The sequence below is a fragment of the Panthera tigris genome, chromosome A2 (genome assembly GCF_018350195.1).
Source record: "Panthera tigris isolate Pti1 chromosome A2, P.tigris_Pti1_mat1.1, whole genome shotgun sequence".
Classification (NCBI taxonomy): Eukaryota; Metazoa; Chordata; class Mammalia; order Carnivora; family Felidae; genus Panthera; species Panthera tigris.
Genome location: NC_056661.1, coordinates 87,354,332 through 87,931,047, shown reverse-complemented (window position 1 = coordinate 87,931,047; position 576,716 = coordinate 87,354,332). Strand labels below are relative to the sequence as shown.

General features: G+C 34.8%; 1 protein-coding gene, 1 long non-coding RNA gene and 1 other non-coding gene across 8 annotated transcripts; 2 read left to right on the top strand and 1 right to left on the bottom strand.

The window, feature by feature from the left end:
• The first annotated feature begins 37,751 nt into the window (after nt 1-37,751).
• LOC122236797 lies at nt 37,752-37,854 on the top strand. Its single transcript, XR_006215050.1, has one exon. It is a non-coding gene; the product is annotated as a U6 spliceosomal RNA (small nuclear RNA).
• A 66,058-nt stretch (nt 37,855-103,912) lies between these two features.
• SEMA3A (semaphorin 3A) lies at nt 103,913-559,916 on the top strand. Of its 6 annotated transcripts, XM_042965368.1 has the most exons (21): nt 103,913-104,013; nt 240,809-240,892; nt 273,351-273,434; nt 292,615-292,691; nt 349,496-349,688; nt 402,027-402,184; nt 406,911-406,973; nt 430,519-430,638; nt 469,097-469,190; nt 477,722-477,841; nt 512,094-512,236; nt 514,057-514,171; nt 514,264-514,333; nt 516,105-516,249; nt 519,494-519,713; nt 522,876-522,967; nt 532,223-532,264; nt 536,872-537,029; nt 540,883-540,950; nt 554,237-554,379; nt 555,761-559,916. In XM_042965368.1, the coding sequence occupies exons 5-21, from the start codon at nt 349,577-349,579 to the stop codon at nt 556,214-556,216; spliced, it is 2,319 nt and encodes a 772-aa protein (XP_042821302.1). In that variant the 5' UTR covers nt 103,913-104,013; nt 240,809-240,892; nt 273,351-273,434; nt 292,615-292,691; nt 349,496-349,576; the 3' UTR covers nt 556,217-559,916. The 6 variants fall into 6 exon arrangements, with proteins under 6 accessions (XP_042821302.1, XP_042821301.1, XP_042821303.1 ...); XM_042965367.1 differs by lacking the exon at nt 292,615-292,691; XM_042965369.1 differs by lacking the exons at nt 273,351-273,434; nt 292,615-292,691.
• LOC122233405 lies at nt 436,704-452,297 on the bottom strand. The gene is made up of 3 exons (XR_006210945.1): nt 452,174-452,297; nt 437,328-437,547; nt 436,704-436,784 (listed from the first exon to the last, which is right to left on the bottom strand). It is a non-coding gene; the product is annotated as an uncharacterized LOC122233405 (long non-coding RNA).
• Nucleotides 559,917-576,716: the final 16,800 nt, after the last annotated feature.

Below are 576,716 nucleotides of genomic sequence, written 5' to 3'. Positions count from 1 at the left end.
ACTTTAAAAAAAATTTTTTTAATGTTTATTTATTCCTGAGAGAGACAGAGTGTGAGTGGGGGAAGGGCAGAGACAGAGAGGGAGACACAGAATCCAAAGCAGGCTCCAGGCTCTGAGCTGTCAGCACAGAGCCCAATGCGGGGATCAAAATCATGAACCACAAGATCATGACCCAAGCCTTAGTTGGACACTTAACCAACTGAGCCACCCAGGTTCCCCAACTTGCAAAACTTTCTAGTCCAAAGTTATTATTGAATTAAGAACCTGCATCTCAGTCTAGGACACAGAATGCACTGCAGCTATATCTCAGCTGTTTTTTAGATAGGATCAGGGTTATGCCTTAAAAGTGTTGTTTGAACATATCAGGAATCAACACTCATCTTCCCAGCACTTTTTTCGATGTTGTAGCCTTTCCTGGGCCTTAGCATTAACCTTCTGGTCTCCTAAACTTCCTTCATTCTCCTCTCCAAATTGTCAACAACTTTTTCCAGGCTGCAGTCTCAGTAATGACTTTCCTTATAATACAACTGATAAAAAAATAAGGAAATCTACAAAACCACTCGATTCTATACTTATAAATTAGGTCTTTTTTTTCCTATTCCTATGCATATAACATCACTGCTGCTATTGAAGACTAATCCCTCCACAGCTTTGCTGGTTGTCGTCATTAAACTCCTCAGGGTTATGTTTTCTAAAGTATCCACTTTGTTTCTGCTACATAATCAAATTTTCACTCTTTCCTGAATTACTTCCAGCAGCATATAGGCATGTTTTAAAAAGCTTTTCCTGGAACCCACATTTTCTAGTTACCACCCTATTATTGTACTTCTCTACAGCACACTCTTAGAAGAAATGATCAGTGCTATTTGCCTGTTTCGTCAGCTTTCATTTTTTTATCTTAATAATTGCACTAATAATCACCAAATTTCCAAGTCTTCAGTCCTCACCTGACTTAATTTTTCAGTCACTATTATTTTTTTGCATCCACTTTGAAACTCTTTCTCCAATTGGCCCCTAAATTTTATTCCTACTTCATTAGCTACTCTCTCTACATCTTTGTAGCTGACTCCTTCTCTCCCAAATTTCTAAATCATCATGTTCCTCAGAGCTTACCCTTGGCCCTGTCTCTTGTAATTTCAGACACTCCCTACAAAACCTTATTCATTCTTGGGGTGCCTGGTGGCTCAGTGGGTTGAGCGTCCGACTTCAGCTCAGGTTATGATCTCACGGTCTGTGAGTTCAAGCCGCGCGTCAGGCTCTGTGCTGACAGCTCAGGGCCTGGAGCCTGCTTCGGATTCTGTGTCTCCTTCTCTCTCTGCCCCTCACCCACTCACATTCTGTCTCTCTCTCTCTCAAAAATAAAAAATAAACATTAAAAAAAAACTTTATCCAGTCTCATGGCTTTAGATACCATCTGTTTTTAACTTCCAAGTGTATATATCCAGCCTTAACTTCTTTCTTGCTTGTGATGACTCCTGAATAATGGATAGAATTATTGAATTATATTGTGCACCTGAAACTAACATAACACTGTATGTTAGTTATACTTGAATTAAAAAAAAAAAGTAAACCTTTTACATCCAATCTGCTTTTTCTTCCCATCTCAGTGAATGGTCTCACCATTCTCTCAGTGTGTTACATCAAAGGCCTGGAAGTCATAATGAATTTCTCTTTTCTTCATATCCTATATCCTAGTTTTTAAAACTCTTTATTATGTACGATGAGGTAGAAATTTTATCTGCTGCAGAAGCAAGAACAGCAGTTGTCACGTGATAGGTACTCATCAAATATCTGTTGAATGAGGAATAAAAGCAGCAATGAAATGGTTTTTATGTGAAATATGTAAATCTTTTCTTAAACCATAGTTAGCTTTCAGAACAAAAGGAATGAGATTTAGCATTGCTTTTATATGCTTATATTAAAAATGCTCTAGAAATAGTCAATTGAGATTGTGATTATTTATGTTTTAAATTGATATTCCACTGGCATAATGGTTACATTCTCTACTTTTTCAGGTGTGTTGTTTTTGGCTTTCCTTCCTGGGTGGATTTCTGGATATTTTATGCTATTTCCACATCTTTCAATCTAAATATATAATTTAAGAAAAATCAGCCATTTGTGTAGAAAAGATAGTCCCTGGTGACATTCCTGGGTATCTAGCAAAAGAAAAAGGCACACACAATTATCCAAGATGGATTTATAGTACTTCTGACAGCACAGGTTAAACAAATAGTTCACAAATTCAAAACAGAGCAATTCCAATTCTTCATTAGAACTTTTGACTTCTGGTGATGAAACATATAGTAATAGTTCATTATCCTGATTTGGACTATCAACTATTCTAGGCAATAGTGAGAATGAAAGGACATTCTATACTCTGTTATATGCAAAAAAAAAACAAACCACATACTTTGATGGATCACAAAATAAAATGTTGATGTTTGAGCCTTTTACCTAAAATACGCTTCTGTAGTGTAGTGAATATCTATTATTTTTCTCTTGCTGGCATCTTTTCTTTGCCTCTTTTTCTCTAAGAAGGGCTGTTCATTCTTCCTCTGGGTGGAGTCTATAGTTACCTAGCTTCACTTTCTCAATTGCATTGTGCATATGAAAGAAAAAGGTCCAATTTCCTTTTAAATATTGATATAAATCTTGGGAAAAGGACGCTATGCACTTTCCTCTGGCATTGCTAGAGGATAATCCAAACTGTATCTGATGATGGCAAGGAGACAAACTACTGGAGCATGAAACCATCATAGAGTAGAATTGAGCATAGAGAGGGCACAAAAAAGCGGCATATTTTACAATATTTGTGCATTCCTGGACCTAGTTCTACCTAAATGATCCTTGAATGTTGATGTTTCTGAGCCAATATATTCTGGAATTTATTGGATTGTGTCACTTGTAACCAAAAGTTTCCTCACAAACACAAGTAAAGATAGGGTTTCTATATAAATATCTATGTAATTATTTTCAAAAATTTGTAATTAAAATGTATTAAAGTCATTTTTCAAAATACTCAACTATTACTAGAAACAGAAAATATAAGCATTTAGAGCATTTGAGTTTTACTTGAAATGACTATATATCAAATTGTTTCAAAAAAACCAATTAATAATGCATAACCTAAATATAATTCTGAAACCGCTGACTTACTAAGAACTGCAGCATTATATTAAGTGACTGTATTATTGAATGCATGATATTTTCTTTATTCTTCTGTCACTGTTGCTTCTTGGTCTTTTTTCTATGTCCCTTTCTCTCAGTTAATTGCTTTTATTACTCTTTAAACTATTTGTGTGTTATTTCTTCCACCTGTATGATTTCACCCCTGACCAATATGCTGACTCCCAAATTTGTATCTTCTGCTTGATTTTCAAGTTTCTGTATTCAACTGTTGCTGGATATCCTTTCTTACAAAAAAAAAAGGTATAATTTTTCCCCGTTATTTCTTAGTCTCATGTGAAATCATAATTAATGTTACAGTGTAAATATCAAGAGAGTGGATATGTGAGGAAGTAACAGCTTAAAAATCTATTAGTATAGAAAATGATATCACTAAATAGCAAGTCAGAAGAGTCTGGGCATGTACATTAACTCCTTCTCACCTGGGTCCCTTGCTGATCAACTTATGCTGGATAATTAAATCTAACATTAATGGAACATGCCTTGGGTTGCATGCCCAACTCATTTCCCACATTCTCTTCTCAATGTTGTTTTACTCCTGTAGGAGCCATCTAAATTAACGGCCACCACACTTAAATTCTGAGAGTGGTTATTTATTGGTCCCTTTCCCCAGGTCCTGAGAGCTAATCAAAAAATTTCCTACTTCAGTGGTTCTCTAGTCATTTCTCTGTTCTTCAGCCTGGATTCTCCTGTCCTTCTCATATTTTGTCTAAAAACTATAGCAACTTCACATAGAATAAGTAATACTTTTCTCTGATGCTATCACTGAACCCTCGTGGAGTAGGTTAGGAGCCCCTACTATGTACTTTCCTAATTGCCTGTATATTTGTTATCATTGCATTTAGCACATATCAGTGTACTTTTATTTTATGTGTTTGTCTATTCCTGTGGGTAAGGAGCACTTTCTATTATTATTATTATTATTATTATTATTATTTTCAACATGGAAGAGGTGAGGGATCTTGAGTCCTTTCAAAATATGGGAAATCGCATTTACCAGGTTTTATTTCAATTTTTATTTAAAGGTACCACTGCCTGGAAAATGAAAAATCTAGGGAATTTATCTAAGTTATTAATTTTGTTGTGCATTTCTGCATTATGTCTAGGCTAAATAATTTGCTTCATGATCCTCAGACTTTTATACACATACTCTTCAGCTGATGGCTATGTGATGGTATTCCTTAGATTATGTTACTTTGTAACATGCTGAAGGTCATTTTTAATCCCCTAGATTATGAGATCTGTAATAAACCTAAATGAAATTTCTTTACAACTTTATTTAATTTCAAATTTTAGAAACTGATTACAAGTTGAGACATTCCATCTGATGGAAGTTTCCTTTCCAAGTTCATCTTCTTTACGTTTCACTCTTGGCTCAAATAACACATTTTCAGGAAGGCATTCCTAGATTGTAATTACAAAATGGCTGCCAATGTTCTCTGCACTGAAAATCTTCTGAAAATCATTGTGTCTTTTTCTTAAATATTGCATGTTCATCAAAGTACTAATCATTAACTGACATAGTTTGATTTTCTCTTTTATTTGCTCATTGACTTTCTTACTATTAAAATAGAAGCTACTGTTTTCACAAACTTTATTTTATTCTCCATTTTATTTCCAGAATCTAGAACACAGTGTGGAATATAGTTGAGCTACCATGACTTTTTTTTTTTTTTTAATAAAGAACAACTGGAGCATAAAGTTATGTTAATTTCATTTCCCCCTTTATATTGTTCATTAAGGTATTGGTTTCTTTTGTTTATATTATTAATCACTAAAGTTATTTGTCTCCTTCCCAATTTCAACTGTATTAATGAGGTTATCATTTCTCCATTTAACATAAACATAATATAAACATAATAATTTGGCCTTTTGCCTTATCATTTTGGTTTCCTTGCTTTTTTTCCTGACACTGAGCATCTTTGTTGATATCTTTCTCTCCCAGTACATTAACAAGTATTCTTCCTTTACTTATTCATCTTATTTTTGATGCATTTAATTTTTACATTTCTTTATTAAATTATCACATTTCTTATTTTATTTCTTGGCTAAATTGCAGAGAATGTGAAAAAATTATTTCCCCATTAGCTGTAAGAGTCCATTTGTATTTGGGAAAACTGTGCTCCCCTGGTTGCATCTCCTAAATTTAGTCTTATGGGAAAAAAGGAAAAAAGATGAACCATCAGTTCACAGTCTTAAATTACACTGTTTAAGAATGACAAGTGAAAATACAGCAAAGGATTTGTATAATGGCTGTGGAATGACACCTACAGCCCATTCATTCCCCAACAAAAGCAAACTCTGTATAGTGACTAGAATTGAGCAGGGTACTCTGAAATTATTGGTTAACCACATTAAAGGTGATGAACTGTAAAAAGGCAGCCACCAGTATACCCCCATTTATACCGAGTGGACATTGCAGGCATCAGTCACTCTTTATGACTCTTGTCATGCTCCCATTTTCCAAACCTCAGGGGAACTTGAGGTATAGGTGTTGGAAAAACAACAAGCAAACTCAGAAAACCTCATCTACGGTAGTTGTTGGTATTTGTCACACTTGTGTACTTTGATTCATGTCAATATACAAAAGTAAATTCTAAAATCTGCCAACTGTTAAATCTTTCTTGAACTATGATTTTTTGTCATTGAGTTCATCTGTTTTCCTACTGGTAGAAGAATACATATACCCATTTTATCATTTTAGGAGGAAAAAGAATGAAGGTGCTGATGGTATTTGGAAAGGATATTTTCCAAATTGAAATTTGATTCTAATTTGACTCACACTTAACTCTCTCTCTCTCTTTGGATTTAGAATGAAACTCTCTTGAAAAATAAGTATTTTTGAGTATGTGAAGTATTTTTGAGTAAGGTCATGGATTCCAGAAGTATATTGCCTATGTAAAACTCCTTTTTTTTTGCTCTGTTGCTTACCTTCGTTCAAGCTATACTGCCTCAATCTTTTCAACTATAAAATGATTATCTTATTGGTACTTAAATAATAATGCTGTTGAAGAATTTAAATATGTTAAGAGCTGAGAGTAAGGAATAGCATGTTAAGTGCAATGTAAGTATTTGGTATTATAATTACTTTTTGGATTTGAATTAGAGAAATGTAATATAGGTATTATTTAGGAAGAAAAAAATAAAAACAAATAAAAGCATGCATAAAATAAAATTAAATCACCTATTTGATATAGTTAATAAATGGATAGATAAGTAAGTTTTTAAATTTATACCAGTTGGAAAAAAAATTAAAAAAAAATAAATTTATACCAGTTGGAAGCCAAAATGAGTTATAGAATTTTAGACCTACTTATGGAATATGCATTTTTATGCAATTCACAGCATCTAAAATATTCCAAAAAGTTTAAAATCATTATTCCATAGGAAACAACATAATTAATATCTATATATTCCCATATTCCTATTTCTTTGCAATTTGGAATGTCTGAAGTAATGGCAAATATACCAAATTTTAAAAATCTGATCAAGTAAGACAAAGGATCCCAACTAACTTGACTCTTTAAAGGAGATTAGTGACTCCCTATCTTGTAAATAAATGCCAAGTAATATTTGGTTTTGATATGGGAGGAAATTTCTTGTTTAATGTTAATTTGTTAAATCAAATATTGATAATAATACTTAGCAAATGAAACTAAATTTAATTTTTTTTTTTTTTTTTTTTTTGGAAAGAGAGAGCACAAGCAGGGGAGGGATAGAGAGAGAGGAAGGGAGAGAATCTTAAGCAGGGTTCACGCTATCTGAGCCAAAATCAAGAGTTGGACACTTAACTGACTGAGCAACCCAGGCACCCCTTAAAATTGTTTTTATTAAAATACTGAAATATATTTTAGAAATACCTTTAATGTTTAATATCTTAGGGTACTCTGAAATATAACCTCTCTTGAATACATATCTTTAACTTAGTGCCTAATTGGATACATCTATAAAAAATATCTAGTGAACATTAAAAATAAACCTGAGTCTCAAATGAGGTTTGCCCTAGAGACACAATGGAAGACATCTTGACTGTAGAAATGCCTGGCAAACCTGGGTAGATTTTAAATATTTCCTTCAATAGTATTACTTTGAGCAAAGGAAGGGATCCAAGTTTTGTAGAGCCTGAAGCCTAAACAACCTTGGGATTCTTCATTAAGGGGGGGAAAAAAGGACAAAATTATAAATGCAATATTGAGCGTTAAAGGATTTCTTGAAGAGAACAAAATTCAACAAAAGATAAATACTTAAAAGTTTCAAGTCTATAAGGATTACATTCATCATCGATAGAATTGATCATAGTTGATTATAAATTTTTATCATTAAAATATGGATGATTATTTAAGTTCACAGGATTTTTATTCAATGATGAGATGGTGATGATTGTCCTTATTTAGAGGTGTTTTATGAGTTTAATAGTATATTCACCAATGCATTTTATATCTAACTGCCAATAAAAATATTTTTCAGATATTTCCATATGTTTTAATCCTCTTCATTATTTGATTATCAAAAATCAAATAGTCTATTTATTACTTTCTTTTGTAATGAATTACTACATCTAGTATTATCTTTAAAAAAGTACTCTTATCGTTAATCTTTACTACTTTTATTTCTTATCTCATTAATATTTCATCTAAATTTTTCTCAGTTTAAGACAAACTACAGAAAAAAAATGTGACCCAAAAGTGACTTATGTCTTAAAATTAAACTGGAGCTTAGCTTTCACAAAAACACTAATTATATATGAACAAGTAAATCAATAATATGGTCTGAAACTGACCTTCATTTAGAATCTAAGTTTAACAGTTATTCATGAAGGTTTAGAATCAAGAACTGTTTACTTTTGACTAATTGTTTATTTATAGGTGTTAGAACATACAATATTCAGCATACTCAAGTATTTCATACTAAACATTCCTTCATTTTATAAGTGTTACTGAAATAAAAATATAATAAATTTCAGATCAAAAAGTAATGCCACAGTGAAATAAATATCTAACCAGTGAGTAAATTTCACATGGAAACTCCAGAAAAACATAACAAAACGGTTTCTTACCTTGGAAAAAAAAAGGATTATCCTCATTAAATCCTAAAATATACCCTAATTCCCAAATTGAGTAGTAAAGTACATTAAACATAACTGAGCATCCTCTCTAGTTCTCTTTATAACCTAGGTACACATTAAAAGATCGATTCTAATCTGAGCAGGGAAGTGTTATTTTGAAATAAAAGTGAACATGTTGATAATCCCATTAAACTCAAATGACATAATTAACTTAAATTCAGAAAATTAAAAAGGTTTTTTGGCCCAGGGGAATTGGTTTTTAAAAATCAGACCTTTCACCTCTAGGTTTCCATTTTGAATCCAAACCAGATAAAAAGAGACTGAAAATTGTTAACATATGATGCGATGTGATGGCTTATAGCAAATGGGTTGGCGGTCTCAACTTAATCCCATGGACAGGCACTCACATCATTAAAAAGGCCATCAGAGTTTGCAGTAATTTATCTCTTTACCTGCAGGCTTAAAAGAAACAAATGTATTACTTGTAAAATATCTCTCAGAGGTAAAAAAGTGATCGGTTAAAATAGATTTAGAAAAAAAAATTCTCAAAATAAAACTTTTTTTTTTTTACATCAGAACCATAGAAACTCTTAGATTAATAGTAAAATTATTTTGATAAAAATCTATACATTTCAAAGTAGAAAATGATCCTTTGAATTTATCAGTAGTAGGAGATAATGAGGGAAAACAGAGCAAAAGATATTTGAGCAGAATTAACACAAAATCTGCATGTGTGTATGTGTGTCTGAGAATGAATCAATTCTCATAAAATGTATTTAAATTTTCTCAAAATACCCAACATAGAGTTAAACGTAGTCATACATCTCTTAACTGTAATAATTTTAAGTTCAAGGAAACTATTTTATAATGTACATCTATGTGATAAAAAAAATTTGACATTCAGTTAACTGAACTTTGTTTCTTAAATTAGAATAGTCCTGAAATTCAATATAAAATGCACTTGAACTAGAATTTACTTTAAGTCAATTCAGCTAAACTCAAACCACAGAGGCTGAAAATCTTGAACTGGAAACATCCTTCACTGTTTTCTCATGCAACTTTCCTTTTTTCCATTTGACATCTGAATTTCCTTTTTTAATTTGTGGTCTTTTTTTCCCTCTACTTAAATACATTTAGGGATAGATAAATTATTTTTTCATAAAACATTATATTCCATTTTGAGGTTGCTTGAGTGAATATTGCTAAATGGATTGCATTGAAAATGTATATCCCAATCATATCCATCAGTAGGTCCTAATTTTGCTTCTGTGGTGACATCTAAAAAGTATGTAGTCTTTTCCTGAGTATGGTATTTCAAATAGATCCTACCTTTAAGGCACAATCAGTTACTGCCTAAGATGACAGAGCTAACAACTGCTAAAGTAGCAATAGAAACCTTGTCAACTTCAAAAAGTCCTATGCTTTCAACCATGATGACACACTGCCATCACACTGCTGATGAGAAAGAGAGCAATATTTCATGAATGCAAAAGAAATAATTAGACACATGGTGCATAAATACCGCTCTGAAGACATTTGATAAAGTTTAAAGGGGACAAGGCTTGGACAGATGTCTAGTTACAAAACTGCAATATGTTGGTCAGGACCAGGTATGTGTAATATACAAATTGCATGACTGGTTGGGTATCTTAGGGTCTATGAGGGAGAGGAAATTAAACAAACACCAAAATTCTAGTTTATTATATTAGGAAGATGTGGCACAATCAGCCAGATTAGGGTCCCAAGAGGAAGTACAGATTGCCCATCTGAGTGGAGATAAGTTTTCCTTTTAGGCTTCCATTATTTAAGATTGGGGGAGGGAAGATTTTTTTTCCCAGCTTTATTTAGGTGTAACTAACCAAGAAAATTGTAAGACATTTAGAGAGTACAAAGTGATAATTGATATATATATACACTATGAAAGAATTCCCCTCATTGAATTCATTAACACATCCATCACTTACATATTTATCCCTTCCCTTTTTTCCTCCTTCTCCTCCTCCTTCTCCTCCTTCTTCTTTTTTGGTGAGAACATATTTGTTCTACTCTTTTTTCAAGTTTCAGTTTTATAATACAGTGTTTTAAATTATAGTCATCAGGTTATACATTAGATTCTAAGACCTTATGCATCTTATAACTGAAAGTTTGTACCCTTTTACCAACCTCTCCTTATTTTCCCCCAGCCCCCGCCAACCACTCTTCCACTCTGTTTCTGAGTCTGACTTTTTCTTTTTTTGGATTCACACATAAGTGAGGTATCAGACAGCCTAGACTATTTTAATATTTTAATACACTTAATAAATTTTAATATTTTATTTATTTAATAATTTAAAATTTTAGATCATTGGAATAAGGATTCTAAGATTGAAATTTCAAGTGAAACTGAACATATTATGGTGAATATGTAATTATTTAAAAAATAATTTAGTATTCCACCTATGAAACAACAGTGGACTCAACGATTTTCAATTCTTTCACAAAATCGTTCTATTGTAAATATTTGAGTTGTGGCCAAGAATTGCTAATGTCCTAATTGTGGAGACTCAAGTTTTTTAAAGACCTTAGTGGATCTTTAGAGATCAACTGTGGAACTTTACAAAAATGTAAAAATTTAAGAAATTGAGGTCCACAGAGATTGATTCATCCACACAAAATAGTTAATAAATGGAAACTCTAGAAATGAAATTCATAAAGGTAAAGTGGATCAGATCTGAAACATTTTATACCAATGGTTTTCTGCCAGTAAGTCACAGACCGCAGATGCTTGAGGTTTTCATATAAAACCTCATGTCTGTCAGAGGACTCTCACCCTGCTTTCCTTTGTAATAAATACCCTTAAAAAGATCAAAGCATTTTTGGTACCAAACAACATAATGTAATTGATGGTTTTCTTTATTGAACAAAAAGCCTGTATCCATAGGGTCAAAGTTCTGTACTTTAGGAAAGCCTACAACCAGGGACATATGTAACTACTGAGCAGGTCAGTTCATGTGGAAGTTATACTTGACAATAAGCAGGATTCCACTATGGAAGAAATTTTTTTTCAGTAAAATGTAGGATTGAGAGCTTAAAATAATTTGCATAACACATCAAAATATCATGCTTATTATAGGTTATTTAAATGCACACAGGAGCCAACAGCTATCTCAGATGAGTGAAATGAGCTTGGGAGGTAACAGGGAGTGGTGAGGACTATGGCCAACTAAAGGAACCACATCACAGCTAAATTCCAGCCATGTGGGAATGTAAACATAATGTTGCCAGGCCATTTGGTTTTCTTTCAAGATCAGTTGGAAATTCATGTTTTTTGGTTTAGTTTTTAGATGGAGGGAGGTGGGGTAGAAAATATACTGGCTTTACAGCCTAACAACAAATATACTTTTTCAGCCCAACAAAATACAATTCTAAATTAAATTTAGTCCACAGAGTTCTTTAATTTTCTATCTCCATTGTAGCTATATCAAATATTTTTGAGATGATGGAAAGTAATGACAGTGAAAGCAAAATATGCAGATTTTTTTTCTCAATAACTTAAATCCTATGGAAAATTGTGAAGAAAAAACACTAAGAATCTCCAAGAAATAGTTTCCATATAAGCTTCCTTATATTCAGGTCTACTGTATGAATATACCCAGTATATGTTATAAACTCATGAGATTGAGGAATATTGTATTTATCAATGCTTTATTTCTTTCCATTTGGTTGATATACAGGAACATGCCAATAGTAGTTCATGCCGATTGCACAGCTACCTGGGGCAACACATTTTATTGGATGAAATGCAGGGTCTGGGCACTGAGATCAGGAATTTGTGCTTCCATCACTAATAGTGAACTGCTATGTCTTGGAAAACTGGAGGTAGGTTAAGATCTGGAGACAGAAAAATAAAACTGAATTATCTGTCAGGAACAGGAGTTAAGATACAAGGCTGTGTTTGGAAACATAGAAATCAGGGTTATATTGTGAAACAGACGCAGCAAAATGAAAGTGAGACTGGACCATAGTAGCTTGTGTCAGATTGCACAAGGCAGATGAGATACAGTGGAGGTCGGGATGGGGGGCAGAAGAAACTTGGGCCCAGGCTCAGAGACTGAAAGAATTTATAGGCAGATCATCAAAAGACACCAGAGTATCTGGAAGGCTTGAATACCTGGCAGGATATAGTGGTGATTCCCCCACCAGGTCTGGTTCACATTAAGATGTGTGTTTCAGCTTGTACACTTCCATTCTTCGCCAGGCAGGACAATCTGGATCTAGAATAGAGGCGAGCACATGGCAATATTTTTATACCTTCTCTTAATGCTAGGTTCTGAAAAACAGACAACAAATCTACAAATAGCAATCAAATTCAGAGACCAGGGACTGTTTTCTATCTTTTCACTCTTACTGTTCAGTCCACTTTATCATCAGTATATTTGATCTCCAAGGGCCCTTTTAAACAGACAACACATCTCTTGGTTTTAGTTATGGCATTGAGAAAAGCTATGGTTGGAGTCCAGTCTGTTGAACTATTTCATGTGTCTTGGTTGAGGACCAACAACTACTTTCAATGAAAACTTTTATTTAACAGAACAATCTGGTTAACATTCTAAAATACTGTGGTAAATCTAGTTTCATCGTTTTCTGAAGCCATCTTACAAACATGTACTATGTGTCGTGTATCATTATTGCATTCTAAGATGAAGAAGCTATGCACAATCCTAGACCTCCAAGATCTCATGTTTAAGAGAGAAACGTACCTGCAAATGATCCCAATAGCATGATAAATCGCTATTAGTATAGATATTAACAAATACTATCAGGATACTGAAGAGCAGTATAGAAATTTATTTTCATTGTCTCACAGTTCTGGAGGCTAGAAATCTGAGATCTGGGTTATCCACAGGGCCATGTTCCCTCTGAAGGTATGAAGGAAAGATCTGTTCCAGACCCCTTTGCTAGATTTTGGTAGTTTCTTGGCTTGTGATAGCAAAACTCAAGTCTTTGTGTGGTGTTCTCCAGGTATGCATGAGTCTGTGTCCAAATTTTTCCTTTATATAAAGATACCAGTCATGTTGGATTAGGGATCCACCAAATTCAGTATGACCTCATTTTAACTAATTGTATCTGCAACAATTTTGTTTCCAAATAAAGCTACATTTTTGAAGTCCTAGGCATTAGAAGTTAGGAATTTGGGAGAGTTCAATTCCACCCAAAACATTTATCTAAACCCTGTTTATTTGATAAAAGGCCTGAGTTCCCTCCGAGGCTAGGATTCTCTGAATCTGAACTTAGATAAGAACACTACCAGATGCATACAGATGCAGGTGTGCTTTCTGTACACTGTGGGCACTTGGGAAACATTGATAATAAGGTCTGCAAGTGATCTGGTGATTTGAATTACTTGTGTAAGAGAAATAGATGATTACAAGGTGTTTTAAGATCTAAGTTTAGAAAAAATTTCCTTAGTAACAGCTAAGTATGTATTGGATTTATATATATATATATATATATATATATATATATATATATATATATATATTTTTTTTTTTTTTTTAACAAAGCTGCTTTTAGGTTTTGCTGAAAGATTTGTATGCTTTTCAGTTATACTAGGAATTCGGCAGTTCTTCCATGGTTTTCTTGCAAAAAAGAACCTGTGGTAATACAAAACTATTTGGTTAGATGTGTTCAATCTGGAAGCAGTAAGGATAGGTTCACCACAGCTCAGTTTGGTTTGTCTGCCACTAGGCGTTATATTGAAATGGTTAGAAAAGTGAGAGAGACAGATTGTTTTATTTATGTAAAGAAGGATAAACTATGCTTACTCTACATAAGTGTTGGTAGATTACCAAAGAGTGATTGGCATATGTTAATAAGAAACCTATGTTTCATTGTGATTGATTTATCATATTGAAATATAGGACATAAGCTTTGCATTACAGTAGAGGCCTGTTATACCGAGCATGGGAGGGGTCAGGGTTGATAGACAGGAAACTTGTAATTCTCACCACTTTGACACAAGTGACACATTTTAAGAGGTGGCATAACCAACACTGAGATTAGGATGTTAAAAATTTCAGTCATGAAGTTTGTCTTACTTTTGGATAATGAAGTCTGTTGTTGTTTTTGTTTATAAAAACAGTATTTGGGTACTTAGTGTTGAGATAGCCTTTGTCATTTCTGCCTCTTTTCTGACTCATTGGTCTGAGCGTAAAAGATGCGAAATGTAAAACTAGCAGTAACGATGACGTAATCGAATTTGACATTTTCATAGAGAACATTACATCAAAGGAACACCTGTGGATACTCAAATTTTTTAAAGAAAAGTTTTAGAAAAAAAAAATTAGCCAGGAAGGTTCCAAAGAGAAAAGATGTAGGGAATTAAAATCCAGAGAAACAGCATAGAATCTGCGAAGGACACACAATTAGGGATTCATGAGCTCTGAGGAAAGTAAAGTAAAATGAAAGTAAGATGTTAGGGTTTGGGAAGGATGAAAGACAAGTGATAAAAGCTTACAAAAATGACTTTTAGGGATAATGTTTGAAACCAAAAAAAAAAAAAAAATCAAAGTGATCCCCAAATGCATAATACAACAATCCCCTTGAGATCAGCATATCAGAAATGCAAAATCCATTGGAGATTGATTTGATCTATTAGAACCCTTTGTTGGGAATGAAACAATCCAAAGAGGCTGCAAAGAATGCAAAGGGATTGAATGGATGCTTTGTGCCAGGCCTTTCCTCCAGGATGATAAAGAAGTGTCTACCCCAGAGCTACTCTGTACAGACAAGGAAGGTGAACAACTGTCAGAGAAATCAAAACAAAGAACTGATTGAAAAAATATGAGAAATTAAGTGGCCATAAATCACTAAGTTCAAATGGTCTTCATCTAAAACTTCTGAAGAAGTTAAAGAAGGATGTAGCTAAGCTACCACCAAAAATGTATCAACACCTTCCATCAAAGAGGAGGGTGATGAATGCCCATCCATCCCTAAGAATAGTCCAGTGTTACTTGTAAGGTTAGGTTTTAATAAAAAACATGGTGTTGTCTAGAATTATTCATGCCTTAAAAAAAGAGTTTATTTTTCCCTCAGTGGAAAATATATACTTTCACAATTAGTTTATTGTTTCTGGGAGGTGTTTCTCCACAATAGGCTTTCTTCTCCGTTTTTGTTTAGTTTTGCACTGGTAGCTGCCGTTTAGTTCTGAGTGTGTTTGTGTACAAGTTTGCGACCTTGAACATTATTGATATTACTTACTAGATACACAGTGATTGGTTACCAAGGAGAGGATTGTAATCCAGCTTGAAATAACTCATGGCAACATTTGCTGGTTGCCAACTTGGTCTGGTTGATAAGCAATAACTTTATTGTTACAACATGTGGTGGGGTTTTAGGTCCTAAGCACCATGCTGAGAAGAATACAATAAAACCTGCTTGGTAAACTTGATTACCGAAAGCAATGCATGCATCTATTTTGCTTGAGAATTTTCTCACATATTGGGAGAATTGTTATGTTTAAGTTAGAGCAATTCTGTAATGGCCAAGTTAACTCAAATTAATAAATGGCTTATGAGCATGTCAGAGTTTCTGGTGACAAATTCAGGGCCTCCCTTTAAAGACCAGCCATTGATTGCACAAGAGACTACAGCTCTCTGTTTAATTCTTAGCAGGTGGGCACAGGCCAGGCCTTCCCATCTTGCATCACCAGTGAACCTCGAACGTGACCTCTCCAAGGGAAGGAGGGGAATTCATTCGCCATGTTTACTTTATACTGAAACTCTTTTTAGATAAAGGTTCCTAACTGTGCAGAATTGTTCTTAGTTAAGAGTGTGAGATGTGTGGCGTGACCGGCGTTTTTGACAGTCTCGGGAACAACTCCAAAGCTATCACCATACCTAAAGAATAGGCTCAAGTGAAATACCTATGAAATCAAATGAGCTTCTTAATGGGTCTTCATAAAGGATGTGATATTTAAAAGTCAGTTCATTTTGTTTGCTAAAATGAAGGAAGAGATTCAAGACACACTCGCCTTACTGCCCCATTCTTGGAATTGCCAATATAAACCAGGATTATCTCACTTTCCAAATTATAGCATGATTCATTAAAATACACATCTGTCCTGCAAAAGAAAAGATAACTTACTAAAGGCAGACTTTTGCATTAGGTGGTGGAAAGGAGCATTGGTTCAGAGGATACTCAGGAATTTGAAGTGAGCATTGGATCTTTTCAGACCACTGACCACTTTGAGAGTCTAATAAAAAAATCAGAAAAAATGTGTATGGTAAAAATTTGGTGACGCAATTTCCAGTGGCTCATAAACCTGCAATGCCACGTTCAAATTAAGGACATTGGACTGGTTGATACACTGAGTACAGTAAACTACTACTTATACAATGACCTATAATCCTCCTGTTTGTTTCACGATGTTACCTATCCATATTTAAACATGTTGCTTACATTTTCATCAAATGGAATTAGAAGATATTCTTCATGCATGAGATGTACTAGAACTATTATTATATTGATCGTTAGGAAAAGTGAATCTAACTCCAATTCTAACTAATTGCTAGAATGTGTAGTTTTCTTAATTGTCTGAGCAATAGTTTCTTTATCAATAAATTAAAGAAATTGGATTAGGTTTTCTCTGAGGTCTATTTCTAAGGAAATTATATGCCTACCTATATTTTGCAGGAAAAATTTCTTATTCTTATTGACTACTCAATAACAGAATTCTCCTATCAGTAGAGAAAAATACAGAAATTGTAGAATTATGTGAAACTGGGCATTTGTACATTTAAAAACAAAAATTTTTAAATCATTGTTAATTGTATATTTTCCCAAGTTTATGTCTGTCTCTGTTTATGTCTGCCATTAGATATTGTCCCTTTATATTTCATGTACTAGTTACTACCGTATGTGTGTGTATATGTGTGTGTGTGTTTGTATATAACTTATTTTTGTATGCATTGGTTTTTGAAATGTTACCTTTTACATGCCTATTAGAAAACATAGAAAATACATCTTAAAAACTAAGTAAATTTGTCGGATTTTATAATTTAATCTTTATGCCTTTTGGGCAAAAATGAATGTCCTTTAAATTTGTATCTAGTTAAGGAGACAGACAGGTCTCTTCCTGGACAGGAAGAGCCACACATTGATTTAAGCTACCTAGTTCAAATCCTGACTGTGTTCTCACTAATTCTGTGATCTTGAGCCTTCTCCCTTGTAAATTGGAGCAGATAATGATAGTGTTAAATGTTAACTGGTGTTCTACTTGATTTTTTTTGTTGTTGTTTATTTACAAAAAGTATTTTTAAAATGAGGGGTGTGAGACTAAAACAATATTCACTCCAATTTTTTGCCTCCAAGTAATAGAAAAACTCCAATATACATATTTACTTATCTCTCCAATAAAGAAGCTCCAAAAGAGCTAATCCAGGGGTAGTGTGATCTTCTGTGGGGTCAGGAACCTGGGCTCCTTTTGTGTTTCTCTCTAGTGTTTTCAGTTTGCAGTTTTTACTGCATTGTCCAAGGAGGCTGCTCTAGCTCTGACTACTCTATCTGTATTCCTGGCATATGAAAGGAGGAAAGAATACAGAAGGATATCTTGTTCTTCGAGGACATTTCTCCTGCTTCTATCCTATGGGCCAGACCTAATCACAGGCCAGTCTTAGCTGCAACTTTTATGCGAGGTGCCATGTGCCTGTCTAAAAATTGGGGTTCCATTACTAAGCAAAAAGGCAGTGTATATTTGGAAACAACTCAGTGTTTTGCCATACACACACACAAAAACCCCTAAGCAGATTACTTTTAATAGCCAACATTTAACTAAATAAAAAATAAAATAATTTTAAAATAAAATACTTCATGGTTTAATGATCAACAAAAGCAGTGCTTAGTTTCCTCAGCAGTCATTAATTCCTCTAATTATTTAATAAACTTGTGAACTTTTGTATTATGCCTTCCCCATTATTCTCTGCGCTTATTGTGTAAACTGAAATCTTTCATCTCTTCAGGAAAACTTTCTTAAATCTCTTATGTAGATATTTCTTCTCTGTAATTCAATATCTTCCACATCATACTCTAATCTCAACACTTATGACACTATAATCATTAGTTACATGCCTATATCCCTTATTAGAATATTCCTTGAGGGCAAATACTACCTCTGACATGTTTTTGTAACCTCAGCCCCTAGCAAATTCCTGAAACATAGTGCATTCAATCACTGCTCGTTGAAAAAAATTAATGGACTATGTGAGGTAATTTATGTGCAGCACATATAGAACTCTAGCAATTGCTAGATGAGTGCAAACTAGAAACCAGCTATTAGGTATGCCACATACATTTGTTTAAGCTATCCTAGTAATGTAACTGGTCTTTGAATTATTGCTCTAATCTAACGTAACCAAAAAGATAAGTAGATTAAAAATATCCCCTTTCCCTCCCTTATCCTCTGCCCATTGACCAGGAAGTGAGGAAAATGAGAATCCAGAGCCATGATTTCACTTTAACCTATGTGAAGAGTAATATCAAAATTCTGACCTCATCTTTTGTTGCTGAAAGAGTAGACAAACAACCTCTCAGTTTTCAGCTTCTTTCTTATTCCGGACAGACCTGAGACGTTCACTCTGAAATCGTTGGTAAAGGAAAGGTACGGACACTCTTTTGATCTGCCACGATGAAGTATTGTCCCAGAGAAAGGAGCATTTAAACATATTTCTTACTCTTCTGGGTTCAAACTATACCATCTCTGAGAATGAATGATTGTCTTTGGGAAGGGTGTGTGTGTGTGTGTGTGTGTGTGTGTGTGTGCCTGTCTGTCTGTCTGTCTTGGTTGTACCAATACTCCTAGGCAAGTGTTTCTCTGGGTGCATGGAATGTATTACCTACAATGTACAAAAGAACTGAGTTGTGACAGGGACTGAACATCTGGGTCAACTCACCAAACACTGAATGAACACATGATATTGACCATCTAATCTCAGGAAACAGCATGCACAAAATGGTCTTGCGGAAACTCATGCCACAAAAACACACTTTTATCTGCCCATTTACCCCTTTGTTTGTACACTTTTGGAGACTTTGAGCTCACATTACAAGACCATCCTTCTAACCTACTCCAGTTCCCAGCTCTGTGTCAGCCCTTCGCAATCCTCACATAACCGTTCCTGCAGTCTACTGTAGATGTCAATGCTCACCTTATATTGTTTTTGTATGCTTTTCCTACATCACTGCAGCCTCAGGAAAACCCCAGCTGGTGACTGCCCTGGCTGCCCCACCCCCCCACTCTCTCTCTTTCCTTTTAGAGTTCCTCTTTCCTCTCACCACACAAATCCTTCCTGTGTTGCAGCCCCACCTTGCATAATCCCTCATCCTCATATTCCTAGTTCAGTCTTTGATGGCTTGTGGTCCAACTTTTCATCAATGATGTAGTCTCCCCTTTCACGCAAGATGATGGACATCCCAGGTCCCTCCACGATTCTTGTTGTCAGACTCCAGGAACCTAGGGTACCAGGCCCAGACCTGCTATGAAACTTCTAGTCTTCCCTGGCTAATAATGGCTCTGATACTTTTCATCTTAGGATCTTCCATTTTGCTTTGTCTCCCTTGACCATCAGATTTATTTTAAAAGCAATCTTCTTTGTGTCACATGTTCATTGACGTTGAGTCATATTCTGACCTTCTAAGCTCTTCCTGTACCACAGAGAAGGAAAGATTGGAGCTACATTTCCCAGCCTCCTTTGTCTGCAGGTTTCTGGGTCAGCTCCGAGAATGAGAAACACTCACATAGAATTTAGAAGGTGGAGAAGGAGAAGACATTGTCCTCTGTCAGCATTTGCAGACTGGGTCATAGTAATAAGTTTACAGCTGCCTGAGGATTTGCCAAAAGTTTTTTAGGAATCCCCGACCATAGGCAGACCAGCCATTGGTTCTAGCTTTCTTGTGACTCTTGTACCCTCTGATTTCTTGGAGAGTCTTCCTGACTTCCATTTCTCTAGTCCTTCCCACTGTATAAGTCTAAGTTTTGAATCCATAAGTCTTCTTCTTCTCAAAATGCCTAAAATGCACTTGATGTTCCTGAAACAAGTAAATAAATAAATAAGTAAATAACCCTGATTGAATCCTTCCTTAAGTAAAAAAATGTACAAATGCTACTTGGACATATCAGAAATGGTAAAGATAGTACATATTTTACTAACATTTGAGAAATGTCATTTTGGAAATAAAGAAAATAAACAAGAAAAATTACTTTGGCTGGTGGGTAGACTTTAATATGGATTAGACTTGAAGAGTCCATCACAGTTCTGGACTGGCTGGGATCTCAATTAACCACGTAATGGCACCTGGAGCTTTCTCTAACAAAAGAACAAAAAAACTCAAATGCTTCCTGGGGGCAGCAGGTAGTGAAAACAAATAAAATAGGTAGGATATAACCAATGGAGCAAAGCAGTTCCATGACAACCTAGAGACTGCAGGCCTCTTTTCTTCTGGCGGGCTCAGCCACTCCACAACATCTACTTGCTTCCATGTAGAAATACAAAGCCTGGGTTTCTAAAATTTTCAATTTATTAGGAGAAGTCAAGAATCTAAATTTTAACATAAAACCTTTAAAATATGAATTATTTGGCAATAAACAAAAAGACATTTCTGACCACTGTGTTTGCTCCAAAGTAGTTTCAACATTGTTTCTAATCATAGGCTTACATTTTCTGACCTCTGGTCTAGACTTAATAATTCAAATATGGAGAAACACACCACTAGAGGAAGGGGAAGGGTCCTTAGTCAAGATCAGTTTCTATTAAATAAGATTAAATAATTAAATGGTGGGTAGAGATCTAAAACATGGAAATATGAAGAAGGGCCTCTTTTACAGTGGGGTGCCCAAATGTGAGATAAGGGAAGCTAGATTAGAAAATGGGGTATAATTGTAAGAGACCAGGTTTCTCTTTGTGACTTTAATTGCTAGGTTAATTCCCACCTGAATTATAGGGGAATAAATGGGCAGGGCAATAAGGACAAATGTGGCCTGACCCATCATGATACCAATCTCTCACTGTGGGAGTCAAGAAAACACATGAAGGGGTGCAGTAGAAACCAGCAAAGGCAAACAGTGAGGGAGTTCCTGCTAGAACTTGAGCACCAGAGGTAAGCACCTATAGGGGCTTCCTGTGGATCATACAGGAAAGACATGAAATCAACCACTCCCAACAGTACCTTGGGAGAAATTGAACCTTGAAAAGAAAGAGAGGGTTATAGACACTTGATGCTAAATTAGTAAATTTCAATTTTTAGATGCCTCTAAAAATGATTCATTTTTATTAGTATGATCACACTATGCTTATTTCAACATAGTTTTGATCAGTGTCCCAGAAAAATCAAGCAGTTCCTTCAATATGATTTTCAACATACTGAAAGAGGTAACATTAGCCCCTCTTGGTTTGGAAAAACTAATAAATATAAGCTAGTCCAAATGAAAGCTATATACTTTGGGTAAAATAATAAATTTTAGAGCCTGTCCAGATAAATTCTCAAGGTCTATCTTATTTACATTGTCTTATGTTAAATATAACCTACATGAAACAACAAGTTCTTCTTAATTCTTAAAAGGTTATTCTCATAATTATTGAATTGCTTTTGTCCACGTCTGTGTGAAGTAAAATACATCTTTCTGGCTCACTCTTTGGTTCCAGTGTCCAACACACTATATAGCACAGAGTAGGAAAGAAGTCAACAGATATCTGTTGAATGAAAGAATAAATAAGTGAATTGTGAGAACATTGTCCTGAATTTTCCTAGATGTGGAAAATTTGTTATACAAAGAATTCTGCATTTCAGAGTTTTTCCTCTTAGTGATTAGAAGCATGATTTTTGAAGACAAATGTAGATTCAAAAACGGTTTAGGACTGAAGTCATTGCGCATAGATCACTCAAACCCTCACAATTTCATTTTACTCATCTTTATACTTAGAATGATAACCAATGTCAAAAATTTACTTTGAGATTTAAATGATTACTTATAAGTAAAGTGCCTTTACTTTTGTACCCTCATTTAATGTCTATCATCAAATGATAGGGCTTTCTTAGATTCTGCTTAGTTCTTGATGTCCAATGTAAAGTCTGTGAATTGGTATCTATTATTTATCCTTTTCCTTATTTATCTCATTATTGAATTTTTCATTTTCATTTTACTGCATGCCACTGAAATGAAGACACTTTTTTTTGTATGGTTAGAAAGAAAGAGGACTTACTTTTTGAGATATTGATTTTGGTGTTTGCTCAATTGCAGTAAAATTCCATGATCAACCTCCCTATATGAAGTATCTATTAATGATGCTAAGTTGCATTACTTTCCTCTATTTAGCCTGCTAAAGCTTCCCAAGGCATTACGCTATTATTGTCAGATTGTTCCTAGGTCACCTGGTAATGAATTAAATAATGCATGGTATAGTACATGTTTATTAAAGTCCAATTCTAAGTATTAGTATTATGACCAAAACAGATAAGGCCACTGCCTTCACTGAGTTTTTAATTTAGTCAAAGTGACCTATGTTCAAAACAAAACTAAGATGCAGCTCTGGGGAAATGATATTGCAAATATATGCTTTGAAGCTCACCCTATCCCACTTCAAATATATAACCATGACAGATAAAATATAAAAAGCAAATACTGAAGAAATCCACTACCCAAAAATGATGGAAAAAAGATAAATACCTCCAAGTTCAAGAAGTTGAAAAGAATCAAATAAAATACTCAGAATTGAAGCTGATGGCCTGTTGGATTGTAGATCTGGAAGCAGTCAGAAGCTGCTAAGAGTCCAACTTCTGTGTAACAGAAAAGATTGAATGTATTTGGAGTAAATACTGGGAAAAAAGCCAAATTCGCTGCTGGAAACCAGTTGCCAGAGTGGGGCTTTCCACCGTGCACATAAAGGAGAGAAAAAAATTCTGGTACTGGGGCTCTGCCTAGCATGAAGCAGTTTGCTTGGGGACGTAGGAGGATACAGAGCCAACCTCCCAACCAGAACCTGAGACAAACTCTCCATGCTTGGATTCCTGGATCTTGGAACTATCCCCATGGTGTAAATTCCTCAGACTTCTAAAATAAGACCTGATTATAAACTGGGGTCCCAGGGACCAGGTAGAAGCAATCCCAATACCACTAAAGAATGAGAAAGATGGAGAAACAAAGAGATATAAAGAGCGTGCACCTGGAACTCAAAATACCAAAACACACAAATAAATATAATCCTATCAAACAAATCTAAGAACAGCAATAATCATAAGATTTCAGAAGAAATTAAAATAACATAATAATCTAAACTTGTTTAACACTCTTGGAATCCTCACAAAGTATAACTCAAGGAAAAATATTTTAGAAACATATTTGAAACAAAATGAAGCAAAATTTAAAAAAATGTAGATGCATGTAAACAATTTAGAAATCTTGGAAATAAAAAGAGTTGTTGAAAGAAAAATATCATAATATATAAAGTCTATAGTGACTCCTGAATGGTATAGCAAACTGTAAGTACACTGTGCTGAGGGATTAACACAAAATGAAGCATAAAACAGATGTAAAAATATTAAAGAGTCATAAAAACAGAGATAGATTAAGATGACCAACATAAATTTAAGAGCAATTTAAAAGAAACAAATATGGGAAATAATATGGAACAAATATTTAATAAGACAATGGCTGAGAATTTTCCAAAACTGGACATAATATTAACCTATTCGATTAAAAATAAACACCAAGTATTGTTCAGGATAAATAAAAACAAATACACGGTTCAAAAACCAAAATAACATCAAGGATAAAGGATAAATATGAAATCTTCAGTTGCACCATAAATAAAAGACAATTTTTCCTTAGTGGCCTTATATAGCAGATTTCTTATCCACAATAATGGCCAGACACAATGGAGTAACATATTAAACATCCTAAGAGAAAGATAATTGCCAATGAAAATTTTTTGTATGCAGCTGAACAATTATCCAAATGCAAGGGATTTTCTAGACAATCAAAGAATAGGAAATTGTACCATCTTCAAATCATAATATGTAAGTCAGAACAGAAAGTAAGATGTGAATCAATCAATAGGATGCAAAAGCAGTGGTAAGCCCAATTATTGTAACATGTATTGACCCATTTCATTAACGGTTTCTGTGTATAAAATAATACAAAATTTTATTTTTAAGAATAGAGACCTAAATTCTAGAGATAATTGTGAAGGACAATGGAAGAAATTTGGTGTGCTGGATGATTAAGAGGGAACTGAGCTTTATTTTTATATGGTGAGTTTGATAGAGATATTGGATGGTTTTAAGACATTGTAAGAAAGACTTACAGTGAGAGATTGAATATATCAGCCAATGTATTCAGTGACCAGGACATGTATGATAAAAGAGCCCAGGCCTAAATGTCTGCAGCACTCCACCAAAAAAAACAAAAAAACAAAAAAAACAACAAAAAAACAAAAAACAATTTACAAGCTGTGCAGCAACTGGCCCAGAATTGTTGTGAATTGATCAATGAATATCAGTTTCCTGTATTTTGCCCACCAACTCAGGAATCCACCAGCAAAAGCCAAATATGTATTCCAAACCATTTTCATAACTCATTTCTAGTCAGACTTTTTCTAGCTTCCCCATGCCAGCAACCTCTAATCAGAGCACACCTGAAGCTTTCCCAGTTTTGATTTTAAGTTTTTCCTCTCCAGTTTCTTGGCCAAAAACAAATGATGGTGGCAACTTCCTTGCTAAAACATGCTCTGATAAAATAGCCTCCCTTTGTTGTCATTTGCATCATTTTTATTTATTTTCCCCAAAGCTAAAAATGTATGGCTAAAACCATTAAGGATAACCATTAAAATAATAGACATACAATTTATAGCTGATAAATAGAGTTAAAAAAAAGAAGAAGAGAGAGCATAGACATCCTTATCAATTTAACAAATGTCAAGACAGGGTAAGTTAAGCCAAAGGAAAAAAACATAAAAAAAATATAAAAGCACCAAATAAAATCTAACAAGTCAACTAATTATATCAACAATAGGAGGATTAAATTAATCAATTAAGAGCCAAGAGAATGCCAGATTGTATAAAGTATCCATGTAAAGGCTATATATATATATAAAGAGACATACATATGATAAGCTATCTAGAAAGTTTGAAATGAATTTTCATATAAAAGATAAATCAGGCAAACACAAAATATATGAAAACAGATGTTATATTAATCTTATTCACAGAAAAAATTCAAAATAATCAAAAGCACTAATTGGAATAGAGATAAGAATTGTACAACAACAAAAGGAAGAATGTGCCAACATAATATAAAATTTATGACTGCCCATGCTTTAAATAAATTACCTTGAAATATACAATGAAGATTTGATAGAAATCTAAAAACAAATGAACAAAGCCACCAATATAGTTGGGTATTTAGATTATGGGTAGGTAATATATTATGTAAATAGAAATTGATGTATAAAACTAAAAAAAATGTTTGGGGCACCTGTGTGGCTCAGTTGATTGAGCGTCTGGCTTTGGCTCAGGTCATGATGTCACAAGTTCATGAGTTTGAGCCCCGCATCAAGCTCTGTGCTGATAGCTCAGAGGAGCCTGCTTCGAATTCTGTGTCTCCCTCTCTCTGCCTGCTCATGCTCTGTCTCTCTCTTTCAAAAATGAATAAATACTAAAAAAAACTTTAAAAAAATTAAAAAAAATGTTTGGATAAGGAAATAGAAGATTTGAATAAAACGACTAAAAGGCTTGATGTAAAAGATACAGAACAACTAAAATATGATATGAACATTATATATATAACAATATAATATAAATATAATTAACAAATACAATAAATTTAAAAACTTGACACAGACAGACAATGTTCCAAAATATATATTTACTACAAAAATTGTCTCATGGTGAAAAATATAACTTGCATAAACCAGTAAGCTTTTTAAAAGTGTAATAAGTAGATAAATGTCTACTCTTCAAAAAATATCTTAGGCATTGATGATTTTAAAGAGTAATTTTTAAATGAAAAAATAAATAATGGCTAACTTAAGAGAGGCTATTTCAGATACTAGGAAAATAAGGAAATCTATTCTGAAAATTTCACTTAAATGGAATCATACACTGCTTGTTTGTGCCTACCTTCTTTCACATAGCATAATGTTTTGAAGAATCATCCATGTCGTAGTATGTAGCAGGACTTCATTTGTTTCCATGGCTGAGTAATATTGAGTTGTATAGATATGCTACATTTTGTTTATCCATTCATAAGTTGATCGATGTTTAGGTTGTTCCCACGTTTGGACCACCCAAGACATTTCTTAAGGCATTTACAAAGGTTATGTAAGAAAATTATGTTATAAACCTATCTCACCTATAACTATAAATAAAAAAAAAATCATAATAAAAGACTTTCAAGTGAAATTGAATAAGGTATTAAAATATATCTTATCATGTAGAATTTAAATCTAAGACTACATGCATATATAGCTACCTGCCCCGTATTAATACTATACACTCATTGCATTAGAGAAAAAAGATGGTTATCTCAAAAATGCAGAGCCTTTTCAATTTAGTCTTTTTACCAAAGATAAAAGTTAGATAAATACTTTAAACTTGATAAAGGGTGCCTGCTAATGACATTCAGTAAACTTGATACTTAATGTGAATGTGTATAAATATCTGTATTAAATCATGCTTACTATTTAATCTTATCTTGGAGGTCTTACACAATGCAATATAATGAGGGAGTAAAAAGTATGAAATTTTGGAAAGTATAAATACATTGGTATTTTTGTACATATACTATTTTCTACAAATAAAATACTAACGTATGTATAGCAAATATTAAGAATGATGAGAGAATTCAGTATGACTTTTGGATATAAGATTTGCAAACAAAATTCTGTATACCCCAAAAAGTAATAGATTAATATATAGTAGAATAAAAATGTATACACTTATAACATGCGTTATACATATGTGTAGTATATAAAAGAGAATATGCCATCACAATGGTAAAAAACAAAAACAAACTAAAAAACTGTAAGGACTAAAGCCATCTAAAGTTGTGCAAGGCTTTTATTGAATACCTTATAAAATTTTATTACAGTATATTTAAAAACTTTCTAAAATGGAGAGATAATAATAATTTTTTAAGGAAAAGCCTTGATATTACCAATAATTTTCTTCTTAATTTTTCTACAAATCTAGTATAGTTTCTGTCACAACCTTTTGTGGGGTGTTATGGACCTTGTCAAGGAATGACAGAATTTGTATGGAAGACTAAATAGTCAGGATATCAAATAACGGTTTAAGACATAAGAACTGAAATGACAGTTGGTAGGAAAATATTATTTTTAAAGTCACCAAAATAAAATTTATAAATTTTTCAAAACTGATTATCTCATTTCACTAAAATTAATCATTTCTATAAACCAAAAGACACTGTAAAGCAAATTAAAAGTAAAGTGAATTTAGGGGCAACTGGGTGGCTCAGTAGGTTAAGCATCTGGGTCTTGATTTAGGCTCAGGTCATGATCTCCCAGTTCGTGGGTTCAAGCCTGTATGAGATTCTCTCTCTCTCTCCCTCTCTCTGTCCCACCCCTGCTCACACACTTTTCTCTCTCAAAATAAATAAATAAACAAAAAAAAGAAAGTAAAGTGAATTTAAAACAACACCCAAACTGGAAGAAAATATTTTCAACATATATTACATACAAATAATTAATATCCTGAGCTATAAAAACACTTCTCAGAAGTCAATAACAAAAAACAATGAGTAAAAACAAGTCAAAAATAAAATCGATAAACGTTATGAATGCAAGTCACAAAGAAGAATAAGGACATCTTTTGGCACAGTAGAAATGGGAAAATAGTTGCTTAAGAAGCTAACAGTCAGTGAGAACAGGTAGGAAACTGCTTACACATCAGACTGCTCAGTGTTAATGAGCATCAGGAGAATGGAAGAGCCTAGTGAACTATTAGATGGGGTGAAAACAGGCACACTTCTAGGAAACTGACGTTGGTAATATTTTTTCTCCTCCCAGAACATATTCAAGAAAATCGGGAAGGTTGTTCAAGATAGGCGATAGCAATGTCAGTAGACTGTTGTGTACTTTCTTATATCTTGTATTTTTCTGTTTTTTTGAGCAGTGACCTATAAAATAAAGAAGAAAAACAAAGCGATACGTGCTAAAATGCAAAAGAAAATGTGTCTACGAGACAAAATAACAGAAAAGATATAACTTACATTGCTTGGTTAGGTCAGTCCTCTTGAAGGCCCTAACTTGTAAACGAGGTTTAATTTTTTTTAATTTTTTAATTTTTATTTATTTTTTAGAGAGAGAAAGACACAGTGTGAGCGGGGGAGGGTTGAAGAGAGAGGGAGACACAGAATCTGAAGCAGGCTCCAGGCTCTGAGCTGTCAGCACAGAGCCCGACGCAGGGCTTGAACTCACAAACTGCAAGATCATGACCCGAGTTGAAGTTGGATGCTTAACTGACTGAGCCATCCAGGCACCCAGGTTTAATTATTTAAATAACGATTTCCTGAGGCACAGTTGGGAAGCTGGGAGAAGAGCCTACTGGATACAGAAAAGGGCAGATATTAAAGCTCTAAGAAAAGAGGGAGTTTGGATGTTTCTAGGGATAGGAAGAAAGCCAGGTTGGCTTGAGTGGAGTAGATGATGAAATGGACCTGATGGAAGGTGACCTCAGCAAGACTTTTTGTATTCTTTAGCAGCAGTAGGGAACCAATTGAATGATTTTGAGGAGGGGCATATTGCAGTCAGTTCTGTTTTATGATTTTGTTCTATTATGAGAAGACAAGATGAAAAGGATCAAGAAGAGACTAGGAAACACTAAATTGAAGGTTGTTGCTATTGTCCAGGCAAGAAAGGAAGGTAGTATAGACCGAGAGAAGTAGAACAATTTCAGAAATAGTTTTAAGTAGCATCAGCAGGACTTTGTGATAGACAGCATGTGGGGGGGTGGAGGGGAGGAAACTTTTGAAGTATGTCTCCCAGATTAATGTGGGTCAATACTATTTAGACTACAAAAAGAGAAAAAAATAGAGAAGAACAGGTTAGAGAAAAGGGTGGATGAAGAGAGATCAAGAATTCAGACATCAAAGTGGAGAGAGGTTTTTAAATGCCCAAACAGATATAAAACCAAGCAATGATCAACATAATATTTGTTAGTCCAATATAATGCCCTGCTGACTTTCTTTTATACTATTCTTTAAAATGAGACTGTTTACTCTTAACATTTTAAAATCGTCTCTTCCTTTTTCCAAATCATCCTCTTAAAATATCTGAGTGCTTTTATGTATTGAATTTCAAATAATTTTGATTCTTATTTAGTTGTAATTTCTTAAATCCACTTGCAGGAATTCTATCAATATGTATGTTACTTATTGGATATCCTATACGCTATTGTGAATTCAATTATTTTGGAGAATATTAATAATTTGTTACTTGTGATAGTATACATCTTAGGGCTTTGAAATTTTTAAGATGTTTTTGTATAGAGAAAAGAAAAAAAAAGATTTGCAATTAGATACATGGCAGCAAAGAGGGAAAATATCATGATGTTTAAAGAGATTTAATCATGTTTTTCATAACATTTTCACTTGATGATAGACCGATTTTAAATTCAATAATTTGCTCATTTAATGTTATGACAAGGACTCTGAGCCCTAAAAAAATGGGTGAAAACAATAGCCATCTTAAAAGTAGCTAACATTTCTTGAGGACTTACCATGTGCCAGATATTGTACAAAGTGATTTATAACCCTCCCAATAATCGATTTATTAAGTATTATTATTCTCTTTTAACAGATAGGGCAATAGAAACCAAGTTGAAAAAAATAATATACTTGGAAAATAAAAACTCTATATCCCTATTAGAATGAAATTATCTGCTTAGTAGTTCTACATGCCAGACAGCCAGACCTTCATGAACCTCAAATTTGAAGGAAGAGTGTCCACTGAAGGAGGCTTCCAGACCTGAGTGAAAGAATCATTACTATCTGTCACCACATTATTATAAAGGAAGTTACATTTTGTCACTTACGTGTATTGAATAGTGCCTTTCAATTCAGGGAAGAATGTCTATTTTAGGTGTCATCATGTCGGTTGTACCATAATCATGTTTTTATTTCCAAAACCTAGACTACTGGTCTTAACTGAAGAGGGCACTAACCATGTTAAAACAATTTAACATCATTTCAGAAATCTTGCAAGAGAAAATGTGGGGGCAAAATATTTAACATGCATTTGTTCCAAAAGGAGTTTGGCTTGTATTTATAGAAGGTGCCCACTTTTGAAAGCAGTACAATATTGCAAAACTATACATTTTTAGCTAATACACTAAATCCAAACTACATATGTTCTGTTGAAGAAGTCAGTTTCTACTCCATTCATGTTAGATAGATATTGACAAAAACATCCAGAGAAAAAAAAGTGGTGATTCTAATCTGGATAGTTAAAAACAAAAGAAAAATTAAATGGTGTATTAGCACCTTGGCAAATTACCAAGTCTATTTCCTTGGATCATTTATAAAAGAATATTGCACTTCCTTTATCATAGTAAAAGAGTACAAGGTTTCATTTTCCTTAGATATCACAACCTTTATATTTTGAAATTTAACTCATGGATCATTGATTATTTACTTCCAATGCATAAAAGTCTCAGTACGAAGAGCACTGCACATAGAGAAGTCAGCATTTTTATCTTTTCTAAGATTCACTTCAGAATCTAAGTATATTTTTTTATTCTGTTGATGGTGTGCTTATCCATATAAACATTTAATTTGATTTTCTCATAACTACAAGATCCATGGAGTCCTAAATTTGTCATAGTTCTTGCCTTTTTTTTAAGTATAAGCTGCATTTTTAAACTAAGAAACTACTGATTTATCTTATGTTTAGGTTTAGCAATGTCTAAATAATACAAATATTTCTTGTTACCTTGTTGTTTGACAATATCCACAAGCTTGATCAGCTTAAATATATTGTTGCATCACTGTGTATAAGATACAACTGCTGTCGTTAAGACTACAGTACTAGGAACAAAATCAGTGTATTTCCAAATGTCGAAATTATTTTTAAAACTCTCCCACCAATAGCATGAATCAAAACATTTGGTTATCTTCAAACAAATCCTTTGAATTCCTTTTTAGTGGTATGAAGTTTCTATCCTATTTCTTACAAGTCTCTTTCAAGTGTTCAATCTACCTGTTAGAATCATGAAAAGTTTGGGATTTATTTTTTTCTCTTTGGTTTTCTTTTGTTAGTTTTTACATCTAAATAATTTTTCATTTGCACAAGAAGGGTCTAGAGACCACACAGAGCTAGCATATTTTTCTGCATTGGTATTCCTTTTCATCTTTACCTTGTAGCTCATATCAAAGCTGTAATTGTTTGCTAGCCAGCAAAATCTAATGGCTCCCTCTGGTCAAAAGCTGTCAACAGCAATCTATCCAGCAGTGGGGGCATTGCCTGAAATAGAAAAGCATCACATATGGTCGTATTCCTTGGTGAGCTACAAACAAGGCAGGGCTTAACATTTTCAAATACAAAACCATTACTAACTCTACATAGTAAGATCAGGGTCCTAACATCAATAATAGAGTCTAGCATATCATTACTAGAGAATATCACTTCTGGTTCATTACTATCCTATAGGTAAAAGATAAACCAGTTATTTATTCTGGTTTTTTTCCACTTTGATTTAGCAATGTGGCAATAAGTCTGTTTCTTAGATGTTAGATCATGATTTATTAGGTGTCCAAAAGTAAACCCGTACTCCACAATGGATAAAGAAAACAGGCCTCAAATGATCAGTCCAGATTTCCTGCTAAGTATAAAGACTGCTAAATTCATTAGGGAATCCAACAAAGAAAAACACTACAATATTTAAAAAAAAAAAAAAATTCTCTCCAAAAGCTGTAAAACGCTGTTTAGGAAATTCTGAGATGGGTGATTTGTTTAACATTTGTGTTATCATAATGGTATTGTGTAATCTTACTGACACCGTCCAGTATAATGACTCTAAACATCAAACCAACTATTTAGCCTCATGCTGAGTTTCCCATCCAGGCTAATGAGAATTCTTGTCTTCTTAAAACATTTGCCCTCATGGTGTTCCAATGATTTTTCCACTTGTGGCCCAGCCTTTTGGATATTTCTCAATCAGAATGCATTGCATGTTGCTAGCTTCACTTGCCTCTTTATCCCTTCTGTCTTCCTTAGTTTGGACTGCCAGAATTCTGTTAGTAATTGCTCCAAAGAACCCTAAGAAAGAGTTTCTATTATCTCAGTTTAGAGGCATCCAAATGTAAGCACACTAAAAACAAAACATTCATCAAGTAATTTCCATATGTTCTAGAGTCCCCTCTCTCCCAACCAGTTTTGTATAATGAATTATGGATGATGGAGTGTGGATTGTTCTCAAGTAAAAGTGAAATTCCTCATATACACATAAGCTATCCAGGACTTGATGTAGTGTTGGAAATATATGTCTAATCTTAATTCATCTCAAAGAATGACTATCTACGTATAGGCTTTAGGTAATGAGTTGAAGGAGAAAATAGTCTCTGGCCAGGTAGAAGAAGAACTATTACTCATGTGTTCACATTTAGCATCATGAACCACAGGGTGCTATGTAAAAGTAGGAGAGTTGCACAACCCTGTGGGGTCCATCATGAGGAATATAATGATAAGACTCTAAAAGTTCCTGCCCCCCCCAAATATATATAACATGTGTTTTTACTAATTTCTTTCTAATGAAAAAATTTCCAAGAATCACTGGTAGGAAATTCACCCCCCAACGTAAATTTTAGAAGACCCGTTAAGAGTTACCTTGTCCTTTTATGGAAGTCTCCAAAAAATGCATGCACATTCCTACTTCAGAGATCATTATGAACAACTGATGGCAAGTCCTATGGGAACCTGCCATTGGTTTTGTCACACTAATACATCCCATAGCTGAGCTAAAAAATGGAAGAAGCCTTCGGTTGGAATTCAACCACATGAGAACGGCTTTGGTTTAGTGAAAGCATGACAACATATTTGGTATTTTGTCTGCTTTCCTGACACATAACTCCAAGGTTCAGTGAACTGGTAGTATGTTTTGTTCATTATAACATCTTCAAGCATTTCTAAGATGTCTGGGGTTTGGCAAGCTCTGAAATTAACTTGCCAAGAACATTTTCCATTAGTATTTACACCCATATGTATTTTCAAGGAAATGGTCTGGGTGTTTCTGATTTAATAAGAGCTATTAAATGTACAAATGGCCCCTTGAATACACTATGATAAATCACAACTAATTTTTAAGGGAAGAATGAAAAAGAATTCACATTTGCCAGTGAGCCCCAATTTAAGAGATTTGAGTTTTGTCTAAGCCTTAAATCAAAATATTATTAAATCTAGAGTTGAATAAAAAACATTGTTGCCATGCATAGCATCTATGCAATTTTCTGTTCATTTTTCCATCTCTGTTTAATTTACCATATCTTACCTGACACCAAAACATTTAAATAGTTCGACATGTATATGTCAACTTATTACCAATGCTTTCCAGATTGCCTTCAAAAAAAAAAGTTATTTATTTATTTTTGAGAGAGAGAAAGAGAGTGAGAGGAAGAGGCACAGAGAGAGGGAGAGAGAGAAACCCCAAACAGGCTCTGCACTGTAAGCACAGAGCTGGACGTGGGGCTCAATCTTACAAACCCAGGAGTTCATGACCTAAACCGAAACCAAGAGTTGGATGCTTAACTGACTGAGCCACCCAGGTGCCCCAGATTGCCTTTTGTTTTAAGTAAGTTAAGTTGTTGATAATAGTTTTTATTCACAGACAAGGCCATAATTCAGCTTGCTAAAAAAAAATACCAAAAATTACGTGGAATTGTATGCAATCTTCCCCCAAGCACTAATGTATAACATGTTAAGTAATAGATTAAATACACTGAATGACAGTGTGTAAGTATGCGTCAGCATACTATTGTATTTTGAACACAGTGAGAAGGCATTAATATTTAGAATATTAAGGCACTAGTCCCTACTCTAATAATACTGAAGACAATATTTACGAAACTTTATATCATCTTTCTCGTGCTTCATGAGGGCTACTTGCCACTACTCTAGTAAGCTAAATGCCAGATCTCTGAAGTTTCTAACCCTTTAAACTTGAGAATCTTTTTCATGTGGAAGGGCTGCTATTTGGATCAAACTAAGCTCATCTAAGGAACAACAGATTTCAACCGATGCAGTTTAGACTCTTTTCAGGGAGGACAACGTACAGGCTTCCGGAAGATCAGGGAGAGAAGGGAAGAGAGATGATGTTGACATGTTAGCGGCTAATTAGTTTCTTGACACTTTTCAGCATCTCTCTATAAAAGTTTTTGTTTTGTTTTACTTTGAGAAGCACTGTCCATGACTTTTTTATGACCTATGACAATGCTCTTTAAACTCAGAGATATTTTCCCATGGCAAACGTACTTTTATGAATCCCAAGGTATGGACAGTGTCCAGGTATGGACAGTGTTAAGGAAGTCACTTTCTAGCTCCAATTCTGAACTTTCATAAGTAGTCTTGGCTAAAATGTGTGTGTCTGAGAACACACTTGCAGGTAAGATGTTATGCCTTCCCCCCCCTTTTATTTTAATTGAAGCATAGTTGATAAGCAATATTGTATTAGTTGCAGGTGTACAACATAATGAACTAATAATTGTATGCATTATGACATGCTCATCATAAATGTAGTTACCATCCGTCACTAAAGTCACTGAAATTTTATTGGCTATAAATTCCCTGTGTGGTACTTTACATTCCTATGATTAATTTATTTTATAACTGGAAGTTTGTGCTTCTTAATCCTCCTCACTGATTTTGCCCATCCCCGACCCTCTACTCTCTAGCAGTTCCCAGTTTGTTTTCTGAGTCTGTTTCTGTTTTTGTTTGTTCACTTGTTTTGTTTTTTTAGATTCCACATATAAGATAAATCATATGGTATTTGTCTTTTTCTGTCTGACTTAATTCATTTAGCACAATATCCTCTAGGTCTATCACTGTTGTTGGAAATGGTAAGATCTCATTATTTTTTATGGCTGAATAAGATTCCGTACTCTGTGTGATGTTAGGTGATTTATGTCTTGTGTATGCATGTAGTATTTCTATGTGTGGTCTGTGTGATTATGTGTTGTGTGTCCTCTGTGTGTGATGTATGGATGGGGTATGTAGTATATATGTTCTGTGTTAGTATATGGTTAGTATATGGTTAGTTAGTATATGGTTAGTATATGGTTAGTGTGTTAGTATATGGTTTGGTGTGAGGTATGTGTGTGTGTGTGTGTGTTATGTGTGGTGTATTCGTGTTGTTTAGAGGTACAGATCTGTTATTTATGTAGTTTTTGCATGGTATGGGTGTCAGGAAACATCTTCCTTTCATCAATTACAAGTGATTTGAACATATGTGTATAAATACTTGGGAAAGCCATGTGCTTTCATCCATGCAACTACATTATGCTTAGAACAACCCTCAAATAACATCTTCCTTTCATTATAATAAATAATAAAATTAATTTTAAATTATGTGCTTAAGCATTAGGGAAGATGATGTGCTTCCTTCATTGAAATTACAGTGTTTTAAATAACATTGCCTTCTTTTTCCATTCATCTATTGATGAACACTTATGTTGCTTCCATATCTTGGCTATTGTAAATAATGCTGCAATAAATATAGAGTTGCATGTATCTTTTCAAGTTAGTGTTTCCATTTTTCTTTTTTTTTTCTTTTTGGTAAATATCCAGTAGTGGTATTATTGGATCATATGGTATTCCTATTTTTAATTTTTTGAGGAGCTTCCATACTCCTTTTCATAGTGGCTGCACCAATTTACATTCCTACCAACAATGCATGAAGGTTCTCTTTTCTCTACATCCTCATCAGCCTGTGTTGTGCCTTGTCTTTTTAATACTAGCCATTTTGATTGGTATGAGTTGATATCTCACAGTAGTATTGATTTGCATTCCACTAGTGATTAGTGATGTTAATCTTCTTTCCTGTGTCTGTTGACCATCTGTAAATTTCTTTGGAACTAGAAAAGATTCCAAATAGTCAAAGCAATCTTGAGATAGAACAACTCTTGAGATATCACAATCTCAGATTTCAAACTATATTACAAAGCTATGGTAATCAAAACAGCATGGTACTGGCACAAAAATAGGCACATAGATCAATAGAATAGGGATCCCAGAAATTAACCCATGCCTCTATGATCAATTAATCTATGACCAAAAAGGCAAAGATATACAATGTAGAAAAGATATTTTCCCTAATAAATGTTGCTAGAAAAACTGGACAGCTCTATGCAAAAAAGAGATTGGATCACTTTCTTACACAATACACAAAAGTAAATTCAAAGTGGATTAAAGACCTAAAAGTAAGCTCTGAAACCATAAAACTCCTAAAAGAAAACTCTTGGACATCAACCTTAGCAACAGTTTTTTGGATCTGTCTCAAGTCAGTGTAACAAAAGGGGAAATAAACAATTGAGACTACTACTATTTTGATAACTAAAAGCTTTTACACAGTGAAGGAAACCATCAACCAAAAAAAAAGGCAACCTACCGAATGGGAGAAGGTATTTGCAAATGACATTTTTGATAAGGAGTTAATATCTAAAATATGTGAAGAACTCGTACAACTCAACAACTGCAACAAAAAAACAAATAATCCAATTTGATGTGGACAGAAGACCAGAATAGATATTTTCCAAAGGAGGTGTTATACCAGTTCTCTTTTCCCCATCATCCTCTTCCACTTATGCTCACACATTTTGACTTTTGCTATGGTGCGTTTGACATTATATGTAAAAATCCCCAGTGCACCAAACAAAGAAACCATGAAACAAACCGTTGCCTAAGAAACTTCCTTTAACTTCAGACACTTGAATGAAAACTAGGAAACTTGATAGCTCTTGGGGTAGCCTATTTTTAAACTTCCCCAAAGTTGAAGATGTACATGACTTTGATGATTGGGTAACAAATGCTTTTACAATTCAAGTGGTTTCCAGTGTTTGCTTTCAACAAAATTAAAGGAGGACCTAATTGAGTCGTCAGCTAATAAATCATTAAAAGTAATTTGGTTAAAAGATCACGATATTATTTTGGCATACAACATAGAAAGAATTTAAATAATTGGGTGATATATCTCTGCTAGAATAATTTTCATTCCCATTTATTTATTTTTTAAAATATGAGATATGTTGCTTACTGCTGACATTTATGACAATGAAATAGAGGAGTAAATTTGAGGCTGAATCCTGGATGATTGTTGAAACAAGTCATATTAATCCATGTCTGCATAAAATAAAGTAAATATCCATTCTTCTCATTAAAATGAATAAAATTTGCTTAATAATTATCAAATCTTGATTATATTGATTAATTGTGTATTAGTAATAATTCCATAAAACTGAAAATAAATAGTGCTTGCTTCAGCAGCACATATACTAAAATTAAAATGATAGAGAAGATTATCATGGACTCTGCAAGGAAGACTTCCAAATTCATGAAGTGTGACATAAACAAACAAACAAACAAACAAACAAAAAAACCCTAAAAATAAATAATAAATACAAAAATTTTTAATTCAGAATTTACAATAAAATAGTTTAAATTGTTGTTGAATATGGTTCTATTCTTCTATTTCCTTTGCTTGTCTGGAATAAAGGAATAAGTTAAAAGAGAAATCATTTGAATGATACATATGTCTTTAAAATATCTATCGGTGATATGATTTGGGTGAGATAGTTTACACCCTTGCTTCAATAATGATAGTAAGCTTTTAAAAGTAGAAGTGTATGAAAGTACAAAGTTAAGAATAATTTTGAAGAGCAAATACCTACAATCATAGCAAACTTGACAAATACGTTTTCAATTCTTTTTGTCCTCTAGTCTGCGTATTATTTTTACAAAATATATCAATCTATTTTCAAGAAACCTAATCCTGATTTTTGCTATTAGAAATATCTCAAGGGAAAAATGTACAACAGAGAGGTCATTTATGTTAACAAATGTGGTGGATAATTTTAGCATTATTAAGGGCAGGCCAACCTGATATATGTCACTTCTGCTACGATGTGGTATGAGGTATATAATTTCACCAATGATTATTCTAGTAAAAAATGTCCTCATTTGAATCCATCAAGCTTTTGCATTTAGCTTACAGTTCACTGAAAATATGGCAGAAAGAGCAATAAGCTAAAAGACATACAGAGGAAGCAAGCAGACAGAATCAGAAAGGGATGTCCTTTTGGACAACTGTCCCATTCAGGTCAACATCAGTGTTAATTAAAAACATGTCTCGTTAATGAAAGTCTGGAAGTAGCCCAAAGTGAGAATGCAATGTTACTAGGAGATAGAAATGGCATCTCAAATCAGGGAGGAAAAGATACAACTTTGTAATAAGTAAGATTGTGTAATGCGAGTTACGTACAGAAAATAAATTTGGGTCCAGTCCTCCATCATATGACAGGATAACTTCTAAATGGCTTAGAGATTTTTTTTAAATCTTATAACTACTACAAGGAAACATAGGTGGTAGGTTTCACTATAAATCTAGAATGGAGAAAATTGTCCATACTAGGACTAAATTTATAAACGAAATAATGGAAACTATCAGTACACAGTACTCACCACTGAAAAATGGAAAAGACAAGTGAAGAACCAAAAAAAAGTGATTTGTATGCAGAAAAGGGCAGTCCACTAAATATATTAAGATCTAAAAACAAAGAAAAACCCTAGTGCTATAGAAAAATGAACAAAGTATTCAGGTAGCTCAAAGAGAACAGAAATATAAATGCTCTAAAATATGGAAAGATGTTCTGCTTTGCTCATAATAAGAAATTGCAAATTAAAACCACCCTGAGATCCCATTTCTCACATATTGTATTGGCTAACATCCAAAAGTTTGGCAATACCCTCTGTGGATGAAAATGAATAAAACATTCTCCTATATTGGTAATGGAAATGCAAAATGTTAAAACCACTTTGGAAGGAAATTTAGTAATTACCAGCAACATTTTTGCATTTGGTTTGTGACCCAGTAATACTACTTCTAAGAACATCTCCCAAAGATACACTGAGAAAAATATGAAAAATAAAATGACATGTAAAGTGTATTTATGGTAGCAATACCTGAAAAATAAAGCCTGGGGAAAAGCCAAATGTACATCAATAAGGGACTTGGGTTAATTGAATACACACAATAAAGGAACACAATAGAGTTCTAGGTAATACTAATACTAACATGACAAAAGGAATAGGTCTCTAAACTACTAAGGATTTTTTTTCCAGTATATATTATTAAATAAAGAAAGCTAGATGCAGAAAGTGGGTATAAGATGCTGTTGTGTACGTAATGGTACAGTATATGCAACATGTTAAGTATAGATAGGAATATGTTACATATAAGCAAACACATGAAGTGTTAATATATATATATATATATATATATACATATATATATGTATATAGCTTATTGTAAGAGCTAGAAAAATAATTTTATTTATTTATTTTTTTTTAAGTTTATGTGTTTATTTTGAGAGGGACAGAGACAGCATGAGCAGGGGAGGGGCAGAGAGGGAGAGAGACGGAATCCCAAGCACGCTGCATACCATCATAGCAGAGCCCAACGCGGGGCTCGAATACACAAAACCGTGAGATCATGACCTGAATCGAAACCAAGAGTCGGACACTTAACCGACTGAGCACTCCTAAAAATGATTTTAAAATTAGAAAACACGTGGATACTTTGAAATGGGAGAGAAGAGGATGAAGAGGACAGAAATACCAGCTAGCCTTCTTCAAATATGCTGTTTCATAGGTTTTATTTTAGAACCATTTAAATATTCTGCATAATTGTAAAAGAAAATTTATTTAAAAGGGGAAAATAGCATTAGCAAAAACTGAAAGCAAATTGAAACAAATGAAACTATGTATTGAATTGATGATATAAACACACAGAGTGGAATTAGTCCAAGTGCCTTTAAAACACATTAATTTAACTGGACACCCCAGTGCATATAAAGCAAGGGCAGAAACAGTTTTAAAAATAGAGCTGTTTTCAGTATAGATTTTGTTAGTAACTAATATTACTGTTAGTCTGATACACAAATAGACACAGTTATCCTACTTCCATACTTCATAAGTTTTAGACATTTTTGGTCATAAAAGGTTTTATAGAGATGGAGGCCAATGTGATTGATGAAGAGGTCTAAAGAACATCAGATAAAAATGGAAAGATTTTAGAGACGTCCATACCGAAAGCCATGCTTTATCTGGGATTAGTTACTGATTAGAATAATTTTAGGTTTAATGAAGATAATTTAAATATAATCTCTGTATCAAAGAGTCAAAAAGTACAATGGAAACAGAAGAAATGGAGATAAAAGTACAATACAGAAATGGAGAAGTAAAGGTAAACACTGATAAAAATAGATTACAAAAGATTATGTACAGTAAAACCACACTTCAGAAAATAAAAGGTATTTATACTTAGAAAAAGATCTAGAAATCAATAGACTAGTATGTTTGAGGTTGGGAGAATGTTCCTATTGTTGTTGCTGCCTTTATTTTCTAATTTTCTACATGGGATATTTACTGTCTCAATAAGAATAGGTTATCTTATTTCAGAAATAAAACATAAAATCATTTTTTCTACCCTGGAGCCAATGATATTTCTCTTATTAAATCTGAATGTAAAACATGACTATAATTTTTTAAATTATTCCCCATTTCTCTTTGTTATATTTGAAAATGTTAATACTCTGTATGTTTTAAAAGAATCATTTAAAATGAACAATGTAAATCTAAGTGAATTAAAACTGAAGTCTTTATCACTTATTCCTTTACAAATTTAAATATCTAAAATTTCTCAAACCACTCCTCATTCAAAGACTGGTTTTCCCAAAGCTTAGTTTTTCTTCTACAACTTGCCACTTAAAAGCTATATTTGATTTTAGTCACATAATTTTTCTTAAGGCAGAAAACTAGTGATGAAAATGGGATTTTATTTCTGCCTGTACTTTTCAAAATAGAAAATACATTTTTTTTTAATCTTTTATGTCATTACTGAAAAGACCTCCATCACTGCTAATTGATTTTTTCAAGTATTTTTATGCAATTGTTACTAGGAAGACATATTTAGTAATCCAGACCATGCATTACCTTACTAGACCAGCACAATCTGTTACTGTTAAAAAAAAAAAAAAAAGATGTATTTAGTATAGGTGATGGTTACTCATATCCCCAGAAGTATAATGTGTAGAAGAATTTTAACTACCAGTCCTTTGGCAGACTGACAACGTATTTTTAGTCAAAGAGTAATAATTCTTTCTTATCCCATTTCTCATCCTGGTAAACAACAACTCTTGGTTCCTTTAGGACTGGCAACATTCAGTGACAACAGTTGAAACTTCAACACACTTATTGGAATTTCATCCTGCTCAGGGCTTCTGCATGTTTGGAAAACTATTAGGTTTGGGTATTGTGATTAAGATGAAGGTCCGTTTGGCCATAACTTTTTTATGGAGACTTTCAGAGTCCAGGTTTACTACTTACTAAACTGTTCTAAAATGAAGTGTGTATCCTTTATAAGAATCACATCTTAGAAAAAAGTGTGATCCTTATAAAAATGAGGCAAGTGATTTTAATAAAGAGGCTACAAAAAAGGGAAGCTATAACCTGCTCCCCTTTTTCACTCTGGCCCCATCTGTTGTAAATGAATAAAGGCACAAATTGGGTTTTATGCTGAACACTTAAAAGTCAGTAGTGGTTTAAGGTTATAAGCAAATGAAAACCAGAAGGAGACTTGGAAGTTATGTGAACCTATGTGCTTGAAGACACAGGTTTCTACCAGGTAACTCTAGCGAGAAAAATGGCTAGGATAAAGCTGGGAAGTTTGAGAAAGACTACTCCAATATTCCCAATCTCTTTGTCCTCTGGAGTCAGTCTGTGAAGAAATCTTCTTGAGTCTGGGCCAAATTAAAACTAAGAGATGATAGAAAAAATGTCCAAAGCTAAATTGCTTCACTTACTGACTTTATTCTTTGCTTAAGAAACCTTTCTATGATTTTTTGTTGTTAAAACGCCCTTTCTTTTGTGAAATGATTATACTTAGAAGTCATATTGCTGTTGTTTCTAGCTTTCTTTTTAATGCTCATTTATCTAAAATACATAAATTAGTAACTCTATACAGGTTAATAATCAGTTTTGAAATTGTACTGACAAGTAAAATGGAACAGAGAACCACACAGTTCGTCCAATTTACTCACATAAATTGCTTTACCCAATTTAAAATGTTTTACCCAACATGAGATGGTGTCCTGGCTCTGCAACATACCTGGTTGAGGAAGTAGACTAAGATATGAAATATAAGGCATGAATAATTGAAGAACTTAACATTGAGAAACTCGAGAACAGTAAAGGAAATGCATTTAAGGGTACCCTTCCCTCAGCCCAGAAGCCTCTATTTTATAAATTCCCACACTTTTGAAGGAGTGCCTTCCTAATTCAATACTTGTCTCCTTTGTTAAGTCTTCTGGGCTGCCCACTTTTAGGCTAAGATCTACGTCTCTCTTCCACCAGAATGTCTTCATAGGGAGCACATGCTCTTTAAAAACTGCCTGGCTCAAAATGGACATTTATCAACTTAAATGTTAGCTGAGCTACACTAGGTTTATCTTACTTATTCTGCTTATTTGGCTTTTGATTACAATTACCATAGGTTTTTCCTGTGTCTCATCTCATTTGGAAAAAAAAGCTGGTCCCATGTAGTAATTCTGGGCTCTTTTTGCTTGGCTCGTCTGCCAGGATAGAAGCAAGGACTCCAAGTTCAGAAGGTGAACGAGGGTCAGATTACTAAATTCTGACCTAATGCTTTTTTCCTACTGACTTAGGATAATGAAAAAAAAATGCACTCACTTTGTATTATGAAGATTCAAGTAGCATCCTAGTTCTTAAAAGAGCTCCTATCAAATATACTAAATAATTTTTACAATGAGAGGGAGAGAGAGAGAAAGAGAGACAGAGAGACAGAGACAGACAGAGAGAGAGAGAGAGAGAGAGAGAGAGAGATACAGGAAAAAAGTTATTACTTTAAGAACTGACTGTTGGATTCCTAAGAGAATGTGTTCTCACTGTTTAGAAAGTTTCCCCAAGGTATGGAAATAGAAGAAACATCTACAGAAATTGCTTCCAGTTATAGAGAATTTACATCCCAACAAAATATTTTTTTGCCAAAATCTTTATTACTGGAAGGTAAAGTAACACAGTGTTAAGTTTTAATCGAGGCATCTCTCTGGTCCTTTTGTATTCTTGGTATCTTCTTCCTCTCTAGCTCTAGGCCCTCAAGCCATATTTGGACCTTTCCCTGCCACCAAATCAAGACTTCTTTCAAGGTACAGAGGCTGAAGGGCACATAGTGGTTTCCTTTTTTTTTTCTTAAGAAAATAATCTTAAATGTGACCAGCTCAGTCCAGCTCAGATAAGGTGAGACCTTATACTTTACTAATGACGAGCAAGACTTAAGTACAGGAATTTTGTGAGCGTATAAATTAATCAAGGAATTACCTAAATGTATAAAGGAAGAAAATCACCAAGTGGAAGGAGAATCTATGTGGTATATCAGGGAAGATGTTCTGATTGAGATCAATTTTGGATTAGCTCCAGAGAAATGTTGATACAGTCTGAGAAAGGCGAGAGCTTTGAGGGGTCAGAGGAACACTGGAGCATGTCATCTGTGTCAGGAACGAAGAAAAGTGGGAACATGGCAGAGACTATTCAGTGCTTCTTGACATTCTTTAATTATAATGACACATAGAAAATTATGTCTGTTGTTTGTACTGCAACTGGGATAAATAGAAGAATGGCAAACACCCTTCTTAAACATCTAGGGGCCGCATCCAACAGCTCCCAGACTCAAACAATGAATATTTGGATAATCTAAAACCCATTTTTGGTGTATGAGTTGAAAAAAAAAGGGACAGATTCCTTTGAGAAACTTTAACGGAATCTTACTTCACTTGAGTGGAAAGCAGATTAGTGCTATGTAGGCTTTGCCAGTGTTGACCTTCAATTTTTTTTTTAATGTTTTAAAGGCTCACAAGTCCATTTTGGTGGGTGTAAAATATACAATCTGGTCACAGTGATCATCTGTTCATTTGTGAATCATTCTTTCTCTCCTGGAGAACATGTTTTTCTCTGACCCATTTATGATATGAGTCATAATGCCATATTTAGAGCTTAACTTTTAAAATGTAATATTTCATTAGAGATATGCCGCATAGAACATACCCCTGGTTAATATATCCCAGTAGAAAGCTCCTTGTTTTTAATAAACAAACATCCATCTCTCATTTAATATTTTCACCTGAAAATAAAAACTGGAAAAGTAGTTTTCATGCCCCCAATAATACATGATAAGCAACAGCATTAACAACAAAAAAAATACTCAGAAAAACCCTTGAGTTACTTTTCAGATAGAATGGGTAGAACTCAGAATCTCATGTGGGTGGATGTCTTAAAGAACACTGTAAATGTCAGTAAAGGGAATGCTACTGGAACCAAGAGCGACCATGTTAATGGGAATATAAAACAACTATTTTTTTAATAACTATATTAGTTGCTTAGTGATCAGAAAGTAATGTCTTAGGTATTTTGTATCCTAACATGGTAGTATACTTGTTTATTTATTTATTTTTTTAACATTTATTTATTTTTTAGACAGAGAGAGAGAGAGCATGAACAGGGGAGGGTCAGAGAAAGAGGGAGACATAGAATCTGAAACAGGCTCCAGGCTCTGAGCTGTCAGCACAGAGCCCTACGCGGGGCTCGAACCCACGGACCGCGAGATCATGACCTGAGCCGAAGTCGGACTGAGCCACCCAGATGCCCCAGTAGTATACTTTTTAAACAAAAGTGTTTTACTATGCTGCAATTAAAAGATATTGGGTATTTCAGTGTGTCATGTAGTTCATTATAGTTTTTCCAATTTAAATAATAGAAAATGGATCCTCTAATAGGCAGAACAATATCCCCCAAATGTATAGGTTCTAATAGCTGGAACCTGAAAATGCTACCTTGTTTGTAAAAAGGATGCTTGCTAATGTGATTAAGTTAATGGTTTTGAGATGAGGAGATTACCCTGGATTATCTGGGTGGATCCTGAATGAAATCACATGTGTGCTTATAAAAAGGAGATAGAAGGAAGTTAGACACACCAGAGAGGAAAAGTTTATGAATGCTGACAGCCACCAGAAGCCAGAAGAGGCAAGAAACAGGTTCTCCCTTAGAGCTTCTGGAGAGAGCCAGACTCTGCCAACACCTTGTTTTTGGCCTGGAAATACTGATTGTAGGCTTCTGGCCTCCAGAACCATGAAAGAACAAATTCTGTTGTTTTCAGCCACCCACTTGGTGGTAATTTGTTATAGCAGCCACAGGAAACTAATACAGGTCCCCAGTCAGCATTTTTATAAAGAATCTCTGAATTTTCAGAAATGGATTTCTGATGTTTAATAAATGATGTGATGTGTGTATTTCCAAGTTTCTTGGATGAGAGCCTACTTCTGACGTACACACTTTTTATATATCCTCTATTGTGACCAACGTTAACCACAACTGCTTACCCCACATCCAAAAGTGAACTGACACGCTTCTCTCTCCTTTTGTGACCACTTGCTCAGACTTTTGATCCAGCATTTCTCCAGGCTTCTGCCCCTGCTCCCATCCCATTATCATTATCTACTACCTCAAACGGCCTGGCTGGAGGCAGAGGATGTTGTATATTGAAAGTCAAATTTTAGGCTATTCTGAAAGAAATCTAGTAAACAAATTACCTATGCCTTGACAATAATAAAGCACCTATATTATTGATCATGTTTTGTAATAACCAAAGCATTGGCGACAGAGAATAGTCCCATTTTGCTGAAATGTAGAGGTACAGTATAGTTTTCAAAAAGTTAAAAACATGATTCTCTTATAAATACAGAATGAATGCATATCGGAAATGTTATTTGAATCTCAGTGTTTCCCCCCTCAGCTCATGGCTGACCTGGGTCCTCCTTGGCTCCTGCTGGTTTGGACTAGTTCTGAAACTGAACTGACTCCCATCTGGTTTTGGCCTGTCCACATGTAACGTCTGCTAGTGGCTCCCGTCACTCTGGGGATAACTCACAGAACTCTTGGCTACAGGTGAAGTTATTTTTTCTACCTGGTAAAGATCAGATGTCTCTCAAATAAATAAAATTAACGTGTGTCGCTATGGATAGGATTCATTTGCGTTGCTTTCAGGTAAGAGTCCTTTACAAGTGCTGTCATTATTCTTCCAGTTAACCTTACCCCCACAGAGCTGTAAAATAGTCTAATCAATAGAAAGGCACACCCCTGTAGGATAAGATAATCTCTGCAAGGTCAATTAGACACCACCCAGCACTTGATGGAAAGAATACTCAGTAATCTCCTTAGTAAATAGTCTCAAGCAGTATTGATTTATTGTGCTGCCTACTCTGATTAAATATTGACTTTGGGTATTACCACTCATTCCTGTCACCACTCCTGCTCTATTTGTTTTTTGGCTAATTATGCTTGCAACCCCCATGGTTGGAAGAGATCCAGGTCTTTCCTACCTCGAAGTGTGAGCCCAGCCTCTTACTGGATCCAGAGTATATGCCTCACCTCAAATCAGAGACCTATGCCATTCCTGACTGTAATGAACCTCTTCCCAAGGAAAATAGACAATAGGCAAATCACAATCCCCCACATTATGGTATGGTTTTCCCCAAGGACCTGACAAGACAATCACCTTTAGCATGTATTCTGAGTAGCATCAGCACGACCTCAAGGCAGTAGTACAAGGCAGCCTCTTCCTGGGATGTCAGCGTGTGATGTGGCAGCTGTAGAACATTCCATCATCAAGGGAACCCTTCTGAGTTCCATCTTCATTAGGAAGCAGCACAGGAAGCCAAGGCTGATATTTGGAATGACAGGAGAGTAGAGGTAGCCTCTCCTCAGGTCAGGCAGAATACTACTTTGAAATACTATAGGTTAAAAAGAAGAGAAAAGATGATTTTGTTTCATGGTCATAGTCTAGTGAAGGCCAGCATACAGATATGGATTATACACTAACAGGAAGAAATATATTTAGTAATAGTTTCCAAAAAGAAGATGCTTTTGCCACTTGAGTGAATGATTCCACTAATTAAATCATAGAATCAAAAAGAAAAATAATTATAAATCTTAATGAGTAATAATATGAATATACAAATTGACGTTACCAGTTATTTTCTACATGCTGTTGGGCAAGTTCTGTAATCTTTCTAAGCTTCAGTTGTTTTATCTTTGAAATGGGCTTTCAGTCATAGGATTAGATGAAACACATGAAATACATAGAACAGAATCTAGAATATTGCAAACAAAGAATGTTAGTCACTGCTGCTATACTTCTCCTCCTCCTCCTACTGCCATAGCAAATATTATTTTATATTCCCATGGTATTTAGTATTTTCTTGAAATAATGGAAATTTGAAGAACGAAACCTACTTAAGCCAAGCAGTTAAAGCATATTTATCCTATCAGAAATAAGGCGTCAGAGCTATTTAAAAATGGACTTCATTATAACATAAACAGTTTCTTGGTTTTTTTTGTTTTTGTTTTTGTTTTTGTTTTTGTTTTTTTTTTAATTTTAAGTAGGCTCCATGCCCAACATGGGGCTCGAACTCAGAACCCAGAGATCAAGAGTTGTGTGCTCTAATGACTGAGAGAGCTAGGAGGCCCAATGTACCATACACAATTAAATGGCAAAATGCTTAACATGAAATTTAGATTATAATGGAACTACCAAATAATTCATGCTTTGGAGGCACCTCTACTGGTGCATAAACAACTAGTAATTTTAAGAAGTCTATTGAAAACCATACTTGTTTTTCTCCTACCATAAACACTTATAAAGAAAGCACTTCTCTTGCCTGAGGCACAATAAACAATTGATAACTGTAAATTTGTAGAATACCACAGAAAGAATGATTATTAATGAAAGAAATAGATTATGTCCTTTGTTGTTTGACTTTTAGAAAATATATTTAATCTATGTTTTGGTACTGTTATGCAAGGCAGAAAGAAATGTGTCAAGGGAGGAAATAGATGTAAAAATTATTAAAGTAATTAGACCATTTAATAGTTTCAATTAATAATTATGCAGTATTTGAGATAATTCATCATCTGGTTTCTAACCCATTAGTAATGACCTAGTTTGGTTACTCCCTCTTGCCCTTCTGTTTCATTCATTTTTTTCTCACATGAGCTTATTCTTTCAATATTGGCAAAGTAGCTTCTTTTCATAATTTTCACGCTACCTGTATGGAAAAATTATCTGAATTTGGACACTGGTTTTTGCCGTGTTTTGACATTAAGTACAAAGCCTCACCATTTAATTTTTTTAAAGATTTCTTCTTACTTTCTTTTTTCTCTTTTTAGCTAATCTTCTGAAACTTTTCTGACCTCCCACAAATGCTTCTGACTTGCACATGTGTCACTGATTTCATCACAGTAGTTTCAGAATTTTAATATTTCACCTAAATCATTGGAATAGTAAAAAAAGAAAAAAAGAAAAAAAAGACTGGGCTGCCCAGGTGTCTCAGGTGGCTAAGTGTCTGACTCTTGATTTTGGCTCAGGTCACGATCTCATGGTTTGTGAGTTTGCACACTATATTGGGCTCTGTGCTGACAGCACATGGAACCTGCTTGAGATTCTCTGTCCTCTCTCTGCACTTCACATGCGATCTCTCTCAAAACTAAGTAAATAAATAAACATAAAAAAAAAAACCCACCTAGAATGAATCCACAGATGTGATATGATTTCTTATATTGGCATAAGTCTTAAGAATCAATTTGAATTTGAATTTCGTTTGTACTATTTGACACTTAAAATGACCCAGACTTCTTTTTTCCTTTTACCAGGTTCCTAGTGATAAGTAATATTAAATGTGTACCCCAACCAAATTGTGCCACTCAGAGCCTGGAGAGAACAGATAATAATAGCTTTCTGGAAGAGATTTTCGGGTGGCCTACCCAATAAAGGGATCTAATTTGTAGTACTCATATTGTAAGGGACTTTATATACATTATTTTCATTTTCACAGTAATTCTCTAAATTATATAACTATGCTTATTTTAGAAATAAGTAATTTCATTGCTACTGCTAAATCTGAAATTAGGGTCTGTGTTGGTTTCATCTTACCGAGATATTCCCTACCATGCAGAGACAAATAAAGAAGTGCAAATAGATCAAATAGATCATCTGTCAAAAGCCAAAAAATTAGAAATACGTGGTATAGCCAAATACCTACTAGATAATGACTGGTATTGTAATTGAGTGGTAATGTTCCAGAAATTTGAATAAAATGTAAATTAAATGGAATGCTAAATCCCACCAATAATCCCCGCCATGTCTAACTAAAACAGTGCCAAGGACAAATATGTTACTTATTTCAAATAATAAAAGAAAGAGTTATATGTTTTATTTATTTATACAAATTTTCAGTCTTATTTATAAAAACATCACGTTATAAGCCTAAAAAAACCAGGCAAACTGGGAGGTCTAAATTTTGTTAAAAACCTCAAAAGGATTCGAAGCATACACACACACACACACACACACACACACACACACACACACACAAACACACACACCCATGATTGGTTATCACTGAAACTCAGGTTATCCCTGAATATTTCAAACATCATCTTTTTGCACATGCTATCAATATTCCCCCCTCCTGAGAAAGATTCAGAGCATCAGTTCCTTGAAGTTTCAACTTCAGCATTTATTGAATGAATTGGACTTGAATGTGTTTGGTTATTATGAGTCAATAATACTACGTGGTGATCCAAAAACTGTGTTTCCAAACTGCTGTACTGAGAAGCAGAATTTCATTTTGCTTTTCAACTCTGCTATTTTCAACTATTTTTCTACATTTGTTTGGAGCTTTTCATAAGCTCACTCATTCATTAGATATCCGTGTTTATTGTGTCTTTATGACATGCAAATCATTCATTGTACCAATGTTCTAGGTGCTGACAAAGTGTTAAATATAAATTATCTTATTTACACAAGGAATGTATTTCTTAAGGTGTTTTCCTTTATATGTAAAATCACCTCAATCCAACAGAAGAAGAGGGCTTGAGTGCGTCCTCAAATACAGTAACATGGGACAAAAGCTGCCAGACAACAGGCTTTGGGTTGTTATCGTTGGCTAATGTTGAATTATGCAGTGGTGAATCTAATAAAATACACAGTAGGAATTGCTTATCTAAGCAAGCATCATTGCAAGGTAGAAATATGAGAGACCTAGGAAAAGGCCTAAGGGTAATAATATAATAGCATTTATCAGTTCACATTAAGAGATGTGAAATGTTTATATACAGTTGTTTTGTTTTGTTTTTTAATTTGTATATTGTCCTGAGGGAAATCTGTAAAGACATTCCATAGGCAAGGTTTCCTCAGTGATGTTCATGAGGGTATCCTCGATATTTTCAAAGACTATGATTTAAATAATTTGATCATATTGCAAAAAGGTTACAGCATCTGTTTTAAACTCATCTACCCTGCATAGTAACATGAATCAATGGAGACATTCATCACTATGCACACAACAGAAATTGTGTTCTCCTATTGATATAATTAAATACTCATAGAAGCCTAAATGCATAATAGCTTCCAGACCCTTTGTTTAATGCCAAAAATCAATGGCTCCGCTTCCAATGAACTCGATAGGCATATGTTCCTAGTCAGAACCATTGTGAACCCTCTCCAGTTTCTAAACATTTATTGCTGGTACTGTAATAATAAACATCTTGCATTTATAAAATGTAATGTTGCCTAGAATTTTTCATTTTTCAAGAATGCTGAGCACACTATCTAATGGCTCTCATATGTCCAGTGTGCCCACGAACAATTTGTCTTCTGAGTGCAGTGTTAATCTGACACCTCAAGGACAGACCTGTTTTCAGAGGGACTCAAAGAAAAGCTAGAAACATTCATAGGCTTAATAACTACTGAAAATCCTAGCACACTGTGGCTGGGATTACTCAGATTTCTGGATCGCATTACTTCTTCATGCCATATTTTGCTTAACTAAGAGTTATTAAAAATGCTAGGAGATTATTTTTTGACTTATTGCCAAATATGTACACTAAACACACTTTTAATATATGTGCATATATATAAAATCAAGCTAATGATGACATTTATGGTTCAATTGTTTTGTTTCTCATCTGGCTCAGAGATGGGTGTGTAACAGTAATGCACTTTCCATTTGCTTAAGCCCGTTGCATGTGATAACCCCACAGCAATGATGAAGGAAGGAAATATATTCTTTGGCCATAAACACTGTGGGGCAGAGAAAAATCCCTCCTTTAAAGACAAATCCAAGATTTTGATCTCGGGTCAAGGGTAGCACATTAAACATGAGGATTTTCTGTTTTTTGTTTTTTGTTTTTGAAAATCTATTTCTCAAAAACAAAAACCCCACCAAAACACAAAAAATGGGGATTTCTTAATGGTGCTATTTTGCTTGGAGTCAAAACTTAAAACCTTGCATCTCCAACGGAATAAAAGATTGCTTCCTGTCAAAAAGAAATTAATTGACAAGAGAAAAGTACTGAACTAAAGCTAGAAACAAGGCAAAGATATTCACACCTGGGTCCATACTGTTTGCTTCTCTTATTTGACGTGCATTATTAATCTTCACATTCCCGGGTGGCTTGACTGAGACTTGAATATTCACACCAATACCTTGAATTCAAACAATGTTTTATACAGGTGTGAGGGTGAAGTCAAATGAAAATGATATCCATCAGGCCCGCATACAAATTTTGCTCATTTCTTTCTCATTCTTTGTATTTAAGGTGTTTCCACCACCAAAATTGTCAACTTCATAGTGATTTTTAATGTTTTCTCCATATTTCTTATTCCAAGGAAATACTTAACCCAGAGCTTTGAAAAAATGGCAACGGCTCAAATGGAAGAAGCAGCCATGCCCCTCATATTTGTTGGTCACAATTATTTCCCTTACTGATCTCCTAGGTTATTTTTTTTCTACCCAAGAGCATATAGGGAAGAGTTATGACCTGCTTTTGATATACACAAGGCCAAAAGAATGTTTAAGGTAGAAATGATTTTTCATGTGAGTTTAGTACTTCAGACCATTTTACTTTTTTACTTAGATTTTAGCTACTGGTATTTCCACTTGGGCTAAACTGATTCATCTAACTTCCAAAGTTCACCTATCTGTTCAAACTCCAATATTGAGGATTCAGTGTTCATCCTCTATAGGCTGTGAGTATCTCTAGAATAGAAATTCAAGGTTTGGCATAAGTTCTGTGGTCTCATGATGAGCCCAACAGTCCTGTCTCCAGCCTCCTTTTTAAAAGTTTTTATTGAAAAAAAAATTTTTATTGAGATGTCATTGACATTTAACATGATATTTGTTTTGGGTGTATGACGTAATGATTAAATATTTGTATATATTGCAAAATGATAACAACAGTAAATCTAGTTTAACACCCATCACCACAATTAGACACAAATATTTTTCTTGTGATAAGAACTTTTAAGATTATTCTCTTAGTAACTTTCAAATATACAGTATTATCAACTATAGTCACCATGCTGTATGTTACATGCCATGATTTACTTGTTTTACAACCGGAAGTTTGTACCTTTTGATCATCGTCACCCATTGCATGCTGCCACCACCCGCCTTGCCTTTGGCAACCACCAGTCCATTCTCAGTATCTTTGATTTTGGTTTTTCCTTGTTTGTTTTTTAGATTCCACATATATGTGAGATCATACGGTCTTTGTTTTTCTCTAAGTTATTTCATTTAGCAAAATGCCCTCAAGGGCCATCCATGTTGTCACAAACGGCAGATTTCCATCTTTGTTTTCCTTTTTTTTTCATAGTCTGCATGTTTAATCACTTTATTTATTACTCTTTTAAGTCACTTTAAAACCACTGACATTATCTCATGTCTATTAAATAGAACCAACAATGCTGCCTGTTTAAAATACAAGGGAAAAAAGAAAAAAAAAAAAGTACCGTGCACCAACACAGTATTGTACAAAACCAGCCAGCTGGCTAGCCACAAGGGTGAGGGGAGGTGAGAGAGGAGGGGGCACCCTGGGCAGGTGGCTGAGTGCCAAGAAGGGCTGGAGGACGAAACAAAAGAGGTTAGGAGGGAATGATTGTTATAATGAAAGGGTACAAAAGGCACCTCAGGAGAGGGGTCTTAGGGGTCAGGGAAGATCAGTGCTCTCTCCACCAGGACACAGTGTTGGAGGGTTTGGTCCAACCACCTTGCATAGGACCCGCCTAATCTGCCAGCCTCTTCAGGACTTGGGGTTCAGACACTTCTCACTCTACACAAGAGAAGAGAATCTTCAAGGGTTCATTTCCAGTTTTTTTTAATCTTTCAAAAACATTTTCTACCCAAACTAAATTTGATTGGCATGACAAAATTGAAGGCAACTCCAAACACAACTTCCTATGTTTAAAAAGGAAACCATGGTTAATGGAGCAAAACTGAGAAAGAGGTCTTCTTTGAGCTAAATATAGCTTCAGCATTCTTTTCGTAGTTTTATTTTTTTAAGTAGATCTTGGCAAAGAGTTTCCTAATCAAATGAACAAATCCAGAGTGAAGTAAAAAGGCCCATATGAGTAGATGTTTATTCCGAAGAAGTTTTCAATGCTGTGCATGACCTCTTTGCTGAGTTTCTGATTTTATTTATTGCTCTTTACATGCCAAGAACTGCTTACTTAAAGGTACATTTATCTGCAATCTTTCTACTGGCGTCATGCAATCTTCTCTGTTAGTGGTGATAAAGGCTGTGGCTTGTGAATGCGTATAAATATTTTGTTAATTCAACCCTAACACTCAAAAGAAGTTAAAACAGTTTGCTTTTAACTACCTTCATTCCTTCTCCAAAAAAGAATTTAGACAAGAGGTGAAGCACTTATACAATATCCCATATTTATGTTTTATAACTGAGGTGTTATCTCCAGAATAGATATCTGATTATTACTTCTTTAAGTAGCAGATCACATATCTTTCCAGAAATTCTTATATTCATGTTTATATTTTATAAAAAGTACATTAAACCCCACATACTATTTCATAATGTTTTATACTCTTGATATCGTAAGAACACCTGTGCATGTAAATAAACAAGTCATCATTTTATTGACCAAATAATACTTTACTGATTGTTTAATAGTTATTCACATTTAGGCTGTTTCCAACTTATTCCTGTTATGAATAATACTATGATGAAATCCTTATAGCTGTTGTTTTTGATCTCTATCACTCACTTCATGCACATAGTTTATTTGTATTCATTCTTAGGTGTGAAAATTCTGGGTCAAAGGGAAATATATATTTTGCCAATGTTCCTTGTAAATAGCATGCCAAGTTGTGTGCATATAAGCAGTATGATTCGATGTTTTTAAGGCTGTGGGGGTGTTCATAATGTTGAAAAAGGTAAGAAGAGAATTTAAAATTTTATTATGATAAATTAAAAGTTATAATAGCTGCTCGTATTGAATTAAATCTACAATTGCTTTTTATATATTAAAAGACATTTAAATATGGCTTTCTGTCTAGATATTCTTTCTCAATCTTCTTCCGACTTCGATCATAAGCTTTTACGTTTAGAAAAGGATGAGATAACTTCAGAGTATAGAAACACATTAAACATGGAAGAGATACAATCCTGTGAGAAGAGATTGGCCTATATTCAGCCATGTGTATGAAAGTGGCACCTCAGTGTCTCTAACCGCTGAGACTGAATTTCCACACCTTACCCTCTACAAAGACTACAAAGCCTACCCTCATTATGGATCTTTCCAAAACTGTGATATGTCTCTTCCAGAGCTAATATACAACATATAAGATTAACTCCTGAAAATTTAATACTTCTAATGTAAGACAATACCTCAAAAGTAATGCAAAAGAATTCTAATCTGTTTTTATAGCAAACTACTTTATAGAAAGAAAAAGGGAGATTGTCATGTCAATCTACGTTTTTCCTTTGCAGCCATTGTGTGTAAAACAAACATTTTAAAAAGTGAGTAGATTTAAAGTGGAAATGTATGTCTCCCTGCCCCCCAAAAATCATCCTTGCAAGTTGTGTTGGAGTACATCCAAGAGCTGTATATATTGCTGAATACACTTTCCCTGTGAATGGGAAAGAATCTGTACAATGAATGCCCTAACAATAATGATAAGCATTCAATAGAACAATGATGTCAACCATTCTACTAGGGTGTTTTCCTATGGCTATGGAAATTAAATAGTAACAGAACACAAATAGTAGTGAAGCAATATACAAAGCATGCTACTTAAGGTACATAATGTTGTTCATGGGTTATAGAGAGAAACAGGAAATAAGAATGTTATATAATAAGTAGGATTGATGACAAGAATACCATTGTTCCTGATTTTCAGGTAACGCAGGCATTGCTTTTCATCACCCATGTGTAAATGAGGAATTATCATCTCAAATTCCACACAAACTTTCCCCAAAGAGTGCCATCCATTACTGTAGCCTTATTGACTTCAGTTAAGTGACATGAGACCAGGGATCCAAGGACAGAATATCTAAGATGTGCTAGGCATTGTATAGATTTTCCATTAACTTTAGCAAGAATTGCTAGCATAACTTCAGGTGCCAAAAAGTACTTCAAAATAAAACTAATGTCCCTTCTCCTGGATATTTTTTTTTCCTAGAAAAGGAGGGAGATGGATTGCTGGAAAGAATTCTTGGCATCTGAATGTTTGGCAAACTGTCTGGTTCTTTCTAGTCTGTTTCTTTTCTAATTTTGTTGATTTGTTTTTTAAGACATCACTAGGTGTATTCTTCCATTTGATTTCAACAGGATGCCAAAACAGACATTGAAAAATGACTCAGCAAAATAGCAACTTTGTTCTAAACTACTGTGTTCATATAAGTCATTAATATTATTAATAACCTCAAATGTAGTGCATAGTGACTTAGCAAAAGAACTCCTAAGAATTAGTTTTGTTTATTTCTAGTTATACAATATGCCAGACAGTGTTTGATTATATAAGGATGTTTCTGTTTGTGGCCTTAAAACCAGTAAAAAAAGAAAGATGTAACCCTTTAATAAAGTCAGTACTTTGGAGGACAAATACACATTATTCAGGCTATTTTTCAAAATGTGTTTCTATAGTTTATAGTGATTTAACCACATAAAAAGTAGCAACAAACATGATCCTGTTCTGCCCACGTAATAATTACTAATACCAATGGAGAACTACTTTATAAAAAATAATAATAATAACAAAGACACCAAGAACAGTACTGGAATTTTTTTCACTGCACTTTCAATGGTTGATGAAATGTCATTGTTTTTAATGACGTTGTTAGGCTAGTTTGTTTATAAATACACTTTTCATTCCATTATATATGCCTTAAAGCTTGCGCTTGCCTATTAGACCATTTATGTTCAGAATAAAAACTCTTTCCTAAGTAGAAATAACTTGATGCCTATTCATTTCATTGGGAACTAAGATAGCTTCTTTTTAAAATACTGTGTTGAGAAAAATAAGAATTTAATTACTTATTGTACTGATATAATATGGCTCACAATAAATTTTGTTTCAATTCTTTGATGATGAACCATTATAAAGTAATTTAAAATAACACAATGTGTGGTGATGATTGGGACTCATACTTAATACTTTTGTACCTTTCGCTTTAACTACAAAGGGAAAAAAAAAATGTTAAATACCTCAAAGTGACTCCAAGATAAATTAGTATCCTGATGAGTTCTTAAAAATTATTAGTATCTTCATTTCTAAGAGGAAAAAAAGGAAAAACATTAAAATTTTGCATTTTTACTTTAATGCCTGAGATGATTGTGATTATCTTTTTTTTAAATGTTCAATTATTTTGAAACAAGGGGTAGGGGCAGAGAGAGGAGAGAGAGAGGATCCAAAGCAGGCTCCACGCTGTCAGTGTAGAGCCCCATGTGAGCTTAATGTCATGGACTGTGAGATTATGACCTGAGCCGAAATCAAGAGTCAGCTGCTTAACCGCCTGAACCAACCAGGCACCCTGTGATTATCTTTTTCCCTATGATAACTTTATGGGCAAAAATCTGGAAATATGCTAGCAGGGGATCATGGCAGAAAAGATCAAAGTTCTCAACCCCACCTAATAGTCACCTGTTATGAACCTTCCATGTGCCTAGAATATATCAAGCAGAATGAACCAGTATAAAACATATACGACATGACCCTGTTTTTAGTTATATGTTCTCTGTGTGAGGGAGAACTTCACCCAAAACAAGTATAAAATAAAATAAAATAAAAAGTAATGACAGAAAGTTTAGCCACCATACCATATGTTTAAGATTTTCAGTAGCCAAAATAAAAATATAAAAGCAGTCAGCATATGTAGAGTCTACACACAAATTAAAATTTCTACATTCCTAATTCTTTAAAAGATTGTATTTGCTTAATTCTTGCTTCTCAGTGAAAAAGCAAAGTATTTACAAGCTGAAATTTTGCACAGTTTCCAATGTATTAACTTGCTTCTGTAATAATTAGAATAGGCTTTATTGCAATAACAATCAGTTTCTCAAATGATTAATGACATAAACAGTAGTTTAATTCTTGTTCACATAAAGATACCAAATAGACATTTCTGGCTGAAAGGCTGTCTTTCACATGGTAATTCGTGACTCAGGCTCTGCCTTTTCTCAGGACCTTGTCATCTGCCATCTCCAACCAATCAAAGGTGAAAATCAAAGTGAAGGAAGCACATCTGCCCTCATTAGAAATTGACTTTTGGGGGTGCCTGGGTGGTTCAGTAGTTTAAGCATCCAACTCTTGATTTCAGCTCATGTCGTGGTCTCACAGTTTGTGAGTTCGAGCCCCACATTAGGCTCTGTGCTGACAGTGTGAAGCCTGCTTGGGATTCTCCCTTTCTTCCTCTCTTTCTTCCCCTCCCCCAATCTCTCTCTCTCTGTCAAAATAAATAAACTTAAAAAAAAAAGAAATCTAGACTTTTGTATTATTGGAAGAACTTAGTAATGTGGGCACATCTACCTTGAGAGAGACTGGGAAAGGTAGTCTAGTCATATGCCTGGCTCTAATTCTTCTATGATGGAGGGGAACAATGGAATTTCGTGGACGACTAATTTCAGCTCTCATTAAAATGGTTGATTGATAAAAACAAGAAATGAACTCTGATTTTCTTGACTTTAGTCTCTAATATTACTGGCATAATTAGGTATAATTTTGTATATTCTTTGCATTTGGTCTACAATGAAGTCTACACTTCTTTTCAAGATCATTTTAGTGAGTGTAGCAAGCAAATACATAATACAAATTATGTATTTAATCAGGAATACAGATGGTTTTATATATATTCCATAAGTTAGTTTTTGAGTTATTTTTTCATAAACTTTGTTAATGAAAATTATATATAAGCTTACTATAAATCCTCTCTCTAGTTAACCCTTTTTTTGATAGAACACTACCTAGTTTTTAATATCAAAATTCCTTAAAACATAACTATATCTCAATGACATACTTTTCTATTGATATTTATTGAGAAAAAAAGTTATATGTATACTTTATATATATGATGTTTATATAGTATATGTATCATATATGTCACATGTATATCATATATACATTTCCAAACTTAAAGATTTTTATAAAATTATATGGAAGAAAAGTTTCATTTTACGTTCCAAATACAATTGATGATTAGCAAAATCACTGGTAGATGTTGGCAAAGTACTTGAGTGCTAGTACAGCAGATCTAGCTATCAAATGTGTCTAGCATCATGAAGCTATCACAGGATCACACTTAGTGTCCTTATTGTCTTTCCTTGTATAGATATTCTGAACTTGTTTCATTAATGTCTATCTTCTACTTAGCCTTTGTTTTCACCTCATGTTATAAAATGTCTTTAAAAAATCTGAGCAAGTCTTAAAGAGAAGTGTGGGAAGTAAGTAAAACATATGAGAAGAGTACTTACAATAGCAGAGAAAATACAAATAATACTGTTTGATAACACAGAGCCACTAAAGACTTCATGTGTATACTGTGCACGTCCGTCAGCACTTTGCGTACTATAATAAGTAATGACAAAAATAAGCAGAAAGTCATAAAGCATTTGATAGTAATATGTATAGTGGGACAAAATACACACCATTTTATGTTGGAAAGCTTTGGATAAGCCTGGAAAAGGGGATAAATGGGTTTGTGTTCCTTCCAGATATTTTCTTGTGGTTGATTTCTAGTTTCATAGTTTCATAGTGTTGTGGTCAGAAAAGATCATGGTATGACTTCAATATTTTGAATCTGTTGAGACTTATTTTATAGCCTAATATGTGATCTGTTCTGGAGAATATTCCATTTGCACTTGAAAGAATGTGTATTCTGCTGGTTTAGAATGGAATGTCCTGAATATATCTGTTAAAACCATCTGATTTCAGTGTGTCATTCAAAGTCACTGTTTCATTGTTGATTTTCTGTTTGGATGATCTGTCTATTGATGTAAGTAGGGTGTTAAAGTCCCCTACTATTATTTCATTTTTATCAATTACTTCTTCCTTTATGTTTGTAAGTAGTTGCTTCATGTATTTGAGTGCTTTCGTGTTGGGTGCATAAATGTTTACAATTGTTAGACCTTCCTGTTGGATTGTTCCCTTTATGACTATATAGTGCCCTTCTTTGTTCCTTATTACAGTCTTTGTTTTAAAGTCCAACATAAGAATTGTTACCATGCTTGCTTTTCACTTCCATTTGTATGATAAATGGTTTTCCATCCTTTCACTTTCAATCTGCATGTATTTTAGGTTTGAAATGAGTCTCTGCTAGGCAGTATATCAATGGATCTTACTTTTTTTTTTTATCCATTCTGTTGTCCTATGTCTTTTGGTTGGATTGTTTACTCCACTTATATTCAAAGTAATTAGTGATAAGTATGTATTTATTGCAATTTTGTTATTTGTTTGGTGGTCGTTTTTGTAGTCCTCTGCTCCTTTCATTCTTGCTCTCATCTCTCACGGTTTGCTGTCTTTTGTTAGTGAGATACATTAAAGATTTTTTCTCTTTATTCTTTGCATATCTATTACCAGTTTTTGATTTCTGGTTACCATTAGGTTTATATATAACATCGTGTGCATATAGCAATCTATATTAAGTTGATGGTTGATTAAGTTTTAACCCATTCTTTACTCCCCTCCCCCACCACGTTTAAGATACATGATGTCATATTTTATATCTTTTTATTGTGTGAATTCCTTGGCTGATTTTTATATATATCTTTAATTTTATTGCTTTTGTACTTCCTAGTTTTCTTATCCCTACTTATGATCTTTCTTTTCCACTCAAAAATCACCTTTAATATTTCTTATAAGGCTGGTTTAGTGGTAATTAATTCCTTCAACTTTTGTTTGTCTGGGAAAGTCTTTATCTCTCCATCTATTCTGAATGATAGCCTTGCTTCTAGGAGTATTCTTGGAACCAGGTTTGTTTTTTGGGTTTTTTTCTTCCTGTCAGCACTTTGAATAGATCATGCCACTCCTCTGCGGTCTGCAAAGTTTCTGTTGATAAATAAGCTGCTAGTCTTATGGGGTTTCCCTTGTATGTAACTTTTATTTTCTCTTGCTGCTTTAAAATTATCTATATCACTACTTTTGGCCATTTTAATTGCTGTGTGTTTTGGTGTGGACCTCCTTGGTTGGTCTTGTTGGGGGCACTCTGTGCCTCTTGGATCTGGATTTCTGTCTCCTTCCCCAGATTTGGGAAGTTTTCAGCTATTATTTCTTTAAATTATTTCTTCAAATAATTTCTTCAAACTTTCTGCACCTTTTCTCTCTCTCCTTTTTTTGGGATCCCTATAGTGTGAATGTTATTATGCTTGATGGTGTTGCTGAGTTCCCTAAGTCTATTTTCATTTATTATATTATTTTGTCTCTCTCCTTTTCAGCTTTATTATTTTCCATTACACTGCTCTCCAGGTCACTAATCTTTCCTTTTGCTTCCTCTAGTCTATTTATTCCCTCTATTGCATTTTTAGTTTCAGTTTTTGAGTTCTTCATCTCTAATCGGTTCTTTTTTTAATGTTTTTTATCTCTTTGTTGAGGATCTTTGAAGTCCTCCTCTCTTTTCTCATGCCCAATAATTATATTTATGACCGTTACTTTAAATTCTCTATCAGGCATAGTACTTAGCTCCATTTTGTTTAGCTCTCTTGCTGTGATTTTGTCCTGTTCTTTCATTTGGGACATATTCCTTTGTCTCCTCATTTTGTTTGACTCTGTGTCTGTTTCTGTATGTTAGGAAGGTCAGCTATATCTCCTACTCTTGAAAGCAGTGGCCTTATGAAGAAAGGTCTTATAGTGCCCTGCAGTGCAATGTCCCCTGTTCACCAGAACCTGGTGCTTCAGGGGTGTCTCCTGTGTGTGTTGGGTGCACCTTACACTTGTGCCTGAGCCACTTTTGCCTTCAGTCCATCTTTGCAATGGCTCTCTTTGCTTGTTGTGGGCAGGGTTTGGTCCCTATGTTGTTAGCAGGCCAATCTGGGACGACCTTGGGTTTGAGTTGAATCAGGCCAGGTACTTGCTAGAGCTGTGGTAGCACTGAACTGCAGGGTGCTCTCCCTGGATTGTCCCCTGAGAGGTTTTTCTTGGTGGGTGGGCCCTGCAATCAGATCAGATGTCTGCCCCCAGCCTTCTGAAGTTGGACTGGTGTGTATGGTTATCTTTCCCTGTCCCCAGAAAAGGAGTCACTTTGGAGCGGTGCTGGCCCCTATTGAGGTTTCTTATGCACTGCCAGGCTTGTGGCACTGCTTTGGATGGACTCCTGCCAAGGACATGTTGGAGTGTGGGGATTTGAAGGAGAATGCGGGAGTAAGGCAAGTGGTACCTGCAAAGCCTCTGCTTGCTCACTGGGGGAGGGGACCTGCAGCTACCAGGGAAAACTCCTTCTGAGAGTGTGTTGGAGGGGGTGAATCCAAAGGAGCAGGGGCAGGGTGTGCTGTTAGTAACCTAGGCGAAGCATGTTCACACTGTGTTGTTTCCCACTGATGCCCTTGTATTTAGGCAGCAGGGAAGGGAGAGAAATGGTGCCTGCCAGCTCTTTTGTTCTTAGAGAAGTCTCCCAAAGATTGCTGCCCCTCTAGCACACACTCTGAGGTTAATAAATAAACTCCTTCTTGTATACCTGAAGCATTTTTCAAACTGCCGCTTCTATGCTATATCTCAGTGGCAGGATTGTTTTACTGTCTCTTTAAGGGCAAGGACCCGTTTCTTATTACCCTCTGGCTCTCTTAGAGCGGAGCCCACTGATTTTTTAAGTTCTGGGTGTTAAGCCCCACTGATTGTAAGGACTCATGGTTAGGCCTGTCTGGTTTTCAAAGCCAAATGTTATGGGGATTTACCTTCTCCCATGCCTAGGGTGACTGGTATGGGGTCTGCTCCTCTCCCCTCTTTGTGCCCAAGGCATCCCTCCCTCCTGTGGATACTATCGTGAGTCAGATTGGCTCCCGACTACATCTCCACCCCCCTACCCTCTTGGGTGTGGCCTCTTTTCTACATTTAGCTGTAAAGAGTCTGTTCTGCCAGTCTTAGTGTTGTTTTCTACATTATATACACTCATGTAAGTGTTACTTAGGTGTATCTGTGGGACAAGGTGAACCTAGAAATCTCCTATTCCACCCTTTTCTCTGGAAGTCTATCTCTTGACTTTTTGATACTAGCTATTCTAACAGGTGTCAAGTGATGTCTCATTGTGGTTTTGAGTTGCATTTCCCTGTTGATCAGTGATGTTGAGCATCTTTTCATGTGTCTGTTAACCATATGTATGTCTTCTTTGAAAAAAAATGTCTACTCAAATCCTTTGCCCATTTTTGGGTTTTGGTGCAAAGTTATATATATATGTATATATATATATATATATATATATATATATATATTCTTAATATAATTTAGATATTAACCCCTTATCAGATATCATTTTCAGATATCTTCTCCCAATTGGTAGGTTGCTTTTTCATTTTATTCATGTTTTCCTTCACTTTGCCAAAGCTTTTTATTTTGATGTTGGTCCAATGGTTTATTTTTGCCTTTGTTTCCCTTGCCTGAGGAGATATATCTAGAAAAATGTTAAGTCCCATGTCAAAGAGATTACTACCTACATTTTCTTCTAGGATTTTTATGGTTTCAGGTTTCACATTGAAGTCTTTAACCCATTTTGAGTTTATTTCTGTATTTGGAGTAATAAAGTGGTCCAGTTTTATTGTTTTGCATATAGCTATCCAGTTTTCCTAGCACCATTTATTGAAAAGATCGTCTTTTCTCCATTGTATATTTTTGCCTCCTTTGGCATGTAGTTTCTTTTTTTATTTTTTAATATAATTTATTCTCAAGGTGGATAACATAGAGTGTGTAATGTAGTTTCTTTTTAATTGTTTATTAGCATTTTCATTTTTTTCCAAATATATTTAGTACATTTGATAGGCTGAATCATAACTGAATCCTTATTGTAAGGTGTGAAAACAATATAGTATACAGCCTTTACTGCCTAATTTTTAAACAACCCATATCATTCTTTTGTTTATCAGATCAGAAACTAATGTTTTAAGACATATCACATTCCTGACATGGTGTTTTGTTATTTGTATATAGTCACTTTGTTACTTATACATAGTCATTTTAGAAAATTTGTGGAAGATTTTAGGTCACTGTGCAAAACATCATAATGTATCCCATTGAAAGAATAGGAAATGGGCTTCCAGTAATCATTTCACACAGAACTTCTGATGTGCAGAAATAAATTGGTGACATTAATATAGAGTGTCTAAATAACATATTTTAGGCTATGACTGTGAGTGAGGCAAAGAATATTGAATTTGCCATTGCTCAGTCTACAGATATATCTTTGTTTAAATTTAATCTATATGAATAGAATGCATGAATATGAGTGACTTCTGGTATGCTTCTGATGAAATGACATCCAATATATTTCAATTAAAAGTACTTGTTTCTATTATATTTGGATTGAGAAGCTATTTGTGTTATCAATATGAGAAAAATCTTTGTATCTAGTTTCTTTAGGCTTTTCATAAGTGACAAATTTGGGAAATATAATTTCCTGAAGTGATTATTTACCTGTTTCAAGCTTAGAGATAAACTAAGGACATTATCTATCTATAATAGATAAAAAGCAATCTATAGTAGCTTTCTATAAAAGAGATCTATCCTTGTCTTTCTGTCAGTTCCTTCTGATTGCGTAACAGTGAAAAAAGAAACATAACAAAACCAACAAACAAAATGTGTACAAGCATTTGCCTTTTAATGAAGATTACATTGACCTAGGCTGCCATTCACAGTTATTCATATAAAAAGATAAAGACAACAATGAGATTGACTGATGTAATAACACCCTGATCAAGAAAAACACACACACACACAAAACCTTAATATAAGCCTAGAGCATCAGATGTAATACAGATTTTGTGAACACACTTGCTCTTCCCCTGAGCATTGATTTGACCTAAATATGAGCAACTTTACTTACTTCATTCTAGAGTTCTGAAAAAAACATATGTCAGGGCTTGGCTTGTAAAATCAGTGGACACCTCTCTATGCTTGGGCCAAAAATCCCTGAAACAGATCCAGAGAAAGCAACAGTTCTGATGGGAGATTACAATATGTTTGACATTTTATATTTCTCTGTGTATAAAAAGCATTCAGCCTACCAAAAAAAAAAAAAAAAAAAAGCCGTACCTGTGTTTGTAAAAGTTCAAACACCTAACAGAAGAACAGATGTCATGTGTTTTTGTTGTACTATAAACAAAGGAAAATACCCCAACATAGTAAAGACATAATTTAATATTACCACTAAAAAGTAAACAGACATTTACTATTGCCTGAGATTTCAGGCTTAATCATTAAAGTCACAAACGCTACAACATATATTTAAATTGGCATATGTATAAAATGTGGAGAAAAATTAAGCCACCGATAAGTTGAAAATATTGGAAGCATTCATTCTATCCTCAGACTCTATTATCACTGAACTTCACAGAGTGTATTTTGGCAGCATTATTGGATTGATGTCCCAAGGGCTGAATTAAAACAAGACTTGCACCATATGTAGACCTACAAAATCTCGCTCGTTGGATACTGCCATAAACAATATGCTCCAGGCCATCTCAATCTCTTGCTTCTTTCTCTGAGACTCCCAACGGTAGAACAAGTATTTTTTCAGAAAATAGATTTTCTTCCTAAGTGGCAAGACACAGGGAAGAAATAAATGGAGCTGTGACAGAAGCGGATACCAAATCCCAGATATCAGAAGCTATAAAAATGCTAGTGTGCCCACAGCACTAAGGCAATATTTAATTGGGGAAAACTTTATAGGCACCGGGGAAAGGCTCTGTAAGCCACACAACTGCATATGAAATTTCTCTGCATAATATGATTCTAGGTGACTTCCTACTTCCTACTTCATTGGTTCTATTTTTTGACAGGGAAAAGAGATAAACTATAAAATTCTAAAATGACCACCTCATAAACTTTAAAAAATGAACTTAGAAGTCTGTTCACAGAAAATATAAATTTAATTAAGATACAATTAGCTAGCAGTCTGGCTCATCATATAATGAAAAGCATCTGGATTAGTTTAGTTCTTAGTGCAATTGATGATTGAATTGTCAGAATTAATTAGCTAGTATGCTATAGAGATTCAATGTGCTGTAAGGAATGAGGAGAGGAATTTATCTGGGTCTTATTTACAATGTCTAATATATTCTTGAGCAGGAAACCGAAAGAAGAAATTAAAAACAATCCTTCAACACTGTATATATTATTCCCCTGCAACCTGTGTTTGACCACTGACTAATATGTTCTAAGTGAGAGGAAGGGCACAATAAACTGCTATATCATTACTCACAGGACAGGTTATATCACACAGGCTAATTTCTTCACTTGAGGTCAGCTGGTATTTGTAGTTGTATTTTCAAGATTCTGAATAAGCCGTCTTTAATATTGCTAGGAAGCATCCCCCCCATTTCTGTTACTTAATTTTCTCCTTATCACATGTGTCAAATAGAGAAACATGTGACTATTCTAGATCAGATTATATGATTTCTAGATTCTAAGAGTCTATCAACTAGAATTCCTAATATCACATCCCCTCCCCATTTTTCCATTTAAAAACTGCTTAATTGAAATTTTGTTTATTGAAGCAGGTAGACCTATTATTGCAAGATTTAATATTTAAAAATAACTTTTAAAAACCTTAGATCAATTTAACCTGGTTTGCAATGCTTTTTCATTTTCAAAATAGAAAAAAAATCTAGATTACAATTTTGAAGATACATTGGCAAAATGTTTTTTTTTTCTTTTAATGGGAAAGATGTACCAATGATGTATTGTCAGTTGCAGTTCACTTTTGAGGAGTTTCAGATAGCTTGTATATACTCACATGTGGAAAGCTATAGCAACAGGGCAGTAAAATGTTACTGGAGATCACTTGAGATTTAGCAAGAGCCTTTTATAATATTAGGTAACCTCCTGGAAATGTGATGCTATTCTACCTTCACTGAGTCTAAGATATACTGCAAAGATTCAAGTCCCTGGAGATCCGTGTGCTGCCATAAACAAAAACCACAATTGTTTTTTGAAACTTGTTCCCTTATTATTGAAGGAAGAGGAAAGATTTTTTACCCCCTGTATATATACCCCCATATATATATACACACACACACACACATATATATATATATATATATATATATATATATATATTTATATAAACACATGTTTATATGGAATATATTCTGTGTGTGTGTGTATGTATATATATATTCTATGTGTGTATGTGTGTACGTACATATATATATGTATATTCCAGGTAATGGAGTACATACACATACACATGTTGTATATATATCACATGGAATATATATATATATATATATATATATATATATATATATATATAACACACACACACATATATAGTCCAGGTAATGTAATACACGCAAACACACACACACACACACACACACACACACACACACATATTCCATGTAATGGAGTAACATTCTTTGGATAATATTGGGAAATGTAGTGTTAAGGTACTATATGCAATATGAATCTTTCTACTTAACATGAAAAATCTAAAGGAGTTGCTTGAATTAAATTTGTTCTGTCATACTTCATAACTCAAGTATTGATTCATAGTTTTAGAGAAAAGTATATATAATATTTACAGAATACACATTGATTAAAAGCGTTTGGCTTTTGAAGCAGGGGGAAAATCCAACAAAAACAAACAAAATAACTACCTCAGTTCAATTTCTACTATCCTGTTTTACTGGGGGAAGTTATGTCACTTCCCAGCAATTCAATTAACTCATTTATATTGCAGAGATGATGTATTATAAGGTTGTTTAAACTTTCAACAACAGTTATTTACTGAACACCTACCATGGGCCCTGGCACTCAGCTAGCCTCAACACCATTTGACTGAAAAACAAAGTAGAGATGTTGTCCTTAGGGACTTACAGAACATTATTCCAGAGAATAAGAGAGATAGTGCTAAATAAATTGATGCACTTATTTTCCATAACTGCTTTTGAAATAGAGACAAGTAGATTTCCTGAAAGAAAAAAATGGCAGAAGAATGGAATGGGGATCAAGGATGCCCCTTTAGATACCACCTCTGCTCCCCCCTAGTACAGTCTGGTCACAGCCGCTGTGGCAGTATGGTTTAAGTGTAAGTCAGAGCATCAGAGTCAGAGCCAATGGTCAGCTGAGGTCTGCTGGCATGTTGCCTGCCTGATAGCACCAATGCTTGACCTTGCACTGTAGGTTCCAGCTGTTTGAACCTCCCTGCTGTTTCTGCCTCATGGGCCTTGAATTTAACACTCCCTCAGCCTGTTGTACTTTAGATTTTTCACATGGCTCATTCTTTCACATTCTTTAGATCTTTACTCAGATACTATTTTTCCAGAGAGGCCTTTCCTAAACATTTTAAAATTTGCAACCACCCCAAGCCCAAACCCACCTGTCCTCCTTATCCTCCTTTCCTATCTGATTTTTCTCTCAGGCTCTGATAATCTAAGATAACATGAATTTGCTTTTTACTTTACCATCTGTCTTCCCACCTATTTGTAAACTCCATGAGGGCAGAGGTTTTTGTTTGTTTTGCTCACTGCTGTAGTCCCATTGCCCAAGACAAGGTCTGTGGCATAGTAAGCAATCCATAATATTTCTTGACCTTGGTATAATTGAGGAAGACCTGCCTGAAGAAGTGATGTTTAGCTAAGAAATAAATAAAGGACTAGGAGTAACAAAGACTAGGGGCAGGTGCTCAAAGAGGAGGGCATTGCGAAGGGACAACTTTTGAAGCCTATAGAATCTGGGTCTAGGGAGGAACCGAAAGACAGATTTGATTAGGGGAAAGTGGCCTTAAATGCAGCAAGAGAGACAGAAAACAGCCAGCTCGCACATGTATCTTCCATTTCGTACAGAATCTCTTTCCTTTCCTTCCTTCCTCCCTCCCTCCCTTCCTCCCTTCCTCCCTTCCTCCCTTCCTCCCTTCCTTCCTCCCTTCCTTCCTTCCTCCTTCCCTTCCTCCCTCCATTTCTTTTCTTTCTTTCTTTCTTTCTTTCTTTCTTTCTTTCTTTCTTTCTTCTCTCTCTGTCTCTCTGTCTCTTTCTTTTTATTTACTTTTTTAAGAAAGCAAGTAACTAACTTAAAGTTTGGAAAAAAGAAAAATAATGAAAAATAATATTTTAGCCAACTGAAGCAAAGAAAGAGCAAGTGGGTCAGGGGGAGGTGGGAAGTGAGAGGAAAGGAGATGGAAATAAACACTTGTGAGCTCAAGCTTTGAAGGCTATAGTACCTAAAATAACGGAGATCATGAAGGAAAAGGAGGGGATGGCAGGAAATGAAAAGAATGAAAGAAATGTAGAAAGAATGAAATCAACATTCTGTACCTACATTTACTTAATCCCTTCTGTTTCCATTCTATCACTATGATTCTGTGTTTTTTCACTTTTTTTTCTTTTTTAACTGCTTTTCACATGTTGCAATTGCTAACTTTTTCCAGTGATGAAACACTTGGTGCAGTGTTTCTCTTACTTTCTTCCCTCATGATACCATCATAAACACAGGTCCCCTGCCCCATCACTCCCAACACCCCTCTCTGACAGTTCTAACAACTTCTAGCTCTCCTCAACTTTTAACTCCAATGTCTCTCTTTGACCCTGATGCTAGCCACCAACTACGTGGTTCCTTTTTCGAATACACTAGCCTAGAACATTCCCCAGTCCCTCGCCCCCTTAACTAACTTTGATTCTAAAACTAAGTGGCAGCTACTTAATTACTAACTCCATGTTTTATATTTTTATTAACAACATATCTCTTGGTATCATGATAATTTGTTATACTAACCAAAATCCACCAACAGAATGGGACACTGACTGGAAAAACAGGCATGGGCAGAGACTGTCCTGGGTCACACTTACTTTTAGGGAACATATCCTGGTTAATCTGTTCGCTGTTGTTATCTCTGTCCTTTGAGAATATCATCTCAGTGTGGAAATAGGGCATTTATAAACAGGGCACTTGAAAGAACAGCAGCAAAGTCAGCAGTACAGTGGCTAACACTTACTGGAACAAGGATTATTTGTCACATGCTGCGCTAAACCCTTGTCTTTATTCTCACACATGCACATAATTCTATTTGTTGATTTCAAGGCCATGGTAGAGAAAGCCAACTGAAATACATTTTATTTAATGACAAATAAAATAAGCCAATTGCTATATATAATCTATAAGCAAAAGTTTCTCAATTACAGGCTGAAATACACACACACACACACACACACACACACACACACAATATTATATATATATACCATTTGAAAAAGAAGTTGCTTTTTTTCCCTAAAAAGCTCTGCCAATGTTTTATACAACTACAGGAAAAGCTTCCTTATAATAAACCAAACTGTCTCATAACATAATTCAGTGTAGCCTTTTTGAGACATACAATCAATTCTCGTTATCCATGGTAGTTATGTTCTGTAAAGTCACTGCAAATACTGAATTAATGAATACTGAACCTAAGGGAAATACAGGGTTAGGTGCCTATGAACCTCTGGTCACAAAATTGTCATCAACTGATCAATACGTAATCTTGTTTAAGGTGCATTTCTGTTAAAGACACATTATATAGTATATTTTATTGATTCATTAACATTGAACTCACAGCAAACAGCACTCTAACTTCCTGAACAGAGCTTAACCAACACATGTATTTTCTCCATAAGGAACACCACAGCCTTTATGAACTTAGAAACACTAGGCAACACTTTGGCATTATACTTGGTGGCCATTTAAACAACAAAACCTGCAGTCAAATGGATAAAAATGTGAAAAATGTGGCACTGAATAGACCACGAAAGCAACACTTACGGTAAGAGAACTGAAACAAGAAGATAAAGTGATACCTTGTTCAACCTCAGCTGGGAACATGAACATTTGAGGTTCAAATTTTTACCATTTTGTACATATCTGCAAATGACCATGAAAGTTCCATAATATTGACTGGCAGTTACAAATACCTTATACTGAGTAGACAGATTTGCAAATACAGAATCTGCCAATAATACAGAAGCCATGAGGGGCTTTGGCCACCTCAGCTGTCTTTCTGGCTATAACAGAATGCCAGCCTTATCTACCTCTGAGACATGGCATTTGTTTTGTCCCTGGGATGGAACTCTCTTCTTTCCAGTGTTTTCAAGGTTGTCTCCTTCTTTACAGTCTGAGGGAATGCCACATATTCACTGAGCCCTTCCATGACTACCCTTCCCTCCAGGTGATTCCATCATATCAACCTGGTTCATTTTCTTCATAGCACTTCTCACTTCTCACATATGTACATTCGTATACATACATATATATATATATATACACATATATATACATATATATATACATATATATATGTATATATATATGTATATATATGTGTATATATATATATATATGTATGTATATTTAAACTGCCTCATTGCAATGGAATATATTATCCTGGTGGGCAGTGGCTTTTTTCTCCTTTACCATCTCATTTCTGCCACTTAGAACAGGCAGTCCACACTAGACCCTCTGATGTGTGTTGCTGCCTGGTCTAAGGCATTTTCCACATAAACACTTTTCTGCCCCTGGGCCATTGCTATCACTTGTTGCTAGTGTGGATGGGCCAACTATGACCCATTCTTCAGAGCTCATCTGAAAATTTTACTTTCTCAGTGGAACCTTCTCAAACAATCCATTCCAAAATAGTCTTCTGAGTGCTTGGGTGGCTCAATCAGTTAAGCATCAGACACTTGATATCTGCTTGCATTGTGATCGTGGGGTTTTGAGATTAAGCCCTGCAGTAGGCTCCATGCTGAGCATGGAGCCTGCAAGAGATTCTCTCTCTCTCTGTCTCTCTCTCTCTCTCAATCTCTCTCTGTCTCTCTCTCTTCCTTTCTCTGCTCCTAACCCCCTCAAAATAAACAAATAAACTTAAAAACAAAGTAGTCTTCTTGTGGAATGGAAAAGAAGATAGAGAGAGAGAGAGAGAGAGAGAGAGAGAAAGGCAAACCATAAGACATTCTTAAATATAGAGAATAAGACATTCTTAAATATAGAGAACCAACTCAGACTTGCTGGAAGGGAGATGGGCAGGGGATGGGCTAGATGGGTGATGGGCATTAAGGAGGGCACTTGTAATTGGCGTGGGTTGATATACGTAAGTGATGAATCACTAAATGCTACTCCTGAAACCAATATTACACTATATGTTAACTAACTAGGACTTAAATAAAAACTGAAAACAGAAAGAAAGAAAGAAAGAAAGAAAGAAAGAAAGAAAGAAAGAAAGAAAGAAAGAAAGAAAGAAGCCTTTTTGCTTGCCTCTAGGTGTTGTGTTGCTTGGCATCTTTGTATTTAAATTATAATTTTACTTGTTTAACATGTATCTTATTCACTAGCTTAGGGGTGAGCAATTATGGCACATGGACAAAATTCAGCCTGCTGTCTTTTCTTATCAATAATAAACCTCCATGGGAACATAGCTACACCTGTTTGTTTAAGTGTTAACTATGGCTGCCCTTGTGCAACAATGGCAGAGTTGAGTCATTTCAGTAGAAACCATATAATATTTCAAGCCTATGATATTTAGTATCTGGCCCTTTATAGAAAATTTGCTGACCCCTGCCTTACCTTACAGGCTTCTTGAGGTCAATAATTCTCTTTTAGACATCACTGCATTCCAAATACCTAACATAGTAGGTATGCATGCATGCATTAACTATTATCTCTTGAATGAATGTTGAATTAGTATTAGAATGTAGATTTAGTATTGGATATAATGTGATTAAACCTTTTTTTTATATTAAAAAATAAAGTATTTTTTGTGAGTGTAGTTGTTTTTTGCTGTACTCTAAATTGCTTGATTTAAATTATTTGAACTTGGGGCGCCTGGGTGGCTCAGGCAGTTGAATGTCCGACATCGGCTCAGGTCATGATCTCGCGTTCTGTGAGTTTGAGCCCCACATCGGTCTCTGTGCTGACAGCTCAGAGCCTGGAGCCTGCTTTGGATTCTATTGTCTCCCTCTCTGTCTGCCCCACCCCCACTCATGCTCTGTCTCTCTCTCTCTCTGTCAAAAATAAATAAACACTAAAAAAACTTTTTATATTATTTGAACTAGATTTATTTCCCATTATTTCCATTTGTTATGTAACATTAAGACAACACAGAGAATTCTACCTATTAAACCTCTATTGTTGAAGTAACAAATAAAAAAAAAAAGTTTTGTGTTTTTTGGACCCCTCGATTAAATTCACAGAAAATCCTAGAACGTGGTGAGTTTAGTTCTCTTGCATCCTGCTGATATACAGGTATCACTCCTCACTCTTTTTTGGCACAGGACTGCTGTTGAGAGTATTTCCAATACTATTCCAAATCACCTTTCCTCTCATTATTACAGATATAGTATTGTATGTCCTTTGAGATTAGATCTGTGTCTTCTGTTGTCCTACCTTGAATGTGACCCATTCGAGCTCGGCTCAGTTCATTTCTCATTGCTTTTCTAATTTGCCAAGTTCATTTTGAATACTGAATCTATCTTCCACAAGTAGCCCTGTCTTTATTCTCTTCAGGAGATTGAAATCATCTACAAATTTGATGAGCCTATTCTCGATTCCATTTTCCAGGTCATTGAAAAAACACTTAAGCATCCCAGGAACCAAAGGTGACCCCTTCAAAACACCACTTGTTATGTCTCCCCAACCTGACACTTATTCATCAATAATCTTTCTCTGGGTATGGATGGCCGTTCAGTCTATTGTTGGCACAAAGTAACAGAGTAGCAAAAAGTGTTCAGGAAAAGTATTTTGCTATAGGCTTCCCTAAAATAATGCAGACAAGTGGATGATGCTGTTTAGAAGTGGAATCTCTTGTGTACATGGAGAATTATGTTTTTGTTGTTGTTGTTTTTATAGTTAACTCTGCAGTGTGGCCTTTCGTACACACTGTGATTAGACATACAGTTGTTTTGTTACGGAAGCCTTTTTTTTTTTTTTTTCTCAAGTCTCCTTTCTATCTGTATTCTCTGTCTTCTGTGTTTGAGTAAGTCCTGTTCATTATATTGTTTCTTGGTATTTTCCCTTGCTCTGTCACGATTAGAGCCTCAGTTCAAGCTATCACTACCCCTAACCAAATTACTGGGGAAAAAAATTCTTAACTGATATTAATCTTAACTCTAAACTCTTGTTATGCCCTTAGAGGGAAATATCTTGTCAAATATTATGTTGTTTTGTGATTTCTTATGATTCTAAGGAATTATAAGTGGTTTTAATTGTCCCCCTAAATCAAATAAACCTCTTTCTCCTTGTTAGCTCTGGCTTTCTACCGTTTAAATCTCAGTTCATGCTTTGTATCCTGATAAGCAAGCAACATGATCACCAACATTATTTTATAATAACGTTTGCTGATAACATAATATGCTTTTATTAGCAGCATTTTTATTTTACAAATCTGTTCTTCTTTACCAATGTAATATTCATAGCTACTACCTTTTTAAAGTATTTATATGAAGAGCAACCTTATTAGCACTTGTAACTAGCTATATAATTTTTTTATTTTTTTTATTTTTTTGGAGAGAGATAGAGAGAAAGTGTGTGAGCTGGGAAGGACCAGAGGGAGAGAGAGAGAATCTCAAGCAGGCTCCATGCCCAGTATGGAGCTGATGATGCAGGGCTCGATCTCACAACGATGAGATCATGACCTGAGCTGAAATCACGAGTCAAACGCTTACCTGACTGAGCCACTCAGGTGTCCCTACATTCTTTATAATATTGTAATCATGTTTTGATCTTAATACCGGTGAACTGTGCATTTAACTGTGATATCGTTTTAACCTCTTTGGATCCTTTGGCACAACTCAATCCAAAAATAGAACCTTGACTACAACATATAATTATATGTGGGCTTTGCTAACTAAAAATTAAAAAAAAATATTATTATTAGCATAGTTAATAATCAACACCACTAAAAGTAAAGAATGGGAGACTTAAAAGTATTACCTAATATAGTTAGGAATTCAGAAAAACTAACTAAAGAACAATTTTTAAATACACTACCAATAACTTAAGTACAATTTACTTGTCTTTTAAGAATAGCATTAATAATGTTTCAACTTATATTTACGCCACTGCCCATAGCAGACTTGCATATAGTGGGTACTCAGTAAAAATCTGTTAATTTATTTGTCAGTATAGGTATATAAAGATATACATTTCTAACTCACTTTGTTATATTACATTCATGTGCAGGGAACTGAGGAGAGCCAACAAGAGATACTTACAGCATAGCACCCATTAAATACTGAACTTTGGCAGCACAGTGGTCCTTTTGAGTTTAGTTAATAATTTTAGTATCGGGGCAAATGGGTGGCTCAGTTGGTGGAGCGTCGGGCTCCACCTGTCTGTCCCTCTCTGGGTCTCTCTCCCTCTCTCTCTGCCCCTCCACTCACTCTCACGGGGCGTGGGACCACGCTCTCTCTAAACAAACAAACAAACAAACAAACAAACAAACAAACTTAAAAAAATAATTGCAGGGCGCCTGGGTGTCCCAGTAAGTTAAGTGACCAACTCTTGACTCTTGATTTCAGCTCAGGTCATGATCTCAGGGTCCTAGATGAAGCCATGCATCAGACTCTGTGCTGACAGTTCAGAGCCTGTCAGGGACTCTCTCCCCTTCTCTCTCTGCCCCTCCCGCTCCTCTCTCTCTCTCTCTCTCTCTCTCTCTCTCTCTCTCTCAAAATAAAAATAATAAACCTTAAAAATAATAGTAATTGTTAGCAGCAAGATTCATTAATGAGGGAAAGTAGGGTACATAAAAGTTTTTCACAGTTATTTCTAAATAGAAAGAACCACTTTGTTGGAAAAAGTTACTTTCATTTTCTAAGCAACAGAATATAAGATAAAATTTACATGGACATTGATGCTAAAATATTTCGCATGTACTCAACATTCAACCAATGTCTACAAGTGCTGAAAATTATAGGGGTGTTTGGGTGGCTCAGTGGGTTGAGCGTCCGATATCGGCCCAGGTCATGATCTCGCGTTCTGTGAGTTCGAGCCCGGCGTCGGGCTCTGTGCTGACAGCTCAGAGTCTGGAGCCTGTTTCGAATTCTGTGTCTCCCTCGCTCTCTCCCCCTCTTCCTCTTTCTCTCTCTCTCTCTCTCTCTCTCTCTCTCTCTCTCAAAAATAAAGAAATGAACTTTAAAAGTGCTGAAAAATATAAGAAATGGAATTATCAGGGAAGACATTCTGCAAAAGAAAATGAAAAAGACAAAAAAGAAAAAAAACCCTCATATTTATAGGTAACCTAAGGTATTAACAAACAATTGCTTTGTTATTGAACGTGTTACTGGTAAAATAAAGACCTGAGGAAACAGATGAGTTTCCTAAAAATCTTTTTAGAAAGTTTACTAATTTATGATTGGATTAAAATACATATTATAATAGAGATTGTGTTCTTGATTACTGCTCTACAAAAATCTGGATTTACTAAATAGGTTGTACTGCCTGTACTTTTCCATCACATAAATAAAACGACACATGTAACATGCCACTGTGAAATCTTAAAGTATTGTAGAATGATTATTTGAACAATGAAAACCAGCTTTCACTCTTCTGATACTTCCTGCCTAAAGGATTTTTAGCATTTGCTTTAGGTTTTTTTCAGATTCCTTTAGTGTTCTTTAAAAAGCAATGTCTAAATATGTATAATCAAAATGTGCTGTAGTAACCCTCCACTCACTTGTGTGACAAGTTTTAAATCTTGGTGAGAGAAAAACAGTTTCTTTTCCACCAGCTTGTGGAAATATTTCTGAAGTATGGAAGTACAGTTAGCCATCTTTTTCTAATATGAATAAGGTAGAAAGTAAAGCCTTAGCAGTCATTCTTGGGAGTCAGTGCTAGCAAGTAAGCTAGGATACATTTAAATGTGTATAATTACTAAATCAGCCCAGATTAGGAGGCAATGCAACATGTTTCTAAAGACTGGGAGTTTGACCATCTATTCCTGTCACTTACCAACTCTGACTTTTGGTAAATTATTTAGTATATTGTAGCCTCACTTTCCTCACTTATAAGATCACCTCTAAAGAATAAATGAGTTAATACCTTCAAAGTAATGTATTAATTTCCTGGGGCTGCTGTAACAAGTTATGATAATCTTGGTAGCTGACAAAACAGAAATTTTCTCACAATTTTGAGATATCGTGTATTTGGAGGCCAGAAGTCTGAAATTAAGGTGTCAGTAGGATTGGTTCCTCCCTCCTGGAGGCTCTGAAGGAGAATCTGTTCCACACCTTTCTTCTAGGTTCCGGTGGTTTCCAGCAATCATTGATCCTCTCTGGCATGTGAAAATATTACCGATCTTTACCTCTGTCTTTACATGTCTTTACATTCTCCTCTGGGTCTCTGTCTCATGTTTTTCTTCGTATAAGAATACCAGTTATTAGATTTAGGGCTGACCCTAAATGCAGATGATCTCATTTCAAGATCCTTGGCTTAATTACACCTGCGAAGGCCCTACATCCAAGTAAATTCACATTCTGAGGTTCCTGGTGAGCATAAAGTTTAGGGAGACCCTATTCAACCCATCACAAGTACTAAGAACAGGTCTGGCACAGAATAAGTCCTCTGTCAGTTTATAAGAGTGAAAAATTGGATTAAGTTAAATAAAATCCAGTAAGAAAATGAATATATCAATTATGTAAGTCACATGCTAACCTTTATAACTCATTAAATGATGAACTCAATCTATTTGTACTAATGTAAATAAATCTGGAAAGTATAATGTTGAGTTTTAATAAGTAATCTTCAAAGCTCAAGGCATATTAGGGTAAATTAATATCATTGCATTTAAGGCTATAAATACCAAATTCTTGATAAGCATTAATTTTGATGAGAGGAAAGGAGTATAGGACTCGGGAAAAGAGAGAATATCAGGGTCTTCAACAACTTTTGTCATAATTACTCTTAAACATATATTTTTTTAATTTAATTTAAAATAGCATCAAAATAGCAAAATACTGGGGAATACAATTAAGCAAGAAGGCAGAAGAGAATACAATTAAGCAAGACGGAAAAACACAACACATTGCTGAAAGAAACTAGACACCAATACATGGAAAGGTATCTCATGTTTATGGATTGGAAAATTTAATATTGTTAATATGTAAATACAGCTCAAAGAAATCCATAGATCTAATGTAATCTCTGTCAAAATCCTGATGATGTCTTTTGAAGAGCTGGAAAAATCAATTCTAATCTTCATATGGACTCTCAAGGGGCTCCAGATAACCAAAACAATCTTGCAAAAGAACAAAGTTGGTGGTCTCACAGCTTCTGCTTTCAAAATTACTACAAAGCTGCAGTAATCAAAACAGTATATACTGGCATAATTACAGGCATATAGACCAATAGAGAGTCCGGAAATAAACCCTCATATATATCATCAAAGATTTTAAAGAAGATTGCCAAAATCTCTATATAATGGGGAAAGTGCAGTGTTTTAGCAAACGGTATTGGGAAAACTTATTATCTACCTGTAAAGGAATGAAGTTGGACCTTTACCCAATGACATATCCAAAAATTAATCCAAAATGGATCAAAAACCTAGAGTAAGAGCTAAATATATAAAACCCCTAGAAGGAAACATGAGAGAAAAGCTTTATGACATTGAATTTGGCGTTGATTTCTTAGCTATGACACCAGAAGCACAGGCAAGAAGATAAAAAAAAGAGAAATTAAATTAAATCAAATTGTAAAACTTTTATGCATCGAAGTTCACAGTTATTAGAAGGAAAAGTCCTACAGAATAGGAGGGGGAAGTATTCACAAGTCATATAATATAACCATTCAGTTCTCTCCTGTGTTACAAAAATACTTGAGGGAAGCATCTTAATAAAGTATCTTGGTAAATATTGTATTCTCCAAAAATACAATTGTATTATACAATTGTATTGTATAATACAATTGTATAATACAATTGTATTATACAATTGTATTGTATAATACAATTGTATTATACAATTGTTTGTAAATACAATTGTATTGTATAGTACAATTTTTTTTTTTTAATTTGGCCTTTTGGTGGAATTGATCAATACAGTCAAATGAGTATCATATAGATGACTTTTGACATAATTCTAAATTTTTTAAAAAAATTTAATCTGATCCTTATTTGGGTTATGATAGGCAGACACATATATGTATCTATATGTACATGTTTATTTATGTGTCTATATATTAATACATATCTAATTATTAAAAAGATCTCATTATATAAGTTCTGGAGAGTATTACTTTAAAAAAAAATAGGTCTAAATGGAGTTTGGAAGTTTATTGACTTGACTGGCCTAGTTTCATTAATTAGATGCTCCTAATTTGCTTTATTACTTGCTTACTATATAATCAGAAACTCTTTTTCAGCCATTTCATGGACATAACATCTTGTAATTCATCATTCATCTGCTCATTCATCCTTAAAGTTAATGCTTTACAAAATCCACCTGAAAAATGTTTTTGACACCCAAGTATATGTGTGTCTCCAAAATATCATTATTCAATTCATTTGGTAAGAAAGAGATTTTTGGTTTCCTATCCAAAGCATCCACTTGTCTTTTCCAGGAATAAACTCCTTATTTATATTCCAGGAAATTAAAATGACTCCATCAACTTTGGTTACATTTGTGAAGCTAGTATATAAGCAAAGGTTGCTGGGTAAAACCTTTTGGATTTTCCCTTTAAGGAAACTGAGCAACACTTATGGGCTTCTTTACCCTGCCAATCTTCCTTCTGATCATCACAAAAACAATGACCAAAATTTCAAAAGCAATTTTGGACCTTAAAGTGACATCTATTATTAGCCAAAAATGCCACAGCAGAAGGAAAGATAGTAGATATCTTACTGTTTGAAAAATTATTCCATACAACACTTGGAAGGCTGCTTCCACCATGCTCTTAGTTGAACAAAGAAGTATTGAATAAATATTGCTCTTGTTCAATCCACTAGTGTGTTTTTTTTCCCCCAGTTACTTGTAGGGTTGATTTTCACTCAACCTCTTCATTCATCTCTAATTAGTTATGAAGTCTTGCTGCTTCTAGCTTTGGAATTTCTTTTGAATCCAAATTTTTGTTCATTTGTTTTTAGTATTATTATCATTAGTTAAATCCATCTAGTCATCCTAAAGAATGAAGTTCAGTAAGTTTTCTGTGTTTCTGATAAATGCTTTGAGAAATATTAAGATATACAAACGTTTCCAAATATTTATGACATCTGTACTAGGATACGAACATGAGGTCAGGTATCAGGGATACAGAGAACGACGTTGATTATCCAACCACAAGCTTATATTCATTCCATTGTATAAAGTTCCAGTTCAATGATCTCATCACAAGTAAACTTCACAAGCACAGATTAAAATCCCATTTTTTTTTATAATTGAGGTTTGGGGAAGTTAAATTACTATTAAGTGATGGAATAGGGATTTAAATCAAAGACTTGTTAAATCTCACTTTCCACTGAACCACAAGTGCATGGCATGAACACAGGGGTAGAAATGGGAGTGGAATGTGAGGAGGACTAGAGTATATATGTCTGTGGGGATAGTCTCAAGCAGAGTGAAAAGTTGATAATCAAATGAGAAATGTAGGTCAGTGCCTGAGTTATTGCAGCAAACTCAAAGGCTGTCTTGCCTTTTTCTAATCCCTTCCAATTAATCTTTCTAAAATATATTTATCATGCCAGACACTTACCAGAAAACTTCCAACAATGTTTCTTTGTTCTACATAATCTTGCCCCTCCCAGACTTTCTCCATGATTCCCCCATTCAAACCCTTTATTTGATATAGTCTGTTTTTGTCATCATTTCTGAACCACATGATGTCCTTCTGTACCTCTGAATTCATGCAACCCACACTGATTTCTCATTTTTCTGAACTCTTATTAAATTTATTGTCTGTATCATTCTTTCTGATCATAAAATCTCATTTAATTTATTGTGTGTGTATATTTTCATCTCAGGTAGTTTGTAAAATGTCTTGGGGTCAGACACTATGCCTTGCTTTGCTTCTTTATGATGTCTACATCAGTAATAGCTAATAAGAAGTGGCTGTTATCAGTTGAGCTGAATTAAAAATTGCCTGACATATCTTGAAGAATGGTGAAAATAATAATTTTATTTTATAGTTTTAGCATTTGGATTAATTGAGTCACAAACATTCTCCAATTAATTTATATATTTTCTCGTATTGGCCTAAGTAAAATTCTAAACTTGGTACAACTATTTTTTAGATCTCTTTCCTTTCATTTAAATTCCCCTGTGTCCCCTACCTCCAGCCTTTGCCCAATTTTTCCATCACCCTGGTCTATCTTTTTCCACACATAAACCTTCCTTGGCTTCACCTCCTCATGTGGGTTTATGGAATTAAGACTTTCAACCAACTTGGAGCCTTTTTGATGTTCTGTGTTCCATTTTTGATACCCCAAACTGTTCATAATTCCCAGGAAAACTCTTCTGTGATACAACTGGTCCTTTGAAAGGTGTACTGTACTAGCCTTCCAGTGACCACTAGCTAATGTCTTTAATCCAGAGGATAAAGAACAATTTAAGAAAATATTCTAGGGGAGGAACTGTTCTCCTCCTCCTCCTAGATCATTAACATTTTACCACAGTAAAAATTTGTTAAGAATGCTCTTGACCTTGGACAGAGGGCATTTTAAAGAAAGTATTTAAGATCTAATAGAGTTCAAGAAGATGACTAGGGTTGAAAGTATTTTTGTCATAGAATTATATCATGCCTGGTCTCATAAAAAAAAAATTCTCCTAAGTATTTGTGAAATTCTTGATTATTCACATCTACCTGACAAACGTAGGTATACTTTTTTTCAGAACTACTGATAGAGATATTTCCTCTGCTCTAATCCTGTGCACCCTGTCTTACTGACATATTATCCTGTATTATTAAAATCATATCATCAAGTTAATAGAATACTTAATGTTTGGGATATACACTTTTTTTTTCTGCCAATGCATGATGTATTTTAGAGCTGTAGAGTCAACAACAACCAAAAAAATAACAATTTCCCCTGTTCTAGAACCAGCAGGAATACAACTTTCTGCCCCATCTTCACCTTACATACAATTGCAACCACCTAAACCACACTAGATAAAAACACTTCTATGTAGAAGACACAATTGATCTCACGCTTTAATGAGGCTCTGTGTGTTTCATTTCTTTTGTTAACAAGGCCAAGTATTGAAACCATGGGTTAGAAACATGGAAGGATATGGAATATTGTTGAAGATAATTCATATAAAGGGTATTTACATTTAAGAGTTGAAGCAATTTTATTCAGAAATACTGACTTGCTACCAGGGATCAGCACAAGCATTTTTTTTTTTTTTTTATTGCCTTAAACTCGAAAGTAAGCAGTTTGGAACGCAAATTATTCACCATTTGGGCTTTAAATCTTGGCCCAAGTCACAAACATGTTTTTTTTTTTTTTTAAATAAAATCTTGAACCAGATAATATAAAAATACCATGAATTTTGGTTTCATTTACATAATATCTTAAATATTTGAATAAAAATATAAAACAGAAATATTTGTACATTATTTTTAACAAAATATTTTGATAATGAATTGGAAATGGCAGATCACATTTGGAATTTATTGAAACAATCTTACAAATCAAACATCACATCCACATATGATCGCCACAGTGCCCATAGTCACTATCAGGACAACTAATGAGGATACTGTGTGTAGGTGGGATGGTGACAAACTCAATGCAAAGGAGTGAAAATCAGTGACAAGGGGTTTGTTTTTGGGAAAATTCTGATTTTTACCTTCCTAAGGCGGGTGGGGAACAGCAAGCATTAGATCATTAGTTCATAAATTAGACAACATTTGGTATAAAAGACTCTCTTGAGAATAGGCTTATATGATTGGTTGTGAATAAACCTAGAAATAAATCACAGTAAAGTCTGTATGCTTCTCCAATTCTTACCCAAACTTTGGTATATAAGTTAGACTGGAAACTCCCCAGGACATTGTTTTTTGGGATGTTTCCAATATGTCCCATTTTCAGCCAAGATACAAAAAAAAAAAAAAAAAAAAAAAAAAAAAAAAAAAAATCACAATGAAGGTATTCATGGCATTTTATATAAAACCATGATGTAGTTTTGTTTGTTTTTCCAATGAAAATTTTTGAACTCTGAAAATGCTAAAGTTTGGCTGATGTTCATCAAACAGATTTCAAATAGTCACAGATAAACTTTAACCTAATTTACTTAAATCCAACTAAAGAAAATTAAGATTAATTGCTCTCCTGTTCAGTAAGTATTTCTATAGGTACATCTGTATTCTTTCAGTAGCATATTTTCTGTAACTTGAATATCAATGTTTGCTTATAATGTCTTTAGGACATCCAAATCTTTGCACATAGAAACACACACTGTAAAATAACCAGACATTGTTTAAAAGGCCCTCTCCTTAATGGTGACTATGTACAAACAGTAGTTAACCATTTAGGTCTCTTCAAGTTGCATTGGCCCCTTGGGTTACATTTAAGTCACAGTCTGCTTTGTCTCCAGTATTTTTATCTCTACTCCTTGTTTTTATCTCTGCTCCTTTTTCTTGGTACTCAATACCCACTTTTATGATACCTTATATTTCTCCTTCATCATCTTTTAATACTTAATTTTTTTTTTGCATTTTAAAGCATATTTATTCTTATTCTCATATCTTGGGTAGAAATATAAGGAATACATTTTTGCTAATATTTAGCAGAGTATTATAAACATCCAAAGTCAGAGGACTATAAATATGGATGTCAGTATAATGTGGCATATAGCATAAGACCATGCTGTTATTCATGACCAGATTTTTATTTTGTTTATCTTTGACAAAACTTTTAAATAAATCTAAGTTTCATTGTTTAAAAATTTTTAAATGTTTTTATTTATTTTTGAGACAGAGAGAGACAGAGCATGAACAGGGGAGGGGCAGAGAGAGGGGGAGATACAGAATCTGAAGCGGGCTCCAGGCTCTGAGCTGTCAGCACAGAGCCCGATGTAGGGCTTGAACTCACGGAGTGTGAGATCATGATCTGAGCTGAAGTCGGACGTTTAACGTATTGAGCCACCCAGGCGCCCCTAAGTTTCATTATTTAAATAAAATTTTCATGGAAGTATAAATTTATTTTCAGACTTATTTTCTGTCTTTTTGTCTCTAGAAATAAAGTGAGAGGGGTTTTTAACAAATTTTTTTTCATATACTCCGTAATATAATTCTACCACTGAGTAAAATAAGCTTCTATTAGAGCAAATATAGCATTAATTCACTGGAAAATGGTAAAACATTAGAGGGAGAATAAGAAATTATTACTCAAAAAATAGATTTGGATTGATTTAGGGAAATGTGTAAAATGAATATAAAATTAAGAATTTATTTATTTATTGAAATTCTTAGTTCTTCCTTCTTCCACTAACTTGCCGTGTACTAGTTAGAAATATTAAGAAACATTTGCTGGGGCACCTGGGTGGCTCAGTTGGTTGAGCGTCCAGCTTTGGCTTAGGTGATAATCTCGAGGTTTGTGACTTCAAGCCCCACATCCGGCTAGCTGCTCTTAGCGTAGAGCCCGCTACAGATCCTCTGTCCCCCCTCTCTCACCCTCCCCCACTTGCACTCTCTCAAAAATTAATAAAACATTTTTAAAAATTAAAGAAACATTGGCTCAAATGTTTTAACTATAAGAAACTGTGTCAATGAATTATTTTTAAATTACATGTTCTTAAGCAATTCTTCCCCTCATTGATCCTTAGAACCATTAGTGCAACTTCTCTGTGGGCTGGACAATATTTCTATTTGGACACACAAAGCTTGAGTATTTAGTTCTAAATTATAACTACCAAGAGAAATAAAAGAAAAAATCCATTCCAAGTTTTCTATAAAAGAAAGCGATGAAAATCATTTATTTTGTGCAGGATAAAATTTATTTTGTACAGAGACTGTATGACATAGTGAAGAGTGAAGATTCTAGAGTCAGATCCAATGGTATTGTGCTTCCAAATCATACTATGTGACCAACTCCAACTCTTTCCCTCAGGTGAAAAAAAGAGAGATAATAATAGCAATATTGACCTTAAGGTGTCATTGTAGGACTCAAAAGAGATAATGCATGTAGCAACTGTTTAATTACCATCATCATTATTAATAATAGTAGTTGTGCACTATTTAACAAAGGGAAGTAGCTCTCAACAACATAGGAAAATAGATCAAACGATTCTGATTTGGGAAAGTGAATTATATTCATTCTGATTATTATTATTATACACATTCTGATTAGTTTTGATTGTCAGAGAGGTGACACAGAAAGCCCTAAAGTTTCCATGGGTTAAGGTGCTTGAGATAATGTGTGGTATGCAGGCAGAAATACCTACAAGCGGATTTTTTTTTTTTTTTTAACCATTGGCCTCAACCACATTAAAAAAAAAAAAAAAAAAAAAAGTCCTATTGCAGAATGTCAATCTGCCTGACAGTGTAAATCTCCTTAAAGCAATTTAATTCAGATTAAAAAGATAACCATGGCTTATGCGGCAGAATGAGGGATCTGTTTCAAATCCATCACATTAACACTATCAATAACCCATGATGACCCATGATTGAGTAGTTTTAATTAAGTTCAGTTGGAGTATTGGGGGAAAGGTGCTTCATTTAATCCTTCATTAATAGTTAAAGTGAATATTATAAATACCTCTATAACTTCTGTAGCTTGAACATCTTTCTTTTTTATTGAATTTATTGTTTTTCTTTCTATAGAGTAGTGCCATTTGGGGAACTCTGATTCCCAGGAGCTTTAATGCTACCCCACTTCCAGCACTATAAAACAGAGGCCTGCTGTTTTAATCACGCCTCTCTCTCTCTCAATGTTGTTTGCGCCCTGGTACAACCCATCTGCCTTGAATCTAGGGCTCCGCTGGGGCTGCACACATCTGCCAGCCAGACTACCTTCGTACACAATTACTCAATCCACCGTAAGGCCTTTTAATAGGAAACAAGTGTGACAACGGCAAGCCTCTTTTTTTTTTTTTTTCCTCCTCCCTCTTAAACCACAGAGTCAAATAGCTCTAATAGAGATGAAGCTTGATAGATCCGCCCAGGTGTAGGTGAAATGGTAGAGCCTCAGGGGTAATAGATGCTGTGCTCTCATGCTGAAGTTTAGCACTCTGTCCTGACCGGCTCACTAGCAGCAGTGAGATGGGCTGCTCCTTGTACAGTTACAGAGTCAACACGCTTCTTGCCGCTCACATTTATGCCTAATCCGGAGGGCAACCTGGAGCTAGGTAAGAACAGCAGAACAGCTCTTTGACTTCAGCGTGTGGACAAAGGACAGCAAATGCAGTAAGTGGAAAATTTATTCTTCTTTTACTTGGGAATTAATTAAGGATGTTTACTCTCAGGGAATCCTCTAAAGACTGCAAAAGTGAACTAGCAAAAAGCCTGCGTTCATAACCCTGTGGATTTCCTCCGGTTTCGTTTTGCACAGTGCCTTGGCACTGTCACTGAAGCTTAAATACTCTGCAAGTGCCTTCCTCATTCAGAAGGTCTCGGAACTAAAATGTGGTGCTAATAATATTGCTAATTCATTCCTGTAGCCTGGCATATTACTCACTATTTCTGGGTGAAATGTCCTTTATTGCTGTCAGGAATGATGGTAGCAAGTGTTTCGTCACAGTTCTGACAATAAAAAAAATATGTAAGAAGCACATACTTTTCTCGAAAATAGTTTTCAACTTTTCTGCATAGCTGTATTGTTATGTCACTGTTTGCTAATGTGTGGCATTTGCCTGAAATTTTTGCTCAACAAATCCATTCTACAGCTCAATCTCTTACCAAAGAAAAGATGCTAAAAACTAAACGCAGTATTAAGTTGTAGCAGCAATGACAATGATAATGAATTTTTAAACAAACAAAACAAAACAAAGGTCATTTGTCTGATAGCATAGGAAAAGATATTAAAGCCAGATGTAGGAAATCTCAACTTTGACTTTTTGGTCTTTCATGCTTGGTTTAAAGCAGCCTTCACTTTGCGTTTACTTTGCATTTACAACTTGAGATTCACTATTAAACTATATTTGAACTTCAAGTTCAGATTTGATCTAAATGCAGCCCTGTTCCTTGAGCCCCCTACTCTGATTTTTACTTGGCTATGGGGAATCTTTTTACTACTATACCATATATCCTGAATTGTGTTAACAAGCTAACTGTGGTGGACTTTTTCAGGTGGAATGTCAGCCAATGTGAAAGAATGTGTTTGCTGTTCAAATGTATGATGTTCCATGTAAGAAATAAACGCATGGGACATATGCTCTGACAAAGATTCCAGTTAGGATTCTAAATTCAATGCATCACATATTGCCCAAAGATAATAATATTAAAAAGGATGCAGTTAAAAACTGTCAGCACGTAATAATAGCTCTTTGCAATCATTCAAGGTTTTTTTTTAACTTAGGCTTTTTTAAAAAATTAGTCTGGAAGGCATTGTTGTCTCAAAAGACAATGTACATATATAGGGTACATAGACAGGTGAAACTGGATAAAACACTGTTGCATTGTTTAAATAATTCCCTACCGGCCAGCGTTTTGTTTTTGTTTTCTAACTATTACAGATGGACATCATTGAAATTGATGGTTTAAAAACCATGACGGTAGAATCCTGATGACTCCTTTGTGTATATTCAGAAATGATTTATCTCGGATAAAGTTGCTGCTATGAGAGGTTTAATTAATTATTGCTTGTTAAATATATTTCTTTAAGAATTGCATTTGACATTACTGATGGTAGAGTAAATGCAGTTTAAAAGTCATTCTTCATGAAATACTTAAACCGACAATTGTTGGCATTGAATAGCGGTCAATGTCTACCCCCTACAGGGAGAGAATCTAATTTCACTATGCCTTCCCCAGTACATGAATACCATGGAGTACAGTTCACACATATGAATGCTGTAACCGTGTCAATGACTCCAACAAGTGCCCCTTAATGAAAAGGTCAGGTCTGTGATTAATAGGAAGCCTTTTTCAAAGGCTGGACTTCACTTCAGCACTGCCTTTAGATTTGTTTCTCCTTGATTTACTTCATTTGCCTTTCAAAGTATAATAAAAATCAAGTGGTACTATGCTGCACTTTTTAAATACTTTGTGGTTAATTTTATATGATGATAACACATTGGTTAGAATATTTGGTTCGGTAAAAAAATAAGTGAAAAAATCATTCAAGCTTATTATTGAAGGCATAGAATGTTGAATGAGAACTTTACACTTTATCCAAAGAGTTAGAATATATCGCCTTTGCTTAAGTTGCAGTTAATTTAATAAATTTGAAGAGTCACTGTGGGAATAAAGATGGAGTGACAGGAAGGGTTTGATATTTTACACAAGATTTATTATGCTTAAATGGTAGCTATATGCCAGCAAGTAAATATACACAAAGAACTCATGCAAATAATGATTTTTCACCAATGGTGAAATTCATTTAAGGATATGTAGCTAAGTGGTGATAAGACAGTAATTACATCTATTGATATCCTCAAAGAAGCAATTGAGTCATCTATAATTTACAACAGTGGCTTTGTTATAACCATCCCAGTTAAATCTTATGCTGAAAAGCATTAAGGTTAAGTCTAACTTAAAAGACTTAAAAAAACAAATACTTTTTTTACAGGAATTACATTTTACTAATAAATATCCTGTTGAAATTTAAGCAATTGACAAATTACATTTTAAATAAATACCCTTGTCTTTTCATTTATGTAAGTGTTCTGTGTCGCTGTGGCTTTATCTGTACATGTTCTCAAATAAGATTGCAGTAGGAATAATTCGACAATACAAATAATGGAAGTAAGTGGAAAATATATACGCTATATTTATTCACACAAATTCTAAAATACTTGGAGGAAAATTTTTAGAAATCACAGGATATATCAACTTATTCTAAGAGATCTCCTTCCTTGAAGAATTTTAATTTTTAACCATAAATCAACACAGGATTTAATAACTCCATTTTCACTTAAAACAAAGGAACTATGTTACATATCAAGATAGAGAGTATGGGGAAAAAGACAGTGAAATTTCAGTGGTCACTCAAGGAAGAGACAGTGTGGCCAACTGTACAACGGGTACAATGCTTCCTAGATGTGCTCCCACCTTATCAGTGCCCACAGTGTCTTCCGGGTACTCTTCTATCCAGGCCTCCATTTTTGTTATGAATCAGAAGCCAACCATTTCCAGATAGGGTGCTATGAATAACAGGAATTGGGCACTTGCAAGGAACCAAACACTGCCCTGAGCATTTGGTACCCATGATTTATTTAGTCCTGATAGCCCAATGAAGTAGGTACTGTTTCTATTCCCATTTATAAAAGTAAAACCAGAGGGGTTGAAGAACTTGACCAGTGCCATGTAGTTGGTAAGCAGTGGAACTTGGATTCAAATTAACTTTGCATGAGGACAGATAAATCTTCTAAACACTAGACTGAACTGCTTCCCTAACAGGTGACTTCGTTATCAATGCCAAGTTGACTTTATCTCTGATCACCTGATCAGGACGACTTGAATTCTGAAAGAGATTTATAAATAGAAATAGATAGACGACCCAATCAAACAAAACATAAATCGTTAAATGCCAGTGAGTAAGACCACACTTCAGTTTACATCATCATTCAGTATGTATAGACCCTACTACTTTTCAGAGGTTTTACGACAAGTATGGGAGTTACAGCTATTATCTCATTTCATAGTTACATTTCAATAGTTGTAATAGTACATTTCAATAGTTACATTATCTCATTTCAATAGTTATAGCTATTATCTCATTGGGAGAAGAACTGGTCCTTCTACCCTCACTTAATTGTTAATTTTCCATTCGTGTTAGGTCTCTGAGAAGAGTTTGTCAACTCAGGATATTTCCAACCAATCCACTGTTGAACTTAACAGGGGTGATGCTAATCACAATGGTCTCTGAATGAGAGTCACCTAAACACATTCCCACCAACCACTACGGCAGTGAAAAAAAGTGAGCAGTTATTCACTCTTAAAGATTTTCAGGCCTTAGTTACTTAGTAGGACCATCTGGATTTTTTTTAATAGAATGATCATTGAATTTCTCTTTATCTGTGAATACTTGTGTCATGTAAGCATAGCCTAGAAAAAACCTATTTGAAATATTTTATTTCAGATACAGATTTTCCAAGGAACTATATCTGTCGTATCACCCTCTGCTGGAACACTTTCTCCCCCAGACAGACCTTTATCAATATGATTGAGAATATTCTTTGTAGAGAACTCAAAAACAAAATATTTATGATAAAAAAAACCCTTCTATTTCATAATATAACTTTTGTCATTATGGGCTTGTGTATCTTCTCCCAGATAAAGACAGAATATTCATTTTACAGGGAGTTTTTATTTCTAAAAGCCTATCTTATCATAATTGTTAAGGTGAGAGATCCACTTCTATATACACAAGCAGTTTTATGCATGGCAAATTTAATGAAAATGAGGAAATTACTTCAAATTTTTAGCGAACCCAACCCACTTTTTAAAAAACTGGATATGTAAAAATGTTACTTTAATTCTCATATATCCTTTTGTGTTGATAAAAGATATCTGATGAAAAAAAGGTATGGGATGAAGATATTTAAATATGTTTGGCATTTATAAAACCATAGACTGTTTTTATACAAAAGAAGACAGAGAAGAAAACAAGTAATTTTTTTTTCAAGCTAATCTTAAGATCCTAAGAGAATTAATCTATAGTGACAAGATCTGAAAGCCCTAAAAACCTTGAGGATTGATGATTACTTGAAAAACTTCGATCAGAGACTTTCCTATCACTGTCATAACTCAAAGAGATCAACAGGCTAGCTTCTTGAAGTTAATCTTACCCTCATAAATCCTTTTTGGATTATCCAGACAACACTTCATTTTCATTTGTAGGGTCATCTTCACTGGGAGGGTCTCCTAATCCCATCCCCCTCCTTTTTTTGGCCTGACTCATCCCAAGCCTTCTACCAGGGGTCCAGTCTACAATTAATTCTGATATTGTCTCATACTGGCTTACTTACTACTGGCTTATGTTCCAGGGAAATACTGAGAACACTGTAGGTTTAGACATTGTGCTGACGGACAGTTCCGTTCATATCTGGTGGTCACAATTGCTATAGTCTCATACATCTTGAAGCCAAAACCAGCAGTCAACCACAACTCGATTCATGCATGTCCTTGCTTTGTGTGGAAGGAAGGCTCTTGGTCCCAGTTTCCCTACACAAATCAGACTCCTAGCTACCATGGGTTTACTTCTGCAACCAATATCCAAAAATTCTTCTTAATATTGCTTAATATTAAATATTCTCTTCATTTTAGGCTCATTGACACCTATATCCTGTTTAGAGAGTGGCATGAATTTTTAATTTTGTTATGAAGTACATTTTATCATTGCTGTGTGTTCAGAGTTAAAGTTGGAGGTGCGACAAACTCAGGGTTTCAAAGAGGCGTTTCATTAGCAGTCAACTTCATTTTGTTTTATTCCTTAATATTGTACAATTACACATGCTTCATCATAACTTTCCTGATAAACTGTATTTTCAGTCATTCTAGAATTTATTTTCCCTAGATAACCATCTGCTACTAAGTACGCATATCCATGTTAGTATTTAAACTTGGGTTTGACTGAATTACAAAACTAAAATCCTTATAAGTGGAATACTGAACATGAAGTAGAACACTGGGGTTCAGGTCCTCTTTTAGACAATTATTCGGTCGTTTTTAAAATGTATAGAATATCGGCCATTCAACATTTTTTGATTTATTTGCACACGAAAGAATTGTGAAAAGCTCTTTGTAAAGTGACCAGGAAAAATGAGAAATTTTTATGAGACATAGAAGGCCATGAGAGTGCATAAGCTCAGCATCTGATGTCTCATTCAGGACTTGCCTGGCTTTTAAAGGGTTTTGTATGTGTGGAGGACTCCATGTTTGGTATAACTTATGTTGTATAAACCATCACACATATTTTCTCCCCTATATTAAAATATATTTCAGTGATGTTTAATCAGAAAACTTTTATCTCAGCCTGAGTTTCATTTAACAAAATAGGAGTTTCCATGAAAAATTATGTCTTGGCGTGAACAAACACTTCTCAATTTCCTTAATTTGTGAGCTTAATGAGGGATTCATATTTGATTTTTCCATTTCTTGGTGGGTCTCTTTTCAGTCCTGTTCTGAAGGATTTAAGAAATGAAAGAAAATTAACAAAGGAATCCAAAAACCTTTACCATTTAAAAGTGAGCCTCTAAAACTGAATCCTGGAATTCAGCTTCGTTTACCCTATAGTCCTAGCCAACAATTGCCTGACACATGGTGAAGAACAGGAATGCTGTACTAACAAAAATATCTTCATATTCACATAAAACATTGACATATATTGGCATCTTTGCTCTTAGCTACCCTATGAGATAGTATAACACTAATACATTCATTTTTTTTCACTTCTTAAATAATGTTAGAAGTATATTTTAACAAGGCTGATTTTCAGGAGACTATAGATGCTGGAGAGGATGTGGAGAAATGGGAACCCTCTTGCATTGTTGGTGGGAATGCAAATTGGTGCAGCCGCTCTGGAAAGCAGTGTGGAGGTTCCTTAGAAAATTAAAAATAGACCTACCCTATGACCCAGCAATAGCACTGCTAGGAATTTACCCAAGGGATACAGGAGTACTGATGCATAGGGGCACTTGTACCCCAATGTTTATAGCAGCACTCTCAACAATAGCCAAATTATGGAAAGAGCCTAAATGTCCATCAACTGATGAATGGATAAAGAAATTGTGGTTTATATACACAATGGAATACTACGTGGCAATGAGAAAGAATGAAATATGGCCTTTTGTAGCAACGTGGATGGAACTGGAGAGTGTGATGCTAAGTGAAATAAGCCATACAGAGAAAGACAGATACCATATGGTTTCACTCTTATGTGGATCCTGAGAAACGTAACAGAAACCCATGGGGGAGGGGAAGGAAAAAAAAAAAAAAAGAGGTTAGAGTGGGAGAGAGCCAAAGCATAAGAGACTGTTAAAAACTGAGAACAAACTGAGGGTTGATGGGGGGTGGGAGGGAAGGGAGGGTGGGGGATGGGTATTGAGGAGGGCACCTTTTGGGATGAGCACTGGGTGTTGTATGGAAACCAATTTGACAATAAATTTCATATATTGGAAAAATAAATAAACATTAAAAAAAGAAACAAGGCTGATTTTGTGACCAAGTATTTAATTTATACAAAATGAAAATTTGAGCAAGAAAAGCTTATGTGCACTCATTTCATTACCTTGAAGATACAAAAGCAAATATACGTGGGTGAATATAGAAATGTAAAGTAACTACAGGGTGTCCTGTCATTTACATTATCTCATTTAATCTTCATATTGATAGCAAAAGAGGTTTGTCCTTTGCAGTTTACAGATAAACAATGTGTTTTACTTTCTCAATTTTATGAATAACATTAAACTAATGAAAGTATTTCCAAGAGGCTGATATACTATCTGAAAGCAGCAAATGTGCACAAACATGCTGGGATGCCCACATGCAGGGTAGCTTGGGACAGAGGCTATTTTTTTTATAGTTCCAGTCCTTTGGACTGGAATTTAGAGACTCAAACTATTTCAATACATTATGGACCTTAAGGATGCACGTATACACCATATATGTGGTAAGACTCCTACCTGACAAAAGTCTTAGTATTGCCATCATATTTTGATTCAAGAAAATATAAGAAATGGGTGTGATATCAATGCCATGTGTTTCAAGAAGGCATTTTACTTTGGTACCTTTAGGAGAATACAAATGTTATAGATGATTTTATCATGTAGAAAAAGATGTATATTTTATATCAGACCTTGTGTTTATATCATGTTTTTAGGCATATTCATTAATTTCTGTTACAATAATGTAATAAATAACTTGCTCTTTGTGTGTGTAGTTTATGTGTCAAAGCAAATACATCCGTGTATGAATGATTTCTATTATCCATTCCACAGTAATAGCTCTCTTAAATAAAAATGATTTTTCTTTTATTTAAAGAACTATAGTTCATAATTTAAAAAACAAATTTCATCACAAACTTTTGTGTGCACCAACAGGAAAAAAAAATCTGTGAATTTCAAATAATTGTTTCCTGGCTTACTTTGGCTGCTTTAGAGTTTTGAATATTTATAGTAATCACTTGCTATTCTCTGCTGCTATAGAAACACTGTATTTTTATATTTAATGTGTTACTTTAAACAATGACTGTGGCTACGGACAGCATTACATAGAGATCTTGTAGGTAGACTACAAGTTTTTAAAATAATGTTATTAACCTTTTTTTTTTAATTTGTTCATTTTGGAAATTGTGAAGTTTGCTTTTTTATTATGACAAGACCCAAACATTTATTTTATTAGTATGACTTGGGTTGTATATTGCCCACATGGAATCTTTTTAGACTCTCCAAAACCACTAGACTCACAAAACTGCCTTTGGCTATTGCTGACACTAGCCCACTGGGAAGGAGGTAGGATAAGAGATGACAACAGACTGCCAGCAGGACAGCATCAGTGGCTCCCCTTGTGACAGCAGAGAAGATCAAAATGGGGGCGGGGGGGTAGGGGAAACACAGGATTAGAAACCCTGTTCCCTGAGGAAACCGATATCTTCTGTTACAACAGGGGTACAGCTAAGTTCCTGCAGGTGGTCTGCCCAGTGAAAATAGTCACCATACTCGGGGAAACCTGTCAGGATTCTTACTATCAGATATTTACAATTTTCCCAGTCTATATACAGCGTAGCAGTCAAGGTCCTTTGTGCCATAGGTAACTTTTCCTAGTAATACCATTAGCCTTTTAATTTTTATCATGTTTCAGGAAAATAGAACTAGACAGCTCATAAAAGATGAAATTGGCATGACAAAGGGGAAAGTGCATTGTATTCTCTATCCACAGATAGTTAACATGAAGTTCGAGAAGATTCGTTTGAAGGACTGCCATGGCATATTTCCATTCTGTCTACAAAAACTAAAAACCTCATTTGCAGTTATACTTATTGCACAGAGACCTGCTGTCATTTGTCGTTTTGATTTTGCTTCCAAAATATTTTAAGCATCTCTGCCCCTCTGTAAACTTTAAAAACTATATATACCTACACACCAACATTTTGAAGGGCTGAAAAAGATCTAGATCCAAGGGAAATTTCTATCCTTTATATGAGATTAGACTGAGGAAGGTGAAGACTACATTTTCTAAGACTAAAGCTCAGAATCAATTATGTAACTGCTTTAAATACTTAAGGCTTCACATAAGATACGCCTGGAATTGCTTCCAAAGCTCAGGATACTAGTTCTGGAGGACCACCTTTGATATGGGAACAGGCTAATAGGACCCATCCATGGTACGTCACTTGTGGCTGCAGCAATAATGTTATATGTCAGCATGTCTTAGGGGAAGAAAGTGCATTTGGCAGGAACTCTGGCTTTTCTGGAGAGAAGCAGTATCATGGGCAGATGATAACTTGGCAAGTTCCTGCAACTGCAACTGTGACCATTAAAGTTTAAGGATTGACTCAAGCTATTTTTTTCTGAAAGGACTAAGGGCTGGGCACGTTAAAAACATTTTGAGTGCATTTGTTATTGTGGTTCCCAATCCTAATTACTTCTCAAAGCACTGCTAAGAATTTATATTGGGGCACCTGAGCGGCTCAGTCTGTTAAGCGTCTGGCTCTGGATTTCGTCTCAGGTCATGATCTCATGGTTTGTGAGTTCGAGCCCTGCATGGGGCTCTGCACTGACAATGTGGAGCCTGCCTGGGATTCTCTCTCTCCCTGTCTCTTTGCTCCTCCCCGACTCGTGTGCACACACTGTCTCTCTCAAAATAAATAATGTTTTAAAAATGGAATTTATATTAGTGATATTTAAACAAGTGAACACTAAGAAACAATATGCTATTCAGGTTGTATCTACTAGTTTACTGTCTAGGAATAGATATTAGCTATACAGTAATTATAAAATGTGTGTGCATTTATATACATAGTCTTAGATAATGACTAGACAACTTACCAAATTTCAGAGATTATACTTGTATAAAGTTAAAATTAGCATGGACAGATCATTTAAAAACATATATCATTTAATAACATTAGCTACATTTTTACTTGTAAAATGAGAAGTTTTAAATAGATAATGCACCTAGTTTCTTTGGTTTCTAATTTAAAATATGTATACACACATTATTTCATTTGTAATAATGAACAGCACCGTTTAAAACTTAATTTAAAAACTTTGAGTAAGATAACAAAGATATATTACTCTTATAGAGATATGTGCTGATATTTAAAAAATTTTATTTTTTATACTACATTTGATGACTTAAAGTCAGTCTTGACTGAATTAATAAACTCCTGAGTAATTAAATATCCTCAAGTTATTTGAATATTGAAAAAAAGGACATTGATTCTTTTAGTTAATTTTTCTGGTTTCTGTTAAGTGCTGATCATGAATTAAGGAATTAAAAACCATTTCTTGCACTTTAAATAGATAATAATTTGCCTTTTTTTCTATTCTAGATAATTTTTTATTCTGTCAAACTGTAGACCCCATAATGAAATGGAGATGGTACAGTGTAATTAGCTACAAATAGTGAACTTAATTTATCTTAAATTATGTGTAATAAGAGAAAAAATATGAAACCACATTAAGAATGATGTTACTTAAAGAAATAAAAAAAACGTATTGTAATTAGTTCATGTTCCTTTTGAAATTAGAGCTATAAGTCTTTGGAAAATTTGTCAGAGATATATGAAGTTTCTATTAGATCTTTTTTTGTTTGTTATGTACCACATTTGTTATTTAATAGATAATGAGTTTTAACATCAGCTGTGGCTGGATCTCTTAATTTGAATACTATGCTTAAAGCATCTTTTGATTTCTTTTAACAAGATATCTCAAAGTTAGAAGATCTTTGAAATAGTCTGTATCCTTAATTAGATTTGATCCCAACCTGTGCAGCACAAGCCATTATTAATTGAGATTTAAGCAAAAGAAGATAGAGGTAATGAGCATTTGAATGGCTCATGGATCAGTGCAGACTTAAATTTACTGTAGCATGTTTTCATTGATCACCCCTACAGTTAGGGTGGACTTTACTGAGAAGCATAGAGAACTAGGAAATACAAAGAATGGGATTGACCTTTAGCAAATTTTGAGTGTTAGGAACTTTATCTTTGATAATCTTCCCTTCACTTCACAACTTTTTTCAATTCAGGGAGCAATTTCTCTTCCCTTCTCTCAGCAGTTGAGTCACCCCCTTGCTCATAGACTTCATACTGACTTCCGATTACCCCAAAACTTGAACTTCTGCCAACAGCAGCAGTTTTTTTTTTTTTTCCAGTTCAGAAAGCTCCATGCTCTTAGTCTTTACTCTTTGACATTGTCACCCTCTTCCCCAGTAATTCCTAAATCAAAACACTCATTCCTTGGGTGTAGTAATTACTGCTAGGTCCTGGACGGGAAGTCAATTAAGCAAAGACACAGAATGTTGAATGAGTATCATTCAACAGTTTGATGGGTATATTTTAATTAATAAGCCTTTAACACTTCGGGTGTTTACATTTTAGTAAGAGCATTCCTCTGATTCAAAGCGTGTTTCTAATTTTTGAAGCTTCAGCAAAAATTTGAAAGAGATGAGCTTCCCCGCAAGTGCTGAGCTCCGTTCCTTTCCACCTCTAAGTTGTGATCGGTCTCTGGCCAGCTCTGACCCAGGAAGCTGCTCCCTGGCTAGCACTCTTAGTCCGGAGAGGAGGATCTATGACAACTTGGTGTCAATTTTTGCTGTCCACTCACTTTTGCCTGTTCTATTCTCATGCTCTAAATATTTTGAAACCAGCCAATAGAAGAACCTTACGGAATGCAAATCGTATTTAAGAGAAGTTTTAAAATTCGCTTTTCATGCTTATGTGTTACAAGTCCATTTTTCACCTTCTCTTCCATTCCAGGTGTTCCTGCTTAGCCCCTAACCCCTACATCCTCCTAGCATACCTTCCTTCTGAAATCAGTTGGAAATTCCGAGGGAGTGAAAAAAGGAAAAGAGAAATAGAAAAGGCCCTGACTGAATGTTGCTAATTGAGGGAAAGTGAGGCTGCTCCATGTATGAAGTATTGTTCCCAGTGGCTGCTGCCGAGATGAACATTAATCTTGTTTTAGTAAACTACATTTATATAATTAATCATGTTGTCATTTGGGGGTTAGTGATGCAGTTTGCCTTGGATAACTGCCGGATACTGCAGACCTTTACGCTAGCCTAAACTTTTCTGACTTACCTAGTCTAAATACCTTTACACTGAACTCAAAGTTAGTGTGCTAATGTCGTTTTGCTCTAGCTATTTTTTTTTTTTGTTATCCTTGTCCTTGTTTTAAGTTGATCTTGAGATTTTACATGAGAAAAAGAAGAGCAATTAAATATTCCTCGCCAGTGAATTTCTTAGTGATATTACTGATAAACTGTGGATGTAGTTGAATGGTTAAACTTTGCCAGAGCAAGTATGTATATAGCACATGCTGTCCCTGACACACTTGAGGTTGTACACTTTTTGAAAGAATGAAATATAGCTGTTGGAAAACCATTATTTTATGGCACAATTTAAACATCCTTCCCAATTCTATGAAGCCTTGAGCTAGGTAGTATCTTTTCCTGCTCTGAATTCTGTACCATGTATTACTTGGGTCATTTCTTTGATAACTGCCTGTACAGAGGCATTTCCATTCCCTGCTAAATGCTAAGCTTCTTGGACACAGAGACCAGGGCGTCTACTTCTTTGTGTGCAACACAGCCGTGGCAAAGTAGGTGTTCAATAAACACTTCTTTGATTGAGGATTGACAGTTTCCACCCTGTATATGCAGATTGAGGGGTCTTTACCTTCTGTCTCTATACCCCATTTGCTGTTTAATTGGCTATTAGCTGGAACTGATTGATAGACATGAACACTTTTTTTTCAAAAAGAGAATTGGCAGCTATGTAAATACAGCACTTAACCTTAAGCACTCAGCCATTAACCTTAATCACTGTCCATTAACCTTAAAGCACCCCAGGTTTCTCCCCTTACAATCCCCCAAATCAGACCCCACTGAATGCATTCTTTAGCACAAAAAAGAATCTTTTAGAATGTTTTTCTTATTGTTCTATGAGTGGCTATAAAAAAATGTATTTTGAAAGGGAACACTTGACTCTATTTCTTTATGTAGATGCTAATTAATTTTCCAGGTGTTCATAGAAAGATACAATATTGGAAAAAATATTTTGAAGAGCATGTTGGGATATATTTGGTAAGGAAAAAACTAAACAATGTTCTTTTTTTAAAGTGCCATTTATAAGGTTGATAATCACAAGTGCATTACATACCACTTTCTAATTAAGCCTGGAAACATGAAAAATAAATAAACTTTTTCTATAGCTGCTACTAAAATCATATTTAAAATGAACTTCAGATATGTAGGCACAATCACTTACTTTAAGAATAGTGGCTTCCTGAAATACTTTATATCTAATGTCAGAGAATAACAAAGACAGAAGAATAAAGGCATTTCCTTTTTTAAACATAACACTTCAGATTTATTCTTTAAGTATGCTCATCAATAGAAATAACCCCTATTATTGAAGTAATTTTAATGAAATGATAAGGAGAATAATCATAATCCTTTATAGTCTATAAAATTTATGTTTTCTATTTTGGGTGTTTCACAAAAAATATATAATAATGGTAATGGAAAGATGCAAAATGTCACCTGTCAGTTAATGCATTCCAATTTATTGTGTTTGTTTTATATCCTAGTTTTGTTTTACCAAGATGTATATTCACAACCTATAGTTGTAGTAAAATGACATGACAAAGTTGCAAAAAGTTTTGTGTGCGATTGTATACATAATGATGTTTTACAGCCTCAATCTTTGGAGGGAAAGCAGTAAATCAGTGAAGTTCCCATTGTATTTTGAACATGATACATATTAGGGTGAGGTGGACTAGAATGTGGGAGGATGGCTGGCGTTTGGGGAGGCAGAGAGAGAGCACCTTGCCGTATTCAGGAAAGCAATTTGATACTAATGGACTGATTATTTTTAGATTTGCCAAAGTGCTCAGTGTTGCTCCAAATCCCAGAAGGAACTGACACTAGAAGGTGTGAGCAACTGAGGGCAGGGGAGGGTCTCCCTTACAACTGCATTTCAAGGTATATTTTAACAAATGTGAAATCTCACTGGAAAAACAAACCAGTGTAACACGATGACTTCAACTCCACAAAGATGTGACTTCAACATTGGCTGGTTAGCTGTTCCCTTGGAATTTTCAGTTACCTAACCGAGGAAGAAGGTGATAATGAGAGAGGGACTCGAGAAAAGAGAGTTCAGGCAGAAGGAGCTCCACAAAGGCATCCAATCCAAAACGGACCTCCTATTTTGAGAATTAATCAATAGCTTTCACAGCAATTACTCTCCATATGCTTAGCTGCCTCTCTAAGCACTTCTGCCATTCGTTCATTCTTGGCCCCCGAGGAGGCTCTTGAAGGTACACAGACACTAAGACCATAAATGAACAGTTTCACTTATTGTTTAGTAGATTCCATACCCTCACATCACTATATATATGGATAAATAGACATAACCATACACACTGACATTCTTTTCATACAAGGCGAGGAAAAATAAATGCAGATTTAGCCCCAAATCTGAACAAGTAAGTGGAAGTAAATTTCTGTTCTTCATCTTTGCAGACTGTCGGTTGAAATATATACATTTGTTCATTTGAGTAATGTTGCTTAAGGAACCATGTCACTTTAAGAATAGGTCATTGCACTTGTTGAAACCACGATGTAAACATATTAAGGGTATATTTTGAATTATTATATTCTTTTAAAAACACATAACAGGTACTCTTCTATCATGCTTTTTTACTCACAAAGGAACAACGAGGAATAAGACAAATTTCTTTCCCTAAATATGATTATCAAGTGCTATAATATGTGAGATCAGATAATGGAAAACTGATTAAAATGTCATCTTAATTTTTTTTTTTTTTTTACAGAACTTGGTTAGGAATAATAAGTAATTGTAGCCATGTCTCCAAGTTGCAAGACATGGTTAATTTAATGATAACACAATTAAAAACAAATTAAACCATGTTGATATTGTACAAGCCAATGTCTTACATCAGGTTCTAGGGACTACTTAGAGAGTTTGGACTACATAAAATGTATATTATTTTCTAACCTCTGTCTTTTCTATGTTTACTCTATCACCTTTTTGTTACTTACCAGTTTGGATGTTCATGCATGAGAAACACAAGATTCTAAAAATGTACTTTATTAAATACTTACATAGCAAAACAATATACTCAGTATTAGTAAAAGCAAATTTTTAAATTTGTTTAGTATTTTTATCATTTCACTCGGTCACCTGAATGCCTAGCATATATTAGATATTCATGTTATTTATTGAATCTTTTTTCTTTATAACAATTTTTATCTATTTATTTATTTTGAGAGAAAGAGACAGAGAGAGAGAGAGAGAGAGTATATGTGCACATGTAGGGGAGGGGCAGAAGAGAGAGGGAGAAAGAATCATAAGCCAGACTTGATGAGATCACGACCTGAGCTGATATCAAGAGTTGGACGCTTAACTGACTGAGCCACCTAGGAACCCCTGAATAAAATTATTTAATTCTTCAAATTAAGCACTGTTAGTCTAGTTTCATAAAAGTAACTTCAGATTCTGCCAATCTGTTGCATTCTTTTGCACACCCCCACCTGGTTGGTGGCTCTACATTTGGACAGCTGAGACATATTTAAAAGATTCTTAAACCAACTTCCCCTTATCCCTAGGTTCTAAAGAAAGAAAGAAAAAAAAAAAAGACTTTCGTGGGAATCAGAAATTGCCTGCATGAATACTGTTTCAAGTGAAAGCAGGAATGGGTGTCACGGATTAACTAGGAGTTTTATAAGTAAATCCCATGCACATCACCTATCAGTTAACAAAATATCTGTTCAGAATTAATTACGTACAAAAGATTGGGGGAAAAAGAAAGAACATAGGGATGCCTCCTACTTCCCAGCAAAATCACCCGGTTGCGTATTCTGTGAATTTCCTTCTTAAAAGACTGTTCTTGAAATTTATTTCGATCTCATTTTATCTGTAAAAGATTGAGGTCAGAGTGTCCAACCCAACCCAGTAAAGTCAGCTCCAACATCTGTATGACTGCATTTTCTCACTTGAGATTTTTTTTTCAAACGTTAAGTAGAAAGGAATTTAAGAAAATGATATCTGTTTCATATGTGTTTTTACCCTTAAAACAGCAAGTCAGTGCACTACCGCTACCCCAAAACCAACACAAGAAACAGCTAACCACTCATCACATTCACCCACACCCTTACACCAAATGAACAAACAAACACATAAGCAGACATAAAAAACAAACCAACTACGAAAACAGAGTCTGCCTCTCTAACATTTCATCATTGCAAGGAAATTTCAGGTTGAATGTGTATAGTAAAATATACTTTCACCAGGGAATGCGAGGGGGGCTGTCCCTACCCCTCCTGGCCTCAGCCCCAGCACTCCTGGGACCCAGCACTCCTGGGGGCGGGGGTGAGAACTCTGGCGCCTGTAGCCCATCTGAGGCCTGCTGGAAGAAAAATGATGTCACAGATGTTTCACTGTTTCTTCCTCATCTCCTCTATTTCCTTCTTTACTTATACCTTTAAAGGCGTTTTCCTATTTCCAGTTTGTCTTCACTTTTTCCAACCTCTGCCATTTTTCCGAAGCTCTCACGTCCCTTAGCTAGAGGGACAATTTTTCTGACCAAATATAAACATTCATTCCCACTGGCCCTTTGTATTTTCTCTTAATTTTGACTGCGGATGGAGCTGCTTTTTTTTCCCAGGGTAGAAGTGAGGGTGTGAGGATCCTCCCCTGAGTTTGCCATCTCTAGGGAGGCCCTGGAGACTACTGGCTATTAATTAACATTTTATGATGCCCTTCACACCCTTCAGAGGAAATACACTGTCTTAACGCCAAATAGTAATAGTTCAGTTCTCCTCTCCTTTGGGTTCTGGATGCACCAGCTCTCACCCTCCTAAGGGGGGGGGGGGAGGAATGTTAGACTCCATATTATACCTACCTAGAGGATAAAATGTCAAGTGTAAAGGCTCCTACAAGGAGGAACGCTTTGTACCATTTTCAAAATATTTCTCTGAAAAGAAAAAAAAAATGAAAAAGGGAACACTCCTCAGCTTAACTATTGGATGAGAAAACCCACTCCCCTGGAATTCTATACAATATAAATAGGGAGCAGGATTTCTCACCTGTGCTTCCTGTAGTTCTTTCACTAGAGAACAACCTGCCTTTTTGAGAAGAGCAAACTGTGGGTTCACTTGTCTCGAAGACCACCTTCACCACACAGGAAGGTCCTGCTCTAGGTGAAGTTTCTGTGTGATGCTGTTTTTGGCTTGCACACAATTGTGTCTCTCATCCATTTTTTTTTCTTTTTATTTAAAATATAGAAAACTGGTTCCTCTAGTGAGGAAATTTCAGGTTTACTTCATTTATATTCTCTAATCATATTATTTTTAATATTACGTTAGAGTCAGAGAGATCCGACAGAAACATTACGTTATAGTCAGAGAGATCCGACAGAAACTGTCGTTTTTGTTTTTGTTTTTGTTTTTGTTCTTGTTTCTTTCCCAAGGCCAAAAGATAAGGAAAGATAAGGAAAGTGACAGAGTTAGGATTCTCTCACTTCTAGCAGTAGAGACCCAGAGCCCTCGTTGTCACCATGATGGAACATACACAGCCATGTAGTGTTTTGAATTCATCCAGATCTCAAAGATCTGGACCCATGTGTGTCTCGGGTATCTGGGCTTTCTTGCACTAAAGGTATGGAAAATAGAACTGTAACTCACTCCTGCCTCAGTGTAGTGTTATCCGTTATATTTTTCTTTTTAAGCTTTTCTTTTCATGGAAAAGTATCCTCTTTGAATCTGATGTTTAAGGTAATTCTTACAGTGTGGGGATTCTTATTAATGACTGGAAATTCTCTTCTTAGTTTCTAAACCGTCTAAATGATCAGATATGTTTATTCAGCTATTCTCATGGTAATTAAAACATGCATTAGATTAGAACTAAATGTAGAATACGAAGATGTATCCATGGATAGCATTTAAATCTTTTTTCTTTTATTCTTGTAATCATAATCATTTTTAAGTTAAAATCATGGGAGATAAAGGGATTAAGCATAAAGTTTTATGTGAAAAACTTCAGATGTTAATAAGAAGGAAACTAATATTTAATAACTACTTAGGTATCAAGTATTTTACCTAACCATGTTTCTATCTGTGAGTGGTTGTGTGTGTGTGTGTGTGTGTGTGTGTGTGTGTGTGTGGTTCGTTTTTTTCCCCCATCAAACATATCTGTATGAGGAAAGCATAAATGGTGGCTCAAAGAGATTGAGTTGCTGATGTTCATATCTAGCATTGGGAAGAGCAGTGATTCAGACCCAGAGCAGTCTGACTCCAGTTTTGTAACACCAGGTATCCTTGTTACTGCCATTCTCACCATTATTGGAAATGTTACCAATGGTGACTACATCTCTCAATAGTAAAAGCTGTTGTTAATCACACTATTTGCCATTTTGCGGAGATAGTATTCTACTTTTTGAATGTCAGGGTTTCATGATGTTTCAGATTTTCCTTTCTCCATTGTTAAAGTCTACTGACGTAACTTGATGATAGTTTAGTTGAGTGGACCTATATTCCTGTGAAATAGTATAGTGAAGTGTGTGTTAGTGAAAGTTTAAAAGCAGAATACTGATTTGTGACTGGGTTTACTTCTTCTGGCATATGATACCTCTAAAGTATTTAAAAGTATTTTATAATTTGAGAACCACTGGATGTATTATCTAATATAAATGGGTGGGGTCATGTTTTATCTGAAAAAGTCTGGAGAGTTTGATGGGAAAAAAGACAAGTGAAATACGGATTAAAAGATAGAGCAAATATCAGCACCTTCTTGACCAATATAAATGCAAAGCACTAATAAATTTTAACCTATTTCTTGAATAATTAAGCTATTGAGTAAGCTCTTCTTGCTTTTTTAAGGTCTAAGAGTTTACTTTACTACCTCCATACCCCCAAATCCATATTCCTTCAGTCTAAAGCCTTCTTCAACATTTACATAATTCCTGAAACGTGTTGGAGTGGGGAAATCAGACAATGCAACTCATTTTTTGGTTGTTTTTTTTTTTTTGTAGCCTTTGACTTTAAGCCAACTTTCCCTCAATTCATGAAATAATTTTGCCATTTCTCTTGATTTTATTTATATGGATATAAAAACATGCACACATATATATTAATATGTGTTTTTCTTTCTATTATATTCACATATATTGATATTCATATTTATTAATATTCTCTTGATTTTATTTATATGGACATAAAAGCACACATATATGTGTGTGTGTGTGTGTGTTTTCCTTTTTATTGCATTCATATATATTAATATTTTGTTAGATTGGGCACTCAATTTGAGGTTAAGTAACCCCTAGAGCTATCTACCGCTGTTCATTGAGTTAGTCTCTTTAAAACTCTATTAAATTTAGTTAGCAATCAGTGTCAAGTCAGTGCACTTAATAATAATCCTGAGCATTCACCTAAGCTACTAAGGGGAAAAAAAAATCTGAGAGGTGATTTGGAGGGCCACTATTCCTAGTGTGTTGCTCACAATTATAAGCAGCAAATTTTTACTGGAGTCTAAAAATGGATTTCCCAAGTCAGCCTTAGGTATAAAAGCATGTTTCCCTAGAAACCAGGGGGGAAAAGATGCATAGAAGTTTGGATGGTTGAGACGGTCTTTTTCGGCTCGGGGAATTAGGGGTTTTGTTGCACTCTGGCAATTCCAGGTCTAGATTTCATAACGCGTTCGTTCCTTCTCCCTCCCATGAGGCTAGAAAGCCATTGGGATAGGTTGCTAACACAATTTCTATTTTTATCCCTCAAAAGACTGGAGTTATTGTCCTACAAATCTAAGCTTTGCTTTTTTAACAACACTGTGGATGTCAGGGTCTTTGGATGCTTCCTGCATGTATTTCTTTCTTTGTGCCTTGGAAAAATGAGATATGTTGACATTAACCAACACTTCCGATATTTTAATAAAAATATCATACTTAAAAAGATACCTAAAGATCCACCTTTAGGGATTTTCTTGGATCCCTTTAAAGATTTCTAATCTGTTTAATAAGGGAGACATAAATACAATGAGTCCCAAAATGTTAGTCTCCTGGAACATCATATCGAGCAGTCACTCTGCTGAAAACAAATAGTGTTGGGGGGTGGGGTGGGAAAACATAGTGTAATATCAGTTCCCCTACAAGCCCACTCATAAGTATTAATAGTTTGTGGCTCAGGACAAAAAGAAACATCCCAAAAGATAGGAAAAATGATTGAATTCCAGTGTTTATCTGGCTTAAAAAAACGGCTTCTTTCAAGTGTATTACTGGTTCTGAACTTGAGAGTTTTTGTTGTCATCCATGATTAAAATACCATCATTTCCCATTTCAGTCTTTTACTTGCTTATTGGAAGACCTACTAAAGGAGGACCATCTCTCTTTTTTCTTCCTCTGTCTGCTCTCAACAATTTCGTCTGTATTGTTTGCTAGCCAGTAGAGAATCATAACCTATTTTTGCCTCTGACCCCGGTAATTTTACCTGTAAAATCCAATTATGAAAAAAAAGGAGTGTCAAGTGTGGTCTTGAAGGGAAAAGAATTCATACCTCAGGCAGCCAGATGGGTGAATGGGAACAAGGTTGAGAGACAGGCCTACTTTTATTCCTATGGTAGTCTTTTTAGAGCTCACACTAAGGAATGATACTAAATAAGAAGTATTAAGAAATTAAAAGATAATTGGCGAAAGAGTGCTGAGATTTCTGTGTATAAACTTTGCTATATACTATCTCTAAGTACCAGCTGTTGTCTTACGTATAAGCCTCAGGCTTTTAGCATTAACTGAGAGTCTTTTTCTTAAATGCATCACACATTATCTTTAAGTTAGGTCACTGGCTCTCAGCATGGTAAGACTCACCCACCAAGGCCTACACTGTATTTTACCATGTTCTCACCTTCCAGAGTAGTTTTTTAAATTTATTTTCAAACAATATTTCACAACTGAAACAAATGATATTTCACAACTGTAACTATCTTCTGCTCTCCACAGGCTCATTTGTGTCTGTTCAAATGCTGTATCACACAGCCTACTTCTAATCTAAAATAAAATGTATTTTTGATGAGGAACACAAGTTTGGCCAAATTAAAGAAAAATAAAAACAAGGTTTTTCAAGGACATTATTTACAAGGAAAACACTTTAGCTTATTTAATTTTGGCCTTGCAACTTCTGATAATGGAAACAATAGAGGATTTATAAACTTTTTATGAAGTGTAACAAGAACTTAAGGAATCTTACAATGATTTTTTTCTGTCCTTCCCATTCTTCATTAGATTATCTAGCTGTAAATTTAGTAATTGGTGAATATTTATTGACTCCGCTAATCTCAGAAGTAATAAAATCTTCTCTGATTTAATTTTTGTTTAGAATAGTTAATGTTTTTGTTTTACATTTATTTCGTTAACAATTTTTAAAGAAACTAATAGCACAGATAACCATTATTTCAGATTACGTTTGAGTTTGTATTTTTCTAAAGTCTGTATTCTTCGTGAATAGAACAAACTATCAGAATGGTTGGGAAATAAAATTAATTATCGTGATTATGTGAAAGAACTCCTTACTGCCTGGTGGTAACAGCAGATTTATCACCAAGACACCTCATTTTACATAAGTAATTAAACCATTTTATAGAAGGAACCAACTATATGTGAGGAATTACACAAATTGACCCAAGCTACAGTCATATTTACTAGAAGAATGCTTTCACTTTTTCAAAAGCACTTTTCACATATACCCCATTTAGCACATATGGGCAATTATTTAGGTGAACAAAAAAAAAAAAAAGAAATTCTTAATGATCATCAGTTACCATGTAAAAGCACAAAGACTTTCCTTATGTTTTGGGACACAAAAGAAGGAAGTAACACAACCTGCAGTTTATTATTTTGTATCAGATGCAAACCTTTTTCTAAACTTTAAATCCAACTGAAAGCAGCTGCTGGAAAAATATCATTACACTGTACCTTAAGCTACAAAAACCAATTTAATGGTGACATTTTATTTTGTTCAGATGGTCTGCCCTTTTCTTCTGTTTAAACCAGTAAAGCCTATGGAAACTGTATCTGGATGAAATCACTCGAAGGTGAAGGCCCATGACCAAAAACATTCTTTAAAGATTACAGGGTTCTAGTCAAACAGGATAGCAGCACTAACAAGATCGAAGGTCTCCCAAAGACAGGAAGTAATATTACATCATTCATATACATAACTACACGTTCCCTTTTCTAGAGAAGGATAGAGAGTTTATGATTCAAAAATATCAATACATAAAACATGGGCATTACTTTTAAAACACATGTGGATGCCTTTCAGGTCAGCCTATTTCTATTTTTTTTAAAGATGTAATCACTTCTCTGACCTTGCCAGGTCAAAAATTTTTCATAAAAGTTCCTTAAATGTTGACCATTTTATTTATTTTTCCTGAAATGAACTGTAAAAAAGAGAAAATTGCCTGTGCTTTTGTTACATATCAATATTATCACAAACAAAACCTGAAAAGTATGCACAATTTGACACTAAGACTGACCTAGCTTTTTCAGAAATAGTTGTATTTTACTGCAAAGAGATAGTTAAAAAAAAAAGAAAACAAAAACTACTCTTGATATGAATCCAATATTCATAAGTCTTTTATTAGAAAAACCTTGGGACCAGATTGTTTAATCTAGCGCCAGCCTTTGTTGAATATGAAGGTAAGAAATCTCTCTGCCTCTCTCACTAATTTTTACCTTTAAATTATTCTTAACCGATAACACACTTTTGTTCATCCATTCACTCATTCATAATTTATACTTAATCTCTGAAAAGGACTTAACATTAAAGTTATGGATAACTGAAAACCATTGACTTAAATAGTTGATAAAAACAAAGAGCGGGAACAATATAAGCTAACACGGTTACTGTGATATGAGCTTCATGGCATCTAAGAACCAAGCAAAGTGCCTTTGTAAATGACCTTAAATGCTGTAAACTAAGCACCTGCTGTGGATTGTAGTTATAACCTTTCCATAAGTGAGACAAGGCTTGCCACTTAGGAATGACTCCCAGGTGGTCCTGGCACAGCCTGGTCACATCTGCTAGGTCTTAGAAAAGTGGGAGTGAATGTTCTGCATGCTGGCATTGTGCCACATGACCTTGCTGAAAGTTTTGTACCAATAAGGGTTGCAAAAACTCCCAAGATATGGAGAAAGAGAAAGTTCCAAATTAAAAGACAATAGTGAGTACCTCCAATAAGCAACTTTCCCTCTGCTACTCTAAATTTTCCTGATTCTTTGATGAATTTATTGGACTAGATCATTTCCAAGAATTTACTCTTCTCTCCAGAAGTCACAACAACTATTTCATCTTCCCAGTGGTAGCCTACATAGAGTCTATCATTTACTCATTCAGCAAACATCACCCCAGGTTTTCATGAACAAAATGTAGTCTCTACCTGCCTTAGGCTCAGAGTTTTAGCAGGATAGACAGAAATGTAAGCAGATTATTAGAATAAGAAGTAAGAAAGAAATTGCTATAATGCTACTGTTACTTCCAGGTGTGTTGAAGGAAGTGCTTTAGCCTTCTGGTGGGGTCAAGAAAACCATTATCTTGAATGAGTTAGGTAGATAATGACTATCAAGGAAAATGGGGAGGCACATTTCTGGTGGAGAAAATGGTCTGTATGAAGGTAAAAGGTGAAAAAAACAGTTGGTTAAGGAAAAGAAGGTCACTGATGTTGGAATGCATGGAAAATGGAAAGTGGCTTAAAAAGTAGATAGAGGCCAGATCATAACAGTTCAATGCTTAAGGTCATGGACCCAGAGTCCAATGCCTGGAATTGATTTGTGACTTCGTCATTTATGTGGTCTACAACTCAAAAAAATTTAATTTAACTCCTCTTAACCTCAGTGTCCACAAAGACAATTAGATTGCTCCTTTATATTATGCTAAGGAGTAAATTAAATAATGCAAACTAAAAATGAAACTTCCAACAAGACACCGAAAACTGAAAAATGCAAAATTGCACATAAGGTGCTAAATCACCACATGTAGATTTTTGAAGGAAATTTCTGAACACTGGTAATCCAACTTGTTTGTAGGCTAAGAGTGAAGTAGAGGGGGGAGGATTTATGAAGTAATTTTATTAAAAAGAGTGGTTGCCACCTGGTGGGCATCCATTTTCATGGGAGAAAGGGGTAAAGTGGTGTTATCTCCATCACCTCAAGCCTAGAGAGAACTCCAGAGAAGAGGGTCTCAGCTGGGGACATCTGGATCACTCATAAATGTGTTCCAGTGAAGATGGTTTCTCCCATCTTCAATGTCCAAGGTACTATTTTAGCCTCCAGTCTGAGCTGACCTGAGGTGGAAGATTTGTTGCTAAGTCAGGTTCATCTTGAATATGCATATATGTATGTATGTATGTACGTATGTATGTATGTATGTATGCATTCATGTATGTATAGATTTTTTTTTAATTCTAAATTGAGGCTGTGTTTTGTGGCTTGAGTGATCTTTTACCTAAGAAAGCACAGAAAATCCATAGGCTTGTCAGAGTTTTCTTCCATGGGCAGGGAAAGGTAAACTTTATGACAAATGTTTTTGAAAAATGGTGAGAGAAAAAAAATGAAGTTTTAGTTTGATTGTGTCAGAGTCCAACTCACTCCACATACCCCAGTTGAACATTAAAGCACCAAAAGGAATAGTTGGTAAATAGTGACTGGTTATTTTTTGCAGCGTTAGAAGCCATGCCAAGCTATGAAGTAGATCCTGGATAAATTGAAAAGCCATTAGAAGGAGAGATAAATGATCAGATTTACATACCAGAAGATAGTTCGGAGCTAAGTTTCAGTCAGATGTGTTGGGGAAGAGGAAGAAATGAGAGGAGGCTGTTTAGGAAGCTACTTAATATCCTCCAAAAGAAATGTTAGTGTTTGTAATGAAAGCAGTAACCAAAGTGAATGTAGATTTGGTAGATATTTAGGGGTAGAATGTAGGACCAACAGACATGTACTGAAATAAAAAATGCAAAATGTCTTTTCTAGTTTTCTTGTTTGAGCAATAAGAAATAAATGAAGAAGAATCAAATATTTTATTGATAGTATGTTGAATTTTGGATCTTTCTGAGAGTTCCTGTGAAACATATACAGTTGGAAACAGTCACCCATGCTCAGTAGTCAAACTTGTATTAGAAATTTTTAAAAATTGAAAATTATATTTACTTATACAGAACACTTAAGACTTCCAGGAATAATTTGAAAATTGCAGATCTCAGATTAATCTTCCCATATTTTATTTGTGTTTTACTAAGGTATAATCTATATACAAAAACAATGGACATAATTTGATTAGTTTGTAGTATGCATACACCCATGAAACAATCATCACAGTCAAGGTAACAAGCATATTCATCATCTCCAAAAGATTCCTCCTGTGTTCTTTTGTTTTGTGGTTAAGAGCACTTAACATGAAATCTACCCTTTTAACAAACTGTTGAGTATATATTACAGAATTGTTAACTATGGGCAGTGTGTTATACAGTAGATTTATAGAAAATCTGGCATAACTTAAACTTTATACCCATTGAACAACAATCCCCCATTCCCATTCTCTTACCCCATAATCTCATTTAATATACAAGTAAATGATAATGGGAAAATGTAGTTGATTTGTTTAAATGTGCGCACAGTTTAGACACATTTATTTGTGATTATAGATATCAACAGTGGTAGTATCAAAACTTATGTGTTTATTACCCTTAAGCCTCTTTATTCTTAGAGCCACCCAGTGTGTGTGTGTGTGTGTGTGTGTGTGTGTGTGTGTGTTAAAATTTTAAAAAAATTTTAAAAAGTATAGGTTATATAGTAAAAAGTCTTCCTCATACCTCTATGCTCCAAAAGCAACTGAATAGGACTTCCTCATGTATCTCTTTTATGTAATATTCTCCATCTCTGATACCTGTTGTTGATAGTCTAATCTCCATGCATTTATTATGATGAACTTTATTAAATGGAAAACAGATCATATCACTACTCCACTAATTATGTTTTTATATGTTCTTATGACAATTAGGGGAAAATGCAGAGTTTTTACTGTAGATTTTAAGGTCCAAACGATGTATGCCTTGCCTACCACTTTGGCATTATCACACTCCATGAGACCCTTCATTCACTACCTTTGCTCTTAAGCCAATCAAGCATGCTGATGACTTCGTCCATTGTACTGGTCCTCCTTTCTTTCTAGAATGTTCTAGAATGTTTCTTTCTAGAAGAATGTTCTTTCTAGAATGTTCTTTCCCTATCTTCCCATGGCAGACTCCTTATCCTTCAGCAATCAGCGAAAACATCAGCTCCTCAGAGTAACCTTCTTTTCTTTATTTCCTCTATTAACTTCAGTACACAATTTTGAAGAGAAAGATTTGAGTTCTTCTCTGTACTCTGCCCTCACTTGCTGTATAACCTCAGGCCTATGACTTTTTTTAACATGAAATTTATTGTCAAATTGGTTTCCATACTACACCCAGTGCTCATCCCAACAGGTGCCCTCCTAAATGCCCTTCACCCACTTTCCCTCCCTCCCACCCCCCCATCAACCCTCAGTTTATTCTCAGTTTTTAAGAGTCTCTTATGGTTTGGCTCTCTCCTTCTTTGTACCTTTTTTTCCCCTTCCCATCTCCCATGGTCTTCTGTTAAGTTTCTCAGGATCCACATAAGAGTGAAAACATATGGTATCTGTCTTTCTCTGTATGACTTATTTCGCTGAGCATAACACTCTCCAGTTCCATCCACATTGCTACAAAGGGCCATATTTCATTCTTTCTCATTGCCAAGTAGTATTCCATTGTATATATAAACCACAACTTTATCCATTCATCAGTTGATGGACATTTAGGCTCTTTCCATAATTTGGCTATTGTTGAAAGTGCTGCTATAAACATTGGGGTACAAGTGCCCCTATGCACATCTCCAAAGACAAGGGAATTAAAAGGCCTATGACTTTTATAGATCTTTTTTTTAGGTTGAAAAATCGGGATAACATTACTTTATTGTCAGGGTTGTTGTAAGAATTCGGTAAGTAGAAACTATTACATGTGTTAATTTATCCTTAGCTCAAAAAAATTAAGTTGCATTTCTTTCATTAGAATTTGAAGATCAAGAAATCTAGGAATGAAAAAAGAAAAGAAAACTAGGAATGTATCTGAAGAGAAAATGATATTTAATGGAGATAAAAGTTTCTTGATCATTAGCCATGCCCAGGACTTATTATTTAACTAGTGCATTAACTATTTATTCATCAATGTCTAATCTATATTGGGTAGTGATCTTAGTCCCTGGCAGAATAACATGGATACATGTAATCTATGGAGGAAATAGGCATATAATTATATTGCAAAACATGCTATTAATATAGTAAGTACAATATTTTATGGGAACATGAAGGAAGAGAAAGCTTTATATAGGCCAGTTTGATTTGATTCTCAATTGAACAAGTGTTCAACAAAGAATAAAGTACAAGTCATTCTAAGAGTAAAATTATGGATGGAACTTTAACAAATTCTAACACTGAGGAGACTGTAATGTGAACGTTTAGATTGTAAAGTTTTAAAGAACAAAGTTCAATGGAGTCTAATGCTTCTGAGGTGAAATGGTTTAGATTTTTTTAAGTGGTTATAAGATTTGCATATGAGGTGTCACTGGTAAGTTTATCAAGAAGTGTTGCCTTGAAGTGGTACAGGCAGAATGTACATTCACTGTGTTGAGGAATGGAGTGAAAACATGGAGAATAGAGAGTGAGACTACAGTTTCAAAAAGTTCAATGCCTATTTATTGGAGAAATATTGAGTGAAATTACAAAAACTAAAATATCGAGGGGAAGTGTATTTAATGGAGGAAACTTCAATCAGTAAGAGGAGAAGAAAAAGGAGTAGAGCAAGCGCACTTGAAAATATGGGAAGTGAGGTCAATAACGTAGGTGGAGGGACTCAGAGATGCTTCTTTTCTGCCTGGAGAGACATGACGATGTCAGTTACAATTTGAGAAGTTGTGGATTGAACATATGCAATATAGCTTATAAAGCAGACTCTTAACCATTTTTCACTAAAGCCCTCTTGTCCTTTTAACTTGGGATCCATCCTGACTGTGAACTCTAGATGGAGTAGGCATCCATATGTGGTAACTTGCTTCTGCTTTTAGAAAGGTCTTTATTATTACAGACGCACTAAAAGGTTTGAGGAACATGACTAATTAAGAATGCCAGACTGTGAGGAAGGATAAATGTGACTTAAAGGAAACCAGCCAGACAAAAGAACAGACCACAGCTATTCTAATTTCAAAAAACAGGAGTCTTTAATGATCCTGTTAAGCTAATGTCAGTATCAGTGATCAGGAAAAATTAGCTCCTCACATTCTTTCAGGGGTACTTTGGCTTGTTTACATAAAATTCCTTGGGAAGGCTCCAGAAGTCACAGTTGCTATATGTAAAATTTTGTCATTTTTTTTCTTGCTTGATTAATATCAACCCCTGAATTATATGCTGCACTGTAAAATATTACAGCACCAATATCCTAAAAATGTAATATAAACTAAAAATCAGGCCATATATCTTTCGTTAATTCCTCAGACTGCTTTGATAGTAAGGTATACTTTTGTGAGGGGGAAAAATATTCAGTATGTAACATGTCAATATGTAATACCAGATGGGAAAATGCTTTATAAATTGTAAGGTATAGTCATATATGAGGCACTATATATCCACAGAGAGAGAGGGGAATGATTAAGATATATTGGCTATCACCAGCACTTGAAAAGTATAAAAAGAAACTCAAAAGATAGCTTAGCATCAAAAAAATGTCCAAGAAACTGAATATCACAAAATTTTAACAGTATCCCTGAGGCAGTAGACTCTAAACCTCTAAGTCCTGCTATTGAAACAATGGTCTTTGTGGCCAAGATGGTAAACTTAAAAATTGTGAGAGAACTGAACAACCCAGGATTAAATGAGAAATTAGAATCAAAGAACAAAATGAATTATGTTTGTTTTTTATAAACGTGAAACGAATTCACTTCTTCTGTGTGGTTTAATTTTCTTTCATTTGAACTGACTCCACCTTAATGGTATTCAGATTAGCTAAGCATTAGTAGTTATATATTCTAAAGTAGTTTAACCCTTCTCAGAAAGCCTTTGTTGATTTTGGTCATAAAAGGTCTATGCGTAATTTAAAGGAAGGTGGAGAAGGCACAAATCTCCATTATTTGTTCATGGCCTATGCTGATTATAATGCACAAAATATTATCTCTTCAAGCATAAGTGTTCTGAATTATGCATCCAAAGTTTGTCTTATTCAAAAGAAGTGAAGACAGCTGTAAAAAAGAGCTTTCCAAGTATTTGTGCATCAAAAAATACATATTCATGATGGAAAATTACCCACCAAAAATGTGCTCTTTGCAAGGGGCAACATTATAATTTTGCAAAAGTTAAATCTTGTCTTCTTCTTACTCTGTTACTATGTTACTCCGGGTAGGACACAGTGGGATAGTCAGTGGAGATCCTTGAAGTTTTCTCTTTTTGAATGTTTAAACATATCGAATGTAAGAACCAAATTTTGAGGATATAAGTGACTGAAACATAAGGCAGCTACAGACTGCTCACTAGGAACATTTATCAACATGTTTAATCTGCAATTAATTTCACATCCCATGTATAGAGCGTCGTGTGTATTAGATGGCATTTCGAATGAAGTATATTTGAAGTACATTACGCTTTCTTAAATAAGAAAATGATATATACTCTATGAATTTTGAGGTTATATTTAGGATGCTAAAATAATTTTATACAAAGAGATGTATTTTAAAAGTATAGGAATAAATAAACCCACTTTCCAACTGCATAGCTTGGGGATTCTCCTGATTTGAAATCTAAGTCCATCTTTGCGTATGAGTGTAGGCATTTCAGTGAAGCTGATATGATTCAATTTTATATTTTGGTTCACCGCGGTGTCAGTTTCAGGGAGTCACAAATAACACCTGAAACCAACACGCTGAATTCTGGCTCTTCTACTTCCTACACAGACTTCCTTTTAGAGCCTTGGCTTCCTTATTCTTGAATGGGGGGGAATATCCTGTGTCTTCAGAGCTTTGCGTGTCTTAACTTAGCATATAGTAAAGCTACAGGTAAACTGTAAAATACTGATCAAATGGGACAGAATGTTATATAATTCAAACTGCTGCTATCCAAGTCCACATGTATACTGGCATCAGTGAAAAGTCTTGGAGACCTAAGTGGCGAATAATTTACCTCAATTTTACCAAATGATGAAATTGGAAAGGGTAAATGAGTTTATATCCTTTGCTTTACAGCTAGATGGTAGAAAAATTGATGCAGAATAGCCTGCAAATTGCATAATATTCTTCCCAAATTATTATTATTATTATTATTATTATTATTATTATTATTACTTGTCATTTTTTCCCCTCAGGATTGATTAGTAAATTATACCTCCCCATACTTCATAACATTTTTGGAAAAGTTCCCGAAAACATAATTTATGACACAAAGATAGTACCATATTACTAGTTACTGAATATGTTGAGTCAAGGAAACAAAGCCAAACTTCTGTCCCCTTGCTTTATTTGCCATTCAGTCTTCAGGATTATAAAGTCTAGTGGAAGAGAACATCACAATTACAACACACGTCTTTAAATTAGTTTTAAAAACTCTCAGTCAAGAATCCTTAACATTTTGAACATTACAGCTATTAGCATTGTTGAATAGAGTTCATGAAACCCTCTCTAATGCCTCTGAAAGCTTATATGTAACAAATATTTATATTTTATGAAGTAAATCATAATTAATATGAATAAAGTTGTATTTCCTTAAGATTATTAAAGTGTTCTGAGAAAGTTAAAAAAAACTTTATTAAATGCAAAAATTGTTTAGACTGTCAAGGAAATCTTCGAGAAATCCGTAATTGAGACCTTACATATTTTTGATCGATTTTCCTCACACCATTGACTTGAGTCATATCTACTTTCCTTCATCTCTATCAGGGTTGATAATATTTATTGTTAATAACCTGCTACAAAGGTTGTTGAAGTTAGTTTTGTTTTTTGTTTGTTTGCTTGCTTCTTTTTTGGAAAACAACTTGAGTCCTTTAGAGAGAATGTTAAAACATTGCAGCTCATCATTACTATTTTTGTTTTATTATAAAGAAACAAAGCATAAATAAAATGTACCAATCAGCATCCCATGGAGAATTTGCTTTGTATCAACAGATCCAGTGTGAATCTTTCTTGTTCTTAACAGTTCCGTAGATAAACTTTTTCAGTACTTGAAGCTAGAGTATTTAGAAATATGAATATGTGTTTTTAACTGAAACTCATTTCACATCTTACATGACCTTTTCTTACTGATACCACAACAACTTTATACAACATGACACTGAGTTACATGTTGGAATGTAATGAGTCCTTGGAGGATTTTTGTAGAGAGCAAGCACAAAATTATATATGTATATATCAAGTGTAAAGGCAGGAACCTGGAGGGTGACGGTATACAATACACACTCAAGATAATGTAATAAGAATGGGAGATGTCAAGTGGTTGTGTAAAATCTAGAGGCTGGACCTGGAAGAGAGGTGGGAGGACTCCTGTAGCCACAGAGCTGACAGCCTAGAGGTCCTTTCCTCAAGGAAAGGTAAGACAAAGAAAAGTAATTGCTGGAATCTTTTAGAAAAAGCAATCAAAATTATAAAGTAAAATGTCAATTTCATTGATTTGTTTCTATCATCTGCATAGAAACAAAGAGCTACCCTGACTAGTAACTTTTTTCTCTGAATTAATGACATCAATATGTTAAATAGTGAAGTTAAATAAATTTTTTAAATACCCGTTTATTCTCTTTAAAGAGGGACACTGATAAAAGCTGTGGCACACATCAAATGAGCAGTTAAAACATGTTCTTTTTACCAAAAGGCGGCAGAAGGAAAATCACTCCCTTGGTATAAACATGAGGTATTTCTTTCTCATTTCACAAACAAGCATTTCCTGTGCTTGTAACGCTTCTGTGTTGAGAAGATGAATAACGATTTATATAAATTACTGCCTTTAATTGGAATGTAACGTAGCATCCACACAATTGAAGAGATAGGTGGTAAACATAAAATCTTTTGTAAGGCAACATTATCAGTGCACAGAAGTACCAGGACTAGAAGCCAAGTACACTTAGGACCTGGTCGCATGCCAAGACAATACCCCTCATTTCATTTACATACAGTAGCCCCCCCTGACCGGTGGTATCACTTTCCCTGGTTTCACTTACCCCCAGACATCCTTGGTCTGGAAGGAGATGATCCTTTTTCTGATGAATCATCAGAAGATCAGTAGTAGTCCAATGCTTCATCACCATGCTTGTGTCATTCACCTTCCTCTACTGATAGAGGCATTTTATCACTTCAAGTCACTAGAAGAGGCAGCACAGTACCCTAAAATAGTTTTTAAGAGAGAGAGATGATGCTCATTTAATTTTAATTGTAGTATATTGTTATAACTCTTCTCGTTTATTATTAGTTATTATTGTTAATCTCTTATTATGCCAAACTTATAAATTAAACTTTATCATAGGTGTCTCTATATGGGAAAAACATAGTACATATAGGTTTCAGTATTATCCACAGTTTTAGGATCCACTGGGGGCCCTGGAAAATATCTCCCATGAATGGGGGGCTGGGGGGATACTGTACATAAGTATGTATATATTTATCCATCTGATTGTTTCCTATAACTGTGTAACATATAAGTGTACTTTCTTTTGCCCAGTAATTGTTTTCCCCCAAGGATTGATTGGCTGATATATTTGAAGAGATTAAGAATTAGAAACATGTTTCCCCATATACATATATATATATATGTGTGTGTGTGTGTGTGTGTGTGTGTATATATATATATCTCAAATATATTATATCAAATATATCAAATATATTTATATTCTCAAGTCAGAACACTTCAAATAGATTCAGGGTTGTTTTTTTTTTTAACTTCAATTTAAAATATGTTAATTAGTTGTTTAAATAGAAACATTTGAGATTATTTCTTTAGCAGAAATGCCTCACTTAAAATAATTTTCTTGGCTTATTTTTAAGGATTATTGCAAAAAATCATTTATTTTTTTAAGTTTATGTATTTTGAGAAAGACAGAAAGAGAGTGGGGAAGGCAGAGAGAAAGAGAGAGAGAGAGAATCCCAAGGAGCCTCCACACTGTCAGTGAGGAGCATGATATGGGGGCTTGAACCCATGAACCATGAGATCATGACCTGACCTGAAGTGGGACACTTAACCAACTGAGCCTCCCAGGTGCTCCACAAAAAGTAATTTTAATTCAAATTTCCTATGTATTCAAATTACTTGAAACTTTATGAAATAGATACAATTTTTGTTTTTTCGGTTACTAACAAAGAAAAAGACAACACTTCCTCCTCTAAATAATAAATCTTTCTCTACTTTCTAATCCATTAACTAGATTCAGCGATTTCCTTCGAGTTTGCTCTGTACTCAGATCTCCATTATCCATGGTAGAGCAGAGGAACGGCAGAACTGAAATTTAACAAATGTCCGTGTGTAGCTACATAGATATGGAATTCATTTGTATGTAATTGAACAAGAGTCTATTCTGTACTTGAGGAATAACTGACTCAGGAGATGCTGGAAATTTGCCGCTTTTCTGTTCTCCACCCTTCCTGACAGCCCACTCCACACTAGAGATAGCATTATCATCAGATTTGTTCAATGTACTAGGTGTTCAGTGGTGCATCCGAGATTGGGGTTCATTTATCTTTGATACCAAAATTCAGGTGTATTTAGTGAGACACAGAAGTCGGCATGAGGTCCGAGTTTGAATGCTGTGGCTTTATCACTTAACAGCTGACTTAAACCAAGTCAGTTTGGGTCTATTAGCCTCAGGTCTTCGTCGTCATAATGGATAGAAGATTTAAATTACAAAATCGCTCAGGGATTAGTCTTTTAATGTACAAATGGAGATCTGTGCACCCCTACAAAGTACTAACGTACTGTAAATAAACTGTAAACTATAAATAAAGCAAAAAGCACTGTGATTATATGTAGACGTCGTATGAAAAGAAAATTAGGTCTTGCGAGGGGTTCCGGAAGATGGCGGCGTAGGAGGACGCGGGGCTCACAGCGCGTCCTGCCGATCACTTAGATTCCACCTACACCTGCCTAAAGAACCCAGAAAACCGCCAGAGGATTAGCAGAAGGGAGTCTCCGGAGTCAAGCGCAGACCAGAGGCCCACGGAAGAGGGTAGGAAGGGCGGCCAGGCGGTGCGCGCTCCACGGACTGGCGGGAGGGAGCCGGGGCGGAGGGGCGGCTCGCCGGCCAAGCAGAGCCCCCGAGTCGGGCTGGCAAAAGCGGAGGGGCCGGACAGACTGTGTTCCGACAGCAAGCGCGACTTAGCGTCTGGGAGGTCATAAGTTAAACGCTCTGCTCGGAAAGCGGGAAGGCTGGAGGACAAAGGGAGGGAGAGCTGCTGAGCCCCCGGACGGCAGAGCTCAGCTTGGCGGGGAACAAAGGCGCCAGCGCCATCTCCCCCGCCCATCCCCCAGCCAAAATCCCAAAGGGAACCAGTTCCTGCCAGGGAACTTGCTCGCTCCGCGCAAACACCCAACTCTGTGCTTCTGCGGAGCCAAACCTCCGGCAGCGGATCTGACTCCCTCCCGCTGCCACAGGGCCCCTCCTGAAGTGGATCACCTAAGGAGAAGCGAGCTAAGCCTGCCCCTCCAGCCCCCGTGCACCTTGCCTACCCACCCCAGCTAATACGCCAGATCCCCAGCAACACAAGCCTGGCAGTGTGCAAGTAGCCCAGACGGGACACGCCACCCCACAGTGAATCCCGCCCCTAGGAGAGGGGAAGAGAAGGCACACACCAGTCTGACTGTGGCCCCAGCAGTGGGCTGGGGGCAGACATCGGGTCGGGCTGCGGCCCCGCCCACTAACTCCAGTTGTACACCACAGCACAGGGGAAGTGCACTGCAGGTCCTCACCACGCCAGGGACTCTCCAAAATGACCAAACGGAAGAATTCCCCTCAGAAGAATCTCCAGGAAATAACAACAGCTAATGAACTGATCAAAAAGGATTTAAATAATATAACAGAAAGTGAATTTAGAATAATAGTCATAAAATTATTCGCTGGGCTTGAAAACAGTATACAGGACAGCAGAGAATCTCTTGCCACAAAGATCGAGGGACTAAGGAACAGTCACGAGGAGTTGAAAAACGCTTTAAACGAATTGCAAAACAAAATGGAATCCACGATGGCTCGGCTTGAAGAGGCAGAGGAGAGAATAGGTGAACTAGAAGATAAAGTTATGGAGAAAGAGGAAGCTGAAAGAAAGAGAGATAAAAAAATCCAGGAGTATGAGGGGAAAATTAGAGAACTAAGTGATACACTAAAAAAAAATAATATACGCATAATTGGTATCCCAGAGGAGGAAGAGAGAGGGAAGGGTGCTGAAGGGGTACTTGAACAAATTATAGCTGAGAACTTCCCTGAACTGGGGAAGGAAAAAGGCATTGAAATCCAAGAGGCACAGAGAACTCCCTTCAGACGTAACTTGAATCGATCTTCTGCACGACATATCATAGTGAAACTGGCAAAATACAAGGATAAAGAGAAAATTCTGAAAGCAGCAAGGGATAAACGTGCCCTCACATATAAAGGGAGACCTATAAGACTCGTGACTGATCTCTCCTTTGAAACTTGGCAGGCCAGAAAGGCTTGGCACGATATCTACAGTGTGCTAAACAGAAAAAATATGCAGCCGAGAATCCTTTATCCAGCAAGTCTGTCATTTAGAATAGAAGGAGAGATAAAGGTCTTCCCAAACAAACAAAAACTGAAGGAATTTGTCACCACGAAACCAGCCCTACAAGAGATCCTAAGGGGGATCCTGTGAGACAAAGTACCAGAGACATCACTACAAGCATAAAACATACAGACATCACAATGACTCTAAACCCGTATCTTTCTATAATAACACTGAATGTAAATGGATTAAATGCGCCAACTAAAAGACATAGGGTATCAGAATGGATAAAAAAACAAGACCCATCTATTTGCTGTCTACAAGAGACTCATTTTAGATCCGAGGACACCTTTAGATTGAGAGTGAGGGGATGGAGAACTATTTATCATGCTCCTGGAAGCCAAAAGAAAGCTGGAGTAGCCATACTTATATCAGACAAACTAGACTTTAAATTAAAGGCTGTAACAAGAGATGAAGAAGGGCATTATATAATAATCACAGGGTCTATCCACCAGGAAGAGCTAACTATTATAAATGTCTATGCGCCAAACACCCGAGCCCCCAGATATATAAAACAATTACTCATAAACATAAGCAACCTTATTGATAAGAATGTGGTCATTGCAGGGGACTTTAACACCCCACTTACAGAAATGGATAGATCATCTAGACACACAGTCAATAAAGAAACAAGGGCCCTGAATGATACATTGGATCAGATGGACTTGACAGATATATTTAGAACTCTGCATCCCAAAGCAACAGAGTATACTTTCTTCTCGAGTGCACATGGAACATTCTCCAAGATAGATCATATACTGGGTCACAAAACAGCCCTTCATAAGTTTACAAGAATTGAAATTATACCATGCATACTTTCAGACCACAATGCTATGAAGCTTGAAATCAACCACAGGAAAAAGTCTGGAAAACCTCCAAAAGCATGGAGGTTAAAGAACACCCTACTAACGAATGAGTGGGTCAACCAGGCAATTAGAGAAGAAATTAAAACATATATGGAAACAAACGAAAATGAAAATACAACAATCCAAACGCTTTGGGATGCAGCGAAGGCAGTCCTGAGAGGAAAATACATTGCAATCCAGGCCTATCTCAAGAAACAAGAAAAATCCCAAATGCAAAATCTAACAGCACACCTAAAGGAAATAGAAGCAGAACAGCGAAGGCAGCCTAAACCCAGCAGAAGAAGAGAAATAATAAAGATCAGAGCAGAAATAAACAATATAGAATCTAAAAAAACTGTAGAGCAGATCAACGAAACCAAGAGTTGGTTTTTTGAAAAAATAAACAAAATTGACAAACCTCTAGCCAGGCTTCTCAAAAAGAAAAGGGAGATGACCCAAATAGATAAAATCATGAATGAAAATGGAATGATTACAACCAATCCCTCAGAGATACAAACAATTATCAGGGAATACTATGAAAAATTATATGCCAGCAAATTGGACAACCTGGAAGAAATGGACAAATTTCTAAACACCCACACTCTTCCAAAACTCAATCAGGAGGAAATAGAAAGCTTGAACAGACCCATAACCAGCGAAGAAATTGAATCGGTTATCAAAAATCTCCCAACAAATAAGAGTCCAGGACCAGATGGCTTCCCAGGGGAGTTCTACCAGACATTTAAAGCAGAGATAATACCTATCCTTCTCAAGCTATTCCAAGAAATAGAAAGGGAAGGAAAACTTCCAGACTCATTCTATGAAGCCAGTATTACTTTGATTCCTAAACCAGACAGAGACCCAGTAAAAAAAGAGAACTACAGGCCAATATCCCTGATGAATATGGATGCAAAAATTCTTAATAAGGTACTAGCAAATCGAATTCAACAGCATATAAAAAGAATTATTCACCATGATCAAGTGGGATTCATTCCTGGGATGCAGGGCTGGTTCAACATTCGCAAATCGATCAACGTGATACATCACATTAACAAAAAAAAAGAGAAGAACCATATGATCCTGTCAATCGATGCAGAAAAGGCCTTTGACAAAATCCAGCACCCTTTCTTAATAAAAACCCTTGAGAAAGTCGGGATAGAAGGAACATACTTAAAGATCATAAAGGCCATTTATGAAAAGCCCACAGCTAACATCATCCTCAACGGGGAAAAACTGAGAGCTTTTTCCCTGAGATCAGGAACACGACAGGGATGCCCACTGTCACCGCTGCTGTTTAATATAGTGCTGGAAGTTCTAGCATCAGCAATCAGACAACAAAAGGAAATCAAAGGCATCAAAATTGGCAAAGATGAAGTCAAGCTTTCGCTTTTTGCAGATGACATGATATTATACATGGAAAATCCGATAGACTCCACCAAAAGTCTGCTAGAACTGATACATGAATTCAGCAAAGTTGCAGGATACAAAATCAACGTGCAGAAATCAGTTGCATTCTTATACACTAACAATGAAGCAACAGAAAGACAAATGAAGAAACTGATCCCATTCACAATTGCACCAAGAAGCATAAAATACCTAGGAATAAATCTAACCAAAGATGTAAAAGATCTGTATGCTGAAAACTATAGAAAGCTTATGCAGGTAATTGAAGAAGATATAAAGAAATGGAAAGACATTCCCTGCTCATGGATTGGAAGAATAAATATTGTCAAAATGTCAATACTACCCAAAGCTATCTACACATTCAATGCAATCCCAATCAAAATTGCACCAGCATTCTTCTCGAAACTAGAACAAGCAATCCTAAAATTCATATGGAACCACAAAAGGCCCCGAATAGCCAAAGTAATTTTGAAGAAGAAGACCAAAGCAGGAGGCATCACAATCCCAGACTTTAGCCTCTACTACAAAGCTGTCATCATCAAGACAGCATGGTATTGGCATAAAAACAGACACATAGACCAATGGAATAGAATAGAAACCCCAGAACTAGACCCACAAACGTATGGCCAACTCATCTTTGACAAAGCAGGAAAGAACATCCAATGGAAAAAAGACAGTCTCTTTAACAAATGGTGCTGGGAGAACTGGACAGCAACATGCAGAAGGTTGAAACTAGACCACTTTCTCACACCATTCACAAAAATAAACTCCAAATGGATAAAGGACCTGAATGTGAGACAGGAAACCATCAAAACCTTAGAGGAGAAAGCAGGAAAAGACCTCTCTGACCTCAGCCGTAGCAATCTCTTACTCGGCACATCCCCAAAGGCAAGGGAATTAAAAGCAAAAGTGAATTACTGGGACCTTATGAAGATAAAAAGCTTCTGCACAGCAAAGGAAACAACCAACAAAACTAAAAGGCAACCAACGGAATGGGAAAAGATATTTGCAAATGACACATCGGACAAAGGGCTAGTATCCAAAATCTATAAAGAGCTCATCAAACTCCACACCCGAAAAACAAATAACCCAGTGAAGAAATGGGCAGAAAACATGAATAGACACTTCTCTAAAGAAGACATCCGGATGGCCAACAGGCACATGAAAAGATGCTCAACGTCGCTCCTTATCAGGGAAATACAAATCAAAACCACACTCAGATACCACCTCACGCCAGTCAGAGTGGCCAAAATGAAGAAATCAGGAGACTATAGATGCTGGAGAGGATGTGGAGAAACAGGAACCCTCTTGCACTGTTGGTGGGAATGCAAATTGGTGCAGCCGCTCTGGAAAACAGTATGGAGGTTCCTCAGAAAATTAAAAATAGACCTACCCTATGACCCAGCAATAGCACTGCTAGGAATTTATCCAAGGGATACAGGAGTACTGATGCATAGGGGCACCTGTACCCCAATGTTTATAGCGGCACTCTCAACAATAGCCAAATTATGGAAAGAGCCTAAATGTCCAACAACTGATGAATGGATAAAGAAATTGTGGTTTATATACACAATGGAATACTACATGGCAATGAGAAAAAATGAAATATGGCCTTTTGTAGCAACATGGATGGAACTGGAGAGTGTGATGCTAAGTGAAATAAGCCATACAGAGAAAGACAGATACCATATGGTTTCACTCTTATGTGGATCCTGAGAAACATAACAGAAACCCATGGGGGAGGGGAAGGAAAAAAAAAAAAAAAAAAGAGGTTAGAGTGGGAGAGAGCCAAAGCATTAGAGACTGTTAAAAACTGAGAACAAACTGAGGGTTGATGGGGGGTGGGAGGGAGGGCAGGGTGGGTGATGGGTATTGAGGAGGGCACCTTTTGGGATGAGCACTGGGTGTTGTATGGAAACCAATTTGACAGTAAATTTCATATATTAAAAAATAAAAAATAAAAAAATAAAAAAAAAAAAGAAAAGAAAATTAGGACTTTTGTTTTTTAATAGACAAATGTATTTAATGCAGTGATTTTTAAAAGGTTTAACTGTAGTATACATAACTATGTGGTTACAAAATGAATATATCCATGTTTATTAAACTGTCACTATTTGTAAAGTTTAAATCTTTCCACTTGCTTGATATTAGAGTCCTAGTTTTACCTCGTAGGATTTTTATCATTTGATATCTAGCTCATTCTTAAATGTTAAGAGATGATGGTGCCTCCTTAACCATTGGCTTCATTATATTATCTGACACATAAGTACTCAACAATTTTGATGAATGACTCCTATATTAATTTAGGACCCCAAGAGTTCTACAGCCTAGAGTTTTCTTTGGGCCTTCAAAGTGGAATAATAGATTGTACCATATTAAGAGTTCATTTATCTTCCAGCCCCTAAATTGACTTGAATCAAAGAGCCTAGATGTCTGAGGATCTAATTTATTTTTATAGGCATATCTTTATAAGCATAGGGGATTAGAAATAAGAAAGGGAGCTATTTTCTGCTTTTTAAATATTTTCTTTTCCCATAGGACAATTTAACAAGTTGTGAAGTGCATAAAATAATTTTAGAATATCATCCAAAACATCCTTATATTTAGGCATCTTGTTCACAAGTGTTAAATCTACTTTAAGGCCTGAATTGTTAAGGATCACATAAATTGGGTAGCTGCCAAATTTCCATCTCAGTTTATGCTGTGTAGACAGAACATGTATCCATATGACCTGCATGAATCAGCCATTCAGCTGTCTCACAAGCTATTTTAGCTATTGCCTACTGCCTACTAGGTAAGAAAGAAATTTCATTAGCATGAAAGTTAAGGTATTTTTTTGTTACTGCATTGGTTAAATCTTTTTCTATCTCTTCTCCCATATACAAAACAGAGCAGGCTTTTGCTATTGAAATTTAGAAAAATACAACTCATAACTTTTAAAAGTTGTTTCTAATTATTAATTTGAGGAAATTCTCATCATTTACTTCTAAGTTTTACATAATAAACTTAATATCATTCTCTTTATCTATATGCACATGTATTGATACAAGACTTCAGACCAAATTGTACTGAGAAATTGCTCATACTGAAATTTCAGAGATTTATCTCCCCAGGGCAGGGGGGTGGGGGAGTCATTGATAAGTTTGCTAACTGTTGCTGTCACCGACTCAGATTGCTTAACTAAACTTAACAGTATCTCTTATACCTTTTCGGTTATTGTAGAGGTTATAAAAATATTTTATTAATCAAGCTTCTGGGAACATTTAGCAGTATTGTTTTCAACATTTAGCAGTATTAAATTATTAACTCTCAAATATTTTTTGTTCAATACGATGTGAAATATTTTAAAAAGTAAAGCTATTAAGGTAAAGAAAATAATGTTATAACATAAATTTTGTACTCTCACTGAAAGGAATGTATTTAAGCTATGTAACGTACAGTAATTATATAAAATTGTATTTATTTTTGTCTTAAACTTCGTGTTTGAATTTGTAAACATCTTGAGAAAGAGGTATTCATTCCCACCCATCAAATTTATTTAAAAAATTAAGAATTTTTTATTTTTAGCATACTCTTGCTGCAAAACTGTGTTCCATATTTTAATCAAATTCAACTTTCCATTGAGTGGAATTAATATGGTACAGCACTGTCCACTAAATTTGTCGTAAGTATTTAGTGTGGTAAAATGAGAAGTACTATTGACATACAAATGTGATACCAGCTAAATTGTTCATTTTTATTTGAGGTCTTATTTTTAGAGTAGCAAGTTATCTCAATGATAGTTTTAAAAACCATGCTAAATTTTCAAGGTGCTATTTGTTAATATAACTGAAAGAACTGTATTTATTTGGATTACACATATAATTACCAGACTTATATCTACTACTGGGATCATATACGATTAATTTGAGTGTACTTTGTTGTATAGTAGCATAGATTTAAAGTCACAGTGCTTTGTTTATACGGTTGAACATATGTTTTCTGAGTTTTGATCTTGCCACCAGATGGCAGGAAAAATCAGAGTCAGATAGTTGTGGTAAGCAGCATGAATAAGGATTTTGTTTTCATTTTGGGTGTTTTTCTATTGTTGATGCTTTGCACAAAGCCCAAGACATCATAAATATAATGTGAATAGACAATACCTGCTAATTGTTGGTAAATGTTTTCTATTTTTATAGTGTAGTCATGCTATAAATAACTTTTAATATATTCATGCTATCAGTGATATCATGAGTTTGAAAATTATAATTAAAGTTATTGTTTTTGGAATGTATAGCTTGCTGGAATGATTAGAGCTGTCAATCCCTGAACTTCTCTGCATAAAACAACTAGTCACTTTCCTTCTAATGGCACAGGTCTTTCCTTAAAATAATGGCCTGACCATGAACTGTATGATCAATGAGTACTCAGCAAAGAGACAATGGGAAAAAAAAAACAAAAAAACACACTCTCACCTTAGTTCTTTTATGGTCAAGGCCAAGCAGGGACTTATCTATGGCTGATAAATGTTTTACTAATTCACAGTGTATATATTTTAAAGTCTTAGTGTAATGCCACTTGACATCTTCCATAAATAAAATCCAACTTAATTGTAACAAAGAATAAAGGCAGAAAGAGAAAATATTCCCAAACTGCACTAAAATTCTACAGTTTTTAAATCTTCTACATGTATGCTTTTTTCCTTCATTTTTTTAGGAAAAGTTCAGAACCGTTAACCCTTTGAATTATACAAAGGAGAGAATTGATGGGGCGCCTGGGTGGCTCAGTCGGGTTAAGCGTCCGACTTCGGCTCAGGTCATGATCTTGCGGTCCGTGAGTTCAAGCCCCGCGTCAGGTTCTGTGCTGACTGCTCAGAGCCTGGAGCCTGTTTCAGATTCTGTGTCTCCCTCTCTCTGACCCTCCCCCATTCATGCTCTGTCTCTTTCTGTCTCAAAAATAAATAAACATTAAAAAAAATTAAAAAAAATAAATAAATGATTGGTGCATGTATATTATAGATTCATTTTTCTTTGCTGTAATGATTGCTTCAATGCATATACTTCATTTTTTGATAGAGCAGTTTGCTTTTCCTTGATTATACTAGAATATCAAGAAGGACAGGCATTGTTTTCTTCATCTCCTAAATTTTTTTTTTTTACATTTTTATTTATTTTTGAGAGACAGAGCACAAGTGGGGGAGGGGCAGAGAGAGAATGAGACACAGGATCCGAGGCAGGCTCCAGGCTCCGAGCTGTCAGCACAGGGCCTGGACGTGGGGCTCGAACTGACTGAGCCACCCAGGCGCCCCTGTTTTCTTCATCTTCTAAAAGAACACCTGTAACTAGAATTAAATCATCTAATCAAGTTAAGTTTGATTCACTGATGTGATCTTTTCACAACTTTCTTTGGCTTTATTAACAAATGAACTTTTAAACTTTTTTTTTTTTTTTTTTTTTTTTTTTGCCAAGAAAGGCAAAGAGCTATTCTTGATAAATTACAGATTACTCCTTCCTGAGATCATGTAAATACTGAAAGACTCTGAATAGTGGGAGTGTTTCTTTAAGGTGGCTCCATTATATGCCATTTCCTGACTTGGCACAGAAAAATGTAGCATTGCACTGTGTGAATTAGGATGAGGTCTACTTGTCATTCAAAATGTGAAATAAAGTCTTATCAACCATAATTTCCTCTGAAACTAGACTCAGAGGATGTCTCTTTCCACACTTGTTATTGTTTAATTTGCACGACAACAGGTATTCAATTTGTGTAAAGATACAACTCTTATTTTCTCTCTACATTCCTTTGTCTTTGATAAAGATGAATCAAACAAACAGGGAGTTATGGACTAGGTTAACATATAAAATTTTAAGCTACCACTGGTAAAATGACCTACAAATCTATGAGGATGTTACCCGTAAACTTCCAATATTAACAAGAAGAGGAAAGACCCGACAGTTTACAAAGATATACTTCTGGAAAACAGACCCTGGTTTACTTGCACAAATGTCCACAGAGAGTGACAGTGCACCAAGTTCAGGCAAGTTGTGAATGAAAAAGAAAAACAACACCTGTGGTCAGGGACAGATGAACTTTGCACCCATCATGCTGCTGCAGGGAAAAGAGGCAGGTGAATTGTTGCTGCTGCTGGCAGGTCTTTTATGGGCAGCACCCTATGGAGCCCTGCCTTTGGCAAAATACATAGCAGTCTGTGGAATGTCCTTCTACATATTTTGTCTTTTAAAGGTTTTTTACCCTAATTCTTAAACCTAACTAATTCTCCTTACTCAATAGTAACATGACATCATATTTCATACTGAGGGTCAATTAAAAAGGAATTACTAGGTTTAGAAAAGATGTAAAGTAATGAGATAGAAATCATTATGACACTAAACCTGGGCCACAGAAACACCAGATTTATATTATCACTTGTGCTACTACCTACTATTTAATGAGCGTTTCTGGGAAAAACATACAAATGCTTTCAGTTGGTCACAGCATACTAACAAGGTGTTGGCATTATCGACACTTGAATAACAGGATTCAATCCTCCATTATGGTTCCATGACCTTATTGTTCATAAAACAAGTCTTATGGCAGATCACTCATCCGGGGTAACATGGAAGTGGTTTGTGTTAGAAACTCAATTATTTTAACCACTGTCTGTTTTCTTTGTATCCTGATTTAAAATAACAATCTTGAGTCTACTTGGTACGTGCTTGTTGCGTCTTGCCAAATGAACTTACAAGCTTTATCGAGTGAAATAACAAAAGCGTGATCCTTACATGAATCTTTTTATCTGTACTCCAGTCTAATTAGTAAAAAAGAATGTTAAAGATAGATTTTAAATAGTAAAGATAAACATTTAAAACATTTTAAATAGGTTTGAAAAATGACATGTTAAATACTATTAAATTAATTTGAGATTAGGAGTATGAGGAGGAGAACAGAGATTACAAATTTCAGTCATGTAACTGTTCCTTTACTTGAGGAAAATATCTCAATACTGAATGAAGTTAAAAGGAAGACTTTTAACTTCTTCATCAACCTAACTTGGGAGAAGGAAAATTAGATAATGCATTAAAAGATGAAACTATGTTCCTATTTCCAGTAAAGTGTTCAGTCAGCATGAACTCACCGTACAAGTGGGTCATCACTGATTTTCAAATCACTGAGTTTTGCCAGGGCAAATTTGCTATGATAAATTTGCTTTACATTTTCAAACCATACAACCTCATAAATCAGCACTGGATGTCAGGAGTTTTTGAGACTTCCCAGACAAGAAGACCTTCGCTCTTTCTGCATGAAGTACTCACCATATAGAAAGCCAATTTCTATCTATTGTCATGCTCTGTAAAAGTCACTACTATCACCCTAAGACTAATCTGAATCTTAAGGTTAATGATTTAGTTTCACTTATTCAACAATAGTTGACGGCTATAAACATCTGTAATCAATTTAAGAGTTATTTGTGATAGCTGGGCAAATTTGTTCCAGAATGATTCAAAATTGACAACAGGGGATTTTCCTTGGGACTTTCATTACCCATGGACCTGACTTTACATATCACCCAAAGGGGATATTTTGCTTCCCAAAAGGGAAGCAAAAAAGTTTCTGCATTCGTTTAGGAGAGATGTATGTATGTTTAACATTTTTTTTTAAACCAGCAATTTTCACTCTGAGGATTTATCTTAAGTGTACACTCTGATCAATCAGCAAAAAGATATGTACCAGGGTATTCTTGAAAATATTGTTTGGAATATTGAAAAGCTACAAACAAAGCAAATGCTGGTCAAAACAGAACAGTTAGAAAAATGAGAGTAGTCTCATGTAATGGAATTCTTTAAACTTTTTAAAAAGGAATGTGATTGGATTTAGAAAACAGCTCTCCATGATAGGTTGTTTGTTTAAAAGGAATCCATTTTTAATTTTTTTTAATGTTGTTTCTTTTTTTGAGAGAGCACAAACAGGGGAGGTGCAGAGAGAAGGGGGTCAGAGGATCCAAAGTGGGCTCTTCACTGACAACAGTGAACCAGTGTGGGGCTTGAACTCACAAATCCAAGATCTTGACCTGAGCTGAAATCAGACATTCAACTGACTGAGCCACCCGGGGGGCCCATTAAAAAGAATCCATTTTGAAGAAGGCATGCAAATATGACCACATTGCTATAAATGTAAAGGAACAAAGTTAGACAAGAATCCTTTCAAAGTGTTCACCTCAGGGAAGTGAGAAAATATTTGCAGAAGAAACTATTTTATACCCGTGTGTGTGTGTGTGTGTGTGTGTGTGTGTGTTTACTATGAAGGTAAGCAAGTATTAATTACATTTTTATAACTGAACAAGTATTTATATAACCAAGAAACTTAGGACTAAAAAGTTTATTTGGGGATTATTTATGAATATGTTAATAAATAATTTATGTGTATACATATAAACATTTATAAATAATCATGCATAAATTATAAAATTATAACTACTATTTATAGAATGGCAACAATAGGCTAGAAATCATGTAAGCTTTTCATACAGTATCATATTTAAACAGCACAAAACTCTGGGCTAAATTTTGTCAAATACCCATTTTACACAAGAGGAAATTGTTCCTTAGTTAAATAACTTGTCTAAGGGCTCCTGGGAATTAAGTAGGTGAACTGAAATGTGAACCCTGGTCCAACTCTGAAAGCCTGAGTTTTGATTGGGAATAATGATTCCCAATAACTCTTTAATGGGGCCCTTTAAAATGAATATTAAGATATTCTCTGAAAGTATAACATTAAAAATGTGAATAATTATGGGGCACCTGGGTGGCTAAGTCAGTTAAGCTTCCGACTTCAGCTCAGGTCATGATCTCCCAGTTCACGGGTTTGAGCCCCGCATGGGGCTCAGTGAGGACAGCTCAGGGCCTGGAGCCTGCTTTTGATTCTGTATTTCTGTCTCTCTCTGCCCCTCCCCCACTTGTGTCTTGTCTCTGTCTCTGTCTCTTTTTCTCTCAAAAATAAACATTAAGAAAAATTTTTTCAATGTGAATAATTAGCTGAAAGGTATCCATTATAATGAAATAATTGTAAGAAGTTATAAGCTAAATTATGATGAGCAAGCCGTTCAAATCATTGTAAGTACGTAGGTAGACAATCAGCTTTCTCACTTATAAAGTGGACATGATAATAGGTGGTGTATCTCCTTCACAGTTGAAAAATGATGAGCTAATATTTATGAGACTGTGTTGGAAAATGTCAAGTGGTAAATAAAGTTTTACCTGATTCAGGAAATGTAATATTAACACTTACTTTTTCTGATGATCCCTCATATGCACTTCACTGATTCAAAATATTTTTGTTGCATTTTTTACATTGTTGAATAGGAAATATTTAAATAACAACCCAGACATAGTCTTTTAAATATAACTGAAGCCAGAATGGTTGAAAAAATTAATCATTGCTACTTTCTCATGACATGTAAAATGAGCCCCACAATGCATTAAAGGTTATTTCTAGATTAAATTTCATGGTCAATCATTAAAATCCCTATCTTTTATAAACTCTAGCCTCTGTTACCAAACTTTCACTTTTAAGTGCCTGGCAACTATAATTAAAACCAATTCTCCACTTACTTCATCCCTGAACCCATAGAGCTGAACACCACACCCATGCTGACTGGTCTGTCTTTAAACTGGTGGTCACGAACCTCAAGTAAGCTCATGCTGCCTAGAAATTACATTAAGTTGCAGAAGTCCTTCACTACCCTCCCTCCCTCCCCCCCTTCTCTACATTAAACTTGTGATAATTCCTCCCTCATCTTCACTGGCAGTTGATGACCTTGCATTTATTCACTGAGAAAATGAAAGCAATGAAAAGATGATTTCCAAAAGCTTTCACACCCTGTCTACCCACCCACCTGTGTTGTGTTTATCTCCTCCAACTTCTTGAATGTAACTGGAGATAAAATTGTCAGTGCTGTTGGCAAAGACCCAACTTTCCAGTGAGGTCTGTTCCCATCCACTCAAAGTAATCGTTCTCTCTTCCCTATATTTTTATTATTATTATCCTCCTCCTTCTTCTTCTACTTCTTCTTCTTCTTCTTCTTCTTCTTCTTCTTCTTCTTCTTCTTCTTCTTCTTCTTCTTCTTCTTCTTCGTTTTTCTCTTAATTGGATTCTCTTTCAGAATATGGTATACTGTTGTTTCTCTGTTTTTAAAAAGAAAGAAAAAAACCACTCAAGATATATTTTCTTCTTGCAGCTACTGCTCTGTGTTTCTATTTCTGTACAGTAAAATTCTTTAAAGAGTGGTCAATAATTGTTTGTCCATTTCCTTACCCTGTTCTCTGTGTTTATTTTAACTTTGTTATAACTGCATACAGTAAGTGCACAGGTTTCCCTCCAGCTTGCTCTATGCTTCCAACCAGGGTCTCCTCCTGGGCAGATGGCAGGTGTGAGGGCCTGGCTATCCCTGCCATGGCTACATGATGGGCAGAAACCTCTTCCAGCCCTAGTCTTACTTGGTGTGCTGGATACTTTTTGTTGTCAACATGGTCAAGCTGGGCACTCCATTACTCGGAATTCACTTCTCCATATAGTTTTGGTTAATGTACAGCTCACCAAGTCTTTTTTAAATAGTTTTATTCCAATATCATTGACACGAAGTGTTACATTAGTTTCAGATGTAAAACATACTGATTCAACTTCTCAGTACATTAAACTGTGCTTGACACAAGTGTAGCTACCATTTGTCACCTTACGCTTTTATAATATCATTGACCACAGTTGATTTCCTATACTGTACCTTTTATTCCCATGACTTATTTATTCCATAACTGGAAGTCTGTCTCTCCCACTTCCCTTCACCAATTTTGCCCATCCCCCGATCCCCCTTCTCTCTGGCAACTCTCAACTGTTCTTTGCATTTGTAGATCTGATTCTGCTTTCTGTTTATTCATTTGTTTTCTTTTGTAAATTCCATATATGAGTGAAATCATGTGGTATGTGTCTTTCTCAGTCTGACTCATTTCACTTAGTGTAATACCCTCTTAAGTCCATCCATGTTATCACAAATGGCACAATCTCAACTCATCCTTTTTGTTTCTGAGTAATATTCCAAGATATGTATGATATGTATGTATGATATAAGAAGATGTGTATGTTACATCTTCTTTATCCATTCATTTACTGATGGAAGCATGAATTGCTTCCATATCTTGGCTATTATAAATAATTGTAAATTGTAAATTGGCTATTGTAAATAATTGGCTATTGTAAATAATTCTGCAATAAAATAAGGATATATATATATGTATACATATGTATATGTATACGTATATATATATACGTATACATATATATATATATATATATATATGTATACATATATGTATTTACATTACCATTTTTGTTATCTTTGAGCAAATACCCAGTAGTGGGATTACTGGATCATATAGTATTACATTTTAAATTTTTTTGAGGAAACTTTACATTGCTATTCACGGTATCTGTACCAGTTTACATTCCTACCAACATTGCAGGAGCGTTCCTTTTTCTCCACAGCTTTACTAACTTTTGTTATTTGTCTTTTTAATTTTAGCCATTCTGACAGGCTATCATTTCCTAAATTCTCCCATGCCTCTTTGTAGTCAAACCCTTTCTCCACTCTTAGTCTCTGGCAACCACTGATCTATTTTCTGTCCTTAAGGTTTTGTCTTTTCCAGAATATCCCTATAAATAGAATCATAGAGCATGTATCATTTTGATTCTACAGTACATTTGAAATTCATCCATGTTCTCGCATGTATCAATAGTTTGTTCCTGTTGTGTTATTAAGCATGTTTCCAACTTATGGATATAGTTCCTCTAATTTTTTCTTAATATATTTTGAAGTTTTATTATTAGGTGTACATACACATAGGGCTGTTGAGTCTTCTTATTAGTGTTTATAATCACAAAATATTCCTCTTTGGTAATACTACTTTTCTTGAGATCTTGGCTTAATATTGATTTATCAATTCTATCCCTCTTATGCTTAATGTTTGTGTGGTATATTTTTCATTCCCTTGCTTTAACATGTCTTTTAGATCAAAATACGTATTTTTAAAACCCCAAACAGCACATATTAAGTGTTCAGTTCAGTGGATTTTGACAATTTTGGTACTTGAGTATGCACGTGTAATAATCATTCTTAAAAATATATTGTACATTTCCATCACCCAGCCCTCTGTCCTGTTACTTTTCCCCACCTGATCACCCTGACAGAGGAATCCACTTTGTGATTTGCAATTAGCATAGAGTAGGTCTATCAGGTCTTAGGCATTACATAAGTGGAATCCTACAATATATATTCTTTTATATCTGTCTTTTCTCCCATTGTGTGGCTTCCCTTTTCCTTTATTTGTATATGACTTTTTGGATGAACATAAATTTCCAATTTTAATCAAGTTCAGGTTATGAATTTTCTCTATTTTATGTTTCATGTATTTTGTGTTCTACCTAAAAATATTTGCCTATCTCAAATTTGCAACTATAAATCCCCATATTTTCATGTTTAATTTTATGGTTGTAGCTTATATTTAGTTTTATATTAGCTTTTGACTGTTCTTTGTACTGGAAGCTAAGGTCATAGTTCATTTTTTGTTTTTATTTTCATTATCTACTTGTTCTAGCATGATTTCTTAAATAGATTTTTGCCACTGAACTCCCCTGGTGCCTAGGTTGACAATCAATCGAACATATGCATGTGAGCCTTGGGGCAACTGAGTGGCTCAGTTGGTTAGGTGTCCAACTTTGGCTCAGGTCATGGTCTCCTTGTTTGTGAGTTCAAGCCCTGTGTCAGGCTCTATGCTGACAGCTCAGAGCCTGGAGCCTGCTTTGGATTTGTGTTTCCCTCCCTTTCTGCACCTCCCCCGTTCATGCTCTATCTCTCTCTAAATTAAATAAACATTAAAAAAAATTTACATGTGAGCCTTATGGTAGTCCTCTCTTTTCTATTCCATTGATACAGATCTAAATCCTTGTACCATTATCATACTGTTTTGATGAACGTAAATTTAAGTCTTTAAATCAGATAGTTTAAGTATTTCAAAAGTTCTTCTTTTTTTAGATTCCAAGTTGTCTTTCCATTTCTATATAAATTTTACATTTACCTTGCCGTTTCTTCAAATATCATTGCTGAAATTTTAATTGAGTTTGCATTGACTCTATAGCTCAATTTGTTGAGAATGAGTATTTTAACAATATTGAAATTCAGTTTATCTAGGACTTATTAATCTTTTCAGGTCTAGTTGGTATTTCAGTGAAGCTTTGACAACTTTAGTTAATTGTTAAATATTTTTTATGTCATTGATATTATTGTGATAGTTTAAAAAGTTGTTTTGGGGCGTCTGGGTGGCTCAGTCAGTTAAACATCTGACTCTTGATTTCAGCTCATGTCATGATCTCATGGTTTGTGAGATGGAGACTGATGTCAGGCTCACGCTGACGGTGTAGCACCTGCTTGGGGTTCTCTCTCTTCCTCTCTTTCTGCCCTTCCCCCACTCACAGTCTCCCACTCTCTCAAAAGAAACTTAAAAAAATGTTTTTAAATTAGTTCTTGCTAGTATATACAATTAGAGTTGATATCTGTATATGGGAGTTGAATCCATAACTGTGCTAACCTTATGTAGAAGTCTATGTAGAAGTCTACTAGTTCTTTTTAGTAGCTTTCTTAGAGTTTTCTACTGATAAATCATGTTTTTTTGTAAATGTTTTACTTCTTTTCTATTTTTTTCTGCTTTTATTATTTCTTTCTTACCTTTATATTTAGCTAAAAGTTCAAGTATAACATTGATAGTGAATGGTTGGTAATTAAATAGTTGATGATGATGAAGATATTGAAAAGATCCATGGAATCATTAGACCTCTTTTCCTTGTTCCTAATCATAAAGGAAAAATATTAAATGCTTCACCATATTTTGATGTTAATTATAGGATTTTCATAGATGGTCTTTATAAGGTTAAGGAACATTACTTCTCATCATAATTTGTTGAAAGTTTTGATCAATAGTGAGAATTGGGGCACCTGGGTGGCTCAATGGGTTGAGTCCGACTTCAGCTCAGGTCACAATCTTGCAGTTCATGAATTTGAGCCTGCGTCAGCCTCTGTGCCAATAGCTCAGAGCATGAAGCCTGCTTAAGATTCTCTCTCTCTCTCTCTCTCTCTCTCTCTCTGCCCCTCCACTGTTAATTTTCTCTCTCTTCTCTCAAAAATAAGTAAAAAAAAATTTAAAAATTATAAAAATACAGTTAGAATTATATTTTATCAAAAGTTTTTCATTCTCTATTGAGATGCTCAAAACATTTTATTTTATTCTATTAATGTGATGAATTGTACCAATTGTTGTTGTTTTTTTGTTTTTAATGTTGAACAATTTTGCATAAGAACTGTGTAACAGTTTTGTATGCAGTTGGCTAGGATGCATATACCTTTTTGCTGTTGTTATTTTAAGTTTATTTATATACTTAGAGAACCCAATTAGGGGCAGAGAGAGAAAGAGAGAGAGGGAAAGAGAGAATTCCAAGCAGGCTCCATGTTGTCAGCACAGAGACTGATGTGGGGCTCATCCCAGAAACTGTGAGATCATGACCTGAGCCAACATCAAGAATCAGACACCCAACTGACTGAGCCACCTAGGTGCCCCATGCATATACCTTTTTTATATGTTGCTATATTAGATTTTCTACTGGCTTTTTAAGGATGTTTTCTAGATTCACAAGATCTGTCTAGAGGCAATATTCTTTCACTTTGTCTTTATGAGGTTTAATTATCAGGTATGTATGCTGGTCTCATAAAATGAATTTGACTGTGCTGTCCTCTATTTTATGAAAGGGTTTTGTGTAAGATTATTATTGTTACTTCCTTCAGTGTTTGACAACATTTAGTGGTATATCCATCTGGACCTAGAGTTGTCTTTGTGGGAGGGATTTTACAATGAGTTCAATTACTTTAGTTAGATGAGGCTATTCAGATTTTTCTCTTTCTTCTTTTGTCAGTTTTGATAAGTAATGCTTTATAAGGAATTCACGTATTTCATCTAATTTGTCAAATGTATTAGTGTAATTATGTTCACCAAATCACCTTATAAACTTTTTAATGTCTGTATGATCTAAAGTGATGCCTTTTCTTTCAGTCCTGTTGTTCATAACTTGTGATTTTTTTCTCCCTTTTTCTTGATCAATCTAGTTGGAGATTTAACATTTTTATTCACTTCATTATTTTATTAATTTTATTAACTTTAAACGTCGATTTGTTAGTTTTCACTTCATTTATTTTTCCTCTTATTTTTGTCACTTTATTTCTTCTACTTAATTTAGATTTAACTTACTCTTTTTTCTATACCTTCCTAAGATGACAGCTTAGGAAAAGTGTTTTCATGTAGCAAAGTGATGGCTCATCTTTCTTTATATCTGTGCATGTCATTCAAAGCTCTGCTTTAACTATACTCCAACACACATCTTCTTGATATAGATATCTTGATTGTACAGATCAGGAGTTTGGGAATTGTTTTGCTGTGCCATTCTGGGTCACATCTTTCATGCAGTCAGATAATGGCTGAAGCTAACACATTGGAGTGCTGAAGCTACTGGAAATTAGCCGGACCCTCCCTCATCCCCTTCTTTCTGTAGTCCCAGAGCCTTTTTGTATGGTTTCTCCATATGAGTTAGTTTAGAGTTGCTTGTGGCTTAATGACCTGAAGACATTCAGTCTGCTTACTGGTAGCTCAGGACTCCAAATTCAAGTGTCCCAGGAATTCCAGGTGGAAGCTATAGAACTTTCAATGACCTAGTTTTAAATGTCACACGATATTACTCCAGCAGAGTCACAAGCCTGCCAAGGTGCCAGGGATAGGACAATAGATGTCACCTTTTGATTACAGAATGAGTGGCATTTACATCTCTTCCTACATTTTAAGAGAATGCCAGATGGGAGATACTGTGGCTATGTTGGGAGAATAGAACCTACTGTATCATCTTTGGCCTATGGATGTGTATTACTTTTTAACAAAATAACATTTTTTAAAAATTTTTTTAAACGTTTATTTATTTTTGAGACAGAGAGAGACAGAGCATGAACGGGGGAGGGTCAGAAAGAGAGGGAGACACAGAGTCTGAAGCAGGCTCCAGGCTCTGAGCTGTCAGCACAGAGTCTGATGTGGGGCTCGAACTCATGGACCGCAAGATCATGACCTGAGCCGAAGTCGGCCACTTAACCCACTGAGCCACCCAGGCGCCCCAACAAAATAACATTTTTACTTACTAGTTTCCCTCCCCTGCTCCAAATGGAATTGTTATGAATGTTTGTTTACTTCTTTATTCTTTTATTAAGTAGTGCTTAGCACATGGTCGGTACTCATAAATATTTGAATAAACAAATAAACGCACTGATTCTGTCTCCTATCTCGTGGATTTACTAATTGCAATTTTCTAACCTGGAAATACTTAAAATTTTCAATTTTTAAAGGTAAATATACTTTTGGCCCACTATGAATCTAGTACAAATTCATTTGCTTTATTTTTTATTTTTTATTTTTTGATTAGAGCATGGTTAGCATTGTCAGAAATTTTCACATGCACTGTCGTCTTGCCCTGTTTTTTTGTGTTTATAGATTTAATTCCTTTTCCACTTTCCAACAGTTAGTAATTCCACTAGCAAGCTTTTTATAGCTTTAATCTAAATCTTCTTTCTGGGTGGCTAACCTTTGACAGTCACTGTTTGAAAAGTCTCATCAGAAGTATCTATTTTCATGGCTCTGTTTTAATATCAGACATGATCCAGAAATTTTCATGGCACACATATTTGTTCTGTCAAAATAAAGTAATTGCGACTGCTGCCTTGCTTCTGCTCAGTCGAAACACTGTAAATAAAACCAGCACTGTAGTCAGTAATCTAAAATAACACAATAGTTTTCCTTCTCAAGCTATACTCAAGAGTTAAGGCAGGAGTGAAAGTCAGGTAAAATTTATGCAAGTGGGCACATGAACTGTCCCTTGTCCTAGGCCTTCCGTGCTTCCTCATACCTCCTGTACTCTGTTTACCGCGAATTGTTTAGTATGAAAGGGGGGAGGGAGAGGGAGAGGTTACGTGTGCATTCTCCCTGTATAATTTCTGAGCTGTGTTCTAGGGGCTACAAACAAGAAAGAGAAAAGCCATTTGTCATCGACTTACTTTTAGGTCTTTAAGTCACACCAGACCGAGAAAGGTACGGGTGGTTAACGTTCCTTACTCTAAATTTATGTTAGATCCAGCAGAGAAGTCGCTGAATGTAGAAATTATTTAACTTTCTGGCTCTAATGAGTTAGTTTCCTCACCTCTATTAAAAATAAGCCTTTTTTTTACTCTTTTCTCTAAAGCTTTTTAATGGGGACTATAGAGAAAGAAAATCACCAGTGAACAAGTGGGTTCACATCCTGCCTTCCTAGTGTTCACTTTTTCATTGAAACTCTTTTATTTTGTTACCACTTTGTCATCTTACTCAGGTCTGTCTAGCACAACAGTTCCTGATGAAAATCCCCTTTCCTTTAGTTTCTTTTGTACAGTTGACATATATTGATTTTTTAAGAATGTTGCTTTGTTTTATATATATATATATATATATATACGTATATATATACGTATATACGTATATATATACGTATATATATACGTATATGTATATATATACGTATATATATTGCTTTATTGTATTTAGAAAGAATAAAAAACAATAATGAAAAAATATCAATTAAATCTGTTATAAGCTGAAATAAAAAGGAAACCTTAACAAAATGCTTTATTACATTATATAGATTACGGGTTTTCAAGACCTGAAAAACCTGAAGTATAGGTCATTACCTTGCTTACATACCGTGAGCTCTCAAATTCTTGACTGTTTGTACGTGGTGGATGCCATCTTATTACCTACTACACCAAAGCAGTATTCAGGGAATATATTCTATGTCTTTGCTCAGACGAGGGGAGGGATAGGTAGGAAATTTTCTTACTACACAGTTATTGACATTCCAATGGTTTGCCACCCATCTGTGATTATATGCATAATGAAGTAGCTCACACTTCAAGTTAGTTCCAACATCTTGCTTCAGGAGTAGTCATTTGACTAATTACAGCTACATGCACCAATGCAATTTTAACTATATGATGATCATAATTATTATGGCACACCCATTATAATTATAGGCCCGCTCTACTATGGATTCCATCACAACACATCAGTATGATGCCTTGAAATTGTGGAAAAAACCAATTGAGTTGTTTGAACTTAATAGACAATGTGGCAGGGCCATCTTATTCTATTTTTTATTTCATTTCATTCACACAGATACTTACAGAACACACTATAAACTTCTTGAGTGCAACATTTATATCTACTCCATTTTCGTCTTTCTATTTTATGTTCACAATAGACACACAGTCAATATATATTTGTTGACTGCTGGAAGGATAGCACTTAACCTCCTTTTGGTTAACAAAGCATGCTCCACAGTCTGTGGTCTTTGGAAGTCCCTGAAACCATATAATGCTTATATATTTTATCCAGCTCTTTTCAATATGGCTTGTTTGATTCACAACAACTTACTTTCATTATTCATCTTTGTAGGCATCAACTTTTATTTCCTTCAATTTCTTATAATTAGCCTTTTAAAAATAAGCAAAGTTTAGTAGGGGAGCAGTCAATGTCACATTGGCCTAAGGAAACACCAATAGTAGACTGAAATATAATTATAGAGAAATTAATTTTGAAAAGTGGCATATGAGAACTACTGGTCATGGTAAATATTTTGGTAGATTCATGTATTTCAGTCCTTTAATGTTCTATTTGCTTTTATTCTATAAATCTGATTACTGAGCATTTCAAGATACCTTTTATTGACATTCCCTGTTTGAAAATACTGTCTATCTGGAATGCTCTGTTCTCATGTGTCATGATAGAATATTAGTGTAAAGAAAAAAACTCTCCTTTAATGTTTGTTTTTCTTAAAGGAATTTTCTTCTTTTATTAAAAAAAAATCAAAGCTAGAAATAGAAAGATAATCCTGTAAAAGCATCAGACCAATTTTGAAATTAAATTTATAATGTTTATCAATGAAATATGTTCTACTAATATGAAAAGGAAAAATAGTATCCAATCTTATGAGCGTAATACATAAGACTATCTTAATTACAATATCAGTTTAAGTAATAGACCACTAACTAGAAAGAAATGTGCAAAGAAGAATGGCCAAAGCAGGGGAGTTACTTGAATGCTAGCAATAAAATCTAATTACTAGCTCAAATGACACGAAATCCCACCTACCATTTCTGTCTACTTCAGTTCATCCTGTTATTCCCTTTTTATTGCAGCTGGTCTTCCAGGAAGGATTAGCCAGTAAAGCTTACTTTCCTTTGATTTACCATTTATCATTCTTTGTTTGGCCCCTTTGGGAATCACCTTAATCATCCAGAGAGACTATTGTAAAACTTCTTGTGATCTTTTATTCTGAAGGATGATATATAAAAGCACATAGAGCTGAGAAGCTGTTTGAGAAGACCGTCACTGGGATTCTGCTTTGTCTGTGTTCCTGTCATGGAATTGAATTACTGGTACTTAACTCAACATAAATGACCATTTAAAACTGTTTGGGGAAGCCAAATGAAAAGATCTGGGGACAAGTAAACAATTTCTCTTTCAGAATGAGTAATTTTTACACTGTTTCCACATACAAACAATTTAGTATTTGGCTCTTCATAGGACATAAGATAAGTAGATAAAGGAAACTATGCCTTAAGCTCAGTCACAATATGAATGTATTAATTTTTTCTCCATTTGCATAAGAGAAGCATTATAAAACAATTTACAGTCTGATTGACTACTAAACACATATCTTGTCACTTCTACATTAAAATTTTGAATGGCTCCCATCATTATTAAGCTTTGTCCAAACTTATTTACATGGCATCTAGGGATCTGGTTCCTTTGTCTCTTTGGAAAACTATTCACTGTTCAGTGTGCAATTATGCTATACCTCCTCATATATAATCTACCCCGACTCCTCCAGAGAAAGGCCATCACTTTCTCCTCCGCATGTGGTTCTATCAGTTCATTTATTATGTTATATTATAAGTATTTACTTATGTATATTCTTCTCAACTGGAAGCCCTTTGAAGGCAGAGTACTCAAGTCTGAACCTTTATTATAAAAATATCAATGAATGCTTATTAAATTGATATTTACCACATTCCCTTAGGTTACTGATTACCAAAAATGGCTTCATCTCTTATTCTATGCTGTAGATTCAATTGTTAGGATGGGTTTATTAATTATTTTTCTATAATCAAATGTAGGTTGCCTTGCTATTCAAGCTCTGCTTTTTAATTTCTGTAACTTCTTTGAAACATATTCCATTTTCTTCCACTTATTAGCCTAAGTAAATGAGAGTAAAATGCTTTCTTCATTGAATTCCGTTTGAATTCAGTAAAATCTGACTCTAAAATTAGCATAAGGTTTTAAAAACTAGTTAGATTTTAAATTTGGCAAACTATGACTCCTTTTAAAGAAAATCTTTAAAAGACTAATAGACTCCTAAGACTCCATCAACATCAAACAGGATATAAAACATCATTTGATGACTCAGGTGTCGGTGAATCATAATTATGGAAACTAGATTTCCCCTCAAGTGGTCATGGGCAGAAATGGCAAGTTTAAATACACTTAGTTTTCCTCTAAACACAAACTTGGATCATTAAAAAACATGTATTTCCCAAAATGTCCTCTAATTAGGGCTGCCCTTTGTGTAAAATATTTAGGGCAGCTAGATTGTTACGAGAAATTATTTCTCTAAGTAGCTGTGCCTAGTGCTATTAATGTTAAATTCCATTATATCATTTGACTCAGGGAAAAGGATAGTGAATCATATTGTAAATAATTAAAGCTTTACAAGCATAACGATCTCAAAAACATTATACACCGTAGTTGTTTATTTCTATGCCAAAACTAAATGTTGACTTGAACACAGTAACACACACACACACACACACACACACACACACACACACAGACCTACCCTTCTGTGTATGAATGGATATGGAAAAAAGTATGAAAGGCTTTTGAGACAAATGATTTCTACCTTGAACCTGCATCATCCTCCAACACCTGGTCCTCCCAGCCAATCTGTTTCTGATGTATCCTTCCCATGAACCCTAGTTCTTTAATAAATCATCAAATACAGGGCCAGATTACATAGAAAAGGTTAGAAGTTCTTATTTTTCACATCAATCTGATTGAATAATTATAATCTACATAATTTGAAAAACATGTGCCTAAACTGATCACTTTTATATCTTTATAACGATAAATGGAATTTGTAATCATTTTAAAGTTTATTCGTTCTACGAAATTTTAGCTGTCTTTATTCTTAAAAAATCATGTTTGCCTAGAAGAATGTACTGTCTGTTCTCTTAGCATTATATAGGAATTTAGTAGTTCTTATACAAAATGTCTCCTTGTTTGGAAAGTATGTTATTTAGTTAACTATGTTGTTTGGATAATATATATGTCATAATATTAATTATTTTTGCTTGCCTAAAATTAAGTATATTTTAATTATTCTCATAATAACTGAAAGCAGTTGAAATATGCATATCTTCTTCTGAACATGTTATGTCATACTTCTAGCCCTCTGGAGTAAGAAAATTATTTAAAAATGGGAGATAAATGAAAGAATGATGTCAATGATGTCAAAGAAAGCTGTATGTCAATGAAATGAGAGAATTGTCAAAGATGAAGCCTCCCTATTAGGTTTATATTCTATTTAGGTTGACAGAGTAACCGATTCAGCTTCTCAGTATATTGAGAGAGGTAGATAGTTAAGGTGAAATTTAATATGTACTTTAACTTTTTGTCTCCATAGCTCACAAGTAACATTTATAATAGCATAAAGCTCCTGGTAGCATGTTATGGTGCCTAAGGTATTTCTATACTGGATGGCTTTTATTGGTATTCTTGTCAAAGATATGTTCAGAAAGAAAGAGTCCATGTCCATTTCCCTGCCTCGTCTTCCTCCTTCTACCATTTATTCCCATCAGCAGATCAAATTAAAATGATGCAGTTATTTTGACTTGCCATTTTTTATCATGTTGTTTTGTTGTTGTTGTTTTGTTTTGTTTTTTTTTTTTGTGGGGTTTTTTTGGCGCATCTTACTACATAGGACATTCTTTTGAATGAAAGATCATGTTCTATGTTCCTAGCCACCCTGAATGAAATTTTTAATCACATAGACTTTGTTTTAAATCATTAGAATTCTTAATTGTAGCCATTCTTTGTTTTTTGTTTTTTTGTTTTTTATTTTGAAATGGTGATACAGGCAAAAAACAACTCATGGAGAATTGTTCTAGCTTCTGTTCAACTGCCTCAAAAAAAGTAGAGAAATTGAATGACATTCTTTGCACTGGTTGAATAACTTAATGCCCCAGAATCCCTCTGACATGGTTTCCTTCTTTACCAGAGGTATAATCCTGACTTTAAAAGCCCCCTCCTTTGGCAATGCTTGTCTCCATATCCTTCCAGGGTCAGTCTCCTCACTTGTGCTCAGGGGAGAGGCACATAAAATATGGTTATTTGTTGGCTAGCAAGTATTTTATTTTATCATGTTAAAAATATTTGTAAATGGAGAGTAACCAGTATAAACACTCAAGTTGTAGCCTTCCAGAGGAGATTAAGAAAGAAACTAAAGGCTTGAATATGAAATCTGGACATCAAAGTGGATGTATTTATCTAAAAAAGTATAATGATTAAATTTCTCTCTACTAATAGTCAAGGGTAGTAACTTTAGAGCTCAGTAGAAGCTATTTAAGTTAGATTTGTAAGAATCCTATGATTTTGTAAGTTAACATTTGTAATGAGAATAGATTTGTTGTTAACATTTTCTTCTTTTAAACTGTAAAAAGAGCATGCTCACGCACACATACACACACACACACACACACACACACACACACAAATGTGCTTTATAAAAAGGCAGAATAGCAGATTGAATATTTAAGTCTGTCTTAATCTTGTAACTACATTATTAGTGCACTGCTAGGTTAATTTGCTAATTTCTTAGATGTAATATCTATATATTTACATATATATATTTTATATATATGTTATATATGTTATATATATATGTTATATATGTTATATATATGTTATATATTTATATATATTTAATATATAAATATATATCTAATATATATATATATATATATATATATATATATATATATATATTATTGATTGTGGTCCATTGACCAGATCAATCAAAAATATTTAGTGAAGGCCAACTATGAACTTGATATTTTTCTAGGACCTAAATATACACTAGTAAACAAATATTTGCTGTCACAGAGCTTATAGTCACTTGAGGAAACAAAGGTATTGAACCCAGATAGATGATTCATAGATAGATAGATAGAGAGATGATAGAGAGATAAATATTTAAACTGTTATGGTAAAAAATAAGGGTATAAGAAAGAAATTGAAGTAGGACATCTCTGGGGAGAAAGTTTTTGTGAGTTTATTTTATTTATTTATTTTGAGGGAGAGAGAGAGAGACAGAGACAGAGAACAAACAAGCAAGGGGAGGGCAGAGAAAGAAGGAGAGAGAGAGAATCCCAAGCAGGCTCTGCACTATCAGTGCAGACCCCAATGTGGAGCTCAAACCCAAGAATTGTGGGACCATGACCTGAGCCAAAATTAAGAGTCATATGCTTAACTGACTGAGCCACGTAGGTGCCCCTCTGGAGAGGAATTCAATTCTCTTTTACAGTGTGGCTAAAGAACCAGTCTTTGGTGAACAGACATACATGAGGTAAGGAAACTCATGGTTATGTACAGGGATTGTGTTTGTGCTGAAAGAATACCAAAGACCTCAAAGCAGAAATGTGCTTGGTGTTTTCAAGAAACAGCAAAGAAATCAGTGTGGCTGTGGAGGAAGAGAACTAGGAGGTATGGTTACGGACACGTCAGAGGCCACATAGTGACAAATTCATCTTCAAGGCAAATAACTTCAAGTCTTTCCACAGTACTCTTATAGCACCAAGACCACAGATATGGCTCTTTTCATGCTGGACTTAATGGAAAGTGTTTTATTTTTTACAACTTTGTGCATTATGTTATAATGAATTAAAATGTCACAATGATTGCTATAATCTACTTGAAGGCAGGTTTAATATTTTATTCAGAGTTATAATGTCAGAATCTATGAAAATAGTTTTAATTAGTCAGCACACATATATTCTCAATGAATGAGTGAATAATTCCAGTCTCTTCTTACGAGAGATAGCATAACATGGTTAAGAGTACAGACTGAGGTTTGGACTGACTGGGTTTGAATTCAGTCTCTCTAGAGTTGTATTTCTTTTCAAACTGTCAGAATTACAATTAGTGTCTTAAATTTATAACAGTATAATTTTCATTGATACCAAATTAGTTTCAATAGCATACAGAACTCTGCTCCTGTATGATTCTGTTTTTTCCTATTATGTTGTTGGCAACAACTCTAATTTTATATATTGTATGCCCAATAATAAATTTATAATTATATTATGCATTTGTATTTTAAATCATAGAAAATAAAAAGTGGAGTTACAAGTGAAAATTTCAGAAACTACTACAATGTTTTAACCCATAGAATAATTTGGGTTAGGTTATTATATTCCTTACATATAAGTTGATGCCTGGGAATAACTAATTCTTAATAACAATATCCAATAAAAATTGAAACAATATGCTTTTAAATTATCAACTTGTTATTATAGTTGGAATTGTTTAAATATAAACAATAAAAATATTTTCCAGGCCATTAAGTTAAATTACTATACAATTAAAAAATTTCAACAGAAACTTTTATGAGAGTAAGTTTATATAGTTGAAATAAAACAACATTTTGTAATGGAAATATAAACTAGTCATAGGATTTTTTATGTAAAGAAATAAATTTATAACCCATCTGTATCATTTAATTTTTTCAGGAACTTTAAAGTGAATATTCCTGTCTTCTGTTATGCGAGTAAACATTTTATTCAATAATATTCATCAATTTAAAAACCCCAAAGAAGATTTTCATCAACTTAAGAATTCTAGACCAAATAGCATTAGAGTTATCTATATTTATGATAAATTTATAGAGAATTGTGAGTCTTAAAATGAGTCCAGAGTATCTGAAATAGGTTTGAACTGTTTATTTGCAATAAAGCAGAGCACTGCTGAATCATAATACAAATAGGAAAAATAATTTTTCTTCACACTGAAGTTTCTCTGAATGAAAATTAAATATCTATTTATAATATAGTCAAATTTAAAAGAAATTTAGCTCAGAGCCTAAATTTGAAAATACTTTAGCTAGTTGCAGTAATCAAGCAAACTAGGGTTTTCAAAGGATTGCACCTTAAAAATTACAGGTATGCTGGAATTCTTAATGAACAAGCCAGGAACTGTATTTTATTTCTCCTTGGAACAGAATCTTTCTTCTAATTAATCTGCTATATTAGATCTGTGGCTCCATGTAAATTAAAAATAGATGAACAACCTCTGCATCATGTTCCCCTGTGAAAGTTGGTCTTTACTCTGAAGCCATTTCTCCAAATATTGTTTTAAATTATACTTGTCCGTTTTCAAAGAGAAGGAAAAAAAAAAAACTTTGAGAACATTTTCATTTTTCTGAATCTCAGTTGCTGTAATTTTTTCAGTCTGGTATCTCACTGAAGGTTACTGGTCTAATTGAGATAGCTCCTGTCTATGGAGCTAACCCAAAGTTTCATGTTTGAAAGATTTTTTTTTTATCTTCAACTCTTCGCATTTACAGGGTAAATGCATGTGACTATAACCTCCTTTTAGAAATGCTGATTGGGAAAGGATAACCAACAACAAAAAGAACTCATAAATGCCCCACCAATTACAAAAGATGCCAAACATTTTTTGTAAACCGGTATAAGCAAGTCTTGATTACATGGATGTACTTCTGAGGGTTTGTGGAATTAGGCCCACATTATGCTTTGAAGAAATCCTAGGAGTTTAGTTAACCAAATGGAGACTACTGGTCTAATTAATGAAGATAGAAAATGTAAAATATAAAAAATAAAATGAAATAGCATTTATTGAGTATTAAATATATGCTAGATAATTTCGATGCTATATTCCTATCATACAGTAAGAAAAGTAAGCACAGTATATATTTAAATTGTCTAATGATACCCAGATTATAGTACCAATTTTGATGTTTAAAACCTGCTAAAAACAAACAAAAAAACCTCTCACTTGAGAATTTAAGAGTCTATGCTCCAAATTGCACTGCCTTCAATGAGTAGAAAACCAAGACATATATACAAGCAAACTGATCCCATCTTAAAATTTAAATAAGGAAAATGCCCAAACAAGCCAGGTATTTCATTGTTTGTGTCTGCAAACATTTATGTTTAAAAACTCCAAGCTACAGAGAGATTGGAAAATTAGCAAAATTAGCACCTATATACCACATCAACTAGATTTATCAAGTAGGAAACCTTTTGCCACATTTGCTTTCTGCCATTGCCAAGTGGTATTTTTCTCAACATTATGAAACACAATCCTAAAATACCTCAGCATGTATATTCTCAAAGGCAGGATATTCTCTTACTTAAATAGCAATTTTTTATCATATGCAGGAACTTTAATTTTGATTTCACAATGTCAGAAAATTCTGAAACTTGTTAATAGACAAAAGATTTAAATTATATGTTTCCTTTGGGACACTTAGTACAAATTGGTAAATTTTCTATCAGCTGATCCATTTTATTATACCTATGATTTATAAGATAGAATAGGTTAACTTACAGATTTTTGTCTGCACAGATACAAATGATTTCTTTTTATTGGAAATAATAACCATGACACCTACCGTTTATTGCCTTAGTTTTGTATCTAACCCAGCATGTGATCCTAATAATGTCTTATTAATTTGCCTATAAAAACCTAACTCTTTATATAATCTTTGGTCTAACTTTAACAGCTCACTGATGACTCATTAATTGATGAACCAGATAAAATGTTTGAGATATATATTTATTTTATATTCATGTCATGTTTTTAACTTGCTGAAAATTATTCTTTAATAGTAATCTTATCTAATGTAAGTCCTTATTCAAATCTCCCCAAGTGCTTCAAAATATTCTTTGTAGTTCTTTGTTTGATTATTTTGATCCAGGTTTCAGTCAAGTATCCCATATGCAATTATTTTACATTTCCCTCTAATTTTCTTTAATGTTGAAGAATAGTCCCTCCATGTCATCCCTTTTTGGTTTTTCATGATATTGTCCTTTTTTTTTCTTTTAAGTATGCAGGCTAATTTTGTTCTAGAATTAAGATTTAGCTGAATGTTTAGTCATGATTAAATTCAGGGTAAGCAGTTTTGAGAAGAATGCTACAGGTGATATACACTCCTATTGTATCAGACTCAAATAATGACATTTGGTCTTTTTTTTTTTTTTTTGAAGATGTTAAGTTTAATAATGTGGTTAAGGTGATTTCTGGGACTTCACTTGGTAACCACGGTTGATAGATGAGTATTAACTTGGTTAATGTGATTTCTCCATTATAAAGTTACATTTTTTTTTTTGCACATGGTTTTCAAGCTATCTATGGAGTGTTATTTTCAGACTATGTAAAGATCCTATTTCACAACAATATTTTAGCCAAGGACTTAGCATGCTCTGATGATTCTTGCTTGGAACAACTATTACACTGGTATTTGCATAACCGATTATTTTATTTTAAAACATCAGTGCTTATGGGTGATAGAAATTGTTAAGCGAGTTCAGGGTTGGAAATAAGAATTAAATGCACATATGCATGTGCATACCATCAGATTTCCAAGAATGATGAATACTTGATGCTATTTTTAAAAACATAAAACAAGTAAATATCATAACTTACTTTCAAAAGTGGTGTCAAATAAATTATACTGGTGAATAATGCAGGGATTAAGCCTTAAGTACCATTATAAGGCTCAATAAAGTATCAATTGATAAAGCTATCAAGAGTTTATAATGAAGCAGTGTGTGTGAACTTGAGTCTAATTATCCCTATCTGCTAAAATTGGAATAAAAATACTTCATAAGACTGTTTTGAAAATAAAAATATTACATGTAAAGCATGGATCATATTTCCTAGCATGTAACAATGATTTTTAAATGTTAGTTGTTTTCACTGCACTATATTGTCCTACTCATCATAGGATTTCATATGTTTAATTTTTTTTTTAAATAACTAATATAAAACAAAGGAATAGATGCCTTAAAATCTAGGTTGCTTTCAGATCTTTCTTCCTTACATACACTATTTCATTTGATGAATTTGCTTTCTACTGTATTTTCTATTTCTTATCTTAAATTCTCTGTTCATTTTTTAAAACGGCCCAGGTAAAATCTTTAGAGAATGTGACTTTCATTCTTAAAAATTTCATTTAGAGAAGACCTGGCAACAGCAACATTACTCTACACATATGGTTATATGTTCTGTGATGTCATAAACGTGGTAGTTATAACCAGTAAGTTCCTAAATGGAAGGTCAGCAGTAGTGAGAAAGAGATAGAAATGATTTCAGGAGCATGGATAGAAAATTAAATAAGTGAGAACTATTAACATTATTTCATCTGTTTGTAAAAGGTGATATTTCCTTCAGACGTTAGAAAAGTAATTTTTAATTAATTCTTTATATTTGTCTTGAGATAAGTGCTTCATAATCAGAAAAGGAAGTGTGCTTTGTGTGCTGGAAATATCCGTGCAATTACATATGCATGTGCACATGAGTGTGTGTGTGTGTGTGTGTGTTGGGAGAAACCTGTGTAACATCTTTAGGCAGAACACTTTTTTAAATTTAGACAAGCTTCCTAAACTTTTAATCATTTCTATTTGGAGTACTATAGCCTGGGGAAGTATCATTGCATTAAGTATCTCAATCATAGGGTTTGCTTCTGTTTATATTTTGAGTTAAAATGGAAGAAGTCATGGACATAGTTTAAGAACTTTAAAAATCCCTCACAGACAAATAAAAAGGCTTGCTTTTAAAATAACTCATCCAGTCTAATCTTTACATCACTTAGAGCACAACTACAAAGATTGCTCATCAGGAAAGGATAAAGGGAATATGCTGATGGTTCTTTGTAAATGATCTAGCTCTTGTTTTATTTGCCTCTTACTTTGAACCATTTCTATATCAAAGTCATGTCTAGTAATGAAAGAGCTTTGGGGGGATTTCTGACTGACAGGTACCATTACTAATAAATTGCCTCAGAATGTAAAAATGTGACCCCTCAGGTGGTTCAACCACATTGTTTGCAAACTGTGACTAAGTATCAAATTCCAGCTTTTTTGCTAAGCACTCACCATGGAACAATACAGTTGCACTCTTTAGTGCTTTGTCACTGATTGTGTAGGTCATAATTACAGATTCAACTGGGAATGAATGGCGAAGAATGTGGTTGTGCAATTGGCTGTAAGCAATCTGACCCTGCTTGATCCTTGCTCCTTGAAAACTTGTGACTTCCCATAGCCTCTTCCATGATCCATGTATGTGGTTAGTACTGCCTCTCCACCAGCCTTTTCATCAATAGGCTTTTCAGGTCATTGCTTTGTAGCCTTATTGAGGCATATGTTTTGAGTGATCATAAATAGTATCTAGGAGTTCACAGTTTGCCTAGCTCAGTAAGAAAAGTCACAATGGGTATCTTAAGAAAGAAGGTGAGAAATGTTGTAGAACTTTATAGAAATCATGCATTTTAAAATAAGTACATATTTGAATTAAGGAAGAACCTGAAGAGAATGGAGAAATGGAGAGCAAGATACAAGGTGTCTATTTTATAGAATCTATTATATTACTAGGATTCAATTTTACAAGTTTTATGGAATCCATCAAGATCCAGCCTACAGGTGGTCCATGACCTTTTGTTGAGAGAAAGAAGAAAACAAACATGAATCTAAAATAGTGTCTTTCTTAATCCAGCTCTTTCTTGTTTGCATGAGAGAAGGTAAAAAAAAAAATCTCAACATCTATACAAAAAAAAAACTTAGAATTTTTCAATGGAATTTTTTTTACATACCCCTTAAAATAAAAAAAAAAAGTTTAATAAATTTAGCCCATTGACTTTTCCTACTTGTTTTGTTATGACAGCGCAATCAAGAATATATCATCATACACATGTTGATGTTTGAAGAAATACGTACTGTTATGTTAATAGTTTACTTTTCCAATGGGTTTAATGTAAAAGACTGATTTGGCTGATACTTTGGAAATACCATAATGGAAGTAACAGAACACAGAGTCAATGAGTCATAGTAATTAGGGAGCAAGGGAGAAGTAGCTAGCCTTCTACATCCTGCACAATAAATTATTTCTGACAATAAAATGTCTGATTACATCCCATGCAAGTTTATGCTCCAGTAACAGTGCTTCTCCTTTGTCCCTTAAATATGTTGAGTTGTTAAAATAGAAGTGCATAACCCCAATCATCTTATAATATTATGAAAAAAAACTCCCAAGTAGGCTGCTACCATTTCTCTCTCCTATTCGAGAGATCAAGTATCACATAAGGAAGAAGGCTGTTTCTACAACTCTGTTGATGATTCTGAGATCTGGCTAGCTTCTTTTTTAAATACACACCTACACTCAGACACACAAATGCACATGCATAGAAACATTTTTTAATACACCTACTTACTGCAAGTCCGTATCGTTCTATTTTAAATCTTAAGATTTAGGGGCAGTGAAAAGTTCCACCCCCTCAAGAAAAGCTGGAAGAAATTCTATCTAATAGTTGCCACTGTGTCAATATAAAACTAATTCTTTTTATATGCAGGTATCCTGGGAAAATAATCAAATAGCTTTTAAGAGACCAAGTGTGAAGAAACAAATACTTTTGAATGCTTTAAAGGCACAGGGTTAAATGCTCCCCCAAGCAATTTGCCATTTCCGTGTTAATTCAGTTTGTAGAAACATATAATTAGAAACTCTAATACCTGCATTTTTCTTTTCTTTATGAGAAAAACATGTGCTAGTGCACAGGGCAATGGATCCACTGGGAAGGGAACCTTTTGTAGGGTGGCTTTATATCTCCTGCGTAAATGCCACAACTACTACATTTCCAACAGAAAACAAAGCAAAATAACACTTTATTCCTTTATTGGAAACTAGCACCCCTCCTTAAAACTAAAATAGGTGCTTTCATGTAGCATTAGTAATTTTCTTCTTTACAGGTGTTGAACAAAGTAGCCTGGGGAGTGTGCAATCTGGGCTGGGAATTAAATCCAGGTTGTTTGCTTAATTGTATAATACATAAGCATATAGGCACTGGTTGACATTAAAAGAATGCCTTTTATCTTGAAAATTATAAAAGAAAATGCCCTGTGATGAATAACCACAATCACTACTTGTAAAAGAATAAATATGGTGTGTATAGTTATGTGTATATAGCATATAATATGCATGTTTATTAGTGTAAAAATATAATGATTCATATGAATTTGTGTTTTCTTTAAAAAGTGAACAATTATAAAAAGATAACATTATTTTTGTTATTGATTCTTGTGAAAGACTAAAGAAATATTTAACAGGCTCATAGTATTCATTTGTTTTGGCTTTCCCAGTGGGAAAATTGTCTTTAAAATCAATTATTATATAACTATGTTACTCCCTAATTCAATCTGTATAATTCTTTCCAAACATAAAAAAAGAAAGAAAAATTGAGAGAAAAGTATAATATATTTCTTACATGATATTACAACTCATCCTATTTTATATCTCATAACCAAAGAACCTCAGGATCCAGTTCATGATTCTTTGAGAGGTAAAATTCTTACATAACTTTAGTTGTTTCTATCTAAATTAATTTGTTTCAAAGATACCTGTTTCCACCAATTGTATTCCATTGTGTAGTTTTTCTCATCTAACTTACTTGGTCTAAGAATGTCCGTGATTCAGAAAACACATTTCCTTCTCATTTGGGAACAGTGAACTCAAATACGTATACACAAATAGATTTTTTTTTCTTTTAATTCAAGAAGAATTTAAATAATAGGTTTTTTTAAATGTTATTTTGTTTTTGAAAGAGAGTGAGTGGGGTGGGGGCAGAGAGAGAGGGACCAGAGGATCCCAAGCGAGCTCCAGCAGTGAACCCGGATGTAGGGCTTGAACTCACAAACCAAGAGATCATGACCTAGGCCTAAGTCCAACTCAACACACTGAGCCCCCCAGGTGCCCCAACAATAGATGTTTTCTATCCAAGGATAAGTAAATGAGTTTCAGGGAAGAGAACAATCTTCTATCATGAATTAAAAGTGAATGCTAAGTTAAATATTAATAATATCAAATTTATACCCCCCTCAAGTTTTGATTTAAAAACATTCGGGCAGTTGTAAAATGCCAAGGAAGTAACACAACAGGGTCTGATGAGAAAGGTGCCATTGTTCTGGATTTGTGCAATATGGTAGACGTAGGATGACAGAATTTAGAGGATGCAGGTAAAAAAAGAGTTCATGGACTGCCATGCAACTGTGATTTTAAAGGATTCAATGAGGAATTGAGAAAGGAGGGCAATGTGGTTGAAATGTGTGAAACCTCTGAAATCTAGAGAAAACACTTTTCTAAGAAGTGAATCGTCAGAAATGTCATATGCCACAGGGATTTTAATCAGGACAAAAAGTGGTAAAAAGGTATCAGATTTATTTATGTTAAATGCAATAGCATAAAGCTCTTGTTATAGGTTCTGGGAAATTGCAGGCACATAATAAATGGTAGCTACTGTTACTTTCAATAGGAGGGATGGGATGAAAGTCAACTTTACAGTCTTAAAAGACCAGTTGGATAGGAAAGTGAGGAAGTAACTTGATTAAACATGTTTGAAAGTTGGGAGACAGGAACTGAAAATGAATTCTCAGTCAACATGTCTTTTGGTTGTTTGGTTAGTTTGCTCATTTTTGCTTCCCAAAAAACTGCCCTAGTCATTTGAAAACGTAAATTGAATGAGACGTGAATCACCTAGCACAGTGCCTGGCATGAACATGCAAAGAGGAAGCAGTCTTTTTGTTTACCATATGTCATGCCAGTTTCATAAGCTTTGCCTAATTTATCTCACTTTATTACCACAAAATCGCATGGGCTGGGTGCCACTCTACCAGAAATGGCATATCATTCCAATATGTAGATTTCCATATAAGGAAATGAAACTCCATAAGGCCTTTCTCAAAGCTACTCACCTGGAGGGTGTTGTCTCACTCCTCTCTGCAATGTTACATTGTGTGTTAGAGGCACCCTGTGCCCACGGTACATAAAAAATAAAAATAAATTAAAAAAAAAAGGGAAGACATTCATGGAGAGTACTTTGGCAAAGTTAGAGTTATTTCAGAAAAATGCTAGAAGTTTCAATGCGAGATAAACGCTCAATAAATGCTTATTGAGCAGCTGATTAATACTTTTCACACACTTAACTTTTCTTTATACAACACATTTAATTAGAACAGACAATTGAAGTAACAAGATAAAGTTAGATTATTACTTGGTTTTAAAAGCATATAGAAATGCTGTGGCTTTCTGTAATTTTGAATTTCTGGCATGGTGTTTAGTATGCCTTTAAAAGTTTTCTTTACAAACTTAGAGATGTAAATCATCAAGATTTTGAAATCTCAAATGATAACCATCATATTTTGTGGGTTTTTTTTTTTGCAAAAGAATATATATGTCATATTGTCATTTATATAACTAACTGAACACAGAACAAGAAATCCCATACCTTTTGTTACCTTATCTTGGACAATGATATAAAGACATCATCAAAATCATCAACAAAGGCATGATCAAAAAATTTGCACATGCTACTTTTTTATTAACTACTAGTTAGTTATCCTGCTAAGAATTTATCTTTATTTCACACCTGATGAGGTACATAATGCTTTAATAAGGAAATAGAGGAATAAATTATGGGTCCCAGATTATTTCCCTAAGGCAAGAAAATAAAATAAAGAACATGCAGAAAGAAAAGAGAGAAATAAAACTTATTGTTTTTCTTATGATTTCTTCTTACATGTCAAATCTTCAACCAGAAATGTTTTCCAGCTACATATGTTTTAGCCTTTGGGTGTTTGTTTAGTGACAGTCAGTTGGTAGGTGAATTTCTTCATGTTTTGTTCTCCTGAAAACAATTTCTTATCACTTGCTTCTTATAAGAAAGTAGTTCTAGGTATGGAATTATAAGGTACGGAAGTTATTTTCTTTCAATATATTGAAAACATTATTACAGTGCCTCTAACTTCCATTGTTGCTTTTGAGATGCCAGTCTATTACCATTCCTTTACAAAGGGTCTATCTTTTCTTTCTTGCCATTTCTGAACTTTTTTTTGTCCCTGAGGTTCTTTACTATTTTACATAATTATAATTATTCTAGTACCACCATACATTATATTGCTATATTTTGCTCAGAACTTTTTTTTCATTTGCCCTGTTCCTAATTTCTTACTCTCCCAGAATAAGATGTTTGAAGTATTTCATTTATTTTTATAAATTTATACTTATAACTTTGTAATTACATCTAAAAATTCATAATTACATTAATTTTTTTTCAAATATTGCCTCTTACCTATTTTTCTTTTTACTCTGGAATTTCAATAAGATGTATATCACGCTTATTCAAGTCCTCTTCTGTGTCTCATACAAGTATTTGATATTTTAACTCCTCTCTGTGATTGCCTCATGGATATTTTCTTCAGTGTTATTTCCAGTTTTTCCTTCCACCTGGATGCACTGAATTTTTCACTTGACTTTTTTCACCTCTGAAACTCTGATTAGATTCTTTTTTTTAATCTCCACAGACATTATAAAGTCTCTTGATCCTCACTCAAATTTTCAAACTTATTTTTATTTTCTGAAATATATAAAATGTGTTTATTTAAATTACGGTCTTAAACATCTAATACACCATACCTCTGCAAGTGAACTTGTGCTAGTTTTCACTTGTGGTACGTTTCTCCCCTTGGTTTTTATCTGGGTATAAGAGTTCTGAATTGAAGTTAAGTTTCTATAGTGTAGATTTGGCATTTACTTCTGTCACTTGCTTAGAGGGCCACACCACACAACTTGTGTAAAGGTGAGGAGAAAATCTACATGAAGATTGGATTATAGTTATGATTTCTCAAAGGATGGTTTGCCCCCTTACACATAATACCAGTGACATAAGGAAGTTTATTTACCGTCCCTTCTGCTGTTGGTTTATTGCAGGTACAATCCTTTGGGAACCTAGATTTATAGAGCAATCTCCCACCATATCCTCTAATTTAAGTGTACCCAGGGCTTTGTCTTATATCTTGTGTACCATGAACAGCTATCAGAGTAGATACTTACAAATCCCCCTGGGTTTGGTGTATGCATCATTGTAGGGTTAAAAATGGCTTTTAAGCACACCTAATTCCTAGTGCTCCACTTTTATTGGTTTTTTTTTTTTGAGAATCTATAGATTTTTACATTTCTTATCTTCACTAAAAAGCATGTAAAAAGTTACATGTGACATTTTATATAGCTTTCATTTGTTTTCACTGAGAGATCTATCTTCAGTTTAGTCTACTAATTACTGCAAATTCTGATTACATATGTCTTCTTTTATTATATATGAATGTTGTTTATCTAGGTACTGAAGGTATATGTTTTGGTTTTTAATTTTTTTGATTTGTTGTTTCAGTCACCCATCAGCTTTTGTACTGATAGTGAGCCCTTTGTTAGAACTGATGCAAAAGACAAATTAATGTTGATGTAACACATTCATGAAGTCAACTTCTAGAATTCTGTAGAAAGCTGGGTTCCTATGAATTATATCACAGAAATAGGATCCCAGTTGTACCTGAACTACTCATTGAAAATTAGCAAATGATAAACAAAGTGCTACATGAATAAATTCTAGAAATCTGCTGGACAACACAGTGCCTAAAGTGAGTATGGTATTGTGCGCCTAAAAATTTGCCAAGAAGGTAGATACCACATTGGTAAGATTCCACCATTGGCTAGTCAACACCCATGCCCATTTTACATGGAAGATATTCACCTCTCTCATGAGGGAAATCTTCCCAAAGCCTCATCCATCTATTGCAAATGGCTCCTTTTCTACAATACCTAGGTGATATGCATTACTTTCTGACAGGTTAGATGTGACTACTCATGATTGAGAGATTCTGAGTTAAAACAGAAGGCCTTTGTCTTTAACACAGCTAACAGACAATCATGGAGAAGAAAGGTTATCACTTAATTTTTCATGTTAAATGTGAACAATTGGAGTGTGCAGGGCTGGCTCAGTCAGTAGCACATGCGACTCTGATCTCGAGGTTGTAAGTTCGAGCCCCATGTTGGGCATAGAGATTACTTTAAAAAATTATTAAATGCAAACAACTGGAAACACACATCAATTGCTATTGAGGTCATGTATCTTACCTAGTTGGGTAGTAAAGGCAGGAAATCCTATCCTGCAAGTGAAGTAAGTTTCTTGATTAGCCAATCACTCTGTCCTCATTTCTCTTCCAAAATCTTTACTTCTGTTACTTAGAGAGGAACTTTGCTTTTTGTCTTCCTTTCCATCCACATCTGAATTGAATGCTGGGGAAGCTGTTCCTTCTCGAGGAGCCACTGTGTTAGCATGTTCCTTCCCATTGATAATAGTTTGGAGGCCCAGAGATTTCTACAGATGTTTCCAAGCCAGATCTATTATTTTATTAGTGCCACATTTCCCTCAGATTTTAGTTCTCATCTATTTGCTTTTAATCAATTCCATGCTTCTGTAGCTATGGCCAAAATTAAGTGCTTAAACATAATCCTTAAACTACAGTAGAGGAGGGATAAATTGCAATTGGCTTTTTACTAGAGGGTTTGTCCCCTTGACAAAAGGTACTGGGAAGAGTGTGGGAGACCTCCTTACTGCATCTTCTAATAAGGTCGATGTGTGCATGCTGGCACTTACACTAACTTCAAGTAGGAAAACGGAAGTTGGCTTTTCTAATCCTATCAGGCTCTAGGTTATGAGGGTGAACTCTCAAGCCTGATTGCAAGCCACAGGTGGAGAGTGCCTGGCTCCAAAGAGTAACTCAACACAGGCCAATGTTCTGAGTATTAATTACTCACTCATCCTCCAGCAGTTCAGCCTCTGCTAGCACAAGGTCTACGTCCTGAAGAGGTTCAAGCTTGAGAAAAAGTTTCGCCATATCTTAACAAAAGTGTCTAAAAGTCAGGAAACTTTGGTTTCTGGCTTTTCTTCGTCCCCCGACAAGCAATACTACTTTTAGAAGCTCAGCCATCAACCCAATTCTGTCTGTCTGTTGAAAAGAAGTATTGGCCCTCACTGGTGGCTTAGAAGCCTTAATGATGGCTCAAGGGCTCTGCATTTGAATGTCTTCTTAACTGTTACCTTAATTGTTCAATGTGCTGAGTCACGTAGCTCCTTGGGGAGAAGAGAGAGAAAACAACAGGAAAACTGGATCACATTCTTACAAACTTTGTGACCAGAGGGATCATTTTTTACTTCTAGTAGTAAAGGAGTTAATACCATAAAACATCGCTGAAATTGAACTAGGAATTGGTTCGCCGCTGCTACAATGATAATAATTCTTGAATACCACCAGCCTTTTTTTTTCCAGGTAGCTCCATATATGAAAAGTATCAATAAAAATGCCCTGTAGCATCTGATGTGTAGGAGGGTTCCTACCACAATGGCATTGGGACTCCTTCCAAGGAGCTGTACAAGTCTCAGTATTACTTCAAGACAATCAGTGGCTGCGCTTGCCTTGTAAAGTGTCTCAGAAATACTATAGTACATGTCATTATATTTATTTTATATTTTAATTTATGCAGCTAATATTTGTGGCTGTTACTTTGGTACAAAAAAAATCATGATAACCTGAGTTTAATATATGGACATACAGAATAGGATGAACAAAGGATAAGGAAATCACCTGTATCTTTTTAATTTCACCTTGCATAGGCAATGTCCAATGATAGGAATTATTGAGTGTCCTTGAATGTATTTTAAATATTTTCTCTCTTTGTCTCTTTCCATCTCTCTCTTTTGGTTTAAAAGGCTTGATATGCCTACAATTATATCAGTTCTGTTTAAAGCATAAACACTTCATCTTGATCCCATACAAGTGTATTAATATTTTTTAAAAATATTGCTGTTGGCATATGGCAACAGAAAAATAGGTGAAGTACAGTTTCATTCAAGTACACAGTTTTTTTCTTTATCATGATGACTACTTTAAAGTTTCTAAGTAGAATTACTTCGCTCAACAATGGCTCTTAGATTGTACAAAGGAAGGGTATCTCCAATCTGTATTCAGCAGGTATGTTTAGGATCTCTGTACAGTTTTATTAAATTTGACATATTAATGTTGCCAAGACTTTGGAGATTTGTGAATTGTTTTCGTACCAGCCCAGGCTAGACTACTCAGAAGCCAGGTGTGCACCGTTGAGTTACACAATTACATACTCGAAAATCAAAAGGGGGAAATGAAACCATAAAAGCTGCATAGACAGGAAAGCCAAATGCACTCTCAGGGCGCATCATTACATACTTCAGACTAGCAAAATAGGCCTTCCTTCTGTAAACAGTGGATAGAGAGATGGGAGACTACATCACATTGACACGTGGGGAGAGACACAGATTAGATTCACTTTAGCAATTTTCTACCTTAGGAGAGCACTTCCAACATAACTGGAAAGTCAAAGCCAAAATAAGCTTTGATCCCATTTTATCTAATCAGGAAAACTTCTACAATGTATTTGTTTTTCTTCACTTGATTTGGAGTCTGACAGACAGAAAGTAGCTTTCTTTGCAGAGAACTTCATCACCAATCTGTCCAATCCCCACGTCATGAAACATAGACGTGGAGCCCTTTGCCTTCCCTCTTTCTCCTCCTAGTATCTCCTTTTTGTAAAGTGTTCCTTGTCATTCATTCCTTTGTAATTATAAAGAGCAATTTGGATTTTGGTACCCTAGGTTGCTACCTGTGATCATAACAGTACGGAAGTATGTCAATTAGCTTTCACACTTTTATTTTCTTAATCGTATTTAATGAAGCTTTGTCTCTATGTAAACCTTGGGAAAAGTTAAGAAATCAGGAAGTTTTGTGAGGCTCATACAATGAAACCTTAGAAAAAGTACCGGGCCTCTTATCAGAAACTAAATGTGCCTCAGATACTGTCTCCCTCTGATAACCTCCGAACTACTAGAAACTTATTTATGTTTTATTATGTGTGCTTCCATTCCTAGGGCTCAGTATAGTTTCAGCCCATAGAAAAGAAATGAAAGCATATTCAGTTTTATTTTGCATTTCAATTTGTTATATAAAAATACGGGTCAGAGATACAGGTAGGTGTATGCAGTTAAGAAAGTGAAAATTAAACCAAAAACTTTCTAGAATCCATTCATTGATGGTTTTCAGCATAATCATCAGTACACTCAAATAATCTTTGGCCTAAAAACGTGAAGGAGAACGTGCTTGGAAACAGTACAGATTCAGGAGGAATTATCCTTTAATTCTTTTCATCTTCAAAAGACACACTACTGTTTCCATCCCTTTTTAAAGAGAGGTATAGAAGCAGTAATGTTACGGTTACTTAACTATCAACTTCCCTGAAAACATCTGAATCCAAGACACCTTAAGAACCAGGTAAATGTTTTAGAAAAGTGTTTTAAGCTCAGGTTTCTTACATGAGCTAAAAACCCACCTGTCCACCAGAGACGCTGAAATTCAAATGTTTTGCGATCAGGAAAAGTCTGTTCACTGTTCTTTTTGTTGTTGTTGTTGCTTCACTTTTTGGTGCGGTGTGGTGGTGGTGGTTGTTGTTGTTTTGGTTTCAAGGAAAGGTATACTCTGGCCTAAGAAAATCCTTTGTTTTAAGGTCATATTTGACCCTAGGAAATGAATTGAGTTCTAGCCTCTATCTGTATTTACCATGATTCCTGTAATGAGGTTATTTCCACTGTGCACAGGTGGTAAACTTATCTCACATGGTTTTTATATAACAGCCAGAAATAGCAAGCCCTGAAGAGCAACATCTAATGGTATCATTAAAATGATTGTAAACATGCCTGTGGCGGCAGATGTGAGCTTTTTTTCTGTTGATACACATTCAAATTGTTTGGTAAGATCAAACAAACGTAGGGTTTTAATATGTCAGACGTGTCTACATTCTAGCAGGTTCTGTTTTTAAAGAGATCTGTTTCTTTAGAAGTCAAGACAGCTATAAAAGAGCCAGACTCAGATCAGATTCAAAGTCGAAACTCATTTTCTCTGATTAGAGCAGAATTCTCTGTCGCCGTATCATTTGGTCAACAGTTTCCAATGAAAAGAGATCAAGCAGAATAATATTGCAGGTATTAAAATAAAATGGTGGAGGCAAGTGTGTCGTTTAATTAATGGCCCTTAGGCTTTGTCCAAGACAAAATTAAATATTTTTGGTCATTAAATTTACCTTGTCCTTCTCCTAACCCTGTCGCTTCTCAGACCAACCTTCTCCAATTTATTAGTTTACTTAGAATAGTGTCACATCACGTGTTCTAATTTTCAGACCATGTAAAATCAATTCTAGGAAAGCTGGTTAAGTTTGGAGTTCTCAAGCCAAAACTTGGCTTTGGTTTTTTCTAGCGGCGAAAGAATTAGATATCTCTGGCAAGTTCCACTAATACGATTTCTTTCTTTTTTTTAAATGTTTATTCATTTTTTGAGAGAGAGACAAAGAGCACAAGTCGGGGAGGGGTAGAGAGAGAAGGAGACACAGAATCTGAAGAGGCTCCAGGCTCTGAGCTGTCAGCACCGAACCCCATGCAGGGCTCAAACCCATAAACCGCAAGACCATGACCTGAGCCGAAGTCGGATGCTTAACCAACTGAGCCACCCAGGTGCCCCACACTGATATCATTTCTCAATATTAGCAGAAACTTGTGGATTAAATAGCTTTATTGTTTGTATGGAAGTGGAAAAACTTCCAATAGAATGTGTTTTCCAATTAAAGCTGATAACATCAAATATGTCATAGATGCATGAAGTGCATCTGGTATTTTATAATAATTTTCTCATTTAATCTCTCTGGGCCTAATATCACAGAGCTAATAAGTCAGGATCGTCTAAAAAACAAACAAAAGAACTAACACTCTTAACCATTAGAATATATGGCCTGTTGTTTTTTTGTTGTTGTTTCTTTTTCCTTTTCAGGTAACGGTTAGCTACAGAAACTTTTCTTTTAAAATAGGTAAATACAATGTTATTTCTACAAAGACTTAGCGGAAATAGGGTGAGGGGTAAGGGTAGTTTCCTTTCCCGTGACTGAGCACGAACTTGCCAAGATTCCATTTTCTCTGCTACATTCATATATACTCTTATACTTATTTTAAACCATGGGACTCTTGTGGAGAATAATATGTGAGAAGACATATCATGCATCTCATTTCTGGGCTAAAACTGTGAGAATTTTAGGCATCATTCTCCAGTCTCTCTCTTCCTCTGTTGAGTATCTTGTAGGCCTTGTATTGTGGACCCAAAACATAAAAACAGTGTGTATTACTGACTTGCTGCAAGGAGAGTGGTACCCAAAGAATTGCTCAAATATGCATTGGATTCAGAATAAATAATAAATAAGCCATTGTTGTATTGAACACTGAGATGTAGGGATTGTTCATTTCTATCTAATTTAGCCTATGTTGGCTATTGTAGAAATTGGTACCAAAAGCGAATTACTATCTAAGAAAACCTAATTATCAACCCAGTGACTCAGTGATGGGTGAACAGTGGGAGAGCTGATAGGTGATTTTGAAAGATGGAAATTCATTCCATGCAATAGCAAAACATTGGGATAATGTGAGCAGTAGATCATGTACCTAACAAATTTGTGACTCTGTTTTGAAAGCAGGATGCTAATATAATGTGTATGATTTGCTATTAACTCTATTTGCCAAGGCATAGTAAGAAAAAAAAAAAAGGGCTCAGACTAGAACTGGATACTTTGCCAGCAGAAGTGAAAGAGGTATCAAGAGCCCTTCAGTATTGGTAAAATAATTACTTCATGACCCTAATAAGTGATGAGTGCAAAAGTCTTTATAGATACATGTCTGGTAACATATGTCCAACTGATTAAATTGCCTCGAAACAAAGAATAAGTTAAGAATATGGCACTCAATAATTTGGTAAAATGACTCAAGACAAAGAACAGATTAAGAGTGTGGCTTTGCTCCGATATTCAAATAGCTTATGTGTAGCCCCATCATATACAGAGAGTGAATAATGGAATGCAAGAGTAGAAATGTACAAGATCGAAAAGAGCTGATTTGTTCTAGGTACATGGAGAAGATTGGAATTAAAATCTACTGGGTATGTATAAGTTCTCTTGGTAAAGAAATTATGAATTTGGTCCAAAAAAAAAAAAAAGACCTTTGAAATGTCTCTAAGTTCCCAAACTTTTTATAAACAGGAAGACAGCTGGGAAAGCGCCTCAGACTCAAAACCACAGAATATTCCCCCAACCCACCTCTGATGGGAACAAGTATAAGGGGAAAGGAAAAAGCATTTTAAAGATGAAGCTAGGAGATAGAACAATTGACTCTCTGGAGGCTCCCAGAAAGAATCTAAACCCAATGGAGGAACATTCCTCAATCCCCAGCCCCAGTTTAGCACCCCTAACAATGCCAGCTGACAGGATGCAAGTATCTATGGACTAGTGACTGCTGTGTGTCTTGTCCTTTCTTAATGGTGTCTATTCTGTTTCTGTTCTACCCCTATCATTATTTATTATCATTTATCATGAAGTGTTCATGTATGTGTATGTGCATGTGTGAAGAGGCTCCCTTAAGTGGTCTTTTTTAGTTTATAAGTTTCAGTCAAAAGCAGTGACATCTGAACCTGATAGAGAGAGACTCTCACATTTCAGCCAGAGGTCTGGGTAAGTTGAAAGCAGAGACTGGATTGGAACTGTGAGTTATCTCACTTGGAAAGCAGTTGAGTGTGTTTCTTTCTAGATTAGTGGGAACAAATGATACTGGCTGACAGAGACAGTCCTTGAATAATACTCCTCACATACTGCATTTTTCTATATTTTCTTGCTCCAGAGGTTAGGTTAATCCAAGAACTAGTCTTTATCAATGAAAGGTGAATAGAAGTGACAAGTGTATTTTTCAAGCTAGGATACTTTGGCTTAGATTTTCTAATCTCTTTCTTTCCCTAATGTGGTAATAACAAAAACTTGTGTTGACATGAGAGTCACATGATTGAAGCAGCCTGGATCACTGAGTTGCTCTGCAAAGGATAATGGCCTTGGAAAGTTATGGGGAGCCCTAGTGTACTTATAAGAGTACTTATTAGGCCTCTGATATGTATGTATGTGTGTGTGTGTGTGTGTGTGTGTGTGTGTGTGTGTGTATACATATTTTATTGCTATCTAACCTGACCTTTCTCAACTAAACACCACTATTACCACATTTAATGTAAATTATAAAGAGACATACTACTTTCTGGTCTCAGGCTGAAAAAAAAAGTTGGATTAATTTTTTTAACAGGTTTATATTTGTTCATTTTTATTCTTACATATTATAATTATGAAATTGATCTCTGTTCTATTCTTATGAAGTCACAAAGCTAGAATTATTTTCTATGAGTAGAATTCTGTAATATAGACCTAAAATAAAATGTAACACTTAATAACAATTCAAAAATAGTGTGAAACCTACAGATGACAATTATCTTTCATTTCCCAATGTCACAGAAAAGTGATCTCTGCCCTGACATCTTAGCAAAAATAAATAGAACAAGGAACCAGTGAGTTATTTAAAGGACTCATTAACTTTCATATGACCCTATTTGTAATTGAGACATTTGTGTCCTATAAGTACCCTCCAAGAAATGATTAATGAAGTTTCCAAACATTCTAAATTGACTGACATAGAAGGGAATGATCCCCTTCTTTAGGCAAACTTCTGTGAGGTCCAGGCAAAAGGGGAGACTTCTCTTTTAAATAATTCATGGTAGTGTCTAACACAAACATATTAAAAATATAACTGTTTTTTTTCCCCTAAAGTTTAAAAAGCTCAATAAACTAGGTCAATAAGGAGGTAAGTTTATCATGGTCTTCTCTCTAAATTAATTAATTGTTTAAAGCACGTTTAGATATAAAACTCTTTTAATCTCACTCATAGTAGTAGCATTCCACAAATGTGCTGATTAGCACAAAAGAATTGCCTTATTAGATATTTGCCCAGGATTTTGTTCTATGGACTAGTCTTAACTATAACCTTATCTATACCATAAAATGTAGAATGGCAGTCTCTTGAGTTTGATCACAGTGTATGGCTCATTTGAATAAATTATAATTAGTCCTCTTATTAGGTTAAGTGGTAGGTCCTAAGAATTATCTGCATCAATGATTAAATTCTCCCTTTCATTAGTGTAACTTTGTTATAGCTGTAATATTAAAGTGTTAAAAGCTAATTTGAGAAGATAGTAATATAACAGTATATTATTTCAAGTGAACTATATTTTCTTTCAGATTTACTGTGCTTTGGAAGTGTTTTGTAGGTAAAGATAACAGTTATTACATTTTATCTTTATAATCAATACCCTCCTTTTGGATTTTTCATCTCATATAAAAATTAGTTATGCAGTGGGAATATTCAATTATAATTCATCCCGGTTATTTAATATTTTCTATCAGAGAAGTGCATTGACCTAACCTAACTTGGATTATTCCTGTTTTTTTCAGTTTCTTAAATAACTTGAATTTTTCCAGTTCATATTCAAATTAATAGTTTTCTTTTTAGAACAAGGTGTATTTTCAAGAAATAATTAACATACATCACTCTATAAATTTAAGGCATACAGGATGATGGTTCAATTTACATATATTGTAAAATTGATTACCACATAAGTTTCAGCTAACGTCCGTCTTATTGTATAAATACAAATTTGAAAAAAAAAGAAAGAAAAGAAGAGAAAGAAATTTCTCCTTGTGATGGTAATGCTTACAATTTACTCTATCAACAACTTTACTATGTATCATACAACAGTGTTAACTATATTCATCACATTGCACATTACATCCCTAGTATTTATTTATCTTATAACTGGACATATGTACCTTTTGACCACTTTCCTCCAATCCCTGTTACCCCTACTCCCCACATCTGGTAACCACAAGTCTGATCTCTTTTTCTATGAGGTATTTTGTGTGTGTGTGTGTGTGTGTGTGTGTGTGTGTATGTGTGATACCACATATAAGCAAGATCATACAGTGTTTGTCTTCTCTGTCTGACTTATTTCACTTAGCATATATGCCTTCAGTATCCATTCTTATTGTTGCAAATGGTAGGATTTCCTCCTATTTTATGGCTGAATAATATTCTTTTATATTTGTGTGTATATGTGTGCGTGTATACGTGTATACCACAACTTCTTTATACATGTATTTATACAAAGTGACATACTCTTGATTTATTTACATACTATATACCTCATACCTGGCCTTTTATCTGCATCTCCCAAATTCTTGTTTGTTTAGCATATACCTAAATAATTTTCCTAAAATGTCAATTGAGTCTTGAACTTTCTTTTTTTTACTTATTTTTTATTTTTATTTTTAATATAAAATTTATTGTCAAATTGGTTTCTGTACATAGACTCTGAACTTCCTTATTCATAGTGAGTTACCCCTTTAAGGCAAATTCCCTAACAAACATTTAAGGCCTGCATAGAATAACCTCAAAATTTCTAATCCAACTGTATTTTCAACTGGTTTTCAAACTTTAGTTTTGGCTTGTTAGGGGTGTCTTCTTCCTCTTTGCTGTCAGAATTTGGGCTTGGACAAGAAAAAGAGGGGCTATCCTACATAGGGCTGGTTTTTTAGACCCCAGAATATGGGAAATTGAGCCCAAATATAGGTTAGTAGAAGATCAAAGAGTGGAATTGTGTCAAGCAGGTGTGACCGGGAGAATAGGAGAGGATTGTAGACAGAAATTGAATATTTTTCATAATTTATTGAATATTTAAGTTTTTGTGTGTTGTGAGGTCTCAATGAATGTCACGGGGAGCTATCTGAATTAGAGTTTTTCAGAAGTTACTCATGCCCCTTCTTAAGGGAATATTTGTGACTAAAGACAACCCAAGAGCAGTCTACCTATTGCCTCACCTGTGAAAACTACTACCAAGGTCATTGTGTATTATTACTTGGATGAAGGAGGGATTCCATGATGGAATATTCTTATGAAAATGGGCTTAAGTTCTGTAGTTTAGTATCATGACTGACTTGAAGAAAACCAGAGAATGATTAAAATTAAGATTTTTTTCTTTCCATTCAGCCAACTTTTACACTAAAATTAGAATCAGTCTCTGTTTCTTGACAAGAGCTTACCTCAATGTAAAGCTTAGGAGCAATACTTTAACATTAGAAAACTTTAACAAAGTGAAAGAGATTATCTCATCATATGCCTATGAAATGGCAGGAAAATAATGGTTCCCAAAATGTCCACATCCTAATCCCTAGAACCTGTGAATATGTTATCTTACTTGGCAAAAGAGATTTTCCTGATTTTACTAAGGTTAAGGGTCTTGAGATGGGGAGATCATCCTGGATCTAAACCAGTCTAATTACCTGAGTTCTTAAAAGCAGAGGACCTTTCCTATAGTCAGAGAGAGATGGCCACAGGAGAAGGATTCATTTCCCTGTTAATCATTCTGAAATGTGGGTTCTTTACGCAAGAACCAGAGAGAGGCCTTTAGAAACCTGAAAAGTCAAGGTAACAGACTCTCTGTGAGGGCATCCAGTAAGGAACTCAACCCTGTTGACCCAGGGTATCAGGCTTCTGACCTATAGAACTGTAAGATAATAAATTTGTGTTGTTTTTAGCTACTAAATTTTTGTTAATTCATCATGGCAGCACGTAGGAAACTAATACCCATGCCAAATCTGTCCCATTTTCTTGAGTTTGTTCCTAGACCTCCATCAAAGTGGTCTCAGCCTTCCACTGCCCATCCAAAGTGCAACCATAAATTCAGAGCCTGGGAAAATGTTCACCTTCTCTGAACAGCCTGTTACTCTTTCTAACTTCCACTACTGAGCTGCAGTATCTGTAGCCCATTATCGTACAATAGAACCCTGCATTGCCATCTGAAGATTTTGTCCCTTTCACTTTTGCCACCAGCCTCGACTGTAAACATACCACAGATATGATTTAAACTTATCCTTCTTTAGTGTTTTCCAGTGCACCTGGATCCGTGTTCATTTTCATTGCTGAGAGTCATGTGAGACAATAAAATTACTTTTTTTCAATCCTTTCATTTATATTTACTCTGCCATTTTTATATTTTGTGATAAAGCAAACAATTGAAATACATTGCAGAAGGTCAGTCCATTTCTTCGGGAATATATGCTGGCCTCAATATTCCAAATTCACTCAAACCTGTCATGGAATTTCTCAAATTGCCTTATAGTTCATTGAAACAATTTTTCCAAAGTCTAATATGCTAAACTCACTCTCCTTCTGAAACCATAAATTTTATTTACATTTTTAACATTTGAATCAAAATAACCACAAATTAGTTGCCAAACAAATCTAATTTATGTTTTTAGCAATTGTGTGTGAGTCATGTAGCCAGTGTTTTTGCCTTACTTGTTACAAATTGTTTCTAATTGGAAAGTACTGTCAGCAGTAAAATATGAAGAGAAAAGCCACCGGTACTTTGAAGTTTATTGGTTACGAATATTGGATGGGTTTTCTCATATTAATTTTGGTGAGCATGAAGCTTAGTTGCTTTTTTTCCCCCTCTGCTTCAGTTTCATCACCTCATTCTAGTTATGGAAGAAGTTGGTGATTTGGGGGATTTTTTTCAAAACCAGACCACTTCCTCAAGTGGAAGCTTTGTTCTTATAAATAGATAAAATTATATTCATATGTTTGGTAGATGAATCCAGCGGTGTGCATGTTGAACAGAATCTCTCGTGAGTAGTTTCCTTAATTCTGTGGAATTTCACTCTTGAATTTGATCAATGGAGACAATTCAATCTGAAAAATAATTTTTCATGATGACAATTATTTTCCCATAAACACACTTCATTTGCATGCATGTACTTAATTGTGTTAGATGAGCTTTGGAGATGTTCACCATAGAGTGATAAATTACCTCCATGAATTATAACTGAACTCTTAACTATTATAAAAAATTAAGTTTTTTCCAATTTATTAGGATTTAATACAAATGCTTGAAAACATAGTAATGGATTTAATTTTCATATTCATAAGGATTAAGAAATTAAACAAATATAGGTCCATATATAATCTTTGCAATTTACATTTTGAGGGTTTATTTATTTATTTTTTAGTTTAGTTTTATTTATTCGAGAGAGAGATAGAGAGAAAGAGGGAGACAGAATCCCAAGCAGGCTACACACTGTCAGAGCAGAGCCTAATGCGGGGCTTAAACTCATGAACTGTGAGATTGTGAACTGAGCCAAAGTCAAGAGTCAGACACTTAACTGACTGAACCATCCAGATGCCCCATACATTTTGAGTTTTAAAATAAGTATACTGTAAGTCATATAAAATGTATTTATGTCTAAATTAACTGCATATACATTTTTAGTTTCTTTACAAAATAAAGAAACTTACGATTGCTTTTGAAAAATAATAATGTTTATTTATTTTTTAGAGTGATTTTATTTTTGAGCTTTTATTTATTTTGAGTGGGGGAGGAACAGAGAGAGAGGGAGATACACACTTCTGGCTCTGAGCTGTCAGCACAGAGTCAATGTGGGGCTTGAACCCATGTGTTGTGAGATCATGACCTGATCTGACATCGGATGCTTAACTGACTGAGCCACCCAGGCGCCCCTACATTGTTTTTGAATATCAATAAAGTTAGATTGAAGATATTATAAACAACTCCATTTACCCAGAAATATTGGAAATATAGATTTTATTTGGCATTGCCTATGATGAAGTATATCATCCGCTCTCATCACGGTATCAGATTGAAATTACCATCAGTGGGAAGTTCCTAAGGAGAGGAACCCTCTTTTGATCATGGAGGACTTTGGGGTGGGTGGTCAGATAAGCCTGAGGGGACTTGTGTAAATTATATTCCCTAAGCAATCATTCCTTATTACTGATAACTTGGCTGTGTTCAGGTAAATGCCTTTTGAGAAGTGGTACCTGGAAGAGATTCATCACTAAAAACGTGAGGCTCCTCCAAATGGGACAAGAACATTTGGCAAGTCACAGCTGAAGTTCAATTAGTTCCTCACTTTGGATGGAAACTTTTCCTATTGCCCTGAGATGTCTTCACATGTCACAAAGTTCTGTCTCTGTGGATGAATAGCAGAAACCAGGGCTAAAAATACCATACTGGGCTGGGAGGTGGATTAAGTGAAGTCGTGCCCCAAAGTGCTCTGTATAGTAGCCCTGATAATGAGGAAGTTTTCATTGAATGGAAGCTGTCATTGCATACGATTATTAGAAGGATGAGCAGGTTGGCATAGTAAAAAATGTAACAGTTGTCATACTTAATATTCTTAATATTGTTACTTTTCTTCTGAAATTGCCTGTTTTATTTTATTAATGTTTATTTACTTTTGAGAGAGAGCACACATGAGTGGGGGAGGGGCAGAAAGCAGGAGACAGAGAATCCAAAGCAGGCTCTACGCCGCCAACACAAAACTCAATACAGGGCTCTACCCCACCAACCGTGAGATCATGACCTGAGCCAAAGTTGGATGCTCAGCCAACTCGGCCACCCAGGTACCCCTGAAACTGCCTTTTTATTTTTTTTTTAATTTTTAAAATGTTTTTTTGTTTGTTTGTTTAAGACAGAGTCAGACAGGGCATGAGTGGGGATGGGGCAGAGAGAGAGGGAGACACAGAATCTGAAGCAGGCTCCAGGCTCTCAGCTGTCAGCACACAGCCCGATGTGGGGCTCGAACTCACAAACCGTGAGATCATGACCTGAGCCAAAGTCAGACGCTCAACCGACTGAGCCACCCAGGCACCCCGTGAAACTGCCTTTTTAAAGTACCAGTCCGTGTTTCAAACTTTACCTCTCTCCTCAGGATTGCAGACAATAAGCCATAGTGCACATGGTTCTGTGCTGCATCTACCTCACAAACACAAGTTAACCTCTCTGACCCTCCGTACCCTGGCAGTCATGTACTCTGAAAACAACTGCTCCCACCAAATATACCTAGTGTCACATGGCTGGAAAAATACCTGTTACCGATTCATAGACCAATGATGTTATTCGGGGCTTGCTTTTGTTGCAATTTTTATTTTAAAGTCTAATACTCCTAAATATATTTTAAATGGTTTATTGTGATTTTTTTCTGATAATGACAATTCTGAAGATTATTTTAGCGTAATTATAAATAAATTCAGATAAATATAAAATGATAAAATAAGCTAAATGCCTATAAATCAGAGACAGTTTTAAACATTCTCTTGTATGGGTGTATATGCACATACACACACACACACACACACACACACACACACACACACACACACCATGTCCCACAGTTAGGACCTTATTAAATGCTATTTTGTAATTTTCCTTGAACAATGTATCAATGGAAATACACATGTTGGCAATGAATATGAACATATACACACACACACACACACATATACTATGTATATATGGACAAACATATATATATATACATCATTCATAAATATATATGCATTAAATATGTAAGTGGTTAATATATATGCATCTTAATATAGGTGTATAGCGTTCATATTCTATAATTTACTTAATATTCCTTTTTTGATAAATGTGTGCTTTCTGTTTCCATAGTTATTAGCAGTGCTGCAATGCACATTCTCATGTAAATGTCTTTGTACACATATCTATTCCTCTTTGGATAAATTCCTTGAAATGGAATGGTTGGGCAAAGAACATACACATTAGGATTTGGGGTACATATTGCCTTTCACAAATCTGTTACTGATTTTTGTCACCACCAGCAATGTAAAATTTTACAGTTTGTATGAGTTTCCTTCTCTGTTCCCACTTTTTTCCTCCTCCTGGCTTCTGCTCATGAGATGATGCCTGAGATCCATTACTCCTGGTGATGTCACACCATGCTGTCTTGACCATGCTTTCTTAGTAACTCTTAGCTGGGCAATTTCTTCCAAGTTACAAGACCGCTTTGCTGAACTTCTTGATTGCTTAAGCCAGTCTCATCTCATGGTATATTTACAATAATTTCTTTTTAAGAGATAGTATAGAAAATAAGGATGAACATCACAACATCAATGAATGTCATTTAAACTTTCTTTGCAAATAATGCTCATTTTTACTTGCCACATAGTAGAGTAAGTGCTGTATATGTATTACATAAACTATTAAATACTATTATTAATATTTTACTTTGCAATAAAAAAAATGAGGCTCAGAAAACCTTAACTACTTTCCAAGGATAAATAACCAATGAATAGCACATTTGAACTTATATCCACAATTGTATGATTACAATTCTGCTCTCTCTCTCCTTTTTCTTTCGTTTTTTTTTTTTTTATTGTGGTAAGAGCACTTACCATGATATCTATCCTCCTAGCAAATTTTAAGTATATAATACGTTATTGTTGACTACATGTGCAATGTTGTAAAGCAGATCTATAGAGATATTTATCTTACTTAATGGAAACTGTATACCTATTGATTAATAACTCCCCATTTCCCCCTCCCCTCACCCCTGGTAACCACCATTCTGGCATTTGATTTTATGAGCATTTCTACTCTCTTAACCACCATGATATACTGTCTGCATTTTGATCTTATATTATTTTTGAGCAAATATCTGTTACTGAATTCCATAATAAAAGGTTAGTGTTCACATTCTTTCCTTAAGAAGATTGCAGACATTCTCTGAGAGATACTAGTGTAAAATATATTCACATAATTATGATAAAATCAGAATTTAGTCAGGCTTGTAAAAAACTAATTTCTGTACTTATTTGACAGACTCTTCTATTCAGTGAGCATTAAATAGCTATTATGGAATAATAAAGTATTATACATTCAGTGTCTTAAAACAACCATCAACTTAGTCAGCTGGGGTTTATCTGAAGTAAGATTCTTTTGCAGGTTGGTGGGGGTTATTAACTGAGTCTGGACTCGGTTTGGGCAGCTTATCCAGGGCATCGCTGTTCCACATTCTTCTCATTATCCTTCTGAGACTAGAGCATCAGCCCCAGCATGTCCTTCTTACGGCAATGTCAGAAGCACCAGAGAGAAGATGAAAACACGTAACATTTCCTGTGCTTGAAATTGGTGCACTGTTACTTACCTCTGCCTCAGTCTATTGGCCAGAGCCAATCATGACCAAGCTCATAGCCAAAGGCTAGAAATAAATTAGTCCCCTTTGTGGGAAGGACGGAAAAGTCATATGGGGGAAAAAAGGCGTGAAGATAAGAAGGGAGCAGACATGGGGGGGGGCAGTAAGGAAAACTGCCACCAAAGCAGTTGCACTTAATTTGCAAATGTAGTCTGGTTCCAAACTGAAATAATAACCTATATTCGTAATCATTTGATCATGGGATAGAATGACTTTCCAATTTCCTGAAAGAGGGAGCAGATGCTAGACTTCTTGGTTTTGGTCAGGTGTTTTCTTCCCATGCAGTGATACTGCTCATGTTCTTTAAGAATCTCTTGTGCGTCTCTCTGGGTTCAGTTTTCAGCACTAAAACCTCTCCGTGAGTGACTCATTCAACTAGTCACCACCATATCCACCCACTCAACCTCATGCCACAGCCTCCAAATCTGCGGCTGCTGTGTCACGTAAGCATGAAAACAGTAGAATCCAGAATTCTTATTCAACTGGTGCCAAAAAATCAAGACTTAAAATTTAAGAGGAACATTTGAGAGTAATTGTCTGTAAGAAAAATAGCTTGATTGCTGGGGAACCTGATCCGAAGGTGACTATTACTCACTCACAGTGAGTTAAGCGGAAATTGGAGGAGGGAATCATAGCCCAGGAGTATGACTGAAGATAGAAAGCCGGAAATGTCTAAAGCAGCTGAGGAGGTGAACATAGTTTGTCTAAAAAGATAAGGCAGCTGAACAGTGTGAGAAGACATGAGCCAAATTTACACACACCAATAGTGGAAATAATCTCTGAGTATCCAATTTGGGAAAAAGTGAGGGAGTTAATAGTGCTAAGAGTGGCTCGTGATGAGAGAACAAAGAGGCACGTGATTCCTTCAGAGAGAGATCAGTAACGCTTCTAAGGTGTCATAGAAGAATTCCTTGGCCATAGGAGAGAGGTGTTCTTTTTGGGTTTTTTTAATACCAGTTTGTCAAGAACGTTACGGTTTGGGTCAAGGTTGAAACATAAAATATTTTTGCTTGCTTGCTTGCTTGTTTTGCTTTTTTTAGACTATTTTAAAACAGAATTGGGTTGCCTGGCTGGCTCAGTCAGTAGACTGTCTGGCTCTTGATCTTAGGGTCATGAGTTCAAGCCCCATGCTGGGCATAGAGATTATTAAAAAAAAATTAATACATAAAAAATAAAAACAGCATATGTTTAAAAATAAATAAATAAACAATCAATGGGACAATAATTGAAGTAACAAAGAGACTATTCATCAAGAAGAGGTAGCATGTAAATAAATGGGAGGGAACACTGTTTCTACAAGGGCTTTGACTCTGCGTTGTGTTTCAGTCTAAGTAGAACCTGAAATAGTTTTAAGGAAATTATTAACATCTTTACATCCTCATAGCCAAAGTCTTCAAAATAATAATTGTCTCAAAGCTAAGTAAAAAAATACAATCAACTGTCTACTCATTTTTCCAAATAGAAATATACAGAATGTCGTTTCTTGATTTCTTTGAGAAATAGGGCTGTTTTTGAAATAAGTAATTCAGTATCTATAATTAATGGGTGTATGTTTTAATATTTATTTTTTTTATGTATTATAATGTTACACTATGATCTCAACAATTGAGACCTAAATAATTCATCCAGTTTCATGTGAACATGTAAACTTTTGTTTCATAGAATTACTTTAAAAAAAAAATCAAAGTATTCTGCATCAGGGTAGAAGCTAAAGATAATTACAAATTTTGGATATTATTAATATAACTTTAAAAGTTTTTTTTTTTTGAGAGAGAGAGAGAAAGTGCCCAAGTGGGGGTGGAGCAGAGAGAGAGAAAGAAAGAGGCGGGTTCCCGCTGTCAGGGCAGAGTCCAATGCTGGTCTCAAACCCATGAACCGTGAGATCATGACCTGAGCCAAAACCAAAAGTCAGATGCAGATGCCAGTGTTTACAATTACAAATTGAAATGGAAAAGAGAGAAAATAAAGGAACTAGGGTTGAGCTATGGCTAAAATAGGAGTTTAACAGAGCAACTAAATTTATTGCTAGGTTTTAATTTTTTTTAATTTACTTAAAGCCTAGCTATTCTAAATTTGCTGGAAATTATAATTCATCTATGATTTCTGTAAATATTTCATATTTTATTCAAGAAGATAACTGTTAACTGTGGAAGTATGGAAGGAAGCCTATGTATTAATAACATAAGGTAGTAGAATATGTGTAGGCACGTTCCTGATTCTCCAATGAGCCTCTGGAGCTGTGGGGCATGCATACCACAGTGTGGGGATGAAGTATATGGATTGTAGTTCACATATGGTACCACACTTAATCGTCATATGTTCCTAAACACAACTGTCTACATTTCATGCTTATACTCAAATCCTGCAGTGTCTTCCTTTGCCCAATTCCTTAGATCGCCATTACAAGTCCTGAAGAGTCTGGCCACAACCCACCCTTTCTGATGTCATCTCCCACTTCTGTCCAATAAGATTCTGTGCGTCAGTCCCACCGGCCTATTCATGCCACCCACAATTCCACAGACAGTCAGCATCCTCCCCTTTATTTTTGCAGGTTTTTTTCCCCCCACCTGGGATGACTTCCTACACCTTGAGCAAAAATTATACATCCTACATCCTTTAAATAACAGGTCTCCCTGGTGGCATTTCGGGATCATTCTAGCCCATGATTGTCTAACTGTCATCTGAAAAAGTAAAATCTGTATTACTAATTTTTGCTAGTAGACAATTATTAATTTACTAATTAGTAATAAAATTTTATGTTGTTTTGTTAGTAAAGATAGAATGAATTGGCTAATATAATGATTGTTGTAATACAGGACTATTAGGTTGGTAAATGATACATTTTTATAAAGGAATGAAGTATTTTCTGTGTTATATTGTTAACTCTTTTTCCACGTATGTATGTATTCACAGCTTATGGAAAATGGAAAACAATGTCAGGTGACTAGTAAAATACCATATTATTACTTAAGGAATGTAGTATTATATTTTTTTACAACCACAAGTGCCACATTTCATCCTCTGAATAGCAGGAACTCAAAAAAAAAAAAAAAGCCTTTTTCTATTGAATGACTTACACTTGGTACTGACCTACAGCTTTTCTGTAATGTACCATTGTTCAATATGGCTACCTCTCATTCTTCTATCTAGTATCTTCCATCTCTTACCTCCACTCAGTATGAAATTTAATTTTGTTGTCCAGACACACCAGGGTCCTCTTACATCGTTTAAAATGAGACTCAGGGTGCCTGGTTGGCTCAGTTGGTTAAACGTCGAACTTAGGCTCAAGTCATGATCTTGTCATTTATGAGTTCAAGACCCACACTGGGCTCTGTGCTGACACCTTGGAGACTGGAGTCTGATTCGGAATCTGTGTCTCCCTTTCTCTCTACCCCTCCCCAGCTCGCACACTGTCTTTCTCTCCCTCTCTCTCAAAAATAAATAAACATTTAAGAAGAGAATTTAAAATGAGATCTCCACTCCTTACTTATTGTGACCTTCATGTTGCCTCAGACTACTGCTTAGCCCTCCTGCTGTTCATTCCACCTGAATGAGCAAGGTAGCCTCTCATGAACATGTCTCTTGAACATGTCAAGGAAGTTTCCATCACAGATATCAGCATTTCTCATTCTTTGCTCTCATCTCATGTCACCACATCCTCAGAGAAGCCTTCCCTGATCAGCCTAAAGGAAATAATCTCCATCATTCAATATCTACTCACACTTCTTTGTCATTATGAACTTATTAGTACCTAACATTGTATTTATTTGGTCATTTGTTTATCATCTGTTACCACTTAAAAGAATAGCATATTTGTGCATGTAGAGTCTTTGTTTTATTTGCCATTTGATTCACAGCATCTAGATTACCATCTGCCATATACTATATGTTCAATTAATCTATTTTGAATAAATGAATTAATATTTTCAAATACCTAGATTAGAAATACACACATGTCCTTCTTAGTTTGCAGAATTAGGGTGTTAAATAGGATATTTCTTGAAGAGACTGACTGTTCTAAGCTTCCAGAGATGAGGCTTTTCTTTTGTCCCGGGTCTGTAACTTCTTGGTAACTCTCAGAAACACTGTGCATCTTAGTGTCTCTTCGTGCAACAGTGACAAATATTACTTGCCTTTGTCCTTACCATTTGGTATCGTGAAGCTGATGAACAAAGTACTTTAAATATCAAAAGTCATTTTCAACAGCACATTATTAATTTCTGGGCCTGACTAAAAGGGATTCTTCTATTTGATTCCAAAGAAAGATAATAATGTACATTTGGTAAAAATCCCCTAAAAATAAGTCTATATGGAACACAGGATATTAAAATTGCATTCTTCTTAAAAAAGTTCCCAGACATACTAAACTTGTAAAATGTCTGGCTCTGAGCTGGTTTGAGGTTTTGCTTGGACTCCAAATATAGGCTTGTGTATTTTATATGTCCATCTCTGTAATTATTGATTTCCATTGGGATGCAATTTTGGCAAAGTTAATTTATTGTTTTCAGTGAGAACAACAATACTATAATTCTAAATTTGACAAATTAACAGTGTGTTCTGATGATAACCTCAGTTTCAGGACTGGACACATGCTTGAAGGAAAATCTAAAGATCCATCATTGAGATAAAATGCAGTCACCGTGTAGACACAAATACAGAAAGAAAAAGAATAAGTACACACACACACACACACACACACACACACACACACACACACACACTGATTGTATAATAACTGAGGTAAGATCAGAATACAACAACAACAAAAAAGTAAACCAAAAAAAAAGAACACCTTACCTAGATATTTAATGATGTCGAAAAAATACCATAATTAACATATATTTTCTTTTTTAATTTTATTTAATGTTTGTTTATTTTTGAAAGAAAGACAGAGTGCAAGTCAGGGAGGGGCAGGAAAAGAGGGAGACACAGACTCCGAAGCAGGCTCCCGGCTCCTAGCTGTCAGCACAGAGCCCGACACAGGGCTTCAACTCATGAACCACAAGATCATAACCTGAACTGTAATCAGACACTTAACCAACTGAGCCACCCAGCTGACCTTAACACATATTTTCAGTAGCAAGTACTTTTGTCATAATCATTTGGCCATATCTCTGCGAAAAGATTGGATTCAATGTTTTGAGGCATAAAAAAAAATCTCCCAATGTAAAATCTGTAGATTCCTATTTTTTACAAGATTGTGAAAGTATTATGTAACTTTGAGATGCTTTCGAAGCAAACAAAAAAGCCCATAAGTCATCAATCCAAATACAAATTCTGACCTACTACTGATGTGATATTTAAGTGATCTATAAAATAAATGACTTGGTTTTAAAATGATTTTTGCCCTCTCCAACTAACCCTTATCACAAAGATAAATAAATATGCTTTTTTATCACAATCCAACTATAGGGACAATGATTTAATTCCATAAGTAAATTTGACATATAAGTCACCTTCTATTGGGTGGGGAAAAAAAGATTACATATAATGAAAAAATACTGGGTTCTAGTCAGAACCTCACTCTTTTGGTGAGCAAGATTCACTAAAAATACAAGTTGTAAAGAAGCTGTAAAGAAAAATAGACTTTTTGAGGTTTATACCCCATTTAAAAATATTTTGGATTATTATCTATAAGTAAGCTTAAATATTTTGTTATATGTTTAATTTTTCATAGCACCTTTGGCATTACATCATGCTTCATTATTTACTCTACTAAACCATAATGTCTGTGAGAGCATTAATTCTGCCTTAGTTATGTTTTTATTTTCAGTACTTTCCATACTCTATGGGAAATTACTACATATTTACTAAATATGTTACTATGAAGGTCCATCATTTTATAAACCTAAGATTTCTTGGAGGTCACTTTAAATAAACAAGATTGTAGATTCGACTATGGGAAATTGAATGGCTCCCAAAGAATTAAATCCAATCTCTTCAGCCTAATCTTTTCTTTCATACTTGGATTTCAGCCTACATTTCCAACATTGACTTCATCTACCTCTTTACATGTAGGTTGACTGCCCGTTATTCCAAATGTCTCTCTTGCTGTCCCACCTGTCTGTTTCCATTCCACTTTTCCTGTCTGGGATGCTATTTATCTTCACAGGTGTTTTGTCTTATTGTTTTTTTTTTAAATTTAAATAATCTCTACACCCTATGAGGAACACAAACTCACAACCCCAAGATCAACAGTCGCATTGCTTTTCTGACCCAGCCAGCTAGGCACCCCTCTCATCCACAAGTTGTATCAAAAAGCTTAGACTCTTATGAAACCTTGATTCACATCCATCCTTCTCTCTCTGAAATAACTGGAATAGCTGAAGATAGCTAGACAAGATCGCCATCTTTTTGGAACATCTGTAGCAAATCTGTCTCTTGGATGCCCACAGAAATTTTTAGCAAAACTATTGTTTCACAGTTATATTATAAGAAGGTGTGTTTGATTTATGCACATAACTTAGCTCTTTAGATGTATTTTAGAATTCTCAAAAACACAAACACATATTGTGTACATTATTTTGGAAAGTTTGCAGGTTTAGTTTAAGAACACTTCTTTTTAAAGACCACTCTACATAACCTAAAATAAAACGACGAGCATTTATTGGCCTGTTTTCTTAAATGGAAAATTCAATAATTAGACTGAATTATAGAGATATAACCATAACTGATAATTCCACACATAACCTATATATTGACTTATTATTAGAAAACACCTGATGCCCACAGTCCCCTTCTCATTCCTAGAAAGGTTTTCCTGTCAATTGCTTATCTGTCCTGTGTAGAGAGGATGTGAATTATTGGGACCAGGGTTAATGGAAGTATTTCATAGAGTTATCGTCAAGATTTGGACACACTACTTTAGCTCTCAAGACCTCAATTTGCTCAGAAACTAAAGTCACAATGAGATAAGCCCATTTTATACGTTTTGTGGACTTTTTTGCTTTTTTTTTGAAGGTTAAATGATTTACACGTAAATTGTTCAGAGTATCAGTCTGCTTATGAAATGTAAGTTTCTGTCATCGTTAAATGAGTTCGTAATGAAAAATCATACATAACTAAATAAATGATTTTTAATCATTATTTTCATATGGCTTGTTTTGGAATAATATCAATTTATCTGCTGGTATGCCTGTTATCTAAATATCTAGAAAATGAAATACCTTTTTCACTGAACAGAAAGGCCCTTCCTCACTTGCTGTTTATGGATGAACTGAGTGAATCTCTTGAGGGAGCCTGAAGTAATTCTGCCTTGGAGTGCTCATCCATCGAGGCAGAAAGGATGTGTGTTCCCTGTTCTTGCTTGATTGGGCGTAAAGCAGGGTTGTAACCTACAAAGTCATGCAAGGTGAAGTGAGAATTGTATGGAAGGATGCATTTTCCACTATGGTAGTTTTCACATAATTTACTGTTTTCATATCACACTTTTATACCACTTATTACTCCTGTAATTGTTTGTGTAGAACCTGTGTTTCTCCACTAGACTGTCAGATTTATAAGAGGATGATATATATTTTTGCTTTGTTCAAACCTGTGTTCCACAGGCCTACTTCAGGTCTGTGGTATCTGTGAGGTTCTTAGTAATTATATGATGAAGCAAATTTTCATTATTGGAGCACTACAATCTACTACTCTCGCTGATTGTTAGATTTGCTCATAGGGTGCAGTGAAATCAATAATTAAGGGACAAGTAGATCTCTGATACATAATAAGGGAAAAAAGAATTGATTTTTTGAAATGAAGATTTGTGATGGTTTCAATGAAAGCTTTCAAAAAAAGCAGTGGAAAAGCCTTTAGTTTTTTCCCTAGTAAATATAATATTCAAGTAAATTAGTTGAACATTGGCATCCCTAATTGCTAGCTTAATTTTTTATAACCATGTTATGATTATCAAATGTAAATTATAATTTAAATGTTATAATTTTATCCTATCCAAGATAAAACATTTCAAATATGAGCTAAATTAATGACACTGATCACAGATGTGTTATCTATTCACAATCTCTTAGGATCACTTATTATACACTTAGAGAAGTATTATTTTACTATGTGTATATGGATCCCACTGTCAGAGTAGTGTCTGGTTCTGTTTATTAAAAAAAAAAGTTAAATATATAATTCATTTGGAAATACTTCAGAATGATTCTGAAGTTGTTCCCAAAGGGAAAAATATACAAAGTGTGAATACATCATTTATAAGGGGTAGCTAGAAGTCACCTGTAACTGTGGTTACCAATATGAATAAGCATATCAGTGGAACAAACCACAATAACTACGCATGAGGCGTAGTCAAATCTAGGTCGGAAAGAAGAGTCTTTCCAAAAGTAAGGGACTTGTGTGGGAAATACTTTTTGGAGATTAAGAGATAAAACTTTGAAGCCCGCTTAAGAGTTCTGGGACTTGGACAAGTTATTTAAATTCTTCCCCTCTCTTTCCCAAGTATAAAACTGGCATAATTGTAGTAAGTGCAGGGAGCACAAACCCAGTGTTCTCAAACTTGGACTATTCTGAGCCGTGAAGTCATCACGAGAATAATCTTTTCTGGTTCCAGACTCTAAGTGTGTGTGGGATTCCCTTCCAAGCACAAGTGTTTCAAGACACTGGGTAAAACAATCATGTCTCCAGCACGTGGGCTAAAGGGGACTCTGGCACATAGTATTATTCTTCTTTGTCACATCATTTATTTTCCTGTGGCACAAACTCCACCCCAACGCCCCTCAGTTCTTCCTGCTGGGTCGAACCCACTCTTTCACCTCTGTTTTTCCTCCTGATTGTTATTATATAATTGCCATAATTATATGTGTGTGTGTGTGTATAATTCCCTATGTAATGTCATAACCAGGAGATAATGGTAAGGCAGGATTGATTCTACAGCTGGCCAGTGGGTGTAGAGTTAGAGCATAGCACAGCTTTGATCAAGAATTGTAACTCTACTTGGTCCAAGGCCTTCTGTGTTTTTAACTGCCCTCATTCTTGTGGTTAAAAGAATGCAAACAATTCCACAATTCCAACTCTTTTTTTCTCCTTGTTCTGATGTTTTTGTTTTTTTTTTTTCCCCTCCCTCCAAAGTGTCCTCTGTGTCCTCAGGGCCTGTTTGACCTGAACATTTTATTTGGAATTTACTTCTTTCAGTTCCAGAAATTACTTTTGATTCATTTTTCCTTTTTATTATGTAATAAATTTTGCCTCTGATCCATAAATGTTAGTCAAAAACAAAACAAAAAAACAATGACGTAGTAATGTTAATAGAAAATTGGTTTTTGTTATTTGGAAAGATAATATTTAGGTTCTTATGTCATATAACAGAACACATCTTGGGTGATAAGACACTTAGGTTTTTTTGTGCCAGAAAACAATACACTTTTACAATTGGTGGCTGAAACACTTAAGTGTAAATAAAAAGTCAAATGAGTAAAATATTTGAAAATGAATAAGTAAATGTAGCTAAAATCTAAAATGGTAACAGACTTCTAAGCTAAAATGACAAGAATATATTGTAAAGAAATAATTAATACTTGAAAAAAACAAACTTAAACGTTTTCATTTGAAAAAGAATTGTTTTAATATATTATTAATATATTAATATATTTGTATATTTAATACATCATTTAATATATTATAAATATATTATTTAATATATTTGTATATTCTCTCTACTTAGCCAACATTTATGTGCAAACCATAAATTTAGACAGTGTTTTGGGGGAATCTGACAAAGGATTATGTTAATATATAAAACTTACTGATTTCAGAACCTCATTATATTTTTCAAAAATTATTGAGGACCTTAAAAGTTTTTGTTTTTACCTATCAGTATGTACTATAATAGAAAATAAAACACAGACACAGAAAAATATGTATCCCTTACCTCATTTAAAATTGTAACAAACTAATCACATAACACAAATACTTACTTTAATGAAAAAAAATATTTCTAAAACAAATTAGTGAGAATGTAGCATTGTTTTGTATTTTTATACATTCCCTTAATATCTGGCTTTGTATTTGGGTTCTCATTCTGTGTCTTTTTTTTTTAATGTTTTATTTATTTTTGAAACAGAGAGAGACAGAGCATGAGCAGGGGAGGGACAGAGAGAGAGCAAGACACAGAATCCAAAGCAGGCTCCAGGCTCTGAGCTGTCAGCACAGAGCCCGATGGGGGCTCAAACTCACAAACCGCAAGATCACGACCTGAGCTGAGGTCGGACCCTTAACCGACTGAGCCACCCAGGTGCCCCTCATTCTGCGTCTTTATGCAGTCTGTGTGAAAGCACCCATCTGTGATCTCTTGAAGCCAACATTGTATGCTCACCAGAAGATGAGGGTGAAAGAGGCAGATTATACCTTCTTATTATTTTCAAAGTAGTTTTGACCTTGCAGAACCCCTTAAAAGTTTTATAGGATCATACTCTGTGGATCTGTAGTCTGTAGATCACACACTGAGAACCATTGTACTCAATCAATCAGGGCCAGACCAGGAGTTGGGAGTCATAACAATGTCACAAAAGCAGCATGGTGGCTGTATGCTTAAGTAGAACTGGAATGGGTATGAAAGTAACAGTCGCAGAGTTCTCCAAACTAAAAATGAACTGTTATGTAGCCATTCAAATTAGGTTAATCACATCAATCATATGGAAACATACTTACCTTTTAAAATTAAGTATAAAAAGATACAAAACTATATTTATAGACACTTTTTTAAGAATTACTGGAAGTTTGATCTAAATAATGCTGTTAATACTTTTTTTTTTTTTAACTGGGTAAAATCTAGAAGAAAATCCTCCTCAGAATTATCAGTGATTGCCTTTGGGACATGTATGTGTGTTTCCAAATGTCTAATAATGCAAAGAGTGAGAATCCAGTCTCCATCTCCTGGGCTATAATGGAATTTTAGGCCACTGAACTGTTTTCTCTCAGGGTTCCTGTTTCTCTCACTTAATGAATCAATTCTTTGTTGGTTAGAATTAGGTCCAGAGTAGTCATTTCCCAAATAATTCATTTCCTTTATCTTTTGATGGATGGAATTTTCAATAAGGTGTGTCAGGAACTTGTCAGATGATGTGACTTTGCTGAAAGAGAATTTCAGCAGATGTCTATAGACTGACTCTCCCATTGCTACTTTGTTTGGCTTCTGAGGCAGCTCAGTGATCTGTGTCAGGTCACGTCATCCATTTCCTTCCTCCGGCTGTTGCTCACTCCCACACTGCTGTTTGGTTTGTAATGTTTCCATTTCTTCCTCATGTACTTGAGTACAGCATGTTTCCCTACCTAGATTAATGAATGAACATTTCTTTTGAGCAAGCACAGTGCAGGGCTCTCTCTGCCTGCTCAGTCCCTCCAGCAGACCATGGTCCAGGACTGGGGTTTTAAAGAGTGCTTCTCTGACATTTGGTAGGTTTCCATAGCGGGGTCTGCAAACAAACTGATTGCTTCTGAAGAAACACACATGCAGCAAATTTGCACATATATATGAAGTTTGAATATAAGAATTAATTTGATTTCTCACAGAAGTCTCACATTCTTAATTGTTATATTCCTAAAGTGTATTCATGTACTAATGAGTTGGTTTGCTTGTCTCAGCTAGCATTCGTTTATGCTACAGCTTGTTTCCATTAACCCATTTTCATGTATTTGGACAATTTATGTTTGCTTTGTGAACTGCATTTTTGTCTCTCTTGTCTCACATTTTTATGTGCATCCCTAATATCAAAAAAATGGCTAAGTACATCAAATACAGTTGATAGAAATGTAAAATTACCTATGAAAATACTACAGTTCCATGGAAGCGTATAAATACTAATCATTAATAGAATTCTATTATAAATTTAAAAGGGGATTCCATATATGCTGGGCACCTGAAACCTCAAGAGTGTGCATTTTTCTGAGAAGCTACAACTGAAAGGTGAGATTAGGAAGTGCGGGAAGGATGATCTCACAGTGATGGATTTGCTCTTGGTCACCATGATATTCATTGTTCTGCAACTCTGTCAAATAACATCCTGGAGCTTCCTGATATATTCATAACAAGTGTTCAAATATGCTTCCCAATATTGCTGAAGCACCTACAAAAGCCTGGAATAATGATAAGAAAGCATTTGTTGAGTGTTTATTATGTGGTTGGAATTGAGAACTCTCTAATTCTCTCCACATCACTGTGAGATAGGGATTTATTATTGCCATTTTATGAATATGATAACTGAGTCTTGGAGGAATTAAATAACTTGTTCAAGGCCATTCACGTCTTTATTGGTGAAGGAAGAATGTTTATCTCAGAGCTTATCTTCAGAACACCCACTCTTAACCATTAAATATGCCATATAAAACTACACAGGCATTACTAAAACAACAAAAAAACAAACAAAGCAAACCTAAGCAAATAAGAGTTAAATGATTTTCAAGACTGTATAAAACTAGCATAGTAGTGAAAGAAGTGAGGTGCTCCTGGGTGGCTCAGTCAGTTAAGCGTCTGATTTCAGCTCAGGTCATGATCTCACGGTTTGTGAGTTTGAGCCCCGCGTTGGTCTCCGTGCTGACAGCTTGCAGCCCGGAGCCTGCAGCCTGCCTGCTCCGGATTCTGTGTCTCTTCTCTCTCTACCCCTCCCCCACTTGTACTCTGTCTCTCAAAAATAAATAAAAATGTAAAAAAAGAAGGGAGAACCTAGAACCACGCTTGTCTTCCATTTCTCTCCTGTGAATTTTTTTGCATAGGAAGATTGAAAAATACAGCCTCCTCCCTGAAGTCCTTGGGTTAATGTCCCAGGCCTAACCCTGAAGATGCTTCTTTGACTCTTTTGATGATTTCATGTGTATCCACATGATTTAGCAATAGGAATTTTTCTGGGGATTCTCCTTGCTCAATGCACTTTTCTGGAAGGCTTCGTTTCCTACTCTATGTCATGAGATTCATCATTTGGGGGGGCTTTGTTATTTAGTGACTCTCCTCCTTTATATGAACCCTTCTCTCTAACGATGCCTGTTTATTCTTCTTCTTTGAATATGGACGATTGCTTCATATTTACAAGCCCTAATCCCCATGCTTAGTAAAGATAGATGTATTTATTTGCATACATGGCTATCTCCCTTGCCCCAGTAGTAGAATTTTCTCCACTGTGTCCTAGCTCTTCATATTTTTAAATTTTTTTCTGTTTTGTTATTTTTATTGGTTCCTGTGTATCATAGAGGAATGTTATAATCACCGATTTCTATGTTACATCATTTCTCCCAATCATTATAGATATTTTTTCTTCCAAGTTGTTAAAGTTTCTCAAGTCCATTGAGCTCAACTCTTGTGAGACAAACTCAGCACTTGATGAGAGCATGCTCCTAATTAATCATCTCTCCTTTGGATCATGATCTCCAGTAGAACTCATGGTCCCTGTGGTTCTCTCTTCGGTGGCTACTTCAGAAATTGTGAAAAACAGTGTATTTCTTTCCAAGATCTAGTCATTCCAAACTCCAAAAGCCCCAGCTTATATTTTAGGGTGTTTTTTTTTAACTAGTTTCTGATATCCACCAGGAACCAATTAACACTAATTAACACTAGCCTTTGAAAGTCAGTTAGTTTTATACCACCCAAAATTTAGAGCACAAGGTCTCTAAGAATTGTACAAAATTAATTAAGCCCACCTTCTATGGAAAAAAAGAAATTGGCCAAATCTAGTAAGTTTTTTGTAGGAGATTTAAGATATTACATTTTCTTTCTGCCTCTGTGGTTTGACCACCCTGCCAAGACAGGAAATTACATTGTTTTTCTCTTTGTAAAACCAACCCTTGCTCTCTGTGATGATTAAATACATTTCTTACTAATTAACTTCCTGGTTAATTTCTTATACTGGTTGTGGAAAACTTTCCTAAAGTTACATGTCCTTACATCTTTGTTTCTGGCCAACAGTATATGCACTGAAATAGTATCACAAAAATCCCTTTTGCCTTTCTTGACATTGTTATGTACAGTGATACCTCTTTTGTTTACCCTCCTTTTCTTCCTTCTTTCCTTCAGTCCTTTGATAGATGGTACGTTTGTTTACCTCCTGTCCTCCTGTCACAAAATTTACTGTCAATTGTATTTGAAGTGGGAAAGAATGAAGATAACCCAGTCCTGATTTTGTTTTGAACAATTGAATTTCATTCCATTACTGTTGAGTATATGAGAACCAAACTAGAACACCCTGTTTTGTCTCATTCCTGTATTGTTCCTTTCTGACTTATCATAGTTTTATGGCAAAAGTTAAGTATACTTGTATAGGCTACGAAGGCCTGTTGAAAACATCTCTCACAGTAAAATTTGTACTAAGTATATGAAGTTATAAAGCATTTTCAAGTATTCAAGTTAAAAGACAAAATATGGAAAAAAAAACATATATTAAACTTCTAGTTCCTGATAACAAAATTTTCAAAGGATATTTATAGCTGTACATTTTTAAAATTCAAAGTCCATTTTTGTCCTTGATCTCAGAATCTTTAAAGGATTATTTAAACTTGTAGATTGTTTAAAAATTGCTATAGGTAAGGATAGTCAACCAAAAAGTGTGGCTTACTCCATTCCCCTTTGAAATTGAAGGGGAACCTGCATAATAAAGTATATATTCTAGACTCATCCTGATATGCTCCAAGTAAATTTGGGTAAGGGTGAAATATGTTAATACTTTTGCAATTACAGTCTCTTTCATTGTAACACTTCCCAAATCTAGCAGAGCAAGGATTCTTAAGTCGTTAGTCTATTTAGGAACTAATTTGTCAAGATGAAATAGAAAAAAGGTGTCATATAATTTACCCTTGTGGTTCTCAGATAGTCGTAATCAAAGCTGACCTGCTTTGTGTGATCTTTAAAGATTGCAAAATGCCTTTTTTGTTAAAAACTTGGAATTTCAGAACCTATCAGTTTTGCAACGTCATAAAAAACTTAAATATCATTGTGCAGCTTTTATCAGAAATAAGTGTTTTATTGTTTTAAAATTGTATTTCATAATGAAATAATTCTATTATTTGTATACACTTAAACTGAGGATATTTCAAAAACCAAAATAAGTAAAGCAATTAGACTTAATGACCCAAATGAAATCCTCTTATAGTTAGACTTTTTCACAGGTGCAAAAGTTATTTTATATGAAAAAAATCAGACTTTTCAAACTGCATATTTTTCTCATTAAAATTCATATTTAAAGGTCTTGATTTCACAATGATTTAGTTTTACTTTATGGAATTCAATTTACATGCATTTAATAGGCTTCTACTAAATCACCAGTTATAATTAAATAACACATTTTTATGTTTAAACATGTATTTATGATTAACCTGTAGAGTCCAGGCTATTTTCTTATAATATGAACTAGGTTAAAAATAGAGTTCTGTCTATTCTCTTGGAATTACAGTAAACTCAAACAAATAAGGTCTGCTTTTGAAATAAGTTATAACATATATATTGGAAAAAGTAAAATTAGTTAGCATTGAGGTACAATAAATAGCTCTCTTTACCACTAAATTATCTTTTTAAATGGCAAGTTCAACTCATTATATTGCATGGACTGCACCATCAATATGACCCAAATCCCTACCCAATTTTAAGACACTAAAATAAATTGCAAAAAATATATACATTTTTAATATCAAATATCTATGTTATTTATTGTGTATAATGGGTAAAAAAGATCTGTAAAACACAAGGCATGGATCAGAAATGTTGCAAAGATTTGTGTAGCATTGTCATTTCTTGTTAAAACCATTTCTGGAGATTTTAAGCTATTTCCTTTCATTCCAGGATATTTCCATTTACTTCCATTTAAGTAATTTACTTCCATTTATAGCACTCATTACACAGGCCGTGAATACTTCAGACCAACCAGATTTTTCATTCACATTTTATTGACCAGGGAATATACATTAAGGAGTTACATTCTCAAGCACTTACAAATTGGTCTTATATTCTTAGTCTTTTTGTTTAAAACATTTTAACTTGGACTTACATATTCTTTGAACTTTCTTGAATTTCCTCCTCAGTTTTGTCTAGATTTAGCAGACAGAAATTTTTCCAAGTGGAAACCATATAACGACCCCTTGATCAGATTTATTTTAATTAAAAAAAAAAAAAAAATATATATATATATATATATATATATATGATGGCTTGATGACCCTGTGAAATTGTGGTGAGAATAATTTAAAAGTTAGTCATTGACTTGGTAAATTAAGGCTTTCTAGAAGACATTTATGTAGCTTCTGCTTATCTAAATATTATAAAATCAACCTATATAAATATGGTATGTATCTCTACCTGAATATAGGTTAAACTTCTAGTTAATCGAGTGAATGAAATCATTTCATCCTACAAAATAGATGAGAAATTGAACAGAGTCCAAGACTTCAAAAGAAGCTTTCTTTTTGTTATTCCAGAGTTGTGAAACACTGGAGACTTGTTTTCTGGTCAAAACAGTTGTTTCTGCTCTCACATTATAGACATTCTAATTTAGGGAATTCCATTCTGTATACTTAATTTCCCTGAGAATCTTAACTGGAAATGGTCTGTGTTGTCCTCAGCCAGTCATGAAGGTCTGGTATGCAGATGGTGTATTTTATTCTGATGAGGTTACAGTGGTAGATAAATTGATTTCATGACTTGAATGGAAAGATAAAATTTGCTATGATAAAAAGAATAATAATTTTCATATAATTTTTAGAAGAATGACCTGAATTTAGTTAGTGATTCTAAGTTATTTTTATCTCCTCTGTTTCTTTAGCAAGTATCAACTATGCATCTATGTGTTTCTTGTGGTGGTGCATACATAACATAGAGACTCAGAAAATATGCCATTTGTAAAAAATAACATCTAAAAGGGCCAGCATCAAATTATTTTCTGTCCCAAAGGCAGAAAAATTTCAGCAGTCCTGTTTTGTCTCTATCAGTGTTTGGCAGGATAAAACCTATTGTGCATATGATTTAACATTCATTCACTGTTTCTTCACTATACGTTTTGTTGTTGTATAGGAAAATCTATTAAAAGAAACTCTATTCAAAATTCTGGCAATTTAATGGCGGGGGGTGGTATTTGGGTAGTATATAAGAAAAGGAATAGAAAGGGGAGGAAAGTGGAAAATGAATGGGTGGGATAATGGTACAAATACTTGGCTTCTTACAGTTAATAGTAAAATCTATTTTAAAATGCTGTATCTCTCATATAAAAGAGAAAATAAGGAATTGTTTGTTTAATAGAAGAGTAAGTTCAGAACTATCTCACCACTTAAGGAACTACCATTAATTGAGTTGAACACAAATCATTGGCCTAACTTTTCTTAGCTGTGTAGATCATATAGAGAGTAAGCAATTACTTCATACAGAGGGAAATATGTTGCCAGTGCGTTTTGTATAACCTTCTATGTCCAAGAACTCTCTGGATTTGTTACGTCATTATAAGTTTTGCTTTACATTTTAAATATTTATAATATCATTTTGTTGAAATTTTATTTTCAGCTAGAACATGGTGACATTTTTATTTCTCTATTTTTTCAGAGCATTAAACTTATAGTATATGACTTGCGAGTGTTAGTGTGTTGAGATAACATATGTTCTCAATAGGTAACTGACACATAAAAGAAGAAAAATGTGATTTAATGAAGCAATTTCAGAATTTGTAACTTAACATATGGTTTGAGAAGAGGATAAAATCAATAAACAATGTGGACCTGAAAGCTCACAGACAGAACTACTTCTTAGGTTAGATTCCATGTTTTATGACATTTTAATGTTGTGATCAGTGAAGCTTTCTTATTCTCTCCCAAAAGTATGCTATGGAAAAAAGCAACCTTTCAGAATTTGATGTCCATTCTATGAATAGCATATCATGTCAGTTTCTATTCTAATAGGACAAAGAAAATGAAACACTTTCTCCCCATATTTTATATTAATTCACTCATCTATATTGAACTATGTTTTACCCATCTGAATCTTTATATCCACTATATAATATATGTTATGCAGGATCACAGAAATATATTAGGTATCTGGAAAGTATATGAAGAAATAATTTATCTCGTAGAGAAGAGTTTCTTATGTTAAAAGTTGTTGTTTCTAGATCACTCTACTTTATTTCAGGAGACTCTGAGAACTGGTACAGTTGATGACCAAACTTCTACAACACATCTATTATGTTAGAAGAGAAAGAAAGATGTGTGTGTGTGTGTGTATGTGTGTGTAGTACGTATTTGGTACAGATTAATTTGATACTTGTCCTTACCAATCCAAATATTCTTACCCACTATCTTCCCGTAAGTGACCCATCAGTCTCGCTTATTTGATCTCAATGAATATTTGTGGATATAATGAATATAAATGAATGATGTCACAGTCTGACCCTAACCTGTTTATTTTCTGGTAGTCTCAGATGTTTTTCGGTATGCAACAGCATACTGTTACAGAAATGTATCATCCTCCCCTGCCCTGAAACTATAGTCGTATTACATAACCATGTCCTCGAGATATCCACATTTGTTTAGTCTTGGCTCTTAGAATGCTGTCAGCATGAGCAAGCAGCTTCTTGCCTTATTATAGAAAGGGGTTTACTTTAAGAATGTAGTTGAATTTTTGAAGTTCTATTTATAACTTCTGGAATTGGAGGCAAAGGTATATTATATTAAAGATCAGAAAACTCTCAATTTCTAATGTAGTACTTGAGAAAATCAATTGAGAATTTGGAGAGCTATTTTTAGAGGCCTATCCAAGATGCGGTATTACCACAGGAAGCCAAACAGGTGGTCCCTTTGTGAATGGAGAAATAAGCATTATCTGTGGGAATGATAGGAAAGAGTTTTGAAGGCCATCTAAATATTAGAAATGTTGACTGGTCTTTATACAAGTGTTGTGAATAAATGCTCGCCTTATACATGCTTCTAATCCTGGCTATCTAAAAAAAATACTTTCCAATGTGTTTCTTTAAGGTACATGTGTGTGACAGAGAGTTTGTGTGTACACATATGATTGCATACACGCTTTCCTAAGTTTATATAACTTTGCCTTTATACGACTAATCTTCTCTCCTGAAAATAATCTGTCTTCCAAGGAGGATCACAACACATACACAACCCACCTTATCTTCAGTCTCTTTTCAATCACTAACAATTCTTCAAGGACACCAAGTGTCATGACAGATGAAGTTGACTAAATTTCAAGTTACTGGAGTGTATTTGGAAACAATAAATGAGAGATAAAGACAACTGGAAAATTCAAGTTATAAAAATAAAATAACCATGGTAATTACGGATTTAGGTGCTTGATGGCACAGTTGTGCTCTGAATCACTCTTTGGTTACCAAGCAGCGTTATTATTGATGCTTTCTAAGAACTCTAAATTTAGACTTTAATATGATATAGCAGACCCTGTATTTTAAAACAAGATAAATGAAAAATAAAGGTGAATATATCCATAGTTACATCTTTAATATGGGGGAAATACAGAATGCAAAGACCCCAGTAACTGGGGCTGGGCAAGTGTATTGGGGTCATTAGTTTATGATTTTCACAGTGTGCATGTCCAATCACAAATAGCATATTTTTCCCAGTTTCAAAAAAATGAAGTTACCAAACACATAAAACTTTTGTTGGATTAAAAGTATATTATAAGTGTATTGATTGCTTTCAGTGGAAATTTACTGCCCTATGAATTTTCAAAAGGAAAATACTACCTCATTCCCTACTCCCTGCAAAGTTCTTGATTGGACCCTATTATATATCAGGTACTATAAGAGGATATTGCAAGTACTATTGGGCATAGTGAGGGAGATGATGTGGTATGAACAAGGACCATGTGGATGAAAAGGGAAAATAGGGATTGATATGAGGAACAGTTTAGTGGTCAATGCAGTAAAGATTGAGATAGATTCACTGAAAGGTCATGGGATTATACTGATGTGGAAGATAAAGAACAAAAAGATGTCAGGGTTAACGTCTAAATTTCTGGCTTGTGTGACAGAACAGATGTAACCCTGAAATAGGGAACGTTAAGAGTTAGGTCAATTTGGGAAGACTCTGGGCAACAAGAGTGTTATTTCCAATTAGGATATATTGATAACACCCTGGAGATGTCAAGAAGGCAAACAGAGATATAAGTCTGGAGCTCAGAGGAACAATCTGGACTGGAGTTAGCACGGTTAAGAAATCTTTGAACAGTTATTCATTCAAGTCATAGATACATCTGAGAATGCCTAGAGATTACAGTGCAAAAACAAAAAGGACCTGGGACAAATTCTAGGGAAAAAAAATCAATGAAGCCTAATGCTGTTATGAAACTAGGTAAGGTGAGTTATGGACATATATTATTGGGATTATTAATACAGGAACTATGGGCACACATAGAAGCTATTGCTCTGGTGGAGCCAGAAGAGGGACAGAGAAACAATTTCCCTCTAGCCACAATGTCTGTCCAGATGAAGTACACTCTGCAGCCATGTCTTCCTCCCTTTTCATCTCCTCTGTTCACTTCTTCAGGAAAACCTTTCTGACCTTACTGCATGTTTAAGATCTCTGCATTATATGCATGTAGAGGTATTTATCATTCTTCAATTTATGTGAGTGGTTTTTTGAAACTAATATTGGTTGCCTTTCTTCAAATTTAATCTTCTTGAAAGTAGGACCATACATATTTTTGCAGTTCATTTGGATCCACAGTACCTAATATATTTGTTGGGAAAAAGAGGGGAAATATGAAGGAAAGATGACAGTGGTAGGGAAAGGAAAAAAGGAAGAGTGGAAGTGATAGGGGAATAAATGAAGGACCCAGGGGGAATGAATAGGCTTCCAGAAAAATATGAAGTATATAAATCTGAAAAGGAAAAAATTGCCTCAAAATTTAAGTTCAACACACATGGAATAAATGAACAACTCTTAACTATGTAACTTGATGAATTATATCTACAATGTGATAGACACGCACACAAACATACACACACACACAGAACCACCACTAAGATAAATATATAGGGTTCCTTCATACCAGTTTCCAGACAATGATCTACCAGGGAAAACCACTATTTTTTTTATCACTAGAGACAATTTTTTCCTTTTCTTGAAAATGGAAATATACAATATGTATTTTTGGAGTCTGGCTTTTACTCGGCATTATAACTGTGCTTTGATGTTTTGATAATTATTTATTTTATGAAGAAAATAATCAAAATATACCATCAGAAATGCCTTTTTTAGCCAAAGAGGAAAACAGAAATCCCAGCTGTTGTTGATTGATTATACCTTTTGTAATCTATATGGAAAAACTAATCTTAACTTTGAATACATGTTGACAAATACTGTTTTCTCTCATGTATAATAGTCCCATGAAACTAATCCTCTTATTTAAAAATTGTGCACATTTTATTTACTTCTTTCCTAACACTAAAGTGTTCAGGCTTTAGCACAGCCATGTTAATGTTTATTTGTGGTGAAATTTAACTTTGAGCAATATGTTTATTGACTTTTTAAAAACATAGATTTTATTTTTTAAAGCCATCTTAGGTTCACAGAAAAATTGAGTGGGAAGGGCAGAGTCCCCATATTTGTCCTGCCTTACACACATTCAGTCTCCCCTACTGTCAGCATCCACATTCATTTTTTTCAGTTGGTATTATTGAAGTATAATGTAAGAATAAGTGTAAATTTGATTTTTTTTTAAAGTAAACTCTAAGCCCAATGTGAAGCTCAAACTCAAAACCCAAAGATCAAGAGTCACAGGATCTACCAACTAAGCCCTCTGGGTACTCCTAAATTTGATGTTTCGACAGACATAGACATAGGCATATACTATCATCTTCCTACCACCACAATCATGCTATGGAACATTTCTATCATCCTTATGCCCCTGGCTAGTCAATTTCTTCATATCACTTTGGCCACTGGCAACCATTTATCTTCTTTATGAATCTAAAGCTTTGCATTTTCTAGGATTCCATAGGAATAATATCATGAAGAATATATTCTATAGTGGCTGGCTTAAAAAAAAAAGTTTATTTATTTTGAGAGAGGGAGAGAGAGTGTGCACCCATGCATATAGAGGAGGGTCAGAGAGTGAGGGAGAGAGAGAGAGAATTCCAGGCACTGAAATTGCGGAGCAGGACATGTGGCTCAAACCCAGGCACTGTAAGATCATGATCTGAGCTGAAACCATGAACCAGACACTCAACCGACTGAACCACCCATGCACCCCAGTGGCTGGCTTATTTTAATTAGAAAATTCTTTTAAGGGTCATTCTTGGTGTTTCTTTCTATTGCTAAGTAGTTTTCCTTTGCATGGATGTACTAAAATTTATTTGTCTAATCACCAGGAAATGGACATTTGTTTGTTTTGTTTTGTTTTTTTTCCTATTAAGAATAAGTCTACTATCAGCATCGAATGCACAGCTTTGGGTAATTGTGTGTTGTCAGTTTCTTTGGGGTAAATACCTAGCACTTAGACTTTTAGGTGGTCTGGTAAGTGATGTTGAGCTTTATGAGAAACTACCAACATATTTTCTAAAGTAGCCATACTATTCTGCATTCTTACAAATGACTTATGTGAATTCTGCATCCTCATCTACAGTTGAGGTTATCAGTCTTTTTAATGGTACCCATTAAGTAGAGTATGTACTGGTAGCTCATTGTATTGAGATGAGTGTGTGTGTGTGTGTGTGTGTGTGTGTGTGTGTGCACGTGTGTGCACGTGTGATGCTTTTCCTTAATGACTTAGGACACCGAGTTTCTTTTCTTGTGCTTATTCGCCATTGGTATTTATTCTTTGGTAAAATCTATATGCACATATTGTCCATGTTACTTAGAGTCGTTTGTCTTATTAACTTGCAGTTCTTTATGTATTCTGGTTACAAGTTCTTTTTGAGATAAATATTTTGAAAATATTTTCTCTCTTGTAATCTTTGCCTTTTAGTTTTCTTAATAGTATCTTTCAAATAGCAGAAGTTTTTAATTTTGAGTCAGTCTAATGACTCTACTTGATGCTTCATGTCCTAGTAGGGCTTTCCACTCTGTGTGATGGAAGCATGAACTATGATCTTTTAGCTCCAGATATTTGTCTTCCTATTACTTTTTATTTATTTATTTTTTTATTTTTTTTAATTTTTTTTTAACGTTTTATTTATTTTTGAGACAGAGAGAGACATGGCATGAACGGGGGAGGGGCAGAGAGAGAGGGAGACACAGAATCGGAAGCAGGCTCCAGGCTCTGAGCCATCAGCCCAGAGCCCGACGCGGGGCTCGAACTCACGGACCGTGAGATCGTGACCTGAGCCGAAGTCGGAAGCCCAACCGACTGAGCCACCCAGGCGCCCCGCTATTACTTTTTAAAGTGGTTCTTTCCTTTCCTGGGGTAGTCTACTCTCACACATGAGTAGGTCAGTAGTCAGCCAAAGGCTTGGAGAGTCCTCTGCAAATATACCTAGGTCTCTTTCTTTCTATAGATCTCTCCTCTTCAGGACTCTGGCCAGCAAACTGTAACTGCCTTGGCATTTCAGAAGTTGGGTCTCTGTTTCAAATCAGTAAGAATCTGGTTCTGTGCATGGGTCTTTTCCCTGTCTCCATACTAGAGTCCATATACTGCTAAGCAATAAGTTGATGTAAATGCAGGGCTTACCTTGATAATTTCCTTTCTCTGAGGGACCACAGTCCTATACTGTCTGTTGTCCACTTCCTTCAAATCAGTATTCTATGTATTTGTGTGTATGTGTGTGTGTGTGTGTGTGTGTGTGTGTGTGTGTATTCTAATTGTTTAAGGCAGAAGAGTAAATCTATTCCGTTATTCCACATTAGCCAAAAACATTGATCTTTATCTTACATAATATTGGAAACATTGTTTAAAAAAATCCATATCGAATGGATTGACAAATATTTACATTTAAGAAAATGTAATGTCAAGAATATCCATATTCTAATATATTCTAAGGAATCCTTTGCTATTAATGAATTTATAGATTGCTTCCTTCTATAAATAATTTCAGTGTGGAGATCCTAAATTTTCTATTTATATCTCAAGTGACTCCTCCTCTCATGATTCATATTGTTATTTTTTACTGATATCTCCACTTGGCTGCTCTCATAAGCACATCAGCTACCTCTCAATGCCAGATTATCCTTACCAGACAAGTGTTTCCTTAGAGAATCAGTATTTGGCAGAGGATGAGGTAGTGTTCAATAATCACTCTAGAGTATTTAGTTTGAATAAGGCTGAATTAAATTACTTTTAAGTATCCTAGTGGCCTAGCTCATTTATAGGCAATTTTATGCATCATAGGCAATTTAATCAATCTAACTTCGTTAATTTTCCATATTGTCTGCCATAGAAGTCTTCCTAAAATATTATAGTGGATCATGTAATCCCCCTGCCTTCAGACTTTCCAGTGTTTCTCATTGTCTGGAGAAAACTGAAAGTCTCACACATGGTATCTGACATGGTTCATGATACAGCTAAAGTTTATAATTCCAGTTCATCTCTCTCTACTTTTATTCTTCAAGAGTAGTATATTCTGGTGGTTAAGGTTATGGGCTTGAGAGTTCATATGTCTTAATTTTTTTAGCTATACCTTCATGTAAAACATACTGAAATACTCCAATCCTGAGTTTGTATACTTAGATAAATGAATTTAGGTAGTAACATCACAGGCTTGTGATTGAGATTGTGACTGAATGAGAACATACATCTCAAGGCACATAAGACATGATGTCTGGCACTTGGTAAGTGCTCATTAAATACTGGTTATTTTTCTTATCTATTGATAATTAGCTACTTAGTTTTCAAAAATGTACTAAGTACAATCAGGAGGCCATAATTTTGCTCGTAGTTCCCACAGCGTATAGAGTTTTGTTGGTGTTGGTGTTACTCGTGTTTCTGCTAAAATTCTTGGCATCATTCAAGGCCTGATTCAAATCATGACCTCTATAATTTCGTGCTTGCTTTTGACAAGTAGAATTATTATTGTCTTCCTTTGCATCCTCATAACAGAGTGCTCATTCCTCAACTGTAAGAATTTTGTTAGAAACTCATTATTTATTACCATATTTACCAATCTACTAGATTGTGTGTTCATTTAAGAGATGTGGAAAATTTACACTTGAGATAAGTCTATTGGGATATATTAAATTGTGTGTGTATACACACACACATGATATATACATATAGGTGTCCAAGAGTCTCTTGGACTATATATATATATATATATATATATATATATATATAGTCTCTTGGATATGTATATATAAGTAAATATATATATATATATATATAGTCTCTTGGATATGTATATGTAAGTAAATAAATATATATATATACATATACATATATATATATAATATTTGAATGTATCTTATTTTCCCTGAAATGTTTATCTAGTTGAAAAATAGAATTTGAAGGCCTGTATCTTTTCTTATTTTATAAAAAATTTCTTAATTTTCCATTTAACTTATTCAAACAGACAAGGTCCTTATGCTCAAGGCATTCACAGTGTAGATTTTAAATAAGTTATGTATTCCAAAAGAAAGAAAAAAAAAGTTACTGTAGTAGCAAAGATTAAATGACTGCTTTGAGAGTTCGGGAAAGGCTTCCTTGAGGTGGTGAATCATAAGATGACACAAGAAGAAGAGCAGAAAATAATTTTCTTGGGAATGGGCAGGCAGGAAATGCATTACCAAAGATCCTAAGGTGTGAGGGGCATAAAATTCTGGAGTTATATTTCTATATTAAAATACTTAAAGGGATAGGTGAGCTGAAGTGTGTAGGTAACATGATCAGAATTGTATTTTTAAACATCACTTCAGTGGCAAGCCTTATGGAAACCACAATAAAGGGGAGCTAGAGCTAATGGGAGAATAAGGAAGCTATTCCAGTCATCCAAGTTTGAGATGTTAGGCATGTGGATGGATGTTGTCAGTAGGAAGGAAGAAAAGGAGATACAATTAGAAACGAATCACAAAGTGTAATTTGCAGGACCTGCTGATGTAATGAATGCGGGATGAGGAAGCGGAAGTAATGACTCCTAGGTTTTAAGACAGCTAGATTCAAGAAATGGTGTAAGAATGATCATAATGTTGGCAACTTGCTCATGATTTATACTTTTTGATTCAGAAGAAAGCAAAATACCTAATTTTGCCTTGAAGTAGTTTATGAAATTGATAAAACAAACAAACATATTTGAAAGCAATATTTAAATCTCTAATATTGCATACTTAGGAGTTGCTTGATAAATGGGTGCTAGAAGAATATATTACACAAGATCATATTAATGGCAGGGAGCATGGAATGTATGTGCTTATCACATGGTTGATATGGTGGTAGTTCATGTCTGCATGGAGTGAAATGGAGGCTTTACTTATCAGATTATCCAAAATTAGGTGCAAAGGCTTGTTTGTTCAGTATCCTTTTATTCTTTTGAAATTGCTTCACTCCTCTGTTTTCCTTTGTACATGGAGCTATAACCATCACAAAGGTTAAGTGAAGAAATTTACACTCTCACAAGTGTTCTAATTTCCCTCTTGTATTAAAAAATATTTTATAGAAGATATTTTGAAAACAAATTTGACTAGTTTTTATACATCATTCAGCTGTATGTAAAAGATTGAAATCTTTACTATATATGTATATATATATAATCAATATATATTAATGATTCTGATACAAGATTGAAATCTTTACTATATATGTATATATATATATATAATCAATATATATTAATGATTCTGATACATTTTCATCAGAAATACTGAGACAAGTATAAATTTATTGATATCTGGTTGACTTGATGCAAATATTCCTAATATATGTTATGTGTGTCCTTCTAAATCCATCTAGATAAGTCCATATTGAATTTAATATAATTTTATGGTTTACAAATGGAATGTCTAGCAAAAATCCTTGCTAGAGCGAAATGTCCCTTCTAAAGTTAAAAAAAAAAATCTTCAATGACAAATGTTATTCTCAGTCAAGGAATAGAGATCTCACTGGATTGTTAATATGTTTTAACATCTTTTTTCTTTTAGGACTTTACCAAGGAAAATGTCACTTTCTCAAATTTTCTCTTAAGTGCACTGTGAATTCATAGCTGTTGAATTGTCTTTCTAACATGATTTTGTTGCAGGCACCTGGCTGGCTCAGTTGGTGGAGCATGCAACTCTTGATCTTGGGATTGTGGGTTCGAGCCCCACATTGTGTGTAGAGATTACTTAAAAATAAAATCTAAGATAGGTAGGTAGATACATAGATAGATGAAATTATTTTTTTAAATTTTTTAATATTTCTTTATTCTTGAGAAAGAGAGAGACAAAACGTGAGCAGGACAGGGGTAGAGAGAGAGGGAGACCCAGAATCTGAAGCAGGCTCCAGGCTCTGAGCTGTCAGCACCGAGCCCTACGTGAGGCTCGAATTCACAAACTGTGAGATCATGACCTGAGCCAAAGTCTGACACTTAACCGACTGAGCCACTCAGGTGCCCCAAGATGAAATGATTATTTTTAATCCTCCCTGGTATTTTTCCCCCTCTCAGAAATAATTTAAGTACCCTAAGTAATTGTTTGAGTATTAGAATTACTTGTTTCCTCAATTTAATGCATGTGGGTAAAAGGGTTCTTCTATGGAAATTGAAACTGTTCAGGAATACTAACGTTAATAGGCTCTTAAAAGATGCTGTCAGTGAAAATAGTCATGTTAAAATTTTAAAACTGGTGTTTAAATTGAGAAAACAAAACACTCTTCAGACCTACTTCACAACGTTCTTCTCTTTGTTGTACTTATCAAAGAAAGACCAAAATTAAAGCAGAGTCACAGAATATTAAGCCATGTTAGCTATATGAATGGACCCAAATGCTCCAATCAAAATAACCACCCTAATAATCTTCAACTCCATACCTCATGTGCTCAGAGCCACAACTATGGAGAAAAGTTTTTCAAACATTCTCTAAGTCGCCATACCCTTTCCACAGTTCTTGCCAAAATTCTACACAGTAGGAACTATGAAAACGCGTGCCAAACCCTCACGTTCCTCATATAGCCTCTAACAGCTGCAAACCCTTAAGCTTCAAGTGCAGCTGCCCTAAGTAGAACTATTGAAAGGACCCACAAAGGCAGATACACAGATTACATATGTTCAATAACTTTAGAGCAATAGTAAGAATATGTGGTTATATTAAGAACATTAGACAGGAGGGAAATTACACCAGCACTCTCTAATTGACCTTGCAGAGAGAGTCTGATCTCCCTGATTGTGCTTCCATCAGTGGCCAAATCATCTACTTTTGTTAGGATTATGTATTCTTTCAACACACGAACCCACACAAATAGAGTGCATTGACATTGGTTCGGTTCATGCCTGCCCTCTGATTTGTAATTTTGTGAGGGAGTGCCATTTGAAGAGATAATTCCTGAAAAGTCTAAAGCAATCCCTGGCACCAGATTACTCCTAGAGGCCCAATATATGTGCTATATATACTAACATGGAAAATGGAGCCTACCACAGAAATCTGAGCTATACCATATAAAAAACAAAGAGTGAATTCATCTGATAGAAATAACTTAAAACATATTTTCTCCCAATTTTTAAAAACTAGATTTACCCTGCAGTCTTTTTTCTTATTCTTAAATATTAAAATAAGTTTATTTAATACTTTAATCTTTTTTTTTCCTTTTCTTTTTAAGACTGTTAGAAAATTGGACATTTGTGGATTGCTGTCACATGCTTTTAGCTTCTAACTAATTTTTTTAGTTGTATGAACACTATCAGGAAGGACCATGTGAAGACAGAAACTGGCATTTGAAGATCTTTTAGTGTGGATGTGGGCAAGTGAACTCCCATCTCTGCCATTTTAGTGCCATTCTATTCATTTATGCCCAATCTGTTCTGAAACTTCCTCCTTGTTCAAACATCCATCATTAGAAGCAAAGGAATAATCCTGGAGTTAGAAATAAGTGAAGCCTAAGAGTAACTTGAATGTGAGGTGAGGTTATATTGTATTTAAACTCTTGGGCATCATAAGTGTCAGTGTATAAAATATAAAGAGAATTAACATTTTAACGATCAGCTCTTACTACCTGTTCTAGTACAAAAGAGGCACAATGTTAAATTTTGGAGGGCAACATAATTCTAAATAATTATTTAATTTATGGTTTAACTTCCTCATCCAACTAATCTTTATTTATAATTAAAATGAGCAGAATTGTGTCACTGTAGCTTTCTTTACGGATGTCTTTTACTCTGTCCTACTCTATGCAACACTTAATTTTCATTTATATCATCTTTACTTTATCACTTACCCAACATTGAGATATGTAGAACATTTTCCACTGTATGTATGTATGTGTGTATATATATATATATATATACACACATATATATGTATATATATATGTGTGTGTGTGTATATATATATATATGTGTGTGTGTGTGTGTGTATATATATATATATATATATATATATATATATCCTTGTAATGAACATCTTTGTAAATAAAGCTTTTTTTTTGTTAGACCTCAGGTAAGATTCAGTATCCCTGAAGAGTGGGGTTCATCATTCAACATTCTCCAGAGGTGTCACTGCTTCCTGAAATTCTTTGATGGGGAACATCAATTGCTTGGCAGTTTTGTATGCTTTTCTTTTTGTTTTTCCTTTGAAAGTGCTTTGGGTGCTACATGTAGATCAGGATGAACGTGTGCCAGTGCTCCTTTCCCGCACTAAATGTAGTGAGAAGTATGACCTCAACCCCCAGATGCACAAGGCATTTAAAGATCTAGGGAGATTGTTTATCAAGGAGTTTCCAGTGATGGAGATTGTAAGTTCTCTTCATTCAGATCTCAACACAATGATCCCTCCCTCCAAAGCCTTTTTATATTAAATTGAATTTGAATCCATTCCTCAGTGAACTTTCATCTTGAGTTAATTATGACTCAATGTTCCTCAGCCTCACTAGTCTTCTGTGGCTTAGGATATGGTTTTGAAACAATGCCAGCTGAGTGCAGCACATTATGGTACATAATGCAGCATTGCCCAAATAGTATTATGGGAGAGAAGATGAAAGCTACCTGTGTTCTTTGAGTATGACCTCTTTGTTTTCTCTTAAAATGGGTGTTTTAAGGGAAAATATAGATGTGGACATGGGTCTGTGCATTTTTTGTGTGTTTGTGCACACATGTATTAGTAAAAATGTGCTGTGTACAATAAAACTTAATTTCAGTATTTTTCTCAACAGCCATTTTGGAATTTAATTGCATATGGCATAAAAATAAGGCATTGAATTGGATACCAATAAAAATAACTAAAATTTTTTAATGCTATGTACTAGTCACCTTCACTTCCTTTAGGTTAACCTGCAAATCATTGCTTGGAAGTGGCATGATTTTGCAGATGGGTTAACTGACTTCAGAAGTTGTTAAGTTAGTTGTTCTAAGTTACCTAGTGAGCAGAATTAAAACTCAGAAAATCTGCATCACCTTTCTTGTTTCTAATCACAGCACTGAGCCACCTCTATAACAAAGATAACTTTATGCCTAGGGAAAGTGTTAGCATGATATAGGTAACAAATGTGTTATTTGTAGAATGTGCTATTGTATTTAGGTTAGGCTTTCCTGACCTAAGTTAGATTTAGAAGGTAAAGAAGGAAACTGCAATACTATATAATTTTTTCATATTTTAATGTGGGCAGACTATTTTACAAGGCTGTAAGACACACTACTTAGTAAATGTGTGTGTGTGTGTGTGTGTGTGTGTGTGTGTGTGTGTGTGTGTACATATATAATGGTAACATTTATCATCCTTGCATAGCCCTACTTGGGGATGTTTCTGTCTAATGCATTCTCCTAGTAGACTCCTGGTTTGTGTGCCTGTATAGATGGCAAGGCCTCCTTGGCATTCTGGTTCCTCCTCAGGCACATTTCTCCCACAGACTCATAGAACACTGTCCTACTGTATGTAGATAAAATGGAGGTTGTGAAATGCAGTTCATGTTTTCATTCTTGCTTTGACTGAACATCTGCTCACCCAAGACCAGCTTTTTTTAGTTCCATCTACTCATTACTATGGTTACCATGGTATATACTCTATTTTAGGCCTGTATCTATTGGCGTGTGGCCATTCTCTTTGGGAAGAGAAAAGAAAAAGTTTTCCAGAGCCAAACTGGCCTTCTATTCAGTAAATATGGTAATTTCTGCCTATGCTAAGTTTCCTTCCCTCCCCTTTCCTTTTATGTTTGGTGTTCTTCTGTTTGGCAAGGATCTTTCCATCCAACTTTTTTGTGTGGATTTAACTACACATTTTCTACTTAATTACTCCCTCTGTTTTGAAAAGTTTCCCCTTAATTGCACTCATATAGGGTTTGTTTCTATAGTTATTGTGATATTTAACTGTGACAGTTGCTTGCTTATATTCTTCTAAATATGGTATCTAAGAAGTAAAAGCTCTGATATTTCTTGAGGAAGATCATGGTGTTAGTAGATTTTAACCACACTGTAGACCCATGCTTTCCAACAGGATAGATATCCAGTAGCCTTATGTGGCAATTGAGTTACTGAATTGTGCTACTCTGAGTTGAGTTTTGCAGATTTTGAAGACGTAGTAAGAAAAAAAAAAGGGAATCTAAAATATCTTAACAACTTTTATTGATTACATGTAATATTTTGTTATAAGTAAAATGACATATTATTAAAATAATCTACTTTTTTATAACTTTTTTAAAGTGTGACTGCTAGGAAATTTAAATAAAATATGTGGCTCACCTTGTATTTTAATTAGATTTTTCTGCTTAGGCCATTTATGAAAGTTGAGATAATATCAATAAACAAAAAATAGTAATTAGTATATTCACTATTTGGGCCATATTTGTATTCTTATTGTCAGCCATAATAATTTCTTTGTTTAAAGGCATGTCTCCATAGTGCATAAATGCCTGTCATTTAAAGTTAATATGTTTGAATTACCTAAGAAATGCAAATCACATAATCTTTACCTTCCAGCAAGGACTAAACAGTGTGTGTGTGCTAAATTACATTTAATATAGATACATTATATATACTATATAAATAATCTGGTAGAATTATATATTCATGTAGTTTTTTGGTTGAGCTAATAAATTATTATCCTTCTCAACTGTAACCCATATTTGCTAACATAAAAACTTTGTTTTTAGCAGGGCATCAACCTTCACTGTCAAAATATACATGCAAAAGATCTGACAAAGACATAAAGCTCATGCGTTTTTTTATGAAAGGTTAGTGGGTCATCATCATATGAAAACAATTATATTCAAATGTAAGTGTATCTATTTTATAAGCCTGTTACCCTAGATTCTACATGCACTCAATATTAATAACACGTTTACACTGGGAGAAGAAAATATTACTAGGAATCCTAAGACTTTAGAGAATTTCTTCTCCACATATTAATTATATATCTGTGGAACAGACCCAAAACATTCCAGATAATTGAAGTTTCTAAGTGTATGTTTGAATGAGTGAGCACATTACAAAGTATTTATATCAGAAATTATATACCCAATATCAGAAATTGGTAACACATTTTAGAAAAATTTTCATCAAAAATATTCAAAGTATCATCTTGATTACAAACCATTTATTTTAATTTTTATCTTACTTAATTTTAATTGGGTTATTATAAGTTATAGTTATACATAAACATTAGTTTTCTCGAAATTTTTCTTAACCACAAAACATCATTTCAGATGAAAAATATATTGCATTTCCTCTACATTAAAATATTTCCAGGACTAGAACAATCCTAAAATTTGTATGGAACAACAAAAGACCTCGAAAAGCCAAAGCAAACTTGAAAAAGAAAAAAAGAAAAAAAAGAAAACTGGAGATTTCACAATTTCAGATTTCAAGTTATATTACAAAGCTGTAATTAAGACAGCCTGGTACTAGCTTTAAAATAGACACATATATCAATAGAATAGAACAGAAAACCCAGAAAGAAACCAACAATTTTATTGTCAATTAATCTTTGACAAAGGACGAGTGGATATACAATGAGAAAAAGACAGTCTCTCCAACAAATGGTGTTGGCAAGACTGGAGAGCCATGTACAAAAGAATAAAACTGGACCACTTTGTTTCACCATACACAAGAGTAAACTCAAAATTAGCAACAGACCTAAATGTGAGACCTGAGACCATATAAATCCTTGAAGAAGGCACAGGCAGTAATCTCTCTGACATCAGCTGTAGCAACATTTTTTTTTCTAGATGTGTCTCCTGAGGCAAGGGAAATTAAAGCAAAAATAAACTATTGGGACTACATTAAAATAAAAAAAATTCTGTTCAGTAAAGGAAACAGTCAGCAAAACTAAAAGGCAACCTACTATTCCTACTTGAACAGGAAAAGATATTTGCAAATGACATATCTGAGAAAAGATTAGTATCCAGAATATATAAAGAACTGATACAACTCACCACCCAAAAAGCAAATTAAAAATCCAATTAAAAATGGGCAGAAGACATGAACAGACATTTCTCCAAAGAAAACCTACAGATGACGAACACATACATGAAAACATCACTCATCACCAGGAAAATGCAAATCAAAACTATAATGCGATATCACCTCCCACCTGTCAGAATGGCTAAAGTCAAAAACACAAGAGACAACAAATGCTGGTGAGGATGTGGAGAAAAAGGAACTCTCTTGCACCATTGGTGGGAATGCAAATTGGTGAAGCCATTGTGGCAAATAGTATGAAGTTTCCTCAAAAGTCAAAAATAGAACTACCCTATAATCCAGGAATCATACTACTGGGTATTTACACAAAGAATACAAAAATACTAATTCAAAGGGATATACACACCCCTACATTTATTGCAGCATTATTTACAATAGCCAAACTAAAATAGCCCCAGTGTCCATTGATAGTTGAGTGGTTACAGGAGGTGTGATACACACACACACACACACACATATATATATATAGTGCATAGATAGATGATAGATAGCTAGATATAGATAATGGAATATTATTCAACCACAAAAAAGAATGAAATCTTGCCATTTGCAACTACACGGATGGAGCTAAAGAGTATAATTCTGAGCAAAAGAAGTCAGTTAGAGACAGAAAAATACCATATGATTTTATTCATATGTGGAATTTAAGAAACAAACAAGCCAAGGAAAAAGAGAGAGAAACAACAAGAAACAGATTCTTAAGTATAGAGAACAAACTGACAGTTACAGGAGGGGAGCTGGGTGGAGGGTTGGGGAATACAGGTTGGGGATTAAAGAGTACACTCATCATGAAAAGAGAAAAGAAATAAAAGGAATGATTTCAAAAAATAAAATCAAGTATTTCCAATATTACCCTGAAATTTACATCACATAAAATATATTACTCCATTTATAAAATAAAACTTATAGAATAGTAAATATATGTATAAATAGCAAACAAATTTGCAGTTCCAAAATACTCACTCTTCAGGAAAAATTGATCCAGACATTTGGAATCATGTAGAGAGGAATTAAAGTAGCAGTGATTTAAGTTTAGTTTTTGATTGCTGCCTTGTAGTTAATTAACTTTTAAGAGGAAACTGTTGCTTTGGGCATTTAATGAAATTTAAGAAAAGATAGGCATGGGTAGTTGCTTTTTTTTTTAAAGTACACTTGGTAGACTTTAGGTATATACTCAATCTGTTAAATAGAGGAGATAACACAGTCCAGAACCTAAAAATTACATCTTTTCAGTATATTAAGTTTATATTTCTGGACATGGGACCTAGTGTAATGTGGGAAATTTGAAAGTTATTTCACTTTAAGGTTTAAAAATAACTTCCTTGATGCCCCAAGGCTTAGAGTTCATTTAAATTATAACAGATACTTAGTCTCTGTGTATATAAGCATATGTTTTGGATAAAAGTTGCAAACTGAAAACAAAAGAGAAAAGCGTCACTGCTCACAGGCATTATGACTTTGAAAATTTCCTCTGTCTAAAACATTTCAAATAAGCACACTTACCAAACTTTCCTCTGACTCTCTGGCCTTGGAGCTATGCTTTCTTCATCTGGATTTTTCTTCAGAAAAATATATATCATGGCAGGCAGGAAGAGTTTGAAATTTTGAAATAGTAATGAACATTCTTTTGTAACTTTCTATTCATTACAGGCAACTATCTTCATTGTTTTATTTGTTTTGTTTTGTTTTGTTTTTAATTTCTTCTATGAGTGCTGAGGATTTTTATAAAGAGGCAGATGAGGAGTATAGGGTGTATAGAGTCAGTGTTGTGGAAAATGTTGAACAGCATCATTGTAAAGTAGGAGTGTTACTGGAGTTGAATATTGGCCAATAGAGAGTTGTGTCCTTATGTTGCATTTTTACAATCTGATGCAAGTGTGAACACCAAATTAGTGGTAATCAAGGAAGGTTATAAACATGTTTATGATGAAGACCTTAACTGTAGCTTCAAAGGAAAATTTTGGAGGATTTTAATTTTGTGACATATTTCTCAAATTGACATGTGCAGTAAGATGGAACGCTTGTTGTTTTTCTAATTTTATATAAGAAACGCTCCATCAAAGCTATATTTTTGTCTCAGAAACAGCATTAATGAAGGTAACTAAAGGCCTAATGATCTAACTCTCTAAATCAAGGCCCCAAACAGTATTCAAAGAAGCAGTCTTAGATTGAATCATGACTTTTTTAAAAAGTGAGATTGTATTATTTCTTTCTTATCTGAAATGATACAATGATTCATAATCCTATTATGTTAAGTCATTGCATTGATAACATGCCTGCAGTGAGTAAATACATTTAAATGTAACCTATTTGGGTGTATCAAACTTAATAATTTTACTCAATCTTTAAGTATACTAGAGAACTATAAATATTTATTCTGGATTAAGAGCTAATATGCAATGATCATTTTATGTATTTTTTTTTCTTCTGCAATTACTTTCTATGAAACATGGATCTATCTATCTATCTCTATATCTCAAGGCATACTGACACTTATTTCATTAGATGTATGAAAACAGACATATATTTCAACTTATCAGTGCCTTAGATTGATTGTCACAGCCAGGTGTTAATGTTATGTTCTTTTAACTATCCTGAATTTCTGCTGAAAACCAAATGAAGATTAGTTTATTTTTCTTCATTTTTAATTTTAGAGAGATAATGAACAAGAGAGAAAGAACAAGCGGGGAAGAGAGGAGAGGGAAAGAGAATCCCCAAGATCAGTGGGGAGCCTGATGTGGGGCTTGATCCTACAACCCTAGGATCATGACCTAAGCAGAAATCAAAAGTCTGAGACTCAATGGACTGAGCCACCCAGACACAAAAGATTAATTTCTTCATGTTGACAATTTTACTTGATCTCTTTTTAATTTTAGCCTTTAGTTTCATGTTGGGTTCCAGTTTCGCCTAGGATCTAATATGCTTAATTTAGGAATCAGTAAGACTTTAACTTATCTAGACATTTACATATCTAAAGACTGTCTAGGACAACCTGGGCTAGAATTAAGAACATGTCTTGTCATTGGAAATGCATCTAACGCAGGTTTTATGAAAAAAAAAAAAAAAAGATGTAGATTACATTGCCCTGAATAAGTATTCATCATTTTTTACAATCATATTGATTACATTTTAACGTGCAGCGACAGTGTCATTTTTTTTTTTCTGGAAATGAGTCATGAGGTCTTAGAATTTGGAGCTTATTTGTAATATCCTGATAAAACATCTGCTGTGAGCCATTAGTAAAACTCATAAGGCCACACCAATCCTCATATTAGCAAATTGCACAACTCACTGACCTATGGAGTGTTTGAATCCTTTGCCGGAACTCTGATGGAGTACTGGGAAAGGAGTAATGAGTAATGGTAGAAACAAGCTGCTCAATGAAAAGGGAACACAACAAAATCCTGCTTGTGATAATTTTGTGAATAAACTAAAAGATAATACTAGAAGTCAGAGTTTTAATTTATTTACTTTTTGGGGGGTTCTATATGTTCATTCATGCAAATTATAATGTTCCCAGGATGCCAGAATGTTTCATTAATAACAAGGAAATACCTCATTGCCAGTGGGGTTGAACAGGCTCTCATCCACATTCCTATTTTATTTCAGCAGATTGAACTTCCCTTCCTTCCATTCTCCTTTTTCTGCCACTAAAGGAGCATGCATGCACGCACACAGACTTCATTCTCTCTTATTACTTGCCAGCTGTAAGACTAAAATGCCAAGCTCTAAAATGTGTGTGTGTGTGTGTGTGTGTGTGTGTGTGTGTGTGTGTGTGTTTTCCCAAACAGCAGCAGCAGTAACATCTGGATCTATGCAACTTTAATCTTGGCAGGTTTCCTTCTTTCCTTTTTTTTTTTTCCTTTTTGGCCTTCCAGGCACCTGTGGACGTCCTGCACATACACAATGACATCAAACCATAGTTGGAAATCTGATTCTTTTGGTATAATGAACAATGATTAGTTAGAAGCGTATAAAACCACAAACTAGGAATAATAAAGAACAAGTTCCATGCATTGTAGATAAGAGGCAATGAAAACTTAAAAATTAAGTGAATTTAAAACAGTTAATGAAAACTAGAGTCACCTGAATCTTTTAGTTTCAAACTTTATTATAAAATTGTGGGCTGTATTAAAAGCTGAAATGCCCCTTTTGTCTAAAGGGGAGGGCTCTTGTCATAAAATATTAAACCTTGGTTTTAAGGTAAAAGAGTTTTGGAGGAAAGCCAAAAACTTCTTCCAAATACCCTTGGCAAATTTCTTAATCATCTTAGATACTTTTGGTTTTTCTGATATCTCAAAGTCTTGATGTCTTTTTGAACTCCTAACTGAATGACTGCAAAGTGGGATTTAGAGATTACTCAGAAAAGCAACCAATAGTTACAAAAAGAAAACCATGTCTGTCGTAGGTATTGACTGCTTGAAACTCCATTCTACATAGGTCATGGTGTTCAAATATAAAACCCACAATAAAGTCTGATCTACAAAACCTAAGAGCATATGATTCTGGTCCTTCTTTTCGTGACATGGACTCATCAGTTTGTGTTTAAATGCCTTGGCTAACTACCTTCAGATATGAATATCAAAGAGAGAGATAGGACAAAATCCATCCATATACTTGTGATTCTCTTTGATTTAGTACAATACAAAATATTATTATGTCAAAGTATAAAGGAAGGACCACTGTAATTGTTAGTATGAGTTCATGGAAGATTTGGGTAGAAAACTGTCCTTGTCGAATTCAAAAATAACCATTTAAGTGTGCAAAAGAAAATCTAATTACCTTTCATGCCCCCATATGCCATGGGGGAGGGGGAGTAGAAAGTGGTAGTACAATTGATGGCAGATAACTATTTTGGGTAGTTAAGGAAAAGTAAATTAGGTAATATCCCTTTGATGGTAAAACATGTGAAAGGGTGCATATGTTTTTGCATTCACCTGCTCACAAACTATCACTGTCTGTATAATGTGCACTTACGATGTTCACCTAAACAGAAAATCTTCATTACAAATGTTTAAAAATTAGAAGATCTTACTTAAATGTGTACAGTGTGTTGTTAAATATTTTATTCACTAGTTTTTTTTTTGTTTCAAAGTTTTGATATTCATTTTCCTAATTGTTCAGTAGGTACATGTAAAAAACTCATTTATCTTACCCATAGTTTTGATTTTTTGACATATTTAAGAGATAAGTATATTTTGAATTCTCAATTAACTGTATTTTTAATAGACCAACCACAAATGTGAGTAGAATATATATTCAGGGCATAAAATAGTTATTCCTGCTTAATATTAGCCAGTGATGTCATAAAATAAATTGAATGTAATTGGTTTTGTGTTACTTAAAAAATTTTTATTATCTTTATTTTTGAGAGAGAGGGAGACAGAGCTCAAGAAGGGGAGGAACAGAGAGAGGGGGAGACACAGAATCCGAAGCAGGCTCCAGGCTCTGAGCTGCCAACACAGAGCCCGAAGCGTGACTCAAACTCACAAATAGTGAAATCATGACCCGAGCCAAAGTCGAACGCTCAACGAACTGAGCCACCCAGGCACGCCAGTTTTGTGTTACTTTTAACTGAATTAACTTCTTACAAGAATTTATGTCTTCCATATCATACCTTTATTCTTGTCCATTCAGTAAAAATGTGGGGCATGTGATATTAATCATTATGTTTGGCCCCAAATCCCTGTAATTGAATACATCACATATTGGGGATACATCAATTAAACCAGCAAGTACAAGCCTTAAATTTGCCAGAAAAATAATATCATAAAATACTTATAGGCTAGGACATAACTGATTAAAGACTCCAAAGGCCCCCTGTGAAAACACAGAGAAGTGCAAACATGTACTATAAAATAACATAACTTCTGGCATCGTTCACTGTATTATCTCTTCTTTTTCATGAAAACATGCTATATACTATAGATTTTAATAACTGTTGTTTCGAGAAATATAGGGAAATGGTGTATTTTATAGGGGTTTGGTAGAAAAACCATTGCCCTCATCTTATTTCAGGTTCTCATTGTTGTTCACTGGGATTATTAAAATAGTCACCTGATCTGATTTCAGCCCCTCTTGCAGGTTTCTGGGAACGTGCTCTTTCCTGCAATGTTTCTCCTCTGATTAAAATCTTCCTGAAATCTTTTGCCATGACAACCTCTCAAACCTCATCTTTTGCCTGCTTGTTTCATTAAAACGTATGTTTGGAAACACAAAACTGCACATAATCTTTGAACATTCAATGTTTTACTGTCTCCATGACTTTATAATACTGTTCACTCTGCCTGGAATGCCTTTATTATTTTATCTAAACTTGCTTTGCTATATCCCCATGAGCTTGGCGCAATCGGATCAAAATCCCAGGTTAAAATTATTTCCGTAGGGAAATCTTTTGTGAATCTGAGTTACAGTTACTCACCCTGTACTACCTCTGTGTCTTCAGTTTAGTTACATTTTTGGTCTTTTCTCCGAAATGAAGTTCCCTCATTTGGGCTTTTGAATTTCTTCAAGGCTGGACCCACATCATGTTATTTACACATGCATTTTCTGTGTCTAGCAGAGTGCATACACGCTTAGCAAATACTTGTTGAATGAACAAAGGAAAGGAGTGGACCAAAATGAATAAAAGTCAGTACAATAAAGAATATTTTTATTTTCTATAAACTTGTCAAATGTTGTTAAAATAAATGAGGTATAATCAATTAATTCAGTGTGTATGAGGGTCTGTCTCATCAGAAAAGAAACCGGCAAATATTACGTGTAGCAAGTAATGTTGTGTTTATCACATGTTAAAGCTTCTTATCCTGAAAATTACCATTGATTTCCTCTCTCTTTCTCCCTCTTTCCCCCCTTTGCTTTCTCTTTTCTCTCTTCCTTCTAAGAACTACACATTTACTATATGCCAGAAACTTCTCCAGGACATGGTGTTAAAGGGGTCATTAATGTTTATTTATGGTTACCCAACTCTCTTGTGACAGTGCAAATGAGTTTTTGAAGTGTAAAGATGGGGACACTAAAATATTTTCTTCCACATGGACTGCCATAAAAAGTAACTGGCCTCTATTATTTCCAGTCCTTGATCACTTGACTCATTTCTGGTTCTCTGAGTAATGTTCCTAAAGATTATACTGGCTCTTTTATTTCTTTATAATTTACAAAAACACTTATTTGTGAAAAGGGAATTATTTGAAATCCAATAAAAACAGACTATAGAAAAAATACGGGGCCACCCATACATTAAAGATTTAATTCATAAAACTCAAAACTGTACTCCATCACCATCATCCCAACAAATTAGAACATGCTACAAATTATCTTTGCGTTCTCTTTATTTTGTTGTAAATGCAAGCAAAAATTATGTTTTTGCCATTAACCCAATTTTGAATTTCATCACAGGCAAAAAGGCCTCGCAAAAAGGAAAACAACTTTGAGGGTTGTCCATTCATCAAAAAGACCTCATACCAAGCTGCTTTTCTGTATTGAAGTTTGCTCCATTTGCATGCATTTAAGCTTGAAATCTGTGATTAAATGCTACATTCTTTACCTTAGCTAGTGATGGTGAAAGTCAGGAAACTGGGTCTAGTTCAGAACAATGCTACTTTGACAAAATAAACTCCTAAGTGGCAGTTATAATATATAAATGGTTATTATACAGATTTCATAAAGATCTCCTACATAGAATTATTCTAATAGTTCTTATAGGATTCAAGAATATTTTACACACTCTCACACTTTCTCTGTTAGCAATTATGCATGCTCTTTGGTGCTACCTTGACTATCTGTGAATGATCCTGGTATAATTCTTGGCACACATTGAAGGCTCAGTATTGTTGCAGGCTTTTTTTTTTTTTTTTTTTTTTTTTTTTTTTTTTGCCTCAATACCCAGGATTCATGTCTTGCTGCTTTGAAGAATGAAGAGCTAGGCACAAAATAAAATGAGCAGCAGGCAAAGTTTATTAGAGTATAAGATCAGAAAATGAGAATAGTATGAAAACTCTCTTTACAGAGAGGGGGCATTTGAAAGTGAATGCCCGCAACTATAGGCAAGGGTCCCTGTTTTATAAGGTTTTGATCACTCCCCCACCTCCACCCCTTCCTTCTCTCTTGTTGCTTCTTAGATTCTATCCTTGCTGGCTAGGTAACTCTAAGTGCGTAGTCATTCCTTTTTCATTGGCTCATTTCCATTCTATGACGGGTGATCTATGACCATACCGTTCCTTGTGGGTCATACATTTTATGGTCTACTTCTTATTTTTAGTAAGGTCTTTTGTCAAATTCCCGAGGGGAACCTGAAGAGGAGTAGGTGGTTTCTGTTACATTCTTAAGAGGAACCTAGGGGTACCTGGGTGGCTCAGTTGGTTAAGTATCCAACTTCAGCTCAGGTGATGATCTCTTGGTTCATGAGTTCGAGCTCCACATTGGGCTCTGTGCTGACAGCTCAGAGCCTGGAGCTTGCTTCAGATTCTGTCTCCTTCTCTCTCTGCCCCTCCCTCCCTCCCTCTCTCAAAAGTAAATAAACATTTTTAAAAAATTAAATAAATCAATAAATAATTAATTAAAGAGGAACCTTACCCTGATGGGCTTTGCTATGGTCAGAGGCTCCCAGCATTGTTCCAAAATATGTGTTTTTCCCCCACCCAGGGACCTTAGTTCCTAATCTTTCCCTCTCTGCCTATTTTATCCTATATTTCTCTATCATAGTATTTCCTCACTTCCTTTGCTTTTTTTCTTTCTCCCTCATTACTTTTCTCTTTCCTTTTCTCCCTCTTCGCATAAGGACTACTACAATTAAGTGCTGTCTTGCGTGATTATTCCAGCCAAAACTGATCACTTGTTTCCTAACTGCCACTGAACACACCTAATGGTCTAAAATTAAGTTTATATTATGAATTTTATTTTAGAAAATCTTGTGGCATTCTCTCGTATGTAAAATATTTACCTTCTTGGAAATAATGCATATCTGTTGAGGGTAGAGATCAAGTCATAAGCAGATTTTGCACATTAGACTGGCTATCACTTTTAAAATGGGTCTATAATACTGTGCCTATAACAGCCTCTAAAACCTTTTTTAAAACAAAGATTAAAAGTTTATGTCACAGACATTTTTCCAAAATGAAATGACAAAGAATCAAGTAAGGATACGTGAAAACACTTCATAGACACATACCATTCATATATCCCATTTTCACAGGGAAATTTTTACAGAATGAAATGAATTACTCTATGTTTTTTCACTAGCTATAGAGTGACTAGGATTTGCCCACGGGCTTTACTTATAAATCCCAAGCTGAAATAAGTCAAAAGCAAATAATTCAAGAATATATGTTTGTAGTTCATGAAACACTTACATTTAGTTTATAAGATTTTTCCTTTAATTATAGAAATGGCCAATTTAGAATTGGGCTGCCAACCTTCATTTAGCCATTACTGCTATGAAAGGTCCTGCAGAGGCAACCCATGTTTTTCCTCTGAACAACTGTACAAGCTGTTTGAATAACCTCCATGCTAAAACAGGCCCCTTCAACAGGCCCTGCTCTGCCAGGTTGCAGAATGTTCTTTTAGAATACTCTGGACCTTATCACTCTTCCGTTCAAAACTTTCCAGTTACAAGGCTGCCCATGCCTGTCAAGCCCTTCGAAGCGCACAAGGCTCTTTAAGCTAAGTTTCCCTCCTCCCTCTGATTTCATCTCTCACCACACCCCTTGCTCAGGCCACCAGAGTCACATGTGCCCCCTTACTGTTCCTGAAATACTTCCACTTGTATACTTTGAGTCTCTGCTGCCTCAGACTTTCCTCACAGATGTCCTCTGGCTGGCTTCCTCCCTTAATTCAGATCTCTGCAAAGGAGACCATGGCTCTCCATTGCCTTCTAATTTCCAATAACACCTCTCACTACTCTTTCTCTCCTTTGCCCCACTTTGATAGCTTGTGTTTTTAATATCATATTATAATTTACTTCTTCATTTACTTATTGTCTGTCACCTCTCCCTAGAATAGAAGTTTCATAAGGGCAAGCACTTTGCTTTTCCATGACCTCAACTCCAAAGTCTACAACTGTTATATATATATGTGAGGTATGTATATACATATATATATATATATTTCCTGTTATATATACACCATATATATATATATACATATATATATATATACACACACACACACATGTTTATATATATGTATATACACACATATTCTTCTTAGTTATGGTCTATAGGCCTATTATAAAAAATAAATATAAGTATAAATTATTACATAGAAAGCATTTATCATATTAGCCATGCCATTCCTCTTCATACTTTTTAATATGCAGTGAATGTCTTTTTTCTTTCTGCTCAAATATAAGGTCTTTGAGGGAAGGGATTGGTTCTATCTGCTTAATTTTAGTCATTGCTACAATATCGAGTACATGCCTTATACATTTTATCAAACAATAAGTGCATATTGAATGTTGAAAGTACATTATTTTTGACATTACCTTTGCCATTGGTAGTTATAATGTAGGCAGGGATATGATATTGTGAATCTTCTTACCATCTTCTCTGATAATTGTAGTCCATAATACTAGACATATTTTGATATGTACTTCATTTTTCATAAGAATAGAGAATGGTTTTAAGACCACACACTTTTTGATAGATTTCATTCTTTTTGAAAAAAAGAAATTCAAGATAAGTTTTGAAATTTCCTGTTAGATATTTTTAAAAGTTACCTATTTTTGTTATCTGGAATTCTAATTTGGTAAAATATGATTGTCAGTGTATAAATGATCATCATTTTGCTATTCATCTATCAGCCAAAAACAACATTTGTTTTGTTTCAACCATATGTTCTTTTCTTTTTGCTCTATAACAATCTTGTTTTTGTTCATTCATTGGACCTGGCAAATAACTATAAGGGTTTGAATTCCGAAGCCAATTCAGCATTAACTTTATATCCATGACCAATGTCAAATCTGAACTCTGTCTAAGAACCATTGAGTAATCCCATGTTAATCTGCTCCGTGTACTAGCTCTGACTAGCACTAATGAACAAGGTTTGATTGGAAACCCCAGTAGATTACTACCGTCCAATGGAATTTGATTTTGTAAGAAACCCCTCCATGGATTTACCCCACCCACCTAAGTCAGGCTGCTGTGGCTCAACAATATTTGAAAAGTCTTTCATACACCCTGTAATTAAAGAAATCCTTGACTCATGGTGCCAGGAATGTAAATGGGTTCCACTTTTATGCTGGTGAATACTAGTTTTCCAAATCATTTTTATTTATTTACACACTTTGACATACTCTTGATTTACCATTTTTCAAAATAGTTAGGAAAGGTAATACATAATTAAAAACTAAAAAATTTATTTTAAATTACACTTAAAAGCTAAAATTCACTACTCTCTTGAAGAGAATAAACAGACATGCATGATTTTAAAGTCATACTTAAAATAAAAATATTTGACATAAATATTTTTATTGTGCAGATGTGCTATAACAAAGAAAAATTCATAGGATATTACTTTTTGTTTGTTATAATACCAAAGAAATTAAATGTTAAATTAAAAAGTAAAATCCTTAGTCTGTGTTGCATAAACCCTGAATGATGGTAATCAACCATGATGCGTGACTAAGGCACACATCTGTCCATATGATTTATGACAGAATATAATCAGGGAATAAGCTCTCCATTTTTTAAAGAACTATAGTTCATTGTAAGAAGCAGTCATGTTTATGTAGAAGCATGGACATATTTTTCATTTATGCTCTTTCTGTGGAGCTCTTTCCACTTTTCTCTCCAAATTTACTCTTTTTTTACTCATTGCATGCTACACATACCCCTTGTGAACTTCCACTCAGGAAATGACATGATTTCTTCTCATCAGAGAAATGTTTTCTTTTTAAGAGGTGAAAAGCACTTATATTCTGCTTTAGCTGAAGGTGGTCTGTGATACTTGGCATGCTTGATTATGTAATGATTAATGCCAAAAGAACATGTAGATTCAAAGCCTTGCTAAAATGAATATTAGTAAACTTTAGCAACCATACCACAGTGAACTATATCTTCAGAGGAGGGACTGAAACTCTCTTGAGTATTTGATATCTTTGATTGACATAAACATTACAGTATAGAGAAAATGCACAATTAGTTTAAAGCCAGTGTATTGGTAGCTAATCTTCGGAGATCATTTAAAAAAGAATCTTCTTCTTGTAGTTACTTGTTAAGCACTTGTTATGCATTAAATTACATTCAGCAGTGGATGACATTCATGTAAAGATTTGTTTAATCTGTACTACAAGCTGGCAAGCAGTGTATTATTATTTCCTTCACTTACAAGTTAGGGAACAGGCTAGAGTTGTAGTCATTTGCCGAAGGTTGCCCAGCAAGTAAGGTGGTAGGATCAAATTTCCAATCTAGGCTGTGTGACTATGCTCATATCTGCGGAGCCTCTTGCCTATGGGTGGTGGAGCCTCTCTTCTCAAATGCAGCCTTTTTCAGGAAGCCCATAATGAGTTTAAAAGTGACTGATATGATTTCCCATGTCTTTAAATCCTCAAAGACTTTATTTTCTATCTTTCTTAAAATATGCATATTTTCCTTGAATACAGTTAAAATATGATGATGATGATGATGATGATAGTGATGTGAGAACAAAAATCTTTTACTGAGGGTTTACTTTTGAGAATTATTTGTGTCACAAGTATTGGCTCACTTAGTGTCATAATATCACTATGAAGGAGGTGCTATTACTATTCACATTTTACATGTGATTAAACCAAAGTCACACAACTAATTAATTACAGAGCAATGATTGGAACTCAGACTGTCAGATCCCAGATAATGCATCTTAAAAGTTATTGTTTTATCTTATTGCTGGATTATACAGTGGAGGAAGACGGTGCTTTACTGCTTTTATAAAGTAGGACCCTAAAATTTTAATTTTACTGAGAGTTATCTCCCACAGTGTGTCAGAAAACATGTAGATGTAACTTAGGAGAAAAAAAACTTAGGAAAACCATACAAGAAAAGGTACTTTTATTTATAAATAAATATATATTAAATTAAATATGTAACCCTAATATAACCATAATATAAAAGTAAAGATTGTGAGATAAAATTGGAATTATCAAATTAGAACTGGGCTTATAAACTATCTGTTCTCCTCCATAGATTGCATCCAAACATCTTGGTTTTATCTAGGTAAACTGAAATTTAGGAAAATGTAATTGTAATCAAATTGTTATTATCAAATAACCCTAGTTCCTAAAGTCAATAATGAAGAATTGAATTCAGCTAATTACGTATTTGGCTAATGTTAGGTAATTCACCAGTATTAATGGCCACTATGTATTTAGTATACCTTTGATACAGACCTTTTCATATGTCTTATCGCTTAGTCTTTATAATAAATCCTGAATGGCAATCATAATTCTAATCAATTTGTGGAAGAAAAAACAGAGACACAGGGAGGGTACATAACCTGCACTGTCGTAACACAGCAAGTAAATTGGAAAACTCCATGTGATTTCAAGTCTCTCCTTTCTTACTACATTACAATATTTCATCCTGTATAACATAATTAAATAATTATACATAGTTTATCTTTTTTACTTTGAACTATAACTGCTCTGTGCCAAGGTCATAATTTATACAGGTAACTGAGTGACAAAAGGAACACTCAATGCCATTAAAGAAAAACAGTTAACGTTACAGCTCCCATAGAATGAGAGGCATGATACACCATGCAGTGCCATGTGAGAAACCATGTTTTGGTCGGGAAGAGAAGCAAGTCCAAGGGGAGAATCTTAGCACAGAGCCTTTAATGGGGTTTCTTCAGGAAAGGCAGCATAAGGCAGAGATGCAATTTAGGATTAGCTAGTTTATACAATTCCAGTAGGCTTTGTGCTACAGGAGTAGACCCTAGTTATCTGGTACCTGGCCCTGGGTTCATTTAGGATAGGAGAAATAATGGTTTTATCCGTGACTTAGATAGGAAGGTAAGTGGTGGTGCAGTTTGGGATCTATAGTTCTACGCATAAAGATTATGTCCCAGGGATGCCTGGTTGGATCAGTCAGTTAAGCATCCAACTCATGGTTTTGGCTCAGGTCATAATCTCACGATTTCATGAGTTGGAGCCCTGCGTGGGGCTCCACACTGATATTGCAGGGCCTGATTGGGATTCTCTCTCTCCCTTTCTCTCTCTGCTTCTCTCTCTCTCTCTCTCTCTCTCTCTCTCTCTCTCTCTCTGGAAATAAATAAATAAACTTGAAAAAATGCTCCTGATAAGTTCTATATTACCCCTAAGAATTAGCTACCCTAGGAAGGTCAGCCTTTCCCCAGGACAGTAAGGTCCCCAAGAGATGCCAAAACATCATAAGATATAGAAAATTAAATATATACTCAGCATAAATATAAATTTAATATACATTAAATCTATTATATATAAATAAATATACAAATAAATAAAATACAATAATAATAATGACTAACATGCTTCTAAAATTGACTTCCTTTTCATGAAGAAAATTAATGAATAAAGATTCCAATACTGTTCATTTTTGCAAATGGAGATGTATTCCCTTTTTACTTTTTATACATAATGCTATATGACCAACCACATGCATTTAGTAATATAAGTAGGTGATGCTAGCAATATGAATGAAATTTACAATTTTGCTAGCAATGAGAAACAATTTCTTTCATTAATATACTTTTAGAAATCGGGCTTAGGACAAATCCCTACTAAACTTAGCAACTTTTTTAATGTACTAGAAGGAGCCTGTCATTTTTACTGTGTAGAGGCAGAATAAGCACAAAATCTATAGATAGGAGATACAAGTAGTAATATGTTATAATACCCAAAGGCAAGAAATCATTTTCTTATGAGAGCAAGAAGATTTATATGTATAGCTCCTGTTAAGTATCATCAGGATTAAAGGTAAAATACCCATTATCATGTGGCCTTGGTATGTGGTCAACATAAATATTCCATAATCATAGTAATAGTGTGGGCCTGGGAAACAACAAAGAGAACAGAGGTGGGCATGATGTCAAATGTGGCAACAGGGAGGTGGGTCCCTTACTGCCAGCTCCGCTCTGGATGTGGGTTGACCTACTAGGGAGTTTTAGTATTTTCATGTATTTGATAGTCTGGTGGAGTCTATGAACTGCTTCTTAGGCTGATGTTTTTAAATGCAGAAATTAAAAATATAGTATTTCAAGGAAAACAGTTATAATAAAGTTATAAGAATCCTAAAAAGAACACATTTGTGATTTAGTAATGTAAGCCTTTTAAAATTAAAGCATTAGATAAGGGGATCCAGTGGAAGATCTAGTAATATCATAACTTGAAAGAAATGGTCAGTTATAAATGGCTTTCTGAGATTTCTGAAAGAATCATAATGTGATGTGAAAATATCTGATTTCTTTTGGTGATACAGTTACAGGTATTTCTATAATGACTGTATTTTTTACTTACACTTATGAAGGAAATTCTACATGTGACTTGAAATTTAGTGAAAATAAATTTTATTTCTAACCCAAGTTCATTGATCACCTGAATTTTATACCATATTCTTGGCATACTGTTTAACCTGGTTAATAACCTTCAGGACCTTAGGAATCTTTTCATGAAATTAAGGAAGTGGTTATGTCAGTGTCAGTGTCTTTGACATCATCTGCTTCTTCACCTGCTGCTCCCTTCCAGCTAGTTGCCCTTCTAATTACTGTACCTCAGAAAAGCCAATTATGTTTGTATTTTTTACAAAAATGATTGAGCATTTCATCAGGGTTTGGCGTGAGTAAGCTAAGCACTCTGTGGCTTATCTACCCTTCCAGTTTCCCTTCTCCCCCTCAATGTCCCCAGTCAAAATATTGATGCTAAGAGGTCACAGAGCCTGAGAACTAAGTCTTAGTATCAGGATGAATAATCTTCTAACACCAATTCTGTCACTGATTATCCATGTTCATTGACTTCTCTCTCTCTCAACTTTCTTACCTATAAAGTGAATTAAAAATACCTAACTCCCTGAAATGTTGTCAGAATTAAAAAAAAAAAAGAAGCTTAATGGTATAGAGTGTTTTAAACAGGTTTTGAATTATAATAAATGCCCAGTAATAGCAGTTATTGCTATCTTGTCTTCTGGGATTTGGTGGCTGATGTGTGATAAATTGCTATATTAATCAGCATCTATGTGGTAGATAAGGAGACTTGAAATCACTTGAAATGAGGGTTAATGTGTTGTTTGTTTGTTTGTTTATTTATTTATTTATTTATTTATTTATTTATTTATTTATTTTGAGAGACAAAGAGAAAGCATGAGTGGGGGCAGAGAGAAAGAGAGTGAGAAAGAGAGAATCCCAAGCTGGCTTCACGCCTTCAGTGCAGAGCCGTATGCGGGGCTCAGATCTCATGAACTTGAGATCATGACCTCAAGAGTTGGGTGCCTAACCAACTGAGCCACCCAGATGCCCCAAAATAAGAATTAATGTTTTGTGCAGCCTTATGTGTTTGTATTATCTTGTGAGCGTGTAACATTCATAATAATCTTTTACATGAATATAGGTAAGCAAAACACTCTCAAGACCATACCTATGTATAATAGGGAGGATTTCTGAGTAGTTAGATCTCAGGCAAGTTGGTTAAGTTGATACCTGGGTCTCGTAGTATTGTATCCTACCATGTACCTCACATCCAGGTGTGATAAAGGTGGCTATATAAACAAATGTTATTGAGCAATGTAGAGGTACATGAAAGTCATTCTATGCCAACTGACCCATTTGTTCTAATCTGTACATGTTACTGGACACAAAAAGAAATAATTGATTCACACAATAAGTGATAAAGATAGAGCTTTTAATGATTTCCTTACTTAAACTATGTTCCAAAATTCTGGTAACATATAATTTTTATTAACAATTTATTCATGCTTACCAATTTGGTATTAACATTTAAAAGCTAAAGAAAGCATGGGACTGAATATGAAAAAGCCATATTTCTATTTTTTAAATGCTACCAATATTTAAAAACCGTATTTATTCATATTAAATGCCTAAGAATTTTGTATCACTCATTTTAATGGATGAGGCAAAGGAGGCTCAAATCTGACCTAAAAAGTCATTTGATGAACAATTCATTTTGCTTATCTGATAATTCATATTTTGTTTCTTTTAAAAATAAAAACATAGCCACTATCTCCAGACCAATTGGTTTTTCAGAAACAAATGTATCTTTTCAAATGATATTTATTTCAAAGCTTATTTAGAAAGGGGGCATTTTTAATACAACTTTGCAGTTCCAGGACTTGCTGAAGTAGTTGAATTTTCATGGAGTTTGTCCTAAGAAATGCTGTCCACCAGAGAACAGTTATTTCAGTTAAATAATTTATTGGCAACTCAGCAACCATAATAACTGATGAAATATGTTGAGACAAGGAGTAGTCAAGTATAGTGAGTGTGAAATGTACTGTGAATTTTAGAATAGGAAGAGCATATATCAGGAAACATGACGAATAATGCCTACAAAACAATGATTATATTCGTTATTCCTATTTTTGAGCTGAAAAAACAGTGATATTTAGAGAAAGAACAATTGTGTTAAAATATAAATTAAAACTAAAAGAGTTACACTATGCTATGACAAAGTTCTATGCCAAAAAAAAAAAAATAGCCTATTACCTTTAACACCTACCTAGGAAGAGATGTCACTGAGCCCATAATAATCATGGGTAACTATCATATAGCCCGTATCTAATTCTCTATACACAGCACACTTAATCTCTGCAAAATCAGGGTAAAACTTAGGAAATTAAATGAAACGGAAGAAGTCAAAGTGCGTTCTTCGGTTTACTGTTTTCACAGTCACCATCAGTGACCCAGTTTTGTTTTGTCTTTTTTCCTTCCAAGGAAAGAATCTATACATCATTTCCACAAGTTTTGTATAAAAGTCCCTCAAGGCTACATGCAACTAATGCTTCTTTGGGACAAATGTAGCCCGAGGGATGGAAAGAGTTTTGTAGAGTCCAAAAGCTGAATCTTACATTAATATGGAGAAGTGTCCTATTAGCATGATGGCTATCAGCTAATAGTAGAACTTCCTAATGTGTGCATTTTTTTTTTTTTTTTTTTTTTTTTGCTGGTATCATGAGCTTTGTGCTGGGTGTACTGGTTTATTTGGAGCCTGCTACTTGTGAAAGCTTCACCTTTTCCATTTTTAGAAAATGTGAGGCAGCAAAAAGGGTTTTGACAAACTGCAGAGATCCTGCAGAGTTTAATCAGCTTGATTGTGGGCACCCTGCCGCTCTCCTTGTCTCTTATTTTATTTGACCACTAGCAGTTTGGGGAGGGGGTGGAATTCTGCTATTGGATTATAGTTTTCAAAGAAAGTAAAAGAATGTGGTTGGGGAAGATTAAAAATCTGCTTCATACAAAATTACCAGCAAGTCATAGAAAAGAAGACTCACAGGAGCTCTGAAATGGTAACTCATGCTCTCTCTCTGTTTCTCAATGTTTCCAAGTAGTGTACTTTTAATATACAGACTTAGAACATCTCTTTTATCTGTAATGACTGATAGGATACAGTGGCGGTGTATTCTCTATGATGCCAAAGCAAAGGAGTTTCGGTTATGTTAGTAACATAGTGGATTTTTAGTTTGTGCATCTGCGTTCTGTGTGTTGTGAAAAGGTCATTTTCTCAGCATAAGAATTTTAAATTATTATTATTTGAAAATATTAACTGATTTGCCTCCAAATAGTCCTTCATATCAGCACTTATTTTGGTTTTAATTTGGTTACGATGACACTGAAAGTTAAAAATGGTACATATAACCTAAGGCAATGGTCTTTCTCACTAAAACAATTTTATCTCAGATAATTTCTCTCAAATGAAAATGAAAGAAAAACATGAGAACATGGTAAAATGGATGGTTAGTTTGAAAACAGGGAGTGCTTTTTAACATAAACAACAAAAGCCAAAAGGAATTGAAGTTAGAGGAAAAGGACCCATGCTTACAAAAATGAAAAGAAAAAAAAGTAATTAGTAATTCAAAAATAACTAAGAGGAAGTAATCTCTACAATTTTAGCCAATGCATATATTAATTTTAATGCATGTATTTAAATTAAATAGACTATTGGTCAAATTTATAATGAAAAATAATAGCATCAAAATATCTCACATCAAGGTATAGGTATCAGAAGAAGCTATTTGAATATAATTTAAAACAGTAAGTTTTTATGTAACATTTTTGAAAAATTCTTAACCATAAACTTGAAACATTTGCTACATTTAGTTATTTATGACAGGAATATGTAGTTGATTGCTTTTATCAGTGTTTTGGGGTTGCATTTTGTATTATTGCATCACATTAAAGATAAAATGGAGAGAAACTTTGTTTGCTAAAAATCGCTTACTAATTGTTGAGGAAGGCAATGAACTACTACAAGACTGGTTTTAACAGAGACAATTTAGATAATTTCTATTTTTTTGTTTATATCCTATGATTTTGTGACTTCATAACTATAGCTGATACTTTAAAAAACAGAGTTTTTTGGGGCGCCTGGGTGGCTCAGTCGGTTAAGCGTCCGACTTCGGCTCAGGTCACGATCTTGCGGTCCGCGAGTTCGAGCCCCGCGTCGGGCTCTGGGCTGATGGCTCAGAGCCTGGAGCTGGCTTCCGATTCTGTGTGTCTCTCTCTCTCTCTCTCTGCCCCTCCCCCGTTCATGCCGTGTCTCTCTCTGTCTCAAAAATAAGTAAACGTTAAAAAAAATAAAAAAAAAAACAGAGTTTTTTTAGATAATTGTACCTATTATTTTTGTGCCAGTCATCCAAGAAGAATAGAAAGTATACCTTTCCATATCTTAGAGTCTTTCCTCCCCAGTGCTTGCATCTCTAGTAGTAATGCCATCAATGAAACCAAGGTCTTCAAAAGTTAACAGCTGTTCTCTGAAGGAGAGTAGTTCATGTTCTCTCCAGCCTAAAGGTTTACATTTGCATATTTTACCTGTGCAGTGCGCTGACACATTTACCAATGACATTATATATCTTTAAATCTCAACTTGATATGATGCTGTAGAATATTTTGCGGAACGATTTTGGTAAGGTTAATTACCATTTGGAAATGGATGGCGTGCTGTGACAATCCTTCCCAGCCAGAACAGTTAGTAGAAAATTATTCACAACAGAGAACTTCTCTGGATAATAATTTTTTCAGGTATTTATTTATTCCTCATAATTCTACAGTGCTTTGAAAGATTTATTATGAGATTAAAACAAAACAAGCTACTTTCCATTAGTGTGGCACTATTCCTTTCTCCTTTTTATATTCAGGCAAAACCAGAATTTAGTCAGAAAAAACAGCATTCTGATTACATCTTGCATGCCATTTCCCTGGAATTCCTGCTATACTAAGATGGCATAAAATGAGTCCTTTCTAAAGCAAGCATTGCTCATCTGAGCCAAAGTGACTATCGTCTCTGACATGCTGTTTTCTCTGCACCTTTTGCTTCTGTGCACTTTCTATTGTATTGTTCAGTCATTGAGGCTACACTAAGTTGTGCCATGGTAACAGATGACCTCAACATCTCAGTGTCTTTATAATACTCAAGTTTATATATTTCATATGTTGTATGTCCATCACGGGACAGTTCAGGCTGTGCTCCATCATTCTTAAATGAAGAAGCTGACCTATCTGAAACTTGCAAATCTCAGTGAAGAAGGAAAAGAGCAAAGAAAGAACCAAGAGCTCTATTTTGAAGCCTCTCTCCAGATGTGGCACATTTACTTGCAGTCACATGTCACTGCCCAAAGCAAGTCACATGACTACATATAATAAAGTCAGTGGTGCTGGAAGTCTAATGTTCCTGCAGGGTCTGACCCAATAGCACTTATCTTAACAATGATACAATTTACCAAAGTCTGATCATAAATATTCACTTCCCTCTGTTATATAAAATCCCATCTATTACAGTGTCAGACTCAAAATCTAGAACCAAATGAAGGTCTTCATCTGGAGAACTAGGAACTAAGTAAATCATTTATCTACTTTATCGCCCCACCCAACCATGCACACACACACACACACACACACACACACACATACACACACACACGCACATTTGTAATACATTATGGTAGAACAGTGACATACTTTTAATCAGAAAGGAGAAGAAGTTAAATACAGTCAGCAAGTAGATCAGAGCAAATCTGAAATGATAGTGAGCATGATCCTTTCCTGGTTATGGGGAATGTTCCCTGATTGGTCCCCTGTTCTAATGCCTGCCAACAACTGCCTACCCTATTATTCTCTATGGTTCTTAGCTCTTTCCTCTGGCAGATCTTATACATTATTCATCCTCCTTGACATTATCTGAAGGGGGAATTGTAGAAAGTCCTGACCCCCCCAAGAGGCTAAGGAGCTTCCTAAGCCTGATTTTGCTGCCAGTGGAAATTTGGGAATTCTGAAGTTTGCTTTAAATCTTGAACACTCATATTCTCTTTTATTCCAGGCTGGCAGTTCCCTTGGCCGCACAACTTTCTCAAAACATAGTAGGCTTCTTATTTATACTATTTTAGGTTATTCACAACCATGCACCAGTCGCCTCACCCGTGATTTTTTTTTTCTCTAAACTCAGGTATCTTGAAGTTATTTGGCTTCTAGAAGACTTGTACCCTTTTTTATTCTATTTTCTCTGAGCCATTTCATCCAAAGGAACGTGTTTACTGACTTCTCCCTTAATCAGTGCAGAGATACCCTTGATTTGCTCTTTGCTAAGAAGCCGAGTTGTAATTAGCTTTTGTAACTTAAAGCATTCCACATTTTTCTCTTTTACTAATTGGAGATAAGAAACAGTTTCATCTTTCAATGCTGCAAGGCCTGTAATTTCCAGATTCTCTCTCTTCCTGTTGATTCTGTTTACAAATTGGCCATAACTTGAGGCCACAGCTAATTTAGAGCATTATTTGCTTCCCAATCTATAAAAGTTTCCAGTTTTACTGAATGTTTCTCCAATGCATTACATGGGCCACCATCTTCCCAATCTCCAATAAAAATGTTCTTACTACTTACTGCTTGGCCCCAGGGCTGATATATAATTGATTATTATTGTAATTCTTTACTTGTAAGCACCAAATTTCATATCAATTAGTATAGGCTGTCAATAGTATATCTATTAGCATATACTAATAGTACAAAATAATACAAAAATAGTACAAAATAGTATAAAACTAATAGTATATTAATTAGTATAGCATAGTATTAGTTTATGCTGAGGTAATTAATGACTTCACAAGAAGAATAAAGATTTTTCTGTATCACTCACTGATAGTTATTTGTGTGATGGTTTCAGTTCTGTTTCATTATTTTGTACTCAGACTTAAGAATTAGTTATGTCCCCAGGAAGAAAGGTGATGACAGAACCATGTTGTGGCCCCTAGAGCTTCTGCTCAGAAATAGACCATGTCACTTTTACTCACACTATATTTGCCAAAGCAAGTTATGTTGCTTACTCTTAAGTAAAAGGAGTGGGAAGTATAATCTTTCAGATATGGAAGGACAGAGTAGGGCAAGCATGTAAATATTTTCACAATAACGCGATCTTATACATTTGTCTTAGAAGAGACGTAGCTTCAAAGTACATAGTATCTGGAGTTACTTGACTAACACTTGCTAATTAATGGGTATACTAACATGCCAGTTGCTTGACATTTTTGGTAAGTGTTGTTATTTTCCAATGGAGCTGATAATGCTGATGCTGCTTATAAATACTTGACTTGTTGATATTACTAAGATTAGTATAATATAGAAATTTGCTTCACTCATATAATATTAGATAGTCATTGGGGAAAAATAGATGCTTTGTAACAGAGTTTATATATAAATAATATATATATATATATATATAAATTGTATATAAATAAATGTCTATGATTTTTATTTCCCTAATTTTTCCAGGAAATTAAACCATAGATTTACATCAATCTCTGTCTTAAATAGAATTTCACCTCTTCATCTAATTACAAAACTAGATATATTCCCTGAGTGAGACCTGAGGGGTTTTTATAGACATTAGACTATCAAAATATCTTATGACATGGACCAGGTCTAGAATGAACATAGAAGCTATGGGACAGACAATTGAAGGGTAGAAAAGATGGATGTTGAATAGACACTTCTCTAAAGAAGACATCCAGATGGCCAACAGGCACATGAAAAGATGCTCAACATTGCTCCTCATCAGGGAAATACAAATCAAAACCACACTCAGATATCACCTCAAGCCAGTCAGAGTGGCCAAAATGAACAAATCAGGAGACTATAGATGCTGGCGAGGATGTGGAGAAATGGGAACCCTCTTGCACTGTTGGTGGGAATAAAAACTGGTGCAGCCACTCTGGAAAACATTAAAATAAATTAAAAATAGATCTACCCTATGACCCAGCAATAGCACTGCTAGGAATTTACCCAAGGGATACAGGAGTACTGATGCATAGGGGCACTTGTAGCCCAATGTTTATAGCAGCACTCTCAACAATAGCCAAATTTTGGAAAGAGCCTAAATGTCCATCAACTGATGAATGGATAAAGAAATTGTGGTTTATATACACAATGGAATACTACGTGGCAATGAGAAAGAATGAAACATGGCCTTTTGTAGCAACATGGATAGAACTGGAGAGTGTTATGCTAAGTGAAATAAGTCATACAGAGAAAGACAGTTACCATATGTTTTCACTCTTATGTGGATCCTGAGAAACTTAACAGAAAACCATGGGGAAGGGGAAGGAAAAAAAAAAGAAAAAAAAAGAGGTTAGAGTGGGAGAGAGAGCCAAAGCATAAGAGACTCTTAAAAATGAGAACAAACTGAGGGTTAATGGGGGGCGGGAAGGGGGGGGGTAGGTGATGGGTATTGAAGAGGGCATCTTTTGAGATGAGCACTGGGTGTTGTATGGAAACTAATTTGACAATAAGTTTCATATAATAAAAAAAACCTGAGAACAAACTGAGGGTTGATGGGGGTGGGAGGGAGGGGATGGGTGACGGGTATTGAGGAGGGCACTTGTTGGGATGAGCACTGGGTGTTGTATGGAAACCAATTTAACAATAAATTTCATATTAAAAATAAATACATAAATAAATAAACTGAAAAAAAAGAAAAGATGGATGTTATATTTGTAAAAAAAAAATTATGTCTCTTCAGTCATCATAACCATTCATCTATGAACACAGCATACTCTTCTAGACCTTTCTACCTACTCGACAAGTACAGTTTTACCTAATAATTGTAAAACTAAATATGAGACCATTCAACTTAAGAGGAAAGAAAACAAAACAGTTTCTTGACAGGTAATTTAAGGGAAGAAAGCCTATTGAAAAATGTTTGAGACAACAGAAAAGGACAATAGTGAATTAATTTGATTTATTCTCAAATAACTATGGATCTATATTTTTGTTTTTATAGGCTTGGATAATAAATAGCTTAAGTGAGATTTGTAATGTATGGCTTCATTCTTCTTATAATGACTACGGTTTCATTCTCAAAATTGGATTCTTTTGATATTGAGGACAAAGGAATTTCAGGGGGAAAAATAAGGATTTAGCAGTATATCACAGGTGATAGTCAAAAAAAAAATTATAAATAACAGTGCATGATTTCATTAGAGTCACGTAGCCACTGTGGTTAAAAAAATCTGATATTTTGTTTGCAGTGTTTCAAAAAGAAGCATTGCTAAATCTACATTCCAGATACTTTAGAGTAAGAAATGTTACAGACATCAGGAAGCTTCAAAACATGCTTGTACCAATAATGTTTATAACTATAATTAAGAAATAGTAGATTCAAAGTCTTCTAAGAAATCATAGATATTCAGGATAAGAGGTTCTATATATTGAGAATAGGCAATCACATATATTCAGAAGAAAATAGAGATTCCAAAATTTTTGATGGTACTAATCACTTGGGTGATTTAAGCTTCAAGTTTAATTAAGACATAACAAAGTATGTACAAATCAGTTAAGGATTCTCCAAGATGTGTGTATGTGTGTATATATGTATGTGTTTTTATGTGTGTGCATATGTGTTGTGTGTATGTAATATATAATAGCACATATTTTATAAGTTTCATATAAATGCAAATAATGTGTATATATTATGAGATATAGGATGGCATTGGTAACTAGTGTGTACTTGCAAACATTTAAGCTACAGGCGAATAGTTCATAAAGTTTTTGTGTATTTTTAAAGGGGAAATTATTTTCAGTTTAATTTTTTTCAAGCCTTTGGAAATTGTATTTTAGTGTTGGAGTTCTCTTCATGATGTTTTAATGACCAAAAACTGTCCCAAGAAATTTGTCCAGGATGATTTAAGTTTGAGAAAGACACTGAAAGTTTATTTAAGACAAAAATTGGCCTTAAGGGTCTTAAGCTAAATTTTCTATTTGTATGTACTTTGTGATTTCCTTGAAAAATGAAAATGATGTTTTTAGTTTTATGTATCTATTATGAATTTGGAGCAATAGTGACAATTTAGGGTTTAGAAATTACTTAAAGGATATGTATGATGCAATATTTTAATTAATTTATATTTATTTTCAGCCTATGTCAGAACCAGTCTAAGACTGGATGACACTCACCTATTTTAGGTCTTTTGATACCCTAGGTATCATTTCTTTGTTTCAGAGGGCTTACTCCATAGTGTTTCAAATATATTAAATCTACCTTTGTCCCACAGTAAACACTTTTGTTTGTTTATGTTAAAAATTTGAAAGGATTTTATAAATTTGCCCTTGCATTATTATCTTCTGGCTTTTTTCTTCAATAATTATTATGCATCTTGAGGGATAAGTGCAGGGTAAGATAATCTTAATTATAAGAAATTTCAACTTAACATAATAAGGTTGAGAGGTTACATTCAACAAGCATTTAAATATCCCTTAATATCTGATTTGCATCTTTTTTTTATATTCTAGAAGCCATTTAATTTTTTACAATTTAAATATTTTTCCAGGACCTTGAAAAGTGTATATTTTATCCCTGAGCAATTTTCTCTAGTGCTTAATGAGATATCAGCCCCAGATGTATGTACTTGCAATCTTGACTATACATCTTTAATCCTCTGTTTCCAGACTTGGAGCCTGAAACACACCTATAGACTGATTTAGATTCTTACCTCTGTGAATCCTAAGCATTCAGTACTTATCACCATCATTATATTCATCACATTGAACTGCAATCAATAATTTAGTTGTCTGATTCTCAGTAACATAAAAGAAAGGAAATGAGAATATATTCATTCATTAACTCAAATATATACAGCCATTCAAATATATATCTTCATATTCATTACATATATTTAAATGATACTCTACACCACATCGTTCTATGCACTAGTGATATAGTGGCAAATAAAAAGCAAGTCCCAACTCCCCAAAGGTTATATTTTAGTTGCACACCTAATTAATTTTGCACCTAAAACATTGCCTGGACATACTGGGTATAGTTAACAAGTATTTTTAAATGCATAAATAAAAAAATTGTATAATGAAACATAAGAATGTTTGGAGTTACTTAAATTTAGATACTTTAGTACAATTTAAATATGCAGGACAACACATATCTTCATGTTATTTGAAATATAATACAACTACTAATTCTAATCAAAAACAATTGGAATTGTAAATGAAATTAAACCTCAGTTGATTAGTTTTTCGTTTATTCATAATCTTTCTCCCAAAGGAACTCATAGACCCATCTTCTCATGAGTGACAAAGAGGAGAGATGAAGGGAGGAAAGGAAGAAGACGGAGAAAGAGCAAGAAAAGAGAATGAGATTAAATTTGGAATGAACTTTTCTAGAAATATTAATGACAATTTAAGTCTTTCCAATAAATTTGCAATGTTATTTATAAAGAAAATGACCAGTGTAAGTTTCAATTCAGTTAACTCCTAGTAAATCATTGTTTAATGAAAACAAATAGAGCAGAAAGTAGAATGTTGCATTTGTTCTTAGTATATCCCTGTAGGAACTGGCAGACATCACATTTGTCAAAGTCACAACTCCTTTAGAGTTTCCAGGAGAACACCAGGATCAAAGAAATTAAATAGATAAGATAAAGACTTACATTTTATTTGCAATAGGAGTTTCCCATTTAAGATTCACTTGTTACTATCATTTTAGAACAAGTTAAAAGTATACCGGTTAGGAATCTTTACCTGACGCTAATGGAACCTCTTTTGACAGATTTTTCTGTTGAAAATTATGTGGTGTAAATTGGAGAAAAGAACTGTCAGGTTGGATCAGACATTTTGTATCTGCAGGTGGCTACTTGGCTCATATAGTGTTCCCAACGATAGATGCAAAAACTCATCTGTGCCAGAATGTTCTCTACATTATCAAAGAAGGTGCATATTCTCATTCTGTCAAACAAGTATATTTTAATCATAGTTATAATTATTGAATTAACCAATATTCCAAGTGTTAATTTGTTTTTCCAACTTGATGGTTCCATTTGATCAATTTTCTTTAGAGATAAATGAAGTAGTAAAACTTCCATTGTGTAAGTAAGCTTTTTTAATTCAATTATCCACAGCATTTTTTTTTGCAGTATTTTGTTTCGATCAGTTTTATTGTTAACTAGAGAACTATATTCATGGCCTACATTTTATTGATGTTTGTAGTATATTTTCTTATCAGTTCAAATTTGTTTAAAGTTATAACCATATTATATTTTGCTTCTCCACCTTCCTCTTATCATTTCTTCCTTACTTACTACTCACTGATTTTATTGCTATTTCTGGAACCATCTATGTGCAGTCTTGCTTGCCTAAGCCTTTGTATCTATTGTTCCTTTGGTCTCGAATATGCTTTCCTGAGATATCCACATACTTTCTTCCTTCAGACTTCAGGTAGAATGTCACCAACTCAGAGAGGACTTCCCTGACTTTCCCAAGTGAATTGATACTCAGCCACCTTCAATCCTCTTATTTTATAGCACCTACCATCGCCTTACATTATATAATGAATTTGTATATTATATGATTTATGGATTGTATAAAATTTAAGTGTCTCAAGGCCAGGCACATCAGTTAGTAGTTAATGCTGCCTAAAATTGTGCCTGGCACCTAGTAAATAATAAAACATTTAATGAATTAATCTTACATATCTATGTGGGTTATGAACAATTAGATCAGTTAAAGTCTATGAAGCTGTTCATGAAATAGAACATTGATAACATCAAGTTAAAGAAAATTCAAATGTAAAAAAATGGAAGCCCTTATATTTGGAATAAAACTTCTCTTTCTTTAGGCTTCCAACAGCCGAAGTCAGAAAGAGATCAGAATGCTGAAGTGTTCTGTTCGTCCCTCCGCAGGCCTTTAGGTCTTCATATACAGGAGATTCAACCACATGATAGAAATGAGGCCATCACCAGAAGGGCATGAGAGATTGTCAATATGTTTAGAGTAAGTTGACATCTAGACTAGCCATAGGATGCTTCCTATGTAAGTCAAAAGGAAGCCCACACGTGGTGTATGTTCCTCCTCTACAGGCCATCACTGTTGCGAGTCAAGGGACAGAGTCCCTGTGCTGGTCTAAAGATGTCCATCAGAAGTCAAGAAGAATTCACACATCCTTAGCTGGGTCAGAGAGCACTCTCCTCAAGTGTCAAATAGTTACCCTGAAGCCCAGAACACTCCTGACAAGACCTCACAATCATCCCCCTGCCCCTTTTGACACTCGCAGCCTCATCTCTATGCTCTCTCGGGAAAAATCAGGATTTGATTTCTCATGCCTGCTCTCTCATTTTATGTCCGTGGCTAAAAGGAACCCAGAACTTGCCAGGCATTCCTGGTTCTCAAGTCACTAATCTTCATCACGATTCCTCTCTGTCTCCTGATACCCTTTCACCATGCTCTCTGGAACTCACCAACAAGCCCCTTTATCTTCACTACTTTTATGTAATTTCCCCTTATCTTCTTTCTAAATGAAACCTGGTTCTTCTTTGATGACCCTGCTTCTCGTGCCAGCCTCCAAGAGATGGCTATTTCCCTACCACACCACTTAAATCACTGAGATGGAGGTGAAGTAATGTTCTCTTGCTCTTCAGTGTCACTTCCAAAACTGTCTCTTCCCTCCTCCCCAAAACTGCCTGTGATGTCATGACATTAGCAGATACTAGCTGCTACTCCTCTTTAAGAAGTCTTTTACCAACCTCTGATCACTTCCTCTCTTCTGTTAAGATTTTAGCTTTAATTTACTGTCTCTCTTTCCAACGCCTTTCTTGTCTTACAATATGGTAATTTCAATATGCTTGTAGACTTCAAAAACACTAGTCTCTCAGTTACTTGACTTCTCTCCCCCAAAGATCTTGTTTTCCACTCTATCACTGTCATGAAATACTTTCACTATCATGTGATACACGTATCCAAGGAATGTGGAACATGGTATTGACACTTGAGTTTCAGTTTTTGCATATACACTCGGGGTAATAGATTATCTGTTTATTTACTTGTATACCTAGCATAAATTCTTTGCTTAAATCAACTCTAGAAGTTTTCTATAATTCTATCAGGTAGTAAGGGATCCAATAAAAACATGTGTGAATACATATAGGATAATGTAGTCTATGTTTCTCATAAATATAGTAATCTAGAAATATTCTATATTTCTCAAAAAGGCACAGTAAAAAAACAGGATTGGACATAATGAGAGAAATGCTACTTCAGAGTCTATATTACTGTAGTTTCTGTTGACTTAAATAAGATTAAAATTGTTTAATAACATTAGTACTTCGCCAATGAATCTCTACTACATATTCTGTCTTGTTTTCACCAAATTGTGTATTTTCTCCGTTGGGATATTTTTAAGTCTCTGGCCCAGATATGAATTATCTTTATTTTGTTTTCTAAATTATTTTCATAATTTATTCAAATGTTAAATAGTGTATGAGTACTGACAAAGAATTTGTTTTAGTAACGTAAAATTATTCAAAGCATGTTTTTATTTCAGATTTTAAAAGATTGAGTTCTTTAATATTTCTATTTACTTTTCATGTATGGTATGTTTTCTTTATTCAGGGGGAAAAAAAGCTTTTGTTAAAGTAAAATCCAGTTACTTGCTAGCAGCACCATGAAATTACTGCTTAGCTGGGTTGTCACTGTAAGCCTTTCATCGTCAGTAGTGAACAATGTTAATGACATCATAGCATTATGGATAAATCAATACAGCGTGTTAGAATTTCAACGAATTCTCAAATATATCAGTTGTTCTTTATCAGAGTCAGAGCCTAAATAATGAATACTTTCAAAGTACCTCAAATCCAATTAGTATTTACAAATTGTAATTTGGTTGGAGGAGCCTGAGTGAAATGTTTGTCAAATTCACTGTCTGCCTCCCATCATGCCTTTTTCCTTCCTACGTTATATTTTCCTATGCAACGTATTGAGGTTGTTTGAAGACCTTTATACTGACTCTTAATTTAGTGGAGCACCTATTGATTGATTACGAATTATTTGAATTATATTGAAATTCTAAGAATGAATTTATTTTTATAGGGTACTTGAAGTGTCCAGGTACTGAAAATAATCAATTGGACTGAGCAGATGTACCTCAGGACTTAAGAATTTTTCCAGAAGGAGGTAAGAGATTTTAAAATATGCACATAATTGCATGCTAAGTTCTAGTAAAAATATAGGTATAGTAGTACATTTCTTTGACACATAATTTAGAGGATAATTTTTAAAAATTAAGGGTACTTTCTGTTTTTACTTAAGTAATTTTTATTCTGTGGAATGATTTGAATACATGAGATTGCTCTAACATTTCAAAAACTAAAAAGGTTTGTAGGGAAGCCACATTACCGCTTCAAAATGTCAAGATATGGATCGCTACTATTTTTTTTATCTTTATAATGCAGGAATTAGACTGCGTTTGCCATGTTCCACAAGAGCCACAGCACAGAGATAGTTGACATGTGGGCAGATTGCCATCCAGAAAGATCCTTTGGCTAGCCTACCTCTTCTATATTTCCTGGACCACATATGGTTACTATCAACTAGAATCCATTCAAAGGCTTGAATGCCAAGCACAGAGGGAGGAGTCAGTTTTTAATGTGTTACACTATCTTAATTTTGACCTAAGATGTGAGACTGAAATATTACCCTTAAAATACACTTAGAAATATGAATGTATACATATTACTCTCTTTTTTAACCCTCTAACTATAAATGTTCCTCAAGCTTCATTTCATTGTAAGTACAAGGAAAATTTAGCAGCATGAGGTTAAGCATCCCATCGTATTTTATATATTGCTACTGGCAGGAATTGCCATTACAAGTAATAATAAAGGAATTAAAACATATACTTTAAAATCTGTGACTACTGTATAGGAATGGTAATAAAAAAAACCCAGAATCTATGTATTAATTCCTTTATAGGTTTCTGAGTAGAATAACATTCATTTATTACTTTTATTTTTATTTCAGTAAAACTAAGGAGCTCACACTTTTATTTGGTCCCTTGGGATTTAATTAGATGATCATTTCTACTTAATGTAAAAAAATGCTTTTTTCCTTGCTTTGTCATAATTAGTATCAAGAAAAGTAAGATTTTTAAGAATTTTAAGGAAATTATAATTGCTATATGGAAGCATCACTTACATATGCAAACCTTTAATCACATAAGATAAAAATTTAGTGATTTGAGATGTACATTGAAGCTGATAAAGTTAGTATCAAGTCCATATGGATTTTTAATGTTTTACAAATGACACATCGTATATCTTTAGTTCTGGTATGTCAATAAAGATTCCAAAATATGACTTTTGTATTCCCAATTCTCTACACATATATATACATATATACATACATATAAACATATCTATACATATATATAAATGTCCATTATTGGGCTAGATTAACTTTTAGCCTTCCACAGTATTAATTTCCTGGGTGCTATTTTTTATTAGTGCATCCTGTGCACAAACATCAAACATTTTTCAGTAAATAAGAACCTTCTACTTTGCCAATTACAATTGCCTTATAGGGCACCAATAAAGGAGGGAAAGTTCACAAAATAAACTTCTTGGATACTAATTAAAATATGTTCCAAATTTATGAAGGCCAAAGTCATACATAGACACAGCATCAATGTGATTGTTGTTATTGCCTTTTAATGTATACTTGAAGATCAAGCCAGGTTTTTGAAATTAATTTATAAACACGTGAACAATCTACATGGATTAGTCTTAAATGACTGAATACAATCAATGATGTACTAATTGTACTAATACTCAACTAATGAGTATTTATTAAAGTCAAAGTAGCAAATTGGACTGAAATCTGATGAAATTTACTTCCAGATACTGCAGGTAAGGGAAATATTTGAAGAATTGAACTTATAATTCTAGGCTTTGAATAATACAAATGTAAACAACGGCTGTTAACTATTAGTTTGTTGAAAAATGTGATCAGGCCATCCAAAATTGGAAAACTTGATACCTTTTCCTTTTTTTTTTCTTTAATTGATGTCCATTTCAGTGACAAGGTCATTCTACCCTTAGTTTCTCCCTTTTTAAATTTAATTTTAATTTTATTATTATTATTTTTTAAAGAGAGTGCAAGCAGGGGAGAGGTGCAGAGGGAGAGAGTACGTTAAGAAGGCTCCATGCTCAGCACGGAGTGCCACATGGGGCTCGATTTCAGGACCCTGGGATCATGACCTGAGTGTAAATTAGGAGTGTGATGCTCAGTCCACTGAGCCACTCAGGCACCCTTCTCCCTTTATTTAACAGAAGTACACTTAATGAGAATTATTGGCATGTCAAATGTATTATGAAATATTTAATGTAAAGCTCATAACAAAGATTTCAAGTATTTAAAAAAAATAGAAGGCAATTACAGGAAACTGTAGTTAAGAAAAGGATGTACTAATTTGGACAAGGGAAAATGAGATAAAATTCCACATTAACTAAAAAGGAAAATTGAAAATGTGTGGATGAAAAGGAAGTAAAAAATGATAAAAATGTCAAGAGTATTATATATAATTTATTATTCTACTTGAGATTCATTCTTTATGACTATTGACTAACTTTGATATGTTTTTAAGGAGGTGTCGCAGACAATAGAATGAAATTATACTCCAGACTCATTAGTTCTGGATTTCCAAGCTGAATCACTTTGTGGCCTTGAGAAAATTGCTTTGCCTTATTTAATTGTCTCATTTACATATTGGGACTAGCAATATCCAATTTTACTTGCTTATAGTTCATATATTTTGCAATATTTTATAGTTTTTAATTATACGTTGATGTGTACAGTATAGTTTTCCCTTTGAATACTTTTCAAACTATTTTTATTTTATTTTTCAAAAGTGTTCTGCTTTGTTGTTTAAGTCTTATTTTTATATTCTAGATTATGAGCTTTTCAGGATTAAAAATATTTTTTCTTAGTGTGTCTGCCCCTTCCCAGCAGTTTAAGGGATAGATAATATTTATTTAGTGAGTGACTGAAAGAAAGAAAAGAACCCTTTTATATAGGCATGTTGCTGCTGAATTGAATTAAGCTGAAGCCCTTTAAAACATTTAAGTTGTCTAAAAAATGTCACTATTTAAGAGATAGACATTTTTTTCAAATGAAAGACAATTTTGACTTATATATCCATCTATTAATTAAACTTGTTTAATTTTGATTTCCGAGTAGTGTCTCTTAGCTTACAACATACTGATGTTTCATTGTGTTTTAACCACTAAGAGTCTCTAAGGCATTAGAATATATTTTCCATATCATAGAATTCCCTACCCATTTATTCTTTTATTTTTTAGAGAGAGAAAGAAAGAGAGTGCACAAGCTGGGGAGAGGAGCAGAGAGAGAGAGAGAGAAAGAGAGAGTCTTGAGCAAGGTCCACACTCATTGTAAAGCTACATGTGAGGTTCAATCCCAGGACCCTGGGATCATGAGCTAAGCTGATAGCAAGAGTCACTGACTGAGCCACCCAGGTGCCACTCCCTAGCCATTTTTAAAACAAAGAGAAAAAATTAGGTTGTTCAGGTATATAAGAATCATGCTAGAACTGATCTCCCATTCAATTCTAATAACAAGAAACCATCGTGATCTGTATACATAGCAAGCCCTCACTTCCTCACTTTGGCTTAGATGTTAGTGTGCACAGGGTCAGAAGGAGTGCTTTGAGGTGTGGCTATACTCCTGAGAAAATCCAGCACATGCTTAGCCTCCTCTGCATCTAGTGAGAGTGGAATTAGCATGGCCATGGGTAGCGGGGAAATGTTACTTACCTCTTTGAAAAATTTCATTGTCTGTATGTTTGTACAAATTTTATCTCCGATTCAGACTGAATCATTTATTTATTTTTCTGGCTAATAATTCCTTCATCATACTGTTCTTCCTCCCTCCTCCTCCCCTCTTTCTCGGCCTCCTTCTCTTCCTTCTTCTCCTTCCCCTTCTCCTTCTTCTTCTTCATCTTTGATAATTTATGCTAAATGGTTTTAGGCCCACAGAATTTCTGAGCCAGAAGGGATTTAAGAGAACATTTCATTGTTTACATAAGGAAACTAAGGCCAAGATAAACCTAATACAAGTTACAGACACCAGGAACCCAAGCTCCAAACTCTAATTTTAGAGTTCTTTCTTTTATATCATAATATCTTGGGAGCAAGATATTCTTTTTGCTGGACATTCTTTCTTACTCATTTTAGGATTATCTGTTGACAGTTTCCATTATTTATCAGCATTGTCTTCAACTGAAATTTATACTCGTACAGACAAAATAAAGAGGTGACATCCTCTTCTTCCACAAAGAAAAGCTTGTCAGTGCGTAAATATAATTGAGCAAGAAAGATTGGGTAATAAGAGAAAAGCATATATAGTGTTCTACCTCAGGGAACAAACCTACTTATGGAATGACATTTTATGGCTGGCTACACGTATGTTGATATATATATGAAATGCAAAAACACTGCGCAGGACTCTTGTCTTTATTAAACTCTGTACGATGTGTAGTTTCTTTGGGTAAAAATTCTCTATATATTTATTTTTCCTTACTAACTTTATTGATGGATAATTTAGGGATTAGAAACGTCATCTTTTTTAAAGGCTCAATTCTGTCAGTTTTGACAGTGGTGTATACCCATGAAACCACCACCAGAAGAAAGATACAGAATATTTCTATCACCCTGAGAAGATTCTTTACCACCTTTTACTTTTTTCATAGCATGCATTAGTTTGCATTTTATATAAATGGAATCATATAAGTATGTATTTTTGTGTATTTTTTTCACTTTGCATAATGACTCAGACATTTATTTATATGTTCGTATCAGTAATTCTTTTTATTGTTGAATAGTATTCCATTGAGGGTATACTACATTTGCTTATTCATTCACTTGTTGATGGATAGTTAGTTGTTTCTTTTGACTATTGTGACTTAATTTTCTATGAGCATTTGTATAAGTCATTGTGTCAACATGTGTTTTCATTTCTCTTGGATACACATGTAGAATTGGAATATCAGGGTCTTTGGTAAGTGTATACTTAACTCTTTAAGAAATGATAAACAGTTTTTCAAGTGTTTTTACCATTTGGCATTCACCTGAATATTATATGAAATTTCCTGTTGCTCAGCATCAAAGGTCTTCAAACCATAGTTCTTGAGCCAAATCAGCTTTATTTGTAAATAAAGTTGTATTGGAACACAGCCGCACTCATTTGTTACAAATGAGATGCTTTTATGCTACAAAAGCAGAATTAAGTAATTTGAACAGAAACCATATGGCCCTCAAAGCTTAAAATATTTACTTTCTGTCCCTTTAAACAAGAAGTTTGCTGATCCCTGCTCTGCATTCTTGCAAAATTTCTTATTGTCAGTCATTCTTAATTTTAGCCATTTTAATGTATATGGGATGGTATTTCAGTGGGATTTAATTTGCATTTCCCTGTTGACCAATGATATTGAGCATCTTTTAATTTGCGTTTTTGCCATCTATATATCTTCTCTGAATTATGCATTGAACTATTTTGCTATTTTTTTAACTGGCTTATTCTCTTACTATTTTTTTCAGTTGTAAGAGCACTTTATATATTCTGGATACAAATCCTTTGGTAGATATATATGTTTCATGAATATTTTCTCCCATTCAATGGCTTTCATTTTTTTTTAATTTTTTTAATGTTTTATTTATTTTTGAGACAGAGAGAGACAGAGCATGAGCGGGGGGGGGGGACAGAGAGAGAGCGAGACACAGAATCCGAAGCAGGCTCCAGGCTCTGAGCTGTCAGCACAGAGCTGAACTCAGGGCTCGAACTCACAAACCATGAGATCATGACCTGAGCCGAAGTCGGACGCTCAACCGACTGAGCCACCCAGGCGCCCCAAAATGGCTTTCATTTTCATACACTTAAGTTTCTTTTGAATAGCAAACATGTTAATAGTGATGAAGTGCTATATATCTTTTTTTTTAAATCATTTGTACTATTGGATACTAAGAAACCTTTGCTTACCCCAATGTAAGGTTTTTCTCCAATATTTTTCCAATATTTTCTTTTTTAATGTTTATTTATTTATTTTAAAAAAGAGAAGGAGAGAGGGAATGTGAGCAGGGGAAGGGCAGAGAGAGAGAGAGCAGGAGAGAATCCCAAGCAGTCTCTGCATTGTCAGTGCAGAGCCCAACGTGGGGCTGAAACTCATGAAACCATGAGATCATGACCTGAGCCAAAATTGAGTTAGATGATTAACCAACTGAGCCACCTAGACACTCCTCCAATATTTTCTTCTAAGAGTTTTATTATTTTAGTTTTTGAAGGACTATGATCTACTTTGACTATGATCACTTTTTATACATAGTATAAGATATGTCAGGATTAAACCTTTTTTTTTTTCTATGCCATTGTCTAATTCTAGCATTATTTGTTGAAAAGTCATTTTTTCATTGTCTTATGTTAGAAGCTTTTTCAGAGATCAATGGACTACTCTGGGCTAATTGTCTCCATTGGACTATGACTACATTTGCCAATAACACATTGCCTTGATTTTTGTAGATTTACACTAAGTGTTAAAATCAATGACTTGTATAAGGTGATCAATTCAGCTGTATTTTAAAATTTATTTGGTATTTCTAGATTATTTTCTCTACTATATAATTCCTCTGCCCTCCCCCTCACACATACAAAAAGCCTCCTAAAGTTGTATTGGAATTTTGTTGACTCTGTAAATCAGTATATGTTTCTTTAGCTATCTTATTATTATTGATTTTTAATTTTACCCTACTTTGTTCAGAGAACATTCTCTGATATCAATCATTTAAAATCTCATGAGTGTTATTTTAAGGTCCACCATATGTGCTTCACTGTGTTCTTTAGATCCATTATGTGTTTACTGATTTATTTTTGTCTAGTTGTTATGGTTATATAATTTTAATGTTCTTCTTTAATGCTGTCACGGATTGTTTCTTGGACTTTGTGGTTTTTTGGTAGGTGCATAGACATTTATGCTTCGTATGTTTTCATAATGATTTGGACTTCTTACCATTAGGTACCATTTCTTTTTATCTTTGATAGTGCTATTGCCTTAATGTCTATTTTAGCTGATATCAAAATAGTCACTGCAGCAATTTTATGCTTAATGTTTGTATCTATTCATTCTCAAGTCATCTGTTAAAGCTGCAGTTGAGCACTTAATGCATTCTGATTTCTGTTCCTTTGTAATATGTATCCCCTGCCCCGATCCCACCAAGAAAAGAAAAGCTTTTAGGATCCTACTTTTATCCCTGATACTCTGAAATAGTGTTATGTTATGCCTTTTAGGACTTGTTGTATTTTGTCATCATTGCAATAGACACTAAACAGACCCTTTTAATCTGAAGACTTTTGCCCTTTCACTTACGGGAAATACTCTTGATATAGATAAAGATATAGATATATCTACATGTTTGATCTAAATTTACATAGATGAAGATATATCTATACATAAGAAATTTATGTCAAGATTTATATAGTTACATGTATCTGTGATATATATATATATATATATATATATATATATATATATATATTTCTTCCCTGAGTTTTCTATCTTCCTATTACTTTAGTCCTAAACATCTGGTATTTGGCTGCTTTAATTGGTCCATTAATTTTCTTTTACTTCTAGTCTTCCATGTCATGTTTTTGCTGTTTTCTTTGTGGAAATTTTTCTCGATTTTGTTTTTCAACCCTTCTATTTCAGTACTTCTTTCAGTTATGATAATTGCAATTGCTAAGAGCCCTTTCTGGCTCTCAGTTGCATTTCCCTGTAGTCTTGTTTGTTTGTTTTTGATTAAAGTTTAATTAGCATACAGTGTTATATCGGTTTCAGGTGTACAATAAAATGAGTCAAAAATTCTATATATTACTCAGTGCTCATCACAATAAGTATGCTCTCCTTCCTCTGTTTTACCTTTCCCCTGACACACCTTCCTTCGGGCAGCCACCAGTTTGTACTCTATATTTCAGAGTCTGTTTTTTTGTTTCTCTCTTTTTTTCCCTTATTTGTTTCTTAAATTTCATATATGAATGAAATTGCATGTTAGTTGTCTTTCTCTGACTGATTTATTTTTAAACATTTAGCATTCTACCCTCCAGATCCATCCATGTTGTTGCAAATGGCAAGATTCCATTCCTTTTCATGGCTGAGTAATATTGCTTTCCATATATATGTACCATATCTTCCTTACCCATTCACCTATGGATGGATACTTGGGTTGCTTTAATATCTTGACTATTGCAACTAATGCAATTTTCATTTTCTTTGGTAAAAACCCAGTCATGGAAGTGCTGGTTCGCTGGTTCATGTAGCAATTTTGCTTTGAATTTTTTGGGGGGACTCCATACTATTTTCCACAATGGCTGTACCAATTTATATTCCCACCAGCAGTGCACCAGTGTTCTGATTTCTCCACATCTTCACCAAAGCTTGCTATTTCTTGTGTTTTTATTTTAGCCATTCTGTGAGGTATAAAGTGATACATCATTGTTGTTTTGACTTGCATTCCCTTGGTGATGATTGATGTTGATCATCTTTTCATCTGTCTGTTGGCCACCTGCACATCTTCTTTGGAAAAATGTCTATATATGTCCTCTGCCCATTTTTTAATTGAAATATTTGATTTTCAGTGTTGACTTGTATAAGTTCTCTATGAATTTTGGATATTAACCCGTTATTGGATGCATCATTTGCAAGTATCTTCTCCCATTCAGTAGGTTATCTTTTTGTTTTATTGATGTTTTTCTTCAGTGTCCAAAAGCTTTTTTGTTTTGGCATAGTCCCAATGGTTAAATTTTGTTTTTGTTTCCAAGGAGACATATCTAGAAAAATGTTTCTGCAGCTGATGTCAAAGAGATTACTTCCTTTTTTCTTCTAGGAAATTTATGGTTTCAAATCTAACATTTAGGTCTTTAATCCATTTTGAGTTTATTTTTGTGTATAGTATGAGAAAGGGGTCTGGTCACATTGTTTTGCTTGCAGTTCTACAGTTCTCCCCAGTATCATTTGTTGAAGAGACTGTCTTTCACCATTGTATATTCTTGCCTCCTTTTTTGTAGATTCATTAACCATAATAGCATGGTTTTATTTCTGGATTCTCTGTTCTCTTCTATTGAACTATGTGTCTATTTTTTGTGCCAGTACCATACTGTTTTGATTACTACAGATTTGTAGTATACCTTGAAATCTGGGATTGTGATAGCTACAGATTTGTTCTTTCTCAAGATTGTTTTGGTTATTCAGGGTCTTTTGTGGTTCCATACAAATTTTAGGATTATTTGTTCTAGTTCTGTGAAAAATGCACAAAATGTATTGTGAATGAGATTACATTAAATCTGTAGATTGCTTTAGGTAGTGGACATTTTAACGATATTGATTCTCCCAGTCCATGAGCGTGGAGAATCTTTCTATTTGTTTGTGTCATCTTTACTTCTTTCATCAGTGCTTTATAGTTTTTAGAATACAGCTCTTTTACCTGCTTGGTTAAGTTTATTCCTAAGCATTTTATTCTTTTTGGTGTAACTGTAAATGGGATTGTTTTCTGAATTTCCCCTCTTGCTACTTCATTATTAGAGTATAGAAATACGCTAGGTTTCGGAATTAATTTGCTAGCTTGAGACTTGACTGAATTCACTCATCAGTTCTTGTAGTTTTTTTGGTAACGTGTTTAGGGTTTTCTGTATATAGTATTATGTCATCTGCAAATAGTGTTAAGTTTTACTTCGTCACCAATTTGGATGCCTTTTATTTCATTTTTTTGTTGTTGTGTTTTGTTTTGTTTTTGTTTTGTTTTGCTTTGTTTTTGCCTGGTTGCCATGACTAGGACTTCCAGTACTATGTTGAATAAAAGTGATGAGAGTGCATAGCCTTGTTTTGTTCCTTATCTTAAAGGTATAGTGCTCAGGTTTTCACCATTGAGCTGTGGGTTTTTCATATGTAACCTTTATTATGTTAAGGTATGTTCTCTCTAAACCTACTTTGTTGAGGGTTTTTATCATGAATGGATTTTGTATTTTCTCAAATGTTTTTCTGCATCTATTGAAGTGATTATTTTTTGTCCTTTCTCTTGTTGATGAGATGTATCACGTTGATGGGTTTGCAAATGTTGAATCACCCTTGTACCCCGGGATTAATCCCACTTGATCTCATGGCGAATGATTGTTTTAACATATTATTGGATTTGGTTTGGTAATATTTTGTTGAGAATTTTTGCATTTTATTCATCAGAGACACTGGCCTATAGTTTTTTCTTTTCTTTCCTTTCTTCTTCTTCTTCTTCTTCTTCTTCTTCTTCTTCTTCTTTGTTGTGTTTTTATCTGGTTTTGGTATCAGGGTAATGGTGGCTTCATATAATTTTGAAGCTTTCCCTTCTCTTCTGTTTTTTGGAATAGTTGGAGAAGAGTAAGTATTAACTGTTCTTCAAAAGTTTGGTAGAATTCATCTGTGAAGACATCTGGTTCTGGATTTTTGTTTATTGGGAGTTTTAAAATTATTGATTCCATTTCATTGCTACTAGTCAGTCTGTTCAAATTTTCTGTTCTTTCCTGATTCAACTTTGGAAGGCTATATGTCTCCAGGAATTTATTCATTTCTTCTAGGTTTCCAATTTGTTGGCATACATTTTTTCATAAAATTCTCTTAAAATCTTTTGTATTTCTGTGGTGTCAGTGATTATTTCTCCTCTTTATTTTCTGATTTTATTTTTTGAGATCTCTCTCTCTCTCATCATGCATCTGGCTAATGGTTTATAAATTTTGCTAATCTTTTGAAAGAACCAGCTACTGATTTCATTGATCTCTTCTATTGTTTGTTTGGTTTTATTTTTTAGTCTCTATTTCACTTATTTCTCCTCTAATATTCATTATTTCCTTCATTCTGCTGACTTTGGGCTTTGTTATTCCTTTTCTTCTAGCTCCTTTAGGTATAAGGTTAAGTTGTTTGTTTGAAATTGTTCTTGCTTCTTGAGGTAGGCCTGTATTGCTACAGTGTTTACTCTTAGAACAGCTTTTGCAGCATCCCAAAGATTTTGTAACATTGTGTTTTCATTTTAATTTGTCCCTATGTATTTGTTATTTCCTCTTTGATTTTTTGGTTAGCCCATTTACTGTTTAGTAGCATGTTATTTAACCTCCATGTATTTGTGTTCTCTCCAGATTTTTTTTTTTTTTTTTTTTTTTTTTTTTTTTTATGATTGAGTTCTAGTTTTATACCATTGTGGCCAGAAAAGATACCATGCTATGATTTCAGTCTTTTTGAATTTGTTGAGACTTGTTTTGTGGCCTAAAATGTGATTTCTTTTGTAGAATCTTCCAGGTGTACTTGAAATAATGTGTATTCTGCTGTTTGGGGATGGATTATTGTGAATATATGTGTTAGATTCATCTGGTCTAATGTACCATTCAGAGCCACCTTTTACTTGTTGATTTTCTGTTTGCTTGTTGTTGTTTTTTAACAGAATAAACCTCTTTTCTTATTTGTGAAGAATATTCATTATAGCTTTGGCATGTTCTTCATATCCTTCATTGTCCTTGTTTTCTCCAAGTCCTTTCATTGGTGATTTTAGGGTTTTGTAGTTGTAGTGATGGTGGTGGTGGTTGTTCTTCGTGCTTCCAGCTTTCTTCACGAGGCAGATAATTCAGACTGAAACTTGGTGTATGTGTGAGGTATCTAATCATTTTTGGAAGCACTTGATGAGTTCAGATTGGAGTGGAAAGGATTAGAGGATGTTTTGTGGACCATTAGACTGCACTTTGTATTGACCAGTAAGCAAATCAGTCTTTTCACAGGGGGCCACCAAACAACATATGGAAGACATGGGTACTTTCTTGAGTTCTGTGTAGTTTCTGCAATCGTTCACAGAGAGGAAGTGCCTGATGATTGCTGATATTTGGGTGCAGGATGGGGGAAAGCTGGCCTCCCACTTTCTTTCTAGTAAGGAATGCTATTCAGTGCTGATCTCTGTTTCCTCAGAATCAGTGGGCTTGCTTGTCCTGAGAGGTTCTCTGACTCTCCTCTGCCATGTTAAATAAGCTTATGTGGATTCCTTCTCCCCAAAATTCCTTGATGTCTTTTATCATTCTTATGGTCCTAGTGGCTTAATATATTTTTGTTTGGTTGTTATAATTCGTTTGTTTTATCTTTACTGCTGTTAAGGTACAGAGAAGAGGTGAATTTGTATATTTAATCTTTCTCATTTAATTGGAATTCACATTATATTTTTAGCAAATAATCAGATATTTAAAAACAGATTTACTTAACTTAAATATTATGGATGATGGTCATGTGTGTTCACAGGTTTGATAAGCAAAAAATAAAAAATAATAATAATAATCTCCTGAGTTTCTCAGGAACAGATTTCTAGACTAGTGATTAATCAGTCTTCCCTCCTTTGTGGCCATATTTTGTGGATCATTTTATGACTTATTGGCACCTTTACCATAGGAAGAGAAGAAAACTCACATCTATCTATTCAAATACATGGTAACAATTTTTACTAAGTGGCCTTATAAAGGAAGAATTGGAAATTATTGGCTAAAATGATGCTTTGAGATTATATGTGGATTTCATTGCTCATGTTATTTTTGTTCTCCTATTACCATAGATAATTGACTATAATTTAAGTGGCAGTATAGACTGAAATATAGTTGCAGCTCATCTGGGTTTCATCAAAATTATATCCCTATTGGGCCACAACTGGACTTTGAAATAACTTATGTCTGGAAGTGCTACCCATAGTCATCAGGGATTTGCCTGAGGTCTGAGACAGTTGCTGTGGAATCCGTCTCATTCCACTCTTCTTCAGTGAAACTATAGCCAATAGCAATTAACCAGAACTGAAAATAACAAAAGGTGAAGAAATAAGCAAAAACAAGCAGAGTTTAACTGCACTTGTAGAGTGTTGTACATAGATCCATGTAGATTACTTATTATAAATGGAATTTCTGGAACAAGTTATTGTAATCTACACTATAAAAATTTATCCCATATCATTCTAAATATGTGGTTACAAGTTTGTTTGGGCTTTCTTTGCTAAACACAATTTTCTTTTGTTTCTAAAAAGGTGAAGTTAAAAAAAATCAGACCAAATCATAGAATTATTTTTTAATAAGAAGAGCATGAATTCAGATAAAATTTCCTAACAGTCTACATTTTAAGAAGTACTTTCCAATGTATTTTTTAAAAATCTCAATAAAGAGTACCAAATGGTATTCAGAGAGCCATCTTATTGAATAGTGCATCAAAACTGATATGACTTAAAGTTATGTTAACGCTGTCAGTGTGTTGTCATATTGCCATGCTTTGATTTATTTGCAGGGGATGGGGGATTTAGTGTAAGTATTTTAAAAAATAACATTTAAACAACTTTTCACCTAACATCTTACAGAGTTCTTCTCACAATGCTACATGCTCCTTGGATATTGATTAGAAAACTATCAAGAGAGGTGTGGAGATTCAAAGATGAATAAAATGAAAGGATATATAATAATTAAGGATTTCAGGGATATGTAGAATGTACTTGTTCACATCAGTAGAAAAATCTATTATAGTTCTATAGTTTTTTGAAACTACCCCAAATTTCCATTAAGCAATCAGGAAGTTTTTCTGAACAATGGCTACTATAACTCACTATATTGACTGCTAGTCTGCCATAGATTCGGCTGGTAAGGAAACAATGAGACCAAATGGACAGAGATTTTTTATTACTAGATAATACGCAAAACATATCCATCCTTAATTATGAATCTTAACCAATTTCCAAACGAGGAGATCAGTGTGTTGCTTGAATTCATAATCTAAAAAGAGGGTACACATGTTGAGGTGGCCATTTTGAAGAAACTACATAAAATGGTTGTTATCAGTTGGTCTGCCAAAATGCCTAATTTCACTCTCATTGTTCATCTCACTAAGTCTGTATAAACCTTCGTGTCTCAGCTCAGCATTACTTTCACAAAAAAAGCTTTCATATTTTATAGTACTTGTCACAGTTATCATTACTGCTCATTTGATTAGTTGAGCTTACATTTAAATAATACATATTTTGTTTAATTGTTTTCATGGCTTCTTGCCACTTCCAATGAGATATGAGAATATTAACTATCAAAGTAACTTTGAGTTGTGCATTTATGGACAAGTTTGAGTTATCAAATCTAACCATGGGTAATGGTTACCATATCACAACCTTTTGCAAAATTATCCTCAATGTGTTGTTTGACTTATTGTCAAAATCATAATGAAAATCCTTGAATATAACTGAGAGTTAAGTGCAACCAAGATGTTGTAAATGATATATATATATGTATGTGTGTATATACACATATGTGTGTATATGTAAGCTATATGTATTTATAGTTATATAGTTATATAAATATATGTATAGTTTACAACTTTGGATTGCGTATCAGAGGACATAATTAAAATTTACTTACTTACTAGTTGTTTTGTTTTACCAAAGGGAGCAAAGTTAGATCAGGAAGAGATTTTAAAGATCATTCTGCACAATTCATTTAGGTATAAGAATGAAAGAAATGAGAAAAGGCAAAATGATTTGTCCTAAGTAAACAGAGTCAATAGAAAGCATAGGTATAGAAATCAAACTTTTGAAAGCTATAAAGACACTTTTTCTACTGCATACATGTGGGCTTCATTTCAGTTATTTCCCGCCTTAAAGTTTGTATTTTATTTTAAAGTTTTGCCTTAAGCAAAAAATAAATTATAGCTCCCATGTTTTGTGAATGAAGTATATCTTTACCTCTATAGCCTGGTGACTTAGTACAAGAATATCCAACTAAAACAACAAACCTAATGTCACTCATTTAACAACAAAATGATACTGTCAGCATTTTTATTAATGTCTATTTTGGATCAAGAGACCATTGTCTTGTAGAAGTATTCTAGACCAATTGCTAGTCTAGACTCTGAAGTTAGATGGAGGTGCCTTGTAAATTAAATCCTTTCATATCCCACAGGCTGAGATCATGCACATCTGAGATGTGTTAGTTGAAATTCCACACAATCCTCAGTTGCCAAGTTTGGAAAGAATGAACATAATACTAAAAGTAAGGAAGCTAAGAAAACTTAACATCACAAAATGTATATTATACATAGGTCCTACAGGCAGCAGTGAGAAGAAAAGGGTCTCTAGCATTCTTCATTCACAGATGTAAACTTTGAAGATGAAGTGTTCTTAGCCCCAGGGAGGAATTGTGAAGGTAGGGAAAAGGGTTACAAGAGTGAGCAACCAAAAGTGAGATAAGTCAGGGAAAGACAAGTACTGTATGATCTCACTTATATGTGGAATCAAAAAAAGCTGAAACACAGTAGAATGACTTTGAGGGTAGGGAAATGGGGAGATTTTGGTTAAAGAATACAAAGTTCTAGTTATAAGATAAATAGGTTCTAGGGATCTAATGTATAGCAGGGTGACCAGAGTTAACAGTACTGTATTCTATACTTAAAAGTTGCGAAGAAAGTAGATCTCAAATGTTCAACACACACACACACAAACACACAAATGTTAATTATATATGGTGATAGATGTGTTAACTCATCTTATTGTGGTAATCGTTTAGTAATACACACACGTATCAAACCATCATGGTATACACCTTAAACTTACACAACGTTATATGTCAATTATATCTCACAAAAGCTAGGAAAAAACAGATTGTGCAGCCAATTAATTCAGAGGAATTCTCTAAACAGCTTTGTGTTAGAAACACATGAATAAAAGATGTGATTCCTTCCCTAAAGTATCCAGTTTAATTGAAGTTGTACTTTTGTCACTATTTTACCGGTTTAACATTCATTTCCTGAATATTTAGAGTATTCCAGGTATTATGATAAATTATTGGAAAGAGGAATAAAAATAAATGCCCTGCAATCACAGGAATGTCATCATGGGAGCAATATAGTAAAATGTTCAATAAAGTATGGTAAGTGCTAAGATGGCATAGGTCCCACTTCTCAGTCTTCACTTAGCCTTCCCATAATTCCCACGAGAAGAATATAGGAATTTAATTTATTTAATTATGGTGATAAATATAGACAAATAACCTAATATAAAACTGGCCAAAACACATAAATAGGAAATTACAACAGACCAAGCTATAACAGACAGCAAACATATGAAATGATGGTGAAGCTTACTATTAGGGAACTGCCAACCACATCAGTAATGAGATAACAGTTTTCTTCCATCAGGTTGGTGAAAATCAAAAAGAGGAAACCTAATCAATGTTTTCTAGGGTGCCAGGAACACACACCCATTGCTGGAGGGAATCCGAATGGCCGTGAGTTTATGAAAACTAATCAAAAAATATCTACTAAAAGATACACACATATACAGTTGACCTTTGAACAATGCAGAAGTTAAATATTCACATATAATTTTTGACTCTCTCCAAAATAACTTTTAATAGCCTACTGTTAACCTACAAGCCAATAACATGGTCAGTTAACAAATATTTTGTATGTTTTATATATTGTATAATGTACTTTTACAGTAAAATAGACCAGAGAAAGGAAAATGTTAAGAAAATCATAAGGAGAAGAAAATACATTTGTCATCCTATATTTATTGAAATAAAATTTGTGTATGAGTGGACCCACATACTTCAAATCTGTGTTGTTTAAGGGTCAACTGTATTTTAATAAAATAACAACTAACTAAAAAAATAAGACAAATTAAAAAGGACAAGAGTAAAAACCCTTCCAGGAGTATCTAAATGTTCACCACTGGGGAAAAATAATGTGGCTTTAATCCTTACTATTAAATATTACACATTTAACAGCACGGGTTAGATCTTTGCATTTGGCTGGAGGCTATTCATAATGTTTGTTTCATGAAAAGACACTTTGTTTTGCGAGGCAATGCTTATATTGTGATAGTGTTTGTTTTGTTTTGTTTTGTTTTAAAAACGTAGCATAAAACTCAGTGTGTATGATATTTAGGTATGTATGTTTTCGTCAATGTGAATACAGATATGGAAGAAGCTACTCTTGACCTCAGAAACCTGGGGCATGAGGAAGAGAGTTAATACAAGGAATTCGATTTTACTTTTTCCCCTTACATAGCTTCTTATATTTCTACTAGTTGAAGTGAACACACATCCATTTTGTTTTCCAAATATTAATTATCATAAAATATAGAGATATTCTGGAAAATAATGAGATGAATGCACTTGAAATGTTTTTTGGGTTATTAGTTGTTTGTAGGTTGTAGACCTGTAGCTTTTCCTCATGCATTTGTACAAGTAAAACTGATAATATTACTTTTGAAATTAAGATATTTTAAGTCATAGGCACCTAATGGCTTATTCAGTTAAGCCTGGATGTCAGCTCAGATCATGACCTAACAGTTTGTGGTATTGAGCCCCCGCGATGGGTTCTGTGATGACAGTGCAGAGCTTGCTTCATATTCTCTTTCTCCCACTCTCTTTGCCCCTCCCCCACTCACACTCTCTTTCTTTCTCTCTCGTAATAAATAAATATACTTAAAAAGAAGATATTTTAAGCCAAAATAGAATTGTTAGTTTTCTTTTTCCCTTAATTTGTGAATTAATTTGCTATCTTTTATCTCTCCTACTAGTTGGTAGATTGGAGTAGGTAGTATTTTCTTATTTTACAAATGACTTGCCCTGGTCCATATGCCAAATATAAGAAACACCATTGATCGATGTTCAGAAGGGAGCCCTGACATGCTTACCTAAATCAACATGCAACTGTGAGAAAGCAGCTCCAGCCCCTTTGAGAAGATATTCTTTGAAGAAACCCAAGTGCTGCTAACTTAGCTCTGAATCATGTCAATCCATGGCATGCGACACTACGGATAATACGGCTAGGATGAGGCTTCACAGCAGTGACTGGTCCAGATGTTTGAATTCTGATTATGTTTGAGATGGAAACATTCAAAAATATGTGCTTTAATTATAGACATGGAAATAATTATTTCTCTGCCTCATCCATCACCCTGCCAAGGCTCAGATTTTTGTAACGACTGCTTTGTCCAAAGCATTCGTAAACAGACAGTTCCACAATTTCGCTAGAACTGTTTTCAAATTACTACTTGTATATAATTTGCTTCAAGAAATATGTAAATCAACATTCCCGTACATACATTAATGTAGTCACCAATTAGGGCTCTACTGGTTGGTCCACATGAAATACTTTCAGAGAACTAGGCAGGATATTTTTCACAGTATAAATAACACAAAATATACACTAAACACTGACTTTCAAAGTACGTCTAAAGGACTTTGAATGTTACGGCTAATTCTAGTTTTCTAATATAAAGAGATACAAGTCATTATCACTTTTGTACTGTTTTTCATTTACACGTTCTTGTAACCACCGCATTTTGTGGATCATAAAGGTCACTAATGTTACCTTCTGTGATAAAGTTTGCTGAGGAGAAATTAGGAATAGATTTGGTTGATTCTAATTTGTGTGTTTTCTGCCTCCTACATATTTTTACATTATAATGCCTTCAATTAAGTAAACTATTGAGCATTGCTTTCATTTTCAGAATAGCAGGTCTTCTCATAAATGTTTGAAATTTTATCTACTCGGTGATTAAACTAGACCCAGGGTTTTCAATAAGAAATAGTTGCATGTTGTAGTGATGGATTTTTTTTAATAAGGCATCAGTATATCACAATCTGACTAAATTATCTAAAATAAATTCATGAAATTAGCCATAATTTATTGCAGCAATTTTTAAATCATATCTTAAGCCATGTATCATACCAAGCATATTTTCCTTTCCCATTTTACCTTCCAAATAAGCACTGACAATTAGGCAGCATTTAACATTTATCATGCTTATCTTCACAGCTGCAGTGGCACGAAAGGTGACTAAGAATGGCAAGAAGAGTTTTTTTGCAATGAGTTTAAAATAAAGGGAAATAACGATTGATTTTCCTTTGCTCGTTGAGTGGTTAGAGGTAGATAAGCGGATTTGTAGTGAGGTCATCAGTCACAATTGGATAGTAATTTGAAAATGGATTAGCTTAGAAGTAGCAATTTCTGCTCCATGGGTTTTAGTGAAAAAGTCTGCCTAATTCTGTAAGAGACCTCATAAACTGGCAGAGATCAATGCCTACCTAATGTGCCATTATGCACTGGGCACACTTCAGTGATTACAGCACAGCTGTGGCTGGATTCTGCCTGATATTTCTTTAGCACTCACACCACAGGTGCTCCACACGATTATTTTGCCCAAAGGACTAAACTCTTTAGGGAATTAGAATGGACGAGAGGCTTTTCTCTCTAAGAAGCTTTGCACTTTTCAAAGGAAGGAATGACCAGTGTCACAAGTCACTAATGCCAGCCCAGTAACAAATAAAGACTAAACAACTTATGAGAAGGAAACGATCCTCTATTATATGTCTGGATGGCACATTCTTACGTTTAAAATTTTATAGCATAAGACTACCTGCCTTCGTAGCTTGAAAGGACATGGTTATACAAATTCTAAGTTGGACATGTTCGATGTTTTAAAGATTAAGTATTTCACCTTAAAATGTGCGAGCTAGTGTTAACTATTTGTTTAAGTCTTTTAGCTTTTGTCATAGGCCATGCAAATTAGTTGGCAAAGAAGAATGAAAAGAAATTCAGTCAAATGAATTTACAACAAAATTTGAATTTTAGGGACTCTGCCAATAATCCTTAGATTCTTATCCTCCCTGGATTTCTTCACTGGTTGTTTGCAAATATTATGTATAGGAACAATAAGTATATTATTAAGGGAAGGTAAAATAATTCGAATTGCAAATCTGCATAGTATAAACAGATAAATAACACTTTATACTTTAAACAAATAATATTTAATATGTAAATAATTTTATTTATCTGAAAATATTTATTGTGTGTTTTTTTTAAATACATGGTATGTAATGGGGTAGTAGGAACAATACTCCAGGGTAATGCAACACAAGGAAAGGAATTTATCAAGAATAATTTGTGATTAATTCTTTGGCACTAGTCTGAACAGTATCTGGTATCTGGTCTAAAACCTTTGAAGTCTTTTGTTTTTATCTAAGACAGATGATGTGTTTATAGTTAATAACAAATTTATCAGCAGCATTGCATTTCAGTCAGCTGCCTGACCTATTCTGGAGAAAAAGAATACAATAGAATGATTAGAAGAACAAACTGTTTAAGATTTTAGGGGCAAAGTAAGGGGCTTCTTTTTCTAAATTATTCCTCAATTTGCTCATGCAATATCCTTTCAAGAAAGGACATTTTACCTCAACTGCAGTTGAATGTTAATCTCCAAATGAAATATTACTAGTGGACGAAGCCTATTACCTTGAAGAAGTTTAGTTCATGTAGCAAGGATGCTATAAGTTCCATTTAATACTTGCGGAGAATTATGTTCAGACTTCATATGAATAATTACGTTTTTAAAAAGGACTTAATTCAGAAGAGAACTGTTTCCATGGTGAGGGGACTTGTCATGCCTTTTGGAAAAAAAAAAGTCACTGAGAGAATTGGGAAAAAGAGGCAATTCGAGGCTATCACATAAAGGAAGACTAAGTTGGCTGAGTGAATCCACCAGAGAGTAATCAGAATGCTCTATGTTCCTTAGAAACAATCTAAAGAAAGATAAAGAATAACTTTTTAGCTTATAGAAACCTCCAACAATAGAGTGAGCTCTCTTGAAGTTATTACAAAGGATAGCTCTTCTCTGAGGTTACTTGAGCTTGTATATTTATATTATTTTATTATTCTATATACATATTAATATATACTATTATGTATTAATTTATAATGCATTACATATGCATTTGACATATACACTCTAGTGTATATCAAAATACAAATTTTGACAGTAAATTTTAAAAATGATAAAGATGGAAGCATCTGTTGCCTGAAGTATAGGAAACTAAAACTTTACGTTGTGTTTTTGTATGGAGGAAGTGATGATTCTCAAAGAAAGATACTGGAATATGGAAGGGAAGTTTTTCTCCCATTCCAATTTTTCTAAACCCCACATTGATCATCATTATCATTTCTGTGTATTGTCATGAGTTAATAAAATTAATCGAAATAATCAAGTTCAATCCTCACCGTCACCGTCTTATAAGAACTCTCCATGCTTAACAAACCAAAAGGCACAAGCTGAAACTGCAGGTATTATGGCAAATCTGTTCCAAAAGAAGAACATCTGAAGTACTCGGTCTAGGAGTTTACACAATGTCACATTGGACAGAATACTGAAGGTGCAAGTTTTTCTAAACTTGCTTCCACTTAATATGCATAACCATAAATCTGAAAAACAAATTGTGTTGGGCCTGCTTTTAAAGGTATATGGATGCATAAATGAGGACTAAAATAAACAAACTGAAGAAATTGTAAAAATTAAGTAAGGTTAAGATTTGCATTGTTTGACAAAAGCTTCTGTTGGAAAGGTATCTGGGATGACAGTTTCTCATAATCTTCTAATCAGAAAGCCTTCTCAAAAATAGGCTGTTTTGAAATTATCGAAAAATGAAAAAAAAAAATTCACATTTGAATCAAATGGACTGTTCCTAAAAAAATGACCTTAGTAATACAGACATGCCAGGTCCAAGGACCCAGAGGGGGGTCCCACAGCACCAGCCAAGAAATTTGAAGCAGGGCAGAAATCAAAAGCTAGCCAGAGAACGTGAAAGCAAAGTTTATTGAATAGCATGAGTGACAGAGTGTAGCAGATGGAGTTTCTGGGAGACTCACAAAGGAAAGGAGAATGAGTCTCACCATCTCTTGGGATTCAGGGTTTATATTGGAAAAGGGTCCAGTATACATCTTCCTTCAGGAATCCAGGGTAGGGTCCAATCAAAGGTGAGTGGTAGGTGAGTAGTAGATGTTATTTATTTATTTATTTTTTTAGGTTTTTTAAATGCTTATTTATTTTGAGACAGAGACAGAGCATGAACGGGGGAGGGACAGAGAAAGAGAGGGAGAAACAGAATCCGAAGCAGGCTCCAGGCTCCGAGCTGTCAGCACAGAGCCCAACACGGGACTCGAACTCATGGACGGTGAGATCATGACCTGAGCCAAAGTTGGACGCCCAACTGACTGAGCCACCCAGGGGCCCCAGTAGATGTTATTTTATAAGCCATGGGAGGTAGGGGTATTGATGCCCGAATCAGCAGGGGTTTGTTTGAAACCAATATCCTAGAACATTTTTGGAATCTGGCTCTTCTTAAATGTTGTCAGGGGCTTGGGGTCCTAGGACAAAACGCAGAGAATGATGAACTTTGAACTTCCATGCTTCCACCTTGGGGTGGAAACATAACTTTTTTGGTTTTTACTCAGATGCAAGGTAAAATATAGAACACAGGTAAGTAAAGCCTAGCAGAAAAACAGCAGAAATGAAGCCCGTCTAAAATGACACCACACAGCTTCCCTATGTCATTAATAACAACAACATATAGAGTAGGTGATGGATTTTCAGAAACCAGATAGGCTGGGCAAAAGCAGTGAAGGACATTAAGAACTCAGGCCTGATGGAAGAGGAGCACTTTTGGAGTGATCTCTTCGGTAGAATGGATTTTAGAATGATAAGAGAATAGTGAAGGAAAAGAGATATAATGGTATATTGGGAAACCAAAATAGGTGATTTTTTTAAGCTTTAAGGACGTTATGATTCTAGGGCTCTAGATGATTTGGCATGAAATATTAAGAGACCATGGCACGTGTAGTTATGTATACTAAAGTAGAGTAGTAAAAACTTTACTGAGTTCTTCTTTTCACTGAAAGATTAAAAAATAATGAATCGTGAGAACTGAGATGGAGTAGCACCTAGGGTGGTGCCTGGTATGTAATCAAGGCCGCTCATTTTTTAAGCTGAATTATCCCATTAATTGCAGTATGTACTGAGTTAAGCACTTAAGGAACTTCTTTGCTCTGTGAATGACTGTGTTATAGAAAATAAATATATTTTCTAAAAACCTTATATATATAGATACAAAATATCATATATTTGTTTAGACATTGGATATATGTTACTGATTGTATGAATGGCATCATATACTAATATCCTTGGAAATACGTTATTAGTGCATTCTGAAATGGTGCACATGTAGTTCCTTGCATTTAAAAAGTTGTATACTGGGGCTCCTGGGTAGCTCAGTCGGTTAAGCGGCTGACTTCGGCTCAGGTCATGATCTCATGGTTCACGGGTTCAAGCGTCCATAGGGTTCTGGGATGACAACTCAGAGCCTGGAGCCTGCTTTGGATTCTGTGTCTCCCTCTCTCTGTGCCCCTGCCACTTGCACTCTTTCTCTCAAAAACAAGCATTAAAAAAATAATAAAATAAAATTTAAAAAGTTGTATACAAAACAGGATCCTAAGACAGTGGAGCACAGCATTAAAGAATGTGGGTTCTGGGGCAGGGGAGGGTGGAAGAGGATTCCAAAAGTTGCCTCTCTCTGAATTCTGGCAATTTCCTTGAATTCTGCCTTTTATTTTGATAAAATTGCTCAAATTCTCTAAGGACTATTTCTATACAATGGGAAGAAACAATAGTTCCTGTATCACAGAGCTATTCTAAAGATAAATGAAATAAATTGTTAACATTTTTTTTTCGAGAAATGTTAGTTATCATTATCTAATAATAAGGATCCTATCAAACTAACAGTGGTGAATTGGAGTCCTTTGAATACTGTCGTCTTTTTTTCTTTCCTAGGAACTCACACTTGTTATTTATTATTTAATCAGGGTCTATTATTTTAGATAAAACTCAGCAATTCTTGAATACTTTTTTTAAACAGAAGGTATTATATATCAAAATGGAATGTTAAGCCTGTTCCATTCTTTATCTGCACCACTTTCTATCTGTTTTACATTCCTTCTCTGTCTGGCACTGAATTCAATGAGGCTTCAAGATGTGAATGAAAGAGTTGTTTGGGATGCCTGTCAAACCAAAGCCACCCCTGCTACATTGACGTGCCTCATATTTATTTCCTCCTTCCTCCCTTCGAGTAAAAAATCCACCATTCTGCATCTTTTTAGCTGAGGTGGGTGGGGGGGAGGAAGTGAATTAAATGTTTTTTTTTTTTGTTTTTTTTTTTTTTTTTTTTCCCTCCCTTCGAGTAAAAAATCCACCATTCTGCATCTTTTTAGCTGAGGTGGGTGGGGGGGAGGAAGTGAATTAAATGTGTTGTTTTTTTTTTTTAATTTTTTTTTTAAGTTTATTTATTTTTGAGACAGAGAGAGACAGAGCATGAACGGGGGAGGGGCAGAGAGAGAGGGAGACACAGAATCGGAAGCAGGCTCCAGGCTCTGAGCCATCAGCCCAGAGCCCGACACGGGGCTCGAACTCGCGGACCGCGAGATCATGACCTGAGCTGAAGTCGGACGCTTAACCGACTGAGCCACCCAGGCGCCCCTGAATTAAATGTTTTTAACTAAATTTAACATTCCAAAACTTCAACAGCATTCAAATCATTATAATGTATGCATATTTATTGAGGGCTATGCTTTTGCTAATGTGAACAGCTATCTTTTCTCTCTTCCAAGAAGTTGTCTATTCCCAAAGAAAACATTCTCTTGTATGCAACTTCTTTTGTGAGGACCATATTGTCAGTTAAAAGAAAAATAATAATAATAATAATAATAATAATAATAAAATATTCAATAAAATCGCGAGAAAAAATATTTTTATGCTAACATTTCTATTAGGGTTTATTTTTGTTGGCATCACCAGCCTTTACATCTTAATATTCAGTTGAAAAGAAATAGAGTAACTTTCCTGTTAAATGAATTGGGTTTATTACTTCTTTTTGCCATAACTGCATATTTTAGGAATTCAACCGTGGGTGTGACTGTTGGTGTGTGTGTGTATACACATATTTTTTTTTCCTCTTAGATACCTTTGTTATACTTTTATTGCCCTCAGTTCCTGGAAAAGCCTTTAGTAGAGCTTAAAGTCAGAATTATTGATGCCTTTTCTTTAAGGTCTTCCCATAGTTTTTCACACCTGCTATTTTGTCTTTGCTCTTTAAACAGTAAAGGAAGTTTGATTTTCTTCTCTGAAACCACCGGGGAACTGTAGATGAACAGTATAAATAAAATGGGAAAAACATTTTAGAACACCACAACCACACACATAATGAAGTTTTGGTTACGTTGTCAAAACTAAAAAGAGTACAAGAGAATAGCGGAATATGCCCCACCAAGCACACATTGAGACCTGCTGTTTTTCCTGTTGGTGTCACATGGCTTTGATTTTCATCTAATTTCAAGAAAACACAAACATTGGCAAAACTTTACTGGATGTTTGGTGACCCCGCTGTGTTAAATAGGACTTGAATGTGAGTGCCTAAAGAAAACTTTTATATATGTTTGTTTGGCTTTTATTCCCAGAAACTGATTGATAGTTCCATCAATCAGAAAAGAAACATCATCTAGACAATTGGAAAAAGTTTTGATAATGAGATTAAACAATAAGCACATTCTCTTACCTCATGACCTTTGTTATTTATAACTTTGAAAAAGTCATTCCCTTCATAGGACACAATAATTAAAGGGGATTAAACAGCATTCCGTTTGAATTGCTTAATACTCTACAAAATAGGACAATCAAGTTGAAGGCCAAGAGTGTTTTTAAGTTTTGATGAGTGTGAGGAAATGAAGCATTTTACCATCATAAGGATGACCATCTACCTAGCCTTGTCTGCTCTCACCCCAAAATTTTGTATGTCAAGTCCAATGATCTTGATTGCTGATATTGTCAACTAGGATACATTTAGGGCTGTATCTGATTTTTTGGTCTGTGTTTCAGTATTTAAAAGCCTACTTTTCAGATTGTTCCTGAATCCTAATACTTGGGAAAAAAGGAAAATGTGGTACTTAGGGAATGGTAAGAGAAGTCAGTCTTTAGCAATCAGGAGAATCAGGTTAAATATGTGTTTAGTGCATGGTCCCTTTGCTGTTCCTACTAACCAGTCAGGAGTTAAAGCAAACACTCAAAGACAGATACACATAGCGTTTACTTTACAAGAGAAGATAGGTGCTGAAATTTCACTTCAATTTAGACTTTACTATAAATCAATTATCTGATTTCTTTACATAATGTAACTATTTGGGTTTTAGAAAGGAAAATGATGCTCATTTTCAGAAGTGATGTGAATCATCGCAGTTTCACAAACATATTTTGCATGTACTTTAGCATGAATTTTCTCTCCAAAACTGTAATAGCACTAGTTTTCTGCTGCATACGATCAGTAGACGAATTTTCTACATTCTTTAAAAGATTATCTTTTGCCTGTAATTATATTTTTATTGATATCACCTTTCTTTGGGCCCTCTTTATCTTTTGCTTAGTAAATTGGAGCACTAGAAAGAAATTAAGAATTATTTTGAGAATTTCCTGGAATTTTAACCCTGGAAAGATGATATATGATTTTAAAAGTTAATAGTTACAACAGAAAAATTAATGAGAAAGATGAGTGTAGTACTGACCAGATTCAACCTGATACTCATTTGAAATGCCAACATACAGTTTAACACATGCAGGTATCTATGTTTGCATGTATTATGTCAAAGGTCAGCATGTGTTCATTGTCATACTGACTCTAGAATGGTATTGTCTTGGATATTCTGAGTATAAATATTTCAGTGTTCAAGTAGGTTTGGAATCCAAACTACCCAATACAATCCATGACCTGTACGGTCTCAAATACATACAAACTCATGCGCATGTGCACACACACATAATTTTTGAAGGTTAACAATCCATATTAAACTTTTGCATAATTTATATAATTTTACTCTTTGGTTTACATAATGTTATTCACTTTTTTCCAAAATTTATTTGATTATAATACTTTATTTTTCAAAAGAGAGAGAACACGAACTGCTACTATATAAAAGACAAATATTTTTCCTTTAGGAAACCCTCGGTCACTGTTATCTCATGAGTAAAGAAGACAGCACAAAATGATGAGAGAAGAGATTTCCAGATTTAAAGAGGGAAGATGACAGAAGATATTTTAGGATTGGAAAGCCTTAATTGTGCTTATTAATACATGGAGAAAAGTCAATAGAGATAGCATGAGATGTCAAGAAATTATGAGGATGAGAAGAAAGATCATAGAGATGATTATGATAAATAATATCAATGTAATCACTAACATAAAAAAAAGAGTCTGCTTAAAAATTTGGGGGAAGTGAGCTTTTCTTGAGGTTTGAGAAATAATATGGCAATTTTAAGGAGAGTGGAATTGCTTTACTACAGCCACAGAAAGAAGTGCAACAAGGAGTCTTCTAGAAGATGAAGGGTAAATTAGAGGATTGTAAACCAGCTTTGAAGAGTCCAGCAGTGGTTTTAAAATGTGAATTTACTTTGAAGCCAAGTGAAAATGGTGAATTTATTCCAGAAAAAGATTATGAGTAGATATGTGTGGGGGTGTTGATACTTGTCACCTTTGGTAATGCAGAGTTGGGGCAGTCAAGAACCCAGATGATTTTGAACGTTATGGAAGAGATCATTTGAAATGGATGGTTAAGCAGCACCTGGGTGGCTCAGTTGGTTAAGTGTCCAACTCTTGATTTGGGCTCAGGTCATGATCTCATGACTCAAGAGATCAAGTCTTGCATTGGGCTCTGTGCTGACAGCACAGAGCCTGCTTGGTATTCTTTCTCTTCCTCTCTCTCTGCCCATTCCCTGCTGATTCTCTCTCTCTTCCCCCTCCCTCCCTCAAAATAAAAAAAAAAAAAACACTAAAAAAAAAAAAAGAAATGAATAGTCAAGAAATTACACCTTAATATGTCTCCTGGGGAGCAGCCTAATGGCAACCTCTCTGTTCTTTTAATAATCCATGGAGATACAAAAGAAAATGTCACAATAATATCAAAGAGAACTGTAACAACAACAGTGAACATTTCTTAGTTCTTATTATGTCAGTCAAACATAGTCGTATGTAGTGACTCAGTTTATCTTTGAAAATATTTTATTGTGACCCATAAATTATCCTCATTTTCATCTGAAGAAATTGAGGTCGGAAGTTATGTAAAGTACTGAAGGTTTTATAGCTAGTCAACTAGACTTGGGATTCAAACCTATTAAATGTGGCAACTAAGTCTGTTCTTTTAAAACCTACATTATATTGTTTAATAATAAAGCCTATGGGAAATTGATAATAATTTCAAGTTGGAACAAATGGATAAAAATGTCTTTTTAATGTGAGAAACCCAGGCTTTTGTTCATGAACTAAATTGTCTTCCCCTGTTTTCTCGGAGCAAGGAATAGGCTGTTCTTATCCAGTCCTACCCAGGAATAGCTCACGTGTGATGCCCAATTAGTTAGTCACACACTAACTCCAGATCTTAATTGACTTCCACACAACTGCTCTGTGACTCTCTGGGAGTAGCAATGCACCATGCTTAGCATTCTCTCCAGACTTCCCCATTTTCTCTATGTGGTCACCCAAGGGCTAGCCTTCCCATTTAGCACCACAGACTTCTATGGATGACCATTATACCCATCTCACCCTTCAGGTCTGAGTCTTATATTAATGGAGAAGTCAGGAGGGAAATAGAATATAGTCCTTGTATAAGAATTGAATTATCCAAGAAACAAAACTTTAAACAATTAGAGACAATGACAGTGGTTAAAAAGTGCTTTTGAAACATTTAGGAGCATTCACTGGCAAATTTTAAACATAACATGTGTTTTCTTACATTGCAATGAATTTAAGATCAAATTCAACATAATCCATATACAGGAATAAAAGGGATGTCAAGGAGTCATCGGGTTAAAGAAAAGGAGAAAGAAGTATATCAGTTGTACTTGTAAAATGGGAAAAATCCATCTTAAAGATACATTCTCTTATTTGGGGTAAAAAAAAAAAACAAACTAAACTCAGTGATAGGCTGCTTGAAAGAGGAAATGCCTAAAACATGATATTATGGAAATTTGTAAATTTTAACAGAAAAATTAGAAGCCAAATCATGGGTGAAACTCTACCTGGTCATTAAAATGAGAAGAAAATGAGTACAATTTTAATATTTCTGTATAGACATTTTAATGAAAAAGATTAAATAGGACAAGTGTTACTTTTACATTGATAAAAATACATAGCTCATAATCTGGACGTACTCTAACTTTATCTCCAATATTCATTGCAGTGATATAGTGATCTTTTACAATAAGCTTCCTTCCCCCAAGGAGCTTGTATCTGAGCTCAAGACAGTGTGATTTGTGCTGATGGACTATACACACAATGTTCTCGAATATATGTAGCAAAGAACATCTGCATAGATTTGAAGGTCAGACAATACTGACATGATCTTTTTTAGGAATAAGCTACATAACTTTAAGGTTACTCGTCAGCACAAGAAAGAGAAAAATATGAGCATTAAGAGTGTTATGCAGCAGGTCAATATCACACATTCACTGTGAGCACACTGGCTTCAAATTCTGATACATTTGACTATGTGCAAAAAATGTTTATTAACATTTACTGTGTCCAAAAAACCCACTTTGCTCTGCTTTGTTTTGCTTTCATCTTTTTTTAAGTTTATTGTGTTTGTGTGTGCGTGTGTGTGTGTGTGTGTGTGTGTGTGTGTCTGAGAGAGAGAGAGAGAGAGAGAGAGAGAGAGAATCCCAAGCAGACTGTATGCTCCATGAGGAGCCCAACACAGGGCTTAATCCCAGAACCGTGAGCTCATAACCTGAGCCAAAATCAAAACCAAGAGTCAGACACCTAACTGAATGAGCCACCCAGGTGCCCCTGCTTTCCTCTTTTTAATTAAAATTAATTTTATTTGAAAATAAATGCAAATTTACCAAAAAATGGCAAAAATACTGCAAAGAATAGCCATGTGCCCTTCACCCACTATTCACTTTTGCCAATCGTGCAGGCACTTATCACACCCGAGTCTGTCCAGCATGATCCCTTGCACTCAGTGGTCACATATCTTAACTCCTCCAATGCGAGCAGTTCCTCAGTCTTTCCTTTATGTTCACAACCTTGACATTTTTGAAGATATGCAAGGCATTCATTTTGTAGAATGTCCCTCAATGCAAGATTGTCCAGTGTTTCTTCAAGACAATCCCTAAGTTATGTATTTTGGATGGGAATCCACAGGCATGATGTCTCCCTTTTTGCATCTTATCATTTAGTATATGCTATTGACATGTCCCATTATAGGTAAATACTTGATTAGGGTGGTCTCTGCCAGGTTTCTCCACTACAAAGTTACATTTCTTCGGGCGCCTGGGTGGCTCAGTCAGTTAAGCATCCGACTTCAGCTCAGGTCCTGATCTCACAGTCTGTGAGTTCAAGCCCCGTGTCAGGCTCTGTGCTGACAGCTCAGAGCCTGGAGCCTGCTTCAGATTCTGTGTCTCCCTCTCTCTCTGCCCCTCCCCTGCTCATGCTCTGTCTCAAAAATAAATAAAAACTTTAAAAAAATATTTTAAAAAAAGTTACATTTCTTTTGTTCTTTGTGATCAATAGTATTTTGCAGAAAGATACTTTGAGACTAAATGAATATTCTTTTTCTTATCCCACTTTGCTTGTTAATTTTAGAAACCATTGTTATTTCTTGCCTATATTATTACTTTGATAACTGATGACTATTTCCTAATTTTATTTATACCAATGAATCTATTACTTGACATTCTACTGTACAAAAGGTTAGTTATCTTCTCCCAATTCATTTATTCATTTGTTTATATCAATGTGACCTAATGGATTCAATTTTATTCAGTGCATTATAATCATTTCTATAATTGTCTGGAATTGGCCAGTGAGAGTTCTTTTAGCTAGATCCTTTATCATTTTGACATGTCCAAATCACTCTTTAAGTATTTTGTTACTTAATGAGACAACACAATGTTCTAGGACTTTCTCTGCTGCAGCCCAAAAATTAGCTCTTTCTTCAAGGAGCCCTGGTTCCTTTCCCTGTAGAAATCAAGATCTGAGTGATAGGTGTAATTCCTGTTATTGGAGTTTTGCTACTCATAGTCCCTCTATGTGGACAGAAAGAACTAAAAAAAAGATATATTCACACGCATGCATGCACATACACAGCTTTAGATCCATACTATAACTAGATTTATGTCTCCGTATTACATGACTTCATACTGATAGAGTCAAATATTTTAAGAATTTGTTTTTTCAGGAAAGTTTTAGATTCACAGTGAAACTGAAGGGAAGGTACAGAGATCTCTCATGTACCTCCCACCCCCCACATACATTGAAAGCCTCTCCCATTATCAGCATCCCCCACCATAGTGGAACATATGTTACAAAGTTCATAGCTGAGTCACCAAGATCATACCTTTGGTGTTTTGTCTAAAAAGTAATCGCCATACCCAAGGTCATCTAGGTTTGCTCTTGTGTTATTTTCTAGGGGATTATACATTGCCTTTTACACTTAAGGCTCTGACCCATTTTCAGTTAATTTTTGTAAAGCAGGTAAATTCTGGTCTGAATTCCTTTGTGCATGTGGAAGTCAGGTTGATCCAGCCCCGCTTATTGAAAAGATAATCTTTTCTTCATTGTATTGCTTTGCGTCCTTTGTCAAAAGTCAGTTGACCATATGTAAGGAGGGCTATCTGTTCTATTTCATCCATCTGTTTGTCTGTTATTTTACCAATACCACACTGTCTTGATTATTGTAGCTTTTTTTTCAAGTTTATTTTTGTTTACTTTAAGAGAGAGAGAGAGAGCGCAAGCTGGGGAGGGGCAGAGAGAGAGAGAGAGAGTGATAGAGAGAATCCCAAGCAGGCTCTGTTCTGTCAGCACAGAGCCAAACAAGGACCTCAATCTCATGAACTGTGAGATCATGACCTGAGCCAAAGTCAAGAGTTGAACACTTAACCAACTAAGTCACCCAGGAGCCCCTTGGTTACTATAGTTTTATAGTAAGACTTAAAATCAGGTAGTGTCAGGCCTCCATCTTAGTTATTCTCCTTCAATATTGTGTTAGCTTTTCTGGGTCTTTTGCCTCCCTATATAAACTTTAGAATCAGTTTTATATCTGCAAAATAAGTTGCTGGGATTTTGATTGGGATTCCATTGAATTTGTAGATCCACTGACATCCTGACAATATTGAGTCTACTTCTCCATGAATATAGAATATCTCTTCACTTATTTAGTTCTTCTTTGATTTCATTCATCAGAGTTTTGTAGTTTTTCTCAGATATTGTACGAACTTCACTAGATTTATATCTAAGTATTTCATTTCACTTGGTGCTAAATGATATTGTGTTTAATTTCAAATTCCACTTGTTCATTGGTATAAAGGAAAAAGATTGACTTTTGTTTCTTAATCTTGTATCCTGCAACTTTGCTATAACTTTTTAGTTCCAGGAGTTTTCTTGTTGATTTTTTTGGATTTTCTATATAGATAAAACTTTGAATTTCTCACCACTAAGTATGATGTTCACTGTAATTTTTTTCTACAAATTCTTTATTACATTGAAGAAGTTCCCCACTGTTCCTAATTTACTGAAAGCTTTTTGTTTTGTTTTGTTTTGTTTTGTTTTTGTCTTTTATCATGAATGGATGTTGGATTTTGGCAAAGGCTTATTTTGCATCTATGGACACAATCATGTTGTTTTTCTTCTTTAGCCTGTTTATGTGATGGATTACATTGATTGATTTTTGAATGTTGAATCAGCCTTGCGTACCTGGAGTAATTTTCACTGGATTGTGGTATGTAATTTATTTTATACCTTGTTGGATTTGATTTGCTATTATTTTGTTGAAGATTTTTGCATCTATGAATATTATTTACTTGTAATTTTTTGTCTAGTTTGGTATTAAGGAAATGCTGGACTCATAGGATGACTTAGGAAGTATTCCTTCTGCTTGTATCCTGTGAAAGAGATTATAGAAAACTGGTATAATTTCTTCCTTAAAAGTTTAATAGAATTCATGATGGAATCCATTTGGGCCTGGTGCTTTCTGTTTTAGAAAGTTATTAGTTATTGATTAAATTTCTTTAACATGGCCCTTTCACACAGTACATTTCTTGTGTGATCTTTGGTAAATTATACCTTTCGAGGAATTGTCTCATTTCATCTAGGTTTTAAAATGTGTGGGCATAAAGTTGTTCATGGTATTCCTTTAGTATCTTTTTAATGTCCGTAAGATCTATAGAATAGATTCAATTTTAGTCTATTATTAGTTGTAGCTGTGCAATGACTTTTGGACTGAAATGAGAAAAGGGGAAGGAAAAAAAAAAGAAATAAAATAATTAAAAAGTTTTGTTTTGCTAATTTCTTTCAAGACTTTATCATCATCTCCAAATAGTCATTGACTTTTAACTGTAGAAAGATGTAATTTTTCCAATCCCCTCATTTTACACATGAAATAATTGAGGTAGAAGGCAATGATACTACCTGACAAAGCAGCATGCTTATGTGAATGTAAATCTATACATTTTACCCACAACGTGAAGGCAATCTAAGGCTTTGCCTACCAAACATTATTTTACATTCAGTTACTAAAAAGGAAATAAAATGACTAAGACTTAACCAGTTAGATTTCATATTTATTGAAGCATTACTACAAACTGGGCACTATTTCATGATTTGAATCTTTCAATCTTTTCAACAAAAACATGCAGTAGTAATTAAAAACCATGTTACTAATGAGAAGATCAGTTTTCAAGAAGATTAAATTAATTGCTGAAAGTCTAATACGATCATCAAGTACGGCTCAAATTTTGCTGAATTGATTTTAAATCTGCTGAGCTTGACAGTACATTGCTACATAAGATATTTATAACAGAAAGAGGGCTAGAGTGAACCATGCCAAACGGCAGTGAAATTAAAATAATCATTGATTTTTAAAATTAGATTGGGGCACCTGGGTGGCTCAGTCGGTTAAGCATCCGACTTTGGCTCAGGTCATGATCTCGCAGTTTGTGAGTTTGAGCACCTCCCCCCCCCCCCCCCCTTCGGGCTCTGTGCTGACAGCTCAGAGCCTGGAGCCTGCTTCTGATTCTGTGCCTCCTTCTCTCTCTGTGCCTCCCCCACTTGTGGTCTGTCTCTCTCTATCAAAAATAAATAAATCTAAAAAAAATTCAGTTACATTAGATTGTGGAAGTGACTGATGTTTAAAAATCTTACCATCTTACTTGTGAAATAATGAATCCACTCAAAAATTTGTTTCCTAATTACCTATTGTATACTGGAAATTGTGCTTTCAATGGAAAACAAGATTATTAAATCATACCATCAAACAATTAATAATTTGTATTTGGAAAAACATACAGTTAATACAGTATATATTAAACATAACATTAGGGAATGCGTATGTGAAATACATGGAAAACACTGTAGAAATATAGCTTTAATGAGCCAGCAAGTACTTTCAAAAAATAAAGAGAGAGAGAGAGAGAGAGAGAGAGTAATGTAAGAGATTAGAGGAATTTTCCTCTTTGAAATAAGAAAAGTTAGAGATAATATGTTCAGTGAAGCCAGGCCATATCTATTATTTTCTCTCATTACTTACTAGTGTTGCCTGATTCACTGTAGACATCCAATGCTGAATAAACAAGTAAATGAAAGAAGAGGTTGTGAGCGAATGCTAAATCACATCATATAGCTGAGACTTTGGGCATGGAATGGGGAGTGGCAAAAGACAAATCTGGAAATATTAATGAAGCATTGAATGTTTTCACTATTACTTTACATGATCAGGACTTAGTTTTGTGATCTTGAGCTACAGCATCCAATGGAAATATGATGTGAACTACACAAATAATTTAAAATTTTCTAGTATTCATATTAAAAATTATGAATATATGTATACTCTACATTAAAAACCACTGATACATGGGGCGTCTGGGTGGCTCAGTCAGTTGAGCGTCTGACTTCAGCTCAGGTCATGGTCTCTTGGTTCGTGGGTTCGAGCCCCACGTCGGGCTGTTTGAGGACAGCTCAGAGCCTGGAGCCTGCTTCGGATTCTGTGTCTCCCTCTCTCTCTGACCCTCCCCCGTTCATGCTCTGTCACTCTCTGTCTCAAAAATAAATAAACATTTAAAAAAAATTTTTAAAACCCACTGATACACAATTAGGGCCAAAATTGTTATTTCTTATCATCAGTGTTAAAATTATTAATGAACCTGGGCACCTGGGTGGGCTCAGTTGGTTAAGCATCTGACTTCAGCTCAGGTCATGATCTCGTGGTTTGTGAGTTCCAGCCCCATGTTGGGCTATATGCTGACAGCTCAGAGCCTGGAGCCTGCTTGAAATTCTGTGTCTCCCTCTCTCTCTCTCTGCCTCTCTCTGACTCACACTCAGTTCTCTCTCTCTCTCTCTCTCTCTCTCTTTCTCTCTCAAAAAATAAATAAACATTAAAAACATTGTTAATGAATTAGTTCACATTCTTTTTTATACTGCCTTTGAAATCTGGTATTTATTTTACATTTCAGAATAACATAGTCATTCTCAACTTAGATTAGCTCCATTTCAAATGCTCAATAGTCACATGTGCCTAGTGGATACTGTATTAAACAGAGTCTAGGTCTAGGGGTCTTGCTACTTAAAGTGTGGTCCTTAGACCAGCAACACTTGGGAAGCTGGTAGAAATATAGAATCCTCGGCCACAGTCCAGATCAACTAAATCAAAATCTGTATTTTCCCAAGAACTTCAGATAGTTGTATGCACATGACAGTTGATGAAGCACTGTTCTAGATTACCAGCTTTAATGTAGGTATGTGCATCCCAAGCAGTACAGAAGATACGTGCTATTGGAATTCAGAAAGATTGGAACTATTATTCATAGTAGTTTTCTCCTAAAACTACAAAGTAGGGGCACCTGGATGGCTCGGTCAGTTAAGCATCTGACTCATGATTTCAGCTCAGGTCATGATCTCACCGTCATGAGACTGATCACTGCATTGGGCTTTGCACTGACAGTGTGAAGCCTGCTTGGGATTCTCTCTTCCTTTCTCTCTCCCTCCCCCCACTTGTGCCTGCTCAGGTGTTCCCTCTCCCTCTCTCTCTCTCTCTGTCTCTCTGTGTCTCAAAATAAATAAATAAACAAAAAAAAACCCTATAAAGTAAATAAAACTTTACCTATATGTTAAATTTTATTCACACTGGCATTTTTATTTTGTCCAAATGTCAGATTGTCTCATGTTATTAATATCTGGTACCTTGAGGTAAGAATTAAAGTTCCACAAAGGGGAACAAACATACAGTAAATGTCCCTGGTAGGTAGGTTTATGGATTTTATTATTTATTATGTTTCCTAGCAATAATTAAACTAACAAAGTGGAGACTATAAAATATTTTTTTTGTAAATACAAGAACACAAAGCAAAATAAAAAGTAGCAGAGATAACCATTTTAATTCTTACAGAAAATCTTCTTTAGTCTCAATTATAAGCAAAAGAAAAATTATGATGATATAATCAGACTTACTAAACAGTAAGGTGAAACCTGTAAGATCAAAATATCTACTTGAAATATAGATTAATATTCTTATAGTTAATGGTGAATTTAGCCCCTAGTGTATATTGTGCTTTGAGATATTACCTGATAATAGTATAAAGCCTGTATGATTAGTAAGACATTCGAAATATTTTTAATTTAATCTTCTTTGTTAGATATTTCCTCCATTCAGCTTTGCCTTGGGGAGTTCCAATTTGCAACAGTTGTCTCAATATAATTATTGATAGCAGCCCCTTTGTTCTAAAAAGAGACACTGTTTGGAAAAGAAATCATTTGGTCACCCTGTTTATCACGTGAACTTAACATTTGTCTTTTGGGTGTTTTATAGTATATGTAATGTATAAGTACAGTACATGTACATGATTTTAAAATGAATGACCATATATTCTTGTAAAAAAGGGTTTTTTTGTTATGTTAGAGATTGCACAGTGAAGACCTGACTTGTGAAAAACTGGAATGTTTCCCAGGTTCACTCTTAGCCCCGTGCTTAATTATTCCCGGCAGCCCCTTTCAGGCCAGGAATATGTGTTCCCTCTCAGACTGATGCAAAGTGACAGTCTAAGCAGAACTGTGTATTTTTCTCTCCGCTCTCTCCTCTCTCTGCTCCCTAATTGTGGGAAGAGGGGGAAATAATTGTTAGGAATTTCTGAGGCCTTTCCTGCACAGCACATTGTTTACTGACCGAAGGAAAAGCAGAATCAACGGGAGGAAGCCACTTAACCGAGCTGAGTAAGAGTGTCCTGTAAAGCCTTGAAGGCAAATTTGCCAACTGTAAAGTGGATCATCCACTTCCGTTCACCTGGGAGAAGTTAAAGGTACTCTGGAAATGGAAATACTTAGGTTGTAAGCCGAAAAATTAAAATTAAGGCGAAAAATTAAAATTGAAATGGTTAAAAATGGGTCCCCCCCTCTAAATTAAGAGATGTTCATAGAATCTCTGAAATCCTTTTTGAGTTCTAAGCGTCTGTATTAAGGAAATAAAACTTATACAGTTGTACTTTTCCATTTCATGTATATATATACTGTTACTTTTTACTTAAATGAAAGTGAACTAGGATTAACAGACTTTGGGGAATGAGTGATGAAATGTGTGTGACCCACAGAATGAGACAGGTAAGGCACTTGGGAGGGGTCAACCGAACCAGCAATTGAATGCCCCTCCTATGTGGAAACCAAAGAAACGGAAGCTTTTCTGTCACACATGACTCTCCATGGCAGAGAAAAAGGTGTGAGGCAGGACACATTGCCTATCAAATATAGCAGGCGTTTGGCAGGGAATGCCATTGAAACTTTAAATCGCACGTGTGTCTTTTCTACTTAGGGAGGTCCAGTCCTATGCAATTGCTCCCTTTTTTTGCACCAGATTTTGGTATTTTTCACATAATGATGGGGGCAAGTTTTCTCAAAGTGTGTTCTTTGGAATACTAATTTTTCCAATATGCTGGGGAGAAAAGATAGCACTTTCAAGTAAATGGAAGAAAACCTTCACGCTTTATTACTGTCCTAAAATTCACACTGCACATTCACATACTTAATGGTCTTAGAACTTCTTGCAGTAGCCAAATTGGTTGCTTAACTTTCTTTATTTCATCATTACTGAAGCAGATTAAATTTCAGAAACTTTACCGTGAGTAACATCTGATTAGTATTCCAGGAAACTGGTATACCACAGAAAATGTTTGGAAATTACCAGGATGGAGGAATATTGCTGGTATACCACTATTTTTAGGATGCTGTTGGCCTTGATATGAATACCTAAGTTTAAAGAAAAGATACATATTAGGTAGTATTACAAAAGCATTTTCTTTAATTTTAGTTGAATATCAATTTCCCTTGCTCAGTTAATTGAGCCTTCCTCTGTCTAAAATAGCAGTGTTGTTTTCATTCCTATACCAATGCATTGGCAAAAGCCTGGTTAACAAAGAACCTGACAAATAATATTGTGATATTCTCAGATATGAAACCTGTGGTTTTATCAAGGCTAGGATACATGGATATAGATACATATCTATCTATCTATCTATCTATCTATCTATCTATCTTTCTTTCTCTCTATATATGCATATATATCTACATATATATATGAATTTTAGCCATAGTGAATATTTATGAAATGGATAGACATACCCTCAGAGGTATAGTGTTGAAAACCAACATTGTTGCCATTTGGATGATATAATATACTGTCAGAAAATAACTGCATTTACATCTCAGCTCAGGATTATTATTTATTTCTTAAGGTGAAACAAAAAGCTGAGCTAGAAAAACAGAAAATTCCCTAAAGAATTTCTTGTTGGTGCCTAGGGACCAAATAGTATAAGTTTTCCAGATGCTCAGAGATAATGGTGTAATCTGACCTGCCTGTACTATGGTTAACTTGGTGGAAGTGTGGGAAAATATCTTTCAGCACTGGACTTTGTAATCTAGTCTCATTTACAATCGATATGAGTGATACAGCTTGAAGAATAAAAGAAAGCCAATAAGTAGTATTGGTGAAGGAAAATGATATTTAAAAATGTCCCAAGATGTTATTACCAATACGATTTTATTCTCTTGCCTACTTCCTCAAACCAAGTGATTTTAGCCAAAGTCACTTAACCTATTTGAAGTGAATAATAAATATAGTTACTCCATTACTTTTATTTCTCAGCTGACTCTAGTATTAATTACTAATAATGATGGATACAAAAAGCCCATTATATATGATAATAATAAGTGATTACAAATAGTTGGGTTAACAAACTAGTAAAGTGACACACATCTAAAAGAATTATGTCTTTAATTGTCTCCCCCCAAAATATTTTGGATTCCATAAAATCAACAACAGGTGCGTGTGAAATTATCATGCATATGTCTTGTTTCTTTTCATAAGTTCTAATTTTTCTTTGGCTGTTGGTTTTTTGTGTGACCAGTTGCAATGGCCCTACCGACATAAACTATGCTATCGCTTTACCAAGCTAATTAAAGTTTGTTTTGTTTTAGTTATTTTATTCATAAATTCCATCAATTATCCACGCTGTGACAGCCAAGGTGCCGAGAACTCTGGGTTTATCTTTCAACAGGACAGACGTAGTACCTGCCTTAAAGAAGGTTATAAATTGGTGAGAAAGACAATGACAAACAAACAGACTAAGTAATCACATTTAGTAATTAAAGGGAGTACTGAGGTATAACATATTATTACCTCACATCAAGGACAAAGGTTGCACTATGAGAAGCATGTTATTGTAATAATAATATTTGCATCTTTGGTGGTGTATGTTCCTGAATTTCTGAGGATGATCTTTCTGGCTGGATTTCAGTGTGACATAACCTTTGAAGAATGTTGACAGTTTTGAGCCCACTCCACCAGGCCCTCCTGTTTCTTCCATGATTAAGGATAAAGGTGAGGGTCATGGTTGTAAAATAAAGGACAGTCAGTGGCTTGTGTAAGTTTGTTTATGATTATGTTGGAAGTATCTGCCCAAGTACCAGAATTACCTGGTCATTTGGCGAAATGAGTTTCTAATAATACTCAAAAACCAGATAAAGTGCCTTTAGGAGGTGGACGATCTGCTTTTTCCTTTATTCACATTGATGTTTCTTTGGTGAATGTGATCATCCACAAGTTTTAATTCTGACCAGGGTTGAAACTGCTGAACCACTTTTGCTTTGTGGGTCCACTATTTTAGTGGCTTCAAATGGGTGTGCATCTGTGTCTTTGAAATCACTGCACTTCAGAGGAGGTAACTAAAAAGTAAACAGAGAGAGAAAGAGAAAAAGGAGAGAAGAAACCAGAATGAGATTAGGAAGAAAGATGGTATTGTCTACAACATGTAGTCCGTATGTGTGTCTTACAAAAGACTATGTCTTAATGATTCTTCAGTTTATCCCATTATTGCATATTGCCTCAGAAGTGTGAGTGATAGAATCAGAGAAATTCGGTCCTAGTAATATGACAAAAGCAGCCTATTCACCAAGTGAAGCAGCCTACCTCAGGGATTAAGAGAACTAACCTACCTGAAAGTTCCATTTTGTAGAAATGGGTGTGTTGCTAGAGCTTGTGACACACAATTTCTGTCTATAGATTGTGCTTATGTTTTAAAAATGTTATAATATTTGTCTATTTTGAGAGAGAGAGAGTGCACGCAAGTGGGGGAGGAGCAGAGAGTGAGAGAGAGAGAGAGACAGACAGACAGAGAGAGAGAGAGAGAGAGAGAGAGAGAGAATCCCAAGCGAGCTCCATGCTGTCAGTGCAGAACTTGACTTGGGGCTCAATCCCATGAACCGTGAGATCATGACCTGAGCCAAAATCGAGTTATACACTTAACCAACTGAGCCACCCAGGTGGGACTAAATTGTGCTTCTTTTTAATTAATTTTTTAAAAACGTTAAAATTTGTAGCTGTTTTTCTTTTATTCCTTTCTTCTCAAAAAAAAAAAAAAAGCCAATCAAACAAACAAACAAACAAAAACCGCAATCCTAATGTGTCCCTGAGATTTACCAATCAGGAAAGCAAATCAAATCAATACAAGATGGATGTACATAAGAATAAAAAAATAAAAATTTAAATTTAAAAATTTTAAAAAGGATTGTGACCTGAGCCAATGAATAGCAAACTAGATCCTAAAGAACTGAGCCCTTCAAACTTGCTGGGACTAACTGGAGGGGTGGGGGGCGGTGCGGGATTTAGTTCTCAGTTTTGTCATCTTCTCTTAGTTCACTCTCCCCTTGCTTCCACTCTTACAGCAGGTCAAATAAAGGTCTGGATGTGGTATACCCCGCAGAGGGTCTGTAAGGCACACAGCTGTTTGTATTTGGTACACAGGTGTTTCAGTCTTTATTTTCCATCATGCCAAGAGCAGATTTTTAATGGAAAATAATTCACAAAATTTTCTGTACCTGGTTCACAGAATTAAGCCCACCCAGGTTGAAAAGGAAAACAAGGCTCAGTGCCACCTCAACTGTTGTAACCGACCAGACAAGCAGGTAAATCATTTGAGAAGATTTCCAAGCTTAATCCTTTGAAAATTGATCTTACCTCAGGGGGATACCAAATCATATTCTCCATCTAAATGTCCCCACTTTAAGCTATGCTTGCTCAACAAGTTTTGTAGGAGAGAAAAATATTTTTTGCCTTGAACCAATGTGAATTCATCGTAAAGAAAATGCTTTATCCTTATTTTCAGCAGTTAAATGAAGCTTCTTTCAAAAAGTTACTTTCTATTATAAAATAATTACTATAATCTGTTCATATATTCTGTGGAATATGCACAGAATCGTGCATATTTCTAAAGACACTAACGTCAGTATTTTAGCCAAAAGTAATTTCTGCCACAGAGTCAAACCGCAATGAAATATCAAACGACCAACTTTTTTGAAAGGAAGTAATATACTACATGGATAGTTGCTTATGCAAACTTAAATAATCATAGTAAATAATAATAATAATAATATAATGTTTCTTTCATTACCTTTATTTTAGGCTAACATGGAACATGTTACAGAGGCAAATGTTTGACTTGCAAGATAGGTGACCCCGATTTTAATCTGTGCTCTGCCATCAATTAGCTGTTTTTTTTTTTTAATATAATTCCCTTAACCTCTCTTGATTTAAATTCAATTATCCTTAAAATTGGAGAGTTTGACTATATTATCTCCTAGGTCCCTAGAAGCTGTAAAATCTCTTTGATGCTAAAAGGCCAACCTCACATAATTCCCATCTCCATCAGTACATATGCTTCTATCTGGCCCAGTTTTGATCAGGGTTTATATGAACTAATGACATGAATATCGTGTCCATGATAAACTACTTCAAATCTATATTTCACTTCTTAGGTTTTTATGAACATACATTTTTAAAGTTATGTATCAAATAATTAGTATTTTAACTCCAACAATTAAACCAAATCAGATATAATAGGAACAGAGTGGTTCTAGTTCTATGGGATAATAAAGATTGCTAAATAATCTGGCATGTGTGTATATGTATGTGTGTGTGTGTGTGTGTGTGTGTATATATATATATACGTATATATATATACATATATATATACGTATATATGTATACACGTATACGTGTATATATATATATATATAGAGAGAGAGAGAGGCATATATGTATGTGTGTATATATATGTGTGTATATATATGTATGTATGTATATGTGTGTGTGTTTGTGTATATATATATATTTTTTTAATTTTTTTTGCCAGTTGACAATTTTAGGCTATTTATTGATCCAGGATGCCAGAAGGAGGGAGAATTTCCAAAGAGAGAGAGAATGGGTGTGGAGGGAAGCAAAGAGAAGGGAAGGGGAGGGGGAGGGAGGAAAGGGGAGGGGAGGGGAGGAGAGGGAAGGGGAAGAGGAAGAGGAAGAGGAAGAGGAAGAGGAAGGGAAAGAGAAAGGGAAAGGGAAGGGAAGGGAAGGGAAGAGAAGGGAAGGGAAGGGAACGGAAGGGAAAGAAAGGGAAAGGAAAGCAAAGGAAAGGAAAGGAAAGGAAAGGAAAGGAAAGGAAAGGAAAGGAAAGGAAAGGAGCAAACAACAGTGAGAGTAAGAAAAGCCTTCTACTAGTTGTGCAGAAAGGTTCATTTCATTCACAGGAGGAGTCACTCTGAGGTTGCTCAATGATCAGCCATATGTGTGAGTAGCAAATTAGAACCATTCGTTTTCCTTGAGGTGGCACTGCAATTCTCGAGAGTAGTGTGGATACACTGATGGGTCATAATTAGTTGGAGGTGAATTTCAAGTAATTTGATATTTGTTAAAGGAGCAAACTTTGCAAATGATTTTCTTTAAAGTAAATCAGAACACATTTAGGTTAAGCCTATAATAATAACCCTTTTGCTTCTATTCTGACATTCTGTCTTGAGCAGAAAGAAAAAGTAGAGTAATAGAGGGCTGTAAATTGTTCACAACTCTGATAGTGCGTGCCTGTCTAGCTGAGAAAGTCAAGGAAACCCTTTGGATGAAAATTGCATAAACTGAACTCAAGTTAGCCTAAGGAAAAAGGTAAAATACTGGGCAGGGCAAGGATAAAGGTTTGCTTCAAATTTTACTGAAGCAGGTACTCAGTTATTCCACTGAGTCTTCCTCTCTCATTTGTACCCGAAACCTTTCCGTGCTTCATTTACTTACTGCAGACCTTGTGTTACAGGACCATTCCATTTCAAACTGGAGATGACAGGGCAAATGTCACAATACACGTACACGTACACATGCATGCCATATATGTATATGTGTACATGTGCTGAGATTTTCTTTACACATACTACATAGAATATGTGCCATATACATATTATATACATATTAAAATGTATTATATGTTGTATTAATATGTGTGCATATGCATTTATGTATTTATATATGTATACATATATACATATTTACATATATGTATATGCATATGTATATATGTATATATATATGTACTCCTGGGGAAGGACTGTGTTTCACTCAGATAGTATAGTATTTTGGTACTTCCACCTTAACGATAAATCATCACGGCCATCAGGAACTGATGCCATATCCAGAGGACTAAATTACAATGACATACAGCTTCACCAGAATACACTGGGTGTTAATACGGAAGGAGTGTGTAAAAGCAGTGGTTCTCTGCTGAGTTGCAGGAATAAAAGTTTTTACAGCTAATTAATTTGATTATTCCCTTCAAAAATATTTGGAAAACAGAAACAGAGGAATAGAGTTACAGAGCCACCATTTCCATTTTTATAGCTGTTGGCCTCGTTCAATTTACATACAGTTTGCTTATTTATTGCTATAAAAGAATCAAACAGGTTATAAACAAAAAATAGAAATTAATACACCAATCAGGCTGTTAACTGTGAGACATATAAACAAGCACTAAATATTATTTAAAAGTGGAAAAAGGGTTTTCTGTCCTAAAATTACAACTTGGCATTTCATAGCTGTGACTAAAAAATAAGACTGATTTAATTTGGTTAATTAGTCTTCGTGTAATTGACTATGTGTGTGTTAAGGAATATTTGGTGATTTTATTAAATATTTTAGACATTTAAATGACCACTGAGTCACTTTTATTTTAGCTTTTACTTCCATGCTGTTTTGTACAGACCTAGTCCTAAAGCTAAAGATCATCTTGTTAATGGTGACATTATAATGTCTTTATTTTTATTAGGAATAACAAATAACAGTACATTTGTTTTTAAGCATAGGTCTACCTACGTGGAAAGACCTAGAAGAAAATTCCATTTTTAAAGACTCAGGAACTATTGCTTAAAATAATATATACAAGGGGCACCTGGATAGCTTAGATGGTTAAGCATCCGACTTCGGCTCAGGTCATGATCTCGCGGTCCATGGGTTCCAGCCCCACATCAGGCTCTGTGCTGATAGCTCGGAGCCTGGAGCCTGCTTCAGATTTTGTGTCTCCCTCTCTCTCTGCACCATACCCACTCGCACTCGCTCGCACTCTCTCTCTCTCTCAAAAATAAATAAACATTAAAAATTAAAATAATAATATATACAATTTTTTGGCATAAGTACAGGATTGTTTATTGCCATCTTCTGACAAATTTACTCAGTGTTAGATAAAATACTAGGTTCTGAGAATTTTAAAAATCTGTATAGTGATCCTTACCCTTAAGAAGTTGATACTCTCACAGTTGTGTGTGCGTGTGCGCATATGTAGGAAAGTTGAATAAAGACTACAGAGTGTGAAAAGATATTTTAAAATATTATATGCAATAATGTGTAAGTATTTTAAAACTTGCCATCATACCTTTGCCAAAATTGGTGAAATTCACTTGACAGGCATTTTTACCCAATATATTGAAAATTAATTAAGGAGTATGAAATGACTTTCATAGATTTGACTATATTTCACTTATAATCTTTGTTATTTCTATGTGTATGATAAACAACCTGCAACTGTGATTTGATAGACACATCAGTGATTAGGTAATGCTTATATTTAAGGTTGTAAATATTCTCAATAAGCTCTTATATAGAATATTCACATCCTTTCTGAACCATTCTAGCAAGTCCTGTGGTGACCAAACTTCAGCTAATTCATCATTCCTATTTTCTCACTCACCAGCTAAAGCAATTTCCTTCCATTTGTGTGCCAGTTGGCCCTTCAAGTTTCGTTTCAATTATGTTTTTAATTTTTTTGAGTTGTATTTGGCTTCCCATATCATTGCAATTTTAGGTAGTACCTCTATCTCACTCCGTGACTCATAAGTCATTTTGTTTTCATTCCTTTCTTCTTAACTCAAAAATGTGAATTCCCCAAATTTGCCAAAGGATAATGATTTCATATTCCATAGTTACAAGCTCACACCAAAGTTGTTTAATTTTAAAGTCACTTTCTCATATACATTTTCACCTACACTGTGTAATATGCCGAAATGGTCTCTTGTTTTCCCTGTTACTGCAGTACTACTGGAAAGTTTTCTAAAAACACGACTTTGACCAATTCAAAAATGTTCAGTGGGCCCTCATTTCTTACTAAATTATGTTATAATTCCTGTTCTAACATTCAAGAACAAGCATTCCTGCTGAGATCCTAATAATTTTCTAGCAATATTTTTATTGTTTATATATAGCCTGTATATATCAATTATATCTCCTGAGCATTAAAATGTACCCTGAGCTTCATCCAAGCAAGATTGCTTGCTCACAAGGAAGCAAAGTGGCTGGAGTTTGGGGCAGAGAGGAAATCAGAGAGATGGCAGGGATGAGATTGTCACTGGCTTAGTCTACTATGGTACGCTGAGTAGTGCAGACAGAGCTATGTGAAGGGAGGTTTTCAGATAGTTGGACAGGTGTGGTGACATGATGGAACATAAATATTTAGTTCTGGTTCATTCAAAATATTTGTTAACAAAATAGTATAGCCCTCTGAATACCCAAAGAAAAGAGCAGAACATAGTTACAATTCTGAGATTTGGTTCAGAGATCTTTCTCTTGTATTCACAGTACAAGAATCATAAGCTAGAGTAAAAGCAGTAGCTCAGAGAATACGCACAGGAGCTTCGGAAACAAATAAATATGATTAGATGTGATTATAAACTTAGCTTTGTTGTTTGCTAGCCTTGACACCTGGGGTAGTTCTTTAATTTTTTAAGCCCTAAAGTTTTGAAAATTTCAGGGGCACCTGGCTGCCTCAGTGGGTAGAAAATGTGACTCTTGCTCTCAGGCTTGTGAGTTCAAACCCCACATTGGGTGTGGAGCCTACTTTAAAATAAATACTTTTTCAAAATTAATAAATAAATACATGTATAAATAAATAAATAAATAAATAAATAAATAAATAACTTTTGAAAACTTCAAGACAAAACTCAAGTAGAAATCTTGAACTACAACATAGAGTTCTCTGGGCTTGGAAATGGGTTCAGGCATCAGCAGAACCTTCAGTTGCTAGGAAAGTGGGCAAGTAGGCTGATGACTAGGGTAGGAACTCAAAATAGAGGCCACATGAAAATTGAGACAGATGATTGGACAATTTCAACTCATAAGAATCTAGAAGCAAACTAGCCAACATTAACCTAATATGACCCAGGACAACTTACCAGAGACAGTGACTTGGTATCTAAATTTCCGCTGAAGATCAAGACATTGATCCAGAAGACTGAGTGTGCCCTGGCCCAAGGCAGCCTCAAGCAGTCTAAAGAGGGACTCCCAAACCCTCTCCCCTCCAAATTAAAAACTGGATTTTGGTTTTTTAGGCATGATTGTGGCTCATTCTCATGATGAATAGTGCTCTGGGGTACTAGAATCCTGCATGGTTATGAGGAGCATCTCAGATCTGTGTACATGAATGCATTTTATCTGAACCACATAGATCCACAATTGGGGTAGAAACCTAATGAAAATACGTTATCTTAATATATCTGGTATCCCTGAATTTATTGCTGTTACAGGAGCCAGAACAAAACCACAGGAGTAATTTTTCTTATAGAATTTTGGCTCTTCTACTGCTATCCTTAGCCAGAAGCACAATGCCTGAGTATTCAGGAGAAATAAAAAGAACAGGGGAAAAAGTTATCTACATTGTTGTAGGCCCCCCAAGTAGTTTGCTTCAGGTTACTATTTATTTTTTCTCAAATATTTACATTCTCTCATAACACATTCTGGAATCATCACGTTATATTGTATAAAGTATTTCATCTTTGTGAAGAGCTGAGAAAATATTTATAAACTTGTATTGGCAGGAATACAGACTAATGAAGATGTAAAATATTCATTATCTGGTTAAAATAAAAATACAGACTGAATTAATACAAGAAAAAGGAAGAATAACATAATGTCATAAACAGTAGTGGGGAATCCATCATCCATGTCTATCTTTTGTGGAAAGACTCATTTTGTGATGCTGACTCATTTATAATTTGTTTACAACTTTAATTGAAAGGGAAATTAACTTATGCTATGTTTTACTTTTGACAGTTTCAGGTATGCCAAAAGAGATTTTTATTTCCATTTTCAAATGTCAGCACTAACACTCTAAAGAAGAAGTTCACTAATGGTTGGAACAATTTATATTGGGATGCATTTTTCCTTTTAGGGCAAGAGTCATTATTATGATTATCCTATGTATCTAATATGCACTCTCTTTTTAATGAGTACTGGAAGGATATAGGATAAATATCCTGCTTCCAAATACTGTAAAACCTGATGCAGGAAATAATGAGTTTGACCATCATTTGTAGAGATAAGTATTAAAGGCAGTGTGTGTGTGTATGTGTGTGTGTGTGTGTGTGTGTGTAAAGAGCAAGCATTAATAGCAAATGCTTATATAGCATTGACAATGTGCCAGATGTTATAAATGCTTTAAACATATAAACTAATTTAATCCTTACAACAAGCTATGTGTTAGATACTTTTATTGAACGCATTTCATAGACACACAGGGACATATAATATAAGATGTTCCAATAAAGGAAATGCAAAGTCCGGCTAAGAAAAAGGCACCACATGTCCTGTTGCCAACATTAAAATTATAGGCCCTACAAGATTGGTTTGTTGTAGTTCTGAGGCAAGCACTCCTGACCTTGTGTTCTGTGCTACCTACCGTATTAACAAGTGGGAGTGATTGGGACAGCCAGACTGTGAATTCTCCTGCCTGCATGTACATGGTTTAGGTCCACAAGATTACATAAGAGTACAGAATCTATCACATATCCGTATAATGAAATATATTTTAGAATTGGGGGATATCCTAAAGAAATTGAGTCAGTGAAAAAATATATTATACAACAGCTAATAAAAAGGGAAGATACTGTTAGTAAATGAAAAAGTTCCATTTGCTAAAGAATGTGATTGCCATTATTTATTTTTAATTATGCAAAATTAAAAAAAAAACATTTTTAATGTTTGTTTATTTTCGAGAGAAAGAGAGACAGAGTGCAAGTCGGGGAGGGGCAGAGAGAGAGGGAGACAAAGAATCCGAAGCAGGCTACAGGCTCTGAGCTGTCAGCGCAGAGCCCCAAGTGGGGCTCCGGCTCATGAGCCATGAGATCATGACCTGAGCCAAAGTCAGATGCTTAACCGATGAAGCCACCCAGGTGCCCCTAATTATGCCAAATTTTAAAAGACCTATAAATATACGATTTATACCCAGCATTAAAGCTTCTTAAAGGCAACTCCTTCAACTTCCTCTGCAAATAAACTGCATTTTATCCTTTCCACAGATCATCTATGAATTGTCTATTCTGTCTGTAAGTTTGAATCTGAATAAGCCCCAGCAGTTTCTATAAGCTCTTAGTCTGTACTTTGTGAAATAGTCGTCTGACCTGTAATGCTGATGGAACATGAGTAGAAAAAAATTATTTAGATGTTTGCCATACATTGAGTCAGTCTACCCAGGATTGGCGAATTAAAAACTGATTTAGGTTGAAATGTTTCTCCTGATTGCATTTGTAAAAAAGTTGTCTTATCACCCATATCGATAGTTAAATTTATAGATACAGCTATAGTTATGGATATGGATATAGATTTCCCTAGCTCTTCCTGTAAAGTAATTTAGTGCAAAAAAAAAAAATCCACACTACCATCATTTTAAAAGTTGCATATGTTTCACTGAATATATACAGTAGTATGATTATATATTGAAAATATAGTAATCCTGAAAAGTGTAATTATGTTAAAGCTATACTTGATATGATTTCTCAATTGACATAGAACAATAATGTGATCAAGTAGCATTCAATTTAGTAGCATTAAAATTACTCTAGTGAAAGTTTACAAAATTCTCCAAGGAGGGTCAAACGTACATAACTTTGCTTTCATAAATGCTCTTGGTTCAAAGGATCTTGCATATCTGTTAAAAGAAGATCTTCTCTGTCAAAAGAAGATAACATTATTCACTTTAATGAATGTGAGGATTATAATTATAAATAATATTGGGTTATTATTATTATTGAGAAAGTTATGTTTTATTTATCTTGCTTATCCATGAAACTCATAAAGGTACGCTAGGCTACGGGCACCTGGGTGGCTCAGTTGGTTAAGCGTCCAGCTTCGACTCAGGTCATGATCTCACTGCTAGTGAGTTTGAGTGGGCTCTCTGCTGACAGCTCAGAGCCTGGTGCCTGCTTCAGATTCTGTCTCCGCATCTCTGTGCACACACCCCACCCCTCCCCCATCCCCTGCTCATGCTCGCTCTCTCTCTCTCTCTCTCAAATATAAAACAAAACGTAAAAGATTTAAAAAAAAAACTATGCAAGGCTTAAAAGTTTTAGTCATTCTCATATTGCATTTTATTCATTTATCCATTCATTTGTTCACCAAATATGTATTTATTGACTACCAACTAAATGTTACTCACCATTCTATCTGTTGTAGGTGTAATGAAGTATAGAAAATGTCTGAAAAGAATTTAGGCAGATGATCACGTAGAGCATCAAGAACTCTTGCTATGTGTTGTATCCTCAGTGGGCTTTGCTCTAGACCCCTTCCTCACCCCAGAAACAATGGGGTGCCTTGCCCTCCTTTTATGGTTTGTTATACTTCCAAGTGCTCTGCTTCCTTTTGACGGGGCTCATCTCCCACTTCTTCACTTACACCTTACTTTAATGCCTTCTCCTAACTAAATGTCCTCCTTTATGACATCTATATCTCCTCCTGAGCAACATTTGACCTGGGAAAGATAGCACTTCTTTCCCAGCACTGTAAATATTCCTGTTTTCTTTTCTAAAATAAATACCTAGGGTTTATTGCAGAAAAATTAAATAATACTTGTTTATTTTTATGCTCTTCTTTTTTTTTTCAGTAGCATATCCACATCACACTTTCCCCAATCCCCTCATCAGATCTTCCCCACCCCTCGCACCAACACATGCATGTACAAATGTATATATATATATATATATATATATATATATATATATATATATATCTTACATACTTTTGAGAGCTCAGTCTTGCACAGCTTTAGGGAACCAGTTTCTGTTTCCAGAATGATGGGGTGGAGTAGAAAATTTGGAGAATGGTTCTCATATCTTTGGTGGCAATTTGCCCTAAAGGTGATAGCCAAATTGAGGCCATAAGAAACAAACTCCATTTAAAAACTACACATTTACACAGGATCGATGCAAAAGCAGTATTCTACATAACCTCTCATCTGTAGTATAAATTGAGTGAAAAAGTTGTTAATCATCATTGATTGGTTAAGAATACAAAGAATACAATGTGGCTTTTGAATGTATAGGTGCTTTATTTTAGTGTGCTTGGGAAAACTAATTCATATGAAAATGAGTAACATACAGGTATCTCAGTATTGAAGTTGTTCAAACATCCTGGTCTCTAAAATACAAAATCATCCTAAGTTATTCGTTTTCTTTGCCAAAACTTTAGTTTCTTGGTCACAGAAACCAGTTTTGTGCAACAAGGGAAATATAACAGATGGCAAAGCCACAGCTCAGAAAAGAAAAAAAAAAATCATCCCTTCTGGTTTAGATAATCCCTGGAGTTTTGCTTTTAGAATAAGACTAGTTTCCTACAGCAATACCTTAAAAAGAAGAGTGAGGTTTTGTGGTTGGAATTTATGACTAGAAGTGAGGAATACTAGGTTGTAATTTTGGTTACATCATTTATTCATTGTCTCTTACAGTGGTAAAGTAGCACTGATTAATAAATAAATATTGACAGACTGTTTCTAGGACTCTGTGAAAAGCACACGAAGCGAATATTCATTGTCACCAGAAATATTTAAAATATTAGAATTCCAATATCAGATGGCAACATAAATGAAACATAGGAGAGACTTCTTTCTACCAGTCTGAATATATGGAAAATCATGCAGAAACTAAGAGTGATTGTCTCAGATTGTTTTTTTTTTTCAACAAGGTTGAGAGAATGGTATTGAAAAGGGTAGAATTATCTTCTCAAAATACAGTATATAAATCTTTCTTTGGATTAGTATGTCACAGTTTCTCTTTCCCTTCACTTTTACATGGTGGGGAAGAATTCCTCAGGAGTTCAGCAGAAACATCACTTTACAAAACATCCATCTATGAATACCCGTTGTCCACAGGAAGTGAGGTGAGTTTGATAAAATAGTCACAACTAAGCAAGGGCAGCCTCTGACCTTTGGAAATACAAGTTTTTGGAAATCAGAACACTGGCTTGAGAACCTGAAGTTCTCATGCGCCCACTGACCCCCAAGAAGGAACAACCTAAGTAAATGAAGTGCTGGATATAAATCTAGAAGGTGAAAGAGGGGGAACCAGTCACCATCTGATGCTGTGTCAGAAAGTGCTGCCAGAAGAAAGGTAGAGAAAGATTTGTCTTTGAAGACAAAGACTTGACCTCGGAGCTTAAAGGGAGAGGTTGTTCTCTCTCCTATCAGATAAATCATGAATATCTGCGCTGGCTTTGACGTTATCACAGAAAAGGTACAAACGTGAGAACTGAAATGCCATTCTATTTAATACATTTAAAATCGGACCAGAAATCTTTATCGTATTTTATCTGATTTTTATCCACATGTTTTTCTTTCATTGGTTTATTAAGTTATTTGGGTCATGACATTCATCCTGTTTAAACCATTTTCTTTACTTTTATGAATATAAACACACCAATTTTTGCTCCACTTAACCACCAGCAAAAATTAGTGTCGTTTATAAAATTTTGTTCTGAGTCTTTGTTGCTTTTCAGTTTCATTTATGGAGAGCCAATGCACACAGCACTGATGAATCAGATTAGGGAAAATCACAGCAGGCATTGTTTAGGATTACTGTTACAGAGCAGGTACACATTCTTGTTCCAAAACAAGGGATCTGAGCATTATGCCAATGCCTGTATGTTTATGCATCTTAATACTTTAAATGTTACCTGATTACATTGTATGAAATCCTAATTATATACCAAGGAAAATTAAAGGTAATAGAAGTCTATGTTTCAGAATGCATTATGGCCCCAGTTCCCTAATGTCCTGGGGGAAATATGTAAGTTTTAAAACAGGTAGCATGGTAAACTAGCTTTACAGTAGATTTGAACTGCAGATGGGTTACTTGTTACAAGTTCAAAGAACTCCAGTAGAGACTAAAATAAAATAAAAAAAATTAAAGTGCGCAGCCTGTTTTTGATGAGTGTTTGACATTTATTACTTCCTTTGGCTTTTTTTTTTTCCTTTAAAAAATGTTGTGTGATTTAGAAGGACCAAACCCTTGCTTGCTATGGAGTCAGAAATTAAGTTAGAAAATGATATTCCCTTGTCACCATTTGATTCATGGAAAATCATGGAGACACTGTCTTTCCCCAAATGATTTTTGACAGTTTTCTAAATCCCCCTTTCAACTATCTGAGCCGTCTAGGTCTGGAATACCTATGCCATGGGAAAACTCAGAGGGGAAAAAAGAAAAGCAAAAATGTAATCTATTACCATTAGATTTCATTTTTTTCCAGCATCTACTTCTTCACCAGCAATGAGAAAAGTTGTCAAATAGTCAAACTGGGAGAGGTCCTGCCTGGCCCAGCACAACTGAGCTTTTATCCAGGGAAAAAAGTCATTATAGGGTTCAGAATACTTTTTATTTATGTCTCATAAACAAGTTTAAAAATAACACCAAAAAAGGATGTTAACCATATGCCATCTCACAGTTTGTGACTAAAGGGGATAAAGTTACCAAACTTCCCTCAAGCCCTTTGAACTTGAGAGCCAGTGTGCATTTTCCATTCCATTGTACAATATGATAAACAGTAACCCCTTCATTGCTATTCTAGAGTGGGTGGTAGGCTCCCTTTGTTCAGCAAACTCACTATAACACATAATTTTTATTTCTGTAGCTAGTCAGAATACTTCAAACAGATGCTTATATTCACCAGGCTTTTGTTTTCCTTATTTGCCCTTTAAAAAAAAATATTTTAGATAAAATCATGATTGAAAAATCAGAGGTTAAAAAATGTGCAAAAGGATGCTTAGGTCTCAGAGCAGTGATCAATTATAAACAATTTTAATGGGGTTTTAAGAATATATTTCATCAGTAAAAATAGACAAGTTAAAGATAAATCATTACTTTCAGGTAAGAAGATAGTTTTTAGTATTACAAGACATATAAAGTAGCAACATTTACTGCCTTCATTTCATAAATTCATGTACCATTTATAGAGTTCTAAATACGGTAAAACAACATTCTTCAAGCTACCTTAACATGTCATTTCTCGTAAAAGGAAGAGAGTCACATTCATAGATTTTCTCTACATTTTGCATGTACCTAAGAAAAAAAGGGACTGCAAATGTGCAAAACCAACCAACCATACAAAGAATTAAGTTGGGACGTGATCCTGGTGACATCACATCACCATTGTCACCTCTGTCACCCACACCATGTTCTCAGAGCTCCATATGCTAAATGCATGTTGTACTTTATTCCTGTGCTTTGGGAAAGGATTCTAAATCTCTACATACTCAGTAAAGTTGAATAAAGAGTGATAGAAGCAAGATTGTTTCATCTGCCATCACAGCAAGAAGGACGTCAGTTTTAGAAGTCTTGCCTATTTTACCAGTTGACAATTGTTTAAAGGATCAGAAGACATCAGAACGTTGCAGAATGTTTCTGGTTTTATTTCTGGAAGTTATTTGGTACAAACTCTATGCATTATTATCAGTTCTCATTATAAGACTGATGATGACTGCGACCTCAGAATAAAATTATGGGAGTTTTACAATCAACGGAAATAATACAACAAGGACATAAGGGAGATCTTTCTTCATGGGATATCTGAAGTTTTCTAGGTTACACCAGAGAGAAGGGACAGAATAGACACCAGAGTTATTCACCAAAGACTGTAAATTTGAATACTTCTTTAGGTTTCAAGTTTCAACAGAGTTCTTGTGATGTAGCAGATGTGTTTCTGTGCATTTCTGGCTAAAATTCCACCATCTTTTGAGAGGGTCAAGGTTCACTGTTGAAGTGGAACCTGGCCATGAAGGAGTATTGCCTTTGAATGAAGGTAGCCATGGAAACCTTAGGTGGACACAGGACTAAGCTTTCCAAAATCTCACTTTTTAAAAAAAAGTTTATTTATTTATTTTGAGAGAGAGAGAGTGAGCAGGGGAAGGGCTGAGAGAGAGAGCAAGAGAGAGAATCCCAAGCAGGCTCCATGCTGTCAGCACAGAGCCCTATTTGGGACTCAAACTCATGAACCATGGGATCATGACCTGAGCCAAAACCAAGTCAGACACGTAACCAACTGAGACACCCAGACACACCCCCAAAATCTCTCTTCTTTATGCCTCAGTTTAGTCAGGTATAGTGTGGAAGTAAAAGAATAGTAGCCTTACAGAGTAGTTGTGAAGGTGGTGGAGGTAATATATATGCAGATTTAAAAGAATGGCTGTATTATGATAAATCTTCAGAAATATTAATTGTTACTTCTATTTGCTATATTATTATTCACCTTTGAGCCATGGCCTGCTCATTCTAGGTCCTTAAAATTCCTAGGTCTACTTTCCATGATGATCTACTTTCAAGTGAAAGCTCTGGAGCCTCATCTTAATTCTATCTACTTTTCACCTTGACTTTATCTCCGGCAGACAAAAATAGCACTCAACAAGACACACATGCTTCATAGAAGAAGTACTTGTCAAATTTTACTTCATTAAAATGTGAAGAAGGCCATTAGAAATAATGCTGTCATGAACCTTTTATCAATCTTTTGGTACATGTGTGTAGGTCAAACATGTAGTCATGGTGGCATGCAAAAATAGGCAAAACTAACACATGATGATAAAAGCCAGATTTAGTAATTTTTACCTCTCTAGATGGGTGGGTAATGTCTGGCAGACAGCACAAGGCAAGCTGCTGGGATACTGGTAATCTTTTATATCTTGATCAGGTAATGATTACTTGTTATGTCCATTTTATAATGATTTGTCGACTGGCACTTAAAATAGGTACACTTTACAATTGTTAAACTAAAATAGAATTATTACAAAATGTTTAAAGAAAAGGTATCTAGAAAAAAGTAAGGATTTTCATGAAATACATACTGTTTAAAAATCTCATTGGAGGGGCGCCTGGGTGGCTCAGTCCGTTAAGCGTCCGACTTCAACTCAGGTCATGATCTCACGGTCTGTGAGTTCGAGCCCCGCGTCGGGCTCTGGGCCGATGGCTCAGAGCCTGGAGCCTGCTTCCGATTCTGTGACTCCCTCTCTCTGTGCCCCTCCCCCGTTCATGCTCTGTCTCTCTCTGTCTCAAAAATAAATAAACGTTAAAACAAATTTTTTTTAATAAATAAATGTTAAAAAAAATAAAAATAAAAAAAATAAAAATCTCATTGGAATATTAAGGGTCCTTGTCCTCTGCTTTAGGAAAGTCCCTAAGCCAGTGTACCTTAACTCGTAGGAGCAAGTCCTTATCATTTTAGGACATGCACTCAGTTCCATCTCCCTTCATTCTTTTTCCTAGTTAGTTTCAATGACTTTTAAATCATTTCCTGTTATTTACCGAAAATTTTAGCACCCGACTCAAGTTGTTTTTTTCCCCATCCAAATCCTACTGCTATCTTATGCAAATTCATTGTCTTTGTTTTTGCTCAGCTGACAACCTGCCCTCTCAGTTCCTTGGGCTCATCTCCATTTGTCTCGACCTCAGTGACTAAGTCCGATAGCCACATATGGGCCTTGTCATCACCATGAGGGGCTTGGAATAAAAGATTGAGACAACTAAATCTATCACAGCCTCCTTCCTTTGGGCACTCTCCTTCAGCGATTCCCAGTTGAGCAGTTCAGTTCTTTGTCTCATTCACACATCTGAATAACCTTATGGTTCTATTTTCTCAATAGTTGAGACACAGCCATATTTTTTTTTCATTTCTTTACAATCTTCCTTGTTTAGCTTACAATCCACTATCAGGATAACACCTCATTTCTCCAGGCCAGTTGAACTCCCCTGCATCTTTCTGCCAAAACCCAGTCTTGGAACGTTTGAACCTCCTGTCATCTCCACGCTTCCACCAGAACTGCTGGAGAAAACCAGAAAACAATCAGTGTAAGATCGCAACAGTACACTCTCGAGATGACCAGCACCCAGTCAGCCCTGATTCTGCCCTGTGGTTCTTCATTTCCCTCATCAAGTCTTTCTCCACTTCTCCCCAGCAGTCATATCAACGTATCTACCTTTCTTACTTGCAGCCTTTCCCTTTCCTCATCCGTGCCTCTCAGAGATCATTTAACTACTTACTGCACTGGAGAAAGTGATAGCCATCAAATCAGAAATACCCAACTTTCTGCCACTTGATGGGTAAATGTAAGAATCTCATCACTTGTAATTTTCTTATTCCCTCTCGGCACAGCAGCAAATGTGTTCTTCCTCCTCTTTCGACTTGTGACCTGGACCTCATTCTCTCTTTCCTTCTTGGAGCTCTCATTCTACCTTCTATCCCTTCAGTCCTTTAGCCTTGACCCTTAATTCTATACCAGACAAGTCTTACCATGATTTTACAATTGTCTTCCATCTAAAGCTTCCTTCTGCTCCACACTTCCCACTAGTTACCACTCTCTTCTTCCTTTCACAACTAAATATGTTCCTGTATGTAGATATCTATATATGCGAGTTTATATAAACACACATGATACCTATGTGTGCGATACATGCATTATATATCTATATCTAACTATAATGTGTAATATACATACACACATATATAATACATAGATTGTATACCTATACTTATTTTGCATACTTTTTTGTCTCTACAAAACTGACCTCATCAAAGTTGCAATAAGTGATATATCTAGGTCACTTAATCTACGAGACATTTTGCAACCCTTATCATAGATTTGGACTTTTTTGAACTTTCTCTCTGCTAAACTAGAAATTCTGTGAGGGCTGGGGCTAGATTTGTCTTGCTACTTTTGAGTCTCCAAATCCCACATAGTAGATGTTCAGTAAATATTTACTGCATAGTTTAATTAATGATATTAAAAGTTGTATAATACTCTTTACCAGACCTTGCATTTAGAAAATTATTAGCCTTTGTAGAAAGCATCTGTTACTTAAGCATGAAGGAAATATTTACTAAAGCTTTCAGAGCCAAGCTCATTCAACTTTATTTAAATTCACACTTATAGTATTTTAAAATAAATTGGTACATTTATATGATGCAATTTGTCTAAATGGGTAGGAGAGTAAAATAATCTTCCAATATAGCTTGATTCTTCATTGTATAACAGAGAGTTTTAGTGTTTCTATATCATCCTGAATTATTCTATAGGCGTGAATTTGTTTTACTAATTTATATGTATGGGAAATTTGGTTTTCATAAAAGATATTCTTTTTTTTTTAATTTTTTAATGTTTACTTACTTTTGAAATAGAGAGAGAGTCCTAGCAGGGGAGAAGCAGAGAGAGAGGGAGATACAGAATCCAAAGCAGGCTCCAGGCTCTGAGCTGTCAGCACAGAGCCTGATGTGGGGCTCAAACCCACAAACTGTGAGATCATGACCTAAGCCAAAGTCAGTTGCTTAACCAACTGAGGCACCCAGGTGCCCCAAAAGATAAATATTCTTAAGAAAAGGAAATATCATAGGTAAGCAATAGTTTTCTGAGGGTTCATCAGTTATGATGAGACTTTTCAACAATGAGTCTTATGTGTGAAGGCCATTTTGTTGTATATGCTACCACAGACTCAATATTACATCTGGGAGAAAAATGCCCTCATTCCTCCCATGATAATTCTGTGTTTGCCTTCATATAGAGGGCAGTATTTTCCTATTTGTGTGTGAATGATTCTCCCATCTTTTATCTTTCATAACTGATTACCAGTCCTAACTCCCCATGGCTGACTATTAAATTATGTGATACTATATTTTAGCAGCACCAAAGAATCATCGTCTACCAGGTAACAGTCAAGTGTTCTAATGTCAATCTTAACTCCTGCTCAATACATACCAAAATGTCTCCAAAGAGCAATGACATTCAGGGATGGAGCTTTTGCTTTCCATCCACTCTAACAGGCACTCAAGAAGAGTCTATTCTTGGATTGATTTGAATATTCAAACAGTTGTATATCACTGTGACTCCTAAAAGAATTACTCTTGAATTATAGCATATTATTTTTAAAAGCCATATTATTTTATAAGAATTCGTGGCATCAAATTTCTCAGGACCCTAAGAATTAATTTCTCCAGTCTCAGTACCAGGAATAAATATATGGTATATTCTCTGCAATTGATTTATTTTATTGTGTGGGCCTTGAATCACATTCTTGACTATATTAACCTTCATTGTCTAAGTAGCAGCTCGGAGCAAGACAAGAAAGTCTAGGTTCTCTTGTTCCAGGTTAATCAGAGGAGAGCTCCTAATCCTTGTAAATTCTGTAGATTCAGTCACCCCAGGGTTCATACTAGTTGGTCTCAGGATAAAACAAACTGCTTTTGCTGCTCGAGGGAGCTCAGTATGTGGTGAGGCTAGATGAGTCATCTAATAATAAGTTTTGTGTAAAGAGCACTGGGGCGGTCACTCGATGTGTAGCATGGTTTCTGCGGGACCTCTGCTCCATGGATAGCCTTTCAAGATACAAAGAAATATAGTTTTCTTGAGTCAGCCTTCTGGCTCAAAAACAGTCTCCCTGTCTTCACTTAAGCATAGATGTCCTCACGTTAGGATAAATGAGAGCACAATGCTTATCCTGGAGTCAGTTCTTCTGACCATGTGTATCGGCTTCAAGTCCTCCTGTCCACTTGGAAGCAGACTCTTGGCTTTGGATCCTGTAAATCAGTCCTCCTGGCTTCTAACCTGCTGTTTCTCAGTCAGAAATTCCAACCCAGCTGCTCTCCTGATGACTTACCAAAACATAGCACCTTGGATCAGGAAATGATAGTTTTCATTTTAACCAATGTTCCTGAAAACCCGAGGCACCATGACATTGCTAGAATTCAAGATAGCCAGTTGCATAGTATAAAGGAACAAAGAGTGTTATTAAACGTATAATATGTTGCAATTTGACCAACATTGCCCTTGTTGTATAAGTGGCTTAAAAGCCATGATCATATTTGAACTTTATTTATATTGTGAAATTCTTATAAGAAAAACCCTAAAGAAAGTGTAAGCTCCATGAAGTTATAACTACAATCTCATATACATTTAACAAGAAATATTTAACTCTTCAGGAGATTATCTCCATTCTGGTCATGGGTGTATTTTGTCAAATTGAACAGAAACATAAGTAAGAATCAAATATTCCCTAATTTACAATTCAGAGTTGATTCCTAATAAATTTTGTAGGAAGTGATGAAATCAGAATAAAGTACTATAACTCTGAATTTTTCCTTTATTACTTACTTTTTAAAAAAACTATTGTTGCAGGTAGCCATTTGGAGAAAGTTTCCATTACTTAGAAAATCGTGAACTGTCAACTTATATTGAATTGTGAAAACAGATTAAAATGAAAATGGGAAGTGCCAAGCTTGTTTTAGAGTTAAAAAAATCACATTGGCCTGTGGCCAAAATATTTGCCTCCCAAATGTCGTCTTTAGAAAATGTTTGAAACCCTCTGTGATTGTCTACTCCTCCTCTCAACTCCCAGCAGGCTAAAGCAGACTCACAGAGTCCCACACAGATGTAGACAGAGAAACTGCTCATTATCAATCAACGAACACAAACAAGTTGAAGACTGCTCAGTTTCCCCTGTTAAAGGTAAAGAGGCTTAAAGGCCCTAAAGAGTTTATTATTCTGGGCCTGCGATCGTCAAAGTCATTTGATTTTGACCTGCACGGTAGCCACAAAGGTTAAATTGAGGTTAAATTTCCCAGACAAAATGGAAGCAATTAAACAGTTAAATAATGTTACTCTATTTTTGTTTGTTTTCAATCCAGAGTCCAAAAAAAATATTAATACAATGAAAATGTAAATTTTTGTAGACTTAAGTGATACATAAGACATGCCCTTTATGCTTAATTACATGTTTTTGCACACTATTTTCTTTCACTAAAAGTAATACCAGAAGAATATATATATATATATATCCGATATATATGTGGATATATATATGTATATATATATATATGTGTGTATATATATATATATCCATACACATATACATATATATACATACATACACACATACATACATATATATACATATATGTGTAGGTAGGGAGATATATATCTATATCTATATCTATATCTATATATATCTATATATATCTATATATATCTATAGATATATATAGATATATATATATCTCCAGCCAGGAACTGATAATAAGATTTCCCTCTTCACAACAGGAGGTCTAAGGTCTTTTGAAGTCTGTAATTTTCAATTAGGCAGGAAAAAAAAATCAGCTGTATTGAAATGGGATATTAACATCACTTTTATTTGTTTGAAATTGGTCGTTTAGAAAGAAAACTGTTCATAGAGGCAAGAGATCTGGATGTTGCTATTTGCCCTTAGAATATTATGCAAGTATAATCTACCTTATTTTTATTTTATACAAAACATCTTCACATTCATTATCTCACCTGACTTCAAACATAACTTTTTAAGGTAGAGGGGCAGTTGACAAATGAAAAAAAAAATTACATGATTTGCACAAAACCACATATTAGTACGAGTTGGAGCCAGACTCTAGTTCACTGCTGATTTCATGCATTACACTACATCAGACCTCTTAAGTATCACTTCTCTTTAAGTATCATGGAGTATTTGGTGTTAGCTCTAATTTAAAAAATTATATTTTGGGTTGGGGGGGCCTGGGTGTCCCAGTCGATTGGACGTCCAGCTTTGACTCAAGTCATTATCTCGCAGTCCATGAGTTCGAGCCCCACATCGGGCTCTGTGCTGACAGTTCAGAGCCTGGAGGCTGCTTCAGATTCTGTGTCTCCCCTCCGCCCCTCGGTGCCCTTTCCCCCACTCATGCTCTGTCTCGCTGTCTCGCTCTGTCTCTCAAAACTAAATGTTAAAAAAAATTTAAATGTTGTTTGATGGTATTGTTAAAGAATAAGTTTTTAGCACTATAAGCAATAGTTAACATATTATTCACTGAATCTTGTGTGTCTGCAAAAATATCTTAACTCACGACAATGAAGAATGGGAGACCTAGATGTGTTGATTGTATCTGCATATGTTGGCAAAAAGAAGTTAAAAAAAATTGGACTGTGACCAATGTAAGTGTTCTTACTAAATTCCTTTTCCAGCTTGGTCTTAATTGCTAGTCTAAGAACAATTACTCCCCTACCTTAAATTAATCTGAAAGAGCTTCAGCTGAAGGGGTTAATAAAAGTGGAAGGGTAGATGTGAAGAATGGCCCTTCAGAGATCCTCTAGATACTGCACAAGCTGCAGATCCAGTAGCTGAAGGGGACAGGGCTCCCTTGAGGAAACAGAGGACTGACATCCACCAGATAGAGAGAAGCACTTTATTCCTCTGAATCAGGGAAGGGAAAAACTGAGTGGCATAAAATATCACACATCACTTGCCAAGTATAGACACACCCGGGTTTCCTATTCCACATGAGGTTAGAACTTGGATCACAGATGTCCAGCCAAAGGTGGCCTTGCTCTGACCCGGATCATGTCACGAGGGAAGGAACTCTAAGGAGCAGTTCTTTTTTTGTTCTTTGAAGCCCTACAGTCCCTCATAGGAGGACACTGGACTATTAAAGGTCTTAAGGAACCCTTTTATAGTGTCTTCTAGGTAGAGATTGTCCCAGCATACACTGTGTAATTAAAAAAAAAAAAGAAAGAAAGACATCAAACAGTGGGTTTTTTTTTAGGTAGTATGCTTCAAGAAAACCTTTTAGCCTTATGAACATCCTTGACATGCTGTTTATTGAAACATGTCTCTGAAAAAATGTTAACTCCACAGATAACTGGGCTAAAGAATACAGTTTTTATCTTCAAGCAGAATAATGAGAGACAAATTCTAGAGGAACCTAAATGTGTATCTGCTGACTCTGAAGAAAAGACACATGAGTACTCAGTTTATGGTAAAATGGTTGTTTGACCACATGCCACAATCTGCCAGCAAAAGGTGACACATCTCATGGATCCCTTTTGTTGTTGTGAAGTATTTGCTCGCTGGAGCATGCAACCCAGAAACATGAGGGATACAGATACTTAATTTGCCAGCATGGTGTGGTCAACAATGTGAAGTAGTTTTGAATTCCATATCAAAATTTTCCGTCGGAAATTACTAACCACTCTCTTAAAGAATAGGCTAGCAATTATTTGAAGAGAAAACAAAGTATTAGAATTTTTTTTTAATGGACAGGAGAAAACTAGGATTAATTGTATTTATTCAGTGCTAGTTATGTCTGCTTTTACTGGAAATGGGGCTACAAATTCCAGTTTCCACTTTCAGGTGATAACGTGGGTAGAATGTATGGTTCTTTATTTGCTTACAGGACCGTGAGAAGAGAATGCCTACTTTATACTATCCAACACAAAGAATATAGTAGTTTAATGCATCTCTTTTTCTAGATACAAAATGCTGACTTAGCCAATTTGTGTAGATGTCATACAGAAGTTAAATCAGGCCTAAAGGATTGTGAAGAAATAATTGAAACTCAACACATACTTGACTTCTAAACACGGAGTGGATCAGTATCTGGCGTTTTTAAGTTCTTGTAAGATTCACACTTTCTGAGCAGCCATATTTTCCTCTAGACAGCTCCCTCATGATAGTAGTGGAGTTGGTTGATGCTGGGGTCCTCAATTTGGTAGCTCATCGAGTTTATTCAAAGAATTAAAAAAAAATTTTTTTTTAATGTTTTATTCATTTTTGAGACAGAGAGAGACAGAGCATGAGCAGGGGAGGGACAAAGAGAAGGGGGGACACAGAATCCAAAGCAGGCTTCAGGCTCTGAGCTGTCAGCACAGAGCCCAACGCGGAGCTTAAACCCACAAGCCATGAGACCATGACCTGAGCCCAAGTTGGATGCCTAACAAACTGAGCCACCCAGGCACCCCCCAAAGAATTTTTGAGGCAAAACAGCCATTTATTCGATGTCTTGCAGGTATTTCCCTTGTCCTCTCCCTCTGTTAACTGGCTAGTAAAAATGTTTGTTATAGATTAGTAATTTGTAGCATTCTTTATTGACTTAGATCTTCTTAAGCAAAAAGTTCTTGTTTTTGACACTTACTTTGTTTATAATTGGATAACTTCTTTCCCAATTGCAAATGTTACATACCAACCTTGAGATACCCGTAAATTCTGGAATCAGAAAAAGAGACAAAGGATTGCTACTTTTTTATATTATTATTTTTTTTCCACTTTTCTAAAATTTAAAATGATAGCTCAGAAACAAATATGTCAAGATGTCAATGTTGGTTTAATCTTGATAGTGACATCTGAGTGCATGTTATGTATATTTTATTCTGTAGTTAAGATAACTAAAATGTTTTTAAAAGCCAAAATACTTCTCTGTGGAACCACCAGAGATTAAAAATAAGAAAGCTAATTCAACTGCATAGCTGTTACTCAGAATTACTTACTTTAAAAATTTGGGAATGAGTCTTTTTAGGCTTACTTTTTTAATATGCATTCTCATAAATTTTGGTTCATTTTACTTTTTAAAGATTTTTTAATATTTATTTTATTTTTCAGAGAGAGAGAGATAGAGGGCAAATGGGGAAGGAGCAAAGAGAGAGAGAGAGGGAGATACAGAATCCTAAACAGGTTGCAGGTTCCAAGCTGTCAGCACAGAGCCTGATACAGGGCTCGATCTCACAAACTGTGAGATCATGACCTGAGCTGAAGTCGGCACTCAACGACTAAGGCGCCCAGGCACCCCTTGTTTATTTTACCTTCTACAATTTTTTTTTTCAAAAAGTGTACAGTTTGACATTTTAGGTTTCTTAAGCATTCATATTTCACCAAATTTTCCACCCACAGAATTTCTGATATCATTAATTATATTTAAAACCATGATTTATAATCATATCATATTGCATTGGGTCATTCTGCAATAATTTTAGAGCTGTTCTTCTATCAGTAGATATTTTTATTGTTTTTAATCATTTTCTGCTGAAAATAGCACTGTGATTAAAAAAAACCTTGTGTAAATCATTTTGATGACTTCCTTAAGACTAATTTTTAAAACCGAAATTACAGCAGTGCCTGGGTGGCTCAGGCAGCTGAACATCCAACTTTGGCTCAGGGCATGATCTCCCAGTTCACAAGTTTGATCCCCATATCAGGCTCTGTGCTGACAACTCAGAGCCTAAGCCTGCTTTGGATTCTGTGTCTCCCTCTCTCTTTGCCCCTTCCCTGCTCTCTCTCTCTCTCTTTCTCGCAAAATAAATAAACATTAAAAAAATAAAAAAAGAAGTTAAATTACAGGGTCAAATATAAAACACACTTATAGCACTTACACATATATACACATCAAGCTGTTTTCTAGGAAGGTATAATTTCTCTTCTGAGATGAGATTAGCACTTAAGTTTTGACACCCTCCTCTAAAGTGAGAAAAAAAATAGGGTTTGGGATTTTTGTCATTCAGGGGCAAGAAAATATTAGTTCACTTTTATTTGCATTTATTTGATTGCTTTTTAGGTTGAACATTAAATATATGTGTGTATTATATGGTTCCCTGAACTGCTTATTTTAGAAATGGACTTGTTATAATCAGGGTTTAGTAATTTGATTTTTTATACATATATATTGGAATTATCAATCATGTGTTATATTTGGAATAAAATAATATTATTAGTTTGTATTTTATGTTTGGCATAAATAAGTTTAAGATTTTATGTAGTCAAGTGTTTTGTTTGCTTGTTTTTTTTTTTTGCCATTTTCCATTGCATTTTTTTAATCAACTGTAAACATTATTTTATTAATTAATTAATTAATTTATTTATTTATTTGATGTAATTTACTGTCAAGTTGGCTGACATACAGTGCTTACAGTGTGCTCCTGGATTTTGGGGTAGATTCCTGTGGTTCATTGCTTACATACAACACCCAGTGTTCATCCCAACAAGTGCCCTCCCCATGCCCATCACCCATTTTCCCCTCTTCGCCACCCCCCACCAACTCTCAGTTTGTTCTCTGTATTTAAGAGTCTCTTATGGTTTTCCTCCCTCCCTCTCTGTTTGTAACTATTATTTTTCCCTTCCTTTCCTCCATGGTCTTCTGTTAATTTTCTCAAGTTCCACACATAAGTGAAAACATATGATATCTGCCTTTCTCTGACTGACTTTTTGACTTTTTTGAAAGTCCTATTAGTTTCCTAGGATTGGAGTAATCCATTAATTACCCCAGACTTGGTATCTTAAAATAATAAGAATTTATTCTCTCACAGTTCTGGAAGCCAGAAGTACAACATCTGTATCACTGGGTCAACATCGAAATCAACAGGCCAACTGTCCTTCTAGAGGCTCTTGGAGAGGATCCATTCCTTTCCTCTTCCAATTTTGGAGCTATCTTCTTTGGCCCATGGCCTTCTTCAAAGGCAATGGTGTAGCATTGTCAAATCTCTCTGTTTCCATCTTCACATGACCTTCTACCTTCTGAGTGTGTATCTAATTTCCTTCTGCTTCTCTCTTGTAAGTTATAGAAAATTAACTTTTGTACCCATATCATATCAAAGCTTAAAATTTACTTGAAGGGGTGTCTGGGTGGCTCAGTCGGTTAAGCATCCAGCTCTTTGTTTCAGCTCAGCTCATAATCTCACAGCTGAGTTCAAGCCCTGCATCGGGCTCTGCGCTGACAGTGCAGAGCCTGCTTAGGAGTCTCTCTCTGTCCCTCCCTCTCTTCCCCTCCCCTGCTCACTCTGTCTCTCTTTAAAAAATAAATAAATTTTTTAAGAATTTAAAAAGTATTTACTTGGAGATGGTACATTTTTTAGAGCCCCGCTTTTTTTATTCAGAATTATCTTTACCTAGACTCCCAATGATAGAAGTAGTGATTATGTGAGAACCTCTATCATGCATAGAAGCAACTTTATCAAAAGATGGCCTCCAAAGATGATTGAAGTCAGTAACGTGATATTGTCTTTAATTCTGACTCCTCAGATTTAGTACCTCAGTTTGCATTATATTTCCCAAAATACATAAAAAAAATTCTAACCACATTTATTTTCTTTTATGATCCAATTCTTAAACTATAAAAAGAAATTGCTCCCTATAAAATATAATTGGTATTGCATTTTTGGTCAGAAAGATAACCAGATGCTTTAAAAACATGAATTCATTAAACAAGATTCTCGAAACTTATTTCATCAAACAACAATGCTAATATTTTAAAAATATAATTTATTACCCGTGTCTTTCATTTTTCTTTGATATTTGAGTGTAAAATGAGTACACAAATGGCCACACAAAATGGATTACTTAAAAAGTGTATCATGGGTGAAATTGACCATAGGCAAAGGATTTATATACAAAGAACCTTTACTCCGGTTTTCAAGATAAATATCTTATGTTTCTTAATTTGAAATGAATTTTCTCAGAATTAAATTATTGATAAAGTAGATGCCTTATAAGCCATTAATATTTTGTTGTTGTTTTACCTAAAGAAAATATGCATAGTTGCACAATCATGGAATCTTGCAGACCACTCTCAAATTTAAACTATCCTTAAATTGAAAAGTCTTATTTTAGTGTTACCATTATAATGTAGTTTTCTTGGTCTATATTCTTAAAGTTTTTGGATTTGAAACATGGCTTTAAATCACTGTAGTTTTCACAGATACAGTTAAAGAGGAAAGATGTTCATAAATGCACTTTTCCAAATAAGTTTATATATGGAGGGAAATATTTAACATTCTTTTGGAAAACAGAACCAACATAGAAAAACTTCACATCTCTATTTTTACTCATAAAAACTTAAGTAAATTATTTAATATTACGTATGAGTGTTTACAAGTAATCTATTCATAAGCTAAAATTCCCCTTTTTCTTTAAGCCAAAGGATTTGAGGCAGCTGATTAAAATACATAATACAAATTAAATGGAGAGAGGGATAAAAATATTTAAGATTGAAGTGGTTAGTAATATGTATTTGGTTCCACAGTTGTTTGCTTCAAATAGTACGCTGAAATTGACAATTTAACAAATGGAGGAATTATTACAGAGCCAACCAGTCTAAAAATCACAAGATGTTAAGATTAATTGGAATATTAACAAGTACTGATGTACATTTATAGGTCGGCAAATAGATAAATGGTACATAGAAAGATATAGATCTATATATCTAGAAACCGATACACTGATGTATATCAATAACTGCTGATTTATAAGCCAAAATAGAAAGTACACTTACTGCTATTATCTAATCCAATAGGATATTTTTAACCAAGAATAATTTGTTTTACATTTGTTGTTTCCCCAGTGTAATGTCACTAGTTAAAGAGGAAAATGATGCTTATTCTTCCCCAGAGTTGAGTTACTCAGTTTATACCTGTTAAACTGATGAGAAAACCAAGATGGAATGATAATAATTGACTTGTCTTTTATCGTATAGCCATTTACAGGTGATAGAAAGCTGCAGCCCTCATTTCTTGCCTTATGGGTCACATAATTAACAAGTAGTAGGCCAGTTTTAAAACTCATATTACTTGGCTTGAAAATCAGTTTTTTCTCTGATACATTCTTTTTATTAGAATTTGTTGGAACTTTGGTTGCCAGAAGGCAGAGAGATTCCAGGTCTCCTTAATCCAGAGGGGTATTTTTAAAGTTAGTTGAAACACATTCAAATACGCAAATTTTGACACAAGACCCCAATTTGGCCTGTATTTTTTTTAGTCAGTATTTCATTTTCTTTAACCACACCATAGTCATATAAACAGCACATAAATTGATAACTTAATAATTATGAGTAATAATTAAAATAATTTAGATAATGTAGTTGTCCGTAAAATGGTATCCCTTTTCTCTATAATCAGCTTTCAGAGAAACGGATATCTGGTGGTTCATTTCCTTCTCATTTCTTCAAGAGGTCTAGTTCACACCGTTATCTGTCACCAATGGTTTAGACCTTTACTGTGGCTACTATAGGTTAACCACTGTCCTAACTGAAGTTCAGTTGAAAATGCAGTGAACATCCCTCTGAGGGATTCTCATCTACTATACCTGAAAAATAACCCATGCTCCAGAAAATCTGGCTTCCTCAGTACTCCCCATACAATCTTGCTATTTGTCCATCTAGAGACCTGTGACTACTGTCTTCTTTTTATGGATGAGTTTTCTGATAGCTCTTCAGTTAACAGTGATTCCCACTCTCCTATGCATTGTCAAAGAACTTTTTTTAAAAAGCATTCTTGAAGCATGTTCCTATAAATTGATTGTATGTGGGTCTCCTTGCAGTTTAGCTATAACACACCATAGTGACTAAAGGCATAGACTTCAGAGCATGACAATCCAGGGAATAGTGCAAAACTAATAACCACCTGTGTTCTAGGTGAATGCCAAACTCCTTGTCTTAGTTAAATTAATTTTAGAGAAAAAAAAACAAAAACGAACAAACAACAACAACAAAAAATGCAGGCATTTTAGAATGTGGCTATTCATTTATGGCTAATAGAGTATTGGGAAGATGGATGTAACTGTGAATGAGAAGTGAAGTTTCAAGGGAAGTTTGAAATGATATCCTGGAGGAAGGGCCTGGAATGTCAAACTAATATAATGGTAATATCCTTTCTCTCTTCCAAAGGGAGACCATCGTAATCAGAATGTTAGCAACTTAACACTGATGTCTGTATGACGAAAGGAAAAGAGAATTAGCAATCTCTCTTGGAGGCTATTTTGGATATCTAGGAGAGAAGTGATTAATGTCCAAAATGGGCCAGTATAACTGAGAGTGCAAAGGAAATAGCACCTCATCTAAAACCTTACTTCATTCACCCATTAACAAATATGTGATAGGCGTGTAATCAATGCGATACGGTGACTGGCTATGAGGCACCAGGGAAAGGAAGTTCAAGTCTGGAGTTTTAAATCCAAGCAAAGGAGAAGGTGTAATACGTTTAAAATCAAAGGCATGGAAGAATAAAATTTTGGAAGGGAAATTAATGAGTTCTCATCTACCCCTGAAGAGTTGGAGATAACTTCAGCCTTATTCTACAGAGTGAACAGCAGGCTGTTAGGTGTGTAACTTTGATATTTAGGTAATAATTTGAGAATCACCAGGAAATTCATAAAGATAAAAAAGTATAAAAATCATGCAAAATTTCAACAAATGAATCATTAATTATTTAGCAAACATTTTCCTACATTCAACACAAGACACACATATGTATGATTGCATACAGTATTAGCCATATACTCACATATATGTAATTGCATATAATATTCCAGTTCATAATATTCCATTTCACTCAGTAATATTGTAAAGATCTTTCTATATTAATTAATATAAAATTTATTTCATGGCTGCATGTATTCTACTATAGTTATATAAAATAATTTATTAAATTCATTATATGCAAATAAAATATGTATATTTGTTCACTCATCTGATAATTGTCTTTGGATAAATGCTAATAATGTTTTATGAATATAATTTTTAAATCACTTTCATATATATTACCAAATGCCCCTCCAAAATGTTTCCATCAGGTTGCAATCTAGGCAAATTGAATAAAAAATTTTCCTTATGCCAAGTATAGACTAAAAGGAGAGCAAAACAACATTAGGATATTAACTGATATTAATTAGCATTTGCTCCTAATAGATACAATTACCCTGGTTACTTGCCCTTTTCTTAAGTGCTTAACACCTAAGAACAAAAATGCAAAACTCAGGGTGCCTGGGTGGCTCAGTTGGTTGAGTGTTCACCTCTTGACTTCTGTGAGTTCAAGCCCCACGTCAGGCTCCATGCTGATGGCCACAGAGCCTGCTTTTGGATTCTCTCTTTCTCTGCTTCTCTTTCTCTCTTAACTCTCTCAAAGATAAATAAAATTTAAAAAATAAAGAACAAAAATGCAAAAGATTATCCTAGATTTGAAAAGTGAAATGGCACGCATTGCAGGCAGAAGGTCAGAGTGAGTAAAAAGCACATCTATACGTATGTGAAATAATGATGACACTGCCAGCTATCCAATCTAAAAGGGGTAGGAATGCGGTGAGAGCAGAGGGGGAGCTGTGGGGGACACAGCTCATAAGAATAGGAGATGTTTGCATAAAGAAATGCCTGTGTATGATAAAAATGGAGGTCTTTGGAATTGAAAAGGTGTAGGTCCTAGGAGGGGTCGCTTAAAGGAATATTAATTTGAATATCAAGAACCCGACTAGAGAAGGGTTTTCAAAGAATGTTGTGATCCAAGTAGCCTTAGTCAACAGAGAAAAGAAAAGAGCCAATGGAGTTGGAGACATAAAGACAAATGGAAAGAAAACATCACAGTTGAATGGCATGCTCATCAAAAGTGGGATGCTTATTGGTAAATAACAGGGTGATGGTTTCAGCACAGAAAGGAGTAAAGAAAACACTGGCATCTCTTTCTTCATTCATGAGTATGAGTGGGGGGAGGATCTCAGGATAGGGAGAATTATGAAATTTAGGTCAGGTTTTGGTTAGAGTGAGGAAATGGAGACAGTATTTTAGAAAAAAATAGAGGTAGTAGGATTTTTTTGTATTTATTTTTATTTTTTTTAGTTTTCTAAATGATCTAGAATGTGGGCAGAAGCAAATACGATTTGGAAATGTCCAGAGAATGAAAACACTGTGGTCTGATTGCCACCGCACCCCCCCCCCCCAAATCAATGTATTTACTTTTGTCTGGCTTTTTATTTATTTACTGTGCTGCGTTATGACTATGAGGTCACCATTAAAATAAACAAATGAACAAGGAAGACTAATAACTATGGGTCTGTAATACTTTATAAAAACAAGATCGTTGTTTAATTTTAGTACAGAGCATCTAACAGATTCACATGATACCCATAATATTTAAAATGTATTATGAATTAAATATGTCTTATTGAACAGACACTAAATGCAGAGTTCCTACCAAGGCTCTGAACTTCATTAATTGCGCTATTGTGTCTTTACATGGCAGAATTTGCCAGACAAAATATCAGGTTATGTAGAAAATAGAGCAGATTTTTAAATACAGCAGATTTTTAAAATATGTAACTTCTTGATTCAGTGTAAGTGATTCTGAAAGAAAATAGAAAGAAGAATCTACTTATGACCAGGGTTTAGAGGATGAGACAGCATTATGATATTACTGAGTATATCACTGTGGGCTTGAAGTCTTCTCAAGGTTTGTAGATGTTTTGGGCTCACTGTTTCCTTATCATTTAGATGCATATTTCCCCATTAATTTAAATCACATTCATTGACAAAAAAATTTTCATTTTTGGTATGTGCAATAATTTCATACTTGTGAATTTGTCTTTGAAATTTTACCACACAGAATAACCTGTATTAGGTAGTCTATACACAGTTCACCCCCACAACAAACTTGATGAAATAAATACTATCTTCCTTGAGTTTTTTTTTTTAATGAAGGGGAAAAAAAGAGGTTTCAAATAAGTAGCAAAAATGTCATACCCATCACAGATATAGGTTTGAGGTTTAAAAGCATTTCTGCTTGGCTGCAGTATTCACCAGCAACCTAATTTTTACCCAAGAGAGTACGTGTTTGCAAGAAAAGTTCTATTCTTGACCATTAAATGTATTAACCTGAAAGAGAATAGATTAAACTGAAAAAAAAATTGTATGTTTTAGAAATCCCATGTTAACCTGAATTTTATCTTTTGGTCAGACCAAGTCTGTACGTCAGCAAACAGGATATGGAATTTCCACGAAGTTACTGAAATCACTTGAAAAAAGAGTAGAATATCTCCAAAAGCAGTTCCATCTGAATCACTTGTCATTTTCCTGTCTAAAACAATTTTCTTCATTTAATTAATTCTTGGCTACTCAGTACAAACTGAGAAGGGACTTGATAAAATCAAAAGCCACAGAAGCAGTTCTAAGGAAAGAGTTGATCCTTGGCTCAGACTCCTGGAAATAATCTGAGGTGGTGCTGAGACGGGAAAGCACCTAGAACAGCAAAGACGATTAAATGTCTGTGTTTGCAGAAAGCATTCTTTTGCATTTAAACAAAACTTGGAGGCATTTCAAGAAAATGAATGAAAATACAAACAAGTGAGTTTTGCGAGAAATTTAAAAGAAAGAAACTGGAAGGAAAACTTGTCTCAGACAAGCTCTGGGAGATTGAATACAGTGTTGTCTTAGATGCTGGGATTAAAATGAAGAAAATAATACATCAGAGAAGTCCAGTTAAGAAAGGGCTAGCATTGCCCATACTTAACAGGGGATGGTTGTTGGGCACAAGCTGCTACTTTTGTTGTTCCCATCTTCTGTACCCTTCCTGACTGGCGGGTGTGTGTGTCTGAATGAACAGTAGGTCACTGAGAAATGTGTTCAAATCTGTTCCTCTGGACATGGACTTTTACATTTCTCACTGGAAAATGGGATATTTTGCTATCCATATTTTGAAACTATGGTAGTTGCAGGTGAATTTTAAAATATTCTCTCTATTGAACTGAATATTTTCTCATATTTGGTGAACCTCTTTATTTAAGTGATGCTTTTGATTTTTTTGTCTGATATTAATAAAAGCATATCAGCTTTCTTTTAATTTAGTATTTAACTTAATTATCCTCTTATTATACACACACACGCACATATATATATATATACATATATATATGTATATATATATATGTATATCTTTACATCCTTTTGTTTTCAACACTCTTCTGTCTGTCTCCCTCCCACTGTTACTGTTTTTCTTCTCTACTAAGAACCAAGGCTAAAAACCAAGGTGAAGAATTTCATTATACCCACTGTAGGGGAGTATTTTCCTACCCACCTTAGCCTTGGCTTTATGTCTTGTCCCCTACACCCAGCCCATTTAAAATGTATGTTTCTGCTTAGCAAGGATAGGCTGATGTCCCTAGGGTGCTAATTCATTTCACAGGACTCTAACTTTCCAGTCCTTTCCGGCCTCAAAAGTTTGTCATTTTTCCCACGACAGGTTTTTTGTTTTTGTTGTTTTTGTTTGTCTGGTGTTTTTTTTTTGTTTTTTTGGTTTTGTTTTGTTTTCGTTTTTTTGTTTTTGTTTTTGTTTTTTTTTGCGTAGGTGTGCCACATTGGAAGCTTTCCTACAGATATCTGGTATGCCATTTTAATTAGCATTTAAATAGTAAAATAAGGATCTCCTTAAAAATTAAATGGGGAAGGGGTGTCAGGGTGGCACAGTCAGTTAAGTACCCAACTCTTCATCTCAGCTCAGGTCATGATCTCGCAGTTCCTGAGTTGGAGCCCTCCATCAGGCTCTGCATTGATGGTACGGAGCCTGCTTGGGACTCTGTTTCTCTCTGTGCCCCTCCCCCCGCTTATGTGCTTGCTCTGTCTCTCTCTCTCTCTCTCAATAAATAAACTTCAAAAAATTTTTTAAAAATTAAATGGTGAATATACAATCTCATCCTATTTTAGAGTTTTAGGATGCTATTACCACCTTGTTTATTATTTCTACTCCCAGAAAAGTTCTCATCTAAGAGTTTCTCTTCTTTTTGCTTATCCTTTGATAAGCAACTCACAGTCTCTGTCTATGTGATTGATGGCGACTCACAGTCTCTGTCTATGTGATCTCCTGGATTCTTAATCCTTGTCTGTGCTATGTACTCTTACGAGGCTGCCATCCCCTTCCTTCTCTTTCCTGTATTCATACTCTATAGGTAGACACATAGTTATTAGCTATTTACTATGATGCAGGCACTGTGCTTAGAATTGAGGTACTAAGGTAACTAAGACATATTTCCTGTAGCCAAGGCAAAAGGATATTTTGGGGGAATAATATGTGAAAAATGAACCATTCCAGTACAGTAAGATAGATGCCAATAAATATATGCGGATGCACCCAGGTTGGTGTGATTCACTGTCTTTGAGACTCAGGAAGGGAAGAAGTATCAGGTGAAGATAATTTATTTTTAAATTTTTATTTATTTATTTGACAGAGAGATAGAACTTGAGTAGGGGAGGGGCAGAGAGAGAAGGAGAGTGACTCCCAGGCAGGCTCTGCATGGATAGTGCAGAGCCCAATGTGGGGCTCAAACTCATGAACCATGAGTTCATGACCTGAGCTGAAATCATGAGTCGGACACTTAACCGAGTGAGCCACCCAGGCACCCCAAGTGAAGAGATTTTTAAAGTACAGTTAGGGCTTTCCAGTTAGAGCAGCAAAACAGTCTGGCCACAATGATTTGATTATGCATATATACTTCACTGAGATTTGCTAAGATTATGGATAAATTGTGAGTACATTGGAATAACTGCAACAGGCTGCTGCAGAGACATCAGAAGATAAAATTAGAAATACTGACAAGAGCCAGATTATTAGAAGTATTTTATAAAACAGTAGGAATAGAGAAAGCAATGAAAGACTTTATGTAAGATAATAATATTAATAGTTTGCTTTTAAATTAGTGTAATCAAGATTACAAACTTTGAGGTTACTGTGAAAATGTAATTAAGAGAAGTTGAGACACCAAACCAAGCCAATGACAGTAGGGATAGCAGCAGAACGAGACAAGACATGGTTAGACAGTAAAACCAGAAAAAAAAATGGTGACTGATTAGGTAAAAAATACTGGGAGAGGCAAGAGCTAAGACAAGTGAAGGGATACGATTGACTTTGGCATTTCAAGATTATAATGTGTATTGGAGAAAAGTATAAATGAAAGAGAAGTGCTTTATTTGAGATAATAATAAATTTACATTTGCCCCTGTTGAAGTTTAGTTCCATAGAGGATATCTATGTGAATGTTTCTCCAAAGCAGATAGAAATATGAATTTTGCAGCTTAGAAAAGAGTTATTGGTCAGAGATACTTATTTTGAAAATAAAAGAATATACATAATAGTTGAAGCTATGATAATGAGGTGAAGTATTATTTTTTAAAAAATGGCTGCCCCGAAAAGAGAAGAGACCCAAGGATAGAACTTTGGTAAGAAGTGAGGATAAAAAGAGGTGATTTAGTCAACAGATGATGGGGGAGGGAAGGGCAGGTCACACACCTCTGCAATAAGGGTTCAATGAGAGCTCTAAGGTGGAAAACAAAGGAGGGGAAATTTCACGTAGGAATTCCAATTGATTAAGAGTGTCAGGGTTAAAGAAAAGATGATGATGATGATGATAATGTGTGTGTGTGTGTGTGTGTGTATAATACACAGGTGGTGTGAATTCATTTTATGGGTATACTTTAGGGGCCAGAGACCAAGAGTTTTATATTGCGAAACTCAAGGTAAATTTTTATTATTTTGTCTCCATGGTATGGGAAACCTTTAATGAAGTACTATCATTGATACAATCCTAGAAATGTAGAACTTGAAAACATCAAAAAATTATAGAAGCCACAAGTCTCCATTATGATAGTCAGCAGAAAGCGAGAAATATTTTAAAGAAAATTCATCTGGGAAACCAAATTCTGCTGATTGACATACTGTATTTAATCAGCAAACCAAGATTAAATTGGATTGATAAAGAAACTGGAAGAAGAAAATAGTATGATTATGTGATTCTAGTAACTGCCATTTCACTAACTCATTGTACAAAAGGACAACTATTCATGGGGAGTACTTTAATGAGTTCAACTTGTAATGAGTAATATTAAAAAAATCCTTTACAATTTCCACGACCAAGAAATATCTGAATTATTTGGCTTTGTTATCCACTGAAAATGCTACTGCTTACAGAGCGCCTGGGTGGCTCAGTCAGCTAAGCATCCTACTCTTGATTTCGGCTCAGGTCATGATCTCACAGTTTGTGAGTTTCAGCCTCACGTTGGACTCTGCACTGTCCATGCACTGTCCATGCAGACCCTGCTTGGGAGTCTCTCTTACTCTTTCTCTCTCTGACCCTCCCCTGCTCTCTCTCTCACTCTCTCTCTCTCTCTCTTTCTGCCTCTCTTAAAATAAATAAATGAACTCTACAACAAAGAGAGAGAAAAAGAAAATGCTACCGCTCCCAAGGGAACTTGAGAAATATAAAACTTTTTTGGTCAAATTTAATACACAATTTTAAAGCAAATTTATAACAATCTCCATGTTTCACCTAGCTATGTTTTAGTATGAGTCCCTATGCTGCTGATTAAAAACAACCGCCCAAAAAAGTTATTTTCATGAAAGACAATCCTAAGTACAAAAGTAAGTTACATAGAACACATGTAGTGTATTGTAAGAGTCAGAGTCTGGAAGGCACAGCGGCATGCTCCAAATGAGTAACTTGAGAAAAGCTTAATAAAGGGACAACTTACAAAGGTGTGGTGGGGTGGTATAGGGAAATCACAAAAGATAGTGCGTGTACAGAAGATGGTATTACCAACCAAAGGACTAAGGGTGGGAGAGGAGAAAGTGTTTGTAGAACATGGAAAAAGAGACAGTAAGCATGTGGCCAGCTCGTGAAATCCTTGAAGGAGAAAGCAAGGGAAATAAACACGGGACCTTCCTCTCTAACCCTTTCTTCATTCATTCTGTTCTCATGCTGACAATCTCTGTTGGCAAATCCCAAATAAGAACTGGAAGATACAAAAGCTGAGTTTGTACCTGGACTGTTAAAGTCTCTATTTAAAAAAAATAGAGGATAAGATAGAGGATTCAGAGGGGCAAATAGAAAATATCTAGCACATATATAGTTTATTTTTAACATGAACAATGATGGTAGCATTTTATTTAAAAAAAATTTTTTTAATGTTTATTTACTTTTTGGGACAGAGAGAGACAGAGCGCAAGTGAGGAAGGGGCAGAGAGAGAGGGAGACACAGAATCCGAAACATGCTCCAGGCTCTGAGCTGGTGGCACAGAACCCGACGCCGGGCTCAAACCCACAAACCATGAGATCAGGACCCAAGCCGAAGTCAGATGCTCAACCTACTGAGCCACCCAGGCACCCCCGATGGTAGCATTTTGTTAAAAGAAACTTTCTTATTAACCTTGATTAATGCTAAATAAATAAAGAAAGAATATCAGGTCAATGGGGTATCCTTGCAGCCTTTCTAGGGTCCCCAAATATCAGTCTAGCATTGGTTAAAATTATTTCTGTTTTCTCTTTAGTGAGACGTTCACTGTATTTCACAGTTCCCAAACCACATGACTCAGACCTCCATACTCTTTGCTTAACTAACTCATACTAACCCATTGTACCCTGGCTTCTCCATCACCTTGTTTTAGAGTATGTCTATGCTGCCATGTATCTGCATTCCACCAATGCCAGCTGTATCTTGCTTTCCATACAAGTAGAACACTTCTTTTTTTCTTTTTTAAATCTTTATTTATTTTTGAGAGAGCAAGCCAGGGAGGGCAGAGAGAGAGAGGGATACATAGGATCCGAAGAAGGCCCTGCACTGACAGCAGCAAGTCCAATGCAGGGCTCTACCTCACAAACCGCAAGATCATGACCAAAGCTGAAGTCAGACGCTTAACGGACCGAGCCACCTGATGCCCCTGAGTAGAGCAGTTCTAACCAATGCGTTACAATTACAGTGGCATTTTTATGTTTGAATTGAGTTTTTCTCTGCTTCGTTGTCTGTTCCCTTTTCATACCAATCTCGTGCAAGCTTTCACCTACCCCACACGCAGACACATACACACCACCTATAAGCCTCCAGTAGCTAAGAAAGAGGAAATTACTCAATGATAAACTGGGCAGAAGAGCAAATTCCTACAGTCTGGTAGTGGAATTACTTTGCCTAAGCAGGGTTTTTTTGATTCCATGCATTTCATATCACACAGGTGGTCCTAGTCAGTAAAGAAATAATCCACTCCCCTAGGCATCAGGACTAATACTTTTAAATAGAATGCATATGAGGATGCTTACTCAAGAGTTATTGGAAAAACATTCATGACTATATGAGTCCTGTTTTCAAGAGTAAGATTAATCTAATAATAAAGTGGCTTTGATTTAACAGAGTTCAATCACATAAATTGAGAAGATGGATTGAATGACTTTCCCAGTCAGCTATTTCATTTACATTCATTTTATTGTTTCAACTTTCCCACAGACACACTTATTTAAGAATACATATATTTCTTACATTTTGCTGTTGCCTCAAGAAAGAAGATACCAAAAAATGCTTGTTGTATCCAAGTTAGGATCACAACTCTTGCCTGCTTTACATTTGAAAATATTCTAATGAACTCTTCCAACTCGCTTGAGAAGGATTTCATAGAGTAACCACTTGTCTATTTGTCTGTTCTGTCAAATCTTCTATATGTCCCCCAACTAGACAGAGAAAACTGGTTTTCTGCCAAAACTTGTCCAAATTGTAACCTATGCAGTTCATTTTAAAGCACTCATTTATCATCCATGAATTAACCTTGTACAGGAGAGCTTCACTCATTTCCATTGCCTTTCTGTCCTATGAAGAATAAAACTCAAGCATTAGACAAATACCAAGAGTTGAATCTGGGAGGCATATTTAATGCAAAGAGGATTTTTAATGGCATCTCTATAATTATAGGTATTAAAACCTGGCTATAAATCTTCCTTTCCCAAATGCCACAGTTATTAGGAATAGAATGAGAATTTGTACTAGATGTTTTTCTGAACCTTATGCCAAAATCATCTTGCTTTCTTTTAGCTGAAATATTGGTTTTGGTGGAGTGGGAATCAGTTGTCTATTATAGAATAGAGCTATGAAATACTATGCAGAATTATTTTAAATGTTTTGCTCTTTACTTTCTAGTTGGAATATGATATTACCACCATGATACTGGCTGTAAATCTTTGCCAGATTGGGTGGCATTTTAAAACTTATACTTATTTTAAATAATAATAATGTTTCAAAAAATCTGGGTTACTCTGGTAGGCAACAAGTTCCCCTGAAAAAGTTATCGATGTGGTTTTTACTGCACGAACACTTATCCTTGTGAGATATGCCCTGTAACTTTATTACACACAAATTTTTGACGTGCTTTGAAAATTCTATAGAAGATTTGTAAGTCTGGATCCTCCCAGCCCCTGTTTTTTTGTAAAGCTTTATGGGCTCAGCTTGTACATTTAAAGACATTTCCTTTAAAGACTTTCTTATAGGGAAGTCCATGGCAAAATGTGTGATTTCTGACACCTTTCCTGTTCCCAACAGCACCATTCTGAATTTATGTTCCCTGTCCTAAATCCTGTTCTCTAGGGATAGAGACAACAGACTGTCTCATTTAATAGTTAATTTCTGATTTGCCACCCCTTGAATACTGAACACTCTCACATATTTGGAGAACTATCATTTCACCCTTAGACTCACTTCATGGTGATTTACTATCTTTCTAAATGCTCTTGCGCAATTAAAATCTACCTTATACACAGTATGTATATTGAAATTGAATAAGAAGATACATTTCTGTATGGCTTTCAGTCATGCTCTCAGGGGAAATTTACCACATAGCCAACTAATAAATAATAATGTTTAAACTTGGCATCCACGACTGTTTAAGTGCTTCTCAGAAATTAGCTCATTAATCTTCATGCGGCTGCTTATAAAGAAGACAGTAAGTTATCTTATTCTTCCCCCTCTCTTCTATCGATTGGCCTAGAATTCTGGACTCTTATGCCCATGTCCTGATAGGCAGGTTTCTCACGTGTTTCTCTGAAGAGTATAACACACAGGGCTTGAGTGTCTCTGTGCTCCCTTTCGTGAGAGGACTCAGGGAGTTCATACCAACCCTCAGAATTCTGTTTCGATGGTGAAACACATGATTGGTGCAGGCAAAGGCACTGAGTATTTGCATGAGCTGAGTCATTGAAACTGGTCTCTCTGGTTTATAAACAGGGCCTCACTTCTCCTAATGGAAGCCCTGGCACCTCTTCTGTATTCATTCTTTGCTGATTGTAAAGGGGATATTCCACTAATGGTAGAACAGACCTCTAGAATCTGCTTCGTTACTGACTTACGGGGCTCAAAAAGAATAAACTTGCATTTCCAAATAGATAAGTTTGTTTAAGAACTTTTCATTTCTTGAGGCTCCTGGGTGACGCAGTCCGATAAGCGTCTGACTTCGGCTTAGGTCACGATCTCATTAGTCATGAGTTTGAGCCCCGCATCTGGCTCTCTCCTGTCAGCACGGTGCCTGCTTGGAATCCTCTGTCTCCCTCAATGCCACCCCCCGCCCCCACCTCAGTCTCTCTCTCTCTTTCTCAAAAATAAACATTAAAAAAAAGAATTTTTAATTTCTTACCACAACTCTGATGTGTTATTCTTGTTTCCCAGAAGAAAACTCTGTGGCATATCAAGATGAAGCATAATGTGTGAGATATGCTAAAATGTTTAATTACGTGCTGTTCTTAATTGTACAGAGCTATGACCACAACCAGTTCTCCTGATCATAGTTCATATCTCTTCAGAGTATGCATGATGCTTTTCTAGAATTATATTCAGTCTGAAACTGAGAATGACAAGATGTACGAGTTGTTGATTAAATCAGGAAAATAAATTAGAATTTTTAGGCACAATAAATACTACTTTTAAATATTTCCTATTTGTCCTACAGTAATTTTGTTCTCATTCTATACTTCCTGATTCTTTTCCTCTCCAGTTTTCTTCCTTCTAATGACTTATACTTCAGTACATATACCTGAGTAGAATATAAAGCAGGCTCAACTTATTTTCATAATAGGAATTGGACTATTACCTTATTACATGCAGTATTGATGGCTCATAATCCCCAAACATTCACAGATTCAAGGGGAAACCAATGACTCAATTAACTTCTACTTGAGTAGTTACCAGCTGTTGGGAAAAGGTTTGTGTACTAAGGGAGGCATCATTCAATTGGAGAGTGACAAATGAATAAGCATGAAGTCACATCCACCTCCCAGTGAGTGATGTGACAACAAATATTATTTATTTCATTAGTGGTACTTGAAAGAGTGCTCAAGGTGTCCTAAATCTCTTTCTCTTTCTCCCTTTCTCAGTACTCACACAGGCTAAAAAAAACTAGAATGGAATGGACTCTGTCTTATTTAATGGATTGTGTGTGGTTCATAACATATATTTTCATGGGAATGTTTTAGCTTTGTGTCAATGCTCATTCATCATGATGTTGTTTGTTTTTTAAAACCTAAATAGAGAAAAAGATTAAGTGACCTTTTACTCTCTAGGATATTTACCATATGATTTCTTATAAATAATTAAATCTGGAGAATTTGAGGAGTTGTAAAAAACACCTAAAATTCCTTTGTGTCAGACAGAACACACAATTAGTTTGGCAATACTTGAATTTTTTTTCTTAATTTTTCTGTAATTTACAAAGTAGCAATCTTTGATTGTATATAGAACTCATGTCTTTTGAGTTAAACCTCCAGCTAGAAAAAAAACATGAATAACTGATTTAGGGGAATCACCTACCACATAGGTCCATCCTTTAGTCTAAATTAGCCACCTTTAAATTAATGTTGAATAGAACATGAAGAACAGAAAGTGAAATTTGTCTTCAAATGAATGATTGGGTTAAAGATGGGGGGAAATGCAAGAGAAAATTATAATGTATTTTGTTTATGTTTAACATTTGAAAAATTTAGTTGTGGTAAACTATTCTATTACCCCCCTTTTAATTTTTGACATATATCTATAGAAACCTTTTAAGATATTGCTTGGCCATGCACTTTTATTCACATGTTGGTTCTCATTTTTGGCAAGATTTCATTCTGTAATTAACCTTATATATACCTGGATATTTATTTCAATAGGAGTATGTAATACAAGTCTCAAGGTTTCTTACTGGTGAACCCAGCAACTGGGTTCAGTTAAGCTAAGATTTCTATTTTATTTCTAAACTATGATATCATCTTATCTTTCCTAAAGTTCATGATATCTGAAATTCTCTAGATGTCATGTTAATTTTATTATCTTTATTCCCCATATTGGTTTCATATGTTGAAGCCTTAGCTTTTCACATAGATATAAAGTATTCCCCGTCAGCGCCCAAGTTCTGTGCTTTTTAAAGTCCCCATTCTACTGGCTAACCCTTGCGTATCGAAGCACACTGTATTTTGTGTTGAATTTTGAAACCCAAGTAACTTAAATTTTATCATGTTGGTGATGCAATTCTACGTAATACCATCAACTAAGTTCACTTTCCTCTAAAATAGGAGTCATGATATTTGGAAACATAATTGGTAAGATTTCAGCTCCTTCAGGGTTAACCTCTGTATTAATCACAAAAGGACAGTTTATGGACCACGTCAGACATGTACACACCCAGACACACATATTTCTAAACATAGAAAGGTGACAAGTCAGTGTTAATACTCTTGGTTTTCCTCCCTATCCCACTTCTGAAAACATTCAGTGAAGCTTGCTGTGATCATGGCAGTTTTCTTACTGTCTGTATTCCTTCTCCTCTTCCCCATCCTCAGTTTTCCACCTTTCAACGAAGGTGCAAATCTCTAATTAGTCTGCACCTGCTTCCTAGGTCGTCAGGCTGAGGGAGTCTACTATGAAATATTTGTTGCAAGATGTGTCAAGATTCTGTTAGGATAAGACATTATATTCAGAACCATTTTCAACTAATTTAATGTGTGTCTCTGGCATAAAAGCCACCTGAGAAATTTATTGGGGAAAAAAGGATGATTATGCCTCACACCTCTGGACCCTGAATCAGAAAGTGTGGAGTGAGTGACTTGTATATATTCGTATGTTGAACAGCTTCCCCAGACGTGCCAATGCACAGCCAGTTGTGAGAACCACGGCCCTACCACAGGTGTCACACATGGTAGGTATTAGGCGCTTAAAGAATGATTTAATGGGTAAATGAATAAGGCCGAAAAATATTAATTTAGAACCAATAAACCTTTCTGTACTGAAACTAAATATAATGCATTTGTAAAAAATAACTGATGACTATGTGACATTTGTGTACATATATTCTTTGGGAAAATCTACCCTATGCTCACAGTTAATATTAAGTTTTGAAACAAAAATAAAAACTAATTCCTTATAGATTGCTTTGTCAGCTGCTGTCATTTCCAAGCATCTCCGTTGTGCCAAATCGCTACAGGCAATATGAGATTTTAATTGTTTTTGTTTTTGTTCTGCCATCCCATCTTATCTGCTCATTATATTACAACTGATGGATTGTCTTGCTTGGATCTAGTCTTATGTGTCCAGTCCTCTATATTTTATTGTGTTGTGTGTAAGAAAAGCCTTGGTGACCTGGTTTGTACCTAAGCATTTGTCATTGGTGATATGTTCTTCTACTTTATCTATAAGTGTAAGATGGTAGAAATATTATGTGATACTGATAGTTTAGAGGCTATGGCTAGTGTCTCAGGTATAAAACTTAAAATCAAACTCCCTTTACATATCTCTGTTTAATTTCTGTTTGATCCTCTTATCATTGAAGAGTATGGAACCTAAATATCAGAATCAATGACAACTTAGGTTTTTTTAAATATAAATCTTGTTATCTTGAATTTTGACAGGGATGACTGGATTGTATAGTAAATAATACTATAGAGACTCATGTCATCATGGCAGAGCCTAATGGTATTGATATATGTGAAACTTCCTGAGGAAGGGCCATGGCTAGTTCCACAAGTACTTTTGGGAGAACTATGGTTGTCATGCTTAGAACTTTCATAGAATCTTTATACGTTTCAACATCCATTCAGGAAAGTTCATACTCTGTACTGTACCGAGGACTAGTTTTCAGGACTTTCTGCTAGATATCTTTACTTCCTATTCCCTTTCTAGGCCCTACATAATCAATTAATTTTATTAGGAAGTGAGGTGCAAATATAGAATTCTTAGAGGCAACAAAAAATATCTTAATATATTTACCAAAAGTGCTTTTACTTTTCATTGAAGATAATCTTAATCAGGTATCACCCTCACTGGTTTATCAGCCTTCTTTTAGTGATGTGGAGCCATTATTAGAACCCACGGCGAAAGAATTATGTACATTCAGCATCTTTGAGCAGAACATTGAGTGCTTTCTGCATCCTCTATACCGATATTTTTACAAATAGTTCCTTTGTAAGTAAACCCTATTCAAAATATATTATCTTGCATGCATCACCAATTTGTTGTTGGGATCCGAAGACACGAAGCCATGATATAAACATAATTGAAGATAGGTGAGCACAGAGTAATATGATAGGGAGGTTAATTTAAAAGTATAATATTACTTCACCACCTAGAGTTGTTTCCTATAAGTTACCTTTAAGTTAGGAAAAATTACAGGCATAAGTCATAGGAAATGTTACAATTATATTACTATGCACTGTTTAAATCTCCAAATATCATCAATGCCTCATTTATTTTTTTCTTTTTGCCTTATTTGTCTTTTTAAAATTACATTAAATTAAGAAATTAAATTCATTTCCATTATTTAATGATGGCCAACCAAACAGTGTAAACTCAAATTCAGTGACTTCGCGAAGGCCACAAAATAATTAACAGTTTTGGAGTTTTTACTACTCAATTTGATACTTCTAAAAATATCTAGAAGCTAAAAAGTATTGTCTCAAATTGTTCAATGACTTTCTCCTTGAAGCTAAGCAGTTTTTCCTAGACTGTTTTATCTCTGGTATACATTATCCTGTATGTGAAAGCAAGAGAACTAGTGATTACTTGCTAATGACCCTGAACCTATCTGAATGCAGAAGCCGTGATCATATATCCTGTCATGGATTTTGCCAGGTGTAAGAATTCTAATTGTCTTTACTTAGCTCTCTAGATTGAAATAGTCAACACAACTTAGTTGTTGGGACACAACTCTTTTGCTTTAATTTTCTACTCATTTCTTCAAATGCATATCTAGGAATGTTCCAGATTATGCGGGTTTTGGGTAAAAATTATTTAAAAATAGGTTTTACTTAAGAACTATACAATGAGGGGCACCTGGGTAGCTCAGTCAGTTAAGCGATCGACTCTTAATTTCCACTCAGATCATGATCTCACAGTTCCTGGGATGGATCCCTATGTCGGACTCTAAGCTGACAGCATGGAGTCTGCTTGGGATTCTCTCTCTCCCTCTCTCTCTCTCTGCCCCTCCCCTGCTCGCACTTTCTCTCTCTCTCTCTCCAAATAAATAAATAAACTTAAAGAATTAAGTGCCCTAACTAAAAAAAAAAAAAAAAAAAAAAAAAAAGAACTATAAAATGGTCCACATGTAGGCTAAGATGGGCCAGTAATAGTATATCAGTCATTTTAGGCTTACGAATGATGCTGTGATAAAAAATGCAAAATCTCAAAAGATTTCTTTCTTGTTCACTTCATACCTTTTCATACTGTGTCTCTCTGTTCCAAGTCTTCTTCACTGGGATTACAACTTGAAGGAGTAACTTCATCTGAGACATGGTTGGGGGAAGGTGGTGGAACCAGAGGCACAGCTTCTCTTCAGACGTTGCAGCAGTTTTGCTCATTCTTCATTGGCCAAAACAAATCACAGAACTAAGCCAAATTTCAATGGGTAGTGAATTATGATCTTCCCATAGGAAAAAGTAGCAAATTGTGAGGAACCAGACTTCAGTTGACTTTCTGAAAATATTTTTTTCCTGATGGTCTCCTGAATGAAATACATAGTTTATCTAAAAGTCTGTCATAAAAAGGCAACATTTAAGGAAAAAGTATTTCCAAATAAAAATCATATTAAATTATACATAAAATGACACCTGGACATTTTTATATAAATATAAAGGTCCCTGGGACGCCTGGGTGGCCCAGTCCGTTAAACGTCCGACTCTTGATTTTGGCTCAGGTCATGATATCACAGTTTGTGAGATCGAGCTCCACATCAGACTCTACCCTACTAGTGTGGAGCCTGCTTGGTATTCTCTCTCTCCCTCTTTCTCTGCCCCTCCCACTCTCTCTCAAAATAAATAAATAAAAACAAATATATATATATATATCTACATATATATATATATCACTTAATTAACATTGTGTGAGAAAAATGTGTTTTTTTGCCTAATCAGATGCAGGAAAAAAAGCTTTGTTGTATTTTACAACTTCACAAATATATATATATTTTATATATATATTATACATATATATATATGTATAATATATATGTATATTTCAGACACCTATCTGAACTGATTTTAATGATGACCCACTTTTATCTCAATTTATTAACACTCTAGAATGAAAGCAGAAATCTGACATATTGCTCTTCTAAAATGTGTGCTTATGATTATAGCATGGCACAAATATCCTTAACAACAACAATAATGACAACATACATAAATGGAGGAAATAATTTCAATTAAAAATATATAAATAGTTCAGATTTGCGATTAGCATAAATTTGCATATAAACATCATTTTCCTGTTTTAGAGATAAAACCAAAATTGTATCATATCACTTTATAGAAAAGCATTGTATTTTTCATCATTCACATTTCTCTAAGACTAAATTTAAATTCCTTTTTGAGATCTTTCCAGCAAGAAAATTTACTATATCAAAATCATACTTACTTCATTTCCATCATCATTAAATAACATATTCATTATCATAGGGGTGTCTGGATGGCTCAGTCTGTTGAGCGACTTTGGCTCAGGTCATGATCTGGCAGTCTGAGTTTGAGCCCTGTGTCGGGCTCTGTGCTGACAGCTCAGAGCCTGGAGCCTGCTTCAGATTCTGTGTCCTCCTATCTCTCTGTTCCTCCCCTGCTCATGCTCTGTCTCTCTGTGTGTCAAAAATAAATAAACATTAAAAAAAATTAAATAAAAAAACATATTTACCATCATTTAAATATTCCTTTATTATTAACCACTACAGGGTTCTTTGTAAAATCCTCAGGAAATTTCAAAAGTCCTTTATGAAAATACCTTTTAAAATATTGTTATTGTTTTTAATTTTAAGTTATTTGTACAGCACATATTAATGGGCAATATTACAAAGTCACTTTTTTAAATTTTTATTTCATTTTCAAGAGCGAGAGAGACAGAGCACGAACAGGGGAGAGGCAGAGAGAGAGAGGGAGACAGAGAATCCGAAGCAGGCTCCAGGCTTTGAGCTGTCAGCACAGAGCCCGATACGGGGCCGGAACCCATGAACCGTGAGATCATGACCTGAGGTGAAGTGGGACGCTCAACCAACTGAGCCACCCAGGCGCCCCTGAAGTCATTTCTATAGTAGGAACTGGCTTTTTGGTAGATATGGAAGTTGGAAGCTCCATTCAAAATTGCAAAGCTGGGTATGAATTTATTCATATCTTTATTCTTTCTTGCAAGAGGAATGAGTTCCTAAAAAGGATAAAGGATGAATCTAATCTCTTGGAGTGGCTGGGTCGGGGCAGGAGAGGAAGATATTTTTAAAAAGAGATTTTTAAACCTTGCGTTGTTTGACTTCTTCCTTATTCCCTCCATCCTCCCTTTCTCTGCCTCCCTCTTCGTCTTCTCCCTCTCTCTCTCTTCTTTTTAAAACGTATCCCATTTAAACACCATAGCACACGGTACAGCTAGCAAGCAATATTAGAAAATTTAGAATGGAAGCTGAATTTTTAACACACTTGAATTTTTACAAGAATGTTCATTACCATAAAAATTGACAGGCCTGCAATTTAGAAATAATAACTTTGTTCCCTTTTAATGATAGGAGACAAAGCACATCTCAATGCATCAACAACATATATTGGAGAATTCAGTTTTTATTGCTAACTTCTCCTAATCTGGAAATATTTTGGTATTTTTAAATCATTAGAGAGGAGGAAATTATAGTACAAATGAGTTAATTAATTTTTGCTTGAAATACTTATGAATGAGATCTAAATTCTCGTGTATCAAATAGAGGCATTCGTTTTATTGAATTGAATATTGGTTTCAGGAGAATATGGAATAGACACCGAAAACACATTACAGCTGTGCCAATCTTTTTGCAATTATTTTGAATAGTTGGCTATTTGCCCCATTTGACAGTTTGTGAACATGGTGAATAATTTAGCATTCATGCTGCTGCTGTTTTGGCACAATTAACGTGAGTCGCATATCCGCTGCTATTCAAACTGATTGCAGTATGGGGGGAGAGAGAATCACTGCCTTAATGTTCATTTCTTTGTATTCTGTTTCTCTAAAAATGGCTTGCAAGACAATGCTAAACAAAACACAATGAAGACCACTTGTGTGATGACCGAAAAGCCACTGAGGACATCCCTTTTTATTAAATTCCTGATACCAAATTAGATCTGGTATCTAATTTTAGAGTTTTCTTGGAGAGCCTGTCAACTGGACGTCCATGTATTCCAAGCATGTGCAAAATATTTATGGACCTCTGCGCAAAGCCACAGACTGCCATGTCATTATGTATATTATCGTCCATTTGTCATTCTGCCTAACATGACTCAGAGGCAATGACTGTTACACAATTTCTTTCTTATTCTCAGTGGCATAACTTGAATTTAGCCTTCTGTTGTGCTGTTTTAATCGGACCAAAGAAGTCAGTGTGATTTAAACTTGAGAAGGGTCCAGGTTTGGAAAAAATATTTTAAAAATATATTTGCCATAGATTCTTAATATCTGAGTACACACAGCTACTTGCCCAAACTCCTTTTTTATCTTATAAGAAAATCTGAAAGGAAGATTGTTTTCTACTACCAGAGGAGTCTCTTTTAAATAAAGGATAAAAGATCGTCATCAGTACTTGTTGGCAGAACGTGTATTAGTATTGGGTACTTCATCTGCAGGTTTAAGGTAGCAGTAATCACATATTTTAACAACTGACACTACAGTCTTCTCTCAGCCCTTTTGTAAAGGACTGCATGTTTTCTTATGGCATAGAAAAGCATATTTGTTTCAGAATGAATGAAAAATAAATCATTTGTTTTCCACAGCTATACTCCTGGACGTGTTAAGAATGTATTCATTCAGGACATATTTAGTTGTACCTACCGTGTTCCACGTACTATCTCAGGTGCTGAGGATAGAGAACAAAACAGACTGGTCATGGGGAATACTGTCTCAAGGGGACAGACAGACAGAATCTATAGAAGTATAATTTATCAGATGGAACTAAGGGCTGTCAATTTACATAGATCAGAGTTAAGGAACAGAAATAAGGGCTACAGATTTTTTTTGTATATATTAATTTTTTTAAACATTTTCTTTCGTTTTTTTTTTAATTTTTTTTTTCAACATTTTTTATTTTTTTATTTTTGGGACAGAGAGAGACAGAGCATGAACGGGGGAGGGGCAGAGAGAGAGGGAGACACAGAATCGGAAACAGGCTCCAGGCTCCGAGCCATCAGCCCAGAGCCTGATGCGGGGCTCGAACTCACGGACCGCGAGATCGTGACCTGGCTGAAGTCGGACGCTTAACCGACTGCGCCACCCAGGCGCCCCTCTTTCGTTTTTTAAGAGACAGAGAGGGACAGAGCATGAGCAGGGGAGCGGCAGAGAGAGCAGGAGACACAGAATCCAAAGCAGGCCCCAGTGCTGACAGCATGGAGGCTTGGTTTGGAATTCTCTGTCTCTTGCTCTCTCTGCCCCTCCCCTGCTCATGCTCTTTCTCTCTTTCAAAATAAATAAATGAACTTTAAATAGATAAATTAATTAATTAATTAAAATAAATAAATAGGGTGCTCAGGACAAATGTTACCTCAATGAGAATGTAACCTGGCAATGGATCCCTGAAGAAGCTGAGAGAAGCAGTGAACTATCCGGTGAAAGAGCAACTCTTGGCTTTTGGTTATCGACGTTCAAGGATGCAGAGCTTAGAGGAACTCCTATGAAATGAGAAGCTGCATTCTGTATAACTCAGCAGTTCCCTTGTGTGCATAATGCTGGAGCAAAATATTCTCTCATTACCATTCCAGTTTTGTGAGTGTAAGATTCTATCATTTTAATAAACGTATTTGAAGGAACGTCAGTCCTGGTAGCAAGTTTGTCCAGTTTCACAATGCCGTTGCATTTTTTTTAAGTCTTTTGTATATCTAATGTCACTATTTTGTTATCTGACTGGATATACCAATATAAAGTCCAGTTGAAGTGTAGCTACATAAAGTGCAATGTGAGCTCTTTGTCACATAGCGACTTATTTAATTTGCCCAGGGCTCATCAGCAAAATGGGAGAAACTTTTGTCTCACAGAGGATTCAAGTTATCATAAGCAAGTATGTCTAGTTTAGTCTCTCCCTTATTGCCGGCAGTCAAAAATTGATGCTTGTTTTACAGTGGAATAAAGCAGAATATTTATTACTAAAGTACAATAAGATACTTAACTGTCACTGGAGCTCCTGGGTGGCTCAGTCAGTTAAGCGCCGACTCGGCTCAGGTCATGATCTCACAGTTCTCGGCTAAGGTCGTGATCTCACAGTTCGTGGGTTGGAGCCCTGAATCGGGCTCTGTGCTGACAGCTGGGAGCCTGGAGCCTGCTTTAGATTCTGTGTCTCCCTCTCTCTCTGCTCTGTGTGTCTCTCTCTTTAAAAAATAAATATTAAAAATATTATTAAAAAAACTTAACTGTCACAAAACGTGTATTGTTCATATTTTCATGACAGTCACAGTCCTTATAAATAGAATGCTTGGAGCCAAAAGAGGAACAGATAGTAGCATACTTCAACCTTGAAGGGCATCGTGTTCGGGGCATAGCCTAATGCATCTATTTTCATGATTTTCATGTTTTGGGAATACCTTCCCTTTTTCAGAAGATTAGACTCCAGGGGAGATTTGCATCCTGTGCACTGCCACTAGTGGGCTTTGGATCTTTCTTCGTCGTGCCTCCGTGGGTGTTCTAGCTCCTGGTGATTTGCACATTTTTCTGCTCGTGCTAATACATTCAGGAAAATTCAGTTCAATCTTCTTGTGTTCTGGGAATTATGTGATATTTATAGGGGATTTTGCATCACGACTCCAGAGCACTGTGTTAATTTAATGTTGGCTTCCTAAGACTCCATTTCATTTCCCAACTTTTCAAAGTTCCTGCTGGAATCCTTATTCCTGTCACCTGCCATCAGTAAAAAATTATTAGCACCAATTTCATAAGTACCCTGAATATCCAGAAAGTGAAATATTTAAAATCAGAGTGATTCCTCATTATCCCGATTATTCTGCAGTTTTCGTCAAAATGTCTGACTCATCCCATCCTTCATTCATACGTTTCAGCTTTCAAAAAAAGGCTTTGTTGAGTACCTACCGTATGCTTCCTGCTTAGTTTATAAGGCACAGTAGGTATAATTTTTCCCTACAAGAAAGGAAGGAAGAGGACCCTTACATAAATCATAATAGCTTTTGAGATTCCACGATGATCACTAAGAGCAGAGAGTGTCAGAAATCCAGAAATGGGCACACACAACTGTGTAAAGTTTTAGAGAAGGGTTCAAAAACAAGATGACATTTGAGATGGGCTGTGAATGGTGGGAAGGGATTTAATCACTAGAATGTCTTGGGATTTCTTACAAAAAGAAGCAGGTTTTGCTAGTTGTTAAATCAACCCCCTCCCCCTACAATTCTCATGCCTGTACTCAAACCGTAAGCTTTCCATAACTTTGGATATAATTTGTATTTTTTTAATTGCACCTGCCCCTCTTAACACTATTCTTAGGATATTCTGTATAGGGAAAGCAGGCATAAGGACAGCACACACAAAAAATATGCTATTGTAATATGAGAAGAGAATGCCATAAAATCAGTTCGAATTAGGTTACATAATCTCAAGTGGTTCTAAGTGCAGCTAAATGTCCTGTAAGAAAATCACCACTGATATTTGTATTAATTGTAGCAGGCTCAGGATTATATAATGAAAAAATAAAGTTAAGCATAATAATAATGCTTTTCCAACCAGAATTAAATTCCATTATATCTCTTTCCTTAGAATTAAGTGCATGGGGGAAAAAGGAAATAATAATTAATAACAGAAAAACTCATAGAGAATATATCTTTGGCTAAAATAATACCACACCAAATTTATGAGTATGTGAAGAAAAAGTGAAATAAAATGCTGACCACATACCTTATTCCTACTATTTACCTAGTCAATTGCACTTTTAATTTAAAAGCATTTAAAGAGGACTTTAGCAAACATTTACCCATGGACATACATGCATGTTGATGATAGTACAGAATGAGAATACGCAAAAAAGAAAGGCAAAGGTACTCTCTAGAAACTAGAAACTAGAAAGTAGAAAAAGCTAATTTCTTCCTGTAGCTTTAAATGTCGTGTTAAACTTCCCAACAGCAAAGATTAAAGGGAAATATGTTTCTACTGACAGAAAAAAAAAAGGGTGTATCACTTCCTTATTAGGCAAAATCTTTTTCTGGCACTGAATTCTGGGAGGTATTTATCACGTGTATTATTATTTGAGATGTTGACTAGTATAATGAATAGTGGCTTTGCAGATGCTGGAAGAGCATTGTTTATAAGATCATTTGTTTTATCTGCCTACATAAAAGCTATGGGCATAATATTACATGGTGGACCAGTGAGTCAACTTCTAGGAGAAATCTGCTTTTGAAGCCTGTTTTTGCACTTGGGGGAAAAAATGCAGAAATAAATTCCATCATTTCTGAAGAAAAGAGATTTAATGCCCCTAATGTGATGACAGTAAATGAAAATTGTGTGTTCTAAATTGTTTCCCTCCTCGTAGTTGATGTTTCAATTTTTGTTGTGAATTCAAAATTCTAGGATGGTAAAGAATTTTTAAATCTCATTTCATCTTTGAGAAAGGGAGAGAGCTGGTTAGCCCAAATCAGCTATTGCTAGTTAATTATTTCTCTTGTACTTGGTCTTCCCCAAACCTGCTGCACTTTGGATTCTGTTCCTACCATCAGCTCGGTTCTTGCACGGGGTAGGGCCGATTTTCATCCCACCACTTCACATACGACTTTCATTACCCAGTTTCCACATCCTTCTGCCACATCAAGTGGACCTTCTTAAAGGTTTATACCTGGATGTCCTTCCCTGGTTCTTTGTCTCATCCTCCTATTTGGGGTTCCCCTTTTTTGCCTGTTCCTTACTGCCACACAAGTTTTGTCTTCAGACTCCTTTTTCTCTCTACCTTGATACCGACTTCCACATATATTCCTGTCTTGTGTCTCACATTTGAGTTTTATACTAATTTACCCCACTGCGTGTGTGTACCTAAAACAATCTTAAAACCGACAAGTTCCCAGTTGAGGTCCCTTGTCTTTCCTCAGGCGTATCTGTTCCTCTTCTCTTTTTGTATGCACAGTTAATGGCTCTGTCCATCTATGCCATGGTCATGGCAACTATTGTGATAGGTGTATTATTTATAATATTGTAATAACAGCATAGAGAATGCCATGAAACCCACGTCTCCATTCTTCTCTTTATCAAACCTTCCCCCAGAACTAGAATGCCTCCATTATATTTACCTGACTGAATTCTCTCTTCTATTCATAATCTACTACCAGGATTTGGGGCCTTGTCACCTCTGGTCTAGACTCTTAAAATAGAAACTACCTGGCCTTTCTACCCTACTGCTTGTTGCTAGTAATTGCATCCTCATACTGCAACGTCACTCAGTCATCTAACCAGCAAATCCATCTATGGCTTTCTCCTCTTTAAAGTCCTTCTATGTCTTTTCATCACCTTTATTAGAATTGTAAGCATGACTATATGGACACCTTTTGATTTGGCGCCTGCTGATGTCTCCTTCCTCTCCTCTTTGCAATTTACACCCGGTTAATGGCAAAATTGCTCCCATTTCCTGCACTCACACATGCTCTCTCCTATTATGTGACTTTGTACTTTAGTGGAAGCCCTGGCACGACCTCCTCATCTTTCTTCACCTGCTCTCACTCATCATTTAAGTCCCAGCTCAGGCACCATCTCCCAGAGAAAGCCTCTGGAAAATCCCAGTTGGGCTAAATGCCTGTCATCTGTGCTATATGAACAATTAGCATGTATTTTCTTTTCCTGTCATTTTCCTTTACTAGAATGAGACCTCTTTGAGGGCAGAAATCACAATTTTTGCCTTTCCCGTAGCAGCAAGTTCAGGATCCGGAAATGATTGATAAATGTGAATTGAACCACGGTGAATAAAAATGATCATCAATAGTGTTGTTGTTCCTTCATATCAAATGCATATCTCAGTGTAACCAAATGAGAGGAAGGTAAATTGAACATGTGTATTTTGGTCTCTATTAACCCTTTCGGAGGATGAAATTTAACTTTTTCCCCCCCAAAATGGTAGGAATAATAAACACTGTCTCGAAACTTTAACTTCAGCCAAACTTTTCTGCATCATGCTAACTATATTTAACATCAGCACCATGTAATTGACCTTCACCCCAAATTTCTACTTCAGAGACTAGTATGGGGGGCATATTATAAACATGTTTTATTTAATAAATTAATATTTTGATATTGGGACTATTATAAATATTTCAAATATTTTAACAACAGTTGTATATAATAGATTTTACGTTCTAATCCCCAAATGAAATTACAGTTTTAAATGGAGCAATATGAATCATTAAATCCTTACTTCTAACTAAAATAATTAAGTATTGTTAGTATTTGAACTGATAAATTTTATACGATGGTTTGGAAATACCCTTAGAATGTAGTATTTTAGGCAAGGAACCAAAGGGAACCATTAGAGGGAACCAAAGATGGAGTATTTCTAGTCCAGCTAACTCATGTATGGAGAAGGATATTGAAACCCCAAGAAATTCATTATCTAATAACACATTACTGGTTATGCCCAAGCTGGATATAGGACTCATGTTGAGTTTCTCTCACCAATGTACTGCCCGCCTCCTTACTTGCTATTTAGAAATATAGTCCATGTATTTGGATCATACCTGAGCCTGCACCGACCCCATGCTTCCAACATATACACCTTATATGTGGAGTGGTTAAATAATGGAATCTTTCTTTCTTAATGTTTATTTATTTTTGAGAGAGACAGAGAGCACAAGCAGGGAAGAGGCAGAGAGAGAGAGGGAGACCCAGAATCCGAAGCAGGCTCCAGGCTCTGAGCTGTCAGCACAGAGCCCGACTCAGGGCTCAAATTCACTGATGGTAAGATCATGACCTGAGCCCAAGTTGTCGCTTAACCGAATGAGCTACCTAGGTGCCCCTAAATATTGGAATATTTTTGTTGTTTTCAGTCTTACTTGGACCAGTGAGGAACGTGAAAGGCTTATCTCTGAAATTAATAGAATTAATGAGTTGTCACAGAACGTTCATCTCTGCTTCACCATTGTATTACAAATTTTTTTTTCCCCAGCTATATGTAACAAAATGGAGTCTAAAAAGTGGCATTTCATTTCCAGGAAACATGAAATAAAACACTCAGAAGAGAAAGAAATTTAAAGTGCAAATATTAGTAACAAAGAAAATAATTTTCTTGATATTTAAAATTTAATCAAGGTATGTAGGTCACTAGCCCATCTTTTGTAAAACAACATACTATTTAGATGTTGAACATTATTTTTAGAGAGTTGAATGTATACAGTATCCATTTCTTGCAATGAGACTCAGGTGATAGTATTTACCTTTAGATCCATTCAATGCACTTATCAGAAACCTACAGTTTTCTGTATCCTAAGAGTCTGATTTCTGAAAATAGCCTTTATCACTTTTTCCAAGGCTGAAATCTGAGAGTAATTCTTCAGAATAAGGAAGTGGGTCAAAGCCAACTGTTCCCCTTGTTTTAAGATGCCAGAAATCACACATGAGTTTGTATTATTCAAGAAAGAAGAAAAATATTTTATTACTTATCTTTGAAAACTACCTCAGCCTAGCTAAATACGTTTAAATGACAAGAGTAACTATCTTTTACCTATGTTTTAAAGTTTATGATTAAATGGTATCTAGGAGAATGTTGGTGTATATTTCTATAAGGCTAGCCTTAACACTGCTGTTTCAACTCAACTGCAGATCATTGTGGTAGGAACTGTGTTCATTTGGTTTTGAATTCTTACAGTCTTTGCACAGTGCCTGGCACAGAAGTTCAGTAAATGTTCACTGAATTACATTTTGTGTGTGTATACACACACACACACACACACACATACACACACGTATCTGTGTCCATGTACACATGAATCTATATGTATATATGTAGATACATATATACAGAGGTACATCTATACATGCATGCATATAAAAAATACATAAGACTAAAATGTTTTGTAATCTGCAGAGAAAAAATATTCCCTTAATTCAAACCTCACACTATCTCCCTGTTTTCAAGTCCTTGTTGCTTACACAGTCTTACTCTCTCGTAGCAACATTCCTTCATCGTAGAGCATTTGAAGGGAAACCTCCCTCCCTTACCAACAGCCCCACCACCCTCCTGGGAAAAGGGTGACACATTTTTCCCACACCTCCTTACACAGGAAGAAGACTTACCTCTTAAATGTTATAACACCTGATATTTAGCTTATAGGTCAGAGAACTGGGCAAAAAGAAAGCCATTTCTGTCAAACCTAAACCTAATGAAATTCTATTATTTAAGGATATTTCATCACCTTCCTACAAAATACTTTTCTGTATATCCCAAATGAGAACACAATAATTTCTTCAGTTAAATATAGTTCTGAAACATAGTAACTTTTGCTTTTTTTTTTCTTTTTTAAATAAGCAAATGGTCATTGACCAGTTTTGTTTTTTTTTTTTTTCCTTAATTCTGGGATTTGTTTTTCAAGCTTTGCGGGCTCAGGAGTACATGAAATTCTTTGGGTCCTTTTTTACAGATTGGGCAGAGTTGTTCTGAAGACCTTCAGATTTCTTTCAATGCCTATTTTTGCTGTTCATCTGAAAATAACGGTTTTGACAGCCAGCTTTGTCTCTGCTACCAACCCCATCCTGCATCTCCATGACAATAGTCAGGAAGTCATTCACTTACATTTATGAAGGACCCATTGTGTGAAAGGAATTGCACTAAGAACTTAACAGGAAACGATCTAGATGAGCCTTGCCATTGAAATGTCCTATAATTAAAGTGGTATTAAAGACAAATATATTCATGATATATGTGATACATGTAACTTTACCGACAGAATAATACATATAAATATGCCCCAAACACAACACGTGCATCTAAAGATTTAGTTCATAATGAATGTGGCACAATGGATGTTGTGGTGACTACAGTTAAATTATTTTGCAAGACTTTGTAAGAGAATTCGCTATAAAGAGGGCACTAACCAAATTACAGATAGAATAAACTAAGGAAAGGACTACTTACTATAATACTATGTTTACTCTAATAGTATACATGGAAAAAGACATCTTACCCATTTTTTACAGTATTCACTCACTCATTTTCACGGTGGAGAGAAAGGACTGTAGAAAGTATCTCAAAGCCCATTTAGTGAATACAAAATAAAAACAAAAACAAAAACAGAAGAACAATAGCAATCGAGGAAAAGCAAAGATTAAATAAAAGGTCATCTTAGTTTGCACAATAAAGTAAGTTTTTAAAATTCACAATGTAAAATTGCTGGCTTATTTTCCTTTTCTAATACTTTTGAAGCAGAAATGCATTGTGGAGATATAAACGTTTCAATGAATCAGAATGGGAAGAAAGCTATCGTGTCAATCATGTAATTTTTATGAAATTATTCTGAAATTGTCTGAGGCAAAGGAAACGTGATCTAGCTGCTGGGGTGGCAAACAGCCCGCCGCTGTTAGATAGCTCAAGTGCCACATCCTGGATCTTGTTAAATGTAACTCAATCCAGTCTATTTCAGCAGAAGGGTCTTTATTTTCATCCTGGCACTCCAGTCTTAAAGTAGACTAAAGCTTAAGTTTGTTTAAAGCTACAACATGATTATTCCTATAAAATAATTAGTGACATTTGAACCACTTTCTGATAGACTCAATTTAGCGGGAGACTAAGCGGCTTTCCACATTTATTGAATTCACATTTGAAAATGTTGCTTAAAACATTTGAAACACAGTATTTTTGAGGGAGCACCACAGGATGGACTTTTAGATTTCAGCATAGGTTTATAAAACATGATTCTGTCTTTAAAATCTGCTTAACCTATCCCACTGCAGATGACTAAATACATCTAGAAAGGTTTGCCTTGGATTGAAACTTACGCAAAAATAGAAATTGTAATTCTATTCAGATTGTGGTGATTATATTTTTATATTTCGTTATGTTTTAACTTCTGGCAATTATTGTGAAAAACTAGATATGAAAATGTACTTATTTTGTAAATTAAGATGCCCATAATTTATCTCTGAATCTAAATGATATTTGGTGGGTATCCATTTGTAGATTTGAGAAACCATTCAAAGATAGTTGTGTAATATGAATCATTGTCATGTCTTTGTCAATGTATTTTAACAGTGATAATAAAGGTAAAGGGGAAATGTTCCTGTTGAAACTATTATAGTAGAACATTCCATTAGAGTGGAAAATTAATTTATTTACCAGCCAATCAAGATTCCCTTGTGTTCCAAAAACAGTGTGAAAGAAACTCTTGAACAGTTAAAATACCAAAGACCCACTGTTGACCTATGAGACATAATGACTTAAAATATAAATAGTAGCAGGAGATATTCCCATAATAGTTATACAGGTGTTTCACCTGTTGACCTAAACTTCTCTGCTTCCCAAAGTTAAGTATGACACTTATCTGGGAAAATAATTTGCTCTGAAACATAAGCGTTACTCCCTAATGCTTGAAGCTTGCAACTTAGGTTATTAAAACTCACTTGCATATTGAGGATTATTGCTGGTAATGGGTCCTTTTTTTTTAATTTAAGGCTCAATTTACTATTAAAGGTACAATTCTTTCTGTGTTGTGCAAACTGTGAAAGGTGCAGGATCTCAAATAAGCATCTGTCCAAGTGAGGTAGCAGCAACTTGTTAAGAAGTGAAATGCTGTTCTCCTTCAGTCTGCAGCTGCCCACAGTTGCAGGGCTGATTAGGAAAGGCAACCTCATGCCTGTTAGTCTAAGTCAAGGTTTCTTCCTAGCATCTTTTCTGTGCTTCCTATTGTCATTTAGATATCTTTTTCCTCCCATCTAACCTGGGCTCTTGATATGTAAATTTGGTGAATTTAAAATCTAACCTATGATTCTTAAAGGACAACTTTTCAACCCATAAAATTAATAGCAGCCTAGATCCTCCTTTCTTCTTTATCATCTGATATTTGTAGTGTCTGCTGCAGAGATTCTCAAGGGGTTGTCTTTTCTTTCTTCAAGATGGCATTTTAGAATCCCTGGTGTTTTTCTCAACAATATTGACCTGGTGCTCTGGCTGCTCCCCATTTTCAATTCTGACGCCCAGACGTTTGGCCAAACTCTTGTGAGTGCAGAGTCTGACTCCGTGGGATGCCGATGCAGAAACTTGGCCTAGGAACCCTGGCTTCCTGGATGTTCTTATCTGGGGCAAAGCCAGATGTGATATCTGATTCGATCCTAACAGGCATTGGGAAGGGGGGGGATGATCAACTTCACTTCCAGACAAAGAAACTAAAATTTCAATTTTATTGCTACCAACTGTGGTCTTGGGCTTTAAACCCACCTATCGTGTCTTGTGTAATACACACATTTTCACAACTGTAGTGACTTTCTGAGAGTTTTATAATCACCATTCTTAATTAAAAAAAAAATGAGTACTTACTGCCTGCCATTTGGAAACACTATACATTTGGAAACCCTATTAGAATGCTCATTTCAATTAGCAACATGCTGTAATGGCTTGCAGGCTAAGGGAATCTGAAGAGAGGTCTTTAATCTGAAAAGAAACACATACTTGTATAAAAACAATAGTAATAATAACAACAAAACAATGATATTTTCTATGCTTTGAAGGAAAAGCCAAAGATATTCTATTTCATGAACTATAATATTACATTAGCAGCATTTCATTTTTATTTTTTTCTTTCAAATGTTTATTTAAATTTCAGTTAGTTAACATATAATGCAATATTAGTTACATAGCAGCATTTTAAATGAGCAAATTAGAACTCTCTGTAATGCTACTGTCTACACTCTGATACATTCTTAATATCAGAGCATGGAAAACTAGTGCAAATAAGTTATTTCTACCAAACTATTTATTAAAGTTGTGAGATTTCTGGGCCACAATATTTTAACTATCTAGAATATATTTCCCCTGACATTTTAATTAATGAATTAATCCATTAATAAATAGGTTACACTTTGTGCCAAATGTTATGCTGAGCACTGAAAATATAAGTTTAAACTTTCTGTTCTTTTTGAGATGAGAGTGTACTGAAGAAACTTATTAGAATATAAGACAGGAAGAGCTATAATAGATATACGTACACACCATACATTCGTAGGAGAGAGAGCTCCCAGAATACTCATAAAACATTGTGAAAAATCATGCAAGGCCTTTCCTTTGTTTCTTCTTTTTAAGCAATCTTATATCCTGAGTCCCAAATGCAAAATCCTGATATAGGCAGATTAACTTTAGGGGAATACAATAGCCTATAATCATAAGTAATCCAACAAAATATGTAGACAGTCTGTCATCAGCCAGAGTCTTCCACAATAACAAGGAAGATAGTGTACAAGGACTAAAACCAGATACAGGATTTGACAAAAAGAAAACAGCAGAACTACATTTTAAATAATAAATAAATAAATAAATAAATAAATAAATAAAAACACTCTACGCCAAAAAGGTACAGAAAGCTTTGCAGACAGTTTTTAAGCTTGGTGGTAGAAAGTTACCAAAAAAAAAAGAAAAATTGTCGTCAGTTCCTTGGAACATATATCACTAGTCTCAAAAAGCTTGTAATTTGTTTTTAAGTCACAAGGATGGACGTCTGTGTGTTTCTCAAAATTTTGTTGAATGGATGGATAGATACAAAATAAAAGAGTGCAAGAAATACGGTAAGTAAAATGTTTTCAAAGGTGACTGGAGTTGAGTGTAGAGGAGGAGTGTATTTCAGATCGCATTTCCGGGGCGGAGTTAGTTGGCCAGGTTACACAGCGGCAGTCACGCATCATCTCAGGCCGACCGCCTGAGAAATAGAGACGTTTACACTGATTCACACAAATTCAGTTTTCTTATGTCTCGAAGCATTTTTATTTTGGCTTACCAGAATTGAAATAGGTTTCACAACATAATTAAATCTGTAGTAATTATTTAATATGTCAAAATGAGATCACCAGACTGATTCTATCAAAAAAAAAAAAAAATCAAATGCCATCTCTACAACGTGACATAATGAGAAATACAGTCACTTGATTATTAACTTCGAAAAGTCAGTGTTTTTTTTCTTCTGTATAATCAGCACATTATTACAGTGAGTTGCTAAAGCTTTAGTTGAGATAATAGTTAAAAACTGTTTGAGAACACAATTTTATACAGTGGACATTATTTTTATGCTTCAAAAGGAGTTGTATAAAATTGACTCTGTTAGATGTTTGGGGGTCTTTAAAGTGCTTCAAAGAAAGCACTTTTGAAAAACAAGTAAGGGAATAATCACATTGTCATTTAAGTCCTCCAGTCAAACCATTTTCAACTTGGATCTGTAATTTAAGAAGAGTCAAGGCTGGGCATATTGGATGCTGCTTCTCTTCTCATTGATACAGCAGGCATGAGAAAATGAATTTATGTTGATTGGTTTATGTGAGATATATCGTATGGATGTGCCCTGAGGAAAAATGGGGGAAGATTTGAATTTTCTTCATAAATCATTTATTAATGATAATAATAATAATAATAATAATAATAAATCGTTAGCTAATAAACAAGACATTTCCTAATCTCTTCCATAAGGTGACAGCTGCTCCTATAGCCAACACAGTGAAATGAAACCTGGCATATCATCCTAACCCCACCCCCATGCCACAAAAGAGAAAATGGGGGTGCATAGACTGGACAAATGGCATTTAACTCTGGAGATAATGCAGAATAGGGAAGAAAATCATTGAAGTCTTCTTTTCTTAACTTTTGCAATTTAGACAAATCTGTGCCCTTGAAAAACCAGCATGTGCTGTAGATTTTGAGTCACCATCCGCCAAACAGTTGGGTTTGCCATTATAATAAACCCTTTTAAAGAACTTTAATTCCAGGTTACAACATTTCTGTTCTCTATTGTTATCAGTTACAAACTCTTTAAAAACATTTTTTTTTTGAAGGAAAAGGCCTGTTCCTAGAATAGAGAGATTTTAGGAAACTTAACATCTGAGGTGAAACAGTCTTTTCAGTGGGTAACAAAGGGAGACCATATGCATCAGCTTTGTCTGAGTCAGATGTAAAGTAATCTTTGAAACGCTATGGCCTAGTTTCTTCATCTTGTTTATTGAATATAGATCTGCTTATTTATTTATTTGGCGGGAAGGTGTGTGATATGCCTTTACTGAAAGCAAATAACTAATAACTTCATGTTCTGAAACACTCAACAGCCAACCTGCTCATTTCATTTGTATTCCATGGATGCCTCATTTTTTCCTCCTCACTGCCTAGCCTGTACTGATCAGTATTAACAATGGGATTTTTGTCTCACTTGAAAACTTTCTTGTTTCATTTGAGTTGAGGTGGAGACACTCTCACTTTAAAAAAAAAAAAAAGGAAAGAAAGAAAGAAAAAAAGCAGGTATTTTGATATTGTCATTGTTTTGTTATTTCAATATGTTAATATTCAGGGACATGCATTTGCCTCTCAGATAATCTGATAAAGAAGCTGTAAGTGATGACAAGCTTCTCAAATAGATGGAAAAGGAAAACTCCCGTGTTTAAAATATTTTAAAATGTTGACAAACATGATGGATTTAAGAAATCAAAAGGAAAGGGACTGGAAAAATGATAATTCCTGTTCCTAATAACTGGAGTTTAGCCACTTTTGGCAACTCTGATGATAACCATAAATGAAATTTTATGCATCCCTTTTTTTGACACTCTTTTCCATCCCCCACTCAAACTTGATAACCCAATAAAACTCACCTGCCAGCCGCACAAAATCAGATTCTCCAAGAAAGGGAAGCCATCACCTCACCTTACCATTAAAGAATTTCGTCTGTAATTTCTGATACCCTTCATTGCCTGAACTTTTCCTGAAATCTGCAGCTACAAATAACGTGACTGGCCGGTTTCTGGTCTCCTGCATTGATCTAACATTTATCGCTTCAATTCATTTGAAAAACAAGGAGTTTTTTGTTTTGAGTCCCTATTTACCTCAAAGTATCATGACCATTGATGTCACAAGAGAAAACACAAAACTGATTTTTTTCCCCTCAAATTGTTACAAAATCATTCCAGAAGAGGGATGGGCTTATTTTCCCGAAATCTCCATTCATGGCGGGTGGGAGGGGGAAAGGGGCTAGAAAGCAAGGGAAGAGTTAATGCTTCCCTAGAGAGTGGATTCCCTTTGCCTTTTACCAATTCCTCCACTCAACTCCTCCTTTCACATTTTGCTTATACTAAAAGCATTCACAAGGGTCAGATTATGAAAAGTTTAACTTAATTTCTTAAATATTGCTTTCAACCTGCCACCCCCAGCTCCCAGTGACTACTGCAGTAGTTCTAAAGAACTATCATTTTTGGCTAGAACAAATAATGCATCAGCTATCTAGTTTGCCCAATTAATAAGATGTCTTCTGATCTTCTAAAGAATGTTTTCACCCACACAATTCTTTTTTAGAAAAAGAAAAGGTTTCAAATTCCCTGTACCAGAAAAACCCTCATTAAAAATGAATTTCCAACATGAGATGTCAGAGCAAGGACAAATGTTCGACTCCGACATTTGCTATAATTCTGTTGATCACAGGCCTTTCTCATATAGCGAAGAAGCATCCCTTGAAGAAAAAAAAATGAGAAATAGCAGATGTTAGATGGAAACTAATATCATTTTTTTACATGACTCAGTTGAATAACACCTTGGTAAGAGTACTGAAAATTTGTTTTTAGTATTGGTCTCCTTCTTGGTGTTGTTTCTTTGGGGAACTGGTTAACCAACTCATTCTAAAATTCTTAACTCAGTTATTTCTCTTAAAGAGGTCTTCTATTTTGTCATTAGTGCCAACTTGGGGGCAGTACTCTATCACACCACAATAAAACAGGGGTAGAGTGGGATTACAGGGAGAGGCAAGTGTGTTTACTAGAGTGTACCATAACTTCAAGTACATTTAATCCACTAAATTTTTAAATACATCAGAATTATATTTCTCCTTCTTTTATGCACAAATACAGGAAGAGTTTTCACCTACCGCTCACAAAAAGACCCAGGGTATCTATAACCTGGGGAAGTACTGGAATGCCATCTCACAAATAAGGACAATCATTTCTACCCTTGAATTACAATGTTTGTTGTTATTCCAATTTATTTCATCATAAATAAAATACAGAGAGTGGGCATTTAAAAAATACCGCATTGGTTTTATCTAATACGTGAAAAGATCAAAAATATTTTTTTCAATGGAGAAATGCTTTCGTATGGATCTTCTATGACTATACAGGTCTTTTGTGAAAAACAAAACTTAACCAACCTGTTGTAAAGTTGGAAGTATTGTTTCTCTAGAAAATCAAGCACACCACCCATGAACCTATCGCTCTTCCTGGAAAGTCTTTGTGATCCATCTCAATATGGAGTGGGGTTAAAAAACTACTGATTGATTTGACAGAAATCTATACAAGAGCATGATCATCATATTAAGCCCCTGCTCAAATCTGACTCTGTAGTAGGAATTCATCACATCTGAACACTTGAAATTTAAAAAGGTAGTAGAGATTCAGTTGCAAGTGAAGTGAATTATGGTGCATGATATAGATTGCAGGTTAGAAAAACATAAAGACAACTTTGAGAAAAAAGCAAAATAAGGTTTTTCACTTAAGCCTTAAATAAAATTTGATGTTAAAAGATCAGTGTAATATTTCTGACTTTTAAAGAGTAGTTAAGTGATGAACTAACATCAATGGCCAAGGAGACAAATGCAGCAGGCTTAATCATGCAGGGCTTAGGCCACTGAATGTAAGAGTAGGGAGTCATGTTCTTTGGGGGGTGAGGGGTGAATCAAAATCTATGTTTCACACATACGGTCAGATTTTGAAAATTTCTGAAAAACACCCACCTAGGTCGACCCTTTACCTTCTTTCTACGTCATCTGAGAAATACGTTTAACTTTGGTTATCCTTCATGTGTTTGGGAGTAAGAGAAAAAAGTTGAAAACAACTTTCACCCTGACTTAAGTCAAAGACTTTGAAAGAGGTAGAAATAGAAAACTCCAAATGCTTTTGTATTTTTCAGGCATGTAGTTTCTTTTTCTTTTCTTGTTTACAAAATTACAGTTAAAATATCTATGCATGGCTACACTTTTCTATTCTTTTATAATCAGTCTAGCACAGTTATGCTTACCCACAGAACTTACTGTGTTCACACATTTTAAATTTAAAAAATCTAGAGATAAGCAAATGTAAATGTGAATTTATTAAGCTTTCAAACATTTGAAGACACACAAAGATCATACAAAATTTAGAGGGTAAGAAAGTGTTTTTTAAAATTATGTGTGTGTATCTAAACATGGGTATCTGTGCTACCAAATTCCAGACTTCAACATTAATTTAAATTACTTGTTTTACAAAATTAAATAACTCTGTCCTGATTTTGTGGTTCAAAATCCAGATTGAATGTCTTTCTTCCCCATGGAGTCAATTCTGATCCTCTTTTATCTGAATTTTACCTACAACCTTTCATTTTTCCTGGAACACATCAAAATGTTTCAGAATTAGACATTACGAAAGTGAAATGGATACATTTCTAAATTTGCTTATCCTGTTTAGTTTTGACAAATATAAACTTGTTCCCCTACTCTAGGTAACAAGAGCTAGAGGAAAAATAAATATTTAAAGACATTTAAAATATATTAATGAAAATGGCACAACTATTTAAAGTATTTAAACTAATTATATGTGATATTTCAAAAGGATAATTCATTGGGCCAATCTTCTAAATAATCCCAAAGTAACATGAATTCCTCTGTAGAATAAATGTCTATAGAGAGTAATCCATGGAAGACAGACAAGCCTCTTGTCGTTTGTAGCCTTAATCCATTGCCTAGGGCGTGAAAAGTGCTCAGGATAACAAGTGCAGGAATCAGTAAAATCAACATTATTTTTAGATTTTATTTTCTTAACAATACTGACTGATCAATAGGCTTGAGGAAACTGACAAATACAATAAGGTCTGTTTGATGAATCAATCTAGTGAAGTAGAGAGAATCCATCCACCCCTTCCCCCATTCTCCTCCTTTAAATCCTCTTCATCCTCTTCCTGCTCCTTCACCCAGCCACCCACCCACCCCTACTCCGCCCACCCCGAACACACACATAGTTGTTGAGGCAGAGAGACAGACAGAAGGAAAGAGGGAAAGAGAGAGATGCTTTTCCCCTATTGGCCTGTAGACATTAAGTCATGAAAGCTGTAGTGGCAATGCTTGGATCATTTTTCGCAAGAATACTAAGCCACTTTAAGTGTTTATGTTTGTAATTGTGAGACTCACCCTCTTCTTTCAGTGGAAAAATTTCCATACTTGAAGTAGGTTCTCTATTCTGTATTTCAATTGTGAGTGTTGTATGGGGCGGGGTGGGGGGGACACGGGTAGAGCAGAGAGAGTTGAGTAGAGAAGGGAAAGTTCGGTCCTACTAACTTTTATATACGCCAACCCCCAATATCCTATAAGGATATCAGCTTTGGGGAAAATTGAAAGAAAAATAGAAGAGGAAATTGAAACACCTCAGACAAAATGTCTAGTTAGGAAAGAACTGGTTGTGTCTGTGTGACTGCCTAAACATATGCATTCGTGTGCACAGAACGTTTAGTAACCCTTCACCAGCTCATGAAGACACAGAGATATCCTCTTTATGTTGGTCCTTGACACTCAGCAGGGACTTTTGTGAACTTTGTCATCTTCCTCTGCCCTTTAAACCAAAACTAGGGAAGTGGTTTTAATTAATGAGATGTGTGATGCATTAACAATGTTAGCCAGAGCATTCCAGAAGCTGGAAAACCATAGATGTTTTTAAATTCTGAGTATCCTTTTGAGTTGTAATTTATAATTCTCAGTGGACCTATATTTGTCTTGAACTGATTGTTGAAATGGGCTTTACTAGGAATTTCTTCAGTGAAATTGCTGCGGGTCGGGGGAAGGGGTAGTTGAGCCAAGGGGGTTTGTTGGGAAGAGGGAATGATCTCTAACAAGGCTTTAAAACCTTCAGTGGTTAAAGTTATAATGGTGAAAAGATATACATATATGTACATATGCATATGTGTATGTATGCGTGTGTGTTTATATATATATATACACACACGCATACATACACATATAATGCACAAGTTCAAAGGAATTATATAATGAGTTATAAATTATGTAGGTAGCAGAATTCAGATTTTTTTAATCAAAATTGCACCTAAAAATGGCTATAAAACAATGCGTGCCTTGGGAAGTAAATTTATAGCTACATGCCTTTCACAGGCACGCTGGAGGGTTCTGCTCCCAGCTCTAATCTCTAGGAGATGTTTTTTGCATGTGTTGTGTGACAGGAGGGAAGGGGAGTGGGTTGAGCTCGCCTGTTCTCCCATTGTCAGCCAGTCTAGTGAGTGTTGGGAAAACCTGTCTGTGGGATCTTGTGTCATCTCTCCCTACATGTGTACAGGAAAAGTCCGCGCTGCTCAGGGCTCCTCTTTCTCTCTCTCTCTCTCTTTCTCTCTCTCTCTCTCTTTCTCTGTTTCCCTTTCATTCTGCTTCCCGGGAGCCGAATGAAGCAGAGAGCAGGATTAGAGTCCGCCACTGGCTATCAGAAGAGCCTAGATAAAAGGAACTGCTTCTTAAGCACCACTGCAGCAGCCCTTGTTCATTTTTTTTTTTTCTTTCTACACAACAGTTGTGCCTCATTATCCGGTGCCTGGCTCGATTTTTTTTTTTTTTTTTTTTTTTTGGAGGGTTTGAAGTTTCTGTGCTCCAGTGACTGTTACAGAAGAAGAGGTGTTAGTGTTGCCGTGAGGTCTTGATTGTCTGCATTTATGAATGAAACTGACCTAAATCACCTGTTACCTCCAGTTTCCAGATTGTTTGAACTTCTCTGGCCGCACAATACAGGAGGGAAGGCAGAGCAGCACAGGCACCTCCAGCGTCTGCAGCATGGGCTGGTTCGCTAGGATTGTCTGTCTTTTCTGGGGAGTATTACTCACAGCCACAGCAAACTATCAAAATGGGAAGAACAATGTGCCAAGACTGAAATTATCCTACAAAGGTAAATCTTTATTTTTCTTCTTTTTCGGCTAGCTCTGTAATGTCCCTGCCCCCCCCCCCCCACCCCACCACCCCTGCCTTTTCATTCCTTGAACTCCCTCCCAAGCCAAACCATGAAACCTTTAGTTTAACCTGGGAAACCTATGTGATCCTGTGTGTCTTTCTGAGATGATTTAAACACTTTTTTATAAAAGCATGTCTCCTGTTTGATATATGACAATTTAAATGCAAACAAAGAACATTTAATCACATTTGCAGAGAAGAGCTGAATGCCTGGGTAAATGCTGATCTGTGTGTGTGATCATATGTGCTGTTAATTTTTCTGACTCTACTTCTATTAAAATATCTTTAAAAAGCGCCGTGGCAAAAAGAGTCTCTTTGTAGAATGCCTCACCTATAGCAATTGTTGTGATAAATTGTGTTTTCTTAGTTTGAGGCACTAAATGGTTAATCGTCATCATGAATATTCAGTTTGTTCCAATCTGACAATCAGATGCTTAACATAAGCAGTAGATCATGGTTTGCCAAGAGAATATAAACTGGAGGGAACAGACTAGTTTTTCCACAGTGTGTTATGATTGTACCAAAGACTGTGTATTTGGCTAATTGGTGTAAAGCTAAAGCCTTTGAAATATAACGTTATTTAATTCCATATGTACTTCAGTGAGAACTGAAGGAACATTACTTTCTGGTTGTACAGCTAGTTGTGTGAACTTACTTTTAAAAAGAGTTTAAATTTAAGAAAGAAAAAAAGCTTCAGTACATGATTGCTAGTACTTTATCTGGTTACAGCTTAATGCATATGCCTGGTTTTTAATGAGGATTTTAAGGAAATATTTGTTCTCTATTTGTTTAGATAGATTTTGTAGATAGTTGTATAAAATAATGCTAACATGGTTGAAAAGAGTATTTTTGAAAAACTTTTAATGAAAAAGAATGTTTCTATAACTGAGGTATTAGTAAAATGGAGTTGATGATTAAAATGTTTTAACTCAAGTACTTTTACTCCCTAAGGTGTTGCTTTCTTATGATTCTCAGATTTCGGGAATTGGGGGTGGGGCAGTAGGAAGCTTCAATTATACTCTGTTTTTAGCCTATAATGTGAAAGAAAATCATTGAATCTATCTGTAGAGATGTCTGTCTGCTGCACATTGTTCTTATGCCAGAAACATATTCTTTAATTTTCACATGATGGGGAACATCTCTTTCTGAATGCTCTAGTGTGAATGAGGATCACAAATAGGAAAGAGAGATGTAATTTTCACACTTTGGATTAGAAAATTCAACACCTATTAAATGTGTTTATTTGGAATTAATACTTGCTAGGTAAAATACATTGGATTGAAAGATACATTTATTTTTGGCATAACAATTTCTTAGTTACTAAAATGTGAATGGATTTAAAACATTAGCAAACAGAATTGCAATTGTACTCATCGTGCAAGATTTTAAAACATTATCCTTTAGCCATTAAAGATTTAATTAAATCTCTATTACATCTCTAGCAACTGTCTTTAAATTGTTTTTATAGAATATGGTATTATGGCATGTGTAATTTCCTCAGTTTTTGCTTTCTGTTTTCATTCTTTGGGAGGATGACATCAAATAATTCTTAGATTGGTGGCTGATTTTATCCAAGTTTATATGCCTATGAGTCCGTTTCGCATGCAACTTTACTTCTTGAAGATGTGAATGGCTGTATGCTATAATTGTAGAGTAACAAATGAAACATGAAACACACGTTAAAAATCTACTATATTTGGAGATACTGGTCTAAATGCTAAATAAGTTGTAAAATAAATAAAGATTGGGAATTATATATATTTTGCAAGAATTTTATTTCCATGGTGATTGATTACTCTCCATTATAGAACAGGTACCCGTTCTTTCTATATACAAACAGATAGCATTTAATTAGAATAGTCCTTTGATATGTGTGCAGGCTTTAAACTTGTCTGATGAAGTAAGTTGTATATATTGACAGTATGAATCTATTTGACACTGTCTTTATAAACTCTTTTTATCATGGCATCCATTAGAATCATTCTGCTTTTCTTTTCATCAAAAACTGCTCTACACCTACATAACAATTCTATTGCTATACCTAGGGCTTGGCAATTTGGTAATATAAACTGTGAAACGAACAACAACAAGAAGAATAAAAGGAATGGCCCAAGCAATTTTTCTTCTGTCATTTTATTGGTCTGTCATTACCTTTTTGTCCCTACATGTACACTTGTTTTGCCAAAGCAAATGCCTAGTAGCCAATTGTCAGTACTTTGTTTCTAAACTATAATAGAGATTTTTTTTTTAGCTCCTTCTTTTTCCTCCTTAATTAGATGTCAAACACGGTTAAAACATCCACTGCTTTGCCCTTAAAAATATTCCAGCATGATTCATGAAGAGTTAAATCCCTGCCAACCCTAATTTCCCATGGTCACTTGTTTTCAAAGATCCACCATTAACTCTCTCATTGCTCAGGTTGCCAAGACAAAGTTTCAGGCAATCACTGTGCTCACTTCCTACTTGTCATCTTGCCTAGTAGGAAATGAAAGAGATTTGATGTGTTAAATGAGAAAGAAAAAGAAAAGCAAGAAGGCAGCCTTGGTAGTGGATGCACATATATATATCTAATAAGGTACCTCTTTACTTTCTAGGAAAAAGGGATTGAATGGATGTGTTCAGGACCATCTGGAGAAGTGATAATATTAGAAAAATGGGGTATGCTGGCTTTTCCTCTGAACCAATCTGATTTAGAATCCTTGTGGGGGAAGCAAATGTGAGAACTCTGTAAATCTCAGCAGTCACATACAAATTATCCTCAAGAAACATTCACTCAGAGATACTTTTGCTTTCCTGAAATGTATGTAATATAGCTAAATGTTGAAATGCTTCTTTTTCAAATTGATGTGGAACTGTTTATTTCTCCTACAAAACTAGTCAAATTTCACTTTTCTCATGAAATACCAGACTATCATATAATCTTCCTTTTGGAATGTGTGGTACAATGAAGACTTCAGAAAAACCTATGGAAATCACAAGGAAATAAGTTAGGTTTGGGGTTTTAAACAAATGACAAATGTTCCATCACTCAATGTAATGAGCATTTCCAGGACACTGTGTGCTCCAGTTTTAGTAAAAATGAAAGGCACATGCAAGTCTGAATGTGATGGTTATCATGTGAATCCAAAGGTTAAATCAATGCCTTTAACTTTACTTTCATAGGGAGGACTTAGTAAATAGCACTTAAATAAATGTTTGAAAGACTTTCTTTTCATACTTTGTAAAGATTTTTGCCCCCAGAGTAGTTTAATTATTGCAACAATGAGATTATCAGGTAAATCAAAATCCTCACACACATCTTTCTGATATTGGAAGTAATATTTAATTAAAACTTTATGAAATACAATTTGCAAGACTTTTTATTTGCCATTGCTCAATGCACTATGATCGCTTCAGATTTAGTTAATATGAATGATGATTTACTAATTAAACTTGTTGACTTTTCAGAGATTTTTCTTCACTTTTACCAGAGTACACAGATACACATCTATATATAATATGTATGTGTATACATATAAATATATGTATATCTATGAATGACAAAACTTTATGTTAATATCTTATAGCTGAGAAAAGTGATCTTGGCAACCTATAATAAAATTGTTACTGCTATACAATGACATTCATATTTTATATTATGTATTTATTTATTTATTTTAGAATGGGCATGAAAAGTCCCCATGGATATGTCAAGTACTCACATGTTTGTATAGGATGTAATATGTCTTATACTGATAATTTCCTCGCAACTAAAAGATAAGTATCTATGAAAGGTAGAGAAGTATATATACATATATATATATTATATATATGTATATATATAGTATATTTATGTATTATATAATATTATATATTTATATATTATATGTTTAAGATATATATTCTTACACCCCCCCCCCACACACACACACGGTGCAAAGAAGTTATAAATTCTTTGCAGTATCTTTTCTCCTATAGTCACTGCATATTTAACATCAGGTCTCTGACTTGCTGATTCTTATTTAACATGGCCTTTTCTGCTCAAATTTCTATTCACTTTAAAAATCATATTTTGATTCAGGAACCTTCAATTTCAGCCTGCTGAAAACTAGAAATTTTTATTCACCTACTCGAAAAAATGTATTCTGGCAAAATAATGAAAAATAAAATAAAACAAGATGCTCAGTCACACATCTTGTGATCCAGTGCTGGTCAGATCACATGAGGGCTAGTGAAAGTCTCCAGTTCAGGGGTTCTCTGTTTAAAGCTGCCAACCAGATTGGCCTTGGAAGTAATAAGTTATGCAGTGTAGAGCTCAGCTAGTAGAAAAAATAACTGAGACCCCAAAACCATGCCATGTAAAATTCTAGCCCACCAAATTTTGATAATAATATTCAATCATTATTAGCTCAAATAAAGCTGAATACTGAAGAGATAATGTTTCCAATTCTAACTTTTTTATGTTGTTATTTCTCTTCATATAAATTATTTACAAGACTCCACTGCAGACAGTGATGTATATTGCCAGGATATTTAGGCAACCAAATATATAAATCTGTCATAACGAATTTGCTTGTTTTCTTACTTTTCATTCATCTATAAATCAAACAACTTAATTAACAAATATGCTGGAATTTTTGGCCAGTTATATTTAAATTTTATATTCAAACATCCATGCAAATGAAAGATCTTTCAAGAATAAATTGAATTAAAATTAATTAATATGATCTCATATGTTCCTAGTAAGGAAATAAAACTGTTGCTTGCAGAGCATAATCTACTTATGTTTAGTGTGAATATCTAATTGTAGTTGAGACATGTACTTTAAATAACTTACAGTGTTATCAACAGTAAGAAATTGTGTGGTTTAACTTCTTATCCCAATTTTTCTCATTTAAACTTCAGTGGCACACCTACATGTCACTAGTCAAAGGTCAAAATATCATACCTTCACATGCTTGGAGAATTTTAAATCTGAAGTCAGGACTATGCTAAATAGAATTTATATTTCCATTGTCCTAAAACCGTCCAGAGAAACCAGTACTCAAATACATTTTTAATCAATCATTATGTAACAGCATTCATTTACAAAGTCATGATATTATATCATGGAGAGTTACATATTAATTGATTAAGACATTGCACTTATCAAACCTTTATGAAAAAAATCTATGATAAAATGACGTATCAGTACAAAATTGTAGGTAAAATCTCTGGAACTCGTGACAGTATCTAAGTTTAGTGCATGCAGTGATAGCTTATTTTAAAAAGACCAGCAGCTGTAAACATAAATTAGAACAAGTGTGAGTCTTGGGATGGATTTTACCCCTCATGACTTCTAAGGTGCTATTTAAAGGAATTATCATGATTTGCAGTTCTGTGCTTCCACTAATAGGTGGCACTAGCAATTTGTGACAGCTCTTTCATTAGTTTGGAAATGGGCAGGCTGCTAGGATAAATATACACAGAGTGATGTGTGGAGGCCAAGCTTGGAAAAACTGGCATTAGAGTCAGGAGATGTAACATACACAAAACAGAAGCGTTAGTTGAAATGCATTTTGCTTAAGATTTTGAGGTGCTCTTTGCATGCATTTATTGGTGTGTTTTGACCCTTGAAAAGTAAATGGTTATAAGTAAGTATATATATTTTTAACGTAAGACTTAACATATGAAAATGGCCTGTGCTACACAGCAGTACCAAACAATCAGAATGAGTAAAGGATAGCTTCATGTGTCTCCATGCATATTAAGTATTTTATATACATTCATATAGATGCATTCATATATATTTTTTTCAGCCTGAATCATAAAAAGTTCGTAACGGAAATGATGCAGACTTCCTCTGGCACGTTACTGCCATCGTTCATAATTGGAGAGTAGCTAATTGAGGCGGTAAAATAAAGTTGAATAAATCACATTCGGTATATTTTTAAAAGTGACTCCTTGTGATTTGTAGGTTGTTTTAAATTATTATCATAATTAAACATATGGAAGAATCAATAAATTTTATCTGACACAAGTAAGTCTGAATGTCTCCAGTTACTATCTTCTTCTATTGCCAAGACATAAACATCAGTATAAATAGGGAATTCACACACTATTTCCAAACAGTAACAAAGCTGGACTCTGTCAAACCCAGGATAAGAAAATATACAATTTACACTTAAATTAGGGAATGAAGATAAGCAAAAATAAAATTCTGTTGATAAATAGGAAGAATAATTCAATCTTAGTATTTTCTAGAAGCTTAGGGTAGAACTTAAAGAGACCACAACTTTAGGGAATCTTGTCAGCTCCTAAACGGGTCATTAAACCTGCATTTCCAGGTTTCCTTTGCTTGGAAAGATATGACGTGGGAGAAACAGTGTTGACCAAATCTCACAGTAACGTATTTTGTTGCCGAAATCGTAAATGTGTCTTTTGATAAAACATAGCATCACCCGCTTGAGTCTTGATCAGCAAACTAAATGGGGCTTAGTGCTGTTGAATATGTTGAATGGCTTCTTTAGTCTGTAAAATTACTTAAGTGGATGCTCTCTGTTGTGCCAGACTGTGAGGTCCTCAAGGCCAGATCTCTTCTTTTTCATCCTTAGACGCTCACCAGCTGGCACAGTCACTTGTTGAGCGATTCTGTGCTCCCTTTGACACACTGGTTTTTAAAAGCAATATGCCTGTTTATTAGTGAGTACAAAAAGAATGCACAGGTGTAATTATCAATTCATTATAAGTGAACTGTGCATTGTAATGTAGAGAAAGTAAGCTTAGTGCTGGACACTAGGGAAGGAGGATATCAGTTGAGGGACTTAGAAATGCACCAAGAGGGTTGCCTGGGTGGCTCAGTCAGGTGAGCATCCAACTCTTGATTTCGCCTCAGGTCATGGTCCCAGGGTCGTGAGATAGAGCCCCATGTGTGGGGCTCCTCACTGAGCATAGAGCCTGCTTGGGGTTCTCTTCTCCCTCTCTCTCTCTTTCTCTCTGTCCCTCCATACTTACACTCACTCTCAGTAAAATAAAATAAAAGAAAATAGTAAAATAAAATAAAAGCACTAAGTGTATGTCAACATTGTTGCCTCCACAGACAGTATCTCCTCTGAACCAAGCATATTTCAGGACTGAATCACAAAGTTTCTGGTCAACTTAACTCGCCTGCGAGTAAGACATGAAGAATAGAAAATAATAATACACACATCTTATAAGATCCTAGGAACCAGGTTGAAGACTTGTTTCATTCCTTTGGAGGAACACCCTGATTTTTCTCATAATCGTGTCGCATTACACATAGCCAGAAAAGAAAGTAAGTGAGGCTACTCTAAAACCACATAATGGCTAAAGATAAAAGATCTCATCATCAGTCTTATTGTATCTGAGCTCTTTGTAGAACATATCAGTTCTACCAAACAAAGCCAAAAGCACAATCACTTAAAAATTTAAATTTGACTGTATTCTATTGTCCATACTTTTGAGAGAATGCTGGCTTTGCTATCGGACAACTTGCTAAGATTATTATTGAGCAGGCTTTCTTGTTTCCTCTTATCTTTGACTCCACTAATTTCCTTAGTCCACTTAGAGGTGGGCTTGATGCTTAGAATATAAATATGGCATTGATGTTTAGAATATAAATTCGTTTACAGTGCTTGATGTTAAACTCTTATAAAATATTTTAGTCTTGTGACAAAGTAGAAGTATTAACAGGAAAGGACAGGTGGACAACTACCAAGAGTGCCAAATCATAGCTATTAAGTGACATTAAAAAACTAATTAAGGTCTAATCCCAACCCTTAATGAATATATTTGGGGAAAGCCAGAACAAAGTTGTTTATACCTGAGGTCAACTCCAAAGGAGACAAGGACTTGTGATTCTTCATCAGATGTGTTAGAAATTTTAATTTTTATATTCAAATTTGAAGTTTCAAGAGAATAAACTCTGCTCTACTGTGATAATCCTTTAGAATTAGTTTAGGGATGAGTGGATGGCTCAGTCAGTTAAGTATCCAACTCTTGATTTTGGCTCAGGTCATGATCTCACAGTTGTGACACTGAGCTCTGCATTGGGCTCCATGCTCAAAGATTCTCTCCCTATCCCTCTGCCCCTCCTGCCCCCCCCTCAAAAAAAGACAGTGTAATCATACTTGCAGAATTATATGGAAATGAAGGACTACATAAATCAATGTGCTTATAGCAAATATAAGAAAAGTTACATTCCAGTCATTTTTTTTCCAAATCATCTCACGTTTAATTGGTAATTGTGGAAAGTGGAATGCTGAGAAATAGTAGGGAGAGGATGTCACCCTTTGCTTGAGGTCAGGTCTTGGGCCCTTCAGGATTGGCTGTCATCTTCAGTCCTTTAATGTTTGACCTTCCCAGAGCATCTTCTACAGTACAATGTTGTCGTCTGGAGGAGTTCTCTGTTCTCCCTAAGGCATCACTACTCCAGCAAGTTGCTAACCTGCCTCTTTCAGCGGCCCTTCCATTGAGCCTTCTCAGCATGTTGGCTCCAGGACATGGTGTTTAGTGTCTTGCTTCCACTGGAATGCACACAGTGTTTCCACTCTCAAGTCCTTCCACCTCCAGAGTGAAGGGTGTGAGCAGGACACAGATCCCCCTGACCCCCCTCAATACAAGAGCCCTCCATCTTTCCAGACTTGACATTTTTAATAATATATAATATATATTAAATATTACATATATATATATATATATATATATATATATATATATAACATAACTGATACTGGCCACCCTCCTCCCCCATCCTCCACCCCCTCCTTTGACCTAGAAATAGTCTTCATCTTGTACCTTCTTGTCCTATCCAAATAAATCTAATTCAAGACCCTCCTTTGAAAACAAAATCCTCAGAAATTAAAAGCCCTTATGTCTCTCTCAAAAAGAAGTGTAGAACTGCATTTTTATCAGCTAGATCTACAGAAAAACAAACAAAATGGCAATTTCTTAATTAGGTAATCTTGCCACTTTAAATTTCCCCATTCTACATGCATATACCTGATGATCTCAACTAGACATTGTGCCTAGTACAGAGAGTGTGGTTCCCATAATTTTAGTTCAGTTGGGTTAACTTTACACATATAAAATACCGTAATTAAAGGACAAAGTAGCCTCCTTGACCCTTGAGATGTGGACTTGTTGCCCAAGTGATGACTCAGAAGCAGAAAGCTCATACAACCTGAAATTTTGTGCCAGTGTCACCCAGGGATCTCTTCCCCATCTGTGCATACCCCTGACTACTTCCCAGACATTACAAATTCTGGGGAGTCGCTGAGCCAGCTAGGGTCTTTTTTATTTGTCTCTTCCATATGTGAAAGGCTACAGAATATCTACACTTGGTCTCTCACACAGAACTCCAATTTTGTTCAAAACTGTGCCCACTGACCTCTCTGCAAGCATATTTGTCCTCCTTATTTCCAGTTGTGGAGGATATTGTCTTTTTGTCCCAGTGGTCCAGGCCAGTAGAGTCCCAGTAGAGTCTTTGCCTCTTCCCTCGCTGACCCACCCCATATCTACCTACATGTCCTGTGGATTCTATCTCTTGAGTCACTCAAATCTGTCCTGTTCTCTCTTCCAGGCTAAGTGAGATCCATATCATTACTTGCCCTGCTATGGCAACAGCCATCTTTAATTACGGTCTCTTTTTTTGCATCATTAGTGGCTACAATTCTTTCTGAAATCCAAATCTAATTATGCCTTTCCTTCATTTTAAAGTTTTACTGATTAAAGTCCAAACTCCTTAGCTTGACCTAAAAGAATGATTAACTTAAAGGAGTCTAGGGCATAGAGGGAACTAATTGGAGGTCTTGGAGTTGTTCAGATATGAAGAAATTAATCCCTGAATAAGGATCATGATAATGGAAATGAGAGAGGAAGGCTGAAGATGAGACATATGTATAGAAACGTTAGATTCAGTAAATGCTTGTGTACGTATGGGAGGATCTGGAGAATTCAAGAACAGTAAGTTTCTAAATTTCTGCAACTAGAAGTGTGATACAACAATTGGTAGTAACTAGAAAGTGAAACTCTCTTCACCTTGCAGCCCCAACCACACCCTCACCCAGTACCTCCCTTTCCATGTCACACCTGTGAGCTTTCCTTCCTGGATCCACATCTGCCCAGCCTTAGTTGTTTACTGATGCTGTTCTCTCCAACATTGACTTGAGTATCTCCTTTGATAAGGCTTTTGAAAAGACAGAGGAGTATAAAACATCATGCGGCATCTATCCTAAAGAAACGTATAACTTGGAAGGGGAGAAGACCCACATTGTCAGGTTTTTTTTTTTAATATTATGCTGTTCCTTATCCATTTTATTATTTTTTAAGACTTTATTTTTTAAATAATCTTTACACCCAACGAGGGGCTCAAACTTAACATCCCCGAGAGCAGGAGTTGCAAATTCTACCTACTGAGTGAGCCAGGTGCACCTATACATTTTCTATTCTCAGTCAAGTAGAGTCTTACACATGATAGTGCCTCATTAAATTGAAGAAGTGGTTGAAGGAATAAGTGAGGAGGTGACAGATAATCACTCCCCGCGAGAGCCCTAAGGAGCAGAGATGAGACCTTATATAAAACAGATCTGAGTACAAAACACAGTCCATTCTGGGAAGTGAAATCTCTGGGAGAAAAATCATCGATGGCTGCAGAAGCAGTTTAAATCAGGATAAGTGGTAGAAAATTTTGAAACAGGTTATAGGCTGCAGTTCAGATTGGGCCTCACAGTTCGGTCCTGTTCTCTTGGGTTACAGAGACTCCAGATGGAGACACGTAGCTCTTCTTTAGCTACATGGAGCAATCCGATTTCACACATCCAGAAAAATACAAGTAATACCTAAGAAAAACTGCAGATATTTATTAAAATCCAACAATCTAGCATATTTAGGGCATAGCTGTCCATCTAAAATATTCAATTACATATTAATTCCTTTAAATGTTCTTAGATTTATGGCAGGACACACATTTAGGACTTCTGATGAGGTATCAGACACACATCTTAGTCTGTCACAATGTCACTATTTGGCCAAAAGCAAGATGTCAAGTGTAACATTTTCGTTTTCAAGTTACTATATTATGTGGGATCTTCCTTCTTTAGTAGATTTTTTCTTTTCTCCTGGGCTGGTGTGCAGGGATTCAGTCCTTTGCACTTGATTCTAACTAGATAGAATTGGAAGCGATACTCAAACAAAGCAACTACTCCTAAGACTCCAATTCCCTGTTAGGCTCTTACACACTGGCCCAGAGCCATGGAGTTCCTACTTTCACTGTGTGTTCTTCGTGTTCAATAGGCTCTCAGCCTTCTTTTGCTTCCCAAGGTGCCTATTCAGAACAGAATTAAGGTTCCCTTGGCACATACTAGCAGAACACACATCCTATCTCCATCATTCAACCTCCTAATCCAGACAGCGTCTTGAGAAAGATTTCTAGCATAATAGCAAGGTGGGACCAAGTGACTAGAAAAAAGTTTTTCTTGCATGCCTCAAATCACTTAGCAAGGTAGAGTAGAGTCAGGGTCTGTTTTGTCTAATGTATCATCAGAAATAAGATTAATACTTGTCTCATTGGCATTGCTCTTTAGCTGTCAAATTAGAGAAAACTGTCTACTCTGTGACAGTACTTCTGTCCACAGCTTTATAAACATTAGCACATTCGTTTTTAAAGAATATGTTTAGACTATTTTAAGCAGATGCCATATAAGGAAGTGAAATTAGTGATGCTATAGTGATTTGTTTCTTTAGTACAGATCTCAGTCTCTAATACTGAGTTGTACCAGATGTAACTATGAACTCTGGACTTCATTCTCCCAAATGGTTTCTCTATTGTACGTATTATACCATCTTTTTCATACAACTCAGTTTACTTAGAGAAACTAAAGATAGAGATAATAGGTAAATGTCTCTAGTGTGCCCCCTCCACCAAACAGTCAGATTTATTGCTTTTTCATATTTTCAAGAGAATAAAATGACACATTCTTGGAATATGCAAAATGAATTCCTACATTCCATTCTTGGAATGTGCAAAATAAATATATCCAATAATATATACAATCTTTATTTAGTTTATTGAATAGGAAGTCTTGCTGTGCTTATAGTGTTCAGTCCTTTGTTTGTTGGCCTATTGAAAATTAGTGTCTTTTTCTAATTTAGCTGCTAGAACAAAAAATTCACAAGGATAAGAGGAATATTCGCATAGTAAAGAAAGCATTGAATTGACGTTGGCATTTTTTGTGTGTGTTAGGATGTGGATGTGTTATTAACTTTACTAGCCTCAGTTGCTCTTCTCCAATGCAGGAGGATAGCTACTTCATGGTAGCTGGTAGGTCTTATCAGGATAATAACAATACATTGTAAGAGGCCCAATCACTGCTTGGTGCGTAGAAGGTTCTAGATCACTGTTTTGTTTATTTGGTGTGGGTATGCATGCACATATTCTCTGTTACTTTGTGAATTAGATTAATAATAATAATACAAAGAAAATCACACTTGTTATATTTGTAGTGCACTTATTTCAAAGACTCGTAAAATAATAGTGGGAATGCTAAAAAAACATGAAGTTTGTCAATATCAGCTAGTCAGTGAACCTATGAGGAGGCTTGGTAAAAAGCTGGTGTTGAAAGTAAACCATTGATGAACAAATACCTAACAGACCTTTCAGTCCTGCATAGGTAAGCTGAACGTCTTGATATGAACTTGCTTGACCAAGTTTTAAGTGTAATTTCGATGGAATCTGTATGAATATATCCATAAAGCAAGGTAAGGATGAAGGCAGGCCTGATTTTTAGGTCCTTGGCCATGAATACTTACTGAGCCAGCCTGAGAAAGGTAGCCTCTGTTTCTTTCTTCTCTTTCTTTCTTTCTTTCTTTCTTTCTTCCTTCAATTTTTATTTATTTTTGAGAGAGACAGAGACAGAATGTGAGTGGGTTAAGGGCAGAGAGAGAGAAAGAGAGAGAGACAGAATCCGAAGCAGTCTCCAGGCTCGGAGCTGTCAGCACAGAGCCCGACGCGGGGCTCGAACTCACAAACTGTGAGATCATGACCTAAGCCGAAGTCGGATGCTCAACCGACTGAGCCACCCAGGCGCCCCAGGAAGCACCTGTTTCTTGAGAAAAGGGTTGCCTGCATCTCACAGACTATAAGTTCCAATTTGTGTTTTCAGCATGAACCAAAGTCAGTCATTTAATATTCAGTAAAAATAACCAGGAAATGACTAGTTTTATTTGCTCCTGTACTTACAGCATATCCTCTTAAGTGTAATGGTTGCCTTGAATATTATTTTGTTATGACTTAGTCCATGAAGACACAACATTCTTCATGACAACTTAAAGAGTATTGAATTCACATAGGAATTAACACAATATTTGTATTTAATATGTCCCTGAGTCTGAATGAAACACTGTAGATATAAAGTCTGGGGCTTTCTGACCAGTTCTATGAACCACCTGTGATTGCAAATAACCCATTTGCAGGAAAGAGGATATTTGGTCATCAAGAAAATAAACTTGCAGTCTGAAGCTAGTAAATAGAATGAGGAACATGTCGAAGGTAACTTAAAGGAGCTTTTGTCTAACAGAAGACACTTGGAAGCCAGACTAGGAAAGCTAGACGTCCTTAAGAAGGGAGGTGACACTCACCATAGTCGGCTTTTAAAGGATTTTTTTGGAAGGCAGAATTCCTTTGGAAAACACTTTATACACCAGCATGAATAAATTTCTGTGGTACTCTAGACAAAGATGAATTTTATTTCATTGTGGCTTTAGCCATATTACAATGCTCATAAACTATTTTACCTTATGCCAGACATGTGGAAGCAATCAGTATATGTAAATGATATGTGAAGGTGAGGTATAGTCTTAGCTTAAAAACTTAGACTGTCTGTGGTTATAAATTATAACCACATCACAAAGAGCAGCTTGCCTTTTAATAGTAACTTAAATGTAAAAATAATCAGTGATGAATTCTTAAAACTGCCAGTGTTCTTTTAGTAAAGTATGGTAAATGTAAAATACAGCACTACTTTGTGCTGTTACATTATTTCTAGGAACACAGTATTCAAAGGCAAATATTTTTTACCTTAAGTAATTGTTAATATGTAAGTAGCTGTAGTAAGACATAATTATGTCAGTCTGTCTCTGAGAAACTTTTGCCAAGGCTTGCATTTCATTTATTTATTTTTTACTTTTTTATTGAGGTATAATCCACCTACAACATTATATTAGTTTTAGGTGTACAAAATAATGATTCAGTATAGATTGCAAGATGATCACCAATAAGTCTAGTAAACATTTGCCACCGTGCATAAGTACAGAACCTTTTTTTCTTGTGAGGAGAACTTTTAAGATCTACTCTCAGCAACTTTCAGATGTACAACAGGGGTTTATTAACTGTAGTTGCCATGAGCCCATTACAGTTGACTATAGTCATTGTTTATTAAAATAAATGTCTCCCCCATTTTATTCAATGAGTGTGATACCGATTTGTTTTTTGCCTGTAATTATTCTTTATACATATATATGTCTATGTATATACATATATATGTGCTTCAAAACATTTCATATATTTTGAACATTAAACCTGAATCAAATGTCTTTGACAAAGAAATAGATATAATAAAATAAATATTTACTTTTCTGTAAATTAAAAACAACAAAACTCTTAGTCTCAATATGATAGTGCTGTGCCTCTTTTAAAATCTTTCTATCATTTGCTGTCTAGAAAGCCACATATTAAAACAACACAAACTCAAAGTCATGTTACTAGATACACATACGCACACACACAAACTGGTGGTGGGAAAGAAAATGAGGCAATATGAAACAAACCATACTGAAGCATCTTCTTATCTTTGTAATAGAAAAAAAAGTACAGCGTCATATTTTGTTAGACTGAAATCACCTCTTTTATACTCCCAATTTTCTCATAATTAAACAAACAAATAAACAAACAAAATTCCACTCATTCTAAGATATTTACTTGAGGAAACCAAGAAGCAAATCATTACATCATTACACTAAGTATCTGAGTAAAATACAGCCATCTTCAGAACAAAGAAAGTCTCCCAACCTTGGCTCAACATGCTATCCTTCATTCGATTGTCATGTTCTGGGCCAAGCCCTATGAGAAACTAGGGCAGAAATAAAGACAATCCCTGTGCAGAAGGATCTTACCCTCCCTTATCAATCCAGGCTAATTAGGGTATAGCATGCCATTGGGCTATTTTCTTTTTAATAAAAATTTCACAAATAGAATTAATTCTACATGGTGCTACACAAATGCCAGTTGCCATTTGGAATTAATTGCATACAGCAATAGTAGGGGAGTCTAAGGAGAGAAAGAATGACCCCAAATGGGGAAACTAAGCAGAGAAGCCCTAAGTGTGCTGGATGTGAAAAGCATTGGGAACAAATCTTTCCATTTGTGTGTGTGTGTGTGTTTTGTTGTTGTTGCTGTGGTTTGGGTCAGGGTTCAACTACAACTCTGATTTCTCTTGGTAAACACTTCCATATTATTATGTTCCTGCTTCTTTAAATATTATTCTCTTTCTCATCCAGGAATTATTCTTTTAAAACTTTTAAATTCACTTCAGATGAACGGAAAGTTAAAAAGGGTAACTATACATTAACCACTGTAATGGTTATTAAGAATAGAAAAACACGTAGGATTACTCTCTTAAGTACATCACAACACAGTGTTTGAGAAATTATACTATCCAATGATAAGGCAGCTTGGTCCATCATTTAGATATAAAACAAATGCTATGACGTTTAGAGGGCACAATGGTTTGTTAATTATGCTATGGTATGCTATTGAGAATGAGGAAGCTATGTTTTACAGGGAGTAAGAATTAAACTGGATTATAAGAGTATGTGAAAATTTTCAAGGAAGAACAGAGAAGGCCTTTCTAGTAGAAACACAGTCTGGAGACATGAGACATTAATGTGTAAAGCTTATTTATGAAACAGCAAAAGTAATTAATTAATCTTATATGGAAAGGAATGGCAGATCACGAGGCAATGAGAGCCAATTCAGAAAATCCGTCAGTGATCAATGACTCTCTATACTATTTGATCCTTCCTATAATAACTACTGACATAATATGCAATGATATACACTGTAATTTATGGGATATGTACACATGAAGATGGTATGCATACTGCCCCCAAGGAGCTCTCATATTTAGTGACGAAGGCAAGCAAGTATGTCAAAACACATATGGGGCAAGTGTGCCAAGAGTGTATCCCAACAAAGAAGAATTCAGAAATTTAAAATATCACAGAGATGCAAGGGGTGAGAAGAATCTTTATGTGAGAAAAAACATTTGAGAAAATCATATGAGATATGTTCAGGTACTAACTGAATGACTATGGGCAATTAAATTGGCAAGAGGACTCAGTAGACCATTGTAGTTAAGAGCATGGTTTTAATAATCAGATCTGAGCTCACATCTGACATATTGTGTGTGTGATCTTGGAAATATACCTCACTAAAACTCAGTGATTATTTGTAAGATGGAGATAATAAAAAATCTGCCCCTTTAGATGGTTGTGAAGATTACCAGAGGCTTGGAAGTTACCATTCTAACATGTATTGTGTTGGGGGGGTGGGGGCGCAGCACCAGGGTGGCTCAGTCAGTTGAGCTTCCAATTCTTGATATCAGCTCAGGTCATGATTCCAGCAGCATCGTGGAATCGAGCCCCGCATCAGGCTTTGCACTGGGCACGGAGACTCCTGAAGATTTTCTCCCTCTCCTTCTGCCCCTCGCCCTCACTCACACTCTCTCTCCCTCTCTAAAATTAAAAAAAAAAAAAAATGTAGCTTGGAGGATATACCTGGAACACTAAGCAAAGTGGTTGGCATGGTGAATGTCTAGTAAGTATTAGACATTAATAGAAAATATAAGAATGGCTCACACTTAGGTATCAGTGGTAAAAGTTTACCAAGTGGTAAAAGTTTGGAATAGGTAATTAGTGTAAAGGAAAGAAAAGAGGTATTCTTCACAAAGGAATAAGATAAGAAATGAGGATTGAAGGAAGGGTACAAGTGAGATAAGTCAAGAGTTGAGATAATGGTGGGAGCAATTAAGTAAGTACATAAGCTATATTTTCAGGAAAAAAGACAAGTTTGTTGGACTGCCTTTCCCTCTGTTGTGTTAACCATGAGGTTGAATAAATCATTTCAGTCAAGGTGGCTCCACTTGGTGGTGTAGATATAGTAATTATTGTGTTTGACTTTCTAATATTCTCCCTCTCTTCTGAGAAAGTTGATAAGCAGTGATTAGGCCAAGATGTATAAAGCGAGAGAGAATTAAAAGAGCCAAGATGACTAGATATTCCAGTAGGTATAGCTAACAATAGAGTTGTTGATATGAGCTACCAAAATGTTTTTCAAGACAATTAAAGGTATAGGAGTGAATCAGTTCAGAAAAGTAGAATCTAGCAGAGGATACAAATGCTATGAGACAGGATTGGGGGAGAGTAACAATGTTAAAATATACTGGTTCACACTTTTTCTTATATCTCTCATTCATTTGAGATAGGAAACAGCTCAAACTTATAAAATATTTAAGCTTAAAAATGATACTGAGTTGTATAACAATAGTAACTAAATGGGGGTATTCTCTGAATGCCCTTTATAAAAAGTGAACATAATAGAAATCATGCATGGAATGCATAAAAATTGTTATTGCCAAGTAATGACATGTTTCCATAATCTCATTATATTTCACTTGTTATTAAAATGAAATTGTACCTCCCAATATGTAGTTCATTTTAGCTCAGGAAAAGAACGGAAAGAGATTTTTACCTTATGTGGCAATTATGGGCAGATCCTATAAGGAAAGGCCTACAATATGATACCATCATCATTTAGAAGTAAAAATACATGGTCTCTCAAGGATACCCAAACACAGGTCATCTATATGTAGGTTGTTTATTATAACCTGCCTTCTGATACATCATGGGTCAAAATATGCTTTGTGAAGCATAACAGCTACATACAATAAAGTCCCTGTTTTGTATGCCCTATAGTTCTCTCATCTTATATCACAATTCTAAAGGCATTCCACTGGATTGTAGCTATATTCTTTTAACTGTTTTTTCTTGAATGACTCATACAGAACAATAAGCTTTATTTGTTGTTTTTTTTTTATTTTTTTTTTATTTTTTTTTATTTATTTATTTTTTTTATTTTTTAATATATGAAATTTACTGTCAAATTGGTTTCCATACAACACCCAGTGCTCATCCCAAAAGGTGCCCTCCTCAATACCCATCACCCACCCTGCCCTCCCTCCCACCCTGCCCTCCCTCCCACCCCCCATCAACCCTCAGTTTGTTCTCAGTTTTTAACAGTCAACAATAAGCTTTATTTGAATGAACATGCTTCATCATGTCCTTTAAACTTTTTGAAGTAGCATTTTCCTAACTTCTTCCCTGGGTATTCCTAATCGTAGAAAACTATTCCAAGAATATTTTCAAGAAACTTGATAGCACCCCTGAAGTGGTCCAATTTTATGCCTCAAGCCTAGACATTATTATGCAACAGTGAAAGAAGGCTTAGATGGTGTCATTTAAAAAAAAAAAAAATTCCTGAGTCACTTATCTTCACCATTGTAATTGAGCGTTGCATACTCTAAAATTGATGTGATGTACTTGGAAAGATGGTTCCAGACTGAATTGTCTGAATTCTTTACTAAAGTCAATCAGGCATTGCTTTCAGTTCACAAATTAAAGTTGTCAGAGTGGCTAGGAAATGGGAGTGATTGTGGCACACTAGAATGCACTCTGTTAGGTTTGAAAGTTCTGTTAAACACTTAAAGAAATACTTTAACATTCTGAAACACTACTCTTGAGTTTTAGAGATTAAGCATAGGAAGATCAGCTCTTCAGTTGGTTTACAAATACTGATTTTTCTACTATTGTCCTTGGGGAAATGTGCTCATTTTTAAGCCACTGTTCCAGACTCTTACGGGCATGAATCTGGCACCCTAGTGGTTTGCCATGCCATCTTTCATAAATAAATAACCTCATACATCTTAGAAGATAATAGAATTGTTTTTTTTTTCTTTTTGATAGGTATACATCAAACTCATGGCATGGTTTCCATTAAATACAGGAAGAGAGAACCATTTGTGGTAGAAATCCCAATAGAAAACATATTTACACCCCTCTGATCTCTATGCCAGTCTGGATAATAATTTTTTGACTTGGCTGCTCCTTTTTTCAAAGTTCTTACCAGTCACACTAATTGGGACCTTTATTTAAATTGCTTCAGCAATTTACAACATACCACAGAATAACCTCTAAATCTGCACTTCGTAGTAAGATTTGTATCTGCTGAAATTTAAGAACTGCATCCTAAATAATTTATAAATTACAGGAAATAAGATATTGCATATATTAAAAAGGGAGCAACTAAATAGAAAGAATTATCCTTAGGAAAAAAAATACTGGGAGTTTTAATCAGAATCCCATATTTAGGCTGTCACAGATTTACCATTTCCCATGCCAAATAAAGTGATAGGAGTGCTGTGAAAATTTAATGCTTGTTAGTGTTGGTGAATCACTGTGACCATAAATAAAAACTCCTATAAAACTTCAGAGCATTCTTTAGTGGGGCAAGCAAGGTTCACATAGAGTCTGTTCCTTTGCCTACTTCCAGACATGTAAGATTCATATATCAAGCTTTCAATAGTACATGCATCCACCTGATAAAATGTTTATCTGATAGGTTCATTCAAAACGATAGCAATAGAAAGAAGAAAAGTAAAAAGACTGCTGTAGATTTCCAATCAAAACATTTGCTGGTATCATTTAAATAACCCAAATCATTTATCTCTTTATTTCCTGATCTGTCCTTAAGTCATCCAGATGGCCCCAAAAGAAGGGAATAGAATTTGTTCTCTAGAAAATTCCTATTTTCAACCCTAGATCCAGCATCCCAAATAACACCGAATGCTGATTACTAACCTTGCCTATATACCTCCTCTGAGTGGTGAGCCCTCATGACTCAAAAGCCAGGGAAAGAGGTCACTCGGGATAATCATCTGACATAGGTTAAACAGGGAGGTGCTAGCTTGCTATTTCCTTTTTATGAGAATGGTTGATATTCCCCGATGTTGATGCATGCTGATGTTTGAATAAGGTTAGCAGTAAAACAATTGTTTTTCAAGTTACACGAAAAAACTCCCATATTTCTGTTACAGTTAATAATGGGGATGATAGACAATAATGTGAATAGAAATAGTGCTAAGATTTCTGTGTATGCTGTCTCGCGTAATCATTACGACCATTCTAGGCAGTAGACATTTCCCATCCTTTTATGGATGAAGAAGCTAAAGGCCAAAGTAGAACAAATCGAACAAGTTGTAAGGAAAAAGAGGTTTTAGAATTTTCATGTCTGCTTAACACTAAACATTTATGATTTTTTAATTGTAAGAACACTTACCATGATATCTATCCTCTTGATTTTTAAATGTACAATACATTACTATTGGCTATAGATGCATTGTTGTACATTAGATGTCTACAGCTTATTCATCTTGCTTAACTGAAACATTATGCCTGATGATTAGTAAGCTCCGAATTCCCTACCCCCACCCCTCGCGCCTGGTAACCACCATTCCACACGCTTGATTCTATGAGCTTATGTATTTTAGATACCTCATACAAGTGAAATCGTCACTTGTAATCACTCCTCTCCATTGAAAAAGATCCGATTCCAAGTGATTGGAAGAAATCACTGTTTAAAGGCTGCAACTGTGCAATTCTACACACTCATTACAGGAGAAAAAGATGGCTTTAAAAATTAATTACAAAATCCCAGAGTTCTAAAATTCCTGATGTAAGTCTTACAAGGGGGTTTGAGATGCAAAAATTCAGAGCCTATTGCGTTTCCAAGAAGTGAAACACAAATTGTTGATCTTTTCCTAACTCAAGACCCATAGTAATATCTAAAATCTTTGGGGAAAATATTCTGTTTAAGTAGATGGGCCACATAAGAAAATGAACAATTAGGATTATAGTATTAATTCTAATTTTAGATTTTTATTTATTCTATATTTTTATTTAGAAGATGATACAGCTTTTCATAAAATCTTTCACTGTTTTTTTGAAGTGAATCATTATGTGTGGTTTCCCAGCAATGCATAGCTAATCATATGCCATTACATAATTAAGTTTACTGAAGTAAAAAAAAGCAATGTATCAAAGTAATTTTGTAAAAGCAAACTATTTTAGCCTCTGTTTTTCAGTTGATGCTTAAGATATTTTAGCATACAAACCATTATTATAGACTTGAAGAAAATTTTATGCAACACTCAAGTGAAACTTCTATAATATGGCTGGTTGAGGCTGAAATAATGCAAAACCTCTGTGTTCCACAGGATTTACTCTCTAAACCATAAATCCCTTCCTAACATCCAAATACTACCCCAGCATCAGTGGCAAATTGGTCCTGGTTCATATAAAGGTTTCTAAGTTCTGGCAAACTTTTTGACAAATGAATGAAATCAGAGACTAGAGCCGATTGTCACATTCTATTGCAGATGCTTTATTGGAGGCATTACTTCTCAGCATAAATGAAATGGGCAGTCTTTATGAAATGTTAAGAGGCTCATCAATCTTTCAAGAAGAAAGAGAAAAACTGTGTTTAGATAATGTGGCTGCTCTAGTTTTACAGTAAGTGATGAGTTATTCTGTTCAGGGATAAGAACAATTTGGCAACTATGGACATCACAGGTTATATTTTAGTTTTTAATTCAGCTCATTCACTTAAAACATGTTTTGAGAAGTACCCAGATGAACAATTGGAATACTCAATTATAAACAGTAAAGCACTTGCCTTGGTAGTCACAAACTGTGCATTATCTCGTATTTCTAGACCCTAGGATTTGAATTACGGTTTATATTTCTGCTTGTGAATTTTAGATTCATATATTTCTTTGCAGGCCAGGACTCTCCCATTGGATCTACCAATTTCAATTCATATGTAACTTGAATTCATGTCAGCCTGAGTTCATCAGCTTCTCCTCTCAGACTTCTCTTGACCTCTACCATTCAGTGTATGGTACCATCATCTATGCAGCTTAGTAGAGAACTTGTCCATTCTCGGTTTCTCCCTTGTATTAAAGGTATTTGATCCCATCTTCCTGGCAAATAAATAGCATTTTTATAAGTGTTTTTAAAAATAATTCAGATGGGGGGTGCCTGGGTGACTCAGTCGGTTAAGCGTCCGACTTCAGCTCAGGTCACGATCTCGCGGTCTGTGAGTTCAAGCCCCGCGTCGGGCTCTGGGCTGATGGCTCAGAGCCTGGAGCCTGCTTTGGATTCTGTGTGTGTGTCTCTCTCTCTGCCCCTCCCTCATTCATGCTCTGTCTCTCTCTGTCTCAAAAAATAAATAAATGTTTAAAAAAATTAAAAAAAAATAATTCAGATGGTTCAATGGAAGGCTCTTACTTTTTTTGTAGTTAGCATTGATACCTTAAAAGATTATATGACAAAAATAGTCCAAATGCATGAAACAGAGCAAAACTCAGGATGTGAATTATAACTAAGATATTAAATAATAACTATACTTCAAAGAATAATTGTCACCATATTTTGTCTCTGAACTATAGCCATAAGTAAAGTGCTGGGAAAAACAAGCCTTATTCTTTCCTTTGTGATAGGGATCAGAATTCAGAATTTAGTCATTAAATTAATATTTTCCTCAAAGCCTTCTAGGTACACACATCAGAAACGTGTATCTCAGGTTAAGAGACATACTGTTTCAGGTAAATAAGCTTATGTTTCTTTCTATAATTTAGATACTTTCCAAAACACAAATAAAATTTTAGGTTGAATCCAAGGTCAGGAAATTACCACCTGTGGGCTAAATCCAGCCAGCTGCTGGTTTCTGTGTATCTTGTAAGGTAGGAAGAGTTTTGTATATTTAAATGGTTGGAAGCAAAGTCAAAACAAGATTATATTTGTAATGTGAAAATTATATAAAGTTCAAAGTTCAATTCCATAAATCAAGTTTGGAGTTTTTATCGATGAAAAATTGGTGGAAACGTGTTGTTCTCTCTTGTTCCAGAAGTACCTACACAGCATCCTCAGTGTTGCTTCTTGGTCTGCAATGCCAAAGATATTTGCTGTATGACCCTGTCTAAGCTATTTATTTTTGCCTCGTAGAGGTCCAAAGTCAATTTGATCCCAATAACTGACGGTATGGAAATGTACAAAATTAATATGTTGGTTGGTTAACTCATAAAATACAGACACATTTTGATGCAAAAGTTAATTTTTTTAATGTTTATTTATTTTTGAGACACACACACACACACACACACACAGAGCGTGAGCAGGGGAGGGGCCGAGAGAGAGAGAGGGAGACACAGAGCAGTGGAGGGGTTGAGAGAGAGGGAGAATTTGAAGCAGGCTCCAGGCTGTGAGCTATCAATCAGCACAGAGCCTGACACTCAAACCCACGAACTGTGAGATCACGAACTGAGCCAAAGTCCAACGCTTAACCAACCCACCCAGGTGCCCCTGATACAAAACTTAAAAAGAGTGTATTTGAGATTTGAAATTTAAAAGCATAGCAAAATCTTGCTTTTGATCCTCGAGCTTCCTTCCTCTATGACTGAACTTATAAGGTAACAGCTGCTCTTTGTCTCTGACTGTTTGAAGCACCCTGATACGGCTTACATTGTTATTCTCATGGTATAGCAAATGCAAAAAACTCAAGATGATTATGTTCCCATATAAGCAGAATATAATATAATGTTTAGTAAAAAAATCTTTAAAAATATTTAGCATTAATATAATTTTGTCCTCTCTTAATAGGATATTTTTTTGTATCAAAATAGTTCATTTAAACTATAAGAATTCTGTCTTCATCATTAATAGTTTTACTTATTTTTGTTTCATTTTATTTTTTACAAATCTTACATGTAACTACTATTTTGCTGGTGAAGATGTTACTTATCTAGACATACATTATAAAAGAATAAAAGGCAGTTGAAAGAAATGCCGGTATCAACATGAAATTAATTTGCCGTATTATGGTAGATTGATAGATCTCTGTTAATCTTTTGAGAAGAATGCAGTTTTCTAGTCATTTCTGTCTCTTTGAATGTAGAACACTCTCCTCTTTGTCAGGGCAAAAGTGTTAATTTATATATTTACATTCAGCTTATATATATATAAAAGCTTAAAGTAAGAGCTTAAAGCTTAAAGCTTCAAGGTAGTATAAAACCCTCAGGTCTGAACACTCACATTGTCAAGGAGTAAGTGCCAATCTCTTTCTAGTCTCCAACCCAAACAAGAAATACAGTTTATGTTTCACTAAACCAACAGCAAAAAACAACCTTTCCCTTTTATGCAATGTCTTATGTTAATACTGGATGGTCACAATGTGAAACTGAACTCTCTGCTCATTTTTGTTGAAAAATTTGTGTTGTTTCAGAATAAGTGGTATGCGTTGATTTTGTACCCTAATTGAAATAAGTATTCAGGAGATTGGAGCACCATTCTTTATAATTCAGTGTGATAGTGTATTCCATCACCCGACAGCTCAATTTCTTTCTCCTACCATCTGTTCTTACTTTCTTTCCTCTCTGCCAAAAATCGATAGAACTCAATGAGCAAAATTGAGCTGTTCTGTAACCCAACCATATTGGGATTATTTTGTTCACAATACATTGACCTAGTTCTTACACTGGTCCAGTTTAATTAGGTAAGCCCTCTGTTGATAAAAATGCATTTACTAAACTGTAAACATTAAATGAGTGTTATAAAAGCAGCCAAAATGTTATTGTTTCAACAGTCAAGATTTTAAGATGGCAACACTTGGCAAACATTAAGCCACACACTGTCTGTTTTCAGCTTGGAAATCTCTTTATGCATCAAGAGCTTTTCATGAGAATCGATTGTACACATCCAAGGAGATTCAATAATTAAATTTTTAAATGCAAGGAAGTCTGAAAATATTATCAGAGATTTTACATATATGTATGTTCTAAAGACAAGTCTATCACAATATTCACAAAATCTTAGAATAATTTTCAGTTGCTCTGTTCCACTTGAAAACTCCGTATAAAGTTTTTTGCACACATATCAAATGTATCTCATATGACTGTCACAAGTATAAACACAGCAAATGGCAAAAAAAAAGTGTAATGGCATTTTCTTATAATCCAAAATTGTCACAGCATTTGCTATTGTGCAGCCTTATTAGCATAAAAATCCCCACTGCAAAACCCTGTAACTTCCATTTAAAAATTCACCGCAGTGTTAGGCACCTTAAGAAATAATAGCAGTTGCACTTTAATTTTGTGTACTTCCTACGTTACAGAATGTCACTTTCATTTTTTTAAATGAAATGTTCGGCTTTTATAATTGGGGGGATGGGCAAAATGTAAAACAACGCATATAAAACCTGCTTTATCATCACAAGGGAGTGAGTCATCGTAACTTAGAGTACCAAGACGTGTTCGCCTTCCATAACTTATGTCAGGGCTACGCTAACAAAGCTGTTTGCACCTGATGTCTCATTCATCTTTGCAACTTGAAGACTGAAATTGCAATGTGCTTGCTGACACTTATATTTGTCATTTTCTTTCTTTTCATTTTTTCTTTTTAAAACAGTTGTTTACTTTTCTGGCTGGAACTCTCATTACGAGAAGGCATTTCATTTTTAAATAAAAATAGCCTGAAAGATAAACACCTTTAGGTCTTAATATCTGTTAACTATGAAGCTCTTTAATAAGACAAGTGATATCTTCTCTACTAAAAAGCTTTGAAGATTCATACAAAGGAATTGTTACCAGTTATGGTCAGTTTTAACAAATAGCATCCTATTTTTAAAATTGATTTCATCTTTATTACATGCATTAATAACAACATTGCACTCTGTGATCACATTGTTTTATATTCTACCCAAGAAAGTGTCATTTTTTCTGTGACTGATTAATTATAGGCTGTTCATTGTGACCTAACAGTAAAAAGGTAGAATTTTGTTTTTTAGAGCAAAGAAGAAAAATCTGAAAAAAGTATCTTTTTATTTACGAATTTTAGTTCTAATATCTCAAGAATAAAATTATAATAATTTCTATTTAAAGAAAACAATAAACTCATTAAAATTAATTTTAAAATCCTTCACTACCACTTACATTTTATTCAGTAAGCAAGGTTTATAATAAAGAGCATTTATATAGATACATAAATATAATGATTATCTCTAAAGCCCAAACTTAAAAATGCTTTTCATGTTTATTTGTTTTGGAGAGATAGAGAACAAGTGGGAGAGGGGCCGAGAGAGGGAGAGAGAGGGAATCCTAAACAAGTCCCACACTGTCCGTGCGGAGTCCAATGCAGGTCTCAAACCCACGAACCGTGAGATCATGACCTGAGCCGAAATCAAGAGTTGGATGCATGGAGCCACCCAGGTGCCCCTATGATGCCCAAATTTTAAAATGATCAACCAGTGCTATTACATGTCCTGTAGGCCAACTCACTAATTTTATTCATTATAAAATTGGGGCCCTAGATAATTCATTGTTTTTATTCTTGAGGATTTGTGGCAGAGATAGGGCCCAGGGCTTGCGTCCACATAAAGTTGTTTGAATATTTTACAATGCTCCATCGTTTTTACAGATAAAGTAAGTGATGAAGAAACTTAATGCCCCTATTTTCTTCTCTATACTGAGAAGTGTTTTTATATATTAGGAATGTTCCTTACAATTTATAATAGACATTATTTTTATCATAATACTTAATGAATTGGGGGACAATGTAGAGTTCTCAACACTGAGTATATATTAAAATCAGCTGGTGAGATGGAGAAAAATAAAATAGTGACACCTGTTTTCTACTCAGGATTAATTATATTAGCATCAACTTTTTTTAAAGCTTGTCAGGTTTGAGATCACTGTTCAGGTAGTACATAGTTCGATACAAGCTTGAACCCTCAGGAAAATAAAGCTATATATTATAACCAAACAGAAAATAAGTTTAAATCATTATCTGATAAAGTTAGATAATGAAGTAATCGTGAAAATGTATATTAAAAGATTAACTCAAATGGCAGAAAGACTCATATGTGTTGTGAACTTGTAGGTATTATGTTAGTATCCCAGTCGGCTCCACCAAATTATGAAATAAGATTCTATTTTATTAACCATCTAACTTGTATATGAAATGGTATAAATTGACATCATTTCCATAATGAGATAGCCATCATTCATTTTCTTCCAGGTTTAGAAAAATATGATGCTCTTCTTTGAGGCATACATTTATTTCTTCTGCCAGATACATTTGTAGAAAGTTTCTTCCTTTTAATCCTTGGTGTATTTGTAATATTGTCATTGTCTTTATTAATGAAAGCAGCTGACACCACAAAAGCTTTGCTGTTTTAAGCGTTAGAAATCAAAGCAATAGAACATAGATATCTGTGCCAGTATGGGGGCTGCAAACGGAACAAGTGAGTTTGTAAATACACCATGCACTAAATTAGTCAAAAGCGAGGGATATGCACATTAATTTAGTTTGAATTTTTGTAAGAGTCATTTGAATGTAAGGAAAAACAATCCAGGAGACACATTATTTTGACTTACTACTTCTTTGTTTATCTTTCCTTTTCTTTTTCAGAAGCAATGTTTTCTAATTAAACATCAGCCTGGAACATAGAATTCCAGAATTTTTTTTAAGCTTACATAGAATTATCCTTGACTTTAAACCATGTTGCCTTTATTTCTATTAGGTAGTATTTCACTTACTGAATGAGATATGGCTGTATCATCTATGGGTATTAAGACAGTAAATATGGTCAAACAAAAACAGCTGTACCCTGTCACCTATTTTTTTCTAATAATTTATAGCAATCATTTGTTGATTTAGCTTGCAGCCCACTTTTCTATTTCATTTTCTGCTTCAAAATTACAATCATTATTGAAATGTTTTTCAAAAGGAAGCCATTTCAACAAATAGTCTCAGTATTGATTGTTCTATTTTGTTTGTTTCTTGCATGTGCATTTAGAAATGGGTATTATAGTAACTTTTCTTTTAATCTCTTGGAGTGAGGTGAAGCTTGAACTAGGAAATGGAGACACTGGGAATTCTCAAACCTTCTGCATCTAAATGATGTAGAAAAATTTGTGCCAGAAGATTATCATTTCTCCCTGTCTTATTCTATTAACACCGCCTACAAATTGTATGTATTCTACTCTCCACCTCATAGTTTCTGCCTTTTCATGACTTTTATTGTCTTGGGTTCTTCTTACAACCTTCCCTCTGTGTCTGGTTGCTTGCCATATTCAATTCTCCATGTCTCTGGAGTTAAAAATCCCTGTGAGAGTAAATTTAATCTTTTCAGTTAGGATTCAATAACGAAATATTTCTACTGGAAAGAGTTATTATGCCAGACCATGTCAGAGACATACAGAGTGTAGACTTTGGCTCAGGCAGACATCTCTCATCCATTAAATTGTGGTTGCGTGATATAAAGCATGGAAGCAAACTACTGTCTTTTATTCAGAGGGATGCCATAGATGTGGTGCACACTCAGAGTTTTGATGGCTTCAATCCATATTCAGCTGCCACCTGGAGACCCTGGCCACATGGCCCATAGGTATCTTGAGGACCATATACGTCCTTGTTGGGGCAAAATCCTGAAGAGGTTTCCTCCCCTTCTATTTTTTTCCCCCAGTCAGTAATTTCTCTTCATCTTCCTACCACATCTTAGAAGATGTCTTACATTTTTAAATCTGCCTGTCTTTGATTATCCCATCATTGTGCTCTGCCAGTCACAGCCACAATCCAGAAAATCTAAATTACTTTGGCAGTATTTGTTTATTCGGCAAATAGTTATTGAGTATGCACTATGTGATAAGCATTGTTCTCTGCATTGGGGAAGCGGGAATAAACAAAATAGAGAGGAAAAAGATCACACAATACATTGTCCATGATTAACTCAACTTTGCTGTTACTTATGTATCTTGTCTTGCCCCTTTTTACTTTCCATATTTTATACAATCCAGTATCACATATGCTCATGTTTACTATATAGTCTTAAATAAATAAATAAAGTCTAAATCGGAGACTTGATACAATTATGTGTTAAACATATATTAAAATGAAGATTCTGTGTCACCTGGGCCTAATATCATGGGCATAAGAAATGTTTTAAATATTAAGAGCTGTTTACTGGATTTATTGTTTCAAAGCATGAAGGGAAGTGCTGCATAATAACCATGAGCAAAGATTGTTAAGCCAAGCTGCCCATATTATGCTCTTGAGCTATTTACCATGTATAGGTTTCTTAATAAATTTTCTCACCATAAATTAGGAATAGTAATAATAGAATATACCTCTTAGGGTTATTACTAGGACCAGCTGTGCTGATATAAAAGTGTTTGGTCTAAGATAAAAATGGCATAGGTTGAAGCAGTCATAGTTATCAGGCATTCTCTATTTCATTAGTGATAAAGTAACTTTTCAAAGACCACACAAGTTGTTAGAGCTGCATTTTAACCCTAAACTGTTGATTCCAAAATCCAAGCTTTTTTCCAGGATTCGTATGCATTCTCCCCAATGCAGAGAACAATGCTTGTCATATAGTGCACAGTCAATAACCGTTTTCTGAATAAACAAATACCGCAAAAGTAATTTAGATTTGTTATCAGCAAATCGACAAGAGTATCCTTTCTTAGGTATAGGTAGAAGCCCAAACACAAAAGAGAAATGTTTATTCAGCCATAAGAGTGTTATCTAAATACAGTCCTAATTTTCATAATTGTATAAGAAGTTCTGGAGGTAAAATTATCAGATTTATTCCAGGGATTTTGTCACAAAAAATCTTTCTATTTTACTAATAATTCGGAATAAATCATGGCAATGAATTTATCAGTGAGTTAGGGCATAAACAGAATTACAAGAAATGGTTCCTAAACTTCATTCAATACGTTAATTGAGGGATTATGCTGTTTTCCCATCGTACTTTATGAAGATATTTTGTTCAAAGTATTTCTATGCATCTCTGATACTTGAATGTTCAACATTATTAAACTGAAGTTGGTGTCACCACTGTTTATCATTTTAACTTTGCCATTTCTGAAAAAATTTCCCAAAATCCTCACTTATATAGAATAAGGACAGTTAGATTTTGGGGGCTTTGTTATATATTTGCTCTCACCATCTACTCCCTGTATTGGTTCTTTAACCGAGCCTTACAAAAAAGGTATACATATATAACAAATATAAGTAACATATATATAACATAAATAAATACATATATATATAACATGTATATATTACATATATATAACATATAGAACACACACACATACATATAAAACTTGAAACTTTAAGTTTATTCCTATAAGTAAGTATAATTTATAGGATGAAGATAATTATGTACAAAGCATATGAATCCTGGAAAAAAGCTTGGATTTTGGAATCAACAATTTAGGATTAAAATACAGCTCCAATAACTTGTGTGGTCTTTGACGAGTTACTTTGTCACTAATATTCCTTCTTTGCTTACCTAGAAAATAAATTTTAATGGTCCTTGCAGAGCACTTGGGACTTGAGTTCCTAAAGGAATTACCAGCAATTACATGAATGAATCACTTGTATTTTTCTTGGTATACTTGTATTTTCTTTGGTATACAGGTCCTAATGCAAGGTCTCAGGCTCCGTGTAGCAGCTCTCTTCCTAAGTATTTATGGGAGTTCCCAGAGGCTGTCTCATTGCGTTTTCAATAGCAAATCTAATTCAGCTAGCATGAGCTATCAACCAAATGATGCTATTACTTAGCTCTACACCTCCATTCTCCTTGGGCCTTAGAGAACTAGGTAACACAGCCACAGCTTTGCTAAGCCACCAAGTAGTGAGACCTTTTCTGGAAGTCTTCAGCAGGGCATTACCTCTAAGATCTTGAGGTGTACCAAGCTCTTTGGTTGTTTGTCGGTGAATTGGAAGTAATGGTTCCCTCCCAGTCTAACAGTCTGCTATGGAAGGAGTAAAGCTTCTACCTGTAATTTTGGCCAAAAGACAAAGTGAATGACAACTTGCTATTCCCCAATTTTTATCCCTGAATTTGTTAAGAAATTTCTTTCTTGTCCCCCTCTTCCCAGTTCCTAAAACAAATGAGGAGTCCCCAGTTCCTGAAATTGAGCCAAGTCTGGATCTCCTATTTGGCTCCAGCTGGGTACTCAGCTTTATTTTCCTCCCCACATCTACATTTGGAGAACTGTACTAATGTGTACATATGAAATTAACTCTACTGGTCACTCATGTAGGGTAAGCATCTAATTGTTTCTATGTTGACTCTTTTTACTAGAAAAAAATGGACTTAATAAATGACATTTTAGAGCAAACTTTGTATACACAGGAGCTTCTGCACCATAACATACACAAAAGTCACTAAAATATTATGTGTATAGTATTTAGTAGGAATTACACGAAGCTGAATATTCTTGCTCTTTCAGTAACCTGAAACTCAAAATATAAATATTTTATTCCGAGTAAATCCAATAAGACCCTATGTTAAATACTGTATACTTAAGCAGGCTACACTCTCCAGATGGAATTGGGGTCGGGATTAAAATTACTACGGAGCCAAGCAGTTTTTGAATATATTGTTGCTATTTTTAATGATAAGCTTCTATCAATGTGCTCGAAAATGAAGTATCAACAGCATCAAGTAAATTTAAATATTAATTCTTCCCGGATATTTAAGAAACAGAATACATTCATATCCTCTCCCTGACAATTGGTTTGTCGGAATTTTAAATATCTATTTGCTTTTGATCTGAAGTCAATATGCAAAAGTATTTTACATATGAATGAGCACACTTGTCCTCCAATTTTTCTGTACTAGTTCCAAAGTCAAAGCATAGAGATCTAGCTGTTCTTCCCATAAATCAAGGTATTTCTACGCCCTCCAAAGCAGAAAAAAAATACACAGTATACAATGAAATCATTTCATACATCGCTTCAAACCACCTATTTCCTGCACTTGCCAGCTACTTTTATAGTTTAGCAGAGTAAAAACCTTCTAACATTGGTTTTCCTAATGTAGAGGAGCCAGAACTCCTGGTGTCCCATGAGTGTGCTTGGGGTGATTTGTGCTATAGGCAGTGTTTGTAGTGTAAAGGTTGTGTGTTCACATGTTAATCTCTGAATTGATTTTGAAAGTACATCTATAAAAAGCATTCTCTTCTACTCATGCCAAAGGACAACCCTTTGTCTCAATTCTGGTGAATAGTTCTGTTGGAGCAAGCAGAATGGGGCCTGTGCTGACTTTAAACTCAGATAGCTTTGACACTTGCTAGCTCTGAGGTCCTACTCATGTTTCTTTACCTCTTTGACTGCTGTTCCTCCGATCTGTAAATTGGAATAACTCTACCTACCTCATAAAGTCCTTATAAGGATAACATATATAAAAGGTGTGAGGGTACCTGGTGTAAGGTAGAACTAAATAAATACTCATTTTTCTTTTACTCCACAAAATGGTCTACAGTAAAAATATTTCAATACCAATATTTGGTGCAGTTTTGTTAGCGGGAATAAATGTGGCATCACTATAATCCTTAACAGTATACTTTTACTGTAAGGTTACAGTACCTCAGATTTTATTAAGATCTCGCAGCTATCTTTTGTGGTTTCAAAAGCCATAAATTATTTCAGAAATAAATATAGGTCAAGAATCAGTCATATCTTGAGGATCAACTTAGGATCTTTATGCCTCTTTTTATTCCTTCTAGTGTGAAAATTGATGCTTTCTACTGTGGGACTTTTGTTCCCTCCATTTCAGTGTTTCTTTTCTGGCTTTCTAACAGCAAAATGTCCAAAATATGAAACTCAAAATACTGAGCCCATTGGAACACAGTTGTCCACACCCAGCTTGTATATAAGTAATTACCTGAAGCTAGTGGTTAAACCTGGGTATTTTCAGTCCTCACGTTACTAGAACGATTAATGCTTAGAGTGCATCAAGAGCTAAAAAAGCCTAACTGTATTTTTTGACAGTTTATTCTGTCATTGAATTATAGTATCACTAAGTAACACACTTCTCCAACTGCAAATTGCCTTAATGTTGAATGCTTTTCTCTAACTGGTGTGAGGAGGTGGTGTTCTAATTTTATTTCCCCCACAATTACTATGTCAGCTCTCTTGGAAATACAGCAAGGAGAGACTGATAGAGCTTTATGTAGGAGTTGTGCATCCAAAATGTTTCACTATTTAATAGGATTTATGTGTAATATTTCCTAGGGAAAAATACATTTGTAAAGATGAGTGCTTCCCCCCCTCAAAAAAAACCCCACCCTATTTCTTTTAAATTACCATAAAATGAAAAAAGTAGTCTGAAATAGGTGAGTTCTTTGTTTTTTATTTGTTACTTATTATTATTATCATTTGTTGTTGTTGTTGTCCTTGTAAGGTTTAGCAATTTTGAAAGGACTGGGTACTTCCATGGGTGTAGAAACAATTCTTTAAAGTCACCACAACTGTATCAAGCACTAAAAGATCAGTTAGAATTCTGTGACTCTTGGACCTTTAAAACCTCGGTAAACAATTTCAAGTGGCTATTCACTATGCCCAGTGGCAGATTGTTTCAGTGAGTTTTTGTAAAAAGGGGAAATTGGGCAAAACTTCCTGTCCTTTGGGGAAAAAATTAAAAAAGCAAAATATTTTGAGTTAATAATAATGCAAAAAATCATTGCTTACCAGATCCAGCAAGTCAAATGAGGCTTGCTTATGAAATTACAAACTCTTACAGAGGCCAGCTTTAAGAATTAGACCATAAAATTTTTGAGTGACCTTAGACATAACAGAACTATAGATCTAAGTAGGCTGAAGATGATGAGAATTAATAAGATACTGGCCCTATCATCTGACTCCAGAAGAGGAGTTCCATCATATGGTAATATTTTAAGAAGATCCCCCTGATTATTCTGTGTCCAGGGCATTGAATGGTGTAGTTGAATTTATTTAGTTATGTTGCATGAGTCCAAGTAAGAGGATAGTGTCTTGAACTGGATTGTTAGTGGTAGCAATTGAAAGGTGTCTGTGAGTTTGAGATGAACTTTAAGGGTAGCATTGACTGTGACTTACTAAATTTGGGTAATTGCAACAACTGTGCACTTTTCTCTCAATTTTCCTATAGTTAAAGTCTCAAAGATTCCCTCAGGCAGAATATTAAAGTTGCTTGAACTAACTATGTGCTCTGGTTCTTCAGAAAAGATGGCTAGTGCTACTTTTACACACACACACGCACACACACACACACACAAACTCCATTAAAGTAAGTCAGCATGCAAAATGTACCTTTTGACTTTTTGCTAGCAGATCCACTCTACAGAGTCCCCTTAACCTTGCTGGGTATTAGTCAGTGTGTGGTCATCAGCAAACTGTACACAAAGTCTCAAATTAGCATTCAACAGGTTCTGAACTCAAGACCTTTTGAGATCCCTACAGATGTTATTCATCTTTCAATGATAAAGTATGATATTTCATGGGATGTAGACATTTTCCAGTATGGAAAAAAGTTAATAGCTATTGGTTTAACCTTCATTTTTGAAAGTAAACATACAAATTGTAAAATTTCATTATAAGGATTTTGGAGAAGTAGCAATACCAGTGTGAAGGAAAAATAGATTTTCATACTCAAAGGAATTTTGATTAGCAGCCCTTCTCATGCCATTCAAAAGAGTGCATTTTTGCCTATGCAAATATTCCAGATAATGTTAAAATTGCATAGAACATTCACTCACTTACTCAGTATATACCAAGCTTGAAAATTACAATGCTGATTGCTAATTTGGGGAGAATTTAAACAAAGGATTCTATACGTGTGCTTTAAGTCAGTGCTGGCATACAGATTGAACATTTCAAGTCTGGTTATCCACCTTTAGGTGAAAAGGTTAGCTCCAAGTAAGGATTTGGTCTTGATATTGTTATACAGAGTCCTTTAACAAAAGAAATTGAGACGTTCTTGAAAGGATTAACATTTTATGGGTCAGGATGGAGGACTATGACTTTCATTCAAATAAATATATAAGGAAGAAATCCTATGGCTGTAACACACAGCTGGTGAAAAACATAATATTCCCACATACATTTCATGTCTTTTTGACATGTGTATCTTCACTGTATACAGACTTATATGCACACAAACTTTCCCACAGAAACATGCCACATACGTAGAATTGGAATGTGTATTTTACAAATAATCCCTTCACAGACAATTCAGGCAATAAATACTAAGCTAAGTAATAAAACTATCCTTTCCTGTGGCTCGCTCAGTTATGCAACATTGATCTAAATAGTGTTTTTTTAAGAAATTATTTTGTAAATACTTTTAAGGCATAGAGTGACCCAGGGATGCTATCATAGCTCTAACAATAGCATTTCTTGTATTTTTATTATTTTTTTAACAATAGCATTTAAAGGTCACACTTTACGGGGTTTGTGATTACCTGTAGGAGGGAAAGTTTGGAAAGAGCACTTTTCTGCTATAAGGCTTACAGATGGAGACTTTAAAATTAAATTGAATCCAAATAATTCAGGAGTCATGATACTTTGGTCACGTAAAGATGTATAAACCCCATTATTTCTTTTTTTCCCCCCTGATGTATCCTATAAATACTGGTAACCATTGATTCCAGAGGATGATATGAAAAAAGTGAACAAAAAACCCACAATAAAAGGTCTTGTTGTAATTTATAAAATTCCAGTTGGAAAGAAATTGTCTAGAAGCCTTAAAAAGTTGGAATCATTATAACATCTTCAGAAAGAAAAGACGCTAAAGATATTTAGACATTACATCATTCTTTTTCTTTTTAAGTTAGCCTAAGAAATATTTAGGAGCAGGTATTTTACATGTAGAGTTACAGAGGCAAAAAAAAGTCATAGACTCTTGCCAGTAGCTCCATCATAAATCAGATGTAGATTTAATATGATATGCAGAACAAAAACTGAGCTTTCAGAATCTTCCTTAACCCTACAGTTAAACTGGATGTATTTGAAAGTAATTATATTTTTCTGTTTAAATGTAAGGCAAATGTTACCAATATAACTTTAAATCTCAGATCTCATCATCAAATAGAATGCACACTTTTAAAACTTTTCTTGGGTATTTTAGAGTAGAAATATATTTAAAACATTTTGACTTCAATCATTTTCATTCTCCCTACATAATTAAAATAAGCTAATGAGCATACAGAAGAAGGAAGTGTTAAAGCTGAGAACTGCATTTGGTAACTTCTTAAGGGCATATTTGATACAAGTTGACACAATTTCTCATCTACCCAAGAGAAATTCCCCAACTGCAAAAGATGGCCTATTTGAGGTCAAGTGTTTTTGTCAAGTTATTTGGAAAGAACGAGGCACACCTGCCCAAAGCACATCAACTTCTTAAAATATAGAAGCTATAGACTAGGAAGGTATAGAGTTGATGAAAGCTAAAATACATTCAAATTCTCCCAGAAACTTTGGAGTAACTTAAAAAAAATCTATGAAAACCTAATGGGACTTGAGCACATTTGAGTCTAATTAAAAGAGACACTATTTTATGTAGTCCTGGATATGCTGATCCAACCATAGGAGGAATCCTGCATAATGAAAATCTTGCATGGGAAAGAGTGTTGATAGATAGGTCTTGAGTTGGAAGTATGAGGTCACTAGTTTATATCCTGAGGAGAAACCTGGACATAGTCCATGAAAAACAGCTGCTTTAGTAAAATGTAATGTCTTGCACACAAATGGAATTAAACTAGCTACTGTCATTTTTAAGGATTCCACAAGTCTCAAAGAGAGGTGGACATTTGGACTCAAGCATTTCAGACATGCTATTTCAGCATGAAAATATAATTTTCCTTGACATAAATCAATAACGGAAAAAAAAATACATTGCAGTCGGAGTACATACTTTATGACTTGAATTATTTACATTTATTGAGACTTACTTTATGGCCTAGAATATGAGCTATCCGGGTTTCATGTTTACTTGAAATGGCTGTATATTGTATTCTTGTTTATTGCAGGTATTTTACAAATGTCAACGAAGTCAAGAAGGTTGATAATCTGTATCCTTTCTGTACCTTTACTATATACATATATACTTGGAAGGGTGGTCGGCCAATTATTTGAAGACGATTGTTGAGATCTCTGAATATAACGGTAGATTTGCCTCTCTGTGTAGTTCCATCGATTTTTACTTATGTACTTTGAGGCCTTTTCCTTAGGCGACTAAACATTTCCGACCGTTATGTTCACTTAAAAAAAAAAGTAAACATTCAGGGTCTTTTTTGCCCCTGTCAGCCCGCGTAGAACTGCAGAGATCTCGCGAGATCTGGCTTTCTCTGGGCAGAATGTTCCGGCTCCTTGGCGGAGTTGGGCTCCGGTCCTCTGTTCCCGGAGGCTTTTCTGAGTCCGCTTACGTCTCGCCTGGCTCACCCTGCACTTCCGTTAAATGCTGGTCTGTCTTATTATTTTAATATGTTTACAAGGGTATATTATTTATCATTTTAAAAAGGGATACTTTTTAAAACCCAAAACACCGCCCATCCCCCAGTATTAGCTCCGTAATGGATGTTTCCTACAGCGCCAGTCAGAGAGAGCCAGGCTGTACGCGGGTAGGTAATTCACGCTCCCCGCCCCGGGGCCCGTGGGGGGAGGGGTGTGGGTGCTCGTGCCCGGTTTCCCTGCACCCGCCGTTCTGGGAGCTGGCCTGGTGGACTCAGGAGTCACAGGAACAATAAAGCCACTGCACAGCAGAGGGAATCAGGTTGCCCGTAGGCCCAGCTGTAGATAAACCAGCTTGGGACATACAGCAGGTGCTCAAAAAGCCACTTGGGATTTAGAAGCTGCTCCCTGAGCAGGCTTTGCTGGAGGTTTTTCTACACCAACTCCTTCCCGTGCCAGGGACAACGCTGTGTTTAAGGAGTATTTCAAGGTAGCCAGCCAGCACTCCCAGATGCATGATTAGGGAGTAGAGGAGTTCCAGAATTTGGTGCAGGTGTAAAAGGGGCGGTACCAAGAGCGGGGCAGTGAATAGCGCCCTAGATGTGAGTTCTAGGCCTCACTGGGCCACTGCTTGACTTTGAGACTTGGGTGTTCTCTTAGTATTGGGGTCTGCCTTTCTGATCATTGTTCACAAGGCTTACTTTCCCCAGTAGGCTGGCAGCAAGGCTCCTCATCCTTGAGAAGGGCCTGCCAGCTTGGCTGGCGGGAGGATTCTGAATGCAGTGATTAATTAGCCATGTCAGCCAAGGGTGCAGGAGGGAGGAATGGCCGCAAGTGTGCTAAGAAGTTGTCCTCTCCCATCTGAATGCTTAGTCAAGACTGGTTCTGCTTGCTTAGCAAAACATCATGTGACAGGGACACAAGCTGATGGCCAGCACACAGGACTGTGCTACAGTCTTGTCAACTGCCATAAAGCCCCAGCCAGGCTCAACACACAGGACCGGGTGCCCTCCTTCGCTGGGCCAGCTCTGGGAAGGGCCCCCCACTCTCACCAGGACAGACGGACACCTGTCAGTCCTAAGGCCTGTATATATATCAGAGTAATGATATAGCTATGTGCATATATCTGATATATGTTACAATACATACAATAGTTAAACTATATGCCATTTTACAAGAAAGTCTTGGTCAAAACTGTACAGATACAGATACATTTTAAAACCAAAAAGAGAAAAAAACAAAAACCAAGCACTCTTTTGAAACTCATACAAAACATAAAGTGACTTTTGTTTTACTTTTCATTTCTAGACATATGATTGCAATTCTAGGAAACTGTCCTATTTTTTTTTCAGACAATGCCTAATAATCATTAGCTGAATTAGATATTAAATATTTGTTACACCAATTTCCTAATCTTTTTTGGTTTCTGTTTACCTTATATTAAAAATAAGTTAAAATCAGATGAAGGAATCTACCAAAAACATGGGATGTCATTATTACAATACTGTTACCCTCCAAAAATATACAGGAATTGAAGGCAAGATGACAGCACAAAGAAAGGAATTGGTCTGCATTCACTTTTCAGAACAATTAGCCTGGAAAATGTCTATCATTTAAAAATTATTCCAACCAAACTATTTTCTCCGTTTAATATCCTAGTATTTATCAATAAGTAGCATTTTTAGTAATCAGAGTCTTCTATTAATATGGTAGTATCTCCCTGAATATTTCTTGAAAATAGGAGTGCTTTTACATTAAAAAAAATATATATCATACAAGGTTGGGAAACATCAGGTTTAGTAGTTTCCTTATGTAAATTTACCCACAGCTAGACCTCCAAAAGTCTTTTAAGGTCTTAATTTGAAGTATAAAATAATATATGCAGTATTCTCCCACATTCCAGCTTCTCATGGAATACTTTATTCCATGGAGCATCAGAGGAAATTAGTATTTTATGGAACACACCAGTATAGGATCCTTCATTCATTAATATGTATGCTTGCTTTCACTGGGCAAAGAGATAACTTCAGCAGTTCTTGATGTATAACTAATGGCATGTAAATGTCACAGAAAATATGTTCTAACTTTTGTTTGGAATATTCAAGATTGTGTATGCTTTTCCAGTTTAGCAACTGTAGAAGGTAGGGAGGAAATAAAATTCTCTATAATTAAAATTAAATTTCACTAAGGTAGTATTTTGAACCCCAAATAGTATATGTGCATTAAAGGGAAAGCTCATTGTGGAATTGCTTACTTAACAAAACAGAAATATGTTCAGTAAAAGATTGGCCACAAAAATAGTGTAAGACCAAGTATAAGCATCCATTTAAGCATAGAAATTAAAAAGTGCGTATTTTTATCTTTTATGCATTTATCCTTCGGTAAGAAAATATGCATTTGTATCCCTATTTTGTTGCCCTCACATGATTATAAGGTAAGAGTTCCAAGGTCAGTGATAACTCTGCTGCAGTGTATATTAAATCAATGTGTGTATTTTTTCTGAATGTTACAAATCAACTACTGATAGTTCAAAAGCTCTCCTTTTCTTTGATGTCTACAAAGATGATAACCAACTGTATGTATGTGGATGATGTGTCTTTCCTGATAGACCGTCTTTTGATTTCGCTTCTGTTGATAATTGGTACTTTTGCAATAAGAGCATTCTCAACTACCTGAATCAAGACTTTCATAGCAATATCACTTACTGGTTCTTGACAGCTAATGAAGTGGCAAAGCAGGGCTGATAAACTCCAGAGCCTATCAAGAGAGTTGAGTGTAACATTTTTTAGATTCTGATTTCCTAAATGAGGTGGAAGTCATTAAGTTCATCAAACAAACTCAGCTATGAACTTTTAAACTACTTTCTTGAGTTTTTAAAGTAGAATTTCTTCCCTTTGAGTACTTAGAAATGATAAAACAACAGTTACAATTGAGAAAACTAGAAATTTTTTTCCTTGATTTTGTAATTCTGGTTTTTACCACTTTTTGAGTCTTACCAGGAGTGGCATTTAGCCTAACAAGAAACAAATGCCTGTTTTAGATAATTGCCTTACAAGGAAATAAAAAATTAAAAGAAATATTTAAAATCTTGGAAATGTTATGAAAAATGTTTTGCCACTTTGGAACACAGCAAAATATAAGACCTTCTAAAGCAAGTTTTCTGAGGTGGGAGTACATAGGTTCCTATTTTTATAACAATTTATTGATTTGAAGAGAAATTAAAAAAATAAATACCTGTATTTGAAGAAATATTCTAATTTTAAAGATAGAAAATAATTGTCAATTATTTAATCCAAAACTTAGTAGTAACAGTAATATTATAAAGAAATAATTGGCAGAGATAATCTTTTAACTATTTACATGCAAAAGAAACAAGTAACAGGAAAAGGTAAGAATTCAGAAATTGGGGACCTTAGATAATGTTATATGACTCTTTCATGCTCACATGGAACTGCTGTGAGGGTTTCATTAGAACTTAATAGCACTAATAACACTTTCTCTCCCTGTGTCTTGAGGCAAATTTTCCCATTATTCTCTGTATTCAAACTAATGGAGAAGTCTCATTTTGAATGTGTGTTAAGGCAGGGATTAAAAGGAGATCATATGTCACTTTAAACAACGTTTATTATTTATCATTTATTTTAAAATTTTTATTAGTGTTTTGGTTTGGTTTTTGTTGTTTTATGAAAGGGAAATGGTAATGTTTTTGATGAAGTGTAGAAGCAAGTTTAATAAAAAAATTGACTGATGCTGCTTTTTTTGCCCATTCTAAAAGAGATAAATCGGGTTCTGAATTAGACTTTTGTTCTAGGGGGGATAAATGTCTGTGTGCCCTGCATTGGTCCAGAGAATGTTCATTGTTGAATGTTGAATGTTGAATGCCTGTTGTCTGTTGTCCTCCTGTTCAGCCCAGAGATGCAGCTTGATTTTAATGAGCCCTGGGAAAGCAAGGATTTTCAATAAACATGCTGGATTCTTAGTTTCATTCTAGGGAATCACTGAATTGTCCTCAGGGCTCTTAAATCAATCCTGGCTCACATTATCTTTAATTTTAATCTCCAAATATTCCAAAACATGACCCAGTCTTAGAATACACTTATAGCAGAATGTGTTTAGAAAATAAAATTGAACAATTTTAACTTGTCTCATTTTCTATATAAGATAAATTTTTTTAAATTATTATTTCTTTCTGTACAAAGTAAATTTTAGAACTAATACTGTGAGATAATTTTTGTAAAAAAAAGAAAATATTTGGGCAGTGTAGAATATAGGAAAACTTAATTTGCCCAAATTATCTATGTAATAATCAATCCCCCCTTTTATTTATGTATATAGAAAAATTATAGAATGTCAGTGAAGTCTTATAAACCTACTTCATTAAAGCATCTGACTTCTTTTGATTAATAATTTCTGAAATGTGCCCACTCCAAAATTGAACACATTATTAGGGGAAACATAATGTGTCATCATTAATAGGATTATTATTGTCACTAAGATCAGAATAGACTCAGAACATATTGTATGGTTTCATCTAGAGATCTTTTGAGTTCATTGGTTTTCAACAAACACCCTCCTCTTCCATCTCTCTTCCACCCCTCTGCAGGAAATCTGATTCAAACAGAATCCTTTTATGGGCAAGCCAGAAGCCTTCATAATCAAAATGTATCTATTCTGGTTAAAGCAGTGGGACATGCTTAGGTATGCCATATGAATGCTCTCCCTATTCCCTATATCCCCCTCAAAAGACAATAAAATAAGCTCTCAGGTGAACCAACTTCTACTTTAACTGACAAACTCAAATTGTGTTTGTTTGTGACACCCAGACACCATGCAATTTGGAGAATGAAAAGACTAGAGGAATAAGGGGAGCAGGATAAGATATGGGTAATCTAACCCACATACCCTGTTGTACACTCATAAACACGTTCATTTTATCCACCTAATCAGAAATTCATCTACTCATTCATTTGATAAACATGTAGTAAATATCTTTTGTCCACAGAATCTAAGTTTTAGGTAATTCCTATCCCCAGCCACACAGACATGCTCCTCTGATTTGGTTACTGGATTGATCCTTGAGAGTGTCCATATGATCTCCTGGACTTTCTTGTGACCTTCTCTCTCTTCCAACTCTAAGAAATAGATTCTTACCTCAGTCAAAAAGGGACACTCATGAACACTAAAGTAAATATGTTCTCTGGAATGGTCACACTTCAATGTATCAGTTCTTGTCAGTGAATAAGGAAGGTTTCTTTCCTCCCATAAGCATATCATGGAGTGGAAATGATGGAAAAATACGGATGAAATACTCATTTTCTTTCTTAAGTAAAAGCTCATTTTCTCAACATTAGAAAAATTCAGAGAAATTCTTAAGCAGTTTTTAAAAAATTCTTACAGTGGGTATATATAAAAGATAACATGTAATAAGTGGTTTATAGCTATTTAATTCTCCATATGTGAATATTGTCCACAGTTTTGTTACTGGAAAATTAAAGTATATAGTGTATAAATGTTAGAAAACATTTGCTTTCTTATAGCCATTTGGAATATGACAGCTATTTCAAGAACACACTGAAATATATGCTATGGTATGTGTAAATGATTGACCAGAACTGTCTGATAAATCAGACTTTCAGGTGTATTCTTTAGATAGGCTTCTTTTTTGTTTTCTTTAACTTTGTTAATGATAATACAATTCTTGCTACTCATAGGCATTTAATGAACATTTACTGGTAATAGAAACCTGCCTGTAGAGGAGCCTCATAAATAATTAAGACATAAAGACAGAATCAAAAACAGAGTTTCGATCTCTGGATTACTAGCCTATCACTCAATGCACTAAATTAAACCAGTGTGAATTATTATAAAAGAAAGATCTATACTTTAATTGGAGACTTTTACTGACTAATCATCTTGCACAGAAATAAGTGATCAATTGTAATACAGGGTTGTATTAATCACTTTTAGTCACATTAAAACATTTAGTTGCTTTATCTAATAATGATATTTAAATTCATTTTTTTCCAAGAAGAAGTAAAAATTAGTATCTTATATTAGGTTTTTTTTCCTCATAAATCGTTAGCAGCTTTTATTTTTTGAGCAGATACTTGTACAAAAACTTATCAAAGATCAGGCAGAAAAAAATTAGAAAATTAAAGTCTTGAGTTTTCTAGAGATTTATTTAGAAAGAACATTAAACTAAGAGCCAGGAGAATTTATTTTTTTTTTAACGTTTTTATTTATTTTTGAGACAGAGAGAGACAGAGCATGAATGGGGGAGGGGCAGAGAGAGAGGGAGACATAGAATCAGAAGCAGGCTCCAGGCTCTGAGCCATCAGCCCAGAGCCCGATGCGGGGCTCGAACTCACAGAGTGTGAGATCGTGACCTGAGCCGAAGTCGGACGCTTAACCGACTGAGCCACCCAGGCGCCCCATAGCCAGGAGAATTTAATATAAACCTGGCCTCTGCAACTATTCATTGTAAAGTCATTTATGCTTTTTTGTAAATGAAAGTACTCAGACTTTATAGTCTAAAGGTTTTTTTAGATCTCAAATTCAATAATTAATTAAGTAGATGGTTAGCCATTTCTTCTACAGATAATTAGACTCATATAGCACTGTGATCACTTTATATATAATAATCCGCTGTATGTATGTGGTTATAACAGTACCTTGCATTCAAGTGTTACTTGTGATGATGATGGTGGTGGTGGTGGTGGTGGTGGTAATGCCACCTTTGTACTTTAGGTGTAATTTCACTTTTTATGGACATTTTCCTATAATAGCCATATGGATTCCTAGAGTTTGTTTCTGTAATTAAGCATTTGAGGATACAACTTTTATGATTTGTTAACCTTTTGATTACTAATTCGATCCTACCTGGAGTATATGAAGGTAAATGCCAGATTTCAGCATTCCGTCTCGAAACATTTCATGCTTTTGCTATATTGGACATGTTTTCTTACTAATTTGTGGTTTGATATTTCTTTGGGGTTACTTCCTGTCTTCATTTAAGACCAATATTCTTCTCTGTTTTCTTATTCTTTTCTTTTTTCCATGTGAGATTCAAAGGAAAGTGATAGAGTAAAAGTGCCTTTTTCTCAGCTTGTTTTGTAGAAAATTATTCTGGAGGTAGCACTAGCATGGTTTGTTAGTGTAAACCTACGGAGGAAGTTCTGTTAGAATATAATTATAATAAAGGAAGAAATTATGAGGAAATGAATTATGACACTGACAATGAGGATGTAAGCAAAGGAAAATACACAAGAAATTATTGTAGTGTTTAACAAAGTGGAGTGATGGATTGGACCGATGGATGATGAAGAGGCTCTGGGTTACATGATTGAGTGATACCTGCATCTAGTTTTAAACATACAGAAAGGTGATGATGTCAGTAATGGAATGAAGAAAAGGGAGTGAGTTCTGTTCAAGTCCTGCAAACTCTGACATGTTTGTACAATATCTACATAGAAGTATTTGGTAAGCCCTTGTTTGGTCTTCAGAGGGAAATCTGTCTTGGAAGATAGACATTTAAGACGTCAAAGTCCTGCTAGTGACCGAGAAATACCTGTAGAAAAGATTACCCATGGAGTTATTACTGTGTAAAAAAAGATCAAGTACAGAGAAAATAAGATAAAGATTTAAGAGACTACCAACTAAGGTGAGTTATGTAATAGTAAGAAATAACCAAACTTACATTTTTTTTCTCAATAATCTGTTCTTAGCATTCTCAAAGATTCTACCTTCTTAGAGATAGAATAGGGTAAGACTAAAAGAACCGGCCCCAGGTGTCAGATGGGAGTGGATATCTTGACTTTCTACCACATAGTATCTGTGACCTAGGATATTTCCAATATCTGTCTGAGAAAAAATGAGACTGAGAACTGTCACCTCATAATCTTGTTATGAAACTTTTAATGAATATACCTATAAGTCATTTAGCAGTTTTTGGCAATAGTAGGCAATTAAAACTGTACCTTATATTTTACCTTATTTCTGTCTCCTGATCATTATCATGTCCTGTGCATGGAATGCTCTGCCACACCTCATCCTGCTGGTCAAAATCATACGTTACACATTTTTTTAAGGCCAGGATTAATCGCCAAGCTCTTTCTCCAATGAGTATCCACTTTTCCATGAGGCATTAATTTCTCCCTCCTCTTAACTTTCTTAGCTCTTATTATTCTTCATGCTGTTCATTTAGTTTTTGCTTCTTTGAGGGAATTTGTCTTTCCATCAAGATTTTATTACTCTTTATATTCCACATACTTCTTAGCCAATGCCTGTGTATTATACACAATAAAGACTGGGTATGTGCTTGTTGAATTAGATTAGTCTGTAGGAAGTAACTCTCCATACATATGTTTCACATTGTAAAAAGTGAAAAACAGATTAATATCACAGATAGGCCTGCTCTTGAGTTTTACAAGCATATTTGAGGAAAAATACATTGTCTCTCACTGACAATATAGTTTCTTTGTGTGGTATCTAGAAGCTTAGAAACTGGGTTTGCGCTGGTAACGGACCTTTGCTTGTCTAAAACTCAAATGTGGGCACCTTGTACTTTGATTAGGGAGTCTCTCCAAGTCAACTACAAATAAGAAGCACCTGAGAAGAGAAGGGAGAGTCCTGCCATAAATTCAATGTGTTAGGAGACATTAGAGATCAGACCCTTGGCAAATATAAATAAATAAGTTGGAAGAACTTGGAGAAATGTTCTACGCAGAGGTGGGGGGATTGTGTTTTACAGAGTGTTGTGGCGTCTGGCATAGACTGGAGAAAGTAGTTAATGTAAAAGTTACCATCGGACCAGGATGTAAAAATTGGATGCACATTTCAAGTATTTACTAGTAATGAAATTAGAAGATAGATTTTTCTAAGTATATTTGAACAATACATACCACACTTTGTGAACTGAGAGCATATACTCAGCATCACCAAATAAATAAAAGCATGTAGATACCCACTAACATTAGCTGTATCTATGTAATGACAAAATACACTGGCTAGAAATGCTGTGAGTGGAGTTCACCATTCACACAATTTATCTTAGAGAAGCAGTTGCCAAACATGTCTGTGGAAAGGTACTTCCCTTCTGTGTAATAGTCTTTAAAAATAAGTCCTTGGTGAAATAAAGTAGTAAAAATAAGGTGAATTTTTCTACAATATAAATTTATCTGTATCCAAGGATTATCCTTTTTGTGTGCTGCTTCTTGCTCTTTTTATTAAATAAAATGCCTCTTTTTTGTATGAAATGATATGACTGTCAATAGTACTTGTTTCTGTTATTTTTATAATGCAGCAAAAAGTTGCCAACTTTTATTTTAGCTCCTATTTTGCTTTAGAAATAATTTAGTTTTTGAAATTTAAAAAATAATCTAGGAAGCACTGAAATACAGCATCTAAAACTTTGGACCTCAGTGAACCTTCCAGTATTTACAAATATCTAGATATAGTCATCATTTAGTCAAAATATTTGGCTTCCTATAGATCCAGCCTTTGACTACTTTAAATGGGATCTTTGTTCTGTGAAAGGACAAAGTTCAAGTTATAGAAAAAGGACATGAGGCTAAAGCCATGAATGAATACAGGCAATTAATTTGAATCCAGTAACTGATGGCATCCTATTACCTTTCATGGTATAAAACTTAGAAGAAGGGGTAAGGAAAGAAGAGAAAAAGAGGAAGGAAGAGCAAGAGAATGAGAAACAATAATGGAAGTCAGAAATATAAAGAACAGAGTGGCTATTGTTTGATTTTGAAGGTCAAACAGTTCCTCATCCTATTATAAAAATGTCTAGTTCTGGGCGGTCTGACATTCTAGAAATTTGTATTCATTTCATTGCCTTTTGAGAATCTGACCTGGTTATTGCAATACAATAACCTGTAGAAATCTATTTTTGTCCTAACGATAATCAGAACACCACAGGAACTATCCAGCTTTATTATGTAGAGGTCAGTAGTCATGTATGATTTTGATATAAATTTTCCCATTATTTTTTTTCATTTCATACATTAAAATAAACATGAGAAGAACATCAGCTCGTAAAATAATTTTTTAGTATCTTAATCTACTGATAATAATTACTAACAGTGTCTTTTTTTCTTTATTCAAATAAAGCTACATAGATTATGATGAATTCAGGAAAAAAGGCAGATCTCAAAATTTATAAATAAATAAGTAGAATGAAAATTAGAATTGACATGGGGGCCACCTGTGTGTGGCTCAGTAAGTTGACTGACTGACTCTTGATTTCAGGTCATGATCTCACAGTTTGTGAGATGGAGCCCTGTGTTGGGCTCTGCACTGACAGCCCCAAGCCTGCCTAGGATTGATTACCTGCCTCCCTCTCTCTGCCCCTCCCCAGTCACTTGTGTGCTCTCTCTCAAAAATAAATAAACTTTCAAAGAAATAAAGATGCATTAGAAAAGATCATGGTTCTTCTCCCATAATTAGTTGGTGGGATCCTCTAATTAAAATACATCAATTATAGTTTCATTTCTTCTTTTGCTCATGTTATTACATTAAAAATAGATATATGGACTTTATATATATGTGTCCTGAATTTCATAAGACTGTTTTTTGGAATTATATCACAAGAGAATGTAATCTATTTGTAACTGAACACTCTGCTGCTTGAAATCATATGAAATGATTCCCATCCAGAACATCTATATACACTTAATGCTTACTGTCTCCATTCTCTTATAATGGTGATAATAGCACTATTGAGCAAAAACTATTTACTCTTTGATTGGTATAGCTTCCATTTTGTCATTAAACAAATTGTAGACGCTAAATCATTTTTGGAAGCTGAAATAAATAGAATGCTTATTTAATCACCTTTCGTATTTCAGAATAAAAAGTTCATTAAAGAGTGCTTGTTTGAAATGGCACTTTTGATTACAATTGTACATTGACTTCTCTTTATGGTTGCCACAACGTGTAGAGGTTGAAGCAATGTCTCAACCAGGAAAAAGCTGAATTACACCAGAAAGAATTAGTGTCTTTACATGCTTTGGTCTACCAGATTCATTATAGTCAAATTGATTCTGTAGAAGTTTAGATTGTTCTCTAATGTCTGTTGCTATTTTCCTGGATGTGAACATAGGCAAGATATGAAAAGGTAGTGGAATATTAAACATTTTACATTTCTGAATACTTATTTTAGTTCCAATTCTAATTTATGTCACACTAAGAATTATAAAATAGAAGCTGAAAAGAAAGTCCTAAAATTCTGAAGGAGTAGAGTCAAAGTTGAAGTTATTTAATATCAGGTATAGCTGAATGTATCTACATATAGGAAAAAAATAACAAATTTAAAAAGGAAAACAGAATATTAAAGAATATGAGATCTATCTAGATTTAGAGAAAACGTCTCTGATTTTAACCTAGGTATTTTTTTCCCTGGAAAGTATTGAGATAATCTAAGCAATCTAGAATTTGCTGTGACTCAGTGTCATGAGAGTCTCAAAAAGACTCTTTTCTTGGTTGTAATGAAATATAAAAAGTCCTTGATAGAGAGGAACATCTAAAGAAATTGGAGCAAAAAGGAATGATTAGGCAAAATCAAGTATATTTGAAAGTGATGGAAAACACAGCTGCTAACCCATACTCCAGGAAAATATTGTCTCTTTGTTTAATGAAATGATCTAGCACTAACATATTTTTAAAGCGTAGTTTGTTTCCGTAGTGATGTCATACATAAACCACTAAAGACTTTTCTCTAAGTTGTCTGTACTGAGTAACCAATGATTCTCCCTGAACGAATTTACAAAATTCAACCTGTAATGTATTTTTTTAATTGGGTGCATGTTTTCATTGTTTGGAATTATAATATAGATAGGTACTACATTTATTATTTAAAATTTAGGTTATAGAAATTGGCAAACCAAAAAAATATTTCACTGTTTTTAAAAGGACCTTTATATTTCATACTAATGTAAATCGAAAGTATATTGGTTTTCTTTATCCCTTTACAAAATGATAATGCTAATGAGTTAGCATATATGGTAAGATAGGTAGAAAAAAAATTTTTTTTTCAGTCTGCTACATCTGGACCTTAATTTCCTACTTCTGGTCAAAAAGATTGAACATACTACTATTTCACCTCTACTTATACACATAGGTGATTGTGTGCTTTACTATGCAAATTATTGTTCTAAGTATTTAACATGAATTACCTAATTTCACCTTCACAGTAGCTCTTAGAAGATATATTATTAACCCCATCTTCCAAAATCTGAGGTCCAGGTAGCATAAGGAATTCATCCTAGTTTGCACAGCTAGTAAGTACTATGATGATACTTGTGTTCTTACCTGTAACTGGATGACTCTGCGTTCTCTAGGTATAGTAGTTGTCTTCCCATAACTTTTTCCACTCGATGCTTAGACCTCCCTTATATAGTTCTGTGTGTTTCCAATTAAAATTCACCTTTGTGTCTCTTGAAGGACCCTCCTATTGGTTAATATTTATGTAATTGTCTTGGCTTAGATTTACCTGACTTTTCAGTTTGTCTAGCTCCCTGTAGTTTTGTTTCTCTTGTGTTGGCGGGGGGGGGGGGGGGATTATTATAGATTTTATAATTGGAAGGAATACTGAAGGGCACGTTCTCTATTTGATAATTATTATCTCTTTGAACAACCATTAAGTCAGTCATTGAACATGTCCAGTAATGTACCCTTGCCTTTTACAGTAGCCGTCCTCACACAGCTCAGGATGCCGGAAATTTCAGTCTTATATTCATTCTCTGTAGCATTGAGTATTTGCAATAATTCGGAAAGTGGTGACAGGATGACATTTAAATTCAGATACCATGTAGTGAATTATGGTTTTTTCTCTCTGGAAACTAATAGCTCTCATTTATTTCAGACGTCACTCATGTGAATGAAATTCTCAAATTGATTCCTTCCTTCCCTCCCTCCTTCCTTCCTCCCTTCCTGCCTTCCTTTTCTTTCCTTTCTTCATTTTTTTTTAAATGGGTGTGGAGGGTGAGAAAAGGCTAGCCCAGTATTATACTGTTTTTTTTATGAATTAATTAGAAAATCACATTTTAATAATTTTAACAATTCTTATAATTTTGTGTAGTAGATGGATGGATAGATAAATCCATAGAAAAAATACACATTCGATTTAATATTTAATGACCTGGTAATGTGGAAAAGAAACCATGTGAGTTGTGGGTAGTGAGCTATTAATTATAGATTTCCTGACTTGAGGGGATGTTAATTCTGGTAGATAAGTCATTTACATGAATGATTGACAGTGTGATACAAGTTATAGGAGTAATTTACAAAGAAATTATAAGAATTTCTTGGGGCTTGCACTTGAACTAGCTCTTACAGATGGATACTCTTTGTGGTGCCTAGGTGACTCAGTTGGTTAAGTGTCTGCTTTCGGCTCAAGTCATGATCTCACAGATTTTGGGTTCAAGCCCCATGTTGGCCTCTGTGCTGACGGCTCAGAGAGTGGTGTCTGCTTCGCTGTGTCTCCCTCTCTCTCTGCCCCTCCCCTGCTTGTGCTCTATCAAAAATAGATAAACATTAAAAAAAAAGAATGGATACCCTTGTCAAGGTGGTATGTAGTAGTAGATGTCAAGAACAACGGCAGCAAAGGCTAAAAAGTGGACAACTGCAGATACATTTTCCTGCAGGATAGGGGACATGAAGGAGGAGTACTGGGTTGGGGTGTAAACTCAGATGGTCTTTAATGCTAAATTAAGCAGTTTGAACTTTATCCCCCACTGAAATAATATTTTTGGTTATATGGAGAAGGCGGTAGAAGAAATAGATACAGCAAGGAAACTTACCGTAAAGCTAATGTATGGGGGACAGGACTGGGATAGAGGAAGGGTCTATATTGCTGCTTTCTCTCCTTGGAAAATACATTCTGCATTTTGTGGGTGTTGATGAAAGGGTTCAACTATGTGTGCCCTGGACAAATCTGAATCATCGATTCAGTACACAATTTTGGAGAATCTTCAACGTTTCCATCCCATGGGAGGGGGTTGTGGTGGTATATGTACATAATTTTGACTGAGGCTGATATGTAAAAAAAACAAAAAAATAACCTGTTTGTTGATTATCAACAATTGCCTTTGTAATGCAAAGGTGGACTTACAATTAATGTTTTTATTTGAAAATATTTCTTCACTTAGGGATAGGTCTAAAAGTCAGGATTTGCCCCTTAGCAAAAGCAAATAGAAGAATGATAATAAACTGAAAAATTGAAGTCAGATAGTAAAATTCATATAACTTACGTTTTTATGAAAACATAACTTGGCTTCTGTATATGTGTCAGTCACAAAATATTACAAAAGATTTAGATGGTGGAGTTAATGATTTAATGGTCAAAAAGACGCGTAAAAATTCCTTAGTAAAAAGAAGCCTCAAACAACCTAGGAGGTTCAACAGTGTTTCCCTCATACTGCCTCTGCTCTGTTGGCCTGCTTCACTTTTCCTTTTAGATAATGATTTGGAACAAATGAAACCATTTAAAAAAACCTTTGTAAAATTAAAGACATTTTATATACAATACTGAGCATTTCATTTTATCATTACATGCAGAGATTTCATTGGATCAGTTGTGCAGAGGAGGTATTTCTGTTCCTTTCTTCTGAAGAAGTATATGGTATTGAGTATGAAATCAGCAAACTAATGAATATGACTTCCTTTTCCATGAAATGTAAACAAACAAACAAACAAAAATGGCTCCTGTATATTTCTTAGTACCATTAAGAACAACCACTGATTTGTAGCTACAGCAGGCCGTAGATTGCCATGTACCAATAGTCCATGCTCATGTAGGACCTCACATTAACACCCAATGTCTTGCTTTGTTACCTTGCAGAAATGTTGGAATCCAACAATGTGATCACTTTCAATGGCTTGGCCAACAGCTCCAGTTATCATACCTTCCTTTTGGATGAGGAACGGAGTAGGCTGTATGTTGGAGCGAAGGATCACATATTTTCATTCAACCTGGTTAATATCAAGGATTTTCAAAAGGTATCTTTATTCTAATGTATACACTGTAGTTTCTTTAAAACATCTCAAGCTATTTAACAGTGAATTCTCTAGCTATTTGATAGTGTTACAACTGAAAAAAAAACTGTTTAAATTAATAATTTTATTTTTTCAGATGCAAATAAAAATAATGCATTGATTTGATTATCACAAATCAATGGATGTGGTAAACCATAAAAATCATCAAGGACAAAACCATAGTATGTTAAATGATCATTTTAAGAAATACTGACTTAAGCTTATCCTTCCATAGTTGTATCATTTTTCCTGTGTAAAACTAAACATCTGAACCATTATATTTATATATCATAATTGATGTCATTTACCGTGTGTGTGTATATGTATGTGTATGTATATATCGCTATATTGTCAGCAAATGCAGAGTTCATCAATCATTTTACACATGCCTAATCTGGTGTGTCACCTGTTTTTGTAAATAATGGTTATTGGAACACAGACACTCATACATTTACATATTGTCTATGTTTGCTTTCTTTCAACAATGGCAGAATTGAATAGTTGTGATAGAGATCATCTGGCTCACAGAGCCTAAAATATTTACTATCTGGCCTTTCAAACAAAAAGTTTGCAAACTTTTTGGCAATATCAGTTTTCAGTGTCAGATCTTTACAAATGTGGTCATTTAGACACTTGCAGTCTATCAGTTTTATCCTTACTCTACCATGTTTTTGGCTTCTTTAATTAATAAGCTATACAGTTTGGAAAATAAACATGGATTGAAAAATTAGTGCAAATTATGCTACTGAGTCCATATGCTGCACTCAAAGTCAATTATTTTTTCATAGTATTTCCAGTCATAATTCTCAGAGGAACAAAAATCTTTTATGTAACGGCTTTTGTAGGAGTACTAGTATAACATATTTTTTTAGAGTACATATACATCAGTTTTTATGTATGTTAATTTTCCTTCTTATAGGACTTTAGAGAGTGGTGTTTCCTAAACTTCTGATAAACTTTAACATATTGGACAATAAGTTTTGAAAAGTAATGAATTCTATTAAAAGCTTTTGTCCTGGTTGGAGAATATTGCTTTGAAGATCAAATGAAGATTAAATTCAAAGCTAATTCATATCTCTAATAGAGTATACCACTGGACCTAAGACTTTTACTTTCCTACTACCCAAACTCTGAAATTCTGACTGTACATAAAGATTTGATTCATTATGTATATGATACAAAACAGCAGCGATATACTTAGAGATTAATATACGGCATTTAAATACCACCTTTGATATTTCTTTTTCTCATTTTTTCAATCTATTTGATTTCTAAGACTTCTCAGATGATTGCAGTATTCCTAAGGTTATCTGTTGTCTAAGAAAACTAGTTATCCATTTGTTTTTCTGAAATGACAAAAATATTTACCTTGGAGTCTTTTCTAAAGGTCATAAAATAAGCAGCTTTGTTTTGTTTAGTGAAAATAAGTCATCCTTTTTATATAATGAGTGAAAAATCTAAGTTTAAGAAAAATTTGGTATTTTAATAGTAGGAAATTATATAAGTTCAAGTTTTCAGTGTTCATAATAGTTTTATCATTTTGTAAAACTCATATATATAACATAAATATATATACATATATTTTTTATCCATAGACAATATATGAGTAACATCACACCTCAGAATATGTATTTAATGTATTTGGCATTTTTCTCTGAATAATGAAATAATAAAAATTCTTAGTTTATATACTCAGTTTGTTCTAAAATTGAAAAGGCTTAATTATTGTATGAGACAACCTGCTGTTTTATAGATGAGGAAAATCCCAGAGCCATTTGTATGCCCTTGATATAATCACAGTATCTTCTACCAACTAGACTTACAATAAATAGATACTGAAGTAATGAATTAATTCAAGTTAGGTGACTTGCCCAGTTTCATAGTGTTGTTATAGCTCCTGCTCTTGCATTTAAAATCATTATTCTAATGGAAGACATATTTCTAAGTCTAAAACATTCATTCCAAACATATTATTTAATTATACCACACTGTCCATAGGAGTAAATCTAGTTTACTTAAGAATTCACATGCATTTGTCTATCAATGTTCTTTATAATCTCTGTATGATGTTATTTAGCATTTTCTGAAGCATCTACTCTTGTAATAAACTTTATAAGGATCCCTATAGGATATCATAAATAATTCTTGAGGGACTTACAACATAATATTAAATATAAGATTATGAGCATAAAGGTATATATTAGGCCAATCCTTATTAGAGATAACACATTCTCAGATTTGGAAGAACCATGAAAAGATTCTAGACCTTCATAAAAGCATGCTGTTTCTTTAAGGCACAAATGCTTATTTATAAAATTATGAGTGAGAGGCGCTGTCATGAATAGAACTATAGAAGCATGAAGAAAGGAAAGTGTAATACACATCATGAAACACTTTGAATTTGAGCATAAGAAATTTAGGCATTGTTAATTGAGACTTTTTGAGCAAAGAAGACAAAAATATCTACAGGTAAACAAATATAACCAAATAGTCAGGAATTATTCTTTATGGAAGAGGATACTGTTGGAAATGACAATTAAATACATTTATATTTTTTATATAAAGTAAATATATATATTTATTTCACTGACTTAGAGTTATGCCCATAAATTGCTTTCCAGAATAGCATATTATATACCAAAATTTATTTTATTCATGCCAGATTTTTAAGCTATACTTATTTATTTAACTCTGGGAACTCTAGAAAGTTGAGAGTACACACTCCTCTAAGTATGAGAGAATTGAGCATAAATGTTATCAACATTATTTTTTATCAACATTTGACATAAGAGAAAAATGACAAAATGAGACCCATGCTATCTCACCACCAGCATTCAAGAGCTAGGAAAGTATGAGAAAATGACTTGCCTTTTTCAGTTAAAAATTAGGTTTTAATAATCTGTGAGTTTTGTGAAATGTAACTGGCAAGCTTAATGTGAGAGTCAGTAAATCTTACCCCTATACTCTATATTATTGTCGTGTTTTAAATGAAATTTATATTTTATCTACCGGTATAAACTTTAAATAAGAATAGATCGCTTGGGCTTTCCATAGCCACAGTGAAGACAGAGCTGTGGAATGTATGGAACAGACTACCCAGCACCCGCTCTAGTAATCCAGAAGTCAGGGTAATGTGAATTTTAAGGACGTGCATTTATTGTGCTTAGATTTTTTTTTTTATTATGAGATTACTTTGTAAGATCCTTGTGGAACAAATCAAATGACAGTTCTAATTTACATATACAGATAAACATGAAAAGAAAAGCACATGAAAAAGAATACATAAATTAAAAGCTTCAGATGGTAAAAATGAATGTATAACCAAAAATTTTTAGGGCTTTTATAATCGTGACACAGAGCTGAAATGCATTTGTTATGCCATCATAGGTTATTTCAATATGTCCTAAATTCTTGCTTATGAATGTGTTATATTTTGTTTTTTGATTCCCTAGATTGAATATCATAGCCCTTGCACAAGTTTATGACCATTTATGCTGAATTATCTAGGGGCTTGTTTATGACCGTTTATACTGAATTATCTTGAGGCTTGTTTATAACCATTTATACTGAATTATCTTGAGGCTTGTTTATGACCATTTATACTGAATTATCTTGAGGATCCCAAAAAAGATGATCAGTCATTTTGAGACTAACACAGACATGAATGAGTGACTGCACCATGTCTGGATTTTTTTTTTTTTTTACATATGACATTTTTTTCCCTGCAATTAACTGTTACCAGATGAGAAAGATGAATTAAAGAAAAAAATTCAATTGTTCTGCCGCAATACAGATAGGACTCATTCGAATTGCCCTGAGGAACTGAACAATTTTATATTAAAATTTAGATGAGGATATTTGTATTAATATTATAAAGAAAAATACATCCACCATCCCCTAAACCACCAATAATATCTTGGCCTGCTTACCACTGTCATTGTAATTATACTGTATAGAAACCTTTGGAATTTAGCATAAATGTTGTCAAAGAATGAAGGGGAAATATTAGGGATGAAAACAATTGTTTTTCAATTAGTTTAAGTTTTTCCCACAGTGGCAAAGTTTTTAGAGCTATCTATTTGGAAATTCATTTCCTTCTTTATCTCCAGAAAGTATATAATGCTACTCTTACCTACTTACTGTGCTTCCCCCCACCAAAAAAAAAAAAAAAAAATTCCTTTCTAAAATGAGGTTTTCTTAACCCTATCAATTGCTCATTCTAGAGTGTCATGCTGAAATTTGAATTAGGGAAAAGGACCCAGAGCACCTCATGTTTAAATTCAAAATGACTATTTTATAATAAAGACAGATTCTTTTAGAAAAATGTTAGACACTTTTTTATGTTTATTTCTATCTCCCTTCGCTAGATTTTCACATCTTCTCAAAATGATCTTCCTCTCCCAACCTGACAGTTCTCTTCTCTGCACGCTGCTTAAATCTACTGACTACATAAATTCTGTGTTGCTCAACTTTCATAAAGAGCAAAGTCTAATGGGTAGGCAGAGATTGCATGATTTACATTCATACCAATAAATAGATGCTACTGCAGAGTTTAAGCTGAAACCTTCCTCCCACATAATGCTTTGTGGAACTTATCTTTAAGTTGTCCCACCTTAGTCTAACAGACTATAATGTTGGATCACTTAGAGAACTTAATTGGCGTAAAATTATGTTTTTTCTCTGCCCTTAGATTGTATGGCCAGTATCTTTTACCAGAAGGGATGAATGCAAATGGGCTGGAAAAGATATCCTGGTAAGTATCAATCAACTAAATTATCTTAGTAATTACATAATTTATTATTCTGTCATCATTTTTGTTTAGTGTTGTATTAAGTAAACACTATACTTGTGAACCTAATCACTTTTTAGAAACAAAAAAGTATTTAATTTTGGATAGTGGTATTTTTATATAAAGAAGTGGGTAAAGGTAAAACATGCCTAAAGATTTACATGTATACAAAAGATAATTAACAAAATGCAATTTTGTAGCATATATACTTACATTCAGCAAGTCAACTTCTTTGTACAAATTTGTTTTCATATGTTAATTCTTCTTGAATTCCTTTTGGGTGATATGAAATTTTTCTGCCTCTGAGTAATGATTAAATTATCCCTTCTTCCTTCTTTGCATTCTCTTCTTTTTCTGTTTTCCTTTCCTTTCATCTTCCTTCCTTCCTTCCTTCCTTCCTTCCATCCATCCATCCATCCATCCATCCATCCTTCCTCTGATTTCTTAAATATGGATTGAGTAATGACTAGGTAATAGGCATTGTCTTGACTAGGTAATAGGCATTGAACAAAAGAGGAATGGTAAGCAATCCAACAATGGTTTTACCTTTATCAAAAGGTACATTCATTTTTTTCTGAGGCAAACTTTGTTAGTAAAATTAAGTGGGTCACTGTTTTGAGGTATAGCCAAGTATTTGCACAGATCATAAAAGTCAGTTATAGTCATTTAAATCAATAAAGTAAAATGAATTTCAGGATTTAAAACATATATAATTTAGGGGTGCCTGGGTGGCTCTGTTGGTTAAGTGTTCTACTTCGGCTCAGGTCATGATCTCACTGTTTGTGAGTTCGAGCCCCGCGTCAGGCTGTGTGCTGACAGCTCAGATTCTGTGTCTCCCTCTCTCTTTGCCCCTCCCCTGCTCACACTCTGTCTCTCTCTAAAAAATAAACCATTAAATTTTTTTGAATTAAAAAAAAAACAGATATAATGTATTTTATTTTGTGTCTTATTTTTGTATGTCTAAAACACAAGAAAAATCCTATATATTTTGTATACATATTGGCATTTAAAAGAAATTTATCTTAGGTACTTAAAGACACACATTAACCTGCTTGTGTGTGTGTGTGTGTGTGTGTGTGTGCGCATATGTGTGTGTGTGTGTGTGTGTGTGTATGTGTATGTATATATATATTTGTAGATGGATAGATATGTAGATATTTTCAGGAGACAACCTGATTGATTGGTAGCAGCTGCCCACAAGATGACGCATATGTTTAGAATGATGTAGAGGTGGAGTCTGAATTCATGGGGAAAGAATATCTCAATCTGGTAACAGTGTTGGCTGGTGGTGAAGGAAGATAGATAAAAGAGGACAAAGCACAGGCTTTGATTAGTTACATATTAGCAAACATGGCAAATTTCATCCTTGAAAATTTCACCTTAAATATAGTGATAAGTTACATTGCACCTTCATAGTAAACATTTTTTTGGCTATGTAAAAGTGGACCACAAAAACGTTCTGTCAGGGGACGCCTGGGTGGCTCAGTAGGTTAAATGCCTGACTTTGGCTCAGGTTATGATCTCATCATTTGTGAATTTGAGCCCCACGTCGGTCTCTTTGCTGACAGCTCAGAGCCTGGAATCTGCTTCACATTCTGTGTCTCCCTCTCTCTCTGCCCCTCCCCTGTTCATGCTCTGTCTGTCTCTCTTTCTCAAAAATAAATGAACATTAAAAAAAAAAAAAAGTGTGTTCTGTCAAATATTAAACTGTCCCAAGTTGATACTTATGTTAGGACTATTGGAAAGGAGTAAAGAGAAAAAAACAATGGTGTAGGAGTCCAGAGAAGTCAGGAATGTTATGTTGAAACCCCCAATGACTCATTAACTGTACTTATGCAAGTATTCTGATTTCTGGAGTGCTTTATTATTTTATCCATTAAATGAGACATTACATATTTTACAATTGGGAGAAACAAGTTTAAGAGTTTTTGTGAAAATTATTTAAAAGAAGAAAATACTTCGTAAGTCTAAGGCAAAAAAACCCATAACTGAATACACAAAACATTATTAACGTTAAAATGCCATGCTTACCATTAACAGATTATTTTGAAAGATTTCAATGTGATACTAAGGATGGATAGAAGTAGAGATTTTACCAGTATGCACCTGTGACTTTTAAAAACAGACTCTTTCCATTTCTGTTGAAGTTTAACAAGTGAAGACATGAATACGTATAATTATTGAGAATCTTTCCTGTGTCAAGTACTATGATGATTTAAATGCTATTTTGTAAATGTAATTTTAATGACAACTTTATGAGGTGGGTATCACTACTTCCATTTTCTTGATCAGAAAATACAGTGATTCAGAATATTCATTCAAAGCCTTTTCATCCATAATTTTAGAACATTTTGAGTACTATGCTAGAAGTTGAGATCAGAATGTCTGTGCTTCTGATGAAGTTTTTGGGGTCATGTGGCATATATGGATTTGAATTTGCCTGTTAACACACAGAAACAGTAAAGGACTAATAAATACTTTACATATTCTGGTCGCATCAAGGGTGTGGACGTAGTAACAACCAGCTCACAGCATTCCTGTAAGACTCAATCACAAATGAAATTATTGCATAGGCTATAATGCATTGTACAAAATTTATATTAACTATTATTAGTGTCCCTGGTACATGTAATAGAGTTGCTTAGGCAATTTCTTAGCAAAAACATCATTCATGAAATTAATTTGATCCTCTTTAAAGATCATGATCACTGTAGTGTTGCACTATTCTGAATTCAATTCAATTTTGAAATTGAAGATAATATGATACTTATCTGACAAATTATATGGATTTTATAATAAGCGTTTATAATAAGCACTATAGGCAAGTACTGAGTGTATTTGATATAGTGATTGAATCAGCTTACTCATTTACTAAGATAGCACATAATCTTTAGTGTTTGTGGTTTCCAAAATTCACCTCACTGTATTTCCCTTATCTTTTATGGCTCTCCTCTCATCTGCCCTTCCCTCCTCTTTTTCCTTCCCTCCCCTCCCACTTTGGTATAAGTACTAAACACCAAGGGATTCTGGTGTTAACACAGATGCAGTTAGTTCAGCAGGTGCAATAAAGTCATGATCTGCATAGTGCCATAAGGGTAACCCTAATTATGACCTCAGAGGTTTCCTCTCTAAGAAAGGCAACTTTATTTTATTTTCTAGGCTTATTGAAAATGCTGTGGTTTTCATAGAACTAAATTGAAAGGAACTAAGACATATAGAGTTTGCTAAGTCGGATACAAGGTATTAATTGCACGTGATCATTTCATAGCACTTTGTAATAAACATTCTGAAGGCTTATAAGTCATACTCCATAAATTATGGTAGAGATAGGTAATTATGTGTGCATTGAGATATTTAAATTTTTGAAGGTTTAATGATATGGTAATATTAGCCATACTAATCTTTTTAAAAGTCAACTAATTAATGTAACATGATAAAGTGTTTGTGTTTTGGTTATTCCTTTATCTTCTGTTAAATTATAGCAGTTCAATTCCAGCATATTTTGTTTTCTCTTTCTTAGCACTTATTTGATAAAATAAAAATGTAACAGTTTTCATATATTTTGGTTAAAAATGTATTTTTCCTCTAGCTGTCAACAACAATATATTCAAATAGGAAAATAGATTTCTTACTATTTTTCTGGTAACCCATCTTATTCCTTTAATAATGCTTTTCATTGACCTATTATTCAAAATATATTTTGTGCATTTCAAATGCATTTTATTAAAATTTCTTTTCAGATAACCTCATTTATGTAACTTAATTTACATATATATTTCATTTAAATAAAATATGTGCCATTTATTCATTATTTTTGAACTTTAATATATAAATGCATTTTTCCATTTCTTCCCTAATACATGATTTTAGAAAAATAGCAATTAGTAGGCTTCCTGGATTTTTAACATTTTTTCCCTGATAAACATACAAAAATAGCTTTGGTATTTTTACCAATAATTTCTTAATCACTTAGCAAGAAATACTAACAGTAAAGAGTTTTTAAGAATTTACATCCAGTACCTGATTTTTGAAGTGACATGGATGGTTTGATAGAAATTCTGGACTGTATCTTGAGTAAATAATAGTCAGCTGTGACATATGGACAATAATTCCTTTCAAAGAATTCTTGTGATGCTGAAAGCCACAGGAATGAGGCTTAGTAGTTTTTGCAGCCATTGGGACTCCAAGATAGAATTGTAACCAAAATAGGAACTGACCTGAACATTTATAGAAAAGTAAACTAATGACCTGCCTGAATGCTCTCCATGGTTTCTAGGATCTGAGTTTACTGTTTCCCTCTGGTTTTAGTGTTTTCTTAAGAAGTCCTCTAGAAATAAAGCTCCTTTAAACAAACCTTCCTGGAGGAAGTGCTGTCTTCTCAGTATTGGATTTAGATGTAAGAGTACGATAGGCAAAGTAAGGCAAAGGCACTGACTGATACATATTATATATCATATATATATATATATGATATATAATATATATTTCAGATATATATACCTTGAAAGTGGGTCATTCTTAATTCTGGGTAAGATGGTTAAGACAACACAGCCACCTGGATAGTCAGGATATGCCACTAGATCGAACATTCATAGTTCATGTACATCCATAGTTCCTGAACCTAGATAGTTCGCTGAGTGTAGCATCATACAGAAAATTGAACCCTTTCCTATCCTGCCAGGCAGCTGAAAAGATACACACCATCGTTTCTCATGGCTCAGTTTTGTATCAAACACATATGTTAAATCAGCAGCTGGAATTCAAGCCAGCTATCCACAAAGATGGACTTTGTGGTAAAGAAGGAATCTGCATCCTGAGAGACATTTATATTTCCTTTCTTTCTACATATATGTGTAGATCAAGGGAGAAAGAGAATATGAATGGGTCTTAGACTGCTGGTAATGACATTTCTGACAACAACATTACTCTAAATTTATTTTTGTTTTCCTTTTGTGGAAGTGAATATACCGGCTATATTCCTAATACGCTTTCTTAGTGTAGCAGGCTTTATCTACACTTTTATGTTGTTGGGGCATTTCTATAGTAGGGGAGTGAAATGCTCGTGAACTTTTCCATTGTTGTAACTTGAGAGTTGTAATTTGAAAAAAAAATACATAGAATATTATTGGACAGAGTCCCTGAATAAGAAGATAAATGCAATCCAGATATCTCTATTCTGACTGCTATTATTCACCTTTACTTTCATTTTTGATATTTTTCCTGGTGCTTAAAATCCACTCTGTTATTCACAATAACATTTCTATTGAGGGATTAACTTCCTTGACCCTGTTTTGCAAATGAAAACTGAATACATGCTAAGCTGGTAAAAGAATCTGTTTCGAATCAATAGCTCTCTGTATCTTCTTTGTTTATCCTACTAAACCATCTCTCTTTGCACTAAGTTTCAATAAAACCAAATGGCAACCGTATGACTGTTAGAAATATTTTGAACATCATTGGAAATCAAAATTTCAACCATCTGAGATGAACAAAAAAAAGCAGATTCTCATAACATCGCTATTGTTGGAAACATTTCAAAGCGTATTGTCATGCACCTGAATTTTGGGACATTTTTGCAATTCTTGAGGGATTTATTTTTATATTTTTGTCCTTAGTTGTTATTCATTTTTAAGGCTATGATGTATTATAACATGTCTATCAAATTTATCATGGCTCAAATTACAGGGCTTTAGCAACACTATTTTTTGCCAAGTGAATGCAATGGAGAATTTGAAGCCACACATGAATCTTAAGTTTCAGTACAGTCCAAAATGCACATTAGTCATTGAAATTCATTTGCTTTTCTAGAGTGAATTTCATTTTTTAAGGATACATATGACCTTTTTTTAAAGGTCAAAGTTGGCATCAACTTTAATTTTTTAAAAATTTTCTTCTAAGGAATTCAAGGCATTTTAATTTTTTTTTAAATGGATGGTTGAATTACCTCCTAATTCTACAGAAATCATAAGGCTTCATTAAATCTCAAAACCTTGATGTATAATCATTGGGAGATATTTTTTCATGGGTCTTTCATATAATTCTGCATATCTGATGAATAGAGGCCCTAACTGCCATTTTACAGAAAATTTTAAAGGATATTTAAAGGATATTTGTATAGGGAAGAGACTTGGAACATAGTGTCTCCCTCTTAAACAAAAGGCTGGTTTGCAAGCCTTGAGCAGCTAGAGGTAGTGTCTCCCACGGGGCACAGGGCAGGTATGCTTACCATCCAGTACAGTAAACTAACATCTCCCTCAATATATAATGGCAAGCATGCTTGTGACTATAATAAAATATTCAGGTTCCCTTAACCCAAGGCTTCTCTGCTGTAATGGAACTCAGTGCACGTACAGGTTGTCACCAGATCCTCTTTATACTGTGCACTAGGAATTGGAGCTTGGGGAACCAGCATGGGAATGCTGGTACAATGACTATTATTTTTGTGGGTAATAATGTCCTTTGTCTCTGATTCAAGAGCCACGTATATTCTGCCAGCATGAATGAAACTGTATTTGAATAACTTATCATCTAAGTTAGAAAAAAATCATAGACCCTTTACAATTCTTGACAATATTGGTTATAATTTTCTGCAGGCATTTTAGATGATGAAAGACTATGTTCACTGTGTTCATTTTTTTTTAAGTTTATGTATTTTTGCGGAGAGAGAAAGAGACAGAGCGTGAGTGGGGGGAGGGGCAGAGAGACAGGGAGACACACTATCTGAAACAGTCTCCAGGCTCTGAGCTGTCAGCACAGAGCCCGACGTGGGGCTCGAACTCACGGACAGCGAGATCATGACCTGAGCCAAAGTCGGATGCTTGACCAACTGAGCCACCCAGGCGCTCCCGGACCACTCATTTTTCGTGAAACACAGTGAAAATCTTGTCTTATAAAAGCCACAGAAATGAACATAGATTTTTATGCACATGCACATATGTATGTGTTCTTCTCCTTGGGGGTCAATATCAGGTAAACTGAGCAAAGTGATTACAGTTTAAATTCAGCATTCAGAAGTAATAATAATAATAATGATCACTTGAGGTGAGCTTAGTATAACATACAGAATTCTGGAATTACTATGTTACATACCTGAAACTAATGTAACATTGTGTGTCTTCTATGCTTCAATAAAAAAAGAAAAAAATATCCACACAAGTGGACTAAACTAACACTCAATGGGAACTTAGTGTATATACCACCTGCTCTAAATGCACTGCTTTTATTAACTAATTTTTGTAACTCATATTTGGTTATAGGATATATATTTTCCTGGTGCACCTGGGTAGCTCAGTTGGTTAAGCGCCTTGATAACGCCTCAGGTCATGATCTCATGGTTCGTGGGTTTGAGCCCTTGTCAAGCTCTGTACTGACAGCATGGAGCCTGCTTGGAACTTTCTTACCCTCTCTCTCTCTGTTCCTCCCTTGCTTGTGTGCACATGCACACACATTTTCTCTCCCAAAATAAATAAATAGGCTTAAAAAAAGATAGCATTTCCTTTCAAAGCAACTGGAAGAATCAGTTTTGTATCTTAGGTAGAAGATGCATCAAAAATGAAGCTTTGGCATTAAAGATATTTTAGAAACTAGATTTTATTCATATTTTGAATTAATGTGTTTTATAATATGGCAAAATAAGACAGTAATTATTGTGTTTGAATTGCTATGGACCGAGTCTCATATACATAAACTTAGGGTTTGTTTCTTGTTTTGTTTTTTTGGTAATCTTTTGAGTTCGGGATTAAATTTTATTTTATTTTATTTTTTTTTATTTTTTTTATTTTTTAATATATGAAATTTACTGTCAAATTGGTTTCCATACAACACCCAGTGCTCATCCCAAAAGGTGCCCTCCTCAATACCCATCACCCACCCTGCCCTCCCTCCCACCCCCCATCAACCCTCAGTTTGTTCTCAGTTTTTAACAGTCTCTAATGCTTTGGCTCTCTCCCACTCTAACCTCTTTTTTTTTTTTTTTTCCTTCCCCTCCCCCATGGGTTTCTGTTATGTTTCTCAGGATCCACATAAGAGTGAAACCATATGGTATCTGTCTTTCTCTGTATGGCTTATTTCACTTAGCATCACACTCTCCAGTTCCATCCATGTTGCTACAAAAGGCCATATTTCATTTTTTCTCATTGCCACGTAGTATTCCATTGTGTATATAAACCACAATTTCTTTATCCATTCATCAGTTGATGGACGTTTAGGCTCTTTCCATAATTTGGCTATTGTTGAGAGTGCCGCTATAAACATTGGGGTACAGGTGCCCCTATGCATCAGTACTCCTGTATCCCTTGGATAAATTCCTAGCAGTGCTATTGCTGGGTCATAGGGTAGGTCTATTTTTAATTTTCTGAGGAACCTCCACACTGCTTTCCAGAGCGGCTGCACCAATTTGCATTCCCACCAACAGTGCAAGAGGGTTCCCGTTTCTCCACATCCTCTCCAGCATCTATAGTCTCCTGATTTCTTCATTTTGGCCACTCTGACTGGCGTGAGGTGGTATCTGAGTGTGGTTTTGATTTGTATTTCCCTGATAAGGAGCGACGTTGAGCATCTTTTCATGTGCCTGTTGGCCATCCGGATGTCTTCTTTAGAGAAGTGTCTATTCATGTTTTCTGCCCATTTCTTCACTGGGTTATTTGTTTTTCGGGTGTGGAGTTTGATGAGCTCTTTATAGATTTTGGATACTAGCCCTTTGTCCGATGTGTCATTTGCAAATATCTTTTCCCATTCCGTTGGTTGCCTTTTAGTTTTGTTGGTTGTTTCCTTTGCTGTGCAGAAGCTTTTTATCTTCATAAGGTCCCAGTAATTCACCTTTGCTTTTAATTCCCTTGCCTTTGGGGATGTGCCGAGTAAGAGATTGCTACGGCTGAGGTCAGAGAGGTCTTTTCCTGCTTTCTCCTCTAAGGTTTTGATGGTTTCCTGTCTCACATTCAGGTCCTTTATCCATTTTGAGTTTATTTTTGTGAATGGTGTGAGAAAGTGGTCTAGTTTCAACCTTCTGCATGTTGCTGTCCAGTTCTCCCAGCACCATTTGTTAAAGAGACTGTCTTTTTTCCATTGGATGTTCTTTCCTGCTTTGTCAAAGATGAGTTGGCCATACGTTTGTGGGTCTAGTTCTGGGGTTTCTATTCTATTCCATTGGTCTATGTGTCTGTTTTTATGCCAATACCATGCTGTCTTGATGATGACAGCTTTGTAGTAGAGGCTAAAGTCTGGGATTGTGATGCCTCCTGCTTTGGTCTTCTTCTTCAAAATTACTTTGGCTATTCGGGGCCTTTTGTGGTTCCATATGAATTTTAGGATTGCTTGTTCTAGTTTCGAGAAGAATGCTGGTGCAATTTTGATTGGGATTGCATTGAATGTGTAGATAGCTTTGGGTAGTATTGACATTTTGACAATATTTATTCTTCCAATCCATGAGCAGGGAATGTCTTTCCATTTCTTTATATCTTCTTCAATTACCTGCATAAGCTTTCTATAGTTTTCAGCATACAGATCTTTTACATCTTTGGTTAGATTTATTCCTAGGTATTTTATGCTTCTTGGTGCAATTGTGAATGGGATCAGTTTCTTCATTTGTCTTTCTGTTGCTTCATTGTTAGTGTATAAGAATGCAACTGATTTCTGCACATTGATTTTGTATCCTGCAACTTTGCTGAATTCATGTATCAGTTCTAGCAGACTTCTGGTGGAGTCTATCGGATTTTCCATGTATAATATCATGTCATCTGCAAAAAGCGAAAGCTTGACTTCATCTTTGCCAATTTTGATGCCTTTGATTTCCTTTTGTTGTCTGATTGCTGATGCTAGAACTTCCAGCACTATATTAAACAGCAGCGGTGACAGTGGGCATCCCTGTCGTGTTCCTGATCTCAGGGAAAAAGCTCTCAGTTTTTCCCCGTTGAGGATGATGTTAGCTGTGGGCTTTTCATAAATGGCCTTTATGATCTTTAAGTATGTTCCTTCTATCCCGACTTTCTCAAGGGTTTTTATTAAGAAAGGGTGCTGGATTTTGTCAAAGGCCTTTTCTGCATCGATTGACAGGATCATATGGTTCTTCTCTTTTTTTTTGTTAATGTGATGTATCACGTTGATCGATTTGCGAATGTTGAACCAGCCCTGCATCCCAGGAATGAATCCCACTTGATCATGGTGAATAATTCTTTTTATATGCTGTTGAATTCGATTTGCTAGTATCTTATTAAGAATTTTTGCATCCATATTCATCAGGGATATTGGCCTGTAGTTCTCTTTTTTTACTGGGTCTCTGTCTGGTTTAGGAATCAAAGTAATACTGGCTTCATAGAATGAGTCTGGAAGTTTTCCTTCCCTTTCTACTTCTTGGAATAGCTTGAGAAGGATAGGTATTATCTCTGCTTTAAATGTCTGGTAGAACTCCCCTGGGAAGCCATCTGGTCCTGGACTCTTATTTGTTGGGAGATTTTTGATAACCGATTCAATTTCTTCGCTGGTTATGGGTCTGTTCAAGCTTTCTATTTCCTCCTGATTGAGTTTTGGAAGAGTGTGGGTGTTTAGAAATTTGTCCATTTCTTCCAGGTTGTCCAATTTGCTGGCATATAATTTTTCATAGTATTCCCTGATAATTGTTTGTATCTCTGAGGGATTGGTTGTAATCATTCCATTTTCATTCATGATTTTATCTATTTGGGTCATCTCCCTTTTCTTTTTGAGAAGCCTGGCTAGAGGTTTGTCAATTTTGTTTATTTTTTCAAAAAACCAACTCTTGGTTTCGTTGATCTGCTCTACAGTTTTTTTAGATTCTATATTGTTTATTTCTGCTCTGATCTTTATTATTTCTCTTCTTCTGCTGGGTTTAGGCTGCCTTTGCTGTTCTGCTTCTATTTCCTTTAGGTGTGCTGTTAGATTTTGTATGTGGGATTTTTCTTGTTTCTTGAGATAGGCCTGGATTGCAATGTATTTTCCTCTCAGGACTGCCTTCGCTGCATCCCAAAGCGTTTGGATTGTTGTATTTTCATTTTCGTTTGTTTCCATATATGTTTTAATTTCTTCTCTAATTGCCTGGTTGACCCACTCATTCGTCAGTAGGGTGTTCTTTAACCTCCATGCTTTTGGAGGTTTTCCAGACTTTTTCCTGTGGTTGATTTCAAGCTTCATAGCATTGTGGTCTGAAAGTATGCATGGTATAATTTCAATTCTTGTAAACTTATGAAGGGCTGTTTTGTGACCCAGTATATGATCTATCTTGGAGAATGTTCCATGTGCACTCGAGAAGAAAGTATATTCTGTTGCTTTGGGATGCAGAGTTCTAAATATATCTGTCAAGTCCATCTGATCCAATGTATCATTCAGGGCCCTTGTTTCTTTATTGACTGTGTGTCTAGATGATCTATCCATTTCTGTAAGTGGGGTGTTAAAGTCCCCTGCAATGACCACATTCTTATCAATAAGGTTGCTTATGTTTATGAGTAATTGTTTTATATATCTGGGGGCTCGGGTATTTGGCGCATAGACATTTATAATAGTTAGCTCTTCCTGGTGGATAGACCCTGTGATTATTATATAATGCCCTTCTTCATCTCTTGTTACAGCCTTTAATTTAAAGTCTAGTTTGTCTGATATAAGTATGGCTACTCCAGCTTTCTTTTGGCTTCCAGGAGCATGATAAATAGTTCTCCATCCCCTCACTCTCAATCTAAAGGTGTCCTCAGATCTAAAATGAGTCTCTTGTAGACAGCAAATAGATGGGTCTTGTTTTTTTATCCATTCTGATACCCTGTGTCTTTTAGTTGGCGCATTTAATCCATTTACATTCAGTGTTATTATAGAAAGATACGGGTTTAGAGTCATTGTGATGTCTGTATGTTTTATGCTTGTAGTGATGTCTCTGGTACTTTGTCTCACAGGATCCCCCTTAGGATCTCTTGTAGGGCTGGTTTCGTGGTGACAAATTCCTTCAGTTTTTGTTTGTTTGGGAAGACCTTTATCTCTCCTTCTATTCTAAATGACAGACTTGCTGGATAAAGGATTCTCGGCTGCATATTTTTTCTGTTTAGCACACTGTAGATATCGTGCCAAGCCTTTCTGGCCTGCCAAGTTTCAAAGGAGAGATCAGTCACGAGTCTTATAGGTCTCCCTTTATATGTGAGGGCACGTTTATCCCTTGCTGCTTTCAGAATTCTCTCTTTATCCTTGTATTTTGCCAGTTTCACTATGATATGTCGTGCAGAAGATCGATTCAAGTTTCGTCTGAAGGGAGTTCTCTGTGCCTCTTGGATTTCAATGCCTTTTTCCTTCCCCAGTTCAGGGAAGTTCTCAGCTATAATTTGTTCAAGTACCCCTTCAGCACCTTTCCCTCTCTCTTCCTCCTCTGGGATACCAATTATGCGTAGATCATTTCTTTTTAGTGTATCACTTAGTTCTCTAATTTTCCCCTCATACTCCTGGATTTTTTTATCTCTCTTTCTTTCAGCTTTCTCTTTCTCCATAACTTTATCTTCTAGTTCACCTATTCTTTCCTCTGCCTCTTCAAGCCGAGCCATCGTGGTTTCCATTTTGTTTTGCATTTCGTTTAAAGCGTTTTTCAGCTCCTCGTGACTGTTCCTTAGTCCCTCGATCTTTGTGGCAAGTGATTCTCTGCTGTCCCGTATACTGTTTTCAAGCCCAGCGATTAATTTTATGACTATTATTCTAAATTCACTTTCTGTTATATTATTTAAATCCTTTTTGATCAGTTCATTAGCTGTTGTTATTTCCTGGAGATTCTTCTGAGGGGAATTCTTCCGTTTGGTCATTTTGGAGAGTCCCTGGCGTGGTGAGGACCCGCAGGGCACTTCCCCTGTGCTGTGGTGTATAACTGGAGTTAGTGGGCGGGGCCGCAGTCCGACCCGATGTCTGCCCCCAGCCCACTGCTGGGGCCACAGTCAGACTGGTGTGTGCCTTCTCTTCCCCTCTCCTAGGGGCGGGATTCACTGTGGGGTGGCGTGTCCCGTCTGGGCTACTTGCACACTGCCAGGCTTGTGTTGCTGTGGATCTGGCGTATTAGCTGGGGTGGGTAGGCAAGGTGCACGGGGGCTGGAGGGGCAGGCTTAGCTCGCTTCTCCTTAGGTGATCCACTTCAGGAGGAGCCCTGTGGCCGCGGGAGGGAGTCAGATCCGCTGCCGGAGGTTTGGCTCCGCAGAAGCACAGAGTTGGGTGTTTGCGCGGAGCGAGCAAGTTCCCTGGCAGGAACTGGTTCCCTTTGGGATTTTGGCTGGGGGATGGGCGGGGGAGATGGCGCTGGCGCCTTTGTTCCCCGCCAAGCTGAGCTCTGCCGTCCGGGGGCTCAGCAGCTCTCCCTCCCTTTGTCCTCCCGCCTTCCCGCTTTCCGAGCAGAGCTGTTAACTCATGACCTCCCAGACGCTAAGTCGCGCTTGCTGTCGGAACACAGTCTGTCCAGCCCCTCCGCTTTTGCCAGCCAGATTCGGGGGCTCTGCTTGGCCGGCGAGCCGCCCCTCCGCCCCGGCTCCCTCCCGCCAGTCCATGGAGCGCGCACCGCCTCGCCGCCCTTCCTACCCTCTTCCGTGGGCCTCTAGTCTGCGCTTGACTCCGGAGACTCCCTTCTGCTAATCCTCTGGCGGTTTTCTGGGTTCTTTAGGCAGGTGTAGGTGGAATCTAAGTGATCGGCAGGACGCGCTACGCCGCCATCTTCCAAGTATCCGGGATTAAATTTTAAATGCACTTACAAAGTAAGGCTAGCACTTAAAATAGGAACAGTATGTAAAACTTGAAGAGAGTTTACAGATTTTAGATTATATTTTTTAAATTGGCTCCCTCCCTCAGTGGTTGAAGTGAAATTCATATATTTGGCATTGGTTGACAAACTGTTATCTAGATTTGATTGGACACTGTATTTCATGCAGATATCAGTATACATACTTTTAGAGTGTAGTAAGCATTTTATGCTTTCTAAGGTTTATTAGAATGATTTGGACAGTTCCTCTGGGGTTTTCTAACTACATAGTTAGCAGGTGTTCCAGGTCATACTGACACGTAGCTTCTCATGGTCATCTTTGGTATTGTTTGTCTATGCACTTAATCTTAAGGTTTAGATTTCTGTTCATTTTCAATGCGTATGCTGACCATCGTGTCATAGATCTAACATGAACTCTGGAAATATTTTTCTTGGATATGTTCTGTCTCAAGGCAAATAGGTTATGGTCAACTTTTGACTGTTTTTCTTTGATTTGTTCATGTTGCAATAAAAATCGCCATTATGTCTATCGGACATCACAAAACTTTCCTAAAGTTCTTTTTATATCATTTAATTTTTATATAGTTTTCTTTACCACATTTTTAAGGGTGGTAAGGAAAACAGGATGCAAAATTATAGTATCTAAAAAATTGACACTATTTCAGGAGACTGAGAATCTTAAACTTTGTTTTTAGCTTTTATGCATTTAGAACAGAACACTCTTGGAGATTGTCATAATCACATTCAAATTGAGTGCTAAGCACACTAAATATATTATACTCTCTATCCTATATGCTATACAACGTATTAAATATAGACTGCCTGTGTGTATATATGTACGTGTGTACATGTGTGTGAATCAAAATATTTTTTTGGTATTGTGTTTAAAGAGATACCAAAATTAGTATAACTTATTGATTCTAAGTCTTAATATGCATTTTAAAAAGAATAACCATTTGCATTTGGAAACAGAATGATCAACCAATAAGTTGTATTTTTCTTTTTAAATGGATCAGATCCATGTTCCCCTTATAATATATCACAATGAGCTGTTTTATGGTAGTAAGTTATATATATAGCCTTTTATATGTTAGGGTTTGATCAGAGGCCAGAACTTGTATGAGCAATGTTAAAAAGGATTTTGTAACAGGGACTTGACCTTATACAGTTGTGGAAGATGGTGGAGAAATCCATGGATTTCTGGAATCTATTGCCCTTGAGTCAGGTGATGGGCCTGACATTGTTGTGGGTCACCAGGACTGGCACTAGGGAAGAAAAGCTGACATTAAGTGGGGAAGAGCAAGGACCAACTGAAACTCGCAAGGATAAACTGTGTTCCACAAGGACAAACTAGAGTTGGTGTCTCTTTCACCACTTCCAACTTTGATGACTTGGGTGACCTACAGAAGAAGCTGATGCTTTTTGCTATGGAGCTGCACAAGTATCAGGACCAGATCTTACAGAAGCTAGCAAATAAGATCTGGTAGAGGGTGCAGGAGGGGCAGGCCCAATGCTAACATGGTGGCCAGCAGATCAGAACAACTTTGGGACTTTTATGGTTGCAGTTCAACTTCTGCCTTGCACATCTCATGCAAAATACTTTATGGCCAATCTTAACCAGTTTATGGAAAAGGGAATTCTACACTGTAGTTCCAGCTTATCTCAAGTGACACAGTACAGTTCTGCCACAACTTTTTAATAATTGCTGCATTTGCTGTTTGACTGACAGTGATTCATGCCATCTACCACTTTGATGGAAAGAGTGACTATAACTTATAGTCCTCCACTCGTGGAAGACTGGAATTTTATGAAAATTCTAATGAACAACATGTAATTTCCCTTTGTAACAAAAATGGGCATATATTTTTAATATTCCATACCAATTTTACTAAATCCACCTCTCCTTATCCTCAAGTATGGGCTTAAACTCCCTTATCTGTCCTTAAAAGGAAGGAACAATTCATAATGGAGTTCTTGCCAAAGGTATTGCACACTATAGTGAATGGCGTGAGAGGTGAGCATAGGTGGAAATATTCAAATCAAATAAACAGATGATTTCCTATATTAAGAATAAGTTAGGGGCACCTGAGTGGCTCAGTCAATTAAGCGTCTGACTTTGGCTCAGATCATGATCTCACCACTCATGGGTTCAAGCCCTGTGTCTGGTGCTAACAGCTAGGAGCCTGAAGCCTGCTTTGGATTCTTTGTCACCCTCCCTCTCCCTCTGCCCCTCCCCCACTCACACTCTGTTTTTCTCTTTCTCTCAAAAATAAACATTAAATTTTTTTTTAAAAAAAGAATACTATAACCAGCTGATTATTTAGTAAGTACTAAGTTATTATGGTAAGTACTTTACTATATCACTATTCTCATTTTTAGTTGAGGAGACTGTGACTCAGAGATCCTAAATAAGTTTCTGATAGCCACACAGCAAATGAAAAATGTTGCCTGAATAATTCTAACCCATGTCTGACTGACTTTTAAAGCATCATATTAAAACCCCCATGCTATTTCTGTTTTGTTATTATTAATTTTTACTTTTGCTCTATATGTTTTTTTTAAATTTATTTTTTTATTTAAATGTTGTCTGTGCCCAACATGGGGCTCAAGCTTATGACCCCAAGATCAAGAGTCACATACTCTTCTCACTGAGCCAGCCAGATGCCCCTATATGTTTTCCTTAAATTCTCTGAGAATACCTTTTCAAGTTTGAGTATCTATTTTAAAAAACTAACATCTTTATTAAATATTCATATAATCAAAATTTAAAATTCTAAAGGTCCAAATTTTCATTGTATTCAGAAATTATTTCTAAAATTAATGTATGTAATATATATGCACACATATATCTGTATATGTGTGTATATACATTATAGTATATACAGATTATATAGTATATATGGAGTATTATAAATGGCTAAGGAATCTCCATATATTAGAAAATATATTAAGAGAACATTTTATATTATTAATTAATTAACAGCATTTAATACTTTTGATATTAAGACTCCAACCAAAAATGTTTTCACTTTTCATGTTAGACAAGGTAGAAGGTAAAAGAGAGGTATATGTGAATGAAATCAAGCATTCCTTTAAAATGTGGATTTCATTTTTATTTCTCCTTCCTCATGGCTATATATCATACGTAATTAAAGATGCAGTTTTTCTCCCTTATTTGAGTATTAGATTCTGTTATGAGAAAGTATATATGTTAGGAATAAATATGCCAACTATTCTATCCACAGTAAGCCTCTTTAAAAATTTTTTATGTTTATTTTTGAGAAAGAGAGGGAGAGAGAGACAGAGCATGAGTGGGCAAAGGGCAGAGAGAGTGGGAGACACAGAATCCGAAGCAAGCTCTAGGCTCTGAGCTGTCAGCACAGAGCCCGATGCAATGCAGGGCTCGAACTTGTGAACTGCGAGATCATGACCTGAGCCAAAGCCAGAAGCTTAACCAACAGAGCCAACCTGGTGCCACAGGAAGCCTTTTTAGATTGTAACTCTACCTACTTGGTGTAAATCATGGACTTAGTTGCTGTAAGGCATGAGCACCAAGTACTCAACATGTTGCATAAAATTGGAAACCACATAGTATGGTTGAAATCAGAGTAGGGATTTTTGACTACTTAAATAGTTCTTCTGGCTTGGCAGGAAAATTTTTAAGTTGGTTTCACATAATACTTTATAATTGTATGCTTTCATTTGAATATAAGATAAAGAAGGTTTATTTTTTTACGGACCACCTACAATCAAACAACTCAAGTGAATGATACAAATGTGATAATTAGATTGATAGCACAATATGAAAGAAAATATAAGCTAAAATGTAGATGTTATCAGTTTCTCTGGTCCATAAGTAACTTCTAGAGCTTCACAGCAGTCAGTCCTGAGGTGAAAAGTCAGTCAAGTGGGGCATCTTAACAGAAATGAGTATTTACATAAAATGATTTGGTAGCTTTGTGTAGGAGTCTTCATTTAGTCTGTCACATAACTCGAGTCACTTTAAAATTTAATTTTCATCTGTTACAGGTTTAAAGATGTTATAGGTCAGTTAATATGACTAGGCTTACATTCTTAAATAACTAGCCATGAAATGACACCAATTTTGTTGTCCTAGTTGAATCATTGTTTTAAAAAAAATTCTGAAATCAAAACACAACAAAACAAAGCTTTGAGGTGAACAGGTCAGTTGGTTTTATTAGTCCATCATTTTTCTTGATAATGAAGGTGAAAATGTCTCCCAAAATGGATAGAACAGCCTACTCACCATATCACAAGGTGCATGTTAAGCAATTCCAGGTCACAAATTCAACATTAGATGGTTAATATTATAATTAGAACACAGTTAAGTCTTAGTTTTATTACCTATGCCTCTTTGAAGAAGAGATATATAACATCCTTTAATGAATGCCGAGGTATTAGAAAGACATGATTATGGATGATTAGGTCACAGCTGTAATAGCATAGTGTTAAAAGAAAAAAAAAGAGAAAATATTATTGCTAGATAAGTATGAAACAGCTTACATAGAGGGATGAAGTGAGTGACAGGAACAATCTCACGGATTACTGCTTTGGCACGAAGATTCTAGTATTCAGCCAGCTTGCCAAATAAATTGACCAGAGAAAAAGAAAGTCAACAGATTAACTTCAGGAATTAAGCTTATTAATGGATTTTCATGCAGAAATGTATCCACCCATCATGATAGGAAAAGGATTCCTTTGCTTTCGCAGATGGTAGATTAAACATTAGAATATTTCTACATAAACTACATAGAGACTTTTTCTTCTAAATGAATGTTCGCTGACCTGAGGCAATACTACACTATACCCATTCATTTTGGGCGGATTTTTATTTGAACCAGAACAAGTTGTTAGATTTAATCATGAACTGAATATATTTGAATAGAAATTGTTCATCCTCACAGCCTTCTCTCCATTTTTCTCTTATTTAGAGTAACATTTCACTGCTCCATCCATAATTTAAGAACATGCAAGGAGGTAATTGGAATTGGAGGTAAATTACATTCTTTTGTAGAAAGTATAATTATCGGAAGTTAGTTAAAAACACCTCAATTCTGTTTTAATTTTCATGCATGGAGCAGTTGTTTTGACAGATGGATGGACTTTATTTTTGTAACCGTCCGGGAAAAGTCTGCGTAACATAGTCTAATCAGTGCTACATATTTGTAATGTTTGTTTTTGAATCACAGTGCATTTGGCTCCTATATCTTTTTTCTGGGGGTAGACATTTTCTTTCTAATTTATTTTTCCAGGCTAATATCTCTTTTGTTTAATTCCTCTATCAATTTAATCTGAAAGCACTAGAAACATTGAAAAAATAAGTGTGAACGGTTTGTCACTAGGATGATGAATCATTGTTCTTCAGGTGCAGCCTTGGGGTTTACTGGTTTATTATTGCCCTTACTTTTACTTCTAGGAAAGTTAACAATTCATAATGCTGTTGGTCTGGAGTACATTTCAGTAAAATAAGAGGTCAGTATGGTTACCTGACTCTTGGGAAGCCAACTTGTTGCTAAACTTGTCTGTGTATATCAACTTAAATTCCAAAAAGGATCAAGATTTGAAAAATGAATTCATTTTGAACTGATTACATTTTCTTTATTACGTTGTAAATCCGCCGGTGCTGAGCAAAGCAGTGCAGTAGTTTAATGCCAAAAAGTACATTACATTCTAAGTTTTAAGAATCGTCATGGGTCAAGAAAAGGTCAGAATCACTCTTCTTCTGTCTCCCTAGAACAGAAATGTGTGAAGTGTGTTTCCTTTTTCTGCCACGCTTCCTTCTTTTTTAGAGGAATGTCCAGGCTGCTTCCAAATAAAATGAGTATCCTGTTTTGGAACATTCAAAAAACAAAAACAAAAACAAAAAAACCTTGGCAGCAACAAGCTAGAGAGTGAAGGCAAATGAATGACAGAAATGATACTCTTTTATGTAGGTTTTCTGTTTAAAGAACAATCCTTGCTAACAATGTCTTCTTCACATTTTTGGTTCTTCTCTGTCCAGTACTTTTAATTCACTGCTTCCATGCAGCTATTTTTAGCCAATTTTGAAAGTACTTCATTCACTGTCTTTGTTTCATTTCAAATGTCTTAACCTATTCTGTAAACCTAAGAAATTTCTCTCCATTCTATTTGCATCAACCTTCCTTTCAAAATAATGCTGAGCTAGCCCTGGGGCATGGCAACATTACAGCCTGCTGCCAACTAGGAGAGTTCACTAGGGAAATGAAGGGGATCATTCCAGGCCTTAGGCCAATTGGGTGGGTCTAGTCCCTTTGTAGCACAGATAGAGTCTGTTATCAGTATTCTCAGTAGAACCCTTTGCCAGGTTTCACAGCTATAGTCTTGTGACTGATTTTTTTCCAGCAGCTCTGTAGAGGGCTAGCTGTCGTACTATAGTAATACTTCTTTGATAGTTAATAGACAACAAACTAAAATTATGATATGCAGTGTGGCTCACTTCTGTAGTTTTAAGAACCCTGAGTTTTTCAACCACTAATTATTGCTAATCAATTACCCAGTCTATAAGAGATATAAACTCACCAGCCTATTGATTTTAGGACTGAAAACAGTTACAGAGATGGCATGAGTCTCCATTTGTTTTACAAGTATCCATGCTCATAAAATGTTTCCTTTTATTGTTGTCCCAGAGAACTAGGGTCTCTTCTCAGATTTCTAGGATGCACTTAGGTGTTACTAATGGGATTAGAGAATTTGGATTTGTATTCAGAATTGCATGTGTGTCTTTTAAGGCATGGCAGGCAAACTGGAAGCCTGTTCTTTTCTAAAATGAACAAGATGTCCATCTGGTTCTGCCACTATTATTTATTAGAATATTCGTTTGCTTACCAGTATATACATAGCCATTTACTTGGTTTCAACATACGGTGCCGGAACTGGTTATTTATAATCATGAATGCTATAATACTGAGTCCACAATTAGGGATGGCTGTCTTTATGTAAAAGAAGAGTATGTGGCCACCTACATGTTTCAAAAAATGGGGTGCTGTGAAACATTTTCCTGAAAATGCCTTCTTTGCAAATGACTGAATATTCTTTAAAGTACAAATAAATCCTTTGGGTAAGACTTATGAATGGCCTCATTTGTAAATGAGTTTATCAGATGTTTCCCTCTGCACAACCTCTTTCCCCTGCTTAGACATTCATGCCCTATCCTCTTGGGAGGAGAGAAACTGTTGCAGAATGGGCAATTTGTTGCTGAGAGTCTTGGAAGTTAGGCTCTATCTGTTTCGTCTAAGATGTACCATTAAATGTGGGTAAGATCCATATACTCTTTAAGTTAGGAAATTTTCCTTCATTGCAACTTCTAAAATTAATTGATTTGAGAGCTTAATTTTATATGCTGCACTGCTTTACCAGACAAAGAGTCAGGATTTAAGTGGCAAAACAGTGGGAGAAATTAGATGTTTATTTTAGTTACTTCCCTAAACTACTCAGCATATGTTAAGAAAGTATGAGGAGTCATAACTTGAAAGTTACATATTTTACCTTAAATAGGTCTCATTCATCTTTGGGGCAGTATATTAACAGGACACCCTTAGGTTTCATCCCAGAAAAATCAGTGGTAATGGAAAGCAGTTATGTGAATTTAAATAACAATTATTCTGCTTAAGTTTGGTTGTCTGCTCCTTACTATGGGGGCAATAGAATTAAGACCAAAATTATCAGCTGCAAACAAAGAATACAAATATCATGTGGAAATGTACTTACATCATTGTAACACCTCAGTTATAAACACCAACTGACCACATAAGTCCAAATGCATTCTGAGCTTTCACTTGAAAAGTCACATGTTACAAAGAGTGAATTTGGAAGTGTTACATGCTTTGAGGTGCTGAGATCAACACTATCTTCTATTATATTTGCCAGCCTTGCTCACATTAGAGTCTGCTTTTCATCTTTATCTGCATTTCTAGTTACATATTTGGTTCTTATTTCCAAATGTTTATAGGTAAAACACAAACTTAGGATAATCTATGATCAATAATAAAATAGTTTTCGATGAAGTTTCATTTGGCTACTTTCAAAGTGGATATTATGTATTCCATGATGAACTCATACTTTCTACTTATATGTATGTAATTTTTAAGATTCCTTATATGGTTAACAGACCATAACATTTTATTTGAAACTATTTTGACTGTTTGGGTTTTCTTTTCTTTTCTTTTTTTTTCTTTTTAATATTGATATAGATTCACCTATTTAAAAATAATTTTGTGAGGTGCTTGGCTGGCTCAGTCAGGTAAGGGCCCAGCTCTTGATTTTGGCTCAGGTCATGATTTCTTGGTTCCTGAGATAAGCCCTGCATTGGGCTCTGCGGTGACAGCATGGAGCCTGCTGGGTATTCTCCCTCTCCCTCTCTCTCTGCCCCTCCCCCATTTGTGTGTGCACACATGCTCTCAAATAAATAAATAAACATTAAAAAAAATAATGAAAATATTTTGCAAAAACTAAGTCTTTTCTGCTCTGGATTTTTTGGGTAATAAAATTATCAGTTTATATTCTGATTATCTGATTTTTCTCCCAAATCTTTCATCAACAGGGACAAAAGGCTGAGATTCCTATTTGTTTATAGAAAAACAGTTTCTTTCACAGCACCTGCAGGTAGAATATATAGAAAGGAATTAAATGGCTCTGTCCATTTTATTTGTTTTTATTACATTTTTTTTTTAATGTTCATTTATTTTTGAGAGAGAGAGAGAGACAGACACAGAGCATGAGCAGGAGAAGGGCAGAGAAAGAGGGAGACACAGAATCTGAAGCAGGCTCCAGGCTCTGAGCTATCAGCACAGAGCCTGATGTGTAGCGGGAACCAACAAACTGTGAGATCATGACCTGAGCTGAAGTCGGATGCTCAACTGACTGAGCCACCCAGGTGCCCCTTTCTCCTTTTTATTTTTCAAGTGATCTTTTATTTCAGAAGATACAATGGCAGGTATATCTAAACTATAAATAATAAGATATGACTAGAATATCTCCTAAGAACTACGCATTCTTACCTGTGGGATTTGTGGCTCATTGGGCAGGGAATGCATGTATGGGTTCATGGGTTCAGGATGTCCATGAACCTCCTGAAAATATTTGTTAATTATAGCCACTCCATAAAAGATCTTTCCACCTACAGACATTCAATACTCTAACTAATCTTCCCTATTTCATAGAAATATACTCTGCATTGTCTTTGAGGCTGAAATGATGTTTTGGAGAGGAGGCAGCTTTACTTTCTTAGACTCTATAGAGGTTACTAGTGAGCAGAACTGAAGTTTAAAGGCAGGCACCCATCATTATTGGCTACTACTAATGTTTAAAATTCATGTTTAATAAAAAGCTTTATTATCTTTTATTTTTGTTTTACTATTCTAAACTTAAAGCTTATTTTTGCAAAGAAATTTCATCAGTGTGTGCTTTAAGTAATCTTTAATTAATCATATCATTTCCTGTTCCCCTCATCTCTAGAAAAGTCACCTGTGATTAACAATTATCTATACCTTTATTCTACTTTTATATAAATAAATTACAGATAGTTTTGATGAACTGTTATGGAAGACAATCTTTTATTACCCCCCCAAATGATAAGAGCTTTTATAGTTTATTTCATTAGATAATATGAACAAATAATAGGATAATAAGCCCTAAAGATGTTGTGAAAAAGACACAAAAGAAAAGAAATCTGTTCAAGCATGCCTAGCACCCTAGAGGATACCTCAGCCATGCTGACTGCTAGAACTCACTGGTTTTCCTTTTGTTTTACAGAAAGAATGTGCTAATTTCATCAAGGTGCTTAAGGCTTATAATCAGACTCACTTGTACGCCTGTGGAACGGGGGCTTTTCATCCAATTTGCACCTACATTGAAATTGGACATCATCCTGAGGTAAACTAAAGCTGGCTTTTAAAAACTGGTGTTTGTCCATGACCCCTTCCTATTCAAATGCTTCATTACTAATTTCTTCAGCTCATTTAGCTTCTGGTTTGCTATTCAGTGGGATCTACTTCAAATTCAGATGCTGTTATTAATTTTAATCTGTGAATGCAAAAAGAATGAGACCATCACTCAACGATAACTATGGAACAGGAGGAAGGAAGGAAGAAAGCATTTGCTTTCGCCCTGGATTACAGAGTCCAATCCATTTTGCATGTGCAGCAGATGTCAGCAGGCTGAATGTGTACTGTTTTCTCCTTCATTTGTATATTGCCAGCTTTCCCCTCCATTTCCATCCTCTGCCAGAAGTGTCTGCCACCCCAGTTGTTTTCTTCTGCCTAGGGATTAAGGAAGGATGCCATACATGTGCACAATGGTCTGATCTCATGTTTGACCTAAATTATTCACATTTGTGTTCTTAACTCAACTAAGCTTTCTTTCTCTATTTTGAGCTATAATGTTGGCAGTATGGAAAAGAAAAAGAAATGTTTCTTTAATTGGTTTAATATAAGAGATGTTTTAGTTAGGTAATTAAAGTTAGGTAAGTTTAAGTAACACTAGAGATTAGGGAAATACTGAAAGGAAAAGTTACGGATATTGAAAGTGGTTCCATGAATTGGGCTTACCAGTAAGCCTTCAACTATAAGCCCTTTTATAATTTTTTGGCACTAAATGCCAAAAAGAACAAATGGTGAGAGCATCATTTGTGACAGAATTTTCTTCCAAATTGGAATTCAGAGATACTCAACAAATAAAGGATTTATTTCTCCAATATTTTTGAAATCCTGAAGATAAAATATAATTCACATGTGAGCCACTTCTCTGTAACTATAGATTCTCTCCCTAAATTTTCTTAAGGTGTCCTAGGTGATACAAAAATGTTCTTTCAGCCCAAAGGTTTAGAAATCAAAACAGTCTGTGCTATAACATCTTTGTAGACACCTTAGAGACTATGTGGTTTCTAGACCAAACACAATTATTATTACTTAACTGATGATCCTGGAAAGATGAAAACACTTTTCCAAGGCCTCACCAGTGTAAGTATTTGCTCCTCATCAGCCGGTTCCCCCTGATGCATCCTTCCTCCTTCTTTCCCGTACAAGCACGTATAATATACTTGCTGACATACCCAAGAGTTTTAAGTAAAAACTAACTTTAAGGAAAGGCAGTTCTACTTAAATTACTTGTTTCGTATTGATGAAATTAGGAATAATCCCTTGCACGTGATCCAGGAGACTTTGTATGCTTGACTTCCAGCACCTCCTGGAGAAATCTCTCCCTCTTTGCTTTCTTCTCATCTGTTCCTATAGTCAGGCACCCCAACAGTTAGGCTTGGGGTAATTGCCTCACTATTCTGTACTCTGGAGAAAGCTCTAGAGAACTCCTTCCACATCGTATTGCACTTTTTCAGTCTGTTAGGGATCATGCTGTCCAGACAGAGCAATGGAATCAGGAGAGCTGAGCTCCTAGCACAGATTAATAGAAAAGACATGGGCTGTGAAGTCACATCTGGCTTCTGATCTTGTTCTACAACTCACTAGCTTTGGACCCCTGGAAAAATTATTTAACATCTCAGACTCTGTCTCATGCTATGTAAAACAAAACTGAACAAAACCCCTGTTATCCTCAGTGTCCATATATTGTAAATGAGAGGTTGACTTGTTATCTCCAACTGCCTTCCAACCCTCCTAGTAAGGGCATGACCCACTGACTTTTTTTGTTATAGAAACTCAATGAGTTCTAATCCCATCATTGTTAAACAAGTGTCCCGTGTCTTAGAGTGGAGGACTTTTGTCTGACCTCACTTGGTACTAGATGCTTGATCCGGAATAAGCTACTTACTTTCTTTGTGTGTCTGTTTTATGTATGGCTGTTGTGAGGGTTTAACATTGTCCAGTAGGTAGTAGGTACTGAAAGAATGTTATCATTTTTAAAATAAAAATCTGCATCTCACTGTTACCGTCTTTCATGTAAGTAATTGTCATCTTGTACCTCACTTGATCAGATATTGTAAATTACCGCACTGAGCTCTCATTGTTACTAGGTGATTCTGAACTTTATCTTAAATTCTTCCATTTAAAAATTTTAAACTTAGATGATCTTGATGGCCATTTAAATTAAAATACCATTTATTGTTCCCATGTTTGTATCATTTTCCCAAAAATACTGATTTTTTTTTTCTTGAAATTGCTATTTAGTAGAGTTCACAGCATATTTCCTTTATAACTCATTAACTATTCATTGTTCTCTTATGGGTGGGCAGGGGAAATGAAAGGTACAGGTTCTGGAGCCAAGCCACTTATCCAGGAAAGTGGAGGAAGCCATTTCCACCACCGAAATAAATAACGCTTCCCTTGAAATCTCCTTTGAGGTAGAATATTGGGATGCAGGTATTTTCCTGGGATTCTGAATCTCAGAGCTTTGGAGAGAGGTCCTCCTTCAGAAGCTCAATGGCCTTGATTTACATGGCAAATACATTGGGAAATATTGTTCCAGAGTCTTTTAAGTGGTCAGAGGAAAGATGATTATGCAGTCATCTGGGGGAATTTGGGGCAGTCTAGACAGACAATCTAGGAAATTCTGGAAAAGATATTATCAAGATAGCTTGTCTAGACAATATAAAATTTAATTTTCAAATGCTTAAGCTGCCTTAAGAGAGAATCTGCTTTAAGTTGATCTATACTGGTACTTAAAATCCTACCCTTGAATTTAGACAGTTATGCCGGTTGTGAAGTTGAAAAGAAGAGACAATGTGTGCTTCATGCCCTTAGGAAAAGAATAACAATGATGGAAAGATTGGAAGAAGAAGGTACAGTGATCAGAACTGAGGCTACAGTTGTTGGATTAGCTCTCGTGAAGTTTGAATTTACTAACTTTTGTTTGCAAGGATGGCTTTTCATATAGAACCAGGACATGTCGTTGTCTTATATTTTAGTTTATAAGTAGCATGAATGCTTTGCTATTACCTGCTCCATACTACATAAAATAATGAAATAGTACCCTCTTTAAACCTCTGTTCTGCCTTTACATAATGAAGATTATTTCATCATACAAAAAAAAAAAAAGAAAGAAACATTTTGCTTTTTGCTTTTATTATGGCCTTTGTAGACATTTTAATATTCAATTTTTTTCTTTGCTGTGTTCTTTCTTTAAAATAACTCATTATCTTACACTGAGTTCCCCAAATTGTTGAAACTCACTGTTAGGAAATGATACAGTGGACTTAGCTTTTCAGATAACTGATGTCACAGAAGTAAAGACATCACTTTGGAAGCAAATCAAGACTCCCTTTGTGATTTAACAGCCTCAGATCTTGCAGGAGGAAATTAGCAGTTGCTTTAAGTAATGATAAATAGTTTGAGGGAAAAAAAAGAGAAAACCCTTGCTTAGTCTTCCAGTTAGAAAAATAGGCCTTATTTTACACTCCTAGCATTTTAATAGCAATATTTACACTCCTGAATACTGTATTCCAAAATCTACTCTTGCCATATAGTGAATGTCTTCTGACCACACACAGTATGTCATTGATTACTGTATTAAACAGATTTTCTGTTTCCTGTAGTACAGTTGGGAATTGGTAGACCTATTAATTAACTCCAGTTCTATAAGATATATGTCAATCAATTCTTGGGTATCTGCCAGTGGTTTTTGACACTGCAGATAACTGCCAATGAGGTCACATACTTTATGCACATGTGTGTGTTTATCATAAAATGCACAGTTCACAGAAAGAGTGATTCAGAGCTAGAGTACAGATGAGTTTTGAGTTTAAACTCTCAGTATCCATGCCATTCAAACGAAAAGTGTAAGTCATCCTTACAAGACAGAATATTCCCAAATGGCTCTTAGTATATGGTATTTCCCCTTCAAATTTACATCTGCTAATAACAAAAATGTATGAGTTTCGGACGAGTATAGCTTTTCAAAAAAGTCTCTGGATGCTTTCTGAAATTCCAAATGGGCCTTTTCTATATACCGGGCAGGAAATCTGAAGAAAGATGGACCCAGATGAGAGCTGGAAAATATTAACTCTATAAATACTCTCATAATGTCATGATCTCAATTTATGATTGAACCAAGGGGACATTAAGAAATGCAGTGAAGCTTAATGGCTATCTCCAAGGTCATTTCTGTAATGACAACCCATATATCTAGATATAAAATAAAATGTTTTGTCTGGTTCTTCCCTTCCATGAAGAATAAGACTTTGCTTTTATGCAAAACTTTGAATCAAATGCTCTTAGTAGGAGTCTTCAAGGCCAAAATGCTATTTAAGTGGTAGTTAGTGCTCTGGTGACTAATTTATACATCTGTCTAACCTCTTCTTATTGTGTTCTCTCTCTCAATGCATGATGCTGTTTATCCCAGTAGAGCACAGGTTTATTTCTAGGAGGAAATGTACTAAAGCTGAGAAATTTAGATGTCTTGGTAAACCAGTGAGGAGTTACTTTTGGGTAACTCTTTCTGTCTTTCTTAGATTATACAGTGGAGTCTGAATTTACTTTTTAGTGGACTAACTTAGGTGGGAAAAGTCAGGATTCCTTGGAGATTTCTTCTTGGCTACTCATTATTTCCACCAGAGGCAGTGTGTTCCTCATTTGCACCACTGACTAACATGTTGTTAGACCAAGTCCATTATGATTTCTAGGTCTCTCTTTCCTAATATTTCAATACTTGAATCATGTTGGAAGGTGGGCCTTTATAAGTTACCATGCTGAATAAATAGTACCGCCATTTATATTGCAAATTAAATTTATTATTTTTTTATTTAATATTTTTTTAATGTTTATTTTTGAGAGAGATAGAGAAAGACAGAGTGGGAGCTGGAGAGGCACAGAGAGAGAGGGAGACCCAGAATCTGAGGCAGGCTTCTGGCTCTGAGCTGTCAGCACAGAGCCTGATGTAGGGCTAGAACTCACTTGCCATGAGATCATGACCTAAGCTGAAGTCAGACACTTAACCAACTAGGCCACCCAGGTGCCCTCTTGGAACTTAAATTTTAAAACACTCTTATATTTGTATTTGAGGAACAGACTCATAGTTCATAAATTCTGAGTGAACTTAACAGCTCAGCAATGTATTTTCATGAGCTATTAACATTCTAATTTCTAAATATTATCAATAAGACAGTTTCTCAAAATTAATAGAACTAGTAGTTAAATGAGGTAGTAGGGGGACCTAAGTCATGATTAGAAACAAGGTTAGAAAATAAAAAAGTTCACAAATGATTAAAAAAAAAAAAGTGAGAGAGAACCAGAAATCCCCCTCACCCTGTTTAAAATGTTACAAATCACCATTTTATTTTTTTACGTGTTTGGTCTAAATATGTGATATGAAAACACCATAGTAATGACATTAATATTTTACCTTCTACCACATATTTGGTTCATTTGAAAAAAAAGATTTTTTTCCTCAAAGTATTTCACTGTGTTTTATTCCTAAGAACAATGTCAGATAAAAATGGAAATGTTAGCATTCAATTCTTAGGGTATTTAGTCTCATGTTTTATCAGATCTGGTTTACCTACTGCCAGAAAAATAATTTGGACCAAATTAAATAGTTTTCTAAAGGCTATCCATATTGGTTCAGTGACGTCATTGTCAATTACTTCTTAAAAGTCTTTAATGTACTCAGCTTTTGAATCACATCTTCATTCATAATCAACATAGGTATAAGGACTGACTCATATACAGCATGTTAATCAAAATATTTTTTCTTCTCCTGAACCCTCAAGAGCTAGTATGGATCGAAGACCTTCCATTTATTCGATCTAGCCGGTCACTGGAGGTATAGACTACCCAAGTTGCTCTTTCTCCTATCTATGTCTTTTTGATTGATTCCTCTGCACTCATTCCTCATATGATCTATTTTAAGAAGAAATATGTACCCATAAAAACTTTTAATTTGTTACCAATATTACATTTTACAGTAAACATGAAGAGTAGTACTAAACCCTTTTGCCTTAAGGAAAATAGCAGAGTAGGCTTAGACTGAATTTCCACAGATCAGAATATATTTGCCTTCTCTTGCAGTGTTTCAAATAGGCATCAGCAAGTTATCTTGCAGATTTGTTGCATATGGTTCACTTTGATGATAATCTGAAAAAATAATATAATTGCATACTAAATTATTTGGATAACTACCTCATAATCATTTAAGATATTTGTTTCTTTGCTTGGGGATTATGATCATGTGAGTGTCAAGAAAACTCCTTTAATTTTCTTGGGCTAATGAGAAAGAAACAAAGGTTGACTTGATATGCAAATGATGTATTCCTGCCAGGAATAAGCCAAAGTAAGGTCAGAGTGGACTGTGTGAAGGAAGGTTTTGCTGTGGTTGAAAGAGAGAAAAGTGGTTAGAAAATTCAGTCACTCCAGAGCACAGAGGAGGGTTGGTCTACCAGACCCAAAGACTGTAGCTTCTGGACACTAGAACCATGTTCATATTGTAAGAAGGTATTTACTTTTTACAATACACAGGGGTATCGTTATCACTTTGCATTAGTATTGCAAATTTTAATTTTGTTCCCTAGTTTTGTTGGTACTTAATTTTAATCATGAAGAACATATAGTTCCACAAATTTACTTACTTTTAGGAAATATATGATAGAAGGTAAACCTGACAGTACAGTAAGAAGATACCTTGTGGTAGTTTTTAAGCAGATAGTGTCCCCTCTTCTCTGTGTTCACATCTGAGGATGCTCTCCTTGCCCTAGTGTGATGTCCCCTGGTCATGGGCTCCTCATGGCGCTCAGCTGCTCCAGACTTAACACATGTGGTTAATTTGGACAGGATGAGAGGCGGGGAAGTAGAAATAACAAAGGCTGGTGATGGGAATCAGCGTGAGGTGGTGAGAACAGCACTGAGGTGAAAAGGAAAGACATAATGAGAAAACCAGTACTTTTGCAATAGAAGTTTTATTTATTAAATAGATTTGAGTAGATACTAGGCATAATAGAAGTGTAACATTTATATCTTAAGTTCTTTAGATTTGTAGCTACATTTCTGCTCACTTGCTACAATCAATGCCCAAATGACCTTGGAAGCAATTTGTATTCAGATGACTAATTCAATAGAGATAAAACTGACTTTACTAACAATATAGGAAACATTTTTCCTAAGCCACGTCCTCATAATAATAGTGAGGAATATAAATAAAAATGTCTGCCCCCAAAGAGCTAACATACATGTAAATCTCTAACTTAAACATAGGTGAAACATCAGTAATAATAACAGTTATATTCCCAACAACTAACACTTATTGAGGAATAAGTGCTCTGAATTTGTTACCTCATTCATTCTTCACAAAGTCTGATGAGCTAGGTACCCTTATATTCTCATTGTACGCTTGAGAAAGGTAAGGTTTTCATGGGTATTTTGTAAATGTACCTGAGGCAAGCATCCTGTTCAGTGGTTTGTGTCTGAGACCACAACATGCTCCTTTCAAAGGAAGTTACTAACAGCATGTAGTGGAAGAGGAGTGATGAAGTCATTCATTCTAATTTAGAGGACTAAGTTAAGGATTTTTGTGTTGTATTTATTTTATATTTTGAAAATACTCAACAATACTTCAGATTCATTGCCTGGTTTGAACAGGTGATGACTGTAAATAAGGGGAATTCATGAAGTGAACAAAGGCATTCACATTTCAGTTGGATTTAGAAAAATGAGTGAAGTATTGATAGTTGTGAAAGATAGTCGAGACTAGAAGGGCAGAATAAAAGGACAGAGTCATAAATGAGGAAATGGCAAATATCCCAGTGTGCAGAGAGTATAGTGATTTCAAAAAAGAAGGCTGGAAAATTAGGATCCACTTGAATTTGGGGAAGCCAGTCAAGAGCAATATAAATTTTTTGAAGAGACTACTATTATCGCTATGATTGGCTTTAAAACATGTTTTCATGTAAACACATTTTTGGTGTAAATGTAATTGGGAGGGGTTACGGAGTGATGAATGGACATATAGCTGTGTCCATTTTGAGAGTGTGGCAAACGTTTGAGTGGTGACATGATGAGAGCCTAAATTAATATTGAGTGAAAGATATTAAATATATTTAAAATCCTTACAGGAAAGTAAAAATAAAAATAATATCCAAATCTCCTAAGCTACTAGGTGAAATACAGATGAGAAGAGGACACTGTTTAAATTCTCCAATAAAAAATGCTTTCCCAATTCCTTTGCGATAATTAGAGAAACACGTTTTGTAGCATATTGTGGTTCACGCACACTCAATTTTCACTTCTAAGTCTACAAATAAGCTGAATTTATGTTGTGCATAAAACATTAAGCTATCATATGCAAAGTTATGTGAATTTCTCACCCATAGTGTATCTCACAAAAGCATGATTTCTCCAAGCTTGTAAATCCAGAGAATGCTATTTTGTGTAATGCATATGTGAAAGCAATTCAGACACATTGTTTAAAAAATAAAAATAAAAAACAAACAAAAAACAACTAAATAGAAAGAAATAAAATATACAGTACTTAGAAACAGTGATTTTAATGAAAAATCTGAGCTATATTTTTAATTACATTTTTACGTTATAACTTATTCTGTGAAATTTTTATAAAAATGATACATCTGATTTATCCTTTGTTATTCTGTTCAGTTTCTCTCCTGCTACAGCTATTCCCCATGATTTTTTCATTATGTGTATTAATATTAATGCCTGTCATTGTTGGGATAGTTGATGGCTTTATCAGTATTTTATAGCAGTTTATTTTCACAACTCTGTGATGAAAGTGTTGTCTCCATTTTTTAGTTTGGGAAACTGAATTTTAGCGTGGTTCATCATACTTCTATCACACAACTAATTAGTCTCCTGCCATAATCATCCTAGCATATTGCTTTTTGGTAACGTAAATCTTATGTCTGATATTGTACTACTTATACTTTATTGGAATGATGCTACATCATGTTTTCTTTAATGTTTTTTTTTTAATTGTGGTAAGAATAATTAACACAAGATCTACTCTCTTAATACCTTTTAAGTGCATGGTTCATTATTATTAACTATAGGCATAACGCTGTACAGACGATCTCTAGAATTTAGTCATTTTGCATAACTGAAACTTTATACTTGTTGAGCAGCAAATCCCCATGTCCCCTACCCACAGTCCCTGACAACCACCATTCTACTCTCTATTTCTGAGACTTTGGCTATTTTAGGTTCCTCCTTTAAGTGGAATCATAGAGCATTTGTCCTTCTGTGATGGTTTATTTTATTTAGCATAATATCCTTCAGATTCATTCCAGTATTATTTGCAGTAGCTAAGATATAGAAACAACCCAAATATCCATCAACAGATGGATGGATAAATAAAATGTGGTAGAAACATAAAATGGAATATTATTAAGCCTTAAAAAAGAAAGAAAGCCTGCTATTCAACAACATATACTGTGTGTTCATTAATACTCAAGTCTAAAACCTCTCAAAACAATGAATTGCAAGTGAAATGAATTACAGCTTGCATTATTGGAAGCCTCTTGAAAGAAACATTAAATTTTTTGTATTAAAAATGTGACAGTGCCTGTCATCTTGGTAAAATTTCATGGCAGTGATAAATTCATGGAATCTTTTAAAAGATATGGTAATGGGGCACCTGGGTGGCTCAGTCGGTTAAGCGTCCGACTTCAGCTCAGGTCACGATCTCACGGTCCATGAGTTCGAGCCCCGCGTCGGGCTCTGGGCTGATGGCTCAGAGCCTGGCCTGCTTCCGGTTCTGTGTCTCCCTCTCTCTCTGCCCCTCCCCCGTTCATGCTCTGTCTCTCTCTGTCTCAAAAATAAATAAACGTTAAAAAAAAAATTATAAGATACGGTAATAATATAATCAGGGAGTCATGTTTCAGTAAAAGAAATGCTAGGATACCTCACAGAAACATACTTTCTGATTCTACTAATTCTGTCTCTGTGTAATCTTAATATTGAGCCAAGATAAACAAAGCATATCTGCTTGTGCTTCTACTCAAACACATAGGAGAGTGGTAGTATGTTTTATAATCAAGGAGAATTTTAATTCTTTTTCATCCCAAAGGGAAATGCAGAATCTGTAGCATTAATAGCAATATATTTTAAATAGAATACTTAAAATATAAAAAAATAAAAATTGGTTTTCTCTCATTTAAAGTTAGTGAAACATATCCTCTTTTTCTTAATATTTTGATTATGTACTGTCTCAAGAATATAGAGAAATCTGGATGCTGATCTATATAAAATTCTAGATTCTCTAATAAACCAAAAATATGTAATTTATATGGCAAATTATCAAAAAACAGAAAATTGGCAGTTACTATTCTGTTTCTTAATATAAATGGCTCTTTTTAATCTACTTATGCCTATGAAGATATTGAATATTAATGTATTTGAAAAAACTATCTTTTTTACTCAAATTTAATTTTGTACTTAAGAGTCTTTAGAAATTCTGGCCAAAACAAATGCATTTAGAGAAATGTAAATTTACATGAAAGGACATCCTTTAATCACTGTCTAAAAACTTGGCCAGCATAAGCCTTGAAATTTTATTTAACACAATTGCTTCTGTCTTTGCATATTTCGCCCTTACACTTTAGTAACTTAAATCTATTCCTTTATAAGTGATAGAAAATTTGGTATCAGGGTCTATGCACAGTTTTGAGATTTGTACATTTACATGCAGGCAATATAGTTTCAAATTGTCAGAAATCAAACTGTATAGAATGACTACTTTCCATTTTTATTTTATTTTTATTTTCCAGTCTGACATTTTAATTCAATTTTGCATCTTTGGTCACTGAAAGCAATCTCAAGAATTGCTGAGTGGTTAAAAAGGGAGTCTAATGGGATCTAAAATCAATTCACAGGTCTGTCACTGATTCATTGTGTGACTTTTGCTGCCACCGAAATGACATTAAATTGGTCTCCTCAAAATTTTCACACCTCAAGATTTCTCATGTGATAAAAAAAAATAGTTACCTAGAACGCATTATGCATATTCACTTAAGAAAATAGGTTAGTGATTAAATACAGGACTAGCTTCTATTTCAGCAAGTTACCTCACTTGTGATGATCACAAAGCTTTACACAGAGGCTTAAAGTCTGAATCTTTCTAATGTTGCAAATGGGGTTCTGTATACATGCCAGGGTTCAAGCTCCTTTTAAGTGCTTCTATCCTGGCAAACTTTTTTTTTCTTTTGATTTACATTTTGTTGGCATTTAATAGCTGTCTTACCTCATATTTAAATTACTTAACCTGGAAGGGATGAATATTTAGTGCCCCACATTTCTTGCCCTTTGCTGGCCTAAATCTTGGAGGCAAATGTAAGATTTGCCATAAGGAATACCTTTTCTTTGTATTATCTCATGCTAGATAGCAATTCTAGCTAATAATACCTTGACACTACATCACATTTTTGCTAACAGCATTATGGAATTTTTTTAAAATTCATGCTAAAATTCCATAGTCTCTTAGACGTAAGTAAAAATCTTTTTTTCCCCTAGAATGGGGTGTAATAACTCACGTGACAGATGAATAGGAAAAGATGATGTAAATGGTAAGCAAAATATAACCATTTTTACAATGCAAACATCTAGAAAACTAGAAGTGAACTGACATACCCTTGTTTATAAAGTACATCAGAGGCAATCAGTAGTTTCCAATGTCTTGATTAAAATCAACTTCAGGTAAAAACAAAAAAATTAAATGAAGTGTTTGCTGTATGAATGCATGAATAACAAAAAAATTAGTCACATTTGCTTTTCTACTTTGCACTTAACAAGTCCAAAACTTTACTAATCTCCTAAGACAGAAATAAGAAGTATATTTCAACTATGCTGCTCAGAAAAAGATATGATCTGGGAAGATTTTAGTACCAGAAATTAAGTTGGAAAATTTGATGTCTACGTAACTACTTCAGGTTAGTACTATGCTGAACACAGAGCTGAGCACTATCTGATGTCTCACTTAAAAAAATTTTATGAAAAAAAATTATATCCAGAGTTAAACTGTGACCACATTTCCGTGAAATTCTTATTCAAAAATACATGTTTATGAAATACCAAAGCTTACCATTAGCATGTAGCTCATCAGATTTCTATCCTTCATATTTAATATAGGAAATTGAAGCTCAGATTGCTTCTAAAATATGATGGTTACTTAGCGGCAAAAGCTGAAGTTAAACTCAGTTCTCCTGACAGCTAATTCAGATTCTTTTCTAGTTTACTATGTTGTCTTCACTTTCATTGCCAAACATGTAAAAAAAAAAAAAAAAAAAAAAAAAGCCATGAAAAAATTTTCCATGGATGCCAAGCTTTGTATCAAGTTTTTGTTTCCAAAATTAAAATAAATTGAATAACCTTAGATATTTATTTTTAAAAATACAGTTACCCTTTACTTTCTCTAGGGTCTCATGGTCTGATTATAAACATTAGCAAGTAATTTCAGAGAAGAATTGTATGGTTTCTTTCACAAAAGTACTATTTCTTTATTGAAAATGAGTCAGTTGCCTCTTTAAAACAGATAACATTTGAACATTGTTTCAGTACTTTACGCTTTTGCCCTTTATTCTCAAAAAGTAGCTAGATTTAAGATGATTTCTGTTAGTTGAAGCAGTCAACACATATCAAATATTATCAAAGGAAATAATTGAAAACATTAGGAAAGCAACCAGAGCACAAGAATCATGCAAAATTTCACCCACACACCTCTGCATACAGTGGACAAGAATGACTAAACGCTTTGATCTTTCCTGGATAACATGAAAGAGAAAAAGGGAAAAAGCAACATCTGTTAGAAAAAAAAAAGTTTAATGAACAGGGTGGAGACTAGTTGAGTGTTGACATAAAACATGAGAAAAGAAAAATTCAGAAACAAAATTATTTATGGTCACAGACCTCAATAGGTCCAAAGAGATAAGTCAGATTTACAAAAAAGTATTAAAGTGAATGCAGTTTGATTTATATTTAAAACAAGGATAATTCCTATTGTGAGTTCTCTATAATTGTTTTTTTCTACAGTTGTTATCAATAGGAAATATATGTGTAAGGTTGTATATCTATATATATGACGTTTGTACATAAACCTATATATAATATATATTGTATGTATGTGTATATTTATATCCATAGTGATGGCATTGTCTTAGACAAAATTGTGAAAGTGTAGTATGAGGAATATAAGTCAACTTAGACTGCCTGAACATGTATTTATAAATATAGGCTTTAGTTTATTTTCCATTTAACTTAAGGAAATAAATGTCTGTTGTGGGAAAAGTGATTGTTTTAAAACAGATCAATTTTATATACAGGTGAAATTTGCCTGGGCATTGTCATCCAACTATCATTGCAAATATCCACAGCAAAGGCATTTTGTCAGTATTTTATGAGGTTGTGGGACTTTTCAGGTTTATGAGTTTTTATATCCCAAAGGGTGTTGTTCCTGGTGGTTTTTCTTTTTAGAATTGGTATCATATTATGCTGTTATAAGTATAGATTCCACTGTCCTGTTATTTGGTATTTTCAGGGATTCTGGCTGTTACAACAGCTGTTCCCAGTCTTCTATCTGGTGGATGTTATGCACATATGTGATATTTTCTCATATATGCATAAGAATATTCTGGAATATAAGTGGATAAAATAATTACATTAGAACCTTAACCTTAATTGGACATAAATTCTTAAAATATAGTAACAAAATAAAAACTATTGAAAATGTACATAATTTAAGTTCATAGAAGCAAGCCATATTTGAGGTCAGAGAAAGTGGATCAAGAGCATAAAAAAAAAAAAAAAAAATGGCAAGAAACCGTGATCCTAAATGTAATGAGAAAGGATTTAGGAAGTACAAAAAGTAACCGCCTCTTACAGATTATGCCGTATGTAATAGACTAGGTCGGCTTTTCTGCCAGACTGTAGACCAGAGATGTAAAAGTCACCGTTGACATATGGTTCCATTTGATAAAGTAAGACTCTTCCCTCGCTGCCTCTTCTCTTCTACCAGTTGGCCTGTCTGGTCCGGTTTCTACACTGAAGCCAGAGCATGCTTCTTAGAAAGTAGTTGGTGGCCTATTACCTTGGTTTAAGGACATTCTCTTGCTTTCTTTTAATCCTAGCAGTTAGGGAAATCTGCTTTTTGGTCTTAGTCCTTCCTACCTCTGCATCCTTTTTTGGGTACTCTTCCCTTATCCTCTCCTGAAACTCTGGAGTTTCTTTTCTTCTTTCAGTTCTTTTACATTCCCAGTCTCTCTTCCTTTGAGTCTTTGTTTTTATTTTTTTTCTATTTCCTGGATGGATCTTTCCCCTGATACTTACTTTAATAAATCCGTCTGATCTTCCTGATATCAACCCATGCATTACTTCCTTAGTTTCCCTCATTTCTCTTGTATTACAGTTAAACTAATATATACTCTCATAGCAGCACAAGCAACTTGTGATAAGTTCTGTAAAAAGGATTAGGAAATTTGTCTGAAATAGGATACATATATTGCAGATAGGATTCACATCATAAACTCTGAACTGTTAGGGATCATTTCTTTGTCTTTTAAGGGTTAATTTTTCTCATATTTTTCCTGGATAAAAAGTCACAGCATACATATTAGAATGAGAAATACAAATCCTCAGCTAGTTTGAACCTTTGAATAGCACCAAATAGTCTCTTAAAAAAGAAAATCTTGGGTACTCCATATTTCAATATGAGTCATATACATTTGACATATATTGCCACCTTTATGTCAGGAATAACCCATAGTCATTAACATACAACTATGCTGAAATTTTACACTTTTGATTTTTTGTTGGTATAATTGTTTTATCCCTCATATGCATAAGGCCTTAATAGAGAACAGAGTAAATAAAATTTTCACAATAACATTTACACAGATCTGCAATTGAAACTTATTTGGCCGTTAGAGCCTTTATGCAGCAAGTCAGGGAAGAAGTAGTTGGAGAATGTACATGCCCAATCTTAAAGGAAAGATGAAAAGAAGGAAGGAAGGAGGAGTCAAAAAGGGAAGCAAGGCAGGAAGAAAAGAAGGAAGGAAGGAAGAAATATACCTCAAAATCCACTTTGATATAACAGGTAGGGCTAACAATGGAATTTATTGCACAATAATAATAACAGCAACAACTACCATATTAATTTATATTTTGGGCCCTTTGTTCAAAATAGAATAGAAATTCTATGTTCTTCAGTACTCTGAGTATGACAGAGATTCTTTGGGTGCTCTCGCTTGTAACATAATGTCCGTGTTAAAGTCTACTTTTCACTCCTGGAGACTAACACACAGGAAGCAATAAATATAATAAGCAATGTGATGTTCAGCAGCAGCTTTTTTTCCTGACAGTGTAAGAAAGTGGGAGTTTTAAGGTGAGAGGGCAAGGAGACAAGTAGAAGGCAAAGGCAGAAATATGTACACACTAACATTCAAAAGATAATAACTGAAGGTAGCATTACAAGAAAACTATGCACCATTGTTTGAGTTTCGAATTAAAGCTCTCTGAGGATAAAGGCAAATTTTATTTTGGTAAAAGAATTGCCTTTCATCTTCCCCCATCAAGATTTAATTGGCAGGAGATGACACAGCTTGCTTAACAATCAGGTATTTCAGGGGTTGAGCAGTTTGACAGGGAGCAGGTTTCCCTCAGCTCTCCTTAAATGCCTTTTTTCCCCCCTCTCTGTGAACACCATGTATTTGGCATGCATAAAACATTAATTCAGTAATACTCTCAGAGAGTAGACCATGGATTAACTAGAATTCAGACTTTGGAATTTGGCAGAATATACAGAGTTGTGTAAAAATACAACCTTCATGTCTGTGATTGAAAAAAAAAAAAGACATTGTAATATGGCATTTAATTTTGTTCATAACGTACTGATTTTGATTCTAGATAAAGCATCTCATTTTCTGTAATGGTTGGCAGGTTAGGAAAAGAGCATCATAATCAAAATCATTGCATGTTTTTGACTGAAAATGACTGAAGTTAGCTCTTTACTTATGACTAATTAATAAGTTAATAAATTTCTAGCTATTCATTGTGAGGAAAGTATAAATATTGCCTGAAACATGGAGTCAAAGTAAAGCAGTTTTCCTTCAGTCTCACCTAGTGTTTAGAAACCATTTTGTATTAACCACAATGTTAGCTAGAAAAGGATTTAATTCTATCACTTTACCACAGAGAGATATTGTGATCAAATATGTTTAACCTAGTAAAACACTCTGCTGAATAGATGCTGAATTGTGATGCCAAGTACTTCTCATTCTGATTCTAGTGCTCTGGATAACGTAAATGCTTTTAGTTTGGAGATTTTCTCTTCTGATGAGATGTGAAACCTACACTTTTGTGTAAGAGTATATTCTTTTTATCAGTCTACACAGTTTTCTACAGCAAGCCTTCTGACGTGTTGGACACTTAATAATATTTGTTAATTTGAGTAAATGAATAACCACCAGTGTCAGCATAGTTATTATGACTTTAAAAGTACCAATTTTAAATATTCTTGTTTTTAATAGAAAAAAAAACAGTTAATCATCATTTTGTCCCACTTTGCTTCATTTTCTTTGCTTCCAAAAAATGTAAATGCCATTTTACATTTGTTGGTTCAACTCTGTCGTATGCTTCCTTTTCATTGCATTTGTGTTGAATCTTTTCTCCTTGCAGAGAAAACATGCTGTTGCTGTGTGGTAAGCTCTTCGTGCACGTATTTAGGCATATTATCTACAGACATTGTGTTACCTGCCTGTTGTTTAAGGAGCAAACATTAAATAATATATTTTCAGAAATGAAAAGGACATCTCATGATACAGCAGCCATTAGCACTCTGTCAAATTCCTAGATTTTTTTAAACACGCGTGTTGATTTTTCCCTGCGATAGTTTTATTTACAAAGTTCTTTACAAGAACTATAGGCACATACACCTCCACTGGAAATTAAAAAATAAAAAGCATCTTTTATAATATTTGTATTATTTTATTATTCAGATAATATGGAATCAAACTTCAAATCTTTCAAATATTCACAAACACAGTTTCTTTATTTTCTATAATAGGACAGACCTAACTTCACATCTTTTATAATATAATAATAATATTGAGATTTTCAAATATATTGTCCTTCGAATGTTTTAACTGTCTTACGTATTTAGTGTCTACATGTTAGATATTTCAAATTTAAAAATCACTTTTGAATTATGTATTTCATAACTTTTAAAACTGAGTTTCAGAGCACAAAAGCTTCCTTTCTAGGTAATAAATGTAGCTGCTTAAAGCAATATACAGTATACTTAAACCATTAATTGTTTCTCTATATAAATATATATATAATAGTTTTATGTATATATATGAAATATATATAATATATATAAATATATATATTATATACATACCATCGTTAGAGCTGCATAATTATAAAAAGCATGCCATTTCTAAAATGAGCCTTGCAGTGAATTTACCATAAAAAAAATGCCAATAATTACTTTGAAAGCATGGCTATGTTTTCATTAGATGTTTTGGTAACTTGAAATTATAGCATAACCATACATGATTTAAATACACATCACTTCAGTCAAGTAACTGAAGGTAACAGACTGTTAAATGGCTATCTTCATAACTGCACTTGAACTAAAATCAGTAACTTTTTAACATGTCCGTTTTATCTCTGAAACAATATTTGCAGTATGGTATTTGTTCCAATATTAATAGTTGACAAGTTTTTGTAGATTTGTATCTAAAAAGTTAAAAATACTCTTATTGAAGAATTTACTATCAGTGAAGATTTATTTACTTTAAAATGGCAAAAATTGTACCAGTTATACCAATAGTAGTATATGTAACATATATTCTTCCACAAGAGGAGTACCCAACTGAGCTGTACTGAGATCTTGACATTTTGTTCCTATTTAAGAGGAAGTGTTTAACACTCTTCTCAAAATATGCTGCAAAGTAGTGCTTGAGATGAGTGTTTACATATAATTTTTCACCAAATGGCCTTTTTTCCCTAATAGCTCTAAATTGACTCATCATTGGGTCTTAGGAGAACTATTACTTCAATGACAATTGTACTCTTAGTATAAGCTCAAAAGAGTTAAGCAGAGAACTTTAAAACCCCTGTTCCATTGTTTCAAATTCAGAAAAATATACCATGAAAGAGCACTCAGAGCAACATTCCATTCAGAGACTTCTCACTAACAAAGGGATGATTATGTCTTATTTATTTTTGAATTCGCAAACTACTGTTTCATATTAAAATTGTTTTCATCTTGTTGGACAGGAAGTTGAGAAAAATAAATAGGATCATGCATCTCATACCATTTTTAAAAATATGTCAAATTTTATAGTCAAAGAATAATAAAATAATATATTATCTTTAAAATATGAAATGCGTCTCTGTGATCAGTCAACATATAGTACACACAGAGTATCATTTGTGCTATATCATGTTAGTGGTAAATAAAACTGAACTAAGGAGTCTTACCTTGAGTAATGTAGAAATTACTTAGAGACACAAATCTGTCAAAGTCAGCAAACATATTTTCAACAAATACTTGTTTTTGTGTTCACTTTATGATATCAACATTATGGATTTATATTTGAAAGATAAATTTGACCTGTTTTCTGCTCTCAAACCCTACATGGGCATTTTTTGGAGAAAAAAAAAATCATACTTGACATAAAGCAATGGTCAGTTATCATAGTTATGTAGAAAGTACCACAGAAGTCTCAATTTTGGAATATCCAGTTTTCCTAAGAGTATTTAAGCTGGTTCCAAAGCAGGTCAAGACAAGTATAGGATCATTTCCACAAATGGGAGAAACACAGAGTAATAAAAGTGAAACATGATGCAAAAACATAAAGAAAGTCCAATGGCAGTCAAATAATGTAATAATGCCATAGGTTTTCAGAGAACAGAAATCAGTGGGAATGAACTGTTTGGGAAAGGTTTCAAGAAGATAGTAATAAAAGCAGTTAACAATACAGTGACAACAATAACCTATTTTTGAGTTATTTCTGAACACTTTTCTGTATAACTTCTGTTTATACTTCAGAACTCCACTTAGATGTCCTCTCAGGAAAGCCTTGTCTGTCCACCTCATTCCCACTACCCATTCAAGCTAAATCACCATCATTTTTCTTGTACAATTGTATTCTTCAGCAATATACATGAAAATTACATGAACATTGTATATGTATTTGTTTAATGTCTGTCTTCCCTACAAAACTGTAAGTGACAGAGGACTGACAGCGTCTGTATCTTACTCAGTTCTGCAACTTCCACCCCTAGCATGAGGTAGGATCACTAAGAATATTGAAAAATTAATGACTACATTTTCAAACACTATGCCAAGTAGTTATCTTATTTCATTGCTACAGTAGTCTAAATAGGCAGATTGTTTTCTTTGTTTGTTTGTGTGTGTATCCCAGATGAGAAAACTTGGAATTAGGTTAAATAACCAATGCAAAATCACACACCTAGGGAATCCCAGAGTCACAATTTGAACTCAGATCTCTATAACTACTAACGTCTTAATACAGTAATTATATTAAGCTACTTGAAAGTAAATTCTGATAATGATCTGAAAGGGTTTTGATAAATCAATGGAACGAAGTAAATATTTTCACTAAAGAAAAAAAAAACAAAGAAAAACAAAGACATGAAATTAATGCCAAAGTTACTATTTTCATTGGATAGTGAAGAAAATATGCTCAATAGACCATTTTGCATAAATTAGAAAGTAGAATAACAATGAGGTTGGGCATTAGCATTAGGCCAAATTATGAGGAATCTTGAGAGAAAGTTCTATTTTATATATATATATATATATATATATATAAAATGTGTGTATATATATATACACACACACACACACGCATACATATGTATACATATATATGTATATGTACATATGTGTGTGTGTATATATACATATATATACATATATGTATACATATACATACATATATATATATATATATATATATATATATATATAAAGCTACTGAGGATTGTTGCATTGAAAGTTAATATAATGGAAGCAGGTTTTACAGAATTTAAACAGCTAGTGAAGTATATGCTGAAGTGACGGGTAAAACAGTAGTCTTCTTGGAAGCTAAGCAGAAGTCTGGTATTGATGTAATCACAGCCAGTACTTGAACAACGAACGTAGAAGAAAAAAATATAGAAGAGGTTCTTTGGTAGAAGGATAAAAAAGGTTTACTAATTGACAGATAATAAAGAATAAATGAGACTAATAAGCCAAGGGTATGTTCTGGGCTTTGAACATGTGTGACAAATCCCGTTGAGTTCATTCATAAGATTTGAAGCATCATTGAGAATTGACTTGATGATAAGATCGTGGTGTTGAACAAAGTGCAGTGCTTGGTTTCCACTGTGTCGAGGTTAGGGTTTGGAAGAGTCATCCAAGCAGCGTGTCACTGAGGCAAGTACTGAGCTGAAGGAAGAAAGAAGTGTAGACAAGGAGGTCCTGACTTAGAAGTTTTGAGTAATAATTAAGGTGAAATGAGATATAAGAAAGCCTTAGCTTCTTAGCCTTAGCAAAGGCACTTTTGGTGAAACCTGGGGAGAAGTAATGAAAGACCAGGAAACAGGGGTAGCACAAACACAGAATCAAGTCAAAACAAAAAATCATACCTGGAAATAGGCACTCAGGATCTCCATGTTCAATGAAAATACCAAGGAACACCAGATAGGCCGCAAAGATTAAAAAAATAATAAAATGAAAAAAAAATTGAAAAAAGCTTTGTTCTAACTCCCCTGGAGTTAGAACAAGAAAGTCATTGATGTCTTCTAATATGACCCTTCCAGGGGAAGAGTGGGAAATGGAATTCAGGAAAAGTGTTTATGTAGAAGAAATAATTGAGGAAAAGGGATAAAAAACAAGTTATATGTGAAATTTGGCTGTGAAAGGAATCCAATTCAAGGGAGTGTAGGTCAGCAGGAAAAGAGAGTTATGCAACTGGCTAAATTTATCTTGATGTGTTTAAAATATATTTCCCAATTAATCCTTTGAAAAAAACCCAAGACTTATCTTTGTTTCTCAGGTCTGTCATTTGCTGCACAGGGCCCTGGTAATCATTTTGAGCATATGAAGAAACAAGTTAAGACAGCCTGTGGTAGGGCATGATTAGAAGTAATGGTTCCTTGTTTCCAGAGTATTTTCTCAGTACACAAACCACATCTTTTGTGCTGTGGATTTTTAAAATCATAACATTTCATGTAACAACAGCTTGAACAGCTAAACCTACTATCTTCCACTGTAATACCTTGGCCATGGATATAATTACTGTAAATTCCAGTTCTGTTAATTATCATTTGTACCCCTTGGAGCATAAGCAATGTCCTTGACCTTCAAGTGAATAAAATGATATCTACCACATAGCACGGTTGTGAGGAATATAAATACAATATGAAAATGACAATAAAAATAATAGCACAGTTTCTATGTTACTGTCACATAGGAGAAAACAGCCTTAGGGAGGTGAAAGTTAGAGTCACGCAACTCTGAAGCAGGAGAGCCTGGACTCAAACCCAGGTGCTCGAATTCCACAGACTGCAGAAGTGCCCAGCACAAGACCTAGCATCTTCTTCTCTTCTCAGCTGGTGCCGCTGTGATTAATGCTAGGACCAGAGAGAGGGCTGGCAAAGAGAAGAGTGTGGCCCTAGCACCACAGCAACAGCTGCAGCCTTTATGCCATCGCTGCTGACCCTCTGGTCCTGTGAAGTGATCACACAGGTCACCTATGGGGAATTTAGCCTTCGGGGTAGGAAAACAGGAAAGACAGCATTGCTCTGTCCTCTTCCCTGATCTTGCCTGGCACCTGTCTTTGGAAATTCAAGTGCTTACAACTGCCAGACAAAAGCAAAAATTATGTAGAAGACAAGCAGTCTAGGTTAACCATACATTTGAGGTTTACTTACACTTCTCTATTCCCAAACACTGGACTTGTCAAACCTTGTAATGACCAGCCATGCCTTCCTGGTAACCCATTCATATGCGTTATTTTCCATTTTGTCCCATTTGTTTTCCAGACTGCAAGGGGTGGGGGGATACAAAATACTGGAGGAGAATGATAATTTCATTCATTTTCATAGGGTAAAAAGATGAAAGAAAATTAGTAATAGAGCCGGGTGCTTAAGATGAAATGAATAGTTCAACAAATATATTCCATGTTTCATAATTGTCCTTTGTTAAATATTCCTTAACTTTATCTGCAGGAAGATTTCAGAATTACAAAATGTCAAAACTTTACCACATAATTCAGGATATCCCTCAACTTCCTTCCCACCATGTTTTCTCCTTTCTTGATTTTGCGACCATTTTTAATCTCCATCTGTGTTTGCTCAATGTCCTCACCCCAGCCCACCAGTTATTCTTTCCCCCCCAGAACAGCATCTAAGATTTTATGGTCAGGTTCAAAGCTCCGTGTAATATGATCTCCTCCTACATCCATGTTCTCATTTCCTATAACACCCCCTCTCATCCTCCCTTTGCTCCTCCTAAACTTCAAATACAGTCCATTGATTCAGTTAGCCAAAAATTATCTCATTCCAAATGTCGCATCCTCCCCTACTAATATAAGCATATCCTTATCCTCTATTCTTAATATCCCTTGAGAAACCCACATTCTTAGGCATCACATTACATAGGAATTTTCAGGTTTCATCATACTGTAACTTTACTTTTCCTGATGGAATTATCTTTGACAGTGTATGATGGTTGTGAGTAACAGCTTACAGGTAGCTTTGCAGAATATTGGACAGAATATCATAAAGACAAAAGTCATTCACTTACTGTTGAGAACAGATCCCTGCCTTATTTTGTTCATGTTCAGAAATTTGGATTTAAACATTAGGATATTTGAGGTAAGGCTGCCTGGGTAGCTCAGTCAGTTAAGCATCCGACTCTTGATTTCGACGCAGGTCATGATCTCGCAGTTAGTGAGTTCGAGCTCTGCATCAGGCTCTGAGGGTATGGAGCCAGCTTCGGATTCTCTCTCTCTCTCTCTCTCTCTCTCTCTCCCCCTCTCTCCCTCTCTCCCTCTCTCCCTCTCTCCCTCTCTCCCTCTCCCTCCCTCCCTCCCTCTCCCTCCCTCTCCCTCCCTCCCCCACCTGTGCTTTCTCTTTCTCTATCTCAAAATAAATAAAAAGGATATTTGAGGTAAATGGATATTATAGCTTTTTGTTAATCAACTGGAGAGCTGCTTGATTTTTCATTTTTCCTTATGTGTACTACCTTGACTTTAGGAAAATTATGTGTTTCTAAGTAAAGAGAGCTAGATTTCTAATACATACCATATCTGGGAACATAAATTTAAAGTATAGGAGACTAAGCTTGAATTCCTGATTTTTTTTTTTTTTTTTTAATTTGTAAAGACCACAGCATTAAGTAGCTCACCAAAGAAAGTATTATGCTTCTTTTGGGAGGACTTTTTATAATACCACATAGAGAAGCAGTGTTTTTATTGCTAACCATTTAATAATCTAAATGAATTTTGCCCCCCAGTCCTTACTATTTCAAAGCAGTTTTGAGGCATTCTAAACAAAATGGGTTTGGGCATTAATTTATGATTTATGGAAAATTGGAATGACCGGATCATGTCATGTCATCTTTATACGTTTGTTCTCAACTCCCTAAAACCAGCTATCCATAGAGCTGATTGATCTGGTTTTCAAATGCTTCTGCGTGAAAATTTATAAAGCAACACATACAGAACTACAACTCATTAGTTAGACCTGATTTTCCTGCTCTGTCATTTTATTATCTTAATTTAAAATTGCTTTCAAATCAAGTGTATCCATGTATCATTTCAGCTGATAACTCCTTGGTCATTTATTCAAAATGAGCAGTCATTTCAAAGTCTATCTGGAAGCAGTAGTCAGGTAGTCATTTTGCTGGTTTTCACAATCAGGTTTTTTAAAGTATTATTATGAAAATAAATAAATAAATAAATAAATAAATAAATAAATAAATAAATAACACTTAGAGACTTGAAAGAGATAAAGAAATAGAGAACTATAACAAAACTGTAAGTGATTTTATAAAATTAAACTGGACTCAAAAAACCAAGATATTGAACATATAACAGCTGCAGTTTCGCTGAAATGGTTGGTGCTTCCAAAGCTACCACACAGTCACCACTTGTATGATCACTGATGCTCAGCCAAGCAGAAATCTGGACTTGAAGCAGGTCAGCAAAACTAAACATAGTTATAATGGTACTTGAGATGTAGCTTATATTGTTTATAGAATAATGCCTTTACCAAATTAACTGTGGATTTAGGAATAAATGTTGTAACCATAATCCACAAAGGTTACCGTGGAAGGAGGCAGGATTTTTTGCTGGAAAAGATTCTAAAGCTCAGATACCGAATAGTTACTTATCCTCTCTGAATTTTACTGTTTTTATAGATTTTGATGGACTCTGTGAAATGGTAATATTAATAAATCTAAACTTCCTGGAAGCCACGGTTATCCTTTATTTGAATCAGTTATTGTGTTGGTTTTATTTACATTTATTATATGCAATTAAAAAATTCACATTTTTAAAGATGATTTCACATTATTCTTTAGTTAATTGTATTTGTATTTAATTATATTAGTAAATATATATTGTGAATATATATTGTAAATAATTTCTTGTAAGTTACTCATAATTTAATGCCCTTAATATAAATTTAAAGATAGAAAATATTATGTATCAGAAATTGGTTTATTTGCCAAAATAATATAAGTGATCAGTTTCCAGTCAAATTTGGGCCTCCTTTACACTCTGATAATCTATGCTTTAAAATGTTTTTTTTTGTATTTCTTTGAAGAGAAATATCCACCTGTTCAATTCTAACATTAAATTTTGATCATGAAAACTGAATTTTTTATTATAACTATGATGGCACAGTAATGAATAATACTAGTAATTGGCATTATATGTTTAAATGATTCTGTAAAATTTGGGTAAGATTTAACTGTGTACTTTGTAGATACAGAATACTCCTCTCAGAGTATGACACCTGCAGTGTTTTAATAATGCCACAGAATCAGAATTTAGTTTTTCTATCCATGTGCACATTTTAGATGGCTTGAATTTTTTGTGAGTTAGAATTAGTAACTAATTCATACAGGGATTCCTTGAGCTCAAAAACTGAGCGTTATAAATACTTGCCTAGATTTTCTACGTTCAAGATGCTTTTAGGTTTTCTTTGGCCATCCTTTGAAAAGGACATCAGGCCTGAATTTTTTCAAGGTAATGTCATATTACCTTTTCCTCTTAAATTAAAGAATACCATTTTTATCCAAGATCATAAATTAAATGACTAAAGAAGACATATTTCTTTTGTAAATAGTCTTTGCTTTATTTAGCGTTATAGGATTCTTCAGTAATGATAACAACATTAGAAATTACCTAAATTCCTCAGGAGTTACTACTCCACAATATACTCACGGTCTTTTTATTATTATTCCCATTCTTTGGTTATCGTCTTGGACTCGTGCACTTCCCACTTCCTGTCTCTTTTCACTGTTATTTAGCTTTGCAGCTAGAATGCCACTCAAAGAAATAATTCATTATTTGAAAATGAATGAAACATATATAATATATTCTACTCTTTCCAGAACGTGTACTTCTTCCTCGTTTGTGCTAGCACACACCAGTAGCATGGATAAGGAAGCTGATGATAACATAGTAGTAAAGGGAACAGAATTAAAGCAAAACTACAAGCCAAACCAAAAAGCTACCCCAAAGGTAGAGTCTTCAAGTATTTTTTTCTTCTTCCACCATGAGGCAAGCCATCCTCAATCTTGTTCGAGACAAATTTAAAAAAAAAAAAAAGAAGGAAAAGGGCAGAAGAAAAAAGGGAATCTTTAGTCAATATAATTTTTGAAAAGGGTCTGTTTTCTTAGACTTTAAAGTATACATTATAGTCTGTTCGTATGTGTATGTTAAAATACTTGTAAATCCACTATCATACTTAAGATTTAAAAATATATAATATTATGTTATGTTCAAGTTGTTTATATGCTTATATGCAACATATTAGGTCAAACATGTAGAATACATGCATATGTGTGTATATGTACATGTGTGTATGCATATTCATAACTATAATGCATACATAGACATAATCAGTAGTCCAACATAACTTTTTAAATATTTGCATATTTTCTTCCAGCTTTTCCATTAGCATAATTTTTATTTATGGGCTTTCTGATTGTAATTATGTGTATTACCCATCAACACTGATCAAACATAGACTTGGGCAAATATTGACAGTTTTGTTTTTTTTTTTTACTTAACAGTGCCTAGACAGAACATAATTTTGCTAAATTTTTCTTCTCTTTTATTCCTACATTGTCTATTGTTCAAGTTGAAGCATTCTTTTAAGTGTACCACAAATAAATCATGTGCATTCTTGATTCAACTCATTTAAACTAGCTCTTCACTTTGAATTTGTATAACACAAAGTAGGTTGAATATATGTTATAACTCAAAGTAATTTTTACTACACTCAATTTTTATGTAACATTCTCCCAACATCTAAAACTTTAAATTTCTTAAAGACAGGGATTAAAGTATGTTTTTAAGAAGAGTAAATGGCCATGAATAAGCTGAGAAAGATATTAATTGAGCTTTCAACTACTATTAAAATAATCTATAATAAAGTCTCAGTTTTCTCTAATCGAAAATGTCTCTTAAAATTCTATAAATTTCCAAACCACGTGAATGGTAATTTTAGATGTACAGTTTAATTTTCAACATCAGACATTCTACTTAATAAACCAAATAAAAATACTTGATTTATCCTAGATTATTTAATTATAAATGTTTATTTGATAACAAAGAAATCTTGCTTTATAGCCAGAAACTAATTCCAGTGAGATTCATTTATAAATAATTCATGTTTTTACTGTAATAGATTAGAAATAATGACCCAAAAGTCAACTCACTGTATGATATAGAATGTCTCCATGGTCATTAATTTGAAAGCAAAAGAAGCCACTCAACATCTGGGTATTTCCATAAGGACTGCTTTGCCTGTATTTTTCAATAGTTAACTATACACATTTAAAGCTCGACTCTTAAAGATTCTGGGTAATTAATTTAGATGTACATATTTGGAACCACCCATTTTTTAATAAACGAGATATTGTTAACAGTATGTATATAGATCAACTTAATTATATGGAAAGAATGAGCAAAAAGCTATGGAGATTTATGATACTATGACAATTAGAGTTTCGAATCACTTTGAAGTCCCCATTAACTTCTGTGTTTAACCATGATTAATTGCTAAACCTTATAGTACTTCTAACATGAGATATATGAGCATGACCACATTCCTTGTGAGGACTTTGTTATATGAAGTAAATCTAAAAAATGGAGACTATTAGATATAAATGCAGTGTATTTGTTGGTGATTAAGTTAAGCTACAATGCTTTATAGGGGTTGCAAACTCAAATGCCTATGGTGATCATGCAGGTGACATAAAAAGATGGAGAAAGAAACTCAAAACAGTGGGGAACAGTGGAAAGGGGTTATCCCATGAAAAGTCCTAAGTCTCATGAAAAGATATTCAGTTTCAAGACTTCAAAATCTGAGCCCAACAAATAAAGCATGTCGCCAGGTCAGATTCAGTCCATGCACTGCCAATTTGAAGATTTACTTAGATAGTAGGATATAGAGACCCTGTTGTTTTTTAATGTATGAGCTGCATGATTATTGTATAAAATATTAAGAGAAATCAAAATGATACAAACAGAAAAAAATACCCAAATAATGTAAGCTAGAGACTTAATATCATAATGAATTTCCTTCCATTTTTTTTCATGCATCTTAACACAGTTGTTGCATTATTGCTTTGGCGATATGTTAATAGGTAATAATAACATATTTAATATGTAAATAAAATATTTAATAGATGTATATATTCTATGCCTGCATTATAATCAATTATGTAGTTATGACATAATTTATCACCCTCTTGTTACTGGTATTTTTTTTCAGTATTCTAAATTTCATGGTGAATTCTATCTTGTTTTAATTTTTATTTTTTTCCTTTTTTTCCATTTGTATCTATTTCCAAAACTAAACTATTTCCCAAATTATTCTCTAAAATGTATATTCTCACGAAGAATTTATAGGATTCTCTCCTACAATACCTCTGCCAAAACAATTAGTATTTCAATATTTTCTAATTTGCTAAAAGAAAATCATATATTTACAAATGATTATGATAGTACTTGAGTGACCAGGCTTCACTTAAGCATACCTTGGCATAAATAAAACGTTAATTCTATTGGCCTCATCATTTCCCAGATAGTATCTATTAAAAAATCTTGAAATGTAAAGAATCCATATGAGTAGTTTTTAATACTTCCTACAGTACATATGCTTATTTCTATTGACATATCTACATTTAAGTTGATAAAAATTCCCAGTGGTGTCTAATCATGGATGTGACAAACACATTTATAAAAAGAACTAGCAAAAAGTGAGCGCTGTACTTTCACAGTTTAGGATAAAAAAATCTCTGATGCTTTATGAAATGATAAGATGGCTAGTGAAAAAGTAACTGTGCTTTCAACATAGAAGACTTAAAAAGCACATGGAAAGAACGATCAAGTGAATTGTTCCACTATTTTATTTTTGGTGAGCCATTGATTTGCTCTGTGGTTGAACTTACTTTACCATGTCTCACTAGGGCAAAACACTGTAGAGTAAATTGTTCATGTTCTGTAATTTTTCATTCTAGCTAATATAGAATTTTTCCTTTCATTGTTATATACCTTGGGAATTAACAGGCATTCATAGCTGAATAATTATGACAGGTATGTGATATCTGCATAAACTCAAATTAAGCTCCTATTAAAAGCATAATCTACATGAAGTATGATCACATATGCTTTCCGTTTTCCTTGGTTTTACCATTAATTTTAATGATGACAAAAAGCAGATGAATTATGTCACTGTTTGTTTGAGGAACCCAGATAAATTCAGGTTCCTTAAATTTAGAGGGCAAATCCTATTTAATCCAGCTGTAAGGACTGTATATTGTTACTAGGAAGACAATGAATAATTTTTCACAGTCTAATTTTTCACAGACTTGGAAACAAAGTAGTTTCATGTATTTTTTCTTCAAACAAGGTTAGAAATATGTTAATTGATTTTACTTGTTTTTGCTATATTAATAGTATAATGCAAGAACTATATTAAATATAGTGTTATCTGTCATGATCAATTTAGTTAAGATTCATTCAAGGCCTAACATATGCATGAACTACAGGGAATGCAAAATTGAGTTAAGAGATATTATAACAAATGTTTTAATGTGTGATGTGTATTCATGAAGTAAGATGCAGTTAAGAGATAATATTATAACAGCATTTTATGTTTGATGTGTATTCAGCATTTATGTTTGATGAAATAACATGGTTGTGCAAATCAAGCACAAAAAAAAAATAGGTTTTTTTAATCTCTCCAGTTATTACTGATTTTAGAAATTGGTTACCTGGCTGTGTTACGTACTAGCTATGTGTGTGACCTTAGACAAGTCATTTTTTGTCTTTGTTACTTCATCTACAAAACTAGGATAATCACACTATGTGTTTTAAGGGGTATAGTGAGGTTGAAACGTAATACCTACAAAGCACTTAGGAGACTGTGTTTGCCAAGAGTTGCTTAACAGGTATTAGCTATTATTATCATTGAAAATGGGTTATCGACATGCTATCATAGCAAAGATGTAGCATTTGTTGTCTATTTATAATCATCAGAATAATAATTAACTAGATATCTATATGGTTTAAATATGCTTCTCTATATGAATATACAATATATTTCATTTAATCCTTGAAGTAAATCTGTGGATTATTTCCCATTTCATAGATACAAATATTGGCACTTCCAAAATAATCAGTAATTAGCACAATGAGTCATAAAATCTGTATTTCATAATCCATGAACAGTAATATTGTGTCACATCTACCAAACTACAAACAACAGGTATATTCTGGACCACTGAAAAGCCATAGGACCTCTGGAGACCAATTTCAGAGGTAAGATTTCTGCCATACTAAAACAGTGCTTGGACAAATGATAGACATTAAAATCAGTGAGGCCAGGGGCCAATGATCCCTGCTTAGGTTTAACCTGCAGATGAACTTAATGAGAATGTTGTCTACCCTGATGATGTTATCCTTCCTGTATTTTGGATCCTAGGAACTTATGGGAAACAGAAATTATATTCAGTAAAGTCTGCCCGAATGTATCTAGTGAGTGATCATAGATCATGAATATTAAACTAGACTATATTTTATATAACTGGCACATTTTTATTTTTAATAGATAAAATTCATTTTTGTTACAACAGTTATATAGCTGGTTTTGTAGCTGTACTTAGGAAAATTCCCTTTCCAAGGCATTTGTCTTTAAAAACTTATTGGCAATTATTGAATAAGCATAATAATGGTATTTTAACGTCAAAGTACTACATTTTGGATTTAAAACCAAATAGTATAGTTATTATATATCTAAAACTACTCGAAACTATTAATATGAAAAGAAGGTATTGTTAGTATATTCAGACCTAAAAATCCTTACAGGTATTAATCCTTTTTTTAATCTCTCTTTCAGTCTTTCACTGAGGTTTGTCTGGGTTTTTTATTTATAATTAGCAGTCATGTAATTGCAGCGATGTTTTGTTTCTTTTATTGCAGAGGAAGATAAAATTCTAATATGATATGAAATGGCTAAAGTCATAGTTAAATATAAGGCAGATTCATACATACATTATAATCGGTGCAGCACGTTATGTTTGCTTTATTTATATAGCATACAGTAACACAGACCACAGTTACACTTCTTTTGTATCTTCCCACAATGTATAAATCCAATAACTTTCTGACAGACTAGTTTTTATGAAGTTTATTATTTGTAATTGGTCTTATATTTTCTTGAAGAGCCAAGGACTTTTAAAAGTTCTCAGCTTTGAAATAACTATGGAGAATAAGGTGATTCAAACAGGCCAGGAAACTAAGTTTGAATTATTAGAATAGCAGAAGGATTGAGATTGAAGTTCAGAAGCTGAATTCATAAAAATAAATGAATTCTAAGTAACAGTGTATAGAGAATGCAAAGGAAATGGGTTTTAAAAATCTAGATAATGCTCTGCATTATGCTCAAGGAGAGAGGGGACAAAGAACTAGAAGCTAATGTCCCAAGTTCAGAGTGATAGGATAAAGAATCACACCATGTTAGAAACAGAAAAGTCTTTATAGAATAACTAATTTGGAAACTCTTTAACTACATAAAATCAATAAACCCTAAAGACTACTTATAAAACATGTATATGCTTAGCTTCAGTTTTCTTGAGGAAAGATGATTCTGATGTAACAAGTTAAAAAACAAAACAAAACAAAACAAAAAAACATTGAGCTACATAGGAGCTAGACCAAACAACTTGACCAAGACACAACCTACAGCATACAAAATTCCTTTAAATTGCTGCAATGTGTAACAAGACCTAATTCTCCTCTCCCCAGACTATGGCAATCGTTCTTTTCCTGCCACCAGGCACGTATGTCTCTAAATCATCCTGCACATCACTGTCAGATTCATCATAATATTACACCTCTTTGATGTTATTGTTCTCCAGCTAAAATTATCGCTGTGTCACTGACACCTTCTGAATACACACTAATGTGCTTATTTTGGCACAGAAAACTTTCCACAGTTGGACTCCAAATGTATTTTTCAGCCTTATCTCTTAATGTATGTATATATTCCTCATTGTCTAAACTCGGCTTTGTTATTTATCTAATAGGAACTTATTTTTGAGGGAATTTTATTCATGCTGTTTCCCCTAGATAGAATAATCTGCTTCGTCTGCCCTCTCTCTATGAGCTCCTCTGACCCTCTGCACCCACAGCTAATGCACACATATACGCACACATGCATGCTCACAGATACACTCATCTCTCCCCAAAATACATCTTTTAAGGATGAAATCAAGTAAAGCCTTTCCTCAGAAAATTAGCTCCATTTTGAACTCCTGTGGTTTCCACTTTCTACTATTTTCGGGTATGTCTCAAATAATATATATGGTAAATCCATTTTAATGTAGTGGTTAAAAACATGGATTTGAAAGAGTTCTGTTATCAAATTCTTATTTGGTCACTTATCAGCTTTGTGGTTTTGATTATTATATGTAAAATGTCTCAGCTTCTCAGCTATAAAGCTGGTATAATAATAATTGGCTTATTTGAAGATTAAACCGAAATAATATACTTGAAATACTAGGGCACCATTAACATTTACTATGTTTATTGTTAAGTGAAATAGCCACCAAATAGCTTTATAAGCATTGTAATAGTGTGTGTGTGTGTGTGTGTGTGTGTGTGTGTGTGTATAACATGCTATTGCTATAAATTTTTGTTGTAATTTCTCGTATGCCCCATTGAATTAAATAGACATTTTACTTTCACATTTCAAACATAATTCTTAGTCACAGCTCAATATGTATTTAGCATATTAATTATTATTTATATTAGTGTTTCATAAAATTTATATATATTAGGAAGTTTCCAAAATAGATCCAAAGATGAAAATGCCAGTAAGAAATTATGTATTTTTATAAATAGAAAATTACATTTAGCAAGTGCACACAGCTCCTCTTATATGCTATTTATTCCCCTTGCATATATCTAAGAGATTACTTGAAGTAATTTCTGTTGAGTACAAAATGGTGAGGTTATACCAGAATGATAGGATACACAGGAGAAATAGAACATTGGCGAAAAGGTTTTTAAAGTTTTGCAGAGTAGGGGGCGCCTGGGTGGCTCATTTGGTTAAGTGTCCGACTTTAGCTCAGGTCATGATCTCACAGCTGGTGAGTTCCAGCCGATGTCAGGCTCTGTGCTGACAGCTCAGAGCCTGGAGCCTGCTTCAAGTTCTGTCTCCCTTTCTCTCTATCCCTTTCTGGCTTGCACTCTGTCTGTCTCTGTCTTTCAAAAATGAATAAATGTTTAAAAAATTTTTTTAAAGTTTTGCAGAGGAACATTCTGGTCATTTTACCCTCGATGAAGATTTCTCTATTAAGAGGGGTAATATTTATGAATAAGGCCCAATGAAAATTAAAGAGGAATAGGGATGTAAAAACAAAAAGGACTCTAAGGTTATACCCTTTGTCACTAGGTTTTATTTTTATCATTTATAGTAAGAATAAACTCATATTGGAAGTGTATGATAAGTGTCAATAATATATTAACAGTAACATAACATGAAAAAGTTAACTTGTATCATATTTCCCCTAAAACTCACTTTGAAACTTGCCTGAATATTTGAATTTTGTAGTCTTCCTCTACCACACATTTGTGTTTGTCTGGTCATATCCTTAAATTATTAGCCCCTAGAGCCGGGGCTTATGTCCTTTCTATCCCTGGGATATAGTCTTTCTACAGAGCCTCTTTGACTCAGTCAGTTACTCATTTATTCACTCATTTTTTTCACTGAGCTTTAACTCAGTGCAAAGTTCTATTTTAGTATTTGGCAAATAATATCTTTTCCTCTACTCAAAGTAATTTAATAGGAAAAAAAAAGCGTGCACCCATGGAATATCAACGCTGAAAGTAACAAATGACACTGAGAGGGTATGAATAGATTGCTATGCAAGTTTCAGGGAGAAAATATTTTTTCTGTGTAAAATCAATAAACATTTAATGGATTGTGTATCATGACCTAAACTTTAAATAATGGGTAAAATGTATAACTGCATAGATTAGAGAAAAGTGATTCAAATGGAAGAATGATACACAAGAATATTCAGGACCTATATTCATCTCTACTGCCATTAAGTGTTAGTATAACCCTGGTTAGTAAAAACTATACTGTCTTTCTAGTATGATTCCTCCTTGTACATTTCATGGATTTTTAAGGGAATGGAATTCTGGATCCAGAGCTACCTTGTCCAATAGAACTTCTCTGACAGTGGAAATGTTTGCATCTATTCAGTACTGTATTCACAGACCTCATGTGACTATTGAGCACTTGAAATGTAGCTAGTATGACTGAGGAATGGACTTTTTAGTTTTAATTAATTAAACAGCCGCATGTGGCTTATGGCTATAATATTGCACAACATAGATCTAGTCACCTTTTTAGGAAAAGTAAATTCCAGATGAATTTGATCCACAAAAGCATCTCCTTTGGGCAAAATACACTATGCCACAATATTTCCTGTGAGATCCTATTACATCCCGTCTTTGCTGAAGCCAAAATAGTCATTGCCTGCGTAGTATTGTTAATTAGGATATGCACAAAGGAAGCTAATAAATTATATCTGCAAGAATCTCTGAAGACTTCTCCTAGGAAGAGACTTTTTAATTTACTCTTAAAGGAAAGGAAGTTCACCCTGGGGTTGAGGGCTGAGAGTAAGTGAGTAGAGAAGAAAGAGGTCTCAGGCAGGGATGAGAAAAAGAATAGTGTGACCAGGGAAATTTTGATAATTCAGTATAACTGACAAACAAGGTGTCCTTTACAAGGAGCAAGAGAGGAGAAAGAGCAATTTGAAAGAAAATAGAATAGTATATGTTTTTAAATACTTTCCAAGTATTGGTTTGACTTAATTTTATTTAGTTTCCCACCCAAAATGGTCATTCTGTCACATATATGTAGGATTTTCTTTTCCTTTTTTTCTTTTCTTTTTTACAAACATCATTTATGTTTTAATCATTAAATAAAACAACTAAAATTACAACTTTGTGCCCCAAATTTATTACTTGGGGAAGATTGAGATTTCGGAAATTTATTGCCATGATGTCACCAATGGTTTATAATTTATAAGACTTTGGATTAGACATTAGCACAGTTATTATTTCCTCTAATGCCTTACCTCACCACAGTCTAATAACATTCAGGAAATCCAAAAGACAAAGGGGAATGAGTGGTCTTGAAAGCTAAAAATAGTTGCTGAAAACTGATGCAATCATGTAATAAAATATAGCCCAATAACTTATATGATATGCTCATAGTATCTGCTAAAGCAATTAGAATCCATGCAGCTAGATTTTTGTTCATGGATTTCTAAAAATGAAAATCACTTCAGCCCAAATAAGACATAGAAGCTATGAAGTTTAATTGTATACCTTGGTCTTAGGATTTCTGGTCTTATTACTCACATGTGTGATCTATATAATACTTTTAAAACAGAAAATCATTGAATAGCAATCAGATTTCAAAAGCCCTTCTAAGCCCAGCCAGACGGTTGTCTATGTGATATGTTACATATGACAACATAGGGTGTTATTCTTCAGTTATATTAACACACAGAGCCTTTTTCTTTCTTTCTTTCTTTCTTTCTTTCTTTCTTTCTTTCTTTCTTTCTTTCTTTCTTTCTTTCTCTTGCAACGGGTTAATATCTTCACACATCTAATAGGTCTTGCTTACAAGACAAAAAACAGCATTATAGTTGTTTCTTATGAATCACATCAGACATATTAAAAGGATAGTGTATTTTAGTTGAGAAATGTTATACATATTATAATTCGTGATATTTTTTTTCAGGTAAGCTTTTGAACTAGACTGTGATCTAGTTGTACATAAGAAAGATTTTCAGTGCATCTTGGGAGTCCAAGGCATTTACATATATTTTCAATAGCTATCCTAATTTCTACCAGTGAAAATATAGGCAGGCATTCCCAATGTGGCGCAAGAGATATCAATCGATATAGGAAAGAATGTTTTTATTGTGGCAACTATAGACAATGGAAAAATGAAGTTAATGAATATTTTTTGAGTGCATACTAATTGGAATTTCAGAAGGGTGTAGGAGTTGCCTGAGGCCCAGAATTAATAAAAGAAAGATCCGGGATAATACTTGGTTCTGTCTGATACCAACACCTTTGCACCCCATTATTATATGTAATGGGTATGAATTTTACACTATAAACATTTCTGTGTAAGAAAAGTCTTTTACCTTCCTATTCAGAAATTGAATTATACTTATTCCAGGCTCCCTTGTCTGTAGGCTGGAAAGGAAATTCAATGTTTTGCCCTTTAGTAAAGCTGTGTAAGAATATAGAATTACATGATGGATACCCAGAAATTTGGGTAAGAGTTACATTTAAAGGAAAAAGGGGAAAGGAAAAGGCCAGCTTTGAGCACATTATCTGACACCATGGCAAAAGGTAATTTTTCATCTTCTCTCGAACCATAACTGACATGCTTAAACTCTCTTCTGTGAAGTTTAATCCTTTACCTTGTAAATCAAATATTAAACATGAGGTTGGAAGTACTTCTTATCTACCTTGGCATTGTCTTATTAACTTGGACACATGATCCCAGACATTCAGTGACTCCTACTTTGATGGATGGGTCCTCTGTCTTTGTCAGTGTCATAAAATGTCTTATGAGGACAAGAAATTTATAATAATATTTATAACAGTATTTTCAGCCACACCATCACTTCTCCTTACTGCTTCCTTATTGTGAGAAATAATCATACAAATTTTAATAACATTTTCTGTGATTTGTGGCAACAGAGTGTGTATCTTTTACTGAGAAAATTTCGGTTTATTACCTAATTTTTATCAAAATAATCTAAGTAATACTCAAGAGATTCTTCTGTACTTTTTCTTGGCATATGTCAGGTTTCATATTATAATTTTAATATGTGCCTATGATAAATTTGTATCTGTAAATAGGTTTATAATTTTCTAACTCACATAACTGTCTTAAAGTAATATTTCTTTCAAATTATACTAGGAAAGTTTACAATAATGATAACGATATGTGCTAAATTTGAATAATCTTTGGTTATAGTGGTTATATGAACAGTATTAAAGTAAAAATAATTTGTGTTTTTTTTTATTTTGCTGCTTCAAAAATGCTTTGTTTCAGTTCTTCAATCCTTAAACATGTGAGGTTACATATCCTATTGCCATTGACTTTTAGAGACCTAGGGCTCAGAGACATTAATAGGTGACAAAAAAATAACAGAGCTAATCATTGAGCCAGGTGGGCCTGACTTCTGACTCACTGCCCTTCCCACTGCACCTTAGCACAATTCTGAGAAACCCCATAAACTTTTGTGCTCTGTATATTTCAGAACTCAGCTAAACGACCATCATAACTAGGGGATAGCTTATTACCAAATACAGAATCACTGCAAAAAAGGCTAAAATCAGTAATTCTCACTCACAGTAATAAAGATGGAAAACACTGTTGGTTGGCTTCCTTTTTCTCTCTTCTTTTCTAACTCAAATGAATTTTAAGAGTCATGATTTGAAACCCTGCCATTAGCTCCATCAGAAATATTAAATGTTAAATAAAGTGATCTTTATTGGCCATAAAATGAATACCCTTTATTATTCTAAGGAGATAGAAAATACTTTATGTGAATTGTAGAGAAATTGCCAAAAAAGCTATTTTATTTCAGCCTGTGGACAAGTTAATGTGCTACTGGAAAAAGCATGTATATTCTGACCTAATTAATTCCCAGAGCATTTGGTTCTAAAAAGAGTGTTTAGAAATTACCCCTCTCCCCGGTTTACTCCATGGTCACATAGACATTTCAGTAGCTAGACACTTGTAGCTGAGATGGGGTCTCAGTCATGAGTTACTTACTTCCTTATTAAGGCTTTTGTTGCAGTGCTTTCTGGATATTTTCTACCATGGTACTTGTGATTATTTCTGTATGTAGTCAAATGTTCCAGTTTCTGGGTACCTGAGCCTCAGCTGAGCAGGTTTTCCTGTGATAAAAATATGTCACCTCTGTGCTATTGTTCTGATGACACTACCTTCAGGCAACACCTTCCATAACATACAGTGTGATATTTCACACTTACAGAAATTGAGAAAGATAGTTTCAGGTATCTTCCACCTTCTAGTGTGAGTAATTTAAAAATGCTCGAGAAACATAAACAGAAAAGTTGAGGGAACAATGGAGTGGGTCAAGTGACTGCTATGGCTAATTAGCATTTCCTTCTGGAAAGTACATACAGAAAAGTAAGATAATCTGTCTTATTCTAGATATCTAATGTAGTGAATTGCTATATTTTCCTCTATGTGAAGGAAGAAAAAGAATCATTTAAATTTAAAATTCTTTCCTTCAAGAGTCATTAGGGTCATGGTTGGCATACCTATGTGATAAAATGATCACTCTATTCTTATCACGACTGGTCTCATTCTTTAGAATTCATTTATACATTATTACCTGAAACGTGCTAATTGGTACTAATAATCACTGAGCTAAGTAAATGCTTGGCTACTAATAGTTGGTTTTAATCCACTTAAATTATTTTGCCATCTCTAAAGTTCACACAAATAATACTTCTTGATGGTAGACACAAATGCTCAACCTCTCTCTGATTAACAGGTATGTTAACATAGCTCTTGTTTTAAATAAATTCACCCCTTCTTTCTCTTTTCTACAGGATAACATTTTTAAGCTGGAGGACTCCCATTTTGAAAATGGCCGTGGGAAGAGTCCATATGACCCTAAACTGCTGACGGCATCTCTTTTAATAGGTGCGTGGTCAACAGTTAAACAGTGAACTTTCTATAGATAATAACCAGATTGTTCCTTTTTATATACCAACATTTTCCATTACTAATCACAAACTATTTTAGGAGGATGCCGGTTGAGATATTTTCAAATATTTTGAAAATGAAGAAAAAAATACTAAATGCTGCTTTGATTATTGCACTGTTTGGTCTGTGATTCTTTTTAATCAAAATGGTTTAATACGTGTCCTTAAAATTGCCTGTGCTGTCACCATACATTTCCACTAAGACTTTAAAATTCTTATCTGTGAGTAAGTCATTTTGGTTTTCTTTTTATAAAAGAGGAGTTTCAAGGGAGAATTTTGACAAGTCAGAAGGAAAGAATGAGATTGTCTATCTTTGTTCATTGTAATCGTACAGTTTTAATGGTCATACAATTCTCAGAGAACCTATTGTGTCACCTCGAATAAATGAAGGACTTCACTATTCATCTTTTTTTTTTTGTTTTTTGCTTTACGCCATGTTTTTAATCTAACAAAACATTTAATGTATTTCCTCTACACTTGCCTCTAACCATCTTTTTCTGGTTGTCTTCTTTCTTCTTTTCCTTCAGCAATGCAGATGGGTGGGGAATCCTTAGTCATACTTCAAAGGATGGAGATAGAAAGATTGAAGTAAGCTAAAGAGGGAGAAAACTTTAGTCTGTATTGAAAAATAAAGAATTCTTTCCACATACTTTTAATCACCTTTAGACTACCACTAAATAAACACGTGAAAAAAAGGTGATACATCATTAAACAATTTTTCTTTTTTTCTTTTTTTCTTTTTTTTGGACTTTTAGGCATGCTAACAAACAAAAACACAAAAGATTCTGAGTCATTAGTCTGTTCCTGAATACATTTTTCTATATGATCATGTAGAAATTATATAACTTTCATTTTCTTTCCTTTTTTGTTTCCTTTTCTAGAAAATATAGAAGGTAATTATTTCATAACATAACAAAAATGGTAGTGAAACTCATCAAGCATAACATTTCTAATTGAATTTTGCATAATAAATCTAGATTTTTAAAAAGTAAATTTAGGTTATTATTTGATATGTCATAAGGTTCAATTTTGTTAGTCTTTAGTTTCTAAAAAATAACTTGTTTTTCTACTTAGCAAAATAAACTCTAGTCATATTGACTACAGCATTAACTATGAAGATCTATTTTTACCACTATTCTCTAGTGTTTACTAGTATGTTCCGCTGATCTCTGATCTCTTTTCTATTAAGAATGAGAAAAGTACAACATGAATTATCTCCTCTATTGCTTTTCAAATGTAGACAATTGCAGTCCATTTGATACATTCATGAAGCATTTTAACAAAAGTTTAAGACCTGGAGGAATGCAGCAAACGTAGCACACTTATAATTTTCCTCTTCACAGCTGGCCTAGTGATTACATGTAGAAAACTTCCTTAAGTGCACACACAGAAATTTGAAAGTTGTCTTAAACAAAGGGGAGGAGTTCTACCTTGCGCAAACTTGCAACCTGTACTTATTTAAATTGCATACTGAAGAAAAAAAGATAGATATTGTTCAAAAAGCAGTATGTTAACTCATGCCTAAAGCAGCTTTAATTTGTGGTATGTTTCTCAGTGGGGATTTGCTTGATTATTTATTTTAATATTCCATCGAGAAAGGATGATGACAAGTAAGTATTACATAGTTCATATGGTATGCAACCACACAAGTCCACAAAGAATATGAAACTCCATAGTTTTGGTTTTATATTAGAATTTCTTTGAAAAAGCTGTTTAGGGTTGTGAAAAGGAAAAGAGAATGATGGAAGTTTCATGAATCAAGGAAAGGATGTGTGGCTAAAAAAGAAGCAGCTTTCAAATGGAAATCCAGACCTCACCTCTCTGATATGGTCAAATAGTTGAGTAACATTTAGAGGTATTTAGTGCTTATTGACAAGGAAAACTATTCAAGCCCACATAAATTAATTTCTGAATCAGCTAAATAGCAAGGTACAGAAAAATGAAAATCCCTCAAAATCTCTGGAACATCATTTTCATTCAAGAGCTGTGACTTTGTTACTTGCTTTCCTTATAACTGTGCTATAAATTCTTCTCATAGTACACTTAATTCCCCTTGGTGGGTTTTTTTGGCATTTTCTCTTGTGATTTTTTAAAAAGAGTGCTTGATGATTTAATGGAGTTTTTTCAACATGAATATTTTCCCAAACTTTTACATACAACAGTAAGAACTATCTCTGACATATACAGGTAGTACATTGTGTATTAGAGATTGCCTGTTGGGAAAGCCTGTCTGCCGAAAAGACTGAATAGATTCTCCTTATTTCAGCACATAAGAGAAATTTTCAAGGTAGTCCCGGGCTGTTTCTGTTCCCAATACTAGGAAATAAAGTTTCATGTTTGGCTCAAACCACCTATAAACTGGTTAGCTGAATCCTGACAGCAGATACTTTTTATGTCACTAGTCCCCCTAGTAAGCAGTTTCAACCAGTAATAAGCTTGAAAGCCAGATGACAGCTTAAAAAATTAGTTCATGAAATTTATCAAGGTTTAGTATAACTTCTTTTCAAAATGGTTTTTAAGCCGATGACCACAAAACATATGGATTCTTTCCTTAGCCATGCATAGCTACTAAATTAAGTCTCCAAATCCTGTAACAGGTCCTAAGTTTTTAAATGACCTTAGTAAAGTTACTTTTTCAAATCTCCTTTAATAAAAATCATTTTGTCAATATGAAATAGTTCCAGTATTTATTTTTAAGTATTTTTTATTTCATCTACCTGTAAATATCTTAATGACTTTATTTATTTTTTATTAAGAATAGCAGTTTCTCCCCTGCTCAGAAGAAATGCCAGGTGTGGCTGCAAGAATAAAATCTTGTATTTTCTTCACTAATTAAGTGTCATCTCACGTTTTCATGACATAAAAGCAATAGTCAATTTGAAAAGCAGTTTTATTTCCTCATTGAAGCCTTCTCCAGGCATTATAATCCTAATAATTTAGAAATAATCCATCACTAAATCATATTATTGAAATCTATGGCAAGGGTCTAGGACTTTTAGTTATGATCCGTTTCCCCAAGCTAGAATTCTGCCTTGCCCCAGGAAAGAATGTAATTTGACATTAGAATATGCTCTCACCTGGTATTAGATCAAAGAGGTACTCCCTAGGTTAATTAACTGTAATTGAAAATATTATTTGAACCTCTCTGAGCCTCAATTTCTTTATATGTAAAATGGCATGGACAGTCTAATTCCGCTAGTTGTGAGAACTAAATAAGACAATTTAATAGCATATCACATTTGAGTGCTTACATATTTCTGGAATATATGTAGAAGTGGAAACCAAGAAAAAAAAAGTAATAGTGGTTGCTGTAAAGGAGTCTGAGAGTCTGAGAGACAGATTTGATACCTTATAAATTTTATATTTTTTATTTTGTGCCATATGCACATATTAACTACTTAAAAATGTTAGTTTTAAAAGTACGATATAAATAACAAAGCCAGCACATTATACTTATTCATACAGAGAAGATGTTCAGTAAATGTAAAAATGTAAAATTATTCCCACACCTTTTTACTCTCAAGAAATGGATTACATCCATGCACTGTGTGTGTGTGTCTGTCTGTGTCTGTGTGTGTGTATCCATGTAATAGAGAGAGACACATAAATTTATTTTTCCTCTGTTTCTCATTACTGTGCTATTCTGTGAGTGGAATTTACTTAAGGTGTTAACAACATAATGGCTTGTCTTCAGGTTTGTTTGATTTTTGCTCACCATCCATGTCCCACATTACACCTGTGTTAGTAATGCTGCAGTTTCATCAGGAAATGTTTTTTTTTTTTTTTTTTTTGTTTTTTTTTAACCTTCTACTTCTCACCACACCCTTCTTAGGAATTGTAATCCAATACATTAAGTGATCTAAGCCACATTTTTACTTCATATTGAGCTGTGAACATAAAGTCCAGAGTACATATGAACTTTTGTTTTCAACACATGCTTCTCAGGTAACTCTGCCATGGTGGAAATGCAGTTCACTCAACTTTTTGTTCATCTCAGTAAAGAATGCTTTCCTTAGAAACAGTTTAGAAGGCTTACAGTTAAGAATGGCAGTATACTCAACTAGCAGACTTTCATAGTTGACAGTTTTTAGGTTCTTAGTTACATCTGTCAGCACTAGTTTTTCTTAGTCTGATGTGTTCTTTTTGAGACATCAGACTTGCTATAGGGTGTTTTCTGTAGAGACTAAAAACTATTAGAGTATCTACAACCACTTTGATATATATAACAGCTCATTGAGTATACTGTTGTACCAGCAATTTAATAAAATTGGATAAATTTCATGTTTTATTTCACTAGTAGCTTAGTATATATGGAAAAAATATGTATCCTAACCATAATGCTATTTGAATCATTGTAGGATAACATTTACCTATCTACTACTTCAGATTTTGAAGAAGACTTATATTAAGGGTCAGAAAACTGGAAAATTAGCACTATGCCCAAGAATCAACATATAATTTGATAACTTCATTAATGACCTAGAAACTGCAAAAGAAGTTGGCAAGGTGACTTTTTTTGTTAAACATGTTTGTTCAAAAATAAGCCAACTGAGGTATAGTAAGTTTCTTATACTCAGTTTTCATTAGATCATTTTATATAGCCACAAAAGGTACTAGGTCTTTAATCCATAGTGGAAATACACAAGTTTATTAAATAGTATATATTCTAAGTTGATGATTATTTATTTGCTTATAAAAATGCAAGAGTAGAGTATTTTCACACCTGTACATTTGGGCCAGCTTAATAAATATGTGGTACAATTTCTGTGGAGCATTCATCCCTGCTAAGAGTTGACATCGAAGCAGAAATTCTGATTTAAGGCCTGGTATAAAAAACAGTTACTGATATTGTGGTGCCTGGGTGGTTCAGTTGGTTAAGCATCTGACTCTTGATATTGGCTCAGGTCATATCCCAGGGTAATAGGATCGAGCCCTGCATTGGGGTCCGTGGAATTTTCTCTCTCTCTCTTTCCCTCTGCCCCTCTTCCCTACTCGTGCACTTTCTTTCTCTCTCTAAAAATAAAAAAAATACGTTATTAAAATATATATTACTTTAAAAAGTTACTGATATTGAACATTGGTAATATGAGAATGTATCCTTCATGGCCTCTTAATCGTCTGGTGCGCTACAGCTCACAGATGACTCTTGCTAAAAATAATATTCAGGTGGGAGGGAATTTCCTATGACTGGAGGCAACTGGTGCCTAAACTGCAAACTTCCTTTGGTTTCTGAGTCCATTCTTTAATTCTGTTTTTAGTACTAAATTGATCAGTAGCTCTCCTGCTGAAGAATTCTCTGCTTTCTCTAAATGACCTACTTATCTATTGTCAAAAAAGGAAACAAAATCAGTCTTTCTGTCTTTGCCTTCATTTATATTGATTTTTGCTTTCCTTATGTGGGAGTGGATAAAAAGTGGAAATTATAAAACAAGTGCATATATTAGTAAGAGAAGCAAATACCTCTATATATCTAAGTAACACTTTCTTTTGGTGGTGTTTTTGTTATTTCAGCTCTCCTGTGAATAGAGTTTACACATAATAGCAACCATAATTATGGATTTTACTCACACTGAACAAGCAAAAAAAAAAAAAAAGATTGAGGGAAAGGGATTAAATCTACTAATTTCCAATTATGTAATAAGTCAGAGACATAAAAAATATATTTAAAAAAATTTTTAATGTTAATATCTTATTTTTGAGAGAGAGAGAGAGAATGTGAATGGGGGAAGGGAAGAGAGAGAGGGAGACACAGAATCCGAAGCAGGCTCCAGGCTCTGAGCTGTCAGCACAGAGCCCGATGCGGGGCTCGAACTAATGAGCCATGAGATCATGACCTGAACCACCCAGGCATACCCCCAAGAAAAGAATAATTAATGACATTCTTTACTCTTCCATTTCTGATTAAACCTCCTATTGGACATGTTCTGTCTGACTACACTCTGATATGAAATTGTTCAGTTTTCACTTTTGGTGATTCTCTTTTCACCTTTCCTGATTTTTATCACCTAACACATGTTTGAGAGGGCAGTGAGGTTCAATGAATAATTTAATACTTTTGATTTTTCAAGGTAAAGAGGACACAAGGCATCCTATTAGAGCTGTTGCAACCTGAAAATATTTGAAATTAACATGAACATTTTAGGCTGCTATTACAACACATTTTTAATTAGTACCTTCTTCTTCACACAGCTCAAGAAAACTAATTTACCTGAAGTTTAAAAATCTGTTACATCTATTAATTATTTGTAAAAAGATAAAAAAGTAACCTTAATAAAAGTATTATAGTGATTAAATATAAGTAAAAGTTAAGGAGACAATAAACATTTACCTTTGAAACTCATAGGTAGCTCATTCATAGAATGTTTGCTTAGAGAAGGTTTGTTTGGGGGGCACATGGGTGACTCAGTCAGTTAAGCATCCAACTCTTGATTTTCGCTCAGGTCATGATCACACAGTTTATGGGATCGAGCCCCATTTCGGGCTCTGTGCTGACAGCATGGAGCCTGCTTGGGCATCTCCTTCTCCCTCTCTCCCTCCCCTGCACGCTCTCTCTCTCTCTCAAAATAAATAAGTAAAGATAAATAAACAAACAAAAAAGAAAAGCTTTATTTTTTACCTTGTGGGCAGATAAAATATTATTGCAACTATTATGGGGAGAAGAGGTCAGATTTGAACTTGATATTTAATTAAGTGAAGAGAATACAAGATGCTTTTAAATCCCAAAGATACCCTATTATGACAGCTTAGAATGTTATAAGAGTACCATTCATTAATATATTGTCACATCATCATTTTTTATTTGTCTTGATTCACAACAACCCAAAGTAAATGATCACTATCCTAAAAGTCCATAAGATAAGGTGTCATTTAGTAATATTTCAAGTTATAATCTGGAGTTATGCACTGATTCTGCGTCACTCTTCTCCACTGCCTTGGACGTCGTCCAGAGATTGGTGCATCGAGACACTTCAGAGAACCACAAGCTTTACCAAAGGAACTGATTTGAGTTAGACCACTGAGAATGCCTGTTTTCATTATAAAACCTTCATGTGGAAGTGAGAATTGAGGGTGTGAACAAAGAATATCACATGAGAAATCTGATTCATATATTCAATATACATATGAAATTCATTATAAATATGAAAATCCTTGGAAATAATAGTGTTATACAAATGTTTAAGTTATAATTTATCTATGCCTATTTTATTTTCTGATTAATTTTCAAGGCACTGAATTCAGAAACATTAACTTATCCAAATGATCAGCAAGATAAGTTTACTGGTAATTTTATTTAAAGATGATTTCATATTTTTTGTTTCATTTTGCTGATAATTCATTATAAGTAAGTAGGCAATACTGTATTTCCTAGATGAAATAATATGAGGTATTTTCTGTTTAAAGGAAAGAAAATAAAATTTTTATACAACCTTCAGTTTATTAAAAGCTGGTGTAGTTTAGTGTAAGAGGCTTGAGATTAAACAAGCCTGAGTTTGAACTTTTACCCTTACTATCCTAGTCATCAGCTGAGCAGCCTTGGGTTTCTTGAACTGCTAAGTAGGGATACCATTTACATCACACGGTAGTTGACAGAACTAAATGAGATAATTGGAAAGTGTCCAGCCAGTGCGTGACTCCCCAGCAAACACAGAATGGTGTTCAGTAAATATTAACTTCTTTTTCTCCTCCCTCTTTTCTTTTCCTTTTTTTTAACCTTGTGATTATGATTCCTCATTTATTAAACTCTGACCTAGAGTTGATTTATTTTCAGTAAAAATGAGTAAAAAACATAGTAGAATCTTGAACTATGGAGATTATGACCTATATTTATCAAAATTTCCTCCTCTTCAGATACATTTCTTTAATATATGAAACTACGTGATGGACTTGTTTTTAGACTATGTGATAACTTTTACTAAGAACCCTTCTCCCACGTGATACATTCAAAAATAAAAGCAAGAAAAAATTATTGGTGAGGAAAATACTAGTTCTTTCTAAAGTATTGTAAAATCTTACTAACTCAGGTACCACTGAAAAGGAAATACATTGACAATTTAATTTCAATTAAAATAAAAACCATAGAAGATTTTACAGTGATATCCTACCCTAATAAATAAGGATATTAGAACAGCAGTAGCTTTATACCTCTGTATTTTGCACTTTGTCTCGCATCATAGTAGAAAAGAATAAATGTTAGGTCTTAGTAATGTCTACTGAACCATATTTTACTCAGTTATTTGAAGTCAGGACTTACGGAGTAGATGCTTAATCAGTGAGTGATCTCATAATAAAATACTCCTCAACAAAGACACAGAATAAAAATGAGTAATTGCATAATGATGCAGATAGCATATCTGTGTTCTTTCTAGCAGGGTCATAACTTGAGACTTTCCTTCTGTTTGATTCATTTTGTTTTTCTTTCCTTAATTGAATTAAAGTATGTGTATGTGGTTTTATTCTGTCACAACATAGATGGAGAATTATACTCCGGGACCGCAGCTGATTTTATGGGGCGAGATTTTGCGATCTTCAGAACTCTCGGGCACCATCACCCAATCAGAACAGAGCAGCATGATTCCAGGTGGCTCAACGGTAGGTGGTGTGTGCAAGAGCACAAGCATGTTACGTAACACGTCTAACTGGACTAGTCAGTGGAGAACTTTCCCTGTACGGTACCAGCGGTGTGACTTCAGATTTAGTATGCGCTTAAACTCGAGCTAGTGACTTCATGACTGTGGGTGTGAGAAAATAGGGAAAACAGAGCAAGATGAGATTAAAAATTGAGGAAAATATTTGCTTCATGCCAAAACTGAAGTTTCTCAGCAGTTAACTGTGGAAAGAAATAGATCTGGGTTGGAGCTGCGGAAGGGAGGCAATGGAAAAAGATAAGAGGGCTTACCAGTCTTACATGGACAACATGACAGATGTCAACGTGTAGTACATTTTATCTCCACGCATCTCTCATAGTGCCCTGAGAGCATCATACGTTACTGAACATTTAAAAAAAATTGTAATGCTAATAACATTATGTTGAAAATATTTTCTTTTTTTTTAATATGAAATTTCTTGTCAAATTGCTTTCCATACAACACCCAGTGCTTATCCCAACAGGTGCCCTCGTCAATGCCCATCACCCACTTTCCCCTCCCTCCCTCCCCATCAACCGTCAGTTTATTCTCAGTTTTTAAGAATCTTTTATGGTTTGCCTCCTTCCTTCTTTCTAACTTTTTTTTCCCCTTCCCCTCCCCCATGGTCTTCTGTTAAATTTCTCAGGATCCACATAGGAATGAAAACATATGGTATCTGTCTTTCTCTTTATGACTTGTTTCACTTAGCATAACACTCTCCAGTTCCATCCACGTTGCTACAAAAGGCCATATTTCATTCTTTATCATTGCCAAGTAGTATTCCATTAATATTTTCAAAATTTCAAAGGACTTTATTGTTTGTAAAAATGTTTTTGTAATATTTATTCATTTTTGAAAGACAGAGAGAGACAGAGTACAAATGGGGAAGGGGCAGGGAGAGAGGGAGACACAGAATTTGAAGCAGGCCCCAGGCTCCAAGCTGTCAACATGGAGCCCGATGCGGAGCTTGAACTCACAGACCGCAAGATCGTGACCTGAGCTGAAGTCAGCCACCCAACCAACTGAACCACCCAGGCGCCCCAGGACTTTATATTATTTCATTTTATTCTCTTTTCATTTTTCTTAAATTCTCTTTCAGTTTTTATAGGTGAAGAAATTAAGACTAATATTTTATCTAAGATTCTATCTAATCTAGTAGTACAAGATTTGTAACAAGAACCCAGTTTCCTGAACTTCAGGCACTGGCTTCAACTTGATCAAGTAGATACTTTTTTTTTTTACTCTCTTTCTCTTTTTAGTATGTAAATAAATTTAGTGTAGGAGAAAATGTACGAAATTTATATGCCTAAAATAAATAAATACAATTTTCCTCGTTTTATTTTGCCTCATTAACAAGAATGGAGCTCATGGGTTACCATCTAAGTTCTCATTAAGATGCTTGAATATTCTCATTCTTCAAACTTCTACCACACTTGTTTTTCCTGCCCTTCCTGGAACCCAAAATTTCTTTCATCATCTCTCTCTTTCATTGGTTTGTTAGAGAAAGATCACAGTTCTGCTGTTGAGCTTCATTGAAACTTCCAGAGACCGTGAGTTGTGTATAATAATCTTTGTCCTGAAATGTCTCTTATTTTAAAGTGACTACTGAAAACATAAAACACACCTCCCATTAGCTCAGCATCTCTGCCCTCCTGCAACAACATTTCTGATCATCCTATTATTTTTTTATGTATTAATGAGTGGTGTGCCTCTTCCATGTTTGGCCATGCTGCCTTTCCACTTAATTGTATTGATATTTTTTTCATAGTTTTACCCAATGTACATTTCTTTTGTGGTCTTTATCTCTCCTTCCATGATTTTCTCCCCTCAACGGAAGACTTGTTTGTCTGTTCTATCCAAACCCTTCCTTTAATCATGGTGTGATATGAAGTCCCTATGCATCTAAGTCCATTTAGGGAAGTTTATGCTCCCTTTAGCCAACTTTAAACCTGAGTTTGAGTCCATGAAACTCCTTCTCCAAAAGCAGTTGGTGATAACTGGTAACTTTCTGTACACTTTATTTAAATCAGTCTCTCCATTTGGACAATATCTCTTGCAGCATTTCTTATTGTTAAGTAGCCCTTTCTCTTTAAAGAGTCACTTCTCTTAGTTTCCCTTGTTCCCTGCTCTCTCAAGTTTTTAGTAAGTTTGACAGCACTTCCCCGTTGTTTGTTCTCTTCAATGCAGATGATGCTTCAAATCATTCATAATTGAGCGCAAACACACTGTGGTGTTCAAAAGGGTTTGGACATATAGTCAAATATCCATCCTGGGGGGGGGGGTCATAGGAGGAATAGTGGGTGACCTTATGAGAAATTAGCGGCCTCACCAAGGAAAGGAAAAGATGCTGAAATCACCATAATACTATCTGTATAAAACTATAAAAGAACCAAACTCTAAAAAGCTCAGGGAGCAATTTTGAAATATCCACTGTCAATTATTAAGCCTGGTCTTTGTATGGAGGCAAAATGGTGGGAAAAAAAACCTCTTTCAACATTGCTATCTGCTCTGTTCTCAAACCGAAATAGTTACGTAGGAGGGAAAAATGTTTGTTTTTTGTTCAGCAAGGAGACTTTGATCTACTAAGAACTCTAAAGTGCATACAGGCTTTCACTGTCGATGCGAAAGAAAATCCAAGAAGATGGAATAACATAAGGGAGACTATAGTATCCATTTCATTTTTATGGCCTTGGAGGAAAAAAGTCATCAAGTTAAAGCTGCTTTTGTGTTGCACACTTACATGTTGACAGCCGAGTCTGAAGAATTTACACTGTGGGAAAGCAGTCATTGTCCACAGCTCTGTACTTCATCTTGCAAATGTGTAGTTCATTTGAGAATTCGGTTATCAGTCTCTCAGCACTAAACGTGAGAACTGATTTTACCAAATTAGCACAAAGGTTACATTTGACAGGGTGCAGAAACCAGAACTGCTGCAAGATGGAGGGTACGGACACATTTGAGATAGAACCAAGGGATTGTGTGAATCACAGGCCTCATGAAATTAAATGCCATTCCAGAATAAAATTGGAAACATAATGTTTACATATTCATGCATAAAATAAATGAGTCTAAGGCATCAGCATAGACTACACAATCATTTGTGCTGACAGAAGTAAAAAATACTAGCAAGGTACTTTTTGGAATGTCTTTGGGCCTATTAAAATTAATTTTGTTTTTCTTCTACTCAAAGAAAAAGATTTACTTTTCTTTTCTCAAATCAATTCAGACCTATTCAATTATTTCGGATGCACCAGTTGCCCTATCTTAGGTGACTTTTAATGCTGCTGAAGACAAATAATAAACGAAAATAGGAATAATACGAAAATAGGAAAAATTAGGAATGAGTAACAATTTTATTTAAAAAAATTTTTATTAATGTTTATATTTGAGACCATGCAAGAGATAGAGTGCAAGCAGCCGAGGGGCAGACAGAGGAGACACAGAATCTGAAGCAAGCTCCAGGTTCTGAGCTGTCAGCACAGAGCCTGACGCGGGGCTCGAACTCACGAACTGTGAGATGGTGACCTGAGCCGAAGTCAGACGCTTAACCGACTGAGCCACTCAGGTGCCCCAGAATGAGTAACAATTTTTGATGAAGAAACATAAGAGGAGGAATCTATTGATTTTTACATAACTGTGCTTTAAATATGATTTTTTAAATTAGCCCCTAGTTTAAGGTTACTAGGTATTAGAACAACTTGTGATTTAAAAAAATGTACTGGTTTGAGTTTGACATGATGTGCCCAAATTCACTGTTTTGTTTCTTGTACATTATAAATTCTCTCCATCTTATGTCATTTTAACTTCATTTAAACTTCACTTCCAATTTCAACTTACTAAGAGTGTGAAAATTAGGTACGGTTCTCTATATATTCATAGTAAGAAAACTAAGTCTATGGTGCTGTTGCAGTCATGATTTCTTAACCATTTGGTATGTAAGTACTGCTACCTACTTACATGTGTTAACCATTCATTAGAGCAGATAGTTGCTAACCTACTTTTATTTTTCTTTTTGATGGACACTGTTTCCAGTATTGTTTATGTCTAGGACTGATGGTGGGATGTAATATGAAATGGGGGAAAGACTACAGTCTTTACAGTAAGCTTCACCTTGCCTTTACTTTTAATGGGATTGCCTCTTACAGTAGTGAAAAACTGACAATGTGATAATGTGTAAAAAAGTTCTAGGCAAACAATCGACATATAGTAAGCACTTAATAAATGTGATTTTTCTCAGTATCCTGTACTTCACTTCCATTGGCTGGAGCATGCTTAGGAAGCTTCCTCAGACCCATTCTGTGAGTGATTATATTTGAGTCAGGGTGAAAGGGCAGTCCAAGTCAGGTTTAATATACGAAACCACATGCCTCCCTGAGAGAGCGAAGGCCCAGTGAGCACAAACTGGCCTATTTACAGTGCCCGGAGTGTGAGGCCTTCCCATTCATGTCAGGATGACCTGTTTTCTTGTAGTGGAATTTCTTCACAGGATCGTGCCCGTGGCTAGACCAGCCCCCTTGCTCTTTTCTGTGATGGAAACGGTGTGCAGGTCATCGTTCCACCTCCTTTCACTTGTGCCACTGCTACCGGGGTGGCTGTCCTCTGCGGTCGTGCACTAGGAGTTTCCATGTTCTCTGAACATTCAAGTTTCTCCACTAGACATTTTTCTGAAAATAGAACCAAGAAATGTGACCGCAAATAAACCATGAGAGCACAAATTAATATTACATAGTACCAGACACCTAATCTCAAATCGCTTGTACAACTCTTTCCATGCTCTGTTTTAATTCTGCCATCTTCAAAGGCATAAACTGTCAGAGTATCGAATTGGATTTTTTTTAATAATAAAATGAATTATCTGGCTCTGTATAATGTCAGACTTCTTAACGATGCCATTCTGAATTATTTCCTGGCTTACATAAGTCAGTATTATTTTGCTGACCTGAGAGGAAAAAGCCCTCTGGATGCCTTATTTAGTGGTTATATGGGCAGATGAGTATCATAGAAGTTGAGTGACCGTTCAGTTAAAACAACAACAGCAACCACAAATGTCCTCTTTGTTTTCATAGCCTATAAAAAAGCAACAGGGATACGGTCTTTTTTTTTAACTTTTGAATTACATCTCCCACGAATTATATTCTTATTCATTAAACATTCTGAGGTATCAATGTAAAGAGTCACTAATAAAAATTATAGTATTTTTTGATTATTTCTGCTGAAATTATGCTGAAGCAAAGGTACATAATATTTAAAAACAGTCTGTACCTAAACACAACATAGTGGTCACCTGAGGTTTTGTCTCCTGAATCTATTACCTAGAAAAATGTTAAGCCTGATAAATAATGCATTCCCCCCCAGAAGTATAATCTTTTTAAAAAATACATACACAGCATGAAATTATCCTACTCTGCAAGTGATGATAAATTTAAGAAACTCACTAAATATGATTTCTCTTTTCATAAAGAGCAAAAAGTTACCAAAATATAATTTTACTTAGTCTCCCTTTCTGAGGACCTATTTTCTATTTCACATTTTGTGTAAAGAACATAATCGCTTTTAACTGGTACAACTCTCCAGTATGGCATATTAGACACACACTTTGAACCACTTATTTCAAAATTTGTCAGTGAATTATGAGAGTAGAAAAGTAACATTTCAAAATATCATTACATTTATTTAATGGAATCCCACTTTTTAAATTAAAATCGATGGAAATGTAGAAAAATGAGACAATATCTTGGAAAATTCTTTAAATTGAAGCCGCCCCCTTTTTCCTTCTTGGTTTTTAACATTATTCTCTCTAGTCTTACCATCAGTTTAATGAATACAGAGCCTGTCTATACCAATTTCCTCTTCTAGCCTCACTACATTCAGAGCTCAGTGGGCCTCAATAGGGATTTACTGCTGACTGGGTAATCTGGGTTCATGTGTGCAGTGACATCAAGCAAGAGATTTACCCAAAGAAGTGGATGCCATGACAATGCGTGTAACCATGGTGTGACCGGCCTCTCTGACATGGCTCTCAAAAGCTTTCCCTCTGTGAAAACAGAAGCCTGTTTGCAAATTAATTAGTTTCTGGCGGCAGCTTGATTGTTGACCCAGAGTTTGTAGAGTGGAAAAACAATCAGATTAGTGTGCTCAGGGTAAAAGACCAGTGTGCAGTTGCGTGTGGCTTGCTCAACTATTGAAACTATGAATGGACTGAAACAAATTCTTTTCTGAGAAGCCTAGGCAGAGGTTAAGTGTGATGAGCCTAGAGCTCCCCAACAGCAGGGGCTAGCGAATTAAAGGATTTTAGCCAGATAAAGCTGAATGACAGCAAGTGATGCCATTGAATTTTAATGGCATGGATAGTTTTGGGGAAAAAAAAACACACAAAACACTTGTTACCTTCTAATCACTCTTAGTGGGAAGAGTAAGTTGCCATATTATTAGATGTCTGCTTGACACAAATACTTCCATAGTGGTAGATTTCAGGAGCTTTCAGACTGGAAGGTTTTAATTTATAATGTCTCAAAAAATATCAAAACAGTAAAAAGTTATAAAGTAACTGTCTTTTCTTGTAGGTGAAATGTTTGCTCATTTATATATTCTAACTGTCTCGTGAGGTGTCATCTTCACATGCCCAATAAAATGAATCCTGAATTAAGGAGAAATGTTGACTCATGAGAATAGGTGTGCTGTTTATTTTTACAAATACCAAATCACATAAACATGCCAAGAATGGAAATCCTCAAACTTAGGACAAAAAAAAATTCTGCATGTAGTTTTTGATGATTAAAAGTTGTTTCACTCAATAAATTATTGTTTACACTTAATTTTGTTAGATTACCTAACAACATTAAGCCATATATACTTTTCCTTTTTAGATACCATTGTCAGATAGCTCCCTAATAACAGCTATACTGGCTATCACAATAGTTTCCCATTCAAAAATCATTTATATCTCTCAGTTTACAAGTGAATTGAATCCAGATTTTGCTGCCTGTCAAGTCCTTTATCTTCTGATCCTAAATGACTTCTCCAGTGTTAAACACTAGCATACTCTAATCAAATAGTTGGTTGTCCTCAGATTTACTCTCTTTTTCATTTAACCATACCACTCTACTGATTGATTTTAATCTTTCCGGCTTTGAATCGCAAGAGCACGTACGTACTCACTTGTATTTATCATGGGAACTACCACTTTGCCTTACACTCTGGGAAATACCGAGTAAGAAATTCTTGAACAATCTGCTTTGCAGGTTCTGGAGTTAAACTGACTGTGTTTGTATCCCAGGTACTCCATCTGCTACCTGTATGACATAGGAGGCAATTTACTTATTTTCATCACCCAGTTACGATTTGTAAAACATGGTTAATATTACTATACCGTTGTACCGAGAATGAATGAGACAGTCCATGTAGGTTAATAAGAATAGTATCTGATAATACAGTAAATGCTCATGACAGCTTTGGTTGCTTCTGCTGTCATTTACTTATAGGCTCCCAACATAGCACATAATACACATTTAGCAGATTAATACAGTGAACCTGTCTGAAAGTGATGTTTGCCTTTTTTTAATCTGTTCTCAGGTTATTTTGTTTTAGTTGATTATTGTCATGGAGCATTTAGTACATCAAGAATAAATAAAATTTAGCTTTAGTATTAAAATAGCAAATAACATTTTAATCAAATTAAGCTTAACGAAATTAGCAGAAGAAGTAATGAAATGATGAACCAAGTTTTTCCAAGTGTTAACTTAGCTCTAGTAAGTAAGTGCAATATTCGTCATTTATGAAAAGAAATCATTAGGTTAATTCTTTATTAACAATTTTTCCAGAATTAATTAAGAAGACATTGATTGCTTTTGAGAATGCTAGTAAAATTGTTTATCCTGCTCTATCACAGCTCAGCTTTTTTTTTTTTTTTTTTTTTTTTTTTCTCACGTGTGGACATCATTGGTGACTTTTGGGATAGTGGTTAAAAGTGCAGAGTCTGTGGAGCCTGACTCCTTGAGTTGGGCAAGAGCTGAGCAACTGTAGATGGCAGATAAAAAGATTTCTGTGCTTCATGTCCCCTTTTTCTAATGTAAATAATGATATTTCCTCCCTTGTCAGATAGTTATGAGGATTATGTATGAGTGAATCCATATAAAGCATTTGCAAAAGTGATGGCTCTTACCAAAACAAAACAGTTTAGTTGATGTTAGCTGGCTTTATAATGTTATGCGAGAATTTTAAGGAATGGAACCATAAAATACCTAAATATGCCACATCACTAAAAATGTAGTAGAATGCACAATCTCACTTAACTGAGCAACCAGTATTTTTCTAGGAAAGCAGTGAAAGTGGCTGAAAGACGAGAATGAACTGATGAGGTAAAGTGAGGATGACATATGCCCTTTCCTTAGCCGGAGTCTGTACATGCACGATTTCTTACCTAGTGATGTCTGTACATTTTGATGAAATTACATCTACCACTCCTTTGCTTCCATGAAAAGAAAAAGCAGTTTTTAAGCTTCATCACACTAAGTTGCTTACATATGACAAAGAGTCATTAAAATGTTCTATACTTCACATATCAACTAAATATAAATTACAAAATGTTATCTAGGAAAAGGGTCTTTAAAATGTTTTCCCAATAATACTAGTAAGAAGATTTAAGTATGTTTTTTACCCTTTAAAAGACCATTTTCGGGTTAGAATTGTTTATGTCACTATATGATTTAAGAAATGAGGCAAGTGAAAATCAAAGCTCCTTCACCTTGTTCCCACCCCTACCTCCCACACCCTGCTCTAATCAATTTTTCAGTTTCCTTTTTTTTTTAATTTTTTAAAAATGTTTAGTTTTGAAACAGAGGGAGACAGAGCGCGAGTGGGGGAGGGGCAGACAGAGAGAGGGAGACACAGAATTTGAAACAGGCTCCAGGCTCCGAGCTATCAGCACAGAGCCCGATGCGGGGCTCGAACCCACGAACCATGAGATCATGACCTGAGCAGAAGTTGGATGCTCAACCAGCTGAGCCACCCAGGCGCCCCAATCTTTCAATTTCCTGTAGCACTTTGGATCATCACATAAGTTGTGCACTTTTAACTGTATACCACTATACATGTGGTACTGTATAAATTTTGATTCAAAAATCAACATGCATGGGCACCTGGGTGTCTCAGTCGGTTGAGCACCTGACTTGGGCTCAGGTCATAATTTCGCAGTTCAAGAGTTCGAGCCCCACATCGGGCTTACTGCTGTCAGCGCAGAGCGCACTTTGGATCTTCCACCCCCCTTTCTCTGCCCCTGCCCCGCTTGCGTGCTCTCTCTCTCTCTCAAAAATAAATAAACAGTAAAAAAAAAATTAATAAACAAGTTAATTAAAATTAAAATAAAGATACATAGTTTAAAACTAATTGCAATTCATTAGTAATACTAATTTATATATTGATGTAAGTATAATGTAAATGTTTTATTTATTAGAAGTGTAGTTTTTAGTAATTTGCTTGATGATTTACTAAATTAAAACTGGTTTTGGATTTAATATAAGCTGAGAGCATAAGAGACCCATCAAAAATGTGTCTCTTCAATATGTTTATAAATGTGTCTAAATTCCTGTAAGTCCAAATAATCTCTTTTGCTCATTTAATTGCTAATAAATAAGATGCCAGGGTTTCAGTATCAAAGAGAGCTAACCCATTTATACATTTATAAAATCCTAACATGAATATGTATGGAAATAGGTGACAGCAGATAGAACTGTCTCTTTGGGATCCACACTGCTTTTTCTGTTTAGCATACAATGGAATTTAAGTTCTAGCCAGTACAGAATTGTGTTTTCAGTTTATACATTGTCTTATGACCCACTTATAATTTAGTGAACTTTAATATGCCTAGTGACTGTAAAAGCTAGTCAGTGCCAAGGCTGATATCAAAGGGCTGACTGCCACTTAAATTGCTTAGTATCCTAGAATGGCTGTTTTATAAAATACGTTTTCTAAACACATTCAAGAATAAATGAACAAATTATACCAATGTTTTGCAAGATGAGAAAGCAATCTTGTAATTTAAATGAAAATAATGAGTTCTGAAGGCAGGAAAGAATAACAACACATGGATTACCATAAAACATTACATTTTGGGGTGAATTAAAGGGAAAGAAATCTAGTTATACTAACAATTCACATTAGAGAATTTGGGCTTATAGGGCTCAGTGGAACCAACAAGGCATAGGATACCTTTGATCAGTCGCCTTCTTGTGTTTATAGTAGTCATATTAAATATTTTGATTGAAGAGAAATTATTAAAGTAGTGGCATAATGCCGCTTGCCATAAGAAAACTAATGACTGCCCTTCCTGTGATGTTATTGCTATCGATTTCCTATAAATAAAAACAGGGAGAAAAATCACATCCCTTTATAGTTATAACTCTGATCAGCCAATCAGTGCCCAAATTCTAATGAAATTGCCTTTGAAAGACCTTGAGATAATTGTGTGCTAATGAATCTTAAACTGTGAACTTATTTTCCATGTTTTTTCCAAGCTGAAACTATTTTTATTTCCTTCCTTCTTCATTTCTAATTCCTGAATGAGAGCAACTTGTTGAAAGCAATTGAAAAGACTGGCTTGAGCTAGGAACATGGTAGCATGATGTAGAAAAACAATGACAAACAGTTAACAGGTCCAACTTGTTGTTGTGCAATGCAGAAGTCATTTCGTAGTGATACAGCAGACTGTAGAACGTAAGAAGAATGTAGCCATGTCATGAAGATTTGTAGAATCTTTACTAAAATTATTATCATTTTGATTAATTTTGCCATTTTGATTTTGTAAAAGTATACTGTAGCCCCACTTAGCAATACTGCCTTAATCCACTCACAAATTCCCAAACTCTTCATTCTCACGAGGATCATGGTTATCAATAGATGTTACTAGTATTTTAGTATAGAATGTTCCAGGGATAATAGCAAAGTAAAACTTTCTCTAATATACTTTTTTTTTAATGGTTTTATTTATTTTTGAAGGAGAGAGAGAGACAGACAGACAGAACATGAGCCGGGGAGGAGCAGAGAGAGAGGGAGGCACAGAATTCGAAGCAGGCTCCAGGCTCTAAACTGTCAGCACAGAGCTCCATGCAGGGCTCGAACTCACGAACTGTGAGATCATGACCTGAGCCGAAGTCAGAGGCTTAACCGTTGACTGAGGCACCCAGGCGCCCCTCTAATATACTTTAATATAACTGAGGAAGCTGAGCCAGCAATTGCTGTTATAATTGCTTACTTAGAACTATTGCATGTTTTCTTTGGTAAGAAAACAGTTCATAATAAAGAAGAAAAATACATTTTTTAAACAGAGATCTGTCCATTGGTTAGAGTCTGCAAAGAAAGCTAAAACGGAAGGGGGAATAAAGGGAGAAAAGAAAAGAGTAATTCCTATGGTAAATAATAACTTCCTAATTAGATTGTGTTTTCATCCCTCAACCATAATAAACACGTCTATTATAATAAATTTTATAATACACACACCAAAATAAAAATCTCCAAATGACACCATAAAGTCTTCTATCTAACCAAGGTCTAACCCTGAAGTTTTTAGTGTAAATTAGATGTGATCCATATTAAGGAATTTTTTTACAGTTTATAGAAGTACATAATGTTATTGGAACATATATTCGTGAAAATACTCAGATTACCATTTTATATATTAATATATGATTGTTAGCAAAACAATTAAGATCTATGTAATATGATAGGGTTAAAATAGCTACATTTTAATGGGAAATTAAAAATAGATCATGTTTAGGCAGAGATTAAACTGATTTAATTGCTGTTTCTCAGTGTATTTATTTTGTTTTTTAAAGAGTATGTTTACTTTCCCCAAGTCTAGTCCTTTTTCATCTCATTCAACAATATTTCTATTTCTCTGTACATAACTTAAGTTTATCACTCACTCCGGTTACTAACATAGAATGCCATTCTCTCCTTTTCCCCTGCAGTTCTATTGTAAGTCCTCCTAGATTACTGGTAATCACACAGTGAAGTGCTAGCTACCAACACATTTCTCTGGGCAACTTCCATTTTCTACATGCATTAAGCACTCTCTGGGTACCAAGAACTATTATAAGAAACAGCTGAGTAAGAGCAATCCCTGCCCTCAGGCTAATACTTACAGAACTTTTTATAAATGAAAACCCTGAAAGTTATAGCATATCTACAGGATCATATGCATGTATTTACAAGATGTCCTAATATCGTAAAACCATTGTTTAAGCGGAGGACATACTCTCTATTTTTCTTTTAATGAAACATGAAATTTTTTTATTCAGTTGATTTTCACACTTTGATTCAGTATCAGTACCACTGACTCTTTGAGGCTTTTACTATGAAATGACAGCAAGGTGGAACGATTATGAAGGAGACTATCTTTTGTCCCTACATCTACAGTCTTTTCTTAGAGAATGTGTGTATAAGAGAGTTAAAAAAAATGAGAAATTGGAAACCCTTTTAAGTTTTAAGGGAAAAAAATGCAAATCTGTTGGAATCAGAAAAGCTGTAGATAATACAACATAGGTTTTTATAACCTGTTATTATAATGACATATATAATGCAGACAGTCCATTAACACTATTACTGGTTTTTTTTCTTGTGAACTATTTCCAGTTGTTTCTTCATTAAGAATGATTATGTATTTTGAGTGCTAATAGAAATTCATAATGTCATATTCCTAATTATAAAGACATCCAGATGGCCAAAAGATACATGCAAAGATGCTCAACATCACTGATCGTTTGGGAAATATGAATCAAAACTACAATGAGATATCATCTACACCTTTCAGAATGGCTAAAATCAACAACACAAAAAACAATAGGTATTGGTGAGGATATGGAGAAACGGGAACCCTCTTGCACTGCTAATGGGAATGTAAACTGGTGCAGCTGCTCTGGAAAACAGTATGGAGGTTCCTCAAAAGGTTAAAAATAGGGGCGTGCCTGGGTGGCTCAGTGGGTCAAGCGTCTGACTCTTGATTTGGGCTCAGGTCGTGATCCCAGGGTCATGGGATCAAGCCGGCATCAGGCTCCATGCTGAGTGTGGTTCTATGTATATTTTAATAGTTATTTCATGTAGAAATGTAAAATGTAGAAATAGTAAATCTACTGGAAAGTAGAACTAACTTAAATTTAATCCATATTAAAGACATTGAAACCATTTCTTAGTGTTATTAAAATCAAATGACAAACCCTGTACTTTTAAAAACTAGGTTGGGAGCATCAAATTGGTTTAGAAAATACCTTTAATGGTCTTGATTAGGTATCTCTGGAGACAACTTTATATTAGCAATCAAAATACATAATCATTCTTAAAGCAGAGACAATTGGACAGAGTTGACAAAGAAAAACAAGATAACGGTTTCAATGGACTGCCTGCACTGAACAAAAATTGAAAATTGATTTAAACATCAGAAGTCATTTTAAATTGGATCCACCGTACTGTAAATGCTGTGACATTGTTATTATACTGAATATTGGAAGGTTTAATAATAATTAAAGCAATGATTTGGAAAATTGATGTCCTTACCTAAGGAAATAATTGAAATAATCATGAACAATTGAAATCCTGTACTCGTATAGGATTTTATACTGTTCAGAGTGCTTCCTGTAAGACCACTTCATCCTCGCAAAACCACTGTAAAATAGAAAACTGCAGTAATAACATTTGAGCAACTTACAAGAGGATAGTCGCTACCTGTTGTTGAGTGAAAACAGAGTAAACCCATGTCTTCCAAACTCTTCAGTTTTGTTCTCTAACATGTTCATTATAGTATTCACCATTTTTTAGATTTGTGTATTCCTGTACTTTGCTAAAGATTTCACACATAGGAAATGTTTATCAAGTTAGAGACTTGGAAAATACAGATACATTTGTTTAAAAACAACAACAACAACAAAGATTTGCCAGAGTTAAAGGATTTTATCCTGTAATGATTCACAGAATGAATTGTGCTGTGTATGCATAGTTTAAATAACTGAAAACTTAGTTGGTATAAACTTTTCCTGCTAAGAGTTTGGCCCTTGGATGAACAGCATGTGCATCTCTGGGAACTTGTTAGAAATGTAAAATCTCAGAGCCTACCCAGACCTACTAAACCAGAATCTGCACTCTCTTGAGATCCTACATTAAAATTTGAGGACTAGGCTGAAATATGTTACAAAATATATTATATCTTTGATTCTTAAAGAAGAGACATAGAGACATAATAGTTTTGTTCCAGTCTCCCTGAGTAGATTATCTTACATCTCAGCTGAAATTTATAGCACACAAGAATGTGTGTGTGTGTGAATGTGAATGTGTGCATGTTCATTAGTTACGTTAAATTACTGCTCCTGATGTGGTCTAATCCAAACTCTCCAATTCCTCTAATCAGCCTTTTTAAATTAGTGGCTTTTGATTCCATTTAAGCTGGGGAGATATAAGCACTAGCCAGGTGTGTCCCGTGAACAGCTTGGTTGGAATTTCAAGCAATGGTCATTGATAAGACCTCTGTGTCAAGCTCGTAGAACCTACCTTCCCCTGCTTGATTGAATCCATTCTGCTGAGACAGTGTCAAATTAATACAATTACTAGCACATTTATGATAGCCCATAAAATCTCCCACCACTACATTCTTGCTAAAGGTTAAGAATTACAAAAAAAAAAACTGTGGTGCAGGCAGTGACTTCTGGGGTTCAGAGAAGCTTCAAGCACTTGAAAAAAAGTTTTCAAAGCACATTATTATAAATTAGCTGTCTTTCACTACAGCTAGACTAGTACTGACAATATTTTAAATAATAAATTTGATGGAAAATAGCAACATCGAATTTAAAATACGTGATCGGCAATTTTCTTCTAAATAGCTTTTTGTCAAAAGCATCCAGCTGATAAAAAAAAAAAAAAATACTAGGTAGATTTTTATACAAAGAAACAGAATAAAACCCAAATGTAAAACCAAAAATTATATATTTTAAAAATTACAACTTTAAATTTTGTATTATAATCTTAAATTTTAAATTATAGGGTTGTGATATGATTATATGATGTATGATTTTATCATAAAATATATTATTTTAAACATCTAGAATGTCTGATTAAAAAACAACTTTCTAAATTTCACGTAAATATAACTAACAACTCTCACTGTTCTAGTTCACATACATGGAATCCTAAAAGCAAAAGTAAAACTAAAAATAAGGGAAGTTGTTTTGTTAAAATAACAATATTTGTTTGTTTTCAGTAGAGTGTGATTAGGAAAGTACAAAAAAATAATAGCTAATGTAAAATTTGAATTGTTATTTCTTAAGGGATAAGATCTTGCAGATTAAACAGGGTGTGAAGTAAGAATTGTTTTCTCCCAATTCTAATTACTTTGAAATTATGCTATAAATTATCTTCTTTTCTGCCTTGAATTTCCTTTCCCATATAATTAGAGATTTTCAAGAATCAAAACTATTATTGTCTCTTAAGAACAAAAGCCATAGAAACTGCTAATTATATCACACTTGAACATGTTTTTCTTCTTTGAAGAGACCCTGAATTTCTGGCATTTTTGAGAACACTTTCTGACCAGAGGATGATAGAAATGTGAAGGTCTGCTAGTGTTGGAATCAGGATAATTACTTTCTATCTATAATAATATTCATGTTATTAAAAAGTTGCCAAGGTCTGTGTCAAATAAAAATTGACCTAAATCTTCCCTGGTCCCTAAATCATTATTTTATTTTAAGAATCAGGCCACATTCTTATAGAATTTTTTTTTCTCCTAGACCCCATGGGCCTAATCAGAGGCAACTCCCAGGAAAAGTCCCTTGTCAATGCAATCCTTGAATGAGAGCTTGAATTATTACCATGTCCCAGGAAAAGGGCAGTTATCAGAAGACATTTTTACATTTCACTGATAAAATGGATTTTTTATTTCAAAGAGTAAAAAAATGTTTTTGTGAGATCACACACTGAGAAACTTTTTGACAAAGTAAATTTTATGATTATATGAAAATTGGCTTTTTTCTGAATAAAATATTACTAGAATTCACAAATTCCAGTTTTATCATCTATGGCTTTTGAGGTACTTTTCAGGGGAAAAAGGCAGAATTTGAGTATACTCATATTTAAGATAATTTACTAGAAAAAATTAAATTGGTACTATATATTTGTGGGTTTTGTTTTTTTTTTTTATATTGCTTAGTGGTTTTGTGTATTTGTTTCGGACCTAAATTTCAATATGTCTTTTGAATCATGTATAAAATATGTGGGTGGAAAAGTATGAAACCTTTAAGATCTCTCAGAACGTAGACAAAGATATTCAAGGCATTTAAGTCATATGGTGCCTATAGTATTGCTAATAGCAATATTGGACAAAAAGGAGAACTAGGAATAAATACATTTATGAGTATCCAAATATCCCAAATAAATGGAAGAAATCAATTCTAGTATTACCAGGATGATTTATTAATAGGAACCTCTCTTAATTCATTACCTTAATTTTTTTTTGAAGTTTATTTATTTATTTTGAAAAGAGAGAACAAGCCGGAAGGGTCAGGGACAGAGAATCTCAAGCAGACTTCATGCTGTCAGTGTGGATCCTGACCCGTGCTCAATCCCGTGACTGTGAGATCATGACCTGAGCCGAAATCAAGAGTTGGACACTTAGCCAAGTGAGCCACCCAGGTGCCCCCACCTTAATATTTTAATAATAAAATATATGCCTTATCTTGTTTAATGTTGAAAAATAAGGTAAATCAAATGACGTTTTCTGATTAATTAAAATACATTGGTAGGAGTAAAAGGTAGGAGTAAAAGAAAATGTTCTTAACATAATAAATAAGAGGGGTGCCTGGGTGGCTCAGTCGGTTGGGCATTGGACTTTGGTTCAGGTCATGATCTTGTGATTCATGAGTTCGGGCCCTGTGTCGGGCTCTGTGCTGACATCTCGGAGCCTGGAGCCTGTTTCGGATTCTGTGTCTCCCTCTCTCTCTGCCCCTCCCCTGCTCATGCTCTGTCTCTCTCTTTCAAAAATAAATCACCATTAAAAAAATTGCTTTAAATTAATAAAGAACATAATAAATAAGAAAGAGTTGGACCCCAGTTAAAGTTCTTAGTGCACAGAAACACTATGAATTTAGATAATGTTATAATAATTTTTTATAATAGACTTTATTTTTTGGAGCAGTTTTAGTTAGGTTCCCAGCAAAATTGACTGGGAGGTACAGAGATTTCCATAAAACCCTACTCCCATACATGCATAGCCTCCCTTGTTGCCTACATCCCCCTACCAGAGTGGTACATTTGTTACACTTGGTAAGCCTACACTGACACATCATTATCACCCAAAGCCCACAGTTTACATTAGGGTTCACTCTTGGTGTTGTACACTATCTGGATTTGGAGAAATATATAATGACACGCATCCATCCTTGTAGTGTCCTACAGAGCAGTTTCACTGACGTGAAAATCCTCTGTCCTCAACCTGTGTGTTCTCCCGACTCCTTACCTCCTGGCAGCCACTGATCTTACTGTCCTCCTATGTTCGTCCTTTCCAAAATGTCAAGTAGTTGGAATCATACACCATATAGCATTTTCAGGTTTGCTTCTTCCGCTTACTGATACGCGAAATAGTTGTCTTCAGATGTCTTGAAATAGTTTCACAGCTTATTTCTCTATAACTTTGAATAATAGTACATTGTCTGAAGGCAACACAGTTTATTTCTCCACTCATCTACTGAAGTACATCTTGGTGGCTACCAAGTTTTGGCAATTTTGAATAAAGCTGCTATAAACATCTGTATGGAGGCCTCAGTGTAGATGTAACTTTTCAGCTCCTTTGAGTAAATATGAAAGAGCAAGATTGCTAGGCCATATGGTAATAGTATGTTTGGTTTTATAAAAAAAAAAAATGAAGTAAAAAATACCAAAGTATCTTCCAAGGTGGCTATACCATTTGGAATTCCTACCACTGAGGAACGAGAGTTCTGTCGCTTCATATCCTTGCCAGAATTTGGTGTTGTCAGCATTCTGGATTTTGGACATTATAATAGGGATATACTGGTATCTTGTTGTTTTAATTTATACTTTCCTAGTGACATGATGTGGAGTTTAAATTGAGTTGTTGGTTTGCTTAGTATTAAGAGTGTTTTATGTATTCTGGGTAGCAGTCCTTTATGAGATAAATCTTCTGCAAATATTTTTTTCATAGGCTGAGACTGTGTTCTCATCCCATCTAGAATTGTTTTTCAAAAGATGTTATTTATTTCTATAAAATGCATCTTAAATGTATATGGTTTATCTTATTTTAATGTTACCAGTGAGTGAGATATGACTGGATTGGAGAAGGAGTTGAAAGGAGATGCTGTTATGTATTTATTCTCTCTTTCTCAGAGAGATTTAAATAATGCCTGTACTATATCACTTTGGTGTGGTGATATTTTTTAGTTTCTTGCTTAAGCACTGAAACTTTAAAAAAATAAATCATACACACATAAATGCACTTGTCTCATCTCATTTAATAAAGCAGAGTAAGCACACTGAAAAATTTGATGAACTTTCTGGCAAAGAGAAGAGAAACGTGTTCTAATTTAGAATGAGGTGAGTCAGGAATACCGTTTCCTGAACAGCTCCCAATTTTCTCTTTAAGAGAGAGTTTTAGTGTGAAGTCATTATTAAGTAAGATCATATAAATTACTTGTTATCGTGGAGCAATGACTTCTCTAAATAGAAAGTTCTATTTTCTTTGGATGTAGAAAAATGAAAGTTTGCTGCCTTGGTTTTCCTCAACTGAGTTCAAAGCTTATTTTTAATTTGTAATGTATGCAAAATATTGTAATTACTTTATGAACATGGACTTCTTTGATAACATATTTTTTGTTTTTAGACAGCAGAGTTTATATAATGCATATTCTGTTTCATTTCACTTCATGCTGATATCTCCTGTAATGAAAAAATATTTAAGGATAATTGTCTTTTTTCAAAACCTTTTCAGTTTTATAGAAATGTATCAGGAAAAAATCTGCATTAAGTCTGATGTCTTTAAATGTAGTGAAAATTAATATCTGAATATTTACCTGCAGGAACATGTACAGTGTATATGGAAGAACATGTATTGTGTGTATGTTTGTGTGTGTGTATATGTGTGTGTATAGCCATTATGAGGTAATAAAAAAAATTTCTGAAGATTATTTCCTTCATGAAATTCCATCTGATCTTCTCAAATAACAAGTGATCTAATCATATGATAGTTTATAGTTAACATAATTCAAAAACATAATAAATGTAAATGTTCAAAGGACATTTTATGATGATAGATGAGTACATTCATAGTATGAATGTATTTACTTAGGATCTGATAGAAGAAAGCATCTCTAAATATTGTATCTTCCTGCATTTAAAAGGGACTAAGTAGTCAAAAATTATAGAAATACCTAAAAACATTATGGTTGCGGTAAATAACTAGATTATATCTTAGAGTCATCAAAATATTTCGAATCCATATTTACCATGATAAAACACACACCGCTAAATCATTGTATATAGTGTATTTGTAAATAACAGGACAAAGTAACTATAATATATAGTGAGTAAGGTGCATGATTATATTAACCCCACATTGAAATATTAAACAATTACTTATTTTATAACCAATCAATAAAAAGACCACATACTTACAAAATAAGAGGGTGGAAACATAGACCATATTTTGGTTAAATAATAAGAAAATAGTCATATGGACTTGTGATATATCCATTATGAATGGATATTTATCCATAAGGAAATTTAGATTCATATTAATCACTTTTTAAACCTACTTTATACTCAGCACTATGTTCCTATAATTTGAGAAATTCACCAGATTGAGAAATAATTATAAGATATACATGATAAATTTGCACACAATGTATAAATATACACACAAATTTATAATCTTAAGTATACTATTCAATGACAATTTGAGAAATGATAAATGTCTGTAACTCAAAGGCCTATCAAAGTATGGAACACTCCAGAAGGTTTTCTGATGTACTTTTCCAGTGAGTCCCATACCTTTGCCCCAAGAAGTACTACTGTTGTGAATTTTCCACAGCACAGCCCAGAAAAAAGTACAATAGAAACTCCTATAAATGAAAGTATACAATATGCACTCTTTTATTGTAATGTTTTTGAAATCCATTCACATCGCTACATGCATCAGTAATTTGTTCTTTTTTGTTTCTGAGTAGTATTTAATTGTATGGATGTACCACATTGTGTTATTTGTTTTCCTAGTGATAGACACTTGGACTTAATGAAGCTGCTGTAAACATTCTTGTTCAAATTTTGTTGTGCACATATGCTTTCATTTCTCTCAGTTAAATAACTAGGAATGCGATGAAATGGCTAAATGGTATGTAGCCATTTTACAGATCATTTTACACTCCCACCAAAAACTATATAAATGAGGATGTTAAACAGTGGATTGGTGTAAACAAGTTGAATATTGGTGAAGGCATTCTTGGCATTATGTGAAAGAAACAATTATAGGAAAGAAAGACTAATAACAAGAAACTCAAAAAAAACTAAAGGGTGAAAATAAAGATGTCAATGAAGACCTGAAGGATAAAGATAGATATTAAAGAAATTTGAAAGAGAGATGGAAATAAAATTTGATGACTGATAAATGTCGATGTAGGAGAAATCAAGACTGATCCCAAGCTTCTGTGTTGAGTGACTCTAACAAATAAGGTAGCATTGAGGAAGGTTAGCTTCTAGGAGGAGCAAATGTGGAAATGTTGGAGATAGTGAGTTATTTTGAAGAGCTAAGTATGCAGTGCTGTATAAGGTTGATCAGAAGTCAGCTAAAAAAATGTTGCTCAGGCACAAAAGAATATCTGTGATTTGGGGAGTCAAATTGATTAAGATAACCAAAAAAATTATGGGAAAGGGTAAGCAACAATAACCATTGAGTGGTATATTTTTGAATATTTCTTTTTTTTTTTACCTTTTTATATTATTTCATTTGACAGCCAAAATCATGTTTAATGTTCCCATAATGGTTATACACAGCCATTTATCCTTACTTATACTTAATGTAATTAAAACCAGTCATCATTTAACTAGTGCAGAGATGGTGAGTATACTTCATGGTATAAACTGATTTGTGACACAGAATACACTGACACCTGTAAATACCATAGCACACCAAACTTTGTGTAGTTTCAAGTGTAGCTCTTCAAATCCCAGCATTGAGAGTAAAACTTCCTTTTGAATCTTTTAAACCATATGTCTTTACGTCAATTTAGACAAGAATGTTACTGCTGCTCTTTTTAGTTTTTGACTCATTTTGATCTTCTCTTTCATTATGGCTATAATGTGAAAAAAGGGAACTCTTGATTTACTCCTTGTTTCTGCCCTGCAGTTTCTGCTTTTTTTTTTTTTTTTTTTTTTTTTAAAGCTACTTGTTCTGGGACACCTGGGTGGCTCCGTCGGTTGAGCGTCTGACTTCAGCTCAGGTCATGATCTCACAGCTCGTGGGATCAAGCCCCGCGTCGGGCTCTGTGCTGACAGCTCAGAGCTTGGAGCCTGCTACAGATTCTGTGTCTCCCTCTCTCTCTGCCCCTCCCCTGCTGGTGCTCTGTCTGTCTGTGTGTCTCTCTCTCTCTGTCAAAAATAAACAAACATTAAAAAAAAATTTAAAAAGCTACTTGTTCTTTGTTGACTTCAGTGATACGCTTCCTGGGGACCAGCACGTGGCTAACCAGTGAAGCAAAGGCAACCAACCTTGAGATAACAATAAGGATAGTTCATACTCCACAATAGCATTTTGTTCTACCTATGTGTGTCTTAATTCTGCGAGGTCATTGGTCTTTGTAACATCTCTGTATTCTTTCCTTATGATGAGAACCTGAGACACAGATATGCCAAAGAATTTGCTTACAGTCATATAGTTAGTAAGTAGGAGAGCTAAGTCGAATACTGTGACACCCCTTTGACTGCTCTGCAGTTTCACAGCCATCTTCCACTTGAACGCAGTTTACAAACTGTAAAACAGTTATAGAAATAGAATAGTGTTCAGTTGAATTCAAGTTAGCAAGTATCTTCAAGTGTAATAGACTACCCTATGAGGGGATTTGAAGATGAATGACAAAATCCTGTCTAAAAAGAACTTATTGGAGAAAATGGTGTATCACTCTTGAGGAATGACCCAGAGCAGGTGGGATGGTGTAACCACTCTAATTGAAATTTAAACAAAAAATTACGGAAACCCAGAAGACAAATATCCCCCTGAAACATTAAAGTACTTTTAGAAGGTATTTGAAAAAAGTTTGAAAAATTAGCATAATTCATCATAGAGAACTCACATAGGTGAAGTCATTTAATAATGAAAGTTCTGGATTGGGGTGCCTGGGTGGCTCAGTAGGTTAAGTGTCTGACTCTTGATTTCTGCTCAGGTTGTGATGTCCAGGTTCCTGGGTTTGAGCCCCATGTCAGGCTCTGTGGTGACAGCTTGGGATTCTCTCTCTGTCCCTCTATCTTTTCCTTTTTTTTTTTTTTTTAAGTTTATTGATTTATTTTTGAGAGAGAGAGAGAAAGAGCGCAAGTGGGGGAGGGGCAAAGAGAGAAAAGGAGGCAGAGATTCCGAAGTAGACTCCAGGGTCTGAGCTGTCAGCACAAAGCCCAGTGTGGGGCTCATACTCACAAACCATGGGATCATGGCCTGAGCTGAAGTCAGACACACATCAACTGAGCCACCCAGGTGCCCCCCCCCTTTCTGCCCCTCCCCTGCTTGTGCTCTCTCTCTCTCTCTTTCTCTCTCAAAAGTAAACAAATAAAAAAAAAAAAAAAGAATGTAAGTTCTGGAAATCCAGAGTAGTGAGAGAGAAAGGTACAAGGGGAAATGCATTGGGATGGGGGTGGGGAGCCTAGAATTATATATGGGGGATAGGTAGCAAAGACCTTGAATGCCTTTTAAAGGATTCTGAATTTAATTGTTTAGCTAATGGAAAACCATCAATAAAATTGAGCAGCTGAACTGTTGACTGTGAAGAACAATTTGAAGCAGGAGGATCTTTTAAGAAGACAGAGCAATACTTTAGGGGAGAGATGAGAGAGCTTGAATTAGGACAAAAGAAGTAAGGGAAAATATACACTCAAAAATGGAGTGGGGATAGAACTGATCAGAAATGCCAATTTATGGAGCGCCGTGGTGGCTCAGTCGGTTGAATGACTGATTCTTGATTTCAGCTCAGGTCATGACCCCATCAGTGTGGGATTAAGCCCCGTGCCAGTCTCTGTACTAAGCGTGGAGTCTGCTTAAGATTCTTTCTCCCTCTGGCCCTCTACCCATTCTCCCTCCCTCCCCCCTCCCTAAAATTAAAAAAAAAAAGCAAAGAAATGCCACCATAGTAAACACAGGAGATGAAGCTGAAAAGATAAAAGGAAAAATATTTACTCTTTGCAGGACTGAATAAGGGAAACTGTAAAGTAATTAACTTGGTTATTGATATACAGAGTAGAGGCACCACACTCCACAGTGATGATCGTGTTCCCTTGTGGGTTTCTTCTAAGTCCAGTATTCCAAGTTCTTTCTACTTCCTTTTCATTAATTTGGTTTCAGTTAAAAAAAAAAATTGTGTAGTTTGTTTGGTTATTACTGTTTAGTTTTAACTAGCCTTCTTTTATAGTGGTAAAGAACAGGATGCTTTTCCATGAGTTTTGTGTGTTTTTTTTTTTTTTTTTGATCAATTAAATGCTGATCTCTTTATTAAAATAGTAAACAAAATAAATAGTGTATAGGCATATTCAGCCTACAGACACACTACAAAATACATAGGTGTAAATACTTGTGGCCACGTGTTATAGTAGGAAGAACTCAGTTCTTGTTCCTGCCCTGGCTTTCCCAGTTACTAGTATGCACTTTGGGCAGTTGCTGGGTCTTAATGTCAGGGTTTCTTTCTGGGATGGGTGTGGCTCAGAATAATATATAAAAAGCACAAGAAAAGGCACAGTGATTAGTATTCATATTTTCCCTCACCCGCGCTCATCTTCCCTCCTCATCAGCCCTTCTCTCCATTTTCACGTGACTCCTCTTGAACCTTTCTTCGGGGTAGACTCTCCCCAGGGTTGTTCATAGTTTCCCAGCCAGCTAAGCATCAAAGTTTTTCCAGGCCTATTCCTTGGCAGCTAGAGGTTTTTCTCTTCCACGGCCAAAAATGATACATCCATTCTGTTTAGGTTGTTAGCGAAGAATGTGAGATGACCTGAGGCCGCATTCCCTGCATTCCCAATGTGCTGGAAGTTCCCATTCACAGTCTTTTGATTCTTTGGGGCTGTTTTTCCCCTTTATGTTGCAGCAAAGCTGAGATGGGAAGAAACCAGTCACTGTGACTGCCACCCGGGTGTGTTGGCTATCATCTGGTGATGATTTTCCCCTATCACCAAATGCCCTGCTAGTTAGCTTGTAAGTATTTTGAAGCCTGAGGCTATGACATTGGAAATATTTTTTAAATTGGAAAAATACGGTTTTAAAGTTTACATAATTTCCAGTTTGTTCTTCTCAGGGGTCTTTAACAGGTTTATAGGTTATTTATCAGCTGACTTCTGATTGAACTTGCTTTCATTAGCACTCTAAGTTTATGCTACCATTAGCTTTTTATTTTTATTTTTTTAATGTTTATTTACTTTTGAGAGAGAGCACAAGCAGGGGAGGGACAGAGAGAAGGAGACACAGAATCCGAAGCAGACTCCAGGCTCTGAGCCGTCAGCACAGAGCCCGACGGGGGGCTTGAACGTGACCTGAGCTGAAGTTGGACGCTTGGCTGACTGAGCCACGCAGGCACCCCACCATTACCTTTTAAACATGTATTTTTATAGGATATTTCACAAAGTTTTATAAATGGTGTTATAAAACAATAACAGCTACCAATTTTCAAGGCCTATGATATGCTAATGTAGGTAGGTAGGTCGGTACCTACCTCAGAGATTGGTGCTTTTTAACAGATAAGGAAACTGAGGCTAGTTGACATTAATTAATATTTTGAAATTACAAATCTAGTGAGTGGGAGAAGTCAAGCATCTACCCAGTTTTCTTTTTTCACCCCTATCACAGAATAATTTTTATATGTGCAGTAAAGGGAGACTTTGTTTCTTCTTATGTTGGTAATTAGCCAGGATTTTCCTTCATTAATAGTCAGAAGGTCAGTGGAACTACCTTCCAAGCATGAAGAAAATAAGACACTGTATGTATATTTTGTGAGATATATAAATTTTTAAGACTTCCTTTTCCTCTCATAGATGGTGTCACAGTAGATTCAGAGAGAGAGAGCAGTAGTATGGGTTGTTTGCCTCCAGTGGGTTTATGCTCCTGTTCTGCTCTGGAACTTTCTATCATGCTTTACAAGAGGACTGACTGTATCATGGTGTGAAAGCTTGTAGGCGTTCATTCCGTCCTCTGTCCAAATGAACTACGTAAAATTTATGTCCTAAAAAGCCAATATGTGTTATAACTTTCAGATGTATAGAAAACCCAGAATCTTAATTTATCATCCTGTTAATTTAATTCCTTTTCAAAAAACATGTATATCTACAATTTTAGTTGTATGTTCTCGTTCCTTGAGAGCTTATTGGTGGAGAGGATAGGTCCAGCCAAAGGCTGGTCAAAATGTTTCTGTACTAGAGATTTAGATGGATCCTAATGCTGAGAGCGGCAAAATGTGTTCATTATTTAAATAAGCTCAGGCTGCCAAATGAATCATAAAGGCAGCTGGGTGTCCTGTGCCAAGGTGTCATTTTCATTAAGTGTGAGATTGCACCTGAAGGACAGTTTAATTTGCAGCTGCTAAAAATATTTCAACAGAGTGATACTGTTACAAGTGGCAGGTGGTGCCCAAACGTGAATTTTGCAAGAAATGCCATCTGTGGGATGAGGTGTGGAAGAATGTCAAGGGGGTGGTAAAGGAGATAAAGGGGGGAAGAAAAGAGGTGTATTTACTCAGTGTTTATTGCTGTTATCATGACTAAAGATGCCATGCTTCACATGATAGCATTGGCCCAAGATTATTAAATATGATTATTTGTTCAGCTTCTACCATGTGCACAGGGCATTGCAAAAGTACCACAGTACCTGTAAAGACAAAGTTTCTTCCCCAGAGGCATGCCATTTAAACCATCCAGATGAGAGAATCCTTTCCAAGTCTATTTACCTTTCATAGTGTTTACATTGCAGTTCTGTGCTGGCAAGACTAATGCACTTTGATCCTGCTTAAATGGATCTTGCCACTTTCTTTTGATGTTCAGCTTTTAATACACATTCACATCCATTTCCTGCTTCATATTGTATGAAATATTTTCAATAGTACAAGCTCAAAGATTTTGTTAGATCATGGTCAGTTGGGATTTTGTGAACTTTACAGAGTAGAGAACATTGCAATGTGGAAAGGTATCTAGGGACATTGTAATTGTTGACATTAGTAAAAGATCTGTGTATGTGTGTCTATTAGTTCAATGGACTTGGCCACATTGAAATCAGGAACTTATATCTGGAGACTGGAAATAGACATTCTCTACTTTAATGGGTTACAGAACACAAGTTTGAGGAGCAAAAGTAACTAGTGGGTTTCAGTTTTTCATTTCTGCTTCTCATTTGATGGTAGTAACTGGAAGTAGAAAGGCTTCCTTTGTGAATACCATGAACTTTCTTTGGTTTTCAAGGAGACCTAATAAAATAGGTCAATATGAATGAATTTGGGTAAAGGTTTTCCACGGGGAGTTTTTGATGACAAGGCAAGTTATTGAATTGCTTGTAGTTTTTCAGGACAGTGGTAATCTCTGACCTCCAACATATGCATTGTTTTTAGCTTCATAAAGTAGAGAGACATGTTTTCTGTTATTTTAATCCTATTGGTAGAATCTAATTTTGAAAAATTATAAACAGATCATTAATTTTACTGTATTAATTATCTAGCACAAAAGGATGTGATCAAAAGCAGAAAAGTTTTTTTCCATATTAAAATAACATTCATGAAATTTCAGGAGAACATTTTGAGAACCTATTATTTTGTAATAACTCTTAGAAATAGTTGCAATTTAAAGGAGCATGTCTAAGCATTTCTTTAACTGGGAACGTAAACCCTGTTAGGGCTATGATGAGTTCTGTTCATCCCAATAACTCTAATGAACTGCCAAAAAGCAAGAAAATGTGACTCTTTCTTCTAAAAAAAAAAAAGAAACCCACAAACTTACATATTTTAGTTTAGGAAATTCATTCATTTATTAATCTATTCACTCATTTAGGAACCATGTTCTGTTTCAGAAATTATGCTTAGCCCAGAAGAAATAATTGGGAAAAAATAGGGAAATCAGCTTACCAGAAGAGAGGGGAAAGAAAACAAGTGATTAAAAGTAGAGTTTTCTGGATTCTAATTGAGAAATATGCACTAGGTGCCAGGGAATGGTTTGTGTGTTAAAAAGGCGATAGACAGTACAAGATGGTTTGGAAAAGGTGAGGCCAGAGGCAGGGAAAACAGATTGAATGTGGCTGCCAAGAGAGAAGAGATAAGGGTCTACATTTGCGTAGTTGCGGTGAGACAGATTCAAAATATGCTTAGGGAAATACTTTGTTATATGTAGAAGCTGAAGGCAAGAGAGGGAGAGATACAGGACAAATGCCTGTCATAACAAATAGGAAAATGAAGATAATAGGAAAAGGATTAAATGTCACAAAAGTGATAAAAGCAAACTTTCTTTCATGTTATGTGAACTAAATGTGTTTGAAGATAGTAGATGGGGTGTTTTCTTGATTTACTAAGGGATTAAAGAAGAGGAACAGTGGTCAATTCTGCCGGAAATGTAAGTCAAAGTTTGTGGATGACACTTACTGCTCTTAATTTATTTTTGGTGTTAGGGACACTGTAAATAGTGTAACTGACAAGATTTCCCATTTTCCTCTAGTGCTAGAGAGCTTTGAGTCAAAACCATAGCTCATCTCAACTATATGTGTTGACGAATGCAGTATCTACTTTTAGAGTTGTTACTGGCTCAGAGTAACATCAGCCTTCCTGTCCTTTCTGCATGCCAATCTTAGTTTATGCTACTTTATCATATCTTATGACACCTGAAATATGGTCTGGAAATTATATAGTATAAATGCATTAGTACTTCTTTCCGTAGCACTGTATGGATAGCTTGGAAGAAATAGATAATATATATATAGAAGACTTATTAGATGACTTGAAAATATAACTCTAAAGTCAAAAAGAAAAAAAAAAACAAGCAAAACATGAATTGTACAAGCAACATTAAGACTAGAAAACAGGGAAAGAAGTGAGATGATGGCAGTCCTGCAGGAAATGGAAGCAGTTTAAGGTAAAATACCATTTTATACGTAGGTGTGGATATTGGCATTAGCTAAAGCGGAAAGATAGGAGCAGAAGCAGTTTTCAAAGAAAAGTAGATGAGTTCCTTGCTAGTCATGATGAATTAAAACTGCAATGAGATACTTAGGTAGAAAATTTGAGCCAAAAGTTTGAAATGCAAGGTTGGATCTAGGAGGAAAATAAAGGTGATGTAGTTTGGAGATACCTGAGGGTCTAAAAGTGAATCAATTCCAAAAGAAAAAAATTCTAAAAATATAACAAAATTTAGAATATTGAATTAGTAGAAGAAATGTTAGGAGATGCCTTCATTTATAGGAGTGGGGGGAATAAAAGGTGCTCAAAAAGAAAATAATTTAGGAAGCATCTATATTTACAGATGTAGGCAAAGAAAGTGGTAAAGGAAATAGTGAAGGCTCTATACTTAACAATTCAGGTTCAGAGTCACAGAAGGCACATGCCAGAGAAACAATGAAAATTATATGAAGGGCATGAAGATTTTATTGTGCCAATGGCAGCAGACAAGCAGACAACCGAAAAAGCGTGAGCATCAAAATCTGTGTGTAGATTTGATGGTTTCTGTTGATTATCAGTAGAACACTCTCAAAGGTGAAACACTAAAAGCTACGTAGTAATGGAGTTGGAAAGCGACTGATAAATAGGGCAGGGAGTCTGAGTCTGAGTCCCCTCTCACTCTTTCAAAAAGTCCTATGGCTAAATGGGTGCAAGAAACAGTGGATTCTAGAGTATAGAGTGTAAGTGGAATTCTTTTTGTTTTCTTTGGTAGAATAAAAATATTTAAAAAATAAATATTTGACACAGAGTCATTATAAAGGGAAAGATTGAGAACCCAAAGAAGAATTGACTTCTTTTCTTCATTTTTGCAACTCCCCAGTTGCTGGATTTCTTCCTGTTTTTCATCACTTTTCTCCTTGTATTAGATTCTGTCTTCTTTTCTCTTCGTACTCTATACCCTGCTGTCAATCTCAAATAACTTCAGCTCTAGTCCCCATTTCTTTCCTGAGCTTCTGTATTCCCTGACCTGTGGGACAAATTCCCAAGCATCTCACTTCACAGCTGCACGAAACTGAGTTTATCTTCCTCCCCCAACTTCCATATCTATCTTTCCTCAAGTGTTCCTATTTCAGTAAATGATTCCTATCCAACCAATATTTAAATCAGACATTTCCTTAGTATTTCCATGATTTTTCTTACTACTCCCTACCTTGAACATCTCATCAATGACCATAATCCAGCAGTTCTGTTTTCACATAATCCTTGCATATGCCGCCTTCTCTATCATACTGGTCCAAATCACCAACCCTTCTCACTAGCCTCTAGAGTGGTCTTCCAGCCTTCATTATTGCCTCATTATAATTTTTTTTTTTCCTGTAGCAATCATAGTGATCTTAACATAGTAATCTGATAATGTCATTACTAGGTTTAAAATACTTCATTGGTTTCCCTCATCACCATGAGGACAATATGCTCCTGAACAACACTTCCTTCTTATTCTGGCCTCTGCTTAACTTTCTTGTCGTCATCTTTGACCACCCGTCTCTTCATTGACTACTCTCTGAGTCCACAGTAATGTTATTTCTCTTACCTTGCACGTGTTACTTCCACCTGGGACATTCCAGGTTATTCTTTAGGCCTTGAGTTATAGGTCATATCTTCTGAGAAAAACTTTTCCTAATTTCTTTAAGGCAAACTGAATTTTCTCTTCTATTTCCAACTGCATTTTTTTCCAGACTCTTACTCTTGTCCTTTTTTTGTGTGGTGTAATAATTGTTCTGTTTAATTGTTGGTATTGCCTCACAGACAGAATACATTTCATCATAACATCCCTTGTTTTCCACAATCTAGAGCACAGAGTACATGTCTAGGAAAAATATGATGAATGAAATATAGATAGATGGTGAGTGATTGCATGAAGAAATAGAGATTTTTATTGGAGAAATACTTTGTAGATTATTGGATTGAGAGCAAATAGAGGCTTTAGACTTACAAATAAAGAGAGATCATTTTTCCACAGAAAGAAAGAAAAGAAAAATTGAGAGGAGAAAAAGGAGGACCTTCTCTTTAAATGGTTTTGGTTGTATCAGTATAGCAAATAATTCCATTTTTGAAGAATAAAATGAGATGCTACATTAGTTGATTTGAAGACAATCGGAATGATTTTAAAGAGTTTCTGTTAATAAATCTGTAACAACAATGATTCTTTTTTAGGATACATAGCCTGAGTTAACAAGTAGAAAATCCATTTACTAAATTATATGGTTTTCATCATCCTTGCTTAGATATAGGGGCACAGGAAAAAAAGTTCTGGGATTATATAAGACAGGTGCAGTGGAGGTTCGGGAGGCCAAGAGGTTCTAGGGTAGCAGGGCAGACAATTAGAATGATTGATTAGAATGTTTGGTTTGGAAGAAGAGGAGAATTCACCAGGGCAGAGAGGAATAGATTGAGAAAAGAAGAGGAGGAGTAAGAGGACCAAATGTAGTAAGGAAGGGGAAAGCAACATTTGAAGGATTGAAGAAGTAGAAAATACATAGAAAAGGTTTTGACCGCAGACAAGATTTGCTAAATTTAAAATAGTAGAACTCCTTTTAATTTTTTGAAAGAGTTTAACTAGAAACCTATTTTATTTTAAGATAGGAAAGAATGTTTTTCCAAGTCGATTGTATCCTAAATGTCTTAAAGACAAGTTACATTTGACTGACATTGTTTTTCTTTGATACTCTTTTTTAGTTTAATAAATGTGTACTTTTTTTTCCATGCGTAGTTTATTTTTTGTCTGTTTCTGAAGCTGTGTCAGACTGTTATTCACCTACAAAGTCCTCCATGCTGTAATACCAGATATTGAAAGAGAGACTAGGATCGAAGGCTCTTTCAACAATGTGCATGGTAACTTGTTTGAATGATTTCCCAGTAGAGTCCACATTGATAAAATGATAATTTTCTTGACATATTTTAGAGAGGGAAACACGTGCTTGATAGAGCCTTCTGTCATGCCCAAACACCAAGCTAAGAGAATATCTGTACATGTAAAATACTGTTTGCTTTATTGTCATTTTTGTGCTTCTAACGTGACTTTTGCCTAATTATAGCTTTCTGAGAACAAGAGACATAATATTACTCATTTTGTTTTCTACGTCATGTCTTACATGTATTTGTGAGCAAATACCATAGCTAGATTTAATTACCTGAAATTCTTTAAGTTATGCAAGTGTTTCTGTGAACAATTACTCTAATTGGGAAGGTAATATTAGACCAACTTCTCCTCCATTGCTCTAGTTTTAAAGCAAAAGAATGTGTGTTTTTTGTTTTTATTCTAATTCTGTAGCTGGGTTATAATGAGACCTCCAAATGTAGTATGTGATTGAGGCTTCCCTTCACTGTCTTAATGATAATAATATAATGCATTTACTAATATTTTGCTAAGTTGTTTCAATGCATTATTCAAGTTGAAAATATTTGTTTTTATATGAACTATTTATGACGGAAAAGGTGAATAGAATCCAATTTGAAATAAACCTAGTGTGAAAATTAGTCATCTGAGATCTGAGACTTACCAAAAAGTCACAACAATTGCAAGTGACTGAACTGAATTCTTCGACATGTAGGTTTGTGTGCACACACAAACTATATATAACTGTGTGTGCACACACAAACACGCTTACAACACTGCATTTCCAGGAATCTAACTTCATCATTGGGATAGTAATTGTTTGATTTGTAACATACCAATTCCTACCATGTCACATTATTTATTCTGCTCACTGATACTCATGAGACGCAAGCAGAAATATACAAACATATCTATGTATATGAACAGGTAGAAATTGATGAAGAAAAACCAGCTTTGTAACAATTATAGGAAAGTAATGTATTATTTTATGTATCTTATAAAGCTCTGGTACTGAGTGAGTCCAACTTTTAAAAGTTATTTCCCTACTCTTATTCCACTGGCACACTGGACTTGAAATATGAATAGGTAATGAATTGTACTTTTAACATTACTGACAGAGTCTGTATAATTTGCCTGAGAAGGATAGTGGAGTGTAGCCCTGAGTGTGCATGGTCTGAGAGCAAATGTTAAAAGAAGGTTACAAGCATAGAACACATGATAATGGTGATTATGCACAGGTATAAAGATTAGGACTAAATAACGTGGATAAAGCTAGTTGCAGGGTTCTGACCTCTTCCCTGATATCTCAGGTTTGGTACTGATCTATGTGCGCGTATTTCATTGCTGACTTGATAATATGATACGTCATGGGAGTAAAGGTAGCTTATTGTGAGAATTTAAATACCTGCAATGTCCTAAATGCTTTCAGTAAGATAAACTCAGCTTCTTAGTATATTACATCTTAAAATCAATGAAGCTACTACATACTTTTATATGTCTGTATGAGTCACAACCGCATCAACCCAGGTATTTACAAAAATTATTTTTTTTTAAATGAGGCTCTAATCATTGCTAATATACACTCTGCATAATCTAGGCAGTCTCTCTCTCTTTTTGTTTTTTCTTTCTTCTCTCTTTCTCTTCTTGCACAAATACTCATTGAATGTCAACTGTGTTTTAACCTTTAGGATCACAGCACCAAACAAAACATGCCAGGTCCTGGGAACTCATATTCCTTTGGGGTGGGGAGAGAAACAGACAATAAACAAATGAAGATTAGAAACAGAGAAAGAAAGTCTGAGAGATCACAGGTGTTTAATAATGTTAGGAAGAAAAATAACACATGAATATTAAGAACTAAAAGGATTTCAAGTGCTTTAAATAGGGTAGTCAACAAAGATCTTTCTGATAATGCAATATTTGAACAAAGACCTGAATAAAAGTAGGAATCCAGTCATTCATTATAATATATGAGGTGAGAAAGTACACAGAGAGGAAGATCTGAGGCAGGAATGAGAGTACTTGTTTGAAAGCCAGGAAGGGGCTACTATGGGGATGGTATGGCGGGCTAGGAGTAAGTTAGGTCAGGAGAGTAGGTAGAAGAAAAGGCTTGTGAGGTAGCAGGGACCAGATCATAAATGGTATCTGGTCACGGGAAAGATTTTATATTTTATTGCGAATAATTTGGAAAGATGGATGAGGAGTTAGAGAGGGAAGTGACCTGCCATAGGATCACTCTGACTAGTGTGGAGAAACAGAACACAATTGGTGGTGGTAAGGTAGAAACAGGGAGACTGTTAGCAATTCATCGCTGGTCATGGTGATCTGGGAGAGGCCGGTCGTGGAGGATGTGGTAAGAAAAGGTGATGGATGTGCTGATAGAATGTGGGCTGGAGAGAAAGAGATGACTCAAGGGTGGCTCCAGAATACCGAGGTGACTTGAGTACCCAGTAAATAATGTTGTTATTTACTGACGTGGATAAGAACATGAGAGGATTTGCTGTTTTGTTGTTGTTGAATCTGGATCTCATTTCTCCCCCCCCATCCAGTCTTTGCTGGAAACTAGAACAGACCATTCGGTACTTTGACTTAAAACTATCTTATGCTTGGAAGGAAGAATGATAGTGATGATGGCAATAAGCAATATTTGAAAGCATTTCCAGTTTGCAAAATATTTTAATATCCTGTAATGCATTTGCACTATGTGGTCACACTGAGAATTTCTGCACCTACTCCTAACTTTCCAAAAAAAGAGAAAAATAAAGAATTGTTTTGAGGTATAAGGTGATTTGTAACTTACTTTAAAATACATAAAGAACAGTTCACATATTCTGAAAACTGTGAACTAAGGAAAGATTAGTTCTTGAAATATATCAAATGCAAGTGAGGAGAAAGTGAAAGTGGACTGTAATGAATGGTATTATCTATCTAACTGTGAATTAATATATGTGCTGTAATTTGTCTCTCAGATCCAAGGTTCATTAGTGCCCACCTCATCCCAGAAAGTGACAACCCTGAAGATGACAAAGTATATTTTTTCTTCCGCGAAAATGCGATTGATGGAGAACACACCGGAAAAGCCACTCATGCTAGAATAGGTCAGATATGCAAGGTGAGGTAAAGAAAAAAAACAATTGAGGAGGATATTATTGTCCAATCATGGTTTTCTTTTTCTTCTTCACCTATATGCAAGTATAATGAAAACTATGGCTAAAAATCTTGACTGATCATTATAAATATTTAAATGGTAAAGAAGGATTTGAAAACATACTTGTTTATTGGTAACTTCGTAGGTAAACATGCGGGTAGAAATTGTGACACATTATTTCACGTTTACATTAAATGATCATCCTTTGAAATTTTAAAGAAATAAATTTTTAAAAAATATTTATCTTTGAGAGAGAGACAGACAGACAGAGCTCAAGTGGGGGAGGGGCAGAAAGATAGAAGACACAGAATCCCAAACAGGCTCCAGGCTCTGAGCTGTCAGCACATAGCCTGACACAGGGCTTGAACTTGTGAACCGAGACATCATGACTGGAGCAGAAGTCAGATGCTTAACTGACTGAGCCACCCAGGTGCCCCAAGAAATACAATTTTTTCATGTTACCTGGGAGAACACATTTTTTTGTATTTTCACACAACAGTTTCCTAAAATATGTAAGAGTGAATGGATATTTGTTGTTGGGATAGCTAAATTATTGATATAAAAGAGAAAATCATTAAAGCTTGATTTTATAAATTGATTATAACATCCTATGTACATATATATGAACACATACATATAGTTTTGAGCATCTGAACTTTGAGGTAATTCATTAACAGTGTAACACAAAACTGGATATGATATTGCATTATAATGTCAGATACATAGAATAAAAATTACTCAATAAATGTTTGTGGATTAATTAGTATCAGTGTAAAGATATGATAACAGTACCATTCTTTCCCACTACACTGTATATAGTGCAGCGTATATGCAGTATGAATCAAGCTAACTGCTCTTATGTATTCAAGCACCTTTCATCTCAAGAAAAATCACAAAGCTAGATCCAGTAATTATCTTCAATGGGATTGTCTTTTTCAAAGAAGATACGAAATTTTTGAAAATCTCTCCTGGGGGGATTGGTTAGCATCTTTTCTACCTCAATCATGATGTAATTATTTATCGCTAGTATATTAAGTTACTGGAAAATTAAAGGTTTTAACAATCTGGAAACATACAAAAATATGTGAAATATGTGAGAATCTGTTCTCCAAAAAATGTAAATCATATTTAAAAGCACTACTTACAGGGTTAGAAAAATCTTTATAGCATGTAGAATTATATCAACAAAATATAAATCATTGTTATGTGTTTGAAGGAACACGGATGTTCCTTCAAACCCATGCACCTAAATATTATTTTAAAAGAGCCTAAATTACCCTCAAATACATACGATCATAACAGAACTTATTGCTTAAGTTAAAATTTAGTTTCATTTTCAGTGAGGAGGTATGTTTTCAAAATGTTTTCTCTAGAATGATTTTTTTTATTATTAAGGCTGGTGCAAATATTTTTTTCAATATACTGTTTGTAAAATTGAAATTGTTTCAACTGTTTAAGCTTATAAAATATTTGATGCTGGTTTGTTTTTCTCTAGGATCTATTTTCAGTATGTGTTATAAGCTGTGCATTTATTCTTCCTTCAATAAATATTCGTTAAGTGCCTATTATGTGCCAGTGTGTTCTTTGTATGTTGTAAGTCATTCTGTGAATAAAGTTTGAGTGAATAGATTTGACCAACAATAAAAAAAAGCATAATTACTTGTATCTGTGGTATAATTACTTGCATTTTGAAAAATGAGGAAATTGTTTCTCTGTTTCAAGAGAAATATTTGAAATTATCATTCATATGCACATTTCCTAAAATCAGTGTTCTCTCCTTTCAGAATGACTTCGGGGGTCACAGAAGTCTGGTGAATAAGTGGACAACATTCCTGAAAGCTCGACTCATTTGCTCAGTGCCAGGTCCAAATGGTATTGACACTCATTTCGATGAATTGCGTAAGTAACTCATGATACTGGATAGAGAATATTTGTTCAGACTTTGTCATAACCACCAAAATGCAACTTTTCCTAATTTTGTTTTCAAACAGAGGATGTATTCCTTATGAATTCTAAAGATCCTAAAAATCCAATTGTCTATGGAGTGTTTACAACTTCCAGGTAAACAACTTTTTACTATCTTACTATCAAAGAAACTTCATGTCCTTTAGGTGCTTTTCAGGAATCCATAATTTGGAAAATACATTTTTGAAAGAACATTGGCTTAACCTTTGAGCTGTTGTAGATTCTTGGGTGGCTGATGTTATGATGTAAATAGTTTAAAAAAATAAATTTTAGCAGAAATGTCATCACTGTAAATTGAATGATGAAAAATGTATCATAGCCTCAGTATAGCTCTGACTTAAAATTTAAATGAAATGTAGAATATTCTGAAAAGCTGAAATCTGAGCTTTGATCAGACTTTGTAGTGTTATAAACTACAGTGGCAACACTCTTTCCTTTCTCTTTTCCTTCTTCCTCCTTCATTCTCTCCCTCCCCTCTTTGTCTCCTCCTTCCTCTTCTCTTCACCCTCCTCCATTCCCCATCTTCCCAAGACACTTGCTGTCAATCAAGCAGCAATTATCTCTTGACTATCACATTCGGTATAAAATTTATATTACCTGGAGTTGTTAAAATTAAACAGACATTAATCCATTTCTTCTGACTCCTCATTACTTAGGGCAATGGTTCTCAGACATCCATCTGAGCATCCATGTGAACCACCTAGAGATCATGCTAGGCCCCGCCTCCATAGTTTCCGAATCAGTAAGATTAGGATGGAGACTACTTTTTCTTCTATTATGAAAATACCATTATTAAATTCTGTAAATATTTACTGAGACTAACTATGTGTTAGGTACCATGAAATAAGCAACTGATGTTACAGAAAAGCAACTGGGCCTCTTTCTTCCCTCACGAAGCTTGCATTCTACCAGACATTGTCTATGTGGAGCAGGTTCCAGTAATAGACTCTTATAAACACATGTTTTTCATTTGATATGTTGTATATGTAATTTTCTATGGTGAAAGATTGGTTAAAAGATAAGCATTCCATATTTTAAGTGTGCATGACTGTTTTATATCTTTGTATAAATACATCTCTCAAGCCGTATTTATATAAGCACAATAAAATGGAAAATTGTGGCAGCTCATGGCAAACTTCCAGTTTATTTCAAGTACCTGATTTTTGTCAAGCAAAATGATGGGGATAATTGCCATAATATTCCACTTTGAGTAGGATGTAACAGCTACTAACTTAAAACAATTTTCTGAGTTAGGAAGAGATTATTTTAAATGCCTTCACACAAATCACACTCAGTTACTTGCTCTAATGCTTTTGGTCATTTGGGAGTTAAAAATAATATAATGTGACATATCATTTGACATTAACTATTCATTTTCTGCACCAGTCAGCTCCTAAAATGACTTCTTAAACATTTTTGCTTGCTTAAAAGTTCTCTGGTTTCAGTATTCATGATGGAGGCTTAACATAGTACCAAAGTTTATGTTTTTATTTCTATTGATATCAAAATTAAATATTGCTTTTTAGAAGATCACGTAGATGTTTTCCCACTGAAGTTTATGTATATTAATGTGTGTACTTCATATCATATGTTGTGTATATGTGATATAAATATATATACTATGAGTATTAATGATGGTTTCAGCTCTGCTTCTATTTTGAGCAATCATAATATGTTCTCTTGTGTATTGCCAAAATATATACACATGACTAAAAAATAACACAAGCACTATTTGAGGTTGAATTTATGTTCAAGTTTTGATAATTGACATCTAATAACATTAATAACCTGGAACAACTTAAGAATAGTTGTCTTGCCACTGTATGAAGATGAAAATCTTTTTTTTTTTTCTGTCTCTCTTTTTTAGTAACATCTTCAAGGGGTCAGCTGTGTGCATGTATAGTATGAGTGATGTGAGAAGGGTGTTCCTTGGTCCGTACGCTCACAGGGATGGTCCCAACTATCAGTGGGTGCCTTACCAAGGAAGAGTCCCCTACCCACGACCAGGAACTGTAAGTGGTCTAGGTTTTTAAAATACCAGATGAATAAATTTCTCCTGAAGGTTTATGAAAAGCTGCTACAAGCAGGTGTTAAGTATAGATAATGTAAAACAAAGGTACCTTGACTATAAACAAAACAAAGCAGGGATATTCTATGATATCGTGGAATTCTGCATTTAAAAGCATGTTCTTTAGAGACATGAGTGGTTAAGCTCAGTGCTTACCAGTTATTAATAACCATAATTTTTGAGAAATAGAAACTAAATGGGTAGACTTATTTGTTTTCTTTTCCAAAAGTGACTTTCATAGAGCATTGAAAGAATTAAGATTCATCTGAACTTGTTCTCCTTAGCTAGAATGAAGGCTTCAAGGATTGCCCATTAAATAGGAGGACGAAAAGTTTTAAATCAGTACTATTTTCCCATGGGAATGGGACACACCCCTCAAGTAGGTAAGAGAGATATGCAGGAAAATCTCATAGAACAGGGCCTAGATATTTTAACAGACACTGTCTACTCTCGCTGACCGCTCCTTTTTCCCTCCAGCAACCCTGGGGCACATTCAGGCTTGAAAAAAAATTGGAGAGAACTCAAAATAAAACCAGCTTTGAATCTGCAATTTAAAGTAGGGCGAAAAAAAAATACGGTAGGAAGTGAGTGAAGTTAGCAGTGATGGCAGAGGTTGTACAATACCTGCACCCAAGTGCAACTGCTCTAATCCTAAGAATCTTTAAGGAAATAATTTCCCGTGATGCAAAAACTTGTGTTTGAAGTTTAGCCATTGCTGTAATTTTACTTCAGTTTGGTTTATTCTGTTAAATTCAACTAAGTTATGTTTTATACATTTTATTCAATATGAGGATTTTAATCTTATTTTTCTCTGTTTTTGAAGTTCTTTATGGGAAAATTGAAAATTTTGCATTTTATAAATATTAACTCTAGCTGGTGGTTCTTGTGGGTACAAAACCTGTGTAGGCTTCCAGAAGAATGAACCAATAAGACGAAATATTGATTATATGAAGTAAAATGGGTTTTACGAAAAAGCGCAAGATATTTACTCCATCTCTTAATGGCAGACTGCTTCTACTTTGTTGGTGATGAGTTTTCTAACCCTATGGCTCATTAAGGCCAGTGTATTCTAAGTAGGACCTGCCTCTAGGTTTCACTTCGACAGCTTTGGTGCAGTTCCTTCAGCATGCTAGATGGTGTACTGCCATTTGGAGATACAAAGGTTTTGATCTGAATTTGTACTCAGTATATCTGCAATTAAGGATAGCCATTGGAAATTATTGTGTGCCAGACCCTGTTCTAAGAAATTTATATTTATATATATTGTATTCAGTAGCACAGCTATTGCTCCCATTTCACAGATGAGGGCTCTGAGGCAAAGAGAGGAAGCAGGACTCAGTTGAGGCAGTTTGGTTCTAGAGCTGGTGTTCTCACTCATTATTCAGAATTGTTAAAACATGGCATAAAAAGTCAGCAGTATGCACCAACTGTTAAAGACAGAAGCAGAAAGCATCGCCTAATCTAGGAATCAGGGAGTGGCCAGCAGAAGGGCAAAACACCTAACTCCATGACTAAAATTCATTTGAATGAGTTCATTAATTCTATCGAGTGGCAGCTGAGAATAGCCATTTTGTCAACACTACTGGAGAAAAACATACTAAGTGAAACATATTAAATAAGTAGCTTTATAATTTACTTAAAAAGTAATCCTTTAAATCCTTTGTTGTATTAGTGTATAATTGTGTGTGTCTGTATATACACACACACACATAGATATACATGCATATATATTCCAAGATAGATGCTCTTCCCGTTTCATAGCAAGTTTATTTATTTCATTTCTCATGAATTATTTATGATCTGTATCAAGGTAATGGCAAAGACCATTGATTTCTCCTAAGCCTCTTATAAGATCAAGAACTTCTATTAATTATAGTTCAGCTCCCAAGCTCTTACATTAAATGACAAAAATTACTTAGGCATAAGACAAAAAGCAAGAGGCTGGAGATGTTTTACTTTGAATGCTTTTATCACATAATTAAATGCAGTGAAAAGAGACACAGTGGAATCTGAATTTTCTCATTTTTGTTTTATTGCCTTATATGGAGTGTTTATAATTCAGAGGTGATATTATGCCAGTGTACCACAGTGCTTCATTTCTGACTCTCTGTAGCCATCATCTGTTCAGCTTGTCCACTTGGTCAGTTTCATTGCCATGCAGATCGTTAAACACTTTTCGTTTTTAAGTTTATTTATTTATTTTGTGAGAGACTGAGCATGAACATGGGAGGCACAGAGAAAGGACAAGAGGGAGGAACCCAAGCAGGCTCCACACTGTCAGCACAGAGCCCAGTGTGGGGCTCGAACTCAAGAAACATGAAAGCACGATTGGAGCCGAGTTGGACACTTAACCGTCTGAGCCACCCAGGCACCCCCAGATTATCAAACGCTTTGAATAACACCTTTCCTTACCCTTGTAATTAATTTTTAATGAGAGAGTACTGTTGGTACTTTTTGTGTTGCTTTTTCAGGGTTATGTTAGAGGGGTGACTGGGTGGGTCAGTCGGTTAAGCATCAAACTCTTGATTTCAGCTCAGGTCATGATCTCACGACTCATGGGTTTGAGTCCCGCCTTGGGCTCTGTGCTGACAGTGTGAAGCCTGTTTGGGATTCTCTCTCTCCCTTTCTCTCTGCTCCTCCCCAACGCACGCATGTGCTCCCCCTCTCTCTTTCTCAAAATAAATAAACTTACAGAAGAAAAGAATAGTTTATGTTGTCTCTTAGCTTAACAAGAGCCTTTGCATTTTAGCATGATGCCCTGGGAGGAAAATTTATCCAAGAAAATTTTTCTGAGATTCTCTAATCTGATTATTAATTGGATTTAGTTGTAACATATTCCATTTCTTATTCCAAATACTTTATCCTATCAGTAGAATATATTAGTTGCCACTAAAAGAGCATCAGACTCCCATACACTGAATTCATTAGATGCATTTGTAGTTTTAGGTAAAAAATGGTGACACAACTAAATCCCATTGAGACTTTAATTACGTTTAGGAAAAAAATACTCTGTATTACATCTATTAATTTAAGTAATATTATTTTTTAGTTTATCAGTTACTTAATTTTAAAGAAATAATGACAGGTTAGATTTAGTTTATGACCATTGAGGTTACAAATTATTATATAATTTGTAATTACATTCACTATATTTTAATCAAAAGTTATTCTTCTCTTTATCTTAATAGTGTCCCAGTAAAACATTTGGTGGATTTGACTCTACAAAAGACCTTCCTGATGATGTTATAACATTTGCAAGAAGTCATCCAGCTATGTATAATCCAGTGTTTCCTATTAATAACCGCCCAATAATGATCAAAACAGATGTCAATTATCAGTTTACACAAATTGTGGTAGATCGAGTGGATGCAGAAGATGGCCAGTATGATGTTATGTTTATTGGAACAGGTAAATGTTTTTAATTTTAGCCCTGAATTTCCTTGTAGACCGTTAACTTACTGAGTAAACTAAGAACTGAGGGAAGTTTTTAGAGTCGCTGTCAAGATAAAGTTAATCTCTAATAAATGACTAAAAAACCTGAACATCCACCATGAGAGTGCGTTATTAAAAAGTAATAATTTGAGGTATATTAATTTAAACAAAATCTCCTTTTCAATCAAAAGTTGATTAATACATTCAGGTAAGGCTAATGATTAGGTAAACAATGTCTAGAAGTGAATCATAACTCTTTTCTGTCCATTGACTTTTTAGAACAAAGATGTATTTTCAAACCATGCCTAAAACTCCCAAGACATTCGATAATGTTTCTGGGCTATATTGATGCAAAATTACCTAACTTTAAAATTATCATGGGGCGCCTGGGTGGCTCAGTCCGTTAAGCGTTTGACTTCGGCTCAGGTCATGATCTCACGGTCCGTGAGTTCGAGCCCTGCGTCGGGCTCTGTGCTGACAGCTCAGAGCCTGGAGCCTGCTTCGGATTCTGTGTCTCCCTCTCTCTCTGACCCTTCCCTGTTCATGCTCTGTCTCTCTCTGTCTCGAAAATAAATAAACATTAAAAAAAAAAAAAAGTATCATAGGGTGGAAATCTTGTACAAAATAAATTTTGGCAAAAATTTGTTTAGTGTTTTTGCCATACAATGGGAGAAAACAAAACAAAATAAAAATTTCATCAGTTGAAGAACAAAATGGACCATAAGAATCATCAGATAAATTTTAGGTTCATTTCTACAGAAATTTAACAATACATTTTTAGTAACTCCATGATTAGAAACAAAATTTTTGCATATATATTTTCAGAATGAATCCCATTGTATTATGACATATTTTCCCCCTACTCTCTTTATTAATACTATTTTGAAAGCACCAGTTACAAACCTGAAACTTGCTATTTAGGGTCAGATTCCATGGCAATAAATTCCTAGTCTCCATTAGCATTGTTAACTGACATAAATCAGTGGGAAGCAGAGTGACTGCTCCACTGAAACCTTGTATAATAGCATGTATTTTCCCTTGGTGAGAAACAGAAAAAAAAAAAAAAAAAAACTGAATTAACTACAGGGGAATGGCAACTGTGTGGTAAGTGCTTTAAAGACTTAAAGTCTTATAATGAAATTGTGAAATACTTATATTTTCAGGTGTAACAGTGTCAGGTTCTGAGCAATAGAGTGCAGTTTACTTTTATGAGTGAGAACATTTACCAAATTGTAGAATCCCAAAGACACTCCAAGTTTGATAAAAGTCAGTGAATTCCAAGTATCAACTTCTGGTTATATAAATCTTTAGAAACTGTAAGATGATAGGATTTGTCTTCAGTAAATATTAGTTTACCATTTAATGTCAAAGTATAATTAGATCTATCTACAGAGTAATTAAGTTTATTCAATAATGTCACACTTACCTTTTTTTTCACCTCTGGCCTAAACATGTTGAGAAGTCCCTCACTCACTGTCAATGAAGCAAAAGCTTGCTTCCGGCTATTTGACCAAAGAAATCCAATCATGAGTTTTTAATTCCTTTTGGACACAGGCTATCTTTAAAGGGACCAATTTCATGAGAATGTTGAATGTCTGAAGATGCGGATGGCTATTGGTCAGTACAGGCCAGGGTCATCTGTCAGCAAAGTAAATTGATTATAGTAATTTTATCTTTTAACTGGGTTGCACATCACAGTGTATTGATCCTAGTTGAGTAATCTGATTCAATTTGTGTGAAATTGTTTGAAATACTACTCAGTAAAACTAGATCTGGAACACAGATAAAGTTATGTTTGGATACTGGAAACCCATCAGAGGCACTGAATAGATTAACCTAATTTACCTTTAATCTTTGGTGTTATGAGTAGTCTAAAGTCCTATAAACATAAAAGTAACCTCTTAACAGAGGGCACTTTTTTCACTTTACAAGGGATACACTAGCAACTTTTCTTTCTTTCTTCTTTTTTTTTCCTCACTAGCAACTTTTCTTATCTCACATAGCACATCATATTGATGCCCCGAAAATGGTTATCAATGGTTATTCACTGAATACAGTAAATGATTTTTCCGGTGTGGCTTATTCTTTACTGGTATGATTCTTCTTTTCAAATAATGAGTCAGTTGAACTTGATTAAAATGAGCCAGTTGAAGCTAAAAATAATTGGTCAGCTGATCAGAACTGGAATGTTGAAGAGTCTATACTGGAAAAATAATATCTTCTAAACACAGTTTAGGATAAAAGCGACAGCTCTTTTCCTTGAAACAATTTGTCTCTTTTCACAATGAAAATTAGAATAAACAATCCTTTAAATCTCTATACAATGTATTCAGTTTAATAGTTTTTATGACATATGCTGTGGAATTTAAATTTCTTTAATACTCTAAAATTGATTATTCAAGACATTAATCAGACCAGTTTGTTAACCAAAGTTGATTAATCAATATTGAGCAACTACCGGAACAAGTAATCCAAGGTGTTTATTTTGTGAAATCAAGTTATTGTCATTCATCACTTAATGGTCATTGAGCCGTCTTTAGGGGCCTATAAGTACTACAGGCTTCCAGGTGCCTGGGGGATGAGGAGCAGGTTCTGAGGCTTCACTACTTCTGTTGCTGGACAACATTCCTTGCATTTTGCATCTATATTAAATCTTCACAGGTAGTCCCAGATTTCACAACAAAAGTGGAAAAACTTGCTATATCAACTGGCATTATTTTTTTTAGTTTTTTTTTCCTGAGACACCTGACAACAGAGATTAAAAATTAAAAAAAATATAATTCAACCTAGTGATTAGTATGTGTGTATGTGTGTGTATATATATGTGTGTATATATATGTATATATACACACATATATATACATTTAATTTTGCAATTTCAGAATAAAACCATCTTCAAAGCTTCATCTATTTCTGAAAATTCAGCTATTTTCATTGCACAGCTATGTTCACACTTTATCTAGTTGCATGTAATGCATTTGAATATATATTTTACCAGTGCTGTAACAAAAAAAAAAAAAAAAAAGGAAGACTGAGGTCAAAATGTACTTTCTGGTCAAATACTATTTCCATTCATGAACATTAACCTTTGTTCAGATCTATTTAAACTGTGTTCTCCTCCTCCACTTTCTTTCAAAGATGTTGGGACCGTTCTTAAAGTAGTTTCAATTCCTAAGGAGACTTGGCATGATTTAGAAGAAGTTCTGCTGGAAGAAATGACAGTTTTTCGGGTGAGTGCTGCTTAATTTCAAGTGTCAACAAGTTCACTTGTATGTCTTTCCCCCAGGACAGCTGCACACTGAACTTGGTATGGACAAGTAGTCTAGCATACCCTTCTAATTAGCTTGTCAATTAGAAAGCCAGACACTAGTCAAAATAAACCTTGAAACTTTCAATGCTAGTTAAATCTAAAAATGTAAAGAAATATATTCTTGGCTCATATTTTGTTTTCTCAATAATAAAATATGTGATTTACATTTTACACTATTTATGTAGGTTACCTCACTGAATAAACTCATGCTGCTCCCTGCCCCCCACCCCCCAATCTCCTCTTTCATGCTTTAGGATATAACTGGAATGATAGGTAACTTCCATGAGTGTATTAAGAGAAAAATACACTCAGAATGATAGGGGAATGAAGACATTGCAGTCATTTTTTTTTGGCTTATTCATGAATTGTTTTATCATATTTTCTTAAAGAAATAATTTGTTAGCAAAAAAAGTTTGAGGTGTTTAGATCACCGGTGACAAATTTGTTACGGGTTCCTAGTCTACACACTTAAGGAATGTATAGATACTTGTTCCTTTGTCCAGGATCATGGATGGCCCGGGTAAATTTATATAGGACTGGGGGTAGAGGCAGCAGAATATGGGTTGAAATGAGAACAGAGAACTGAAGTAATATAACATACACCATAATGCCCGTTGTTTCTTTTAGATAACGTGCTAATAGGGGAGAGTGTAAATCTAAGCACACCTTGATATGAATTATTTATGAATTTTGACAGGGAAATAGATGCCTATAAGAAGTGTTATTTCAATTTTTTATAAAAGAATAATGCAAACATTGAGACATTTATAATGGCAAAATAAAGTGGAATTAGATGACAAAAAATGAGAAAACATTGGATCTAGTCTCACAACTTAAAATTATCTCATTTAGTCTCAGGTGTTCCAGATACTTTAAATTTGTCACTTGTCTTAAATATTTTAATTGTGAGCAAAGACTTCCTAAGACTTTTCGTAGCCCCATATTTCTAGACCATTTTGTTTAACCCGGTAGGGCTCTTGCTCACTATTCAGTAACATTTTGAAGAGAAAGTAGAATATGGCAAGTTCTTAATATATATTCACATAATTAAAATTATGATTAGCACTGAAACAAATCACTGGTGAATCAAGACATAGGTATCCTATAATAACAACAAAACAGTGTTCTGGTGGAAGGACTTTAGGCTGTTCAGTCACATCTACATAGCATTTTTTGGAAACACGTGTATGGTCTCATTGAGCTTCCCCATCAGTGAAAACAAGGAAGCTAGGAATCTGATTTTGGCTCAGGTCATGATGTCACGGTTTGTAAGTTTGAGACCTGCATAGGGTGAGCTCGAGCCTCGCTTCATCTGCACATGAGCCCCGCTTTGGGTGAGGTCATGACCTCTTTCAGGTGAGCTCATGCCTGCTTTGGGTGAGCCCACTTCTCTCTCTCTCTCTCTCTGTCCCTTGTGGGATTCTCTCTCTCTCTCTGACCCCCCGCCCCGCCTCACCCCTCACTCACTTGTGCCCTCTCTCTTTGTCAAAAAACAAAATAAAACAAGGAAGCTAGAAGAATTAGAGACCCTTACATAAAGCATCCATGGTAGTGCCAGGTACCATGCTCAAAATTTTATTAATACATGTTTATTGTTTTAGAGTATTGTTCATGTGTATTGTTTTACATTGAAATTAAGCCACATTTCCAGTAGACTTTTCTATTAATTTTTGGGTTAAGTCTTGAAAATAATAAAAATCATCACCATCCTATTCTGACTTTTAAAATCATATATTTTGGCCTTATTTTATGTCTATTATAGAGTAATAACTAATCACTCTTGTTCACTAATCACAAACTTGTTCCTGTTTCAGTTTCAGTATTTATACATTGATACACTAGCCTATGAATTCAAAAATACATTTATCCAAGTGGACTGTATTAACAACATAGAGTCCATCTATTTTACCAAATTACAAGCACTAAGAGGTGAATAAGCAGCATGCTGTCTTGTGTTCAATAGCACACAGTTGTTGTGTCTCTGGAGCCTAAAATATGTTTTCAACCAACATCTATTAAATGAATGAAGGAATCAGTATTTTTTTTATTAAAATCCAAGTTCGTTAACATATAGTGTAATAATGGTTTCAAGAGTAGAATTGAATGACTTATCACTTACATATAACACCCAGTGCTCACCCCAACAAGTGCCCTCCCTAATGCCCATCACCCATTTAGCCCATCTCCCCCAACACCCCACCAGCAACCCTGAGTTTGTTCTCTGTATTTAAGTCTCTAACGGTTTGCCTCCCTCGCTGTTTTTATCTTATTTTTCCTTCCCTTCCCCTATGTTCCTCTGTCTTGTTGCTTAAATTCCACATGTAAATGAAATCATACGATACTTATCTTTCTCTGACTGACTTATTGTGCTTAGCATAATACCCTCTAGTTCCATCCATGGTGTTGCAAATGGCAAAATTTCATTCTTTTTGATCACTGAGTAATACTCCATTAATCAGTATTGGTGAGAAAATGAACTATGAGAAATTAAAGATTTGTGGTATTCCTCAGGGAGCCCATACTTAAAGTGAGGTGCCAGAATATGTGGAAAACAGACCGGAAATAGCAGCAAGTTATCCCGTTGATTATATCCCATAGAATTCTCTAGCGGAAAGAAAAAAATTTTACCAACTCTCTATATTTAGAAATTTATATCACAAATGAAGTTATAGGAGATACTGAAATACTATGTTAGCTTAAAAATATCTTTATTAATTCCAGAAACTCTTACTTTTGTATTTGCCATGGTTCCTTTGTGACTTTCCCTTTAGTTGTTGTGTATGTTATTACCTGTGCCTCTAGGATTTTAAGTCTGCATTTCACATCTCAGCTATGTTCTTTAGTACATTACTAAAATTCTAGTTTAAAAAGGTGTTAATGTAAGCTAGTCTGTTAAATGATGTAACAAAATCTTAAAAGGTTGAAAGCCAACAATCTTACACTCACAAATATTTAATATCTATTAGATTTTAGTATCTTGCAGTTTCCAGGGAAATATGTAACTGAATTAAACCTATGATAACTACTGAGTGACATTTTTGTGGTTTTTAAGGTATCATCAGAAAGGTTATTGATCATTCTGTAACAGATATAAGTAAGTAATATTATGCTGGTATGGAAGTGATTTTTTGTGAGTTTACGATTTTGTAAAAAGATTCTTTGCAACCTGGGACACATCTCCTTCCATAGATAAATGCCCCAGTTCTCTCCCATATTCTATGCTATGCATTATTGTCATTATTATTTCTTTGGCACTCAAGTAGACAAAACATATTTGGGCAGAGTTTAGAGAAATGTTTACTTTTAACATTCTATTCTATCAGGCAGAGTTCATACATATATTATGGTCTAGCAATTGGAATATTTCACTGTCAAACTTTGTTTAATTTTGTAGTGGGAGGAAAAAAAACACAACACATTAAAGCAATTGCTATATACAGTGAAACAAGCAGAGATATGTTACAGTTTCTATGTTTCTATTTAAGCCTTACATGTCATTCCATTTAATATAAAATAAAATTAAAAAGTGTTAAGCTGAGCATAACAGTATTTTGACAAAGTAAATAGACGAGGAACAAATTTAGACTCATGTTAGTATCTGATACTCTTGGATTTTAATGTCAACCAACAAGTTAATTTTACCAAAATATCATCTCTAGGAGACCATATTCATTATGTGTCCTTGCTACGCTGAATAACCAAACTTCATATAAAAGCCTGAATTAAAGCCAGTACTATATCCTTTGCCATCTTGAGATTGGTTTTAGGAAAACACCCTGGCTAATCACAGAACATTTCAGTGGTTTCAGTTATATCCAAGATACTTTTTTTTTTTTTTTATTCTGGGTGAAATAAAATCCCAATCAGAACATAGAAAGAAAAATATCCCTCAGTAATAAAAATTTCCATTTTGGAATAAAATTTTAATAGGTAATAAGAGGTGAAATAAAATTGGCATTGGTATAAGACTCGAGAAATGATTTTAAATTGCCGTTACATATTCAAAATGGTATAGAAGTACTAAGATGCAAACTTAATTCAAATATTACTTGGAATCATAAATGTGTATTTGGACCATATTTACTATGTGATTCTGAACAACTTGATTAAAGTCAAGCAAGCCTCAATCTCAAATTTTTAAAGTTTTTTAAAAATTAATTTTACTAGTAAATTAATATTACTAGTAAGGTATTAACAATAGCTATTGTTAACTAATTATACAAATGAAAATCTCTTTAAAATTCTTGAAAGGAGCGCCTGGGTGGCTCAGTCGGTTAAGCTTCTGACTTCGGCTCAGGTCATGATCTCACAGTCCATGAGTTCAAGCCCCGTGTCGGGCTCTGTTGACAGCTCAGAGCCTAGAGCCTGTTTCAGTCTGTGTCTCCTTCTCTCTCTGCCCCTCCCCCGTTCATGCTCTGTCTCTCCCTGTCTCAAAAATAAATAAAATGTTAAAAACAAATTTAAAAAAAAATAAAATAAAATTCTTGAAAAAGCCCACGTCTATAACTTACTTAAAAATATTCAAAAGTTGTAAACCTAGACATTTGCTGATTTTCACTTTACTCAGTATGGGATCTTCTTTCCTGCAAGGAAGGTTTTACTTTTTGACAGAGGAGTGTTACATCAAGAGGCAGTGCATTTAGCACCACGGGTTTTATTTATAGTCCTATTGACTGCAAAGGATTGCAAGGTAGTTACATTGATAGCGCATGCATTTTAAACTCAATTTATGCAATGTTCCATGAACAGCTGAGCTAACAAATGAAAGAGTTTAATTTTCATTCAAATGTAAAACATAATTGATGCTTTCCAAAACCTAGTCTATTAACTCATTCTGAAGGAGCGTCCGCATGCTTTAGCATCCAGGGAGTTATGTCAGATTCTCCTGGGATCAGCAGGTTGAAAAGCTCTGCAAGTGAGAAAGTTTAATAAGGACTGGATTAAAATATCTGCAAAAAATAAATAAAAAAAAAATAAAATAGAGTAAATTAGAGTCATAGAAAATCTTGAAAAGATGCTAAGTTTTTAATTTCATTTTTACTTGAACACTAATTAACTTTGCAATTGAAACCGGTTTCATGAAAAAATGCTTATGAAGCTACATCTGTTTTAAATGGAAGTCATATTCACTACCAGCTCTTTCTCAGAAAAAGAAATATAGCTTATTTAAATGGATTTCATCTGAATATATTGTCTATTAAAATTCAACAGCGTACAGCAAATAGCACATTCTATTCCAAACTGTTATTAATTTCCTGGCCTAAAAAATAAATAAAATTCTTTTAATTAAGAGATCCTAGGATCTTAATTTAAGAATTTTGAAATCATAATATGGTACAATAGAGTTTGGTTGTGTATTAGGGTTTGTTTTGTTTTACAATTTGTGTATGAAATAATTTATTTTCATCTACTTATAGATGTTTATTTTTTTTTTTGTCAGTGATCATGAAATGCCTAAATATTAATCAGGTTCACCATTACATAGTTGCACTAAGGTTTTTATAAGAAACTAGACATAGCTAACTTTCACTTCAGTTATACTAGCATTAATTCTCTATCCCAAAAGCACTTTCCTTGCACTTTGGCTGTAAAATTTATTTCATGAAAGTCTACGTGAAGTTAGCTGCTTACATAAGTACATAACTATTTCTCATGTGAAACTGTTGGAATGGAAGAAGTTGCTGTGGAAAATTTTCCTAACTCCTTCAAATTGTCTGTTTGGGTTCATTGATTCCAATACTATACAGACCTAAATACAGTAGGCAATTTTGTCTTTTAAAGCTGAAAATCTGTGATGAATTGTCCCCTTGATTTTTGTGATTTGATGGTACCAAATTTTAAAGATATCTCCGCAAAGAAAAAATTGGTGGGTATGCCAAGACATCATAGCTGTCTTTCTGACTGATAATCCTATAGAAAGTTCTTATTTTTAATTTCACTAATTTATGCTATGGAAATGGGAAATAATGGGAAATCTCTAAATTGTTAATTTACATCCTAAGTCATTTGTTTCATTTGTGTCTCTGGCAAGTTGTCTTAAATTTGGTAGGAATATCCTGTGATCAGTTTAGATATCTGAGTTTAAAGTGAAAATCTGCAATTCTGTAGCATAGAGGGGGTAATTAAAACCACAAGAGTGGATGAGCTACCAGGAAAAGAATGTAGCATCCAAAGGAGAGTGGAAAGGAGCAGGCAAGGGAAGGCAAACAGATGAGGAATGGCTGAAGGACGAGAAGACTGTGAAAGAAGCTAAGAATAAATAGTGGAGCTGTAACGCATTGGGCCCCTGGGTGGCTCAGTGGGTTGGGTGTCAACTCTGCATTTCATCTCAGGTCATGATCCCAGGTTTGTGGGATCAAGCCCCCACATCCATCCAGCTCCGAGCTGAGCCTGGAATCTGCTTAAGATTCTCTCTCTTTCCCTCTGTTCCCTCTGCCCGTCTTCCCACTTTGCTGCCACTTTGCTCATGCTCTCTCGCTCTTAAAAAAAAAAAAAAAAAAGAGAGAGAGAGTTCCAAGGCATAATGAAATTTAATAGAGGAAGCAGTCAAAAAGAAATGAGCGGTCAATAGTGCCATGTCAAACAAAAAAAGTCCAGTAATAATAATATAGACTGAAAGTGTTCATTCACTAATACAGCTCATTAGCGATTTCTGCTTCTAAGAATCATAGGCCACCTCCCCAGGGGAGGGGATAGCCCCAGTGTGCTGAGAAATCAGTAACACTGAATGGGACATGAACAACACAATACATATTTTTAAAGACTTTTCAGGTTAACTTAAAAGATTAAGGAAAGACCTTTTTAAAAGATGCCTATCTTTATTTCAGACAAATTAAGTGGAAGGAACAGAATGTACTGGGGAAAGTGGAAGAGATAGAAAGGAACTGGAGAATTTAGTAGAGCATTAATTCATTTATTCATTCACTAACTCATTAATTCATTCATTTAACAGATTTTGTTGAGAACTTACAAATACCAGAAACAATCCCAGGTGCTAGGAATGTGGCAGTGAATGAAACAACCAAAACCCCTGTCCTAAATTCCAGTGAGGGGCAGGGGGTAGTGAGGGGTGAGTTGTGGAGACAAACTAGAAAAAGAAATAAGAGATGCCTCCCCTGTCCCTCCTTATATCCTGCTATCCTTACCTCCAACACAGCCTCACTGTGTGCCCCAGGACTTCTCTGACAGCAGGCAAAAGGACAGGAGTCACAACTGGAAGTATGGGAGATTTAACACCCCTGTGGGCATCTAATGAGTAATGGAATGAATCAGTTGTTTTCTTGGTATAAATCTCAGTGGACAATTTTGAGAGTAATTGTCTGTTGTCTTCAGATTTTCCCTCAGTGGTGACTTCCATAACACATCTTTTTTTGACTTTTTCTCCTTCTTCTTAAACCTTAACTCCTCACTCCTACCCCCTACCTACAGATAAGAATTTACCTTAACACTACTTTCAGGTGTGACAGGAAATTCATAAGACACAAGATAAATGTTATATTTATATCATATATATGTTATATACATAATATTTATATACACATAAATGTTGTATGTATATATATATTTCCAGATTGTGATAATCACAAGGGAAAAAACCAAAGCAAATAAAGAATATGAGCAGTGTGTGTGTGCCTGTGTGTGTGTATAAAAGAGAGACAGAAGGAATGAGGGAGAAATTTGAATAAACACTGTGCGCCAAGCACATTTGTAAAGTACTTTACATTTATTAACTCATTTAACCTTTTCTTCAATCCTACAAGGAAGATACCATCATACTCATTTTTCAGAGGCGAAAACTGAATTACAAAGAGGTTACATACATCCCCTGGTATCAAACTTTTGGCCAGGTTTGCGTTACTATTTGAGTCTATGCAGTTTGGCATCAGAATCCAACTCTTTCACTTTGTTCAGGGTCCTACATAGTGAGGCCTTTTAAGATTATTCTCCCACCTGTGCCTCTTTTTTCTTTCTCATCAGCCACCTCTGAAACCCCTAAGCAATATCGTTCTTAGTGTTTAGTTTGTCATTGATGAAAGATACGATGGAGTACAGTTCAATGAAAGTAAATCAGAGAGAATAGAAGCAATTATGTTCAGGTGAATAGGTTGTTGGTGGTCTAAGTTAACCAAAGAAAGTTATTTTTTACAGCAATTATCTGTGTTCATGATAGGCTTCAGTAGAACACTTAACAAATATATTGGTGGTCAATACTTCCCTAGTTATCATTTTTCTAGATTAGCCTGTTGATAGAAATCGAAGAGATCTTATGCTCTGACAAAAATGTACAGTGTAGGCCTTCATACAATAAGCAGTCAGTTTGAAAAAATAAATGTTAAAAAAAAGTTTTTTTTTTAAATAAGCAGTCATTTTGATAATAATAAAATAATCTTATTCTACCTGAGCTCTCACAGTCCTTGACAGCTGGAAATGCCTAATACTATCAGCTTGTCAGTGGTGTTATTAGGAGCTGGCCTGGCACTCACAGGCCAGTGTTCTCCATGTGAGCATATACATTCTCACAGAACACCAGCATCCTACAGGGCTACTCTGAAACCGTGATGAATCAAGAAAAAAGCAAGACTATTCTGTAATCACGTCTGAAAACAGATCAGAGTGTAACCATTTCCCAAACCACAAAAAATGATCAAATATCCCCCTATCCTGCTTATATGAGTAATTGCTACTTCTTCATTAAGTACTGCTCTAGCTTCATTCTGTTTTTCCTTCCTCCTAAATAAGATGTACAAAGAGACCTAATCATACAGTTACCTGTGCTCTCTGCAGCATCCCATGCAGAGCAAACCCCACTTCCTTGAGTTGTCCCTCAAATCAACTAACAAGTGCCCAAGACATAGGCGTCCTTTCTAATACTCTCTTGCTGGGCAGTCCTGTAGTTTCCCTTACTGCAGTGAGCAGTAACCCAACTTGATCAACTATGAGTATGTTACTGATAATCTTAGACTGGAGGACATTAACATGCCCATGTTGTCTGCTCCACACATTTAATGTTCATCTTTGCCGTTTCCTTCATGTATCTTATTTCCCAATTATATTGCTTCTTGTAGGCACTGGAGTGAACTCTCTGAGAGCTAATGTTGGTGTTCTATGTTAATTAATATTAATAAATGACTTTTCCAATTGACCAAGCAGTTCACATTTTCTTTCTCTTCTTCAGGAGCCAACTACTATTTCAGCAATGGAGCTTTCCACTAAGCAGGTACTATTGTTACGTATTACAGTCAATATTCTATATTTTGTTAATTTTGTGTTTCAAATCGATAAACATTTATGATTCAGCACATTTTACAGATTTATTAACAATAGTTGCAAAAAAGTGAAAAGAAAGAAAGCTTACAATAAGCTAGTAGAATGAAAATGAAAGATAATTTTCATTGTCCCATGATTTTGACCCTTCTCACATTCCTATACATATATTTCTTTAGATCATTATTTGTTGCAAATTTTCATTTATAGCATTTACTTTTGGGGGATTATAATATAATTTGCTTAATAATTATTTTAATCTATCCTTAAAAATGGCATTGGTGGATATTTCAGGCTATAAATAAGTTTATAATTTAATTTAATCTGCATGTATAAACAAATACATTTTACAAACTAATAAGTTGATGCACTGGACTGTATATGTTTGCTAGATCTTAACTCAAAAGTTCATTTTATTTTTTCAGCAGTATTGTGTGCTAGAAAAAACATTTAGTTTGGCTACATATAAAAGGAAAACACCAAAACAGTCACTGCCAAATGATGTTATTAAACTCCATGAATTCAGAAGTTAAGGGTAGCATGTTAATAGTCTTTGGATTCACATTGAATGAATGCTTTGGCAAGACACTTAAGAAACACAAATGACTTCTAATGCTAAATTATATGTACAAAAACAAATATAATTTTAACTTCTAATAAATTATCTTTCCCCCATAGATGTCATATACCCTTTCTATTCAGTGGTAACTTCAAAAAAACAAAAACAAACAAAACACACACATACACACACAAACAGAAAAACAAAAAAGGCTTGGATACTGGGTTGAAATTAATTATTAAACAACCTAGCAGAAAAAGCTAGAATGGAGTAGGAAGTCCTTCACTGACTGTTCTGAAAACCTGTATACAAAATTGTTAAATATGAGAATCATTCAGCTAATCTTAGTCCTGAATCATTTACATGTTTTATCTCTGACTGTGCATTATCCCTTTTACAAGACACTAAAATACTGTGCCATTAAAACTCAGCGTATATCCTTTCCACACTTACATATCAAAATAGATTGATAATCTCTGAGATATTTAGAGAAACTCAGAGTGCAGATATTATTGACCTGATACTGTTATCTTACACTTCACAAGTATGTGTTCACCTGTTCTTGCAATCTCAAAACTGTCAAATGTTGGCAAGGAAATCCGGGGATTTCCAGAATGGAAGCTAGATTGGGATATTCTTCATTTAATGATTTTTTCAATTGTTTGTTCTCTACTTGGCTTCATAGCTGATCTTAATTACACTACCTATAATTTTATAAAATATTTCCTTTTATTTAGGTATTTTTTAAGTACTTTAAGAATTGCCTATTAAATGCAACACATTTCACACACACACGTGCACACACACACACACACACACACACACAAACACACACCTAAAACACCAAAAATACTGTGTTTAAAATACCATGATACAAGAAGAGTATTCCTAGCCTTCATTTTCGATTATTGGAAGTTTGATTGCATTCAGATGTGAATCAGTTTTACTCATGCTCACAGAAACTTTAAAAGTGAGCCAGTAGTTTCAAGAGGGGCAAGCAGTGTTGCAACCAATTTTCTGGATAAATAGATTCATCGCCTGCTTATGACCCGAAACTTGTTAAGGAGGATAGTGAGAAAGCCTGTGGTGATGTTAAATTGGGCAGAAAAAGCACATCAGGGTACTTGCTAGTGACTGGATTATGCTCACTGGGGCCTGCAAGCCTCCTCTATATTTCGCTTAGATAGCGTGATTAATTTTGTAGTTCTTTAATAGTACTGCAGAATACTTGTAAAATGAAAATGAGACTCAAGTTGTATTTAATTTTGGGCATTTTACCACACTTGAAGTTTTCATTACAGTAATTTTTGGTTTTCTCTTCTTCCCATGTGTCATTTCTCTGGTTTTCTCCTAAAGGGATATGACAGATTTAGATACTGTTATTTACATAATAACTCCTTTCCAAATCATATGTCATAATCTTAAAATTTTGCAAGTATGAATTTGCTTATGCTCCTTAAGAGCTATTGACCAAACATAGAGACCTTTTGATTTGATATGCCCAACTTAATCAGTAGCTTTTTAAATAGTTCCAACCACAGTACGGGGGTCAGCAAGTCCACATTCACCAGTGCCAATCATGCTAGTGGATATTGCTGCTCCATTTTAACTAATTTAATTGCTGAGATGTTACAAGTTTATTCATTTTTTTTATTGATTTGAGATTGCTTGCCTTCAATACAATCTAAGTCTGTTTGGTTTTTTGTTTTGTTTTGTTTTGTTTTGTTTTGTTTTTTCAATGATTTTGGAAGAGAGATATAAAGGACAGGAAGGGAAAAGAAGTTCCTTCCATTAGTTAAGTTCTTTGTTCATATTTTTCAAATCATGGTCAACTGTTGTCACATTCTGTCTCTGTAGATGCTTTAAGAGAAGTACAAATGAATCTAATTTTTTCTCAACAAAAAACTTAACAATACTTCATCTTTTCCTCCCAAGGACTTCAACTACTGCTTCTTAATTAGCCATGGTTTGTAGGATCTTTCAGTGCAATAATAAAAGATGAATATAATAAGAAGTTGAGCATCCAGGGGCGCCTGGGTGGCTCAGTCGGTTGAGCATCCTACTTTGGCTCAGGTCATGATCTCACCCCGTCTGTGGGTTCGAGCCCCGCGTCCGGCTCTGTGCTGACAGCTCAGAGCCTGGAGCCTGCTTCAGACATGTGTCTCCCTCTGTCTCTGCCCCTCCCCTGCTCATGCTCTGTGTCTCTTTCTGTCAGAAATAAAACAAACATTAAAAAAAAAAAAGTTGAGCATCCACAGTATATACTGTATTCTATACGCTATCCTGTACTAGAATATTGATACAAATTGTCTTCACTACTGGAAGGGAAGAAGCAATATGCATCAGCATAACGGTTTTAATAATGGTTTAGTTTTTATTGTATTACATTCTCCCTCTTACTCCCCTATCTTTTGTTAAGATATAAGTTAGTTGGTTGGCTTTAAGCACAGAATTATTTTCTATGTAAGCACTTTTTATAACCCTAGTCACTTCATAGATTCTAGTAGATATATCAATCTTCATTCAGTTTATGTTTATTTATATGTGTGGTTCATCTTTGAATGTCCTTTGTAAATGCAATTTTAATTATATCCATTGCTATCAGGAAATTTGTAATATTTAAAAAAAATATTTTAATGTTTATTTCTGAAACAGAGACAGAGCATGAGTGGGGGAGGGGCAGAGCCACCCAGGCACCCCAGGAAATGTGTAATATTAAAAGAGCTCACCATGTTTCAGAAACCAGTTTTTCTATAACATCTTTTTCCTTTATGTAGTGGGGAAACTAAAATACACTTTTGAGGTCTTTTCCATGTGTACTGTTACATCAATCAGTATTTATACAACTTTTATTTAAGGCTTACGATAATCATTCAGTCCTTTAGTGCAATAAAAGCGAGCTATAATACTGATTACAGTAAAATGTGGAGAAATCACAAAACAATCTTATTTGTATTTTATTTTGTATGTACATACATTTGCAACATTTTTTAAATGCTACATTGGGTAAACTTTGTTAAAGGCACTTTAAAAATTGTGCTGAATCCTGAATTAGTTGCTACCAGAAAGTTTTTCTGTGTATTTTACTTCATTTGGTAATTGTAAATTCACTGAGCACAATGACATTGTAGAATGTCTGATCTGGACGTATATTTAAAGATCTAGTGAAATATGCCAATTTTGTGAATAAGGAAGTTAAGTCTTAGAAAAATGAGAGGAATGGCTCAGGATTACACAGAGAATTATTATAAGCAAGATCTAGAGTCCAGCCACCTTGATGCCCAGTAGAGCACTTTGGCCATAGCCCCTGAGCTTTCTGTTGAAGTTTACTGCACCAGCCAGAGTACACTTGATATTGCCCATTTGATGATCTTTCCAGTGAGAAGAAATTTAGTAGTTTTGTTTAAAGTAATCGTCCTGGAGATTGTGCAAGGACAAGACAGCTGACCAATGAAAATTCTCACAAATGCAAGCACAAAAACCTTGCCATACCCCTTCTTATAGAAGGGCAGACTACATCACAAGCAATGTAATAGCAGCACCCAAGAGTCAGAAGAGTCAAATGATCCCTGGGTCAACACCAACCAGAATACATGGCACTGTAGATACACTGATTAATCAAAATTAGAAACAGTAAAAGTAAAAACAAACTTTCTAAGGACAAAACCCTGGACGTTTGAAACTTATATTATTCAGTGTCTTATTTAAATTTTTATTTTTATTGAAATATAATTGATATATAACCATTACTGTCTTCCCTTGGTTTTATACTTTAAAATACACCTGTTTGAGTCAAGTATGGAGATTTTGATCTTGATCTTTTTAAAATGGTCATATTATCTGCCAGGCCAATAGTGACAAAATTGCCAATAATGGGATTTTTTTAAAACCCACTAGTAAAAATGTCTTCTTGATGTATATGGGTAATTTTTTTTTTTTTTTAAGAAAAAAGATTTTAAAAAACAGGATCGTTTTGTCATCACAGTAAACTCTCTTCACAGCAACAACTCTATATTGGTTCCACCACGGGGGTTGCCCAGCTCCCTCTACACCGATGCGATATTTATGGGAAAGCGTGTGCGGAGTGCTGCCTTGCCCGAGACCCTTACTGTGCCTGGGATGGCTCTTCATGCTCTCGCTATTTTCCCACTGCAAAGAGGTAGGAGAAGTATTAGATATAAATAGACTTTTCTTACCTGATTCCATATTTAACAGCTTTCTGCATATAAGTACATCACATTTTTCTGATGAATGAAGAGTATCACATAATTCTGATGAATTATTGGAGTTTTGGAGTTTCTTCCCCTTACGTAGTTAAAACAGTCAGAAGAATGTGTATAATTATAGCTCGGTACTAAATATAAGGGAACGTATGGTTTTAATAAATTACTGAGGGAAATCTAAAACATTACAATACTGGGGCGCCTGGGTGGCTCAGTCGGTTAAGCGGCCGACTTCAGCTCAGGTCACGATCTCACGGTCCGTGAGTTCGAGCCCCGCGTCGGGCTCTGGGCTGATGGCTCAGAGCCTGGAGCCTGCTTCTGATTCTGTGTCTCCCTATCTCTCTGCCCCTCCCCCATTCATGCTCTGTCTCTCTCTGTCTCAAAAATAAATAAAACGTTAAAAAAAAAAAAAATAAAAAAAAAAAATAAAACATTACAATACTATCCTTGAATGTTGACACTTGCAAATTAGAAAGTTTTGCAACTTCATTTTATACAGGCGGAAAAGGGAGGGCCAAAACCACAGAGGAAGTCAGAATCAGAATCTACACTGGACCTTGTGCCTTTTGGCCAAAATGCTCTGCTCCAAAAATGCTCTTCTTTTTCTATCTAGCAACATTCTATCCTGGTTTTAGATTTTAATAAGGCAGTTTCTGTCCTTGGATGAATGGAAAATTTGCAACAAAAATAATTTATTTACTTTTAGCCTCCTAGTACACAGGGACTCAACTTTAAAGTCAAAAAATTTTCCTAGTTTTAAAGATAACACATTTTTGTATAATGATTAATTAGCATCAAATTATATCTTTCTTTAGCCCCAAATATATATTTATTTGACTCCCCCCAAATTTAAAGGCCACTGTATTATCATAGTATCATCTTGTATTTGTATTTGTTGAAATATAAAACCATATAATAAAATGGCTATTTATTAATATTTGTGTATGTATTACACAAATATTTTAAACATGCTCTTAATACTTAAAAGCATTATTTTTGCTTAATTCGAAGTTGCTAAGATATGCCTAGAAGTTACCTAAAACAATATGCCTAGAAAAAAAATAGCTGTAAGTTGTTGTCTGGGACATTAAGGGTATGTGATGTAGGAGTACTATTAACCTTCAGGGAACTCTTAGACACATCCTAAACGTTGTACGCAAAGTTAGTTTACTTCTGTTTGAAAAAATAAGAACACTTCCTTAATTTGACAAAATATTTATCTCAACATATTCTCTACTACTCACATAGGGATCCCTTTCTCTGTTAATTATTTACCAGTATTTAAGAAACAAGCAATGAAAGGTGAGAGTCGTATACCATATCTTGCTAATATAAGCCCAAAGCTTAGCAGTATGTACATCAACCTATTGAAACATAAAATAGAAATCAGAGTTATCAAGCCACTGCATTTTAGGAGCAATACAATTTATTTTATTTATTTTTTTTTTTTTTTGCTATAGTTAACGTTTTACAAGAAGCTGTGATGTGGGTTTTTTTCACTGCTAGTCAGCTGTGTTCTTCAACATATGCATCATTTATAGTGTTTTGAAAAAAATTTAGGGGAAAGGAATAGCCCTAATGCCTACTGCCTACTTAAATCTTTTTTTTTTTAAGTTTATTGATTTATTTTGAGAGAGAGAGAGAGAGAGAGAGAGAGAGAGAAAACAGGGGAGAGGCAGAGACAGAATCCCAGACAGGCTCCATGCTGTCAGAGTGGAGACCAGCCCAGGGCTTGAACTCACAAACCGTGACATCATGACCTGAGCTAAAATCAAGAGTCGGACATTTAACTGACTGAGCCACCCAGGTGTCCCTACTTAAATGTTTTGATTACACACTTCAGATAACATTGGCTTTAGTATTAAATCATCTATAACTTAAATCTATCCTATAATCAGTCCATATAGATTAAAAGTTATCTTGTTAATATTATACGTAAATATAGTATTAGCTTATTCCATTTAATAAATAGAATTTTCTCAAGCCTTCAACATTCAGAATTAAGAGAACGTGTTTGTATTCTTTCATATACCAACTGATTTTGTTAGAAGTTTAAATCTAAAACAAACGTGTAGTGTGGAGGTAATGTGTTATAGAATGAAGAAACCATCGATAGTTTAATAAATAGCAATTTGCAGTTTTTATGGCACTAAAATTAAATTACTTAAGGTTGAACTTTTATGGTTCTTAAAATCAGTAAGATCTAGTGCTTTTAGTGTTGAAAAACATAAAAATTCAGATTTCAGTTAAAAATGAGTGTCATTTCCTTTCCATGTGGAAGTGTATATAACATTACCTAATTTAGTAATAATTCATTCAAATTTTAAGCTTTTTTAATAAGAAAGAAGTTAAAAATAAGAAAACTACATCTATAATAAGTTAAAAATCTGTACATTATTATATATTTGAAATATGTTTACCGCATACCTACAAATCCAGATTGAAGGAATTATCATTAACGCGTTTTTTGTTGTGCCTTGAAGATTTTACTTAATCCAATTTCATGTGTCCTTGAAAAGGATGTTTAGAGGCCTCACAATTTATATATTCTTTGTGATGGCATTTTTCAAAAGCTTAAATGGCAGTAAAAAATGCCTTTCCAAATGCTTTGTGGTTCGTGTTTCACAAGTTCCCTTGTTGGCTCAATTTTGAAATGTGCAACATCTGTTTGATAGTCTCACCAATTCTACAAATAGAAATCTATAAATACTTTAGTCTTCTAAATTTATGAATACAGTAACAATTTCCATGTTTGCAGTTCTCATTGGCCTTTGTGAGAACTCTCTTCAGTGATGGTAACTAACTTTGCAACAGGACAATAATCATTAAAATCGACACAGAAAACAGTTGAGCAAGTGTCCCCAGTCTTTCTCATTCTGCTATGCGTAGCCAATCTCCATGTTTAGCCTCTTTCCCAAACTACACATCCTGCTTGCACCATGATGGCTGGAGACAACCTCCTTTTTCCCAGTCAACCACTAGCAAACGATAAAGAGGACCCCCAGAATGTGTAGCAACTAATGTGATCTGAGCAGCAGTATTTAGGAGAAATTTACTTATATAACAGATTTGGCTTTTATTTTAGAGGGAGGCCATCTTCTCTCTCACCTTCCTCCACAATATTTGTTATTGCACTCCTCCTTTTATTCATTTCACGGGTAAATTGGCTTGAAATCATAGCCCTATGATCATAAAAGAAATGTTTTATAAAAAAAATGATCGATACAGCGACCAAAAAGGAAAGTTAAAAACTAACTTAAAAGTAGAATTCGTAGAGTTGATGCTTTCAAATTTAACAAAAGTCTATTTGAGGAATTATGTGTAAGTATTAAAAGAAAGAACATAATCATGGAAATTTGAATTTTTAGGCTTACTCTCTAGTGATTAGAAAAAAGAAGTTTAATCCAGGTTATTGAAGAAATGGGTTACTATTCTATATTTTGTGCTTTTTCCTCAGAATTTAAGGTGCTAAGAATTTTAGAGTTTCCAGATGTTAGTATCTTATTGACTGACACACAGTAGCACAAAAGCATGAATCTTCTGTTATTACTTTGGAAGACTTCACTCCTTTGTTAGTACATTTGTGTACTGTTTCACATTTTGATCACCTGGAGACATGCTCCCACAGGTGTAATGAGCTGCTTTTAAAAAATTCTTTAGTCAGATGTAGATTTGTCTCTTCCATTAAGCTCCGGAAGTTCTTTGATTTTTTATTCTTCTTAATCCCTGTGACAAATTCCCAAGAAGGAATAAGGATGCCATAATACCTTTTAAATGTAATTGTTTTAGACGCACAAGACGACAAGATATAAGAAATGGAGACCCATTGACTCATTGTTCAGACTTACAACACCATGGTAAGTTACAACACTTTCATTTTTCAACCTGCTAACATTAGGCTAAAATCGTAAGCAATAGTGCATACCCACACGTGGGCATGCAGGGCACACACCTGTGCCAGCATACTTAAGGAAATGCAACTGAAGAGAAAGGAAATCTAGAAGAAAGAAAATTCTAAAGAATGCTAAGTAGTGAATTATATTTTATTATTGCAGTTATGACAGATTCAAGTTTGAGACCCTTACAAGACTTAAATATCAATTTTCTCATATTAACAAAAAGAAGCCAGTTTAAGTACATGCTTTGATAATAATAGCAACACGAGAGCATTAGGCAACAGAAATATTCATTTAAGTATATTGAAGAAGAAAGTACAGTCTTAAAATAAGCCATGGAAATCATTCATTAATATGCTGATGACATAGACCCACTGTATTGTTACTGGGTACCCTAGCTGAGTAGAAGGTAATTCAGCTACCTTCCCACTCATTTACCAGTAGGATATTTCTTTGAACTGGGGATTTTGGATTGTTTCATTTTATGCTTCCTAAAAGATTTCAAGTCCTATTTAATGTTAAGTAGCTTATTTAATGCTGGGATATGAACCAAACTTCCTTTAAAATGCAACAAAATTGTAGTATATCTCACTCCCCCCACTTCAACCCTTTACAAAAACAATAATGAGACTGTGCTTCCCTCTGCTGGGAAAATTTATCAATGACATCACTACTAGCAAAAATAGTTAAAAATAGCTGAAATGTAAAATGTAAATATTTTGCATGGAATTGAATATAATTACCCTATTCACATTTTTGGTGCCTTTTTACATTAATCTTAAAGGAAGGTCTCATATTTTTATCAATTAACTTAGATTTGATCCACTAATTCTGTGTATGCAATATTCATGTTTCATGAATGTTAAGAAAGAAAACACACTGCACAAATAACCCCAGCAGGCATTCTAAGACCTAGCTACCTTCTGAAAGTCAGATCCTCCTTTTGTGTACCCTGTATGTGCTTGTATCTTATTCGGGAATGGTCACAGGGTTTTGTGGGGATGCCAATACCAGGAGACAGGTAGCCACAAAATGAGCCTATAGTTAAGGTCCATTTTGCTTGCACGATTTCTTGCCAAGGGCATTACTATCTGTTATTGTTCTCATTATAAAGAAAAAAAGACACCACTACATTGGACAAAATGTGATTTTTTATATGTCTTTATACAGCTAGAGTACATTATGGACATATTCTTCTTAAATTTTTCAAACAGCATTTTTCAGTTGGACAACAAAACATTCACTAGTTTTCCATTAATCTGTTTCATGTAAAAATATTATAATCATCACCATTTAAGCAGTGAGGTATTATAAAGTATGCATTACATTAAAGAATCTTTTTGCTTAGATATGGAAAAGCTAATGATAACTACAAGTAAAGGAAACAAGATGATGTAACTAGAGCTTATTTCTAATCAGACTTTAATCTCCACATCAATATGGACTTTGTTATTTTGCTCACTCACATTTCTGGGGTTATAACAAAATGCAATATCATGAATATTGTAGATATTTAACAAACTTTTGTTGAATGAATAAACTAAATATTTGAAGCTATAGCAAAGCTACTTACCTTACTGTTTTTGGTTTTCAGTAGAGATTTTAACTAAATAGCATCTATTATTTATCATTAATATGATTTAACAATACATTGCTATTAACATACGTTAATGTTAACACCATCATATTTAAAAATAGACCTCTCTTAAGAAACCATTATCAACCAGTCAGTTAATAAATAATCATTATACACTACTACATGTAGGATAATATGCTATGTTTTGAAGTTTGCTGGAGAATTACTGATAAATCCACTTGTTTAATAATCTAATTCCTTCATAGACCCAGTTGATATTTCTTCAAAATAACATATATGTTGGAGTCACGAGCTTATGTATGTGTATATATATATACACATACATATATATATATACACATACATATATATATATATATACATACATATATATGTATATACGTATATATAGAGAGAGTGATGAGCTTATAAAAATTGGGAATATAGAATTGCTTAGCTATAGAAAGTAAAGTTAATGTGAATCATTTTTTTCTTTTGATACTTCTTTCAAAATAGGTACCATAGAGAAGAAAGGGAATTGCTGTGGTTCAGTGTCACTGGGTGTGTGTGTGTGTGTGTGTGGGTGGGTGGGTGTGTGTGTGTGGGGGTGGGTGTGTGTGTGTGTGTAAAACCAATGCTATGTAGATGTTTGTGATATATGGTAAAATAGTCCAAGAAGCTCAAGCAGCCCTGCAGAAATAAAACATTCCCTTTTTGAAGGCCTCTTTATTTCTTGTCTGCTTGTATTTCTCATTAACCAAACATAAAAATTATACACCATAGATTACAGTAAATTTCAAATGTTTGAAGACTAAGTCAGGCATTCTCATATGGCCAAGCTGAGTCTGACCATTAGGAACCAGTGCATTATCTTAGAATAGGTGATGTCAATATTTGAAAGTAAAATGGGGAAAAACCCATAGCCCAGCCCTATTAAATCATGTATGTTGTCTTGCTAGTGTCACATCTCACATTGAATAAAATATATGTGCTCATATGGAAATATATAAAGATATGAGATGTTTTCCCGGAAAGCTGCTAAGCAACTTGAAGCCAAATTACACACTTCAGAACAATCAGTTCCAGCTGTAATGGTAAACATTCTGTAACACTCTATATTTTACATATCCTGAGGTTTTAATAGAGAAACTATATAAAATAACTCAGCATTAAGATGGAAGAAGTTTCACTCTCAATGAAACCTTTAACACTCACTTAGCTCTTTGCTCTCTCTTGTGTAAAGTCAGCACCAGTGGTGAGCTGGCCTAGGTGTAACATAGAAAAATCCAGCTCCATTTCCCCTTAACCTAGCATACTCTATTCCATCGCTGGTGGCCGTTCATCTAGGGAACTTTTAGTATAAAACCCTAAATATATATGTGCTGGCAGATCTGCTTGTCTTCTCACTCATACCTCATACAGAATGCTGAAGAAAAACTTCAGGTTGTTTCCAGTATGCTCCCTTCCCTAAAATAACTTGTGCACAAAATTGGAGCTTGTCTGACTTTGCCATCCAAGAGCATGAGTGGCAGAGTCAATTTACCATTCTACCTTCTTTACTAAACAAGAATAAGCCATACTGTGATCTACATGGCCAGAAAGGAAAAACCATAAGTAACATTTTTAAAAATTAAAAATTAACATCATCTTAGATTTTTGAATCTTTGAAATACTTTACGCCCTAACTTTAGTCCAGTGCCACTGTTGAATTTCACTTCGTGATAGTTCTCTTGGCTGTTCTACGTATGTGCATTTCCCTTCTAGCTTCCCGTGGTAAAACATCCACAGAATTCAGTCTTCTTCATTATATTTGCAACTGGTTCAAGTCAGCTTGTGTCTTGGTTGACATCAGCATTGTTCTAAAATTTCATAAAATATCTTTGGCAGTGTCATCTTTATGGTCCACAATGCTGTAAATTTAGTGTTTTGTACCAAAGCTAATCTGGTCTGTGTTGTGGCTTCTTTTATACACATAGAAAGCCCAACTGAATCTGAGCATTTAGGCCCAAGAGAGGCCTCAGAATTTGATAGATGAGTATGACGTCAGCCCTAAAAACAACAACAACAAAAAAAAACTTTAATGAATTACCAAATTATATCAAGTCTACGATGTCAGTGAATGTTGAGGCACCATTTTTTGAGGACTGCTAAGAAAGAAAAACTGCCCAAAATGGAGAATGTGATAGTGGTGCCAGCATCAAGCCAGTTGGCAGTGTTTCAGTATTAGTGAAGAGAGAAATAAACTCCCATGCAGAAGACGCAAGGACATTTGCCTGTTTCAGCTGTAATCACGGGTAGTGGAAAAGAGGCAAAACCACTTCTTGAACCCCACTACGGTACTCATGAAGGTTTACTTTCTGAGTCCCACCAGCAGTGTGGAAGAAAAACCTCAGACAAGACTTTAATTTAAAGAGGTGTCAGGTTAGGAGAGTTGCATGTGTCTGGCAAAAAAGTAAAAATAAACTCTTTCTAGAAGAAAGCAGCTTCAACTCCGGTCAAGAACAACTGTAAGACATACTCTATTATCGGAGATATTAAAATATACCAAGTATGCATTCTAGAATGACATTATTGCAGTGTTATTCTCTATGATTGTGCAAATCCAGCTATTCATAGTATATGTGTACAATGCACACACACACACACACACCTGAATAAGAAGAGGTTTGAGATACTTTGCGCTGTTATTGTTCGTTATTAAAGTTTTCAGATATGGCATTGAGAGATCACCCGACTTGTGCACCCATAATTTAACCATTGTACATGTGAAGTTTTTAAAGCATGCTGTATTTTTTAAAGTCCAAAAATAAGGGAAACATATTAAAATACAAGATGGTATATTCATTATTGTTTATGGAAGGTTTCTGCTTCAGTAAATGGGTGTTTTCCATCATCTCCTATCATATCTCTTGGGAAGAAGTAAAGTAAATATTGAAGTCCATGTTTCCTGATATTTAAATGTAAAAAGTCCTATGGTAATTTTTCTCTGGCATATAGATTATATGTGCTTTCTTGGTAAAACATTTGCCATAAAATCATGAAAATGAAACATATCAGATGTTCAACATAAACTAAATATTGTAGTAGATATCTTCATATTGGTGTTGCTTTTTATGTAATTGAATTTCAGTCTGCCTTGTACTGAGAAGTATTGTAGCTTCCCACACACAAAGATATCAAGAATAGTGTTAAATACAGCTATTCAAATGGCTTCATTGTTACTTTCATAACATCAGTTTCACTTTCATATTTTAAATTAATAAACCTATAAAAATTAAAATACCAGTGACCACCTATAATGTGATAATCACCTATGAACGGTAACATGAAAATACCCTGGTCATAGCTATTTATTTGTTTATCCCTCTACCTATCTATATACCAAAAGAACATGTTAAAGACACATGCACAGGAATCTGTGGTTTCAAGAAAGATAGAAAACTACCTGAATTGTAAACTTTTAAATATTGTATTCTGGTTGGTAGTTATTTCCTAGCACCAGACACAGATCTTATTTTAAGAAATAAAACAAAGTAGTTTAAAATCTAATATTTTAACAAGTTGATAAACTATAAGTTTAAATTTTCTCTAAGGTTTCGTGATTTGGGTCTTTTTGGTACTTTTGACAAATGCATTAAGCACATGATTTTAATACATACATATGCATGTATTTGTAGGTGCATGCATGCAAACACACATTCAACTAGTTGGTAACTAGTTTGTATAAGCATCATACAAATCATTAGAGAAATATTGTGGTAAGCATTACATCGATAAACAGGACCCCTATTCTGTAGCTTAGTATATACTGTAGAATTTTTTTAATTAAAAAAAATTAACATTTATTCATTTTTGAGAGGCAGAGAGACAGAGCATAAGTGGGGGAGGGGCAGCGAGAGAGGGAGACATGGGATCAGAGGCAGGCTCCAGGCCCCGAGCTGTGAGCACAGACCCTGATGCAGGACTTAAACCCACAAACTGTGAAATCCTGACCTGAGCCCAAGTCGGACACGTAACCACTTGAGCTTCCCAGGTGCCCCATATGAAATTGAAATTATTAAATCCATTGTTAGGCATCTTAATAGGTGTGAAAATATACATGAATGTTAGGGATGAATGATTTTTTTTTTGTTTTATTTAGGTATTTTATGTCTTCCCAAGGCTTAGTGATTCACTTATAAAATGCCTTTTTAGCTATTGCTACTTAAGGAGAGATTATTCCTCCATTTGAAGTAAATTTAGATTCTTTTCTATTGATGAATTACCTTTCATATTTCTGGAGAAAATCCTCTAGAATCCACTAAGGAAAATCTAAGAAATGATGTTTTTAGTTAAGAAATGTGAATTTGCAGTTTCTTAAGACATTGAGAGCTTGTAGTCAGTATTTCCTTTCTTCCTTCTTTTGGCCTTTATTTCCTTTCTCCCTTCGTTTGGCCTTTACCACTGAATATTATTGAGAAAAAAAATTACGATGTAAAATATTAAAATTGTGATGAAAACGATGTGATGTGATGTGATGAAATGTGATGAAAACAACTAGAGTTAGGTCTCTTTTTATATAGTTCACCTACTAACACTATTTGTTAAATATTTAAAATAACTTGTAACCATTACCCCTCCCCTAAATTAACTTTTACTTTTATATTCATTATCTATTAAATTCAACTTTTAAATAACCTTAAGGGGGAGAACATCAAAAAGGATAACAGAGATTAATTAGCTGATAAATATATGGTTTACTACCCCACTCATCTCTTTCTTTTCTACATGACATCAGATTTTCTAAGATTCTTACATTATTAACATTTCAATCCTGGGAGACATTTATGGGGTTAAAATGGAGAGTGAAATAAATGGAAAGCTGAAATGTGATGCCTTCTGTTTCTGCTATATTGGAAGAGAATCAAATACTAAATAAGGCCTTTAGCAATGTGATATTTCTGGCCAAATGATGGATATCATGACTTTTTGTTGTTACAAAAGGAAGTAATTTATTTAACTTCTTTCTTTCCTCCCATTCTTTCTGGTTTATTAGCCTCATTTCATTTCCATAAATTATCCTACTAAAGGAGGAAATGATTAATTGAAGATTGCTTCCTTAAAAACATTATTTCTTGTCATTAACAAATGCGACATATTGTAACATTGTGTTATTCAAACACATCGTGATGCTTTTAAAATAATTTTAATGTTTGTTGTTCTCAATTATTTTGCTCTAACTATTCAGTTCAACTCATGAGAATTCATTATGCCAATTCAACAACTAGCTCTACCCTTTTGTCTACTGGTAATTTTCATGACAAAAGTTTATGTTCAAAACAGTTGCTTTCTAAGGGCAAATTGTATTTTAAAATAGATTAAATGAGATTGCTTTCTTTCTGGAGATCCATAGGCTTGCCATCGGCACAGACATCCTTTAGACTTATAGCTGCCCCTTGAGGTGCAAGCATATATTCATAGGATTTCTCAGATCTCTTTCTCTTCTTCTTATTGCATATTTGGAATTGTTTATTTTGGAGTATACTTCATTCATGGTCATCTTCTCCTACCATATCTCAAATCAACTCTTGTTAACATTATAAAATGTAACAAAATTGAGAAGATTTAAAATGTTTACATTTGCCATGACCCAGTAGCATATTCTGTCAAACTCAGGGTTATAAACCCTGTGCCCTTCTTAACTGATTAAACTTTTATCACTTTTTTTTTCAGTTTTTATGTATTTATGTATTTATTTATTTTGAGAGAGAAAGTAGGGTGGCATAGCAGGGGAAGGGCAGAGAGGGAGAGTGAGAGAACATCCCAAGCAGGCTCGGCACTGTTAGCACAGAGCTCGCCACAGGGCTGGAACCCACAAACCATTAGATCATGACCTGAGCTGAAGCTGGAAGCCTAACCAATTGAGCCACCCAGGTGTCCCTTAATCATTTCTTTTATGTAATTATGATATCCCCTTGATATAAGGATATCAAAGTTACATGAGGTTTCAGCTTTTAAATGTAGACTAAATAGTTATCTGGATTTTCCTCTCGCAAACATTAGCTAAGGGTTTATGACTGCCTAGTGCCAGGATTATAAAACATATGGTATGAAAGAAGACAACTAGATTTATACATAATCACAACAAAAAATATTAATAAATAATCATAACAAATAAGACTACATGTGCCCTAAAAATATATGTAAAAAGATTTTAGGAAGTCTAGAAGAGAAAATACTTTTTTTGATGGTGGTCAGGAAGTAGGATTGATGTTGGGAAGCAGTTCATAATTTGCTGACTATGGATTCTCAATAAAGGATTTTAAGTTTTGAATTAACAGTTGAAACTGTCACAAGAATAGCAGTAACAATAATTAACCTCACATATTTAAGACTATTTCTGTGTCCAGGCGTTATACGATTAATTTTATGTAGATACATGTAAACAACAAAAAAGGTACTAAGAAGGGTTATAAAAATTTCACATTGTCCAAAATTGTTAGATGACCTAATATATGTCAGACAATTTGTCATTTTTCGATTGAAAACAAAGATAAGATAAAGATGGCAATAACGTCACACGGACAAAACATGTATACTGACAACAAAACCAGGCATGTAGGAAGAACATATTTACCATGACATTGTAAGGATAAAACATAAATTTGTCTAACACGTGTTTTCCGTGGTGAGGGAGAAATGTAATCAACAGATGAGTCACAAAGTTAATTCTCTGAAAAAAAAAAATCAGTTTTGGGGGGTGCCTGGCTGGCTAAGTCACTAGAGCATGTGACTCTTGATTTCAGGGCTGTGCATTCAAGCACCATGTTAGGTGTGGAGCCTACTTTAAAAAAATCACTTTTTCAAGAGAATCTCAATAATTCCTGAAAATTAACACCAGAAAAAAAAGATTTCTCCCAAGATGAACCTCAAAAAAATAGTGCAAGGCAGTGGACACCATACTGGACAACACTGTGACCTAAGCACAGTGAACAAATCCATAGAGTATTGCTTATGGGCTTCCTCAACATAGGTCAGAAGGACCTCACCCAACACAATTCAATAAAATCAATTATATTATTATATGTGTTCCATGTAAACTGCTCTCAGATCAACTAGTTTCATGCAGAGGGAGATTTCAGATGATGCTTAACCCTGAATATGCAAGATTTCATATCCTTCAGGAAATCTTTAATCCACAATGTTTTCTCAGCTGAGCTTTTGATTTGTATTGGGGAATTTTAAGGTCAATAGTATATGCTATGAAAAATACTTAAGAGTATAGCTATACTATGCTACCATTTCAGTGCAGAGCTCTTTACTTTAATAAAGCCATCCTATACTTGACATCCTAGGAAAATCGTTGCAAATCTGCTAAAAACAAGAATCAAAATACTGTTCCTGTTGGGGTGCCTGGGTGGCTCAGTCGGTTAAGCGGCCGACTTCAGCTCAGGTCATGATCTCACAGCCCGTGAGTTCGAGCCCCGTGTCGGGCTCTGTGCTGACCGCTCAGAGCCTGGAGCCTGTTTCAGATTCTGTGTCTCCCTCTCTCTGACCCTCCCCCATTCATGCTCTCTCTCTGTCTCAAAAATAAATAAACGTTAAAAAAAAATTAAAAAAAAAAAATACTGTTCCTGTTTATATTTTTTAATAGAAAGAGACAGAAACAAAGAGAGATTAGGGGCAGAGGGAAGGAGAAAGGAAAGAGAGAATCACATTATTATTGGAATTCTAATGTTTTCTATGTTGTACAACATTTACTCAAGCAGTTGGGGTAGAAGGATCAGGAAAGGGAATGGACAGTTATTGGGTGCCTTCTAATCATTTTGAAATACTTCTTGGGTATCTGTTTATAAGGTATCAGGTGTGAGGAAATGAACAGAAAAAGATGTTTACAGGTTGTTATATCTGAGCACCCAAATATATGAATGCTTGCCTATGACCACTTTATTTATTATTTATTTATTTATTTATTTATTTATTTAATTTTTTTTTTAAGTTTATTCATGGGGTGGGGGAGGAGGAAGAAAGCAAGAGGGAGAGAGAGAATCCTAAGCAGTCTCCATGTTGTCAGTGCAGAGCCCCATGTGGGACTTGATCCCACAAACAATGAGATCATGACCTGTACCAAAATCAAGAGCTCGTCAGCTGACTGAGCCACCCAGGAATCCTCTGAGGCCACTTTAGCTAAAAGTTCTGGCCCTAAGTTAAAAGCTGCTGATGATAGAAATATTCTGCTGCAGAGGAATTAATAGAAAACAACTATACTCAGTGGAAATTGAGTTTTTGCAACTGTTCCTAATGGCAGCAGAACCTAACAAAACCTACGAGAATGTCAACCCAAAGAAACTTGGTGGTACCTCTGCATACTGACTATGATGGGTAGTTGATGTGGCAGAACTTGTAACCTCAGTGCTTACTAACTAGAATACTTCCTTCTGCTTTTTTATTTGGGCAAAGGAAAGAAAGAAAGGCCAATTTAAAGGAGGAATGAGTCCTACAGGTATTGGCACAAGTGGTTATCAGGGCAAACTAAAGATACCTCGTCAGTGAACCAAATTCACCAGTTGTGGTTTGTCAGTTATTCAGATGGAAAAGTGCCGTGTTTCTTGAAGAGAAGGCCAGGAACTACTGCTATGTTAAACTCAAAACAACTTGGTATAAGTTCTTGATTAAATCACATGTCATCTTATATTAGATGCTACTATATGTAAGTAGCAGGTGAAATGAAATGTTTTCTTTTCAATAGAAGGAAACATATACTCTTAAGAGAACATTTCATTTCATTTCATTTCATTTCATTTTTATTCATTGGGAAACATTTGCTGTCACCCAAGAAGACCTTGAAGAGAAACTAAAAACTGAGCAGGTTTCCCAGGATTAGAAGAAATGTTAACTCTGTATGGAACAGATAGAATGATTAAGTTAATTGGGAAGAAGACAACTTTGTGAATTTTTGAAAATATACCTAATTGATGTTACATTTATAGTAAGCTCTCATTTCTTATTATACAAGTTACATTCTCTTAACTGTGTGTCAACTAATGTGTTAAAGATTTAAAGGGAGTTTTATGTTTGTAAGCAAGAACTTATGTACACCATAAGACTTCTACAGCTCTTGATGGTAACTTAGATTAGGTGAGAGACAAGTCAGTTATTTCATAAAGTTCTACAAGTAAAGTGGGCCTGGGTAAGGCAAAAGATACTAGTGGATCACTATGTTGTTTGTTTCTAAATTTAGTGGATTAAAAAAAATCAACTTTATTTATTTATTTTGAGATAAACAGAGACAGCATGAGTGGGGGAGGGTCAAAGAGAGAGAGAGAAAATGCCACGTATACTCCATGCAGCCAGCTCACAGCCCAACAAGGAGTTTGAACCCATGGACTGTGAGATCATGACCTGACCCAAAACCAAGAGCAGGATGCTTAATTGACTGAGCCACCTGTACCCCAATACAGTGGACTTTTTACTGTTATCAAGCTGGCATATATTTTATGATTCATTAATATGTAGAGATTAAATAAAAAGTCTCTGCCTAAATGGATTTTTTTTAATTAAGGCTTTTTAAATTTTATTTTATTGGGGTAAGAACGCTTAACATGTGACCCACCCTCTGAAGTTTTTAAGTGTGCAGTACAATATTTTTCACTATAGGCACACTGTTGTACAGCAGATCTCAAGATCGTACTCCTCTTGCATAACTGAAACTTTATACCCATTGATTGACACCTACCCATTTCCCTTTGGCCCTGGCCCCTGGCCCCTGGCCCCCACCACTCTACCATCTGCTTTTAGGAGTTTGACTCTTTTAGATCTTTGGTATAGGTGGGATCATCACATAGTACTTGTTCTTCTGTGACTAGCTTATTTCACTTAGCATTCCCTAAGGTTCATCCATGTTGTTACTGATTGCAGACCTTTTTTTAAAGGCTGAGTAATATTCCAAATAAAAGGATTTCTAAATCAAAGGTTAAACTGCATGGCAGTTATCAGGAAAAAAAAAAATGTGTCCATTGTAAACTGTATTGACCTCTGTGACAAGGTTTTCTAAATATGGTATCACAGGAGATTGTCCAGCCCCTGTTAGGCAGAGAAATTCAATTCACCTCTGTCCAGGGAAGCACATACCCTGCAGATTAGCATAGCAACATGTGACATATCTATTCATTCAACAATGTACTAATAATTCCGGGGGGGGGGGGAATAAAAACACGGCCATATTCCATATAGATATTGACATACAAAGATATAGCTCCAATATAAAAAATACTGTGACTTAGAATCAGTTAAATATTGTTGTTCCTTTTCATTTCCTTTTTCCGGGGTATTGATCTGTTGAATAAGAAGGGACAGATACTTCCCAAGTTTAGAAGAGCCTCATTTCATAATTCAGAGTGATAGAAAACCAAGCGCTAATATTGACCTCCCTGGAGAGAGCAAACGGAGGTAGAATGTCAACTGTGGCAGGGTGAGAATAGGGGGTGGAGGACACAAGCTGTGTACAGGGATCGGGTGGAAGCAGGATTTCGGAAAGCTCTAAACCTAGTGAGAGCAAATCATATTGTCTGTGACAGACCAAAGTACTCAGTTAATTAGAACAAAGTGATGCCAGAAAAAGGGGGAAACATTTTTTTTAATTAAAAACCTAGTTGAGTTTGAAGTAAAGAGCAAAAATTTTTCATCTGTCTATGCTGTCAACCCTCCATGCATGTGAAAATATATTTATTATTTTCTGTATTAATTTAATGAGTTCCAGATTGTACAGGATGTCATAATGGAAACAGGATTATATAAGATAATAAGGAAGGGTTTTTTTTCTCTCTCTAAATGAGTTTTACCTAGACTCCCTGTGTCCCACTTTTGATCTTAACTGTGTTTCATTTACCACATTGAAGGAGGTTACATAAAGGGTAAAATAATAGAAAATCAGGAAACAGGTTTTCTTACTGCTACATTTTATTATATACTCTTGCCATATTCTTTAGCCTAATTCTTGAAAATAATAAAAGATGTATCATTTTAAAATAAGGACAATTGAAACCACATTGCTTTATAATTGTGCATCTTTCTTCTGAGCCATCCCAAACATTTCACACCCATTGATCTTCAGAAAAACCATGTTGATTACTTAAGGGTTAGTGGTGGGGAGTATAAACTTCCTGAACTCTACCTTCTGTAAAATACTAGGTAAATATCAATGGCTGGTGAAGTTAATTTTACAGATGAAAAACAAACACAAAGAGGCAAAATAATTTCTCAGCAACAGATTCTTGTTTCCAAAATCTCAGTCAAATAACTTCTGCTAGAGAATAGTACACTATGAACTGGCCCCATTAGTCAGAGCATAGAGTTTTATAGTTAAAATAATTTCTTGGAAAGTATTACCATGGCATATAAAGATGTATAGTTATACTGCACACATGACTGGTTTTGTTAACGTAATGCTACTTTCTGGTAGGCAAATCTCTGTATGTGCTTTGTATAAGCTATACCGAAATAATGAGTCTGTTTAAGCAGCCACTTGGGTTCTGAAACCTTACGTCCATGACATTTCTGCCATCCTAAATCAATTTGGAAAAGACTTCCAACTTGGCAACAAATTTATCTTCTGAATTTCCAAATAAATACTTTGGAAGGTTGAGTTTACTTCTCTAACATTTCCTCATTTCATTTCCTCATCACTGGCCAGATAATCACCATGGCCACAGCCTTGAAGAAAGAATCATCTATGGAGTAGAAAATAGTAGCACGTTCCTGGAATGCAGTCCAAAATCACAGCGAGCTCTGGTCTATTGGCAATTCCAGAGGAGAAATGAAGAGCGAAAAGAAGAGGTATAGGAATGAAATTGACTGGATTATTTCTATCTAACATATACTGTTAAGTGACCCCAACATGGTTGACTTGAGGGTGAAAAAAATACTGTGAATCTTTATCCTTTTCTTAACCCATCAATAGTCCATTCATTAAACAAGCATTCACTGAAGGCTGATCATATGACAGGCTTTGTGCTAGGAACCGGAGAAACAAAGGTGAGCTGATAAGAATTTTGTCCCAGAATCCATTTGGAGATATATTTGAGAGTCTTCTTTTTCCTTGTAGTTATCTACAAAGAAAGTATGTTATCTATATTTTTGTACCAAAAAAAAAAAAAAAAAGAAAGAAAGAAATCCTCTACTAATTTTAACTTTTGTTCAATTAATTCTGTTATCCAAACATGTTTTATTTTCTTTACTGACTTTCTTCTCAAATGAGGAGGAGAGGTTTTGGAACGGGGCTAGGAGTTTTAGGATAAAGAGTATGAACTGTACATGAAGTATGAACTATACGTGAAGCATCAGACAGATCTTCCTCATCAATGGATTGATTCATTTATTCCTGTGTGAAATTAAAGAATCGTACAGAGAAAATCTCCATACTCTGAGCCTTTTAAGCTTTTAAAAAATATTAAATAAGGGTAACTAATCGGACTGTGTAGGTATTTGTGAATGTATTCTGTGCAGATAATTTTACAACCATAATCTGAATATAAAACCCTCCCTTTTTTGACATTTGAAGCATCGTTGAATATGTAATCACACCCTACAAACGTCAAAGTTGATTTTATACAATTTTATACATTATCAGCTTAGGCCTTTCCGAGATGTCTGTTGTAAACCGTATTCAAAATAAAAGTAAGGTTAGGTACATTCAAGAGCATATCTTTATATTTATGACACACCTAAGACTTAGAAAACTGAATAAATAATTATTAAGCATGTACTCCTATGCATTTTTCTTCTTGCTCAACTGCTGATTCTTAATTTTTTTCAAATCTTCTGAGTTCATTCCAATGCTGTCCTGTTTTCTAATATCATGGTTCTGTATTTCTAAGATTTAATGTTAACTTTCTTCTCTATTTATATACCTTCTTTCACGTTTATAAAATAAAGTATATCTGTGTCCTTTCATTATCTTGAATATCTTAAATTATTATAATGAAAACTTCTATTAAGATAGTAGATAACCAACATTTTCCATTGTATCTTAAAAACAATTTACAGAAATTTCTAACTCTTTTTCTGATGGGGAAATGGTATCATCTCTCTTCAGCTAGAAATTTTATCAACTTTAAAATGTGCCTCAACACATAATCTAAGTTTTTACTGAGACAGTATTTTAGAACTTCTGTTTCTTTTAAATATGTATATTTTTACTACCGTTTTCTTCTGCCAGATCAGAGTGGATGATCACATCATCAGGACAGAACAAGGCCTTCTACTGCGTAGCCTACAGCGGAAGGATTCAGGCAATTACCTCTGCCATGCTGTGGAACATGGATTCATGCAAACTCTTCTGAAAGTGACCCTGGAAGTCATTGACACAGAGCATTTGGAAGAGCTTCTTCATAAAGATGATGATGGAGATGGCTCTAAGACCAAAGAAATGTCCAACAGCATGACACCTAGCCAGAAGGTCTGGTACAGAGACTTCATGCAGCTCATCAACCACCCCAATCTGAACACAATGGATGAGTTCTGTGAACAAGTGTGGAAAAGGGACCGAAAACAACGTCGGCAAAGGCCAGGAAATGCCCAGGGGAACAATAACAAATGGAAGCACTTGCAGGAAAATAAGAAAGGTAGAAACAGGCGGACCCACGAATTTGAGAGGGCACCCAGGAGTGTCTGAGCTGCATTACCTCTAGAAACCTCAAACAAGTAGAAACTTGCCTAGACAATAACTGGAAAAAATGCAATATACATGAACTTTTTTCATGGCATTATGTGGATGTTTACAATGGTGGGAAATGCAACTGAGTTCCACCAATTATAAATTAAGTCCATGAGTAACTTTCCTAACAGGCTTTCCTCCTAATACCAACACCTAATAGAGGTCAGGTGAACGCAGAGGTTCACTTTAGCAGACTTAATGTTTCCTATGAGATTTCATTGTACAGGTTTCCCTTTCTTCTTTGCCTGAGAAATAAAAATGTCATTTGCCATATTGCCATCTAAAGAAGAAAAACTGCATCAGCAAAGCCATTTTATTGAACTAAAAGTCTAAAATAAACTGCATGGATTTATGAAGCTGATGAATATTCCAAAATATAGTTGGATTCAAGGATATTTTTTGTCTACCAGCACTTGTGTTTATATGTACTGGAGGAGTAAAATGAGACTGAATGAAATGGTCTGTGGAAATATAAAAAAACATAAACCATCCATCATCCAGAGGAAAAATGGAATACACTGATCTACTACTGATGTCTTCTTTCAGCTTTGATCTAAAGATGTATTTTATTAAAACTATAATTTAAATGTACCATGACAAATATGCAGTAAAAATTAGCTCTTTTCTAAGCTAGAGTAGGTTTTTGTCTTATAGTTATTGTGCTCTATAATTTTTGTTTCACAAATTCCAGTTGTGTGCTGCTTTTTTCCCCCTGATATTGTGTTTTTAGTTCTGCAAGAGGGATAGCCGATATTGTTCAAGAAACACATAAACATCATTAACAGTTGATTCCTAAAACCTGGACATAAATTATGCTTTATTTCTCTGAGGAATTGAAACAGATAACACCCCCCTTCTTTAAGCATGATCAAAATTAATTTTAACTTGCATAATGTTCTTAGAAAAAACAGAACATTTAACCAGAAGAAAAAGGAGAAACAATTTTGATTTGTTCAATGCACTGTGTTGCACCTAATGGTTCAATAAGGAGAAAAGGAACTGCGTATTTCATGAAAATAATAAGCATTGTTTTAATATAGCATTAACAGAAAATCTCTTAATTTTGTGCTTGAAAACCCACATGATATTTGAGACATAAAAACTCTCATTATTCCTTTAGGAATTACATTTGTGTCACTTAATTTTCTTGAAAGAGATCAGTAATATTCAGAACAACATCTTAAAAGCAAATTTTCCAACTCTGTTTACATCTGTATCAGCTGTCTCTTACCTCACCTTGTTTAAAGCAATGATCTGTTTTAAAACAGATCATCTTGATTCATTTCATGTTGATGGGAGTGACTTTTATACAAACTGTTTTCTGGGACACAACTCACACTTAAATCATGTAAAGCTTTTTGTTTCCTCCAACAACTTATAAAATAAGGTAAAAGATGTTCAATAAAGGACTTGCCTCGTCCCTTGTCCTAACATGATTCCTTGAGAATCATTGACTTCAAGGTTTATAAGGCCTTCTGCATTATGATAGTTTCTTTTGCACTGCACTCACCTTTCCAGGAATCCCTCCCTAGATTCTTCATCATGCACAAAACTGCAAAGGAAACATCTTCTTGCTAATTAATGAAAGCGGCATTGAAATTCTAACTCTAGCTGTCTTGGGATTCTAATTAACTCAGCATTAATTTCTCACCTCAGACTACAGTGAATTTTGTAAAAAAAATTCTCAGCTGAAATATTTCACAGATGGGAGCTCATGTTTCAATTTAGTTGTCTGAATAAACAATTTGTTAATGCCTATTTCAAATGAAAGTCTAAAAATATTCTACATTCAATTTTAGGCTCCATTGATTAATCCGGTGTTACTTATAGAAGTACATCCTTAAACTGTATTTGAATTTTAAATTATTTGAAGGACATATTTCTGTAGAGAAAAAGAAACGTTTGAAATACAAATCAAAGAACAAAGAGGGCTCCAAAAATAGGTATTTTTTTCTATTTTCATGGAGTATCTTAACTGTGCTAAAATTTGGTGTTGCATTTCCTTCTAAATTTGCAACTGAAACAGATTTGCAATAACAGAAGTATCTTATTTCATAGTAGTCCTCAAAAATAATGGACTTGAAGGGATAGAGGGGATGTCTTCCAATATCCGAACGCATTTTGTTAAGCATTATGAAATACCCAGAGAAAGTAAGTCTAGACTTCAAAGAAAAGAAACAAAACAAGGAAATCTACTTGCATGTCTTTATAAACTATCAGGTCTAAGTTTTTGAAGAAAATTATTGATATAACTTGCAGGTAGATAGTTCTTATTGCAGTCATAATCTGCCAGTGTGTATTAAGAGGGGACAGTTTGCACGAAAAATAATCAACGTCCCACTTAATTTTAATAGACTTTGGCATATGCATGTATCATCAGAGTTGAAACTTTGTTAAGACACTCATGTGAACATAAGCAAGTTATGACAGCACTCTTAAGATTGGAAAAAGATACATCGCAGCAGAGAAATGATGGCCCAGTTGAAATCAAATGTATAATGTAAATGCATGTAAATGCACACTTAATGCTACTTTATGTATTATTTAGTGATTTTCAGTGGTATGTGTTTAATATTTTTGCTACCTACACATTAGGCAGAAGAGATGTAAATAATTTTGAAAAGAAGAGGAAGGACAGTAAACTTCAACTTTTTATAGGGACTCCATTTCAGTGTGTTCAATATCACCCTAAAATGCAAGATTTCCCCACACAGGTGACAAGGTGGTTTATGTGCTATTTAAGGACAGAGGGTGTGTGCCCATTCAATAAGCATGTTTTTTGCCAGGTAGTAAATATGTTCCATATCTGTATTTATCACTGCATTTCAGATGGGAACTAGAAAACTGGAGAGAAAAATGTAATGAAACTGCTGCTGTAAATTATTCCTTTTAGCATGTATTCAGTTGCTAAATACACATTTCTTCAAAATATTTGAATTCAGATGTCTTTACTGTTCCCTGTAGCATATGGTGTCAAGGAACATAAGTTTAGAAAATGCTGAGAACCAGAGTCAGGTTGCTACATAATCAGCTAGCAGATTTCTCCGTTCTAGTCATCTGTAAACTGAGTTCTATATTTATGGTGATGATGTTCATTTTTTATGCCCTTTAAGTTAAATATTGTTATTTTTTATGTCATGCCTAAAAGAGGAAATATAGGGATGAAATTCTATAATGTGTCATTATCATGCTCAGTTTGGTTTCATTCAGGATCAACAAGGATGGCCAACAATTGTTACTGAAATTGCCTATCCTTAAGATCATAAGCAAGCATTTCATCAATATGAAGTGATTAGTATAACATTTTAAAAGCTTTGTTTTATGAGTTCATTTTTAAAACACAATTTGCGTTCAAACTTTAATGGAAATTATCCGTTGTGATGTCTTCAAAGACAAACTTAACAAACAGGATTCAACATCATCTTATTGTGTTATCATGTGTTAGATATAAACTGGCCTAATGCCAAAGGCATCCATGCTTTTTATTTTAAAGCTGTAATAATTATCCAAATTCATTGTTAATGTTTGCAAAATACGTGTTTCCATAAAAAGGAAAACATTGTTTTTCACAAAGTCTGCAAAAGCCTATTAGTTTATCTGCTTTCTAACAATTTTCTTGCACTAGTTAATTAAAGACACATACTTTTTTAAAGTTAATATACTGGGGCGTCTGTGTGGCTCAGTCGGTTTAAAGGTCTGACTTCAGATCAGATCATGATCCTGCGGTTCGTGAGTTTGAGCCCCGCATCGGGCTCTGTACGGACAGCTCAGAGCCTGGAGCCTGCCTCGTAGTCTGCGTCTCCCTCTCTGCCCCTGCCCCCGCCCCACTTGCACTATGTCTCTCTCTCTCTCTCTCTCTTTCTCAAAAATAAACACACATAAAAAAATAAAGTTAATATACTAAGAGGACCTATGATGAATCTTTGAAGCCACCAGAATGGTATGGCCGTTTTCACAGTCAGCCAGCCCAAAGAAAACAGCTTGGTTTTAATTTCAAACATGCAAGCACACACAAGCAAAAGGAGAGGCACCAAATGGAACCCAACCAAACAAAAAGATGATTTCGAATATAAAGAAATTAGGCTTCTAGACCCTTTGAACTTTAGACCCAGACTCCTACCTGTGCAATTAATTTATGTTGGTAGATCTTTTCTGCCTACTATGTACTAGGCACTGGTAGGCGATGAGGATATTTTACACCTTACCACACATACTCATTGATCCTATTTGGCAAGTCTTTCTTGATCCTTCCATCTCTAGATGAAATTAACCACCTTCTCTGCGCTAAATCTGTGCCTTGTCTATACTCTTTACTGCCACACTCATCACAAAGGAGTAGTTTCTTTGTTTACACCCCCATCCCTTTCTAGACTGTAAGCTACTTGAGCACAGGGTCTGTATCTAATTTATCTCTACCCCCAGTTCCTATTATGATGGCTGGGATGGGGAAGAAGCTTAATAATCACTGTTGGAAAGAACCAGGTCACAATGTGATGAGTGCCAAATGCAAACAGAGGATAAAAGTGCTGTGAGATCACAGGGGAAGGGATGAATTTCAAGAGAGCACGGAGAGCTTCAGAAGATAGATAAGTGACATGCAGTCTGGGAATTGACATACATGAGAAATGTGCCCAGATAAAGCAAAAGAAGAGCAGAAAAAAGAATGAAAGAGAGGTGTGAAAATAAATGCTTTTATTATGGGAACAGGTATTCCAAATAAATTATAGAGTTCATAAGCAAAAATAAAATGCCCCACTACCGAGAATCAGAGTGTTGGGTTTGTTTATTTTTTCCCTGATTTTGGTTTATTGCCCTCTGTTTGCACCCTACATTCTCATCACTGGCACATGGTGTCATTCACTCTGCTTCTCTCTACCCCCTCCCCATTTTGTTCACCCTCCCTATCTTCCCTCTTCATGTTGACCTCTTTTGTCTTTACTTAGCTGGAGTCATAGCAATGGGCAGTATTCCCACAGTATTTTTGAACTGATCTTTATGCCATAATCTCCTTTCTAGTTCAACCAATCTTGCTTTTGCAGAATTCGGAATTCCACACGTGAGTGGCTGGGAGAAGACAGCTTCCTCATGCTGGTCTAACACAGTTCAAATGAAATCTTCCCTTATACGTCACCTGCTTTCAGCATTGCCCAACTCGTCTAGCGTTAGTCCACTCGGACGCAGGTTCCAACATTGCTAATTAACAAGGTGGCCCACAAACAAGACATCATCAAAGATGGCATTAAAATATGAAGCCTTTGTTTATTCAATGGATACCCTAGATGGAGGGCTTCAGGGCTAAACAATGATAGGGGTGACGTTAGTGCACATAGTTGACAGGCAGAGACTCCTGTGTAAAAAAAAAAAAATAAAAAAAAAAAAAAAATAATAATAATAATAAAACAGAAAACAAAAAAGAATAAGTCAAGAAAATGAGGAGGCTTAGCTGTCTCTTGAAATTGTCAACGGAACACCACCATTATATTAAACTGTCAAGTCTTTTCTCACATAACACAAGAAGGTATTTTATTTCTCTTAATCTAAACATTATACTTACAGACACACTGTATATTTATACAGTACCTAAGCACAAGTTTTCATAAATGTATTTAAGTCCTTCCAATTTGGGTAATTTGAAGTCTCAACTTCATCTTCTCTTTGTAAATCTCACTAAAGCATTAGGCCTCTAGTAAATACATTAAAAAAAAAAAAGTCCCTGTCATTTGTGTATCTCGGTTCTTAATGTTTCAATTGTTTTGTTGATGACTAATTCCAGAAAGGCTTGCACTGTTTTAGACTAAGTTGTGTGTCTAAAATCAAGCATCATTTCCATTTTAGGGTATTTTTTATTACACCTCAATTTTTAGGAGGTTTCCATCCTTGAATTTCAGTAAAAGAATGACACTTTCATTAGTCCTGAAATATTTTTTTTTCTTTCAGTGTTTTTAAATTGCTGATAAATTTCAACAAATTAATATGGGTCTCTCTGTACCATTCCATAAATTTTACTTGAATTTATACACTGACTAAAAGTGGTAAAAAAAAAAAAAATCTTACGTTTCAAATGTGCATATTGTCATCTACCAATTTCAGAAATATTGCTCATTTTCTTTTTACGTTAATTTTGACCCTAATGGTTGGTTATTGAAACTAGTTGTATTTTATTTGGCCCAGGAATAGGTTAAATTATTACTTAGTGAATATTAATACAGTATGAAAAATAAAAACTGGCATCCATATGAAAAAGTGTACTGTCAAAGAGTATATTGAATTCTTAAAGTTATAAAATAATATTTATTCAGAAGAGTTTGAGTAAATATCCAAGATTATTATATTTTGACCAAGATAATAGTCTAGTCACTTACTTGAGATACATGCCATGATTGATTAAGGTTTCTCTTTTATGTTATTGTTAGCCTCTCTAGAATTTACAAAACAAACAACAACAAATTCCCTAGATTACAAAATCTCTAATTATTCAAAATGTAACATACCCTACTCCCCTCACTGGAGAATGGAATATAATTTGTAATTGTTTCCATACTGGTTTCTTCCTAAGCTCCCCTTTGTCACCAGACAAAATTTGTTAAAATTATGTCATATCAGGTAGCTCTGTATTCATTACTAAGAAGTAACATTCTTGAACTTGTGTAAAGGAAATGTTTATACATTTTTATGAAGTTAACTGATTTGTAGCAGTACATATTAAATCTAAGTACAAACTATAAAATATTGAATTGTTTTATAATTTAATATTGTAATATTTAATGAAATGAATGTAAGCAGAAGTATAGAGCATTATAAAGCCTTACTAAAGCTACTTACTGCTTAGTGATAGTAATATTACATTTTTTATATCACTGTATAACGTTCAAGGTATTGTTGTGTTCTCATTCAATTCTCCTTATACGAAGTAGGGCAACTTTATTATCCCAACTTTGTAGGAGAGAAGAATCACGAGTGGCTTGTCTTAGATCTAACTCTCAGCCAACTGTAAACCCCTGATTACAATCTTGTTATTTGATCCAATTGGAACAGAACCTTTTTATCACCTTTTTATGATTTATTGAATCATATAGTGAAAATAATCTCTTAAACTTTTAATGAATTGCCCCTACAATAAGCATTAGTTTAGATCATCCAAAAACAAGGTACATCCAAGAAAAAAATTTATTGACTTGGGTACTTGGTAATGTAAGATATAAACAGGGAAAATGAAAGAACCAATGAAAAGTTGGTCAAATGTTCAGTTATAAAACAATGGAATAGATGTCTGTAATTCACTTTCTCTAACAAAAAGACTTCAAAGAAAAAAATACTGATTTCTTCATGCATCTTTCTTAAATATTTGAAATGAGGCAAAAAAAAGGAGAATATTCTAATTGATACAAGATGAGCTTTCTTCACATATTTAACTATGTGACCAAAAGAAGAAAAAAATAATTTTGGAATCACATAGGCATTTATAAAGTCTGCTTTTATAAATGAAAAATATTTGTTAGCAAATACTTCAATTTTTAAATAACGATTTTAAATACTTTTGTGAGAAACAGTACCCTTACACAATAATTTAACATGTCAAGGATAATATCCCACAAACAAACTTTAAAAATTAGGGGCATTTTAATAAAAATATATACCTAGATCAACTTTACAAATACTTTTTCATTGACTTGCTACTTCTTGGTATATAACAATTATCAATACCTATGTCAATAAATGCCAGAAGAAATCCTATATAGATTCTCAGTTTTCAACAGTAGTAACTATAATCATCCCATGTATATATGTATTCAACTTAAATATATATAATCTTCTAACTTATGTTTTTACTTGGTGCATATATCAAGATGATATAATTTAAAATTAATTACTCTTACAAATAATTTCCACAATTCTCTTCTACCTTCTACAGTATCTGGCACATCTCTCCTTCCAGTTAACAGTCCATCTTGCAAAATTCAATGACCTCTCCTGTGATCCAGCTAGCACCTTGATTCCACAGTTAATTGACCTATTTCTTCAATTCATCTTCAGTCATCAACCCGAGACCAGGGAGATTTTAATGGCACATAGAAATAAAAGTTCAAGGGTAAGTGACATCAGCTCTGGACAGATAAAAGAAAATAGAACACAGTTTCAAGGAATAAGGATAAGTCGTTATTATAAATATGATTTAAGTCTCAGAAGATGAAGGAGCAAATGGAATATGGGTTGATTCAGAGGCAGAGAACACCTCTTTCATAAGGCAAAATAAATAATCAATGGCATTAGGGACAAGCAAACCTGTCATTTCTCTTCCTTTACTTGGTGAGCTTATGCCCCTACCCACCGGGCTTCAGTCCCATCTGTAGAATAGATGCTACCTTGGTTCTTTCATCTGTGTAGGAGAGATGATAGAAGACTTTTTCACAGAGGTGGAGTAATAATTAACATTGATATACAACACTACTGATATATATATTCACTTTTATTCAGTTCTGTCTTGATAATGAGAAAAAAGATGTTCTTTCATGTTTAAAAAATGCTCTTGAGTCTATGTACTGCCACCCTGTCAAGACATTTATCCCTCCACTTGTTGTCTTGGTTTCTTATATCTATAATTCCTCCCTTTTTACATTCTACAGTAACAATTGTAACCATAACAGTAATTTCCCTCACATCATTCACTTGAGGACTTTTATACTTGGCTTTTCCCCTAAAAAGTCTCAAAAGAAATGCTAAGGGACTCCCAATTAAAGATAAAGAACTTATGTGCTTGGATTTTATCCTCTCATAAAACGTCATTAAATTAAGATGTCAACACATTTATCTTAATTTCCAACTAGGTCAACTTTTACTTTCTACTTTTTTAGAACTACTATTTGCCATCAACACCCCACAGGATATATCCTAAAGGTGAATTAGCCAACTGTTCTGTACAATCGTGTGTGTGTGTGTGTGTGTGTGTGTGTGTGTGTGTGTGATACAGTTTTCAAAGTTAGCTTTTCCAAGCTTGAAAATAAGACATTTTGGGGCACCTGGATGGCTCAGTCAGTTAAGCATCCAATTTCAGCTTAGGTCATGATCTCACAGCTTGTGAGTTCAAGCCCTGTGTCAGGCTCTGTGCTGGCAGCTCAGAGCCTAAAGCCTGCTTCAGATTCTATGTCTCCCTCTCTCTCTCTGCCCCTGCCCCACTTGCGCTCTGTCTCTCTCTCTTAAAATAAGTAAACATTAAAAAAATGTAAAAAAAGAAAACGAGACATTTCTATGTTATTTCATAAACAGTCTTCTAGAAAACAAAATATTTCTTTTCATATAGTCTCAAATAAACAAAGTATATTACATTAAGTGTGCTTCTATGTATGCAAAATCTCAAGATACAGTCTAAGCAATTGCAAGTGTTGATGAAGAACTTTCCAAAATAGGATCAAAATTAAAAATAGTGTAGAAAGACAGTGCATTGCTTGAAATAAGATATAACTCAGAGGAAGAAACTGTAAGAACAGGAATGTATTCATAGTCTGTAAAGAACACATGAAAAAGAGCACTACCATAATTCACACCTAGAAAGATAATAATTTATGCAAAATCACTCCCTTTAAAAAGTAGAGATGAAAAGAGACATGACACCTCAAAACCCTGCCAAGCTAAGGATAAACATAAGAAATAAACCATATGTGTTGTGGGAGGCAAATCCACAAAGAAACTGTTAGGCAAAAATTAGACCAAACTATGACATGATCCAGATGTTCACTAATACGAAGGTCTCAGCAGAATCTGACGGGCTTCAAGGTCTAGTAGGAAAGAATAAAAGTTCAAAAAGTGTGAACACTGATTGGCTTCAATTATTTGGTAATTCTTCTTAAATAATTGCTTTTTGTTTGAAGTATTGTCTTTCAGCTTTAACTATCTTGGAAATTGATAAAAAGCAGCATAAAGAGATGAAATAACAATGCAGCTTTGAAGTTGAATTATTCCATTCATAGGAATTTTAAGAGACCATTTGGGCTGGGTCCCCAGGAAAGACTACTGTAAATATCAGACAAGCTGGAAGGAAGAAAAAGAATAAGAACTATGCAAAAGTATTTTATACTGTCCATAAACTGAAAAGAGCAGGAAGGTCAAAGCCAATGGGCAGTATACATATTCATGGGAGCCCTGAAAAGAACTTTCAGAGAAATTGAACTGGACTTTCTTTTATGGCTTAAGTCTAAGTCAGCTCTCTGGGTGTCTTCTAGGCTCTAGGTTTCTCAGTGCTCCTGATCAGTCCTGCTATGTTTAAATATCTTTCACCGAATACAACACAACTCAACTTGTACACAACTTTCATTTATTGGCCACCTGATGACATAACATATTGAACATAATATTAAGAGATTGGAAGAGAGTGCTTAAAAATTAGACATTTTGAGAACACAGGAGCAGAAGAACCTCAAATGCTATGAGAATATGAAGAAAGAGACAATAGTGGCTGGGATGGGCTTTGATCTTCAAAGGAAGACAAGGCGTAAAAGAACACAGTGATCATCTTCTATTAACAGTGCAAATGCTTGTGTTCCTGTCTTCTTCCTCTTTTTATGCTTCTGGGGATCCCAACTTTGTGTGCTATTGATCTCTGTTTGTCTTCTCTATTTTGGTCAACCGTGCACTAAGTCCATGCTACTCAAAACATGTGGTTGAAGTGTAGACTGCTGACAGCAGCAGCACCTGGGAGCTTAGCAGAACTACAGATCCCTAGGACCTATCACAGACTTATGGAATTGGAACAGTCTCCAGATGATTCGGGCCTACATTAATGTCTGCACAGCAGTGCTCTAAGTGACTCATTCCTATAGAATTGGATCTCATTTTCATTAAGGGCACAACTTTAGATCAGCCTTACTGTATTTCATAGCTAATTTCTCAAGACTTCACTCACCCCCATAGGCTTTCTCCTGTCCAAATCCTAAGAAGGCTTACTTATTTCCAGGGTCTGTTGGCACGAGGGGTGGAGATGAGACACTAAGACACGTGGGCCCTGGAATATCAGATAATTACTTAGCCCATTGATGAAAACCAACTATTACATATTTGATTGAAAGTAGAGTTTTAGGTAACTTACCCAAAGTGATGCTGGATTGAAGGAGGGAGAATTTCACTTAGAAGATACTTCTATTACTCAGATTTTAAAAAGTGGTGCTTCCTGTGTTTGTTCTTGGATAAAAAAGAATATGGAAAATATCAACTGTATAAGTAGTTTTATCTAGTTTTTAAATAACATTCTTAATAGAGGGAGTGCAGTGCAATGACAGAGTATACTTTTTAGGTATTATCATCATCATCCCGTTTCCTCTAAGTTTCCTAGGACAACGAAAATACTAATTTTCCTGGAATATTCCAATAGTAGGCTTCCTGAAGTGTGGCAGGAGTATGAGATTGACTGCTTGAGTTTCTCAGCCATTTGTTTTCCAGTAATTTTATAGTATTTCAATTCTATGAAGAGAATGTGGTCATTTAAATATGTCGTATAAGTAGAACAACTCAGATTACCAACAGAAAGACTTTTTTAAATTAAACCTGCAATTTAGCAAAAACAGTCATCAAATGCTATTTCCGTGCAATATTTCGGTGCCATTAAATCCTAATAATGTGTAGAGCCAACGCTTAAAAACACGACCACCATTAACAATGCATTCATGTGTACATGCCATATATTTCCAAGATTTATTTTTTACTTCATCCTGGGTGGTCTACTACTGCTTTTTACACTACAACCAACTGATCCCTAAGTTCAGGGTTATTGAAAAGCATCATAAATAAAATCCATGTGTGCATTGTTTAAGTACCAGATGATATTTACAAAGGTTTCAGCAGCTTTACCAGTTCACTGCCAGCAAAAATTACCAGTGTCTACCATTAGTTGTACAATACAAATGTTTTTATAATGTTAAATTCACCCCAAGAATCTTTCCTGGCAAATTCAAGTATGACTGTAGAGGAGTTATTTATGTTGCGCTCACTGTTGCATGTCAAAGCAACAGATACTATCTGTGTAAAGCAGCACATGAACTTCTTGTTAGACTCACCATTGTCACAGATCTGTACGTTGTTATCAACCAGAATATGTGTCCTTGAGAAAAGAAAAAGTGTCTATGCTATTGTCTCTATGCAAATAGTTGATTGATTAGCAGCAAAATGTGGGCCTATTAAAAGTCACTTCCAAAAAAAAACATTTATAACTGAAGTACTGGATGTTTTCTGTCAATGAGATTTCAGGAAGTGAGGACTTTAAATTAAAGCTCAAGGGAGTTTCCAGCCATGGAATTTGAAAAGTGAGTTTTCTCTTAAGCTCTCTGTAAATCATTTTAAAATACTGCTGATTTGCTAATGTGTAACACAGACTCCTAAATTTTTCTTGGGAAAAAGGATAAATTGGGAGCACTGGGAATGAGAGTCTGGGGGCAGTTTGAGGTACAAGAATGTTTCCTTAGCAGACAGACTACACTAAATGAGAAATTGTAAGGGCAGAGTAGAGTCACTACCAAAGAGGTGCTAGTTTACTGTCCTTGAGTCACGAAATAATTACTTTTGTACAATTGAGTATCAGTTTCTTGATATGACTTAATATCAAGTTATATTTTTATATTTTTAACGTAAAAGGGCAACCCTAGGACAAAATCTCATATAGCATTAACAGCTATGTCATTAACCAAAACCCAATGCTAGAGATATTAAAAATCCAAAACTCTATTGATAGTAGGTAATCCACTCCATTCTTGGGTCTTCAGTACCAATGTGTTGTCTTGACGTATATTTGTGACAGTTTCTTTAAGGACCAATTAGCCTGTGAGAGCTATTTTGGTGACCAGGTACACTGGAGAATCCATATTCCTTTCCTGGTCAGTTCCTGTGCTGACCCCCAGAGTAGTGGCCAGTGGCTTATAACTTATAATCGTTATGTAAAATGGCCAAGGCTTTAAGTGGTCAGAAGTATTAGAAAATTGTTCATCATGAAAAAAAAAAAAGAAAAGAAAATTGTTCATCATGGCGGAAGAATGACACTTTCCATTCTGGGGCTGAAGAGAGGACCATGTAGGACAAGGGCAGAGGACAGGGGCAGGAGAACTCTGACCACTTTCAGAGAGGAAGGATGTCTCTCCAGGGCAAAGCAAAAGAGCTGTGTGTGCTTGAGAGGTCAGAGGACATACCAGAAAGTGGAAGTAGGGAGAGAAGTAGGAAAGAAAGTGGAAGGGTAACCAACTTTTCCTTCCTTCCTTTAGGAAGTCTGAATTTTCAAAAGGAGAGTTACACTGATGCTAGAAGGAAGAGAATTTTTGTTGGGCTTAATCTCAAAAATGAGGGGATTGGTTCAGGAAGCTTCTTATTTAGCTGGAAATACAGGTTTTCAAATCTTGGATTGTTTTATCTGTGTTATTAAAGAGTTGTGTGCATGTGCTTGTGTGTGTGTGTGTATGTGTGTGTGTGTGTCTTTTAACTAATTCAAACATGAGAGCCCTCTCTCCATTTATTCAAATTTGAAAGCAGCTACCATTTAGAAACCTTAAGTTCAAAGCTAAAATTACTTGTGGAGAATCTATAGTCTTTACGTCTCAAGCACCTACCCACCTTCCTCATCTTTGCATTTCATACATCGTTTGCCAATAGAATGGAATATAGCCCTTCTTTCACTAGGAATATACAGTCCAGTGGGAAGAAACCCAATAACCCTACCTTTGTCACAAAAGTCACAGGCAACTCATTTGGAAAAATAAAATGCAATATGGCACCTCATGGTTGTCAATTCCTCCTGGAAAGCCTGGCCCTCCAAGTTCTGTCCAGAGACCTTGCTGCAACCCATTTTCAGGTCCTGCTGCTCTTCTACATCCAACCCAACTCCAAGCCTCTATGACTACAGACCCGCACCCATCTCAAGCTGACTGTGACACTGTTGTGTGTACTCTTTTGAGTCCATCTCTGCTGACACTTACATCCCCAACACTAGATATGTGCTCTAGGAAATCACAGTGGTCCCTGGTACCACTGTTGATGCCCTCCCAATTCCTCCAGTGCCCCTGCCTTTCTATTCCTGACGTAGTCTAGTTCCTGGCATGTCCCATTATAATTGAACAACAGAAGCAATATGTCTACACTGATTTTTTTAGATTCCCTTAATACTTTTTAAGAGTTAATATAAACCCTGACAGACTTCAGACAAGGGGAAGGTTTGTGCCAGAGTCTTTCTTCTGTCTAATGTGAGAGTATTCAAATGCATTATTCTCATTTACTTCTTAGAGTGCATTTTTTAAAGGAGGAGATGAAAATAGGCCTGCGAGTCTTTCTTCAAACTCGTCCCATGGATGCCAAAGGAAAGAAAGTAAACCAAGTAAGTCCCTTAGGATCTACTACAAATATTATAGGACTGTTCCAAAAAGATTAAAAAATGTGTCTCTAATGACCTCCCAGTTTGTACATATGAACATAAAGAAAATAATTGCTATAACTGAGAGAATTTTAAAAATCTAAGTGATAGTATCATCAAATATTAAATGAGAAGTATCTGGGAGGCTGAAAGTGTCTGCCTCAAATTGTATCATCCAGATTACTGCCTCTTATGCCTGCCTATGAACCTCATTTTACCTTCACTCTCTCCCTGAGAAACCTTTTCATCTCTGCCTACAATTGTGGATACTTAGGCTCTTGTACTATGGTTACAATCTGAACCCACTTAAAAAAAATCATCCTATATACTATAATGCATTCATACCATCACCGTACTCTTTGTTAACTTAGGCTTTATCAATCAGAAACAAATGCATATGACAGACAATCATCTATCTTAGAATATGTAAAAATTAACAATGAAACATGTGTTGTGGAATTGACCCTAGGTTCAGGAAGACCAGTAGAGATTGATACATCTCATTAATTCATTCAGAAATTATTTATTAAGTCCTTACTTTGTTCTGCACCCAAGAAATATAAATCTGACTTCTAGGAGATTAAAACCTTCAAGTAGAGATGGGAGTTGAAACTGAAACGTGATAGAAAGTGATGAACATTTTCAGAGAACACGAGGTGTACGTACTATAGCAATTGATAGATCACATTGTCTAGAAAGAATCTCAGAAGTAATTCTGGAACAACTCCCTTCTCTCAGGGAGATTCAGTATTCTTAGCCCCATTACACAAAAAAATGGACAAGTAGTGGAAGGCATTGATTATAGGGTGCTTTTCATATCAATTATCACTGTCTCTATAATGTATAAAGTTAACATAAATATTTCTCCATGGTAATTGAAATATTTATACAAATTCACTCATATAGAATGCTTTGTGTAAATATTTTTGAAATTTCAGGCATAAACATTTCAGCTTGGTAACTTTCTGTTTTTCAGTGTGCCTACTAGTAACTTTTATGATTTCATACCTATTAATCCCTCCTTAATACTTGTTTTGTTTTTATGTGGAAAGATCCTAGCAGTTTAGATTACTCACATCCTTCACATAACTGATGCTATGCACAATTTATATTTAGCTACATGTGTTCAGCTTTTAAAACTGTATTTCAGGAAGAGTTCAATCTTGAGAATGGGTTTGTACTGGTGGAAAGCATCAACAGTCTGTCAACTTTGCAAGTAAAGACCTCTCAGGATATGAGTATCCAGGGATTTTGCAAAGGCTATTTTCACATCATAAAATGTCTCAGTCTGAATTTCTTGGCAACTTTTGTTTTTGACATTTTATTTTTCAATTCAAAGACATCTCAATGTGTCATTATCTTGAAGAATGTAACATTACATGAATTCACATGAGTAACAAAAACTCCATAATTTTAGCCAACCTGCACCTGCCTTCTTCCCTGGAGACCCACTCCTGTGTGATTTCTTTACATGAAGTAAAATCTTTTTACAGATCATCCTACAGTAATTCCTAACTGTTAGGGAGTTGTGAAACGCTTTCGTTGTTTGATTTTTGTACTCCGCCTCTAGCATTTTGGAAAATTTTGAAGGAATTTTAATTTAATCTAATACTTTAAAAAAAACTGTGGTGAAATTATATAATGAGCATAAAAGGAGATTGTGAAGTAATTATTAGTTCCCCTTTTTAGATTGGGCTTGTATTGCTGGACAAGGAATTCTTTCTGCAGATGATATCTCTTTCTGTACCTCTGATCCATATATCATCACTCCAAGAGACCATGTTTCATTCACTCATTCGTTCATTCAGTAAATGTTTGATGGGCACTACTCATCAAACCAAGCATGGTTCTAGCTGCTGAATATTTAGTGGATAAAAAAAAGAAGACACAATTCCTACAGTAAGCGCTTTTCCATTTCAATGTGTGAAACAGACAATAAAACATTAAATAAGTACGTAACTAGTATCTAGTAGCCCACAATTTTCATTAGTACCAAGCAGTGTTTTGTACATAGTGTTTATGAACTATTTGCTGAATGAAAGATAAAGCCTGGCTTTGCTATTTACTAGCAAACTACTTGTCATCTTTGATAACTGAAAATAACAGTAGGTGTCTAGTGGGTTTTTATAAAGATTTACAAATGTTATGTACTTCATATGTAAGTCGCAGTGCCTTGCCTATAGTAAATGATGGAAAATGCTCATTTATGTCAGCACAAAATTACGTGTTACACATTGTAAATGTTATGGAAATTGAAGGCAAGAAGTTAGTGGTTAGATACAGCTAAGTGGGATTGGGTGGCCCTAAGTGCACGTGAGGAATGAAATAAAAACTTGTTACTCATTCTTCATCTTCAAGGATGGTACAAGACAATTTATAACTTAAAACCAAGATATACAGAGGAGCAAGAGCGATTTCAGCTAATGCTTTGAATCAGCCTGACAAGAGACAGTGATAGCTTCATAAAATAGAACATGGGTCAGTACTGGTATGAAGGCCATAATGGCTAACCAGGCACTTCCCCAGCTGTGGATGAAAATTAGTCTCTTCCATGTGGCTTTAATATACAAACTAAGGTGGTGAAAGTACTGGGAATGGCAGATGTACCAAGTGGGGGAATAAAATGCATTACACATATGAAAACTGGTAGTTACGTTACTTGACAGCTCCACTCTTGTACTATATCCCTTCCCTTCTATTATCATTAACAATTAAGCTTTGATTACAATATACACCTTAAGTCATTAATTCATCAACTTTTGAGCACCTCTAATGTGTGTTTACTTAAAACTGAAATATCACACAGAAATCCTTTAATATGGGACAAACTCTACCATATGCTATCATAATATAAATTCTCAGCTAACCGACCCTTCACATCCTTCTATTTAAATTGATTCCTGTTGTCCAACCATGTGAGAGCTTTCACTCACAAATTTTGTTCCATGACCACAGAATCAAGTGGAAACCATTTAATGGAGAACTGGCCCCATTCAGTTTGAATCTCAACATGTGTCCTTCTCTGAATTAAGAACCTCCAGGGAGGAAAATGACACATTGTAAATCTGTGATAGTTTCAGTCAGTGTCAGTTGGTAGAACTTAACTAATGCTATTTGAGGTTGTAATTACATGGAGTCAAAGTGTTTGACATGTGTAGATTCCATACATTAATTTAGTTCATTTACTAAATTCGCCTGTTTTATTAAAAGATAGTAGGTGTCATAAATCACAAAATTAAAATCCTTCACTGTAGAGGAGAACCAAATAAACTGTTGGAGAACCAAAATAAACAGGTGAATAAGTATACTTGCAAGTACTGATTAATTAAACCAGCACCCAACATTTATTTCTTTAGCCTTTAAGATCTTGTTAGAATACATAGTATATAAAAGTATGCTTTTCTTTCTAACTTTCCTTATGAGCTATTAGAGAATAAAACCTGGTTGGATAGGGGAAAGGAAGTCATATAAAATCCAATGAATAAATGGGATAGCTTAACATGGAAAACTGTGGACAATCTACTTACTCAGGAATGTTTTCTTAACAGCAACTCTTTTCTGCCACTATCTCTTAACTCTGAAAACCCAGTAGAGTTGGATATTTATATTTTCTTATTTGAATTGATTTCCCAAATTCTTCGTTAATTGAGAAAGCTGATATTATATAAATTCTCCAAATGACTGTGGTTTCAAATGAGAGGTGCATTTATAAAAGAACTTTAATTCCTCTACTTTTGAAATGAGAAGACTATTAATCTTAATTATATATTATTAGAGCACCTAATATTTTAAAAGTAAAATCAAACTTAAAAAAAAAAAAAGACTTTCCCATTAGGATATAACAAAATTCTGTTTTAAATATGGTGAATTTTTTTTCTCCAAAGCATTTAACACTTGTTTCCTTTAAAGATTCTGTGCTTCTTGTTCAATGCTAACTAAACCAACTCTGATGATTAACCAGGTATACATTTCAGTTAGCTATATAATGAAAAATATACTCTCTGGTATACTGGGGCCAAGGCTCGATCTGGAATAAAATATCTGGATAAATATTTCAATTCACACTATTTCAACCACCTCTCAATTTTTATTACTACCTTATATTAATTAAATAGTTTTTATTACCTTGATCACATTTATAACAAATTAAATGCAGTGAGATAATAGTAAAAGAGAGGAATATTAAATATTTATGCAAAAATATGCAGAAAATAATCTCAGAAGTATTGTGGAATATCAAATAAAACTTTTATAAAGATATGTGAAATGTCAGGAAAACATATCAACCTAAAACAATGTTGTACAGAATGATTTCCACTTTTCTGAAGGCTACCAGCTAGTTAATATCCCAAATTCTCTAATAGGTAAAAAAGGAAACTGCAACTTAATACTTCCATATAATGAAATTTTAATCATCTTTTAATATGTATTTTTCTTCTTAAAAACAGAAGCATGAAATGTCTATGCCACACATGAGAAAACGCAAGCATGATCCTCTAAGATCTGGCTGAGGAAAACCCATTCTAGTTCTATATAATTGGGACTCTATTCAAGCTATTTTGGGCCAGGTGTATATGAAGAAAAGCAGTAACAAGATGATTTCTAAAATCAAATATTGTGACCCCGGGCAGAAAATAATACAATAAAGGTGTTGAGGAAATGCACCTGCCACCTAGATTTGTCTCCAGCAAAACAATGGCAACAAGTAGTTCAGTCTGATACTTGGTTAAGATACAGTGACATATTTGAAGGAATGATTTCATACAGCTCAAAAGACAAAGAGGCAGAGTCAATGTCAGGTTGTATAAAAAATTAAAAACCAACAGAAAGGGTTGTGTGCTCAGAAAACCATGACCATAGGAAGCAAAGTGACTCAAACTGTGAAGCCTTAACCAAAGCACCACTGTCCTCCCAGTAAGACAGGCCCTGATCTCCAGTGAAGAACACCGAGGAAAACTGACAATGAGTGCAAACCAAAAAAACAATGACAAAAATAAAATCTTGATCCTTCAAAGGCATAGGTCATTTTATTTATTTTATCTTTGCTTATCCTCAAACTTCCCAAATATCTCCTATTCTAGTACTCATTATATTATATATCTATATAGAGATATACTCTATATTTTTATCAGACTGGCATCTTAACCAGATGGTGAGCTTTTTGAGAGGAAAACAAGCGTGTCCTATTTATCTTTATATCTGTAGCTCCCAGTTTGGTTCTAGACACATAGTAGTAAGTACTCAACACATGTTTAATTGATTTACTTAAAGTTAAAGCACTACCAGCCACATGTTAAATTTTCTTAACAAGTATATTAGAATCAATAGTGCCATCTCTGAGTATGAATGAAAAATGTGTGTGTATGTATGTGTTTGTATATATATGGCATAGTAGCAAGTGTAAATAACTTGATATTATACTGTAGCATTGGACAGAAAGGCATATTGAACACAGTTATATTTTTCTTCCCTAACATTATACCCTAGAACTGCAAACACACACACACACACACACACACACACACAAACACACACACACAGACACACACATATATATTTTTTAATTGAATAAATGAAGAGCATGTGCAGAAATGGGAAGCAAAGTTCCAGAAGGTCAGTTATTTTTTTAAATGTTCATTTATTTTTGATGGAGTGAGAGAGCATGGGAGAGGGGCAGAGAGAGAGGGAGAGAGAGAAACATAGAGAATCCTAAGCAGGCTCCACGCTGTCCTGAGTAGAGCCCAATGTGGTGCTCAAACTCACAAACTGTGAGATCATGACTGGAGCTGAAATCTAGAATCAGATGCTCAACTGACTGAGCCACCCAGGTGCCCCAAGTTATTTTTTTTTTTTTGAGAGAAATAGAGTAGCGGAGGGGCAGAGAGAGTGAGAGAGAGAGAATCCCAAGCAGACAGCACAACGTCAGCACAGAGTTGGATACGGGGCTTGAACTCACGAAACGTGAGGTCATGAGCTGAGCCAAATTAGGAGTTGGACACATAGCTGACTGAGCCACCCAGGTACCCCAAGATCAGCTATTTCTGATAGACTGCAAAGAGACAAACTTTGATCAAGTAGAAG

Bases quoted from the DNA above. Each gene is read 5' to 3' on its own strand.
- SEMA3A (XM_042965369.1), top strand. From the start codon at position 349,577: ATGGGCTGGTTCGCTAGGATTGTCTGTCTTTTCTGGGGAGTATTACTC. The intron at 402,185-406,910 runs GTATCTTTATTC...CTCTGCCCTTAG, and splicing joins ATATCAAGGATTTTCAAAAG to ATTGTATGGCCAGTATCTTT. The intron at 514,334-516,104 runs GTAAACAACTTT...TCTCTTTTTTAG, and splicing joins GGAGTGTTTACAACTTCCAG to TAACATCTTCAAGGGGTCAG.